We start from the raw sequence: 476,607 nt of genomic DNA on the forward strand, positions 1-476,607 counted from the left end.
TAGAATAAACATGTGTTCAGACTATATGCGAAAAAAAAAGAAATAGAATAAACATTTATGCTTGGGTGGGAAGGGAATATTATTTCCATTTACAGGCTTGAACACGGAAGGATATGATCCTGAGAAAGAACCCAGAATCCTACTCCCTATGTCAGTAGAAACTCCTTTCTGTCAGGGTATCTGTGAGAAGGCCACCTTGGAGTAAGACACCAACATGGAATTGCCACAATTAAAAATAATAATAACGGTGGTATACTATACTCTGAGAGAAACCTTGAGATGGTGCTCCTACTTCTTCACACCCTATGTGTGGTTCACAGGAGATTCAGAAGTTCCTGTATGCCCTGACTTGGGGAGGGTGAGCACCAAGCCTGAGAGAGTGAACTGGAAGAAGCCTGGAGATTGCGATTCTGGAACCATGTATCATACAAATATTGATGACTCCCAAATTTATATCTCCAACTTAAATATTTTACCTAACTCTAGGCTGCCATCTCCAATGGCCAAATCGATGTCTACTCTTGCACAGAAAGATCAAACTAAACAAAGCCCCAAATGGCACTCTTGATTTCTTCAGTCTTAAATCTCTTCCACCCCACCACTCCCCCTGATGGCCACCATGAGGAGATGGGCAGATGAGGAGACAAGCAGACGAATGGCACGGCAGAGAAAGAGAGAAGAGAAGGAACATCTCAACACCAAGAGGAGTTCAGCTAGGGGCAGTCAGAGAGGAGTTTGGCCACTGGATGGCCAAAACTCTAAGGGAAGATCATCTTCCCACTCCATTCCTCTTCCAACTCACCATCCATCCCACTGAGAACCACCTCCACCACTCAATAAAACCCTGCATTCTTTCTTCAAGTCCACATGTGACCCAATTCTTCTGGGATGTTGGGCAAGAGCTTGGGATATAGGAAGCTGTCATACTGGTTCTCTTCTTGCAAAATGGAAGATCTATTGAGTTGGTTAACATTTAAACTGTCTGAAGATGGTTAGGCTAAAAAAGCATTGTAGTGCTCGCTTCGGCAGCACATATACTAAAATTGGAACGATACGGAGAAGATTAGTGTGGCCCCTGCGCAAGGATGACATGAAAATTCATGAAGCGTTCCATATTAAAAAAAAAAAAAAAAGCGTCATAACAGTGGAGCCCCAGGTGCCCACCCCTAGACACTACCATGTGGCTGGAGCCCAAAGCACTTGCCCTTGCTCCTGTACCTGCCTGTATGCATGTTCCCCCTCTTGTCAGGGGTTTGAGCAGTGGTGGAGACCAAACGGGTAAGCCACACCCCTGTCACACATTCTGCAATGGGGATCAGGGAACTCTCCTGTTTCACCACTGCCACCACCTGTTCTTGGCCACCATCATCTCTCTCCTGGATGAAGCAACAATCTTTTCACTGGCCTCTCTACTTCCACTTTTGCTTTCCTCCAATCCATCCTCCACACAAAAGCAAAACTCATTGCAAATTGGGTCCTGTCACTCAAGTGCTTAAAACTCTTCAACAGCTTCTCATGGTACACAGAATAAATCCAAACTCTTCACCTTGGTCTGTAAGGCCCTGAATAATCTGGCTCCCACTTAATTCCCACAGTACCAACTGGCATTCTTCCCTTTACCTACTGTATTTACTTATGCTTGTTCTTCTCTTAATCTTCACAATTCCCTAAGCTTTTTCCATCTCAAGGGTTTGGCATCCACTGTTTCTTCAATTTGTACCAATCCTTCACCTTCTCATCCTTCAAACTTCAGCTTAAATGCTACTCCCTCAAAGTCATCTTCCCTACTCATTCTGTCTAAGGAACTTCCTCTTTGCTCTCTGCCTTCATTCCTCATTTGTTTTCTTCATAGCACTTCTCATAATTTGCAGCTATATGTGTTGGTATACATATTGTTTAGGCCACTTCCCTTACAAAAACTGAAATTCTATGAACCATGTGCTGTTCACTGTTGTAGCTCTAGCATCTGCCATAATACTTGGAGTGCTGTAGCTGCTCAGCAAATGTTTGTTGAATGAGGACACTTAGAAAATCACACAGATATTTTCCCCTATTGTCCGATTTTCAGAAAGAAACCTATTTTGTTGGTCATATCAAGACAGTTTTGATTATAAGTAACAGAACACCACCCTAAGCCTAAAAAAAAAAAGAGAGAAACTTTTTTTTTTTAGACAGAGTCTCACTCTGTCACCCAGGCAGGAGAGCAGTGGTGCAATCTGGGCTCACTGCACCCTCCACCTCCCAGGTTCAAGTGATTCTCCTGCCTCAGCCTCCTGAGTAGCTGGGACTACAGGCATGCGCCACCACGCCTGACTAATTGTTGTATTTTAGTAGAAATGGGGTTTCACCATGTTGGCCAGGATGGTCTCAATCTCCTGGCAGTGTGATCTGCCCGCCTTAGCCTTCCAAAGGGCTGGGATTACAAGCGTGAGCCACCGCGCTTGGCCAAGACAGACTTTAATATGCAGACACACGGTTCTCCCAAGAAGCTGAAGGGCAAAGGCATAGGTATGTCTTAGGAAAGAACTCAAAGCAGGAATTAGTGTAAGGTAGAGAACTCAAGGATTTTGCCCTACTTGCAAGCTATCAAGTTAGCCTGCCTGTTTCATGGATTCTGGCAGAAGACACAAGATTCCTGCATTAGAGACAAAGAACAGTATATCACTCATAGCAATAGTAGCCATGTAGCAGGAGCAGCCACAGGAAACGGATCTCTCGGACACTGAATACAGGAGGAAGGAGTTTATTCGGCTGGGAGCAACGTGGCATAGTTGCCTAACAGCCAAGCTCCCCTAACAAAGGAAGCTTCCATCTTTGTATAGGCTTATACTTTAGATGTTACACATGGAAGAATCTTAGGTTTATAGCTTAACATATGAAAAAGGTCTCAGTTTACAGTCTCAGGAATTACGTATGAAAAGGATCTCAGTTTACAGTCTCAGGAATTACATATGAAAAGGGCTTCGGTTTACAGTCTTAAGAATGAAAAGGAGAAGTTTACAGTCTTAGGAAAAAGGGGAAGTTGATCTGAGATGCCTGGGTCTCCCTCTTCAGCCAGAGTATCAGCATTTGCACTGGTTCCCACAGGGAGACATGAAGAAAGCCAGGTGGAGCTTATACACCCAGTAGGTTGTGTTACCAGTGAGAAACTCTAAGTTTAGGGAACCCAAATCTTTATAATGGTCAGTAAGTAGCTGACCTTTGCTCAGAAGGGAAACATTACCTTTATCTTTATATTGGATAGTAAACAAATCTGCTCTTTGCTCCACAGGGAGAAATTATCTCTGTTCCAAGACTATTTGCTGTGTAAACATCGCTGAAATGATATTGCAGAACAAGAGTGGCCAGTGCCACATCACAAGATATGCAGAAATGCAAGAGATCCATGGAGAAATGTCTCCCTGTTAACAAGCAGGTGTGGAGGAAGAGGAAGAGCTAAGCAGAAAAAAACTGTAGACATCCACCATAGATACATCTATGGAGCTGTTGTACCTTCTATAGTGGCTAAGGCAATAAGTTTAGCTCTTGTTACAAATGAATTCAGGGAGTATTTATTAATCCATAGTTTAAAAAACCTTTACCATTAGATTTTTTTTTAAAGAAAAACATTGATATCTCTAAAAGGCAGTTTTGAGAACAATATTAATGTGCTTTTTATACATCATGGAATACTATGCAACCATGAAAAAGGATGAGTTCGTTTCCTTTGCAGGGACATGGATGAAGCTGGAAACCATCATTCTCAGCAAACTGACACAAGAACAGAAAACCAAACACCACATGATCTCACTCATAAGTGAGTGCTGAACAATGAGAACACATGGACACAGGGAGGGGAGCATCACACACTGGGGCCTGTTTGGGGGTGGAAGGGTTAGGGGAGGGATAGCAGGAGTTGGCAGCATTGGGGAGGGATAACATTAAGAGAAATACCTAATGTAAATAACGGGGGATGGATGCAGCAAACCACCATGGTGTGTGTATACCTATGTAACAATTCCGCATGATCTGCACATGTACCCCAGAACTTAAAGTATAATAATAATAATAAAACAATATTAATGTGTTTTCACAACAATCTGTATGAATGGGAACAATTTAAATTCCTGGCAATGATGAATTTGAAATAATTTTTTTTATGGACTCTCATTTTTATTTTCTGTTTCTGTTTCTTAAAGAAATATTGTAGCAAAGGGGAAAGTAGGGTATTGTCTGATGTTTTTCCTGCTTGAGGAAATCTGAAGTATTCTGATTCTGTATGAATGAAAAAAAAGTTGGAACACTTACAGATACTTTTTAAAAATTCTAAGGCAGAACTAAGGGGATTGAATACCCTGATAACTCTTGCTAACCATTTCAGGTATTTTTATTATATTTATACATGGTTTTGAAATTCCGGTTAGCCACAGTTCCATGGATGATGAAGTCATAGAGTCTTAGGAGATGAATCACTAGTCAAGGCTTACTGCTACCAGAATAAACTTACTCTATAATTTCTCTCTGACTGATTGTTGTAGAATGGTAGCCTGGAAATAAACCAGTGATTTATTTATTGTATTCAAATGATGAATTTGAAATAATGTTGTTAATGGTCTCTCATTTTTAATTTTCTGTTTCTGTTCCTTAAAGAGATGTTGTAGCAAAGGGGAAAGTAGGGTGTTGTTTGATGTTTTTCCCGCTTGAGGGCAAACAACTTGCTGATATGTTATTTGTCTTAAGTTGTTGAAGCCATAAAATATTGGCTTGAATTAGTTTAACTCACTATATAGAAAATTTAGCAGCGCAATTAAACACTTAAATAGTTGATAAATTATGAAAATGATCCTCAAATCAATTATAAAACCAGGATTTTAGATCTCAGTAAAGGATGAGTATTTAGAAGCTTCCTTTCCTCTAAGTCAGTGTTAATGCTTTGTCTCTGAAAGATAATCCCTGTTTTTTTCCCTGTTTCTCCCATTTCTAACCCAAGAGAAAAATGAAATGATTTCAGTCATATTTAGCAGTAGAGTTAATCTACCAGCAAATCTAAGTGGAACAAATTACACACTGTTTTTCATGTGAGAAAATATGTTCTTAAGCTAGAGAAATATTTCAATAACAAATATGCATTAAAATTTACATGCAAGGGCCGGGCGCGGTGGCTCATGCCTGTAATCCCAGCACTTTGGGAGGCCAAGGCGGGTGGATCACGAGGTCAAGAGATCGAGACCATCCTGGTCAACATGGTGAAACCCCGTCTCTACTAAAAATACAAAAAATTAGCTGGGCATGGTGGCGCATGCCTGTAATCCCAGCTACTCAGGAGGCTGAGGTAGGAGAATTGCCTGAACCCAGGAGGCAGACGTTGCGGTGAGCCAAGATCGCGCCATTGCACTCCAGCCTGGGTAACAAGAACGAAACTCCGTCTCAAAAAAAAAAAAAATTTACATGCAAGGCACTAGCTTATCTAATGAGAAAAATCAGAGAAGTAAAACAACAACAAAACAACTTCACATTCTTTAATATGTTCATTCAGAGTATTAAATGTCATTAATTGACCATCATTATTATAAAATTTACTACTTAATAAGTGAGTTTTAGTACAGTGCTATTTAAAGTGTGGAACTGTTTGTTACCGGTGTGTGATAAGTATAGAAACTGAGACTAAGCATTTAGAAATGCTTAGTCGGCCGGGCGCGGTGGCTCAAGCCTGTAATCCCAGCACTTTGGGAGGCCGAGGCGGGTGGATCACGAGGTCAAGAGATCAAGACCATCCTGGTCAACATGGTGAAACCCCGTCTCTACTAATACAAAAAAAAAAAATTAGCTGGGCACGGTGGCGCGTGCCTGTAATCCCAGCTACTCAGGAGGCTGAGGCAAGAGAATTGTCTGAACCCAGGAGGCGGAGGTTGCGGTGAGCCGAGATCGCGCCATTGCACTCCAGCCTGGGTATCAAGAGCGAAACTCCGTCTCAAAAAAAAAAAAAAAAAAAAAAAAAAAGAAATGCTTAGTCATGGTGAAACCCCATCTCTACAAAAATACAAAAATTAGCCAGGTGTGGTGGTGGGCACCTGTAATCTCAGTTGCTTGGGAGGCTGAGGCAGGAGAATCACTTGTACCCGGGAGGTAGAAGTTGCAGTGAGCCAAGATCATGCCATAGCACTCGAGCCTGGGTGACGCAGAGAGACTCCCTCAAAAAAATCCCAGCCTAGACAATTTGACATAGCCATTTTCTGTCTATTGAATCTAATAATAAAAAATCATTTTTTCAATTTTATATATCTTTCTAAAATTTAATTTGTCAAGGAATTCATTTTTAGCATATTTTGCAAAAATATTCTCCTATAGTTTGATATTTGAAATAAAAATAAGAAAACTAGTTCTCACCACAGATAGTTTTAGAAGGCTATTTCAGTATAAAGCCATCATTTAGTAGAAAGTCATCTATTATTATCATTATTCTTAAGTGGTTACTGAGCACTATAGCAGTAGGGTAGGATTATAAGTTGTTTACTAAATATGCTAGATTTATTAACTTATGTATTCATTTATTGAAAACCCAAAATATTTGAAGTACTTGATGAAGCTGACGTGGTAACCATTGCCTCTCTGCCCATATTCCTTTTTGGAAATAGTATAGGATTCTGCTCACTTCTGACTCCAGCCTCAGCATGCTGTACCATGGTGGACTAATATTAGTTAGTCTAATAATATGTGAGTCTAACATTATGTCATCCAAGAATCTGGAATTGGGACACTGAGAGACTAAGTGATTAGGTCACAGTAGGCACATGAACTGAAATGTCACCAGTTGTTACAACACCAAACCCAACGCCACATGTAGGCTGATGTTAGAGAACACAGAAGTCATGAGTAAGCAGAGGTTCTGAGATAGAACAAGGGGGAATGGGGCAAATGGCACACATGCAAGAAACAGAGAGAGGGATCTTGTCAAAAGATAAGTCGGGTCCTGTCAATCCTTGGCTCAAATCCTGCCTTGTCTTCTTGTGTCACACGGAGTAAAAGTCAGCCTTCACAACTGACTACAGGCTGCAAGGAATCTTTCCTCCATCTCTCTGACTTCATCTTCCACCACGCTCTTTGACACTCATTCCAGTTTAGCCATTAACCTTGTTCTTCATGAAGCTGGCTACATTATTGCCTCGGGGCCTTTGTACTTGCTCTTCTGCTTGGTATACTCATCTGCAGTTTCCTGCCTGATTGACTCCCTCGCCCTTCTTCAGAGTTCCGTTCAAACATCATCTTGTAGGCAAGGCCTGCGCTGAGCACCCTGTTTAAAATTGCAATCCAGGCTGGGCCTGGTGGCTCACACCTGTAATTCCAGCACTTTGGGAGCCCAAGGTGGGTGGGTTTCTTGCGGTCAAGAGTTCGAGACCAGCCTGGCCAACATGGTGAAACCCTGTCTCTGCAAAAATACAAAAATTAGCTGAGTGTGGTGGAGGGTACCTGTAATCTCAGTTGCTTGGGAGGCTGAGGCAGGAGAATCACTTGAACCTGGAAGGCAGAGGTTGCAGTGAGCCGAGATAGTGCCATAGCACTCCAGCCTGCGTGACACAGAGAGACTCCCTCTTATAAAATAAAATAAAATTGCAATCCCAGCCAGGAGCAGTGGCTCATGTCTGTCATCCCAACACTTTTGAGAGACCAAGGCAGGCAGATCACTTGAGTCCAGGAGTTGGAGACCAGCCTGAGCAACACAGCAAAACTCCATCTCTACAAAAAATACAAAAATTAGCAGGGTGTGGTGGCGTGCGCCTGTGGTCCCAGCTACTCAGGAGGCTGAGGTGGGAGAATTGCTTGAGCGCAGGAGGCAGAGATTACAGTAAGCAGAGATTGCAGTGAGCCAAGATTGCTCCTTGCACTCCAGCCTGGGTGCAGAGCAAGACTTTGTTTCAAAATAAGTTAATAGGCCAGGCGTGGTGGCTCACACCTGTAATCCAAGCACTTTGGAGGCCAAGGCGGGTGGATCACCTGAGGTCGGGAGTTCAAGACCAGCCTGACCAACATGGTGAAACCTCGTCTTAAAAAATAAAATAAAATAAATAAGTTAATAAAGTTGTAATTCTGCCCCCAAACATACTCCCTATCCTCCTTTCTCGATGTATTTTTTTCTTCATAGCACTATTTCTACGCCCTTCACTCCATTCCCTCCTTCTCCATTTGTTTAACATTTTTATTGATTTTGGGTTTATCTTTCCATTGTATCTTTTTACAAACATAAGCATATATTTATATATATATATATTTCATATCCGGAAAGGATATGAAAATGTATATATATATTTTCATATATATACTTTTCGGATTCTTGTGCTAAAGGTGTATACTCTAAGCACTATTCTGAACCAGTTATCCTGGAGATACATGGAGATCTTCATCTCTTTTCTTTCTTTCTTTTTTTTTTTTTTTTTTGAGACGGAGTTTTGCTCTTGTTACCCAGGCTGGAGTGCAATGGTACGATCTCGGCTCACCACAACCTCCGCCTCCTGGGTTCAGGCAATTCTCCTGCCTCAGCCTCCTGAGTAGCTAAGATTACAGGCACATGCCACCATGCCCAGCTAATTTTTTGTACTTTTAGTAGAGACGGGGTTTCACCATGTTGACCAGGATGGTCTCGATCTCTAGACCTCGTGATCCACCCACCTTGGCCTCCCAAAGTGCTGGGATTACAAGTGTGAGCCACCACGCCCAGCCATCTCTTTTCTTTTTATTGATGCACAGTCCTCCATCATGTGGATGTATCATAGTTTTTTAAACTAGTCCCACATTGATAACATTCGGATTGTTCTCAGTCTTTTGCTATTACAAGTAATGCCATAATAAATAGCTATGTGCATAGGTCATTATATATTTCAGCCAGTCTACTTTTAGAATAGATTCTTTTTTTTTTCTTAGAGATGGAGTTTCACTATGTTGGCCAGGCCAGTCTCAAACTCCTGACCTCGTGATCCACCCACCTCAGCCTCCCAAAAGTGTTGGGATTACAGGCGTGAGCTGCTGCACCTGGCTTTAGAATAGATTCTTAGAAGCAAGATTAGTGGAGAGCTCCCTTTTCAAACTGAGATGATACAAGAGGATTTCTGTTCATTGTATCCAACAAGTTATGATTAAGATTGCTACCTATCCCTGTAGGTCCATCTTAAGTCACCTTCTGGGAAAACTCATTCCAGGCAGAAGGAATCTACTGCTATTTCTCTAATAAGCCCTCAGGGAAAAATAAAAACAATCGTTGTATTTTGTATTTTTTCTTGTTCACATCACTCACATGGCACTTTTTACATGCTGCTTTGTATATACAGTAATTTATACCTCTGATCTCCTTAAATGGACAATAAGTTGTTACCGATTAAGGAGTACATTCTTTGTGATGTTTATCATCTCTGGTCCCTAACAATGTGACTTAAACTAGTAATAGATGACTGAATGAATAAATACAACAGGTATTTGTCATCCTGCACATGACAGTGCCCCATATAAAAGTGTCCATGTGATTTATGCCTCATATAACATACCAGAAAAAAATCTCAGGTGGACTAAAAAGTTTAATTTTAAAAAGGTAAAAAATATAATAAACTATAGGAAAAAAGAAATGATATTTATTATTTGCTTAGAGGTCTGTGAAAGGTTTGAGCCTTATGCCTTTGTTTTTTTCTTTTTCCCTGAACTAGTCACTGCTTTGTGAAACTTATACCTTTAAATAAGACTGACACAATAAAATGAGCCTGGAGCCCTCCAGCACATCATTTTGGATCCTCTTAAATAGCTCCTGCCCATATTCTTTCATGGTAACAATCCTAGCCGGTGGCCCTTCAAGGGATGATTAAATGTTCTTGCCCAAATGTAAGGCTCCAGAGTCAAGCCCATGTGGAGGTTGTGGCCTTTTGACTGAGTATAGGAGGAGTTACTTGTTCTATGTTCATATGCCCTGCCTGGAGTCTAACAGGCTATACCGACTCTTCAAGGGGACCTTGTGCAACATGATGATATAGCTCTGAATGCATAGAAGGGCATATCTTTTTTTTTTTTTGAGACGAAGTCTTGCTCTGTTGCCAGGCTCTGGAGCACAGTGGCACAGTCTCGGCTCACTGCAACCTCTGCCTCCGGGTTCAAGCGATTCTGACACCTCAGCCTCCCGAGTAGCTGGGACTACAGGCATGTGCCAAATGCCCGGCTAATTTTTGTAATTTTCGTAGAGACGGGGTTTCACCATGTTGGCCAGGATGGTCTCGATCTCTTGACCTCGTGATCCACCTGTCTTGGCCTCCCAAAGTGCTGGGATTACAGGTGTGAGCCACTGCACCTGGCTGGCATATCTTTTATCTTGGCTGTTGGAGAGGTTGGGGATGATCTGCCCTGTGCACTGCACAGCAGAATGTTGATAGCTTGCTCATGAGCTGTCTACAAATGATTCCATATCATGATTTGAGTCCAATATTCAAATACTCCGTTAGCAGAGCTGCTGTTAGCTGCATCTGACTCAAGATGTACTAAATACAAGGGCATACCTCCTGATCAACTGACCTGGGCTGCAAAACTAGGCAGAAAAAACTCAAAAAACTTGGGAGGATTGTCCTGGTAGGGAAGAGGAAAAGCCCTCCAGTAATGCAGGTAGACAACCATGCCCACGGACAAAGTAGTTCTGTTGACCGCTGCTTCATGTGTAGGTGCCCCATGTGAAGTAAACCATACCCACTGATAACAGGGAGCCACCTGTGCCACACCCAACTATTCATCTTTACCCTGCCCTGCCCAACACCTTACCCTCATTTCTCTAGAATAGAGTGACAATGTGAGATGAAGGCTATCTGGTTTCCAGAAACTATGGGAAGATAGAATCTGTTTACACAACAGTGGACTCTATCTGCTTTGCAGACTGGGCTCTAGTCCAGCAGATCTGGTTACCAATTTGTCTCAATGCTGGAAACTCACAATCCTGCCACGGCATAGAATCCCTAACCCTTTAATGCAACTGTTTCTTCTACATGCCCTTTACAAAGGGCGTGGAAACAAAGGTTACAACTGCCTGCAACCACTTTGTTTTGGCATTCACAAAGAATTACCCTCTTATCTAGCATTGAACCCAGTATATCTGGCTCTCATCTGTTTTCCAGGCTCTATACTTCCACTTCTCATTCTGCTTCTATTCTTCCTTATATTGGGACCCACGCAAATTTTTCTTCTCTGTTGTATAGGCCCAGGACTCTTATCACTAAATTCTGACTCTCAGATCTTCTTGCTTTGTTGATTGTGGTGTTACTACTGCCCTGGGTAAAAGACTCCTTCTGCTAACTTCTGTCCCCATAAAACTCTTACAGGCTAGGCTAGTTCACCCGCCTTTCCAATGAGAATCTCAGATGGTGAAGCTTTATTTTAGCAAATTGCTGACTGATGGGTCTTCAGCCATTCCTACCTTCTCTCCGGTATCTGGAGTACTGCCTAAGTGTACAGCCAAATTTTGAGCAAGAGATCCAGGAACTACCTTCTCTCTCTCTCTCTCTCTCTCTCTCTCTCTCTCTCTCTCTCTTTCAAGACAGAGTTTTCTTTTATGCTCAGGCTGGAGTGAAGTGGCATGATCTCAGCTCACTGCAACCCTTGCCTCCCGGGTTCAAGCTATTCTCCTGCCTCAGCCTCTGGAGTAGGTGGGATTACAGACACCCACCACCACACCTGGCTGATTTTTATATTTTTAGTAGAGATGGGGTTTCGCCATGTTGGTCAGGCTGGTCTCAAACTTCTGATCTCAGGTGATTCAGCTGCCTTGGCCTCCCAAAGTGCTAGGATTACAGGTGTGAACCACTGTGCCTGGCCGAAATACCTCCCTCTCTAAAGAACTGATTGCTTCAGTGCTAGGTTTCAGAGTTGCTGAGATATCAAACCTGGCAAACTTGCTATTAGAGGAAGACTGAGTTGTTGGTATCACAAAGGCAATGATCCTTAAGTTCTCAACATTGTCCCTCAATCCCCACCCGAGATGGTAGCTGACTAGATATCAATACTCTTTTAAGTAAAAGGATGGAGAATTCATCATGCTTATGGGCCAAAGGGGATTGTGAGTGCAATTCTGAAGTCAGACCAGCTGGGTCTAATTCAGCTCCACTACTTCCTGACTATGGGATTGGAAATTATTTAATGTCTCTATAGCTCAGTTTCTTCATTTGTAAAATGGAGATGATGAGAATAGCAGCTACCTCCAGAGACCATCATGAGTTTTAAATGAATTATTACATGTCATAAAAGTGATCAATAACTATTAGCTACTAATATTATTGGGCCAATTTGGAGACCTGGATATTTATAGATTTAAACTTCCAGGGCACATATAACTGTTAAAACACGCGCTTTGGCTGGGCGTGGTGGCTCACGCCTGTAATCCAAGCACTTTGGAGGCCAAGGCAGGCAGATCACCTGAGGTCAGGAGTTCAAGACCAGCCTGACCAACATGGTGAAACCCCGTCTTTAAAAATAAATAAATAAATAAATAAATAAAAATAAAACACGTGCTTTGAATGAAGAGACACCCCCCCACCCCCAAGCAGGCTTTGTGTGAGCAACATGGCTGTTTATTCACCTGGGTACAGGTGGACTGAGGCCAAAAACGGCATCAGCAAAGGGCGGTGGGATAGGAGTTGGTGTTAATAGGTTTGGGCAAATCTTTTGGGGAGAGGGCAGGGGTGTTATGGAGCAAGATCAGTTATAGTGGTGGGGTTAGGGGCAAGGAGTATACATTACCATAAGTTCAGTTACAATGGTGGGTGGGGTAAGGCCTAAGAGTAGTTAAGATGGTAGGGTGGGGCAGAGGGATATTCACAGAGCAAGAAGAGTTAAGATGGCAGGGTGGGGTGAGAGTATTCACATTATCATAATAACAGTTAAGATGGTAGGGTGGGAAGAGAAGCTTAATTTCAGGCGAAGCCCCGCTGGGTGATCGGGGATAACGGCAAATGCAGGCGGGGGTGGGGTGGCGGCCAGGGAGATGATCAGCCAAGGCAGGCAGGCCTTCAGACTTTCTGGGTCCAGGCTTGCACATGGAGGCCTGACAATAACTGCCTACATAAGGATGATACATAGAAAGTCACTCTGTAGACATATTTGAGCAAATTGAATAGCTGATGATGTCCTTTAGTCTGTGTAATACTGTGACATGGTAAAAGCCCTATAAAACTGCATACCTCAACCATACCTAGGCTTTCTGTTGAAACTGCTCTCTGTAACCCTAATGTGACAGGCAAGCAGTCCAAATCCACACCATCTTGGCCCCTGCGACTTGTTTTTTTTTTTTTTGAAACAGAGTTTCGCTCTTGTTACCCAGGCTGGAGTGCAATAGCGCGATCTTGGCTCACCACAACCTCCGCCTCCCGTCCCAGGTTCAAGCAATTCTCCTGCCTCAGCCTCCCGAGTAGCTGGGACTACAGGTGTGCGCCACCATGCCCAGCTAATTTTTGTATTTTTTAGTAGAGACGGGGTTTCACCTTGTTGACCAGGATGGTCTCAATCTCTTGACCTCATGATCCACCTGCCTCGGCCTCCCAAAGTGCTGGGATTATAGGTGTGAGCCACCGCGCCCGGCCGAATCTGAGAATTTTCTAAGGAAATGCAAATACTTCTGTGTCTAGCAATTTCTAAACTACTTTTTAGCATGTGCTTATATAGACATACACACACACACACACACACACACACACACACACACACCCCTTGATTTAGGATTTTAGGATGGCTAAATATGTTTAAGCCATTGAGCAATAATTTTTAATTCTAAGTACTTTTAGTGGTTTGTAATATTTTCCACTTTGTCAGGAGTTTCACTAAGAGCTAACATGCGTGTAGGAGCAAGTTATGAAAATGGGCCACACCTGCTTAGAAAAGAAGCAAGTCCTTCTTCCAGCAACAAAGCAAGCTTATCATAAAACACAACACCTGAAAAGCTAGTTGGGCTAATTGTGATGCATATTTCAGAAACCTACTAGCTCTGCTCCTTGTATCTATATAAAAGTCACTTTTAGAGTGACTTTAAAAAAAAAACATGCTCTAACACTTCTGAGTCACCAGAGAAGATAGGATATCATAGCTAACCTGAAAGAGGAAGATCCTGGCAAGGTTAAGGATAGAAAGGAAATATTCTTGTCCTTATGCTTCTCAGTGAGAACTTAAAACTCTCTCCTCAGCAATTCTTAAGGGCTGTTGGCTTTCAGGAGGTGGAGAGTAACCCAGTTTTGAGGATGACATATACAGTATGACATGTTGCTCTTCTGGAAGGAGAAAATATAATTTTAAAAGTCAACCATTCAAAACAATTACAAATTTCCGCTTCAGTGATTTGAGATATAAGCAGGAGGCTTCACTTAGCCTAAATCCATTCACTCATTCAAAAAACATGTGTTGAGTACTTACCATGTACTAGGCACTGTTGTAGGCACTGGAGATACAACAGTGAATTCTGTTCCCATGCAGTTCACATTCTACTGGGGAGAGACAGGCAGTAAAGAAAGAAAGAAAGAAAGAAAGATGTGTCTGAGGAAAAATGAAACAGGAGTAAGAGGATGGGGAATGACAGATGCTATTTTATGGAGAATTGTCATAATGAGGATAGTGAATTTAGGTGCTATTTGAGCAGAGACCTGAATGGAGGGAGTCAGTCACATGACAACACGAAGGATGACTAGATCCTAGACAGATGGAAAAGCAAGTGTAAAATTCCTGAAGTAGAAACATGCTTGGCTTGTTTGAAGACCATCAGGAAGGTCAGTGTGGTAGAGTGAGAGGGGAAGGGTGGTAGCTAATGAGATACTTGCAGAAGTTGCTGGGTATCTAGAGCCTTATAGGCCAGGGAAAGGACTTTGAAGTACGATGGGAAGCCAGTTGCTTCTGAGGATTCTGAGCAGGAGAATAACCTGATGTGACCTACACAAAGGATCATCTGGTTGCTGTGTAGACAAGAGACTGTAAGCAGCAAAGAGGAATAACTCATTAAAAGAGTACCATTGTAATCTAGACAAGAGAAGATGGCAACTTGAATTAGAGTAGTAGCAGCGGATGGTACTGGGAAGTAATCAGACATACTTTGAATGTAGAGCCAGCATGACCTGCTTAAAGATTGGATCTTGTGGGTGAAAGAAAGTGAGGAGTAGGGATTATCCTAAGGTTTTTGGTTTGAGTACCTAGAAGAAAAGAGCTGTCATTTATTGGAATGGTGATGACTACAGGACAAGCAGATTTAAGGGTGTGTATATATTGTGCAGTGTGTACGTGTGTGTATGAACTGAAAGTTGTCTTATACTCAAGAGGCCTATTAAACATCCAAATACCTAGATTGATGCCTGCCACATAGTAGATACTCAGTATCTATTGAATGAAAAAGGGAAGACATTGAGTAAGGCAATAGAATTTAAAAATCCAAGTATATCTATCTACTATGAACTTCTCTACATATCTAAATATATTTACTCTATGTTTTGCAACCATGAGGACTCATCAGAATCCTTTATTTTTTGGTCCTGGAAGAGATACTGGAAATCCTCCAACTTACGAATTCCAAAGTAAATTAAGGACCAGAGAGATTAAGAGACCAGTGATCAAGGTCAAGTGCATTTATGCTACCGGTAGCACCGGACATCAGGCTTTCTGATTCATAATCCATTGTTCCACTCTACAACAAGCTTTCCTTTTCCCACAAACATTAGCGCTCACTTCATAATGTCCGGTGAACTATTTTTTTCAAGGAGTATATTTAAAGGGTTCCCATTAGAGAAACTGACTAGTTGGAATCTATTTTACAAAGCATTGAATGCAAGTGAAAACTGCTATACATGAAGTAGTCATGATTTTTAACCCTCTGGCAGAAAAGTTCATAGACTGGTCAGAAACAGCAATGATATTTAGATGTTCATTACATAGATAATAAATATTACTTGACAATTATGTTAGCAAACAATCACATTCTTTGACTAGGTCTGTATAGCTAGAAAAATACTCGACTTATAGTTAGCCAGTAAACTTTTAACACAATAAGTTTTTTGCTATGAATAAATAGCTACTTGGTTTTAGAAGAACTTACAGTCTACTTAACTTTCAACAAACCAAGTATTGAGTGTCCAAACTGTATCAGTGTACTAGACATGGTAAGAAAAAATGAACGGTCTCCTTAAATCAAGTAAACAGACAAAAACAAATTAAAAATAATTCCCAGAAAAAAATGCAATTTTTAAAAAAGTGCAAACACCTGTTGAGAACCATTGACCAGGTAGTGCTAGAATACGCTAGAATAATTAGATCTTTGTGGAATTGTTGGGAAGAGGTTTCTGTGGGTAACCCCCATATAGGCACTGAGGAATGAGAGCTAAGCAGAACCCTGGCACAGTTAGGGCTTGAGGAATATCTCACTATAGTGTTACTACTCAGCAATTTCCTTTTATATAATCCTTTACATAATCATATATTAGTTTATAGAAATAGAGCTTGAATCCCTTTATGTAATCCTCTATATACAATCACAAAATAGTTGATAGTATGAGTGCCTAAAGAATATTTCCCTACATATATACCTATAATTATATCTTAGTTCATAATCGGAGGAATGCCTAGAGTGGACACAGTACAGAGCATGAATTAAGAAATAAGCAGCTTACAATCAGAGGAATGCCTAGAGCAGACACAATGCAGAGCGTGATTTAAGGGAAAAACAGTTATACCAGGACAACAATCCATGGCCCAGGTGGCAGCGTTCAGTATCGTAAAGATACCCGCTGTATGGCAGGCTTGGGGCGAGAGCCACTCCTCCTGATAAAAGAGTTGTAGGACCTTGCTCCAGTTCTTGTGGAAGGCTGCCCTAAGAACGGCAATCCACCTTAGTGACTGTGAACTTTATCAGCTCTTGCTACTGTGCTGCTTGAAAAGCATCTTTCCATGGAACTCATTGGAAGCTGCCAGAAGAAGGTGGCGGTAACCTTGACAGTTCTGTCACTGTTAAGTGACTTAAAGCATCCTCCTATAAATCTTCTTAGAAGTAGTTTCCCATAGATAGAAGTATTGCACACTGGACCCCTTACAGCACACACCCCTTGACTTCATGGGAATGGGCCCCTTGCTGCGCACTGTCCACCTCCTGGCCTAGGTGACCTAATGGGTGTGGACCCTATGTTTTATTGCTCACGACCCTATCACAATCCTTAAAGATGATTTCACTCACTGCCCTGCCCCCTAACCTATACACAACAAATACTCATGCTTCTGGACATTCGGGGCCTCGCCTGACTCCGCTTATAGGTGGCGTGGCCCCCCCCGAGCCCAGCTGCATTTTTCTTGTACTTCTGTGTCCTGTCTCTTTATTTCTTGGATCCTGCACCTCAGCACAGCATAAGGCTCACCCGGCGACCCTATGGGCACTCAGCCCTACATCGGGCTCCCAACGTGCCCTACAGTTTCCTCAATGAGTGAGTATGGGTTTTTTTTCTTTTTTTTTTGAGACGGAGTTTCGCTCTTGTTACCCAGGCTGGAGTGCAATGGTGTGATCTCAGCTCACCACAACCTCCACCTCCTGGGTTCAGGCAATTCTCCTGCCTCAGCCTTCTGAGTAGCTGGGATTACAGGCACGCGCCACCGTACCCAGCTAATTTTTTGTATTTTTAGTAGAGATGGGGTTTCACCATGTTGACCAGGATGGTCTCGATCTCTTGACCTCGTGATCCACCCGCCTTGGCCTCCCAAAGTGCTGGGATTACAGGCGTGAGCCACCGCGCCCGGCAAGTATGGGTTTTAAGATAAGGAATCCGATATGGCAGGCAGGATATTCTACTCTAGGAAAATATGGCACTAGAAGAACTAAAGGGTAGAAGCAGGTCAGTCATGGCATGCGTCCACACCCAGGTGTAATAGGACTGCATTATTGTTACTAAGCTAAGGGTGGAGGTGGCAACTGAAGAAAAGCTGCAAACACAAGCCAAAGTAGTTCACAACTGACATCTGAAGTCCAACGAATGTGATCAAAACAAAGCATTTAAGTTTTATTTGCGTTTGCTGCCACATTATAAAGGCAGACTTCACATTCATACTATTTTCTGGATTCTTCAGTATCTGTCACCGTGCTTAAGTGCTTTTCATACACAACGTTTTAAAAAGTCAAGACACACTTGATCCAAAGAACAGCCTGTGAGTCAATAAACGGAGAAAGGCAGTAAAGAAGTGGTTTCTATCCCCCAATTCTGCGCCAGTGTGCTGTAAACTTTAAGTCGGGAAAACTGTTTAAACGGATGAGATAATGCCTCTAAAAGTGCTTAGCACGGTGTCTGGCCAGTAGGAAGCACTCAAGAAATTATGATTATCTAACCTTAGACCTCTCTTAACTGTCTGAAACTGGGGTTTCTTATTTTCAGGAAAAGAAACAGGACACAGGCAGTCTCTGAGGCTCCCGCCAGCCGAGACAATCTCCAATTAAAAGTAGGCATCGATTAAATATTTGCTGAACAAAGTAAACCGTCTCTCTACGGCTGGGCTGAGCGCCCACTGAGATCCGGACCGGAGTGGAGGCGAGACCGGCCTGCGGGTCCCAAATGCCCAGACCAACAGGCGGGGCTGACCGAAGACCGTGTGCTCCACCTCAGCCCCGCCCGCGGCGAGCCTTCGGTTCGCTGACAGGCCTGTAGAAACCCTCCCTAGCCAGCCCGACCGTGTCCCACATCCGCCGGCACGCCCCTTCCGGCCTAAACCCCGCCTCTTCACGCCCCCGCCACGCCCCAAAGGCACCGTCCTTGGCCCCGCCCCGCCACGAGCCGGCGCCGGGTCCTCTCAGCGATCGCTGGCGGTCGCGTCCACCCGCGACGCTCTGAGGTCACTGACGGGGCCGGACCGCGAAGGGGCGGAGGGACGGAGGGAAGATGGCGGCAGAGGCCGGATATTGGCGCCGCCTCCCCCAATCCCGGAGCCGGCGCAGATGAGGCAGCTTGGCTGGGGCCAGCGGCGCTTTGGAACCCGAGCTGGGGGGACCCTGGCGGTGGGGCCTGGTCCTGCTATATGCCGACGCCTCGGCTAGAGTGAGCGGCGGCGACGCCTCTTTCCTCCGGCTCTTTCCCTGTCGCTGCGAGAGCGAGCGGGCGGCTGAGGCGGCGGGGCCGGGATGGAGGACGTTAACTCCAACGTGAACGCGGACCAGGAGGTGCGGAAGCTGCAGGAGCTGGTGAAGAAGCTGGAGAAGCAGAACGAACAGCTGAGAAGCCGCTCGGGGGCCGTGCAGGGCGCCGGCTCTCTCGGGCCCGGCAGCCCGGTCCGGGCCGGCGCGTCCACTCCCTCCTCTGGCGCGGCCTCTCCTCGGGGCTTCCCCTTGGGCCTCAGCGCCAAGTCGGGCGGCGGGGCCGGGTCGGGCCCGAGACGGACGAGTAGCGAAGAGCTGCGGGACGCCACCTCCTTGTTTGCGGCGGGCGAGGGCAGCTTGCTGGACGAGGTGGAGCCGCTGCGGCCCGACGAGCTGGAGCGTTTGTCAGGCTGGGAGGAGGAGGAGGAGAGCTGGTGAGCACGGGGCGCGGGGCCGGAGCTGGGCGGAGACGGGCCCGGGGGCGGAGAGCGCCTCTGAGGGTCCCTCTGGTCGTGCGCCTCGCTTTGTGTAACCGGTCCGCTCTCCGGTGGGGACTCATGGTTTTTTTGCTTTGGCAGAGGGAAGGTCAGCTGGAGTTGGGGGTTCGAGGCGTGCGCAAGTAACAGGGTTTTAGCTCGTTCTCTGGCTTGTGGTCTCTCTGGGTGCTGGATCCTATTGGGGTCTGTCGGTTAGCGCAGCTTGAGAAGGGCTGTTTGCCTGGGGAGGAGTCGGAATTGGGAAACTGCTTTGTAGGCAGGGATCCTGCTTTGTGTAAGATACTGGCTTTCGGATGGTGGCCCTGGGCATTTTGGGTGTAGGTTCGGTGTAGGGGAGGGGTCTGCTTGATGTATCACCAGGTGCGGGGGGTCGGGGGCAGAACGAAGTCGTCTGCATCTATGCAGTGGTTAGTGTGTGGGACCCATTTCTGTCGGGTATGGGGAGACCGTGTGGATCAGCACTCTCGCTTTGGGTAGTGGGGTAAAGCTTGCTTTGTGTGAAGAGGGCAGAGGATGGTACTGCTTTGTGTGAAAAGTCAAGGGTGGAACAAGAGCCCTGGCCCTTATTTTCTAAAACAAGAATTGAGTCTTGCGTTTTGCATAGCTCTGAATTGAGTTATCACATCCATCTTTCATTTCCACGTCCTCCTAGGGGCAGAGAAAGAGTCCTATTTTAAACTCTAAACCAAAGCTGTATTGTCATAAGCTACTTCTTTATGAAGTTGTGATCCATACCTTAATCACTTTCGTAAATAGAAAGGACATGGGAGGCTTTCCCCCTCATTTTATTATAAAGATGTCTGTGGGAAATTCCTTCTCTTAATTCTTTTTTTTTTTAAGTTTTAACTTTTAGCTAAAATGTCTCTGCTCTGTTAAAATTAAAACTTCTAATTTTGTGAAATACTCTGGTATTGCAGGGCTGGAACTTTGCAGTGTTCTGAGGTTATTTAAGAGATTTCCTGGATTCAGGCCCTGGTTTTGCCACTTACTAACTGTATGACCTTGAGCAAGTTACTCTGAGCCTCACTTTGTTCTTCTATTTGATGGAGAAAATAATAGCACTTACCTCTATAGAGTTATGAAAATTTAGTAAGATAATCCATGTATGCATTTAGCACTGGATTTGGCATATAGTAAACTCTAAAACTAGCTAGTATTTGTTCTCAAGCCTAGTTATTTAAATCAAGAAATATTTTGTGAACTTTTACATGATGATGTAGGAGATGTTGAAGATTGTGTTGTTACGTGTTCATAAGGCAATTAAGTTTTGTTGAGAACTAAGTTTTGTGCAGTTAAATAAACTGGAAAGTGTATAGTGAATTACCGAAAGAGTGATAAAACAAAAAGTACTGACCGTGCTCTCTAACTGGGAAGAAAATAGTAGTCCAAAGTAGTTGGACCAGACTTTGAGGAGGAGGTGACTTTGGAGTCTGTAAGTGACGAAAGAGCGGGAAGGGCATTTTATGCTCTGACAGCCACAAGAGCACAGTCGGAGGTATTTGTAACTCCCAGTTAGAAGATTTGAGTAACAGAAGTACTCTTGAGTGTATAATGACAAGCCTTTATTTTATTACCACATGATATCAAATGTTATTAGAACTGACTATGGTAGTGACAGTTTTTTATATAAATGTGAAATTGCATTCTCCCAAAGGAATCTTGGGTATGTGTGCACTTGAAAAGAACCCAGAATCATGTAAATATTGTCACATGGCTCTTGCAAGTGATGGTAATAATGATGCTCATAATAATGAGGATTAGCTGAACTCAGCCCATTTTAGATTATGTATTATTAGAACACATTGAGTCTACTTGGAGAAGCCGATTAAGTCTTTGGCTGCTTTGGTTCCTGAGTATGAGCTTTGTTAAGGTAAAGCAAGTCTTCCTTAAATACTATACCTGGAGTTTCTTTTGACTAGATGATTCCTGCTTACTGCTTTGATCCTAGCTTCATATCTTGATATTATAGATGTCATATATTTTTCCTGAGATTTGTGTGAACTGAAAGTTGGATAAATAATTTAAAATGCATTGGGGTATGTGTTTAGGGTAAAAGTTGTAGGGGGAGGATGTCAGTGGCAGGAAGATTCAAAGTCGATTTTTTTCTTAGCAAGCTAAAAATCTACCTTCTGTAACTTCTAGTTGTTGCACTTTCTTTTTCATCTAGAGGAATGAAATTCCTTGGATGTAGAATTCCTCCCAAGTGTGTGCCACAAAGTGCTAGTTCTGAAGATGTCCATAAGTGCTATGTAGAAAAAAAGTGGATGGGTTCTGGGGTTGAATAAATGCAAGAAAAACTGGGTTCAACAAAAATAAACAGTTTTCTTTAATGCTGGGCTCTTGGAGATGCTGGTGTGTTTTGAACATAGTAAATCTCTAGAGAGTATGGTTTTGTCCTAAACTTAATTGAGCTCCCAAGGAGCTAGTAGTATCTTATAGAACACACATAGAAAACAGTGCTCTACAGCAGTCACTTTGACGCTTTTTTTTTTCTTTGGACTCAGCTTCATGATAAGAAATACATTTTAACTCATCATCTAGAATTCACATGTATGTGAATAACTGAAGCAAAAGTTTCACAAAATTATGATTACTTCTACAAGTGATATGCTTTGATATTTTCCATTCTATTCTGTTTCATTAGAAAAAAATCCTGGTTACTACCCAGCTAAGCTGATTTTGTAACCCATTAATGAGTTGTAATTCTCACTTTGAAAAACACTGTTCTAGAATAACTCAGCAAAGTCTAGGGACGAGAACTAACGTCGTGTGTATCACAATGTGTCAGTCTGTGCCACGCAGCTTATAAGTATTTTTTGCCTCTAATTTTATACATTTATGAGATAGGTATCATTTTCTAGGTAAGAAAACTAATCTCTCTCCAAGCATCAAATAAAACACAGTAAATGATAACATCAGGATTTGAATCCAGGTCTTTATATATCATAGCCTGTGCTGTTCCCACTGTATTTTGCTTTTTCTGAGTATAATCTTTTCACATGAATGGCTTCTTCACATATTTGAAGACTACTGTAGTGTCACTGCTGATCCTTTCTCCCTGCCAAGAGAAGTGAGCATTCCCTTCTTTTCTTCAGAGTAAGTAATCCCAGTTTGTTTTATCATTCCATAGATAATGTAATTCTCTGATCCTTCAATCATGGTTATTTTTTTAATTAACTCTAAATTGCTCATTGTCTTTATATATGGTTCCCAGAGTTGTACCAAGCATTTTAGATGATATTTGACCAGACAGAGAGTGTGGTGGATATAAGCCAAATGCTGGTTTTTTTAAACCAAATACTTCATTGACAGTTTTAACTTCTGTTACTTATGCTTAATAAGAGCCCGAAGTATCAACTTCTTTCCTGTATATTTTATACATAAGATGTTATACTGAGTCTTCCTAACCTTGTTTTTATGTGGTGGATTTTTTTAAGCTTAAATATAAGGCTTTTTATTTTTTTTAATTTTTTTTAGATGTGCTTAGATTAAATATGGGCTTTTAAATTTCTTTTTTTTTTTAAAGACGGAGTCTTGCTGTGTCGCCAGGCTGGAGTGCAGTGGTGCAATCTTGGCTCACTGCAACCTCCACCTCCTGGGTTCAAGCAATTCTTCCCTCAGCCTCCTGAGTAGCTGGGACCACAGGCGTGTGCCACCACGCCCGGCTAATTTTTGTATTTTTAGTAGAGATGGGGTTTCACCACGTTGGCCAGGATGGTCTCGATCTCTTGACCTCATGATCCGCCCACCTTGGCCTCCCAAAGTGCTGGGATTACAGGCGTGAGCCACCACGTCCGGCCCCTTTTGTTTATATTTAGACATTTAATATTATCCTTTCTGATTTATTTGGTCTTTACATTTGGTAGGCATACCTACTGTCTTCATTCACATTGTTGATAAAAATATTAAATTGGCAATAAATTACCCTGAAGTGTGCATGTCAGCTAGACTCACTCTATATTAATGCCAGTTCATTAATCAGCACACATTATGGTTGTTCAGTAACTACTAATTCTATCATTGTCAGGCCCATATGACATTTTGGGGGTTACTATGAAAGATTTTGTGTGCCTACAAGATTCTTACCTACAGTGAAGAATACTACATTACTATTACTAACCTATTAAAATAGCCATTGTAGTTGATTTGGTTGGACTTGTTCATGGTCAGTCTTCTAGCTAGCATTTCGTGTATCCACTTTTCCTTTCTTCACAAACTCTTTTTAATCCAATTTTGATTTTTGCAAAATTAATTTGGTCTGGACTTTGTAGACACTGCTTATTTTTCTCTTTAGAAATTATTATATTTCCTTTTATCCAGACTTTTGATCATGCCCGTGTTCACCATGATATTAGTGATAAAATTTCTGTTTTTTCCAAAATTTAGAGTGATATACCTAAGCCCATTTCAAGCTACATTCTGGTTCGCTAGATCAATTTTATCTTAGGTTTATGAAGACACTTTAAACTCATACTGAGCCGGGCGTGGTGGCTCACGCCTGTAATCCCAGCACTTTGGGAGGCCGAGGTGGGCAGATCACGAGGTCAAGAGATGGAGACCCCAACATAGTGAAACCCTGTCTCTAAAAAAAAAAAAATAAAATAAAATAAATTAAAAAAAACCTCATACTGACTTCTCATCAGTGACCTTTGTTGATAAATGTCCCAATTCAGAGCTAGGTAGGTGTGTGGTTTTCTTTTTTGTCACGTGGCTCTTCACTGCTGAGAGTTAACTTATTACATGACCTAATGCTTTTTGTAGAGGGCCATTGGTAAAATTTGTCAGTAATTTGATTTGATAAGCCTAAGTTAATAAAGCAGTTTGTGTAATTATCACCACTTATCTGAATAGTTTGACAGGCATTCACTGATTAACATACTAACATCTTGGGAAGTTTCATGTTTTCTAGACTCTTCTGTACCAAGGAGTTACTTTAAAGTAATGTGGTTTGCATATGTGTGTGTGTGTTAGATGAATCAGAAGTTATACATCTAACAAGCTTTCTATTCCCCCCACTTGTTTTTTTTTACAGCCCCCCCCTTTTTTTTTTTTTTTTTTTTTTTTCCTTTTTTTTTTTTTTTTTCCTTTTTTCCTTTTTTGAGACGGAGTTTCTTTCGCTCTTGTTACCCAGGCTAGAGTGCAATGGTGCGATCTCGGCTCACCACAACCTCCGCCTCCTGGGTTCAAGCAATTCTCCTGCCTTAGCCTCCTGAGTAGCTGGGACTACAGGCATGCGCCACCATGCCCAGCTAATTTTTGTATTTTTAGTAGAGACGGGGTTTCACCATGTTGATCAGGATGGTCTCTATCTCTTGACCTCGTGATCCACCCGCCTCGGCTTCCCAAAGTGCTGGGATTATAGGCGTGAGCCACCATGCCCGGCTCCTTTTGTTTTTTTAAAGAGAGGGGGTCTTGCCATGTTTCCCAGGCTGGTCTCAAACTCCTGGGATCAAGCAATCTGCCCACCTCAGCCTCCAAAAGTGCTAAGATTACAGGCAGGAGCCATCGTTCCTCGCCCTCTATTCCATTGTTAGCAGTGGTTTTCCAGTCATTCTAAAATGGCTTTAAATTTTTTTCTTTTTTTCTTTCTTTTTTTTTTTTTTTTTAAATAGAGACGGGGTTTCACACCATGTTGGCCAGGCTGGTCTCCAACTCCTGACCTCAGGTGATCCGCCCGCCTTGGCCTTCCAAAGTGCTGGGATTACAGACGTGAGCCACTATGCCCGGCCAAATTTTTTTTCTTTAATGAAACAAATACTTAGTGTACCTGTGTGCTACACAGTGTTGGGAACACTGAGAGACATGATAGTGCCAAGTTCTTAAAAAATAGAATTTGACCAAGCAGGGCCCCATGGTTGATAAAAGTATATTACAATCATTATAGTGTACCCATGTTTTATATGCCAAGCATTGCACAAGACAGCAGTCCCCAATCTTTTTAGCACCAGGGACCCATGTCATGGAAAACAATTTTTCTGTGTACCGGGGTGGGGGTACAATCCACAGCTCACTGCAGGTTTGACCCCCGCCCCCACCTTCCCCAGGCTCAAATGATTGTCTTTTTTTTTTTTTTGAGATGGAGTTTCGCTCTTGTTACCCAGGCTGGAGTGCAATGGCGTGATCTCGGCTCACCGCAACCTCCGCCTCCTGGGTTCAGGCAATTCTCCTGCCTCAGCCTCCCGAGTAGCTGGGATTACAGGCAAGTGCCACCACGCCCAGCTAATTTTTTGTATTTTTAGTAGAGACGGGGTTTCACCATGTTGACTAGGATGGCCTCGATCTCTTGACCTCATGATCCACCCGCCTCGGCCTCCCAAAGTGCTGGGATTACAGGCTTGAGCCACCGCGCCCGGCCTTCAAATGATTGTCTTACCTCAGCCTCTTGAGTCGCTAGGACCACAGACACTTGACACCATGCCTGGCTAATTTATTTTTGATGTTTTGTAGAGACAGGGTCTCACTATGTTGCCCAGGCTGGTCTGGAACTCCTGGGATCAGGTGATCCACCTGCTTCACCCTCCCAAAGTGTTGGGATTACAGACATGAGCCATAGTGCCCAGCTTCTTTACACATGTTATATCATCTAATATGTACAATTTGGAGTTGTGATTATTATTCTTTTTATTATAAAATATACATAACAAAATTTACCATGTTAATAATTTTTAAGTGTACAGTTCAGTGGCATTAAGTTTATTCACATTGTTGTGCAATCATCACCACCGTTCATCTCAAGAACTTTCATCTTCCTCAGTTTAAACTGTGTACCCATTAAACAGTAATTCCCTGTTCCCATGGACCCCAGCCCCTGGCTACTACCATTCTACTTTCTGCGTCTATGAATTTGACCACTCTAGCTACTTGTATAAGTAAAATCATACAATATTTGTCTTTTTCTGTCTGGCTTATTTCATTTAGCATTATGTCTTCACAGTACATCCAAGTGGTAGAATGTATCATGTTATTCCCATTTTACAGTAAAAGAAGCTAAACCCAAAGTCATATAGCTAATAAAGTGAAATTGAGATTGACACCAAATCTAAAAGTCAAGTCTGATGAAGAACGATTGATCTTGATTTATTTTAGACTGTAGATATTTAGCTTGGGGAAGAGAACTTTTTGAATATTTGAAGAACTATAATAAAAATTACTACTTACATAACTCTTCACTAGACTAATAGGTATAAATTAGAGGCAGGCAAATTTTGATTTAGTAGAAGGAAGAATTTTCTAATAGAGCTGTTTTTGGATGATATGGACTACGCTAAAATTGTTGGAAATAACCTTCAAAAGACTGCTGAATGCTCCTGTGACAGACGATATTACAAAGAAGTAAGAAAGTTAAAATTGGTGAATTCTAAATGTTAATTCTTTGGCAGTCTGCATGGGAGCATAAGATACCTTCAAGGCAGGCCGGGCGCAGTGGCTCACGCCTGTAATCCTAGCACTTTCAGAGGCCAAGGCAGGCAGATCACTTGAGGTTAGGAGTTTGAAACTAGCCTGGTCAACATGGTGAAACCCCATCTCTACTAAAAATACAAAAAAAGTAGCTGGGCGTGGTAGTGGTTGCCTCTAATCTCAGCTACTTGGGAGGCTGGGGCAGGAGAATTGCTTGAACCTGGGAGGTGGAAGTTGCGGTGAGCCGAGATCATGCCATTGCATTCCAGCCTGGATGACAAAACAAGACTGCTTCTCCGAGAAAAAAAAAAAAAAGAATACCTTCAAGACAAAGTGCTAAGCTTAAGTGTGCGGAGATCTTTAGCAATGGAAGCATCATGGATATTTTCCCTTTAAGTCTGTGGCACATTTCTCTGAATAGCCTCAGTAATGGCCAGTTGTTTTCCTCGTTTTAAAATTAACCAAAATACTGGCATGGCTCTGTTTCATAGGATTACAGAAGCACTTTGTTTTAGACTTCTTTCTTTCTTTTTTTTTTTTTTTTTATTAATAAGACGGGGTTTCACCATATTGGTCAGGCGGGTCTTGAACTCCCGACCTCAGGTGATCCGCCTGCCTTGGCCTCCAAAGTGCTTGGATTACAGGCGTGAGCCACCACGCCTGGCCTAGACTTCTTTGTACTTTTTGTAATTTCCAAGTTTTCTGATGTGACCATGAATTGCTTTTATAATTTAAAAAATCCTGTTGATAAAATTTAAGTCAGTTTCATTACTCTGTGATCATGTAGGAATCATAACATGATATATTAAAAGCCTTGTTACTTAGTGGTAGTTTTCCTTGTTACTTAGTGGTAGTTTTCCTTGTTACTTAGTGATAGCAAGGTTATATATCACAGATGGATACATTTTGGCTTCAATAAATATGGTTTCATTTATTGAGTACCTCCCATAGGTGGAGCACTATGCTATAATGATAGCATATTTTTGATAGAATTGGAACCGAAGACATGTATATGATCTTATGATCTATTATTCTTGTTTCTTTTTTGTTTTTTTCTGTTTTTTTGAGACGGAGTTTCGCTCTTGTTACCCAGGCTGGAGTGCAATGGCGCGATCTCGGCTCACTGCAACCTCTGCCTCCTGGGTTCAAGCAATTCTCCTGCCTCAGCCTCCCGAGTAGCTGGGACTACAGGCATGTGCCACCATGCCCAGCTAATTTTTGTATTTTTTAGTAGTAGAGACGGGGTTTCACCATGTTGACCAGGATGGTCTCGATCTCTTGACCTCGTGATCCACCCGCCTTGGCCTCCCAAAGTGCTGGGATTACAGGTGTGAGCCACTGCGCCCGGCCGTGTTTTAAATTTAACAATTTAATTGGTCAAAAAAACATTTATTGAACTGGATAGCACCCAGGACTGAAAGTGGTTTAGAATACTACTTGTTCCTGTTCTTAACTTTGCACTTAAAAAATTAAATTCCACAGTGTAACTATTAAAACGTTTATCAGATCTACCTAAATAAATCGTGTAGTCTGTTTTCATGGAAAACACAACTTTGGTTTTAGGAATATCAGGTAAGGAACCCCAAAGTTGTATAGCCCACATCCTGTGAGCCTTCTGGATCACTGATGCTGCTAATGCTCCTCAGTCCCATCTTTGAGGCCACCCTGTATTCAAATTCCTATGCTAAATTGCCCAGGGAACCTGATGCTGATACCCTGGTAGTCCAAAAAGACTACTTGCCTTCTACCTCCACTTAATGCAGACCCCTGCCTCCTTACCCTTCTGCTAGGAACATACCCATAATGATATAAATTCACGTAATTTCGACATATTTTAAAAAAACAATTTGGGCAGTAAATAGCAGAATTAAGGAGTTTCTTAATATAAATGGTTTGCGTTACCTGAATACACTGTTCCTTATATTAATTATCTGTCCTAGCCAGAGCACATAGTATGTGACTCCTGTTGGGCTAATTTTCTGTAGCAAAGATGAATTTGTAAAAGAATGTAGGTTTTAAGGCTTTGTTAATAATAAGTTATTTCACTTCTTTCATTTACTCAAAGTCATGTCTTCTGGGATCTTTCATTTTGGTATCCAAATTATGGAGGAAATGAACAACTTTAGGACAAACTAGTTTAAGAGGAAGGCTTTAAACTAGGTGTTTAGGAGTGGCTCAAAAAATGCAAAACACAGTTTACTTTGAACTGGGAAAGGTCTCAAATTCTGAAATAAAATAGAAATTAAAGACCAGAGGAAAAAATATTGATTATATCTCCTTGAAATGTGAAGTCTGCGTTCCCAAGAGGCTGGCACGTCTGCTGGGGACTCTTGGCCAGCAAGAAGGTTCCGACCTGAATAGGGGAGTGCGCGGAAAAAGAGGACAGGCAATTGGGGTCTGGAGGGCTGAGTAAGCAATGCTTAGACAGCAATTTTATTTTGCACATAGTATATATATCTTTGTCCTACTTCATTTGCAGGAATAGACACCATTATCTCATACATCAAAGGGAACAAAAAGTCCTCAGGATACAAGCTTAGGCAGCAGATAACACAATAGTAAAATCAGGTACAATATCGGATACAGTTAAGTCGTGCAGGTGGGTCTCATTACCGGGGTGAGGAAACCTATAGTTAAAAAGTTAATGATCTATACAAGGCACCAGAGAGGCAGTAAACCTATTATCTTTGCAAACAGCAGTCACAAGAACAAGCACAGGACCCAACAATAGTGGGTAAACAAAGTCATAAATGCAGGAACAGAAAATAGACACAATGTCTTCTCAGACCACATAGGCATCACATCATGGTCTAGTAAAATTATTTTCGTATATCCTTTGATTTCAGTTCAGCTTTCCCATAGCTCGACTGCCTCCAACGGGAAACTGTGTCCGGGCTCAAGCTCACCATATGGCAAGGCCCAATTCCGAGGGGCCTTACATGGGAACGTTCCCCACAATGAAGAATAATAAATGCAAGATAATGCAGTATCACAGTATCAGATATGAAATTTTTGAAAATATTTGGAAAGATAAGACCAAGAAAGTTGTATTTAGTTAAAAATCAGATTTAGAATTCATGAGGATGAATCAAATCATCTCCCACTTCTGCAGTGTACTAGAACTGAAACTTCTCCCCCACACATGCCTCCACTACTCCATTCAGGAGCTTCTGCTCCTCTCTCTGAGAGAGAGTAAGAAAGTACCCAATTATGTGTGGTTGTTGAGGCTTATTTTATTTGAAAAGTGTGAATGAGAAGCAGGAGTGGGCCAAGCTAAGTCTGTGACTCTTGACTCCAATAAGTTTGAGGAATGGGATTTTTTTTTTTTTGAGACGGAGTTTCGCTGTTGTTACCTGGACTGGAGTGCAATGGCGCAATCTCGGCTCACTGCAACCTCTGCCTCCTGGGTTCAAGCAATTCTCCTTCCTCAGCCTGCTGAGTAGCTGGGACTACAGGTGCGCACCACCATGCTTAGCTAATTTTTGTATTTTTAGTAGAGACGCGGTTTCACCTTGTTGACCAGGATGGTCTCGATCTCTTGACCTCGTGATCCACCCGCCTCAGCCTCCCAAAGTGCTGGGATTATAGGCATGAGCCACAGCGCCCAGCCCCGAGGAATGGGATTTAATAGATGCTACCAAGTTAGGCTTTTAGTATGCATTTAATGCCTAATCAGTGCTATATTTTATAGTGATAATCAGATTAACTTGTGTGTTTTTGCTAATACCTATTTAGTAGACACAGAGTACTTTAGTAATTTTAGGCTGTGAATGCTTACATCTTTTGAGTGGGCCTGCTCATTTCTCCTCTGAGTGGGAGATGATGAATCTTGTACAGTGAAGTTCTTATTTGCCATTGGTTATACTTAGGGTTGATCTGGAGTGAATTAAAAAGCAAAACCCAAAAAAACTGATGAATCCTAGAAACCTGAATCTGGAGGTTTGGAACTTGATGAGCAGGCACCGTAAGTCTTGATGGTAGCACAGCCTGTGAGTGAGAGGCTAACAACTTTTATGTGAGGTATAATAATCTAGTTTTGTCTTAATTCATCTTGAAATTTCTGTCGAACATCATGTCTGTCCAGTGATAACTGCTGTATAAACATTTGTTTAAATTACTGAGTGGAGCATAAGCTTTCAAGGTGTTCAGAGTTTGGCTAGGAGACAGAATGGACTCAATTCTGTTCTCTCTGAGACTAATAATATTTTCTAAAAGAAATGTTTATGTGGGCTTGAATGTGAGAGCTGGGACTTTGGATTTGGGTACAGATGGAAAGGTATTTTTTGCTGTGTGTGAAAATCAAGCATAGGGAAAATAGCAAGTGATACATTTGAATAGGGTAGAGAAAAGACCTATGAAGATACTTAACTAAAGGGACATTTGTTAGGAAACAAGTGAGAAATAAAGTGAGTCATTGAGTTGGAGATCATACTGTGAATGACCTGTGAAATCTAGGAAGTGAGTTTTTGAATATTGGAATGCTCTTAACAAAAGCATTTTGGAGAGGTTAGTGTGGCAATAGTATGTAGGTGAGAACACAAGTTATAGCTACCTTTATTGGCTAGAAAACAGCCACTGATGTAATGCCAGCACTTTGGGAGGCCGAGGCGGGTGGATCACGAACGAGGTCAAGAGATCGAGACCATCCTGGTCAACATGGTGAAACCCCGTCTCTACTAAAAATACAAAAAATTAGCTGGGCATGGTGGCGTGTGCCCGTAATCCCAGCTACTCAGGAGGCTAAGGCAGGAGAATTGCCTGAACCCAGGAGGCGGAGGTTGCGGTGAGCCAAGATCGCGCCATTGCATTCCATCCTGGGTAACAAGAGCGAAACTCTGTCTCAAAAAAAAAAGAAAACAGCCTCTGAGGTTGATGTCCACCTCTTGTGCCCTGAAGTATTCAAACCAAAGCATTGAATTGAAACCAGAGTATTGAGGCCACAGTGATACTATATCCATTTCCTACCAACCACTTAACATATGTTTCATGAAAACCATCACATCAAGCTAAATGACTAAAGATTAGGTCATTTACCTAAGAAGGAAATAATAGATATCATTTTGTTTTCAAGATTTAGTTCCTCTTAAAAAACATTCACTTTGTAAAAAAATGTCATTTTGATCTTATTAACACTATTATAAGGGTAATCTCAAAGCAGAATTTTGTAACCTTGACATTTGGCTCAGATAACTTTTTGTTGTGGGTGCTGTTCTGTGCATTGTAGGATGTCTAGCAGCATCCCTGGCCAACCAGGAGTGTCTCCATACATTGACAGGTGTCCTTTAGGGGCAAAATTACCACAAGTTAAGAATGATTGCCTTGGCCAGGCGTAGTGGCTCACGTCTGTAATCCAAGCACTTTAGAGGCCAAGGCGGGCGGATCACCTGAGGTCTGGAGTTCAAGATCAGCCTGACCAACATGATGAAACCCCGTCTTTGGAAAAAAAAAAAAAAAAAAAAGAATGATTGCCTTAAAGGATACTTATGGTATGGTGTCAACGTGGCCAGAAATATCAAGTACTACATTGCAGTAGTAAGTTTCGTATTCTGATTACTTTGCTCCATTTACATTTTCTGTGTCAAAAATAGTGCTTAATATGGTTTGACTCTGTGTCCTCACCCAAATCTCTTCTTGAATTATACTCCCATAATCCCCACATGTTGTGGGAGATAATTGAATCATGGGGGCAGTTTCCCCTATGCTGTTCTCATAGTAGTGAATAAGTCTCACAAGATCTGATGGTTTTATCAGGGGTTTCATCACAAGATCTGATGGTTTTATCAGGGGTTTTCACTTTTGTGTCTTCCTCATTCTCTCTTTGCCTGCTGCCATCCATGTAAGATATGACTTGCCCCTCCTTGTCTTCTGCCATGATTGTGAGGCTTCCCCAGCCATGTGAAACTGTAAGTCCAATTAAGCTTCTTTTGTAAATTTCCCATTCCCAGGTATGTCTTGATCAGCAGCATGGAAACTGACTAATATAGTGCTGTTCTGAAAATTAGGAATAACTGAAGTGATTGGGTACTACTTGAGAGTCAGTGGAGCGCTAACCAGATGAGATGCCAGAACGGTAGATTTAAATTAGAACTGCCTTGGGGAAACTGTAATGAATGGTCACCCAAGAAGTAATCAGATATTTATTGAGTCAGGTGTGGAACACTGTCTGTAATGAGACAAAATAGACATAAGAACTTTGATGGTTGGAAAGTTTCATGAAAGTCTTCAAAAAAGACTTTATGGTCAGTCTGGAACTGTCCTTAAAGTAAGGCTGGGTTAGATTAAAAGGAAATTCTTTTTTTACCCTCATAGTCAAAAGAACTATGAACAAAGAATCCATAGATGAAACTCTCCATGATGCATGAAACAAACATTTATTTGGTCAGTTTGGCTGAACACAGGTTTTTTTTTTTAACTGGATTAAAGATCAAAGGACATAGTTTTGAATCTGAAGAGAGGATTTTGAAAACTAAGCTGTGGAGTATGTCTGATGAGAAAGTTTTTAAGCTGTGAAACTGTGTTACATAGATCTGTGTTTTAGAGTGTAAGTGGTAGGGTGTTGATAGATTGGAAGTATGAAAGTCTGCTAGGTATGGAGAAAACAGTTAAGATTATTCTAACAGTCCGTACTTGATAAGATGGGGCCTAGACTAGAGCAAGGTCAGTGGAAATGAAAAGAAAGGGATGGATTTAAGAAGCATTAGTGATAGGCTATGTCAATTGAATATGAAGAGAGACAACAGTCAATATTAGCTCTGACATTTTCATTTATTGACTGGAAAAGATGTTACTACTTTGAGGGTTTTTTTTTTTTTTTTGAGACGGAGTTTCACTCTTGTTACCCAGGCTGGAGTGCAATGGTGTGATCTCAGCTCACCACAACCTCCACCTCCTGGGTTCAGGCAATTCTCCTGCCTCAGCCTCCTGAGTAGCTGGGATTACAGGCACGCGCCACCATGCCCAGCTAATTTTTTGTATTTTTAGTAGAGACGGGGTTTCACCTTGTTGACCAGGATGGTCTCGATCTCTTGACCTCGTGATCCACCCGCCTCGGCCTCCCAAAGTGCTTGGATTACAGGCGTGAGCCACCGCGCCCGGCCTATTTTGAGGGTTTTTTGGGGGATGTCCATAGGAAGCAGTTTAGAGCTCTGTGATTGGCACTAAGAAGAAAGATTAGAACTAGTAGCATTAGAAAATTATGACCAAAAACCAATAGTTGGTTATGGCAAAACAGCACCAAAAACTTTCCAGTAAGAAAAAAGTTATCTGATAAACATAGAATTAAATAGTAGGAAGAAGTATCGAGTTGTATCTTGAGAGGCAACTGTTGATAGAATAACAAAAACATTGTGGGCTATATAAAGTGAAGAAATAGAAGAGCTCTTTTTTTACACTATGTATGCATTTTCAGACCCTCAAATCAACTTCTAGCTTTTGTAATTAAACAAGTGATATAGAAGAAACTGATGGGAAAGTGAAAAAGTTAAGGGATTAGAGAGTAGGTTAAACTTAGCCTCTTACAGAAATTGGGATAATTTGATTACTGTCACTTTGGAGAGAGATCCTGGTTAATGGTTATGGGTTTTTTGTTTTTTAAGGCTGAGTCGCTCTGTTGCCCAGGCTGGAGTACACAGGCGCAGTCTTAGGTCACTGCAATTTTTGCCACCCTGGTTCAAGCAATTCTCTTGCCTCAGCCTCCTAAGTAGCTGGGATTACAGATGCCCACCACCATGCCTGGCTAACTTTTGTCTTTTTGGTAGAGGCGGGGCTTTGCCATCTTGGCCAGGCTGGTCTCAAACTCCTGATCTCAGGTGATCTGCCTCCCTTGGCCTCCCAAAGTGCTGGGATTATAGGCATGAGCCACTGTGTCCGGCCTGTTGTGGGTATTTTGAAAGGAACAAATGATGAAATGATTATGAATTAAAATAGGAAAAATTTGATTCAGCTAATCTTACAACCGATAACCAAATGGTTAGGATCAAGAAAGAATGTAAAATTTTCATTGTTATAGTATTTCAGGAAAAAAATGTCATGCTTTTTTATGAATTCTTCATACTCATTTCATTGAGTTCCTTTTTTATTGTGTGCCAGGAAGTTTTCTTTGGGGATGAGGAGGCATAATCGATGATGTGAAATATTCTTATTCCTGTTCTTGAGACGCTTAGAATCCCATGTGAAGACAGTTATAAAATTATATGAAAATTGTGTATATACACAGAATTACAAATTCTAACAATGGAGGATTAGATTAGGTTTTCTCTAAGACTATGTGAATTCTACTAATACTATTCCTTCTTTCCCCCAAGTGTATTTTGTGCTTTCTGACCGTCTCAGAATACAGTATACTTCAGGAATCCTCACATACCCGTTCTTATCATTCTATATAATTCAAAAGAAAAATGAAAGTGAATGTCTAGGCTGGTATTCTTAAACATTAACTTTAGTTCTATAAACAGAATACAGTATACCCGTCTCTCTTACCTCCTACTCTGGCATGTAACATTAAAATATTGTTAAACTTTGTTTAGTACTTTATGTTGTTGAGGTTAAACACATTTAATATACATATATTTTATATATTTATAAATATATAAATGTAGATTATATCTAATTACAAATTTAGATTTTTCTCATTCTTATCTGGTTCATAATTTCACAAAGTAGATAAAATATTTCAATTTTATTATGACTCAAACTAATTTTAGAACCTATAGGAATACTGCAGATAGAAAATTCTCTGAGGTGTCAGTTTTTTAATCTTTTTTTTTTTTTGAGACGGAGTTTCGCTCTTGTTACCTAGGCTGGAGTGCAGTGGCGCCATCTTGGCTCACCGCAACCTCCGCCTCCTGGGTTCAAGCAATTCTCCTGCCTCAGCCTCCCAAGTAGCTGGGACTACAGGCCGCGCCACCATGCCCAGCTAATTTTTTTTTGTATTTTTAGTAGAGACGGGGTTTCACCATGTTGACCAGGATGGTCTTGATCTCTTGACCTCATCTCATGTTCCACCCACCTTGGCCTCCCAGAGTGCTGGGATTATAGAGGTGAGCCACCGCGCCCGGCCAGTCTTTACTGTATTAATAAACCTTCGTTATCTGTGTTTTGTGGATTCAAACTTTATGTTCCTGTATCTTTTCCAAGATAATTTATTTGTAGATGCTTTATCAACAATACGAAAAAATGTTAATTTTTAAAACCTAAATTATTAAGTTGACAAAAAAATTAATTGCTATATTATAGCAGTATGCATTAGTACTATCTTGGATTTGAAGAATATATCATTTGCTAAAAGTATGACATTTTAGCGAGGAACTAACGTGGTTTCTTTTTTTTTTTAAAGACGAGGTTTTACCATGTTGGTCAGGCTGGTCTTGAACTCCTGACCTGAGGTGATCCGCCTACCTTGGCCTCCAAAGTGCTTGGATTACAGGCGTGAGCCACCACGCCTAGCTGGAACTAATGTGATTTCTGTGGGTAAGGTCCTGTTTTAGCCATTAAAAAGCAAAGCATTCTAAAAGAAATTGCGTGGATTACATATGTATGTAATGATTGTATATATTATATATGTACATATCCATACATATATCCATGTATGTTTTCTATGGACTAAAAACTTCTTGTGTTAGTAATTGCTATCTATATATGCAATTGTAGCTGAAAAGATCTGTATTAGTATACATAAGACTGTCTTGCAGCTATTGCCACAATTTGCAGAGTCTGGAATAGTTTGAGACTCCAGGTCTTTCGATGTCTTCTCTCAAAAAGAAGCACTCAATTTCTGATTGATGTAGTCTAGGTTGGTCTCACTGTAGCTAGTGTTTCCCAGCATTCCCAGGTGCTTATGGCTCAGCACTAGAAGGTTTGTTCTTTAAAGACTTAATTCTCAACCTCAAGTTTAGTGACACTGCAAGGAATATCAAAATTGTTTTGATTCTCTTAAAATTAAAAAAACCCATGCCATACTGGAATGGGAATAAAGTAAGTCATGAAATGAAAATGGAAGCTTAATTGCTATTTCTAAAGGTTTGAAATTCACTTTTTTAAAAGCTTTTCTTCAGTTTACTCTGCTTGCTTTGCACTGTTTTTTGAACCATGCTGTTTTGTGTTCTGTCATACATAACTGTTTATATACATGTATATCCTACCCTGTAACTAATGTTGCTTCAGTACTTGGAAATAGCTCTATTCTAAAACTTTATTGAGTTTGCCTTGCTAATAATTATTAGTATTATTGATAATATTTTTGATATTTCTCTAAAAACCAAAAGAACATATTATATATATTTATATAAATATAGTATTAAATGTCTTTTACTCACCTGATGGGTCAAATATGATAGTAAAATAGCACTATGATCAATCTAGAAATTCAAAAAGACATTATATATTTGAATTGAATATGTTTTTCTTCAATTTAAGTGTGATTTTTGGTTGTAATAGTAGGTGGGATTGATTGAAACTTTTTATTTTATAGTAGGTGAGGCTTAAGAGAAAAGAGCAGGGAACATTGTGGCTATTAGAATGATTGCTATATTGAAGTCTTTTGTTTGTTTGTTTCTGTTTCAAGAGACAGCGTTTCTCTCTGTTGCCCAGGCTGGAGTGCAGTGGCATAGTCATAGCTCACTGCAGCCTTGAACTCTTGGGCTCAAGCAGTCCTCCCACCTCAGCCTCCCAAGTAGCTGGGACTACAGGCTCTTGCCACCATGGTTGACTGATGTTTTTTTAAAAAAACTTTTGTACAGACAGTGTCTCACTATGTTGCCCAAGTTGGTCTTGAACTCCTGGCCTCTGGTGATCCTCCTACCTCAGCCTTTCACAGTATTGGGATTACAGATGTGAGTCACCATGCCTGGCCCTATTAAATTCTTTAATTTAGGAATCTTTTATATTCTCTTAAGCAATGCTATTAGGCAGTAAAGTATAATATTTAAGAGTACTGCTTCTGGAGCAATTTTGGTTTTGCCATTTAATAGCTATGCCACTTTGGACGAGTTACTTTTCTCACTTGTCTCAGTGACCTCATCTGTAAAATGGAGATTATAGTAATAGCTATTTTATAATTTTGTAATGAAGATTAAAAGAGCTAGGCCGGGCGCGGTGGCTCACGCCTGTAATCCAGCACTTTGGGAGGCCGAGGAGGGTGGATCACGAGGTCAAGAGATCGAGACCGTCCTGGTCGACATGGTGAAACCCCGTCTCTACTAAAAATACAAAAAATTAGCTGGGCATGGTGGTGCGTGCCTGTAATCCCAGCTACTCAGGAGGCTGAGGCAGGAGAATTGCCTGAACCCAGGAGGCAGAGGTTGCGGTGAGCCAAGATCGCGCCATTGCACTCCAGCCTGGGTAACAAGAGCAAAATTCCGTCTCAAAAAAAAAAAAAAAAAAAAAGAGCTACTATATTTAAAATACTGAAACAATGCCCAACATTTAATGAGCATTTGATTCAGTATAAATTATATTAATTGCTATTACCACATTGACTAAGAAAGCTTATTAAAGCATTATAAGCAATGTATCCTAATGGTTTAGAATTACTAAATTATATTTGCTTGGGAGTAAAACCAAAGATACTTCTATTTTTTTATTTTTATTTTTTGAAGCAGAGTTTTGCTCTTGTTGTCCAGGCTGCAGTACAATAGTGCGATCTCAGCTCTGTACCTCCGCCTCCCGAGTTCAAGCCATTCTCCTGACTCAGCCTCCCAAGTAGCTGGGATTACAGGCAACTGCCACCATGCCCAGAGAATTTTTGTTTCACCATGTTGTCAAGACTGGTCTTAAACTCCTGACCTCAGGTGATCCACCTGTCTTGGCCTCCCAAAGAGCTGGGATTACAGGCATGAGCCACCCTGCCCAGCCCAAAGATAAGATAAACTTTTATTAATGAAGGTTTTTTTAATGATAGAATTATAAAAATGGAAACAAAATTAGTCTCAAAGTGGCCACTTTGATCTAATTTACTTTGGTATGCTCCCTTTATCTCTTTTCATATTGCTTTTTAAAACATAGACATTGTTTTTTATTCACTGTTAATTCAGATCCAAATATTTGAACATGTGTAGTGTCTGTGAAGACTATCTGTTCTGCATTGAATGTACCTTACTCAATGAATAGGTAGAGGGGGATGATTTTGAGGTAGTAGAAGTCTGATTATATTCCTCAGCCTATAAAAAATTTGCATCTAAAGAAATTTTTTTTTTTTTTTTGAGTCGGAGTTTCGCTCTTGTTACCTAGGCTGGAGTGCAATGGCGCGATCTCGGCTCACTGCAACCTCCGCCTCCTGGGTTCAAGCAATTCTCCTGCCTCAGCCTCCTGAGTAGCTGGGACTACAGGCGCACGCCACCATGCCCAGCTAATTATTTTTGTATTTTTAGTAGAGACGGGGTTTCACCATGTTGACCAGGATGGTCTCGATCTCTTAACCTCGTGACCTCGTGATCCACCCGCCTCGGCCTCCCAAAGTGCTGGGATTATAGGCGTGAGCCACCACGCCCGGCCTATCTTAAGTTTAAATCATTTTTGTCCTTGCCTTCAGTAGCCTACTTTCAGCTGGCTACAGTAAGAAAAGTGATTACTATGGTTACCACATATTCAGCAAAGTAACTCCTGTCTCCTTTCCTCTCACTATTATTTAATTATTAATATATGTCTGTCATGTGTAGAGATACATTAATAATGTGAAGAGAAGTCTAGAAAGACATATGCCAAATTGTAAATAATTTTGGGGTGTAATTTTGGTAGAAAAAGGGAGATTATTAATTTTTATATTTGTACACTTCTGTATTACTGGAAGTTATTACACTTAAAAATAGTTATAGTCTTAGTTGTCTTTAATCACCATATTATACAGGTATGTGTGACATATGGGCCAAATTACATTTCTAATAACTCTCAGTATTTAACAGTGTACTTAAATTGTATTTAATGGTGTTTAGTTTCTTTGTCATGATTGTTCTAAGGAAAAAAATAGGATCTCAAAAGGCCAATTTATTTCTATCAGATTTTAACAGTTTTATTGAGATGTAATTTGTATATCGTAAAATGCACCAGTTTAAAGTGTACTATGGGCTGGGTGCAGTGTCTCATGCTTTTAGTTCCAGCACTTTGGGAGGCTGAGGTGGGTGGATCAGTTGAGGTCAGGAGTTCAAGACCAGGTTGGCCAATGTGCCAAAACCCAGTCTCTACTAAAAATACAAAAATTAGCCAGCAGGCTGGCCTGCATGCCTGTAATTCCAGCTACTCAGGAGCCTGAGGCATGAGACTTGCTTGAACCTGGGAGACGGAGGTTGCAGTGAGCTGAGATCATGCCACTACCCTGCAGCCTGGGAGATGAAGTGAGACTGTCTCCAAAAAAATTAATAAATAGATAAAAATAAGAAAATGTACTGTGGTTTTCAGTGTTTGGTGGTTTTTAATATATTCACAGAATTGTACAGCCATCACCATAATTTAGTTTTAGAATATTTCCAGGGCCGGGCGCGGTGGCTCACGCCTGTAATCCTAGCACTTTGGGAGGCTGTGGTGGGTGGATCACGAGGTCAACAGATCGAGACCATCCTGGTCAACATGGTGAAACCCCGCCTCTACTAAAAATACAAAAAATTAGCTGGGCATGGTGGCGCGTGCCTGTAATCCCAGCTACTCAGGAAGCTGAGGCAGGAGAATTGCCTGAACCCAGGAGGCGGAGGTTGCGGTAAGCCAAGATCGCGCCATTGCACTCCAGCCTGGGTAACAAGAGTGAAACTCCATCTCAAAAAAAAAAAGAATATTTCCAGCATACCCGAAAGAAACCATGTACTCATTAGTAGTCATTTCCCATTCCTTCTCTCCACCCCCTCATCCATCCCCAGGCAACCACTGATCAACTTGTCTCAGATTTGCCTATTCTAGACATTCCTTATAAATGGTATCATACAATCTGTGGTGTTTTGTGACTGGCTTCTTTTACTTAGCATAATGTTTGAAGTTCATGTTGCAGCATTTTTATTGCCTCCAACACATTTTTTAAAATGTCTCGTTTCAAATTATAAATATCAACTCAAAAAATTCAAACAGGACAACAGCGAATGAAATATAAAGTAAGTCTCTTATTAGAATGGGGGCAAGGGAGCTGGGCACAGTGGCTCACACCTGTAATGCCAGCACTTCGGGAGGCTGAGGTGGGCAGATCACGAGGTCTGGAGTTCGAGAACAGCCTGGCCAAATATGGTGAAACCCTGTGTCTCTACTAAAAATTCCAAAATTAGCCAGGCGTGGTGGCATGAGCCTATAATCCCAGCTACTTGGGAGGCTGAGACAGTAGAATCACATGAACCCGGGAGGCAAAGGTTGCAGTGAGCCAAGATCACATGACCACACTCCAGCCTGAGTGACAGAGTGAGACTTCATCTCAAAAATAATAATAATGGGAGTAAGGGGCAGAAATTCCTTTTTGATAGGATGTATCTAAATGTCTACAAAGATACTTTCTTAAAACATTTTGCATCAATGTTGTACATAGTGGGGACACCTAATACAATCTTAATAGAGATGTTTCAGGAAGGTTTTCCTGAAGAATTGACATTTAAGCTGATACCCAGTAGAAAATAGAGAAGAGCTGGGTCAAGATTAACAAGGGAGGGTGGGGTAAGCAAAAAGTGCAATCAGACTTGTTGCAAGGGGAACAACTTGCACAAATGACCTAGCAAAAGTGTTGGGCTTTCCAGGCATAGAAATTAATTCCATATGGTTGCTATTTAAATTTGTGTGGTGGAGGAAGGTGAGAAATGAAGCTAAAGAGGTACTATAACAGTTAAATCATTGGTTAGGTCTCGAGGGCTGTAGGGATCATTTTTGGAAAAAACTCCATCCTAAGGGCAGAGGGAAACTGGCACAGAATTTTTAGCAAAATAATACTAATAAAGTCAGTTTTGTATTTGAGAAAACACTAGCTGCAGTGTACAAGATGAATTTGAAGAGCAGGCAAGACCAGAGATTTTCAAAATTAAAATTTTTTTAAAAAAATTCTTTTGTTCATATCCATTCTTTGCCCTTTGCGTTTTTATATAAATTTTAAGATCAACTTGTCAGTTTCTGTTAAAAATGCCTGCTGAGGTTTTCTAGGGATGTATTGATTCTATAGGTCAATTTGGTAGAGTTAACATCTTGAATGTATTGTGTTTAGATCTATAAACATGATATATCTCTTCATTTGTCTTTCATTTCTCTCAGCAATATTTTATAGTTTGCAGTGCACATCTTGCATTTCATTTGTTCAGTTTATTCCTGAGTATTTTATTCTTTTTGATGCTGTTGTGAATGAAATTGCTTTATCTGTTTCATATACAGGTTGTTTATTGGTAATGTTTAGAAATACAACCGAGTTTTTGCCTATTGATCGTGTGTCTTGTGACCTTGCAGAACACATTTGTTATATTATTTCTTTTTAAGAGTTCTACAGAGGATTTTCTGTATATAATATCAACATGTCTGTGATTAAACATGGTTTTCTTTCTTTTCAATCAGGATGTCTTTAGTTTCTTTTTCTTGCTTTATTGTACTGGCTAGATACTCTAGTATAGCATTTAATAAAAGTATGAGAGTGTACATCCTTACCTTGTTCCCAGTCTTAGGAGAAACTATTTGTTCTTTTACTATTGTCTATTTTTCTGAAAGACTTTGTGTGAGATTGGCATTATTTCCTTAATATTTGTTAGAATTAATAATTGAAAGCATCTGGACTTGAACTTTTCTTTGTGGGAAGGTTTTTAAATTTATTTTTATTTTTAATTATTTTTTGAGATGGAGTCTTGCTCTGTTGCCCAGGCTGGAGTGCAGTGGCGCAATCTCTGCTCACTGCAACCTCTGCCTTCTGGGTTCAAACGGATTTTCCTGCCTCACCCTCTGGAGTAGCGGGGATTACAGGCATGTGCCACCACACCTGGCTAATTTCACTGCACATGACCGGTTTTAAATTTTCTAATTCAGTTTATTTTATAAGTCTATTCAGGTTCTCCTTCTTGAGTTTTTAGAGTTTGTGTGTTTTTTTTTTTTTTTTGGTAGGTTGTGTTTTTTAGGAATTCATCTGTGTTTTATCTATTTTGTTGGCATTAGGTTGTTTATAATATTTGCTTATATTCCTTTTAATGTCTCTAGTGTTTGTGGTGATGTTCTCTTATTTATTTATTTATTTTTTTGTAACTTACATTTTCTTTTTTTCTAGGTCAATCTCATTTAAAAATTTATCATTATTTTGTCTTTAAAAAAAAAAAAAAGGCCATGCACGGTGGCTCACACCTATAATCCCAGTACTTTGGGAGGCCGAGGCAGTGAATCACTTGAGGTCAGGAGTTTGAGACAAGCCTGGCCAACATGGTGAAAACCTGTGTCTACTAAAAATATAAAAAATTAGCCAGGCGTTGTGGCAGGTGCCTGTAATCCCAGCTATTCGGAAGGCTGAGGCAGTAGAATGCCTTGAACTGGAAGGTGCAGGTTGCAGTGAGCCAAGATCACGCCACTGCACTCTAGCCTTCTAGTCTGGATGACAGAGCAAGACTCTGTCTCAAAACAATCTTTTACTCTCCGTACTTTTCTGTTTTCTATTTAACTGATTTCTACTTTAATCATCATAATTTCCTTCCTTCTTGCTACTTTGTTTGTTTATATTTTTTGAGACGGAATCTCGCTCTGTTCCCCAGGCTGGGGTTCAGTGGCAAGATCTTGGCTCACTACAACCTCCACCTTTTGGGTCAAGAAATTCTGTCTGCCTCTGCCTCCCAAGTTGCTGGGATTACAGGCGCCTGCCAACATGCTTGGCTAATTTTTTTATTTTTTAATAGAGACAGGGTTTCACCATGTTGGCCAGGCTGGTCTTGAACTCCTGACCTCAGGTGATCCACCCGCTGTGGCCTCCCAGAGTACTAGGATTATAGGCATGAGGCACTGTGCCCAGTCTACTTTGGGTTTAATTTGCTCTTGTCTAATTTTTCAAGCTGAGATTACTGATTTTAGACCTCTTTTCTTTCCTAATAAAAGTATTTGAAGTTATGAATTTTTCTCTAAGCATTTTTTTAGCATCATTACATAAATACTGGTATGTTGTGTTTTTGTTTTTTTTTTCAGTTCACAGTAGTTTCTCATTTCCCTTGTGATACATTATTTGACCTTTGTCATTGATTGACTGATTGATTGATTTACTGACGGAGTCTTGCTCTGTTGCCAGGCTGGAGTGCAGTGGTGCAATCTCGGCTCACTGCAACCTCCACCTCCTGGGTTCAAGAGATTCTTCTGCCTCAGCCTCCCGAGTAGCTGGACCACAGGCGCGTGCCACCACGTCCCAGCTAATTTTTGTATTTTTAGTAGAGATGGGGTTTCACCATGTTGGCCAGGATGGTCTCCATCTCTTGACCTCATGATCCGCCCACCTTGGCCTCCCAAAGTGCTGGGATTACAGGCATGAGCCACCGTGCCAGGCCGACCTTTGTTATTTATAAGTATGCTGTTTAATTTTTAAATATTTGGAATTTACTAAATTACTTTCTGTAGCTGATTTTTTTTTTTTCAATTTTTTTTTTTATTGCATTTTAGGTTTTGGGGTACATGTGAAGAACATGCAAGATTGTTGCATAGATACACACATGCAGTGTGATGTGCTGCCTTCCTCCCCATCACCTATATCTGGCGTTTCTCCCCATGCTATCTCTCTCCAACTCCCCACCCCACACTGTCCCTCCCCTCTTTCCCTCCTACAGACCCCAGTGTGTGATGATCCCCTCCCTGTGTCCATGTGTTCTAATTGTTCAACACCGACCTATGAGTCAGAACATGTGGTGTTTGATTTTCTGTTCTTGTGTCAGTTTGCTGAGAATGATGGTTTCCAGGTTCATCCATGTCCCTACAAAGGACACAAACTCATCTTTTTTGATGGCTGCATAGTATTCCATGGTGTATATGTGCCACATTTTCCCTGTCCAGTCTATCATTGATGGGCATTTGGGTTGGTTCCAGGTCTTTGCTATTGTAAACTGTGCTGCCATGAATATTCGTGTGCATGTGTCCTTATAGTACAATGATTTATAATCCTTTGGATATATACCCAATAATGGGATTGCTGGGTCAAATGGAATTTCTATTTCTAGGTCCTTGAGGAATTGCCACACTGTCTTCCAAAATGGTTGAACTAATTTACACTCCCACCAACAGTGTAAAAATGTTCCTATTTCTCCACATCCTCTCCAGCATCTGTTGTCTCCAGATTTTTTAATGATCACCATTCTAACTGGCGCGAGGTGGTATCTCAATGTAGTTTTGATTTGCATTTCTCTAATGACCAGTGATGATGAGCATTTTTCCATATGTTTGTTGGCCTCATGTATGTCTTCTTTTGTAAAGTGTCTGTTCATGTCCTTTGCCCATTTTTGAATGGGCTTGTTTGTTTTTTTCTTGTAAATCTGTTTTAGTTCTTTGTAGATTCTGGATATCAGCCCTTTGTCAGATGGGTAAGCTGCAAACATTTTTTCCCATTCTGTTGGTTGCCGATTCACTCTAATGACTGTTTCTTTTGCCGTGCATAAGCTGTGGAGTTTGATTAGGTCCCATTTGTCTATTTTGGCTTTTGTTGCCAATGCTTTTGATGTTTTGGTCATGAAGTCCTTGCCTACGCCTATGTCCTGAATGGTTTTGCCTAGATTTTCTTCTAGGATTTTTATGGTGTTAGGCCTTACGTTTAAGTCTTTAATCCATCTGGAGTTAATTTTAGTGTAAGGTGTCAGGAAGGGGTCCAGTTTCTGCTTTCTGCACATGGCTAGCCAGTTTTCCCAACACCATTATTAAACAGGGACTCCTTTCCCCATTGCTTGTTTTTGTCAGGTTTGTCAAAGATCACATGGTTGTAGATGTGTGGTGTTGCTGCCGAGGCCTCTGTTCTGTTCCATTGGTCTATATATCTGTTTTGGTACCAGTACCATGCTGTTTTGATTACTGTATCCTTGTAGTATAGTTTGAAGTCTGGTTGTGTGATACCTCCTGCTTTGTTTTTTTTGCTTAGAATTGACTTGGCTATGCGGGTTCTCTTTTCATTCTATATGAAGTTTAAGGTGGTTTTTTCCAGTTCTGTGAAGAAGGTCATTGGTAGCTTGATGGGGACAGCATTGAATCTGTAAATTACTTTGGGCAGCATGGCCATTTTCACGATATTGATTCTTCCTAACAATGAACATGGAATGTTTCTCCATCTGTTTGTGTCCTCTCTTATTTCATTGAGCAGTGGTTTGTAGTTCTCCTTGAAGAGGTCCTTTACATCCTTTATTAGTTGTATTCCCAGGTATTTTATTCTCTTTGTAGCAATTGTGAATGGCAGTTCGTTCTTGATTTGGCTCTCTTTAAGTCTGTTATTGGTGTATAGGAATGCTTGTGATTTTTGCACATTAATTTTGTATCCTGAGACTTTACTGAAATTGCTTATCAGTTTCAGGAGATTTTGGGCTGAGACAATGGGGTCTTCTAGATATACAATCATGTCGTCTGCAAATAGAAACAATTTGACTTCCTCCTTTCCTATTTGAATACCCTTTATTTCTTTTTCTTGCCTGATTTCTCTGGTTTGTTGCTGATTTTTAATTTAATTCCATTGTGATCAGAAACCATACTTTAAAGAATTTCAGTTTTTAAAAATTCAGTAAGACTTGTTTTATGTCCTAGCCAATGGTCTATCCTGGAGAATGTTCCATGTGCTATTAAAAAGAATGTGTTTTCTGTTATTGTTGGATGGAATGTCCCATAAATGGTTAAGTAAAAGTTGGTTGATAATGTTGCTGAAGTCTTCTGTATTTTTTCTGATTCTCCATGTAGTTCTTTTTTCAGTTATTAAGAGTTGGCTATTGAAACCTGAAAACAAAATCTGCTTTTGTTAGGTATGTTTAAATTTATAATGTTGTATCTTCCTGATGTATTGAAATGTTCCTTTTTGTTTCTAGTAATTTTTTTTTAATATTAAAGTCTATTTTCTAACAGTAATCACTCCAGCTCTTGTAGTTACTTTTGCATGGTCTGTTTTTCCCCATTCTTTTACTTTCAACCTATTTATGAATTTGCATCTAAGATGTTTCTTTTTTAGACAGCATATTGTTGTGTCTTATTTTTTAATCCATTCTATCTGCATTTGAGTAGGATGTCCCAGTGCCTTGTTTTGCCTGGTTGGAGGCTCATCTCCTCATTGAGCCTTCATGAGTTAATTTTAGTAGTAATAGGATAATGAGCAATGTTTGTTTATTTTAAGCTAATACAAACTTGTTAAATCTCAGCCTGTTTTAGGTTGCATTAACTGTTAGTGAACTCATTATGTTCATCAAAATTGTGTTCCTCTTGATTAAACCATATTCTATGATTTAAGAAATTCTAAAGTGTCAAAGAGAAAAAAATGTTTTTAGTGGGAAAAAGTTATTTTGAACAAGTCCATGTGTTTCTAAGAAATGAGCAAAGAATATGTATAGTTACTACAAATATATTTATTTGTAGTGAATGTTTATTTAGGATTTCCTTTAAAATTCAGGGGCTTAAACAACTCGATCCTGCTAAAGATGGGTTCAGTTATGTGATACAACTCAGCTCATGTGTCCTTTGGCAGATTTAGAAGTAGGTACTTTGAAACCTCAACCAAAGGTTGCCTGACCAAGGAATTTTGTGCCAATATCATATGGGCCAAAGCCCTTTGTTTCTAGATTTCAGATAGTAGTACATAGGGACACTAAGAAGATAGAGTGATATAGAAAGTTGGTATACCCAGGGCTTATTGAATCATTTTCTCCCTTTTCATCACTCTAAGTATGGACAAATTGTTTTTATCTGCTAATGGAAGGAAGGAGCATTCTGTATTCTCAATTAAGGGAGCAAGTACAGGAATGGGAGAAAAAGTAGTTTATAAAGGTAGGATCAGCAGGTCTTGGTGACAGATTATTGATAAGGGTAGAAAATAAAAAAGATGGAGAAATCCTAAATTACAAGTTTGTAGTCTTTATAACTGAAAGAATTATAATGCTCTTAACAAAATAGGAAAGAAATAAGGGATTTGGGGGTAGGGGGCGGTTGTGATGTTTTAATTGATTTTGCATTTTGATGTTATATTCATTTAGTTGGTAATAGTTTCTATATTTTTAAAGATGTTGAAAGTACCTTGCATCTTTTTTAAAACAGCTTTATCAAGATATAATTTATATACCATAAAATTTACTCATAGCTTATAATCAACATATAAAAGTTATTATATGTTAGTGAATTTAGTATATTTACAATGATCAAACTGTTACCATAACTATCACTACCATATAATTTTAGAACATCTATATCACTCTAAAAAGAAACCTCGGGCCGGGCGCGGTGGCTCAAGCCTGTAATCCCAGCACTTTGGGAGGCCGAGGCGGGTGGATCACGAGGTCAAGAGATCGAGACCATCCTGGTCGACATGGTGAAACCCCGTCTCTACTAATACAAAAAAATTAGCTGGGCATGGTGGCGCGTGTCTGTAATCCTAGCTACTCAGGAGGCTGAGGCAGGAGAATTGCCTGAACCCAGGAGGCGGAGGTTGCGGTGAGCCGAGATCGCGCCATTGCACTCCAGCCTGGGTATCAAGAGCGAAACTCTGTCTCAAAAAAAAAAAAAAAAAAAAAAGAAACCTCATTCCCATTCCTACCTTTAGCCCTAGGCAGCCACGAATCTCCTTTCTGCTCTATATACTTTTGTAGACATTTCATATAAATGGATTCTTATGTGTCAATATGTGTTCTTTTGTATTTGGCTTCACTCACTGAACATAATATTTTTGAGGCCATCCATGTTTGTGTGCTTTTTTTTTTTTTTTTCTTTTTTAAGACAGTCTTGCTCTGTTGCCCAACCTGGACTGCAGTGGTGTGATCGTGATCTCTGCTCACTACAACCTCTGCCTCCTGGGTTCAAACAATTCTCTTGCTTCAGCTTCCTGAACAGCTGAGATTATAGATGTGCTGCTCCCCCACAGCTGGCTAATTTTTGTGCTTTGCACTTTTGTTTTTTTGAGACAGAGTTTTACTCCTGTTGCCCAGGCTGGAGTGCAGTAGTGTGATCTCGGCTCACTGCAACCTCCACCTCCCACGTTCAAGTGATTCTCCTGCCTCAGCCTCCCAAGTGGCTGGGATTACAGGTGCCGGCCACCACGGTCAGCTAATTTTTTGTATTTTTAGTAGAGATGGGGTTTTGCCATGTTGTCCAGGCTAGTCTCGAACTCCTGACCTCAGGTGATCTGCCCACCTCAGCCTCCCAAAGTGCTGGGATTACAGATGTGAGCCACTTCGCCCAGCCCTGTTTTGCACTTTTTAAAAAGGAGTTTTATAGCTAGCAGTAGGGGAACTCTGTACTTAGTGTGTATGAGCCGTGTGGGTAAATTATGTAAATCCCATCAGCGTAGGAAAAAGATAGATATGGAAAGAGTAGTGATAATACCATAAAATGTTTTTTTTTTATTGTTTATTATTCATCTATAGAGGTTTACCTTGCCAAACATTTGCCGACGTAGGATATCAGTATATAATATTTACCATTATCTTTAAAGTGGAGTTGCTGAGGTAGAGATTTGTTGAGGAATCTTTACGGTATTTAAGTTGGAAAGAGAATGAACCCCATTGGTTTCATTTTGAGTTTTTAGTTATTCTGTAAATTGAGATTTTATTTCACTATTTTTGTTTAAATGAATATGGATTGTAAAGAAATGGTCATCTACCCCATTAGCCTTGATGATCTTGATCAAAACTAAAATAATGCATGTGAGTGACAGACCTAAGGTATAGAAAGAGGGAAAGAGACAAATGATGGAAAAGGTATGTTGCCACTAAAAGTAGTTTGTCTATTCTAGTTCTGTAGATATACATTTATTTAACTATTTACAGTGAAACAACACTTCATATTATTGCATTAACTTGATTAATGTAAAGGTGAAATTTTTAACTCCTTATTGAAACCTTTCACTATCTAGACATACAGTATCAAAGCCTAATTTTATCTGCTTCATAAATTCCACTTAGTGTCTTAATTTGAAAATCACCCTGGTTAGAAATCAGTAACTATTTGCATTTTTCACATGGAGTCACGCTTGAAATAAATTAATAACAACTGACATAATCTAGACTAATCTGACAAAAAAAACACAAAGTAGAAAATATACGTACCTGCCTCCATATTTTCTGTTCACCTTTTCCCTTCTGTATACCTTCCCTATTAGCTTATAAAATACTGCCTCTTGATTCTTTTCTGAAACTGAAGCAATTTAGTAATTGATTCACATTTAGTTATTTAGGGTTTAAAGTTTTGCTTTTCTCCAACACATTGTCATTTGAAAAGAGGACTACAAATTGGATACTGCTTAACTAAAAGGAATGAATCCCTAATGGTAGATGTTTGTATATGTGGTGGGAAGGGAAATAGGTGGAGAGCAAGGAATTTAGCTCCTCCTCCTGCTTCCTAGCTAGAGTTAATAATACAGCTATATTAGGGAGTTAGTCAAGTACTGTTGAAAACAGAATAAACAGAAAGACAGGTATTTTCTCTTAGTCTTAGTAAAAGACATACTTTTTTTTTTTTGGAGACAGAGTTTTGCTCTTGTTATCCAGGCTGGAGTGCAATGGCGCTATCTCGGCTCACCACAACCTCCTGGGTTCAAGCAATTCTCCTGCCTCAGCCTCCTGAGTAGTTGGGACTACAGGCGCGCGCCACCATGCCTAGCTAATTTTTTCTATTTTTAGTAGAGACGGGGTTTCTCCTTGTTGAACAGGATGGTCTTGATCTCTTGACCTTGGCCTCCCAAAGTGCTGGGATTATAGGCGTGAGCCACGGCGCCCAGCCAAAAGACATACTTTAGGAATGCCTCATGTGGGTTCACTTAGTAGTTGAAATTTGGATTTATGTTGATTGATTTACTGTAATTTTCTGTGCAGTAATTAATGTGGGTGATTTAAAATATACTTCATCACTTTTACTCCTTTCTCCCCAATTTAAATCTATCCAAAAGGATCCCTGTTTTATAACCTTGTGCTTAATAAGGAATTTTTTTGTTTTTTGTTGTCTTCTTCTAGGCTGTATTCATCACCAAAGAAAAAACTTACACCAATGCAGAAATCGGTTAGTCCATTAGTTTGGTGCAGGCAAGTTTTGGATTACCCAAGTCCTGATGTTGAGTGTGCTAAAAAGTCTCTTATCCACAAACTTGATCAAACTATGTCAGGTATGTCTATAATTTTACTTGTAAATTCATCTCTTTACTTTCTTTAGTCAAAAACAATAAATGTTGAGCAATGTGTTATTAGGAAGCAATTCTTTGCTTAGAGCATTTTTCAAATCTCATTGTTCATACCATCATGAGAGTTTTTCCCATGTGCACATAACCTTGCTCTGTCATTTATTTAATAGCTTTTTAAAAAATATTATTTTTATTTAACCTCATCCCAAAGAATGATACCCATGAAATAATGAATTTTACATGATAAACTTTTTTCTAAGACAAGTTAAATAGCTATTAAAATGTAAAATGTCTAGTATATAAAATCATCTCACATTCCACTCTTTGGAGAAACTGATGTGGTAGAAAGATATAAGTGGAGAACAACAGAGACCTTGTTCTCACTCTAGCCCTTAATTGCTCTGTCACTGCATTATTTAACTTCTGTGAGCTCAGTTATCTTATAAGAATAATGAGTCTTGAAAGGTAATTTTAAGAGTTGTTATATGAAAGACCCTAGCATGTTTTCTGGCTAACAGTAAGTGCTGAGTGAATGTATTTATTTCCCTCGTTATGTTTTTCTATTTGTCATTTTAGGTTTAAATTGCTTTTATGCTCTTTTGTTTAATAGTAGTCACAAAGCTGACAAAAATGTGTCTGTGGCTATTTATGACATTTAATGTAGCATGCCAGTGTGGGCAGAAATGTAGGAAAAATATTGTTGATTTTTTCTTGCATTTCTCTCAATCTGTTTTATGACTATTACTGTTTTATGAAATGCTCAGATAGTAAAGGATTGATTCATGATTAGTTTTGTTTTTGTTTTTCTGCTTTATATTTACTTGGCAGCTATATACTTAAAATTACTTATTTTGGCTTTATTATAGAAAACAATATGTGCTTTGTGGTTAGAGTTTAAGCTGAAAATGAACAGAGGAAGCAGAGGGGAGACTAGCTGAAAGTTAATGGCATACAGTAAGGTGAAGTTATTTGGCTGTAAGGGGTAGTGGTTATTATATGCAGATAACTTATAGGATGTTATTACACAGCTTCTGAATCTGAGTCAGTTTTGACACTAAAGTATTACTTTTCTTCCGTGAAAAGAAGCCCTTTTGTTTGTTTTGTTTTTGTTTTTGAGATGGAGTCTTGCTCTGTCACCCAGGCTGGAGTGCAGTGGTGCGATGTTGGCTCACCGCAACCTCCGCCTCCCAGGTTCAAGCAATTCTACTGTCTCAGCCTTCTGAGTAGCTGGGACTGCAGGCACCCACCACCATACCTAGGTAATTTTTTTTTTTTTTTTTTTCCCAAAAGACAGGGTTTCACGATGTTGGTCAGGCTGGTCTTGAACTCCTGACCTCAGGTGATCCACCCGCCTTGGTCTCCAAAGTGCTTGGGTTACAGGCGTGAGCCACCGCACCCAGCCAACCCAGGTAATTTTTGTAATTTTAGTAGAGATAGGGTTTCATCATGTTGGCCAGGCTGGTCTCAAACTCCTGATCTCAGGTGATCTGCTTGCCTCAGCCTCCTAAAGTGCTGGGATTACCGGTGTGAGCCACTGTACCTGGCCAAAGAAGCCTTTTTGAAAAAGCAATAGGCTTTATGTGATTTTAAAAAATGTTTAGTATGGCTATCAGCTTGTTTGTTTGAATTATACCCTGAAGCTTGATTTAAGTTATATTTATAAGAGATTATTAGAAATATGTAGACAAGTTGGTAGACCATTTAAAATAACTACAAATTTTCTGACCAATTTCTGACATTAATGTACTTAACACCACAGAACATTAAGTATAGAAACCGTCTGACCATGTATTGAGAAATATTCTATAGAAGGAGCATGATTGAAAGAAAAAAGAAGAATATTCCTAGAGGGCTGGGTGCAGTGGCTCACACCTGTAATCCCAGCACTTTGGGCGAGCCCAGGAGTTCAGGACCAGCCTGGGCAACACAGTGAGACCTTGCCTCTACAAAATATATTTAAAAAAATAGCCAGGCATGGTGGTGTGTGCCTGTGGTCCCAGCTATTCAGGAGACTGGGGCAGAAGGATCCCTTGAGCCCAGGAAGTTGAGGTTGCCGTGAGCCGTGTTTGCACCACTGCACCCCAGCTTGGGTGACAGAGCAAGACCCTGTTGCCAAAAAAAAAGCATCCCTAGAAACTGTTTTTCAGTACTCCACATTAAAATAATATCATTTATAATTTAATTAGGAATTATGGTCATTCAACAATATATGTCAAGAATCTACTGTAGCCGGGCTCAGTGGCTCACGCCTGTAATCCCAGCACTTTGGGAGGCCGAGGACGGTGGATCACGAGGTCAATAGATCGAGACTATCCTGGTCAACATGGTGAAACCCCGTCTCTACTAAAAATACAAAAAATTAGCTGGGCATGGTGGCGCGTGCCTGTAATCCCAGCTACTCGGGAGGCTGAGGCGGGAGAATTTCTTGAACCCAGGAGGCGGAGGTTGCAGTGAGCCTAGATCGCACCATTGCACTCCAGCTTGGGTAACAAGAGCGAAACTCTGTCTCAAAAAAAAAAAAAAAGAATCTGCTATAATTGGCATTGTTCTCAACTCTGAAGATATGGCAATGAATATAATAGACCAAAAAATGACTGACTTTTCAGGGCTCATATTCTTATCAGAGGAGTCAGACAGTAAACAAATAAATAAAACTCTGGCAAACTTTTTCTGCAAAGAGCCAGATAACAATTTTAGTCTTTGTTGCCTGTAAGATCTCTGTTGCAGTTACTCAACTTTGCACTTGTAACATGCAGGCAGCCATTGACATTACATAAATGAGCAGGCATGGCTGTGTTCCAGTAAAACTACTTACAGAAACAGGTGGTGGACTAGATTTGGCCTGAAGGCTATATATATATATTTTTTTTACCAACCCCTGGTTTAAAACGTCCAAGGAGTACAAATTATTAGCAATTGGGACTAGCAGCTTGGACTTGAGGGATAAAAGCAGAGCTGCTGCACCTCAAAAATAGCAATTTTGAACAAGCGGCTTTTTGCTTTATTATAAGGAGGGTATTAGTAGGAGTGTGTAAAGTTACTCTTGAACCATAACTAGGTGTAATTAAGTACTGCATCTGTTTAAGATTGTTTAAATTTTATAGCTGTATTCATAGAACAATAGCTACAACTATAAATACAATGTATATTTGAAATACAAATATGTTTAAAATTTTTTAAGGAAAAAAAATTTGGCTTTTACAAGTTTGAACTTCGTAGTTGTAAATCCCCCATTTCCCAAGGAGATTGTTTTTTTAAAAATAAACCTTTTTGGAACTGAAGTACTGCATTGCAGCAGAACATTTTCTACTCCTTCACACTCAGCTTCTCTGCAGTGCACTACCACTCATTCATAAAATTTTCTTCACTTCTTATGATACTTTATTGTCTTTTTAACCCTCATTTACCCTGTTCTTTTCTTTTCAGTCTTCTTTGAAGGTTCTTCCTTTTCTGCCCATTTTTAAAATTGTCATAAAATTATTTAATACAAAATTACTCATTTTCACCCTTTAAAAATATACAGTTCTGTCACATTAAGTACATTCATGTTACTGTGCAGCTGTCACTACCATATCCAGATGAACAGAACTTTTAATCATCCTATACTAAACTAAACTTTTTCATCATCCCATACTGAAATTCTGTACTCATGTTAACCAATAACTTCCCATTCCCTTTGCTTCCTCTCTACCTGTCTTTTAAGTTTAGGTTGCTCCATGTCTCTCTTTTGCCTCATGTCTCTCCCTGTTTTGGTGTTTTCATCTGTTTATATGGTGTCTAGTATCACCTCTATTGAATCACATTCATTCATGCATATATTCAAATAATTTTTAATGCAAATCTCTTTGGGAAAAGGGTGGAGGTGGGGTACATTATGAAGAAAAATGGACACTGTCCTGGCACTAATGGAGTTTTCATCTCATAGGGGAAACATAATACAAATAATCTTTATAACTAGTGATGTATAATAAAAGAATAAAGGTATAGTGCTTTGAGAAATAGGAATTTTCTCTTATGAAATGATATTTGACCTGAAACCTAAAGATTGAGGACAATTTAAGTGTGCTAAGAAAGAGATGGAATAGAGCATTCCAGGTTAAGAGAAAGGCATGTGCAAAGGCTTCATGTGGGACGAAGCATGACATCTATGAAGAAGTTGCTGGAGAAGAGTAAGGGAGAGATGTGAGATGAGGCCAGAAAAATACGCAGGAGCCAGACTGTAAAGCCTTATAGGCCATGTTAAATATTGTGGACTTTATTTATTTATTTATTTATTTTTGAGACAGAGTCTCGCTCTGTTGCCCAGGCTGGAGTATAGTGGCATGATCTTGGCTCACTGCAACCTCCACCTCCTGGGTTCAAGTGATTCTCCTGCCTCAGCCTCCTGAGTAGCTGGGATTACAGGTGCCTGTTACCATGCCAGGCTAATTTGTTTTTTGTATTTTTAGTAGAGATGGGGTTTCACCATGTTGCCTAGACTGGTTTCGAACTCCTGAGCTTAAGTAATCCACCCGCCCAGTCAATTGTGGACTTGAAGAGCACTAGGAAAATATCAAAGGGTTTTCTACAAGGCTGTAGTGTGTGTGGACAGGAAGGATGATATCAATTTTATTTTGGAAAGGTTATTCTAGTAGTAGTAGTAAGGAAAGTAGGTTGGAGAGGGACAAAAATGTAGGATGCTTTTGAGGAGGGTTGATTATGATAGCTAGGCTCTGTGTGCTGAAGGGAAAGTGTAGTAGTAAAGATGAAAAGATATGACAATAAAAAGGACTGGGCCAAATATGAGGAAATGGTGGACAAGAATATCAGTAGTGATTTCTAAGTTGCCAGCTTCTGTGACAGGATAAATATTGGGATCATTCTGAAAGAGGGACCCTTGGAAGAGAATTAGATATTAGTGTGAAGATCATGAGTTGATCTGATATGTGACTTGGACACATTTGCCATACCCAAGGGAAGGGACATTAAATGGGTGGTGTATATAGGTCTGAAGCTCAGAGGAAAACTTAAGACTTGAAATATAATGAAGAGTATTTAGCATATAGATAATAATTGATGTTGTATGATTGAGATTCCTTAGGAGAAAGAATATGGCAAGAAAAGTTAAAAAGGCTTAGAACTTGAAATGCTAGTGATTAATAACTAAGTAAAAGAGAATAAACTCCAGAGGAGATGGAGGAGGAGGAAAAAGATAGAATTTAGCAACTGTATTTCTGCACAGGTTGATAGTTCTAAGATCATACTGTATACCTCATACTAAGTATATATAATATTGTTTTGTCTTGTGTCTCGTCTCATGGTGAATATGTACAAAACTATACATGGTCCAAATTACTACACTGTCTAAATAGAAAACATATGTTTCTCCTTCCTAAAACCACTACTCTACCAGTAGGCAAGCCAGACATTTCAGTCAGCTGATTTCTTTAGCAATCCTATCCAGTTTTTAGTATCTATCCTTTTTTCCCCCTTTTTTCTAGTCACCATATACTGCCTAGTTCATTCTAGCTTTTTCAACATCAAGATTTCCATCATTTTTTCTCCTTACACTGATCCAATCATACCACCCTTGCTCAAAATCACTGATAGTTTTATCACTGCTACTAAATAGATTTCAGACTTCTGAGTGTTGTGTTTCAGGCCTTCCATGACCTGGCTCTAACTGGTTTTATCTATTTTGTCCCTCCCCTGTTCTTTACCACACTTACCTGAGCATGCTCTGCATTTCCAAGATACTGCTTTTATTCATCTTATAAACACCCATGAAAGCACAGACCTTCCGTACTTTTAGCATCCTATCAAGTTATTACTCATCCTCTCAAGACTGTTTCAGTGCCTCTCCTTCCAAAAAGACTTACCCAGTTTCTCTCAGTTGTATTGAATTACTCCTGACGTTTCCTTTCCATTGCCCTTTGCACCTTTATGATAATAGTCGTTTCATTTTGTCTTGCAATCATTGTTGTTTCTGCCTGTGCTACTTGGCAGCAAGCCTCTTAAGAGAGGGAGTACCATATCATATTTCTGTATATATTCTGTAAAGTGTTCTTTCCAATACCTGTAAATATTGAATAAGCTGTGGATATTGGAATATGAAAAGGGTGGGCACAGTGGCTCACACCTGTAATCCTAGCACTTTGGGAGGCCAGGGCAGGCGGATCACCTGAGCTCAGGATTTCGAGACCAGCCTGGGAAACATGGCAAAACCTTGTCTCTACTAAAAATAAAAAAAGTTAGCCAGGCATAGTGGCACACGCCTATAATTCCAGCCATTTGGGAGGCTGAGGCATGAGAATCGCTTGAGCCCAGGAGGCAGAAGTTGCAGCGAGCCGAGATAATGCCACTGCACTCCAGCTTGGAAGACAGCAAGACTTTGTCTCAAAAAAAAGATTGAAGGAACAAATAGTATTTTAAGTATTAATTTTTAAAACACATAATTGCATTTGATATCTTAGTCCTACTGTTGTACTATTTATTTTATTTTATATGCATAGCACAATTTTTTTCTTTTTTTGATAGAAGTATTCATGTTGGCTTTTTTTTTTTTTTAAAGGATTTCCCAGGTCTTGACCTTAAACTGGCTTAATAGTAGTTAAAAAAAACTCCGAACTGGCCGGGCGTGATAGCTCATGCCTGTAATCCAAGCATTTTGGAGGCCAAGGCGGGCGAATCACCTGAGGTTGGGAGTTCAAGACCAGCCTGACCAACATGGTGAAACCCTGTCTTTATTTAAAAGAAAAAAAAAACCTCCAAACTTTGAAAAGTCTATTCAAACAACTTATTTCATAGCTTTTTAAAAAAGTAATAGGTTGGGTGCAGTGTCTCACTCTGTCACCCAGGCTGGAGTGCAGTGGTGCGATCTCTGCTCACTGCAACCTCTGCCTCCCAGGTGCTAGTGATTCTCCTGCCTCAGCCTCCCAAGTAGCTGGGATTACAGGCACGTGCCACCACGCCTGGCTAATTTTTCTATTTTTTTTTTAAGTAGAGATGGGGTTTCACCATGTTGGCCAGGCTGGTATCAAGCTCCTGACATCAAGTTATCTGCCCACCTCGGCCCGCCAGAGTGCTGGAATTACAGGCCCGAGTCACTGTGCCTGGCCCGAAAACTTTTTTTTTAAATAAAAAGTAATGCATTTGTTACAGGAAAATGAGAAAACATAAGTATGCTTTTATATTCGATTTATTTTTAAAGGTCATTCAGGATTGATACAGCAAGTATCAAAGAATAAGCTTTCCAACATGGTAGAAGTGAATTAAGTGACCAATAATCTGCTTAGGAATTACTCTTTTATATTTTTGTTGTTTGGTGTGACTGCCATTTTATTTGCATACCCAATTTAAGTTAATGGAAGCAATTTGTTGGGATTATTATATTTTTCCCTTGCTACCATAAGAATATTTCTTCGTTTAAATTGAGATAATGATTTGATTTTTCTAATAGGAAAACTTTAGAAATGAAATGTTAACTTTTTCTCAGTTACTAAATTTGATTTCCCCCTTCTCATTAATGCAGCTCTCAAGAGGCAGAATCTATATAATAATCCTTTCAACTCTGTGAGTTACACAAGTCCTTACAGTCCAAATGCCAGTAGCCCATACAGCAGTGGCTTCAATTCTCCATCCTCAACCCCAGTGCGACCTCCTATAGTCAAACAGCTTATACTTCCTGGAAATTCAGGTAAGGAGGAAATGATACAGAGTTATTAAGGAATGTTTTTCAGCTTACTGTATTGTACCAGAAAATAACATTCATCTGCAGTTCAAGTTCATTTTATTTATGAAACTTTTAACTGGTTAAAGAAAATATTGTTGAGGAGCAACTTTGCACCAGGTATTATATTAGGCACCAAGGGTATAAACATAAGCCAGTGTGTTAAATACATAAATTTTCTTTAGCATGTATCTGAAAGTTTGTAAGTCTGGCTTGATTAAATGGGGTTACAAATGTGATTCTTTTAATCAATAGATCCTTATTGAACAGCCTTCTTGGGTTGTAAAAACTAGAGTTAAAACCTCTTTTTAGGAATTTTAATAAACTTGGATACTGCAGCTAAATAATAGTATAAGGTTAGATGTGAATGTACCAAAAAAGTAGGAGGGGCAGTAAATGATGTGGGAACGCCAGATTGCTGTAAACCAGGGAAAGAATGTTCTGCTCTGGTTCTGTGTGTGAGACTGTTACTGTGTAGCTTACTCTTCAAGAATTCACACATTAATTTACTCTTATTGTCGCTGCAGCTGTTTTTAGGACTATTATAACTTCCTTAAAAATTAAGGTTAACCATCTCAAATTTTGACCTGTGCACTCCATAGTCTAATGATCCTGCTCTTTGCTTAGTATATAGGTTGTTATTTGCCACTTCACCTATGACGATATGTTAAAAAGTTTAACCTGCAATATTTGTTTAAAATAAGTAATTTGGTTCAGGCATTATTTGAACCTGACCTTGTAGAACTTTTCCTATCATGTGTACTCTGCTCTTCTTTCATTAATAGTGTAAAGATGAATTATTTTTTATTTTTCTTGCTCTCCTTACATGCTTTTCATGTTGGAGCTGACTGTTATGGTGAAGAATTCTGGAAAACAAGTGTTTCAGATAAATCTGTATTAGAAATATTAGTGCCAGTGTTGGGATTTTATTATTTAGTAAAAGTTGATGAACTGATGAAAGTATTTCATTAGAAACAAGTTAGACTTTTTTTGGATGTGTGTATTCTTTATTTCTCTGGCCTGTTTTCTGTCTTCCTTTTGGTTTATAATGATAAAGTACTTTTTAAAAAATATATATATAATATTATTGCATTTTAGGTTCTGGGGTACATGTAAGGAACATGCAGGATTGTTGCATAGAATGATAAAGTACTTTTTATAAATCTAGTCTTTTTTTTTTTTCAGCCCATGTTTTGTGCTTCACTACTAAACTTTAGAGAACTCCTTAGATCCTCATTAGTGATTTGGCAAAGGAATTTTGTAAACATGGCATAATGTAGGAGAAACAAGCTTCATGGTCTTTGTTCCTAAATCTCTAAGGAATCTAATTTTCTTCAAATTATAGTTTTCTTGTTTAAAAAAAGTAGATGCTTTTATTCAGGGAAAAGACGATGGTGTTTGTTAATGACTGTGAATTTGGGAGAAGAAAACACTACATCACAAGCTCATCTATTTATAGAGCAGTTTGATTGGCTATCTTGTGCAAGTTGAAATCCTTAACATATAGTTACTGAACACCAGTTACTTGCCAGGCACTTTGTTGAAAGCTGAATTGTTAAATAAGAAAATAGATAAGTTATATTTAGATGAAAATATGTTTTGTATTTATGCCATAGCATGTAACGTAGTATGTATTAGTGTATATAATAGGTTCTCAATAAACCTCATTTTTCTTAAGGAGGTCAATTTCTAATTTCAGGGGAATTTTTTAAGGAGAAAAGGCAGAATAAGAATGAATTAAAACAAAGGATATAATATCAAGTTAATTGCAGTAGGAATTTATTCAATAGTTGCTCTATCAAAGTTTGAATTTTTTTCTTTTTTTAAAGGTAACTTGAAAAGCTCATCAGACAGAAATCCTCCACTCAGTCCTCAGTCCTCTATAGATAGTGAGTTAAGTGCTTCAGAATTAGATGAAGATTCAATTGGATCCAATTATAAGCTAAATGATGTAACTGATGTACAGATTCTAGCCCGGATGCAGGAAGAAAGTAAGTATTCTAATTAATTGTTGAGAGTTGAGGTTTTTTTTACTATTGCATAATTTTGTTATGTATTAAAAATGTCTTAAAGTGTCGTGGGGATAGTAATGTAGTGAAAGTAGAAATGTTGCAGTAGACATTGCAGAGGCTTAGTCAACATATGTACATGTTTATTCATTAACTTGTTTTCAGAGTCCTTTTTTACATAGAGCAGTTATGCTGTGTGAGGGACAAAGAATAGCATTTATGCTGCTCTGCTTCTGTGACTGGTATTCATTCTCTGCATGTTACTCTGCACTGGTACTCACTCTTGTAATTGTTATCTATTATCCTGTGTTCTTTAGTGTAAACCAGCGTTTCTCAATTTTTTCTTTTTAGTTGCTCCCCTAAGGAGCCTTTTTAAAAACTTTTTTTTCCTTTTCACCCCCACTCCCCATGAAATCTTAATACCACAAGATATACTCTATATATGTTTAAGTACTATGAGGGCCATATACAATTATGACATCTAAGAATTTTTTCGCACCCCAAGAACCAATTTTTGCCCTCTTGGGAATAAATATCTCCTCACTTGAGAATACATCGTATAAACTATAAAAAAGACCTTTAGGAGAAAATTGGAATTGTGACATTAAATTAAATGAAGCATGTGATGGTACGTTGCAGAGTGAACCATGAAAACTTTTTAGGTCGCAGATACCTTTGAGACTCCTGTAAAAATTATGACTCCTTTTATTACCAAAATGTATACATGCACAGAATTTTTAGTACTTTTTAGAGGGTTCATGGCTACTTGCCCTGGTCATCATCTGAAAGTAGTTATTCTTGCCTATGCATTTCATTAGGAGATACCATCTGCTTAACTATGAAGTAAGACATTTCTCTAAAGTAATCTCTTTAACCTTTACAATGAAAAGAATCCTTGAAATACATATTTTAGAGTCTTGACAGTTGGCTGAGGGTAATGAAGCATTGCTATGATTTAGTTCAAAAACTTTTCTGTTGTCTGTGTATATAATAGGTTCTCTTTAAATATGTAGTAAGCTTTATCAAGCTGTAGCATTTATTAAGAAACTAGAGTGTTTCTTACTCTGCTGATTCACTTCCCCTAGAAAGATAGAAGGACTTAGTGCTTGCTTTATTTAACCCTACAACCTAATAGCATAGTACTCTTTTCTTCTGTAATTTTAATTAACTCCTCACTGAGACTGTAGTATTGTCAGCTGGTTAGGGGCTGGTTATTGTTGTGGATGTGAAAAAATAAAGAATGCTGCCTAACTCTATACCTTAGAATAATTCTCTCATTTCTTTGAACCCTGGCTTTTTAGATTCCAGTAGTTTGTTACAAGCTCAACCAGCTCTTTGCTTTTGGTTTTGTATTGTGTTTTGGTAACAATAGAAATTTTAGTCTTGCTTTAATAATTTTTTCTAAGCCATTCACATTCATGAATATTTATTTTCCTGGTGAATAAAAACAATAATAATAAAAATATATGTGATACTTCCTTGAAAACTGCAGCTTCCCCTCCCCCCCACCTTTAGAGATGATTTTCCTTTTTACAGCGTTGTTTTTTGTAGTAATTAGAAATGTAGAATTACAGATTTAGGCAGTTGCCTGGTCAAGCTCCTTCATTTTTAGGATGAAAAATGCAAGATCCTATAGTGATTGTGACTTCCTTAGGATCCACTTGTTAGGAGAGCCTACATCGGGAACTGGATTTTTCTTTTCTAACAGTGCTCTTTTCACTGGTCTGTTGTCTTTTGTTAGGTGACTTCAGTGCCATGTTGGCTATAACTTGACACTAAGTAACTTCTTGGTTGCTATTTTGGTTCCCAAACTGAATGAAGGGCTAAGTGGACTCTAGGAATTTATAGTTTTAAAGATACCCTAGGGTGATTCTCATCTACTATTTTGATGAACCATGTTAATAATAGCACTTTCTGTGTGTGAATGCAGGACTTAAGGATTTGAATACACTTTATAACAGATCTTTTTGACTAGAGTGCCAAGTTAGCAGGACGTGCTGAGAGTATTACCTAAATTCTATATCTGCATTGCAATTTGTTTCCTCATTGAATATGTTACATATCAACTTTTTTTCTGTTGTTCTAGAAGCATCTATACTCCTTGAAGTACTCCCAAGGTTGCTTGGGTATTTTTGAAGGTATCAAACTGTATAGGAGAATTCTTTGAAAATTCTTACTTGAAGACTTAGAATTTAAGCTTGAAAACAAGCTTAAAACAATAAAAATTGAAGTCTCTTGAGTAATGAAACAATCAAGATTTCCTTTGTGCCCAAGTACTGAATTCCTAAAACTGGGTTAGGTGTTTGTTTGGTACTTTATCCTTTTCATGAGTAAGATTACTTCAATAATTAAGTATCCAAGGAGTTTTATTTACTCGCATATGTATTCTTTTTCACTGGTTGGATGGTAATTGTTTCCCCTAAATTATTCCTTTAATATTACTCTCAAATTTGGATTACTATCTTTAGGGGTAGACATATTTTTAAATTTATGATTCTATCATGTGAGACAGATTTCAGATTTAAGAAGAAATCTGGAAATTGGGCAGTGGTTTATGGGATTTCGTTTAATTTAAAAATAACCTTCAGATGTGATTTATGCATCCTTATATGGGAGGATGTTTAAAAGCAGAAAGGGAGTTTTTTTTTTTTTTTAACACTTTACACCCTATTCGAATTGCTCAATGATAATCTTTTACTTTAAAAATAAGAATAAATGTTTAAAAATATAATTTAAATAAATAACATTCATTATTGCCAGGTCTCCGGCAAGAATATGCAGCCACCACGTCTCGGCGCAGTTCTGGTTCTTCTTGCAATTCTACAAGACGGGGTACTTTTAGTGATCAGGAACTTGATGCACAAAGTTTAGATGATGAAGATGACAATATGCATCATGCAGTATACCCTGCTGTTAACAGGTTTTCACCATCACCACGCAATTCACCTCGACCGTCACCTAAGCAGTCACCCAGAAATTCACCTCGTTCACGATCTCCTGCTCGGGGAATAGAATATAGTAGAGTGTCCCCACAGCCTATGATTAGCCGCTTACAGCAACCTCGCCTTTCACTTCAAGGCCATCCCACAGATTTACAGACAAGCAATGTTAAAAATGAAGGTAAAATAGCAGATTTTACTGTTAATTAGAAAGTTTCTGCTAGCCTGTGCAACAACATAGCAAGACCCCATCTCTAGGAAAAAATTAATTAGCTGGGCATGGTGATGTACATCCATAGTCCTAGCAACTTAGGAGGCTGAGGCTGGAGAATTGGTTGAGCTCAGGAGTTTGAAGCTACCGTGAGCTATGATCACACCACTGCACTCTAATCTGGGCAACAAAGCGACACCTGTTTTTTTTTTTTTTAAGTGTCCTTTATATTTTATTATGAAAGTAATACAATTTTTGCCAAGCTTTTGTATTTCAGATAAGTAAATCAAGAGTTTAGTCAAGTTTACTATTTTATTAATAGTGAATCATTACAAGAATAAAGGAGAAAGTGAATTTCATTTTACTTATGTTATTTTTGCTTTGTTTTCTTATAAAGTTATTTGTATTTAGATTTTGATTTAAATATATAATTTGTGGTTATCTTTAAGGGTTCTCTTATTCTACCCACTTACGGATCCTAGATTGAGTTTTTTGTTTTTTTTTTTTTTCCAAATAAGACAAGTCCTACTTGTTTTCTCATCTAAAATAAACAGAATATTTGGTCTGGCGTGGTGGCTCATTCCCATAATCCCAGCACTTTGGGAGGCCGAGGCAGGCAGATCACAAGGTCAAGAGATTGAGATTGTCCTAGCCAACATGTTGAAACCCTGTCTATACGAAGAATACAAAAATTAGTTGAGTGTGGTAGTGCACGCCTATAGTCCCAGCTACTCCGGAGGCTGATGAAGGCGAATTGCTTGAACCTGGGAGGCAGAGGTTGTAGTAAGCTGAGATTGTACCACTGCACTTCAGCCTGGCAGCAGAGACTACATCTCAAAAAAAAAAAAAAATCAAAATGTTAGATAAACAGTATAATTTTTGAATGCTAATTAGTATTTTAATTTTCTCCATCTGAAAGAATGATTTGATTTTTTAAAAAATTTTTGATTAAAATTCTATTGCAGAAAAACTAAGACGCAGTCTTCCAAACCTGTCCCGAACATCTAATACACAAGTTGACTCAGTGAAAAGCAGCAGAAGTGACTCAAATTTTCAAGTGCCAAATGGAGGAATACCTCGCATGCAACCTCAGGCTTCAGCCAGTAAGTATCCTTCTTATGCTTTCATGTATCAGTTATTTAAAGAGAAATGAAAATTTTAGATGTTTGTTTTGTGCTGAAAAATGTTTTAAACTATAGCCGTAGTAATATTTAGTGTTTATTAATTGCTGGATGATAAAGTTATATTACAGTTTTAAATTTTCTATGTAGGATACTTGATTCTGCCAGTTCGTATATCTATAAAAAACTTCGTTCTCTCCAGAATTTTAAAATAAGCAAAGTGTAACTATTAAAAAAGTAGATGTGGCTTCTGCATATAGATATTCGAAGAGGAAATAATAACCAGTATAGTATCCAAAATCTATGTCCCTTAGTAAGTACTTAAATTTTCTTTAATAACCTCCACTTTAAAAATACCTGAAAGGTTGATTATTACATAATTTTAGAGTCATACTCAAAATGATCATTGTTCAAACCTGTAGTATATTAAATCTATTATCAAAGTTGGATTGTTGAAGTTCTTCTTTTCTTTCCAGAGTGGAAGTATACCAGGAGAACTCTTGGATGCTCTCATTTTATTTCTGCATCTGTTGAGATAAAATTTCTGGTTTTGGTTTAATTTTCTGTGTCTGCTAAGGCTATTTTAAAGAAAATTACAATATTGAATCAATATGTATGTCAAATTAATCCATAATCCTCATCCTACTTATAACATAGATTAAAATTTGAGATAAATTGCCAGAAACCATCACTTTTTAAGAATTGATCAGAACTTTTCTATTTAAATTATCTTTCAGAAAAACAAATTCATAGAGCTTAAACTCTTAAACAGAGAAGGTGAATTTTAGAACTATAGTAGAAAAAAACACATGTAGATTATAATTTTTAATAAGTTTTGGTCATTGGATGGAAACTAACCCATGAATGTGACAGTATTTTTATTCAGCTATGGTTTGTAATAAATACTTGAGTTGTTATTTTGTGGCAAGTAGTACGTTAAGTGATACAGGCACATCTGCTGTAGTACAAAGTATACATTCTTTAAAAACCTCACATTCTTCAGTATTACACAATAACAGTGATAGATGGTGGGGTATGGGGGCAATAGTACTGGAGCATACCACTGAAAACCCAAGCAGCTTTCTTTGAAAGCATTAATAAAAACAGTAATGATACTAGCCCAGTTAAAGGCATGTTAAATCCTTAATAAATACCCTAGGAGATACAGAACTTAATTTTTAAAGAAAGATTTGAAGATAATTTGATGGAAAGGAAAGGTTGACACTGTTGAATTAAGGAAACATTTGCAACATAGACAAAGATTAGAGAGAATCATACAGTAAAAACATCCAGGACAAAATAGCCAAACTGAGCCAAGAAGTAGTGATGTGAAGGTAAATGGGTATTGTGTATATAAATGTACAAGGTGATTTTAAAAGAATGGAACACTTTCAAAAAATTACTGCTTTTTGGCCAGGTGCAGTGGCGCACACCTGTAATCCCAGCATTTTGGGAGAACAAGGCAGGCGGATCACGAGGTCAGGAGACCAAAACCATCCTGGCCAATGTGGTAAAACACCATCTCTACTACAAATACAAAAATTAACTGGCCGTGATGGTATGCACCTGTAGTCCCAGCTACTCGGGAGGCTGAGGCAGAGAATTGCTTGAACCCGGGAGGCGGAAGTTGCAGTGAGTCGAGATTGTGCCACTGTACTTCAGCCTGGTGACAGACCAAGACTCTGTCTCAAAAAAAAAAAAAAAAAATTATTGCTTTTTAACTAGGATAGATTTGAGCATGTAGTCAAAACAGTTTTAAATAAATGATTACAGTTATTTTTATGATCTTATAAACACTCAGTATTCATCCCATGTGTTTCACAGCTCACATCAGTCCTGTATATGAGCTGTGATACACAAAGCATGCATATTCACTCGGGTCCTTGTAGGGACACAAGGGATGCTTATTCACTCAGATCTTTGTAGGGACACAGTGGATGCATTGTGGCATATTACTATCAGTGGTTGAAGTGATAGCTGTGTTATGTTCTTTCATTTTCTCAAGGCTATGAAGAAGAATTGATACAAACGAGTTTATTGACTGTACTTATAACTTGTTTATTAAGCAGTTAAAAATTTGAAGGTATTTAATCCTTTTTTCATTTTTATCTTTTTTTTTTTTTTCCTTTTTTTAAATTGAGACAGGGTCTTACTCTGTCACCAGGCTGGAGTGTAGTGGCACAATCATGGCTCACTGCAGCCTCACCTTCTTGAGCTCAAGTGATCCTGCTATCTCAGCCTCCCAAGTAGCTGGGACCACAGGCGTGTGCCACCATGCCTAGCTAATTTAATTTTTTTGCACTCTTCCTTGGCCCGGTTGTGTTTAGTTGACTTCATATACTTCATGTTAAGTTGCTGTTTCTTGGTGGCTCAAAAATCAACAGACTAGCGGGAGTTTGAGACCAACCTGAGCAACACAAGACCCCCGTCTCTTAAAAATAAAAAACCTTTTTTTTAAAAAATTAGCCAGGCATGGTGTCACATGTCTATAGTCCCAGCTACTTAAGAGGCCAAGGTGGAAGGATTGCTTGAGCCCAGGAGTTTGAAGCTGCCGTGAGCCACGGTTATGCTGCTGCACTCTAGTCTGTTGAAAAAAAAACACAAAAATCAAGCTAAGAAAAAACCCATATTTGAATCAGAATGACTTCTGTGATATATTGACAAATTTTCCTTATTTACCAGTTGAATATATTACTTATATAACAGAAATTTATATTATACTGTATTTAGTTGCATAATCTTATTTGATCCTTAGAACAAGTCTATGAAGGAGGTACAGTTATTACCACGTTTTACTGATTAGAAATTGAATCTTTGAATGGCTAAATAACCTATCTCTGATCATACAGCTTATAAGCAGCAAGTAAACACATGTTGATTCAGCTTGAGCACTGTATCTCACTAGGTGAGAGTCCAAATTTAGTGACATTTGCCACATCTATGGTTTAGACCACAGTATAAAAATTATCTGGAAGTATAATTTCCATTTTCCCTAAGATTTAAAATTCTAACATTTAAAGCATTGTGGAAAATTGTTACCTAGAGATTTGTATACCACATTTATTGAGCTAGATATATGCTAAAACCTGTTTTTGTAGCAAATTACATTTTAAACTTAGTACTCCAAGTCTTATCTGATATTGTGAACTCTGTAATTAAGAGTGCCATTATAATACTCATTGTGGTACTAACAAATCGTATAGAAAACAGGAATTCACAAAACACTTGAAATGAAAGGAAGGATAAAATTTGAGTTTTATCTTTGAAATGGTAAGTGATACGTTTTGTGCCTTCAAATTAAGTTAATTTGACACTTGAGAATATCCTGTTTCTGGCCTCTTTTTTTCCCCTGACACATTTGGTTGATGCAAAAAGACAGCCACAATGTTACTGTAACAAGAAAGAAAAATTGTAAATCAGTAAGAAGGTTAAGTAATAAAACTTACATATATTATAAGCCATGCTTTTACAGCATATGAACAAATTATATAAAACAGTGTTTATACTTGGCTTTCAAAGATTCTTGCATATTTAGTTTGAATTGTTATGTTCTCAATTTCTCAAAACATTACATGATACATGTCCAAACAGTGAAAAATAATTCTGCTCAACAATAGAAGAAAAAAAGAAATGGTTAGGAACCTAGAATAAAAATGTTAATAGAAATAATTCATTGGCTGTGTCTTAAACTTCACACTGATTGCTTGCCTTCTCTAGTGGTAGAATTACCATTGTGTAATTATAATCGTCTGCTGATACCCTATAATTTTTTTCTAGAGGTGAATTACTTTTCCTTTTTCCCCAGAAGTTGATAATTAAGGAATATATATAGGGAAAACACAATGGGATTCTAATCATTGATTTACTTTTAAGTGGAAAATACATGGGCAGTTTCATAATGGTGTATTTAAATATTTGAACATATAGGCAGAAGAGAAAGTAAGGTACCATGTTTTTTTCAATTGTATGTACATGTTTATATTTGTAGCTGTAGTAAAACTTAAAATGTCATATTTATTTGGTGTACTATTCTCAAAAATGTATTTGGAAAGTAGTAAATTCAAAATATTAGCAAGTTTAAAACTTAGTAAAGTTTACTTTAAAATGTTTAAAACTTTGTTTAAAGTTAACATGAAACAAAAAAAGTTACTGATTTATCTTGAAATTTCATAAATATAATTGGTACATGAAAATATGTAAGCATTCTTTTAATTAGTATACATATTTTTCATAATAGCCTTTTAATTTTGATATATAATTATGTACAATTACAATAAGCTTTATATACTTTATACACGAATTGGTATTTTGTATTTTTTGGGTAAATTTCAGTTGTTTGTGTAATAGATGTTGCATTTTGTTTTAAGTATTTACTTTTTCAGCTCTTAAGTGGTAAAACTTTGGTTCTTACTTGCTGGTCTGCATGAACCTAACTTTGCAAGGTTGCTGTTTCTTCCACCTAAGGGATCACTTCTTTTGCCTTGTTACTATGCCAATCACTGTTTTTATATGCTTATTTGCTGTGGCTGCATTATTGTGGATGCTGGCATTCAAATATGAGTTTTATGAGAGTTCTAACATATTTTCATTTTTATAACTATTGCCAGGCGTTTTTGACTTTTATATCTGGAAAATATAACTTAAAAAGTTTAAGAAAACCAGAGCATTGCAGAGGTCATGGATACGTGTCAGTTTCTTAGTTTCATCAATTAAAGGAAGCAATGTTTGCCAGAGACAGTTTTTCAAAAGGCTAATAATGCCTTGCTTTCTAAGACTGTTAGAGCACAGGTTTAGCCCAAAGTTTAGTTTTCAGAACATCTTAGGAATAATTGGTTGAGAAATAAGGGAAGGGAGAAAAACTGAACACAAATCTACTGATTTTAAAAATAATACCCAAATTTTTGTTATTTTTTGGGAAATGTTTAAAGTACTTTCATATATATTATCTCATTTAAACCTCATAAATCATTTATTTTATAGAAAGGGAGCAGAGATTCATATAATTTATATGAATTGTACAAGGTCCTATAACTAGGAAAGTGGTAAAAGCAAGGCCAGATTCCTCTGTTTTCCCAGCTCCTCCCTGAGTCTCCTATTTCCTCCTCATTGTTTGGATGACATCATGCTGACCTAATTGTAAATGAGTACATTTGGGAAAACATTCTTGAATGACTGTCAGAGCATGATTTGAGATCAAACTGTAAGTATTTTGTCAATTACCACAGAAGAGTAAAATAATTCAGTGTAATATTATCCATTTGCTTACATTTAGCTAAACAGAAGAATATTTTTTGCATGAAATACAGAGTATACCCCAGAGAAAAGGCATATAGAACCAACATTCTACTTTGAACCTCTTACTGAAGAAAGAAGGAGACGATCCAGGGCAATTGTCAGCTTATGCATAGCTAGCCTGTTATGAGACCCATGAGGAAGGAATTCCCATGTAGATTTCACTTACTACCATAACATTAGATTACACTTGAATTATATATAATTTTGAAACACAAATTGAAATGTTATGATTAATATATGTAATGTGCTAATCTGAGGATGAATGAAACATTTATAGAACATCTATTTAAGTAGTATAATGATGTTGGCTCAGTTAATCTAACCACAAAGACACTTTATAAATGCAGTTTTTCTGGCCTTCACCCCTGGAAGTTTTGATTGAATGCACTTTGGATAGAGACCCAGATTCTGTATTTTAGAAGCATTTCAGCTGGTTCTGGGGGCACATTCAAGTTTGAGAACGAGTGAGTTAGACCCTGACTGTGGTGGACCTTGGATGCTTAGTGTAGAGCTCTGGATTTTATCTAGTTGTCAGTCACTTATGTGTTCCTTAATTATTCAGTAGATATTATTGGGTATATGTTGTATTTCCAGCACTGGGAATATAAATGTTAATAAGACAGCCCATTTCTTCCAGTAGCAGGGAGTGATAAGCAGGAACCTCTGTGGGAAGAGAGGAGAGACATTAAATCCAACAGTATGAAGAAATTTTCAGGAAAGATATTAAAAGATATCTCAGCCAGCTCAGAAGGAGCTTATATGAGTTGCCAACAAAGAAAGGAGGTACAGGTTTTCCCAACAGTGGGATCAGTAATGAAAAGTCTTGAGAATGGCAGCCTGAATATAGTGTTTTGTGTAACTAAAGTGTAGGGTGCATGATGGGTGAGGGAGCGGGTGCAATGATGAGGGATGAGAGCTATAGAGAGAGGACAGGCTGTAAGAGTTTTAAAATATCATAGGAGTTTGAATTTCGTCCTATAAGTCTGAGGAACCATAGTAGGTTTTTAATCAAGGTGGTTTCTTAGAAAGTTCACTCTTATATCAGTGTGGAGAATAGATTCAATGAAGTGAGACCACAAACCACTTAGGCTATTATTATATAATTTAGGCAATAAATGAAGATCTGAAGACACAGATAGCAAATGAGGAAGTGATGAGATCTGAATGATTTTTTTTTAATTTTTTTTTTTTTTTTGAGACAGAGTCCCTCTCTCTGTCTCCCAGGCTGGAATGCAGTGGTGCAATCTCAGCTCACTGCAACCTCTGCCTCCTGGGTTCCAGCAATTCTCCTACCTCAGCCTCCCTCTCAGTAGCTGGGATTACAAGAGTACACCACCACACCTGGCTAATTTTTTGTATTTTTAGTAGAGATGGGGTTTCACCATGTATTGGCCAGGTTGGTCTCAAACTCCTCACCTCACGTGATCCTCCCACCTCGGCCGCCCAAATGACTCTAAATTAAAACTTGCACGCAATAAAAGATTTAAACAAAAATGAGGATATGGGACAATGGGGTATTTTACCAAGCAGTAATTAATCTTCATTCACAGAAGCTATGCTTACTTATTATTTAGCACCTGGAGAAGCTAGATTTTAACATCCTCCTATATATGAAAATATTATTTTTAATAATCATGAAATGAAATGAGTTAATAGTACTAATGGCCAGGAAAAAATGCAGGCAGTGAAAATATTCTTCTATTGAAACTGTATTTATAACTGTCAGTAAAAAGTAAATGATAAATCAACATTGCAATACAAAAAAAGATAGTGGGTTAATAATTTGAAGTTATATTGATCATTTTTTTAAAAAGGAAAAATGTTTTTATATATTGATCTGTCACACTGGTGAATAGTATAGCTTTCGATTTTGAAAACTTAATAACTTCTTCAGAATTCATCTTTTGATATTGAGGCTCAGTACACCATAGCCAGATTTACCAGTCTATCTCTACTCATACTTGATGGAAGAACTTAAACTTTCTTTAAATTTTAATTTTGAAAGTTTTTTTCATGAAGCAACTGCTACACAGAGAAAATAAGTTCAGCAGAGATTCTTAAAATTTCATTTTACAATAAATTCCAGAAATTCCCCTACTTTCCATGCCTTTGTTTTTCAGGGATCAAGTCTAAGGATTTTTCAGTGTCTTCACAGTTAAAATATTTTAAACACAAGCTCATGGTCCCATATAATGACAGAATTGAGGCAACTCAAAATCCTTTCATTGATTTTAAAATCACTGTACCATTGTTATTTCTAATGTGCTTAAATATAATATATTGTGCCACAGGGTTGGAGGTACACACTTTGTTGAAGTAATTTTGAATAATTTCAGATTGCTACCAACTTTCTCTTGAAAGGAACATATATAGCTGAATCCACCTGTATTAGGGAAGACTATAAGTAGAAGACTGTAATTGGGAGTTTTCATAATTAACTTGTGTGAAGTGTGGTATTTATTACAGGATAAGTCACAAAATGTGCTAATTTAAAGCTTACATGTATGTCATTAAAATTCAACAGTTGTTTATAGCTTAGACCAACTTTTTTCAGGGAGGAGTGCTTTTTTAACAAATTTGATTATTATTGCTGGGGCATGATGATAATAGAAAGCATGCCAACTTGGTTTAATTTTTGTTTGTAAATTGCATACAGACAGTACACCCACTTATTGCCTATTCTTGGGGAGTGGGCATCACTTTCACCACCCTTCCCTTGATGTACGTGAATAGAGTGAAAAGGATTAAATATAGGGAGACCACAAAAGACACTGGTTGGAATCCAAAAATAGTATGTGATGAAGTCCTGAATTTGGTTATTTAGGAGACAACAGGAATGTAAAGGAAGCAATAGACTGACTTAATAAATGACCAGAGATTAATAAATAAATTTAAAGTAAGAAAACTTTGAGCTAGAATGACTTGGAAAATGGTATTTTGACAGAGATGTTTTAAGGGCTGGTTTGTGGAGGAAGACATTATAATGGTAGCATGAAACAATTGTTTTGCACTAGCGTCTTTGCTTCTCACAGTAGGGTATTGGCGAAGTGGAATTATATAAATATTAAAATAACCAAGGAAAGTTTTAAACCATAAATATTTTCAAACAGCTAACATACTGAACTCCTATTATTAAAAAGATTTGCAGTTTCACTTAAACTACTACACTTTGTCATTGAAAAATGATTTTGTCTTTAGAAAACTGATCAAATTATGATAATTCAGAATAACCTTGGATTTTGTGATTTGAGTTATATTATATGACTCTGGTATTTTAGGAAAATCATTCATTTCATTCTTTCTGTATCAGGTGAATTTAGAGTTTACTGCCTGATTCTGTGTGTAATCTGATTCTTCAGATTCCCAGCACAGTTTTTGCTTGTCTGTAGATACCGTTGTTATTACAATCACATGTGAAACCTGAGGGATAATAGGGTAGGTTCCATTGGAGTCACCGTAGCTGTTAATTCAAATAGGATCCTTCCAGATGAGTTCATTATAGATATTATTTAACACTGAATCCTTATTAAAATTTTTTTTCAATGGTTAATAGATATTGTGGACTGTAGTGTATGTTCAGTAGGTTACCTTTTGCCCTCATTTATTCCACCCAACAACTGGCCTACGATCTGTTCTTCAAACATACAAGACATGCTCCTATCTTGGTTATCTTTTACAATTGTTTTTCCCTCAATCTGGAATGGTTTCCTTTCATATCTATGTAGCTTACTTCCTATCTTCTTTCAGATCTCTGTGCACATGTCATCTCAGGGATATCTTTCCTGATCACTCTATTTATAATTGCAACTTAAATCACCGTCCTGTCCCTCTTTTCTACTTAATTTTCTCCTCAGCAGCTATCACTGTGTAGCAGGCCATATATTTTACTGCCTCATTGTCTATCTCCCCTTCCCTAGAATATTAGTTTCATGTGAGTAGGAACTGTATCTATCTAGTTGCCTTCTGAATACGTTATACCTAAAACAGTACCTGGAATAAAGCAGATATTAAACTCTTTGAATGAATTGAAAAAAGTAGGAACGAGTGAGTGAATGAATGAATAAAAATATAAATGGTTAAAAACATGTATGAGTAAATAATTTAGATGAAAAGTACTCTGATAGTTACCTGTATTTTTGTGCAGTAGAAATAAGATAACCCATTGGCCGGGCACAGTGGCTCCTGACTATAATTCCAGCGGAGGCTGCGGTGGATGGATCACTTGAGGTCAGGAGTTCCAAACCAGCCTAGCCAATGTGGGAAACTCTGTTTCTACTAAAATTAGAAAAATTAGTCAGGAGTGGTGGCAGGCATCTGTAATCCCAACTACTTGGGAGGCTGAGGCAGGAGAATTACTTGAACCCAGGAGGCAGAGATTGCAGTGAGCAAAGATTACACCACTGCACTCCAGCCTGGGTGACAAGAGCGAGATTCCATCTCAAAAAAAAAAAACCAACGAAAAATCAGATAACCCATTATAAAATTGATTTTTTTAGAAATGGGTAAGTTTTTGCTTTTTTGCCTAGCAATATTTAAGTTGATATCAAATGTTATTTAGCTACAGTAATGTTTGGAGTGCTATCAAATTTGAAATCAATACATTTGTTACTTTTTAAAAAGTTTATTACCTGTAAGGAAAGAATGGCTTTCCAGTTTTGATAGACTTAAGCAATACAGGGAACAGATTTTTTTATTTTTTTTCAGATAGAGCCTTGCTTCATCGACCGTGCTGAATGGACTGCTGTGGTACAGTCACAGCTCCTGCAGCTTCAACCTCCTGGGCTCAAGCACTCCTCCCCATTCAGTCTCCTGAGTAGCTAGGACCACAGGCACATCACCATGCCTGGCTTATTATTTTATTTTATTTTAATTTAATTTTTTGTGTAGACAGTCTCCCTGTGTTGCCCAGGCTGGTCTTAAACACCTAGGCTCAAGTGAATCTTCCTGCCTTGGCCTCCCAAAGGCCTGTAAGTGCTGGAATTATAGGCATGAACCACCTCACCTGGCCAAGAAATCTTCATTCTTTCTGATAATATATCAAGTATCCCTTTATCAGCCCAGTAATGTTTATGCAATCTGGCTAGATTTATAGTGATGAGAGCTCTTTTTTTTTTTGCACATAAACCCTAAAGGTATAGGAAGTCTGACTTTCAAATCAATAGAGTAAAATATTTTAGAGCCACTTAAATACACTGGTAGGTACAAGACTCATCAGTCTGTCAGAACCATAGTAATTGTGTATTGGAGAAATTGGAACCACTTTATCTCTGGCTGGCCCTGGGCTGCCTGCTTACCTGCTAATTTTGAGTTTCAGTGCAATTAACAGATTATGAGTTTGGAAGAAAGCTTAGCTTTCCTCATTGAAAACTTTAAAAGGTAGACGATCTGACTCCTCCAAACCCCTCAACGCACACCAACATTGCATGCAATGCCCCCCACCTACATACAGATGTGCACAGCATAGATATGGCACTGTCCAAAGTGTGAGGTAAAAAATTAGTTGTACTCTACAAGATGATACTAAATATATTAAAGCTACTAGATTGTGACTCCCCAAGGACCTGCTGGGTTCTGAGTTTTCTTCTCCTTTTTGAGTATGGAGATTATAGTTTCACATTAGGACAATTCATCTAACAATAACTGCTTTGCCAAAATCTGCTTTTTTTTTTTTTTTTTTTTTTTTTTTTTGCTTTGAGCAAGTGCCGCACTTTATTCTATACTGTATGCTTGTGTTCATCACTTTTATCTTTGTATCCCTAGCATGTTTGCGGTGGTTTGTTTTCTCTTTGATATTTTGACCAATTGACATATTAGATATTTTCTCATCTGTAAGAAACTACTTTTTAAAGTTTATGTTCTATTCCCTTTTCTTTCCAACTTAATGCACTAAGCATCACTTTAAAATTCTTTTGCTTCTGGGATTCTAACATATTTGTACCTTATGGCTTCTGCTCTTTGATAAATTTTCGAGTTTTTATGAAAACATTCAAGTTTACAGACGCTATAGCCTTTATCTTATACTTCCAGGCAAATATTACAGTTCCTTATTTTTCAACAGCTTCGCAAAGGCTGAAAAATTTGCCTCGCACTTCCCTCAAAGCCAAACAGTTGCTTCAAACTTCATCTACAAAAAGAGGTAACTACAGCCTCTTACTCAGTTTAAAATTTCAGCATTATCTAGTTAAATCTTAAGCCTTTTGGCATACTGAGTCAGTAGTGTCTGTAAGGTACGTTTTAGTCTTTTTTTAAAAAAATAATAAAATAATGAGGATTTATTCTGTTATTTAGATAAATTCAGAAGAAACATTTTCTGCAGAGGTATGTATTGGGTTGCTTTTCTGAAAGGAGTAAATGATATATAGAGAATTTATTTTTCTTACCATCTTAAAATGAAAGGTCATTGTTTCAACTTTATGCCAACTGAACTTCATAAGTGCTTTAAAATAAACCAAATGTCAGACGTTCTGTATGGTGATGTTTTTTCCGCAGGCTTCTATTTTTAGTTTTACTTATCTATCTTATCTGTATGATAAAATGGGAGCACTTCCACATTAGAAGGTAATTGAAGTTAAATCACAAGTTTTGGTTAACTGATACGTTTGGAATGTTTATGGAGTGGTAGCTTTTATAATAATAGAGAGTTGAAGAAATACATGAAGGTTGGACATCAAAGCTATCCAGTATTGGTTCCAAGACACTGAATGTATGGGCAGCTAGACAGAGCAGCTAGATGGAAGTAGAATTGAGAGAAAACAGTGGGATTGGATAGACCAACAGCAATAAGAACAGAGGCCTTAGAGGAAATGGTATGAAACAAATACAATGTGGAAAAATATTTTTCCAATCCAGAACACGTAGGTTTTCTGATAGCTTCAGACCTCAATAAATAGCAAAAGTATATAACAGATAAAGCACTAAAGAAAATTACGCTTTAAGAAGAAATTAGATTTTTTTGAAAAAAAGATTTGGTTATGGTTACAAAAGTGCTATAATAGATGTTTTGGCAAGTTTATTACTGTAAATGTTTTCACAGTGATTTCTTGGATTAAGTATAACTTAAGGAATTGTTCTAGAAAATAGAATTTGAAGGAAAGTCAAATAGGCAAATAAAAAAGTAGGATGTATGAATGTTTGTGTTCTGAATATCAGAAGTTGACCATAGGCCTCCAATGAATGTTTTTTGGTGCCATGGTCAGGTATATTAATAATAGACTGGATAAATTATATTTGATGGGGAAGAAGGTGACTTACTAGGGGCCATTATAGGAAGAGGTTTTTATGAACTTATTTGTGAACCTTAGGCTTCTTTTTTTGTTTGTTTGTTTGAGATGTCTCAATATTTTTGAGTACTTCCATGGCTAGGGGTGAGAGGCATATAAAAACATGAACGTGAAAACATTGTGGTATCTAAACTAGGTCAGGAGATCACTATACCATAATAAAAAAGTGGAAGATTTTAAGTTTATATAAATTTTATTGGTTGTTTGTCTCCTTAAGCTGCTTCATCATGGTTTTTGGAATCAAGTAGGTTTACATAATTAAAAATTTTTACCTAAAGATTTCATGTTGCTCTGTTGATCAGATTAAGACCATAACTTCTGGCTGAATCTTTAAAAATTTGCCTATAGGGGTTATATTATCACTCTAAACCATCAAACTAGCCACCTCTATGATGAGATGACAGGAAAGCCCAAACAAAACTGTTACGATCTGGAATTCTTGGCATCTGTAGCTGTCTTGTTGACTTAGTAAAGGGGAAGAAGTGGAGGGTGGGGGGATGGGGACAGGGGCACGGGGTATGCTGTTCTGTTTTTTTCAATCCCTTATTTAACTTGATCCAGACTTTTATATTTTCTGGTTGGTATTGTGACATGAGCATTATCATTACCTACCTCTTCTCTATAAATTTTAAACCAGTTGAGAAATGGACACAGGAATAAGGTAAGATTTAAAATATTACCTTAATTATTGATGAAGCTGAAATGGAGAATATCTTTTGGATCCAAGGCCAAAATTGATTTTCTGGTTTCCCCTCATATTGAGACTTTGGGAGGGAGGGGCCGGCATTCACTGGCAGAAGTCTCTTCTCTTGTAGGGATGTGAGGCACACAGGAGACAGAGGCCATCTGTTCACAGGTACATTTGGCATATTAAACATGTCCAATTAAGAAACATGGACCAAAAGTGATAAATCGGCACACAAATCAATTCATCCATCCTGGGGGTGAAACTGTATGATTTTTTAGAGAGCTAGTATATCATAGGCTAACAGGATCATGGGAAGAGGAAAAAGATTACTTAACAATTGGAAATGCAGTCACTTTGATTTTAATTGCATTTAATAGTAACAGGTGTTTGAAGATGAAAAGTCAGAACTGTGTTGCTTGGCACAGTCACTCCATAAATATTTGTTGAACGAATATGGTCATGCTGCTAAAGTCAAAAAAGGTTGGATACGTTCTTTGCATTTGCTTTTTCCAAGTTTTTTTTGTTTCTTCAGCCCATCCTACTCTGAGGAAAACAATCCATTGTATGTTTTTAAGATTTCATGGAAGTGACTATTTAAACTGCTTTGGGAAAAATTTTATTCATTTATTCATTCCCTGTTGTTAGGCACTGAGTGAAGTGGAGGTAAATAGGGCAGAGACCTCACCAAGCGGGGGGAAAAAAATGAAGACTAACTAGACAAAGTGAATGCAGAAATATGAGGATATTAATTCCTTCTTAGTTGCCTCTTTCCTTCTAAGTACCCTATGAAAAAGTGGGCAAAGGACATGAACAGACACTTCTCAAAAGAAGATATTCATGCAGCCAACAAACATATGAAAGTTTTTGCCTCTTCTGTATTTTGAAGGAAATTCATATTTTGCCTGTTTTATAGTTATTTAGAAGGAAAGCGGTAACTAAGAAGGAATAATGGTAATTGTTTAATACTTTTTTCACTATATTTTGACATATTCAAGTTGAAATAAACCATATTTATAGAAGACCTTAATTATAAGATTTGTCTTTTCTTTTTCCTTCAATTTTTATTTTAAGTTTTGGGGTACATGTGCAGTTTGTGCAGGTTTGTTACATAGGTAAATGTGTGCCATGGTGGTTTGCTGCACAGATCAACCCATCACCTTAGGTATTAAACCCAGCATTCATTAGCTATTCTTTCTGATGCTGTCCCTTCCCCCGCCACCCCTGACAGCCCCCAGTGTTGTTTTCCCCAGTGTGTCCATGTATTCTTATTGTTCAGCTACCACTTATAAGTCAGAACATGTGGTGTTTGGTTTTCTGTTCCTGCATTAGTTTGCTGAGGATAACGGCTTCCACCTCCATCTGTGTCCCTGCAAAGGACATGAACTCATTCTTTTTTATGGCTGCATTGTATTCCATGGTATATATTTACCACATTTTCTTTATCCAGTCTATCATTAATGGGTATTTGGGTTGATTGTATGTCCTTGCTATTGTGAATAGTGCTGTAGTGAACATACATATGCATACATCTTTATAAAAGAATGATTTATATTCCTTTGAGTATATACACAGTAATGGACTTGCTGGGTCAAATGGCATTTCTGCTTTTAGCTCTTTGAGGAATCACCACACTGTCTTCCACAACAGTTGAACTAATTTACACTCCCACCAACAGTGTAAAAGTGTTCCTTTTTTTCTGCAGCCTTGTCAGCATCTGTTGTTTTTTGACTTTTTTTTTTTTTTTGAGACGGAGTTTCGCTTTTGTTACCCAGGCTGGAGTGCAATGGCGCGATCTCGGCTCACCGCAACCTCCGCCTCCTGGGTTCAGGCAATTCTGCCTCAGCCTCCTGAGTAGCTGGAATTACAGGCATGCGCCACCATGCCCAGCTAATTTTTTGTATTTTTAGTAGAGATGGGGTTTCACCATGTTGAGCAGGATGGTCTCGATCTCTTGACCTCGTGATCCACCTGCCTCGGCCTCCCAAAGTGCTGGGATTACAGGCATGAGCCACGTTTCTTGACTTTTTAATAATTGTCATTATTATCTCATTATCTCACTGAGGTTTTGATATGCATTTCTCTAATGATTAATGATGTTTAGCCTTTTTTCATGTTTGTTGGCCCCATGAATGTCTTACTTTGACAAGTGTCTGTTTATGTTCTTTGCTCACTTTTTAATAGGGTTGTTTTTTTCTTGTAAATTTGTTTAAGTTCCTTGTAGACTCTGGATATTAGACCTTTGTCAGATGGATAGATTGCAAAAATTTTCTCCCATTCTATAGGTTGCCTGTTCATGCTAATAGTTTCTTTTGCTGTGCAGAAGCTTTTTAGTTTAATTAGATCCCATTTGTCAGTTTTTGCTTTTGTTGCAATTGCTTTCTGCATTTTGTCATGCCGTGTTTACCCATGCCTATGTCCTCAATGGTATTGCCTAGGTTTTCTTCTAGGGTTTTTATAGAGTGGGGTTTTACATTAAAGTCATTAATCTATCTTGAGTTAATTTTTGTATAAGGTATAAGGAAGGGGTCTAGTTTCAATTTTCTGCATATGGCTAACCAGTTCTTCTAGCACCATGTATTAAATAGGGAATCCTTTCCGTGTTGCTTTTTTCATGTTTGTCAAAGATCAGATAGTTGTAGATGTGCAGTCTTATTTCTGATTTCTCCCTTCTGTTCTATTGGTCTATGTGTCTGTTCTTGTACTAGTACAATGCTGTTTTGGTTACTGTAGCCTTGTAGTATAGTTTGAAGTCAGGTAGCATGATGCTCCCAGCTTTATTCTTTTGCTTAGGATTGTCTTTGATATTTGTGCTGTTTTTTGGTTCCATACTTATTTTAAAATAGTTTTTTTCTATTTCTGTGAAGAACGTCAGTGGTAGTTTAACGGGAATAGCATTGAATCTATAAATTACTTTAGGCAGTATGACCACTTTTACACTATTACGATATTGATTCTTCCTATCCATGAGCATGGAATGTTTTTCCATTTGTTTGTTTCCTCTCCGATTTCCTTAAGCAGTGGTTTGTAGTTCTCCTTGAAGAGGCCCTTTATTTCCCTTGTCAGCTGTATTCCTAGGTATTTTATTCTTTTTGTAGCATTGTGAATGGGAGACCATTCATGATTTGGCTCTCTGCTTGCCCATTGTTGGTGTATAAGAATGCTAGCAATTTTTGCACATTGACTATTTATATCTTGGGATTTTGCTAAAGTTGCTTATCAGCTTAAGATGCTATTGGGCTAAAATCATGGAGTTTTTTGGATGTCATCTGCAAACCAAGATAATTTGACTTCCTCTCTTCCTGTTTGAATATTCTTTATTTCTTTCTCTTGCCCGATTGCCCTGACCAGACCTCCAATACTATGTTGAATAGGAGTGGTGAGAGAGAGCATTGTGGTCTCATGCCACTTTTCAAGGGGAATGCTTCCAGCTTTTGCCCATTCATTATGATACTGACTGGGGTTTGTCATATATGGCTTTTTTTATTTTGAGGTACATTCCTTCAATACATAGTTTATTGAGAGTTTTTAATGTGAGGAGATGTTGAATTTTATCAAAGACCTTTTCTGCATCTATTGAGATAATCATGTATTTTTGGTCTTCAGTTCTGTTTATGTAATGAATTATACTTGTTGATTTGCATATGTTGAACCAACCTTATATCCCGGGCATAAAGCCAACTTGATCTTGGTGGATAAGCTTTTTGATGTGCTACTGGGTTTGGTTTGCCAGTATTACATTGAGGATTTTTGCATCGATATTCTTCAGGGATACTGGCCTGATGTTTTCTTTTTTTGTTGTATCTCTGCCAGATTTTGATATCAGGATGTGGCTGGCCTCATAGAACGAGTTAGAGAGGAGTCCCTTCTTTTCAATTATTTAGAGTAGTTTCAGTAAAAATTGTGCTAGCTGTTCTTTGTACCTCTGGTAGAATTCAGCTGTGAATCCATCTGGTATTGGGCTTTCATTGATTGGCAGGCTATTTATTACTTCCTCAATTTCAGAATTCATTATTGGTTTATTCAGCAATTCAGATTCTTCCTGGTTCGGTCTTGGGAGGGTGTATGTGTTCAGGAATTTATCCATTTCTTCTAGATTTTCTAGTTTATGTGTATAGAGGTGTTTATAGTATTCTCTGATGGTTGTTTGTATTTCTGTGAAGTCAATGGTGATACTCTCCTTATAATTTCTGATTGTGTCTATTTGATTCTTTTCTTTCTTTTTCTTTTTTTTTTTGGAGACACAGTTTCTCTCTGTCACCCAGGCTCTCACTGCAAGCTCTTCTGCCTCCCAGGTTCAAACAGTTCTCATGCTTCAGCCACCTACATAGCTGGGATTACAGGCTTGTGCCACCACACCCAGCTAATTTGTGTTTTTAGTAGAGACAGGGTTTTACTATGTTGGCCACACTTGTCTCGAACTCCTGTCCTCAAGTGATCCACCTATCTTTGTCTCACAAAATGTTGGGATTACAGGCGTGAGCCACTGTGTCTGGCCTCTTTTCTTCTTTACTACTCTAGGTAGCTATCTATTTTATTAATTAAAAAGAAAAAACAGCTTCTAGATTCATTGATTTTTTTTTTTAAAGGGTTTTTCTTGTCTCTCTCCTTCAGTTCCTCTCTAATCTTGGTTATTTTTCTTTTTTTCCACAAAGATCTGAAGCCTCATGATCTTGGTTATTTCTTATCTTCTGCTAGCTTTGGGGTTTGTTTGCTCTGGTTCTCTAATTCTTTTAGTTGTCACGTTAGGTTGTTGATTTGAGATCTTTCTAGCTTTTTGATGTCGGCATTTAGTACTGTAAATTTCCCTCTTAACACTGCCTTAGCTGCATCCTAGAGATTTTGGTATGTTGTTTCTTTGTTCTCATTAGCTTCAAAGAAAGTTGATTTTTGCCTTAATTTCATTATTTATCCTAAAGTCATTCAGGAACAGGTTCAGTTTCCATGTAGTTGTGTGGTTTTGAGTGGATTTCTTAATCTTGAGTTCTAATTTGATTGTGCTGAGGTCTGAGAGACTGTTATGATTTCAGTTCTTCTGCATTTGCTGAGGAGTGTTTTACTTCCTATTACATGATCAATTTTAGAGTAAGTGTTGTGTGGTGATCAGAAGACATCTATCAGGTCCACTTAATTCAGAGCTGAGTTCAGGTCGTAAATATCTTTTTTAATCTTCTGTCTTGATGATCTGTCTAGTATTGTCAGAGGGGTGTTAAAATCTCTCACTGTTGTGTGGGAGTCTAAGTCTCTTTGTAGGTCTCTAAGAACTTTAAGAATCTGGGTGCTCCTGTATTGGGGACATACATATTTAGGATAGTTAGCTCTTCTTGTTGAATTAAAAACCCTTTACCATTATTTTATGCCCTTCTTTGTCTTTTTCAGTCTTTGTTGGTTTAAAGTCTGTTTTGTCAGAAAGTAGAATTGTGACCCCTGCTATTTTTCTGTTTTCCATTTGCTTGGTAAATTTTTCTTCATCCCTTTATTTAGAGCCTATGTGTGTCTTTGCATGTGAGATGGGTCTCTTGAAGACAGTACACCCATGGGTCTTGCCTCTTTATCCAGCTTGCCATTCTGTCTTTTAATTGGAGTATTTAGCCCATTTACATTTAAAGTTAATATTGTTATATGTGAATTTGATCCTATCATGATGCTAGCTGATAATTTTGCAGACTTATTTATGTGGTTGTTTCACAGGGTCACGGGTCTATGTACTTCAGTGTGTTTTTGTAGTGGCTGGTAATGGTTTTTTCCCTTTCATATTTAGTGCTTGAGGGATCTCCTGCCTTGCAAAAATTCCCGGAACTGAAGTATGCAAAACTACTGGGTCTCCATGAGTGCTTGAGTGGCCATTCTGCCAAGACTCCACACAGCTTTGTGCTTTGGACCCTAGGCTATGGTGGTGTGGGCTTGTGAGAGAATCTCCTGATCTGCTGGTTACAAAGATCTGTGGGAGAAGTGTGGTTTCCTGGGTCAGCGCAGGGTTGCACAATCACTCACTGCCTTTCTTGGCTAGCAGTTAGGGCTATCCTGGCCCCACACTGCACCCAGGCCATTGCCTCACCCTGCTGCTTTTCATCGCTCTCCATGGGTCAGGCTGCTCGCCTAGTTAGTCCTAATGCGAGAACCTGGAAATCTCAGTTGAAGGTACAGAATTCACTCACTCTACTCTTTCCTCTTTCCATTCCTCTCTGTGAGAGCCTCAGACCACTGCTACTTCTAATTGACCATCTTGGCTCACCCCTCCAACTTTTGCATTTCTTTTTTTTTTTTTTTTTTTTTTTTTTTGAGACGGAGTCTCGCTCTTGTTACCCAGGCTGGAGTGCAATGGCGCGATCTCGGCTCACTGCAACCTCCGCCTCCTGGGTTCAGGCAATTCTCCTGCCTCAGCCTCCTGAGTAGCTGGGATTACAGGCACGCGCCACCGTGCCCAGCTAATTTTTTTGTATTAATAGAGACGGGGTTTCACAATGTTGACCAGGATGGTCTCGATCTCTCGACCTCGTGATCCACCCGCCTCGGCCTCCCAAAGTGCTGGGATTACAGGCTTGAGCCACCGCGCCCGGCCCAACTTTTGCATTTCTAATGACTAAAATGCCTTTTGATATTAGACTACCTGAAAATGGAGAACCAAAGAACTTTGTGATTACGTAGGATTCAAAATTAAAAATTTGTGTTCTTTTCTATCAGCTGACAAGCATTTATTGAATCTGTATCATAAACAAGATACACTCATTATATATCCTTTCCTATTTTCTTCTCTATTCTAGCCTGTCTTTGCTTTATGTAGTATAGTTGTATTCAAAACTACTTCTGACATACACAGACTTCTTAGAAACAATTAAAATGATAGAAGTTGTTTCCCTTCCTACGATTTTGATATGTAAAACTGGGAGAATGAGAGAAGAAAGAGCATGGAGGCTGTTCTCTTGAGGTTCCCTCCAAACACAAATTCCTGTTAGACCATTTCATGCTATTTTTGGAATGATAACTGAATATTAGACTTAATAATGCTTTTATGGTTTTCTAATACCTTTTTTTCCCTCTGTAGTTAAATCTCGATTACATCTATCAATTTTCTTTGCTACAAGAGTCATATGTCAAAATTTTCTTCTGTCTGAAATTTGTGCCTTAATTTTCCTAATTAAATGCTGACTGCCTTTTAGAATGTGAAAATTACAACTATAAGGTCTTTGAAGATAACTTACGTCCAGTTCACCTGATTATATTTTTATCATTTCCTGGTCCACATGTTTATAGATGAGTCAAAATGCTGCTGCCATGGAACATTTTTTGCAATAGCATAACTACAGCTTAGTATACCTCTTCAGATCCTCTCTAGTTTTCCCTCCACTTATATATTAACTTTGTTAAAGAATTTCTTTCAGAGGTGGAGTAGAGGCAAACGTAAAAAAAAAATTTTTTTTAAGTATTTCTCTCCACTTGTCCATAGACTGTAGTACATTTATCTAAGAATTTAAGGATTAACAAATTTACAATGATTTCTAATTTATAAATCTGTTTTTAAACATTGTTATTTTTAAGTAAAACACACACACACATAAACACATAAAACATAGTTTAATTAATTCTTATAAGGCAAATGCCCTTGTAACTACCATTCACATCAGGAAGACTAGAACTTGCCACCTCAGACATCTTCCACCTGTCTGCTTCTAAACACAACCCTCTCTTGACTCCTCCCCAAAAATATCTACTCTTCTGAACTTTTACAGCAGTCACTTCTTTTTGTGAATGGTTTTATCATCCAAGTTTTGAAACAGCAGTTTTGCCTTTTTGGTATATGTCTTTTTAAATTTCTCTTACTTTATAGTTTTCTTCCATTTCTTTTCTCTCTCTCTCATTGTTTGTTTCTTTGAAGAAACCACCAGATCATTTGTTCTGCAGAAGTTCTTGTAGGCTGGATTTTGCTGATTACTTTTTCATGGCTTTGTTTAGCAAGTTCTCTTGTATTTTCTATAAATTGGTTGTTGGATCTGGGCAATTAATTAAATTATTTTGCTATTTCTTTTTTTTTGCAAAACTATTTTTTTGCATAGGTAGTGATGCTTCTTTATCCAAAAGTGCATAAAGTGGGGTTTCCTCTTTTCATGATGTTAGCAGTCATTGATACGTACGTAATTACAGAATTGGGAATTTTAATTCCAGTGTTCCTTTTTTTTGTCAAAGTACTGTATAAAGATAATTTTTTCCTTATTTGGTCACCCAGTGGTAGTTTCTTTAGGAAATTTAGACCAAATGTTTGTTTTCTTCCCTTTATTTACTAGTTCACAAAATTAAAAAATGGCAGTGTGGCACCTTCCGAAGGTGACCAGTTTTTAAAAATATATATCATTATGAAATTACAGATTTAAACATATTTTTAAATATGTTTCAGTTCATTTTAGATGTTTTTCCAACTTTGTTGGAAGCTTCTACAAGTTGGCTTCCAAGTCTTTTTGACCCAATTCTGGTAGTCTTTGATACCATCTTGCTAGCTGGTATGACAAGATAGGCTGATCTTGTACATTTCTTGCCACAGACCTGGAGTCAAGCATTTCTCCAAAAAGTCCTGCTTGCTTTTGGTAGGCAATGGTATTTCAAGACCAAAATCTGTGTGGCTATGCTTACTGCTACTGGGTTGGTCATTGTTTCCATGTCTTTTTAGTTACTAGAGCTAGGAAACATGTAGGTTTATGTTTGTATATTTTTATAAGATTAAATGCAGAGCTTCTGGGCAGTTATTTAACCTCCTCTACCATTCTCCCATCCTGAGAATCTTATTTCTCAGCAACACATAGAATTAGAATATCATAATTTGTTTTGTCCCATATTACACACAAAGTGTTCTTGGGATAACATTAGCATAACATACAATATGATTACCGAAAACAATTTTTAAACCTTTTGGTTATGCTTGCTCCTTGGTTTTTTTTTCTTTAAGTTATATTCACATTGTCAGATACCTATTAGATACTGTTTTCTCCTTTATATGCCTCATTTAGTTTAGGCTCTCCATTTAAATATGTATTTGATGCTTAATGCCAGTTTATATGTCATTGTCTCATCAGTCATTTTTCTTGTCTGAAGTTTATTCTCTAGTAGATTCCTTGAGAAGCAGTTATGGGAACAGTATAACTGTTACATGTTGATGATAGCTTGTCTGTTGTTTTCATACTTGAAAATCGTTGTCTAGATATGAAATCTTTGGCTCACATTTTCTTTAAGTAACTTATTACTCCACTTTCTGCAGGAATAGAGAATTGTTTCTTTATAATCATTTGGTCTTTATCTGGATGTACAATGGATATTTTTCTTTTCTTTATAATAATTTACTAGAATATATGTCTATTGGTATGTCTGAGCTGATTTTCTCAGATTCGGGGTGTGTTCTTTTAATACACAGTAGCAAACTTTTTTCTGTTTTTCAGAAAAGTTTTATTGAATTATAGTTTTTCATATTCTGTTCTTTTGCTTTGGTTTTCTTTTTTGTGGGGACTCCTGTTGTACACGTTTTGGAGGTTCATTTCTTGTTTCTATATTTGTTGCCTTGAATGATTTTTTTCTTTCTTCTATAAAAGTTTATTTTCATTGTCTGTTTCTCTTACAACATTATCTTGTGTATTGACTCATGTTCCTTCTTAGACTTCATCTTAAAATGATTCATTTTATAGCTAATTCCTTCCTGAGTTCTGTCAACTCATTTCTGAGTGTTTCTCACTCTGATTTATGCTATTCTTTCATATCTTGTAGCAATATTAAAATGTTTCTAAAATTTGAAATACTAGATACTTTCATCTTTGTGTGTATGATTTCTTACCATGATTTCTGTTAAGGTTTCACTTCCTGTAGAAGTGTTATTCTACTCCTTATTTTTTTTCTTATAATAATTTTATGTGTGATTTGACTTCAGTCCTTTTCTATTGCTCTTTTTTCCATGAAATTGATTTTTCTAAACAGTTAGCTTGATTTAAGACTTAATAATTTTATGGTTCAAAAATTATTGAACCATCTCTTTTGTTTTTGGAAGTGTTCAAAAGCATGGCTGCTTATTTTCTGAGATTTCTTTCCTTTATTTCCTTCCTCCACTTTTAAAATGTACCCTCTTAAAATGTACAATTCAGTGTTTTTTAGTATATTCACAGAGGGAGAAACCATTACCACTATCTTATTTTAGAAGATGTTTATCACCCCCATAAGAAATACCATACTTATTAATAGAACTCCTCATTCCTCACTTCTTCCAGCCCCTGCCTCCCAGTAATCTACCCTCTCTGTCTCTAGTTTGCCTGTGTTGAACATTTCATTTAAGTGGAATTATAGAATATGTGATCTTTTGTGACTGGCTGCTTCTACTTAGCATAATGTTTTCTAAGTTCATTTTGTAGCATATATCAGTATAGTTACTTGCTGCATAACAGTGTTTCAGGGCCAGGCACAGAGGCTCATGCCTGTAATGCCAGCACTTTGGGAGGCTGAGGTAGGAGGGTCATTTGAGCCCAGGAGTTTGAGACCAGCCTGGGCAACATAGTGAGACTGGATCAGAAAAAATAAAATAATTAGCCAGACATGGTGGCTTGCAGCTGTAGTCCCAGCCACTCAGGAGGCTGAGGTCGGAGGATTGCTTGAACTTGAGAGGTTGAGGCTGCAGTGAGATGTGATCGTACCACTGCCAGCCTGGGCAACAGAACAAGACCCTATCTCAAAAAATCTAAAACAAAAAACCCACATTTCAGTCAACAGTGGATCACATATACAATGATGCAATTTCTATCACCTAGTAATGTCATAGACCTTTCAATGAGACAAGATGTGGAGGTGGTAGATGGTGATATTGATGATCTTAACTCTGTATAGGCTTAGGCTCATGTGTGTGTTTCTGTTCGTTTTTAGCAAAAAAAAAAAAAAAAAGTAAAATAAATAAAAATTTAAAATTAAAGCTTATAGATTAAGGGTATAAAGAAAGAAAGTAGTTTTGGACAGCCAGACAACATGTTTGTGTTACAAGCTATGTGTTATTTTAAAAGAGTCAAAAAGTTTTTAAGTTAAAGCATATAAAGTAAAATAGTTACAGTAAGCTAAGGTTAATGTATTATTGAAGAAAAATAAATTTAGTGTAAGTGTACAGTGTTTATAAAGTCTGCAGTAGAGTACAGTAACTTTCACATTCACATACCACTCACTGAACTTCAGTCCTGTAAGCTCCATTCATGGCAAGTGTCCTCAGATGTACTGTATATTGTCTTTTATAACATTTTTACTGTACTTTTTCTGTGTTTAGGTATGTTTGGATATGCAGATGCCCTTGTATTACAGTTGCCTACAGTATTCAGTACAGTAATATGCTATATCGGTTTTAGCCTAGGAGCCATAGGTTGTTTTTTAAAATATTTTGTGGGTACACAGTAGGTGTGTGTATTTATGGAGCACATGAAATATTTTGATAGAGGCAAGCAATGTGAAATAACGTCACAGAGAATTAGTTACCCAGCCCCTCAAGCATTTATTCTTTGTGTTACAGACAATTCAGTTACACTCTTTATAATACTTTAGAATATACAATTAAGTTACTGTTGACTACCATCATCTGGTTGTGCTTTCTCAATTTTTTTTGGTACCCATTAACCATCTCCACCTCCCCTGACCCTGCCATCAGGTATTTTGTATATCCTAGGTCTGTAGTAGCATAAGTCACCTAGGTTTGCATGAGTACACTCTGATGTTCCTACATGGACAAACTTGCCTAACAGTTCATTTCTGAGAACATATCCCCATCATAAAGTGACACATAACTCTACTTTGTTCCTTTTTATTGCCAAATATTCCATTGTGTGGATGCACCACATTTTGTTTATCCATTCATCACTTGGTGGATACTTGAGTTGTTTCCACTTTTTGCCTATCGTGAATAATGCTGCGGCTGGGCACAGTAGCTCACACCTGTAATCCCAACACTTTGGGAGGCCGAGGCGGGCAGATCAACTGAGGTTAGGAGTTAGAGAACAACCTGGCCAACATGGTGAAACCTCGTCTCTACTAAAAATACAAAAGTTAGCTGGATGTGATAGTGGGCGCCTGTAATCTCAGCTACTCAGGAGGCTGAGATAGAAGAATTGCTTAAACCCAGGAGGCGAAGGTTGCAGTGAGCTGAGATCATGGCATTGCACTCCAGCCTGGACGACAGAGCGAGACTCCATCTCAAATAGTAATAGTAATGATAATAATGCTGTGAACATTCATGTACAAGTGTTTACATAGATGTGTTTTTGGTTCTCTTGATTATATACTTAATGGAATTACTGGATCATATGGTAGCTTTATGTTTAACATATTAAGAATCTGCTAAACTGTTTTCCAGAGTGGCTACATTTTACAATGTCACCAGCACTGTGTGAGGGTTCCAATTTCTCCATCTCCTTGGTAACACTTGTTTATTGTCTTTTATTTTAGCCATTCTGGTGAAGTGTTGTGAAGTGGAATCTCTTTGTGGTTTTTATTTTGCATGACTGACGTTGAGCATCTTTTCATGTGCTTCTTGGCCATTTGTTTATCTTTGGAGAAATGTCTATTCAAATTCTTTCTCTCTGCTTTTTTAGTTTTTAATTGAGTTGTGACATTCCTTTGTATATTCTGGATTCAAGTCTCAGATCCATGATTTGTAAATATTTTCTCCTGTTCAGTGGATTTACTCTTCACTTACTTTATGGTATCCTTTGAAGCACAAAAGTTTTTAATTTTGATAAAGTATCATTTATCAAATTTTGGTCTTATGGATCATGCTTTTGGTGTCATAAGAAACCAATGCCTAACCCTAGTTATTACTCCTGTCCCCTCTGCTCTACCTCACTTGCTCTTCCCAGGCACAAATCCCTTGCTTTCCCCTTCAGTACTTGGAGCTTCCCGTGGCCCTTCCCTTCCCCAAATCCAGCTGGGCTTGCAGTATCCTACCCTCCTCTCTGTCTGGCCCGCAGCACAGCACCAGGACCATGCTCTTCTATTCCTTTTTCAATCCCTTGTGGGCAAGGATGTGGTCATGGAACTCGAGAGTGACCTGCATATCTGTGGAACCCTCCATTCCGTGGATCAGTATCTCAGCATCAAATTAACTAACATCAGCATCACAGACCCTGAGAAATACTCTCACATCTTCATTCGGGGCTTAGTGGTCCAATATGTGCAGTTGCCAGCCAACAAGGTCGACGCAGTTGCTGCAGAATGCAGCAAAGAAGGAAGCCCTACAGCAGAAACAGTGATGGCTCTTCCTCCTCTTCCCTTCCCTCTTCCATTGGTGACCTATAACCCCAAGTCCCAGCCTACGAACCCTGACTGTGAATACTTGAAGCAGTTTTGTTTGGCTGGTGTTTTGTTGTTGTTTTAACTAGTGTGTGTGTGTGTGTGTGTGTGTGTGTGTTAGGGGTGACTGGATGAGAGGAATAATAGGGAACAGCTCTCCTCTTTTAAGAAGGGGAGGATAAGTAGGCTGGGAAATTTTAAAGCCTTCCTAGTCCTCAGCATCTGCCTTTCTCACTACTTCCCTAAGGATGGTGGGAGAGTTTCCTAGGTCTTTCCAAGGCAGCATGTGATTCATTTTGGGGGATGGAAGAAATCTGTACCACATCAGGAATAAAATTTATGATACAAAAAAAAAAAAATTTAACTCCTGTGTTTTCTTCTAAGAACTTTATAGGACTTAACATTTAGGTCGGTGATCTATTTTGAATTTTTTTTAGTATGAAGCATAGGGGTCCAACTTCATTCTTTTATACATGGATATCCAGTTGTCCTAGCAGCATTTTGAACCCTTCCCTGCTTTTATCTGGACTTCATTTTCTTTATGTGGAATGTCCCTGTTCTGCTCTGTTTGGATTATCTTCTGAGTTTTATTTTTTTTTTTTTCTTGAAGTTTTTACCTAGAAGAGGGGTTTGGCTGATTAGTTTTAAGAATTCATAGCCACTCACATTCCTTCTAGACCTTAGAGTAAACCTCTTGTACTTGCCCACTGTTGGAGTGTGCAAACCTCCCAGTTCAGCTGCTGTTTAGCATTTTTTTTTTCTATGAGTACTTGTTGGTTATTTTGGAATTTTCAGGACATTGAGATATTCTTTTGCTTCTTTCTGCACAGATGCTGATAATTCATGTGGTCTTGTAGTTGTCAGTGGCTTCTCCCTACCCATTTGTATTTTGGGGCTCTTGGAGATCTTGTCATCACCTGGTTTTATTGTAGCTGTTGTAAATGGGTTTTGGTTTGACCTTCCTGGTTGCTCTGTATGTTTTTATGGAGAGATTTGAGGAAATTCATAAATTACACCAGTGCCGGTATACCATCTTTCAAGAATCCTCATAATTATGTTTCTTAATCTTGACATTGACATTTTTTCCCCTCTCCTCACTCGATACTCTAAGGTTAGTTAAATGTTAGATAATTTATTAAACTAAAATACAGTAAGTTATATAGGTATAGATGTACAACTGTTTATATCTATATTCTGTGTACTAAAACTGTGTCTCAAGAAATCTTGATATCAGATGTTTTGATACCTAATCAATCCTCTAATTTTTGTATTTATGGAAGAAAAGCTATTGAAGCCCCACTCTAGGGGCTTTTACTGCCTCTTATGTTTAATACATCTTTTCTAATAACTAACAATTTTTGTATGCTTATAAAAATAACAGTCATGTACAATAATGGAAGAAGAAATCAAAGGCTCCTATGTCATTTTTTTTAAAATGATAGCAGTTGCCATTTTAATAGGCTTTGGAGTCATACCTTATAAAACCTGCCTAGGGTAGTAACCCTCACAAATAAATTGAGTCTGGTTGAAAGTTAAAGTGTTGATAATGACACTTTGGCTGGACGTGGGGGCTCGCCTACAACCCCAGCACTTTGGAAAACCAAGACAGGCGGATCTCTTGAGGCCAGAAGTTCGAGACCAGCCTGATCATCATGGCAAAACCCCGTCTCTACCAAAAATACAAAAATTATACAGACGCGATGGCATACGCCTGTAGTCCCAGTTACTTGGGAGGCAAGGCACGAGAATTGCTTGAACCTGGGAGGCAGAGGTTGCAGTGAGCCAAGATTGTGCCACTGCACTCCATCCTGGTCAATAGAGTGAGACTCTGTCTCAAAAAAAAAAAAAAAAAAAAAGATAAAAGAAAAGAAAGAAATGATAATGACACTTTAATTTCTACCCCCAGAGATGTTTCTCTTTTGGTTCCTGGAAAAGTATACTGATCTTGGGATCAGGAGACCTGGGTTCAGTTCCTCACTTCCCATTTATTTGCTCAATTAACTTCTGTGGTTGTGGTAATTTCCCTTGTCTGTGAAGGGAGAGCGTTAGAGTACATGGTCAGTAATAGCTTTTTACAAGGATTCTTTAACTCTGTAGTGAGAGAATCATATTTAGTTCATCTTTTTGTTCTTTAGCAGCCAGAACTTACTTTTACATACTTACTGTGTCAGTAAATTGTGATTGTCATTGATGGTGTATAGACCATTGAATAATTGAAATGATAGTATAGTAAGGAATAGTTGACAAGGAGATATTTTTGTATTTTATTTGTTAGTAATGGAATTCATATATGTTTTAATAAATCACTTCTCCCATTGGTCATGATGACCAGTGTTTGACAGTGTGTTTATTTTTATTACTATATACTTACTGGGCATATATAGTTTTTATAATGGAAGTTGTAGTTTGAAGGAAGACTGCTCTGTGACGACGACTTGGAATATCTGACTTTTGTATTGCTAGGTACATGTATATATTTTTGTAAAACATTTTATATTCAGTGAATGTCAAGCTAAAAAAATATATAATTTATTCAGGTTTTTTTCATTTTAGGGTTAAATGCATGCCTGAATTATAGAAACCTTAATTAGAAAACAAACTTAGCACAATTATTAAATGCTTATTAAAATAAAAAGTATTTTAAAATACGAATTATCTGATACCCATCATTCCATTTTGGAGATAACTTAGACACCAAGATTAGCATTCTTAATCATGTCATTTTTATAAATAGAGTTCTAATTCGTGCTCAGAGCAATGACTCTCCTTCATTTTATGCCTGACTTGACTGTAATTCTTGGTATTCAAAAAATAAATACAAAGAGAAATTGTAACTTGTCATTATCAATTTGGGTAATACATTTTGGGTAATAACTTAATACTTAGGTTTGAGTTAATTTCTAAGGAAAGCCTAGGAGACTTTTCTGAGTGGCATTGTTGAATATCTTTCCAGAAAACTCATCTATGACAGGCTGAAGGAGCCCTGTTCTTTAGATAAGAAAGCCATAGATAAGAATGACTTACAATTTGTTTAATATTTTACATTTTACTAACAGTTTACACACTTACTACTCATTTTCTCTTCACAGCAAACTTACATTGACTGAGATTTATTAGATTTATACATAAGTGGTTTTCTTTTCGAGCAATGCCATTGCTATGATATTTTTAATCTTGATTTCTAATGTTCATTGCTGGCATATAGAAATGTAATCCATGTTTGTATTTTTATCCAGTCCTGTGACCTTACTGAATTCACTTATTTCTAGAAGTGTGTGTGTGTGTGTGTGTGTGTGTGTGTGTGTGTGTGTGTATGTATTCATTGGGATTTTCTGTGTAGAGTATCATGGGGACAGTTTCTTTCTAACCTATGTGCCTTTTACTTTTCTTTCTTGTTTTCTTTTCTTTTCTTTCTTTCTTTCTGTCTTATTCTTTTTCTTCCCTCCCCCTCCGCCACCTTTTTTCTTGCTTATTGCACTGGCTAGAATTTCCAGTGGTTAGACCGTAAGTTCTTGTCTTGTTCCTGGTCTTAGGGGAGAAGCACTCAGTCTTTCTTCCTTAAGTTTAATGTTAACTGTAGAGCTTTTGTAGATATTCTTTATGAGGTTGAGGAAATTTTCTATATTTCTATTTTTTGGAGAATTTTTTTCATGACTGTGTTGAATTTTGTCAGATGCTTTTTTTGAGTCCGCTGTTAACAATTGTGTGATTTTTCTTCTTTATCCTGTTACTGTGATGGATTACCACTGATTGATTTTCAAATATTGAATAAAACTTGCATCTTGGAATAAATTCTACTTTGTCATGGTATATAAATCTATATATTGCTGTATTCTATTTTCTAATGCTTTCTTAAGGGTTTTTACATCTACGTTTGTAAACAGTATTGAGCTGTAGTTTTCTTTTTTGGTACTGCCCTTTTTGGTATCTTGGTAATACTAGCTTCATAAAATGAACTGGGACATCTTCTCTCCTGTTTTGTGATGGAGATTATGTTGAATTTGTGTTCATTCTTTATTTAAACATTTGGTAGAATTTCCCAAGGTTGCTCCCAACCTCCAACAAACATCTGACCTGCTTCTTGTTACCATAAATTAGATTTGACTTTCCTCAAATTTTTTATAACAACATTCTACACTGTGTGTATGTGTATATACACACGCACAGACTGGTTTGTGTCTGATACTCATTTCATTCAGCATAATTTCTGAGTTTCATCTTTGTTGCATATATCAGTAGTTTACTCCTTTCTATTGCTGAGTGGTATTCTGTTGTGTGGTTATGCCGCAATTTGTTTATCCATTCACGTGTTGATGTACATTTGAGCTTTGTTCAGTCTTTGGCTGTTATAAAGTTGTAGTCAAGTCTTTGTGTGGACATAAGCTTTTTTTCTGTTCCCCCGCGCTCCTTTTTTTTTTTTTTTTTTTGAGACAGAGTCTTGCTCTGTTGCCCAGGCTGGAATGCAGTAGCATGATCTCTGCTCACTGCAACCTCCGCCTCCTGGATTCAAGCAATTCTCCTGCCTCAGATTCTGAGTAGCTGGGACTACAGGGGCACACCACCATGCCTGGCTAATTTTTGTATTTTATTAGAGACAGGTTTTTACCATGTCAGCCAGGCTGGTCCAGAACTCCTCACCTCAGGTGATCTGCCCACCTCGGCCTCCCAAAGTGCTGGGATTACAGGTGTGAGCCACTGCGCCCAGCCTTCTTTTTTCTTTTTGAAACAGAGTCTTGCTCTGTCACCCAGGCTGGAGTGCAGTGGCATCTTTGGGGCTCACTGCAGCCTCTTCCTCCTGGCTTCAGGCAGTTCTGCCTCAGCCTCAAGTAGCTGGGATTATGGGTGCATGCCACCATGCCCAGCAGATTTAAAATACTGTTATTAAAGAGAGTTGTAATCCTCTAATTAAGTACTTGGTAATTTACAGATCACAGTTACCTTTATTCTTATAGTAGCCCAGGAATATCTTTTATTCTTTGCATTGCTGTGACGTTTCCTGAATAAAATGTACTAGTACCTAATCATCAGTTGTAATTTAAAGTCATGGTTTCATTTATATATGATTTCCACTCAAAAATTGGTTTTTCTTCGCCATTTCACAGTACCTTCTCCAGGCAAATTCCGTTCCCCTGCAGCACCATCTCCTTTGGCTCTTCGGCAACCAGTGAAAGCGTTTAGTAATCATGGCTCTGGTTCTCCTGGTAGCCAAGAAATAACACAGCTCGCACAAACCACCTCCTCACCTGGGCCTCCTATGGTTCAGAACACAGTCTCAGCAAATCCTCCCAGCAATATCAACAGCACTACTCTAACCAGACCTGCAGGGACAACTGCAATGAGAAGTGGCTTGCCCAGACCCAGTGCCCCTTCTGCTGGGGGCATACCAGTGCCTCGCAGCAAACTTGCACAACCTGTTCGCAGGTAAGTGGCAAATGTTCTGTTTCAGCATTCTTGAGTACCTGAAAGTGGATAGACTGGAATTAATTAGCTTCATGCTATGTTTGATAGTAAACAGAAAGTCATGGTGGATTGCCACCAGAGTTTTAGTACAATTTGAATAAAACATTACTACATTGTTTTGAAGAAATCCTCATTTGAGACATTTACCAGTTTGGTTCAGATTAAATTTGTCCAGTTTCCTAACATGATTAAGCATCTCAGAGGACTCCTAGAAAAATATTGCTAGAACCACTTAATTTATGATATTTGTTCATTTAGAATATAATTATATTCAATAAAGATGATAAATGTATATTAGAATATAGAGTGATATTTAAGATAAAACTTGTAGCTACCAAGTCTGAGTATAATCTCTAAGCATGGTTTTCAAACCCTTATTCTACAATTCAGAATTATCTGTGAAATTTATATAAATGTAGGTGCTTAAGTTTTACCCTTAGAGAGTCTAACTTAGTGGATCTGCTATGAGGCCCAGAATCTGTGATTGTGCTGGGATGGTGGTGGTTGTTTTTTGAGACAGCGTCTTGCTCTGTCTCCCAGGCTGGAGTGCAGTGGTGCAATCTTGGCTTACTTCAGCCTTGACCTCCTGGGCTTAAGCAATCTTTTCACCTCAGCCCCCCATGTAGTTGGGACTACATTTGCACACTACCACGCTCAGCTAATTTTTGTAGTGACGGGGTTTCACCATGTTGCCCATGCTGGTATCAAACTCCTGAGTTCAAGTGATCTGCCCACCTTGGCCTCCCAAAATGCTGGGATTACAAGTGCTAGCCACTGCCCCCAGCCAATGTGCTGTTTTTTGTTGTTGTGTGTTTGTTTGTTTGATCTTCAGATGATTCTGAATCAGACAGGTTAGGAATGTTGCATCTGTAACCTTTCAAGAATGGAATTATCATCATCAGTAAACTTTGATGTCAACTATAATTAAACTGGAAGTATTTATCACTGTGCGAAATAAGTAAATGTTTGCTTTGTTTAATCTTCATAATAACATTAAATGAGTAGGTTTTCTTATTTCTGTTTTTCAAAAGAGGATATTGAAATTTAATGAAATTAAGTAATTTGCCTAAAGCCACATAACTAATAAAACTATCAGTTCCAAGTATGTCTGACTTCAGTCACTATCCCATACTGCCTTTCTAATGATGACACTGAGCTTCTAATATCACATTCATCATTCTGCCTCTCAAAATAATAAGTAAATAATAAGGTTGGTTATCCATGTGCTTGGAAAAGGTGAGACCATCTTTTCCATTCTTTGATCTAGTGGCTATGTTAACAAAATGGAAAATCATCTGGTGTCTAGTAAAACTTTAAAGCTGTGAAAATGCCACATGTGGGGAGGTTATACTAGTACCTGCTTAGAGCTTTTGTGTTGGTAATCCTCCAGAACAGTCTTCATGGGATCATGATGCTACCTAAAGAGTAATTAATATATGTATGAGATAGTATGGTAATATTTCATAAAGACATTTATCAAATTTAAATTACAAAATTGCTTTATTTCAGATCCTTGCCAGCTCCTAAAACCTATGGTGGCATGAAAGATGACAGTTGGAAAGATGGCTGTTACTGACCAGCAAAGACAAGAATGCAGAAGTCCACGGCTTCATGGATACCCTTCACAAGGCTAAAAACAACTTTTATATGCAGACTGTTCAGATAAGACTCTTGGGATTTATAAAATCCCAGCCCTCTCTGTCTTAATTAGCACAAACTGACAGAGATCATCAAACAGCACTTTAATGACATTTAACATCAGATGTGTTTGGTAATCACACAATCACTCTCCATAGAATCACTTTTAGTTTTGTTTAATAGAAACTAGGATGATTTTTTAAATATTTGACAGAGGCCAATATCTGGGCAGATACTTAATGGATGCCAAAGAGAAATGCCCATTTGTAAATGAGAAAAATGCCCATTTGTGCATAAGAAAATGGTGAATTCAAGCTATCCAAAACTTCACATTCAACTAATTTACTGTATAAATAGTATCAATAAATATTTGTGTTAATGAGAACTAATATTCTGACTAATGATCTAAAGTGTTTCACTAGTACACCAGGAAACTACAGATTGAGATTGGGGGGTGGGAGGAAAGAAGGCTGGGCTAGAGATTTAAAACATCCCAATTTGGGAGAATTTCAGAAATTATTTTTGCAGATTCATTAGAAAAATTGTCATTTAATCTTAAGTTTTGGATGTAGCTCACATATCACCACCATCAGATAGTGTTACAGCATGCATCCATCATGTTGCATTGACACATCGAACTTTGTGTGTTTGTTTTGATTGCCAAAAGGGCTTAATATCAGTTGTACAATCTTTCTAAACTTTATAGTTCCTGGCTCAGGAAAGATGGCCTTTGCTATTGAAGCCAACTTCTTCACATGCTGTTATCTTTACAGAATTAAGGGATCCTGTTTCTATTAGCAGGTTTTCACGATAGGAAAGAACCAGTAATCTGTGTCTTTATTCTTGATATAACACCACCTCAGTGCTTACAACCTGGAACAAAACCATACAATGAGAGAGGGGGGAAAAATCTATGCACTTAACCTACAGAATCTCTGGTGATGACAGTTGTATTGTTGCTATTACATGGCATAACGGTCTATTATGTGGTAGGAAAATATAGCCTGCTAAATGCTACTTGAGTTGATCCACTTGAAACTGAGTAACTGTATAAACAGCATCTATTGAAAATTCTTTCCCTTTTGACTTAGATTCTGCCTTACATCAATTTTTTGCATTTTTGGTAACAAACCTACTACATATAACTCTAACCTGATAAATACTTGTTGTCTAACGGCTCGTAATATATCTTGAAGTCGCCTATTTCAGTTTTATCAGACTATTACCAGAGTAAAACTTCTTCTGTGGCAGGCCTCTCATTTTTTTATTATGAGGTCTGTTTTTAAATTCCTAATTTGAACAGCTCTAAGATATTGGCAGTTAGGTCATCTAAAAGCTTTTAGAGATTCGAATATAAGTTCATTTCCTGTTAATCAAAGACATTCCGTAAGTTGGCAAAAGAAATTGGGAGAGAGAAATGGAAGGCTTGATATTCAGGACAGCATTAAGGTTAATAGGTTGAGAGAATGATGAAAAAACCAGGACCTCCATTCTGTCATGACTGACACCATGGTAGTCTATCAGCTTGACCAGTGGGGAATCATTTATTTAGCACAAGCAGCTGGAGATTTAAACTGCCAGTACTATGTATTTGGTGTATAATCAAGGAAGAAACTTTATCCTTGAATTTGAGGGTAATGGAGTGGGTCAGGAAAGGATGGTGCCAGAATTCTACATGATAATGAACTCAAAAAATGTTGCTTTTCAGAGGAAGATAAAGCATCTTCTTTTGGGAGGGGGTATCTCATGTCTAAGTAATTAAAAGAAAGAACTAGCTACTGTCTCTTAACCACATACAAAACAAAACAAGTCTCAGTTTTCAGTGCAACATTTCAAAAAATATATATATGCTGCAATCTAATAATTAAAAGGAATTTTAACTCTATTATGAAACATTACATTTTTTAAGTTAGATAATCAGTTTCAAAAGGAGTATTCAGGTTATTTAACTTTGTTTTTAAACGGCTGCATCAGAAAAAAATGTCTATTTTTTTTTAATTAAAATATTTCATCACTTGTTAAAACTTATTTTGGATCTGAGTTTGGTAAAGTATTATTTTACCTGCTGTTGTACTACCACAGACTATTGACTTTTAGTTTCCTAAAGAGAAAAATTGCCTTTTTACTAGAAAGCCTTTGTGTATCGCAATTTTTCTGTTTGGGAAAATCTAAGGATTTACTGTGGTTAGTTTTACAGAAGAAATGTGGATTTGATAAACTAGTGCCTATGATTTTAACTTATGTTTGATATATAGTAGTAAGGGTTTTATGAATGTTGATTATTTTGTGCCAACAGCCCAGAACTGTCACTTATATGTAAGCAGAAAACAATGAGCTCTGCTTCCAAAGTTATTTAATTTTCTCAGTGTTTGAATGTTATTTTTTGTAAGTGTGTTAATAAAAGTGTAAAGAATTGGAAAAAATATAAATATTCTTAACTCAAGCATTTGCTGGATCATTTTTCTACAAAACTTGTTTGTATAATATAAAACACTCTCTGAAGAGTTGACTTTTTTTTCAGTTTCGTATCCTGGAAATCACATTTTGTAAAACTGGGGACCATTCATAATTGTCAGATACTTTTTAAAATTATCTCAATACATCACTTTTATAAAAAGTTTTTTTGAAAGAAACTTCGATACATATGATGTGGCCCCAGATGTTTGTATAACTCTAGAATGATCTAGACTATGTATGTTTAACTTTTTATTGAATGTACAGGTATCCATTTTTGACGTTACGCATGGTCCTTTTAGATCACATGACGTTTGATTTGCAAACATTTCTATAGCCGAAGTTGTATATGTGGTTGCCTCCTTAATAAACAGCCTGACCATAATGTTTATTATTAAATTTATATTTGTTTTTTAAGTGTTGAATCTCTGGATATGGTAAGATTCCTTTTTTCCCTCTCAGTTGCCTACACTTGGTTTTAATAAATTACTCAATTGAGTTTTTCTTTAAACGTGCAAACCCAAATCATATTGCCCTTTCAGACTTAGTCTTCATGGGGTTGGATTATATCTTATATTTTCTCTGTCAAAGTTATTTCATATGTGGATTACTTGGAGGAAGTTTATAGTTTACTATAAATTAATTTGTTCTTGGAACTTTTTCACTTGCTGTGAATTAATATCTAGTTAGAAAAAGCTAGCATATGACTAGATCATAGTCATATGCTAACTAGATATGATATCTAGTTAGAAAAAACAAGCGAAAAGCTATTATGAGTTTCCAGGAGAACAATTAATGAATTTTCATACCAAATTCAAATATTTAGGTGATCATGTGCGTCTTTTCTTTTATGGATGGAAAAATCAAGGGTTGTACATCGTTTAATTAGTTCACCATATTCCTTTAGGGGATATTTGCTTTGCAATTACTGTTACAATTAGAATAATTACAGTTAAAATAATATTACATGTTACAATTAGATTAATACTGATGAGGAGAGAAAAAGACGCCCTTGTGTTTTTTTTCTCTCAAGCCAGTCTAAAAACTTGAAGAGCCATTTAAAATTAAATGTCACTCTATTTGTATTATAAATCAATACATGAGAAGTCTAAACCTGTTATATACTCAACGCAACAGAAAAACCCATATGGAGGTTCAACCACTAATGAATTTTGAATGATCCTAAATATAAATCTAGGGTAGCTAAATGGCCCTCTGCTTACCAGTCTGAAAATGAAACTGATGATACTCATGGGCCTTATTTACTATAATACAAATTAGTTAAAATTATGTTAACTGAATGCCAGTTTCAAACAAATTATCTACATTGAGTCATCTTAATGTTTTCTCATTAAAAGTAAGAAAATTTCTTCTGATTTCAAAAGTAAGAAAAAAAATTTTCTTCTGATTTCAAAAGTAATAGAAACTCATTGCTGTACAACATAAACTAAAAATACTAAAAAGTATAAAGGTGAAAAGTGATAGTTGTCTGCAGTCCTATCATCAGGAAATATTGAAGTACTGACCTTAACATGGTTATAAAATGTTAAGTGGAAGGATATCAAGTCTTTTTTTTTTTTTTCCAATGAGAAAATGTTTTTTACTTAAAATGTTGACGTGAGTTTGCTTTTCACAGAAGTTTACATTAACTGCTATTGAAAACTTGGCATATATCTTAATTCCTGATTGTAGCTATTTCTTGATAAAATCATCATATGTATTATTTGTGTTGTTACAACGTTGTTTTTTTACAACTTATACTTTTTTTTTTTTTAGACAGAGTCTTGTTCTGTTGCCCAGGCTGGTGGAGAGCAGTGGCGTGATCTCGGCTCACTGCAACCTCTGCCTCCCGGGTTTATGCAATTCTCTCTCAGACTCCAAAGTTGCTAGGACTACAGGCGCATGCCACCATGCCCAGCTAATTTTTGTATTTTTAGTAGAGATGGGGTTTGTCGCATCAGGCTGGTCTCAAACTCCTGACTGCATGTGATCCACCCGCTATTATACCTGCTGTTTTATTTTTACCTGCTGCTGTACTACCACAGACTATTGACTTTTAGTTTCCTACAGAGAAAAACTTTTTAGAGACGGGGGGTCTCACTATATGGCCCCGGATAGTCTTGAACTTCTGGGCTTACGTGATTCTCCCACTTCAGCCTCCCAAAGTGCTGGGATTACAGACATGCGCCACCACACCCAGCCTCTATACATAGTGAAATTTGAGAAATATATAGTAAATTATAAAGAAGAAAAAGTACTTAATAGTCAGCCATTAAAATTTAAAGATACTGTCTTTTTCCTTCTAAAATTGTAATCATTTATGCTTGACCGTAACTTTTTGTTAAGTCTGAAGTCATAATTACCATGATTTAGATGGATTCTGCTGCTACAAAAAAACCATTTGGTTCTATAAAGAGTATACAAATGCCGGGCGAGGTGGCTCACGCCTGTAATCCCAGCACTTTGTGAGGCTGATGTGGGTGGATTACCTGAGGTCAGGAGTTTGAGACCTGTCTGACCAACATGGTGAAACCCTGTCTCTTAAAAAAAAAAAAATGTATACAAATATTCTAAAACTTTACCAAACTATATTATTAGAGTCCTTCGTATTGTATCCTTTATGTATACTTGAATGCCTCCACCACGACCCCCACTCCCATCTGCTATGAATTGACGGTGTTGATTTAATACAGTGCCAGTTTTAAAATACCTTTAAAGAAATAGACACAACCAAATAAAGAGTTTTAAGATAGTCTCCAGTAGAGTTCTTAAACTTGATCACCTGAAGGGCTATTAAAACAGATTTCTGCACCATACTCCCAAGAATTTCCAAGTCCAAAAATTCTAGGGATACGGTTCCCAGCACAGGTCAGGTGCACATTGCTGAACTAAGTGACTGTGGCTAGAGGATTGGGGTTATGGTAGAACACCAGCTATGGTTTTCTGCTATGAAAACCATATGGATGGAATGGGGAAAGACCATTTTCCTTGAGGGTGGTGCTGTCCCCAGAAAGTAAGCCAGGTCTCGAGCAAACAAAACAGTAGGTGCACATCACAAATGTCTGCATATTATATAAAATGATTATGCCATGTCTTTGGTCACTGACCTGGAGGAAACATTTGTAGTAAGAAGAGAAGTTTCTGGTATATTTGAGCTCCTGGCTCAATTGTTCACGAGGCCCTGTATTAACTCCTGTCCATGGATTCCACTAGGCATCGTGGTATGCTCATTATAAGTTCGTCTTAATACACAGACCAGTTTAAGCTAAGGTTCTGTCATTTGCAAAGAGAAGGAAGAGGTAATTTTTATTTTTTAAAATTGATACTTAAAATATGTACAGAAGTTTGTTCAACTGAAATGTTCAGCTCAAAGAATTATCACTAAATTACATGTGTAACCACCGTGTAAACAAGAAATAGAATGTTCACAGCACCCCACCCCAAAAACTCTCCTAATGTCATCTACCAATCACTACTTCCTTCCTCCTCAACAAAGATAATAGTTACTGACTGGGTGGAGTGACTTATGCCTGTAATTCTGGCACTTTAGGAGGCTGAGGTGGGAGGATCACATGAGCCCAGGAGTCAAGATCATCCTGGGCAACATATCGAGATCCCCCTCTCAGAAAAAAGATAACAGCTATTTTTACATTGTACAGTGTCAGTGCACTATACAACATTTCAGTCAACATAGTCTGCCTATAGGTCAATACTCCAGTAAAATTATAATGGAACTGAAATATTTCTATCACTTAGTGACATAGCCCAATGCATTACTCACGTTTGTGGTAATGCCGGTGTCAACAAGCCTGCTGCACTGCTAGCCATATAGAAGTATAGCACATAATACTTGATAATAAACAACTCTGATACTGGTTTATATATTTACTATACTTTATTGTTAGCGTGCACTCCTTATATATATGTGTGTATTTTTTTATTTCCTTTTTTTTTAAGTGAACTGTAAAACAGCCTCAGGCAGGTCCTTCATGAGGTGTTCTAGAAGACATTGTTACAATAGGAGATGACTGCTCCATGTGTTTTATTGCCCCTGAAGACCTTCCAGTGGGGCAGATGTGGAGGTGGATGACAGTGATACTGATTTTGACCCTGTACAGGCTTAAGCTAATGTGTGTGTTCATCTTAGTTTACAAAAAAAAATTTTTTTAAGGAAAAATATAGAATGAGAGAAAATATTTGTGAACAGCTGTACAATGTGTTTTAAGCTAAGTATTATGAAAGAGCCAAAAAGTGAAAACTTTTAAGATGATAAAGTAAAATCTTTACAGTAAGCTAAGGTTAATTATTAAAGAAAAAAAATTTAAATCTAGTGTAGCCTAAGTACAGTGTTTATAAGTACAGTAATGTTCTAGGCCTTCACATTCACTCACCACTCACTGACCCATGTAAAGCAACTTGCAGTTCTGCAAACTCCGTTCATGTTAAATGCCCTTCACAGGTATCTTTTATACGATATTTTCCCTGTACCTTTTCTATGTTTAGATATGCTAATACTTACCACTGTGTTACAGTTGCCTACAATATTCAGTGCAGCAACATGCTGTACAGGCTTGTAGCCTAGGGCTATATCATATTGCCTAGGTGTGTAGTGGGCAATCATCTAGGTTTGTGTAAGTACACTCTGATGTTCCTACAAGGGTGAACTCACTTAAAAATACATTTCTCAGAACGTATCCGTGTCAAGCGATACATGACTAATTCAGTTTTCCTACTTTTATGTAAGTAGAACTTTATATTAAAGTAGAACCATACAATTTTTAGTTTTCCTTCTTTGAAGACTAATTTTTTCTTTGAAAGCTAAAATTGATTTTCTCAGCCACTAAACAAAAATAATGTGAGATTCACCAATGTCACTGATGTCATTGTAATTTGTTCATTTTCATTGCTGCTGTTACACGCCATTGTGTAAATATATCACAATTTGTCCATTCTAATGTCAAGGACAGTTATGTTGTCTCCAGTTTGGAGCTCTTAAAATAATGCAGTTTTGGATTTCAGTATAGTCAAAATGGCGTAAGCCCACTGAAGCCTCTCCTACTTACTAAAAATTCTGTACAAATTAATGTAAAAGGCAACTGAGAACACTGGGGTTGGGGTGGAGTAGGGGGTAGCAGTAGGATTGAAGACAGTCAACCCTGGAGAAAAGATCCATACAAAGGTAAACTACTCATTTCTCCCCTCTTCTTTCTTGACCCTGAGCCAAGGGAGGACACCCAGAAGAGCTGTCTGTCACAGAGGCACCTTTGGCAGATTAAACTTAGAGGAAAAACGCAAAAGATCAGAAAAGGGAGTTCTTGGAAGCTAGAGCATGTCAGGGGAAACCCCCAGGTTTTTATGTGTTCTCTCATGGCTTCTCGTGGGTAAGCCCTCATGTAAGCTGTGCTAGCAAGTGGTGCCAGCAGGTAAGATTGATAGAAGCACTCTCTCTGGACAAAGGAAGTGGGAAAAGAGCCTTTGCAGTCTTGAAGACTGTGGAGGTAATCTGCATTTTTCTCTATTTACTCTGTTCTGAGGATGCCCTGAGTTGTAGGAACTGATAGTAATAGTGGTGGAACTAAAATTCCAAGAAAAAAAAAAACCCTGTTTTTTTGCCAGAGGACAGGAAAAATGGGCAGTCTTAGGGCATGAGCAGGGAGCCAGAGAGAACAAAGCTGGAGAAGTAATCCCTTTATTGTATGTGTTAATTAAGCTTACATACTAAGGACAGACCCAAAGCACAGCAAAGGCTTTAGGAACTGAAGTACAATTTAAACCACCAGCCAAGACACAGATTACTGAGCAGTGCATGATAAGATTGATCCAATGTAGCAAACCCTTTTGAAAACAACTGGAAACCACAGCCACAGAAAATGACAGAAAACTTTCAGTCTGAACCTATATGGGTTTGTTGTTAAACAAAAATTCTCCAGAATATTTTAACAAGACCTAGAATCTAAAGTTATATTCAGAATGTGCAGCATTTAATCTAAAATTACCCTGGCATACAAAGAACCAGGAAAATGTGATACATTCTCAAGAAAAAAGATATCAATACCAATAAGATCCAGATGTTGGACTTAACAGTTTTAAGGCAGCTGTTACAACATGAAATAGGCACCCTTCTGAATGGAAAGATAGAAGTCCTCAGGAGAGTAGAAAAAACAAGTTTAAGAACCAAATAGGAATTTTAGAACTGAAAAAATATGTAAAAGTATTTAAATTTGATGGATTCAACAGCTGACTGGAGGTGGCAGAAGAGTCAATGAAGTTGAGAGCAATACAAGTTATTCCATCTGGAGAACAGAGACAAATTGAAAAAATGAGCAAAGCCTCAGGAACCTGAGGACAATATTGAAAGTCTAGCAGTGCGTTATTGGAATTCAGTGGTAAATTGGCTCTCAAAAGGTTCTTATTTGTATTGTTTTCCAATGTCCAAGTGCATCCATGTGGGTATTCTCTGTTGTGAAATCTCTTTCAAATCATTTTTCTGATCTTATATTGAGTTGTCTCTTTCTCTTACTAATTTGTTGGAGTTCTGTCAGTATTGTGGAGAGAGCCAGAGAGAGAGATCTGTAGGTATTGTGGAGCGGGGGCCGGAGGGGGGGGCATAGATTTTAGTAGAGTTGTTTGTAACCCTTTTAATGAATGCAGGATCTGAAGTGATGACCCCTTCATTCCATGTGTTAGTATTTGGATCTTTCTCTCTCTCACCTTTCCTCCCTCCCTCTTTCCCCTCCATACCTCTTCTCTTGTTAGGCCCACCAGGGTTTCTCAAGTTTAGCCTTGTAGCTATTAATTTGTTGTGTCCCAGTACCCTGTCCTTGGTCCACCTCTCTGTCTTCTCTCACAATGTTTCATGGCTTAGAAACCATTTGTTAACATGTCTGGAGACTACAGACTCATGTACCCAAATGCCTCCTCAGCTTCTTCATTTGGGTATTCAACAGACAGTTCAAGAGTGTACCTGTGCAAATCCACATTTCTGATCTTGCAAACCTGCTTCATTCATCTCAGTTAATAGCAAGTTTGGAGTCATTCTTGGTATGTCTTCTCCCTCGCTCTTTTGCTTTCTCTCTCCATACACACCTCAACCAATCTGTCAATAAATCTCATTGATTCTACCTTCAGAATATATCTAGAATCTTAACTACTGAGGGTTGAGGTAAGGCCACGCTTACCTCAACCCTCACTCCCACACAGCCATAAGTGATCCTTTTAAAATGTAATTGAGTCATATCAAACCTCACCTCAAGTCCTCCCGGGGCTCACCAGTTACTTATTGTAAAAGCCAAAGTGTCTGCTGCTCCTCCCACTTACGTCTCTGGCATTGTCTCCCGCCTTACTCCACTCTGTTTCAGTTTCCCTGGCTCCCTGACCCCCTGACCCAGTCTCAGGCACATTCCCACCAGACAGCAAGAAAACACTTCTGTTTCCTCTGCTGAGATGCTCTTTGCCCTAGATAACATATGGCAAATCCCTCACCTGCTTCAAGTCTGTTCATGTGTCACCTCCTTGGTGAAAATTGCAACGGCCCCTCCCTCAGCTAATTTTTTTTTTTTTAACTAAACTCTTTTCCATAGCACTTATCACCTCCTAGCATCCCATATAATTAACTCATTATTATGCCGACTTTCTATTCTCCCTCCACTCGTGTGCATGCCCTTGCATGTGGGCACACACACCCACACATATCTGCATGCTTGCATATACTTCATGGCAGTAGAGATCATTTTTATCAATGCATGGCAAATACCTAGACCAGTGTCTGCCACATGGTAGGCACACAAACATTTATTGAACGAAAGTATTGTTGATGGGAGTCTCTTTAGAGAGTAATTTGAAACACTTAACAAAATTTAAAATATACCTTTGGCCTGGCTATGGTGGCTCACACCTATAATCCCAAGTTTGAGAGGCCAAGGCTGGAGGATTGCTTGAGGGCAGAAGTTTGAGACCAACTTAGGCAACACAGTAGACCCTATCTCTAAAAAAAATAAAGTTTAAAAATGTACCTCTGGACCCAGTGATTCCACTTCTAATAACATATCTTATAGGGGTATCTGCATATGTGCTTGTGTAGATAAGAATAAAAGAATATGTATTTTAGTATTACTTGTGGGCAAACAAGGCTGGACTTAAATGTCCCTCAATAGGAAACTGGTTAAATTATGAAACACTATTCACTGAAATACTAGGCACCCGTTACAAAGGTCAAGATACAATAGCTCTGTACGTAATGATGTGGAAAGACACCCATGATACATCATGAAAAGTAAAAAGGTACCAAAGATGCCATTTGTGGAATAAAGAGGTTTGAGTGTTATATTTGCTCTGTTAGCAATGACTGCCTCTGGAGGGATACAAAAGAGACAGGTAACTGGTTACCTGGGAAGAGGGAAGTGGAGGACACAGCTAACAGTGGTAAGGAGATAAGGAAACAGCCTTTTACCTGACTATGTTTCGTACTATTTGAATTCTTTTTTTTTTTTCCTTTTTTTAGAGACAGGGTCTGTTGCCCAGGCTGGAGTGCATCATGATCATAGCTCACTACAGCCTTGAACTCCTAGGTTCAAGCGATCTGCCCACATCAGCCTCCTGGGTAGCTGGGACTACAAAGCTCACACCACCCTACTTGGCCCTGTTTGAATTCTTTATCATGTTCATGCATATACCCACTGCTTTTTCAAACAAAAGAGAAGCATAACCGCTGTCTTCCTGCCCACCTCCAAAAACCTGTTTGACTTAATGAAATGAGTTCAATCTGGTCTGTGGAACACACTCTTCATTGTTTCAGCCTTCTCCATCATGATATCATAAGTTTTATATTTGCACCACAAGAAGCATCTTCGTGAATTTTACTCTAATGTTATTCATTTGGCTTTATCAAAGGTTTTATGAAGAACAAAAGCTGCTTCTGCCTCGGGTGTAAAATTATCAAGAGCATTGTTCATTATGTGACTCAATATCCCCTGTATGCTCATGTGATAATTTTTTTCTAGACTGCAGTATCTGAAAAAATCATTGTCTCTTTTGAGGAACTGGGGCTCTCCTTCTTGGATACAAGACCTATGTGATTTATCATGTTTGCATTTTGATCCCTTAGATATATATATGATGTTCAATTGCAGCAACTAAATTTATTTTTTTTAGTCGATTTTGTCCCAAAAAGGATTTAAAGTGATTTACAGAAATATGAGACGAAGGTGTGGTTCTTTGGGTCTCACTCTGTTGCCTAGGCTGGTGTACAGTGGCATGATAACAACTCAAATAACAACTCCCTGTAACCTCGAACTCCTGGGCTCAAACACTTCTCCCACTTCAATATCGCCAGTTGCGGGATTACAGGCATGAGCCAATGCACCTGGCAAAGGTGTCTTGTTTGTTTACATATTTGTTTATTTGTTTATATAATTTCAACTTTTATTTTAAATTCAGGGGGTACATGTGCAGATTTGTTACATGAGTGTCTTGCATAATCCTGGAATTTGGGGTTATATTGAACCCAGCAGCAAAATAGCAAACATAATATCCAATAGGTAGTTTTTCAACCTCTCCCCTTTTGGAATGCCCAATGTCTACTGTTCCCATCTTTTTGTCTATATATACCCCATTGTTTAGCTCCCACTTATATGTGAGAACATGCACTATTTTATTTTCTGTTTCCACATTAATTCACTTAGAATGAATTAACTAGGCCTCCAGCTGCATCCATGTGACTGCAAAGGACATGATTTTATTCTTTTTTATGACTGTGTGGTATTCTGTGGTGTATATGTATCACATTTTCTTTATCCAGCCATTTGTTGATGGACACTTAAGTTGATTTCATGACTTTGCTATTGTGAATAGTACTACGATGAACATGAGTGCATTTTTTTGATAGAGCGAGTTCTTTTCTTTTTAGTAGACACCCAGTAGTGGGATTGCCAGATTGAATGGTAGTTCTATTTTTAATTCTTTGACGAATCTCCATACTGTTTCCCAAAGAAGTTGAACTAATTTGCATTCCTACCATCAGTGTATAAGCATTCTCTCTTCTTGGCCACTTCACCAGCATCTGTTATTTTTTTTTTACTTTTTAGTAATATCCATTCTGACTGATGTGAGATGGTATCTCATTGTGGTTTTGATTTGCATTTCCCTAATGATTAGGAATGTTGAGTATTTTTTCATGCTTATTGGCCACTTGCATGTATTCTTTTGAGAAGTGTCTGTTCATGTCCTTTGCTTACTTTTTAATGGGGTTTTTTTTTCTTGTTGATTTAAATTCCTTATAGATTCTGGATGCTTGTCCTTTGTCAGATGCATAGTTTGCACATATTTTCTCCCATTCTGTAGATTATCTGTTTACTCTGTTGATAGTTTCTGTTACTGTGTAGAAGGTCTTTAAGTCACATTTATCAATTTTTGTGTTTGTTGCATTTGCTTTTGAGGTCTCAATCATAAATTCTTCGCCTGAGCCAACGTCCAGAAGAGTTTTTTCCTAGGTTTTCTTCTAGATTTTCATAGTTTGAGGTTTTACATGTAAGTCTTTAATTCATCTTGAGTTAATTTTTGCATATGGTTAGAAGTAGGGGTATAGTTTCATTCTTCTGCATGTGGGTAGCCAGTTTTCCATTTCTCCACTGCTTATTTTTGTCAGTTTTGTCAAATATCAATTGGTTGTATGTGTGCAGCTTTATGTCTGGGTGTTCTGTTCTGTTACATTGATCTATGTGTCTATTTTTGTATCTGTACCATGCTATTGTGGTTATGATAGCCTTGTAAAACAAGAGTGCTCTTGTATGGCATCATTGCATCCTCTTTCTCTTTACAGACCTGATTGTGTTTTTATTTTATTATATAAATATTCTCTTAGAATTAAGGTGAACAGAAGTGAAGAATTTATATTTACGTTTTAATCTACATATCAGATTTTTCCACCTAGTTGCATTCCTCAGCAAGCTAGCAAGACTTCTGTAGGTTTAACTTATTTTGCACAGCTCTGATGCTGTGGACTGAGAACAAAACCACTCCTAATAATGTAATTTTATAATCAACTTAAAATATTAGCTTTATAGTAAATAGATTATGACTACTAAGTAGATGTAAGCAAAATCTTTTAGTCTTTTACAAAAAGTGTTTCTATAAGCATTTCTATAAGAGTTTATCTTCATTACTTTTAAATAACATGAAAAACAGTTTTAATTAGAAAACTCAAGTTTCTATGGGAGACAACTTTTTTTTTTTTACCCTTTTAGAAATTTGATGGGGAAGAAAAGCTACATTTGAGAATTGGAAATTCGGCCAGCAGCTACGTAAGATATAACTTTCTCTTTTAAATCCAAGATGTTTCCATCATAATCTGAAGCACAACAACCAATTTTCATTGAGTCCTAGGTTTTCTTCTCACAAAACCTCTAAAGGAGATCTGTGACTCTCCAGAAGAAGACAGATGTTACTAATATTTGACAAAGAAAAGGAGATGATTTTGAAATTTCTAAATCTCAGAATCAGAAAAGAATGATAAGAAAAATATGTATTCATCTGACAAATTCTTATTTAGCATCTTTTCTGTGTCAGTACCTGTACTATGTGCAATTTTCCTAAAATAAGGAGCACTTACATTATGAAATTCACATCCTAATTTATTTTCCCCAAATATTCTACATATTTCACTAAGAAATTGTAGTGATTGAGCCTACCACATTATCAAGAAGCAACACTTGATACACTCTCCTTGATCTGGAAGAAATAAACCAGTCTTCAGACATGTTTTATACAAAGGGATAACTTCTTAGGGTAACAACACCAAAACCCAAACTGGCATCCATATCCATGAGCCTTTACAATAGAGCTTCTCTGGAAATTGACTGAGGTGGCGTTCTTCTTCTTAGACATGTGAAGCAATAATTTTTGACTAATTTGTCCTATTGTCAATTTCATAGACTTACTAATTATCATGGTAAATAAATTAATCAAAAATCAATAGTATGAGTGGGAAAGCTTGATAAATAATTAATCAAAAATCAATAGTATGAGTGGTAAAGCTTGATAAGTTTAATAATATAGCATTTTAAAATTTTTATTTTAAATGTTAAAATGTTTAAATTTTATTTTAAATGTTGAGAACATTGCAAGTGGACTCAGTGTAAATCATACAAACAAATTTTTTAATTCCTTATAAAGGAGCAATGATTATATTACAGGGCTGATGAACCCACCTGATAACAGAGTAAACAAGAACAAGTCACCAGGACTGGTAGAGAAAGCATGAATGCCTGGTTTTAATAGTTATTTTCATGTGTTGAAGCATTTTACTCTTGTAGTCTTCAGCTATTTTGGTTTCATTGTCCAAAAGAGAGCAGAGCAAAGGTCTTTGTAAAGGATGTGGATAGCTGAGATGATAATGCTAACAATAGCAACAATTTGTGAAGCGCTTACCATGTTTTTGCTGGGCATGCACATGCATCATTTCAAAATTCTATGAGGTGGATACTAATATTTTTCCCAATTTTAATACAGGGAAATTTTGGTTTATGTAGGGCAAGCAACTCATCCTAGCAGCACATAGCTAGCAAGTAACAAACTCAGGTTCTGACCCACAGTCAAGTTACAAAGCTTCACCCTTTCCACTACACCCACCTGTACAGGTGAAACTTCCAAGTAGAGAACTGGTAAAATATAATAATAGTTGTTTTATTTCATTGTGGTCAGAGAAGATACTTGATATAATTTCAGTTTTCTTAAATTTTTTAAGACATGTGTTGTGGCCTAACACATTTTCTATCCTTGAGAATGATCCACATGCTGAGAAGAAGAATGTGCATTCTGCCACCACTGGATGAAATGTTTTGTAAATCTCTATTAGGTCTATTTGGTCTATAGTGAGGATTAAATCTGACGTTTCTTTGTTGAGTTTCTGTCTGGATGATCTGTCCAGTACCAAAAGTGGGGAGTTGAATTCTCCAGCTATTATTGTGTCAGAGTCTCCCTCTCTCTCTTTTGCTCTAATAATATTTGCTTTATGTATCTGGGTGCTCTAGTGTTGGGTACATATATATTTACAATTTTTTTTTTCTTTTGACTTGTTTTGTTGCAATCTTACATTATTATGGTGGTCTGGAACTGAACATACAGTATCTCCTAGGTATGCCAGTATGTGAAAACGCTCTGAAAAAATTAAACCCTATTCAAAGATCAGCTCTTTCTTTTTTGTTTTATTTATTTATTTATTTTATTGCATTCTAGGTTTTGGGGTACATGTGAAGAACATGCAAGATTGTTGCATAGGTACACACATGGTAGTGTGATTTGCTGCCTTCCTCCCCATCACCTATATCTGGCCTTTCTCCCCATGCTATCTCTCCCCAACTCCCCACCCCCCGCTGTCCCTCCCCTGTTTCCCCCCGACAGACCCCAGTGTGTGATGCTCCCCTCCCTGTGTCCATGTGTTCTCATTGTTTAACACCCACCTGTGAGTGAGAACATGCGGTGTTTGATTTTCTGTTCTTGTGTCAGTTTGCTGATAATGATGGTTTCCAGGTTCATCCATGTCCCTACAAAGGACACAAACTCATCGTTTTTGATGGCTGCATAGTATTCCATGGTGTATATGTGCCACATTTTCCCTGTCCAGTCTATCATCGATGATCTTTTTTTTTTTTTTTTTTAGATGGAGTCTCGCTCTGTCACCCAGGCTCGAGTGCAGTGGCACGATTTCAGCTCTCTGCAACCTCTGCCTCCCAGGTTCAAATGATTCTCCTGACTCAGCCTCCTGAGTAGCTGGGATTACAGGTGCATGCCACCACACCCAGCTAATTTTTGTATTTTTAGTAGAGACAGGGTTTCACCATGTTGGCAAGGCTGGTCTCAAATTCCTGACCTCAAGTGATCTGCCCACCTTGGCCTCCCAAAGTGCTGGGATTGCAGGCATGAGCCACCATGCCCTGCCAGTTTTTTTTTCTATTTATATCTTATTATATTGTCTATGTCTTAAAAAGTTATAGTTATTATTTTTGATAGGTTCAACTTTCAGTCTTTCTACTCAAGATAGGAGTAGTTTACACACCACAATTACAGTGTTATAGTATTCTGTATACCTACTATTACCAGTGAGTTTGGTACCTTCAGATGATTATTATTGTTCCTTAACGTCCTTCTCTTTCTGATTAAAGAACTCCCATTCACATTTGGTGTAGGATAGGTTTGATGTTAATTAAATCCCTTAGCTTTTGTTTGCCTGGCTCAAAAGGAAAGTCTTTTTTTCTCCATCGTGTTTGAAGGAATGCTGGAATAAAACGTTTTTTTCCTTCAGTACTTTAACTATGTCATGTGACTCTCTCCTCCCCCTGTAAGGTTTCTGCTGAGAAGACTGATGCCAGACATAATAGACCTCCTTTGTGTGTTATTTTTTTTCTCTTGCTGCTTTTAGAATATTTTCTTTATCCTTGACTTGTGAGAGTTTGGTTATTGAATAGCTAGTCTTATTTTGGTTAAATCTGCTTGGTGTTCTATAACCTTCTTGTACTTGAATATTGATATCGTTAGGTTTGGGAAATTTTCTCTTATTATTCCTTTGAATAAACTTTCTACCTCAATCGCTCCCTCTACTTCCTCTTTAAGGCCAATACTCTTAGATTTGTGCTTTGGAGGCTGTTTTCTAGATCTTGTAGGTATACTTCATTCTTTTTGATCCTTTTTCTTTTGTCTCCTCTGAGTATGTATTTTCCAATAGCCTGTCCTCAAGCTCACTAATTCATTCTTCCGCTTGATCAATTCTACTGTTAAGTGAACCTAATGCATTTTTCGATATGTCAGTTGCATTGTTCTACTCCAGAATTTCTGCTTGATTTCTCTTTAATTATTTTAATCTCTTTGTTAAATTTATCTCATAGGATTCTGAATTCCTTCTCTGTGTTATCTCGATTTTTGTTGAGCTTCCTCAGAATTGTCTGAAATGTCACATATTTCTGTCTCTCCAGGATTGGTGACTAGTGTCTCATTTCGTTCATTTGGTGAGATCATGTTTTCCTGGCTAGTCTTGATGCTTGTGCATATTTGTTGGTATCTGGACTTTGAAGAGTTAGGTATTTATTATAGTATTTGCAGTCTGGGCTTGTTTATGCCTGTTTTTCTTGGGAAGGCTTTCCAAGTACTTGAAGAACTTGGGTGTTGTGATCTAAGGCTTTGGTCACTACAGCCATATCTGTATTAGGAGGCACTCTAAGCTCAGTAATGCTGTGGCTTTTGCAGACCTGTAGAGGTACTGTCTTGGTGGATTTTGGGAAAGATCTGGGAGAATTCCCTGGATTACCAGGCAGATACTCTTGTTCTCTTGCCTTACTTTCCCCCAAACAAATGGGGGAGTCTCTCTCTCTTTCTCTTCCTGAGCTGCCTAGAATTGAGGGGTGGTGACACAAGCACCCCTGTGTCACCAGAAGCAGTGACTAGAATCAGGAACCCCAGGAGCCTGCATGGTGCTCTATACCACTGTGGCTAAGCTGGTACCCAAGCTGCAAGATAAAGTCTCCTCTACCCTTCCCTCTCCTTTCCTCAAACAGAAAATGTCTTGCCCCATAGCCAACACAGCTGGGAATATGCTAGGTCACACCTGGAAGCCAGAACATCTCTGAGTTTCACCCAAGGCCCCAGTGAGTACTACCTGGCTACCACTAATGATTATTCAGGGACCAAACACTCTTTAGTCAACAGGCAATTTATCCAGGACTAGGTCCTTCTTTTCAAGGCAGCAGGTTCCCTTTTGGCCCAGGGCATGTCTATAAATATCTGGTGCCCTACTGTGACTGAGCTGGTATCCAAGTTGTAAGACCAAGTCCTCTTTACTCGTCCCTCTCCTCTCCTCAAGCAGAAGGAAGGAGTCTCTTCCAGAGCTGCAAGCTGCACTGCCTGGGGCTGAGGGAGGGGTGGCACAAGCAAGCCCTTGGCTGGTTTCTCATTCAGTCGCATGCCCCTTGTTAACTGGCTCCAAGTCCAGTCCAGCACCAGGACTTGCAGTCCTTGTGGTCAAGACTGCCTTTCAAGTTTATTTAAAACCCCAAAGAACTTTATACTGTGGTGGTGGGCCTTGCTGAAACTCACATCACAAGCTCTGGGATAGGTAATTTGGCTAGGGCTGGTGTAAATGCTCCCTCCACGGTCCTTGCTGAGTTCTGCCCTGTGTTGCCTTCTGCTGTGACAGGGCAGCATGAAGTTCCAATGCAAAGTCCCACAGTCACTGTGCTCTCCCTCCCCAAAACACAGAGGTTCTTTCTCTGCTGCCAGGAGATGGGGAACGAGTGGTGTAGGCAATTCAAGACTGTCTATCCTCCCTCTTCAGTGCCTCTTTTGTTAATGTGATGTTAAAAGCAGATACTGTGATCATTCACCTGATTTTTGGTTCTTATAAAGGTGCTATTTTGTATGGATAGTTGTTCAATTTGGTGTTCCATGGTGGAGTGGATGGAATTCATTAACATTTAATGGAGTTATTGCAAGTTTCTAGAACTTAAAAGTCTATCATCATTGAGATACCAGTCACCAATACAAATTTGCTGACTTGAGCATAAAAATGTATGCCAGCAAGATCCATGAAATATAATGAACTGAAACAGGAAAGTGGTAAGTAGATTGATGAAAAAAATATTTACAATGCAGAAAATCAGTGGAAAAAACCAAGAGCTATCAGATCAGCTTGCTCTACACAAATCTATGGTATGGTTTGGCTGTGTCCTACCCAAATCTCATCTCTAATTGTAATCTCCATAATCTTTACGCATCAAGGGAGGGACCTAGTGGGAGGTGATTGGATCATGGGGGAGGTTTCCTCCATGCTGTTCTCATGATCGTGAGTGAGTTCTCACGAGATCTGATGGTTTTATGAGTGGTTGACAGTTCCTCCTTCACACACACTTCTCCCTCTCCTGCTGCCTTGTGAGGAAGTTACCTGCTTTCCCTTTGCCTTTTGTCATGATTGTAAGTTTCCTGAGGCCTCCCAAGCCATGCAGAACTGTGTGTCAATTAAACCTCTATTTATAAATTACCAGGTCTTGGATAGTGTCTTTATAGCAGAGCGAAAATGGACTAATACAATCTAATACTGTAATTCTCATTTTTGGGTGAAGGTTTGAGAGGAATATAAGACAAAAGACATAGAAAACTAGATCCTAAAGACATAATGTATACGCAAAAATTCTAAATGGAAGTCTTCCAGCAATGTTGTGGAAATGATACTATCCTATACTATTTTATTAATACTTACTGTGTGGATTAAAAGAGCATTACGTGGTGCCTTCAATAAACATTAATTATTTTATGAATACTAAAGATAATATTTAGGAATAATTAATTGGTCAGTATATAATAAATTGGGCTGAAAGTAACAGAAAACTTGATTTTCAGGGAACATAAACAAGTGTGGAAGAAGTCCAACTTAGGTTATTGGTGATGTTGGTTTAGTGCTCAACAATAATTTTGGGGATACAGGCTCTTTCTAACTTTCTGCCCCACCATCCTTAGAGTTTCCTTGTGGTTTGTTGTTGCTGCTGCAGATCCAGCCATCACATCTTTACTCAAGCCAGGAATATGGGGCAGTGTCAAGGGTATGTGTTCCCTTTTGTCTGGAAAGCAAAAGCTTCCCAAGAGGCCCAGCAGATTTCTGCTTGTATCTTACAGACCAAAACTGTCACAAAACAGCTTCTAGCAATATTTAGCTGAGTTCATTATCTTCCAAAAAATGAATTCTGTTGGTGGTAGAAGAGGGAGAATGGATTTTGGATTAGCAATCAACAGGGTCTGCCCAAATAATAAATGAATTTACTAAATTAACAGAAATTTAGCTAACTTTCAAAAACTTTTAAACATTTTTCAGTCATTTTTAATGAAAATCTTTTTCTGATGCTTTCATAAAAAGAAGATGCTGATTATGATGTGAATGTTGTTAATATAGGCTCATCAATAAAATAAAGGACTATACTCTGCATTGAATAGATTTATTTCTTCTCTGGCTACCAGTTGTCAATCATGCTGCCAGAAATCCAGTGCAGAAGTCATCCTTACAAATGTGCTCTTTCCTTTCTGCCAACCCAAATCAACCCAAATTATTAGAATTTCATATTAAGTAATAGTAGCCAGTACATTCATAACTGCGTTTATTTCTACATGGATATCTAGTTTCTGTTTGCCTGTCTTTGTGATAGTTATTTCATAGGGCTGTTTGGCATACTTCCTGATCTTTCACTACATTCAACAATTTGAATAGTCAGCAAACTGATACCCAGTTAACTCAGAGGTGAGAGTGAGAAGTGGGAGGGGGGAAGTGTCGCTAACTATACTGTTCATCGAAACTAATAGCCATTTAGAATATTAATATCTACGGAGATTGAATGCCTTATCTTTTAGATTCCTTAATCCTGATTAATGCACGCCAGCTAACAGGTTTTTACGTAAACACCTCCCAGGTCTGAGATGCCATCTCTCTCTTCAAGGGCATTTCGCTATTGAATTTGTGTGCCATTTTTGTTAGTAATTGATTGTGTCTACTCTTTCTATTGGTGATATTGAAAGCGAGATGTTTATTTCCAAAAAAAAGTATTTTTTTAAATCCAAGATTCGTTCTTCAGTGTTAGCACTGCGTTGGAAAGTCAAAGTGCTATTATCTATCTAAACACTAGGGGGAGATCTTGCTTTCTCTTGGAGTGTTTTATTTATCATTTAAAAATTTTTTTCCTTTTTTAAATTTTAAGTTTTAATTTTTGTGGGCACATAGTAGGTGTGTATTTCTGGGATACATGAAATACTTTGATATAGGGATACAATGTGTAATAATCATAATAAATGGGGTATCCCCTCAAGTATCCTTTGTGTTACAAACAATGCAATTATACTCTTTTAGTTATTTTAAAATGTACAATTAAATTATTATTGATTATAGTCACCCTGTTGTGCTAAAAAAATTCTAGGTCTTATTCAATTTTTTTTTTTTTTGAGACAGTCTTACTCTGTTGCCCGGGCCAGAATGCAATAGGGTGATCTTGGCTCACTGCAACCTCCATCTCCCAGGTTCAAGCGATTCTTCTGTCTCAGCCTCCCTGGTAACTGGAACTACAGGTGCATGCCACCATGCCCAGCTAATTTTTGTAATTTTAGTAGAGATGGGGTTTCACTATGTTGGCCAGGCTGGTCTCGAACTCCTGACCTCAAGTGATCTGCCTGCTTCAGCCTCCCAAAGTGCTGGGATTACAAGTGTGAGCCACTGCATCTGGCCCTTATTCACGATTTCTAACTACTTTTTGTACCCATTAACCATCCCCACGTCCGGCACTTTCACCCTCCCCTCCCCTTTCCAGCACCAGCTTTTTCAGCCCTTCCAGGTGAGCTCTTTGAGGTTTGTTTTTTAACTCTAAAATCTTGGAAAGCTCAACCAGCCTGTATGCTGATTTCATATCTTCCTAAGGAATGCTTGGGTGCCACTTCATTTTCTAAGCACAGCATTTTGTTCATGCCTCTCCTCCGGCACTTGTTCTGCACCATAATTACTTGCTCATCTTTTGCATTAGACTATGAGCACTAAAATAATTCACATATTCTCATCTTATTTTTTCTTATGCCCATCATAGAGTATGACCTATAATAGATGATCATAAATGTTTATAGAATGACTCATGGGTCCAATGTCCTCTACAAAAGTCTTTTGCATTAGTCTAGTGCTTAAAGAATATTCACACCAACATATTTTAACCAAATATCCCTAAAAGCAATAAAAAACAAGTAAAAAACCATATAAAGGCCTACTCCACCTACAATGAGTTATCAGTTTCTTTTATGAAGTCAGAAATACCATAATCACGAGCTTAAACTGAAAATTAACTTTAATTGGAATATAATTCATATACCACAAAATTTATCTTTTTAAAGTATCCAACTGAGAGGTTTTCAGTGTATTCACAAGGTTGTGCAACCATTATGCCTATCTAATTCCAGAACATTTTTGTCACCCCCAAAGAAACCCATACTCATTAGTAGTCACTCCCCAATTTCCCCTCACCCCAATCTATTTTCTACTTTCTGTCTCTATGAATTTGCCAATTCTGAATATTTCATATAAGTGGAACCATACAAAATGTGACCTTCCGTGTCTGACTTCTTTCACCTAGCATAGCATTTTCCAGTTTCATCCATGTTGTGGCCTTTATCCGTACTCTGTTATTTTTTATGGCTGAATAATATTCCATGGTCTGGATATACCACATTTTGTTTATCCATTCATCAAGTGGATTGATTCCATTTGTTTGTTTGTTTCAAACTTTAACAAAAAAAAACTTTTGTTTTAAGTTCAGGGCTACATGTGAAGGTTTTATATATAAATTTGTGTCATTGGGGTTTGTCATACAGATTATTTCATCACTTATGTACTAGGTCTAGTATCCAGTAGATATTTTTACTGATCTTCTTCCCCCTCTCATTCTTCACCCTCAAGTAGGCCCCAGTGTCTATTTTTCCCCTCTATGTGTCCATGTGTCCTCATCATTTAGCTCCCACTTACGTGTGAGAATAGGTGGTATTTGGTTTTCTGTTCCTGCATTCTTTTGCTAAGGATGATGGCCTCCAGCTCCATCCATGTTTCCACAAAATACATGGTTTCCTTCATTTTTATGGCCTCACAGTATTCCATGGTATATAGGTATCACATTTTCTTTATCCAGTCTGTCATTGATGGGCATGTAGTTGATTCCCTGTCTTTGCTATTGTGAATAGTGCTACAACAAATATTCGTGTGCTTGTGTCTTTATGGTAGAATGATTTCTATTCCTTTGGGTGTATACCCAGTAATGGGATTTTTGGGTGGAATGGTCGTACTGTTTTTAGCTCTTTGAGGAATTGCCACATTGCTTTCTACGATGGTTGAACAAATTTACACTTGGAGTATTTTAAATCCTTCCCTCAGCTTGCTCTGAATTAAATTTGCTTTATTTTCAGTGCAAGTGAATACGTATGAGATTTGCATATTTATCAAAATAAAAGGATACATGACAAGTAAATGTAATGTGGTATCTTGGGCGAGATCCTGAAACAGAAAAAGAACATTAGGTAAAAATTAAGGAAATCTGAATCAACTGTGAAATTTAGTTAATAAAAATATATCAACATTATTTCAGTAGTTGTGACAAACATAGAATATTAATTCATGCAAGATGTTAACATAGGGGAAAATGAATATAGGGTATATGGGAACTCTCTGAACTTAACTATCTTTGCAATTATTCCATAAGTCTAAACTATTCTAAAATGAAATGTTTACTTAAAGAAGAAATTTAAAAAAGAGACCAGAACCTAATTCCCATTTTATTTCTTTTTTGAAAGCATAAAAATACTTTGAAAAGAATATATTTGAAGAATAAGTTGACTAGTAGAAAGGAGTTTGCTGGCTGGTCCGAAGGTAGTGAATTACCTCAATTGACTGTTTACAGTCAGTTACAGATCGAACTCCTTGTTCTACGCTTTCCCCCCTTCTCACTACTGCACTTGACTAGTCTTTAAAAAAACAGAAAGGAGTTTGCTGAATGAGCTATAAGTATCTGAAGATATAGTTAAATAGGATTAGATCCATTAAAAATACTTAAATATAGAAATATGTGTTATTTGAACTTCTCCAACTCCTACCAAATAACCCCTGTCAGCAGAGGAGGTGAAGGGGGAATAACTCTCAGGACTGAGTCCCGGGAAGCCTGCTTCAAACGCCAAGTGTCTGAGAAGTTTCTTGGGTTCATGGTGACTCACAAGTATAGGCTACCTTGAGGCTTGTCTTAGCCTGGTGTTCCATCTAGAAAAAACGTAAAACTGACTCTCAAAAGCTCCAAATGTGACAAAAGTCTGTTAATGTTTCTTGAGCTATCACAGAGGTTTATGTGGCACAATACCTAACAAGAGTAGCCACAAACCCACTCAGACCTCTGTCACCCTCCCGCGTTCCCACTTCTTCCTTGTCATTTCTCTCTTCTCTCAAATCCAAAACACGCTCTCCCTAGACTCATTGCTCTCTTCCCCCTCCTGTCCTTTTCCTTACTCCTGCCTCCAGAATCCATTGGAAACTCCCTCCAAATGGCTCCACTCCACTTCTTTAGCGCCTTGGTCCCTTCTTTGCGGTGGGAGTGATTAGGGGTCTGTGGTTAGGGTGTCCAGCCACCAAGACTCTGGTTCTCTTCCTCATGAGCATGAGGTGGGATTTAACATCCCCGGCCATTCTCTTGCCTCAGCCAATGGAACATAAGCAGAAATGACGTCATTTCTAGGCAGAATCCTTCAGGGGCTAGTATGTAACTCCTGACGTTTCTTTCCCTCCAGCCCAGCAAACACTGTCACTCCAGGTGGTGGAGCCTCCCTCAGCGTGCTTTCCCTAAGCGTGCTTGCTTGAGTGAGAACAACGTGAAGCCCCCCACCCAACCACAGGGACATATAGAAGGAGAAAGGAAAATATCTTTGTGGTTTTAAGCCCCTAAGTTTTGGGGGTTGTTACTGCATGTAACATAACATAGTTCATCCTATCATGGAGCCACCATACCTCCAAGCAAAACATACTCTAATTTTCCTCATTTTACAAGTGAAGAAACTGAAGCACTGGGAGGTTGAGTCCCTTGCCCAGTATCACCTAGCTGTGAAATTGTGAAGCCAGGATAAAAAGCCAGGAAGTCCGGCTCCAGAGCCTGCGCCTTAACACCATCCCCCACAGACTCCCAAAGCAGCCCAGGAAAGCATGGGACAGGCCACCCTCCACCCTGCCTTTCCTCCCCACTCTAGGTTCCACTGCTACTCCCATCTGCCCAGGTCGTTTCCTAGGCCTGCTAGGTAGATGTTGTTCTGAAACTTACCTGTGTTAGAACCTTTCCCTGGATCTGTGTTTTTTCCTTCTTGGTTTACTCTGTTGTTTTGCTGAAGCTTCCTAAATGGCTCATAGGAAATGATGCATGAGAAGCAAACTTTTGAAGCCTTCCTTGAAAGTTTAAGAAGATTATATGTTTAAATTATATATAAATATTATATATTTATTATAAATATAAATGCATAAGTATACAAATTTGTTATTTATATTATATATTAAATATATATTAATATAACATTAATATATGATATTAATGTGTTTATATATCATATATTTAATATATAATTAATATATAATTGTGATTAATATATAAAATGTTTTAGACATATACTATTAATATATATTAAATATATAATGATATATAATTATATTAAAATATATACACTCATGTATGAGTGTATTAGTCAGGTAATATATTTTTAATATTTACTTATAATATATGTTTATATTTTTATATAAATATATTTATTATAATATAAATATTATATTACCTAATACACTCTTCATAATTGATAATTCAGAGGATATATTTATATGTGATATAAATATATAAAAAATATGTTAATATAAACATAAAAATATATTTTGTTTTTTAAATTATCTTTTTTAAATAATTTATTTTATTTTATTTTTTATGCTTTAAGTTCTGGGCTACATGTGCAGATTGTGCAGGTTTGTTACATAGGTATACACGTGCCATGTTGGTGGTTTGCTACATCCATTGCCCCATTATCTACATTAGGTATTTTGCCTAATGCTATCCCTCCCCAATTCCCCATCCCCTGCTATTCCTCCCCTAGTCTCCCATCCCCCAGGCCCTGGTGTGAGATGCTTCCCTCCCTGTGTCCATGTGCTCTCATTCAACACCCACTTATGGTGTTTGGTTTTCTGAGAACATGCAGTGTTTGGTTTTCTGTTCTTCTGTCAGTTTGCTGAGAATAATGATTTCCAGTTTCATCCATGTCTCCACAAATGACATGAACTCATCCTATTTTATGGCTGCATAGTATTCCATGGTGTATATGTGCCACATTTTCTTTATCCAGTCTATCATTGATGGGCATTTGGGTTGGTTCCAAGTCTTTGCCATTGTGAACAGTGCCACAATAAACATATGTTTGCATGTGTCTTTATAATAGAATGATTTATAATCCTTTGGGTATATACCCAGTAATGGGATTGCTGAGTCAAATGGCATTTCTATTTCTAGATCCTTGAGGAATCACCACACTGTCTTCCACAATGGTTGAATTAATTCACATTCCCACTAACAGTGTAAAAGCATTCCTATTTCTTCACATCCTCTCCAACATCTGTTGTCTCCTGATTTTTTAATCATCGCCATTCTTACTGGCATGAGGTGGTATCTCAGTGTGGTTTTGATTTGCATTCCTCTCTCTTTTTTTTTTTTAATTTTACTTTAGGTTCTGGGGTACATGTGCAGATCATGCAGGATTGTTGCATAGGTACGTACATGGCAAGGTGGTTTGTTGCCTCCCTCGCCCCATCACCTAAATCTGGCATTTATCCCCATATTATCCCTCCCCAACCTCCCCATCCCTCCACTGTGCCTCCCCTGGCCCCATCCCCAACAGACCCCAGTGTGTGATGCTCCCCTCCCTGTGTCCATGTGTTCTAATTGTTCAACACCCGCCTATGAATGAGAACATATGGTGATTGATTTTCTGTTCTTGTGTCAGTTTGCTGAGAATGATGGTTTCCAGATTCATCCATGTCCCTACAAAAGACACAAACTCATACTTTTTTATGGCTGCATAGTATTCCATAGTATATATGTGCCACATTTTCCTTGTCCAGTCTATCATCAATGGGCATTTGAGTTGGTTCCAGATCTTTGCTATTGTAAACAGTGCCACAATGAACATATGTGTGCATGTGCCTTTATAATAGAATAATTTATAATCTTTTGGGTATGTACCCAGTAATGGGATTGCTGGGGCAAATGGAATTTCTATTTCTAGATCCTTGAGGAATTGCCACACTGTCTTCCACAATGGTTGAACTAATTTATACTCCCACCAACAGTGTAAAAGTGTTTGTATTTCTCCTCATCCTGTTCACCATCTGTTGTCTCCAGATTTTTTAATGATTGCCATTCTAACTGGTGTGAGATGGTATCTCAATGTGGTTTTGATTTGCATTTCTCTAATAACCAGTGATGATGAGCATTTTTTCATATGTTTGTTGGCCTCATGTATGTCTTTTTTTGAAAAATGTCTGTTCATATCCTTTGCCTACTTTTGGATGGGTTTGTTTGTTTTTTTCTTGTAAATCTGTTTTAGTTCTTTGTAGATTCTGGATATTAGCCCTTTGTCAGATGTGTAGATTGCAAGAATTTTTTCCCATTCTGTTGGTTGCTGGTTCACTCTAATGATTGCTTCTTTTCCTGTACAGAAGCTATGCAGTTCAATTAGGTCCCATTTGTCTATTTTGGCCTTTGTTACCAATGCTTTTGGTGTTTTAGTCATGAAGTTCTTGCCTATGCCTATGTCCTGAATGGTTTTGCCTAGGTTTTCTTCTAGGGTTTTTGTGGTGTTAGGTCTTATGTTTAAGTCTTTAATCCATCTGGAGTTAATTTTAGTGTAAGGTATCAGGAAGGGGTTCAGTTTTGGCTTTCTGCACATGGCTAGCCAGTTTTCCCAACACCATTTATTAAACAGGGAATCCTTTCCCCATTGCTTGTTTTTGTCAGGCTTGTCAAAGATCAGATGGTTGTAGAGGTGTGGCATTGCCTCTGAGGCCTCTGTTCTGTTCCATTGGTCTATATCTCTGTTTTGGTACCAGTACCAAGCTGTTTTGGTTACTGTAGCCTTGTAGTATAGTTTAAAGTCAGGTAGCATGATGCCTCCAGCTTTGTTCTTTTTGCTTAGGATTGTCTTGGCTATGTGGGCTCTCTTTTAGTTCCATATGAAGTTTAAGGTGATTTTTTCCCGTTCTATGAAGAAGGTCATTGGTAGCTTGATAGGGATAGCATTGAATCTATAAATTACTTTGGGCAGTATGACCATTTTCACGATATTGATTCTTCCTACCCATGAGCATGGAATGTTTCTCCATCTGTTTGTGTCCTCTCTTATTTCCTTGAGCAGTGGTTTGTAGTTCTCCTTGAAGAGGTTCTTTACATCCTTTGTTAGTTGTATTCCTAGGTGTTTTATTCTCTTGGTAGCAATTGTGAATGGCAATTCGTTCTTGATTTGACTCTTTTTAAGTCTGTTATTGGTGTATAGGAATGCTTGTGATTTCTGCACATTGATTTTGTATCCTGAGACTTTGCTGAAGTTGATTATCAGTTTAAGGAGATTTTGGACTGAGACAATAGGGTCTTCTAAATATACAATCGTTGTCTGCAAATAGAGACAATTTGACTTTATCCTTTACTAATTGAATACCCTTTATTTTTTTTTTCTTGCCTGATTGCTCTGGCTAGAACTTCCAATACTATGTTGAATAGGAGTGGTGAGAGAGGGCATCCTTACCTAGTGCCAGATTTCAAAGGGAATGCTTCCAGTTTTTACCCATTCAGTATCATACTGGATGTAGGTTTGTTGTAAAAAGCTTTTATTATTTTGAGATATGTTCCTTCGATACCTAGTTTATTCAGCTGCCTGAGGAGACAGTCTGTCCCTTATAGGAGCTCAAGTGCTGTGCTGGGAGCTCTGCTGTTCTGTGCAGAGCTGCTGAGCAGGTACGTTTAAGTCTGCTGCAACAGAACTCATAACCGCCTCTTTTCCCAGGTCCTCTGTCCTAGGAAGGTCAGACTTTATTTATAAGTTCCTGATGTGCTGCTGCCTTTTTTCAGAGATGCCCTGTCCCACACAGATATAGTCTAGTCACAGTCTGCCAGCAGGGACATTGCTGAGCTGCCTCAGGCTCTGCCCAGCTGCTGTGTGAACTACCTTGTGGCAGTTAGAACTGCCTCGGTAGTGGCAGACGTTGTTCCCCCCACTGACCTGTACTGTCCGGGTCCAGCTGGCTTGCTGCAAAACTCTCAATCCAGAGCATTTCAGATTGTTTGTTTTGTGGGGGTGGTACCTGCCAAGCCAGATCACCTGGCTCCCTGTCTCAGCCCCCTCCCTTTCAGTTGAATGGGCGGCTCTGTCTCCCAGGTGTTCCAGGAGTCAGTTGAAATGGCTGCCCACAGTTTTGTGAGTTTCTGTGCGCCAACTTGTGGCACCAGCTGAAGCAGCTGTGCTGAAAACTCATGGTGCTTTTCAGCCTGGGAATCTCCTGGTCTGTGGGCAATGAAAACTTGTTTGGAACTGTGGTGAACTCTCATCCTCTGCATTGTTTTTTCTGGGTACTGCACTCTGGAGCTGTTCCTATTTGGCCATCTTGGATCCCAGGCAAAAACAAATTTTATATAATATATAATATAAAATAAATATATGTAAGTTTTATTTATATATAATATAATATATACAATATAATATACAACAAAATAATTATAGTCAAAATAAATTTATAGGTATATATTTATAATATACATTATATACATTATATTCCATATATTTATAAGAAATGTATTAACTACAATATAAATTTATAAATATGATATAAAATGATATATAAATATTTTTATTTTTAAACTTCCTTGAAAGTTTAAAAATATTAACCATTCTGATGGTTAATTTTATGTGGCAACTTGGCTGGGCCACAGAGCCCAGATATGTGTCAAAAATTATTCTGAATATTTCTGGGTGAGATTAACATTTACTTGGGTGAATTTTGAGTATAGCAGTTTTCCCTCCATAGTGTGGGTGGGCTTCATCCAATCAGTTCAAGGCCTAGATAGAACAAGACTGACCTGCCCTGAGCAAAAGGAAATTCTGCCAGTGGATGGCTTTTGCACTTGAATTGCAGCATTAGCTCTTTCTTAGGTTTCCAGTCCACAGGCCCACCCTGCAGATTTTGGACTTGGTGGCCTCCATAATTGTGTGAGCCAGTTCCTTAAATCTCATAAATATTTATGTATGAATCCTGTTGTTTCTGTTTCTATGGAGAACCTGACTCCTACATAATTCATGTAAGTGACAGTTCAGAGGATATAGTATTCTCTCCTGAAAATAATAGCTCCTCAGAATGTTGAGGGTATCCCTCCATGGTCTTCAAGTATTTAGGGTTGGTACTGAAAGTCTTATTGTCATTCTATTACTGTTGCTTTAAATGTGACCCTTTCCCCACTCTTTCTGGGGAAATGAAGACATTTTTGTGTGTGTTTCAAGTGTTTTGATATTTCATTATCATATACACACACACACACATTTGTTGTTGCTGTTAAGGTCTTTTTTAAAATGTGCTTTTCCGGAAATACCATTCTGGACATGAGGCCCTGCCAAAGATTTCATGAAAAAGACTCTAAAAGTAATTGCAACAAAAACAAAAATTGACAAGTGAGACCTAGTTAAACTAGAGAGTTTCTGCCCAGCAAAAGAAACTATCAACAGATTAAACAGACAACCTACAGAATGGGCAAAAATATTTTCAAACTATGCATCTGAAAAAGATCTAATATCCAGAATCTATAAGGAATTTAATAAATAAAATCCCATTTAATAAATGGGCAAAGGACATGAGCAGACACTTCTCAAAACAAGACGTACACACATCCAGCAAACATATGAAAAAAATATGCTTAACATCACTAACCATTAGGGAAATCCAAATCAAAACCACAATGAGATACCACCTCATACCAGTAGAATGACTATTATAAAAAGTCAAAAATTAACAGATGCTAATGAGGTTGTGGAGAAAAGGAAATATACATTGCTGATGGGAATGGAAACTAGTTCAGACACTGTGGAAAGCATTTTAGAGATTTCTCAAAGAATGTAAAACAGAACTACCATTTGACCCAGCAATTCCATTATGGGGTGCCCAAAGGAATATAAAGCATTCTACCCTGAAGATACACACACATGTGTGTTCATCATGGCACTATTCACAATAGCAAAGACATGGAATCAACCTAAGTGTCCCTCAACAGATGACTAGATAAAGAAAATGTGGTATATATACACAGTAGAATACTACCCAGCCACAAAAAATAATGAAATCTTGTCCTTTGCAGCAACATAAATGCAGCCAGAGGCCATTATTCTAGGCAAATTAACACAGAAACAGAAAACCAAGTACTACATGTTTTCTCATATAACTGAGAGCTAAACATTGAGTACATATAGACACCAAGAAGGGAGCAACAGACACTATTTCTACTTGATTGTGGAGGGTGGGAGGAGGGTAGTCTGTACACCAAACCTCCTTACATGTAATTTAAACATATAACAACCCTGCACATGTACTCTCTGAATGTCAAATAAAAGGTGGGAAAACAATAATAATAATAATAGTAATAATACTACTAGGGAAACAACTCAATTAAAAAATGGGACATACACATATCTATAAATGTAATCCATAACATAAACAGAACCAAAGACAAAAACCACATGATTATCTCAATAGAAGCATAGAAGGCCTTCAACAAAATTCAATAGCCTTTTATGATAAAAACCCTCAATAAACTAGGTATCGATGGAACATATCTCAAAATAATAAAAGCTATTTATGACAAACCCACAGCCAATATCATACTGAATGGGCAAAAACTGGAAGCATTCCCTTTGAAATCTGGCACTAGACAAGAGTGCCCTCTCTCACCACTCCTATTCAACATAGCATTGGAAGTTCTAGCCAGAGCAATCAGGCAAGAAAAAGAAATAAAGGGCATTCAATTAGGAAAGGAGGAAGTCAAATTGTCTATATTTGCAGACGACTGATTGTATATTTAGAAGACCCCATCATCTCAGCCCCAAATGTTCTTAAACTGATAAGCAACTTCAGCAAAGTCTCCAGATACAAAATCAATGTGCAAAAATCACAAGCATTCCTATACACCAATAACAGACAAACAGAGCCAAATCGTGAGCAAACTCCCATTCACAATTGCTACCAAGAGAATAAAATACCTAGGAATACATCTAACAAAGGATGTAAAGAACCTCTTCAAGGAGAACTACAAACCACTGCTCAAGGAAATAAGAGAGGACACAAACGGAGAAACATTCCATGCTCGTGGGTAGGAAGAATCAATATCATGAAAATGGCCATACTGCCCAAAGTAATTTATAGATTTAATGCTATCACCATCAAGCTACCATTGACCTTCTTCATAGAACTGGAAAAAAAAAACCACCTTAAACTTCATATGGAACCAAAAGAGAGCCCACATAGCGAAGACAATCCTAAGCAAAAAGATCAAAGCTGGAGACATCATGCTACCTGACTTCAAACTATACTACAGGGCTACAGTAACCAAAACAGCATGGTACTGGTACCAAAACAGAAATATAAACCAATGGAACAGAACAGAGGGCCCAGAAGCAATGCCACACCTCTACAACTGTCTGATTTTTGACAAACAGGACAAAAACAAGCAATGGGGAAAGAATTCCTTGTTTAATAAATGATGATGGGAAACCGGCTAGCCATGTGCAGAAAGCCAAAACTGGACCCCTTCCTGACACCTTATACAAAAATTGACTCCAGATGGATTAAATATTTAAACATAAAACCTAACACTATAAAAACTCTAGAAGAAAATCTGGGCAATACCATTCAGGACATAGGCACAGGCAAGGACTTCATGACTAAAATACCAAAAGCAATGTCAACAAAAGCCAAAATAGACAAATGGGATCTAATTAAACTTAAGAGCTTCTGCACAGCAAAAGAAATAATCCTTAGAGTAAACTGGGAACCAACAGAGTGGGAAAAAATTTTTGCAATCTACCCATCTGACAAAGGGTTAATATCCAGTATCTACAAAGAACTAAAACAAATTTATAAGAAAGAAACAAACAACCCAGTCAAAAAGTGGGCAAAGGATATGAACAGACACTTTTTAAAAGAAGACATTTATGCAGCCAACAAACAGTTGCTGGAGAGGATGTGGAGAAATAGGATCACTTTTACACTGTTGGTGGGAGTGTAAATTAGTTCAACCATTGTGGAAGACAGTGTGGCAATTCCTCAAGGATCCAGAAATAGAAATACCATTTGACCCAGCAGTCCCATGACTGGGTATATACCCAAAGGATTATAAATCACTCTGTTATAAAGACACATGCACATGTATATTCATTGCAGCACTGTTTACAATAGCAAAGACCTGGAACTGACCCAAATGCCCATAAATGATAGACTGGATAAAGAAAATGTGGCACATAAACACCATGGAATACTATGCAGCCATAAAAAAGGATGAGTTCATGTCCTTTGCAGGGACATGGATGAATCTGGAAACTGTCATTCTCAGCAAACTGACACAAGAACAGAAAACCAAACACCCCATGTTCTCACTCATAAGTGGGTGTTGAACAATGAGAACACATGGACACAGTGAGGGGAACATCACACACTGGGATCTGTTGGGGGTGTGGGGGGCTAGGGGAGGAATAGCAGGGGTGAGGAGATTGGGGATTGGGGAGGGATAATATTAAGAGAAATACCTAATGTAGGTGATGCGGGGAATGGAGGCAGCAAACCACCATGGCATGTGTATACACATGTAACAATCCTGCCAGATCTGCACATGTATCCCAGAACTTAAAGTATAATAAAATATATATATATGTGTGTGTGTGTATATATATAAAATGGGACAAAGACCTTAACAGATACCTCACAAAAGAAGATACACAAGTGTCAAATAAGGATATCAATATGCATTCCACATCATATGTCATCAGGGAAATGCAAATTAAAACAATGAGATGCCAATACACACATGAGAATGGCCAAGATGCAGAACACTGACAACATCAAATGCTGACAAGGGTGTGGAGCAACAGGAACTTTCATTCATTGCTGTTGGGAATGAAAAATGGGACAGCCATTTTGGAAGACAGTTAGGTAGCTTCTTACAAAGCTAAATATACTCTTACCACACGATCCAGCAATTGTGCTTCTTGATATTTACTGAAATGGGTTGAAAATGCATATACACACAAAAACCTGCACGTGGACTTTTTAGCAGCTTTATTCAAAATTGCCAAAACTTGGAAGCAACCAAGATGTCCTTCTGTAGATGAATGAACAAATAAACTGGGATACACCCAGACAATGAAATACTACTCAGTGCTAAAAAAAAAAATGGGTTCTCAAGCATGAAGAGATAAGCAGAAAAATTAAAGGCATATTACTAAGAGAAAAGAATCAATCTGAAACAGTTATATACTGTTTTTGTTTTGAGTTTATTTGTTTTTTGTTTTGTTTTGTTTTACATTTTGTTTTTGTTTCAAAAACAAAAAACAAAAAATGATATCCTGGAAAAAAACCGAAAAATATGGAGTCCAGCTAAAAAATCAGTTGCTCCCAGGGGTTAAGGGGAAGGGGAGGATGAATAGGCAGAGGACAGAGGATTATTAGGACAGTGAAATTGCTCTGTATGATACTATGATGGTGTACACATGTCATTATACATTTATCCAAACCTATACACTATACCACACCAAGAGTGAACCCTAATGTCCACCGCGGACTTTGGGTGATAATGCTGTGTCAGTGTATGTTTGTGAATTGCAACAAATGTAGCACTCTGATGGGGGATGTTGATAATGGAGGAGGCTATTCCTGTGTGGGGCAGAGGGTGCATGGGAAATCTCTGTCCTTCCACTCAGTTTTGCTGTGAACCTAAAACTGTTTTAAAAACTAAAAACTATTATAAATAAATAAAATAGAAATATGCTGGCCCAGGCCCTCAACAAGCCTTTTCAGCCTGGAAACTCATGAGATCCTATTCTTCTATTCTGGAAATGTTCTTTCCTCATGCATGTACATCCTTGGACCATAAGTTTTGTCAAGGCAGGAACCATGTGCATCTTGCTCATGATTCATTTATGGTGCCTAGTGAAGTACTTGGAGCCCAGTAGCTATTTGAATGAGTGAATGAATGAATGAATGCAGGAAAGAACATGAGTGCTTTGGGAAGAAGATATTGAGCTGAGCTTTGGGCATGCCAAGCTTAAGGTGTACATTGTGTGTCAGAGCCTAGACCCAGGAAAGATATCAGGGCTGCAAATGCAGGCTAGGGAGGTAACTGCATGTATTTGGTACTTGAAGCCCTGGTGGTGATATGATCTCCCTGGAAAGGCATATGGAGGGAAAAGAAGAGAAAGTGGGTAGTAAAGGGTGGTAAAGTCCATGGTTTATTTGAATAAAGAAAAAATGTTGTTTTCCAAAATTTCCAAACAAAAGAAAAACTTATGGAGAATGTTCCATTATCCTATGGCTTTCTGTACTTCTCAGCAGAATTTTTCGTATTCTATAAGAAGCATGATAGTAGAGTACACTAATTATTAAGGTTCATCACCAAAACTCACCCCTTCTAAAGCCACAGAGAAAGGAGTACATGTGGGTACACAACAGAAATGATAGGAAAAGCTGCTGACAGATGAGAAAAGTGGTCAGAAGAGAAATATAGGTGAAGTATTCTGGCCTCCCCAAACCCTCAGTCTCCAGCCCAGATCCTCTGTTCCCAAAAACACTACAAAACACTCTCCCAGTACTCCACCCCTGCCATTAGCAAATATCTCTTGCACGCCCATCCTCTCCTCTCTTAACCATGCCCACGTGCTCTTTTCACCATGTCTTATTCCTCCTAAGAAGTATTATTCTCTCTGTAAGAAAGTTCAAGTCCTCTGCTTGTTCAGGCTTGCTTGAACCGAAACTAATATCCCCAATACCAGCTAAAGTTAGCTAACATGATCTAATTCCTGGATATTTGGGGCTCCCTCTAACTGCCTCTATCACCAGCAAAATCATCTGCTGGGCACTGACTCTCAGTCCAGGTTCTATTTCTGTTTCCCCTACCCCACTCCCTTCATCTTTTTCTGCAAGCTCTGAACCATCTCAGAATGAAGCTCCCAGAGAAACCCTGCCCTACATGGTATCTTCCTGCCAGTACATGCTTGCAGATGAGCTCATAATTGGATTTGCTCATTTTAATGGTGGAAGTTTGGGCACCTGGGAGCCAATTTTAGAAAATGTATTGGCTATTGGACAAAATGATGAAGTCCAGATCTAGCACGTGAGTCTGAGATTCTCCACTACTGGGTTAGCTAACTAGATTGCTAAAAGGAAGTAGAAAGATAGTTTTTGTGTTGTGACATTCTATACAAACAGCAATTCAATTTACATTAGTGGAAAGTATTAAGAATCAATCTTTACAATGAAAAACACTGAATAAAATGTATTTAAAGTCAGGTTAAAAGCAAGGAATGGCTGGGCATGGTGGCTTATGCCTGTAATCCCAGCACTTTGGGAAGCTGAAGCAGGAAGATTGTTTGTTTGAGGTCAGAAGTTCAAGATCAGCCTGGGCAACAAAGCAAGACCCCCCATCTGTACAAAAATAAAAAAGAAAGAAAGAAAAAGAAAGAAAAGAAAGAAAGAAAGAAAGAAAGAAAGAAAGAAAGAAAGAAAGCTAGGTGTGGTGGTATGTGCCTGTAGTCCCAGCTACTTGGGAGCCTGAGGTGAGAGGATTGCTTAAGACCAGAGAGTTCAAGGCTACGGTGAGCTGTAATCATACTACTATACTTTAGCCTGAATGACAGAGAAAGACCCTGTCTCTTAAAACACACACATACACACACACACACACACACAATAACAACAACTACCAAAATAAAAACTCAAAAGACATGTTTGGTAGTAGAAAATTAGTGAGTTAGAAGATAGAGTAAAAGAAATTACTCAGAATGTGTAACAGAGGAGAACATAGAAAATACAGCACAGGGAGCGATGGCTCATGCCTGTAATCCCAACACTTTGGGAGGCTGAGGCAGGTGGATCACCTGAAGTCAGGAGATTAAGACCAGCCTAGACAACATGGTGAAACCTCGCCTCTACTAAAAATACAAAAATTAGCAGGTTGTGGTGGTGAACATCTGTAATCCCAGCTACTCAGGAGGCTGAGGCACGAGAATCGCTTGAACCCAGGAGGTGGGAGGCTGCCATTGTACTCCAGCCCTGGGCAATAGAATGAGATTCTGTCTCAAAGAAAAAAAGAAAATAGAAAATAAAATACAGCAGAGAAGTACAAGATAAAGTCTTAACTATTTGTGATTGGAATCCCAGAAGGAGATGAGAAAGAGAATGGGGCAGAGGCAATATCCAAAGAGATAATGGCAGAACATTTCTCAGAAAAAAATGAGACACTTAATCCACAGATTCCAAAGGCTCAGTATATCTTTTTATTTATGCTGCTGGGATTTTCACACCTGAATACATCATAGTGGAAATTTGGAAAAACAAAAACAAAGACAACCTTAAAGCCTGCCAGAGGGGAAGTAAAAAAGAGAATGTCTTCAAAGTGTCTGCACTTAGACAGACAATTGAGTTCTCAACAGAAATAATGGAAGGCAGTCCAGGCACAGTGGCTCATGCCTGTAATCCCAGCTACTTGGGAGGCTGAGGTGGGAGAATCGCTTGAACCCAGGAGGTGGAGGTTGCAGTGAGCCAAGATCATGCCACTGCACTCCAGCCTGGGTGACAGAGCAAGACTCCATCTCAAAAAAAGAAAAAAAAAGAAATAATGGAAGGCAGATGCCAATGTCATAATGTCTTAAATAAGCTGAAAGAAAATAATTGTTGTATCAGTGTTCAACCAGAGAAGCAGAACCAGCAGGAGATATGTATTAAGAGACTTTTTGCAGGAATTAGTTTACACAACTGTGAGAAGGACAGGCTGGAACTCTCAGGCACAAGTTGAAGAGACAATCCCCAGGTAGAATTTCTATTTTATTCTGGGAAGTCTCAACTCTGCTCTTAATGTCTTTTAACTTATTAATCATGCCCAGGCAGATTACCTAGAATAATCTTCCTTACTTAAAATCAACTGATTATGAACTTTAATCACATCTACAAAACCTCTTCACAGCAATCCCTAGTGTTTCATTGAATAACTGAGGTCTGTAGACTAGCCAGTTTGACATATCAAAAGATCATCACAACTGCTAACCTAGAATTCCATACTCAATGAAAGTATCTTCCATAAAGGAGAGCCGGCCAAGCACGGTGGCTCACATGTGTAATCCCAGCACTTTGGGAGCCTGAGAAACCAGCCTTAGCAACATAGTGAGACCTCATCTCTACAAAAAATTTATTAAAAAATTAGCTGGGCATTGTGGCACATGCCTGTAGTCCCAGCTACTTGGGAGGTTGAGGCAGGAGGATCACTTGAGCCCCGGAGTTTGTGATTGCAGTGAGCTATGATTGTGCCATTGCATGTCAGCCTGGGTTAAAGAGTGAGATTTTACCTCTAGAAAAACAAAAAAATTAATAGAAGCCAAGAAAAGATATTAAAACAAAAATAAAATTCATCACCAGCATCTTATCACGAAAAGAGATTCTAAAGGATATAATTTAGATAGAAGGAAAACGTTCTCAGATAGAAGGTCTGAGTTTCACTAAAGAATCTGAGAAGCAAAATACATAAACAAAATAACAAAAAGAAAAGAGATAGAGTGCAGTGTATACTTCTAAATTGTTGCTAGAGGGCCAAGGGATTGAAAGATAAAGAAATGAGTTCAAAGGAAGTCAAGAAAACAAAAATAACAGGTTGAGCAAAAAATAAGATGATAGATTAGAATCCAGGTATTTCAATAATCACATCATAGTTACAGAAAGAGAGACAAAAGCCTCCAATTAAAAGAGAAAGGAGATGAGTGGTAAAAAAAACAAAAAATAGTTATTTGCAAGAGACACATCTAAAATATAAAGATATTGAAAAATTTAAAAGAATGAAAAAATATTAATCAAAAGAATTCTTTGGTAGCTATATTATTATCAGACAAAAACACTATTAGAGATAGAATCATTTCAAAATGACATTAAGTCAAGTTATTGTGAATAGATGAAGACCTTCAAAATAAATAAAACAAACACAAGCACATTACAAAGAGGAATAGACAAAAAGTCTACCGTGGCCTGAGGTTTTGGTCACAGATGCAAAGTTTGTCAGAAATTTCAAAGAGGTCAATGAACACTCATGTTTGTGTGATTTCAAAAATGATGAAGGCCAGGTGCTGTGGTTCACGCCTGTAATCCCAGCACTTTGGGAGGCAGAGGGGGGCGGATCACGAGGTCAAGAGATTGAGACAATCCTGGCCAATGTGGTGAAGCCCCATCTCTACTAAAAATACAAATACTAGCTGGGGCCTGGTGGCGCAAGCCTGTAGTCCCAACTACTCAGAAGGCAGAGGCAGGAGAATCGCTTGAACTTGGGAGGCGAAGGTTGCAGTGAGCTGAGATCCCACCATTGCACTCCAACCTGGCAAGAGGGTGAGACTCCGTCTTAAAATAAAATAAAATAAAATAAAATAAAATGATGAAGACATCTTTTTTTACATTTTATTTTTTTTAAAGATGGAGTTTCACCATGATGGCCAGGCTGGTCTTGAACTCCTAACCTCAGGTGATCCACTCACCTCAGCCTCCCAAACTGCTAGAATTATAGGCGTGAGCCACTGCGCCTGGCCCGATGACGCTATCTTAGAATAATCCCAAAGTCAGAGAATGAAGTGTATATTTCCTTAGATAATTAAATTATTATGAAGAAAATAAATTATGATAAAAATAAAGGGTAACCTTAGAATTACTAACACAACTTCCGATACAGATAATTTACATTACATTATTAGAAGTGAAAACAGTCACAAAAAATAACAAATCACCAAGAATGCATGGATACCGTGAAGTAACACCTCTCAAATGTGTTTTGCCCGGATATGTGTTGGAGAATGATAAGAATTAAATGTAGCATCAAACAGTGGCAAATGGAAACTAACACTCTGCCTACATGTCTACACTGAAAGAGGCCAAGTCAGGTCAGAGAATGTATCTTAGGCTTGAAGTTACGGGCCCTTGAACCTGGGTTCAAGTTATTCCCCTGTCCTCAGCCAGGAGTCATCAGTTATAATTAGCTGTAGGGCCTTGAAAAAGTCCCATCCTTTCTGACTACCCACTTCAGCAAACTTTAAAAAGTTGCCCCTTTTAAAAGAGTTTGACACCATCCAAGGGTAACCCGCCTTACCTCCATTCTGACCCCAGGGCTACCATCCTGGAGAAGCAAATAGAGCAATTTTTGCCATTTTCTCATGCTGTGTCTCTGGGCAGGGTAGAATAAACATAATACTCCCCATCCTCTTGGGGATAGGATCACCACGTATCACAAAACCCTAGAGAATATGGCCTGAAACCAGAGGGAGCACAGAGACGAGGAGGAGCATGGAATGGGAGGGACAGCAGCACAGGCTCTTTTGGACTACCCAGTGGGGTTCTGTGCTCCTTTGGTAGACTTGACTCATAACTCACTTGCAGCCCCACACACAGTGAATACTGCTTTTCACATATCACTTACTGCTTTGCAAATAGTCCCAGTACAGTTCGCAAGAATTCTCCAAGTTCCCTTTGTCACAGTGGCAAAGATAGAGAGGGCCACAGAAAAGCAGCCTCAGGGACTCAAGGGGAAAACAGTTTTTCACACGGCCAGAAGCCTTCGCAACAAAAACCTGGTCTCTTAAAAAGAGCAATTTCATCATTATGTGGATTTTTGTGAGACTGTGGAGATAATCCATTTGGAAGTTTCAAAAAGTTAGAGAGGCTTGAACTGTGGGAGAATGAGAACAGATCTGAACGGGAACTTCTGATCATGTATATTGCTAATAAGTGGTCCCATAAAGTGATCCAATACAAAATAAGACAAAACATGAAAGTAATTCCCTAATGGGACTTAAAAAAATATATATGGTTGAACCATATGAAGTGGCTGATATTTGAACATTTATTACCTACAAAAACTGTGATTTCATGTTTCAACTTTTTAAAAGATCAAAAGAAAATGTCCATAAATATTTTAAGGGAGTGCATTAGGGATGTAATATTTTGAGTGAGGAAGAGAAGACCAAAAACTGCAAATCAAAGAGAGTAGAACTTCCTTTGAAAAATAGCCCATAGACAAGCTGGCATCTTACTTACCAAACAGCAACATAACTTTAGTTAGCGAATTCATAAACAATTTCCCTGACTTTAAAGAATATAAATGGCATAGGGACATGATAACCAAAACTATGCAATGTTCCTTTGTAAAGAACCGCATAGGAGATCATTTCCAAAGCGAAATGGAATGATTTATCCTCATTCATCTTTTGATCTGTTTCCCTTATTTGCTTCACGTGATAGAGAGAGACTGGATACTCACCAGATCCATTCCATTCTCTTGGACACACAGCTAACTGCCTTTCCCAGGCCTCTTGCAGCTATGTGGCACGCTGTGACTCTGGCGTGTTGGTAAATGCTTAACACCTGGCTCTCTAGATGAACAAAGGCCTCATCTGTAGCATTTGCCTACTTGCATGGTGTGAATATTCACACAAAGGCCAATCTCAAGCCACCAATATGACATCACTAAAGTAGAATTGGAAAGAAATGCACAAAAGTGACTCTCTGAAGTTGGAACCAGCTGGTTCCAGCACACCACTGAGATGGTGACTCGTTCTTAGCAAAGGAATTTGAGCAGAAGTGACATGTGACTTAGACAAGGAATTATGAGCCCTTCTCCTCCCTAACTCCTCCACACCCTCAGAGCTTGGCAGCCCTACAGGGAAGATGATGGAGCTGCAAGTGGTAGGGGACTGAATTTTTGAGTCCCTTCCTGGAGATAAACTATTCAACAAACTACTTAGAAACATCCACACTGGAATTCACATGAGTGAGAAATAAACTTCCACTATATCAAACCATTGAGAGTTCAGGGCTATTTGTTAAAGCAATTAGCCTATTCAGACTAATATATTGCCTTTTAGAGAAACTGCAACTACACTCCAACTTGTCTGATTTTTATCAACTCAGATTCTGACCAGCTGTATTAGTCCATTCTTGCATTGCTATAAAGAAATAACAGGGACTGGGTAATTTATGAAGAAAAGGGGTTTAGTCTGGGTGCGGTGCCTCACAACTGTAATCCTAGCACTTTGGGAGGCCGAGACGGGTGGATTACCTGAGGCTAGGAGTTTGAGACCAGCCTGGCCAACATGGTGAAACCCTGTCTCTACAAAAATACAAAAATTAGTTGGGCCTGGTGGCAGGCACCTCTAGTCCCAGTTACTCAGGAGGCTGACGCACGAGATTCACTGGAACCTAGGAGGTGGAGACTGCAGGGAGCAAGGTCTGGGTGGAGACACAGATCCAAACCATATCACCAACATATAATCATTTAAGTTATATAGCTAACGATTTTTGATTCTGCTTTAAAAAAAAAAAAGTATTCTGTTTCAAATAAATCATGATCATCATCAGCCATTTGTTAAATTACCAAGTGAATGTTTCATAATTTTAAAGAGACTTTAAGGAAAACATTAGTAACAGACATCTTACTTAGTCTCAAATTTAAAAAGACTTTAAAAATAACTATTTAAGTCCTTCTAAATAGCTAAGTATCAATTAGAAAATCTTGAGTCCATTCAGTTACATAATCACTTCCACCCTTGAAAGTATAGAGAGGTGCACGTCAGACTTTATTTTCTTGGCAAACTTCCAACCTGAAGTCTAACAGTGGTTATTAAAGTACATATGACAGGGTTATATTAATTCACTTAAGACTGCAGTCGAATTTCTTGGCAGAATTTCTCCTAATGGCACAGGCTCTAAAATAGGACACATCTAGTGAAATTTATGCTATAATTGACCCCATCTGGCTTTGTAACTCTGCTAAATACAGCCATAGGATAGAACCCGGCAGCTGAGACAAAGGACAGTACAGACCGAAGTCACAGATCTGATTTTCTGGAACTACTTGAATCTTCAAATTCTAACTCACCAATTAGACAAGAGGGGGAAAAATATCTTTTCAGCATCTGTTTTTAACAACTAAGCTTCCCCTCTCCTCCACAGAGGTAGCCTTTATTTTGGATGGTGGAAATTCCCAGAAACAAGTTTGGCTGTAAGCCTCCCCTTTTGCTAAGGCTCACCTGGCACTCAGCTGTAGGACGATGTAATTGAAGGAAGAATTTCCAGGGTGTGTGGGGACTGGCAGGGCATTCCTCTGGCGATATTTTCCTTCTAGAAGACCCCTTGGCTTTCAATACTCCCAACCTCACAGAGTGCAGCTTCTCAATACATTTTTCAGCTGAAGTTTATAGAGAAAAATGTTTACTTATGACCCCAAATCCAATATCTTAAAAATGATACATAGGTAAAGTCTCAAATTATTTCTGAAAGTAACTAGGAGACATCTGAATGGTGTGAAGATGGTTTGAAAGGCATCAAGTGTGCAGGCCTGGATGTTGCTGATGTCACAGGGGCCATGTCACGCGTACAACAGTGTATACCATTCTTATTAATCATGAGGTACCCATTAAGAGGTGTTTTAATCATTTTGCATCCTCATAGTGGGGTTTGTTACATATATGTAGGTGTAGGTATTTTGCTAAGTTTGATATTAGGAAATTGATTGAGTTCTGAGAAACAGATGCCTGACCACAGGGTATCTGACAGGGCTGCAGTGTGGAACTTGCAAATCGTCATAAAAATGGGATCAAGGGGAAGGGGATATCCTGTATTTCCTGCTTCTTAGATCAAAGATCTACCTCCAGCTCTCAGGAGTAGGTGTAAACATCTCGGGATGAATGAATTCCTTAGTTGATCCAAGCAACAGGACATGGAGGGAAAAACAGGAATTTTTACAGCAATGGTCAGGAAAAGTCAAGTACATATAAGAATATGGTCAGGCAGGTTAAAAGACAGAGACCGAGAACAAGCAGAATGACAGCAATGATCTTGGGATGAGAGCTGTCACTATGAATATCCCTTGAGTCACACTGCTCTGGTATAAGCAGGTTTCTTTTACATCTGGTGTGCAGCTATTACCCTGCTACCTTCTTTCAACATCTTCCTGGGAATGCCCTTTGCCTCTCTCCTGTGTTGAACCTCCTGTTATCTGTTTCCTATATCTTCTTGGTTTTCTGTTCAATTTTCATGTACCATATCCTATAGAAGCTTCATCAGAAAGGGCACATCAGAAAGGTTGCAGGTAATTTTTTTTGAAACCATACCTGTTGCAAATCTCTTTATCCTAGACTGATCATGTCTTAATAGTTTAGCTGGGCATGGAATTTTAGATCAGCATTTTCCATTAGAGCTGTGAAGACATTGCTCTAATGTTTTTTTAAAATTTTTAGTTTCATGTAGTTTTCATTTTTTGGAAATTCTCTTTAGTTCCTTTTCAAAACTGCTGTCATTTTCATAATTCTTTGCTTCCTGAAGGTTTTTTTCTTTTTTCTTTTTTTTTTGAGATTGAGTCTCACTCTGTCATCCAGGCTGGAGTGCAATGGTGTGATCTCTGCTCACTGCAACCTCTGCCTCCTGGGTTCAAGCGATTCTCCTGCCTCAGCTTCCCGAGTAACTGGAACTACAGACATGTGCCACCATACCCGGCTAAGTTTTTGTATTTTTAGTAGAGACAGGGTTTCACTGTGTTAGCCAGGATGGTCTTGATCTCCTAACCTCGTGATCCACCCACCTCAGCCTCCCAAAGTGCTGGGATTACAGGCGTGAGCCACCGTGCCTGGCCTAAAAATATTTTGAAGTTAAATTATTTAGTTCTTTAAACTTGGTAAGCATCACTATTTAAAGTTCATGACTGATCTTTCTAATATCTGTTCTGATTCGGGTTCATATTTTGTTTTTTGGTGTGCTTCCTAATCTTGCTGCATGCTGGCTGTTACTCCACTTAGAAAAATAATTTATGGTGGTTTTCTGAGGCCTAGAATCAATGTACCTTCCTCCAGAGCCTTGCACTTGCTTCTGCCAGCTGTCTAAAGGCCCTATGAGGAGGGACCACATAAGGTTTGAAAGTTCCTGACCCACCCAAAAGTCAACATATATTGTGAATACAAATTCATGTTGGGGATCGACAGTCCTTGGGCACAAGCTCCCTAGGAAAGCTGCTTTTGCTTTTCCTTTCTGTTTCTCCTCCCCTGCTCCCCACAGCAGCAGCAAGACCATCATCTCCACAGTTCGCAGCAGTTCAGGGGAAGATGGAAAAGTCTAGCTCAGGTCTGCCATTACAACTCTGCTGTTTTGTTTGCCTCTTTGGTTACAAGCTCTAACGCGGAAAGTGACCTAAAAGTTCCCAACTGTCTTTTAATGTCTTTAATGTTTTTAAGATATGTTTCTTTTCAAAAATATTTTTTATCCAGTATTCTGTATTTTTCACCGTTTTCAGTAAGAGGATTGATGAGTTTCCTAGCCAGTCATTTCTGGAAATTGAAACACTGTGTTGATACAGTGTTTCTTCCAGTATTATTGTTAAGAAGTCCAAAGCCATTCTATGCAATTCCTGATCTTTCCTACATGACCAAGTTGTATTTTTGCTGTTGCTATTGTTACTGGGTTTTTTTGTTTGTTTTTTGTTTGTTTGTTTTTTAAACTTTCTTTCTCTGGAAGCACATAAACTTTGATGTTAGTATTATAAAACTTTATAATGATGTGCTTTGATGTGGGCCTATTTTATCCATTTTGCTGGGCTCTCGGTGGGCTCTGTCAGTCTGCAGATCACATCCTTAGGTTCTGAGAAATGTCCTTGAATTGTTTCACTGAATAATTGCTTTCCTCAGCTTCCTCAGTTCCTCCCCCTAGAACTGCCTGTTGGATGTTGTCCCTCATGGACCGGCCCTTTAACTTTTGTAATTTTTATTATGTTCTGCCTTTGTCATTTTTTGCTTTACTTTGCAGAAAAATTTAACCTTATGTTCAGCTCTTCTATCGAGTGCTTCGTTTCTGCTTTCATATTTTTAATGTTTAAGACCTCTTCTTTTTGCTGCTCTCTAAATGTTCCTTTTTACAGCATCCTGTCCTGCTTCATAGTTGCACTATCTCACGTCTGAAGGGTTTGCTTTTTGTTTTTGTTTTTGTTTTTTTTTTTTAGTTTTTCTTTTCATTTTTTAAATTAAAAATATTAGTTTTTAAATTTGGTTTTGATTTTTTTAGAGGTTGTATCTTACTCTGTCACCCAGGCTACAGTGCACTGGTGCACTCATAGCTCACTGCAGTCTCAAACTCCTGGGCTCAAATGATCTTCCCACTTTAGTCTCTGGAGTAGCTGGGATTATAGGTGCAAGCCACTCAGCCCAGCTCTGAAAAAAAATATATATATATAATTTGGTGGCTTGCATCTATAGACATATTATATTGTATATAATATGTATTATATACTATATATTACATATATTGTACATTATATGTATATTATATATACACATATTATATATTATATGTATTAGATACATGTATACATATAATATGTATTATATGTAATATATACATATTATATATATAGTGTATGTGTGCACATATATATATATATGTGTGTGTATATAGATATATAAAATAGAGAGATGGGGTCTTCCTATGTTGCCCAGGCTGGTCTCAAACTCCTGGCCTCAAGGAATCCTTCCACTTCAGCTTGCCAAAGTGCTAGGATCACAGGCGTGCATCACCATGCCTGGCCAGCTTTTTTTTTTAATTTTTGACTGGGCATGGTGTCTCACACCTGTAATCCCAGCACTTTGGAAGGCCAAGACAGGCAGATCACCTGAGGTCAGGAGTTTGAGACCAGCCTGGCCAACATGGTAAAATCTCATCTCTACTAAAAATACCAAAAATTAGCTGGGTATAGTGGTGGCCGCCTGTAATCCCAGCTACTCAGGAGGCTGAGACAGAATTGCTTGAACCTGGGAGGTGGAGGTTGCAGTGAGCCAAATCCGCCATTGCACTCCAGCCTGGGCAACAATAGCAAAACTCCATCTCAAAAAAAAAAAGGTTGGATTTTTCCCTGCTTGGTGTCTATATTTGTATGTTGCCTTTTGGTTTGTTTGTATGTATTCCACACTGGAGGTTTTCCTTTGCTGTCTAGTAATTGTTTGCTCATACTTAAGAAAGGGAGACTAAGAAGCCAATTGGAAACTCTGAGCACACGGGGAGGATCTATTTTCCCTTTAGGGTGGTCTGGCTGGGGCCATTTTGTTAGGCATCTTCAGTGTCATTATCTTTTGATCCCAGCTAGTAGGTTCTGGGAACTAAGTGGAAGGAAAGAAGCTATGGAAAGCACAGTATCCTGCTTGCACACGCTCACCTATTCCTCTGCTCACTGTATTTGTACCCTGAACTTGCCTGATATCCCCCAGTGCCAAGACTCTTTTACCTTCTCCAGAGAAGAAACCTCCCATCAAGAGGACCACCTTAGTCAGTTCTGGCTGCTGTTATAAAGTACTATAGACTGGTGGCTTATGAACAACAGAAACGTGTCTCTCACAGTTCTGGGTGCCAGTATAAACTGGCAGTGGTGAGGGCTCTCTTCTGGGTTGCAGAATATTGTCTTTTCATTGTATCTGCACATGGCAGAAAGAATGAGAGAGCTCTCTGGGGTCCCTTTTAAGGGCACTAATCTTATTCAGGAGGGCTCCACCCTCATGACCTAATTATCCTCCCAAAGGCCCCACCTTGTAATATCACACTGGGGGTTAAGATGTTAACATATGAATTTGCGGGGAACATGAACATTCAGTCCATAACAGGGAGGTTGTACAGACACATAAACTGGAGTGTAGAACTGGACATTTAACAGCCTCTTCTTTTTCTCCTCCCTCCCTACTCCCCCACTTACACTTCTTCTCCTTTGAAACAAGTTTTATTGAGATATAACTTACATACTGAGAAATGCACAAATTTAGACTAATGAACTGCATCTTAAACAAACCTCCTGATGTTGGCCTATCCTTTGCCACATCTTCCTGAAGTACATAGTGCTGCCCATTCTTGAGCCGCTGGGAATTCTGGGATGTAAATGGAGTTACTGGTGTAGTCAAACCCCAATCTGGGTAACAGATGGGCTGGCTGTCATTATTAATTCCCTCAGGAGACATTTCTCTTTCCTCTTTTTCTTCCCTAGCACCTAGGCCAAGATGCACAAGTTACATTGGTACGTGCTTTGCCTTTGCTGAGGCACAGATACCATTTCCTCTCCTACCTTTTTGAGAAGGCTATGGCCCTTCAAGTCTCTGGCTTCCTGTGGGGAGTCCTGCCTCCCACCCCCACCCATGTACACCTGGGTTCTGTCCACTGCGTACCCCCATCTCAGTGTCTCTCCAGGGCTCTGGGTTCCTAGTATTGGCAGGTACTACATTCCTGGTTTTCAAAGATTATTTATTGTATTTAATTCAGCAGTGTTGGTGTTTTGTAGCTGGAGAATTTTTCAGAATATCTAGTCCAAGGTATTGCCAGGAACAATTAATCTTGTTAAATACCATTCATCTTAAAAGGCTCAACTCAAAGGTCACCTTTTATGTGAAAGCTCTCTGCCCTTCTGGAGGAGTTAGCCTTTCTTCCTCTAATGAACGGAAGCTTCCACAGGGCCTCGTGACATCCCCACTCCAGGGCACTTGAAAGGTTGCTTTAACCATGTCCTTAGGGATCTGTCTCCAGCAGCAGTTAGGAGCTACTCAAGGCAGGCACTTTGGGATGGATCTTTTATCTCTTACATTTAGACCAATGCTTACCACCGGGGTGCAGGAAGTAGGGGAAGGAGAGGAGACGGTTCTTATTACTCATTGAATTAAAAGAAAGTAATTTGCTGGGTGAGGTGGCTCACGCCTGTAATCTCAGCACTTTGGGAGGCCGAGGCGGGCAGATCAGGAGATCAGGAGTTTGAGACCAGCCTGGCCAACATGGTGAAACCTTGTCTCTATTAAAAATACAAAAACTAGCCAGGTGTGGTGGCAGATGCCTGTAATCCTAGCTACTCAGGAGGCTGAGGCAGGAGAAGTGCTTGAACCCAGGAGGCAGAGCTTGCAGAGAGCCGAGATCGAGCCACTGCACTCCAGCCTGGGTGACAGAGCAAGACTCTATCTTGAAAAAAGAAAGTGATAATGCTCTAATGCCATGGTTCAAATTCTGTCTAAGCTCGCTCCCAGTCATGTGTGTTATGAGATGCTCACCATCCACACATTCATTACAAACAGGTATTGGATGCCTTCATTCTGTCCCTGAAACTTGCCAAGCTTCTTCCCATTTCAAGGTCTTTGCACTTATTTTCTTTCTGCTTGAAATGCTCTTCCCCTGGAAATTCACATGGCCACCACCTTTCTCCTTAGGTAGGTCCCAACTCAAATGCTGCCTTCAGAGAGAGAGCTCTTCTAACCACCCCCACCCATGCCCAGCCAGGTTATCCAAATATTCTCTTCTTCAAGGCATATGATTATAGAATTACCTAAAGTTAGCTTATTTTTAAAAATGTAATGCAATCTACATAGTGGCATTCCCAGAATCTAGAATGATGTCACATGATAAATACTCTAATAAATAATCTGTGGACTGACTGCCTAATGTGTATAGGTGGAAGGGATTTTTCAAAAAATCCCTGTAGGTTCATAAAGTTCAACTGCTGAAGACATATTCTTTCAGACTACTTCTGAGATTTTTCTATGGCTGTGGTAGACAACTAGTAACACGTTTTTCTAGGCCAAAATTTTCTAAGTCGTCCTCTGGAACTCCGGGGATTTCACTCATCGTGGAACCATGAGTTGGAGTGGGTTCAGCCTGTTTGCTTTGCTTTGCTTTGGGTTCAGTTTTGTCCGTGGGTAGTTGGTTCTCCTCGTCAGAGTTATAGAGTGTGGTGAAATTTCTTCCAGATGGGACTTGGGTTCCATTTCCCTTAAAGGATGTCCTCCCCGCCGCCGCCCGACCTGCTTCTGCCTACCCTTCCCTCCTGTACTAGGTAGGAGGGAGACATGAGATGTAGTTAAGGGAGAAAACACTTAGTTGGGATTTAGAAAAAAGAGGTTGTACAAGGTACCAGGGAGTTAGAAGAGAGGTTAGGGCTAGGAAGTAGGATAAAGGGAGGAAAAAAAACAAAGTGCAAAGGCTTCAGAAATAACTTGGACTTGCTTTGATAGGTAGGGTCAACTTTGCCTACAATTGGCCTGAAAAAAAAAAATGCAATTTCTCTTAACTTATCCTGGCAGGAAAGCTTGTATGAAAGTGGGGTAAGGGGGCCGGGCAGGGTGGCTAACGCCTGTAATCCCAACACTTTGGGAGGCCGAGATGGACAGATCCCTTAGCCCAGGAGTTCAAGATCAGCCTAGGCAACATGGTGAAACCCTGTCTCTACAAAAATTAGCTGGGTATGGTGGGATGCAGCTGTAGTCCCATCTAATCTGGAGGCTGAGGCAGGAAGATCAATTTGAGCTCCAGAGGCAGAGGTTGCAGTGAGTCGAGATTGAACCACTGCACTCCAGTCTGGGCAACAGAGTGAGACCCCATCTCAAAAATAAATAAATAAATAATAAAACAATTAAAAAAAAGAAAGTTGGGCAAGGAAGGGGATGCAAGATGATATATATATATATTTTTGTCCTGGGACATGAGCTTCTTAGCTGACAAGGACTATGGTGAAGCAGAGCATAGATTTCTCCTTCAGTTCTAACACTGCAGTCATTCTAGATCTCTGTAGCTCAATGGAAATGTGCACTCTTCCTGTCTGCACTCCAGCTTTCCCACCGCACTCCCACTTAACTCTCCATGCTAAGTGTGTCTCTGGAAATGTTTCTGACCACATCTAGCTATGTGTGCACATGGCTTCCAGCAGGCCCCCTTCCTTCAGCTCTAGAGTACCAAGGGTTTGTTAAAAATGCCAGTCCTGGCCGGGCGCAGTGGCTCACACCTGTAATCCCAGCACTTTGGGAGGCCGAGGCGGGTGGATCACGAGGTCAAGAGATCGAGGCCATCCTGGTCAACATGGTGAAACCCCGTCTCTACTAAAAATACAAAAAATTAGCTGGGCACGGTGGTGCGTGCCTGTAATCCCAGCTACTCAGGAGGCTGAGGCAGGAGAATTGCCTGAACCCAGAAGGTGGAGGTTGCGGTGAGCCGAGATTGCGCCATTGCACTCCAGCCTGGGTAACAAGAGTGAAACTCCGTCTCAAAAAAAAAAAAAAAAAGCCAGTCCTCCCTCAGAGATTCTGATTCAGTAGACTTGCTGTCAAGTCCAGGTATCTGCATTTTAAACTAGCACTATGGGGATTCTGATACAGGAAATTTGTAAATGACTCTTTAAAAAATTGGTAGTTAACATTTACTAACTATTTCTATGAGCTAAGTGTGGTGCTAATCCCTTTAGGTGCATTATCTCAATCCACACAAGAGCTCATCCAGTTACAGCTGAGGACACAGGCTCAGGTGTCAGCTAGAACTTGAAAATGATGAATCCTGGCCTTAAAAACAAAGGCCTTCCCAGCACTTTGGGAGACCAAGGTGGGCGGATCACGAGGTCAGGAGATTGAGACCATCCTGGCCAACATGGTGACACCCCATCTCTACTCAGCTACTCAGGAGGCTGAGGCAGGGGAATCGCTTGAACCTGGGAGGCAGAGGTTGCAGTGAGCCGAGATCGTGCCGCTGCACTCCAGCCTAGCGACAGAGTGAAACTCCATCTCAAAAAAAACAAAAAACAAACAAAACAAAAACAAAACAAAGGCTCTGACTTACAAAACCCACATTCTTTCATGGGCTAGGGATAGATTTTAAAATCTTTAAATTATTTTAGGAGTTTCTAATATCTTGCTACTCAAAGTGTGGTCCATGGACCTGTAACATCAGAGTCTTCTGGGAACATGTTAAAAAACTAGACTTGGCTGGGTGCGGTGACTCACACTTGTAATCCCAACACTTTGGGAGGCCAAGACAGGCAGATCAACTGAGGTAGGGAGATCGAGACCATCCTGGCTAACTTGGTGAAACCCTGTCTCTACTAAAAATACAAAAGTTAACCAGGCATGGTGGCAGGTGCCTGTAGTCCCAGCTACTTGGGAGCTGAGGCAGGAGAATTGCTTGAACCTGGGAGGCAGAGGTTGTAGTGAACCAAGATTGCGCCATTGAGCTCAAGCCTGGGCGACAGAGCAAGACTGTCTCAAAAAAAAAAAAAAAAAAAAAAAAAGTAGACTCTCAGCCCTCTGGGCCCTGTGAATCAGAATCTACTTTTTGACAGGATACCTGTGTGATGTCTGTACACATTAAAGTTTGAGAAGCACTGTGATAATATATTTTATTTATTCATTTGTACCCTCATCTCATGCCAAAATAAATTAATGATGTCATTTCCTATTACATGTTATGGAAATACCTTATACTGTAGCTTGCATGTGATTCCTATTGGTTTATGAACTTTAATTCATCCATTCAACTAGATTTAAAGGAACTACTTTTATTATTTCTCACCCAGACTAATAAAATTATCTCCTATTTTGTTTATCTACCTTCAGTCTCTCCTGTCTTTTAATCTATTGCTAGCAAAAATTTTAAAAACACAAACAGTGGAACACATTATTGAAACAAAATCTTGGTGAAAAACCTGCAATAATTAAAGTGCAGCTGCTCTAGTTGAAGTGTGTGCAGTGGAGGGTGGGGCCAGAGCTCTGTCTTTGTAGCTCCCTCCAGAATCCCCAAGACGCTTCCCATGAACTCCCAGGGGTCTATGGAGCACAGATGACCATGCTTACTCTCCCAGTTCTCCACCACAGCGCTGTGACTCAAAATCAGTTATGTGATGCATTGCATGTGATTCGGTAATAATGAAGGTACAAATGTTTGTGATGAATTTAGTTTACAATAACTTGGAGGGAACGGATTCAAGTCATGCTCTCCCTTGCATTCCAGTATGCTTTCTTTAGGATGAAAGCCCTAATATTAGATATACACAGGAAAAAGGGAAGATGTCACCATGGATGCCATGGTGGGAAAAGGTCAAGAGTCATGGATCTAGGCTGGCTTCCAGGCTGCTGCCAGAGAGAGCGTCCTTAAAGCTGTAACTCTCTTTGCCTATAAACTCATCCTCCACAACCTACAGAATTATTAATACGACCAATCTGCTTTCCCCTCCTTATCTCTCTCATCTCTTGTCACTCCTCCCAACTTCTCCAGGACAGGACTCTAGTCCCCTCATGCCAGAACAGAGCTGACCTTCCGTGAGTCTGTGTCTTCCCGGGTGCTGTTCCTCTGCCTGGAAACATCTCTTTTTTTTTTTTTGAGACAGAGTTTTGCTCTGTTGCCCAGGCTGGAGTGCAGTGGCATGATCTTGGCTCACTGCAACCTCCACCTCCCGGGTTCAAGCGATCCTCCTGCCTCAGCCACCCGAGGGGACTACAGGCATGTGTCACCATACCCAGCTAATTTTTGTATTTTTAGTAGAGATGGGGTTTCACCATGTTGGCCAGGCTGATCCTGAACTCCTAGCTTCAAGTGATCCACCCACCTCGGCCTCCCAAAGTGCTGGGATTACAGGCATGAGCCATCACGCCAGCCTGCTTAGAAACCTCTCTCTCTCTTTTTTTTTTTTTTTTTTAAATTTTACCTTAAGTTCTGGGATACGTGTGCAGATGTGCAGGTTTGCTACATAGGTATACATGTGCCGTGGTGGTTTGCTGCACCTATCAACCCATCATCTAGGTTTTAACCCCTGCATGCATTAGGAATTTGTCCTAATGCTCTCCTTCTCCTTGGCTCCCATCCCCTGACAGGCCCCGGTGTGTGATGTTCCCCTCTCTGCATACATGTGTTCTCATTGTTCAACTCCCAATTATGAGTGAGAACATGCGGTGTTTGGTTTTTTGTTCCTGTGTTAGTTTGCTGAGAATGATGGTTTCCAACTTCATCTATGTACCTGCAAAGGACATGAACTCATTCTTGTTTCTAGCTACATAGTATTCCATGGTATATATGTTTATTTTCTTTATTCAGTCTATCATTGATGGACATTTGGGTCAGTTCCAAGTCTTTGCTATTGTAAATACTGCTGCAATAAACATACCTGTGCATATGTCTTTATAGTAGAATGATTTATAATCCTTTGGGTATGTACCCAGTAATGGGATTTCTGGGTCAAACAGTATTTCTGGTTCTAGATGGAATTGCCACACAGTCTTCCACAATGGTTGAACTAATTTACACTCCTACCAACAATGTAAAAGTGTTCCTATTTCTCCACAGCCTCGCCAACATCTGTTGTTTCCTGACTTTTTAATGATCGCCATTCTAACTGGTGTGAGATGGTATCTCATTATGGTTTTTATTTGCATTTTTCTAATGACCAGTGATGATGAGCTTTTTGTCATGTATTTACTGGCTGCATAAATGTCTTCTTTTAAGAAGTGTCTGTTCATATCGTTTGCCCACTTTTTGATGGGGTTGTTTTTCTTGTAAATTTGTTTAGTTTCCTTGTAGATTCTGGATATTAGCCCTTTGTCAGATGGATAAATTGCAAAATTTTCTCCCATTCTGTAGATTGGCTATTCACTCTGATGATAGTTTCTTTTCTGTGCAGAAGCTCTTTAGTTTAATTAGATCCCATTTGTCTATTTTGACTTTTGTTGCAATTGCTTTTGGTGTTTTAGTCATGAAGTCTTTGCCCATGCCTGTGTCCTGAATGATATTCCCCTCACCTCTCCTATTGCTTTGTCTGGTGCCGATCTCAAAGTAGACACATTGTGAAAAGGGGTAAGTGAATGAATGGATGAATAAGTGAATGGAGTAGACAGTGGGAAAAAGAAAGAGATGAGCAAAGAGAGACAGAAGCTCGGGTATGCAAAGAAGTAGAAAAAGAGAAGCAGAGAGACATGAGGAATCCTGACCTTCAGCGGCTGGCTCTAATCCCTCCTGGAGCCTGGCTGTTCTACTTGCCTTGGGGCTCTTTGATACTGGCTGTTGCCCTCATGTTGGGCTCTGTTGCATCGTTTTATGTTTGTCCGTGAGTTGCTCAAGGGCAGAGATCTAGCCTCACTCATCTTTGTATCCTCAGGGCCTGGAATACAGTAGGACAACAAGCTATTTCTCCCTTTCTTCATGGAGCAAACTAAAGAAGATATGTCATGTTTTAGGGTGTTTAGAGCCCTCTTTCTGTCCTTTGCTAAAGGTGACACTTGAAAATACTCCTTTGAGTGAAAATAAAATACAGTGTGTTCCCCAGGGCTCTAATTTATCAGAAAGATTTTTCAAGTTCTAGTTTTTCTACAGTAACAAGAATTATTTATGTTGATTCCCTCAAGAAGCACCAGTACTTTATCACCCCAATCATTTTCTATTTGCATAAGATACACATCAGGAATTTCCTTCTTCACGTCAAACCCAGCAGTGCACAGAGCCAGGCTTTTAAAACGTAATTCATTAGCTTGGGAATAGGAAGTGACAAGAAGTAATTGATCTATTTCAATTTGCTCTCATAGGAGCTAGCTTTTATTTTTTTGCCCCATGGATTCTTTTTATTTAGTGCATGTATTTTCCCAAAAACTTTTTATCTTTTTTTTTTTCAATTCAAAGGGGAGCAAATTTTAGACTACTTAGGCTATTTTAAATCACAAATACAGACCTGTCAGTCTAAATATCTACTTGCCTATTGCAATTAAATCTAGAAATCCGGCAATACCAATGTCTCCTGTCTTGCTGCTGCTCTCATCTCAGCATTCTAGCCAACCCTCTTTATTCTCTGCTTTCCCCTGCCCCCACGGAGATTTTAATTTTGTTAAAACGTTTTTACTGCAGCTGTGACTCAGGCAGCTCAGTTAGCTGCAGAAACACAATGTCATTTAATATTCCAACCCACAGCCCAGACAGTTTCACATCGGGTCATTTGGAGCAGAGCTGTTGAGACTGCTTTATATGACAATGATTGGCAACACCCTGCTGTTGAAAAACAGGCAGCATGAAAAACAGCTAGTGTGCTCCCAGCCATAGCTCTGTTCTCAATACCAGACCATGAATCAGAGCCAACTGAACAGAACCAAGTGCGATCATCAGGTGACGGTGTAACACTAAAGCCACACTCTTGATTCCCTCTGTGTTGGTTGGATAAGACGCTTTCATTCTTTAATCCATTCATTCATTCAATTATATTCAAAGTGGACCTATTTCAGGATAGGCACCACGCAAAGGCAATAAGACACCAAACAATAGGGGTGCAGCTCCTGCAACTAACATACCTGTAGTCTGTGGGAAAATGTAGATTTCAAACAAATATATACAGGTTGTCTGGAAAATCAAAGAAGATAGCCCTGATCACTAACAGGGAAACCAAAGGGGAGTTGAAGGGGCTCACAGAGGAAGTGAGATTTGAAGTATATTTTGAGAGATGAACTGGGTATTTCCAGATGAAGAAAAGGAGTGGATATATCTCCCAACAAGGAGATACATACACAACAGCAAGAGACTGATTTGGCAGCTAAGGTAGAAAGGAGACACAGGGTGGGATGGAGATGATGAATTTGACTTTATGTCATGTTCGCAGTATCTGTGGTTGACTTGGCACTCAGATGAGATGTGGTGCTAGAAATAGAGAGTTGGAAGTTAGTGAGATAGCTTTTGAGGCTGGACATGGTGACTCACACCTGTAATCCCAGCACTTTGGAAGGCCAAGGTGGGCAGATTGCTTGAGCCCAGGACCAGCCTGGACAACATGGCAAAACTCCATGTCTACAAAAAATACGAAAATTAGGTGCATGCCTGTGGTCCTAGCTACTTAGGAGGCTGAAATGGAAGGACCACTTGGGCCCAGGAGGTTGAGGCTGCAGTGAGCCGAGATTGCACCATTGCACTCCAGCCTGGGTGACGAAACAAGGCCCTGTCTAAAAGAAAAAAGAAAAAAAAGGAAAAAAAATCACCTAAGAATGTGCAGAGTGAGAAGATAAACAGCCCATGACTGAGTCTTTGGAACATTTAGGATCTGACTAAAGAAAAGGGACACCCAAGAAGGTGTGAAAAAGAGTATCTAAGGAGTACAAAAGAAAAGTGTGTGGCGGATACACAAGGCCCTGCTTTTACAGAAACGGTCTTCCTCATTATAACATCCTTTGGACCTGACGGTCATTCAGATATCTATTAAATGAATAACTTTAGATACTATCTCATTTAATTTTATTTTAGGAATGAGAAAAGTAAAGCCCAAAATTATGTAATTTGTGTAATTAGGATATTTTCTTTATCTTTTAAAAAATTTTCACTATGATATAGCTAGGTATGAATTCCTTCCTTCCTTCCTTCCCTTTTTTTTTTTTTTTTTTCTTTTTTGACAGAGGCTTGGTCTATCATCAAGGCTAGAGCACAGTGGCCTGATCTTGGCTCACTGCAACCTCCACCTCCTGGGTTCAAGCAATTCTCCTGCCTCAGCCTCCCGAGAAGTTGGGGTTACAGGCACTTGCCATCACACCCAGGTAATTTTTGTATTTTTAGTAGCAACAGACAGGGTTTCACCACGTTGGGCCAGGCTGATCTTGAACTCCTGACCTAAAGTAATCCACCCACCTCGGCCTCCCAAAGTGCTGGGATTACAGACATGAGCCACTGCGCCCGGCCTGAATTTATTTCTACTTACCCTTCTCAGGACTCATTATACTTCCTGAATCTGGATTCATGTCTTTCTTTGAGTCAAGAAAATTCTCAAAAATTATATTTTAAACTACTACACTGTGTACATTCTTTCCTCCTGGAATGCCTCGTAGATGTGTGTAGAGGTTTTTCTTTCTATCCTCCATCTCTCATAATTTATCACATTTATATTATCTCATCTCCATACTGTCTTCTGGGTAACTCCTCAAATCTAATTTTCACTTCTCAAATTCTCTCTTTAGCCATATTTAGCCTGTTATTTAATCTATGACTGAGATTTTTGTTTCAATAACTAAACTTTTCATTTCTAGAAGTGTTCTATCTTTTAAAAAACTATTTTTCAAATCAGCCTGGTCTTCTGGGAGCAATAGTTTTTACCTTTTTATTTTTTCTTTTCTGTCTTTAATTATGTATTTCCTTTCTACGTTTTAGTCTCTAGCCAAAACATCTATTTACTGAGGCGCTTGGAATCTAATCCAGCTGTTTGTATGTTTTCTCTCATGTTATCTTCTCATGTTTGTGATTGTTGATAAGAACTGAGGGGCCTGGGTTTAGGGTATGTCCCTCCAGACAGGCTCTGCTTTACTTCTGCTGGGTACCCTAGGATTTGACCATCCTGAGATCACAGTTGTGTCAGTTTCTCAGGCTGGGTACTCCTAGTCCACACTAGTATAAATTCTAACTTCAAACCTGTGTGAAGACAGGTCTATAGAGTGGGAGACAGAGAAATATTTAACAACAAGCTCGCTTGAGAAAAAGCCCTGATTTGGAGCATTTGTCAATTGTTTTGTAAATATTTACATAATTGCTGATTTTAAGCAACCAACTTAAGACACTGAAGGAGGAGTTAGGAAGAAATGTGCACAAGTCAGCTCCAGCATTATACTGGGCTTATAGTGAAAACTTCTCAGGGAAAGCGTTTTTCCCCCTGAACCAGCAACATGGGCCAAAAGAGAAATGAAAAACACGCCATTCCTCTTTGCTAATGGGTAGATGTTCTTTCCTAGTTCAGACTTTTACGAAGAGTGTAGTTTTTTCAGAGTCCCAGATTTACACAGATCAGTCTCAACTCTCCACCTGCCATAAGTCCAGGACTGTGCCCTGTGCCCACATGGCCATTTAAGGGTAAGCCCCTTGGATATGGAGCCCAGAACCACCTGCATACCTTTTAAGTTTTCAGTTCCCTCTGGTTTTGGTCCCTGGGGATTTCTATTACTCTGTGGTGGACTTATCTGTGCCTTTAAAAGGATGTTTCCACTGGGCATGGTGGCTCATACCTGTAATCCCAGCATTTTGGGAGGCCGAGGCAGGAGGACCACTTGAGGTCAGGATTTTGAGACAAGCCTGGCCAACACAGTGAAATCCTGTCTCTACTGAAAATACAAAAATTAGCTGGGTATGGTGGCACATGCCTATAATCCCAGTTATTTGGGAGGCTGAGGCAGGAGAATTGCTTGGGTCTGGGAGGTGGAGGCTGCAGTGAGCCGTACACTCCAGCCTGGGCGACAGAGCAAGACTCCATCTCAAAAGAAATAAAATGAAATAAATAAATATAAAAGGTTGTTTGTTACATTTAATGCAACATATCTGGGTATGGTTTGAAAAACAAGCCTTTTCAGGTTACTGAGTCAGCCATATTGCCAGAAAGTGGAAGTCCACAACTGCCATGAGCTTGGCTGCTAATTTACCTCTGCTCCTAGCTCTTTCCACCAGACCTCAGAACTGCAGTTTATTTGCATATTAGATTCCAAGAAGGCCTCACAAACACCTTACACTCAGCACATCTAAAACCTGAGTCTCAACCATGGCACTTTGCCTATGTGTTCTCTATCTCAGTTAATGTCATGCCTATTCACCCAGTTTTCCACATTAAAGCCTAATTTTGTCGAATTATTTCTCTCTTTCTCTAAAAGTATATCTTCTCTCAACTTCTATTTCTTCTCTCAGATAAGCTGCCACTATTTTCCACTGGCATTATCATCATAGCCTCCTAGCCTGACTCTTTGGCTGGTCTTTATTCATTTCTATTCATTTACCCAGGGCTTCTGGGCCTGCCTTTCTGAGTCTTAAATCTGGAGATGTCATTTCCCTGCATAGAAAGCTTAGCTAACTTTCTGCTGTCAGCAAAATTAAGGTTCAAGTGCTTTAAATGCAATAGAAACTCTAAATAATTTGCCCTGCTACACACTTTTCCATAGCTTCTTTCCTGTCCCTGCCACTTTGTTTTTTGTTTTTCGTTTTTTTGAGACAGAGTCTTGCTCTGTCACCCAGGTTGGAGTGCAGTGGTGTGATCTCAATCTTGGCTCACTTCAACCTCCACCTCCCGGGTTCAGGCGATTCTCCTGCCTCAGCCTTCTTACCCTGGGATTGCAGGTGCCTGCCACTACACCTGGCTAATATTTGTATTTTTAGTAGAGACGGGGTCTCACCATGGTGCTCAGGCTGGTCTCAAACTCCTGACCTCAGATAATCCACCTGCCTCAGCCTCCCAAAGTGCTGGGACTACAGGCATGCGCCACCACATCCGGCCTGTCCCTGCCACTTTGCGTCCACTCTCTGTTTCCAACACGGAAGTGAGGTACTTCCATGACTTTGCTGAAGGTGTTCTCCTGCCCTGGAATAGCCTTTGCCTTTCTTCACATGTTGGAGTCTAGTGCTTCCTGGTTAATCATGCTTAGACTCCACATCTAAGATTCATCATTCCCTTCTCTATTTGATCCTAAATATATAAAGTTCATCACAGAGTACCTTGCACTGCAGTTGAATTATACTTAGAGTTTCAAGGTCCTTGAGAACACGAAACATACCCTAGATATGGTTAATGTTCTCTATCATTCCTACTGCCCAGCAAAACTTTGGGAGATTAACATACAGTTGTTAAATTGAGTTGTTATAATACAGAATTGCAAAAAGAACTCTGAAAATTTAGGAGTCAATGTCTACTAATTACAGATAACTATAAAATAATAGAGGAAAAATATATATAATATATATTCCAAAATATCAGTGTTTTATTTTTTGAAAAGTTGTTTTTTGGCCAGCTGTTAAGAGAGAGCCTAAGCAAGTATGATAAAAATGCTCAGGACCAACTTAACCCCCCATATCTAGCCCCCATTAAATCATCTGTTTAAATCATCAGGCGCTGTTTTGCAGAAGTAGTGAGGGAAAGCAGTGACCTTCTCCACTGTCCCCCAGTCAATATTCTAGACAAGGCAGGGTGATGGATAGCAATGACAGGTGCCGGTGAGCAGCAGCTTTGGGGAATAAATCCCAGATCTCCTGAATGGCAAGACCAATTCAATGCTGGGAGTAAGAAAAGATGTACAAAACATAAAATTATTAACAGATCATGGTTCGTTTTTTTTTTAACAAAGTCTCACTCTGTCACCCAGGCTGGAGTGCAGTGGTGCAATTTCGGCTCACTGCAACCTCCGCCTCCCAGGTACAAGCGATTCTCCTGCCTCAGCCTCCTGAGTAGCTGAGATTATAGGCGCGCGCCACCATGTCTGGCTAATTTTTGTATTTTTAGTAGAGATGGGGTTTCACCATATTGGCCAGGCTGGTCTCGAACTCCTGACCACGTGATCCACCTGCATCGGCCTCCCAAAGTGTTGGGATTACAGGCGTGAGCCACTGCACCCTCATCAGTATTCTTTACAATTCTACCAACATTAATGAGTGAGCAAGAGGTTGTTTCTATGACTTGCTTCCTGTATAATGGACAAGAAGTTTATAATTATTTGAAGAGAAATCTACCTTTAAAGAATGTTTTTAAAAAACACTTCTAAAATCAAAAATGTTAATGCTTATCAACTTTGTATAGTGTGACAGAAAATGAAATAATCCAAACCCAAACCAATTAGTAGAGTCTTATTTTAATCAAATTTCTTTTTCTTTTATCTCATTTTTGCTACTTACTGTGTCATCTGGTTACTCAACAAGAAGTAATTTTTCAGTAGTGAGCCTTGAAACATATCACTGGAGATATGTTTTTATGTTTAGATCAAATAAATTCTCAGTTTAATATCCTGCTAGAGCTTTGTAGATCTTGTTTTTTCCTTTTCAGTTTATCAGATGACAAATGCCTCCTGATACAAGACTTTCTGCCATACAAAGATAGTTGTGTGAAATCCCCAGGAAAGGCTCAAAAACATGCACTGAAAACAAGTTGAAATGTTAAATTAAAGAATAGATGGAAACAAGGATGGGACTGATCAAAAATAGAAGATTAGTAGAGAAAAGAGAGAGTGAAAACAATCTTCGCATTCAAGTAAACCTTTGGTAAGCCTCGAAGAAATCTGTAGAAAGCTGAGCCCCTCTGGTATAGTCTTGGAGCTAACAGGAAAGGAGGGCTTGGAATAAAGGAAGCCTCCATTGATGCCTTTTTGGTAAGGACTAGGCAATTGAATCATTTGATTTGAGCACTGATGAGCTGGTACCTTTACAAAGCTAACTGCTGTATGAGATCTGACATGTTATCAGAGCCAACAGGATAGGCCGGGGAGAGTCATGCGAGGACACGAGGAATCACAGCTTCAAAAATGCTGCAGGAGGTCTGGAAGCAACAGCTCCACCCAGATCAACTTTGAGATGCCAAGATGATCTCAGCACAGGAGCTTGATGATTAGTTACAAGGCACAGAAAGTTATACATAGCTACCTGTTAGCTGTATGTGTATTTGGTAATGGTTAAGATTGTCTCTAGGTATGGAAAGCTGGTTGTCCTCAATGATAGATGATGCTGTTAGCAATTGCTTGTTTTGTGGAAAATTGAATGTAGCCCGTACTTCCCCTTGGCCACATGAGTTTGAGGCGGCAATCCAGGAATATGGGTTACCCTGAAGCTAACACAATAACGCCTTGGACTCCGAAATATCACCTGTAAAGTTAATGAATACCTGATTCTCCTTTTTTTTTTTTTTTTTTGAGACGGAGTTTTGCTGTTGTTTGCCCAGGCTGGAGTGCAGTGGCACGATCTCAGCTCACCGCAACCTCCACCTTCCAAGTTCAAGCAATCTCCTGCCTCAGCCTTCTGAGTAGTTGGGATTACAGGAATGCACCACCATGCCTGGCTAGTTTTTTTTTTTTTTTTTTTTTTTTGTATTTTTAGTAAAGACAGGGTTTCTCCATGTTGGTCAGGCTGGTCTCTAACTCCCCGACCTCAGGTGATCCACCCACCATAGCCTCCCAATGTACTGGGATTACAGGCGTGAGGCACCTGGTCTCACTCATTCTCCATTTTTAAAAACCAAGTCATGAAAATGCCCTTATTTCTTAGGGACTCTTTCAGTTACACCTAGCTTGGCTAAAAGAAGAAGATTTAACAGCTCACACAACTAGCTAGGTGAGGAGCGTTGTTGGAAAGGACCAGAACAGGGTCTTGGTGTTGCCTGCACTTTCCCTTTTCCCCTGTCATCTCCTTTATTTCAGCTTTTATTTTTGGCCTTATTCTCCCAGACTGGGTGATTTCATCAAATGAACCATAGTTGGTAGCAGTTTTTGAGCTCACAGTTTCCCAACTTCTTAACTAAAAAGGAAAGGGCTCTTCCCTATGGCTCTTGTTAAAAACAAAAACAAAATCACAGGGAAGGATCCCAAGTGGCCGGGGTGGATCTCGCTCCACCTCCAAATCAGTCACTGAGGGTAGCATGTTGGTTCCTGGCATCACATCGAATGCAAAATTTAACGTTCACAAATTCAACTATGAGAATTAAATGAGGGAAAAACAAGAGAGAGATTGCATGAGTGATAGATGAGCCAGGAAATACGAATCTGCAGCTACCAAGGTCAGCCTCAACTCCCCATACTTGTCATGGCCTGAGCATCTGGCAGAAAGATCAGGGGGTTCTTTCTTATACTATGACCCCAAATGCAGCCCAGCCACTCTGCCTGGTATCAGCTATTCCCATACTGGAAAACGAATGTCATTGTGGCCTTGAGAAAAAAAGATTATGATATTGTTAGAAGTATTTAAAGGATTTTCAAGGGCAATTTTACTTACTTATAAGTGAATTTCCCCCCACAAACTGATATTAAAATCTAAGCCCTGCTTAGGGCTACCTTGAACTCTTATTAAGATGGGCTCAGAGTGGATATGGGAGGCTCATCCCTAAGCTATCACTGACAGCTCAGAAGTGGGGTCCCTTGGGAAGGGAGTAGCTTCCATTTGGACTTTATGGTAGGAGCCATTGGAGGTGTGATTCCCCCCAAAAGGGAGGGTCCATTTCCCGGAAGAACAGGGGAACAATGCTGGGAGCAAAATAATTGAGATAAACAACATCGGACTCACTACAGGGACCAGAGGCATCCACCGAGGGTTTAAGCGTCTAAGCGCCCTCCTCCATGTTGACATTCGTGGGTCCATTTCCCTTCGGCTCCTCCCCGCACCTCACCTCATGGCTTCCTGGTCCCATTGAGAGACCAGGACCAATTTTGTCATTGTCCAATTTACATTCACTTCATTCCCAAACTACTGCTTGCTCTAAGGTTCTTGTGTCTCAATGTCTTCTTCCCACTCATATTAAACTGTTAGGCAGCTACAAGACATATTTACCTCTGATCCTGTAGCTGCCCTCTCCACACAGAACCAGGCCAAAATTCCCTAGGGGACAAGAGAGGGCCTCAACCCCCACTGCCTCCTCTTCACCCTTCCCCAGGCAGCATCCCTAGCCCAGGCTGATGCATCTCCTCTTCGCCTACCTAGTATATTTCTTGCAATTTAGGGTTTATTTCCTAAATGCATGGAGATCGTAGCCCCTGGAGGCCACCATGCCATCTCAGTTTTCTAACAATCATCTGTCTCTAGGTAAAATTGCCAGGTGAAATATTGGAAACATCTTTTTACTAAAAAACGTATTTGTTGTTCATCTGAAATTCAAATGTAGCTGGATGTCTTGTATTTTTATTGCTATGTCTGACAACTCTACCAGTGAGGCTTTCAGAAATATGACCTCTGGCTGGCTGGTCCACCAGGCCACCCAGACATTCCTGAGCAGGTTTTAATATGCTTGAGGTCACCATGAGCAGACAAGCCAGGCCCTCACTGATTTAGAGTATCCAGACTTTCAGGCCAATTGTATAAATGTAATATTGGGGATTAGTAAGTGTTTTAAGTGTGATATACCTTTTAGACACAGAAAATAATCCTTGGATATATCCATCATTAGTTATTAAAGCATAATTAATGTTGTTAGAAATGGGCATTTATTCTGTAAAATAGACTTAATTATATAAAGCAAGTGTAATCAATAGACCACATTGCTTTTAGATACAAATCAGCTAAGAACAATATTCCAGTCAGCTCTCCTGTTTGACAGATCTCTATTAAAAGCAAACATTTCAGCTTCCTTTCAACAAAAGTGGCCAAATAAACATGTCTGTACGATAGTCCCCACTTATCCTCAGGGAATATGTCCTAATACCCCAGTGGATGTCTGAATCTGCAGATAGTACTGAACGCTATATATGTCTACTACAGTTTTTCTATACGTACATACCTCTTATAAAGTTTAATTTATAAATTAGGCAAAGTAAGATATGAACAACAATAACTGGTAATAAAGTTGAACAATTGTGACAATATGCCAGCATCACTATTCTTGCACTTTGGGGCTATTATTAAATGAAATAAGAATTCCTTGAACACAAGCACTGGGACGCCTGAGACAGTTGATCTGATTACTGAGCCTGGCCACTCAGTGACTAACAGTTGCCTGTCTACACTACCCACCTGTTAGTCTCTGAGTGGCCAGGCTCAGTAATCAGATCAACTGTCTCAGGTGTCCCAGTGCTTGTGTTCAAGGAATTCTTATTTCATTTAATAATGGCCCCAAAGTGCAACAGTAGTGATGCTGGCATATTGTCATAATTGTCCTATTTTATTACCAGGTATTGTTGTTGATATCTTACTGTGCCTAATTTGTAAATTAGGTGTGGGTGCACTGGACAAAGGTATGATTCAAGCCCCAGGTGAGTGGGATGGAGGAGGAGGGTACATGTATTACTTTGTTTTCATGCTGCTGATAAAGACATACCTGAGACTGGGCAATTTACAAAAGAAAGAGGTTCATTGGACTTAGAGTTCCACGTGGTTGGGAGGCCTCACAATCATGGCAGGTGAAAGATATGTCTCACATGGCGGTGGCAAGAGAGAGGAGAGCAAAGCGAAATGGGTTTCCCCTTATCCATGAATAAGTAGTGAGACTTACTCACTACCACGAGAACAGTATCAGGGAAACCATCCCTGTGATTCAATTATCTCCCACCAGGTCCCTCCCACAACACATGGGAATTACGGAGCTACAATTCAAGATGAGATTTGGGTGGAGACACAGCCAAACCATATCAGTATGAGATTTCATCATGCTACTCACAACACAGGCAATTTAAAACTTAGGAAATATTTTCCACTGAATATTTTTCCACTGAATATTTTCATACTGCAGTAACTGAAACTATAGAAAGCAAAACCACAGGTTAAGGCAGACTACTGTAATTCAATCTGCTTCAGTGAATTTAGAAAATTGCCTGTTTTACTACTTAAAATCCAGTATAGACTCAATATATTTGTTTGGTTATTTTAAACCGTTTCTTTGAAGGGGTAGTGATCATGTGGAGTGAGATAAGAATATAAGAATGCAAAAATTGGCCTGTGTGGTGGCTCATGCCTATAATCCCAGCAATTTGGGAGGCCAAGGCAGGCAGATCACTTGAGGTCAGGAGCTCAAGACCAGCCTGGCCAACATGGTGAGACCCCCGTCTCTCCTAAAAATATAAAAAATAGCTGGCACGGTGGCAGGCACCTGTAATTTCAGATGCTCAAGGGGCTGAGTTAGGAGAATCACTTGAATCTGGTGGGGGCGGAGATTGCAGTGAACCAAGATCATGATACTGCACTCCAGACTGGGCAACAGAATGAGATTCTGTAAAGAAAGAAAGGAAGAAAGAAAAAGAAAGAAAGAAAAGAAAGAGAGAGAGAAAGAAAAAAAGGAAGAAAGAAGAAAGAAAGAAAGAAAAGAGAGAGAGAGAAAACAAAAAGAAATGCAGTAATCCTCCATAATCTAATATATTTTGGTCCAGTCTTTTTGAATGCAACTATACAAGTGCTTTCAAAGAAACTGGGGTCAAGAGCCAGGCTGCAGTCCACTATGACCATGCCTATGAATCGCCACTGCACTCCGGCCTGGACAATGTAACATCTCTTAAAAAAATTTTTAAACAAAATACAAAAGAAAGAAATTGAGGCAAAACTATACATAACTTGCTTTTTTCACATAAAAAAATCATAAAATTTAAAAATAGTTGCATAGTATTTATTCTATTATACAAAAAAAGCAAACAATTTACTCAACCAGTTGCATATTGTTGGATACTTAGGTTGTTTCTAATTTTTCTTCTGCCAGTCTTATCTTTGTACGTGAATTGTCTGCAAGTCAGATGATTTCTGTAAATAGGCAAAATACATAACTTATAACCAAGTATTTTTATTATTAAACTGAAGTTCTATTTCACTAGTAGTTAAATAAGCACAAAATATGAAAATTTTAAAACAGCATATTGACAAAGATTCTTAAGGTAGCAGCACTTACTTCTGGAAACTCAATGGAAAAAACCCTCGAACACCTTTAAGGATGCTGAGGTACTGAATGCAACTTCTGTGAACCCTTATTGTTTTTCTGCATACTCAACATCCATTTTTCCTCTTTCTGTTAACAGCAGTCACTATTCCTCTGGGGAATCCCTTCTCCACATTTGAGTTGATGTGTCTTGAGTAGGGATGAGACCACCCCCTTGCTTGAGTGAAATCATTCCATCCTATGGCCACAGTGATTGGTTCAAGGATGGGTACACGTCTCTTGCCTATTTTCTATTTAATTATTTTATTTAATTACTTCTATTTTTAAAAAGCTTCTAGCTTTCTTTCTCCCTTTTTTTTGAGATGGAGTCTTGCACTCTTGCCAGGCTGGAGTGCAGTGGCATGATCTCGGCTCATTGCAACCTCTGCCTCCCAGGTTCAAGCGACTTGCTTGCCTTAGCCTCCTGAGTAGCTGGGACCACAGAAGCCTGCCACCACGCCAGGTTAATTTTTGTAGTTTTAGTAGAGACGGGGTTTCACCATGTTGGCCAGGATGTTTCCTGACCTGGTGATCTGCCCACCTCGGCCTCCCAAAGTGCTGGGATTACAGGCATGAGCCACCCTGCCCGGCCTAGCTTCCTTTTAAGAAAAGTGGCCAAACAAACATTACTGTACAGTAGTTCCCCCTTATTAATCCCAAATTAATCCCAAGACTTCTATGAGAACTCCTGGAAGTAGACGCTCTGTTTTCATGGTTGTTTCTATGGTAGGATATATCCAAGTTGATTGTATCCTTGCCATATAACATAATAGCATATATCTGAATCTTTTCCAGTACTGGAAAATGGTATCTAATTGCTCCAATTTAATTGCTCTAGTTACTAGTAAATGTGAATATTTTCACAAACATATTGGCTGTTCGCATCTCTTTTGTGATCTTGCACCTATTTATGTAATTTGCCTCATTTCCTATAAAATAACACAATAAAGCTGCTTTATAAATTAATCATAAATTTTCTCTAAATTTCTTAATGTTTTTACTACACCAAAGTTTAAAGTTTTTTCTTTTTCTTTTTTTTTTTTTTTAGCTTTTTATTTGTTTTGAGACGGGGTCTCACTCTATCACCCAGGCTGGAGTACAGTGGCACAATCTTGGCTTACTGTAACCTCTGCCACCCAGGTTCAAGCAATTCTCCTGCCTCAGCCTCCCGAGTAGCTGGGATTACTGGTGCCTGCCACCATGTCTGGCTAACTTTTTTTTGTATTTTTAGTAGAGAAGGGATTTCACCATCTTGTCCAGGCCCGTCTTGAACTCCTGACCTCATGATCCACCCACCTCGGCCTCCCAAAGTGCTGGGATTACAGGCATGAGCCACCGCACCCAGCCAAAGTTTAAAGTTTTTATGTATCCATGTCTACTGAGCTTCCCATTATGAGTTCTTCTGTTACTATTGTGCTTAGAAAAATTTTCCCTATCCAAAGATGAGCTAAACACTTGCCAATCTTTTTATCCAGTATTTTGTTGCATCATTATTATTATTAATCCTTTAATCTACTTGGAATTAGCTTTGGTATACAATGTGCCACATAGCTTTAAATTTATTTCTTCCCAAATAGCTAGCTTAATTTAATTTCCTTCCTTCCCTCCCTCCTTTCCCTTCCTCCCTCTCTCTCTCTCTTTCTCTTCCTTTCTTCCTTCCTTCCTTCCTTTCTCTTTGTCTCTTTTTTCTTTTAGACAGGGTCTTGCTGTCACCTATGCCTGAGTACAGTGGAAAGATCATGGCTCACGGCAGCCTTACCCTCACGGACTCCAGTGATCCTCCCACCTCAGCCTCCCAAGTAGCTGGTACCACAGGTGTATGCCACCACAGGTGTGTGCCACCATGCCCAGCTAATTTTTTGTAGCTTTTGTAGAGACAGGATTTCACCATGTTGTCCAGACTGGTGTCAAACTCCTGGGCTCAAGCGATTTGCCCACTTTGGCCTCCCATAGGCGTGAGCCCGTGCCTGGCCATATTTTCTAAACACTATGTTATCTTTCCATTTTACATGTTCTTTCCCCCTTGGGTCGTCCAGACCCTTCTTGGTGGCAGCAAGAGTAAACAGGAGGCAATACAGGAAGCAAAATGACTCAAGCCACTTCACCAGTGTCATCACACCTAGAGAATGGGCTTAATCCTAAGCCTGGGGTTTTCTCATAAATAGTGAGGAAGATGAGAAAGAAGGGGAGGCCAGAGCACCTGTTTTCTTTACATTGAATCACTCCATCAGCAGGAGTGGCATCAGGTTTGTAGGTCCCAAGAAGCCCTCAAGATTGCAGGTGTAGCATCCCTCGTGATTTACAATCCCAGCCCATCATCCCCTTCTTTTTTATTTTTATTATTCAAGATGGAGTCTCAGTTTGTTACCCAGGCTGGAGTGCAGTGGCATGATCTTGGCTCACTGTAACCTCCACCTCCTGGGTTCAAGCAATTCTCCTGCCTCAGCCTCCTGAGTAGCTGGGAGTACAGACATGGGCCACCATGCCCAGCCAATTTTTGTCTTTTTAGTAGAGATGGGTTTTCACCATGTGGCCAGGCTGGTCTTGAATTCCTGACCTCAAGTGATCTGCCCCCCTCAGCCCCCCAAGTTGCTAGGATTGCAGGCAAGAGCACCCGTGGCAGGCCCCTTTCTGTTTTCAGTCTTCGCCCATTGCACAAATTGCCTCCCAAGTCCCTCCCTAAACTCTGAGAGGAGATAGTTGGATGAGTTGAGTCGGTCTGCCTCTAATTACTGCTTATTTAATGTGATTGTGGATTTTAATATCATTAACACGATGAGCAGTTCTGAGGCAAATAAGAGTGGTGCCTGCACAGTTGGCTTCAGCTGGATCCTTTGCCATTTGTGTTCTTGGCTTATCTCATCCTGTGGTTTCAAGACGGTGAAGGCTCAGCAGTGCCTTTCCTCCTTATCTTGTCTGTTTCTCCACACATCTTCCCTGGATGTACAAATGTAATGGTTAGGTAGTGTGGATCGTTGTATATCTGAATATCTTTCTTTTTATCTATATAAGCTGAAATGAAAACTTAAAATACTTTTGGTCACAACCCACTTCCCTTAAAGCTCTACAGAGCTCATTGAATTTTTTTTTCTGGGTGTAGTGATTTGGAAAAGTGTAAGGACATATTATCCTCCTAAATGCTTGTAAAAGCTTTGCCCTCATGGAATTTACAGTCCAATGGAGAAGAAATAAATTATTTGTGATGAAGAGTGCAATATGCTTTGCATTTAGTCTTAGTTTTCATGTTCTCCGTCCTCTACATGAGATTTGAGGAGGAGGAAAGGCTCAGCCCACCCTTGGGTAATAGAAGCTACTCTGTGCCAGGACAGGAGTTAGGGAAAAGTTCCCGGATAGAAGAATTCACTATATCTTGGGGATAAGACTGAGCTTTGATTTCAGTCTTATCCCAGGGTTGGTTCCTGCTGGTTTTCACTACTCAACTATCACTTTATGGTCACCCCAGGGAGCTAGATGCCTCCTCAAGCGGCCGGCTTGGTTGGTAAGCAGAGAAATTATTTTCCTTTCTACATGCCATCTAGTGACTGGCTTAAAAGTTGTTGCATCTCCGTTCCTAAGAGCTCTGATTTTGATTTGTTTTGGGATAAACCTGTCTCTAGCAGGGAATCTCAGCACTTTATATCTTTTCAGTCCTTTAATCCTAATGCCAGGACCTTACTCATAAAGCTTCGTAAATCTGTGGCCACTGAAATATCCTCTCTCCACCTGCCAATAACTTCTTAAACACACATTTTTCATGGAGACTGTTATTAGCCGAGCTCTTCTCTGCCCTTTTTAAGGACACATCACCGTGCAGATTCAGTCAGGTACTTGTGGGTTCGGTCGATAAGGCTGAGACTTCCCCGTGCCTCAGTTTCCTCGTGTGTAAAAATCCAGCTTGTAAAAATGGTATCTTTCTCACGGTTTTGCTTTAAGAATCGAATGAACTAATGCATACGCACTTGCACAAACCCGCTATATTATTATTACATTCTACTTTAAAACGGAACATGAAAATCATGCAAAAAATTGTTTACAAATTCAAGCCAGTTATCGTGTCGTGCTTTAGAATCGCTCATATTAAGTCAAGCACCCCTCTTAGTGCTGCAGGCCATGGGAACAGTTTCTGTGGTTTACGCGCGTGCATCGATGAGCTTATCCACCCACCCCCTCCACTTTGTGTGTCTGGGTCTCCAGATTTCATTATAAAGAGGCAGAGCCCATCAGAGAACTTGATCGGCAGCCAGGCACGGTTTTTTCCTGCTCTGGTCCTTTGTCAGGTCTTTGTTCCGCCCCTGGCTACACTCTAACAGAACCACTTACTGGCGATTCACAGGAGGGGACCGGGCAGCGGGGCGGGGCCTGCGGGGCGCGGGGCCCGGGCGCGGACCAGGCGCAGCGATTGGGTTCACCCGGAGGGCCGCGCAGCGCCGAGCGCCAGGCTGCGGGCGGCTGCAGACGCGGGAGCGGAGACCCGCCCGCCGCACCCGACGCCGCCGAGGAGTCAGCGGCGCGCAGCCAGGGCTCGTAGACTGACGGGCAGACCGACGGGCGGTGGCGGCGGCGATCGCGGGACGGAGGGGCGCGTGCGGCGGGAGAGGATCTAATCAGCAGCTCCGGCCACGCCATGGACGGCACCGACAATGCGACCCTGCTCTTCGCCCCTTTGCTGCCGGACAACTACACCCTGGCGCCCAACTACACCCTGGCGGCCAACGCCAGCAGCCCTGGCCCCGGCACCGACCTCACCCTCGCCCCTGCCTCCAGCGCCGGCCCCAGCCCCGGGCTCAGCCTCGGGCCCGGTCCGAGCCTCGGCTTCAGCCCTGGTCCCACTCCGACCTCGGAGCCCACGACCAGCGGCCTCGCGGGCGGCGCGGTGAGCCACGGCCCTTCCCCGTTCCCTCGGCCCTGGGCGCCCCACGCGCCCCCGTTCTGGGACACGCCGCTGAACCACGGGCTGAACGTGTTCGTGGGCGCCGCCTTGTGCATCACCATGCTGGGCCTGGGCTGCACGGTGGACGTGAACCACTTCGGGGCGCACGTCCGCCGGCCCGTGGGCGCGCTGCTGGCCGCGCTCTGCCAGTTCGGCTTCCTGCCGCTGCTGGCCTTCCTGCTGGCCCTCGCCTTCAAACTGGACGAGGTGGCCGCCGTGGCGGTGCTCCTGTGTGGCTGCTGTCCCGGCGGCAATCTCTCCAATCTTATGTCCCTGCTGGTTGACGGCGACATGAACCTCAGGTACGGATCTGTCTATTCCCCGGGCATCTGTCTTAGCCCAGCCGCGCGTTTACAGCCGTGGGCCCCCGACGAAGGATAGAAGCAGTGGAGGGGTTGGAATCAGGCGTGGAGGAAAGGAGAGGAAGATGAGGACGCCCGGGCTTTAGAAGTCAAGGCCAACCTACAGGTTGCGCTGCCGGAGGAGCGAGCTAGACGGCGAGGGGGCTGTTCCAAGGCCGGGATTCCATGCGCAGCGCGGCCTTCAGATCCCTCGCCGTCCTCCATGAGCGTCGGGCTGGCGGTGCAGGTCGTTGGCCAGTGGAAGACAAAGAGAAGGGGAAGTCTGAACTAGAACTCGCCGGCGATGTAAAAGTAACAGGGCTACTGGCCTGGCAGAGAAAGTAATCTCACATAGGAGACGGGATCGTTGAGTTCAACCAACATGTAGCGGTCAGCAGCTTCACCATGGCTGACCTTGCAGGGTGCTTGCGAGGATGAACGCTCCTTGCCCTCAGAATCATCCAGGCTCAATAGACTTTATAAAGGCTAGGGTAACAGTACTGAGACAGGGTTCCCCCCACCCTTGGGTTCATGTTTCCACTGGGCTTAGACGTGCTGCTCTCTTGGCGCTTCCCTCGGATGATGTCGGTTCTGCCCAGACTTCAACCCCAGAAAGTCTCCCAATTTCCCCTCTACTCCATGTACAACAAAAAGGTTGGCTGGCTCTTTGACTCAAAGCCGGTTCTGATTTCTGCTCATTCCCTTTTCCGCAGCATCATCATGACCATCTCCTCCACGCTTCTGGCCCTGGTTTTGATGCCCCTGTGCCTGTGGATCTACAGCTGGGCTTGGATCAACACCCCTATCGTGCAGTTACTACCGCTAGGGACCGTGACCCTGACTCTCTGCAGCACTCTCATCCCTATCGGGTTGGGCGTCTTCATTCGCTACAAATACAACCGGGTGGCTGACTATATCGTGAAGGTAAGGCCCTTCCTCCCTTTCCATAATAGCTTGGAGAGCCCTTGATCTATGACCCACAGCAGACATGTGAGGAAGTTTGGAGAAAGGGAAAGGAAGAAAAGGACTTGGAAGTAGTTGCCTGGATAAAATTAAAAAAAAAAAAAAAAATTTATACTACAAACTTAACTTCCAGTTTTGGAATTCCTAGAACAATAACTTTAATTAAGACACAGCTTAATCAAAACCAGCATAAAAGAACTATCAGTACTCATCTGGAGGAAACAGATCATAGCGGGGTGAGGAAGATGACAGTGTAATCAAATGGCAACATATTTTATACTAATTGTATATAATTAAAAATCAAACAGATTAAATAATTTTAATAGAATTGGTGCAGTGTTTTAGAAATGCATGACTATCTTTTCAAAAGTGGAACTCTAATTCTGAGAAACTCTATTGTAGGTTCCTTTAATGTTTTATTAAATTTTAAAAGTAAGTTGATAATAATAGGACAAAAAGTAATAGAAAAGTTACATTGTAGTAATAGAACACAAAATACTGGCTTTAAAGCACAAAATAAAATTTGGGTCCTGGATAAATAATGGAGGCTATATTATTCTTACTAAATGTGTTTCTTTTTTCTTCCCCATTGCAATATTTTATATGGTCTCTAAAGTTAGTGAAAAGATGAGGGATTTCTATAATTTATGCAATATTTCTAATATTTCCCCTATGGGTGTGATTTTTTTTTTTTTTTTTAAATGAATGCTTTCTGTAGCAGTAGAGATTTTCTAGTAGTTCACTGGAGAATTTTCTTTGAAAATTCAAGAAGAGCAGTGAAAAAGAATAAGCCATGACAGGATACTGACTTCAGGTAATTAGTCAAATAAAATACATAATTATTCCTGCAAAATGCACGAATTCCTTTAGACAAATGAAGAGATAAAGAGCCACCCTAATGTTTCAATTATGAAGATTTAAGAAGACACAATCTTCTGTTTTACTTATATTAATTTATTTTCTAAAGTAATCTGATTATATAGAGGAGTCAGCTTTTATTACTATGAAAAGTAGAGTTGTTTTCTGTACATATATCCAGCCTTGAGTAAAAGAAATCCTGCTCCATAATAAACATGTGTATGTGAATGTAAAAATATATATGTACATGTAAATACACATTTCTTTATCCATGTTATATTCAATATACTCATAGATACTCTTGAGTTGCATTAATAACTTGTTAATCATTAAGCTAATGCTATTAACATGATGGCATTTACTATAAAACCTTAGGAAGTCTAAGAAAAAGTCAATCAAATGACCTATTTACACAACAAAAACAGAAAAGATGTAGTCAATAGACAGAGCAGTAAGATTAGCTACCTTTGAATTTAAAGTTAACCTAGTCCTGTTCTTTAATTAGAACACTGTTAAGAAACAGCTTCTTAATGCTTTCAATGTGACATACTTTGAAAAAGTAAGTTTTTACATGTAATACCTTGGTTTCTGCCAATTGTACATCTGTAGTATCTGTACCTTATATAATAAGTATTGCAGCATCCTCTAGGGTAGAATTTGTGACCAGCTCAGATAAATTTTAAATATTTTAAGAGTGTAAAGTTATGCCAGTCTCACAGATTGCAAAAGGGATATCTCCGCTAACCAGGGAACCAGAAGCAACATTTAAGCTGTTCTCTCTGGATCAGTTTCCTTCCCCTGCCCACTCCTCATTAAAAAAATTAAAAAAAAAAAAGAGTTAACTTCCAATATGAAGGAGAACTAGGAGAAGAATTTTTAGGTGTCTGCCTTACTATTCATACAGCCTGTTTTATTTGAATGAGTGAAATGTACTAGTCAGAACATCAAGACAACATGTTTTATACAGAAGACAGTTGTACTGTATCTAAAATTCATCTATTATAATAATCCCAAAGCATCATAAAAGACTCACAGACGAGAGGTTTCTCATGAACAAATGAAAAAAAAGTTGCCAAATTGCAAAGAATTCTTCACATCTTTATTTACATTTTTTTTCTCTTACATAATCTAAGAGTAGGTAATTGTTTCAATATTGCAAGCAATCCTCTGTAATATATTTTGAGGGTTAAAAACATCACACACTGAGCTTCAGACATTTTAATTAAGTTTCACAAATTTTAACTCCTGTAAAATGAGAACTAATTTTTTATGGAAAACATGAGATTCTGTTCAGGGAAAGTAAATATCTACTTGTCTGCTCTAATGATCAGACCATACCTGGGGTATAGGCTCAGTTCTAACTGCCCTGTTTTTAAGAGGCACATTCACAAATGAAACACATGCTTAGAACAGTCAGGACACCAAAACAAAGTTACGTGATGGAGGCTTTAAGTCTGGGCACGATCTGCCTGGAGAAGAGTAGCCTTCACCTGATAACTGGTGTCTAAGCTTTTGAAGAGCTTTTTCAGAAAAGCTTTTTCTTTTTTTGAGATGGGGTCTCACTGTGTTGCCCAGGCTGCAGTGCAGTGGCATGATCTTGGCTCACTGCAACCTCTACCTCCCAGGTTCAAGCAATTATCTGCCTCAGCCTCCCGAGTAGCTGGGATTATGGGTGCTCACCACCACGCCCGGCTAATTTTTGTATTTTTAGTAGAGACTGGGTTTCACTATCTTGGCCAGGCTGGTCTTGAACTCCTGACCTTGTGAACTTCCCTCCTCAGCCTCCCAAAGTGCTGGGATTACAGGCATGAGCCACTTCGCCCGGCCAGAAAAGCTGGTTTTTTTTGAAGAGCTGGTCTTCATTGCTCCTAACAGCCTATATCCAAGTCAATGGCTAGAGGTTATAGAGGGCAAATTGTCCCTCAACATAAGGACAGGCCTCCAAACAATCAGAGGTACCCAACATGGCTCTGGGATGCTTCCCGAAGAGGTGGCCTGCCCATCTTCAGAAATATTCTGTCAAAGGTCTGCATTTTGTGTTGGAGCTCATACTAGATGGTTGTTTTCTTCCATGAGCTTAGGATTCTCTCACCTGAATTCCTCTTCAACCATCTCATTGTAATTTTCTATTACTAGGTTTCCCTGTGGTCTCTGCTAGTGACTCTGGTGGTCCTTTTCATAATGACCGGCACTATGTTAGGACCTGAACTGTTGGCAAGTATCCCTGCTGCTGTTTATGTGGTAGCAATTTTTATGCCTTTGGCAGGCTACGCTTCAGGCTACGGCTTAGCTACTCTCTTCCATCTTCCACCCAACTGCAAACGGACTGTATGTCTGGAAACAGGTAGTCAGAATGTGCAGCTCTGTACAGCTATTCTAAAACTGGCCTTTCCACCGCAATTCATAGGAAGCATGTATATGTTTCCCTTGCTCTATGCCCTTTTCCAGTCAGCAGAAGCAGGGATTTTTGTTTTAATCTATAAAATGTATGGAAGTGAAACGCTGCACAAGCGAGATCCTCTAGATGAAGATGAAGATACAGATATTTCTTATAAAAAACTAAAAGAAGAGGAACTGGCAGACACTTCCTATGGCACAGTGAAAGCAGATAATGTAATAATGATGGAAACCGCTCAGACTTCTCTCTAAATGTGGAGATACACAGGAGCTTCTATCTTGCTGAAATATTGCTTCATATTTATGGCCTGTGGTAGTGCACCTGGTTAACATAAAGGATAACAACTGGTTCACATTATCATACATGTAACAATTCTCATCTTTTCATTTTAAGGTTCGTTTGTGTATTAACCAAGCATTGTCACAAATTACAAATCAATGCTGTAATATAATTTGCACCTGGGATGGCTAACGTGCAGCCTGAACTAGTTAAATGTGCTTTTTAGTTTTTTCCATCACCAATCTCTATGATGTTGCAAATACAGAAACTATTAGAAAACAGGGTCTTGGAAATGTAGAATTTTGAGCACTATCTTACAAGTAAAAACAAGCTATCTTTGTAAAGCATAATTGAGTTTAATGTAATTGTTGTAAAAACAAAAATGTGTGCTTGCTCTACTTAAAATTCCTGACAACGTTGAACTTTGACCTGTATTCAGAAAAAAATTCCAAAACAGGTCACTTAAATAAGGAAATATATATAGTATTTGTCAAACCAGTATCAGAGAAAAGTTACATTAATGTATTTGATTACTTGATCTGATATCTACTTATTAGTGATGAATAATCAACATTTTTCTAGTGGATAAGCCATGTTTTTTTTTGGATTGGTCTTCTGCATTTATGTAAACACATCCCAAATCAATTTATGTTTTGGAGGAATTATTTGGTTGGGAAATTTTCCAGAACCACCCTGGAGCAAAGCAAAACGGTACCTCCTGGCCACCACTGGGGCTGGGGGAAGGGACGCGCTCCAGTGGAGAAAACAATTAGCCTAGATGAAGATGCCGAGGGGGCTCAGTGGGTAGCCTCTCAGAGCAGCTCTGAGATAAACTGTCATCCGAGTTAATGGGTGACAGACCCAGAACAGTTCCCAAACCTTGGCACTTTGGCTCACTAGCCAGAGGCACCCGGCCTGGCCTCTGCTTCCCGGGGAGCAGGCACCTGTAACAATCAGGGCACCGGGAGTAGCCGGCTCAGCTGAAGGTGGTGATGAGTTTCTCTCGTTGAAAACCTCCTCACCTCGGGCGCCTTGGTTCCCTTACAAATCAGCCCTTTCATCGCAAAGAAAGCCTTCTTTCCAGATCATCTAAGGGTCACTGTGCCGACATCCGGGTGTGGAGAGAGAGATTCCATAGGGAGAAGGACGGAGAGGGGCCCTCTCGGCGGGGACTCGGGGACACGAGCAGTGGCTGGAAGGGCGCGGAGGGCGGTGCAGCGCGCGAGTCCCAGCCGAGGGCCGTCCCCGCCTCCGCCCGGCCGCCGGAGCGAGTCGCCTATTTAGGGTGCGGCGGCAGGTGGGAGCGGTGCGCCCATGGCGGCCCTGGGGGACGAGGTGCTGGATGGTTACGTGTTCCCAGCGTGCGCCCCCTGCTCGTACCCGTACCCCAACCCGGCTGCCACCAAGGGCAGGGGCGCGGCGGGCGGCAGCTGGCAGCACCGCGGTGGGGGCTGCCTTCCCGCCTCCTCGTCCTTCTACCCCTTCTCGGCGGGTGCGGCCTCGTCGTCCTTCCCGGGCTGCAGGCAGCTGACGGCCGCAGAGTACTTCGACAGCTATCAGCGGGCGCAGCTCATGGCCCTCCTGGCGCAGGTGGGGCCTGGCCTCGGGCGGCGCGCCCGCGCCCGCAAGGTCGGCAGCTGCGACGTGGCGGTGCAGGTGAGCCCGCGCGTCGACGCCGCGGTGCAGTGCTCGCTGGGGAGGCGCACGCTGCAGCGCTGGGCCCGCGACCCCCAGTCCCCGGCCGGCCCCGGCGCCGAGGGCACAACAGGCGGCGGCTCTCCCCCCCAGCCGCCGGCCCGCCGGGGCCCGGAGCAGGGCAGCCCACTGAGCGGCGCCCCGCGGCCCGTGCGCTTTCCGCGCACCGTCGCCGTGTACTCGCCCGTGGCCTCGCGCCGCGTCACCGCCTTCCTGAGGGGGCCCGGGCCCAGGGCCACGGCGGGGGAGCAGAGGTCCGGGGCGTCGGACGGAGAGCAGGGGTCGCCGCCCGTGCGACTTCGAGCCCCAGAGGAGGGAGAGGCGTCGGCGAGCAAGGTGCCCCGACGGCCGCAGTCCGAGGACGACGAGGACGACGGCGAGGCCCAGGCCGCGGTCCGGGCGAGCTGGGAGCTGCCGGCCGACGGCCCCGGGCTGCCGCCGCGGGAGGCCCAGGAGGGCGAGGAGGCTCGGCGGTCGGCGCTAAGGAGCCCGGGGCAGTCTCCGCCGGCGGGGAGGGCCCGAGACGGCGGCGACGGGCGGGAGGCAGCCGCCGCCGGAGAGAGGCAGTCGCTACGGAGCCCGGAGCCGCGCGAGGAGCGGCTGCGCTTCCAGGTAAGGCCTGGGGCGGCCAGGGGATCCCGGGGATGCAGGTGTCTAACTGGGGCCCGGCCCTGTGACTGCTCTGGGCACTCGGAGGTGTGGCACTTCCCTGAGCGCAGGCCACTTCTGTGTTTCCAAAACAGCCAGTGACTGCGGCAGGTGTCTTCCCGACAGCACAGTCGCTTGGGGGTGGCCTGACTCACACACTCAGCGGCTGCTCCACAGGCTGGCCAGGGCGACGCCCTTGGGATATTCTTATAACCCACATGTTTGCGCTGTAAAGCTCGGGCAGTGGGCGCGCAGGCCAGTCCTGACCGAGCGGTTGGATGACCTATGAGTAGACACAGCTGAGCTTCGGAAGGAGAGTTGATTCCCACGGACCCCTCTCTTACATATTTCCCCACTACTTGTGGCAAAAACCCCTTCGACTGCTGGGATCCTGGTCAGCTCTTCTCCTTTACAAGCTTCCAAGCTATTGGAAAGCTGGAGCTCCTAAAATGCCTCCTCTTAGGAATTTGCTTTTAAAAAGCATCCCCCACTCAGAAACCCAATACTGCGAAAGCATTTGGGGTGCTGGTGTTGCTGCCCGAGAGCAGCAGGCTGAACTTTTAAAGGACGGGGGCACGCAGAGGGCAGTTGTGACCCAGCAGAAGAGGAAAGGCACAAGAGGTGGTAGGAACCTAGCCCGAGGGAGTCCGCCGTGGTCTCTTCCACAGCTTTCACAGGCTGGTATTCCTTTTGAGGGGCGGGGCTGGTGGCGGTAGGCTGATTGTGAGAGGACTGAATCCAGAGGCCGGGGCTTTCCAGCGTGGCCATGCACGAGCTATGTGTGATCTTAGGCCAGCCGTAACTTTTCTGGACTTAACGCAGTTTCACAGGTGAGCAGACTGAATGAAGTGCTCCCCAGAGTTCCTTCCAAATTGAAAAGCCTAACTCTAAAAACACGTGTATAACTGGTTACTCACTGGGAGGGAAGCAGGGAAGTTTAGGTAACACGACTTTTGTCCATATGGAGTATGAATTATGGCTTAAGTACAACTTAGGTTCCTGGCACTACTATTTGTGAATTAACTAGCAGCACAGAAAATGTGATCTTGGGTGGACCTCTTAAAGTTCCTTAGATGAGGAATCTTAATTTTTCTTTAGCTTAATACCTTTCTTGTGTGCATAATCTAACATCAGGCTTTATCTTAGAGAAAAGGCCTCCCTGAAGAATCCCAAACTTAAGAGAACTGCTTAACTATTATGTCCCTACTTATTCATTTGTCAGCCAGCTGTATGAACTGAGTTAATCTGGTATATGAACTTTAAGGCCCATGCTTGCTTAATTGCTTGACTAGGCTATTAGCTCACTTAATTACTGTAGTGAAGAGCATACCCAAACCTGACCCTGATTTCTTTCATGATCCGGAGTGAAGTTACCAATTTCAAGTATCAGGTAGATCATTCCTAACTTCTGAAATAAAGGATAATTCAGGTGTTATGGTTAAACTGACATATCCTGTTGTTCAGTTCTTAGAGCAGAAATACGGCTATTACCACTGCAAGGACTGCAACATCCGATGGGAGAGTGCTTATGTGTGGTGTGTACAGGGAACTAACAAGGTAGGAAATACCAGGTAACTGGCATCTTCTTGCTAAAAGTGTCAAGGGGGTTTTGCTTTAAGTTTATTCTCTTTCTTATCACAGGTTTACTTCAAACAGTTTTGCAGAAGTTGTCAGAAGTCTTACAACCCTTACCGAGTGGAGGATATCGCCTGTAAAGTAAATCAGATGTTTTGCAGTTTTGTCTGACCTGGGCAGTCATAGATGGTTTTTAGTATAGTTTCTTGAGTATGCTTCCAAAAAGAGGCCGGTCCCCAGACCTTTAGGTTTCGACTGGCTTTTGTTAGGAGTGGTTGAAACAATACTCCACTGGGAAATGGGGCCTTGGTGTTAGGTTCTTTCTGCCCTTGCAAAATGCTCTGGTTAACCTCTTTTAAAACTGTTACCTCACTTGTGAAATGTAAGAATACTTGCCTTACTTGCTAGTCTAATCTATGAGAAAATTAACGAAAACATTAACATGAGGTAGTCACAGTTGACTGTTTTATCCAAATGCTTACAAAGCACAATCTCAAAGTAGTTTAAGCACAGGGGTTTAGTTTGTCTTGCCTGAAAGCTCACAGAAGGACAATTTAAGATAAAAATAAATTGTCTAGCTTTATGGGGAGTTGACTATAATGGTAAGCAAGAAATATGTTAACTAAGCATTGCTAAGCACTTGCTTGCTCACTATTAACTGTGCTAAAGGGGCTTAGCTAATCCTTAAGAGGAAAGAAGTGACTGAATTCACCTGTTATCACACGGCTAATGGAGTCTGAATTGCCAGTTGAGACAGCCTAATCAATGCAGTTGACCCAAGTTGGATATTTAGAAGCATTAACACCCTGGGGTGGTGGAGAGAAACTATGTACTTAGAATCACTTAAATCAGGGCTGGGCATGTTTCTAAAGGAGGATGCCTTAACTACTCTGCTCTTGGCTTTCATTGTCAAATTAATTCCTGACTTGTTTGTTCTCTACCCTTCCTCTTAAAAAGTTGTTGCAAAACAAACTTCACAATTCAGAATTGGATCTGATGCAATATAGCAACAGTACAGCATGGTTAAACACTCACTATTCCTAACCCTGTCATTGCTAGGTAGGTGGGGATGTAGAGGGAAAACAAGATTACTACAGGTCCTTGCTTAGAGTGCATTTAATAAGTACTTGAATGGACTAGAAAAATTCTGTTGAAATCCTAGGAAATCACTAAGGGTTTATCTTCTGTACACACTTCTCTTTTTTTCTCCCGCAGAGTTGTAAACAAACTAAATGTTCCTGCCCAGTAAAACTTCGCCACGTGGATCCTAAACGGCCCCACCGTCAAGATTTGTGCGGGAGATGCAAAGGCAAACGCCTGTCCTGTGACAGCACTTTCAGCTTCAAATACATCATTTAAGTGAAAGCGTTGCTGTGCTGATGGAGCAAGTGAGCTTTTCTGTGCCTCTTCTCTCCCTTCTCAAAATGCTTCGTGAAAGGCAGTGTATTCTGAAAAAGCCTTCCAATAAAGGTATTTGCAACACAATTTATACATCGCATAAAATCTGTCTTTGAAAATAAAGTTTCAAGAGCGGTTGTCTTGTGCTAACAGTCTGGGCCTGTCACTTCACCTTTATGAACGCTTGTTGATGGCATAGAGTGGGCCAGGCTCTGAGTTAGGCTGCAGCCACTTGGAAAGCAATGTAGGGGGGCTCGTAGACAAGGTCTACTTTTTGGGCAGGTCTGGAGGGCTGAAGCTGAGAAGCAAGTCGTTAACTGAATAAAAAGCCACCTAGCTGTAATGTTAAGCATTCTTTTGGGAGAGGTGGAGGCAGAGCCATTTCTTGGTTGTACAAGACCATTGGAGGTAACCTAGAGTGGGAAATGCTGAGTGGCAGTGATGGGGTAGGTAAGGGCTTCGGTATCTGGGTGACTAGGAGGTAAGCTACTAGGTGGAGGGAGGCTGGGAAAACTAACCTGACTCACTAGTCAGTTTCACAAATGGCAAAGTGAGGCTTGGAATAGGGTGACTGTGGGCAGCTGGCTGCTTTAACACACTGAATAACCATCAAGCGACCTTGTGTTTCTTCAAAGCTTTTTTGTTTTTTTCTTAAAGTAAGCCTCGTAAAGGTACTTAAAGATGTCAAGTTAGAGGTGTAGGCCTTAGCCTTTGTCTTCACTGACTTCTTGCTAGTCGGGATGCCAGACTCTTTCTACCTGCATCTAGTAGATTCTCATGACTGAGGCCCCACTGCCAGAACAAACGCTCCTAGTTGAGGATGGCACTGAGTTTAGAGCATCAAGTGCATTTAGTGAAATTAAAGTTGTACTGTCTGTTTAATTACAGAAACTGTATAATTGGAACTAGGTGCTAATTATGCCTCCAGTTCTCTAACATCTATCCCACTTAAGTGAACCCCTTACTACCCTAGGAAGGCCATAGCACTAAGTTTTAACATCTTGGACACTTGGGTATAGTGAAAGGGTTTAAAAGGGCCCAAAGTGGGTTGGAGGTCTCCATGGAATCTGTATCTTGAGGGTAAAGGCCCACCTGTATCAATATGGAAGGAGACGGTGCATGTAAAATGCAGATGGCACCTGTTCTATCAAAGCACTGTCAGGTGACATTTAACAGGCACCCCAGTTGTTGCTAATGGAATTGAAGCTTGAGAACCTATGCTCGGTAGAGATGTGGCATCTCATGGAGTTTCAGTAGAGTGGGCAGATGGCCACTAGTTTTTACATAAATGTAAAACTGAGGTTCTGACCTGTGATAAGATCTGCTTAAGTGCCTCTCCAATAAGGGTCCTGACTCAAGTCAGCGAAGCCCTGCCTGAAAGAATGACACCTCAGCTGAGTTCCAATTCAAATGAGTAGAATAAGGCAAAAATGGGGAGCAGAAATTTTCCAGATTAGGCCAACCTGTGCAAAATCCCTGTGGTAGAAAACTGGAAGGAGGCCACAGTGGGAGAATACTCTGGAGGACATGCCAGGTGAATCCAGCAGTGCCAGACTAGAAGGATGTTTTAGGCCTTTGTCAGGAGGATGGTCTCTACTGGAGTACAGGAGCTACTCAGACATTATCAGGGCACACCACAGCCTCAAGCTACCGGGCTCAAGCGATCCTCCTGTCTCAGCCTCTCAAGTGGCTGGGAGTACAGGCAGTTCACCAGGCTGCACTAAAGTTTTAAAGGTATGGTGGGGATAGTGGGGCATGGTGACAGATTCACTTTAAAAAAAAGGTTTTGGCTGTACAGTGGATACCTGTAGATAAGGAGACTCACAGGGACCAGGTAAAGTGGTGGCAGGGCTAAAGAGAAATGACAAGAACTGGTGTGGGGAAAGGTGATGTGTTAATAGTTTTAACACATTCCTGTTGATTTGGTTGGGGGTAGGTACAGGTGTAGGAAACCCATTTGTACTGTTGCCTGCAAGTGATACATAATGTGCTAAATAGCATTTCCTCAATGAATGAATGAATTACACTAATGTACCTGCATTGAATCCTAAGACAGAAATTTTCACTGGCTTTTAAAGTGGTTACATTGTTCTTTAATATTGCTTGCCATTAATTTTCCTAACACAGCAGCTAACCCTATTTTTTAATTGAGGAAAGTGAGGGTCAGACTGTTTTACTTAGGGTGGGTGAGCATGCAGATATTCAAAGCGGCACAAGAATATGCCATTCAGATTATTGCGATTACATTCGAGCAATGAAAAGGCACTGCCAAACTCTTTGTGCCTACAATCCAAGACTTGTAAGATGTGAATAAATTTTAAGACAGGTTGAGAGAGGCTAGAAGGAAATACTCCAAGAGGTCTCTGGTAATCAAGAGAAGTAACTGCAGTTTTGTTTCCTACATATTCTAAAGGAACCATGGATTACTTTGAAAAATTGCGGGGAAAATGCTACAAAACACAAATATATGGATTTTATAATGTCTCGCTCTTTTCATTTAGGTTATGCTAGTGTTTTCTGTGAGCAGTCTTCACTCATTGGCCTGGATGAGTCTTTTCCGAGAAAGCGTGTCATGATTTCCTAAATTTGAGGTACGTTATGTGTTTTAACACACTCTCTAAATTTTACATCACTAAAAGTAGAAAGCACATTTAAAAATACATGAGAAATCCTATGGCTTTTAGAAGCAGCATCAAAAAACTGGCAGATTGCTGCTTTTGCTGTTGTCTTACAAGCATACTATCTAAAAATGATAAATGTAGTAGGCAAAAGAAAAAGGTATGTAGCAAAAACTCGGCTTGAAATGGAACTAAATCAGGTAATAAATGCTACCTTGGGATTCGGAGGATGAGGAGCAGAGAAGTGTAGGTTGGAGGAAAATGCTGTTGCAGAAGGCCATCCTAATGAACTTGTTTGCATCTTGCTTGCTGCAGGTACATTCATTTTTATTATATTATTAATAGACTTAGTTATATATAAACACAAAAATATCAACTGTTTTTGAAAGGTTTGGTTGGGTAGTCAACTAATTTTGTTTTAAGGCAATTCAAGAAGAAGGTAACATCTGAAAGGGTTCTAAATGATACACACTAGAATCATTCATTCTTTGTTAAAATACAACACAAACCAACAGCTACAATGCTTTTTATTTTTAACAGAAAGGATGTAAGGAGGGTGAGAAAAATAGGGGATAGTAAGGTAGGATGTAAAGTGTGATGTATCTCTGGACCCCATCCCTCTCTGCCTGCCCCACACCCAAAAGTTTTAAATAATTTAAAGGACACCATTTACAGTACCAGAATACCATCAAAATAATTGTCTTTATCAGGGTCAAAAAATACAGTGCTTATGAATGAGCAGTGACCAGTTATGGAATTTTACTGGAAACGTAACTGTGGTCAGCAGTCCAATGGTGTGCACAGTGCCTTCAATTAATGCACTTGAGCATATGTAATTACATTTCTGGCAGGGTCCACACCCCCAAGAAAAGGTAAAGCTAAGCATTTCATCTCTACATTCTAAACTCTGGAATCACAGAGCCCAGTTTAAAAGAAAAAAGTCACAGTGGATAAGAGATGTATATAAAAAATACAAGGTGTTTCTTTCAATCAGGAGTTGTGGGACTACATTTTTTTTTCCTTTTCTTACAAAATGCTATTTAAAAAAGGATAGAGACTCCAGTTCATGTTATACTACAGACTTAGACAGTGAATAAGTATATTGCATGTTTTGGTAGTCAGTCTTCAGGCTTCCTTTCATTTCCCCTAGCCCCAAGTTTCTTTAGGGTAAAACATGTGAGTCCTGAATAAACATATAAAAATGCATTTGCAGCTCTTTTCTTGAATTCTACAGACTTCAAAGCCTGCAAGTCATAAATTCCATCATCAATGACCACATTTTTTTCTTTAGCTTTGTACACCTACTCTTGTATAATAACAGTGCATGGCACAAATGTACAAGAAAATACTGGTTTTAGTCTATACAGTTTCTATATGGAGCAAAATAAGTTAACTTTTCTAATGGGAATAGCTGACGGGCAGCATACATCTTTATTTTACATTTTAAAGTCTCTGCAGGCATCTACTTTGGTTAGTTATCAACAATCGTAACATAAGCACTGATCAGAGAACTGAGCAGCATTCCAATAACGTTAACAGATATATTATTTCTTTTTGAAATACTGGGAAAGCCCAGTTTTAAAATATTATTAAAATGTTCTAACATTTACATACTATGAAGAGTTAGATCTAATAAAATAACATTTCTTCAAAAATAATCTTGCAGTGCTCTTTTAGGCATGCTCTGAGACGTTATCACCAAACATCCATACCTTGAAAATATGACTATCACATATCCACACATCCCAACTCACACACACATAATTCCTTATACAGACCAAAAAAGAAACCCAAACCCTTATCCCACATATCGAAAAATCAATGGTTTTTGCAAATAAGTCTTTATGTGTATAGCTGACTGCATGTTCATGTGGATGATGAAGCATCAATTGTAGATTAGGTTTACCACTGCTAGAAATCCAAGCAGCTTTGCAGGTCTTCAGCTAAAATGAAACAGCCTTGATTTCAGCCTCATTTCACCTGCTTTCAGATGGTTCAGTATTGGAGGCCTTTATTGCAAACATTCTTGAAATTCTTTTCTTTCCCCAGAAAGTAATGTATTTGTAGGCATCACTTTTAGCCCTTTTCTTTTCACATAGGTTAAGTAATTTAAAAATTCCGTCTTCATACAGTTATTGTGGGAGATATTGGCAGCTGTTAAAATACCAGATATTTTTTCTTTCAGATCTCTGTTTTTGATACAGTTTGACATTAATTACACTAAAAAGTAGATGCTGCCAGAAAGTTATCAGTGAATGCAAGGGTCCATAAAAGGTGCTTGGTTAATACTCTTCATCATCTTCAGTTTAGTTTCTTTACTAAAGGCCTGAAATGTCTCAGAATCCAGTGCTCACCATATTTCCCATAGGTTTGGCCTGTGCTAGAAGCTGGTATGATTGCACCATGCGTAGAGACTCTCTTATTTCCAGATTAAGTTCCATCAGTTTGTAGTTGGCTTCTGACATGTCCAGGTTAGAGCCTATAACTGCAAAGCTTCCTGTCTGGCCCAGCGTCTGATGATGGAAATATATATGTAACAGTGTCTGCACAGGGTCATCTTCACAACTGCCGAAGATATCACTGGGCCAGAGAGATCTGAAAATATACAATACTTTTTCAGTTCTGAGACTTAGGCAATTATTAAGATTAGCTCAGTTTAAGTTAAATACCTATAACAACAACACTTTCCTGTGAATAACAGATGATCTGTTTTAATATTTGAGCAAATATTACTCAAAGTACCACCTGAAAGTGAAAAGAAATCTAAAATTGGTATCATTTCAGTGGCAACCATTAAAAATACTCATGTTTTCCTTTCACAAAGACATGATATGGAAACAGCAAATTGAAAATGAAAACCTAGTATTACTGAACTTCCAGTCTAATTTAAAAGCATCACCTTTAAATCCCGTCACATTTTACCTGAAAGCTTTGACTTGTGCTACAGCTGATATAAATTCCTTATTTTTCAAAGTTTCAATTAAAGAATGAATGGCAGTTTCTATAGTAGTTTGTGCAGCTTTGGAAATGTCAATTTCTTCGTTTTCTGAAGCAGACTCAGCTTCTTTGAGGATATTTTCCAATTGGGCAAGTTCCTCTGACATGTTGATGACCTAAAACAAATACATCTTTGAGGATCTATTCGTATGTTTGGTAACAAAAACATTTAGTTGGCTACAAGGATATACCTGATGGTAGCAGCACTGTCTCTTTTATTTTAAAGATTATTTAAAAATGTTTACCTTGGAAGAAAGGGCAATTAATTATTATTTCAAGTTCTCCATTCTGTAGGAGCAAATAAATTCCACCAAGTAGTAGTCTTGAAATGTTCTTGATAAAGCGGTAAGTTGTAATAAATAAATGTCTATATTGGCTTTAATATTACTACATTTTGGATAGTAAAAATTCATTTACTGTTACGGGGGAGCATGAAAACGATTTGACAGTAAAGTCTTAAGATTTTAAAATACTATTTACCCAGGGCATTTTTATATAAATATACATATATATTTCTTTTTACAGATTTAATGACCTTAAGAAATTAAATCATTTCTCCAGTGATAGTTTTATTACCAGCAGATAACAAGGGAGGGAAAAAGACTAAAGTCAGCATCTTCGAGGATATGTATTGATTTTCAGCATTCGAAGTGTTTTTTAACAGGTTTATTCTGTGTGCATTAATAGAACTATATGGGCCAGGCACAGTGGCTCATGCCTGAAATCACAGCACTTTGGGAGGCCAAGGTAGTGGATCACCTGAGATCAGGAGTTCGAGACCAGCCTGGCCAACATGGTGAAACCTGTCTCTACTAAAAATACAAAAAAATTAGCTGAGCGTGGTGGTGCACGCTGGTAGTCCCAGCTGCTTGGGAGGCTGAGGCAGAAGAATTGCTTGAACCCGGGAGGCAGTGAGTTGAGATCGAGCCATTGCGCTTCAGCCTGGCTAACAGAGGGAGACTTCATCTCAAAAAAGAGAACTATAGAAATAAATAATGTTGGGGGGGTTGATAATATAGTTTTATGTCTTTATTGAACTGATGTGCTTTATTTGACTCTTTTTATTTTCTGAGACAGGGTCTGGCTATGTCAACTATGCTGGAGTGCAGTGTTACAATCACAGCTCACTGCAGTTTCTAATTCCTGGGCTCAAGTGATCTTCCCAGCTCAGCCTCCCAAGTTACTAGGACTATAGGTATGTGCCACCATCCCGGCTTTTGCTAGACTTTTTATTATGGATGATCTGTTTCTGCTATGGAAACCTTTGGTTTTGAACCTTTTCCGACTGCTGGATCTATGCTGTCTTATTTACTCATAGGTCCTGACAGCACATCATTAAAAAACAAATTATTCCTTAACTGAAAAAAAAAAAATCACTCTAAATGACTTTTGACTTAAGCTATTCTAACAAGTAATATATGTATATTTTAAAAACTTTCTAGAATCGGTTACTGATGCCTAGTACAACTGAATATTTACCTCTGCTTCATTTTTTATTGTATTTACTTGGTTTATAAGTTTACAGTAGGCCTGGAACAGAAGCAGCAGTTGAAAATGCAATTTGTATAATCTTCGGCAGAGCTCCAATTCCTAGAAATAAATAACATTACATTAAATTTAGGTGTTATGTTCTAGACAGCATATTTCCAATGAAAATTTATAGTTAATGTTAAAATTGTCTTGTTCATTTTTCTGCAGTAAGCAAGTTAATATGGTTTGAAGCTGATGAAAGCAGGTGAAATATGCTTTAAAGACTATGATTAAAATAATAACAAAGATCACTGCTAGTTACATAATTCAGTTTTAGTGTTAAGCACATTTTTACATTCTACAAATAGACTGTTACAGCAGGCAATTGATAGGATACTTTAAAAAGGATCAATTAGAACTTAAAACTTTAAATTCGTAATTAAAATAATCTACAAATGCATAGACTTTTGCCCTCATTGAGATGTAGCTCTCACTGTATTTATCAACAAGTGCATGATAAAGCAAGGTGAAACCGGATAACCTCTTACCTAAAAAGTAAGAAAAGCTTGTCTTTAAAGTGAGGTCATTTTTCTAAAGAAAACCACTTGGTAATCTCATTGAAATGAAACTGTGAACTTAACATGCATGATGTGTGAGCCAAGCACGGTGGCCCATACTTATAATCCTAGCACTTTGGGGGCAGATCACTTGAGCTCAGGAGTTTGAAACCAGCCTGGCCAACACGGTGAAACCCCATATCTACTAAAAATACAAAAAAATTAGGCAGGCATGGTGGTGGGCGCCTATAATCCCAGCTACTGAGGAGGTTGAGGCAGGAGAATCACTTGAACCCAGGAGGCAGAGGTTGCAGGGAGCCGAGATCGTGCCTCTGCCCTCCAGCCTGAGCCACAGAGGGAAACTCCATCTCAAAAAAAAAAAAAGAACATGTGCACTTTGGTTTTTAAAATTAAGAAATTTAAAAGGAGCTATGTTAGTTATAGATGTAAGAAAAAAAGGTGACTGCTAATTTTATGTATTTTAACATCTCGGTATTTTAATGGAACCAACATTTCATGGATTAGGGCTTTGCAAAACTGAAGCATGTACTACTTGCAGTCCAGGACAAAACATAGCTAGGTCACAGATGGACAAATGGCAGATGAAAACCAGTTTGTCTGGCAAGGGTGAGTAGTCTATAAATCAAGACAGGTCACTTACTGCTAGTATTTCCATTTGCTAAGCAAGAAGGTGATCAGGTCACAAAAAATACAAAGGAAGAAAAAGACCAAGAATTAGTGTAAGAAATAATTTTAACTGAGGTCACAGATGTTCCAGGCAAACTGAAGAACATATATTTATACCCCCCAAAAAACTTTATGAAGTTATTTCCAGAATAAAAGCTTTTAGTCATTTACTGCAACAATTCAGGGTATTTTTAAACACTTTGCCAAAGAATAACTAAATTATATTTAGGCTATGACTTCTGTGTAAAAGCTACAATGACTAAAACTGTACTATAGTGGTCTTGGGAAATGTGGCTATCCAGGTTTAAAAAAGAAAACAAAACCCAACTGTAATAAAACTTCCATTTGTAAATTAGAAAACTTATGATTAGAAAATAAGAAATTAATTACCATTACAACTAAAAATAATTGGCTTATAATCATACATAATAAATACTTACCCATCACCATCAAAAGATTATCTCTGGGGTGGCTCATTCCAGGCTTCCTATCCTACACTGTCTGATTAGGTCCTACTTTGCCATAATTGGTGCTGAACCACAGGGTGGAATATCAAAATCAGATGATGTGTGTTCTAAATTGCATTCCAAATGTAGTTCAGTAAGTTTCAGAAACTTCACCTGACTAGGTTTGAATCAACATAATGTATGTAAAACACATAGTGAAAAATCTAATTTATGGACTATCTTAAAAACTAGATGAAAATATGTACAGCAACTTGAATCTGGTCTCATTAAGAGGAGAATGATTCTTAATTAAAACAGCAATTGTTATGCTGTAAATGTACCTTCTAAAAGTCATTCTTAAGCCTGCTTTTCTAAATAGTTTCCTGTGAAGGACCGTTTGCATAACGTTTATTCCTATCAATTTAGAAGGGATTGGCTAAGTAAGCAAAGGTGAACTTTAGCTCCATGCTGCTTACCATAAATTACGTGGAGAGTCATCCAGTAAACATCGGTTGAGCACAATCCAAGGTCAAGCATATTACTTATCTAAATTTCTGGGGGTTTAGTACATACAGTTTATTTCATATGGAAATTAACAATTTGAATTTTAAATACCTCTCCCACTTCTATTAGCATAAATCTGATTCTACAAGCATATATGCATAGGCTCCACTTTGGGATATAATGGAACATAAACTGCTGATAAAGTTTATGATCATAATTATAGGAAATTACACAAATATAATGAATTCTATAGCTCTGAATTACCAGCAATTACTCTAAATATGCTAACAGTATGGGGGGGTGTGTGTGTGTGTATGCACATTTTAAATTAAGTATATTAAAATTTGTACCTTCTCTTTTATTCATCTAACAAATATCTGACTGCTTGTTATGTAAATGACTATACTGGTACACAAGGACAGATCAAGTTGCATAAAAAGGGTCTTCCACCCTCAAAAAAAGTGAATGTGAAAGGTAAGCTGACATATAAATGAAAGTGTTTAAAAGTTCAATTTCCATTTAGTAGATAACCTCAAGCTATGTTAACTGACTTGGTCTTGGAGATGGATACCGTTTTATTCAAAGTACAGGGGATATAAAATAATTACTTAATAGTTACATTTCTTGATGAAGCCATGCCGTTAAAACAGATGCAATTAAGCAATGGCAAAGACAGAATTAGAGCCAAAGGATCTTCTGGTCTAGGGTTAATTCCTTACCTTCATTTCTTTACACAGATGACTTCACAGTTTCTTTTTTACATTAGTGCAGGATTTGGAGTCAGCCTGCCTAGGTTTGAATCTTGGTTTCACTATTTGCTAATTTTAGATAAATTAGCATCTCTGGGCCTCAGTTTCCTCATCTTCAAAACTGGGATAATTAGAGAACTACTTGACTGAGTTGTAAAGATAAAGATAACAACAGAGGCCAGCAAATAGTCAACACTTAATGCGTATACCATTTTTTCAACGTTGCAGTTTTTGCAAAACTTCAACTTTTTATTATAATAGTATAACCTTTACAGAGACTAGAAATCTGTAATAATGTAACCAAAGGTAGAATAGAAAAGACTGGAATTCTGATGTCAAATGAAAAAATTTCAGTCGACGAATGTATTTTCCTATATTAAGTTGCACTTGCATTAGAATAATATGTAGGCCCTAACTTAGCCTCACTTAACCACAATGTATGTATTTACGTATGTGCACCGTTCAAAGAAAATATATTGCTGCTATGTTCACTGAGCCTTACATTAGAGAAAAGCATAATTTATCCAATTCTAATTTTACCTTTGAAAAGGCTAGTATGGATGCATTATAGCATGTTATTCTTAGGTGTGCTTTCTTTTTTTTTTTTTTTTGAGACGGAGATTCGCTCTTGTTACCCAGGCTGGAGTGCAATAGCGCGATCTCGGCTCACTGCAACCTCTGCCTCCTGGGTTCAGGCAATTCTCCTGCCTCAGCCTCCTGAGTAGCTGGGATTACAGGCACGTGCCACCATGCCCAGCTAATTTTTTGTATTTTTAGTAGAGACGGGATTTCACCATGTTGACCAGGATGGTCTCAATCTCTTGACCTCGTGATCCACCCGCCTCGGCCTCCCAAAGTGCTGGGATTACAGGCGTGAGCCACCGCGCCCGACCAGGTGTGCTTTCTTGACCAGACAATTTCTCTGGAATACTAACATGGGACAAATTTTCATTTTTAAGAGGCAGATGCAACTAAAAGCCTATCTGGACTGTCCAGATATCCATCAAGCTTATCTATTGAACGTTATTAAGCTTCAGTCACAAGCTGGTTCATTTTTATTAAAGTGAATTTTTCATTACTAAACCAGTATTTCATTGAGCTTTTACAAAGATTGTTCTTGATAACCAAAATGAAAAGTTTTACAAATATTCTTTGTTTCTAATCAAATAAGGACATTTGAACATATGCACTGTTTTACCTGATACAGAAATATAGCAAAAACAAGAGTAAGAAACTTACTTGTCCATCTGTGCTTATCCTATACATGTCTTCTTTGGCACCAAATGTCCTCTTACAATCATCTAGCCACTAAAAATAAGTAACAGTAACATTTAATATGCACAATGAAATGGGTAATATAACAGCCTGTCCATACACAACACCAAACTTAAAGTTAACTTGAAGTTCTAGGACTGGTTGTAGACCTAGACTTTTATCTCCATTCCAGCCAAATCAGTTACATGGAACTAACAAAAGCAGAGATAGCATCAATATAACAAGATGCACACACTTGTCACAGCTATACTAACAAAACCCAATGAGCAGTCTTCCATTCTAGGGACCCGTGATGTTCCATTTCAGTAAAGGATATTCTTCATTTTGCAGGTTTTATGAAAATCTTCACAACCTATGCCTGACCTTTGTGTAACGTAAGATGGGGAAATGAGAGATGTGCTTCCCCGCTGGTCAATTTAATAAAAGCAACTTAGAATTATGCAGGTCTGTTTGCTTATGAGAAGTGTAATTCTCAGAAGACCAGTGTCAGTTTTCATTTGTGAACCTGCAATCAAGTTCCATTTTAAATTTTGTTTTTCTTTTTCTTTCTTTCTTTTTGGATAGTGATGAATGGCAAACATGTTATTTCCAAACAATACTGGATGTAGAAGCCAAATGTGGTTTTTCCTTCTCTGGTTATATTCCTAATGTTGATGTAAAAGTATGGGCTGGGTGTGGGGGCTCCTGCCTACAATCCCAGAGCTTTGGGAGGCTGAGTGGGGAGGACTACTTGAGGGCAGTCATTCAAGACCATCCTGGGCAACATAGGGAGACCCTGTCTCTAAAAAAATAAAATTTAAAAAAGAAATACTTCAAAAATAATTTAAAGTACATTTTCTTCAATAAAATGTAAATAAAACAATAGTACTGTGGTGTAGTAGAAAAGAACGCTGGAGTCACAAACTTTCCAGGCTGAAGTAAAAGCTAAGTGCCTTCAAGGTAAGCTCCTACCTTTGCACAGTTTGATAGTATCAGTTGTTTTGACTTCTTAGTTCTTTCTTATTATATTATTAAACATAATACAACTAATATATTTAAAAAATCATTAGGACTTTGAGAAAAACTACTAGCTGCATTAAGCAGCTACTCTGAAAATATTTTAGTATTCGACATTTAACATTCTCTACTGTAGCTTATGCTCTACACACAAAGAATTAAAAGTAGACATTTCAGTTATTTCAAAAATGATCGCTTTGACCTTATTTTCCTTTTATTCCAGTCTCTCAGATTTCACTGGCCCTTAGGCTATTTGCTTGACAGCATCACTGAAGAAAAACATGTTAAGCTTTTCTGGTGCGATACGGCTGATGGCAGCCATTGTCAAAAGCTATCAGCGGATTTCTTTGTATCAGCAAAATGCAGTTGACATCTACCATGGAATCTGTGCATTCATACAAAATGTTGTTAGAATGTTTATATACTTAATGATCATCCCTTGTCCAGTTTGTCCAAGTATACTAATAATTTGAAAAGAATAATTTCAGTTGATTAATGGCTTATTTTTATACTGTGTACCTAGTGATACAGCCTTTTGGGGGTACTATTCAACATAATTATTGATGATTTTTATTCTGTTAAAAGGTAAACCCCAACCATATAGCCCTATGGCTGTACACTGGCCTGAGGAATCCAGATCCACACTTTTCCAGTCAGTGCATACAAGACACAGTAAGTAGCTTATACACAGAACACCATCCAGTTCACATCTAATCAGTCTTCCTGTCATGGCATTTTCTTTATTCAAGGTTCAAATGAAGGTTAAAATTTAACTGGCGAGGTTCTACTTCTGAGTGTGATGGAGTAGCTTGTATAAGACCAATCCTGCAAGAACAACTATGGAAGCTGAATCCTATCAGCCGAAACTCAAAGAGTTAGAGAAAAGTACTGAAGTGAGCCCAACACTCGTCCCAGTGCTTACTTTAGGTCTATTCATATTCACATTCTGCGCATAGAGACTGAACAGAAAGCAGTGGCCTAGAGTTTATGCCCTACAGTTTCACTGCGCTGGGAAAATGGTTTTCAAAGATAGTGAGATATTGAGAGCCAATATCCTGGAGAAAAGAGAACTGCAGAGAAGTTACTCCCAATAATCTCTGTGCAGTTTCACCTTGGGACACTTGCTGTTCCTGTTTATTATGTGCAGGAGGAATGGCTAAGAAACCACAATGCAGTCCCTGGGAGGCTGAGAAGGTCGGCAGAGACTGCTGGTCTCACAGTGCTGGAGAGAGAAAAACCATTCAATTCACTTGTGAGCCTTAGCAGTCTTGAATAATAATAATAAAAAAAAATGTATAACTCAAAAACCAATAGGAAAATTAAATAGAAGGGCAGATAGTAAATATTTTAGGTTTTGCAAACCAAATAGTCTTTGTTGTAACTATTTAACTTACAGTGCAAAAAATAGCCACAGACAATATGTAAATAAACCAGATAGCTGTTTTCTACTGTCTAATTTTACTTACAAAAATAGGCAGTGGACCAGATATAACTTGATGGCTCTAGTTTGCTGACCTGGATTCAAGAAGTTTGTATGCAACTATTGTTTGAATTTCCATATAAATTTTAGGATCAGCAAAGATTCTGAGATTTTGAATGAGACTGCATTAAACCTACAAGATCATTTTAGGGGGAAAATGGCATCTCTACCATATTGAGTCTTCTAATTCATAAACATGGTAAATAGTCCTCCATTTATTTAGGTGGTCTTTGATTTTTCTCAGTAATATATGCAGTTTTCTGTATAGAGATGTAGCATATCTTTAGAGAGATTTATTTGTAGGTATTTGATATTTTCCTATTATAAATGGTATCTATTGCTTTAAAACCAACCAACCTAAAACTTAATGACTTTAAATAACCAAAATGAATCTATATACTGGCTGGGAGTTTCTTCTGGCCTTGCCTCAGGTCACTCGTGAGTCTATAGTCATTTGATGGCTTGACTGGGGAAGTAGGAGGTTGAAGATCCAAACTGGCTTCACTCATATGTCTTGCACATTGGCCATCAACTGGAATGCCTCTGTTCTCTCCTACATGGCCTCTCATCTTCCAGTAGGCTAGAGGTCAAATAGTTTCCCAGAATTTATCCCAGTTTTACTCTGACCACTATGATGGCAAAAGCAGACACCACAAAAACCACTTTAGGACTAGTCTTGGAAGTTACACAGCATTGCTTCTAAACTTGATTGAGGCCATCCCAGATTTAAGAGATGGCGAAATGGACTCTCTCTTGATGGAAAGAATAGCAAAGTCACGTTGCAAAGGGGTGTGGCCACAGAGAAGCATAATTCATTGGGACCAGTATTGTAACAATCTACCTTTGCTTCTAGTAGGCAATGATTTCTGAAGACACAAAAACCATAATCGTGATGGAAAAGACTGAAAACCTGGACTTATTAAAAACTTGTGTTCATCAAAAAATGCTACTAAGATAGCAAAAATGCTAGCCACAGAGAAGGAATTAATCTTTGCAATACATATATCCAAAAAAGGGCTTGCATTTAGAATAAAGAGCCCCTACAAATCAGTAAGAAAAACCCAATCCATTTACAAAAATGAGCAACATACTTGAAGCCACAATTCACAAAATATCTAAATGAGACCCATAAGAAAAAAGTTGTCAAATATTAGTCATCAGGGAAATGCAAAATAGTATCATGAAATACCACCCCACACTTCATTTTTCACAGGTCTATACATGTTATAGATATTTACTACTTATTAATGAAAGACCCATCTCCTAGAAAAATAATTCCCCACTGTATGCAGTTTGTATGAAAGAGGTAAGCTATCTTTTGTTCTTTCGCCCCTCCAAATTGAAAACATTCTGGATTTACTCTTAGGGAAGGAACAGAGCTACTCTGTTTTCATGCCAGCTTGGACTTGAGGAAGCCTTTCTTCAGAGGTGCTATCTAATTTACTACATGCTTTTCTTCTCCCATTGGTTGCACATGTACATGTACGTATCACGGGAAAAAGATCACAGCTTTGTCAGAGGTTCAGGATTTCCTAGACCACAATTCTCTAATGCACTAAGAAATACAGCTTTGATTTTCTCACTTGGAATGCTAACAGCAGTGATATAGTCTCCACGGAGAAGGTTTTTACAAAGCTACGGTTTTCCATTGTGCTATTAGAGGGCTGACTTTTAAAAGCCAAAGGTAGGAATTTGCTGGGCGGAGAGCTCAAAGAACCTGCTGCTCTCTGGAAAACCCTGAGGCAAGTGCTAAGAGGTCTTCTCTTCTGTCTGGGCTATTCTGCTGCCAGGATTACCCTTCCAGTGTCAAGGGCAAACCACTTTTTGCACATGGTAAAAAGAGACTGACCTGCTCAGCTGCTTCTCTTTTGGCATTGTATGTATCCAGGTGTTCTTGCAACTCCAAAACCCCAAACTTGAGTGTTTCCAGCAAACCACATGACATTAGCTGTCAAATCAGAAACATTGATCCAGGTTACCATTTCTGATCAAAATCATGAGACCCACAAAGTCATGAGACTTTTCAGTCACGGAATATCTGTTAGTTGGTTTTTGGAAATTCTCTTACTCTACTCGGTCCCATACTAAGAGCTGACTTCTCACTGAAACAGAGTAGGAGTGCAGTGGGACTTGGGAAGTGTCAGGAAGGACCAAGTGTTTTCAAAGACTGGCTAAGACGAGAAATGTCATGCCAGACCAGTACATACATCAAAGGTTTCAACCCTGAAGCATGTTAAACCTTAGTTCTTTAAATATCTTAATATATAATCTAGAAGTGTGCTTGGAAGTAAATCAGGAAATGACCACGGAGGCCTGGGTTCTTCACGGGGGGAGGTTTAGCCATTTCCTACCCATTTTTATTTAAGAATAAAAAAATTACCCATATCTAGAGCATGGCTTTTTACCTCTCCCATTTAGGACTCTGTGGAGGGTAAGGGCAGGAAGGGGTCAGAATCAGAAATAGTCACAAGTTGCTGCATCTAATATACTAGAATTATAGTTTGCCAAATATATTCCTGTTGAAAATATGAACCTTCACACTATAAAATTCAGCATCACTTAGAAAAAAAGACTTTCACTGAATGATGCCATTCAAATGTAGTCTTTATAATAAATCTGCATGTAAAAACTTACTGTTTCCGCATCCACAAAGACTGTTGGGCATTCTGAACACATCATCATCACGTCCAAGGAGCTTTTAAATTTGGTACCAATGCGTTGCAGACTCTCACCAAGAAAGCTGACTGCCTCATTAGTTATTTCTCCAAACTTTCTTTGTATTGTCTATGGGGAAAAGCAGAAGAAAGAGTTTAGTGTTTCATAAGAAGGCCTTTTTCACCTTTAAGTAAAGAAGCATAATAGGGTAGACTTTTATTTTAAAATTATAATGATATATAGAATTTTAACCATTGATCTATACATCCATATTTTTAAGTATTTCCTTAAACAATTTCTAAAAACAAAGGTTTACAAAATAGTATTACTGAAAAAATGATTGATATATGCCATTTATCTCCTGATTCTCAAGATTTTTTTCATCAGGGGGCAGACGGATGGATGCATGCTATACTATACATCCTTAGCAATAAAAGTCCTCACCTGCCTGAAGAAATTGGTCATCTAAAGTTATTATCCGAAAGAAACATTCAGTAAATGTAGTTTACTCTACAGGCTGCCATCTGGCTTAACTTTAGGTAAAGTCATAGAAATGCATTAAGAGTAACATCTTCTCAGGGTCCAAGAATATTCATTTCCATGAAACAATCTGACACTGCCTGATTCATAGTAAGTCAGTCAATTAGACTATATTATCAGTAGTATAATTATTATATCAATGGTTAAAGTATACTTATATATGTGTTCACTGTTAGGTGGCATTATGACTGATTAAAATAAAAAACATGATCAACAGTTTCAGCCATCAAGAAACTTACAATATCACTGGAAAGAAAAGACTGAGTAGAAAACCAAGTAGTGACGCGATAAGTACAGAATAAGCGCTCCTGTTAATGAACGCTGAAGAACTTCCATGAGAGAGAGCTTGGAGACTGAAGTGGTTGGGAAAGCTTCGGTGAGAAAATGTATTTAGCTGAGTCTTCCAAGACGGGCAAATTTGGGAGGAGAAAAGGGAGGAAAACTGCTAGACAGTTCAGAGGATAATGACTTAAATGGTGGCATTTTTCTGTGCCTTAATTTCCCTCTCCACTGAATGCTAAAAGTATTATCTACATTCCATAGTGATAGGGGTGTGAGAACACTTACCATAAAGCCATTTAGCATAGTGTCTAGCATATAGTGGGTACTCAATACATTTTAGCTTATATTGTTATCATTATTGTGGGGGGAAGCAACCTTAACAGCTAAAAATTTTAAGTTCCTCACAGTCATAAAAGTGTCAATTACTTTCAGCCTTGATTATAAACTGATTTTTTATATATTGACTATAAGCTCCCTGAAGGCAGAGCTTAGGTCTGTATTTCTTTGGTATCTTGATGGTGCCTAAGCATACTGCAGAAAACAACAGATGTTGTTTTGAAGTTTTATTCTAATTGCTTTAGGGGAGACATCTGTATTGGTCATTGTGTAATGTACCAGCAGTACCACAATGTCACAGTGTCAATGTAAGTAATACCACTAGCTTAGAAAAAAAAAATTCGTCAAAGAAAATTGGTAGGAATATTAAAATTGGAGATGCTGATTTTAACTATAATATGAATTCAGAAACCCTGAAGCTCACTGACCTGAAACAGCCGAGAAAACACATGAAAAGTGAACACTGCAGAGGACCCGTCGGTGTCAGACAGCATCTGATTGACGTGGCAGCGCCAGGCTTCCTCTTCATTATCATAGGGCACGGGCTGAAAAGCAGCTATGATGGCAGAAAGAAAGGGTGATGGCAGAGGCGACATCTGTACTTCTGGAAAACCATCTTGCTCTTCTTCATCTTGACTGTTAACACAGATATCACAGATATCATATACTATCTCAGAAGAAAAGAATAGGCTCAATCACATAAGATAGCTTAAGTCATTTGACAGGTTATCTTCATATATACACATTGATTTAGAAAATGTACAATAACCTAAATTTTGTAAGAAAGTGTAAATAAGTGAACTCCTGTTCTTTCTAGTTAGCATTTTTAGAATTAAAACTCTAATTTCAAGCAACTACCTTAAAATAACCCAAGTCCTATAAGATGTCACCACTATAGATTAATTTCAGTAACTTCTATAAATACTGATTAGAATACTTTTATTTTAAATGGTCAGTTTTGGAGGCTTTTTATTTAAACAGCCTCACATTGGTGATAGTATTTCTAAAGTTTTGATCATGGTCTTTTGTTTTAAGGGCTATGTTAGGTGCCTCATATGGATAATTTGATTCAGTCTTCACAACTATATGAGGATTAGGTTCTATTATTATTTTGATTTTAAAGATGAAACAAAAAGCTCAATGAGGTTAAATAATGTGTCTAGGTTACTGGGTAAGAAATGACAGAGCCAGAATTTGAACCTGGGACTACAGGTCCAAATGCTGTTAGCCAGGAAACATACAACTAGCTCAGCTATTTCATGAGCACATATTATGTTCCTAGCAATATGGCCGATAATAGATTTGACTCCAAAGAAATTTAAGACCTGCCCATTCATTTCCTTCAAATAATTTATAACCTATAATCCCAAAAGTCAGATTATACAAACAAAAATGCAATGGAAAAAGATGAAGATGTTTTTAGGTAGGACATTGTACAACTCTCAGCCAGAAGATGAAGTATTTGAGTCTGATACGCCATAAAAAAGAAATGTGTTATTCAAGGTCTTAAAATTGCATATTTCACATTACAAGCTAGTTCTATAAGGCTTTACAGAAATTTTGGAGCAATGCATATGGAAGAGAGGAACCCAAGTAAAGATTGGAGAAAATGATCAAAATTAAGCAGATATCTTAAGTGAAAACAAATGAGATCTCGAAAAGGTTATTTTTAAAACTGTCACTGTGGTGATTGATTTTTAACACATATGCTATAAGCTAGAGTAGATAACCTGTACACTTAGTAGGAATGCTCCATTCTATTTCAGTTGCAGTACTTGGCCAAAGTCAAGTGTTTGGCCTTTTAGAAAGCCAAGTAGCTGAATAGCATCGTTTCTGGCATCCCTGAATTTGTGCATGATTAATGATTCAGTGGTTGCATGGGCTACTGCCATATTCAAATCAGTAATATGAAAAAGGTTTATCACTGAGATTTAATATCTGATTATCTATTTTCAAATGTAGGTAAGTATTCTAGATACACTGACAGTAAAAAAAATCTGCAATGTGTTGTATATGTTAAAACTCTATTATCACATGAAGTATAAAGGTATAATTTTTAAGTAAAATTCTGAGAGATATAAAAATATCTTTTTTTTCATGAGCAAGACAACCCAAAATGTTTGAGGATTTACACTTGGGTGATATAATTATAAAGAAATGCGAGGAAGTAATTACTATAAAGTCAAGGTCATGGTTGGTGAGTTGAAATTGGATGGGGCTTCTGGGGTGGCTGGCAAAGTTCTTTCTTGAAATGGGTGGTTGTTACAAAGGTGTGTGCGTTGTAAGAACCCATTAAGCTATACCGTGCTGTTATATGGTTTTATGTAGCTATATTTTATTTTACTTTAATAAAAATAAAGTCCTGAATTAAAAAAAAAGTAAAATTCTGAAATACTTGATGATTATTAAATATTAATTTTATATAAAAACAGTTACCCAGGAGCTCCAAATTGTTGAATGGGTAAATAGATTAATATTGAACTGCAAATATTTATGAAATTTAAATAGTGGATATTCTATTATAATTCTAATTGTTAGAGAATTATTTGGTATATGAGTTTCATAACAGCCACCAAAATTTCCCCTAAAAACTATATATAATAATTAATTATTCAAGTTAGCCCATGAGTGAAGAAAAAGTTCCATTTGAGAATTCTTCATACTTTGTGGTAATAAATTTTCAATGTATGGAGCATAAACATTTAAAAGGAGAAACCTAGCATCTAAGAAATAATTGCTTCTGCCTATTACAGAAATAAAACTTTAAAAATATGACCATTGATCATGAAACTAAAAATTTTTTGGATATATTTCAGATTTATATTTTGGTATCACGGGAAGTTCATTCCAATATGGAGTTTGACATTTGGCCATTTGGCATCTGCCAAAATAGATTATTTGGTGTGCTTCTAATTGTGGAATACCAATTATGATGCTTTGAGAATGGCCTAATTGTTTTTCTTTATGGGAATGTCCATAATCGAAGAAATATCCCATTAGAGTAAGGCGTTTTATCTTTAAAAATGAAGATAGTATGATTCTAGACTAAAACACACAAAGTATGATTACAGACTGAAACACACAAAGAAATGAAACTAAGTAAACTAGAATAGAGGGGCACTCTTTGGAAGGAATAGGGGAGAGAGTATCACCTCACTACGGTGTTTGTGATACTGTATTCTCACCTAGACAGTCCAGAGAAATCCGCTTCTTCTTCTTCACATCTTTCATCTAGCTCTTTCAAAGCTAAGGTAACATCCTCTTCACAGATGGACTCGGGGTAGCTTTCAGGAGCTAAAGGCTCTGGCATTTCAGTTTCTTCTAGATCCAGAATTCCTTGACACACAAGAGAATCCTGCTGTTCTTGAATTATATATGACCCTTCATCTTCAAAGGCTGTAACATGTTCCTCCTTTAATACTGAACTTGTATCCTACAAAACAATCATATTTTTAGTGAACTATAAAAACATAAAAAATTTATAACACAATAAGTATTGCCATTCATGTAAGTGTGTTTTATTAATTGATGTTCATTTACACAGTCTAACTTTTATAGTTTTTTTTTTTTTTTGAGATGGAGTCTTGCTCTGTCACCCAAGCTGGAGTGCAATGGCATGACCTCAGCTCACTGCAACCTCTGCCTCCCAAGTTCAAGCAATTCTCCTGCCTCAGCCTCCGGAGTAGCTGAGACTACAGGCACATGCCACCATGCTAGGCTAATTTTTTTTTTTTTTTGTATTTTTTAGTAGAGACGGAGTTTCACTGTGTTAGCCAGGATGGTCTCGATCTCCTGACCTTGTGATCCACCTGCCTTGGACTCCCAAAGTGCTGGGATTATAGGTGTGAGCCACCACGCCCAGCCACTTTTACAGTTTTTGAACCAGTTATAAAATTTTTTAACAATCATAGGTTTAAAATTTTTTGAAATTAAAATATATTATCTATTAGTATATAGAAACATTGAGGACTTTTTTCTCTTAAGTAACAGGATTTAGGTGTTTACTTAGAAATATGTGCTATGGTAAAATACCTTCTCTCATATATATTCTAACTCTACACAAGTAAAACTTTATAATATTAGTATAAATTGTCTTCTTTCATTACACTGGAGCACAGAATATTGTGAATATAAGTAGGAGAGATGACTGAAAACAGTTAACCACTGGTCCTGTGGAGCTGCCACACAGCAGGAGCAGGTCCTGACCAATCAGAAGGAGAGGCTGAACCTGGACAACTAGGACAGCCTTACGATAAGAATTCATTTTGGGTTTGAGTACTGATGAAGCTTCATCCCTGAGATAGAGTTCAGAAGAGATTAGGATATTTTAGATAATTATACTTTTGAAAATTAAACATATCACAAGCTCACTACCAGAAAAAAGACTATATTCTCCTCATTTGAAGTAAACAGTAATGAAAATATATGTTATAAAGTATACTAGTGGTTTGCCCTTTCTATCCATTGTAATGTTACTGAAATAATGTTGCTATGTGACAGACAAGTAGTAGAGGCTCGAGATACATATTGGTTGAATAAATGAGCTGCCACTATTCAAAAAGAAAAAACACTTTCAAAGCATATATGATGATGGTATCAACACTAGTTTTTAGTTTACATGGGTATTAGTTTAATCAATTTGAAAATAAGCACTAATGGTTACAGTTTTCAGAATAAAGATTAGCTGCTTTTGAGTATTTGGACCTGAGTTACTTCTCAGTTGTACAGTAGTTTCTTATCTCTTTTTTTATGGATAAAAATAGAAATTTCCTTCCAAAATAAGAAAAGTAAGAGAAAGTCAGAGCCTATGACCCTAGACTAGCCTGGGCCTTCCTTTATTCATATGTAAAACTCATCTATAAAACGAAAGATTTTAACTAGATTCGGGGCCGAGTGTTCAATTCCTAACTGCAATTAGTTTACAATCTAATAACAAGGTTAGGCTAATAAGTGACAATAACATATACCAGAGTATTATAAATGTACAGTAAATACTATCAGTTAATATACAAATGAGTGCTGGTACTCAATGATGGCAAAGCTTACATCTGGTTGAGGCAACTGGGGTGAGTCTCCCTGAAGGAAACAGCGTGTGATGGGCTTTGACAAACATGAGGAAGGGATGGTATTGCAGGCAAAATGATTAGAAGATATCAAAGGCCCAGAAATATGCCATGAAAATGCCAAGTGTATAAGGGAACACTGGTCTGGATTTAGTTAAGCAGGGAAAGCAGCAAACTCTGTCTTTTCTTTAGCATTAAATATAATATAGTAGAATTCTTTCATAATTCTTCCACCAGCTTATGTTCAATATACTCTAAGTTTTCCAGATGAATTTTCTAAAAAAAATTTGGTTATTTGGAAAGATAATTTATGTGACAGTGCTAGAGACATTTCTATACCTAGAATTTTTTAAAATTTTTTTTAAGTTTATTTTTTGAGATGGAGTCACTGTCTGTCACCCAGGCTGGAGTGCAGTGGCACAATCTTGGCTCACTGACACCTCAACCTCCCGGGTTCAAGCGATTCTCCTGCCTCAGCCTCTTGAGTAGCTGGGACTATAGGAATGCACCACCAAACCTGGCTAATTTTTGTAGTTTTAGTAGAGAAGGGGTTTCACCATGTTGGCCAGGCTGGTCTCAAACTCCTGACCTCAGGTGATCTGCCCACCTCTTATACCTAGAATATTTATTGTCATGACTTTTTCCCTCTACACCAACATGAACATACTATGTTATCTCAACCCAAATTTAGTTCAATGCCCTCACTTTTCATTAGTTCACACCTGCAGTGCATTGTGATTTTTCTTGAATAATAATTTCAAAATGATATTTTATCTGCAGTGAAATTTTCTAGTAATGCCTATATGTCATGAAGAAAGTGCTTTTGGGGCTGATGGAATGGATTCCATTGCTTATATGTAGATTATGAGAATCAAATTTTCTCGTACTTTGCCTTATTAGACAATGACACATGCATATATGCTTTGTTACAAAGATTTCTTTCCTATAAGGAATAACTTGTCATCCATGACTTGGATTCCAAGCTATCATAAATAATAAAAGAAACCATTTGTGAGTAAATACAAGTCAAGAACTTAATCCCTTCTAGAGATCAGAGTGTAACGTGTGTATATTACAGAGAAGGAAGGGACAACCAGCTCTAACGTTTTTCATGGCATGAAATGCTTTAGCCTACTCCATTTTATCTTTTCAATTTAACATGATTTAAGGGAAGAAATTCTAATAAATATTTTTAGGAGTGGATTTATTCCTTTAATTCACAAAATATTTCACCCATTAAAATTAATTATATTCCTTGTCTTAAGTTGCTTTAAAAATAATTATGGTTTTATTTCAATATCTTGGTGTTTTTCTCCTTTTTTTTTAGTACAAGAAGCAATTTTGGGTCATTTGACACCATTTGGCAAAACAGAAAAATTAGGCCAATACATCCAACAGATATAAGGCTGTCATATTCCCTGTGGATAGCCATTCCTTTGGTGATCGTTTTAATATCAGTAGAACTGTTTCTAAATGAAAATACTATGCTTTCAAAATATCCCTTTCATTCTCAACCACTGGTGTTACGATGTATGGTGTGATCCAAACTAGGCACTGTAGTTTGGCTTAATAACTAATAAACCTCCCAGCAACTGAAAGGAATATAGTCTACTTAAAATGCATCTCTAAATTCTGTCAGTTCTCTCTTGTAAACGTTTCTCACGTTTGTGCACTCTTAGTCAGGCCCTCCTTACTTCTTGCTAATATTCTTCCAGCTTAGCTCCTTCCTCTCCTCCAATCCACCCTCCACGCCTCTGTCTTAGAGACTTCACTGACATCATGAGACTGCAGCCCTCCTGTGATGATCCCTCACTGTAAGTTCTATGAATCAGGGACTAGAACCTACTTTCCATTTTCAACAAGAAAGGCCAAGGTTTTAAAAAATAAAACAATCAGATCATGTTCTTCGATGGTTACCTGCTGCATGGCCTGTGACATGTGTCATGACAGCGCCTTGGCCCACCCCTCTCCTTGTTCACTGCGTTCCAGCCTAACCTTCATATATATCAGGGCCTTTTTTACAGCTGCTTCCTCTGCCTGGAACCTTCTCTCTCCAGATCTTCAAGGGGTGAGCTGTTTCTTGTCATTTAGGTTTTACCTTAAATGCTACCCCTAACTTTCTCCTTTACTCAAGTCCACATTACTGTTTAGTACGATGAATAAGACAAGCACTTCCTGACATATTATTGATATTTTGTTTTACCTGCTTATTATCTGTCTCTCCTACTAGAATGAAGCTCCCTAACACCAGAGGCCTTTGTCTGTGTCACGGTTGCCATGCGCCCCGTGCCTAGCCTAGTGCCTAGCATGAGGTGGGTGCTCTGTAGATACTGGTTACATAAATGAATGATCACATGCTGTGTGCTTCCATCTTTGTATCTGGTACACTGCTTGTTACTTAACAGGGATCTCTTGAAAGAATAAAAATGTCTATTATGTCAAGATAAAGTCTGAGTCTTTAGTGTGGTGGCACACAGGACTTCTCCTGTCTTAGACCCTATTCATCGCTCCTACTGCTCTTCCATTTTATTCTCTGGAAATACTGAATTTCCTGCTTGTAGCTGGACACACCATGCTATTTCACACTGCCATCCCTTTCTACATTGTATCCCTCTGCCTGGAATGTCCCAGTTGCCATGAAACCTGCCCTTTCTTACCATCACTCCCAGTGCACAGCTGATTACTTTCCTCTCAGTTTTTGTAAAGCCTTGAACACGTTATTGAATTTTCCATACTGAAATGTATTTTAAAGCCTTCTCTGTCTTCCTTAATAGACAGCAAGAGAATGTTCTCTGAGAACAGGCCCATCTATGCCCTATTCTTCTTTCTAGCACCTAGCTGAATGCCTGGCATCTACTGAAACCACAATAAATTATTTGTTGAATTATCTAAACCTTAGCCATATTAGTATGAGGATTTTAAAGATGGCTTGCTAATAAGGAAGCCAAAATGCCTTCATTTCAAAATATGTCTGCTTACTGTTAAAAGTTCAAGTATGTACAAGGTCAGCCTTACAGGTTTGTGAGAGTGTTTTTATCACCTTACAAAAATAATAAGATCTGGTAACTTGATTAGATCTACTAACTAATTTGATGAACAGGGTAAAAAATATAGCATTTCCTAATACTTACCAAGGAATAAAAAAAGCACATATGACAGCACTATAGCAATTACATTTTTAAAAACTATAATCTTAAAAAAAATTCTAATACTTACTTATTTTGGTCAGTCATTAGCTTCAAATCTGGCTTACTTCTCACAGGCCTTTCCAAAAAACCTAATACTAGTGGTTCCAAAGTCTTTTTAAATGATTTCGTTTAACAACTGCTAACACAGCTGGCCTGAGGTTTTAATCCCAATCACAGCACCAATCACATAAACCCAACACAAAGCAAAAAGAGAAGAAAAAACCAAAGCGGTCCTTCTAAGAAAATACAGCTCAATAGATGATGCTCGCCAACCCCAGAAGCGTCAGTACATAAACCTCATCACGTTCTGCAATGCAAAATGCTCATTAAAAACACTCAAGATTATTTTTAACCTGTAGGTCATTTCCTTAATCTATCAACTTAAGAGAAAATTCAGATTTGACTATTTCATTTAAAATAACTCAACAGGTTAGAAATACTGGAAACAAATCAGTTTCAAAACTCTTTTGAAAGAAAAGCAGGAGCTATAAAAGAGTGCTAAAAAGAACCCAGATTGGCCATGCACCAGCCCCCATTTCTCCCCACCTCAGGCAGCTGGCTGTTAGCATTATCTAGAGAAGCCTCCAAAGCTGGGGTCTCATCCCTGATTTGAAGCACTTCTTCTGTTGTGATGCTGCCAGTGGAATCATGAGACTGGAGAAGTAAGTCAGGATGGTCTAGCATTGTTTCATCAGCAGCAGAATCACTGTTTAACTAAAAAGAGAAACAGTAAAATGAGGAATTCATTTATGAGTCAGTGATTGTGTCACAAAAGCCACAAGAAACATTCTCTATCTTAAAATACTTTAGGGGCTTTGTTATAAAGAGCTTCTGAGATTTCCTAAAATCATCTTTCTTTCCTTCCAGTCTATACCAGAATGGGTGTTGTTAGGGTAAATGGCTAACCCTTCGGTAGAACTAAATATGCAGTAATAAAGGCTAAATTTTGCTAAACAAAAACTACCAAAGTGGAAGAGCTCTATGTAACTATGTTAACCTTGAACTGAAATTCACATTGGAGCTGAATTCAAATTTATTCATGGAGGACCAAGCTTTATGTGGTGCGGTTAAGTGAATGGGTACTAGAGATAGACCAGTTGATTCAAATCTACTTACTAGCTGTGTGTCCTGGGATAAGTCATGTAATATGCAGAACTGCGATAACCATACTTGCCTTGCATGTTGGGAGGAGAGTTATGGTGACTAATAACATGTAAAACACCTTGAACCAAGTGCATCATAGACAGTAAGTGGTAACATAGCTGCTGTTAGCAGCAGCAGTTCATCATTGAACACTTAAATGGGAGAGAGGCAGTTAGTTGAAAGACAAACTGGGGCACCAGTGAGATGTAAAAACAGGAGAGAAGACTGGATGCCAACCACAAACCGAATACTTTAGATTTTGCCTAATGCGGCTCAGGCCCTGCCATTCAACATCATTGCCAGCACTTGACTAGCAGGCCGAGTGGAGCAAATGGATCTAAATTAAAGGCAGGTGGCTGAATGCGGCGGCTCATGCCTGTGATACCGCCACTTTGGGAGGCTGAGGTGGGAGAACCACTTGAGGCCAGGAGTTCAAGACTAACCTGGGCAACATAGTAAGACCTCATCTCTACAAAAAATTAAAAAAATTAGCTGTGCATCCGTGGTGTGCACCTGTAGTCCTAGCTACTTGAGAAGCTGAGGCAGGAGGATCACTTGAGCCCTGGGGTTTAAGAATACAGTGAGCTATAATTGCGCCACTGCACTCCAGCCTGGGTGATGGTGTGAGACCCTGTCCCTAAAGAATAAAAAAAGGAGGCATTCATATTAGAGCTGTGTAACCATAGCTGGTGCCTGGTCTCCACTGGTCGCTTCCTTATCACATGTACCAGGGTAGCTACTCCTCGTGCCTTCTCCTCCTTTACAGTGCCATCTTCAAGTTCCAGCCCTACTACTGGCTTTCGTGCACCCTGACTCTTCTGAAATAACAGGCTACTCTTGCAGCTTTCATTTTCCACTCACTCTTTACTTGATCTTGAAAGGGACCAAAGTTGTGCTCTGTCTTTCTATACTACACTAACTAGGAAAGAAAAATGGGTGGTCTGAGGTCAAGAGATCGAGACCATCCTGGCCAGCATGGTGAAACCCCATCTCTACTAAAATACAAAATATTAGCCAGTCGTGGTGGTGCATGCCTGTAGTCCCAGCTACTTGTATGGTTAAGGCAGGGTAATCGCTTGAACCCAGGAGGCAGAGGTTGCAGTGAGCCAAGATTGTGCCACTGCACTCCAGCCTGGCGACAGAGTAAGACCCTGTCTCAAAAAAAGAAAAAGAAAAGAAAAGCAGGTGGTGAATTAAATGGTGTTGGTATGCACAGTGATACCGGAAATATATTATCATTGAAGGCCTCTAATAGGGCCCCAAACAACTCATTGTGACTAGGATAGAAGCAAGAGAAGTTATGTCTTAGCAGCTAATAGGTGTGCAGTATCAACCTAATAAGTTCAGTGCTTTTACTGCTGTCATGAGTAACAACACGGTACTCCATTACTGCTGCAATCTTGTAGATTCATTTCAGTGTGTGCATTTCACCTATGCTGAAAATAAAACTGGAAAATCAAGAAGAAATAATTACGAAGTTGGAAGTTAAGAGGAAAATGAGAGCAACTGTCACTGTAGGAGAAGGGAACTGTATACCATTTGTGTGCGTGAGAGTATCTGGCTTGCTGTAAGTGCTTCTTCTTCCGAGGATTCGTCTGTGTCCTCCTGGTTGGTGAGGTTCAGGCTAGGGGTGCTACTAGAGCACTGGTACTCCTGGAGGGATGGAGTGTCCCCTTTGTCAACACTGTCCAGTGAGCGCCTGCGGACTCCCCAGTTGAAATTGTCCATACTTTCACCCTGGAAAAGCAAGACACGATATCTAAAATCTCAGCTACATGCTTCTAAATGTACTCAATGTAATATACCAGAAAAACATATACCAAGATGAAAAATACTTAATGCATTATTAAAAGCAGAGTTTCAATCAGCCCTTCAGTTTCTTTAAACTGTTAACACACCATTAAATATTGATATTTAAAAAGATCACAGTTATTTGGTTGACAACCTGTTTTAACTAAATAATTTTCTTGACTTTCTATCTTGTATTACTGGGACCAATTAAATCTACTATCTAAGCCATTTCTATTCTAATACACAAACATGAATGAGACCACAGAGAAGACAAATACATCACAGATGACAACAAATAAACAACCCACAATACCAGGCTGCAACTTACCTGCAGCTCCTGGTTAGCAAAAAGGAAAACACACAGAATTAGAAAAAAACGAAGACAAACATTTAAATATACACTACACTTTTGGGGAAAACTCTTTGTGATTTCTCAAACCCAAAGACTGATTCAAGCTCTGGATTAAGCTTTGTGCAGAAAGTCAACATATGATTCAAACCTTTTTTTATGCAAAATATGTTGTGAAAAAGTCAGAGACAGACACTTAAAACAACATTTCTATGATACACTTTGGCAACACAAACTTTAAGAAAATCTTCAAGATTTACAAAAGTTTAATACTTAGTACGATGCAAAAACTGACTTCAAATACCCACATGCAGTTGACAACATACAAGGTCACAATTATTGTAGTCAGTAGGATAGCTCTGGCTAAATTCAATGGTCATTTTTTACTATAAAATATGATTTAAAATCAAGATCACAGCCATCAAAACATTAACTGTTGCCAATTTCAAAAGGTCAAGAGGAAATAAGACAAATTTCAATTTCTCCCACTTAAGGATTTATATAAGTTATGTTTCTGTTATTTTAAGCTGCTCCTCCTTTTGTGAGGATATAATCCTTACAATTTTTCTTAGGCCTTGATATGACAAACCATATTGAGTTGGCTAGCAAAATATGACGTTTTTTTCTGTATCCCTTTACACAGGAATTGTCCAGATTGGAAGTTTTCAAATCTTTGTTTTTGTTTTTGAAGCAGAAGAATACTTATTTTAAATGAAATTTTAGATGGGAGTCAGCTGTGCAAAACTGAGAAAACCAGAGCTGCTCTGGTTGAAGGTGTCCAGGAGCTTGGCCCATTGGGTCTTTGGATCTGTCCCTGCTGTTTCTGAAGGTATCTTAGAAGCCCTAGGGCCCTGCAGTTTAAGAGTTTGAAAATCACCTTCCTAGAACATGTCATTTCAAATATTATTATGTATCAAAATACATAATGGCAGCAGCCCTCAATATATATTTGGTGAATGAATGAATATGCACTGTGGGCTTTCAAAGTGAGGAGATATTTTATTTTAATTTTCATTAGTGGTTAAGTTTGTTTTGCAGCAATCAAAGTATTTCCTGTCACCATATTTTAAACAAGACTATCTCCCGGTTTTAGAAAATCTGTATCGCTGATTTGGTCTAATTATGAGGGATAAATTTGCATGCTCCATCCCACCCCTGATTACTAAGACTTGAATTAAAGATAGAACTACAATGAACATCTTTAATCCATTCTGACTAAGGTTCTATTAAAAGCCATGTTCATTACCACTGACATTTTGGAGCACTGAATGAACTTGAAAGCATTTACAGTGCTCTTTTAACAACAAAAAAAAGGCAAACAAAAAGAAAAATAATCTTACCAGTACAAAAATATCAAGAGCCTGCCTAAAGAAATTTAAATTCTGGACTGAAAAAAGCAAATAACTACATAAGAGTTTAGAAGCTGCTCCTGGCCTTCGGTAGGGCAGCAGGTCTCTTCAACCCATTCCACTCTGTTACCTGGTTGTGCAAGTCTGTCATATTTCCTACAATATAGTTTTTCAAATGATAAGTGTGAAACTAATTTTAGGGCGGTGACCTACACTTTTTGGAAAAAAAAAGAATGAAAAGGAAGAGAACAGAAAATATCAGTATGCATAGCATAGAATTTGGATGCATATTCTTGAAATCTTTATTTTTAAAGGTGTATATATATAATTGGATGTGATATAAAATATATTAACTGTGGATTAGTATTAAAAAAAGGTTTAAAAGCTACTGCCCTGCAAGGTGCTGAATAATACTTGTTCTTGAGTTCCTAGGAACCTATACAATTGTATCTTTGGGAAAATGTAAATGGTGGAGTATTCTATAGACGCCTACACAGCTCCTAAGCTGACATGAGGCATTTGTATTACTTGGAGGCAACACGGTCACATCCTCACATCTGCAGGGGACACTGAGGCATGCTGAGGAGAGGGAACTTCACTTCCCTAAACTGGTCTTTCATGGACAATGAACAGTGTGATATGGGAGAGTGCACTACATTTCTTTCCTCTAACTCACCTATTAAAGCCAAAGGAAACATCCCTACAGGAAGAGTTGATGAATGTGTATGACATGTGTATGAGCTGTATATGTATATGAGTTCTATGTGTATATGAGAGTTGATGAATGTATATGAGTTGTATATGTATATAAGTTGTATGTGTATATGAGAGTTGATAAATGTATGTGAGCTGTATTGAGTTGTATGTGTCTATGAGTTATATACGTGTATGTATATGAGAGTTGAATATTTATGAGCTGTGCATGTATACGAATTGTATATGCATATGAGAGCTGATGAATATATATGAGCTGCATATGAGTTGTATATGTATATGAAAGTTGAATGTATATGAGCTATATGAATGAGTTTTGACTCTTTAGAAAAAGATACATCAAGATATGATATATAGATACTTGGTATTAAGGCATTTTGGTCTTCTTGCATACAGATATTTGTAGCAATTTTAAAATGTACATTTTTAAAAAAATCTATTTGATATAAACTTTCCAGGTTTAAGAGATTTCAGTTTGGGGAATGAGCTCAGCTACAGGAATGGATCCCTAAATAGCCTAAGACAATCAGGAAAATCCTATTCTATTTACCACAGTGATTGTTTAAGAAGTAGCATGTGTCCTAACTTGGGCCAATGAGATGTGACAAGAAGTCTGCTAAGAGCATTTCGGAAAGCAACTTCTTTACTTTTCTAAGAACATTTCTGGAAGTGACCCTCACTTCCTCCAAATATTGCTGTGTGTGGGAATAAGACTACCCAGCAATGATGACTGTTTTGCTGCTGTCTGAGGTCAAGCTGACTTGCAGAGAAGGACAGAGCCTAGAAAACTGCAGAGAAACAGCCACAGACGTCACTGAGCCATATCTAAATATAAGCTCTAACTCTGGACTAGCTCAGTTTTGTGGGCTAATAAATCTACTTTTTGAGTTTTAACTTCCATTTAGGAAGCATCTAAATTGACATAACTACCAATATAATATAATCCAGACTAAATCAATTTAGAGGAGAAACTCTTTGAGTATTAAATGAAACCAGGCATTTGAAAGTTACCTACATCATAAAGAAGAAAGTGATTTGGAATGTCATAGAAAGAATCTCTATCTCATTTGCCAAAGGAGAGAGTTCTAGAAAACCAAACCCTTTGTGATACCAATTTAGTGGTAAGTGCAACTCTCTTTAAAGTTGTGCTTAATCAATTTTAATATAAATTTTTACCACTTGGCTGCATATTAATTTGTAAAAACAGATCATGCAAAACATTTAAGTCTAAGCATACCTTCAAAATAATTGTGAAGAAATCCATTTTTTAATTTTATATTTTTAAAGATAAAGATGAAAAATTGAATGTTCCTTTTCTTTCAGACTTAGTCTGCTATTGACTAACTGTAGTAATCAAATTTAGTTCCTAATTAAGATATTTACCTTGTTGACCTTACATTGACCTCAATAAGGAAAGATCCTGTGATCAAATCCGTAATTCTCATACAACTCTTCTATAAATATTAGCATAGAAAGCCTACATCCTTACCTCTGCATCTTCCAGTTCAACATCTAAAAAGTCAAAATCCTTAAAAACACCAAACTGTTGTTCACTGCTATTATCTTCCACAGCTACTTCTTCCTCTTGAATTATGTCTTCTGTTGTAGAAATTAGGCTAGTCTGTTGGTCCCCAACTTCCAGATCTTCATTAGAAGAAAATACAACCTGATGACCGACAAAAAAAAAAAAAAAAAAACAAGTCCATCCATCAGATTTGTCACTCTGCATATGAGATGCCAGCACCCCAAGAGCCACTGAAGGCCTAACTATTCAATGAATTCGGAGCTTAAATTTGGCCTTCATGTTTAACTAGTTGAACACCTAGTTAGCATGGCTGTCAGATGTCACAAGAGACAAGATTTTTTTTTTTCATTCTGAGTTAATACCATAAGTAAGGTAAATTAAAAAGGCAAGCAAGGAGACATTTCTTCATGGAATAACATGATCTTTGAGACCTTGACACAGGCCTTCATGATTACTCACTGATGGATTCTTTGGGAGGCCAGATTCTGGACCACAGAGAGAAAGCACATTCATTAGCTTTTCTCTTGTTCTTCGCTAAAGAAAAAAACAAAAAATTAAAATGTTAGGATTACTGATAAAAGAAGACAAATTCTCAAATTTTCATACATGTAACAAAACTGATTCTTCTATTCTATGAATATTCCGTTTTGATATTCTTTATGTACCTGGGATAACTGTGGCCTTTTCCAACTAACAGGAACCAAGGCATTAGAATTAGAACCAGAAGAAGTTGAGGAAGTACTTCTAGTGACAGCAATAACTTTTGGTTTCCCATTTCTTCCAGCCGCACTGTGCTGATCACCATATTTGTTTCCAATAATTGGTGTCTACACAAGAACAAAATGCCACTGTTTGGCTCAAATATTTCAACATAAAAGAAACGTAAAAGGGTTAATAGTGCACCTATAATATTTTTTACAAACAAAAAACATGAGGAGAGAAATTACTTTGCATGAGGTGGATGTTAATAAAGGTCAAAGGTAATATATATATTTCTAATCAAGAGGCTTTACTGGAAATAACTTTGTATCTGAGATTATCAGAAAGCTTGCTTCTATTTTAAATATAATCTGCATTCTTTAAAAACCACCACCTCCACCTTCTCCCACCATGATTATAAAATATGCCCAAAACTCAGAAAACATAAAAAAGATTTACATTTTAAATATAAAATCATCTTTTTTCTTACCACTCAGACTTAATATCTGTTAAATTTTGGTGCTTTTTCAATGCATATTGTTAAGTATGCTTCAACAACATGGTTTAGCAAATACTGAAGATAAGTAACAAAAGGGAACATTTCTATGTAGCTTCTTACTACAACTCTGATGTGTAATACTTCCAAAATTCATTTCAGTAAAAATTCTATGATAATCAAAAATTCATTTATATTTGCCTTTGTAAAGTGTTTTAAATTTGCATTTGAAAATAAAATTCAAACTCATCTGCATGTCATACGAATCCCGTTATGCTCAACTGATCATCCTTCTCTTCCTAGCCTCAACTATGACTAGTTCCCCCTCCCTGAACTTCACACACCAGCAAACCTGAGCTAGCTCTTGTTTTCCTAACATACCATGATCTTTTATAGACCCATGTTTTAGCCTATGTTGCACTCATTGCATGGAATATCCACTAAGTAAACTTCTAATCATCTTTTAATGATGACTCCAGACTTCCAAGGAGGCCTTCTCTTCTACCACCACCACCTCTGTGTAATCAAACTTGGACACTTACCATGCTGACTGTAAACTGTTTATGTGCCCGACTTCCCTACCACACATGAATCCCTTGGACCATGTGTGATCGCCTCTATACCTTCGGTATATCTCCAGTACTTATGCATGGCAGGTACTGAGGAATTTTTGATGAAACCACTTAAGTATATAAAATGTTTTGAGAATTTGCATCACTGCTTCAAATAACATAATTAAATTACACAATTGATTTCTGAATCAGAAGGAAAAGGAAAGCCAAGCTTCTCTACCATATTCCCATGCTATTATACATACACCTTGTTAGAAATTCTCAGATGTTATTAATTAAAACATTAGTAACACATATACTTTTTATCTAAAAAAATTAAGTTTAGGATAAATTCTAATGCCAAGATTAAACTGCAATAAAACATTTTTTATCTATATAATTCTAATCAACAAAAAAGTAAGTAGAGCTTCAATTTTTAATTTTTCTCAACATTACAATACTTGATCAATAACTTTCTTCTTGAAAAGTTCCTCCCTTGGCTTCTGAAAGACCGTTTAAATAGCACCAAGACACCAAGAGTGGGCTCAGGTGCCAGAGGGGGAAAATAAATTGTACTCTCAGCAAGGATGAGAAATCTTTAAATGAGATTTGTATTAATATGCAGCATAGCCAGGGTCGAGGGTTCCTTCCAGACTGGTGGGCCCTGCCTCTGTCTAGCCCTAAAATATCTGGCTTCTCAGGTTTCCTTTCATTGTAGCCTTGTGTTCTTTTTAGTATTCCTTCCATGGTTTCAGCCACCCACTTATACAACATCAAAACCCTTAATTTGTTACATCCACCCAAGTTTTCCTCTAAAACTTCAGATCCTCAAATTTAATTGACCACCAGGCACCTCCTTTAGTATGGTTCTTGAACACTTCTGAGTCAACATGTCCAAGATGGAACTCATTGCCCTCTCCTTCCTTGCTGTAAGATCTGTTCCTGCATTCCCACTCTCTGAATGGTGTAACATGCATCTACCTGTCAAGCCATTCATCAAACTTTGATGCCTCTTCCCCACTTTCCCATTAAATCCCATCAGTTACTTCCTTGGTCTTTTTGTAAACCATCTCTCTTCCTTCTTCATTACCTCTGCAATTCTCTTGGGACAGTCATCTTTTGCCCAAATTCTTCTGATTCTTTAACAATTGTCCTCTTTCCCTCCCTGCTCTATTTTCTATCCTATGACTAGAGTGACCTTCTAAAATGCAAACCCTAATATGCCAACTAAAAATCCTTTAAGAGCTCCTACTGGTTTAGACAAAACCAGCTTGTTACTATGAAATGCAAGAGCCCCATGATCTTGCCCCTTCCTATGCCTTCAGCCTCATCTCTCATCACACTCTACCTGCATTTTTTTGAATTCTGGACACTTCCAACTAGTACAGCATACCTTGTAATGCTTTCTCGCACTTAAAAAGCCTTCATTCACACATTCTCCATTTCTTTGCATTTAACCTCCCCTCCCCAAACTGCCATATATGCCTGGTCTAGGATTACTTGTCTTTCAATACTCAGCTCAGATGTTGGCTCCTTTCTGAAACCACTCCTTTAGACAGATGCTACATATTCCCCTAGCACTTTTAATTTACTCCAGCCGAGTGCTGATCACAATGTTTAGTTGCTAGGCTAAACGCTGGTGGAAAGCTAAGTTGTGATGCACCTTTTAGATGGGCAATGTACAGTCTGTTTCCCCAACAGACAGTAAGCTTTCTGACAGCAGGCCTTCCCCACAGCCCCATCCTGTTTTTCTAACACTGGATATAAGCTCAATCAATGTTTGTTGAATGAAAGAATGAATAAATAAACAAATGAAAATTCCTAGTAGAGTATCTTCATCATTCTTGAGCATCTTACCTCAGATATATCAAAATGAAAATCTAAGGTCTTCCCAGGCAACTCCTTAGAAACATTATTAAAAATTTTAGTGAAGGATATTTCAGGAGAACCTATATCTCCTCCATAGGTCTTGGGGATATCACTGGGTACGACGAGACTTGCAGAGCGTGACACCACCAGCTTTAATATGTTAAGGGCTTCCTTCCAGTAAGGACTCTGGTTTAAAAAATAGTTGACACATAAAAGTTACAAATGCACATCCAACTAAGAACAAAAATTTACTGTACATCATGAAAATATTATTTCTACAAAAACACTTGAAAAATTATTTATTTTTAAGATCCTTAACGAAAGGTCTGAGTTACAAAAGGAAAGAAAACACAAGTTATTTTTTGTCCTGTTAGATTTATCAGATACCGTATGTGTAATAATGCTACCCAACTCAAATCTCTTGCTTTTCTCCCAATAAGTGCTTTGTAATTATCATTAATTTGGACAGACTGACACAGTAATTTGGCAGTAGTGGTAAACAAAAGATTTGTATATACGTCAACTTTTAGGTGAATAAAGTTTATAGCTTTGAAACTCTAAAATTGAAGTATTTTAAGTCTTTGCAGATAAAATTTTTTAAATAAATACTTGCCTTTTTAGACATAAAAATATTAAAATGCTAAAATATACTTAGAACTTTTTTTCTTGATGGCCCAGGCCCCAAATACTGAGTGTAAATACCATGGTAAAGTGATGTTCTCAGGGATTACTGAGTTGTACAGGGCGAGGCTTTTTTCCCTACATATTTTGGCTTTTTAAAAAAATTTTTTTCTGTTTGTCTTAGTTTTGTATATTCCTACCAACATAATTTAGGAATGATTCATGAGATAGATGTACATGTAGAGAAGAGTCAATATTTGATAAGAATTTATAGTATCTTTTACCACCCATTGAAAAGAATACATAGAAAAAACTATTTTATGGTACCAAAAATCACATCTCAACCTTGTACTATATTATACATATTCTTTCACAGCTGATATCTGAGGAAAGAAAAGTACTATTAAAACACCAAAAAAAGGAAGTAAAAAATCTTTGGCAAAACTGGGCTAAGTTCATAACATCTTGCTATGAAGACACTCAAAACACAAAATGTTTGATAATAAAAAGGTCTACATGACACTGTGACATTTTAAGAACAGCACTGTAAAAAGTAATTTAAAGGCTGGGAGCAGTGGCTCACACTTGTAATCCCAGCACTTTGGGAGGCCAGTGTGGGCAGATCACTTGAGGTCAGAGTTTGAGACTGGCCTGGCCAACATCTCTACAAAAATTATCCAGGCATGGTGGCACGTGCCTCTAATCCCAGCTGCTTGGGAGGGTGAGGCAAGACAATTGCTTGGACCTGGGAAGCAGAGGATGCAGTAAGCCGAGATTGCACCACTGCACTTCAGCCTGGGCAACAGAGTGAGACTGTTCTCAAAAAAAAAAAAAAGAAAAAAAAGTTTACATTTAACAAAATCATGACCTAGTAGAAATAATCATCATTTTTTTTCGGACAGAAATAATTACAATCTCTGGGAATCATGAAATGCTAAACTTTAGGGATATTTTCATACATTATATTGTTGATTGTATTTAAATGTAAAAGATTATCAATAACTCAATTCTGTGAAATATTTAGATGTTTAGTAAAGCACAAGCCAGCAGCTGTGATGAGCCATCAGCTAAATATGATCTTGATTCATATATTTACAAAGAAATCTAGAAAAAAAATTGAGTCAACATTTTAAAATCAGATTTTACAGAAAAATGTAGACTTCCAGCTTCTCTAAAAATGAGAAGTCTGGCCACACTGGACCCATATACTAACATGAAAACCACCAGGGGAAGCTAACTGTGTGGCTCCTTTGAGATGGGGAGTGTGCAGTTCACATAGCCACAGATCTGTGCTCCCTCTGGTTACCTGCTTGTCCACTGGCAAGTTGAGCTTGTGGTTCTAAAGATAAGAAATGTACCTATGGTTCATAAGGTAGTAAATTCAATGTGTTATCTGTTTCTATGTGAAACACAGCACATATTTGCTAACTTTTTTTTTTTTAAGGTTTAAGAAGAAAAGAGCAATGTGCTTTAGAAAGAGATATAATTGCTGTCTAGTAAAGCCTCACTCATTGAGGGGTAAGACAGAAGATAAATAGGGCCAACCAGAAAATCTTCCATTTTTTTGGATACCTGCAATCACTGATTTTCAAGGGAATGTAAGAGGTAATCTGGATTACATAACCGAATCACTGAAAACATTTTACTACAGTTTTATTACTTTCACATATGAACCAGAATAAATTCCTTGCCAGCTAAGTATTTCCCTTTATAAGTTCTGCTCTAGTGAATGAAAACATAACTGGAGTATAAATACAACATATTAATCTATTAAGAGTGTTAATGAGCTTGTTCTCTTTGATGAGTTCTATCCACCCTATTGATCTGCTCAGCAATGCCTTTCTTAACTGATAGCTCAAAGGTGAAATTCAGCAAAGACCAGGCCGAACTGTCATCATGTACATTTAAATCAAGTTTTATTTTCTACTCTAAAATATTTGGGACTTTTTATCAGACACATAAAAAAGCTCTAAAATACAAACTCTTCAAAGAGGTTTTCTGTTTCTAAAAGCAGTGTATGTCTACTATTTGGAACTTTTTAAAAAAAATATAGAAAGGTGTGAAGAAAGAAAGAACAACGAGGCCAGGCGCGGTGGCTCACACCTGTAATCCCAGCACTTTGGGAGGCTGAGGCGGGCAGATCACCTGAGGTCAGGAGTTTGAGAGTAGCCTGGCCAATATGGCGAAATCTGTCTCTACTAAAAATACAAAAATTAGCTGGATGTGGTGATGCATGCCTGCAATCCCAGCTCTTTGGGAAGCTGAGGCAGGAGAATCGCTTAAATCTAGAAGGTGGAGGCTGTAGTGAGCCGAGATTGTGCCAATGCACTCCAACCTGGGCAACAGGGCAAGACTGTCTCAAAAGAAAAACAAAAACAAAAACAACCAATGAGTCACAGTCCTAATTTCCAGAGTTGTGACTGCTGCAATGTGTATGTGCATTCCTTCCAGTCATTAGAGAACATTACAGAAATTGTTAAAATGAAAAGTAGAAATCATACCAATTCAGATTCTGGTTTTTGTCACTTATATTGAGAACATTTTCCATATTGTAAATATCCTAAAAACATGACTTATGGTTGAACCACTTCCCTATTCTTCGACATTTAAGGCATTTCTGGTATTGTGTGATTGTAAGTCATTCTGAGATGAACAAGGTTACATGTAAGTTTTGTGGTCACTCACCTGTACATATTTGCCAATAATCTTTATGATCTCCAGATTAAACTGCTTGGCTGGGGCTGCAGACAGGTCAATATGACTCAATAGACTATAAATAATCTGTAGTAATGACTGCTGCATACTGGACAATCCTTTTTCTAATAGCTAAAAATAATATTAAAAGTAATATTAAAGTATACTTTAATCAGGTTTAACAAAAACTCAATATTTACATTTAAGAGGTTGAAAAACATAGATTTAGCCTATGAGTTTATAGTTAGGTGAATTAGAAATCTAGAGACTAATAAAGTAAAAGGCAGTGTCTATTACTGTTATTTTTCCTTGGTTTAGAAAGGAGAAATAGACTATAACTTTTCATCTAAATCATAGTGTTTTATTTCTAAACTAATTTAGTAGGTATTATTTTATTATAAGCTGACAAACACTTTTAGCGACTAGGAATCTCCTGCTTTTGATTTTTTCTTTGTGCCTATCTATTTAGTAATTTACTTTTCTGGGCACAAAGTTATTTCTTAAGCATCAAATAAATACTAACTTTTTATGCTGTTCTAGGGCTACTTTATTATCCATCTTTTACTGCCTCAAAATTATATTTTAGATAGGAAGCAAATGTATCATCAAACTAAAAACTTTTCCAGCAGAAATACTTTTGTATGCTGTAATTATTATTCTAGAAAAGATTTCTAAGCTAAAACCTAATTTTGTAGAAATAAAAATTATAACCATTCTCTAGAATCAGGACCACTAAAAACGCATTCTCCATTTTTAATTAGGTAAAGTGTACATTATTTTGAATTTCATGTCACTTAAGGACAGCAATTAAGGATGTAAACACTGGACATGGAAACAACCCACCTTTAATAAAAACTTCTTTTACACTTGATAGGAATTACTTATATTTTTATCTTAATAAATTATTATCTATATTGACTCTTGGACAATTTGAGTATCAGTTAATATTGGTGCTCCTTCTGCAAATAAATCCAACTTGAAAAGATACTACAGAGTAGTTAAAAATATATATATACACACACACACACACACACACAGTGTAAATAAAAAAATATATATTTTTGGTAAATTTACCTCTGCAAGATAAGTCACAAGATTAAATGTTGTATCTGAGAAGGAGTCATGCAGGTATCTGCACACGACATTGATCCAGTTAGAACAGTCTCTGGAATATGTGTGCGTACTATACAAACTCATCATGTGTGCCAGATTGACAAGTGTTGGGCATTTTTCTTCTGCACAAACCTAGAAAACAAATAAAATTATTTCATTCACTTAAAATAACGACACCAAGTTTAACTTGATTTTATGGTAAATGTATTTGCTTAATGAAATAATTTAGATGTATAATGGTTTTAATCTATTTTACTTCAATACAGTAGAAAAGTGAAATGAGAAAAAAGCACAAGGCATTGTTCAGAGAATAATAAGAGATGGTACAGGAAAAGGATTAATATGTCAACTGTCTTTGTGGGTATTAAATAGTATGGCCTTCTTCAGTCTGAAGATCTGTAAAACTGTCTCTGGCAGAAACCATGTATGGTTCTGTGAACTTGGGACATCATTTGGAATTGCTTTGTCAAACCCAGGATGGATCAGTGCACAAGTGCACACACAGGCAGGCGTAACCAGGGAATTCTCAGGGAGGCTCCGAGCTGCTGTGACTGGGAGGAAATGCTTCAGCCTCCAGCTATGTCCATGGTGTCTCAGTAGAGCAGTCAGCTGCAAACAGCCTCAACGTGTGTGATATAGTCAAAGGACATCACTGGGGCTCTGATAAAATTTGGAGTCCAGAATCCCCAACGGTGGACCTCAAACCGCTCTTCAGGAAATCACCTAAAGCTCTAAGATCCTTGGCCAATCTTTTAGAGGCTACCCCAAAATGTACTGACTCCCACGTTTGTTTGATACAATACTAAGGAATCTGAATCTGAACCAACTAATGTTTGGGGGGAATCCTACTGACCAAATGCACTTCTTAGTCCGTTTGTTCCCTGGCCTCTCCCAGGGAACAACTGAGCCCTGCAGAACTGGAAAAGGGCCATGCTACTCCTACACACCAATCTGTCATAAAGGGCTAGGCTCATTGTCATTTCTGCTTTTCGTTTTCCTTTTCCTTACTTATTCTTCCATCTTGTTGATGTTTTGTTCGTATTTTTACAACTACCTACAGCATTTGGTAAAGAAATTGCCCGTTTAAATATAAACGTCTTCAACTTTCACATAAATATCACTAATTTTGGTAATTCAGAATATGTTTAATAGGCTTGAAGGGCCTCAAATTCATCATTAGGACACTATAATGGAACAAGCACAAAATTAAAGATTATGCAAGGCCGTGCAGAGACTATTAACACAGCACCTGGGAAGTTATTTTATAAAACCATTGAAAGCAACTTATTTCATGCAGTAATCTTTTACCCATAAACAGACACCAGAAAGAAAAAAAAAATTGGTTGGTATTTCCTATTTGCATTTCAAAATATAGTAATTCAACATATTATTAAAAATCACATAATTTTATAACTTCACAATTTGTTAAATTCTTTAAAACATAAAAAACTTTCCTGAAGAATAAAACATTCTTATAGAATTCTTATATTCTTAATTTTTTTTTAAAGAATGATTTTAAAAAATCTGTTTTTTGAAAAGGGAGAAAATTCCTTGGAATATATGCTGTGCAATTTCACAACAGAACAAGTGCCAGATTTAATTTTGGAATTTTTGAAATGCCAGGTTAAAATATGATCCAAAAAGAGTGTGTTTTATAACAAACTTTTTTAGCATGCTATTTTTGCCATAATGAATCACTAAAGAGAAAAATATTTTTCCTAAGTGTTGCCTCATTTTGAAATTCTGTGCTCTCCAAAGGCACAAACAGTAGAACTAGGGATATTTGCATAATGAAGGAGCACATAATGGCAGAAAATTACTGTCGAAGGTTATAAGTGAGAGAATAATTAAGGAACCAATTTAATTCACATCCTGCAGGTTGCTAAAAGCCTACAGAGAGGGAACCTTTGTGTGCTGTCCAATGGGAAGAAAACAAGCTTAAAAACAATTTATTAATCACAGAAGCCCCTATCTGATCTCTTAAAAACATAAAAGATATTTGGGCATTTCCATGGCCCTACTGTGGTCACGACATCAGCAGGTGGATATTCAAGGAGCTGTGACATCCTTCAGGCTAGGAGGCCGGCTCCTCAGTTACCCCAGCGTTTAGCAGGCAGTGGTCATTTAACATATTTCAGCTGCCACTCTTAAATGCTTCTACTTCCCTTTTTAGGGGATTTATGCCTTTTGTTTTCTTGAAATCTCCAAAGTAAACCAATATGTATTTTCCCCCTTATATTTGCTTTCTAATCCCTCATGTAGGAAAAAAAATCTTTGTTTACAAAATTTTTCTAATGATGTATCATTAAAATATTAAAATGAAAGTTATTTTAATAAATTTTCTATGACTATTGGACTTTATTAATGCAAATACATGCAGCTGATTTTAGGCAAGTAATCATTTTCAAAAGGCAATATTTCTAATAGTCATAATTTTCACCCTCTCTTGATACTTAATGTTCTATTGGATTAGTTTAATAAAAACCAAGAATAAAAGACAACTTTTGGCTTATTTCCTACCACCACCATTTTTATTTAAGAAACTAAGATGTTTCCATTTGCTAAAATAATGGCTCTTTTAAAATACATGCTTTTAGAATAATTATATTAAGAATCTTCCCCTATCTAATTTATTTAGGAATTTAATTGGGGATGGTGTTAAGAGCATATTTTATTAAATATTTTCATATCATTTATTAAATGTTATTTATCAAGATAGTGAAAGGGTTCTTACTCTTATTACTGCTAATGAGATTCACTGGGTTGCCAGTATTTTCTTTACTACGCTGGCACCCGGAGATAAGTGTGCCTGGGACATGGAAAGTGGGGGTTTTATTTGGCTTCTTGCATGCTTGCTTTTTCTGTTTTCTATGCTACTTGCTAATCAAATCTCAGCTTTTAAAAATTGCTTACATAAAAAGCTCTTTCTGGGGATTTTATTTGCTTGTTCTCTTCTGTGGCAAACTTTTTTTTTTCTCCTGATGCTTTAGCCAAATTCTCTTACTAGTCTTGCTATTCACTCGCCTCCCCCAGTTCACCAAATTTCCTGTGATATGTATGCTACTTGTAAATTTATATAACTCTTTCTTAGAACTGTTTATATTTTCAGTCTGAAAAGCGTTTTTTCCTCCAGACTCAATAACTGACCAAAAAAAGTTAGGAATTATATTTAAGCAAAAGGCAGGCTGTTTGAGAGTTCTTTATTATTCTTGAGAGGGGACTACTAAAAATACAAAATGTCAAAATCACATTCTTCTAAAATTAAGAGCTATAATACTTTTAAACAAATGTTAAATAATTTACAAATAGCTATGTCACTGTTTCTAAAACCGTATGATTTAGATTTGGCTCTTTTAGAGCCAAATAAGGAAGAAAAAAAGAATGAAGGGAGTAGAGAGAGAAGATAAAGAGAAAGAGTGTTAAAAAGAAAAAAGGCAAACAAAAAGAGACAAGAGAACTTTCCAAATCCTCCAACAGATTATGCCCTGTTCTACCTCAGAACCTCTGCACCTGTAATTTCTTCTGCCTGGAAAACTGGAAACCCCGAACTGCCCTTCACTTTGCCTCTCATCCAGGGATGTTACTTTGGTTATTCCTATCCATTCTTCAATAGTGATCTAAGTCAGCTTAGGTATCACTTCTTCTAGGAAGACTTTCTTTTTGTGTCCTCCTTGAGTATTTCCACTGATAAAACACCAAATTAGACTCTCTGGTTACTGTCTACTTACTTGACTTCATTCTCCATGACAAAGTATACTATCTACTTTGCTCATCATTTTTGCAGCATCTAACCCAGTGCTCAGTAAATATTTGGTAGTGGATAAACAAATGAATGAGACAGACAGAGAAGTAGAAGTAGGGAAAAAGAGCAGAAAAAGACTCAGACCCAGAGGAGTGTTACTCTAATTAAATAGTTTTATTTACTGTCATTTGAGCAGTTGTAATTGACACCATTACTATGTAACTCCTTTATGTGCATAAAAATAAAAATTTAAATGCAAAATTCATATGGGAAGTGACAATAAAAGGATTTTTAAGAGATTTCCCCCTCCCTTAAGATGGACTACAAAGTAATTTCCCTATAGTGTTATCTTTCAGCATAACATTTGCTTACCTTTGCTATTCGACTAGCTGTTTCTTTGCAAAACTGAGTTGGGCTGTCAAAATGCTGGATTAAGTGAGGCAATAAGCAAAGGATGTTAAGAGGAAAGCCTATCAAAACAAAAAAAAGCAAACAATAACCAATTTTATTGCACATTATTTTAAAAGTTAAAGGTACTTTTTTAGATGGTTCACAGAAACCATTTTCTTTTCAGAAGATCCTGGGATACTTGATCTTCTAATTCTTTTTTGGCTTTTACCAAATAATTTAAGCTACCTAACGTATAAAAACCATGACTACTTGCAGAAAAGCAGAAATTAGTAGATTTCAAAACAAATGATTAGTTTACATTTCACTACATAAAATGCAAAGTGCTGGGGCAATTATATTAACATCACCTGACAGTTGGGAAGGATCCACCAATGTGTGTTTGGAGACAGAAATGAGTTTACTGAGGAGGTGCACGGTCATTTCTTGTGTAGATGCTGAGGTAAAACCCTTAAGGAAGAGCTGCTGAAGTCCTGGAAAATTCGTCCATTTCAATTTGCTTTGTACATTTTCAATCTTCTCTCGACTCTCTGATTTATCCAAAGGCAAATGGATAAGCAGTTTGTTGAGAAGCCTGAGAGCCAGGAGGTATTCATATTCATAATCTGATTCTAATAAAGATGCTGCTATCCAAAAAATGGTGGCCATCAAGTTGGTAGGCTCAGTAGTGGACTGCACATCATACATTCCTTTCTCTCTTAGAGAGGAAAGGCTTCTAGTCCTTGCTAAACTACTGCTATGGTTTATCCGTCCATCCATTATATCCAGTGTGTTACTCCGCCGCCGGTCACCTCTTCGGTCACCAATTAAACTTAATCTCAAAGAGTTACTTCTTGCATTACTGTTATATCCCAAATAACTGCTACTGTTAATGGGACTTGTGCTTAGATTGAGTTGTCCAGTGCTTTTCCTGTTAGCTGCATACTTGTTTCCCATTATAGGATCATGATATGAGGTTCTTAAAAAAAAAGAAAGAATAGATGAATGTCTACACAGTCACTTCTTTTGCTATATTAATTTTACTTCTGAAAACACTGAAAAATAGTAACTGGTACCAGAAAAATCATTTTTCAGTATATTTGACTTTGTTGAATCAAATTTCAGTTTTCCCTCCAAATTCAAACAAAATGTACAACAGTACCTTTTCTCCTGAGGCTAATGGTTTCCTTTGAGTTGAGATGAGGTTCTACTTGCTGAAAAAATTCTGCCATAGTAATCACTAATTACTTTCAGCTCTGGGATTTAGGCATATATTATGTCCAAAGCTGACTTCATTTGTCTTTTCCTCAAACTTGATGGTCCTTATGTCCCTATTTCTGTCAATGACACACTCTTTCTAAAAGAGCTAAGCTCAAAAATTTATTTTTGATTTCTCCTCCTCCCTCACATCCAATTTTTATGAAGAAAATATTGACTGACTGCTTTTTATGTTTGCCAGCCATATAGAAAAGGAAGGAATGTTAAACAAAGTCTTTTGGAAGAGGGGATAGATATGTGAATGGATAAATTTATAGCCTGTTAATTGCTATTATTAATATATTAAAAAAAAAACCACGGTGAGAACCCAAAGGATGGAATAATTAGCACTATCCTGAGGAAGTTAGAAATGCTTAGCTAGAAGTAATATTTGGGATGGGACTTGAAGGATTAGTCAATTCTGGCCTTGCAAGGCAGAGAAAGTGGGGAGAGAGGCAGTTGCAGGGAGAAGGAACAATATGTGAAAGGTGGGAGAGTCCTAAGGCTCCCAGGTCGGCTACAGTGGGGGCGGGGCAGCAACAGGATGCTGAATGTGGCAGGAATGAAGGGGCCCAGCGGAAAGATCTCTGACCAGCACATCAGAAGAACACCACTGCGAAAATCAGCACTAGGATTTTTCACAAGCCCTCACTGTCTGTGGCCCATCTCCCCACGGGTAATCCATCTGATTTGGGGGTATTATGCTCACTAACAGTATTAGAATTTAAAAAGTTATAGTTATGCGTAATTAGCTATTCAAGTTCTCTACATATTAGGTTGCCTGGTTTAAATTCTTACTGAGAAAGGGCAGAAAGAAGATCATAATGCTTCATGGTTTCAGCCAAAGTATCAATTGCAGATTCCAATGTGAGAAGCAGCTCAATCACAAATCCCTGAGGGGAAAAAGACAGATTTTAATTAATTATGCTCTGGAATAAAGAAATTGCAATGAACTTCCCAATGGGATTTAAAAATAGAACAAACTCTATGTTAATGTTACAACATGATTAAACTCTTCAGCAACATGATCTTGCTGATTGAAGCAAACCCATCAAATTAATGGTGTATAAATTGATTGTAATGGTGCCACAATTCACTCAAAATTGCTCAGGTTAGAAATCTAGGAATTATCCTTGTTTCTTTCACATCTAAACTGAATCCACCAGCAAGTCTTGAAAATATTACTTTTGTTTGTTTTTTGAGATGGAGTCTTACTCTATTGCCCAGGGTGAAGTGCAGTGGCACAATCTTGTCTCATTGCAACCTCTGCCTCCTGGGTTCAAGTGATTCTCCTGCCTCAGCCTCCTGAGTAGCTGAGACTACAGACATGTGTCTGCACACCTGGCTAATTTTTGTATTTTTAGTAGGGACAGGTTTCATCACATTGGCCAGGCTGGTCTTGAACTCTTGACCTCAGGTGATCCGCCTGTTTCAGCCTCCCAAAGTGCTGGGATTATAGGCATGAGGCACTGCGTCTGGCCAAAAACATTACTTTTAAAATATATACTAAATCTGACCACTTTCCTCTACCTCCATAACTTCCCTTAGTCTAAGCTACCACCATTTCAGCTGGACCCTTAGAATAACCTCCTAATTGACCTCTCTTGCCTCCACTCTTGCCCTTCCTAGAGATTTCACCCCAAAGTCAGAATGAGTTTTTCAAAAAAACAAATGACATCCATCACCTACCTTCCCTCAAAATGTCTGAGTAGTTTCCCATCAATTAAGAGTGAAGTCCTGCCTCTCACCAGGGCTTACTAGGCCTTACATGATTTGAACTTGTCTACCTCGTTAATTTCCTGCTACACATCCTGCAACGTATTCCGGATACACTGAATTTCTTGACGCTCCTCAGAACAGCCCTACTGCCTCTGCCTCAGGGCCTTTGCACTTGTTAGTCCTATTTTCCTCTGCCTGAAATGTACTTCCCCAGATCATAACAGAGCCTACTTCATTTCAGTATCTCTTCAAAAATCACCTTCTCAGATGGATTATCATATGTAAAACAATTCCCTCTCCTTTAATCTTATTACCTTATTATTTTCACAGCATTAGCAATAGGATAAATTATGTTATGCATAATTGGAAGACTAAAGGCTTGTTTCCCCCAATAGAATATGAGCTCTAGAATGTCAGGAATTTGTCTCATTCATCACTGTATCCCTGGTATTTCTAACAGTGTTAATAAAATCATTCATCTGTACAAACTGAAGTTCTCTAGTGCAATAGTTCACTTATCTTAAACAATGAAAATCAATGTTCCACTTTACATTTAAATTTAACTTTGTATCTTTTTTACCTTGTGATCATCCCAGGTTAGTATCTAGGGGGGTGTGTGTTACGAGTGGGCGAGTGTAAAGCTTCTTCTGATAGGCACTAAACAGTTGATTTAATTAGGTTATTAGATATTAATTATAAAATTAACTTTGTCTCTTAATTCTTTGCCTGCCCAACATCTGACTATAATTCTAGACACCTGTTATCTTGCTCCAGCTATAGCAATCTCTATTGACAATAAATCCTTGACAACTAGTAGCTGCTCAATAACTGCTGGAAGAATGTAAGGAAATAAATACCTGTGCATCTTCTCCTGGATCCCCTACAGTTTCTACAAGTCTGGAGAGAACATCAGAAAGTGTAGTTGCAGTGAGAGGCTGCTTTAGGGCCCTGAAAATCTGAAAGGATCTCCCAGCATAGTGTCGAGAAGAACAGGAAAGTGCTGTTTGCAGAGCAACTTCACTAAGATGATGTTCCAAATGAATTCCTTCTGTGAATGCAAAGGAAACAAGTAGATTGTTCTTGTTCTTTAGAATACTATTGGGTTTATAATCAGAAGTGAATCATTTTAAAACTAGCAGTTAGCACACTATCTGGCAAACCAGATAGGCACTCACAATTTATGTCAATGCTTTTTCTTTGATTAAACTCCATTTGCATTTTCAATGACTCTTTAATTTTTAGGGAAGCAATCCTTGAGACCAGGGTTTCTCAACCTTGGCACTACTGACCTTATAAGCCAGAAAATTATTTGTTGGAAGGACTGCCCTGAGCAGGGTGTGATGTTTAGCAGTGTCTCTGGCCTCAACCCACCAGATACCAGTAGTAACCCCTTGCCCCCAACCCATAATGTGACCCTGTCTCTAGACATTGGCAAATGTCCCCTAGTTGAGAATCATTGCTCTAGACATATACAATTTTACTATGATTTTCAGAATGTGTTAAATTTCAGATTACTGAAGCCTATACTAGCACAAATTTTTTTTTTCAGTTTCCCATTTCTATATATGTCCATTTAATGTAATTTTTTCATAATACACAATTGTCTTGTAATTTTATGATGCCATCAAACACAGAAGCCCAGCAATTCATAGATAGCTTTCTTATTTTTAAGTAACTTAATTTTTCTTCAGTGAAAACAGATCTGTTATCATTAATAAGTTAAAAAAGAAAACTTGTCTGAGATTTTTAATTTTAGACATATCATATATCAACTATTAACTTTTTACTAAGCATTATCAAAAATTGACATCACATCAAAATGTCACTAAAACTAAAATATCATTTGAAATATTTCTTAAAAGATACCTGAGTTTGACTGCTTAAAAACAGAAACCACATGTTTCAAAAATGTAGTTAACTGTTCAGCACTCTTTATGCTAGGATTCTTGGCGGAAACATCCTCATGGTTCCAAAGAGGCCCTCTTTTTCTGAAAATAGAGAACAGAGGTAATTTCCTTGGATTTTTCACTTGTGATTAACAGTTGTACTCATGCTTGCCTAAGTGACATCTTTACAATTAGAAAGGATGGTAGTTAAATAAATAGGTCACAGTCTACTACTACTACTTAGGTACATGAATATGTAATAATCTACAGCCAGGAGAGAAAGATCTAATTTTCAATGTCTACCATCACACCAGTCAAATTCTCTCTGAGGTAGTAGAAAAAGATGCCAACTTTTGCCAAGTGAGAAGTATATTGGTTACTGCTTATGTGTTATAGGTAAAAATATAATCTGTATTTAGATTGTAATGCAAGAAAATAATTTACTGGTGAAATGCAGTGAGAATAATTTACTAGCTAAAACTATAGGCTAAGTTTAGGACAGAATAATGTCTCCTTGATTCTTTCTTTAAAATGTCTTTGCATTCTCTGCTACCACCTCGGTTAAGCTCTTTATTACCACAGGCCCAAAGTGCCCCGAGAACCCACTACACACTGCTTCCGGTTCCTTCCCCCTCTAATGCATCCTACACACTGTTATGGGGCTGATTTTCTCCACATATTTATTAAATTATGCCTCCCACCCTTCCCCCAGCTTAATGATGTTCAATGTAATCTACAACCTTATGGCCTGGGCTTCATGGCCCTCCAGTTTGAACTCTCCCAAACTTTCCAGAATCATCTAGAATAACTCTCTGTTCTCTGTATTACAGTCAGAGTGGATTCCTCATCATTTCCAAACATACTGTTTTCTTGTGCTCCTATGATTTTGTTCTTGCAATGGAATACCATGCCCTTTCTCCCAATCTATATTCCTTCTCTACTTACAGTGCCTTTCAAAGAGTAGACCATAAATAAATATTTGATGATTGATTGATGTAGCTAATAAAAATAAAATATATGTTCAGATAATACTGCATTCTCTTTGGGCATTAAATAACCAGATATGATTAAAGTCCTTCTGAGGTATAACTGCATTGGTACAAAAGAAGAGTCTTTGGTTGCATCCTAATTTTCAAAGTACTGCACAATACAAACCTGTGTATTTCACATCAATGGCATTTCAGAAAAATATGGCTCATAATACCTGATCAATGAGAGAATGACTTAACACATACACTGCTGGGATGCTAAGAGCTGCCAGTGTTACCTTGAGGTAATAAATTCCATGAGGGTTTTGACTTTTCCATCCTGCTCCACTGAGATGTCAACCTCATTGAGGATAGTGGTGTGCAGATGTGACATGGCAGCACTGTTATTTCCTAAGCTGATACTAGAAGAGGTAGAACTTGAGCTAAGCCCTGAGTCAGTCATAGGGGAGGGCTGGTAATCAGGTATAAAATCGTTAATGCCTGCTGAAAGAGAAAGATCGTCATGAATACCTAAAACATGAAAGAATCTCACAAAATACCTATAGAATTAAACTGTCGTTTCTTATAGACTCTGTGGGACACATGAGGAAATCTGTCAGCACAAGCTGATGTCAATCAGCTCTCCTGCTGATCCTCATAAACACCAAATTACAGCAAGTAAGTTTTGGGGCAAACATCGTTTCACAGCTTGAAAACTTAGCAATTTGAATGTACTGTGCAGTGCTCTGCCGCCATCTGCTGAAGAAAATTGCAAGTGGCAGTTTCCTAATATTTTGGCATATTTTGTCAACATTCCTTGTCAGTCACATTTCTATAATATGAACTGATTTTTAATGCAAAATTTTTTTTTGGAAAAATTTCTAAATTTTTGATTATAGGAATATAATCAAAATTTTCTTTTTATGGAAAATTTTCTATAATTTTTGATCATTTTAATTGCAGAAAGACTCAAATCTATTTGAAATACACATAGTGCATCAATAATAATAATAATTATTATTATTTTTGAGACTGAGTTTCGCTCTTGTTGCCCTAGCTGGAGAGCAATAGCGCAATCTTGGCTCACTGCAACCTCTACCTCCCGGGTTCAAGCGATTCTCCTGCCTCAGTCTCCCCAATAGCTGGGATGACAGGCACGCACCATATGCCTGGCTAATTTTTTGTATTTTTTTTTTTTTAATTGCATTTTAGGTTTTGGGGTACATGTGAATAACATGCAAGGTTGTTGCATAGGTGCACACGTGGCAGTATGATTTGCTGCCTCAATTTTTTGTATTTTTAGTAGAAACGGGTTTTCACCATGTTAGCTAGCCAGGTTGGTCTCAAACTCCTGACTTCAGGTGATCTGTCCACCTTGGCCTCCCAAAGTGCCTGGCCTAATTATTTTTTAAAAAACTGTTCAAGGTAATTACTAATGCCCATATTTACAAATTGGCAAAAGGAGCCTTAAAAACAAACAAGCTATGGAATTTTGAATAAAGGTGCTTTTTATAAAAAGGCAGTAAACCTCATTCAATTTTTCTTTTAATCATAGTTTTAAAAGGCTGTTTCCTAATAATTGTTTTCTTACTAACTATAGAATTTTAAATAAATAACAGGGTTTTAACTAACTTTAAAATTCATGAACCCTTTATCTGACACTGTATGATTTAAAAAAATAAGGTAATTTTATTTCAATCTCTAAAAAAAATTTCTAGATCACCTGTTATTAGCCTGATAGTACTGATGAATGAAAGAAATAAGTTAGAGTTATTAGGAAATAAGAAAATATACATTACAAAGTTAAAAAAAATTTAACATTGACAGTGAAATAAACTGTAGTAAGTCTCATTAATTTGGACTTCGCTATTTCAAAATGTATGTTTTCAATGCAGTAAATATAATCAAATGGATAACAAAATTTAAAATGCCTTACTTTGTCAGTTTTCAGATACTGCAAGTAAGAGGAATCTAATACAAGCTCAACATCTTTTTCGTCTTTAGTCCTCAATAAATTAAGCACTGTTTCATTATGTCCTCAACTTACATATTCATGACTTAAATCTTGTGATAAAGACCCTTCGAGGTAACGCAGACTCAAATACTTTAAATTTAATCCCTTCTTTTATTAGTAAAGAATTTAAATGGTATTTAAAATAATATAACAATATTTTTAAAATGTTCTCTAGTATTTCAACTTCTACTTAGTTGACTTTCTCTAATGCAGGATTCCAAATTAATAAAGTATAATTCTACTTTCAAATTGTACTTTTGAAGTAAATACCTGTGAAATTATAATCTAAGTGTGCAACTTGTTTGACTGTAAGCACCCTGGGCTCATTAAACTCCTTGTTCCTGAGAAGGACAGAAGCAACAGTTCGGATGTTACTGTTGGGTCCCATTACTATTAATAAGTGCAGAAGCAGGCGTTTACAATGTTCATACACCTCAGGGTGGCAGTGGTCAAACCCTAAAAAGGATAGTAGAAAAACATCATCAATAAAGAGAAATAATGAGTATTCTTACTACCAAACTCACATTTTGAAGAAAAGGAGAAATTATATGAAAGATTTCATGGAAGATGACGTATTATATAGTTTTTTATTGCCGTTGTTACATACTTTTACAATAGCCTACTGCCTTATACTACTAGGGAGACTCAAGATAAGGTAAATGTGTTTCATGTCTAAAATTTAGTGATCCCTTAAAAATTATTACTGTTACATAACATAAAAAAAATTTGTGGAAATGAAATTTTTTTTAAAGGTAGGCTTTTTGTGTGCTTAGCATGTTAACGGAAAGTCAGTATGTGATTAACTGAAGGAATAAAGTAATGCACCAACAATAAGGGTGCACATCAGGAAAACTTATAAGGAGATGGCTATCTTGACTTGCTTCAGGAAGCCAATCCTATAAGCATCAAGCGCATTATAGATATGATAGATCCCACGTGTTTGTCACAGAAGGTATGATGGAGTTTCAGGTGTGATAATTTTCAGGTGTAATAATCAGGGTACCCACCAATCCAATTCTTCTGGGAAATACTTAGAATGTATTTCAACTTTTCATTCACTCTGAAAGTTTCCAATCCCAGAGGTAAGTTAATTTGACTCTTGCCAAAGCAATAGAATTTTTCCTTCGTAGAGTATATATGTGTTTGTGTTTGTGTGTGGGCAGGTGAAGCCATAGGACAGGAATAGGGGATAATAGACATTTTTATGGAGGGGTATGGGGGTAACAGACATGTTTGTGGTTAGAAGAGAGGCCAGGAATAGCTCCCCAATAGACCAGAGGAATCATAGTGAAAAGTGTCATGGAAATAACAAACAAATAACAGGAAAGAGAAACATGTAAAAACTTTCTTAACACCATATTGCTTTTAAATTACCATAAAAATATAAAATGAAAGAATTAGAACCAAATATTTATTACCTATAAAAATTGCATGAAGAAGAAGATGGAGGTAGCTTCCCCATTCCACCTTCACACTATGATCAATGATCAGATCAGTCAAAAGGATCACTGCTATGTTACACCTATGACAAATAAGAGTTTCATTAACGTTTTACTAGATCTCAGTAAACCTAGAGAAACTTTGGTACAAAATTACTTGAAGACTTTAATTTCGCATTTCATGGAAAAATACAACTTATCAAGGAAAGAGGAGGAAAAACAAATACAGCTGAAGAAAACGTTAACCATTAAGATAAAGAGATGGAACAGAACATAAGGGCTAAGGGCTCCTTGAACTCAGGAGCCACATTTTCTTCATCTTTCAACCTTGAGACTTAGCACACTGCTTGCCACAGTAGGTGTTCAAATATGTGTTTGGTGCATTAATACATTTTGAAAGAATGCAGTAATTGCTCTGATGTGATTTTGCTAAGTAGAATTCAGTTTAAGTTGATGCAAAATAATAGTGCCTACCATAAGAAAGTCATATTTTTCAGATGTAGTAACTGGGTCCCAGAAAGGTCAAGTAACTATGCCAGACACCCAGAAAAGCAGCAGCAGAATTAGATTTAATAATATTAATTTTGTAAAGTTGTTAGAATTCTGAGTTTTTTAGATTTCTTAGAATCTAAACACATTGATCTGTGTTGCAGTATCCCCATAAAGAAGATTGCTTTTATTCTGTGTTGTCAGATAGCATAAAGAAAGCCGACAGTGTTCAGCAGCAACTTGGCTCATATGAAAAAGGAATGACGCTGTAGTCCACCTGTGAAGAGGTAATCCAGGTGATGACGTTTCAGGCACGTAATCCACCAGTGGTGACCAGCAGCCTCCAGCTGGTGGGAAGGGCAGTGGCTCTCCTTGGTTATGCTCCATCACTTTCAGTCGCCAATTAGAATAAAGTGGCATTGAATCACCTATCAAGATAAAATGATCTCATTTTCTACACCATCTAATTTCTGCCAATATAAGCAAACTCTAGTAAGATCCCGACTATTTATATAGTATTGGAAAGTGATAAAAAAATAATTTCCCACTATTTCAACATATTTTTGCTAGGAAGGTCTAGGCACAAATATTGTAAGCAAACCAGGAAGAGGGAGAGAGAGAAAGAGATCAATTTAGGTTCCACCCTGTATGTCAAAGCAAAACTATATTAGCATTTCATCGTGATTCCATCAGTGATGTCCAAGCCAGGAGATCACATTATCGGTGAAGCTGCCTTGTAACAAAAGGCCTTCTGGTAAGTTATTCAGTTCTAAATATCCTGAGACGGGGCCAACACAGCTCCATCTTGAAAGGAACTCTGTTCTACCACAGCAGGGCTGCGGGGTGCAGTCAAAAATGTCAGGAAATGTGAATTCTGTGTGACGTGGGTAAGTCACTTAACCTCTCTGGACCTCAGTTCCATCATGTGCAAAATGAGGAGATTGGACCAGATCATCTTCAGGGTCCCTTTCCAGTCTGAAAGGCTATGCTTCTGTGATACCCTACCTTAATGTTATAGTGAAACCTGGGTAGATTACTCACTTTGCAATTGCAAGGGAGAACCTTTATAGGAAAATGTGAATTCATGCAGAAGGAGCAATCCTGCTAAAAAGATCAGCCTGTTTCCAGTATTTGTTCTATGATGTTTCCTGAGAACCAGTTCTTATGTTCCTTGTGACTTATCTATAGGAAATCTGTGTTTAAAAAACAAATGTCCCCCACTTATGTTGCTTTTTAAAATCAAGATGTTTCAAATTATGTTGGAACACCACTAGTGGCAGTTAAATACTCTTTTTAAAAACAATTTACTGAAAAAATACATTTATTAACATTAATGTAATTAACAATATACCTCACCCTTATAGTTATATTAAAAACATTTGGAATTTATTACTTTTTTCTTCTTCATAAGATCCTCCAGAGCTGCTACTGTATCGGGATTCTAGTCTGTGATGTTGCCGATTCAAATGACTGTTTAGTCCACTGTAGATGTCCAGGTGCACATAGCTATGGGAATGATCACTGAAGTTAGTCACAGTTCATAGTGCAATAGTATTTATACTTTATGTTTCACTTGCTAGGTTTAAAAAAGGACAATAGTACACAAAATATTAACAAAAGTTTACTATGATATATATTAATTTCCACCTTATAATCCAAAAGCTTAAACTTTTAACAAATGATTTCTACCTAAAATATTCTAGAATATAAAACAGGTGGAATAAATACCATTTATATAGGTCTCAAACTTTAAGCATACAAAAAGTGACCTACCATACACCACCTATTCGTGCATTACAGCATATAACAAAATCTAACAGGCTAGCATCTTTAATGTTTAAACTCTCAATATGGAAAATTTTCAGTATGGAAATAATATTTTTTTTCACTTGAACTTTTAACACAGCAACATCCACATTTCAATGCAGAAAATATCATTTATTCTGATGACAACCAGTATCTGTCAAACTGAAAGGCTAATAAAGAACAGAGAAGTACTTACCTCTCTTCAATATTCTCTTTAATGGGCTTATTATCTGGATTGCCATCTGTGGGAGCTACCATTGTATTGCTACTGGAAGTAGTTCCTGTAATCAAAGACAAAGCAGTACTTGTGAATCTATAAACCCAGAATAACCCCATAAGAACAAAAGATCTCAAATTATTAATAGCAAAACTTCACTAAAATGAGACTGACGTCATTTTTTAAAAAGGAAAGTCCTCATAAGGACCAAAAGGGAAAGGAGACAAGATGAACAAATTTTTGGATGCTAGAATACAAATGAACAAGAAGTAATTAAGTGTTGAGAAGGCTGAATCCAAATGTGGTTGAGGGGTGGAGACCAAGAAGCTTCCATATTTATATTGTTGAACCCCTAAAGGGCTCAGGGATGAGAAGCATCAAGAACCTCTGGAAACAAGGGTTGAAGGTGGTGCTAAAAATAGGAAACCTAACTGACAATCAATCTATTTTATAATTGGTCCCCCAAATCTACTTTCTTGCCTCTTGTAGCTGGGTGGCTATCTTTCCCCACTTCTAGAAGACTTTTCTGATTATAGTAAATCAGAATATTCCTGAACTAGGGCATGCCATGTCCTCCTGAAAGAGGAGGCACCTTACGAAGAACAGGGGCATTAAATGAAAATGCACATGCTAAAATTTGAGACTGCACCCCTAGATCCTTCTTACCCCACTGGGCTTCCAGAAAGTTTGAAGACTGTGTATGTGTGTGTATAAATATAATCCAAAGGGGTGTGTGTGTGTGCGCGCGTGTATGCACTTGTGTGCGCGCATCTATATATATTCACAGACACACCCTCTGAAGGCAAATGACTAGTAGAGTTTTCTCTAGGAATTTGATAAATCTAGGAGAAAAGACCTACAGATGTTGGCATCACTGAAATCATGGTACAACAAAAGACACCATCACCAAGTTCCATATATACTTATAGAACTTATACATTTTTAATATTCTACTCTCTATGAAAAGACAGATCTACAATTGGTAGGCTTTTGAGAAAAGTTTTATCAAGACAAAACAGTAATGTGGAGAAAATGAGGATTTATGCTGGGAGAAGAAAACTTTGTAAGTATCAGATATGGAACAACAGTCCAACCATGAGACATAAATAGGATGCTACTTTAAAAAGTTAAATGAAACTTTGGAATTAAAAACATTCTAGTAGATATGAAAAATTCAATAGAAGCATTATTAGACATCTCCTAGAAAATAAAACAAATGGACTAAGAGATGATAAAAATAAATTATAAAGACATAATTTAAAATATTTCTAGTTATACAATGTTGTTATTAGCATGCTGAAAACACTTAAACTGAGTAACAGTTTCATAGAAATTTCATCTACAATAGCCATTTTACTATTTTGAATTTCATTGGAGGTTCTTCTATTAGGGATATAGTTTCTTCAACTCAAAATATTACAATAATTTTAATATATGTACATACAGATAAGTGTATATACACACACACACATTTGATTGGATATGATATATAATATATACCCAAATAACTATAATGTGAAATTACACAAATAATTTCAACTTATAAGCATATAAGCCAGGCTCACACCCATAATCCCAGTACTTTGGGAGGCCGAGGCGGGTGGATCACGAGGTCAAGAGATCAGACCATCCTGGTCAAAATGGTGAAACTCTGTCTCTACTAAAAATACAAAAATTATCTGGGTGTGGTGGTGTGTGCCTGTAGTCCCAGTTACTCGGGAGGCTGAGGCAGAAGAATCACTTAAACCTGGGAAGTGGAGGTTGTAGTAAGCTGAGATTGCACCACTGCACTCTAGCCTGGTGACAGGGCAAGACTCTGTCTCAAAAAAAAAAAAAAAAAAAAGCATGTGCTATGTAGGGAATAAATAAATTTATATTCCATCTCTGAATAAGTGTGTAATATTACTTTTATGTATATTAATAATACTTACATTGTCGAATTGCTTTACTCATGAGGATTTACAAAGTCTCATCAAATTAATCACCATACATGATTCACATTTGATTTTTTCTTAACCATAATATTTAAACATACAACAAACTATTGTTGAAATTAATAATTATGTAAATCTTCTCTTTCCATACAAGGAAGATTTTTTTCTTTTAATAAATTGTATTGTATATATCTGAGATTCATAACATGATGCTATGGGACACTGAGACCCTAAAATGGTGACCATAGAGTGAAGCAGATAAAAATGTCTATCATCTCACAAAGCAATCAGTTTTAACAAATTTCTCACCTGAGGTGACAGAAGGGATTTTATAGCTGGAAGTGATGCGATAATACGGGGGATTATCCATGTGAGTGACCCCTGAACTGACAGGATCAGTCAGCTGAAGCTCACTCACCAGCTCTTCTAGTAACTGCATTGTTTTATCTCTACCTAAATATACAATGACCTTCTTCACCTGTCACAAAAGAAATTGTTCAGAAAAGAAAAAGCAAAGTTTTTATCTCATTCATTTCTCTTGAGACAAATTTTATCAGAGTAAGTTCAACTTTAAATGGTAGATGAATAAACACAATCTAAATCAAAATTGGCGCTGATCAACAAGAAAACATGAATCAGCTTTATCAACACGGTCCTCCCTCTAACTCGCGATGTTAGGTCTAATTAGCATGAAATGAACATGTTCAGTGGTTTCTACTTTATGCACTTTCTTTGCTTTTTTGCTTTTCTGTAAAAAATTTTTTAATGGAAATACTTCCAGTTAATAACACCTTAAGATTTTCCTCTGATTTTTAGTTAGCTAGCCTCCAAACTCAGGGTTTATCTTTTGTTCTGCCTTCCCCATTCCCTACAGTCAACCAGAGTAGTCATTAAGAGCAAGAAACCAGAACTAAACTAGAACTCAAACTATACATTGTCTGGTTTGGAATGTGGATATACCACTTACTAATTCTATCATTTGGAAAGTTACTCTTAGTTTTCTCATCTGCAAAATAGGGGCAGTAATAGCACCTACTTCATACAGCTGTTAGGAAGATTAAATGAGATAAGGTTTATAATGCACTTTAAAAATGGCTAGTAACATAGTATGAGTTAAGTAAGTAGAAAAACATTTCAGTAGTATATATTATACATATGTTTTAGTAATGAATATTACTGAAATAACTTCGTAACTGATCAGCATATCTCCTTTTCTCCCTGCGTTAATCCTTACTACTCAAAATGTGGTCGCAGCAAGACAGGCATCGTCATCTGGAGTTTGCTAGAAATAGAGAATCTCAGGCCCACCCCCACCTCCAGAATCAGAATGATTCATATTCTTACAGACGTATGAAAAGCCCTCCTTTAGATGACCCCTGGATGACTCTTAAAACATGATTTATTATGTCACAACAAAATTCTTTTTTTTTCTTTTTTAAGATGGAGTCTTGTTCTGTCGCCCAGGCTGGAGTGCAGTGGCAGCATCGTGGCTCACTGCTACATCTGCCTCCCAGGTTCAAGCAATTCTCCCTGCCGTAGCCTCGAGAGTAGCTGCAATTACAGGTGCCTGCTGTCACGCCCAGCTAATTTTTGTAGTTTTAGTAGAGACGTGGTTTCGCCATGTTGGCCAGGCTGGTCTTGAACTCCTGACCTCAGGTGATCCACGAGCCTTGGTCTTCCTAAGTGCTGGGATTACAGGCATGAGCCACTGTGCCTGGCCAAAACTCTTACAATGATTACCCAGTGATAATCATTGATTACACTGATTACACTTTGATTACATTGATTGATTACATTATTACACTTACAATGATTACCTTCCATGCATGGCTCTTGACTCCATCCAATAGGCCCTACTTGCTAGTTCTCACTGCTCTCAGGTTCCGCCTCCTCTGAGCACACTGTGTGCATTCCTGCCTCTGTGGCTTCCTTCTGCCTCACTACGGATCACTCCCAACCCTAATCCTATCAAGTCTTCAAGCCCCATTCCCCACCTTAACTCTACTCCATGAAGCTTTTACTGACTTCACAACCAGATCTGGGTTGGAATTCTAGATCTATTAAGTGACGGAGTGAGCCCTTGAGGAAATTACTGTTCTCTCTGCCTTATTTTCTCATCTGTAAAACTGCAGTGATCTCACCGAACTCACAGATTTATTCTGAGAATTAAATAATGTGGATGAAGTGCTTTTACCATGCCTATAATAAGCACCTATAATAAGTACTTAAAACAGAACCAATAAATTATTATTGACATTAAAAATGGCTCCTTTTAAATTCCTGGAAAATGGCTATTCTCCAAATTTCCATTTGGCTTTTTCTAGTTCTGGCTCTAACTCCCCCATTCATTCATCCAATTAATGGGTATCTTCTATGTACCAGGCACTACTAAATGGGGATTTAGCGGTTAATCAAATAGACAAAAACTACCACTCTTAAGCAGCTTACAATCTACTGGTTGAAGCAAAACTAATGAGGTAAATAGGTAAAATATATCATGTGTTTGGTGATGATTAAATGCCAGAAAGATCAATGAAGCAGGGAAAGGAAATGGAGTATGTGTGCGGAGGTGGGGCATTTGCAGTTTTAGACAGGATGGGCAGCAGAAGTCCCAGTAAGCACTGACACCTGAAGGAGGACCTGAAAGAGGCAGGGAGTGAGTAATGTGGGTAACTGAGGAAAGAGCAGGCAAGTGAGTACCAGGGCCTGGAGGAGGGAATGCCTGGTCAGAGAGCCGGGAGCAAAGGGGGCCAGTGCAGCTGAGGGTTGGAGCAGCCCAGAGAATACAGGAGACACAGTCAGAGAGGTGATGTGGGGTAACGTTGTTTTGTACTATACACCAACAGTTCTCTAGGCACTTCTCAAAGGTGCTACGCCTGTGGTACACCTTGGCAATGATGCTTTCAGTGACCAAGCGAACTCAGGGAATGCTAGGTAAAGCAAAGCTATTAAGTGGTTTGGTTAAAATAGAATCTGTAGGAGGTTTCACTTACTTATTTTTAATTTATTTTATTATTATTATTATTTTTGAGACAGAGTCTCACTCTGTTGCCCAGGCTGGAGTGCAGTGGCGTGATCTTGGCTCACTGCGACCTCTGCCTCCTGGGCTCAAGCAATTCTCCTGCCTTAGCCTCCTGAGTAGCTGGGATTACAGGCGTGCAGCAACACACCTGGCTAATTTTTGCATTTTTAGTACAGATGGGGTTTCACTATGTTGGCCAGGCTGGTCTCAGATTCCTGACCTCAAGTGATCCACCCACCTCAGCCTTCCAAAGTGCTGAGGTTATAGGTATGAGTCACTGTGCCCAGCCTGTAAGAACTTTTAGATAACCTTCTGTAGGAGTAGTCTTCCTTGGACCACACTTCCGAGGGATGCTGCCACAGGATGGATATCTATATCAGTATCTACAAGACATGCGTGCATGTATGTATATTCTATTTAACCCTCTCGTTTGATAGTTTCGTATCAAACGACTCTTGACTTGGGCCGATTTGGATGTTGCTTTCTCTCCTGGAAGGCAAAGATGTTATCTTCTTAATTTTATATCTCTTACCACGCTTTCCCTTGCTTCCAGTAGCCTGGAGGACAATCCTACAGGCACTCAGCTCTCACCCACCATCCTGTTCTTGTATCTAAATGCCAGCTCTGCCTAGGAGAAACTAGAAACATCCCCAATGTGTGGTTTCAGCTTCAATATCACTTTCTCTCGAGTGTCATCTTGAATCCTTCTAGACAGCTGTGGTTCCTAGGCTTTTTACTCTCAGAACTGTGCAATTTTCCTCTATCACACTGTACTGTATTAACTTACTGATTTATTCATCAAATAAATTAGATGTAGGTTCAACGAATAAATTCTGTATTACCCATCAGATTGTAATGCCCAGAGAAGCAGCTGGCCTGTCATAATGATGGATAACATTTGCTGACTGAATCAATGAATAAATCCATGTGCTACTTCCTGACTGTCTTCATCTGGCCGTTGCCTTACCTCTCCCGGGCAACTGCTGCCCATGCTCTGACATTATAAGATACTGGTAAATATATATATGTATTTTAAAGTTAAACAAACTTGAATACATACGTAAGGCAAGAGGCTTGGTTCACTATTCACCCCACAAATGCTGATCAGAAAGTGCAAAATGATTTTCAGGTTTTTTGGCCAGCCATCTGCAAGTGTGGTCCACACGTTCTCCACCTCTGACCAGGCCAGTTCATCTCCATACTAGATGCAATACGCATAAAAGATACTTTAGTCATGACTGCCTACTATAAAAACCAAACTTGTCATACCATGAAACATTAAGAAATAATGTTTTGTATAGATAGCTTTAATCATTTTCACACTTTACAAAAACAATCATTTCTTTCAACAAATCTAAACATAAACATCATTAATCATACATGGTTTTAGTTAAAAAACTCATATCTAATAAGTTTTTTTTAAAAGAAAAATTTATAATGCATTTTTGTTTGGTTATCACACGATTACAGAACATCTTCATCTGTTTCTAACCACATCTACTAACTCAATAATTCTGTGCAGCAATTATAAGTACAAAACTCATTTTACCTTTGCTGTCATATACATCAGATTGTTCAAAACCATTGCAGTGGCTTGTGGAGATCCCCATCCTTCTCCCCGTAACCAGCGCCTGCTAGTCACCATAAGTTCTCGGTCTTTTAAGGAATCATCTTCATCTTCATCATGTCGCCTTGCTGTGGGCAGAGGTTTTAAGTCCACCAGCTCAATGTTGTTCATCCATGGTAGCAGGTAGTGCAGCATTACCTGGCGCCCAGCAGGGTGAGCTGTCTGGATTCTCTGGCTTATCTCTGAAAGTGAAAACAAGTCAAAGAAGAGAACTGATGTAATTTCGGCTTCCTCTGATCCATAATTAATTTCAACAGATTTCAGAAGCCAGATTTTATTCATTTTACTCATTACACTTAACAAGTATGAGTACTGTTTTTCCTTTTAGCAAATTTCACCTCAATGGCATCATACAGTTAACAACTAACATAAATCACATACATTTTATACAAAATACTTTTGGCAGCTAAAATAAATGTTTGTGCACTGTTGTTGGCATTGTAAAATGGTACATACTTTATGGAAAACAGTATGGTGATTCCTCAGAAAATTAAAAATAGAACTATCATATGATCATGCAATCCCACTCCTAAGTATACATTCAAAAGAACTGAAAGCAGAAATTCAAACAAATACTTGTACATCCATGTTTGTAGCAGCACAATTCACAAGAGCGAAGAGGTAAGTGGAAGCAACCGAAACGTCCATTGACAGATGAATGAATAAACCAAATGCATATACATATAATAGAATATTATGCACCCTTAAAAAGGGAAAAAAAGGAAAAAAATCCTGTCATATGCCAAAACATGGCTAAAGCTTGAAGACATGCTACCTGAAATAAGCCAGTTACAAACAAAAATACTGTATGATTCCACATATGTGGAGTACCTAAAGTAGTCAAATCCAGAGAAACACAAAGTAGAATTGTGATTACCAGGGCTTGGGGGCAGAGAGAAAAGGAGGATTGTTGTTTAGTGGGTATAGACTTCCAGTTCTGCAGGATGAAAAGGTTCTAGAGGTCTGTTTCACAACAATGTGTATTCTGGAACTGAAAAATGATTAAGATTAAGCGTGGTGGTTCACACTTGTAATCCCAGCACTTTGGGAGACTGAGGTGGGTGGATCCTGAGGGTCAGGAGTTTGAGACCCACCTGACCAACATGGTGAAACCCGTCTTTACTAAAAATACAAAAATTAGCCGGGTATGGTGGCACGTGCCTGTAATCCCAGCTACTCAGGAGGTTGAGGCAGGAGAATCGCTTGAACCCAGGAGGTGGAGGTTGCAGATGAAGCACCACTGTACTCCAGCCTGGGTGACAGAGCAAGACTCTGTCTCAAAAAAAAAAAAAAAAAAAAAAAAGATTAAGATGGCAAATTTTATGGGTTTTTTTATCACAATGAATAAAAATGTAATCAAAAGATAAAAGAACATCTTTATACACAGATTAATTTTAAATTGACCCATTAAGAACCTCACAAATTTTGGTTCTATATAGAGGAGATGCCTATGATGTTCCTGTTATGTTTACAATCATCGACTTTAATGCTTATGACAAACCTGTGAGGTGGGTGGAGTCAGAGTAATTTGCTGAACAATTACCAAATGGCAAAGATTCAAACACAAGGTCAATTCCAAAGCCCATGAGCCTTTTATATATTGTTTAATTTCCATAAATCATTAAAAGTAAAAATCTTCTTTCTCTTCTGCCCCTCTCTTTCCCTGCTAGACCCTGTACTTATTAGGAAAGTGATTTATAACCTGGCTCTGGAATTGCACAACCCTGGGTTTGAATCCCACAGATCTATCACATATAGACAGCCTGACCTAGGGCTAACCTGTCAACCTCCAATCCTTGATTTCTTATTCTGTAAAAAGAAAGTAACAAAACTAGTTGCCTCATGAAGTTATTGTGCAAATCCGATAGAATGCCAATGAAGTGCTCAGTCCTGGTAGGCGGTTATACTCAACTTTAACCTTTTACAAAGATCCTATTGAGACATCAATTTATTACCTCTGGTATAAAGTAAAAGACATGGAGTTCAGAAGCTGAATGAAGAGATCCTGACTAGGGAAGGAAGAGTCTGTGTCTGTGGAAGTAGGGGTCATGGTGGTGGCTTCATCTCCTGGAGGGAGATGAGATTGTAGGAGGTGGGGGCTCAAGATGATACCCCAGGAACACCAATACTTAAGATACGGGGCTGGGTACGATGGCTCACACCTGTAATCCTAGGATTTTGAGAGGCTGAGGTGGCCAGACTGGGTAACACAGCCAGATGCCCTCCCTACCAAAAAAAAAAAAAAAAGCCAGCTATGGTGGCACACACCTATAGTCCAGGTAGTAGAAAGGTTAAGGGAGGAGGATGGCTTGTGGGGGGTGGGGGAGAGAGAGAGAGACTCTGTCTCAAAAAAAAAAAAAAAAGAAAATCTACCCAAAGAGATAGAACAGGAATACTCAATGGTGGAAGAAAACGCAGGAAATACTAAGTTTTTGGAAACCAAGCGAGGTCAAAAGTTAAAGAAATATAAGATGGCTAATACCAATTGCTGTGGAAAGTAGCAAACAGACTGAAGACTATTAGCCAGTGACTAGACTCCGCAGTCAGAAGGCACTCAGTGAGGCTACAGAAAGGAAATGGACACTAGTGGAGTGTGAAGGCCATCTGGGGGGATCTAAGGCACGCATGAGGACTGAGAATATGGCAAGGCATGGGGTGGGAAAAGGTCAGGAGCAGGGGTGAAGGAGGGAAAGGATGTGAGGAGCAGAATGGGAAGGGCCACCGAGCTGACAGCATTTAAAGACCACTGCATTGAATCTGGAGAAAGTCATGGCCCTCAAATTTTAAAGTAGCAAAGTTTATGTTGATATCTGTAGCTGTGCAGTAAAATCCTGAATGAATATTGTGTTTGTCTTGCCTTGGAAACAGTGAAAGTGAAAACATAGGTTAGCTATGGAATTTGTCAAGTTGACAGGTTATGTTTTGGTTTAGAATGAACTGTCTTAAGCAAAGCAGTTAAAATTAGCTGATGCTAAGGACAAGAGTGTCTGAAGATAGAACTGAAGGAAGGACAAGGTGGTGGAGGTGTAGGCACAGTCGACACCTGTACCAGCAGACATCCTAGGCAATGACATGACATTCTAAACAGTTACATGATCTCTGAGACCCAGCTAGACTCTCTGCAAAAATCCGTGTTCACGGTGGCCGCTATTTTGTGTTGATGACTACCCATATCCATCTTGGAAGGGCTGTCAGGGATGTGGGGGTTGGGAAAAAGGAAGGGGCATAACTGCTGCCAACTACCAGGGGAAACCAAACAGGTCAACTGCTTTTATGAACTAAATGTTAGGAGAATTTAAGTCGTTGTTGCTTTTTTCTCCCACTCAGGTCAATTAGGGATAGGAAAGAAATTATTTCTACTGCTAAAATAGGTGCTGTGGAAAGATTCCAAGCAGGCTAAGGCCACTATCTCTTGAGACCAAATGAAAGAAAGGACCCAAGCAGAACTCTGCAATCTCCCAGATCCAAGTGTTGCTGCACGTCCAGTAGTTAGAGTGGAACAAGATCTTGAGGTAGGCGACAAGCAAGATGTGGGAGACTAGAAAGAGTTTTTGCTCAAGGTACTGTCCCACCTGCTCTTATGATTAGGGGTTTCACTCACAGAAAACTACCTCTATCTTTATCCTTGCCTATTTTTATTATTAAAGTTATGCCAATACACAAGATAAAATGTATTTAATAAGTTCTATGTTTACTAAGAAATACTTTTAAGTCACACATGAAAAGTCCTCCCTCTTGTACTTTTTTCTTGCTTTTCTTATTTTTTTGGATGGAGTAGGGAGTGAAGGGAAGGTCAGATATAAAAGCCTATAAGGACGCCATTGATAGAAAAACCTAAATATTGTGACAGATCAGAATTAAGAGTTCTTATTGAAGAAAAAAATATTTCCTATGTAAAGACATGTCTGGTTTTGATTTAACCTATAATTTAATAAATTATAATTTTCTAAAAATTGTTTTTGAAGAAATGATTGACAAAGAGAAACTAGTAATCAGTTCATTGATCATACCTGAGAATATGGCGAGGGTTAGCTCAGGATACGCCCTTGCTAGTTCCTCAGACAACTGATAATATGAAACAGAATACAGGTGTGGTAGAGGAGACAGCTGGCTGAGTACTCCATCTGTTCTCTGAACCTCCAATTTGTGAGCATAGCGAAACATCTTCGGTTCCAGAATCTACAGGAATGTAATTCCATCAACTTAGGTTAAGATTTTATAGGTCCTCGAAAGTTTAACCAAAATTTTATATTTTTTTAAAGAACTCTTCTCCCAAGGCTGAATGCAGTGGTTTACACCTGTAATTTCAATACTTTGTGGGGCAGAGGTGGAAGGATCACTTGAGGCCAGGAGTTTGAGACCAGCCTGCCAACATAGCAGAACCTCATCTCTACAAAAATTTTAAAAATTAGCCAGGTGTGGTGGTGTATGCCTGTGGTCCCAGCTACTCGGGAGGCTGAGGTTGGAGGATCGCTGAGCTCAGGAGGTAGAGGCTGCAGTGAACCGTGACTGTGCTACTGCACTCTAGCCTGGGCGACAGAATGAGACCCTATCTCAAAAACAAAAGGAAGCAAAACAAACAAAAACCCTTTCTCACTAAAACAATTTACTTTCCTCATATTTAATGCCAATGATCCAGATCAGTAACATAGTCTGAAAATAACTCCAGCAACGTAATACACAATTACCTGAAAAAGATTTACCACTTTTCCCACTCAAAAATATGGTAGTACAATATAAGTGAAAAAAACAATCAAACCCTTTAAGCAGATCCTTTTGACATTACACTATTTAAAGAACTATACTGCTGAACTTTCCTCTTAATTAACCAAGGAATTAGGGTATAATTCCTAAGATGGACCTACTGGCATCAGAACTACTTCACAGCCTTTGGAAAAAGCATCTACCTGAATCCTGTTCTTCTTAGCCCTTGGTTAAGAGGAAAGAATCTTGCCCTATTATGCATTAGTTAAATACCACATATTAATAATAGATCTGTGTTTGGTAAGTTAACTTTCTAAGTTATTTATCCTCAATCCAACAAAGAAAAGTTACATGAGAATATGACAAAAAGTGCTAATTGTTTTTCACATGGCTCTCCAAACAAATTCTGACACACATTGTTCTCATCTGCTGAACAGAAATACTTACATGGACACATATTTACAAGTACCTTTATGTACATACACACACATTATTATACATAATCCTTCTATAAAACACTTAGGAATAGTTTGCATTATTTATAAATTTAAATATCTATATTATCTTTGTCTTATATTTCTAATAATAAGACTTGATACCATAATTATTATAAATAAAGCTAAATACTGTTTTAATGGCAAGACTAAATTATTGAGCTTCATTAAATTCTGAGTAAAAAATATTTAAATTAACATGTTTACAAACCTGTAAAAGTTGCATAGCAACTTCATAGATACTTCTAGAAGAATCAGCTGCTTTAAACAGTATCAGATTTAGAAGCATCACTGTGTCACACTGATAATCCCTAGGAATAAATTTTACATATTAGGTAAATAACAATGTCTAAAGGCTTTTGTACCATTTAATAAATATGATATGCAAAGGGCAAGGCTTATAGCACATGTCTTCTAAGCCTATGAGTGGACTTGGATTTTTTCAAGGCAATCGGTACAATAACAGATGCATGGTGATCATTATCATTATTTTGGTTAAATTCCATTAGAACACAGGTGTTCAACCTTTTGGCTTCCCTGGGCCACACTGGAAGAAGAAAAACTGTCTTGTGCTACACATAAAATACACTAAAAACAGCTGATGAGCTAAAAAATAATAATAATAATAAGGTCCATGCATAAGTTTTGTAATATCCACAACCACAGATAAGCAAAAAAGTCCTCACATTCAAAAGGTTGGACACAGCTGCATGAGAGTTTAAGAAAAGAAAATACAGTCAACCTTCTGGGGATCAAAAATATGTGGGAAAGGCCAGGTACAGCAGCTCATGCCTGTAATCCTAGCACTTTGGGAAGCCAAGGTGAGAGGCCAGGAGTTTGAGACCATCCTGGGCAACATACATAGTGAGACCCTATCTCTACAAAGAATTTAAAAATTAGCCGGGCATGGTAGTGGGAGCCTACAGTCCTGGCTACTCAGGAGGTTGAGGTGGGAGGACTGCCTGAGCCTGGGAGTTTGAGGTTACAGTGAACTACGATCATGCCACTGCACCTAGCCTGGGCGACAGAGCGACACCATGTCTTAAAAAAAAAAAAAAAAAGTATATGGGAGGATTTGCATAAATACAAATACTACAGCATTTTCTATAGACGACTTGAGCATCCATGGATTTTGGGATCTGAGAGGGGTCCTAGAACCAATCCCACAGAGATACTGAAGGACAACTATACTGATGTCTTCATATTTTTGAATTCAAAAGAAAAACTTTTCTTTAAGAAACAAAGGAAAAAAACCCTAAGATACAGAGGTCTGAATCTAATGTACCTGTTCTGGAAAACATTAGCGATGGCTTTAAAGCAGCCGGCCGCCACCCTCCTGGAGCCAGTGTAGCAGCGGTCCACAGCCCAGTACATCAGGTTGCTCTGATCAGGGTTCAGCTCCAGCAACAACGTAACTGCTTCACAGCCCAGCTGGTGAACCTAGGTAAAGGTTGCAAAATTGCCCAAGAGACAACATTATACATTTTTTTGTCAATTTCCCTACAGTTCTTACTAAAGTAATATAGAGCATATATTTACTACATTTAATAGAGAAATTCCATCTCCTTTTGTTCACCTCCCTCTCAGTTTGTGCAGCCAGCAGAAAAAAAACACACGAATGAATTGTATTTGGCCTCTTGCTTTTTACACAAGCCTCTCTAATATAATTCTGACTTCTAACAGAGCCCTGAAGGCAGTTAATGAATATGAATAGTGATTAAGTGCTTTCAGAAAAATGAGTCATTAACCTCTCCAATTATTTGTATCAAGCTTTATTCTTGTTTTTGAGGACCCAACAGAAAAATTGTTCTGAGGGGAAATAATATAAGCCCTATTTTAAATTGTGAAGTCTGTGTATGTACAATATGAGCGTAAAGAAGGCAAAGAGTGTGGAGGGCAAGGAGGAATGATTAATTGGAAAGTGGTTAAAAAAGTAAAATGAAACACAGCAAATAGCAGATTTCTTCCATGCAGCTCAATATATTCTATATTAATATCTTATATATTGACTTAGAACCCTGTTGAGAGACACATATTCCTGTGTTAATCCTATAATTATTAAAGAGAAATTAAAATTATTCAAATTAACAATACATAAGAATTAGAACATTTTTACATTATGGGATTCTATTTAACTTTACATAATATGCTTTTTGCATATAATCCTAACCTATCTTATTTAAAAAAAGACTTGTTTTTAGTGCAATATACATTTACTGCAAATAATACAATGACAATTTATTATGAACCCTTAAGGAAATTGACATAATTACCTTTTTGTCCAGAGAATCCAAAATGTTATCCAGCCATTTGTACAAATAGCCATCTGATGAAAGTCCTACATTATCTGCAACAGGGCCACAACATAGTACAGCAGACATAGCCTTCAAATAATAATATTAAAATTACATTTAACAAGTTTAAGAAGTTAAATATTAGTTGTTTAATGAGAAGAGGCAAAATACTTATCTAGTCACAATACTTTTATTTTTTTCTTTACAAATTATTTTTTAAAACTGAGAAATTTATTATGGGTAAGTAAATACGACACCAAATTAGACATGGAGTTTGAACAGTACTGGAAGGGAAGATAAAAAGATCAAGCAAAAGTACTTCAGTAAGGAAAAAAAAGGCACTTCTTTCAAGTAATCCTTAGTTCTTTAAGATAATGGTGATCAAATTTGAGTAGATTCTGGAACTCTTTTTCATTGTATTTTATGTACTTAAATAAAACTTACGGTATAAATTTTGAATATGGCAGAAAAACGTATATTCTAATACTCTTTGATACTTTGAAGAAATTCTTATCTTCTTTATGATACTAGTGACTGAACATAAAAATATTTAACTCTGCTCCTAAGAAAAAGAAATCAGGTTTCTAAGTAAATACCTTTAATGCACAGTATTGATGTCTATTAATTTGCATATTTCTATCACTGTATCTGTCCAAGGGCGTAAACATGATGCTGAAAGGACCTGCCCAGTGACTGAACAGCATAAACAGACTGTGACGAAGGCTCTGTTGAGGAAAAATACTTCTTCTCTGGTGCACTGCAAGTCAAAAAAAAGACAGAAAACGTTTATTTCCATTTCTTTTTGCTTTAACTTTTATGCTAATGTGTTATTGAATGTATAATACTGTAAAAAAGAAAGCAAAAGTTTTCATTTCAAACTACCAAAACCTCTACCATAGCAGGGATCATTTATGTATGTATGTGTGTGTGTGTGTGTATTTATATATATATATGCAAATCACAGAAACAGAGTTGCAGTCTGTGTCACCCTGTTGCAGCATTACATGACATAGAGCTTCTCCACAAGCAGAAATTCCATGGCAGGCTCAATGGCACATGGAGGCTGGCATAAAGGTGGGGCCACGAGCCCATTTTTCCCTGGGCTATCACTGGCTATATGGCAAGACTGGCCAAGATTTTAACACAGACACACCTCTGTATCTTGGTTCATTGGTAAAGTAAGGGCTTTGACTGAGATACGTGTTTTTAAACTTTGTGTTTTTTTTTTTTTTTCCAGCAGGAAAGCCTTTTTCTGCTAAAAGAGGCTTACAAGTAATCTCAATATATGAAATAGGTAAAAGGAGGGTTGAGACCTGGTGTCCAAACACATTCTGCTGCCTTCTGCTGATGGGACCAGAGAACCTCAGGGCTTTCAGAAATAGCAAAGTTTGAAAACCACTGGTTTCAATGATCTCCAAGGACTTTCTTCACTTATTTTGAAATTCTACTATATAATTTCTCTCTATCTATCCTTCTTGAAGTAACACAGCAGTATCACAATAAACCAATGTGGAAGTTGTAAAAAAGTGTTTGGTAACAGACTAAATCATATCTTTACATTAGTGAGCTTCAGATCAGAAATTTTTGAAAAAATATGCTTTTTCTTTAATAGTGTCATTTTTTCCCCAAAGATAAAAACAAGGCTCCTACACTTGAAATTGACATATGTAATTAGTGCTTGATGACCCTGTTACAAAATACAACCCATGTTCTTTAGACATCAACCATCTGTACATACTAATCAAAGTAACAATGTGACTTTAATTTTTCAGGGATAAAAAGAAACATTTGTATTTATACTATAAGCCAAAGGCTAGAGTCACATTACTTCTTATGTTTATAAAGAATTTAACTTTTTTTTTTTTTTTTAAAGAGAGAGTTTTGCTCTGTCGCCAGGCGCCAGGCTAGAGTGCAGTGGCGCAATCTCAGCTCACTGCAACCTCCGCTTCCCAGGTTCAAGCAATTCTCCTGCCTCAGCCTCCTGAGTAGCTGGGACTACAGGCTTGCGCCACCACACCCAGCTAATTTTTGTATTTTTTAGTAGAGACAGGGTTTCACCATGTTGGCCAGGATGGTCTCAATCTCTTGACCTCATGATTCGCCCGCCTCGGCCTCCCAAAGTGCTGGGATTACAGGCATGAGTCACCACACCTGGCCAAGAATTTAACTTTTAAAAATGTAATTGTGTATATTAATCTTCCTAGTAGCTAAACCAGTGCCTGTCAATATAGAATCTACTCAATAATTGGAACATATCTGGTAAATCAATAACATCATATTCTTGTTACATTTTGTATATATGACCTATACTCTTTTCCCATTATTCAAAAGTATCTTCTTAATTTTATTCTCAATTATCATTTGAAACACTACACTCTGCTTACTGCATTAAAATAAGCTTGTCTAAAATGCTTATTCTATTGATTTCTCCAGGTTCTTGTGTCAGTATCCTCATTATTGTTGAAATTCTATGCTGGGTTGCTTTTTTATTTGTAATAATTGACAATAATTCAAAAGGAAAACAAACTCCAGCCATCCATGTTATGCTGACATATTTTTCCAGTATGCTCACAAGTTACTTTATCAACTTAGATTATTAAACCTCAAGGAAGGAAATAATACGACGATTCCTTAATACTCAGTAATGCTTTAAGAAACTGAAAATAATACCTGGAACATTCTGAATAATATTCGCCACTAAGGCACTAAAATGGCATCGTATATCCTTCAGTGTGTCAGAGTCTTTTTCATTTTCTGCTTCCAGGAGTTGTCTAGTTAAATCTACATACTCCAATAATGTGTTGTTGAGAAAATGTGTTTCATTATCAAGGCCACCACTTGCACTGAAAATATTGAAGAAAACAAATGATAAAGAAAATGGGACTTTAAATTATAATTTTAGTAAAAAATTTTTAATACTCAAAATCAGAATAATACACGTTAATTTTGCATTGTCATGGTAGCATGCAACTTAATATATGAAAATTATGCTTACTTTAATATGAAAATAGATGGTGCTTCTTAATCTAGGAACTGCTATAGCAATTTATATTATTCAACTCCATATCTAGCTTTAATCAAGTGAGTGCTAAATGTTGAAACATAGAGCTTTCTAAATAAAGAGACCGGGAGGCATATGAAATGGGGAGGATCAGTTTAGAAAGGTAGAAAGAGGAAAGACTAGTTCTATTTATTCATAGTTGCCATGTCTACTCATATTATGCCTTCAGCAAAATCAAACATCTATTAGCCACTTATTCTCAGTAAGATTCTGGGAGAGGTATTATCAGGGGTACAAAAATCTAAGGGAATTTGGCCGCGCACGGTGGCTCATGCCTATAATCCCAGCACTTTGGGAGGCTGAAGTCAGGAGATCGAGACCAGCCTGGCCAACATGGTAAAACCCCATCTCTACTAAAAATACAAAAATTAGCTGTGTGTGGCGGCGTGCGCCTGTAGTCTCAGCTACTGGGGAGGTTGAGGCAGGAGAATCGCTTGAACCTAAGAGGTAGAGGCTGCAGTGAGCTGAGATGGTGCCACTGCACCCCAGCCTGGTGACAGAGCAAGACTACATCTCAAAAAAAAAAAAAAAAATCTAAGAGAATTCTGATAAGAATAGGGTAGAGTACTGGGTTTTGAACCCTCTTTCTAGACCTATGGAATTGCCTTTAAGAATATCTGCAATGCGCTATTGGAGCGGTGGCTCACACCTGTAATGCCAGCACTTGGGGAGGGCAAGGTGGGTGGATCACTGAATCCAAAAGATCGACACCGGCCTGTGCAACATGGTGAAACCCCATCTCTACAAAAAATACAAAAATTTGCCAGGCCTCGTGGTGTGTGCCTGTAGTCCCAGCTACTCAGGAGGCTGAGGCAGGAGGATTGTTTGCACCTGGGAGAACTGTGATCTAGTCACTGCATTCCTGCCTTGGTGACAGAGCAAGAGCCTGTCTCAAGGAAGAAAAATATCTGCAATGAGATTTTCTTTGAGGTAAGGGATCTATGTCTGTGCATGGAAACTAATGACTGACTGATAGTGGGTATTTGGTTAGAGTCAGAAGTCCTGGATTCCTGTCTTGTTTCACCAATCGTTAAGCATGTAACCAGTATCTACCTCAAAGTGTTTAGTAAGGATGTAAATGAGTTGCAACACATGAAAAGGCCTACTAAACAATAAGTATTATATAAATGATTAGCTATTACATTTGCATTTATTTAGGTCAGCTTTTTTCTTATGTTTGAAAAGTACTTCTAATATGTATTATTTTAAAGGTAAAAAAATTTTTTTTTACTAGTTATGAGTAGCTTTGGAATAAATACCCTAAACTCATGAAAACAAGAGTAAAACGTTGCTATGAGGCTACAGTATATTTACTATATCAGTCTACAACAATAAATATTAGTGAATGAATGTGTTTTTCAAGCTCTGGATCATGACCTATTAGTGGATGGGAAACTGATTTAGTGGACTACAACCTGTACCAGAATAAAACCATTCATTTAACAAATATTCATTATCTCCTATGTGTCAGGCCCATGAAATTCACTAGGTGAAAAACAAAAGATCCCTGTTTTCTTGGTATTTGGAATTCATTTTTTCCTTAGCCATGGAAATTAAAAAATCCAGAAGAGCAATAACTTTCTATTAGTATCTTTTTAAAAATACTTCAAAACAAAATACACAACTGGGTTCAAAAGTCATTATTGCTTAACAATATCATTTTTTATAGTTAATTTTAAATATAGCAACATTTTGCACTCCCCAAAATAGAAACATTCAAAGAATTCAAAGATTCTTCTATTAACACTATAATTAAAGTCACCAAAAAAAAAAGATTTAGATGTGTATCAGGTTGTTAATATTTTGCATCAAGTCCACAAGTTTCAATTTTACTTTTCCTAACTTTAACTCTTATTTCTGTGGAGGAAAGAAAAGAGAATCTTTTTTTGTTTTTTGAGTGTAAGTTTCACTCTTGTTGCCCAGGCTGGAGTGCAATGGCACAATCTCAGCTCACAGCAACCTCTGGCTCCCGGGTTCAAGCGATTCTCCTGCCTCAGCCTCCCGATTAGCTGAGACTACAGGCATGTGCCACTATGCGTGGCTGTTTTGTATTTTTAGTAGAGACAGGGTTTCGCCATGTTGGCCAGGCTGGTCTCGAACTCCTGACCTCAGGTGATCCACCTGCCTTGGCCTCCCAAAGTGTTGGGATTACAGACATGAGCCACTGGGCCCGACCAATATTTCTTTTTTTTAATTTGCCTTTTACTAGGAAAGAAAAGTAGATCAATGGTTTAGATACTCTGACTAAAGCTCTATTTTGCCTATGCAACAATCCTGCAGAATGCAGGATGTGCACATGTACCCCAGAACCCAGAGTATAATAATAAAAAAAAAAAGCTCTATTTTGAAAGCATTCAATGCTATATATGAAAAGTGTTAGGTAAAATAATCAGGAGAAATGCTAAAGGAACAATGTTGTGTAGTTTTCGTAGTTACTACACTTGTTTGATTATTAATACTTCTTTTTTTCCTTTTTTGTTTCAGGACAGAGCCTCACTCTTCACTCTTCACCCAGGCTGGAGTCCAGTGGCATGATCAAGGCTCTCTGCAACTTCAAGGTCCTGGGCTCAAGCGATTCTCCCACCTCAGCCTTCCAGGAATCTGGGATTACCAGTGTCTGCCACTATTCCTGGATGATTGTTTGCATTTTTTACAGAGACGGGATTTTGCTATGTTGCCTAGGCTGGTTTCCAACCCCTGGGCTCAACCACCCATCTCAGCCTCCCAAAATGCTGGGATTATAGGCATGAGCTACTGCACCTGGCCCACATTTTTTTTTTTTTCTGAAGGTATCTTTTCAGTGACCTTTTTTGGATATGTCAGAGCTATTATCTTTCTCCTTCAATGGTCAGGTAACACCATTATCCTCCTAAGGAAATAGTTATTTTTCAACATACAGTTGATGGAATTTTCCTCAAGGGGCTGGGCTTAGTGTGAAGATGCCTTTACTGCAGCAATAACTCTAGGTTTCATGGTTTTATTTGTGAGTGACAGAAAACGGTTATGAATTATGTTAGTAGATTTCATAATTTTTCCTGGCAGGATAGATAAAAGGTTCATTGGAATAAATCTGTAAACCTTACAGTGTTTAGCCTGTGAATATATTATCTTTTCTATAATAAGATGTTCCTCAGAAGAAAAACATCTTTAAAATGAGGTAAGAAACAGGAAAATCTGTGAAGAAAAGGCCACTACTATCCACTTGCCAAGATAACTAAGTTCCAACAAATATCAAAATCATAGGAACATTATATCCATTTTTTGCCTGAGGCAATCCAGTTCTGGTGGGAGATTTTTCGATTTGTTTTTAGCTATTGGTTAATGTACCAAATGCATATTTGTTAAATAATTTTTATAGTGATACATACAGGTTTTCTTGTTGCAATGGTGCTTTTCTGTTTTTTGTACGTTTCATGAGTGAAAAGAGATTATGTTCTCTAGGATCATTCCAAAGTTTTAACAATCTGAATCCAATACTGACCTGTGACTAATGACACCAGCATCTGCCAGCAGTTCAAATATTCGTACCAGTTGTACTCGTAAAATGTCTCGACGCCTGCGCCGTTTCATATTCTATTCCAAAGACACAAAGATATTAATTAAAATCTTGCTCATGTAACTTGGAAAGAATAGTGTGAATGTCTTAGAGAGATTTTGGGCTCATCAAAGTTATTTTGCTTATACAGTGTCGACTGTGGGTCCTCTCGCAGCTACTGCCTCAAAGATATGTGTGAACAGTTTGAAATGCATGAGCCAAATAAAGTCACATGGCATCTTAGATGGTGACAGCCCTTTTGTGTCAGGGGAAGTAAAATACTATATTTTTAGGTTATTTGCTAATCAGACAGTTTTGGAATTGAAGCAATTAATAAACTGTTATCATGGAATAATAAAGAATCCCTAACACCCTCCGAAATATATGACAGAAGTGTAGGAAAAACAATCCTAAAAAGTTGTTAAGATTTTGCTCATGCCACAGTTTTCCAGTTAACAACTTTGGCACAAAAAATATAAACAAAAACAAGAAAAACTCCTTTACTCATTATGATATGAATAAATATGTTTGTATTACTTGGGCCAAAGAACTAGAATAATGCCTAGAAGAATAGCTGTAACATTTCAACTTGATTCTGCTTCTAGCAGAAAGTCATGTAAGATACTGATCACCTATATCACCTTCTATTATAGCTCATTATTTCACTTGTGATGTAATTTTCATATTACAGAGCAATTAACATATTTACTAGTCTTCCACTTTCCTGTCCATAACTCAATTTTTCTGCCTTCCACATGCGTGATAATTTACTAATGACCAATCAATTACATTTACTTTTCTCTGGGTTCTTTCTAAAGTTGACAGCAATTCATTTGGAACAGGACGATTTCTTATCAGTCTTTGAAGATTTCTAAAACTGGTTTTTGCAGTTTGGTTGGCCTGTTTTCATTTTGTCTTCACAGAAAGAGTGTGAGTATAAAGCTCTTACACTATAACTCACATTCACGGCACATCACTGTAGTGTTTAGTAACTTTCCTTCTGAAATTCAGAAGAATAAATGCTGCTATTTTGTTTTGTTTCAATCTCACATTTCTCTAATAAGTCATCCAGCACTGTAACCAAACTGATCATTCTGAAACAAAAATCAAATCAGTGACAAAATGGGAATACTATCATGATCCTATGGTGCTGAATTAAAGGAGTGAGGAACTCCAGATGATGTTTCAAAGTCCCTAAACTAAAGCGATTGTCACCATCTCCTCAGGGGATCCCCAACATTAACAGCACTGATTCTTAAACGTTCTACAGCAGACTCATCTAAGATGCTTTACAAAAACAGACTTCTGGACCCTACTCTGGGGATTTTCATTCAATACGCCCATGAGTCTAAAATTTTTAGCAAGCTCCCCAGGTAATTCTCAGATGCCACACGCACAGGAACTACTGGTCTACTGGTTAAAGCTAAAACTAGTAGTTTTTCGTGAGATAGTTCTCATCTTGCTATCCAGCTTAATATTCAATCACTTCCCCCATAATACAATTATACAGAAAAATTTGCAATTTCAAAATTCTTTGTGAAGTTTGCAAATGCTGTTCTTCGCCTAGAATACCTTTCCCTTGCTTGTCCACTGGGAAACGTGCTTCAAAACTAATCTCAAATATCGGCACTTCATCTGTTATCATGGAATAATAAAGAATCCCTAACACCCTGCAGCCAGAATCCCAGGCTTTCTTCTCTGTAGTTCTTAGATTCCTTTCTTTATGATTTTGAGTGCACAAGAAATTGTCAGAATTAAGGTTTTCATAACCATATGTCTCACTGGACTTATAGTTTCTGAAAGTTACTTAGAACCTACAGGTTTGGGAATCTAGACTCAGGCCTGTGAAACTACATCCCATGGGCCAAATCTGGCCCACTGCTACCTGTCACTGCAAATAAGGTTTTACTGGAAAATAGCCATACTCCATTTTTTACTTTGTCTATGAATGCTTTCATGCTACAAAAGGGGAGGTGAGTAGCTGCAACAGACACTATGGCCTGTAAAGCTGAAAATACTTACCATCTGGTCCTTTACGGAAAAAGTTTGCCAACTCCAATCTAGACCCTATTTTTTACCCTCACTTAAGCTACAGCAATTTTTCATCCATTTTACATAATTGGTTTCTGCATAAAATTTTCTGGGGGGAGGGGAAGTGTCTGTATCTTAAATAGGAGAATGCACTTGATAATCTCTTTTTAATTTCTAACTTTTGGTATAACATGTAAATATAGCAGAAAAATAAGTTCACTAACAGAGACTGCAGAACACAGCTCACCTCTGGCCTTCTTTCGAGTGCTTCTTTAATTATGGGATGTAATTCCTCTATTAGTTCCCTAGAAGAAAAATGGTACATATTCTATTAACAGCCACACAGATATAATCTGATGCATGCAAATATGTAAAAACATGATGTAAACTGACAAGTTTTAATTTGAATCCTACTGTTTTAAACACAGTGTCTATTGTTTTATTTTGCTTATAAAATAACACATTATATTTGGAAACCAGAAAAAAAATTATATCGGCCCCTTATTTTAATTTATAGAGATAAATACTACCAATATTTTTATTCAATCAGTTTGCAATCCACATATGTCTTACTTAGTTGAAACTATTTTATATAAAATGGTATCCTTTTCTCTCTTCCTACACTAACATAGTTAATTTTATGTGCCAATAATTAATTTATGATATTTAAACATAGGGTGGGATACTATTAATTTTCCTAGACATTTTCATTTATTAATGAATCATTAAATTTTATCTAATTTTCTCTTACTAAAAATATTATCTCAGTGAACAACTTTGCATATTTTTCAATGTCTTCATTTCTGACTATCTCCTTAGGATTAACTTTACAAATGAAATTAATGGGTCAAAGGGTATAAATTTTGTAAAAACGATAAATTTCGCTTTATTTATATTTTGATTTTAAATGGAAAATGTGCTTATTTTAAGATTGGGAAAATTTGAAAAAAACACAAAACAAAACAAAAAAAATCAGCCACAATTTAATCATGTATCAAAAACTGCTGATGTTTAAAAGTATCTGCCTCTAAACTGTTTCTAATTATGAGAATTTAATTATTTTAAGTTGAGATCACTTTTACATCCTATTTTTTTCAATTAGCACAAAAGTGTATTTATCTGTCGTTCTAATTTTAGTATATGTGCTGCCAAAGCGAGAACATAAGTGTATTTATCTGTCATAAAATCCTTTTCCAATACTTTCATTTACAAGGAATGCTATCCCATACCTATAATTACAATTTATTAATGTATTCTTTTTTATTTATTTTTATTTAAATGTTCCTCTCCATGAAAATCTTTAGCAAAAGGCAAAAGATTTATAGAATCTGAAGAGAAATCAGAGTATTAATGTATTCTTTGGTTATCATGGAGACAAAACATCAAATACCATTTCATATTAATTGAGGAAATTCTCAAAAGAATAAATTCAAGGCCCAGAAGGCAACAAGGCAGAATCTCAGCCAAAACAGAAGAATTTGCTCATTAATACAAAAAGGGATGAATGATATCAAACATCTATATAAATACTTTTTGAAAGATATTCTAATTCTCTTGGATAAGAAGAGGGAAAGCCGGAGTTTTAACTACTAGGCCAAGATTACACATTAATAGAATGACTACATAAATAAATAGAGTAGGAAAATATTTAAGATTTATATGGCATTTCATTATTTCTAGAACATATAGGTAAGTTTTAATCTGCTCAATCAAAATGAGGAAATAAAACTTCCAATAAATGACTTGTTAAATGTTACATGGCTAGTTAACTGGTGAAAGTCAGGCCTGTTATGTGACTATCCCAGTAAGTACTCTGCTTGACCCAACCATACCTTCTAAGTAGCACATTTATTCTTTTAGTGCATATAAAAAACCTAAGAACATAGTTACCTAAAAGCTCCTGGGTTGGTCCTGCCAAGACCTAAAACAAGGGATTCTGTGATTTCCATGCTCTCAGAGCGCATCATTGGAACTATGTGCTTAAACAAGGATGAAGGGGATGGGATTCCAATAATCTGGAAAAAAAAATATGTTTTTAACAGCCAATAATGATACTATGTCCAATTAGATAATCTGAAATTTCAGTAGTCTTAGGTCAATGATAAATGGACAGGTGAAACTTTACTATGAATGATACCTCAAATTTCACCTGTGGTGTACATAACTTAAAAGGTAAATAACTTGTCCAATGGCTTAATGCAAGTTCATTAACAGAACTTGGGACTCCTGATTTCTTACAGACACTCACTATCATATAATAGGCTGATTCGCTTCATCAGATACTCTGTACCTTTTGATTCATGAACATGAAGAAAACAAACTGACTTCTAAAATAGTCACCAGTGTTAAAGTCAGACATTCTGGTCTTCAGTTTTGTCAGTTTCATAAAAACTAAACCACTGCTCTTATCAAGTACCCTTTAGATCACTACATGATTTAGGGAAATTCTAGAAAGGTGTTTAATCATTTAAATGATTCCTTTTGGGTTTGGAGAAGTGTGAGAACTATAGGAACTGGAATAAGGGAAAACAGGTATGACAATTTCTCTAATAATATTCAGAATGATGAACTGAATGAGCATGGGTATTTCTTTCCAATGGAAAACTATGTATGCATTATTGATTCTAACTGGGAATCCATAAAAACAATGATAGGCTTCCTTGAGGTATTTTCCTTTTTTGCAAGTAAGTAATACACTTTCAACTGAGTTACTTTATAGTTCATAAAAAGAAATTTTAAAACCTTATTTTTATGGGGCCACTCAGATTTCATAGATCCAACAGTGGATCTGAGAAACTTACTTTAGAATCAATGCTATAGCCGCTATCTGGGGTAGACGCCAGCGTCTCAGGAGGAGAACATCTCACAGAACCTGCAGATGTGGAAGATGACGATGTTGCTGCACTGCAGCAAAGGATCAGATAGTTTCTCCACAGGCCAATGTATGAGTCACTGCTTGAGGTGGTGTTTACTTTCTTAGCATTGATGGGGCTACTAAGGAAAACAAAAGAAAAAAAATAGGCAGATATGAACAACACAACATGTTTTTAAAAGTTTGTTTTAACTAATGCTAAATTTTTCTTTCTTTCTTTTTTTTTTTTTTTGAAACAGAGTGTCACTCTGTCACCCAGGCTGGAGTGCAAGTGGCATGATCTTGGCTCACTGCAACCTCCACCTATCAGGCTTAAGGGATCCTCTCACCTCAGCCTCCAGAGTAGCTAGGACTATAGGTGTGTGCCACCATGCCCAGCAAATTCTTTGCATTTTTGGTAGAGATGAGGTTTTGCCATGTTGCCCAGGATGAGCTCAGATGATCCACCTGCCTTAGCCTTTCAAAGTGTTGGGATTACAGGCATGAGCCATTGCACCTGGCCTAATGCTAATTAGGGAGATGGTAGGCATAAGGTTTTTATTACTAAGGACTGTCTTTGTGGATGGATATCAATTAATAAAATACTAGATTAAAAATTAAAACATATTACTAGATCATTTTAACATTATTATTCCTGTGATAAAGTTACTATTTTATTGGGCCATATTTTATAACTTATGCATACTCAAGTAGAAAGAAAATAAAATCAAAATCACCTTCAATCCCACATTAAAATAAACACTGTATATCCTATATATCTTTAATTCACACTCATGAACCATAAATGCATGAATAGATCTCTTTTAATTTATAAAAATTAAATGTTTATTTTGTACCTATTTTTTAGACTTATGTATTTTCACCTCTCTATGTAAATATACTTCTGTGACATTATTTTGATTAACCACATGCTATATCAATATATAAAGTATATTCTATATAACCAAACTTTCACTGACATTTTGGCTAATAGCATTTTTCCCTATTATACACAATACTATATATTTGAATATACTTATTTTCTTAGGTAATTCTTGAAAATGAAATCACAGAGTCAAAGAAGATGCATATTTTCAAGCCTTCTGCCAAATTCCTGTCTTGAAAGATTATACCAAGAAAATATTTTGAAACAATTCCATAAATCTTTCCAAATACCAAAATTATGTTAGAATTAAGGACTAAAAGCAAAATGAAAGAGGAAAAATACTAATATACAATCCTTGCCTTCAACAAGTTTTGTAATATGTTAAGTAATGCAAATACACCACTTCATTAATTCAACAAGAGTATTGTATAACAATGTCATACTATGTTAGAAAATGATCCAAGCACTGGTAACAAATCAGTTAAAAACAACTGACAAAAGATCATTGCCCTCAGGTGGGCCATGGGACACACACAATAAAGAAACAAACAAAACAATGTCAGATGGCTAAGTCTGATGCAGAAAAATAGAGCAGAAAGGGGAAATAAAGAATGCTAGTAGGAGATGGGGTTATAATTTAAAATATGGTAATTAGTGAAGGCTACTTAAGATAAGTTCATCAGCTGCCAGGAGTAGTGGCTCATGCCTGTAATCCCAGCACTTTGGGAGGCCAAGGTGGGGGGAATCACCTGAGGTCAGTAGTTCAAGATTAGTCTGGTCAACATGGTGAAACCTCGTCACTACAAAAATACAAAAATTAGCTGGGTATGGTGGCTCATGCCTGTAATCCTAGCTACTTGGGAAACTGAGGCAGGAGAATCACTTGAACCTAGGAGGCAGAAGTTGCAGTGAGCTGAGATCTTGCCATTGCACATAGCGAAACTCTGTCTCAGGAAAAAAAAAAAAAAAAAAGATAAGGTTATCACTGGTATGCAAGGTGGCAAATGTCAATCTTTATTTAAAAAATAACATCCAGACCAGGTGTGGCAGCTCACACCTGTAATCCCAGCACTTTGGGAGGCTGAAGTGGGAGGACTGCTTGAGCCTAGGAGTTCGAGTTTGCAATGTGCTATGATTACACCCCTGCATTCCAGCCTAAGTTACAGAGAGAGGCCCTGTCTCTTAAAAAAAAAAAAAAAAAAGAAAGAAAAAGAAAACAAAACAAAAAAGAAATCCAATACACAATACCTGAGAACATACATAAACAATTAGCATGTGTATGTAGAAATACCAAATATATACATATATTCAAATCCAAAGGTAAGAATGACTACTCTGGGTAGGACGTTTAAGAGATTTTAAAAAGTAAGACTGAATTTGAGCTATATCAGATATGGATATGCAAAAAGAAAAAAAGGTATCCTGCGCACATGTCAACAAAAGCTCACAAAATGGAAACTGTTAACCACATGTAATAAAGTTTGAAAGGATAATTTGGTTCCAACATTAAAGGTTTTGATAAAAAGTTAGGAAAAAAGGCACAGAGTGGAGTTAGGTTTGAAGAGCTTTTAATGTGGGCCTCAAGTGATAGGTCAATCTAGATAGGTCAATCCAGGGTTTGCGTGGGCAAGTTATATGCTCAGAGGACTCATTCCATTCAATGTGATCAATGGGGTAGTCAGGAACCCAAACCCAGATTCAAAAATTCTCCTGTGTATTAAGAGCAAAAAGAAATTAACTGAAATTTATAATGACCTTGGTCAACTCTCCATTTCATCATCCGTTACTCCAAATCTTTACCAACATCCCCAAATCTACTACTCAATGCGTTATTACCACTAGCCACCAGGAGGTGGCCTTCCTTATACTGTCATCAGGAAAAGTAAGGCTGCTGAGCTGAGTTTCGCTCTGCTTCTCACCCTTTATCTACAAACTTCTGTTAGTATCTACATCCATATTCATCTTCAGAACCTTTCCTAATTTCTTCCCTTAACACAGATTCGTTGGACACAACTATGTACCAAGCACAGTGTTATTAAGTAAACTAACAATTAAAATTTGGTGAGACTGAATTACATGAAAAGGATGAAGAAGTTATGAGACTATGTCCTTGACAACATTCTCCTCCCTCCTTAAGACATCAATACAGTATCGCATATTATTTATGGACCTTCCAATCTGTAATACTTTTGTATCTTTCAAATAAACACATTATGAAAGCTGACAGTCTATGCATTTTTAAATTTAAACCAGGAAAATAACTTACTTTATATCCACCTGAGGGGACAACAACTGAAGTCTTGTGTATGCAAACATCCAAGCATAGCTCACAGCTGTAGAGCAGTGTTTAGGAAGATTTTCTTGCTTTAAAAAACTGGAAAGACTTATAATCCATGGGTCTTGGCCTTGGGTCACATGTGCAAATATCCATATGTGTGATGGACTAATCACATCAAACTGGTGGCTAATTGGAGAAGAGTTCCATTCTGCTAATGTCTGTAAATCTATCGAGCTAGGGCAATAGAGCAAAGTAGTCTATATGGAGAGGAAAACAATTGATTATTATACATTTCAGTAACTTTGAAAATTGTGCCATTTAAATTGCTCTAAACTGAAAGTGGTCTATTAGTAGTTTCTAAAGCAAGGTAATATAAAGTCCATGGTAGGTTGAAAGGAGTAGAGAATTCCTGAAATTGTATGTAAAGTTTGTGTATCTGCATTTTTTTTGGAGAGGGATTCCACTGTTTTCATTATTCTCAAAAGGATATACAAACCAAAGAAGTTCAGGACCACAATTTAAGTAATTCTTAAATAAATATCCAAATTTCACAGTATACTGAAAGCTGCTAGACACCTAAGAAGTGAACCATTAACTTTCATGTTGACCTATATTTATGTATGTGTGGAACAGACTCAAACATGAGCTCTTCTCCAGAGGTATATATTCTTAAGTACTTGTTCAATATTTGAACTCTTATACTAAAGAGATACACATTTATGTTCAGTGAAAAGTACATTTATTAAGCACTGGTAGGCATTACAAACAAGTCATCCATTACTCTCTTTTTGGAATAATTCATAAGTTAATTTATGATTAATATCTAAAACAAAATGCTTTAAATTGTGCAGATCTATTCATAAAATAGTTAGAAGCTTTTAAAGGTTCTTACCACAAATAAATGATAATACATAAGATGACGGATACACTAACTACCCTGATTGGATCATTATACAATATAGACATGCATCAAAACATCAAATTGTACCCCATAAATATGCACAATTGTGTCAATTTAAAAGTAAATAAAAATTAAATTTTTAAAAACTTTAGCATCGTTGGGGAGGGGAATTGTATGGATTTCTAATCATCTCTTAGGCTTATAAAATCTTATTACCAGCTGGGCGAGGTGGCTCACGCCTGTAATCCCAGCACTTTGGGAGGCCAAGGCAGGCAAATCATGAGGTCAGGAGATCGAGACCATCATGGCAAACATGGTGAAACCCTGTCTCTACTAAAAATACAAAAAATTAGCTGGGCGTGGTGGCATGCGCCTGTAGTCCCAGCTTGAACCCCAGAGGCGGAGGTTGCAGTGAGCCCAGATTGTGCCACTGCACTCCAGCCTGGGGGACAGAGTAAGACTCCGTCTCAAAAAAAACAAAAACAAAACAAATTTTATTACCTCCCTTGGTTGTATATAACTCATGAATTATAAGAATCAGGTGTTATGCAGAAAGCTCTTACTGTTATGCATTAACCTCTTGTCCATGTATTCTAAAATAGGAGGAAAGAATTTTTAAGTAGTAAGGTTTTATAGCTATTCTTACATTGACTTTGGAATCTTAATATATGACATTTTACCACACCAAGACCAAGTAAGAAAGTTTGCATAAACTTTCTTGGTAATGTGTTTGTGGACAAAATGCTTCTCTCCATTTTAATGAGTCAAATTACATATGAGATTGGTATAAAACACTATGTACTAAATCCACTATAGTTAAACTCATGTGATAAACAAAAAATAGTCACCAAAAAGGCAGGGTATAAGTTTTTGCTTTGAGTATCACTATTTTTTTCCCCACAGCATTTTAACAAGTATTTCTATGTCAAGAATAATATATGCCATAATAAATACCAAACAGTAGCATAAAGTAACATTCAATTTAATGGAAACTTCTTAGATTGGAAGGATTACAATTTTACAAACATGAAACTGTTTTTATTTGTATGTGGAAGAGTACTTAACCAAGTATAAACGGATGTCACTTTTTAAGTATTACTCTTGAGCACTTTCTAGTTTTCAAAAATACTTTCTAACATATTACATTTGTTAAGGAAGTTCTTTTATGTATGCATGTGTACATGTATGTATATGTGTCTGTCTTAAGTCTCAAAACAAGACTGGCTAGCATGAAGTCACTATGGTTACCTGATCAGCCCCAGTGAGATGTATGAAGCTCTCAAGAATGGATGGGCTTAGCCTGTCCATCACATCTATGGCTAATTCATCATCACCCTGTAAAAAAGACATCATATGTCTAAAAAAATTAGGAATGTTTAAGCAAGGTATAAAACCCAAGTAAACACTGAAAATATACTTCAGCACTATTTGTTACAAATGGAATTGAGAACAGTAGATTAGTTTAGACCCATGGTAGTAACCTACCTACTTGGGATCAGGACGGACAAAGAGATGTTTTTTCAGTACTTTCATTAGATAACTGAATGAAATACCTAAATCTTACCTTAGGTATTTCCAAAAGTGCAAATAAAGCCCGTATTTCTCTAAGGACACTGACGGCTAGTCTCCTAGTGGCAGGTCGACTGCTACAGAGAATGACAAGTGCAAAGCCTTCAACCACATGGAATACACTGGAATATGGGCTCCTTTCCAGAGGAGGGGGATGAGAAGCTCCATTAGCTACACCATGCTTGAAAAATAGAAGTTAAAAGTAAAATAAAAAATAGGTATGTACAGACATTCCAGAAAAACAATAAGAGTAAAGCAAATCACAGTAACTATGACTACAGCTCTGCCTCGGCTCAAGCAATTTAAATAGTATGTAACTTATAAACATGGAATAGTGTGCACAGTGAAAAGAACATTTTATTGGCAGTCTAAATACGAATTCTGTACCTAACTTCTATCATTCTCTATATTGTAACCTTGGAACTGACAATTGCTCTTCTAATTTCTATGTGGGAAATGAGAGGATTATAGTGTATCTTTCACACTCAGAGTATGGACCAGCAGCCTGGCAACACCTGAGAGCTTCTAAGACACTCTTTTTAGTGCCCTGTTGATTTGTATGCTCATTAAAGGTTGAGAAGTTAGGTTGGCTTCAATGGCCCGGGTCTAAAACCCCAAGGGGTTCTATGATTTACACATAATCATAAATCAATGATTTAAGTCTGTTTTATGCTTGAGGAGGGCAGATACTGTCTATGCAAAACAGGGACTGGTGACATGGATAAAACAATCAAATAATGCAAATGGAAGACTACCAAAAATTTATTGTATTGGCTTTAAACATATTGGACACAACCTAAAAGTGAGCTGGAATTATCTCTAATTTCTATGCTCATTAAAAACTAATTGTTAACCAAAGAGGATTAGAAAAGTCAGACACACACATGCTATATATTTACTACATGAACTATGGGAAATTTCAGTTTAAGGGATTAGGAACACAGAGTGAATAGACTAATAATACTGTTACTGTTTGATAAAGTAAATCTGTATTAAAACCATTACTGGTCATTTAGCACTGACCACATACAAAGGGACAATAGAAAAGAATCTGGTACCTGTGAGTCCTGGTTTTTATTATGCATTTGGGCTGCTTGTTTCCACTGATTTATTAATTGCACCAACATCTTTACAGCGTTATCAAGAAGCGTGGGATGGACATCAGTTACCTCACGAACAATAAAATAAACAAATCCTGAAAGAACATCCTCCCGCCAATCTGGAAAATCAAGCATTAGTGCCTGCAGAGTATTGAAAGCCAGAGCACGCAGTTCTTCATCCATATGAATTGTGAGCCTACCAAGAACAAAATTCCATTAGCAAACTTCAATACCTTTCAATTAGTTTTATTATCTAAAACTGAAAACTATGACCTTAAAATATATGTCCTCTTGTTTTGTAAGAACTACGAAGATAGCAACCAATGGTCACTTTTTCAAGCTATATTCAACTTTATGCCAGTTTATACTCTATCTGTTTAAATTCACATGTGAATCTATTTCTATTAGTTGGTGTTTTTACTATAATCTGAATAAGTATGATATAAATGACATTAGAATTCCATTTAAAATCCTTTAATCCTTAAAATACTGTATTGTTATCCTATAATCAATCAGAAATTGTATCTAATCATATGATATCTTAGCACTATCTTCACATCTATTTAATGGAATGTGAAGATATCCTTTACTATCACTGGTAAGGACATAATTTATCTCAATCATTCTTTATATGCATTGAAGTTACAGTTAAATATAAGATGGCTGATTGTGAAGAAGGATATGCAACAAATTAAATGGAATCAGTGTAATAGAATAATTTTTGAAGTTCCAAATGAGAGTAAATTTAGGAATAATATCATAAATGGTATATGCCTAGAAAAAAAAATAAGGCTGGGTACAGTGGCTCATGCCTATCTCAGCACTTTGGGAGGCCAGGGTGGGCAGATCACTTGAGGTCAGGAGTTCAAAACCAGCCTGGTCAACATGGTGAAATCCCGTCTCTACTAAAAATACAAAAAAATTAGCCGGGCATGGTGATGCACGCCTGTAATCCTAGCTACTCAGGAGACTGAGGCAGGAGAATCGCTTCACCCTGGGAGGCAGAAGTAACAGTGAGCTGAGATTGTGCCACTGTACTCTAGCTTGGGCAATAGAGCAAGACACCATTTCAAAATGTGTGTGTGTGTGTGTGTGTGTGTGTGTGTGTGTGTGTGTGGTTGACTCAGCACATAAGGTCCTAAAGAGAGTTTAAGTCTAAACAAATTAGGAAAGAGGCTATATAAAATTAGCTTTTAAACAATATAGGGCTCTGCATATAATTTTAGTTACAGAATTTTACCAGAACATAAAAGAGAATGATAAATAAGAACATTAAAAAAAAATGGTTGCAGCAATGGAAGCCACCATTATACAATAGTATTATATGAATAAAAAGTTTCTGATTTGAGGCTGGAGAGAATTAAGTAATTGACTACAAAGAAATTCATCAGAGTTAGAAATAGTCTGAATGAAAAAGATTAGTTCGTAATATTAAACATACAGCACAATTACATGCTTGGAAAGCTGGAAAAATGGAGTTATCCATGACAGAGGCAGAAAGTTGTGTGGTTTAGGAGAAAGGAGATATCAGTCTTTACCCTGCTGAACTCAGTTCTAGTCATCACTAAGCCAACCTTCAACTGACAATGAGACTAAAGAGAAGATGTATTGTAGCTAGACGGACTGAGGAACAAGCAACAAAGCAAGCAGCAGTTCCATCAGCACATGAGAAATAATGAGTCAAATTAAGCATCTCTAGCCCAGTATTCTGTCTCTAATAGTGGCACCATGAGATACAATATGAGAGGAGAGTGACAGTCCTCAATGATACTGACTTTAAAGGTTATTTCAACATTGCTTAAATCTATGAATATGTAAATATCTATCTTATTCCTATCTGTGTAATACAGGGTATATATGTATGAGTTAATTGCTCATGGTACACAGTAGAATAACAATAAAGCTTGGCTAATTAAAGGCAGGGGAATTAATTAACTTTCCTTAGGGACAGCATACAGGTCTGCAAATTTACAATGCATCTTTGTTTTGTTTGTTTGGTTCCTTTATGTTAAAGTAAATAAGATTTAGACAGCACAATTCCAAATGATACGAAGAGAGGAGAGATTAGAACAGACCCCAAGTTCTTCCTTTCCACTGAGGTAAATTAATTAGCAAACAAATATCATAGGAGAAAGAAGCAAAGTGAACAGCAAAGCAAATTGTCATTCACTGTTCAGCTGTCTGTTCTTTTCCCAGGTTGTCCCATCCCTGTCCCTCATACTTGCGGTTTCGTTTTGGTGGAAACATGGGAGATCTACTCTTATGGATCAACATTCACAAAGATGTAGATGAGTTATGTTGAGGTAGGAGGAGTAAGAGCAGAATTGAATGGTAGGTGTTTACTGCTCTCCCAAGAAACAGTGTTATAAATAATTAATGGTTCTTATTTCCAGTGCTGACATGAACTTTGTAACTCTGCAATCTGATTCACAGAAAAATTAGGAGACAGTGTGGGAAGGGAACAAATTTATGTGATGCAAAGGAACCCCTTTCTTTCATAATCATCACAGGAGACACAGAATCTCTGATCACAACAGGAAACAGCTGAGTATAAGGTAGTGCCACCGTGTGTGAAAAGCTAGGGAAGTGGGGAGAAACAGTTGCTGGAACAGTCTATTAATTGTTTATTTATTATAAATTTAACATATGCCTAAGTGATAAATGCCCAGCAACAAGTGAACACCTTTCAATGTCTCCAAGTATCACTGCTCTGCTATAGTCATTATATTTGTTTTTTTCACCTAGGACAGGGGCTGGCAAACTGTGCCTCAAGGGCTAAATCCAGCCAGATGCTTACAGGAATGCAGTCATGCGCCCCCCTTTACCTATTGTCTATGGCTGCTTTTGTACTACAATGTCAGAGATGAAAATGTGTTCGCTTGTTTTATTGATACATAATAGTTGTACATACTTCTGGGGCAGATGTGATAATTTAATGCATACATATAATTTGTAAAGATTGAATCAGTGTAATGAGGATATCTATCACCATAAATACTTGTCTTTTTTTAATGTTAGAAAACTTTATTCTTTTCTAGCTATTTTGAAATGTACAACAGATTATTGTAAACTATAGTCACTCTACTGATCTACTGAACATTAGGTCTTAACTTCTATCAAACTATATAACTGGACCCATTACAAAGATCATAATGATCTGCAAAACCCTAAAATACCATCTCGTACTTTACAGAAAAATGTGACGATCCCTATCTAGGGAATCCCAAACTACATCAGCAAAGCAGTTTTTCAACAGGCTATCGCCTCAATTTAGAATTAGGAACTGGTATGTAAGTCTGGTTGTCAGGTTATTTACTCATTTTACGGAGCTATAATATGCCTAATACAAGAGAGAGAAAAACTTGAATGCCACAGTTCTGCCATAGGGGGAAAAGAAAGCACGAATAAGACCTGATTATCACCAGAGATGCTAAAGAAATGACTGTAAGAGTAAACATAATCATTAATTGCCTAACTGGGAATTATGATACACTGATAATGCCTATATGTTAAGGGATAATGTGGTAACAGAAATCCAGGAAAGAATACTAGATGGAAAAATAGGGAACTATTTTTGGGGGAATATAGTGTGGGGGGAATCTAGAAGAACTCGAGAAGTTAAAAATTAGTGAGAAAAATGTGTTTAACAACAAGAAAGACAAAATGGAAGTTTAGAAAGTAAATCAGATGAAGGATTAGAAATGTCTTTATCATCGCCTTTTTAGTGACAACAGTAACAAAGGTATATTGGAAATATAAAGGAGCAGAAGACATAAAACTTAACATAGCAAACAGTAATTCTCATTTACCTTGCTAACAATTCAATGAGGTCAGTTCTGCTCATACCATCAGGAATCAACCTTGGAATCGCAGCAATACAAGTTCTAAACAAATCAATCTTGGGTTTTCTTTCCCCCCTGAAAAATACAATAGGATTTAATATGAAGCTTATTACATATGCTAGACAATAAAATCTAACTTGGAAAAATACAGAAAGTGGGAGCCCTCCCTTGAAGTTTAATATATTTAATATTAAAAAATATATATATAAATCATGTAGGTAATTATTAGTCTATGTATGAACAAAAGAATATAGAAATAATTCAGGAGAAAACCAGCAAACAAAAAGGTTTTTAGTAACTAAACAACAAGCATTGCAACCATTATTATTACATAACAAATATTATTTAAACAGATTATTTATAATTAATCTTATTAATATTTAAGATAATTAAATATTTACTATTTAGCCTCCCATAAATAATATTAAAATAATAAATAATAACATTGATATTAACTAAATACTGGATGTTGTTTGTTCTTGTCCTGTGTGTGATACACACACATATACATACTTAAAATTTCTGTATAATAAAATGAGCCAATTTTTCGAAAATCCTGGTATCTCCAGAGGCTTAATACAATTTAATTTTACTAAATTTTCTTTTAGTTATTCAATAATTTTATTTATTTTAAATGTCTCACCTCTTAATATTCTGGTTTTTATTTTGGTCTGTATTTGAAGGTGAGGCCTTTTAAATTTTTTTAATCTAAACTGTTCTTCAGTTGGCCTAATAAAACATCCTTATGTAGAAAAGAATTTGGATATTCTCAGTGTTTTGAGTTTTGTTTTTTTTTTGAGACGGAGTTTCGCTCTCATTGCCCAGGCTGGCGTGCAATGGCATGATCTCAGCTCACTATAATCTCCACCTCCCAGGTTCAAGCGATTCTCCTGCCTTAGCCTCCTGAGTAGCTGAGATTACAGGTGCCCACCACCACACCCAGTTGATTTTGTATTTTTAGTAGAGATGGGGTTTCACCATGTTGGCCAGGCTGGTCTTGAACTCCTGACCTCAGGAGATCCACCTGCCTTGGCCTCCCAAAGTGCTGGGATTACAGGTGTGAGCCACTGTACCTGGCCTTGGGTATTTGCTATAATGGCAATGGCCTCACTACCTCCTTTTAGAGATTTCATATAGTCAGTCCTCTTTTTGTGTGGTTTCAAAATGCATGAATTTCAGTTACTACACTTTAGTTAAATAACACCAGTCCCCAAAAACACAGTTCAAATGTAAGCTACCATACGCTAAGTAACAGCATAAACTAACTTTGCTTTGGCTCTTTGGTCCATAAAGCACCATGCACATCATAATCACTGTCATTTCTGTCAAGGCTGTCGGTGATTGGTCAATATGCATCTATTATTCACTTCATAAACAGACAGCAAAGTGTATAAAGATGCCTCCTGGTCTCCCAGAATAACCCACGTGACATTTTACAAAAATGGATAATCAAAACAGGGTACTGGCTAACTAACAGGAAGTACAAGAAAGAAAGAAAAAAGTAGTATAACTGTGTAGTGTGTTCTTATTTATGTTGCTTTGGCATCCATTTTAAATATAAGTTTGACTGGTATGAGAAAGTCAAACTTACATGACTAGTTTCCAGTTCTATACCCCACTCTATCTCCCAGTTCTTAAACATGGTTGATCCAGGTATCTGTCTTACCCAACTTCCTCCTGGCAACCACCTCCCTATGAACACCTAGATGCAGCCTACCTGACTGGCCCCATTGACCTGCGTACCCCACATGGACTATGCAGATGTGCTGCAGTGACCACCTCTCAGGCACAGCAGGACCTCCTGAACTCATGCCTGCTTGCCTTCAATCCACCAATTAGAATTCCCCATCAGTAACTGTTTGGAAAACACCCTCAACCCAAAAAAGGCACTGGCCCATGGGCGTGTTTTTCTCTCTCTCTCTCTCCACATGCTCCCTGACCTCTGTGAGTGAGGCCTCCATGTGTGCAGTGCACCCCTGCCACCTGTAAGTAAAAACATCTTCATTGCTATCTTGCTTCTCTCCTAGTCACTGAGACAGTGCTCTCTATCTCAAAGATTCTAAATTAAAGCACACTGAAATAGACTAGAAAGGTAATGGAGTTACAGAAGAAAGAGCTAGCCAGGGAATGCTGACAGTGCTGTCTTTCGAGATGTTATATAGGTATCAGAGGAACTGGGTGAAAGCAAACTTACTGACAAAACTGAGGTGGTTGTGGTGAAAAACAAGAAATCCCAGAGGAAGTAACGTTGGGAAAAAAATTCACATTAAAGAAACTCTCAGAGATATTAGCATATAGTAGTCCATAATAACTGTGTATTAAATTTAGAGATGAAATATCAAATTTGGTGTTCTAATGATGCAAATATTAATATCCGAAAGAATCTCCTCCCTTACAGAGAATATGTAGATGTTTTCTAGCAAATAAAATAAGTTACTGCCTTAACATACACCCTCTGGAGGAGAAGTCCCTAGCAATAAGAAAAAAAGATGCCAGGATGACAAATAATGACGAGGCCCTGGAGGTGGGGTGGGATGAGGTACTGGTTCTAAAAAAACTACTCATGCTATTTCTCTCTATACCCCTTAGTTCCTTTCGGAGTTCAGATTTTCAGGATTTTTTCTTTTTGAACTAGGGCTTTGGAAGTAAAAGCATTTATCTGACTTAATAAACCAATCCTGCCCATATACATCCGGGGTACCTAGGATTCATATTTTGCTCATGGAGTAACTGCAGAGCCTTGTCATTGACAACACATCAGACTGGGATCCAGAGTGAGTTTTGCTGTCTATGCCAGTTTGACAGCACTTTAAAACTGAGCACGTGGAAGGAATCACTGTATTGAAAACTGCAGCAGATGGAAACATGGAAGAACTCCAAAGACAAAGTAAGGAGACAGGTAAGCAAGAACCATCCATACCGTCTTAGGAAAACTGAAAGGGCAATAAAGGCAAAAATTTACTACATACGTAATCATGTCTTCAGGCTCCTTATTAGACATCTGCACACTGGTCATACACATTGGTCTCCCAACTTCTTTGTCCAAATGTCTGAGGATGCTATCTAATGCTTTTCTTACTTGAGGATAGTAAACTGACATTCCTAGGGGAAAAAACTTCAGTTATAAAATATCTGATATTAGCTAAGAATACTTAGCTACTTTCTGTAGTAAAAGCCTATCAATCTTTAAATGATATTAGCTTATTGCTGCCACAAAAGGGGTTTCAACTGTGATATATTCCCCCTGATGATCAGCTTCAGTATACTGGACTAACTGGAGAAATTATGTAGTAATTATGCAGAAGACTAAAATTAAGTTGAAGAAAGGAGAATGCAGTGAATAGGATCCTGTGATAAAATAAAGATTTAACTAGAAAACTCTTCACATGAAGACTCATAACTATTATCAAAAAAAAGTATTCATTGTAGGCTGGGCACAGCGGCTCATATCTGTAATCCCAGTACTTTGGGAGGCTGAGGCGAGTGAATCACTTGCGGTCAGGAGTTTGAGAACAGCCTGGCCAACAATGGCGAAATCCCATCTCTACTAAAAATACAAAAATTAGCCAGGCATGGTAGTGAATGCCTCTAGTCCCAGTTACTTGGGAGGCTGAGGCGTAAGAATCGCTTGAATCCAGGAGGCGGGGCTTACAGTAAGTCAAGATCGTGTCACTGCCCTCCAGCCTGGGCAACAGAATGAGATTCTGTCTCAAAAAAAAAAAAGAAGTATTCATTTGTACAGCTGTATATACTGCAAAAATGGTATTAGGCAAATTTATATACATTTTAGATTTGATCTGACTTTTATAAAAGAATATGAAACTGTATTACAAAGCGACTTACTTAATTTCAGTTAAACTAACCTATGACTTTTGCTTCTTCATCTGTTAGGGTTTTATTGAGAAAAATTTTCTTTACGCGAAGAGTATTTCCTGAGGGAAGAATAACTCCTGTTGTTGGCATGGGTGGTTCACCATCTTTCTGCTGCAAACTGTCTGCTATTACAAGGAAGACTCTGAGGCCTATGTTCATTCTCTTCAAAGGAAAAAAAATTCAAAAGGAAGAAATGAGTGTCATAAATTACCTTTTTTGCATGTTAGAAATATTTATCAATAACATCAGAGTTGGGGGAGTGGAAGGAAGGAAGACAGAACGAACACTAAAACTTCTCCGTCCAATATTTTTAAGTAGCCCAGGCATTAGAGTTTGCTTTAATATCAAATTCCCAAATGCCACTCACTCACTTGTGAGGTCAACCAGCTTCCTATTGTTTCTAAGGCTTCTAGCAATCCTCTTCCATCCTTCCTCAACTCTCCTATCCTCCTATGGTCCCGTCCCCTTGCCTTTCTAGGCAAATGACTTGTCTTCTACTTCACGAAAGAAAAAAATCACCAACTTTCCTCAATCTCTCATTACAAATCACATTAATCTACTTATACCTGAGCCTCTTCTCCCTCCCTTTTGCTCTTGGTACAGTGAGGGAGTGGCAGTCTTCCTAGTTGTTGGAATCCCATCTGTTCTTGCATGTTTGAAAACATTCCAACGCCAATTATACCTTCTCTTTCTTGCATCTTCAACATTTTCCTTTCAGCTGAATATATCCCATTTATCTGAACTATACTTGCTATCTTAATGGAACAAACCTTCCCCAAATACTTTCCTGAAGCTATTCTCACTCATCAGTGACCATATTGCTCAAAACAGTGGGCCTATTTATAGCATGCTATTTGATTTTTCAGCAACATGGACAAGGTCAAGTACTCCTTCTCTCCTGAAACACTCCCTTCTTTAATATCTCTCTTCCACTTCTGGCTGTGTCATCTTTATCTGCATTTTAGGTTTAACCTCCTTTACCTGGGTATTAAATGTTAGACTGCTTCAAGGCAAGGTCCTCCTAGGCTGCCTTCTCCTATCATTATGATTACCTCCCAAAGCAACTGCATATACTTACATGCTTCAATGACCACCCATACGAGATCTCCCACAAATTTTAAGCCTGACCTCTCCCTGAACTCAGAGCCATCTGACATCTCTTACTTGGAGGCCTCTACTTGGATGCCTCAGGTTAGACATGTTCAAACCAAATGCATGACCTTGCTGCCCCCAAATATGATTCCTTCTCAGTGTTTCTTTACTCAGTGAATGCTCCTCTGTCTGCACCACTATGATCTAAGCCCAAGCTGTCATTTTCTCTGATATACACCAGTGATCTCTCCAGTGGGTATACACATGCCAGTGGGTTTGCAAGGTAGTTCACTGGAATATGAGAAGAAAATAAAGCTTTTATTTATATGTATTTGTTATCTGAGATTAAAACTTAAAGCTTCACTCATCTTCACATACAACATAGTACTGGTGTCCTCCCTTAGTCTAAGTATCAGATAGTCACATGTCACATAATCAAAGATGACACCTTGAAAGAAGTGGAGAAGGCCCACAATGTAGTCAAGTTGACAGAGGAAGCTTCACTTATACATTCTTTCAGTGTATTGCAATTTGCATGTATTTGATTAAATGGGCTAATGGGTAATTTTATCTAGGTTTAACTAAACTAGCTCTTACAAACTTAAAGTTCTTGAAAAGAAAATACAGATTCAAGATAATCCTAACAAAGTAAACCTAATAAACAACACCACCACCCAAAAAACACTCAGCAGAACTTTTCTTTAACTCCTAGTATGAGAACTTCAGTAAGAAAAAAATTTACTTTCAGAAATACATTTATTCAACCAAGTGAATATTTTTTTAATGGATGTTCAATAAAATATCTTTTGTTTCATAATTTTTGTTGCTGGAAACCATTTTTGTTGGTAGAAACCAAAAAATATATAAATAAAAGCTTTATTTTCTTCCTGTACTCCAGTGAACTACCTTCTACACCCACTGGGATGCATGTACCCCCGACGTGTTAAGTATGTCAGCTATACAACAATCACGTTTGCCTACTTTCTAAATCTGGAAATAATTATTAAGCTATCTTAAAAATATTACAAATGAAAAGCTTCAGTATCTTTCCAACTCATTTGTTAACCACACAAACACATATCTTAGGATTTGACTATGTATTGGACCAAGATTGTAATTTAAAATAAATAAGAAAAAAGAAAACAGATAATGCCTATTTTGCCTTTTTATATTCTCAAATGTAATTAGATTCCAATAAACAATTAATTTATGAAATATTTTGAAAAATCCTGAATATCTAATGTCTAAAGAATGAATTAGAGTTTACTAGTGAATCATGAGCCCATGGAGGCAGGATAGAACATTTACTTTTTTAATGTTACTTTTTTTTGGGTGGGGGTGAGACAACAAGTTTTTGTTTTTTCTATGACACATAGAACAGTGCTTGACACATTTTAGGTGCTCAATAAATGTTGAATGTATGAAATTTATTGAATAACGCCTTAAATATAAATCATGTGAATTAAAAAAAAAAAAAAGGAAGAAAAAACCTGAGCACATGTTGCAACTTCCAGGAGCCAGCTGAGCTGACTAACCCGACAAAATTTTCCTCTCCTTTTTATTTTCTACCATGCTTAAACACTATTATTAAACCATTCAGCCAGCTATCAGAAAGGTTAAGTAACTTGTCTGGGATCACAGCTAGTATTAGAAGTAGAGCTGGGATCTGAACCTAAGAGTTCTAATTCTAGAAATCATGCTCTAAAAAAAATAAGTAGTATAGAATTGTATATTATTAGATTATAAATTTTTTTTTTACCTCTGGATTAATGGTGAAAGTTTTAGTAGATTTTCCAACACTGAGAAGATCAAATATTATTTCTTTCATTGCAAAATCCAAACGTTCCTTAAAAAAAAAAAAATCCTTATAACTTGCTTCTATGTGTTAGGTATCATGCTAAGAATTATAAATACGATATACAATGGTAACAACACAGGTTTGTGCCCTTAAAAAGTTCATAGCTGAACAGAAATATGCATGAATTAAGGTCAAAATATATGATTATAAGTATATTATCAACGATTTAATACCCAAACTAACAGAATAAAAGTTTTAAACATTCATTCACCAAAATCAAATTAAAATCAAAGTGAAAGAATTCCCAGAATGATAATGAAAGGAAGTCCCAAGACAATAGCCAGGCAGTGGCCTAGTGAGCAGTGAGTTCATATTGGGTCAGGAAGAATGGGGCTGGGGCTCTAGGAAGGAAATCTCCCAGGGTGAGGAAAAAAAAAAGTTAACTAATAAGATTAACTGATGTTTGAATGGAGTTTTATAATTCTGGCGGAGTGCTGGAGGAAGGTAACTAATTCAAGGGAATGGGCACAATTCTGGAAAAAAAGAAAAGGGAAGAGACGCAACCTAAAGTACAATTTGCTTTTATTAATCTGACTGATAACCTTCTACTTATCTAATTGTCATTACTTTTGTTCTCTAGTAAATAACAATGTACTAATTCTCTTTAAATATTCTTTATTTCTTCACTGTCAAAAATCATTGTATTATGGATCATCTAGATTGTTACAGTTTCAGTTGAAAGCAAATGCAACTAATATTCTGGAATCACAGCACTTTCCCATGTTGAGGAGGTAACCCTACTTACGTTTCTCCAAGGTGGATGTCTCAAAAGGTAATGTGACCAAAACCTTCGATTGGCTCATCAACACCCATTTAATCCCTTCTAATAATCCTTCCTTTACTGCAGATGCTAGAAAGCTAAACTTGTATTTCCCAGGATCCCATGTAACAAAAAGCTTGAGGACATGATTTATACCCTGCCAAGTGGTATGCTCATGTGAGTCTCTTTGGGAACTAGGATATGCAAGGAAGAGGAGGAAGGCAGGGAGAAACAAATCTATTTTACTGGTGAGGAACGCGGTAGACACAGCATGATTCTGAAGCACAACCACATGTGGTGACTTCCTTATCTAATGGCTTTTATTTTGGCAAGGTGGCAGCTTCCTCTGTCTTTCAGACTGGAATTCATTTCTTCAGCCCGACTATAAATTGTTTGAGCTATCCATATTCCTTTCGAAATTCCTTTGGGTTTAACTAGCTACAGTGGATTCCATTATCTGTACCTAAGAGCCTAGATTAATATAGACTATGAAAATAATTTTCTAAGAAATCCTTCAAGATATTCAGGAGGTAATTAGTAAATGCACTAAGATTAGGAGTATGAGATATGTTGTTGATCACTTTTCAATTAAAAGTGCTTCCACCTGTGGGTTTCCTTTCTGTCTGCAAGTGTAGATTAACAAAAAAAAACTTATTCGATGCTATGTTTTTAGATGCATAAAAAATTTCAAAGCTCCCACTGATTACAATAGATTACTCTAACAATTTGTAAACATACCTACTATGAGGTGAAACACTCACCTGAGCAATGAACTGAATAATCTTCACAAATATATTGAGAGGTGTGTCACGAGGAACCACACTTCGTGAGCCTTTTGGAAAAAGTGCTGACACTATGCTCATAAGACGACTACAGGGAAAAAGATCTAGTTATAATGAGATCACGACATCAACAGCATATTAGCAAAAAATACTTCCTATTCTTCATAATATATTAACAGAATTCATATTCCATCCACAAAGTATAATGTTTACTAAAATTCCTATTAGTGTGTCTTTTTTAAACATGATTTTTAATGGACTTTAAAGCAAAGATACTCACCTTTGAGTTACAGTGTTGCTTTCACATTTTATTCTAATTACATAAACCCACAATAATCTATACAAAGATTCCAGTGCAACTCGAGACATTTTAGGATCTTTATTCTGTTTTAAAACAAAAGAGAATAAAAATAAACATATTAAAATACTTGCAATCACTTAAGAGCAAACATATTCTCTGTCAACAACTAAAAGCTCATCTTTTTTGTATTCCATCTAAAACAGGTTTAAATATACAGGTACATATTTGGTATAAGGTAAGTATATGGCTCAAAAGTAACCATAAATGTGAAAATTGAGCCCTTCCTTATACTTTCAAAAGAAAATACTAAATCTTATTTAGTAAATAAAATTATACTAATATTTCTAAGAACTCTAAAATTACACACAGAAACTTACTTGATGATAAACAGTTCACACTCCAATACTGACATAATGACTGAAAAAGGATCACTCATTTCTGGTGTAATTCACTTGTAGTCCATATACAGTTAAAATTCAGAACAACAAATGGTATTATAGTCATTTGCATTTACAAAATAATGCAAAATATTATGAAGTGCATATCCTTATGAGTGAATAGAGTGACTTAAGAGCATGGACTCTAAAACTGGGAAAAACGGATTAAATCTAAGCTCCATCCTTGGGCATTGTTATATGATTCTGAATCACAATTTCCTCATCTCTAATATGGAGAAAATATGGTACCTACCTTAGAGATAAAGTTAATATTTGTAAAGCACTTGGAACAGTACCTGGCATGTATTAAACATTCATTGACTATTAAGTGTTATAATTTTTATTTGGAATCAGGATATTATTTAAATTATTAGTATTATTTAGAATCAGAAAGTTATTCCATTTTAATCATAATTTGATCAGCATACTTTTTCTTCATTCTAGCTGTTATAAAAAATAAAGTTCTCAAATGACCAGTAAAGCAGTGAGATTTAATTGTAAATTTTGAAATGCAGCTAATAATCTCCTTTTTTTAAGAAGAAACTCTTTATACATCTGTTGATTAGTTTTAGGATGTACTGATTATTGTGAATTTACATTTTAGGTTTTTGCACATCTATTTGGATAAAGATCTGATATAATTAAGGATGGAAGATCAGTTACTCTGCTGATTAGACTCTCAGTATCAATCCAGTGCCAGATCCATAATGATCTCAAATTTCAAATATACTTTCCGAGTAATTTCCTAACATATAATGTATACTACTAACATAGCAACCAAGCATTCTGTAGTAATGTCTTTAAGAAAACATAACTTTCTTTTCTATCATTTAAATCTAAGATAACCAGATGTCAAAATAGTTCAGCCAGGAGTTAGGAAGATAGAGAGAGATGAAGAGGCAGAGCATGAAGGATTTTTAGGACAGTGAAAATACTCTGCATGATACTATAATGGTAGGTACTTGTCATTATACGTTTGTCCAAACCGATAGAATGTACAACACCAACAGTAAACTCTAATGTAAGCTGTGGGCTTTGTGTGATAAAGACGTGCCAATGTATATTTATCAGTTTTAACAAATGTATCACTCTGAAGGGGGATGCTGAGTATGGGGGAAGCTAGACCTGAGTGGAGGTAGGGAAATCTCGGTACCTTCCTCTCAATTTTACTGTGAACCTAAAACCGCTCTTAAATAAGTCCCATTAGTTTTTAGGTACACATGAAATAACATTTTTATATTGTTAAATTGTATTTTCAAAATATTATTAAAAATTATACTTTAAAAATATATGTCCAATTCTACATAAAAACTTTTCTCATATGAATGATTAAATATAAAAGTATTTGGATTATCTTAAGTGATGAGGTATCTGGCATGAAAAACCTTGATTTTCAAACAAAGCTGGCATTCACACAATGCCAAAACAGCAAGATGAGAAGTGATAAAAATCAATTATTATTTTTTTCAGCTGCTACAATGCTGCTATATGTCTGAATAATAAAATCATCCTAAATTTATCTGAGCTTTAAACAAAGATATTCAATCTAATTTGAACAACTATACAAATAAAATCTAATGAACAATATAAAACAAAATTTTGATATGTCAGTCAAATATAGTCTTTGGCAACAATCATTTTAATGTTTCTTCTCTTTTTTTCTACTGAACTAAAAAAAATGGTTTGTTTAAAACTCAAACCAGTAAAGCCAGGCATGGTGGTGCATGCCTGTAGTCTCGGCTTGAACTCAAGAGTTGGAGTCTAGCCTGGGCAACATAGTGAGACCCTGTCTCTAAAAAATAAAAAACCAAAAAACCCAAATCAATAGGATAAAATTTTAAAAATTAATTTGTCAAAATTGTATTCCATTAACTTTAAGAGTATAATTGGATTGTTTGTAACTCAAAGGATAAATGCTTGGGGGGATGGATACCCCATTCTCCACAATGTGCTTATTTCACATTCCATGCCTGTATCAAAACATCTCATGTACCCCATAAATATATACACCTACTGCGTGCCCACAAAAATTAATACTAAAAACAATAATAACAAACTATATTCAAAATCTAAGCTACTGTCTCCTTAATTTCAGTGGAAATTAAACATTTTCATTTATAACAGCTAGATAATGTATATTAAACAGAGTATTTTAAAATAGTGAATTTTGGTGAGGAATCCGCATTCAGTATCAGTCCTATTTTTAAAATTCATCTTGGGGCCACATTGATATTAAACCTTCTGAAGAATGTTTCTGCTGTGTGCTACTCTTCTTTTACAATACCAGAAGCAGGTTGGAATAAATACATTAGACATGCAATGCAACAATGGGAAAAGGAAAAACAAACGCCACACTTAAAGAAAATAAAGCAATATTTTACTTTGTAATGTCGACACAACTCACCTGGAGTGTTTCTATTTGTTTTCTGATACTGTTGTTAGATGGCATCTAAATAAAGCAATGTGAGACAGCAAACATAAACATGAGATGCAGCACATGCATGTTAGATGAAAATAAGCACAAAACAAGACAGCTCTTCACCAAGGTCTCTATTTAGAAGAAATTTGAAATGTCCAAGACAGTGGCCAGAAACACTAAAAAAAAATCCCACAATTTGGGCATCATGGGAGATCCACCTATAATATTCAAACTAAGAGAAAACAAAAGTGTTAACTCTCTGATTTTTCTTAGAATTTTTCCTAAAGCACTGCATTTCAGTTCAGACAACTTTAAATTTTCTAATAAAAATAAGTATAGATTTTTGGAAAAAAATCTCTCTTAAGAATTCTCCAGAAACTTTAAAATCATGTTTCACACAAGTATCTAAATTGATACAGACATCGGAATGGGAGACTACCACACTCTGTTTGGAACAAAAATTAAAGATTTAACTTTTCAGTGAAATAAAGTGACACTCTGTCACAAGCTATTTATGGGCACATAGGGATACAGCTCATTTTTCATGGTCATCAACTTAAAACTGGTATGATAATTTTTAAAAACTGTGCAATATCATAAAGTGCCTTAAAATTCATATTTATTCTTATGACTCTAGAGAATAATGCCTTTTTAATATCCCCAAATTATTGCTAACATGTTTTCTGAAAATATTCAGTGCTTATATTCAACAACATTCCTTATACTACATTCAGAAGTAACATGGTGGACCAGAAGAGTGAGAGCTATGGAACTATGTGAATATGGACACAAGTCCATCTCCATGATTTACTGGCTCCAAAAATACAGGTTGTTTATCTTCTTTCAGCCTCATGTACAGTAAAAATCAAGTGAGATTCTGTACTTAGAGGATGTAGCATCCAATAAAGAGTAATAAAAACCAGTCATAAGAAGTATGGTCTAGGCTGGGCGCAGTGGTTCACACCTGTAATCCCAGCACTTTTGGAGGTTGAGTGGATGGATACCTTGAGGTCAGGAGTTCAAGACTAGCCTGGACAACGTGGCGAAACCCCATCTCTACTAAAAATACAAAAATCAGCTGGGGGTGGTGGCAGGTACCTATAATCCCTGCTACTCAGGAGGCTGAGGCAGGAGAATCACTTGAGCCCAGGAGGCGGAGGTTGCGGTGAGCAGAGATCGTGCCACTGCATTCCAGCCTAGGTGACAGAGCAAGACTTAATCTCAAAAAAAAAAAAAAAAAAAAAAAGTATGGGTCTAATGGAAATTGTTTTAGGTTTTTAGTATCAAGAGATTAACTGAATCTCAAAATTATTTAGGTAAGGCCTTTATCTTAGATCAGTTTTCCCTATACATAAAACAAATAACTGTTATAATAGATAACTAACATAGTTTTTCCTTCCATGCTCAACTCCTTACCTCAACTATGCAGAGCAGCCACATTATCTAAGACTTAATAAATAGGAGCCAATTCATTAAATTTCTGCTGAATAGAGCCTTAATGTTAAGTTAAGGGTTAATGGCCAAGACAATTATATTCCAAATACTCATGCTAAGTGGCTCTTATCTCCTTTAGCCTGGCAGATTGACATAGCCATTAATGAAAATGAACAATATGCCAGAAATATTTAACAGGAGGTAAGGGTTCAAAGAAAACAGAGCATTTAAATGAAAGTCTTAAGACAAAAAAAAGTTAAGGTACTGCGAAGTATTGCAAATATGTTAGGTGAAACGTATATATATTAAAAAATTCCAACAAGCAACAGAAAAGAATGAACTGTTATGAAACAAAGCAGTCTTCCAGAAACATTTAAATGCATATCTTAAAAATATTTTAATAAACTTATGAAAAATCATACTATCCAGAAAAATTATCAATTCTCTTTTGGTCCCTCTATCTGTACAAATTATCAAAATAAGAACAGAAACAAGTATATTATAATTAGTTAAATAAAATTTATCCCCTGGTTGCATGACATAAAGAGTTTAATCAGTTTGATTTGGTCCTGGCAATTTTCATAAACAGTCAAAGAAGGTATATAAATTCTCATCCAAACATAAGTAAAATCAACGTTTATCTAGAAAGAAAACAGACAAAAATGTTTCTCAAAGTAGTATATATTCCATATACCTAAGAAATTGAGGCAGTTTTGAAAATGATACATAGAATTATGAAAAAGATGTACAGGATAATATCCAGTGGATCATTCCTGAAGTATGGAAGAAGAGGCAGTCCTACTTCTACAATAGCACAGTGAGCTGCATAGCCAAAGACAAGTCACTTACTCTATCTGCCTCAGTTCCATTATCTTCAAAGTATAGGGTTTTCAGTTTCAAATCTAACTTAGAGGAATACCAGGAAATGGAATGTCATGTCTGCAATATTTCTATAACTTACAAGCAAATATTCAAATAGGCTCATCTAAGTATATACCAAAAGAATATTCAAATCAAGCATTGGCATGACATGCAGCTGAAGAATATTCCCACACTCTGTCAGAATTGTGTTCCTACCCAAATAAGAACAGAGGATCCTGCCAGCAGAGCATCTTGGGAAGAAAATGATCCTTGTATCTCTCACAGTTTTGTGTTCAGGACTAAGAGAGGCTGAATATGGATGTGCCAAATAGTGTTAGTGACAAGTACCCTTTCATTCAAGTCAGAATCATTTCAGGAGCTTTTACGTCTGTGTGGATCCAGTATCAACTTTTAGATATGGCTAGGCATACTTAAATTAAATGAAATTTTAGTGATATCATCAAAGCTTTTTTCATTTTGCTCAGACTTAAACCAACATTACTGATTTCCTCAAAACAAAAGACAAAATAAGTATCTAAAGGGTTTTGTGAGAGTAATACTCTATAATTCTAAAAATATTAACAAATATTCCTAGATTTAACATAAATATCACTAAAAATGTACAATTTTGCATTCATTAGGACAAACTAAATTTTCAGTCAAAGGTTTACTCATATCTATACATGATTCCCTGTAGAAGAAATAGGAAAAGGAATGTGGCAACATGTTACTATTCAAGTATATCAATAGTAACAAAAGTTTCATTATGCACTGTTCAACTTATATGCACAAACAAATACACCACAGTCAGTATTCACAGATCAGAACTGTGATTACATCTTACCTTTAAATGTGACAAACAGTTCTGTAGGAAAATATGCCAGTTATTTAAAAAAAATTGTTTCTGACTGACACATAAAAGGCAGGTAATTAGTGGATATAAAGCCTAAAGGAGATGGGGAAAAGAGACAATTAACACTTCTCATCAAAAAGCACTGGACGTGTAAATTATATTTCATTTATTCTCATAAGCAAAGAAACAAATCTTTTAAGCAGTTTTCCATTTTATAGTAAGAAGTATAATCTCATAGAATAATCCAATGCAGAAGGATAAAAGGTAAATTTTCTATAAGGAAAATTCCTTGACTGATCATACCTCTCTGAATATGCTATGAGTTCTCCCTCAACCCATTAGTCCCCCATCCAGTTTGTGGTTATGACTAGTCCCTGGGATCAGATGACAGATGGAATTAAAGTTTTAGCTTTCAGTTTGTCAAATGTGTAACTTATGGTGGCTACATTAACCACTCTAAGCCTCAATTTCCAAACATGTAAAGTGGAGGACAGTAATCACAAATATCTTACAGGGTTGTGAAGCTTAAAGTAAGACAAAAAAGTGCAAAATACTTAGTTCAATGCCTGACACAATCATGTTTACTATTATTGTATCTCTAGTTTAGATAGTCAAATGTTTGACCAATTCTCCAAACCTTTTCCAATCCACAGAAAAGTTATGTGAAATAGGTAGAAAAAAAATGCCTTTAATCTGAATAGAAAAGATTAGACAAAACAGCTGCTAAAATCACTTTATGACAGTGATCCCCTGAGGTTACAACATATTTTTAATGTACCTTCCCTGTGTTTAGACACACAAATATCATTCTGTTACAATTGCCCACAGTATTCAGTACAATTACATGCTGTACAGGTTTGTAGCCTGGGAGCAACAGGCTATTCCATATGGCCTACTGTGTAGTAGGCAATACTAACTAGGTTTGTGTAAGTACATTCAATGATGTTTGCAGAATGAAACTGCCTAATAACACATTTCTCAGAACATATTCCCATCATTAAGCAATGCAAGACTACCTAGAATGAAGTCTGAACAACTCATCAAATGCACAGCTAGTAAAATTAAGAACAGAAAATTTAAATAGAGCAATGTGAAAAATATGTATGTAAAATTTGCCTTTGTATTGTACTTCAGGGATTTTACAATTTTAGATTTTACAATTCTCTTAAATCTCCAGTGAATTCATAAATCAATTACTAAAGATCCCAATTAAATATGAAAAGGTTTGAAATGTTTCTTAATACCAATGAATGCTTCTTTCTCGAGCTCAGTTCAAAAGTAGTCTGATAAAGCATCTCCACAAAATTTTTCAAACAGGGAACATTCACTTCATTTTTAACAGCCTAGTAAAAAGAGAATGCAAACAAAGAAAATGATTACAGACGGTAGATTAAACTATACAAAGGTTACAAGAACTTTCTGTGAGGTTTGAAATTGGTTAATAATTCACTGAGACTCTCACTGAAGTATTACAATGTGCCAAGTGACCAAATGTTAAGTACATAAGATAAACCTGGTCTCAGCCCTGAATGAACAAAGTGGGAATACAAGCAAGGAGGACACAGTAGAACAGGTTCAATGAGAGCAAATTCTCTGTGCTCTTGGTGCACTCAAAAGGGTCCCCTATGGAAAAACTCCACAAGGAAGTAACATCTAATCTGCATCCAACATCTCTTACCAGAAATATTGCTAAAGTCTCCCATTTAAACTTGCTGGCCTTATCTCCCACCCTCTGACCATGTGCACGGGGACCCAGCCCTAGGAGCTTCCTTGCTGTTCCTAGAATGCACCAAAGCATTTCTCGACTTAGGATGTCTACGCTGGGGCCTTCTGCCAGAGAAGCTCCTTCCACAGACATAGGAAGTCTTGCTGTCTCATTCCTTTAGTTTTTGCTCAATTGCTACCATCTCTTTCGAGGTGGTGGTCTTTCCTAATCACACTCTTTAAAATTTCAACTCCCTCATCCCCCATTTGGCAATCCTATGCTCCCCACCCTGTTTATGTTTCATCACATTACTCTCCACAATCTGACACACTACCTATTTTATGCACTAGTATATTTTCTATCTTCTGCACTAGTAAGTAAAGTCTACACTAAGGAGTCTTTCCTATCATATTCATTGTTGTATTCCCTTGTGCATAGATGAGGACCTGACAAACAGAAAGCACTCAATACAAAAATGAGTAAAGAAAGAGAGGTCAGCTGGGCAGAGGGGAGGGAGGTTACTAGAGAGGCATGAATGTTCCAGGCAGAAGGAGCTCTATCTACAGAGGCCTAGTATTATGGGTTGAATCATATCCCCCCAGAATTCATGTTGAAGTCCTAACCCTACATACATCAGAAGGTGACTTCATTAGGAAATAGGTCATTTCGGATCAAGTTAATTAAGCTAGGATCAGGAAGACCCTAATCCACATGACTGATGTCCTTTTAAAAAAAGGAAATTTGAACACAGACATATAAGCAAGGAGAATGCCAAGTGACCATGAAGGTAGGAACAGAGCCATGCTTCCACGAGCCAAGAAACACCAAAGATTTTCAGTACACATGAGAGGCTAGGCAAGGGGCATGGAGCAGGTTCTTTCTCACAACCCTTACAAGGAACCAACCTGCTGGCACTTTGATCTCACACTCCAGCCTCCGTAAATATGAGACAATACATTTCTGTTGTTAAGATACCCAGTTTGAGGTACTTTATTACAGCCGCCCTAGCAGGCTAATAACCCTGCACAGAAAAGCAAATATGGTATAAAAGGAGCAGGCAACATGGTGATAATGGACCATTGTCAAATGCCTCTCTTCCTATAACCTGTTCCTTTTCATGAACTAAAAAAACTAAAACCTAATCTCAGCCATCTGGCAAAAAAAAAAAAAAAAAAAAAGGGCAGATCAAACAGAGGGGGAAGTGCAAATGATCATTTGGAAGGGATAAACAGTAATTCAAACAACTTACAGGAAAAGAAATCAAAGTGCATTTCTAATAAAAGACTAAAACTGACAAGACTTATACATGATAGCCAGTTTTCTTTTTGATAAAATGAGCCAAATTCATATGGCTAAAAACTGGGTTGGGAGGGAACGGGAGCTGTGTAACTCAAATAAACCACTTGCAAACTTTTAATTTATGAGTTTTGTGTGTCCCCATTTTTAAAAATCTTCAATGCAAGACAGGATTTAAAAAGAGATGCATCAATCACTTTCATTAATATTTTAAATTCTTAACTTTTAAAACGATTCTCTGTTCACCTTTTCTACACGTGCTCTAAAGGCAGGACGGGAATACTGCAAACCAATTCGTACAAGCTCATAGGTCACAAGTCAGTGAATTCAATGTTTAAAAATGAAAGCCAAAACAGTTCAATTTTTCAACATTAATAAATTTCTTCATTTTTTGAGATTTTAACTAGAATAAAACCTGAACAAAAAGAATGTAGTTAATTTCCATGTCTAGCCCAGATGGAGTGGAGGGAGCTGGATTTCCCCTACCATCTGAAACAACCAAAAACAAAATACATGAAATGATCTCTAAAACACTGTACAATCAACAAAGGGAAAAGACTTCTGAGCAACAGGGAACAAATGAGACAAGCCCTCCCATGACCACAGCTTACTGTCATGTAAGTGTTTCTAGGAAAAAAAAAATGAAAGAATAGAGTTGTTAAGGTTCTTATATAACACACAAATGGTATGAAAATAAAAACATACTTACAGCAGCTACAGGGATAAGAATCTCCACAAATAAACCAGCAAGTGCATGTTTTATATCTTTATCTTTCACTTCTAAGAAATACTGAGCACATTCCTTAAAGGCAAAGAGGTATATACTTAGATTACCAAAAGAGCAAAGGTTAAAGAATTTGTAATATCAAAATAATTTTGTGAACACTCTGCCATTTTACCAAAAAACTAAGGTCAATACATCTTCAAGTCAAAACATAAAGTTGGCCTGGCATGGTACCTCACACCTATAATCCCAGCACTTTGGGAGGCTGAGGCAGTCAGATCACCTGAAGTAAGGAGTTCGAGATCAGCCTGGCCAACATGGTGAAACCCTGTCTCTACTAAAAGAAAAATATAAAAATTAGCTGGGCATGGTGGCAGGTGCCTGTAATCCCAACTACTTAGGAGGCTGAGGCAGGAAAATCGCTTGAACCCAGAAGGCAGAGGTTGCAGTGAGCTGAGATCGTACCACTGTACTCCAGCCTGGGTGACAGAGTAAGACTCTGTCTCAAAGAAAAAATAATAATTTACACTTATGACAACTTAACACACAAAAGACTAAAAATGATGCCATTAATTTATGTATATTTTGTTTCTTTTAAAAAGTCATAAAGAACAAGAACTGTCAGGCTTGCTCTATTTACTATCACTGAGAAGGTGTATCACCTGCATAAATTGAAATGATGCTTCAAAATCTTCTACAGGATACATTTTTACTCGAAAAAATTTCATTCCCATTATTAAGCTGATAACGCTTTGTACCACATGTGGGCTTTGTTCCTTTTGTCGCAGTTCTTTCAATTCTGTCACAAACTTCTTCCTTACAGCCTGAAACCTTTAATATACATAGAGACATAATTTGATTTGAATTAAAAACACTAATTTCCACATGATATTTAAGGGTAAAAATCAAAAGGTAAGCTACCTAAATATCATCTCTTTTTTCTACCTTCATTACAATTGCCAGGAAGGCACAAAAAGGAATATAAAAATTGCTACTCTAAATTTGTTGTTCATTTATTTTAAAATTAAATTAGAAGTTTCTGAAGGAGAAATCATAACATTTCTTTATTCCTATAACATTATTAATACACCACCATTACCATTTAACTAATAACCATAAAAAAAAAAATCCAATAACCCATCCACAAAACACCATCATGTAAATCAGAGTGTCTCCAACTTTTTACATAAAGTCTGCAATTAGTTATATGGAGAGCAAATTGGACTATAAATTTGTTCAAAGAGACAAGCCAATCAATTGTAGAGTATTAATTATCACTTAAAATCAATACATCATTACGCTGTGAAAAGGCTTGTGAAATGTGAGCATCATCCTGGATTCAAATCACAATTGTTAAAGCTAGTAAGCTTTTCTTTGCTTACATTTGAAAAGGACATCTAATAGTTTATTAATCAATAAACCCCCCTATGTATTATAAAGCAACTAAAGATTTTACTGATAATTATACTTGGGGAAGCCAGTTCCTTAAAGTTAAAATAATCTCAGAATATCCCTTCCAATGGTCACTGACTACCGTGAGAACAAAACATATTAACAAAATACGCATACATGATTGAAATATAACATCTATTTTGATTGTAATCTTGGTGAATATGATACCATTCTTCATGAATATATTCTTCAGCACTTAAGAAAATTTTTGTAAAATGGATAAAATTCTTTCCATTAAAATAATATTAGAATCTAAGGATTTTTTCCTTTTGTTAAATTACTTATGAAAATTATTAGTCAGTACAAGCCAAGAAAACACATACACAAGATTCAAATATACCCTAGCCTTTATCTCCTTCTCTTCACCACCCACACTCAACCCCACCACCTGCCTCCTTAGGTCCTATCAGTCTACCTCAAAGTGAATCCTTTCACGTTTTCTCCCATGCTTATTACATACATGAGTAGAAAACACCTTAGTATTGCTCTAAAGTGGCATTTCTCCTACAACTGGCCAAGTGAGGCTGAACACTATTTCATACATTTACTGGCCATTTGGACTTACTATCCTTGCCATCTAGAGTTAACTTAGCAATGATGAAGTGTTCTCCTCGATCCAATTTGCTACTGTATTATTTAGAATTTCTGGTCTACATTCCTGAGATATAAATTCAGCTTTGACAAAAATAAAAATACCATGAACGAACTATGTCATAAAGGGAAATACATCATTGCTCATATCTATGTTTTTGTGTCAATATTATTGTCAATGTCTAAATCATTTAAAATACTCAAACCGTAAGATATTTAAAAATTATTGTCTATATCTAAATCATTTAAAATACTCAAACCATGTTCTAAGTTCCATAACATTCACTATACAAGGGTCTCTAGTATATTAAAAAGATTAAAAAATATGCTAAATAAAATATTTCATCTAATATTAAAATACAAACTACTTAAATGTTAACAATAATTGTACTTGCCTTCTTACAATTTAGAAAGGTTGCTTGTTATATGATTTCAGAGCCAAAGACTCTTTAAAACATATCTAAGAAAATATAATTTGATACTTTTTTTCCTTACAAATTTCCCAGTAGTAACAAAGGAAATCCAAAATCTTCCATAATTTTTACAGCAACCACAAGTTGCTAATGACAAACATATTTTACTTTTTACTAAAATGATAGTTCAGTGCAACTCAATGTGTATAACTCCTAATAAATAACACTTTTAATTAAGTAACCTAGTATCTTTCATCCTTCCTTTTTGGTGTCTCTTTTACCAATTCAAAGTCTGTTTAGCATTAAAACAAGTAATATCATTAGAAAACACTGCATTGCTATCTGAGGAATAAAAGTTCTCACCTGGAAAGTAATTATTAGCTATGTAAAGAGTTCTAAAAAAAAGCTTCTAACAGTATTGTTAAAAATAGGGGGAAAGATAATATCTTAACTATGGTTGGTAATTTCTGATTTGTTCGATTCAGACATTTATGGAAAACCCCAAATAAAATTAAAACAAGTGGCGAAATTGAGGTATGAGTGTTAAAGAGCGTCTGAGAAACAGAGCAGTAAAGTAGTAAAAGGTGGAGCTAACTTAGTGCTATGAAGAAAATACTATCAGTATCTACTATATTAGCTGGCAACGAAGCATTCTAAGATGCAAAGAAAATCTAAATGGGTGATTTGTAAAACTTACTTTGATTGGGCAAGAACCCCTATCACCTCTGCATATAAGTCTGCAATAATATGCACATTCCCAGTGTTGGTTCCTGAATATCTAAAATAACAAAGAACAAACATAACATTTCATTAAATTTTTCTACAAACTCTCTTGTCTAATACATTTGAAAATTCTTTATCAGAATATTGTATAATATTCTCTGAATATTCATTTATATGATAAAAGCAATACTAATTTTATTCTATCTTTAATTTTACTTTACTATGATATTTAATCTTCTCGTTCTTAGATATCCAATCTATAGTGCTAAGAACTACTTTTACAAAATCTTTCTTATTGGCTTTTTGTGTGGATTTAAAAGAAAAGGGGACTGGGTGCAGTGGCTCACACCTATAATCCCAGCACTTTGGGAGGCCAAGGCAGGTGGATCTCTTGGAGCCCAGGAGTTCAAGACCAGCCTGGGCAACATGGCAAAACTCTGTTTCTACAAAAAATACAAAAATTAACAGAGTGTAGTGGTGTGTATCTGTAATCCCAGCTACTCAGGAGGCTGAGTTGGGAGGATCACTTGAGCCCAGGAGGTCAAGGCTGCAGTGAGCCTGATCGCTTCTCTACACTCCAAGCTGGGTGAGAGTGAAACCTTGTCTTAAAAAAAAAAAAGATAATTGCCTTGAACTCTCAAAACAAATAATCAATAAGAATTCAAGTAGTCTAGACCTGGATTGCAAAAAGAGGCAACAATCCCAAGTTAATATTTTACTTACCCTTCCTTATGTTTAAAGTGCTTAAAAGCTAAGTTTAGAACTTCATGAACTAAGGGATCGGGTACAGGATGAACAGGAATCTAGAATTTAAAAAAATTATCAAGTAAGTAAGAGTTAAATAAGCTATTGGTTTTTTATGAGTATTCTCATCAATTCAACTAATTAAATCAATAATCAATCTTAATTTTCATGGGATAATCTATTACTAATCGGTCAACCTTCCTTTCTTCTGAGAATGTCATTTTCTCTAAGAATTTGGTTACTCATCGAATTTCACAAGCTCTAAATTTAAGAATATTAGCTTCATAATCACAAATCACTAAACTATAGACTATGCAGTAGGAAAAACAATAGTTGTTACTGTTATTACTGTTAAATAGTTACTGTAAGAAAGCTAAAAAGACACTTACACACACCTCCCTGCAAAACTTGTAGAAAAGTACCTTTGTAATGAGCCAGCACTATATTTCATATAGTCCAATTTTGAACTATCATGAATAATGGCCACAAGGGACATTATCTTTTCTAACAATCTTAAACTATTTATAGACTTATTATTAAAAACCTGTCATTTAAATATTCTCAAAATTTTAACTCTTTGAAAAAGTATATGCTCCTTTCTACTATGTAAAACAAATTAAAAAAATGTAAACCAGTAATAAAAGCCCTACTCCTTCACCACATATAATCACTATTAACAACTTCACATACACCCTTTCAGCCTTTTTCCTACACATCCTCACACACACGCATGCATGCATTCCTTAGCTTTACTTAACAGAATAATGTACCTTTCCATGTCAGTATTTAGAGCTCCTCCTTATACTTTTTAACAACCACATAATACTCAGTATGTATATATCACAATTTGAGGAGCACCCTATTAATGAACATTTCAATCCAGATTTTCAATATTGAAGCAGTACTACAATTAAACATATTGTGCATTTAACATTATATACTTGTAGGGTTCCACGGGAAAAATTCCAAAAGGAGGAACTGCTGGGTTAAAGAGTTTACAAGTCATTGCTAACACGTATTCTAGTTCTACAGAGTCATCCCTCAGTATATGTAAGGCATTGGTTCCAGAACCCCTGTGATACCAAAATCTGCAGATGCTCAAGTTCCTGATATAAAATGGTGTACTATTTGCCTATAACCCTATGTACATCCTCTCATACACTTTAAATAATCTCTATCTAGATTACTTATAGTATGTAATACAATGTAAACACTATGTAAAATAGTTGTTATATTGTATTTTCTATTGTTGTATTGTTATTTACATATATTTAATTTTTAATTTTTCTGGGTACCTAGCAGGTGTATATATTTATGGGGTATTTTTATATTTTTGATCAGAGGTTGGCTGAATCCATAGATGTGGAACTCACAGATATGAAGACCCTGACTATATGTGTGGGTCTATTTTTGAGCTCTCTATTTTGTTCCATCAATCAATTTGTATGTGTCTATACCAAAACCACACCATCTTATTAATTACTAGAGCTAATAATACGTTCTCATATGTAGCAGTACAGGTCCTCTCCTTACTTTTCTTCAGAGATAACTTGGCTATTCTTAGCCCATTGCTTTTCCATATTCAATTAGAGTCATCTTTTCAAGTTCCATAAAAACTGTTAGGATTTTTATTGCGGCTGCAATGAATCTATAAAACAATTTGAAGTTAACTGTATTTTTATATATTTATGTGAAATAACTTTTCATAATATTGTCTGATTTTCTGGTTTTATCCTTTGACAAAGAGATGCTTGATTTCACTAAGATAATGAAAATATGCAAGATATCATTTTATACCTATCTGATGGGAAAAAAAATTAAGTCTGACCATATTAAATAGCAGAGATAATGTGATAAGTGAGGTTTTGTATATATTGCTGGTGGGAGTGTGCAGTGATTTCCAAGCAGCATGCAATCTAGTGAAGGAGATCAGGTAAGTCACCCACAATATGCCATTTGGCACACAGATATTTTTGAGCTAAAGGCAATTGAGAAAGAGCAGATGCAGGAAAAGGTCCCTCTACAATCCTTACTAAATAACCATTACATTCCATTAGTTTTCTGCATATGTTTACCTTCCCATAATTTTACTGTTCCTAGAAGCCCAAACCTTTTTCCCTTGTCTTGTCACTACTCTACAACTTATCACTCTTGGTTAAAATGGTATACATTCTAGTCTGGACCTGGATCTTTTTTTTTTTGTCTTTTTTCTTTTTTTTTTTTTTGAGACAGAATCTCACTCTGTCGCCAGGCGCCAGGCCCCAGGCTGGAGTGCAGTGGCACAATCTCGGCTCACTGCAACCTCCGCCTCCGGGGTTCAAGCAATTCTCCTGTCTCAGCCTCCCAAGTAGCTGGGATTACAGGCGCATGCCACCATGCCCAGCTAATTTTTGTACTTTTAGTAGAGACGGGGTTTCACCATGTTGGCCAGGATGGTCTTGATCTCTTGACCTCGTGATCCACCCGCCTCGGCCTCCCAAAGTGCTGGGATTACAGGCTTGAGCCACCATGCCCGGCCTGTACCTGGATCTTTAAAAAAAAAAAGTGTATTAACTCTTGGTCTGCAAATTTTCTACAAGACATCCATGTGCATTTGTAATAAACCTTTTGACCTGGTAATCTTTCTCCTGTCAGTTTTATTTGTAGGGCCCCAGTCACTAAACCCAAGAAGGCAGAGCAAAAGTTTTTTCCTCCCCTATACAGTAGTTCTTCTGTATCTAGTTTTGCTTTCTGTGGTTTCAGTTACCCAAGGTCAATCATGGTTTGAAAATACTGACTCTGTGTGTGTGTGTGTGTGTCCACATTCATACACTTTTATTACAGTATATTGTTAAAACTGTTCTATTTTATTATTAGTTATTATTGTAAATCTTTTACTGTGCCTGACTTATGAATTAAACTTTGTTGTGGGTATATATGTACATGAAGAAACATAACATAGGCTTAGTATCCCTATCTAAAATCTTTGGGATGATAAGTGTTTTGGATTTCAGATTTTCTTAAATTTTGGAATATTCACATATATATAATAAGATACCTTGGGGATAAGACCCAAATCTAATTACAAAACATATTTGTTTCATATACACCTTACACACATAGCTTGAAGGTAATTTTATAAAATATTTTAAATAACTTCTGCATGAAACAAAGTTTTGACTATGATTTACTGCAACCTATCACATGAGATCAGGTGTATAATTTTTCACTTGTAGTGTCACAATGGTGCTGAAAAAGTTTTGTATTTGAGGACATTTCAGATTAGGGATGCTCAACCTGTATATATAGGGTTTTATATTATCTACAGTTTCAGACACCAACTAGGAGTCCTGAGAATAAAGGGAGATTACTATATTTGCTTCAGTTATGCCTGAAGTTTAACAATGACAGCTAAGAACAACACTTAGCCATGCTATGCGATCTTCTACCACCATCACCACTTTCTGTGTATATAACACTTGTAACGGACTTACAAGACAGATATATGCCTCCTATTCTACAGATCAGGGAAATGAAGCAGAGATTGCTGTGTACTTCTCTAGAATATACTATCCCTAGACTCTGATATATGAAAATGCATTTGAGGCCAGGCATGGTGGCTCACACCAGTAATCCCAGCACTTTGGGAAGCTGAGGTGGGTGGATCACCTGAGGTCAGGAGTTCAAAACCAGCCTGACCAACATGGCGAAACCCAGTCTCTACTAAAAATACAAAAATTAGCTGGGCGTGGTGGCAGGTACCTGTAATCCCAGCTACTTGGGAGGCTGAGGCAGGAGAATTGCTTGAACCTAGGAGGCAGAAGTTGCAATGAGCCAAGATCGCGCCACTGTACTCCTGCCTGGGCGACAGAGAGAGACTCCCCGCCCCAAAAAAAAAGATAAAGGAAAGAAAATGCATTTGAATAAATAAAACAAATAAGCAAAAAACTTTGGTCTTATCATATTACTGCAAGGAAAGAAAGAGAAACAGAAGTAAAAGAAGAAATACATCTTTAATTTTAATTAAAAATATGTACGTTCTGCCAAAACAGAGTTCAAGGTGTAAAAAAATATATAACTTCTAAAAATTTTACTTTAAGAATGAATATTATCAGAATGTACAGACATTCTGAAAGTCCCTATTTCTCCCCTTATTTTCAGTAGTTGAAAAACCTCTCTAACTGCATTTCCAAAAACAGAGAGAGTAAAGACTCATTTCAGCTCACAGAGAAAAACTTCTGTCATGGAGTAACGTCTCCATCTTAGCATCAAGACATTCTAAGATCTTGTCATCGGTGTGATTTTAGAAGCGGCTCTAATTCTACTTGAACATGCAAGAAAATCTACTAGAAACTATAATAACAGGTCGGGTGTGGTGGCTCATGCCTGTAATTTCAGCACTTTGGGAGGCCGAGATGGGCGATCACCTGAGGTCAGGAGTTGAAGACCAGCCTTACCAACATGGTAAAACTCCATCTCTTCTAAAATTACAAAAATTAGCTGGGCGTAGTGGCACACGCCTATAATCCCAGCTACCAGGAGGCTGAGACAGAAGAATTGCTTGAATCAGGGAGGCGGAGATTGCAATGAGCCAGCCTGGGCGACAGAGCGAGACACTGTCTCAAAAAAAAAAAAAAACTATAATAACAAATACTCAGGTTTATTCCAAGGCTACTTCCACCACCACTGCTGAAAATTTAATGCTTTTATCACATTATGAAAGAACAAAAAACTAGGTTAAGATAGTGGGAAGTTGGACTAGCCCAGTCATTAGCTAAATGACCAATTCTCAGCGTCAAGGAATGTAAACAACATCACACATCAGCAGAATGACAAATCATCTCCCATGTGGACCTTTGGGACTGCTCATCAACATAGAAAATGCTATTAAGTCTGAAAATGCAAATAATCTACTCTGAAGCCATAAAAAATATCACCACCTTCTGATACTTCACAATAGTATGAATAAAACCAAGCCAAGAGCTTGAAATGGCTCACAAATTAGGTTTCTCAACTTCTTGTTTGTTTAAAGAATAAACATATAACTAAAATTCAATACTAAAAGAGTATTGCTTCAAACTTTAAAAATGTTATATTGCTGTTTAAACATGCTTTTATCATGGATCTAAAGCCTTTGGTACTAACATACTATTTTTAGTTAGCCATTACTCCAAATTTATTCTTTTTTTTTTTTTTTCTTTTTTTGAGATGGAGTTTCACTCTGTTACCCAGGCTAGGGTGCAGTGGTGCGATTTCGGCTCACTGCAACCTCCACCTCCCAGGTTCAAGCAATTCTCTGCTTCCGCCTTCTGTGTAGCTAAGATTACAGGCACCTGCCACCACGCCCAGCTAATTTTTGTATTTTTAGTTTCACCATCTTGGCCAGGCTGGTCTTGAACTCCTGACCTCATGATCCACCCACTTTAGCCTCCCAAAGTGCTGGGACCACAGGTGTGAACCACTGCGCCTGGCCCTGACTTTTTTATAAAAGTAAAATTAGTCCTCTATTATCTGGAATTAATTGTGTCCCCAAGGTGAATTCCTCTACTTAATTTCATCATATTTATATTAAATCTTTGACTAACTTGTTATAATAAAACTTCCATTCAATTTTATAAGATACTGGCCATTTCACCTAATGTATCACTTATTTTACCAATGAGAATAAGCTTATTTTTATTATTAAAGAGAGAAAACATGTAGTAGCATAAATGAATTAGCTTTATAATCTTTAGCAAATCACTACAATTAAGAACATTTCTTCCCCTGTAAAATGAGAACAACAGATAATATGTATCGAGGACTTTCCACACACCAGGCATTATTGTATTTAACTCTCATGATTCTACAAAAATGATATTATACATTTTTATAGAGGAAGGAAGAGTCAGGGATAGTAACCTGCCCAAAGTTATGTAGCAAGCAAGACAGCTGGGATATTAGTAGTACTTGTCATGGCCATCTCCCCGGGTTTATTACAATGATCAGTTTGCACAAAGGCTATAGAGTCCTTCACACATTTTGAAAAGTTCCAAACGTGTGATTATGAGACACAAAACAAATTATTCAAGGAACACATAATTTCTAATACATGAGGTTAAGGTCTAACCTATAAGGAATATTTACTCCTCAAGACTGAAACAACCATGTCTCAACACTTCAATACTCCGGAGACTATGCACCTCATCAAAATAAACCTGAATTACATTTTAATGCAGGTGTTATTACATGGGGCAAAAGGAAAAGTCCTATTAAATTCTAGATATATTACATTGATTACTCTCTGGATCTATTAAACCTCACATTATTCTGACAGAAGAAAATTGGGTTCGTTAGTGGTGATGTTTCAGAAAGCTCTATTGATTTTTATGTCATTTTCTCTAGTTTTATTAGAGAAGCTACAAAGACTTGCCTTTTACTGGGGGAAAAAATCTCTATATAGGATTATAGATTAATAAAGTGTATCTATGTTCTTGGTGAGAAACATATATATACGTTTCTATGTATCTATGTACATATATCTAAACGTATATATATGTTTCTCACCAAGAACACAGTTATACTTTATTAATCTAAAATCCTATACAGAGATTTTTATCTCTCTCTCTATATATATATAAACACACACACACACATATATATATATATTTTTTTGATGAGTGCATTTAAATTAGGGTATGGGGATAATAGTAATAGAAGTGAAGAAGTCAGTAGAAAGGATACTATAGGTTGGAATAATATGGTGACAGAACCAAAGACAAAGATTAGCTATCAGAGCTACTGTATTTTTTTTCACTTTGAGTCCATGTAAACCATGGGTCAGAAATGATTTTGTGTAGTGAACGTGAACAGTGAGTTCACCCAAGAAAAAAAAAAAGAGTTCTTTTGGTTTTTTTTTTAAAGAGACAGGGTCTCGCTCTGTTGCCCAGGCTGGAGTACAGTGGTGCAATTGCACTTCACTGTAACCTCAAATCCCTGGGCTCCAGTGATCTTCCTGCCTCAGCCTCCAGAGTAGCTAGGCCTAGAGGTGAATACTACCACACTCAGATAATTTTTTTTATTTTTTTAATATTTTTTAGAGATGGGGTCTCTCTACCAAAAAAAAAGTGTTCTTACATTTATAGATCTTGATTTTTTTTTCTCCCTGAAGACCTATCTGGACTATTTTAAAAGAGAAGGAGGAGGAAAACTACAAAGGTAACAAGAAGGGGAAAAGGACAGGGAGGATGAGGGGGAAGAGACAGGAAAAACGCCTCCACAGGTTGCCTTTGAATTGAAGTTCTGAAGCCAGTGATTGGGCAACTTTAGGATGAGGAGTGAGACTGACATCTAAGAAAAGGATGCCATGGGAAATGAAAGGAGAGGAAGCACAATGGGGCCAGGTCACTGGGGTTCCTGAATGTTAGTGTACGGAGTCTGCCATTTCTCTGGCTGGAAGAAGAAATCCTATACTGTTTAAGCAAAAAAGCACAAATACTGGCTTCCAATTCACTTAAATGACGTCCATTTAGCACACAAGATACGCCAGGGATAAATCACAATGAGCGGTCATCAGAGTCCACTGATGGACTGTGGCCATTTCCAGGCCTTAGCTCTCCTACCCTAGATACTTCTGCCTTAAGGTCTTAGCATCTCAGCTGAACCAAGAGGTCACAGAAGTCAGGTTTGGCTTGTTAGCACAACTCCTAGAGGAGATTTCTTTCCTACCTCTACCGAAAAATTTTTATGAAATGCACAAATTAAAGTGATTTAACCTGTGATTAACTCATTTGTCTATTTTACATATTTAAAATTATTTTTATTTGCAGATTTCAGAGTACCAAATAACTGTCTTTTCATATTCCTTGTAAAAACAAAAGCTAAATATAATTGATTATATAATTCAAATATTGTTACACTATGAGAAAAAGACTGTCCATTAACTTTTATATCTTACATTTGCTGTTTGTCACATATTCTGTTCTATGTAGTGAAAACAAAACTCCCTGTCCAAACACGTCATAAGCAAAATATGATTCTGACTTTCAGGCTTCCTAACTTGTTTCAAAATGACACAATTTTCATGGCTGGAAATACATGGATCAGCCTTGAATGATATATAACTTTAATGACTATGATCTTTAAATCAAAAAACTTTCAAATTCAGCACAGGCATTTATACTAATCTTGAATAGTAAAAATACTAAGACTATATCTGACATTATATTATATATTCATATCTTTACTGTATATCTATCCCATTTAAATGTAAGCTCATGAGTGCAGTGCAAGCAATGCCAGCACACAGTAGGCATTCTAATTTTCATTGAATGAATAAACACTCATAATTTATTATCTGAGATATTCTACTTGCCTGAAAACCATTTGCACATGACAATTCAGTATCCTTATCAAATCACTCCCATTCCTCAACTATAAGTGCACCATTATTAGATGCTGGAATGCAGGCTTCAGGGATCAGAGGAGAAATTAAGAGGAATAAGGAACTGAAGTAGCTGAATGGCGGGCAAACTAAACTACATTTACAGCTAAAAGCCAATATTAATACAATTTTCATTCAGCTCCATTTTGCTAACAAGATTTTACATCTTAGACACCATACAAAGGTAAAAAGAAGAGGGGATGATAGGTACAGGGCAGGAAAGCCCCAGGCAATGGAAAGAAATATAATTAAATTACAGGGATTTAGTTTACATAGGCTAAAATTCTAGACACAGCATCTTAAATAAAATAACTGAAACACAAAGGCACAGTAAGCAAAGAATAAGGAATACACTTTGCAGAAATAAAAGAGCTTACCTGCTTTAAAACTTCAACTAAAACTAAACAAAAAATGAAGTCTACTGCTAAGTCCCTCCTTTCAAGAAGATAATCTCTTTCACGTTGCTGTTCATCCCTGAAACAAGAACCCAAAATTAGTACTGCATTAAGACTGTAACTTTAAAAATATCTATTGGTTAGTAGCTTATGTTGCTTGCTGTTTTCCTACTAGATATAATGTGCTACAGCAATTGTTAACATGAAGCCTTTTGCTTTTTATTTTTGTCTTTTTGGTTTAAGACAGGGTCTCGTTCTGTCACCCAGGCTGAAGTGCAATGCTGCAAACATGGCTCACCTCGATCTCCTGGGTTCATGTATACTCCCACCTCAGCCTCCGAAGTAGCTAGGACTACAGGCAAGCACCACCACACCTGGCTAATTTTATTTATTTTTTGTAGAGATGAGATGTCCCTACATTGCCCAGACTAGTCTCAAATTCCTGGGCTCAAGTGATCCTCCTGCCTGAGCCTCCCAAAGCAGATCTCAGGCATGAGTCACTTTTTAATAATCCAACATATGTATGAACATGTTCTTATGTTCTTTCCCTTTTTATATACTGGGTGCTTATTCAGAGTTCACTATTATATCTGTTAGCATTTAAAACTAATCTAAAAGAATTAGTAAGAAGAAAAGTATTTTAAATTTTATTTAGAAAACCTAGCATTGTTCCATATTTGATTACTAACTTTTTTGGTTCAGAACTGAAAGAAAAGTATTAACTTTTCAACAGGAAAATACACTACAAGGTATCTTTCTCACAAATTTAAGCTAAAAAAATCACAAGTGGCATCTACTGAAGTTCAACACTAAACCATGGACAATCACCTGAACACAGGTGCCTCTTACTCGCATGACACAATCGTCCTGGGAAATTTGAAGGAGGAGAAAAGAAGTGCTAGGAATTGAGCTCCAAGAAGAGTATCATAGTACTATTATAACCCTGGGTTTTGGCAGTCTTCCTGTATCACAGTAATTGCCTCCTTTCATAAACCATATGAACAGGAACTTCTTTGAATATTTTCTTAACTTTTATGACTATTAAAAGCTCCTCACTGAACTACTAAACGGCACTCCTAAGTGAGTTTTTGTGTAACTAATTTTTGCATGGTACCCTGGTATGGGTACTGCAGGGCTACGCCTAGTTTAACTGATACCTTCTGTAACTGATACCTTCTCTTGATTTACAGTTTATGTATGAACTATCCTTCCCCCTTACTACCATCTTCGTAACAAAAGTAATCAATGCATTTTGCTTATGAATCAAACAATAACAACCTTCAGTTGATAACAATATCACCCTTTCATTGGAAGTGTGTTGATTCCAGGTAAAACAGTGTAAAATAAACCACTTACCCCTTAGACTTTGTGCTAGATCGAGGCCTATATTCATAAGATTCATCATCCGTTCCATTTTGGCGTCTGTACCAGTCAAACAAGGTGCGAAGCAAAGAAGGGAGACAGTGCTCTGCTACTGAGCTCATAGAGCTTATCAACTGAAAGCACAAGATATTACCAGAAAATAAAGTGTATCAATGAATGTACTGCACTCTTAATTATATTAGCTGTCATTTTGAAATGAATAAACACAGTAACTCAATGCAATAAGTGTGCTTTAAAATTAAAATAAGAGTCAAGGGTTTAGCCAAGTAATAAAGTGGGCAAAGTTTCACCCACTATTAAACTTTATCCTTTATTCCCTGAGTGGTTTAGCTTAATGGCTTGTGACCTTTTCCCTGCCTCCATATGCCACTCACATGTGTAAAAACATGCCCATCAGTAACATCTCTGATTAAATACACAGATACTTTTAGGGGAGGCATTACAAATAACATGAAGAAACCATATCTACTTCCTGCCCTGGCAACTCCATGTTCATGTGAACAAATGATTCTAAAATGTTGCCACTATATGGATGAAAAGACAGAAACAAAGACTACATTATGTAAGACCTGTGGGAAAAGCTCCAATTTCCTATACTATGACAAAGAGGAGAATTATAATTACTCTGCTATCTGCAAATTAGCATGTTAGAAACATGTAAACAAGTGTGTAAGGCTTAGAATACATAAAAGGACAACATAATGATAAGTGTACTGTGATGAACAACTGTTACTACATTTGAGGCATCCTTGAAATGACCCAAATTCTAGGTGAACATCACAAATTGCATGCATCCACCTTGCCAGGACACGCTACCATCAGAAGTCACTAAGGTCACTCTTCACCTTGAGGATCCCAAGAAAAACTTTCTCTCTTCACAAGAATTTCTGTATGTGATTCAACCCATTTCTCATAAAATTAATATTCTGAAATCAGCATATAATTAAATATGCTTCACTCTGTTAACTTATTTTTTAAAGTATGGGTTGCAGGATATTCAAGGTCTGTTTAAGTTCCATAACTAGAGTAGGAGCTAGTTAATGAAGAAGATAAATTGATACCTCTGGAAATTGAATTAATTTTCCTGTTATTTCAAATTCTGTATAAAACTTCATCCAGAAAAAAACAGAAAACAGAAAAGAATAAAACAGTTTATTTGATTATGTTGGCTGCTCTCATTTTCATTACTTGTATTCTTTTTTAATCATTCTTTTATTGTAAATTATCATAATTTGACAGGTTAATAGTTTCTAATTAGAAAACTAAGGTAAAAACAAGATTCTAAATTTATTTAACCATGCTTCAAAAAATATATTTTATTAACAATGAACAGTATCACTCAAAGGAAATCCCTTGTAATATATAAAGAAGAAATAATAAAACCCATCAACTATTGTAAATACAGAGAAAACAGTTTATACCACACAGAACTTTTAACTGTCAGCACCCTCCCCAAAAAAATCAAGCTATGAGGCATGATCATTTACTGTTTATTAATCATTTACATTAAAAATGGAAATTTTTCTTAAAATGTTGTTTAATCAGATTTCAAATCCTGATTATGGACTGATTAGTGACATGGATTCAAGACATAAATAATCTAAATAATTTCTGTAGTGGTATGAGACTTGAAAAGCACTGTATAAGTCGATCTTACTACAGTATCATTGTAACAGAGGTTTTATGGATCTAATTATGGTTTCTTCTTAGACCAGTGGCTATTTACTAAGTGTATGAGTCAGAATCCCATAGGAAACTGTCATAAATACAAGGGCCAGAGCACCACACCTGGTGATTCTGCTTCAGCAGAACTGGAGTGGGATCCAGGAACACAGTATTTTGGTAAGTATCCACCAAGTAATTCTAACCAGTCTTCTTTATTTAGTCAATTAGCCTAATATCAACATTAAACTCTATTTTTAAGATACACAATTTTGGGTAAAGTGTCCTAGGAATACTAGACAGTAAAGAAAGCTAATCTAGGTTATTGGTTTTTAAAATAACCACTATATATTAAAATACTTATGACAAAATTGATCCAACATTTAATCTTAGTAAAAGGAAGAATTAACATTAGAAGGTCAGCACAGGAGTCGTTAGAAAGCGGTGTTCTACATGCAGATTGAGAGCCCCAACAGAAAAATTAATAAATGTTAAAAGGTAAAATATCATTATGTAAAAAGTGTGGCAATTGGTACAGAAGGAAAGACTGAGGGATGTAACTGAAAGCGAAAAATGTGAAAGGAATTAACAATGTTAATGTTAAATTTTAACATTAACAAAGTTAACATAAATGTTAAAGAAATTAAAAATGAAAAGCTGTAAAATGCTAAATGAAGAGAAACTAATAAAGTTTACAGTTCATTCTACTACTTATTTAAAACAGCTACCAAATCTAGAATGAATTAAGCATACAAGGATATATAGCATCACTAAACAAAATTGAGGAATTCTTCAATATTGGATATATTTGGGACAGACTATTAGAATGAACACTGTTTCCAGGTGTGAAAAAAAATTCTCTCAAAATTGACATACCTGGTCAAACTGAAGATCTTCACCCCTCTGAAGAGATCTGGACAACAGCTTCTCCTACAATAAAAATTAAAAATAAAAATAAAGTACAAATTTATAAAATTTTAGAAACTCTTCTACATAACCAACAGTTTAGATTTGTGAGTTTGGTTTTGCTTTTGTTTTTACTTGTTATTAAGGTAGCCTCCTCCTCGCCCAAGGTCACAGGGCTGATTTAAGTGTGGCTCCAGAGGCAAGGCTCTCACTGTGATACTCTCCATACCAAAGAAAGTGGCTGTGCCTGTGATCTCTTTTTGTAACAAGCTCAAGTTCAATAGTTCTTAGATTACAAACTTAAATATAGGTTCTGTTTAGATCAAGTTCAAAAGTCAACAGCATGTGTTCTTTCTTTCATTAATTCATGAGTTTACCGAAAAGTAGTCTACTACAGACATTACCAGTAGCCAGATGGCCTTGGAGTCACCTCTGGCTTGACTACCACTAAGTGAATGACCATAGGCTGATGCCTTATGGCCTTTGTGCTTTGGTTTTCTCATCTGAAAAAACAAGGTGGTTGTCAAATACTGGTATCAACAATATACTTGTTCTGTTTAAAAGCGCGTAGCTTTTAAATATCTGTTGAATACTTAACCTCACTCATAAGAGAAATATAAGTTAAAAAAAAAACAAAGAAATACTTTCATCATCTATCAGACTTGCAAAATGTCTGATAGCACATTGTGTTGGTGAGGTTATCTGGTAATGAGGATTCTCAAGTAATGCCACTGAGAAAGTAAATAGGTAGCAACCTCCTTGGAACACCATGTAGCATATTTGTCAATATTTTAAAATGTAAGTGACCTTTGACCCAGCAAAACTCCACTTATAAGTATTTATTTTGCAGATATAGTCACACATCTGCAACATGATATTCATAAAAGAATATCCGTAGCTTCATTTAGAATAGCAAGAGATTAGAAATAACTAAAAGTCTAACTTATGATATTATGTTTTGATACATCCATACAACCGAATACCATAAAAACTTAAAAGAATGACATAACTCTATATGTACTGCCACGGATACATGGAACACTCGGGTATAATATACTCTATACACACGTTCACTTACATTGGCTAGTAATATAAAATATATAAAACATATATGTATATAAAAATATATTTTTATGTATATATAAAAGAAACATGTGTTTACCAGTGGGGAGAGAAATTGGAGAGTTAGAAAAAGACATAAAAGTTGGGGCCTGAGTATGGAAAGTTGTTACTGCATAAACCTTCGTGCCACTTGAACATGCTTGATATCACAGAAGCCAAGAAGAAAGAGTATTTCATTAAAAAGAAATAGTATATTGCCAGTACACTACTTTCATGAGATAACTTTCCAGTATGATTGCTTCCTATTAATTTAACTGACATCAGGAGATGCTACTGATTTAGCACACAACAATCTCTTCCATCACATACCAGAATCTTTTTTTTAACTTTCCATCTGTTGATTTTTTTACTGAACACACAAATACTGAGTTCCTACTATTGGCAAGTAATATCTACAAAACACAGAAGACTTGATGAGACTCACTGTGGAAAGCTAAGACTCTCTATCCTTCAACCACTGAGTCCAGGGGGCATAATAGATACTAAAGTCTCTCTACCCTCTCTCATCTGCATATGTACTATTGTTGCTTGTATGAAGAAATGCCCAAAAAGGGGTCAGTCTAGATCACTGTATAATATTAGTATAGGAAGATCACCATTGGTGCATAAAGGGACTCCCATCCAGCAGAAAACAGAAGACTGAAGAAATGGACTATGGTGCTGTCTTGAAATGGGTTGAGAGAGAGTGGGAGTCAAGAAAACCTTAGACAAATAAGTTCAGATGGACACTGGACACTGTGATGTTAATTTTACATGTCAACTTGACTGGGCCATGGGGTGCCCAGATATTTGATTAAACATTATTCTGGATGTGTCTGTGAGAGTGTCTGTGGATGAGAGTGAATAGGAGACTAGGCAAAGCATATCACCTTTCCCTTTGTGGGTGGGTTTCATCCAGTCAGCTGAAGGCCTGAATAGAACAAAAGGGGTGACCTTCCCATGAGTAAGAGGGAACTCCTACTGCCTGACAGACTTGAGCTAGGATATCAGTCTTTCTCTGCCTACAGATTCAAAGTGAAACATCAGTTCTTCTTGGGGTTCAAATGCCCTGGCTTCCAGACTAGAACTTTAATATACCATGGGCTCTCCTGGTTCTCAAGCCTTCAAATTCGGATTGGAACTCCACCATTGTCTATTGGATCCCCTGCTTGCTGACTGCCGATTTAGAGACTTCTGAGCCTCTGAAATCATAGGAGCCAATTCCTTGTAATCTATAATAAATCAGTCTCTCTTTCAATATACATACAAACACACACCTATTGGTTCCATTTCTCTGGAGAACCCTGACCAATACAAACATCATTTCTAATTTAATCTCCTCTTTGATCCAAGAAAAAAATAAGCCCTAGGGAAAAAATGTATAAACATTTGCAAAGAGGTATACAGAAGTACATTCACTATCAATGGAAAAAATAAGAATCGACATCGATGTAAAACAATAAAATTTGGGGTCAATAAGTCATGGTACATTCTTATGCAGTTGGCCTTCCATATCCTTGAGTTATGCACCCATGGATTCAACCAACCTTGGATCAAAAACAGTAAAACAATAAAATAAACTTGCATCTGTACTGAACATGTACAGACTTGTGTTATTATTCCCTAAACATATATAATATATATTATATAACAACTATTTCTATAGCATTTACATTGTATTATATCTTATAAGCAATCCAGAGATGATTTAAAGTATATGGGAGGATGTGCATAAGTTATATGCAAATACCATGCCATGTTATATAAGGGACTTGGGCATTTATGAATTTTGGTAGCCAATCCCCCATTGATACCAAGGTACAACTGTATAAGAATATTGTGTAGTCAGTTAAGTAACAGGTAGACATAAATTCATAGAATGAGTAAAATGTTCTCAATATAGGAATTAAATTAGAGAATAACAGATAGGATAAAAGGAAAGATAGTATGTATATATGGTAGTTTATACATATTAATTTAAAACTCTAGGAATATATATATCATATATTAATATGTAAAGCACAATTATAAATCATTTTTTCATTATACCATTATTAGTTTCATTCTCATTTTCTGAGTTTTCTACAAAGAACACAGATGACTTGTTCTAGTCCTTAAACTCAAGGGTTGCTGGTAGAATTTCCAGTGCCTGGTAGTATCCAGCAAATCCACTTAATTGTAGAATATAGTATAGCCATGAAAATTATGGTTACAGAATAGTGTTTTAAAACATTAAAATAACAAATAACAATATATCGCAACAAAAACCAGGAGGTATGGAGAAGTGAGGTGGTTTAATTTCCTCATTTTAAAATCCGTTTGTCAATAAATCTCTGTGTGTGTGTGTGTATATGTGTATGTGTGTGTATATATGCTTATATTTATATTTAACTTTAAAGATATCTTAAGAACTATACTCTCTGTAACAGAAACATTATCTGAAACATAAAACAAATCATTTTCATTTCATTTTTTTGTTCTGTAAATTTAAAACAAAATTAACCCAATATAATTAATCAAATTATACTGGCTAAGTGATAAACTAACATAATTAATCAAATAAATCAAACTATTATAATTAGTTTAACTTAAAATAGTATGTATGGTGTGATTCTTTTTGTCAGTCTTTCTATCTACTTGCCTTGCTGCCTACCCTACATAGGGTTATCCAACTTACTATATATATTCATAACAGATGTTTGGGATTATGTTTATAAATATATGATATTTGGTTTTTCTGTTGAGATTTTTAGGATTATTTTCTAAACTGTCTATATCATGTATTTTAATTGAAATTTATATTAAATACATATCACAGAAAAAGTCATTCTATGAAATAAGAAATATATATAGATTTATGAAGCTTCTCTATCCAATAATTCTAATTTTTTTCTCTCATTTATGATTAATCTTCATGAAAACAAGATCACAAATGTATTTCCCATTGAAATATAAACATTCCCAATCAAAGTTAAGAGAATAATGTCCTAATGTGAATTATGTATCTAAGATTGGGGATGGGGAATACGGTAAAAGGTTTCTTCCTATTTGACTTATTTGATCCCCCTTTTTCACTGTAAATATTAAGTCTAAAGAGCTTTACTATGTTGAGGACTGCTGATTCAAGTAGTTTATTGCTCATGTAGCAGGTTTATTCAATACCGTTATGGCCAAGAAGGAGAATGAGAGAGAGTGATAAACTTTTGAGAAACAGTTACACTGCTGCCTTATATTTAACATTTATTTGTTTTGTAACAAATCCATACTTCCTGAAAAATTTCTGAAGATTTTACATCCTCACAGAGCTTTTCCTGAGGCTGGTTTTCTCATAATAAGAACTCGGAAATAATTTTTGAATGCAAAAGGATACATTATCATCAATAAAAAAAAACAGAAAATATGAAAAAATATACCATACTAAATATAAATTACTAATCAAGGACTTTGTATTAACTTCTTGGGTTCATTATAGAGTAGTTGAGGATGCCCTAATCCTTGCTCAAGTGGATCTACTGTCTTTCAATATATGTTTTTTTATTTTGTCTGCCACCCAGACTGAAATGCAATGGTGTGATCTGGGCTCACTGCAACCTCCGCCTCCTGGGTTCAAGTGATTCTTCTGCCTCATCTCCCCAGTAGCTGAGATTAAAGGCGTCCACCATCATGCCCAGCTAATTTTTGTATTTTTAGTAGAGATGGGGTTTTACCATGTTGGCCAGGCTGGTCTCGAACTTCTGACCTCAAGTCATCCACCCTCCTCAGCCTCCCAAAGTGCTGGGATTTCAGGCATGAGCCATCCGGCCTCAATATATAAGTATTTTAAAAAGAGAAACTATTTTCATTTATTAAAATAACATTCAACTGTTAGAAAGAATGAGATTAATTTATATTGGCTGACATATAATAATCTCCAATTTAGATTGTTAAAATAAAAATGTGGCACATATACACCATGGAATACTATGCAGCCATAAAAAACGATGAGTTCGTGTCCTTTGTAGGGACATGGATGAACCTGGAAACCATCATCATCAGCAAACTGACAAAAGAACAGAAAAATCAAACACCGCATGTTCTCACTCATAGGTGGGTGTTGAACAATGAGAACACATGGACACAGGGAGGGGAGCATCACATACTGGGATCTGTCAGGGGAGAAATAGGGGAGGGACAGCGGGGGGTGGGGAGTTGGGGAGAGATAGCATGGGGAGAAATGCCAGATATAGGTAATGGGGAGGAAGGCAGCAAATCACACTGCCATGTGTGTACTTATGCAACAATCTTGCATGTTCTTCACATGTGCCCCAAAACCTAAAATGCAATAAAAAAAATCTGGGTATAAAAAAATGTTTTATATATGTGTGTGTGTGTACGTATATATATATACACACACACATATAGAGATATATATATGTGTGTGTGTACATATCTCTATATGTATAGATACATATATCCATACACACACACACACACACACACACACACACACATATCCCCTTCATTTGTGTGTGCTTAAAGGTGATTTCATGTAAGTGAAAAAACAGAACGAAGAATATGAGAGACTGGGAAGGGTAGGGGATAAAGAGGCACAGAGAGATTTGTTAAAGAATACAAAACTATGGCTAGAGTATGGGAAATAAGTTCTAGTATTCTATACCACTGCAGGATGACTACAGTAACAATAATACATTATATTGTTTCAAACAGCCGTAATAGAAGGAGGATATTGAATGTCCCAATACAAACAAAATGATAAACACTTGAGATGATGAATATGCTAATTAGCCTGGTCTGATCACCATATGTTTTACCACATCCCTATGTACGCCCAGGAGATGTACAATTATTATGCATCAGTTATTTTTAAGATTAAATTTTTTTAGCCGGGCGCGGTGGCTCACGCCTGTAATCCCAGCACTTTGGGAGGCCGAGGCGGGTGGATCACGAGGTCAAGAGATCGAGACCATCCTGGTCAACATGGTGAAACCCCGTCTCTACTAAAAATACAAAAAATTAGCTGGGCATGGTGGCGCGTGCCTGTAATCCCAGCTACTCAGGAGGCTGAGGCAGGAGAATTACCTGAACCCAGGAGGCGGAGGTTGCGGTGAGCCTAGATCGCGCCATTGCACTCCAGCCTGGGTAACAAGAGCGAAACTCCGTCTCAAAAAAAAAAGATTAAATTTTTTAAATTTAAAGAATAAAAGATTTTTAAAGGTGGCAGATGCTACAGAGATGGATAAGTAATAGATGTGAAAAACTGGTAGACTAAAAACTGTTGACAGTGATTAAATGTTTTTACTATATAACCTTTAAAACTATTTCTACCCTTTATTTTCATAATAATAAAAGTACTATAGTAATACTATATAATTATAAAATATAATGTTATAATCTTATAAAGTATTATAGTGTTATTTTCATAATACTATAAAGAGTTAATGATTTCAAGGTTCACAATCCTTTATTTTATAATTCAGTTCTACATGCAGTGCATATGTAGAATACCAACAGCAATATGTAGCTTCCAGAGAAAGCAAGAGAATTTTTGGAAAAATTTTGATAGCACAACAATGACAATTTGTAATTAGAGATGGAAGGTTGAACACCTGTATAGCCAACCTTCTATCCTAAAGCAGAACAGTAAAATAATTCTTATAAGGGCTAAAACCAAAAGAACAAAGACGATAGGAGAGGAGGTGAAAAGCAGATGAAGAACATAACTAATTATCTCACCAAACAAGGGTGACTCCTAAGTAAGCAAATGGAAAAGTCAGCAGTCTGTTCATTCATTCAGTCATTCGCTCATTCATCCAAATTATTTACTGGGTTCACAGTATGCCAGACACTTATCTGTTCTAGGTTCTGGAGACAAAGCCATGAACAAAATGGAAACCAACTCATGCTCTTGCAGAGCTGACAGTCTAATGATAGAGCAAAGGAAGTGTACATTATGTCAGATAGATTTAGGATAGGAAGTTGGAATAGGGACGGAAATTTCAGATAACATGATCATAGAGGACAACACTTGAGGCACAACCAGAGGGAGGTGAGTGAGTCTGCCCCACAGACAGTAAAAGAAAGATAACCCAACTGACGCTTTAGAAATTCCCCCAAGGCTCAGGAATTAGAGAACTTGGGTACTCTGAAAGTATGGCTAAAGGTGAGGATAAAAATAAGATGGCTGGCTGAAAGACTGGTTTAAAAAGGTTTAATAAAGATTTAGACCCTCCCTTTTACCATACCTTCAGAGGAATTGCCTTGCTTAGAAAAGGGCAAAATACAGTGATGCTGACTGGGGGATCCAAAGAGGTAACATACTGAAGACAGGGAGGTTAAGCAAGAATATATACACCAAATATCAAAAACCCCAGTTATCTTCTGAGTCTCCTTCCCCAGAATGCTTGCAGCTAAAGCCTAAACTCTCCCATTCAGAGTACTGCAGAAACCTTCTTTGGGGACTCTGGCAAGCCCCCTAGAAAAGCTCTGACACTGATGATCCATTGATGGTAATACACAGAAGATCATAGTCAAAAGGGCTCTTTTGTGTACACTGGACTTCCAATCAACTGTGTTTCATTCTTAAAATATAGCAAGTTAAAATAAACATGTGAAGAGAAGGTAAAATCAGCAGAAAAATGCAGTTTGGAAGAAACTGACCATACAGGGAGAAGAAAACCTTTAAAATACATATATATATTTATATTCTAAAAAAAAAAAAAAATAGTGGAAATTTTAGAGTTTTTAAAATGCTGAGCCTAAATTTAAAAACATAAGGTCTAAATCAGCAAAAGATGGGTAAATGGCTTTTTTTTTCTATCTTCTTTTCTAGTCCCCAGCAATCTAAAAGATTAACAGATAAACTTGGATATGCCTAGTTATTATCGAGGATTGATCCATCTCCTTTTAGGAAGAAAGGACCTAAGGTATTGGATTGCAAGGCCTGCAAGTTGCCATTTCAATCACTGATTGCCCTTCTTGAATCTTCCTTCTAAAATGAAAATGAAATTGTGGCTAAAAGTCCAGCTCAGCTAATCTTCGAATCTTTTTGGCCTCCTTAATCTTCTTTTATTACGATTTCTAATATGAGAATGAAAAAGTCAATTCTCTCATTTTAGTGGTAGATTAAATTCTTTCAGCAAAAGCCATTCACATTTGTACTTTTTTTGAATCCTACTATCTGACTGACCATGAGCCAGGCCAGCCTCCTTGTATCTGACAAGCACTGGATGCTATTTTCTTTAAAGTGACTCTGCAAGACTTTCATTCGAGAACCCAGAGAGTCATCTTAGATGGTCATTTATTACCTAAAAGGGTACAGAATAAATTTCAAAATAAATGAAATTCCAATAAAAGCATTTGAAGCTATATTGTAAACACTGTGACAATATTAGATTAAATGTATTTTCATTATCTAATCTTGAAGCTATGGATTTCCAATTTACCCAGACCTGGACATAAATAAAAACAAAGCTGGCATTCTGCTCTAGATGAGAAGAAATTATCTTGGTATATAGGTGTGTAAGGGGTAACATCTGTAAAATGTGATGGCGATTTGGGGGTTTTCCTGGTGTGTCAGGAAGAGTAAGCAGTGATGCCTCTTCTATTTGTGATAGCAGAGTAGAAACATCGATGTTCTGATGAAATCCCCACCACTATTAATTATAATTTTATAATCTCAGATTACATAGCAGATGTCTCTAAAGTTAACTATTAAATAAATGAATAAAATATACTCAGCATCAGACTATTATGAAAGAATTATCGGAAGCTCTGGCTAGAATGAAGATATCATGTTCTATTAGAAGAACAAAAGGCACACACCACAACAATACTTCTTTTTTTTTTTTTTTTTTTTTTTTGAGACGGAGTTTCGCTCTTGATACCCAGGCTGGAGCGCAATGGCGCGATCTCGGCTCACCGCAATCTCCGCCTCCTGGGTTCAGGCAATTCTCCTGCCTCAGCCTCCTGAGTAGCTGGGATTACAGACACGCGCCACCGTGCCCAGCTAATTTTTTGTATTAGTAGAGACGGGGTTTCACCATGTTGACCAGGATGGTCTCGATCTCTTGACCTCGTGATCCACCCGCCTCGGCCTCCCAAAGTGCTGGGATTACAGGCTTGAGCCACCGCGCCCGGCCAACAATACTTCTTAAGGCTACATTCATTCAACTACAAACATTTACCAAAACCTTCTACTAAGTACCCACCACAACAAGCAGTACTGCAGATACAGAGATGAGAGAGACCTGGTTCCTGGTACCAAGCAACTCACATCAGAGAAGATAAACATGTAAGCAATTAACCATAACATGGTATATCATAATCTAGAATTATGTACGAATTATTATAGTAAAATACATATTCATTTAGCTTAGGGGAGGATGCCTAAGTTAGAGAGAATATACGGGAAGTTTGGAATAAGAATATATAATATGGCCAGAAGCAGTGGCTCATGTCTGTAATCCCAGCACTTTGGGAGAACAAGGCAGGTGGATCACTTGAGCCCAGGAGTTTGAGACCAGCTTGGGTGAGATCTCATCTATACAAAAACACAAAAATTAGCCAGGTGTGGTGGCGCATGCCTGTAGTCCTAGCTACTCGGGAGACTGGGGTGGGAGGATTGCCTGAGACTGGAGGGGAAGGTTGCAGTGAGCCAAGATTGTGCCACTGAACTACAGCCTGGGAGACCCAGCAAGACCCTGTCTCTCCAATAAATTAAATAATAGATAAATAAATAAATAAATAAATAAGAGAGTGTGTGTGTGTGTGTGTGTGTGTGTGTGTGTGTGTGTGTAGTCTCAAATATATAATATTTGAGAACTGGTAGGACTCTATCACATAGCACTACTATAAAATATTTTCTAAAATAAAGTGTTTTTAAAATGTGCCGTGTGACTTGAAAACTGCTGTGGCCAGGTGATGCGTCCTAAGTATTCATTATGTGTTCATTATACTATAATCTTAAGTTTTATATATGTTTGACATTTTCCATAATAAATTCTTAAATTTTTTAAAAAGTTGTTCCCTTTCTTACTGTATGCTGTTTAAGTAGACTAGTGTAGCAATTTATCACGTAATTTAGAGACCACTGAAAAAAGAAAACTAACATTTTGTAGCTGAAGCATATTTATAATCAAATCTTATAATCTTGAACTCATGCTATAGGCTTTTGTAATCCTTACTTCTAAAACAGAACTTTTTATTACTATATACGCTGTATCTCTATATATACACAAATATATATATACTAGTATAAAAATAATTTGAGATATGGAAAGCAATCATGGGATGATTTAAATTGAATAGAAATATCTGCACAGTTTTGAAATAAACATTTGGCTATTATTATATATTAGATCCCAGAACACATTATTTCATAGATGCTTTCCTTGAGTAGTTTTCTCTACTTAATCATTGCAAAGAAACTCACCTTCACAGCAATTTCAAGGCTACTTCACTAAGAAAATAAACAGCATTAACAATACCTCCTTCAATTTTCCTCCTGCCCTATCCTCCCCCTCCCTTCTGTTGTTTTCCTCTCTCTCTTCCTTCTAAGGAACTATAACAGGCTGAGTAAGCATACAGGTTCTAAAGCCAATATATTATTGTGCCTAACTCCTCAGTCCCCCACTTGCTAGCTTTGGGCCTGAGACAAGTAGCAAACCCTCTGAGTCTCAAATTGGTGGTGAATAACTATCCCTAATTCAGTTGTGTAAGGAATAAGTGAGTTTCAGCTGTTACATCCTTCACCTTCCTCTCCATTAACATCATCCCACATCTAACCTACACTGTGATTTTAGTATATCACATACCCATTTCCTTCCAGCCCAAAGAGTAACCTAAACTGCCACCTCTTTAAGGTGGCAGAGAGTCAAAGTTACTTCCTGTAGTTATATCAAGAAGGTAAAACTGTTCTGTTCTATTTCTGCTTCATTTCCAAATCCAATAACCACTTCTCTCAATGTTCATTGTACTCCCCTGCTCTATATTATTAGCAATAATAATTCTATATTTTCTTTCCCTTGAAATCATCATCTGCTCTTTTGACTTCAATTTTCACCCTCATATAGATGATACCAAAATCTGTAATTCTAGTTACCATCTCTTGAGTTCTCAAAAAGAATTTCCAACTACCAATCAAGCAACTAATTTCATACGGTGAGATCACCGTTATCTCAAGCTTAAGATACACAAATGAAAAATTATTTTATCTACCTTTTCTACCCAAAGATATTCCTGTGTACTTTACCAAAGTAAACATATTATTACCTCTGCTAACACTCCAGAGCATCTTTAACCCTTAACGTTCATTCAAAATGCCCATTACTTGTCAAATTCTATTGATTTTACTTATTTCTCTTACTTTCTTCTGCAATCATTTCCACTTTTAATACCATAATTCAAGACCCCTGAACTATGTACAATAGCTAAAGCATCTCTGCTCTCAATGTCTTTTCCCTCTATTGTTCAACCACCATATTATCTATCACAAAAGCATTTACAACGTTTCAGAAACTGACTCAAATCTCTTCTATCCTCCTCATCATGGGCTCTAATCAAATAGAGCTTCTCACATTCTCCAAGTATGTCTCATGCAATATACATGTAAAAATATGTTCTCTTGTTTATAAGTTTGGCTGTGATCTTAGTGTTAACTCATATTATATTCTAATTTTCCTTTATTTTCTGTTTCATCTGTTTCCACAATTCCTATTGTTGAAGTTCCTTTTTGTTCTTTTGTGACCTGTAGTAACTTATCAAAGTAGATTCTAAAGTCAGTGCGGCTTTCTACATCAGCACTATCCCTTAATATTTTTTTCAAGTATATTATTCCCTTTGAAAAATCTATATTATAGTGGTTAATACAAAAGTCAAGAAAATATTTCAGATTTATAAGTCAGCTCTACTCACCAAGGGTTCGGCCATTACAACTTCAATTTTCTTTTCAGCTTGAACAGCAAATTCTGCAAAGAGGCTCTTGATGACATATTCACCAGGTTTGACATCTGGGTCAATTGTAATGTTTGACATAATGATATTATTTTTTCCCCAAGTGGAATGAAAGTTGGAAGAAGCACAGTACTTATTCACTTTGCTGACTGGTGCTGAAGCTGAAAGTAAAAGAAACAAAAGAACTCTACTTTAATAATCAACTCAAGAGGCCTACCATAACAACCCTATTTAAGTTGTAATCTGCCCCTTACCCCCATCCAGTTCTTCCAATCTCCTTTACCATAATCCATTTTGTCTATTTCACTTGCCACATTCTAACATATTTACAATTTAATTACATATCATGTACATTATTACTGTTTCTCTCTCCATCCTACCTCAATGTGAATTCCATAAGACTAGGGATTCTCTTTTGGTTTTTGTTGTTGTTGTTGTATATGGTAAATCCCAAGTATCTAGAACAATGCTTAGCATATATTAGGTGCACAATATTTACTAAATGAATGAATGGATTCTAATCAGATAGTCAAATGCAATAAAGGAAATAAAACAGATGTGAATAAATGAAACAGGAATGGGATTGGGGAACTGAAAGACAACACTACTTTGGAAAATATGCTCAGTGAAGACCTCACTGAAGAAGCTACATTTAAACCCAGGCCTAAATTATTTTTAAAAGGAGTGTGCAAGACAAAGCACCAAGAACAGGAAACACAAGACTGAATGTGCACCCCGAAAAACAGAAAGACCAGTGTGGCTGGAGCTCGAGGGAAGAGGCAGAGGCGGAAGGTGATATAAAATAAAGTCAGAATCACTAGTCAGGGAGCAAGTCGCAGAAGACCTTTAGGGACTTTGTAAGGAAATCAGATTTTATTCTAAGTGCAATTAAAATGAAGTGGAAAGCATTAATATGAAGAGGGATAGGATCAGGCTTTCTCTTTATAAAAACCTCTCTGGCACCTCTGGAGAGTGGATTCAAAGAGGGAAAACGTAGACTCAAGGAAGCCATTACAGAAATCTGGGTGAGATGATCGCAGCTTGGCCTAAGAGGATGGCAATGGCACAGGAAAGAAAGAAAAATATCTGAGACTTGTCTATATTAGTGGATTAATTAGCAAGGGGAGAGAAGGAATTAACAATGACTCACAGCATTTTTACTTGAATCACTCAAAGGACAGTGGTGCCATTTACTCAGATGGAGATGACACGGTGCTGACAAATAGTAAGCTGCACCAGGCTTGGCCCCAAAAGAAGACACACCACTGCATGCCGTGCGGCTTGACCTGCTCTGTTTTCTTGACTGCCGGGGCAGCCTACTAAGGAACTATAACAGGCTGAGTAAGCATACAGGTTCTAAAGCCAATATATTATTGTGTACTTTAACTTGGCTTCCTACATACAGTTTTCCAGTCACATCCATCTTCCAGTCAGATGCATTATGTCGATACCATATCCTCTAACTTCAGCTTATGTTGCCCTTTTTAGCTTAGAATATTCATGGAGAATCTGCAAGTTTGTGCTTCTCTACCTCAACCTGAACTCCAGGGACTGCCCTTGAAACCCCTCCTTGAAAGAGGAAGCAGAACACAATTACTTAAACACTGATTTCCCATGTTTGTGTCTATGTGTATATAACTACAGGATAATAAATTTGTTCTAAATACACAAACTCAAAACTTATAAAAGTTGTTTTGTCAAATTAAAAAAAAAACTCTACCACACATAGGTCAAAATACACAAGTCTGTAAAAGTAATCTAAAGAATATCACAAACTGCTAATATTATATCTAAAATAAATATCTTTGTATCATATCAAGTTAAAGTACATTATGCACTGTATTCTAGAACTAAAATTATATAATAAAACAAAAACTCAACAGTCCTTTCAACACAGTGAACATTATTTTAAACAATGACCTGTTTGTTTACTCTGTTTCATGATCCAACATTGTGTATTATCAAGGAGGGAATCTGTTAACAAGTGTCATTGTGGAAAAAAGAAGAGCTCTCAAATTAAAAAAAAAAATTATTTTGTATCATTAAAAGTACTATAATTTAACTTAGGGTAGTGGATACAAACTATATCTTTTCCTTTAGTTAAGATTCATAAGGTCATAACAGTTACAAAGTTTCTCTAGCTTTAACTTTATAGCAAATGTAACTAAACAGGATCCTTAAAACTGACCTAGGTACTTCAATTCTAAATTTTAATGAAGTAAAAACTTTTAAAATGACATTCTAGCCTTTAAATATTTTTCTTAATAAAGCATAATCAAATATTCCAAGGTATAATTGCATACATTAAAAATTTGCCAATAAAGCCAGAAATTTTAGGCAAACATTTACTTCTAATTTATCTATCAAGATAAAAATATTTCATTTGAGAATTCAAAATTTTATGAAAAACACAAATGTTTCTGATTAAATAATTTATTTAAATTGTATTTCTTAGTAGGTGTTTAATAATGGTTGTTGAATTTGTTAATATAAAAAAGTAACAATGAACGGATATACTGATTGAAATTTCAAAATAAATTTCAAATTGTATTTCATTCAAAATAATTATTGTTGTAATCTAATCAGCAGAATGCTAAATAGACATTTTAAATTACATTATCAAAAAACACCAAATGTCACAGGAAAGTGTTCAAAATATAGTATTAACTGCATAAAGATCCTAAGAGTGTGTATATAAAACCAAGTAAAATTAGATGACAGGAAAAAATATGTGTGGCATATAATAAACACAGAGGTAATCACTTTTACCTCTACACACAAAGCTGTGATGAAATCGACTAGAAAAAGACCCACATCCCCAAACTGAAAATGAGACAAGGACATGAATGAACAAACAAGTTACAAATTATAAAATGGAAAAGACCAATAATAATTAATCTTGTTAATATTCTAAAAACAAATAAAAATCAAGTAACATTTTTCATCCATCCAAGTTGTCCCCCTCAACTTTTTATTTCATCATAATGTTCAGCCTTGGTAAATATATGTGAATTCTTTTCATTTTCTGCTAATAGGAGAGAAAAAGGGATGATCACCCTAAGCAGGACAAGAAAGGCTAGATTCCATATAACTAGATTAACTTGATGTTATCTGACTGCTTGTATTAACTATCTTATAATGCTAAGGTGTAATATTTCTCTACATGCTATTCCAAAATTTTGAAAGATTTATGTAAGCCTATGAGAGAATAAAGACATAATTGTTAATAGAATCCTTAAGACTGTAATTCAAGCATTGAATTACAAACTGGAAAAGCCCAATGTCGTGTTAAATATACTTGGAATATAAATCTACTAATCTCTAACTGCTAATAATAAGAATAAAGCAAGACCTAAATAATTATAATTTGGGAATCTAAAAGCTAGCATTCCTACTCTGTCTCTTAGATAAAGCTCAAATAAAAACTAATTATCAGTATTTTTGGATGGCTAACTTTCTCCATAGCACTGTATTTAGTATATTTAATAAAACAATTGTCTTTTTCATGCTGATGAAACTCCTAAACCATTACAAAATAAATTTAAATTCAATCAAAAAGAAGAGACAGTGGGAAGAGACATAATGTATAACTGTTACAATTAGGTGTGTTTGGGTTCATTATAGCAGGAGTTCTCAGCTTTTTTCTAACTCCATTATGTTTTTACACACCACATTCTGAATATAAAGGCCCTCAGAATACACGCTGGTTCTCAACAATTGAGTATTTCATTCCCTACAGGTAGACGTGGTCTAAAATAACCACAATGAAGTCTGTGGAAGCTGCCTCTAGCTTCCTCACACCCAAGAAGAGGTCTTTAGGGATTTAAAAAAAATCTCTGGGCTACTTCTTCATAGCCGCAAACTTACATAGATACACACATATTATATGTAGACATTTATGTATAGATTTATATAACAGAAATTTTTACATAATGTATAATTGCTTACTATTACAATAATTATTATTTATACATCATATGGGCTAACAGTAAAAAATTTGAAGACTACCTACAAAAGTAGAAGGTAAACGGCTTTGGAACAAGAACAAAAGTAAAAAACATCAAAACTTTAAAAAGCAAACACAAAATTTTTAGTTTAGAAAGCAAGCCTACCCCCCAAGTTATTTTGTGTATATCAACAAACTCACTCTGAAGTTTATACGGAAAGGCAAATAACCCAGAACAACCAGAACAACATTGAAGGAGAAAAAAAAGGTCAGAGGACTGACATGATGCGATTTCAAGAAAATAATCAACACAGTATGGTACCGGTGAAAGAACAGACTAACCAATCAATGGTATGAATAGAGAGCCCAGAAATGGACCCACATAAATACTATCAACTGATCTTTGACAAGGGAGCAAAGGCAATTCAATGAAGAAAGGAGTCTTTGCAACAAACAGTGCTGGAACAACTAGACATCCACACATTAAAAAAAGAATCTAGATACAGAACTTATACCTTCCACAAAAATTAACTGAAAATGGATCATAGATCTAGATGTGAAATGCAAAACTATTAAACCCCTAGAAGATAGGATAAAATCTAAGTGATCTTGGGTTTGGTGGGTGACATTTTAGATAAACATCAAAACCATGATCCAGGCAAGAAAAAAAATTATTCAAAATGAAACCTTGAGCTCTGCAAGAAAATGTTAAGAGCATGAAAAGACAAGACACAGATTAAGAGAAAAAAATTGCAAAACACATAGTTGATAAAAGACTAAAAGACTGGTATACAAAATACATAAAAAGCTCTTAAAACGCAACCATCAGAAAACAAACAAAACAACTAAAAAATGGGCACCAGATCTAACACACCTTACCAAAAGAAGACATACAGATGGCAAATAAGCATATGAAAAGACGTGCAACTTCATATGTCTTCAGGGAATTGCAAATTAAAACAACAACGATATACTACTACATATTGATTAGAATGACTAATGTCCAAAACTGACAACACCAAATGCTGGTGAGGATGTGGAGCAACAAGGGCTGTCATTCATTACTGATGGGAATGCAAAATAGTACAGACACTTTAAAAGACAGTTTGGTCATTTTTTTTTTTTTAAACTAAAACCTATTCTTACCACACGATCCAAGAAATGTGCTCCCTGGTATTTACCCATAGAAGCTGAAGACCTATGTCCACACAAAAAACCTGCACATGGATGCTTATAGCAGCTTCATTCATAATTGTTAAAACTTGGAAGCAACTAAAATGTCATTCAGTAGGTTAATGGATAAATAACTGTGATACATTCAGACAATAAAATGTTATTCAGTGCTAAAAAGAAATCAGCTATCAAGCTATGAAAAGATACGAAAGAACCTTAAGTGTGTATTTCTAAGTGAAAGAAGCCAATATGGAAAGGCTACATACTGTATGATTGTAACTATATGGCATTCTGGAAAAGACAAAACTGTAAAGCCAAAAAAAGGTCAGTGATGACCAGTGCTTGGGAGAAGGGAGGAATGAATAGGTGGAACACAGCATCTTTAGGGCAGTGAAACTCCTCTGTAGGGGAGTATATGGTGGATACGTATCATTATACATCTGTCAAAACCTACAGAATGTGCCATACAAAGAGTTAACTGGAATGTAAACTTCAGTTAATAGTAATGTTTCAGTATTGTTTCATCAATGGTAACAAACATACCACACAAAGGCAGAAACTGGGAATGGAGGGAGGTTATGAGGGAACTCTAATTTCTACTGAAGTTTTCCATAAACCTGAAATTATGCTAAAAAAATAAAGCCTATTAATTTACAAAAGTAAAGCTAAATAAAAGAATAACAAGCCTATCCTATCCCTGTCAGCCAGAACCAAAGTGCCTGGGAAGAGTCAAAATAAACAATAGCTCAAGCTGGAGCTTAAAACAATAACATACTTGGATCCTGCTCAAAGACAGGAAACAGTTTATAAGTCAATTAAAATGAAAACGTCAAAAACACTAATCGGCTTATATGGTAGACAGATTAAAAGTAGTAAACAAAAAAAGCAAAATCAGTATTAGGGAATAATAATAGCAAACTTCAACTTCTGGTGAGGCCAGTTGCATTGGTGTCAGTACCAGACCTTTCAACTACCTATGCAGAGGAAAACTGTACATCTGAAAGCAACTAATGTGAAGAGAAAAAAAGGAAACATAAGTAATGTGTATGCTGTGTGTGTTAAGAGGTGTAATTAGAAAACATCATTTCAGGCACGGATACAGCTTAGCAAGAGCAGAGAGTGGGCTTTAGAAGGCAAGAGTATCTCAAAATTCCACCATGTTAGTGAAAAGCATACCAGACGCTGTTTACTTCCAATGGGACAAAACATGATTTAATATATAAAATATTATCTCTTTAGTCTAACAAATCTATTCTTATTTCAAGTGATATGCTGGTAAATGGCTCTCTTTAAAACAAAACAAAACAAAAGGCAGGGGAGAGGGTCCCATTTTGCAGCCTTTGCCAATATCTCTGGTGTAAATATTCGCACCCCTTAAGAGCTCTTAAGCCACTAATGGCTTAACCACTGGCTTGTAGGAACTAGATCCAGAACATCACTCCTAGTTATAGAGAATTTATGACAAAGAACTGACTCCAAATTAAAGCTACTGTCATGTGGGAGTGGCAGCACTGGAACAGGAACTTGGGTCCTGGTTACTAAGAACATTCCCATCCATAACTATTTCTTCTACAATCACCAAATGTGGATGGATCCTTCCCTCCTTTAAAGGTCCAAATTCTTATATTGTTTGTTTAGAATAAATATTTCCTGAATCTAATATTTTGGTCGCATCTTCTAATTCATTTGTATAAAAAGGGCAAAAATGTTTCCTCACTTTACTTAACCTACATTTTAACTCTTTTTAAGTTCATTTTATTTGTTCCATTTAAATCTGTCATCCGATTGAAACTTACTTGCGCTACTAATATGAAGTAAAGATTTCATTTTTTTTCCTCAACATTTAATCAATTCTCTTAGGTTCATTTGCTGAAATTCTGTCACTGATTTTACTCACTATCATAAACTAAATCCATACTCAAATATGTTTTCTGGGCTTTTTATTCTGCTCAATAACAATCTGTGTTTGTGTCAGTATCAGACTTTCAATTGTTACAGCTTTATAATGGGTTTTATTATTTGTTAAGACAAATATTCTTATTTATTCATCATCTTCAGCTACTGTCACTCTTACTTTAAGCTTATGCATACCTTCACAAACTTACTTGGAAAAAACTTGACATCTTTGTATTATAAAACGTCTTATCTAGTAACTGACACAGCTCCATTAACTCATCTTTTGTGTACCTAGAGAAAAAATGTATACTTTCCTTCAGAGGAGATCTAATTCTTAATAATTCTATTCCTAAATACTTATGTTTCCATTTTGTGCAAACGTCATTTTACCTCACTATTCGGTCCAATGTTTTTGCTTTTGATTCCATTTCAATGGACAGAAAAATTATTACTCTGCTTGTTCTTTGGACAGCTGTCCCTAAAATGTTTATTTATCCTAAACTATTCTCATTGAAAAAAGTTTCTAAACATAGAAGTCCTATGACATCTTTGGCACACGTCCAATGTTTTTTTACTTTAAGTCTACTACAGAAGTATCAGTTATTATAAAACTCAAGAAAAATGACCTATCATCTAAAAACTCCATTATTCACTCAGCTACAGTTTCCTTGAGGTTACTATTTTCTTGTGCTTTTTTTTTTTTTTTTTTTTTTTTTTGGTAACCTTTGGGAGCTCAGCTAAGAAACTGTTCTCAAAACCTAGAGATAATGTGGTATTTTAAAAATGTGCATGGACCTGGGAGCCAGAAGACAAGGGCTTTAGACTTGACTTGGCTACTCATTATCGTTATAATCTTGGTCAAATTTAACCTCTTTTGCTTCCTCTGTAGCAAATGAACAAGCTGAATTATATTGCAACCAAGAGTATGTGTAAGAAGCAACAAGAATGTTGTTTTCATTTTTGTTCTCCACTACTCCCCCCATACAAATATTCACTGCCTGTGAAAAAGCTGTTGTGGCTGACTTTTCTCCTCTAGCTGGACACGGGCCTGTGGATCAGCAAAAGATATTCCTGTAAACACCAGAATCCAGCAGGACCTCATCCAGCAAACATACCTGGACCCAGGGACTAGAGGAGGTTGACAACTACAGAGATGTGTAGCCCTTTTCTCTGACTGCTGTGAAGCTAAGCAGAATCAAAATAGATGGGCTGAGTTCTCTGAAGCTCAAAGGGTGAGATGATGAGAAAAGACAAGGAGCAAAGGGGCTCCCTCCTACTATCTTAACAGCTGTTAACTGGTGCTATCTTAGACTGCTTTCCCTTCCATCACTCTTGGGATTACTCCTTAAAAGACAGTAGAAGTCTGACCTACACTCAATTAGCAAACAAAGTAATTTAACTGTACATCTAATGGTATCCAGCAGCCAGAAACAAAGAAACAAATAAAATATTTAACAAACATCAGCAGCAAATATCATAGGCTTCAAAACAAACCTATTTTGATTAAAAACCGAAACTAAAGTGCTGATTTTTGCCTTGCTATTCAACACCATCCTGGAGATTATAAGCAAATGCAATATATTAAAAAATTAAATCATTGTTACAAATATTAAAAAGACATGAAACTTTATTAACTAGCAATAATCACCTAGAAATATAAATTGATTTTTTTAAAAACTTCCATTTACAAAAATAAAATAGGTAGAAATAAACGTAATAAGAAAAGCATAGGACTTATACAGAGGAAACAACAAGAGCTTCTTAATATAAAAGAAGATATAAAAGACATCAAAGAAATCTGAATATGTGGAAAGTCATAGTCATAGATGGAAGGATTTATCATAAGCATCAACTTTCATAAAATTAATATATTAATTAGTACAGCTCCAACAAACATTTTGATACTATTTTGCCTAGATTTATTGGATAAAACTTTATTACAGTATACATGGAGGAATAAACACTCAAGAAAAGCCAAAAAATTACTTTAAAAAATATAAAGAATATTTTTTGAAATTAACTAGAATCAGAACATAACTATAATCAAGACATATTTCAGAGCATAATATATCAGAACACAATATAATAATAATCAACTCAGTAGACATAAGTATAGACAAATCAGATCAATGGGAAAAAAAAGAGAACTCCGTGCATTCCAGAGTAAGAATTCAACATAAGCAAAATTAGAAGTGAAAAGATTAGTAATAATGTTGAAATATCTGGCCATTTATCTAAAGAAAAATAAATATACTATATTCAAAAACCAAAGTCCATCAGATTCCAAACCTGACTGGATTAAAAAAAAAAAAAAAACCCAAATCTAGATGAACATGAAATTAAAAATTCATTTTCAAAACGTTAGAAAAAATTAGGAATCTTCTTTTATAATCAAGGGGTGAAAAGACCTGTAGTCTAGAAAGAAAACCCAAAATTACATTTTTTAAAGATAAATGGATTTAGCCAAATAAAAACATAAAATGTTTAGGGTAAATAATACCCATAAACAAGACAAAGTTGGAGAAATATTTAAAATGTAGATGACAGAAAATATAAAACATTCAAAGAGCTCTTACAAAATAACAAGAAAAACACAACACAATAAAGAAAAGGTGCCAAAAGATAGACATAAGGAATTCACGTAACACCAAGTATAAAGAGCCAGTAGGCATATGAAAAAATGTTCGGTGTACCCAGAAAATGCAAATTAAACAAGCAATGAGCTCTCATTTTATATATATCGGACTGGCAAATACTGAAAAGAATACTTACATCACCTACTGCAGGTAAGGTACAGGGAAATGAAACACTTAACACATCGCTGATAAAAATGTAATGCCCATGTAAGTACACTTCTGTGGAGAAGGTGTTCTTACAAAGGATAAGTATTCTGGCCCCTAGAAAAGGGCATAAATTTCTTTGATCTTCAGGCTCTCTGTGCAACCTTCTGATAATAATTTAGCTTTGTATGAGCTTATCCCACAAGGAGCGGAAAGGATGGCATGCCAGCTCTAGCATTAATATCCACTTGGCATATTTCTCGCTGTAAATTAGTAAATTGGCAAATGCATAAGGATTTGTCTGTCATATTGTTTATGATGAGTCTACCCCTTGAAAAAGATTTCATATATACTCTCAGCATTCTGACAAAGCTAAGCTTTCTGACTTGACCCTGAACTTTGCTGGCCATCTCTGGCCACACCTTAAGTCAGAATCAAAATCTTTGGAGTGGGGCCGAGTCTTGTGTATGTTTTTGAAAGCTCCCCAAGCTGATTCTAATATGCAGCCAGGGGTGTGAACTATTGCCTTACCCTATTTTTCTAAAATGGAACAGTTGGCTCTATACAATAATTTTACTTAAAGTTCATTGTGATCATTAAAAGTTTCAAAAGCACCATAAATAAGGAAACCTGTAATTCTAACACCAGAAATAATAGCCATCAAGTAGTTCTATTCCAACCATGCTAAGGCCCTACACATCAAATCACGTCAATACAATACTTTTGCCCTCGCTACATAAAAACACACTACTAACCTTATCTTCAATGATGTTACTAAGGCTATGTTACTGGAATCATCTTTTTATTTTCTTCCATATAGTCTCCCTATAATAAAAATTACTCATTCAGATATTGTTCCAAAATTATGTAAAGCTTATTTTAAAGAAAAAAGGATCCACTTAATGTATCAAATGTAAGCCTGCTTTTGTTATATTGTTACTATATTGCATGTAAATGGATATTGTTAATAATTCATTCCTCATTCTTTTTGAATGCCTTCACTGACTACTTTCTGTATCATATGTCAATAATATAACTGAAAATACAGCTTATAAAACAATTCATAAGATTTTCTATGACATTTACAAGTCATTACCTTCTGGGAGGAACAGGTCTGACAATTTGGAATTTCTCTTCTACAGCCTTCCCCATTCAAATGAATTTCTCTTTAATTATCTTTTTGTTAAAAACCCTTAAAACTTCACTCATTTAGCAAAATTTAAAAAATTGAAAAATAGCATGCTTAATGAAAACCACCTAATAGATCCAAAATTGCCATAAATTCCATCAAACAGGCAATGTCCTGTGGTATTACACATCAACAGACTAGGAAGAATAACCAAAGACACATGACCCATTCCATCCTGCAAAAGGCTAGCAAACTTGTCTTATGTCTCAATGTGACAATGCAACTACAAACAGTTACTTCCAGAAAAGAAGCTTAAGAGTTTGACCAGTAGTGGAATAGGCCAGAACCCAGTGATCTGAGACTTTGGCACTGGCTATGCCTATAATAGGCAAGATATCAGTCAGGTTTCACACTTAAAATATTAAGCAAGCAGTACAGAGGGGCAATCAGAAGAACTACAGCCAGAAAGACGACTGAATATCAGCATTGTTGGAGGTCATATCTAATTACGGAGGCAGAAGATGGTACCTAGAGAATACGATAACTGGTAAAAAGCACCAGGGAGGTCCAACAGTACAGCAGATGTCATCCTGGTAAACAGATGAATAATGCAAAGTCGATGAACAGGAAATAGTTAGACATGCAGCTGGGGAGGGAGGTTTAATCAACAAAAAGGTATGTCAGCAGAACTTCATTCTCTTCAAGATCAAAGCAGGGTCTCACATTTGAAGGAAATGGAATACCAAAGTTTGATAAGGAAAGGCTCAGAAAATAAGAGATTCCGATAATTACAGATGGAGACTTTGACACAAGAATGGATAGCCCAGACACTACAACTAAAGAACAAAGTCAGATCAAAAAGTGTAGTGAGGTTGGGCTGATGGTGAGTCACTGGAACTAATGAACTAGGGCTGTCCCAAACTCCCCATCTTAGCACAGCATAGGGCCCAGGGCCTGCTCTAAGACTGAGTCTACTAGTACCACAGCAGGTACAGAGAAAGGTCATGATAGCAATGTTAATAAAACACAGGGTCAAACTTAACACAGATATTATAATGGCCTGTTTGCATATTCTCAGTCACCTGGCCCATCTGCGTACTCTCAGTCACCTATGAATATTGTGACCATCCATGCTGGATTTTCTTGATTTCGAATCTCATAAGTAAACTATGTCTTTAATATTTATCAATAAAAAAAATTTTAAAGAAAATTGTGAAACCCAAATACTTAATGAGTCAGATAATCAGTTGTACTTCTCATAACACAAAATGTTTAGTCTCAAAAATGAAATGTCTCTTTCCTCAAGTGAGGTGAACCTAGCTTAAGAAGTTAGAACAACAACAACAACAAAAAGATAAAGCAGGCCCATGACTCTGAATTCAATGACATCTGGAGCTAGAAATCCCCCTTTTCAGGGACCATCATGAGAAATTCACATTGCTTACTTAACAGTACGATGAGTTGGCTTTCTTGTCCAGGATCCACTTCCCAAAGCAGACAAATTCATCTGAGGGATAAGAGTATTCTGGCAATAAGCAATAGGTGATTCTTTTCCACTATGAACAACATTAACTCTCAACAGATACATTTCTGAAACTTATGTCAATGAGAATGTAAATGACCCTACAAAATTAGTTTGCAAATAGCTAGCTAAAAATCTCCTTTACCTCCTGTATCTAACCCAAGACCTATTTTTCCTGCATCTTAAATATTTCCCAGAACCTTGTTGAGCTAATATTTTGTAAAGTGATTAGAAGAGTACCGACGCATGTAGTAGGTATTATATACTTAAAATAAGTAACATTTCTTTCATTTGTTCAACCTTCATCTCACATATGGTCTATTTCAATAGCATCCTAACTAGTCTCCTGGCACCACGCCAAAGACAGAAACTTGATGAAATTACCCCAGTCACTTCACAAAGCCCATCAATGGTTCCTCATTTATTTTAGGATTAAGACCAAAATCCATAACAAGGTTTTTGATATTCTACATGGTCTAGTCCCTGCTTAACTCTCCAGCTTCATTCCCATCCTGCTCTCCATAGTTCTCTGCTCCAGCCAAAATGGCCATTCCCTCCAGCCTCTAGCACTGGATATCCCTTCTGCTCACTCACCAATCTCCCAAACTGTTAACTATTTCTTCCTTCAGATCTTGCTAAAGTATCACTTGATCAGGGAAGCCTTCAATTAAAATATGAAGGAGTAGTAGAGAAAGTTAGCTAAAAAAGTTTGGGTGTGGGGTTTTCTGGGGGTGGGGGGTGTTCTTAGTGTTCTTTTGCTTATCTGAGCCCCAATTTACTACTCTATAAAATACCAATTCATCAACTGAAGAATGGATAAACAAAATGTGACGTAGCCATACAATGGAACATTATTCAATACATGTTATGACATAAATGAACCTTGGAAATATAGTAAGGATAAGAACCCTGTCACAAAAGTACACCCAATGTATGATTCCATGTATATGAAATGTCCAAAATAGACAAATCTGTAGTGACAGAAAGGAGATTAATGAGTATGAGGTTTCTTTGTTAGATGATGAAAATGTTCGGCAATTAGATAGTGGTGATAGTTGTATGATTTTGAAATTCACTAAAAACTACCAAATTGAACACTTTATGAATCTTATGGTATGTGAATATCACAATAAAGCTGCTATTTTGAAAAACAGCAATAATTTTCTTCTTGAGATTTTCATGCTGAGGATTACAAGAGATTTAATGAATGTATGTGCATATAAGTATACACAGGTAAGTGTGTAAACACTTATGATAGGTACTTACCACATACCAGACCTATGTAAGTACTTCAATAAACAGTAAGTACTATTTCAATCAAATAACACACAGATTTTAACTGAAATTCAGATGAACATATAATGTGCTTTTTGGGGTTGGCTTTTACTGTTTTTACAATCCAAGAAAAAATATCTCAGTATTAAAAACAATTTATGAACTTTTCTCATTGTGCAAAAATGCAAGTAAGTTATGCAAATATAGTTTCTTAACATACCATATCTTATTCACATTTTAACTTATAAAACTATGGTTTAAGAAGGTCAATCTATTTTATGCCTATGATAAAAACTAAATTCTTTGAAACACCAGCTCTCATAAATATGTGTGCAAAATAAACTCTATAAATTAATACGCTTATAAGGGGTATTATATGAACAGTAAATACATCTGTGATCTTAATATTACAAATATATAACTGAACAGATCTCAGTACTGAGTTTTGCTTTGTCTTATAAATTTTAGGGTACTAAGCCAATCTTTTAAATGATCCCATCCTCACGACACAGCTGGTTTAACAGAATGTTCCTGATTCAGTTTTTAAAAGAAGTAATGCCTATAACTGTTGGCACAAAGATAAAACTCTGAATTTAGGCCATATGAATGTCACTTCATTGTTGTACTGAAAGAAATAAGCTCAACTATAATCTAACTTCAGCAGCACTGCATCAACATTCTGCCAGCTAAGCAGGCCCTGAAACCAGAGGGCCTCTAACGACTCATATAAAAAGTAGCGTTTAACGTTAATACAAAGCATGCAAATGCATCTTATAAATAAGAAACACTATTATAATAAACGATGAAAAACTGTAATAATATACACTGCATTTTTTTTAAGTTATGTTCGATGACAAAACCCATAGATTTTTTCTCTTTTTCTTTTTTCTTCAGGAGGGTAGGGGCAACATTTGAAATACATAATTTATTTAATAAAAAAATTATTTTTCTTTTTTTTAATAAAAGCTATTAATAAATTAGGTTGTCCTCTGTTCTTCCCAAGAAATTCACTAAATAAAATTTGTGAAAGTTTATCTTTTTTAATCACTATAAAATCATTTTACACATTCAGGAATTGTTACCCTGAGAGACACGAGTAGCATAATATTAATAATCAAATTATAAAAAGGGTCATATATGTATGTTCCTACCTTCTTTTCTATTATAAATTCATCCCAACAAAAATTATTGCAGCCCTATCCAATATTTTCTTGTCTGCACATTTACCGGAGTTTAAATAAGCATTAAATACACAAAGAAGAACAAAAGGACAATCAACCAATACCCTCCAGAAGCTTATACTCAAGTAGCTGAGAAAGACATGAACAGGCGGTGGCTCAAGCCTGTAATCCCAGCACTTTGGGAGGCCAAGGTGGGCGGATCACGAGGTCAAGAGATGGAGACCATCCTGGCCAACATGGTAAAACCCTGTCTCTACTAAAAATAAAAAAAATAAATAAAAAATAGCTGGGCGTGGTGGCACGCACCTGTAGTCCCAACTACCCGGGAGGCTGAGGCAGGAGAATTGCTTGAACCTGGGAAGCAGAGGTTGCAGTGAATCGAGATCGCGACACTGCACTCCAGCCTGGCGCTTAGCGACAGAGCAAGACTCTGTCTCAAAAAAAAAAAAAAAGACATGAACAGGATGATGAGTATAATAATGCAATGATGTTTAAAGTGAAGAAGAGAACAGATGAAGCATTAACTGTGTGGCTGACTCAAGGAAGAATGTGTCTTGAAAGAAGAGTAAGAAAATCATTGTAATGCAGGCAGAGAGATGACGGGATGCATTCCAGGCAAAGGTAGCAAACAGGAAGGCATAACATGCTTCCAGAACTGGAAGATGAAAGGCTTCATCCCACAGGAGACAGAAAGTCTGTGAAGTAAGGAGGGAAGGGACATGAAGAGCCAGCCTTTAAAAGGAACACTTAGCAGCAATGTGCAAGATGCCAACAGGACCAATATGGAAGCTGTGGCAATATTCCAGGTGATCATGACGAAAGGCCTGATGTGGGCCAGTGGCTGTGGAGAGGAGGAGAGACCACGGAAATCTGAGAAGGCAGATTGGCAAGTTGTAGTCAAGAACCGAAAGGGGTTGTGGTGAAAGAGGCGTGTTAACCAAGCTCTGGTTTCTGGCTTGGGGAGACTGTGGATATCAGTATTACCTACCATCGTGGAGAGCATCCTAGCATTCAAAACCCAACTCAAAAACATCCCTTTCCCTCTGAAGTCTCCACTAACCATGTAGTTCAATGTGATTCCTTCTTATTTTTTTGTGATTCCTTCTGTCACCCAGGCTGGAGTACGGTGGAATGAACAGGACTCCTGGGCTCAAGCAACCCTCCCACCTCAGCCTCTCAAGTACTGGGACCACACGTGTCTCTGTGTGTGTGTGTGTGTGTGTGTGTGTGTGTACTCAAACGTTGGACTCAAACTTCTGGGATCAAGCGATCCTCTCACCTCAGACTCCCAAAGTGATAGGATTACCAACGTAAGCTCCCATGCCCAGTGGACCAATCTGATTCCATCTATCTCTGAACTCCCGGTCTGCTTTATGTACAACAGTCATTTGGTAAGTCACAGTGCAAACAAATTTCTCATTTGACTTCCTTATGATAACTTTTCACATATAATTTCTATGAGCTCCTCGAGAGCAAAGAACATCTGCCACAGCATAGTACATGCTCTATAAACGCTGGTTGACTCAAAAGTGTTGATGTTATAAAAACATTCCTAGGAAGAAAGAGCTACTATCCTTTTCTAGGGTCTTAATATTTTAACTCCTCCCCTCATGAGTTCTATTTAACTCTCTCAGACAACAAATTCAAGTGAAGACAAAGAAGACATCCACAGATGCTGATGAAATAAAAATATTCTTCCACTTTCCAGGGCTATGGCAGACAAGTTTAGAGCCATACTAAACACTGAGACTAGCAATTTCGTTTCAGTATTAACCTATTGCTTCAGAATGGTTAAAACGCCTTCATGAGATGTGTACTATGAATGCCCAACGACAATGGGATACTCCCAGACTGACTGAATAACTCTATTACTAACTGCTGAAAAACAAAGGCTTTACAAACATCTGTTTTTGGTTCAATCCTGGATTCAAGGAGTACAATTAAACAAGATTTGGCTGTGGCTGGTTACAGGGTTCAGGCAATGATATGTAGAAATATTTAAATGGTCACAAAGCAAGATAACCACAGAGTTCACGAGTACCTAAACAACGTTTTTACAAGACAAGCTGCTGTGATATAATACACTGTTCTTCTATAAGAACTTGTTAATTATAGCTTTATTCTCACTATAAAACTGTCTTACTATTTTTAAAAAAGTACATGGTGAGGATGGGAGAAGCAAGGGAAACAGTATCAAAGAGAGATTAGAAACTAGAGTCCAGTTTATTTGAGCAAAAATGTATTCTACATTACTATCTCCTTTTTAACTAGTAAAAGTATTTAACTTGAATTAGTAATTATAATTCTCCCAATAACTACATATATTCACTTAAAAACTTTCCTAAAACTAAGATAATTTTCTGCCATCTGGCACAACAACATCTCCATATGGAAGAATTACAGATCAAAGAAAAAAGAAATATAGATTGTAAATGCAGTATATTTGGCTGCATTTACAAATCTCTTCAAACTATATTCGATAAGACTTTATCTTAAGAGGGTTTTTTTCTCATGTCAATATTTTCTCTTTTATATTATTTGCTTACAAAACAAAACTACACTAAATAAATATTTTGGCAAAGAGTTAACCTGGAAAAATGTAAATTTAATTTCTCATATTTTATTCATTAGTTTGTTCAGGCACCCGCAGCATAGTTGGGAGCAAGAACAGCTAGGTTCTATTCCAGTTCTTTGCCACTGTGTGACCTTGGAAAAGTCACAATTTTTCTATACTTCAATTTTCTTTGGGCAAAACAAACATGATAACAGAACTTGTGTTTGCTTAATTCACGGGTTTGATATTGTATTATGATACTTTTGGCAAAAAAGTAAATAGACTATGGTAAGTGTTTTGAGATCTTAAAAGAAAAAGTGTGACTGAAATACTGAACAAAAGCAGTATTTCTGCCAAATCCATATGTTAGGAAGAGAGTTACAGACAGAATAATAGCTCAATGGCATCAGTTGTATTGACTTAAGTGAACTCTGAAATCTAAGTATGTCATACTGAATGTTCTTTATCAGAGAATTTACTACATATAAAAACTACACATTAGAACTTCAATTAGAAGAATGAGGGAAAGTTATTATAATTATATTAAGTTGTCTAGTGCCTTAAGATAGCTGATGTTGATTCAAACAACACTGTGCTAACAGAACTGTGGAAGAGAACTGGTATCTGATAACACCGCAGAGATTAGAGTCTATTTGTGGTCTTCTTTCCCCTACCTCCCCCACTGCCCCCCATTTATGACTAATTGCGAGAAACTTTGCCAGAATAACACAAATTACCAAGAAATCCAAGGCTGGTAAATTTTCATCAAAGAAAATTTAACTACTGATTTTACAACTGTCTGATGTGTGCACGTCTACATTTTCTATCTTACTGATTACCATTCAAGAAAACATTCTTCATGCTATTTTCAACATCTTTTAATCTATTTGGATTGGTCTGAAGAATTAGCATGCAAGGAATAGCAATGATAATAATACCTCAGCATTTTTTTTTCCATGTAGGAATATATACTTACAGCTGCTGCTCCAGGACTTTAACAAGGACTTTATGCTAATTTCAAAAAACACAGAATCCTGTAGGCTCAACATAGTGTCTCAATCAGCTGCAAAAGCAGCAGCAGCAGCAGCAGCAGAAGCAGAAGCAGAAGCAGCAGCAGCAGCGGTTTTGCCGTTCTATCTCTCCAAGCCGCTGTCCCTTCTCTTCTCACAGGCAGCAGAGTTTTGGCCCACAGTGCCTTGGCTTCATTACCATGCAGTCTTGCAGTGACGCACAACTATAGTGGAAACGCCGCTGAATGCAGATGAACTATCCAGTTGAATAAAAGCTTACAAGTTTATTATAAGTGCCCAGAAGGACACCCTCACCTTTCTTTATGCAGATATACACATGGCCAAAATTAACTACTCTGTTTATGTTCCTGTTACCAGTTTTGAGGAGCAGCGTCTCTAGATGTGTAATCATGACTGCTAGTAAACAGACAAGGGTAGAAGCTCTGCCCTTGGATACCAACTTTTCTCACAAAGGGGCTTAGAAATTTTTAAAAAATAAATAAATTAGGATTTAGTATAAAATCTTTTAAATATTTTCCTTTAATAGCCAATCAAAAAAAAAAATTGGAGGTATTTAACTCACTTCAATGTCAGTTTCCTTTAGGTGATTTTAGTAGTAAATTCTCTCCACCCCGCTACACACCCAGGCAGTAAGCAGTGATTTTCTCAGCATGTTTGTGATGATGCAGAGTCTACTGTCTCACTTACCCCACTGGAGATCACGCTGGCTAATGGAATGAAAAGATGATGTAATGAACACTGGCTGAGCCTCCATCAGCCTCTAAAACTGCTCAGCTCAGGACAAACTTTCCTCTGCTGCAAGCAACTTATTCAAAAGCAATAACTCTATTATAATAATGGGATTAGTTAAAAATACAGTCTTCTACTCTTAATATAGCACATAATTCCCTTGAAAATCTTATAGTAAAAAATGTTAATGAATAGCGAGAAATCCTCTGGCCAAATAAAATACTACACATTTGTAAAACTTTCTTCTGTAGAATCTGTTCTAAACTGAAAACAACACTGTTAAAGCCTAACCTCTTCAAAACAGTAGAAAAATTTCACAACCAAAATGAACAAATAATATGTCATTATCAGAAGAAAAATGTCTTGGCCTCATATTAATTTACTGTGACTTTGAAGGTCATGTGTTTAGAGCTGTATTTTTCCATATTTAGCAATACATTTGTACCAATCCATCTATCTATAGCACTGTATCATTTAAGTAACACAAAGAATAAGAAAATGCAGTGATCAAAGTCATAACTGAATAAATTTATTCACAGCCAAATGGCTAAACATTGTATTAGAAGCTAAAATAACATCCTTCCAAGACAACGATTACACATTATGGGAAATTCATTAACAGATATTCAGTGGTAGCGGTGTTTTTTGGAAGGGGTAGGGGTTATTTGAAGGTATGGGTTTTTTTTTCAGAGCACTTCAAGAAATCTGGCCATCCCTACTCCTGAACTGACCCAAAAAGTAAATTCAGATCAGCAGGCAAAGGGTAACCAACACAGAACCATAATACCATAATACTGTTGTTTGGGTACAATGTGATTAGACACATTTCAGAATTACTGTAGACACCAGGGTTTCTCCTTATATAATGGAAAACATGCCTTAAGATGCTGAATGAAAAAAGGGCATCCCACAACCCAGAAACAGTACCTACTACAGTATATCCATTCTTATACATTAACAATATATGTCAACATGCAAAATACAGTTTTACAGAAACCAGTTTAATTTTTCTTTCTGATTAATTTATCCCCAAAGTGATTTCATAATATAATCCTCTTTTCATCAAATAGCTGTTAACAAATTCAGGAAATAAGCCAATTTAGACCCAAACAAACTACACTGTTAAATGCCAAGGGTCAGAACTGAACCATGTCAGTAAGTAGACAAGTTAGTAGGCATAAGCCCAGATATTTTGCCATATTCTTTCTACTCCTATTGAACTAAGCCTATTATTATCATACAAGTCTTAAAAGCTACTTACTACTATTTGGCTGTAATGTCCCATCAAAGTAACTGAGGTTCATTCCCAGTAAACCTTTACAAACTACAACAAGCAAAACTATTTGTCATATAGAATGTTAGAACATGATAACTTCTGGGGGAAGGGTAGGGGCCAAATAATAGGTGATTTTCTCACAACTTTAATAAAAATGAATTTTCTGCTTCAGTTTTGTCTACATAGATCTATAAGAATAAATCAGAACCTAAAGTTTCTTTTCTAATCAGTCATATATATACATGTATATAAATTATATATATACATATATATACATATACATACATATATACATATACATATGTGTGTGTGTGTATCTCCAAGGCAAATTAATGTTTCTTTGGAGCACAAATGCATAAAATTAATTTCAGAGCTTATTTTAGAAGGTCCATTTTATATCAGGGCTTTATCATATGCAGAAAGCAGGTGACTATATCACTTCCCATTTATATGTAGACTAATTCAATAGGCCCATGTGGACAGAGCCTCGTTCTCTCTCTGAACTCAATTCTGAAATGTAAAGAATAAAACAAATAGTGTTACTATTTCAACTATTAAACACAATATCAGAGCAAAGCTTAGTGGATTAAGTATTTTCTTTTTAATTCTTCCTAAACTTTTATCAAGCAGATTACTATAGTATTAACTAGGAAAACTACATATGCATTCAACCAATCAATCCTTTTAGATGATGATGGAAGAGTCCCACTTGTATTCTGAATGCTTTCTCAATCCTTCAATTACTAATCATATTTTTGTTTTGTTTGTTTTGAAATAGGGGTCTCATTCTGTTGCCCAGGCTGGAGTGAGTGGCAAGAACAAGGTTCCCTGCAGCCTCAACCTCCTGGGATCAAGCCATCCTCCCACCTCAGCCTTTCAAGTAGCTGGGTAGACAGGCGCACACCACCACGCCCTGCTAATTATTTCTTTCTTTCTTTTTTTTTTCTTTTTGGAGAAGTAGTTTCTGGCCATGTTGCCCCAGCTACTAATTCTGTTTTTAAATTACACAAAGAATGATATTGCTATCAATCTTCAAATGAGTTTTCTATCCTTAACCTGCCAATTAATCACAGAAACTAAGTCATAGCCTAGAGTTTACTGTAAGATTCTCAAAAGACAAGAGATGCCAATTTTCCATTTTATTCTTTTTATAAATTCAGAATTCTCCAAATTGTATCACATGCCTCATCACCATAAAAAAATAGCCACTGAAATTGTTCCTTGATAGCATATCCTTGGCAAAGCAGAAAAAACTAATTTGGATAATTTCCTTCAATTATACTCCTCCCCCAACTTTTAGATTATATATTAAAGACAGCTTTTTAAATGATAAGTTTTAAAACATTTTTAAGAAATTCCAATATCAATATTATCAGTCCTTATTGAATAAGGACCTCCTGGCATGAGCAAAATACTATATAGTAAAGATTTGACAAGAAAGATGACCATGGACGTTCTCTTGCTCTCAACAAGTTAGAAAGTAGATTTCCCTATTTCTTTTAATCAGCTTCCACTTCTATGCCCATTTTGGCATTTTGAGGATTCATGGAAGTAGCTACTTGTTTTACATTTTTAAGCACAGAGTCAACAGAGGTACACTCCAATACACCAAAACCATATGTACCAGGAAAAATTCTTAATAAATCTTATAAAATATTGCTATTTAGATATGGATCTGAATAAAACGTTTCTTGATAGAGAATGAAGTTTGGATTTAACTGGAAACATTACGCAATTCATGGGAATTAAATGCTCTGGCTAAACAAAATTCTTCAATTACTCATTCTTAGGAAAAAAGTACAAATACATGAATTATTCCTCATATTGACGGTTTTAAATGTCTCCAAAATTATTAAACTGGTATCCAGAATTACAATAAGGAAAAAATAGAAACTGGCAAGTTTTTCTATACAAATGTCAAATGCCTTATCAATCCTAGAATCTTCTACAGTCCCACAGATTTCAGCTTTTCAGAGTCCTATCTTTTCTGGAGTTTAGAAAAGAGACTGAAAGGTTTTAGGTAGGCTCGGTAAGGTGGCTCACACCTGTAATCCCAACACTCTTGGAGGCCAAGGCGGAGGATTGCTTAAATCCAGGAGGATTTCTCCAGCCTGGGCAATGTGGCAAAACCCCATCTCTACAAAAAATACAAAAACAAAAAATGTGCCAGGTGTAGTGGCACCCATTTATAGTCCTAGCTATTCAGGAGGATGAGGTGGGCCCAGGAAGTCGAGGCCGCAGAGTGAGCCATGAATGCGCCACTGCACCCTGGCCTGGGCAACCATGAGACCCTCTCAAAGAAAATAAAGAAAGAAAAAGAAAAAGAAAATAAAGGTTTCAGGTAGAAGGAAAGTTGTTTCTACATCTGTTATGTAATTACCACCACACATGAAACATAAACAAGAAAAAAAATGGTTGTAACAATCACTTCATATTTTTATTTGAAACCTCATACCCCAACAAAATGTTAATAGTAACTACCTATAGCATTGACTAACTTCTTGATACATTTACTTCTTTCTTCTGTTTACTTACACCTTCCTATATTTCCCAAATTTTTTTCAATAAATATTTTAACATTTTAAAACTTTACTACAAAAAGGAAGCAGGGGCCAGGCTCAGTGGCTCATGCTGGTAATCCCAACACTTTGGGAGGCCAAGGTGGGTGGATTGCTTGAGGCCAGGAGTTCGAGATCAGCCTAGACAACATGGTGAAACCTTGTCTCTACTGAAAATAGAAAAATTAGCCAGGCATGGTGGTGTGCACTTGTAGTCCCAGCTACTCGGGAGGCTGAGACACGAGAATCGAGAATGTTACAGGGAGCCAAGATTGTATCACTGAATCCAGCCTGGGCAACTAGGTGAGACTCTGTCTCCAAAAAAAAAAAACAAAAAGAGCAGCAGCAGCAGGACTCCTTGGAGAAATACTGATTCTAGGACTGGCACAGAAAATATACAAGATAAGCCTAGAGCATCTTGGAGTATCAGGAACAAAGAAAGCAGAGAAGGTAGAGAAAAAGAAGAGCTCAAAAAATAAAACAATATGGTGTCAGAGATAAAGGGGCCAACTGAAAGAGTTCTTAATGGTCAAATCTGAGCAACAAAATTAACAACATACGTTTGAATATAATGAAAAGTAAAAAAATAAAAGTCCATATTGACATAAATGAATGACTGAAGAAGTAAATAAATAGGGGAGAAGAGATAATGTTTTCATTGTATGGGACAGGAGTTAACCTAGTAGGTCTGACTGCTATCATTTGAAAGGCCTTACAAGGTTGACTCTTGGCTGACATCTGAGAAATTAGATTTTGGGAGGGTCCCACCACTACCAGAACTGGTTAAGAGTGGCTCACTATGCCTAAACTGTTTGTATAAATAATATGATTTACACCAAACATCTGCTTTTCTCCTGGAAGTCTAAAATTTGAGTTATGCCAAGTAGGGGGTGCCTACATGATTAGCTCTAATAAAAACCCTGGGCATTGTCTCTAATGAGGTTCCAGGGTTGGCACCATTTCACCTGTGGTATCACAGCTCATTCCTAGGGAAATAAATCCTAGGGAAATAAAAACAGGGAGAAAGGAGTAATTTTATTATGGAGAAACCTGAAAAACACTACCTCAGCCAGGAGATCAAGGTTAACATTATCAGTGATAAGTCAGTTTAATACTACAGACTCTTGATATGATGTGATGAGAATGGCACTTAATCTGTATTCTTCTTCCCAAAAACCTTTAAGATCAGTCTAACCATTATAAAGAAAACATATGAGACAAATCCAAATTGAGAGACAGTATACAAAATACCCAACCAATACTCCAATATTATCAAGGTCATTAAAAACAAGGAAAATCTGAGAAACTGTCACAGACTGGAGGAGCCTAAGGAAATGCAGCAACTCAATGTAAAGTTGTTTCTTGAAACAGAAAAAGGACAATAGATAAAAATAAGGAAAATCCAAATAAAGTATGAGCTTTCATAAACAATAATGCATCAACATTGGTTTATTAGTTGTAAACAATGTACAACAATCATGTAAAATAGTAACAGTAGTGGAAACTGATTGTAGGGTACACATAAATTCTTTGTACTATCCCTGAAACGTTTTGTTTTGTTTTGTTTTGTTTTGTTTTGTTTTTGAGACAGAGTCTTGCTCTGTCACCCAGGCTGGAGTACAGTGGTACGATCTCAGCTCACTGCAACTTCCACCTCCCAGGTTCAAGCAATTCTCCTGCCTCAGCCTCCTTCGTAGCTGGGACTACAGGTGTGCGCCCACCACACCCGACTAATTTTTTTTATTTTAGAAGAGACAGGGCTTCACTGTGTTGCCCAGGCTGGTCTCAAACTCCTGAGCTCAGGCAATCCGCCCACCTTGGCCTCCCAAAGTGCTAAGATTACAGGTGTGAGCCACTGCACCCACCCTATCCCTGCAATTTTTTCTATAAAAGTATACCAAAATAAAAAGTTGGTTTAAAAAAAAAAAAAAAATGAAAAACTTTCATTTTCCAGACTTCTACTTTTGGCCATGTTGGAGTAACTGGAATTGGACTTATTCTCCTGCCATAAATAATCACAACATTGTACAAAGTATATGATCAAGGTTTTCAGACATGACAAAGGAGGACAATGACCCCTGAGAGATGAGAGACAAATAAGAGGAACACTAAAAGTACCCCAACTTCTGCCTAGGGGCACTTTAGGACTACAGTACAAGAAAGGATCCCATGAAGTCCCAGGAACCATAGTAGAGGTCCCCATTAAATACTCAGGGCCTTCTGTAGATACTTCAGAAAGTCATGCCTCATAATGGGGCTAGCAACTATCTAAACACTCCTTAAAGTAGTTTCAAAGACTCCAAAACAATCCTCTAAACCAAGCTCAAAGGATCAAGCTGATCTGCAAGTAACTGCCTTCCAAAACAAACACCACCACTCTTTAAAACAATGTGACAAAATCCAGCATTCCACAATGTCACAAATATGCAACATCCAATTAAAATGTATTAAATGTGTCAAGGTGTAGGAAAATGTGTCCTATAAAACCAGTCAACAGAGTAGACCTAGAAACAACAGAGATGACAGAATTAACAGATAGGTTCTTTAAAAGGCAATTCTAAATAAGTTCAAGGACATAAAGAAAAAAAAATACACGGAAGAAAAAATAGAAGATAAAAGACTCAAATAAAATGGAGAAAGAAAAACACAACATCTAAAACAATAAATTCACTGTGTGGGACTAACAGAAGATACGACTTTGCTAAAGAAAAGATCAGTAAACTGGTCAGGCACGGTAGCTCACACCTGTAATCCCAGCACTTTGGGAAGCCGAGGCGGGTGGATCACGAGGTCAGGAGATCGAGAGCATCCAAGCTAACATGGTGAAACCCTGTCTCTACTAAAAAAAAAAATACAAAAAATTAACCAGGCATTGTAGCACGTGCCTGTAGTCCCAGCTACTCGGGAGGCTGAAGCAGCAGAATCGCTTGAACCCAGGAGGCAGAGACTGCAGTGAGCCGAGACTGTGCCACTACACACCAGCCTGGGTAACAGAGTGAGACTCCATTTAAAAAAAAAAAAATTCAGTAAATTTAGAGAAATGGATATAGAAACTCTCCAAAGTGAAGCATAGACAACTAAACATAATGGAACAAACAAACAAAAATGAACCTAGACTGAGGGACCTGTGGAATAGTTCCAATATGGAAATGGTCTAATATATATACGGAATTGGAATCTCAGAAGGAGTGAACAGAAAATAGTAATTGAGGACAGGCACAGTGACTGACGCATGTAATCCCCAACACTTCAGGAAGCCAATGCGGGAACACTGCCTGAAGCCAAGAGTTCAAGACCAGCCTGGGCAACATAGTGAGACTTCATTTCTACAAAAAAAATTTTTAAATTAGGACCTATAGTCCTAGTTAGTCAGGAGGCTAAGGCGGGAGGACTGCTTGAGCCCAAGAGTTTGAGGTTATTGTGAGCTATGTTCACACCACTGCCCTCCAGTCTGAGCAACAGAATGAGACCCTGTCTCTAAAAAATAATAACAATAATAATTTTTTAAATAAAGTAAATTTTAAAAAGAAAATACTATTTGAAAAAATAATGATCAAAAATTTTCTAAAATTGACTGGCTAAACCCACAGATCCAAAAATCTCAAGCAAAAGTAAACACAAACACGCAAAGAAAAGGCATGCTAAGGTGCACCATAATCAAACTGCTGAAAACCAATGGTAGAGAAACAATCTTAAAAGCAGCCAATTAGCCAGCACAGTGGCTCATGCATGTAATCCCAGCACTTTGGGAGGCCAAGGTGGGCAGATGCTTGAGACCAACCTTGGCAACATAGCAAGATCCCATCTCGTAAAGAAAAAAAAAAGCAGGAAATTATACAAGGCAGAAGTTAGAATGACATTACTGAAAAGCTTAAAGCATAAAACTACTGACCAAGAATTCTATATCCAGTAAAAATATCTTTCAAATATAATTGGAAAGTAAAAATGTTTCCAAGACAGATAAAAGCTAAAAGACTTTGTCACGAACAAATCTACACCACAAAAAATGAAAAGAAGTGCTTCAGGTGGAAGGAAAATCATGCAAGATAAAAACTTGGATCTATACAAATGAATGAAGAGTGTTAGAAACAGTAAATATGTAGTTAAAATACTTTTTATTTCTCATTTTAAATGTCCTTTCAAAGTTAATTAATTATTTAAAGTAAAAGTGATTAAAAATGAACAGTTGGGTTTATAATTATGTAGAAATAAAATAGCACATAGGAGGAGAAACAGAAGTATCAGGTTTCAGGTTCTTATGTAAAATGTTATCCATTTTTGAAATTAGACTGTTTCTACTATTTGAAAGTAGACTGTGAAAGGTTGAAATTCATATTTTTTTTTCATAAAACAAGCCAATAATAGAATAATAAATTAGAATACTAAAAAATGTACAATTAATCCAAAAGAAAGGAAAGGGGGTGGGGGAAGAAAACACAACAGATGGGACAAAAAGGAAACAAACAGCAAGACAGATTAAAATCCAAGTATGTCGGTGGTTACCTTAAATACAAGTAGTCTAAAAACTGCAAAGGATAACTGAATAAATAAAAGAGATCTCCTTGTGCCCTTACAGAGGTTAGAATCCAACAATGGAGATAAAAAGTGTGTATGTGCAAGTGTTCCCACATGCAGACATGCACATAAAATTACAAACTGTGATAAAGTGCTACGAAGGCAGTGAAGGGGCTATACTGACCAAGGAAACCAGAGGAGGCCTGAGATAAGGTGGTCAGAGAAGGCCACTCTGTGGGAACAATATCAAACATGAAATCTGTTCAGCAGGTGGGTATTCTTCCAAAGAATGAAGATTTATGCTCAACCCCAAAAAGAAAAATAGATAAAAGCAAAGAAGGAACTCTGGCTGATCAGGGTTAAAGCACCAGAGTCCTATCCACTGGGCTCTTCCACTTGCCTGAGACAATTCTCAAAGAACCTCTAAAATACCCAGAGGGCTCCAGAAACATTAAAGTAGATGTTGAAATGCCCAAGAAGGGTTTTGAGCAGGAACAAGTTCAGACAGGCCACTTGACTGGTTAGGTGGTGAGTGAACTTGCAGAGATCACAGTGGAAGTCAATAAGCTATTTAAATTGTTGAGGTGAAAGACAATGATTTAAAAATAATAGTATACTGATAATAACTAGGAAAAAGGCAGTAAGAATGAAATTAAGGAAACAGATTTCCATTTTTTCCTGCTATATATTTCCTGATGCATTTGGTGACTAACACAATAGAAAAACATAAATAAAGTTAAAATATTCAAAGGTGACTGCCAGGCTTAGGGGACTGGGTAGAAGGTCGTGCTGAATGTGGAAAAGCCCACTATGGGTCACATAAAGAAGAGTCTAGGCAATATATTAATAAATCTAAAATACAAAAGGATGAAAGGACTAGACAGCAGAGAAGTAGACAGATAACCAATCCCACAAAGCTCTCACAGCACCTTCTCTATTTATGAGGCGGAAAAGTGAATTAATTATTTTCAAGTACTTGCTAGCCAACAATAACCACACTTAATGAATTCAGCTGAAAGGAAGAAAAAGAAAGCAGTAAAGAGACAATAATTCAAATGTAGCACTACCAAAGGAAAACAAAATAAACTACTGAGTAATGAAGAGAATCTGTTGCTGAAACAGTTGGACCAGACTTCTGCCTAGAATTCTAAATAGAAAGGTTTCAGGTCATGTCCAAATTAACTGCTTATATTTAGAAGTATAAATCAAGTTTCTAATCATGGCTATAAGTGGGTTTCTAAAAAAGGTAAGTTTTATACAAATGTTACAGATTGGACCAATGTAATAATATGCTCATAAGTTAGCAACATAAAACCAGTAAGGAAGCATTTTAACTAAGCTCTGTAATTCGGGGTGTGGTTACCTATGCAGCAATTATATTGCTTGTGTATGCCGTAAGGTACAGTTACTGTTACGTTCCTGACACAGGTATTTATTAATAGCTCAATTCATTCCTGGCTTTTGGTTTTAGTTCTTTTTATCTATTTCACACATTTTAAAAAATTGCTTCCTCTGCTAGAATGAAACAGTCTACAAGATCCTGTAATCATAACTTTCTTCTTTGCTCTCACAAACCATACCAATTTCCTATCAAATTTGGCACAGTGCTAAAATATTATTTCTTCAAAGAAAAAAAATCTGCTCTTTTCAAATATATTTAAAAATCATTCTCAAAGTCCTAAGAAATATAGATAGGAATAAATTGCCTGAAACAATTCTTCAAGATATCGTTAATTAAAATCCAGATTTTAAAATTTCTATTCAAAAAGCTCCCAGTTACTGGATTTGTATTTTTATAACACAATGCATATTTATTTTATTGTCTTGAAGCTGGAATTATTAATACCCACATAGTTTCGCTGACAATACAGGTTATACAGATGTTTGGGGAAGAAAAGAGTATCTGCCATCACAATTGGCTAGTCCTAATGGAACAGCACAAGTAAAATCCTGAGCCATCCGTACTATGAATATAGAATTTACTGCCCAAAGCAGAGCTGTTTTGAGCATGAAGTAAGTACTATTAATAACGATGCCAGAACAGAAACATAAACCACAACTACCCAGGTAGACGTAAACCATAATTACCCAGGGTATACAGAGACCTCTTAGAGTCACCTTCTCCATGAAGCACCCATCACAAAATAAAGGCTCACTATTTACTGCCAAAACTTGCCTTTTTCTGTTTCCTAAATCATCAGTAGTAAATGACTACTACATTTTCAATCAACTAGAGTTTCTTTACCACTAAAGCCACCTTTAATATCACTCTAGTTTTAAACCAGAGGAGTGAGTCAGCAAGGCTGTAATAAAGGTCAGGTCTAAACCAGGAAAGGAAGAGCCAATAAACTGCAGAGGCAATCAAATGCAAGGGCAAAAATTACTCTTAAGAGGATCAGGCCAGGCACGGTGGCTCACGCCTATAATCCCAACACTTTGGGAGGCCGAGGAGGGTGAATCACTTGACATCAGGAGTTCAAGACCAGCCTGACCAACATGGTGAAACCCCATCTCTACTAAAAAAAAAAAACAAAAATTAGCCAGGTGTGGTGGCACACACCTGTAATCCCAGCTATTCGGGAGGCTAAGGCAGGAGAATTTGCTTGAGCCCAGGAGGCGGAGGTTGCAGTGAGCCTAGACCCGCACCACTGCACTCCAGTGTGGGTGACACTATGAGACTCTGTCATAAAAAAAAAAAAAAAAAAGAATTAGAGAACCAGTGGGGTTAAGAAGATGAAAAGATCGTCCAGTAAAATTAAACAGGCAAGTTCAAAACACAGACAAATGTTTACGCATGGTTAACCTTAATCAAAATGCACTGTATTCAAAGTAATTTAGAAAAACCGAACTTCATAATCTTAATATTCTTTAAAGCCCCACTTTAAACCTAGAAAACCAGAATCTATTGTTTAATAAGATCCCCTAGGTGATTCTGAAGCATGTCCAAGTTTAAAGGGCTACTTACAAACAGGAAATTTCAGAAACCTAAGAAATAATAAAGATAAATTTTCTGTATTCATTACAATGAAATTTTCAGGTTTTTTTTAAAGTTTTTTCACCAAGTAGACTAAAAATGTATATCAGCTTATACTTCCTCTTGAGGACAGTGTAGGGGTCATCAAAGGGCCCATTTAATCTTAAGTCACTCTTTAGAAACACAAAAACCCATCAAAAGTCTAAGTAAAAGAACAAGAAGAATTTAGGTAAGGTTACTATAATTTACTTTGTAATAAAATCATTTTGGATTGTCGTTTAACAGTTAAAATAAGTCAGTGATGGCATGTTTGCTTTGCTAGCTATAGAATTTAGAAAAATATAATTCCAAAGGACAGACTAATCCTCATCCTGATTGCTATCTTTTTACAAAGAATCATCTGAGATGGTCTACGTTACCTTTACAGCTAATTTTTAAAACAAAAAAAAATGACTGAGATTAATAAATTTTATATCTACCCCCACATGTGGCAGGATGGGGTGGGAAAAATGAGTGGAAGCCACATAGGTATACCCTAGTGGACAATCCGTTCCACTAAGGGCAAACAACTGATAAAAGCAACCACTTCGGAACTGCAAATCAGGATACTGGGTACATATGGGAAATGTATTAAGCCAACAATTGTTATCTTTAAAGAATAAACCATCTGGCCTTCCAGAACAGTCACAGAATCCCAGCCTTTTTTTTTTAACTGGAGAGATTTTAACAGTCATTTATCATAATCTCTTAAATACCATGAGACAACTGAAGGCCAAGGAAGATAAGCGATATAGTAGGATCTCACATCAAATTAATAAATATTTACTGAACACCTAGAACAGATAAAACACTATTCCAAAGGTTTTAGAAAATACAACTAAGTATAATATTGGACCCTTTCTTCAAAGCTTCCATTCTGTGTTTTTTTTGAGACAGGGTCTTGTTGTCTTCCAGGCTGGAGTGGAGTGGTTCTATCTCAGCTCTTTGTAACCTCCACCTCCTAGGTTCAAGAGATTCTCTTGCCTCAGCCTCCCAAGTAACTGGATTACGGGCACACACCACTACAGCTGGCTAATTTTTGTATTTTTAGTAGAGATGGGATTTCACGATGTTGGCCAAGCTGGTCTCAAACTCCTGACCTCAGGCGATCCACCCACCTCGGTCTCCCAAACTGCTGGGATTACAGGCGTGAGCCCCTGTGCCCAGCCAAAACTTCCATTCTCTACTTCCCAGGTAAGTTCCCTGTATGTAGCTCTTGGATGTTACCAATATTCTTTTCTGTAGTCTAGCTTAGGGGTTGGAAAACTGACCCACAAGGCCAAATCTGACCCAGCGGCTGTTTATTTAAATAAAGTTGTAGTAAAACACAGCCACACACATTCACTCGCCTATCATCTACAGCAGCTTTGGCTCTACAAAGCCAGAGCTGAGTATTTGTGACAAAGACTTGTGGCCTGTAAAGCCTAAAATATTTACTATCTGGCCCTTTACAGAAAAGGTTTACTAACTGCTGTTCTAGATTGATCACCATTTGCTTAATTTGAGGTGGTTTTTTTTGTTTTTCTCTTTTCATTTTGAAACTAAAGATGGAGATCATGTCACTGCACTGCAGCCTGGGCGACAGAGCAAAAAGAAGAGCAAAAAGAAAGAAGAGGAAAGAAAGAAAAGAAAAGAAAGAAAAAGGAAGAAAGGAAGGAAAGAAGGAAAAGGAAAGGAAGGGAAGGAAAGAAAAGAAAGAAAAAGAAAAGAAAGAAAGAAAAAGAAAAAAGGAAAGAAGGAAGGAAGGGAAGAAAGGAAAGGAAAGGAAGAAGGAAGGAAGGAAGGAAATAAGGGAAGGAGGGAGGGAGGGAGGGGAGAGAGAGAAAGCGAGAGAGAGAGAGAAAAGAGAGAGAGAGAGAGAGAGAAACTAAGGCTGGTTTTGCCTAGGGAACCATTGCCTACTGAGCAATGTGCTAGATGGTTTTGAAGGACGAGCTACATATGATAACTAACTGCACTTCTTGTTAACAAGTAAAAACTTGCTCTGGTCCATAAAGGCCAGAGGACTCAACATTTATTTAACAAAAATTTGCTAACTGCTTAAGAAGTGCCTGCCACTGGGCTAAGCTCTGGGGTACCAACTCAGTCCTTAACCCACTATCTAGTAAAAAGAAACAACACTTTCATGTTAAATAGAATAATAACTGAGGTTAGGTGGTGAGGAAAACTATTAACCCCAAGGATAGTCATACAAGAGATTTCTACTCCCCTTGCAGATTCAACTTTCAGGAAGTCACCAGAATTGGCAGCCTATAACTATATTTGCCTCAACCCAAAGGCCACAACTTGTACCTGGGTGGAGTTAACCCTTGGACTGAATATTGCTTCCTGAATTCCCTTTATAGCACTTTATTTTTGTTTAACCTTTCCAGTATATTCAGTTACATTTTAAATTTCAACATAGCTTTATTCATCTTAACCTATTTTACTCTTCTTTTTAAAACCATCTTTCTTTTTCCAGTATTTTGAAATACACATTTGATTGTGTTATTCATCTTTTTACACTTTTATTATTTCAGTATGTTTTACTTGATATTTATTTAGTGATATATTTATTTAGCAATATATTTTTCTTATCCCCTTTGTTTCAATTATTTTATCTTAGATTCAATACTGCTTTTCTTTTGCTTCTTAAGTGAGGAATAAGTAGCTGCGATGGTCAAAATAGTCATCCACCAGGAAGGGACAGTAACTGTACAATTAAAGCAGGTGCAGCCTCAGAGTGGAGCTGAGTCCTGGAAGCCCTGGTGTGCCTCACCCTTTAGTGGATGAAACACACAGTGGTCCTCAGGTGGGGGCAGGGGAATCTGAGCATCAGGAGCAAATTGGGAGAGGAGATTTAGCAGTGGCTAAATATCAACCGATATGAGAAATTACAATATTTTAATAACCAGTGTCACTATACCAGTACCTACTGGATACATACCAGTCTTGTGACTAGTATAATTTGCATTATAATATTATAACATTATTATAAGGGATATATATATATATATATATAAAATCCCTAATAAAGGGATTTTTTATTAAATAAAACTTTTATTAAATAAAAATTATATATCCCAATATAATTATATACATCCCTTATATTATTTTTATTAAATACATATTTAATAAGTAAAATTTTTTAAAAGATGGAGGAGACAGATGTATATTTACTTCAATTAAGTTTCCTGCAAATTTCTTTTATCCAAAGAAATAAAGATCCTGACCTTAATTTTAACCATACTTATCTGCCCCAATTTTTAATAATACACATCCAAATAACTTTGGGAGGCAGTCTAAAAAGACAGCTTTTAAAATAATTTTTTACTGTAAATTTTTTTAATTTTAAAATAATTTTTTACTGTAAATTTTTTTTAATTTTAAAATAATTTTTTACTGTTAATTTTTACAAATATGTAGTAGGTGTATATACTTATGGGGTACATGAGACATTTTGATACAGGCATGCAATGTGTAATAATCACAGGGTAAATGGAGTACCCATCACCTCAAGCATTTATCCTTTGTATTCCAAACAATCCAATTATACTCTTTTTTTTTAACGTACAATTAAATTATTTTTGAGTATAGGTTGGTGCAGGGGCTCGCACCTGTAATCCCAGCAATTTGGGAGGGTGAAGAGGGTAGATCACTTGAGGTCAGGAGTTCAAGATCAGCCTGGCCAACATGGTGAAACCTATCTCTACTAAAAATACAAAAACCAGCCGGGCATGGTGGCGTACGCCTTTAATCCCAGCTACTTGGGAGGCTGAGGCAGTAGGACTGCTTGAACCCAGGAGGATGCTACAGTGAGCCGAGACTGTACTGCTGTACTCCAGCCTGGGTGACAGAATGAGACTCCATCTTTTGACTACAGTCACCCTGCTGCACTAGCAAATACTAGATCTTATTCATTCTTTTTAACTATTAATACTTTTTGTACCTATTAACCATCCCTACTTCCCCACTCTCCACTCGCGATCCCATCACTACTTTTTTCCCAGCCTCTGGTAACCATCCTTCTACTGTATCTTCACAGGTTCAACTGTTTTAACTTTCAGCTCCCAAAAATAAGCGACAACATGTGAAGTCTGTCTTTTGTGCCTGGCTTATTTCACTTAATATAATGACCTCCAGTTCCACCCATGTTGCCGCAAGTGACAGAATCTCATTCTTTTTTATGGCTGAATAGTACTCCATTGTGTATATGTACCACATTTTCTTTATTCGTTCATCTGTTCGTGGACATTTAGGTTGCTTCCAAATCTTGGCTATTGTGAATAGTGTGGCAATAAACATGGGAGTGATGATATTTCTTTGATACACTGATTTCCTTTCTTTCGGGTATACTCCTAGCAGTGGGATTGCTGGAATCCTATATAGTAGCTCTATTTTTAGATTTCTGGGAAACTTCCATACAGTTCTCCATAGTGGTTATACTAATGTACATTTCCACCAACAGTGTACAAGGGTTCCCTTTTCTCCACATCCTCACCAGCATTTGTTACTGCCTATCTTTTGGATAAAAGTCATTTTTAACTGGGGTGAGATGATATCTCACTATAGTTTTGATTTAAACTTCTCTGATCATCAATGATGTAAAGTACCTTAAAAAGACACTTAAGAAGGCCGGGCGCGTTGGCTCACACCTGTAATCCCAGCACTTTCGGAGGCCGAGGTGGGTGGATCATGAGGTCAAGAGATCGAGACCATCCTGGTCAACATGGTGAAACCCCGTCTCTACTAAAAATACAAAAAATTAGCTGGGCATGGTGGCGCGTGCCTGTAATCCCAGCTACTCAGGAGGCTGAGGGAGGAGAATTGCCTGAACCCAGGAAGCGGAGGCTATGGTGAGCCGAAATCACGCCATTGCACTCCAGCCTGGGTAACAAGAGTGAAACTCCGTCTCAAAAAAAAAAAAAAAAAAGACACTTAAGAAGTGATTAGGCTAACTATAAAAACTGTCAACAAAAGCTACTGACATAGTAAGGTTGCACTAACTTCTTAAAAAATCTTTGTATCTGAATCACACAATCATTTGGCAGTAGCTATATGGAAGAGCATACATTATGAACAAAGAAGGAAAGACACGGCCAGGCACGGTGGCTCACATTTGTAATCACAGCACTTAGGGAAATGGAGGCAGGTGGATCACCTGAGGTCAGGAGTTCGAGGCCAACATGGTGAAACCTCATCGCTATTAAAAATACAAAAATTAGTCAGGCCTGGTGGTGCACATCTGTAATCCAAGCTACCCAGGAGGCTGAGGCATAAGAATTGGTTGAACCTTGGAGGCAAAGGTTGCAGTGAGCCAAGATCATGCCACTGCACTCCAGCCTGGGTGACAGAGCAAGACTCCATCTCAAAAACAAACCAAAAAAAAAAAAAAAAAAAAAAAAAGGAAAGACAGAGAAAGGTGCTCTGTTTAAGCCCCTATTAACTGTCCTATAAGTCAAGTGCTAAAATTTTCAAGATTTATGTACAATAAAACACCTAGATCCAAATACCTAGAATATTTTCTATGACAGAATGCTCCAAGGTTAAATTTGTAATTAAACTGACTGTCTACATCCAAATAAAATTCGAGAAGTATTTGTAATAATAATGGCCACCATTTACTGAACAGTATGTCAATTCAGTTGATAATTTTTTATAATCTTGAAAACAATGCTAGAAAGAAGATATAATTCAAGTTGATAGGTGAGGTTAACTAGTCTAGAATGATTAAGTAGCCAGTTCAAGGCAGTCACTGGCACAGCTCAGCTTAGTCTGGATGGAAGTGCCATCCCCCTCCTTTCTCAACACCTCACTGCCTGGCTCCCCATCATGCCTGTAGGTATTCCCAATATCCTTCCTTTATCATGAGAATTCTAAGATCCAGAGAAGACACGAATACAACAACCCAATAAGGCTTCTCCTATATCCTCCGATGATTACAGCCTGAAAAGCACTGCAAAGACTCTCTTAAAAAAAGGAACTTATTTCACACTATGAAAGCCCAATGCTTCCAAATCCTATTTGTATTAGAAAAAACAAGTCCTGAACTCCTTCACACACTTACATAGTAAGTGTGAGGTTCCATCTGGGTCAGGCTGAAAGTTCCATAGCAGACTGATTATTATTTGGAGCTCAGGTTCTTCCAGGACATTGTTCTGCCCAGCAATCTTTGTATCACTTCTGAATTCCAAACAATTCTCCATCTCCTTCAGTGTGTCAATATCATAAGCATTTGAAATAGAGGATATTAGTGAAACCAATGAGTTGTTTAAGAACTTCCAGAAAAATTTTTAAAATATTAGACTACTCAACATTTAAAGAAAGTTAAAAAATAAAAAATTATCAATAGCAAAGAATCTTTAAAATGTCGATCCCTGCAAATTACATATATTTGTTAAATAAATCATAAGCATCTATAAATAATTCGATAGTAAAAAGCTGCAGGTAGATGTCTACATATTCTAAGCTAGACTTATTCTCAATTGATTCTCTCACAAACATACAATTGTCAATACATATTATGATCTTACCTAACATCCCTTAAAAAAAAACTTTTTTTTTTCTTGAGACAGAATCTCGCTCTGTCGCCCAGGTTGGAGAGCAGTATTGAAATCTTGGCTCACCGTAACCTCCACCTCAGCAATTCAAGCGATTCTCCTGCCTCAGAGCCTCCTGAGTAGCTGGGATTACTAATGTCTGCCACCACCCTCAGCTAATTTTTGTATTTTTAGTAGAGATGGGATTTCACCTTGTTGGCCAGTCTGGTCTCGAACTCCTGACCTTAGGTGATCTGCCCGCCTCGGCCTCCCAAAGTGCTGGGATTACAAGCGTGAGCCACCGTGCCTGGCCCAAAAAAATAACTTTTGAAATACTGAATTAATAATTAAAGAAGTTGGAAACAACTTATTCAAGTATACAGCTTTGAGATTACATGTCTGTTTTTCTCTAAAAGAACAGCTCTTTCTTTGCATTTTTTTTTTTACAAGAAATCTTTCCATATCATCAATTTCTCCTTTCATTAAATGAACAAAACTATAACTTCTGGTTAAACCACTGCATTATCTCTATATCAGAACCACCAGTAAATAGGAAGTAAGATTCATTTATGCTGAGTTGCAAGTAACCTATGTATACATTGGTATGAACTGTTGTGTTTATAATTTGTATATGCAATATAAATTTAGTGCCAAATCTTGAGATTCAAGATTCAAATTGAATCTTGAGATTCAATTTCAATTGATCAGTAGACGGAAATTGAAGAGTAAGAAGCTTTAAAACTAAATATCTCTACATAAGTTGCCAAATAAGTTCTTTAAATTAATTTTCATAGTCATTTCCTAAAGTTGAATTTTATTTATTTATTTTTTGCTTCCCTATCCTCAGTCCTGAATTTTATTTTTGAAGAGAAAAATCATGCAAGAGTTATTTATTCCACAAAGAACGTGTAGCCTCAGAAATTTCAACAGACATCAGATTATTTGGTGTTCCATGATTATGTTTTATTTTGATCTTAATTAGTAAAAACACATAAACCATGGGAAATTCTTAATCATTAGATTGACAGCTTACTTGCAAATACAAATCACAAAATCTAATTATTATACCTTGTAACGTGTGCTATATTTAACAGTATAAGGTAGTCTTTAAAAAAAAAGAACAAGTTCAGAGATAAAAGTAAGGAGCCATATAAATAGGCATAGCATATTACATTTAAATACTAAGTCCAATTATGTAGGCTGTAGTAAAGTGAAGAAAGCAACTAAATTATTCAAGTAACTGCACATATTAATATATACATATTTTCACTTATACACTGTTGAACACGAAACCAAGTGATGGCCGATTTACAAATTTTTTAACTGAAATTATGAAGTGACAATCCATCAGTGGCCTCATTTCCATTTCTACTCAAATAAGCAGAGAGAATAAAAAACTGGTAATCTCTAATACCAGGACATAGTAGATATCAATATATATTTCTGTTTAAAATGTAAAAGCTCCTTCTTCATTCTTTTACGTAACTGGTATTTTGAAAAAGAAAGTATGCCATACTTTCTTTTTAAGGAAATATGTATGATGAGAAGGAGCTTAAATTGATAAAGTTTTTAATGGTATTGGCATTTTCTATCAAAATTTAAAAAGCAGTAAAAAAGAAGATAGGAGAGTCTAGGAAGTGCAGGGGGAAGGTGGGGGAATAGGGAGAGATTTGTTAAAGGATACAAAATTGCAGCTAGACAGGAGAAATAAGTTCTAGTGTTCTATATCACAGCAGATGATCATAGTAATAATAATATACAGTTTCAAATATTGAATGTTTTTAACACGAAGAAATGATAAATGTCTGAGATGACAGATATGCTGATGACTTTGATATGATCACTATACAATGTATCAAAACAACGCTATGTGACCCATGAATATGTACAATTACGTCAATTTTTAAAAATAAATTTTTAAAAAAATTTAGTGTATATGAAAATTTATACTAATAAGCAATTATCCCAAGGTATAAAGTGATATATCAATGAATACTACATAATTATTTTTAGTAACTAAAAAGTAGTCATTCTAAATGTTCCTCAATAAGGAACTGAATAAATCATTATATCCACACAAAAAAACACATTTCAAATGAGACAGAAAGATGTCTATGCACTAAGTGAAAAAGCAAGTATCAGAGTGACTTGGACAGTAAGTCTCATTTTTTCAAATTCTGCTATTAAAATGTGTATGTGCATGCTTAAATATGTATGCATATTAAAATATGCATAGAAAACAGTTATAGCACATATGAAACTTGCAGAGAGGTTTTTTTTATTTACAGTTATTTACTCCCTAAAATTAAAAAAATAATAATAATCATAGAGAACATTTTAAACTGTTTTAACCAAATATTTGAAAACTTGAAGCATTTTTTCATCTTTTTCCTAAGTAATTTTCCTTTCCTCTAATATTTGCTAGTTACTATATCCAAGCTGATGTTTATCCTGAAACATATTAATTATTATCCTCTCAAACTTTAAAGAGCATTATATTTAGCTTTGCAGGATTACATGTAACAGAAATACTATGATACAAAATAATCCTCATTCTATTCAAAGATTTAACTTTTCAATACTTCACCCCAAATACTCACTATCTTTTAAAATAAAACAATGGAACATATTTTTAAACAAAATTCAAGTGGTTTATATAGTAACAATTCAGTATCTTATTTTTTGTTTGCATATCCTATAGGTGTAACTAACATATTCTCAATAACACTTCAAAAATATTTTGCAAATATTTTCATCAGTACTATTAAGTGCATTAAAGTTTTATCTTGACTTACAGCATAAATATTTCTCCAGCTATACTTGAAGCAAAAATTTTATTATTAATAAAGTAGGCCAACTATATACTTCATTAAACATTTTAATATTTAAAGTTGATTTTCAAGATATTCATGATCACTAGAATTCATACTTGTAAAAATAGTTTTACTTTCCTAAAATACTTTTTTAAAGGACAGAAGGAAATACGTTTTTACTTTACCTAGTTGTTGGTGTTCGTATTTGCCACAATTACTATGACAGAAATTAGGTCCACCTTGCTCATCTATCGTCTTCTCTGAAGAAAGCAAACTAAGACGTTTCATCTTAACTAACCTTGGGGAACTTTCCTGAACACTAGTATCCAAAACCACATCTCCCGAAAGAATGGGAGGAACAACTCTCTTTAAAAAATCCATTTTAAGGTTCTTCTACATTACTAGACCCACAAGCACACAGAAAGGTGTCTATACCAACTTCCTTGATGAGAAGTTCAGGTACACTATGTGTGTCAAAGAGCAAATAAACGTCATGTGAATTTAGGCGGTGCTAAACCCCAGTTGGTCAATGGCCAGCTGTTTTGAAGCTGATTTTTAGGACATTTACTGTTCATGCTGATAACAAACCAAACAGCTACAGACCATGAAACTGCACTTCATGTGGGCATACACGTACAATGGGTGCTAACGACAATACTGAATCTATAAAATGTTGAGCATCCACCTAGTTTAACATGTAGATTTTCAGAACTTTCACTGTGTAAAGAGAAATTTACTTTGGCCTGAGGCGTATCTTCCTTTTAAATAAACTTAGAGCTGACATGTAAAACAGTAACTTGTATTCAAAAGATAATTCTTATCATTTTGAAAATTTACTAACAGACCTCAGGAATGTCAACTTTTATAAAACATAAAAAGGCGTCACTTAAAACTTTATTCTGTATTATGAACATTCTAAGGTTACTTTTAAATACCCAAAAAAAAAAAAAAAAAAAAAAAACCTCCCTATTACAATCAGTGGTGTTTATCAAGAGTAATGATGAAAACTTTGGCAGGAATAACCAAAAACAATGATTAATTTTAAATATATGGATCTAAAAACATAAAGCTGAAGAATTTAAAGTATAAATACTTAAATTCAATATAAAAACAGTCATCAACATTATATGATTTTCAAAATAATTGAGCACTCTACAAAATATTTTAAAATAGCAAAAGTAGCCAACCCTACTGCCTTAATATAATTCAGAAGTATAACAAGAGAGTCCAATAAAAGAATATCTACAAGACTTTGAAAACTGAAAGTACTATCTTCTTCTCTCCCTTCCTTTGCCTGCCCTCTGGTGGGGTTAAGTGAGCAAGAAGGAAATCTAAAAGGTAACAGATAGAGCAAAGCCCCTAAGGCAAACCACCATTAGGTGTTTAACTCTGTAACAAACCTGCACGTTCTGCACATGTACGCCAGAACTTAAAAGTATAAACAACAACAACAAGAACAAAACCCTAAGCAATCATATATCTTTGAATGATACATAATTTTTTAAATCTGATTCACTCAGTGAAACACAATATAATCTCATTCTGCCAATACTCAACATGAAGAAAACACTTTGCATAGTATTTCAAAAGATGAAGCACATACAGTCTACATAGATATGAGGAAAAAATAGTTGTAATAGATAAATGGGTACATTTCTGGTTTTTTTACTTTGTTTTTTTTTTTTTTGTTTGCTTGGTTTTTTTTTTGTTTGTTTGTTTTTGTTTTTGAGATGAAGTCTTGCTCTGTTGCCCAGGCTGGAGTGCAGTGGCACAATCTCAGCTCACTGGAGTCTCTGCCTCCTGGGTTCAAGCAATTCTCCTCCCTCAGCCTCCTGAGTAGCTGGGACTACAGGCATGCACCACCATGCCCAGCAAATTTTTGCATTTTTAGTAGAGACAGGATTTCACCATGTTGGGCAGGATAGTCTCAAACTCCTGACCTCAGGTGATCCGCCTGCCTTGGCCTCCCAAACTGCTGGGATTCCAGGCAAGAGACACCATGCTCGGCCACTTTGTTTTTAATCCTTATTCTCCTACCACATTACTTATGAAGTCAACTATTCTTTTTTAAATTTATTTTAAAAGCATTAATTGAAGATCCTTTACATGCAAAGCATTAATTAATAAAGTATTAAGGGCCAGGCGCGGTAGCTCACGCCTGTAATCCCAGCACTTTGGGAGGCCGAGGCGGGTGGATCACGAGGTCAAGAGATCGAGACCATCCTGGTCAACATGGTGAAACCCCGTCTCTACTAAAAATACAAAAAATTAGCTGGGCATGGCGGCGTGTGCCTGTAATCCCAGCTACTCAGGAGGCTGAGGCAGAAGAATTGCCTGAACCCAGGAGGTGGAGGTTGCGGTGAGCCAAGATCGCGCCATTGCACTCCAGCCTGGGTAACAAGAGCAAAACTCCGTCTCAAAAGAAAGAAAGAGAGGAAAGAAAGAAAGAAAGAAAAGAAAGAAAGAAAAGAAAGAAAAAGAAAGAAAGAAAGAAAGAAAGAAAGAGAAAAGAAAAGAAAAGGAAAGGAAAGGAAAGGAAAGGAAAGGAAAGGAAAGGAAAGGAAAGGAAAGGAAAGGAAAGAAAGAAAGAATTAAGGTCCAGAGAAAGTTTAAGGATTTATTAATACAAATTCTGTCTCAAGAACTCCTATAAAAAAAAGGAAAAAAACAACAAAGTCGAGTAAAAGACATAAATCTGTTGCCCTTAAAGCAGGTATATATTCAATAAGAAAAAAGCATTAACTTTAAAAAAATGCATCTAAGAAGTAGATTGTTTCTTAATCTTTGATCATAAAAGTATCAAAATTAAAATCCAATCAGCCTATATTCCCCACAAACAGAAAAAGCAACTGCTTAGAATGGTAAACTGCATGCCTCAATATGCCTAAAACGGATCTCTCTCTCTCTCTCTCTCTCTCTCTCTCCCCCCCCCCCACTTCCTCCTCCCTTCTCTCTCTCTCTCCCCCCTCCCTCCCTTCCTCATGATCTCATGTTCTTTACATTTTATGTCTGTGGTTTTCCCCAGGTCCCTTTGCAGGTCGTCCTTATCTATGAAGCCCAGAAACACAGTGGTACATAGAAGAATGCTAATTCATGTTTGTTCATGACATGCAAGACAACCATTTGTGTGACTGTTAACCTCACCATTCTGAACTGCACTTTCAAGGGGAGAGAGGAAGGGTTAAGGTAAAAGGGACAAGGATTAGGGGTTACAGAAGAGACCAAAGATTTTTCTCTGATTTCCTTCATTCAACAAATATTTTTTGAATAGCTTCTCCAATGATCTGTGCAAGATACAAAGGCACTGAAGATACGTCTCTCTCCCAAAAAAGCTGACTACTTAAGAAGGGAAATAAACTCTCACAGTTATAATACTCCCTGTAGGGTTGGCCAAAACTTTGTTGAGCCTGCACTGCAGTTCAATTTCCTTTGCTTCATCTGCTTCCTAAGCCCCCTCATTATAGGTGTTGATTCCTAATAAACATCAAAAGAATCCACCCTGAGACATACAGCAAAGGGGAAGCATTCCAGTAACAAAACTATTACTAACAGGATCTATGAGGAAGAAATGCCATAATGCCTTGTTTACATGCTGATACTTCTAAGCACTTTAGCTGATTACCACAACTTTTAACTCCTGGTATAATAGTTATAGGCTGAAGAAATTATAGTAAAAGCTCACAGCTACAATGCAGCATTTAAAAATCTTTTCAGACCTCAATCACTATTTAGTCTTGAGAATATTTACAATCTTACCCTATCACTTGAGACAGTAATTCCTTGGTGGTAACGTGGATCATCTAATCCTATGATTCTTGAGTGGTTTCAGGAATGAAGCATTTAGATGTTAACCATCCAAGATTCCAATAAATGGCTTTAGCTCTGAAAAAAAACCAAAATACATTTACATATTCGGTGTGTTTATAATAAGTACACCTGTATGTCACTCACATCCATTCTTCTGAACACATTTTACACACCAGCGTCACCTAGTGCTGCAGATATCCTTTCAGTAACACTGCATAACAATTTTTCTAAGTATTTTATTATGGAAAATTTTGAACTAATGCAAAATTATTAAGAATAGTATCACGAAACCCCCACCATTCCCAGCTTCAACAATTAACTCATGGCAAATCATGTTTCATTTATATCTTCATCCACCCGCCCCACTTCTATCCCACCATACTGGATTATTCTGAAGCAAATTCCAGACATCATAACATTTCATCTGTACATAATTCATTAGGTATCTAAGACAAGGATTTACTTTGTAAAAACAAGCTAATGCTATTATAATACTTATATTAATAATATAATACTAACTACTAATCAGCACTCAAATTTCCCCAATTGTCTCATAAGTGCCCTTTTAACGGTCTGTTCTCTCTAAATTTAAACAAAATTCATACAGGCAATTGTAACCATATCTCTTAAATAACTTTTAATCTATAGTTTTTCTCCTCCTTTTCTTCTGTATAGAGTAACAATAATGCTTTCACTAGCCAATGGTTAAACTAATACACCATAACTTAACTATTCAATAATATATTATTTTATTCACTAAAATATAGATTTGTAAAATAGTTCATGTATCTGCTAGACCTGATATTTATCACACCTACAGATAATATTTGGGATGCACATTTTTCAAAGTCTACTTACAGTAACTCTGAGAGGTCATGGACCATGAACTACAGTACCATATCTGTAATACCTGGATGGTTACTGAGAATAAAGCAAATGACCACAGGGAGTTATCTTTTTACCATTTAAACGGACTCCAAGTTAACATAAAAAAAATTCATGTTTTATTACCATTAAAAAGTCCTGGCTTTTTTTTTTTTTTTTTTTTTTTTTTTTGAGACAGAGTTTCGCTCTTGTTGACTAGGCTAGAGTACAGTGGCACAGTCTCAGCTTACTGCAATCTCCACCTCCCAGGTTCAAGCGATTCTCTTGCCTCAGCCTCCTGAGTAGCTGGGATTACAAGCGTCTGCCACCAGGCCCAGCTAATTTTTGTAATTTTAGTAGAGATGTGGGTTTCACCATGTTGCCAGGCTGGTCTCCAACTCCTGACCTCAGGTGATCCACTTGACTCGGCCTCCTTAAGTGCTGAGATTACAAGTGTCAGCCACCGCACCCAGCCAGTCTTGGCATTTTTCTATAGCAAAAATAAGACAAATTTGTCATCTGGCATTGGAACTCAAGTTAGCTTTATTTTAAATAATAACCAGTTGGATACTAGTTTTTCTCTTTAATGAATTTAATCCCCAACCCAACAGAAAAAGTTAAAAATCCTGAAATATTAATTTTGTACTGAATAGTCTTAATTTGAAATTCCTTTAGCCAAGTTAGAAAAATATAATAGTCACAGAATAATCAATTAAATCATGACTAAAGCCAAATATTCAAAGCCAAAAATCTGGGAAATATGAATAAAATACTAACTTGTTTGTGCTTGCTCATAATATCATTCCAATTTACTGGAATTTCTGACTACTCCATCAAATATTTCTAAAACCTATTATAAATATGATAGCTACAATCCTGCCATAATTCTTTTTTTTTTTTTTGAGACGGAGTTTCGCTCTCATTACCCAGGCTGGAGTGCAATGGCGCAATCTCAGCTCACCGCAACCTCCGCCTCCTGGGTTCAGGTAATTCTCCTGCCTCAGCCTCCTGAGTAGCTGGGATTACAGGCACGCGCCACCATGCCCAGCAATTTTTTGTATTTTTAGTAGAGACGGGGTTTCACCATGTTGACCAGGATGGTCTCGATCTCTTGACCTCGTGATCCACCCGCCTCGGCCTCCCAAAGTGCTGGGATTACAGGCGTGGGCCACCGCGCCCGGCCCGCCATAATTCTTTATACTTTACTTATCTTAGGTTCATGGCATCATTTCCCCATCGAACTAAAATAAATTAATGTGACAAATAGCATGTCATATCTTGTGGGTATGGTCCTACATTGGACAATATTTAATGAGTTTTAAATTATCTTTCACTTCATCTTCTGGGACAAATCTCAAAACCAGTCACTACTGGAGTACAATGCAATTTTAGGAATATTGCAAAAATCCCACCTAGGACCGATTTGTGTCACCATGTCCAGGTATTTCATTTGGGTTTGTTTTTGAACAGCCTTCTGTCCAGAAATAGCAAGTGCTAATGTCATGCTTTTGTTGTATGTGTTTATTCTTCTTGTAATCACACTGTCATGGCACTATGTCACTCATTGAAGACTTATCAATATTTGCCCAAAGTTTGCAACACTTCTTCAGTAGACACACAGCCTTCCTATTTTTAACTTTTCATTTTTGATAAAAATAAATGCATCTTTTGGTAACCATGGAAAATATGTCATTTATACTTTTCTGGCTTTTTTTTTTTTTTTTGGTAAGAGAAAACTTATTTATTTATTTATTTTTATTGTACTTTAGGTTTTGGGGTACATGTGCAGATCATGCAGGATTGTTGCATAGCTATACACATGGCAATATGGTTTCCTGCCTCCATCCCCCCGTCACCTACATCTGGCATTTCTCTGCATATTATCACTGGGGAGCTGTCCCTCCCTTACCCCCACCAACAGACTCCAGTGTGTAATGCTCCCCTCCCTGTGTCCATGTGTTCTAATTGTTCAACACGCGCCTATGAGTGAGAACATGCAGTGTTTGATTTTCTGTTCTTGTGTCAGTTTCCTGAGAATTATGGTTTCCAGATTGATCCATGCCCCTACAAAGGACACAAACTCATCATTTTTTATGACTGTATAGTATTCCATGGTGTATATGTGCCACATTTTCCTTGTCCAGTCTATCGTCGATGGGCATTTGGGTTGGTTCCAGGTCTCTGCTATTGTAAACAGTGCCTCTGTGAACATACATGTGCATGTGTCTTTATAACAGAACGATTTATAATCCTTTAGGTATATACCCAGTAATGGGATTGCTGGGTCAAATGGAATTTCTATTTCCAGGTCCTTGAGGAAGCGCCACACTGTCTTCCACAATGGTTGAACTAATTTACACTCCCACCAACAGTGTAAAAGTGTTCCTATTTCTCCGTATCCTCTCCAGCATCTCTTGTCTCCAGATTTTTTAATGATTGCCATTCTAACTGGCGTGAGGTGGTATCTCAATGTGGTTTTGATTTGCATTTCTCTAATGACCAGTCATAATGAGCATTTTTTCATATGTTTATTGGCCTCATATATGTCTTCTTTTGAAAAGTGTCTGTTCATATCCTTCACCCACTTTTGGATGGGTTTGTTTTTTTCTTGTAAATCTGTTTCAGTTCTTAGTAGATTCTAGATATTAGCCCTTTGTCAGATGGGTAGATTGCAAAATATTTTTCCCATTCTGTTGGTTGCCAGTTCACTCTAATGATTGTTCCTTTTGCTGCACAGAAGCTCTGGAGATTAATTAGGTCCCATTTGTCTATTTTGGCATTTATTGCCAATGCTTTTGGTGTTTTAGTCATGAAGCCGTTGCCCATGCCTATGTCCTGAATGGTTTTGTCTAGGTTTTCTTCTAGGGTTTTTATGGTGTTAGGTCTTATGTTTAAGTCTTTAATCCATCTGGAGTTAATTTTAGTGTAAGGTGTTGGGAAGGGGTCCAGTTTCTTCTTTCTGTACACTGCTAGCCAGTTTTCCCAACACCATTTATTAAACAGGAAATCCTTTCCCCATTGCTTGTATTTGTCAGGTTTGTCAAAAATCAGGTGGTTGTCGATTTGTGGCATTGTCTTCAGGGCCTCTATTCTGTTCCATTGATCTCTATCTCTGTTTTGGTACCAGTACCATGCTGTTTTGATTACTGTAGCCTTGTAGTATAGTTTGAAATCAGGTAGCGTGATGTCTCTGGCTTTGTTCTTTTTGCTTAGGATTGTCTTGGCTATGCGGGCTCTCTTTCAGTTCCATATGAAGTTTAAGGTGGTTTTTTCCAGTTCTGTGAAGAAGGTCATTGGTAGCTTGATGTGGATAGTGTTGAATTTATAGATTACTTTGGGCAGTATGGCCCTTTTCACAATATTGATTCTTCCTAATCATGAGCATGGAATGTTTCTCCATCTGTTTGTGTCCTCTCTTATTTTGTTGAGCAGTGCTTTGTAGTTCTCCTTGAAGAGGTCCTTTACATCCTTTGTTAGTTGTATTCCTAGGTATTTGATTCTCTTTGTAGCAATTGTGAATGGCAGTTCATTATTGATTTGGCTCTCTTTAAGTCTGTTATTGGTGTATAGGAATACTTGTGATTTCTGCACATTGATTTTGTATCCTGAGACTTTGCTGAAGTTGCTTATCATCTTAAGGAGATTTTGGGCTGAGATGATAGGGCCTTCTAAATATACCATCATGTCTACAAGCAGAGAAAACCTGACTTCCTCTTTTCCTAATTAAATAGACTTTATTTTTTTCTTGCCTAATTGTTCAGCTAGAACTTCCAATACTATATTGAATAGGAGTGGTGAGAGAGGGCATCCTTGTCTAGTGCTGGATTTCAAAGGGAATGCTTCAGTATTTGCCCATTCAGTATGATATTGGCTGTAGATTTGTCATAAATAGCTTTTATCGTTTTGAGATACGTTCCTGCGATACTTAGTTTATTAAGAGTTTTTAGCATAAAGGGCTGTTGAATTTTGTGGAAGGCCTTCTCTGCATCTATTGAGATAATCATGTGGTTTTTGTCTTTGGTTCTGTTTATGTGGCGGATTACGTTTATACACTTGTGTATGTTGAACCAGCCTCGCGTCCCTGGAATGAATTCTACTTGATCGTGATGGATAGCTTTTTGATGTGCTGTTGCAATCAGTTTGCCAGTATTTTATTGAAGATTTTTGCATGTATGTTCATCATGGATACTAGCCCAAAGGTTTCTTTTTTTGTTGAGTCTCTGCTGGGTTTTGGTATCAGGAAGATGTTGGTCTCATAAAACGATTTGGGAAGGATTCCCTTTTTGGATTGTTTGGAATAGTTTCAGAAGGAAAAGTACCAGCTCCTCTTTGTACGTCTGGTAGAATTCAGCTGTGAACCCATCTGGACCTGGACTTTTTTTGGTTGGTAGGCTAGTAATTGCTGCCTCAACTTCAGCCCTTGTTATTGGTCTGTTCAAGGTTTCGGCTTCTTCCTGGTTTAGGTTTGGGAGGGTGCAAATGTCCAGGAATTTATCCATTTCTTCCAGGTGTACTGGTTTATGCACATAGAGTTGTTTGTAGTAATCTCTGATTGTAGTTTGTATTTCTGTGGAATCAGTGGTGATATCCCCTTTATCATTTTTTATTCCATCTATTTGATTCTTCTATTTTTTTTTTCTTTTTTATTAATCTGGTTAGCGGTCTATTTTGTTGATCTTTTCAAAAAACCAGCTCCTGGATTTACTGATTTTTTGAAGGGTTTTTTGTGTCTCTATCTCCTTCAGTTCTGCTCTGATCTTAGTTATTTCTTATCTTCTGCTAGCTTTTGAGTTTTTCTGATCTTGCTCCTCTAGCTCTTTCAATTTTGATGATAGGATGTCAATTTTAGATCTTTCCTTGCTTCTCATGTGAGCATTTATTCTATAAAATTCCCTCTAGACATTGCTTTAAATATGTCCCAGAGATTCTGGTACATCGTGTCTTCATTCTCATTGGTTTCAAAGAACATCTTTATTTCTGCCTTCATTTCATTGTTTATCCAGTCGACGTTCAGGAGCCAGTTGTTCAGTCCATGGAGTTGTGCAGTTCTGAGTGAGTTTCTTATTCCTGAGTTCTAATTTGATTGCCCTGTGGTCTGAAAGACTGTTATGATTTCCGTTCTTTTGCATTTGCTGAGGAATGATTTACTTCCAATTATGAGGTCAGTTTTAGAGTAGGTGCAATGTGGTGCTGAGAAGAATGTATATTCTGTGGATTTGGGGTGGAGATTTCTGTAGATGTCTATTAGGTCTACTTGGTCCAGATCTGAGTTCAAGTCCTGGATATCCTTACTAATTTTCTGTCTCATTGATCTGTCTAATATTGACAGTGGAGTGTTAAAGTCTCCCACTATTATTGTGTCGGAGTCTAAGTCTCTTTGTAGGTCATTAAGAACTTGCCTTATGTACTGTACCTGGGTGCTCCTATATTCGGTGTGTATATATTTAAGATTGTTCGCTCTTCTTGATGCATTGATCTTTTTAGCATTATGTAATGCCCTTCGTCTCTTTTGATCTTTGTTGGTTTAAAGTCCATTTTATCAGAGACTAGGATTGTAACTCCTTTTTTTTTGCTCTCCATTTGCTTGATAAATCTTCCTCCATACCTTTATTTTCAGCCTATGTGTGTCCTTGCACATGAAATGGGTTCTCTGAATGCAGCACACCAATGGGTCTTGGCTTTTTATCCAATTTGCCAGTCTGTGTCTTTTGATTGCGGCATTTAGCCCATTTACATTTAAGGTTAATATTGTTATATGTGAATTTGATCCTGCCATTTTGAGGCTAGCTGGATGTTTTGCCCATTAGTTGACACATTTTTTTCATTGTGTTGATGATCTTTACCATTTGGTATGTTTTTGGAGTGGCTGGTACTGGTTGCTTCTTTCCTTGTTTAGTGCTTCTTTCAGGAGCTCTTGTAAGGCAGGCCTGGTGGTGACGAAATCTCTCAGCAATTGCTTGTCCATAAAGGAGTTTATTTCTCCTTCGCTTATGAAGCTTAGTTTGGCTGGATATGAAATTCTAGGTTGAAAGTTCTTTTCTTTAAGGATGTTGAATATTGGCCCCCACTCTCTTACTGGCTTGCAGGGTTTCTGTGGAGAGATCCACTGTGAGTCTGATGGGCTTCCTTTAGTGGGTGACCCAACCTTTCTCTCTGGCTGCCCTTAGCATTTTTTCCTTCATTTCAACCCTGGTGAATCTGACGATTATGTGCCTTGGGGTTGCTCTTCTTAAGGAATATCTTTGTGGTATTCTCTGTATTTCCTGGACTTGAATATTGACCTGTCTTGCTAGGTTGGGGAAGTTTTCCTGGATATATCCTGAAGAGTGTTTTCCAGCTTGGATTCATTCTCTCCATCACATTCAGGTACACCTATCAAACATAGATTAGGTCTTTTCACATAATCCCATATTTCTTGGAGGCTTTGTTCATTTCTTTTCACTCTTTTTTCTCTATTCTTGCCTTCTCATTTTATTTCACTGAGTTGATCTTCAATTTCTGATATCCTTTCTTCTGCTTGGTTGATTCAGCCACTGAAACTTATGTATGTTTCGTGAAGTTCTCGTGCTGTGTTTTTCAGCTCCATCAAGTCATTTATATTCTTCTCTAAGCTGTTTATTCTAGTTAGCATCTCATCTAACCTTTTTTCTAGGTTCTTAGTTCCTTTGCATTGGGTTAGCAGATGTTCTTTTAGCTCTCAGAAGTTTGTTATTACCCACCTTCTGAAGCCTGTTTCTGTCAATTCATCAGATTCATTCTCCATTCATCTTTGATCCCTAGCTTGTGAGGAGTTGTGATCCTTTGGAGAAGGAGAGGCATTTGGTTTTTGGTGTTTTCATCCTTTTGCTCTGGTTTCTTCCCATCTTTGTGGCTTTATCTACCTGTGGTCTTTATAGTTGGTGACTTTTGGATGGGGTTTCTGAGTGGATGTCCTTTTTGTTGATGATGAAGTTATTTCTTTCTTTCTTAGTTTTCCTTCTAACAGTCAGGCCCCTCTGCTGTAGGACTGCTGGAGGTCCACTCCAGACCCCACTTGTCTGGGGATCACCCGTTCGGGCTGCAGAAAAGTAAGGGATGCTGCCAGTTTCTTCTTCTGTTACCTTCGTCCCAGAAGAGTACCTGCCAGATGTCAGCCTGAGCTCTCCTTTATGAGGTGTCTCTTTGGGTAGGGGTTGGGGAGCTGCTTGAGGAGACAGTCTGTCCCTTACAGGAGCTCAAATGCTGTGCTGGGAGCCCCGTTGTTCCATGCAGAGCTGCTGGGCAGGTACTTTTAAGTTTGCTGCAGCAGAAGTCATAACCACATCTTTTCCTAGGTGCTCTGTCCTAGGAAGGTCAGCTTTATTTATAAGATCCTGTTGTGCTGCTGCCTTTTTTCATAGATGCCGTGCCCTGCATGGAGTAGTCTAGTCACAGTCTGCCAGCAGAAGCGTTGCTGAGCTGCTGCAGGCTCTGTGCAGCTGCTGTGTGAACTGCCTTGGTAGTGCATGGTAGTGGTGGCTTCCCTTCCCCCAACTGAACTGGAAAGTCCTGGGTCCAGCTGTACTTGCTGCAAAACTCTCAATCCAGAGCGTTTCAGATTGCTTGTTTTGTTGGGGGTGGTACCCACTGAGCCAGATTGCCTGGCTCCCTGTCTCTGCCCTCTCCCTTTCAATTGAATGGGCGGCTCTGTCTCCCAGGCATTCCAGGCACCAGTTGAAATGGCCGCCCAAATTTGTGTGCGATTCTGTGTGCCAACCTGGCACCAGCTGAAACCACTATGCTGAAAACTCATGGCGCTTTCCGCCCCAGAATCTACTGGTCTGTGGGCAGTGAAAATTTGTTAGGAAATGTGGTTGGCACTCATCCTCACTGTTGTTCTTGCTGGGAACTGCACTCCAGAGCTGTTCCTATTCGGCCATCTTGGATCCTCCCCACTTTTCTGGCTTTCTTTATGGGTTATAATCACTTTTATCAGGGCTGGACTGGTGGGAGGGGGAGAGTCTTTCTGGGACGTTTTTGGTCTGTTTACTTGCATGACAATCACTTTTTCATACTGCCTCCATATATATTACTTAACATGGGATTAATTTTTATTTTCATTTCACTTGATTGGAGAATATTTTATCTGTAAAGAAGAGTAATTTTTACTACGAATTTTTTTTTTTTTTTTTTTTTTAGAAAGTCTCACTCCATCACCTAGGCTGGAGTGCAGCGGCACGATCTCAGCTCATTGCAACCTCCGCCTCCCGGGTTCAAGCTATTCTCCTGTCTCAGCCTCCCAAGTAGCTGGGACTACAGGCACACATCACCATGCCTGGCTAATTTTTGTATTTTTAGTAGAGACAGGGTTTCACCTTGGTGGTCAGGGTGGTCTCGAACTCCTTCCTGATCTCAGGTGATCCACCTGCCTTGGCCTCCCAAAGTGCTGGGATTACAGGCGTAAGCCACTGCACCCGGCCACTACTACTTTTGTAATACTATTTTGAGACAGTGAAGGTCAGAGAGGTTTGATACCTGTACATGGTCATCTATACAAATAATCATTGATGTTCTTTCTTACTGAAAATGAAAAAGTTCAAATAAAAAAGGACATTAGTTGGTACCTGACAACACTGAAGAGAAGACTGTAAACAGCCAATCAGTACAAGCTTTGAAGGGCAAGACTTTTCACCTACAGGCGGAGTAATAATGCAGAAGCTTCCATGTGTAATAAATAGTGAACAGTGGTTCACCTCCGGTGCTTGGGAGGACCTCAGGGCAAATGAGGTCCTGGTAGGCAGGGAGCCTCATTTCACTTCAGTACAGAAAGCAAAAGAAAGCTGAATAGGTGTTCAAATAACAAATGAACTTCATTCCTTTATGAACAAAATATCTATAGTAATAACAGAAATGCCACAAATTTATTTATCTTAATTTTAGGAAGCCATTTGATGTGTGTATTAATATTATACATTAATATAAGAAACAATAATCCCAAGCAAATAGAGCAAAAATTAAAATCAGATATGTTCATTACAGTACTCATAATACTTGTCTGTATGCTGGGAATACTCCACAATTTGAATTGAACAGAGAAGTTATGGTGCCTGGCATATGGTAGATTTAAGCTCAACATAAGGAACAACAACTTAAGTAGTATGTAAGTAATGAAAAGACTGCTTCATAAAGGATTGGGGTCCCTGCTCATTGAGTCTGTAGGCAACAGTTGTTAGGAATGCTAACATTCCTATAGAATGTTATAAAAACGATTATGCCACTGGGTAAAAAGATTAGGGCAAATTACCTCAAAGATCCAAACTCAAAACTCTAAATGTGACTTCAAAATGTATTTCACATTATACTTGAATACTAGAGGGTGTGGTGACAGAAATTCATATTTCAAACTACAGTGAGAAACTGCACTGTAAGATATGGAATCTATCAGTGCCAATTCCTGCTATTCTGTTAAAATTAATTCTGGGAATCCTGCAAGGCTTCTTAAAATGATGCAGAAACCAAAATGACACAAGCATTCTGACAGCCTTTTAGAGTGAGGATGCAATAGTTTTCAAATAAATTTAAAATAATCATAGTTCCTGTAATATCAAAATAATTATAAAAAACAAAATGCAGTAACTTCTTTAATCTGCCAAAGACTGTATAAAACAAGAAAAATTTGCTCACAAATAACCAAGTGCAGGCAGTAAGCAATTAGTCAAGTATCTTTTATATCTAACTGGTAAAAATCATTTAAAAAAAAGAATTTATGGTCATCCCTTTAATTACCAAAAAAAATTCAAGATTTGTAAAATTAACAGTGTTTTTTTATCACTCTTCAATTGTTAATTCACTTTTTCTTTTAAGAAATGCTATAACTTTTACAATTTTTAAAAAATGAACTTGCATTTAACCTTCTCTTAGTCAATTTTTTTTTTTTTTTTGAGATAGAGTCTTGCTCTGTTGGCCAGGCGGGAGTACAGTGGTGCAATCTTGACTCACTGCAACCTCCAACTCCTGTGTTCAAGCGATTCTCCTGCCTCATCCTCCCAAGTAGCTAGGATTACAGGCGTGTACCACCAGGCCTGGCTAATTTTTTGTATTTTTAGTAGAGACAGGGTTTCACCATGTTGGCCAGGCTGGTCTCGAATTCCTGACCTCAAGTGATCCACCCTCCTCAGTCTCCAAAGTGTTGGGATTACAGGCGTGAGCCACTGCACCTGGCCTCTTTTTAACCTTCTCCCAAATTTCAATTTTAAAAAGTATGGAAACATATTATACTGACTAACATAATTACAGATTACATTATATAACCTGCTAAAAATGCTGTGTAATGATACTCAGCCAGAATATTTGGGCTTCACGGCAAAAATCTAAATTTCTTGCTGATAAAGCAATGTTCTCTGCAGGTGAATTTGTCAACATTTTGTTGACTTTACATTTTCAGCCAGAAGAGCAGTTATTGTCACACTACTTAATCTAATGAAGACAGTCAGCAAATTTTCCATTCACAATTTTAAGAGGAAGTTTTTTATAAAAGTTTCATTCATTAAATCAAATGAAAGCAGCATCATAGTGGTACATTTTCTTATACACCGGTGAATATGTATTTTTAGAATAATTTTCATATTACATTTTCATGTTGGCACAGAAAAATGGAATTCAATCACAAATTTATCATACAAAACTTTCCATTCTACTAGACTTAAACTCCAAGAAAAAATTTTTGAACAAATTCAGAAGTAGCCCAGTGAGACATAAATCTGGGATGTACTACACTCCTAACTTCTTAAAAAAAAAAAAAACCATTACTATAAGTATACCACACATAAATTTACAGAAATCATGCACTCCACAAATATTTATTAAGCAGAACTATCTGCCAGTAAGAGGGGGAAAAAAGTGAATAAAACAAACAAAAATCCCTATCCTTGTGGCGCTTACATTCCAGTGAGAGCTTAAGCCTTTCAGAGTTATTGCTTTAGAAATCTGAAAGAAATGGAGATATCGTCCTCCAAAAAGCACATTTATATAACTTTGAAGAGTTGAGCCTTCCTAATCCAACCACTAACTATGGATTAAGAGCCTCTGATAAAAATCCTCCTTATACTTATTTTCTATGCCTACTATTTATAGTAGATTGTTTTACAATTTTACTATTCATAGTAAAAAGTGGTACTTCTTTTTTTCCATTAAAGCAGTTACAGCCTTCAACCCTCAATAGAATGCTTTCTATTTATTCCATTTGTACTCCTCATGAATTTGTAGACTGTCAGATTACCCACTATCATCCTTGGTTTTTCTAGACTAACCAACCCTAATGTATTCAGTAGCTTCATATGGAGACTTTCTTTTCTGATTTCATTAATTATTCTCTGGATCCCCTTAAGTTAAAATGCTCTTCTCCCTACCACCCAAACCTAGAATTAAAGTCTGCAGAAGTTGCCTATAAAGTCTTTGGAAGATGATATGTCCAAGAGAAACACACAATAAATTTTTAACCATTTAACAGAAATTTCAATTAATTCATCCAAAATTTTCTGTTCTTGCTTGTCAGAGGAAAAAATCATGTGACCCCTTGGAAAATTCTTTTTAATTTAAAGATGCAACATCTAAAATGCTTTCTAGGGTCATCTGTAATAAATGTGTTAACCTTTTACATGTATAGTTTTTAAAAATCATACAATGGGACTTATTCTGCCTAATTATGACCCTAAGGTCCTATAAGATCAAACATCAGAGAAACTGTGTACAGATGATAGGTATATTTTATATGTTTTTCTAAAAACCATTGCAATGAAAACGTTTCTAAGTTAATAAAATGTTAAATAAAAGAAAAATGAAAAGATAGCTGCTCAAGGTCATAAAGCAAGTAAATGGCTACAATTTAATCTCCAAAGTTTGTCTTTCCTCTTTTTCTGTGTTTACTGCCTCCAGCAAGCTTAGTTCTAGAAGCCTGACTTCTATAACAGAAACTATGAAAGCACAAATTCCGACAGATGATTTAGATGACCCATTTCTCCCAAATTTATAGCCCCAAAACAACTTTGCTAAATTTAAGGAAGGTCATTTGTCACCTGCAATCTCACAACTTGTATCAAAAGTCTCTAAAATGTTTATGATCTTTGACCCAGTAACTCCACTTCTAAAAGCTTATTCTAGAAAGATAGTCAGAAATGCATATACAAATTATTTGCAAAGATGTTCATTGTACTATTATTCCTATGAGCAGAATATTGCAGTAGAGGCAAAGAACAAAAAGGACCAGTTGGAAAAAAAAATTATGGTACATTCCTAAGATGAAATGTTATCCATCAATTTTTAAAAACATATTGACTACTTTGCCATAATATTCAACATATATTTTTACGAAGTGAAAAAACAAAACAATATTTATATTATGTTCCCAATTGTTGGAAATAAAATTACATTTGGAAGCCAAGAATAGACCTAGAAGGATACTCTCAAATTGTCAAAGTATTAAACATCCGTTTCCTCATGTGTACAATAAGGATAATAAAATCTCTTAGGGCTATTTTCAGAACTAAGTGTAAAAGATGAAAAGTGCTTAAATAGTGCTTGACACTCAGTAAGCACTCAATAATGATATTATTCATCAACTTATACCACATATGCTGATAAAATTTTCAACAATTTCCCAAAAAAGTAATGAATAAAATTACTCACAATTCTAACACCATAGTAGAATTCATAGTAGCCACTATGAATTCATTTCACCATCTGGGTTAATTTGTTTCAGGTCTTTCTATACAAATTAAACACTGTATTGTATACAACTGGAATCATATTGTACAATATCTAGTGGTTACGAAACATTATTTTATAAATATATTATCTCCGTTTAACAGTTCCACTAACACTGAGCATTAAGTTCAATTCCTTTAGGTTCAGGAAACAAGTACTGCAGTGCTATTTCACGAATGCTGCTGAGCAAATATGATTCAGAAAATTATTCCTCAGAGAAGAAAATAAAGACCAGAAACTTAAAATTGCATAAATAGTAGATGGGGAAATGTTGAACACAGGATACTAAAGAGAAGAAATAAGGAACAATTATTTTTATTAGCCATATTCATGTGGCAGGTGACAGATTGTATTTAGCTCTGAGTTAGGATTTTTCAGGCTCGCTTTTGCATTATTTTTTGTGACCTGGAGCAAAGTCTCTTCTTCTCATTTCTTATTATGGGTCTAAATCACCTTCTTGACTAGGTCAGGAAGTAGTATGGTATAATGTTTAGATACAAAGGCTCTGGAATTAGATTAAGTTCAGAACTCTCCTTTATGCTTATTTCCTGAGTTATCTAGGACAAGTTAGTTAAACTCAAGCCTTAATGTTTTGTTTTTGTTTTTGTTTTGAGACAGAGTCTCACTCTGTCGCCCAGGCTGGAGTGCAGTGGCACGATCTCAGTTCACAGCAACCTCCACCTCCTAGGTTCAAGCAATTCTCCGGCCTCAGCTTCCCTAGTAGCTGGGACTACAGGTACATGCCACCACACCCAACTAATTTTTGTATTTTTAGTAGAGACAGGGTTTTACCATGTTGGCCAGGCTACTCTTATTAAATTCCTGACCTCAGGTGATCTGCCTGCCTTGGCTTCCCAAAGTGCTGGAAGCATAGGCATGAACCACTGCGCCCAGCCCAAGCCTTAGTTTCTCATGTGAAAGCTGAAGACTGAATAAATATTGCTTATTTATTATTGTTAGAGGTTTAAGTCATATAATTCATGTTAAGGTGTTAGCAAAATGCTTGAAATTTGGGAAGTACTTAATAAATGGAAACTACCTGTGTTATTATCTATAAAAATAAAAGAATGGACTAAAAGATCTCTTTAAAAAAGTTCAGTTCCTCATTTCTGTAAGTAATATTGTAATGAATATCTTGACTGGCAATCTTTGTATACATCTTTGATTTCTCCCTTAACAAAAAGTCTTAAAACAGAATTGCTATTTCAAATGGTATGAAATACACTTGGCTTTACTCCCCTAGTGACCTATGTGGAATGTAGACACATACTGGCTGTTAAAAAATGCAAATGTCCTCCTTTTCTCCATGGGTACTTTTAAGAATTATTAATTGGCTTTTTCACTGTAATTTTTCTACTGTTTCTTAGTACGACTGCTTGTTGGGTATTTCTTTTTTCCATTTATTCCATTTAAACAATCTCATTTTCCTTTATATCAAACATCTCATAAACAAATTTAATGATCAAAATTCAGTACATTCTCTTTTTTTTTTCTCTCTTTTTTTTTTTTGATGCAGTTTCACTCTTGTTGCTCAGGCTGGGGTATAATGGCACGATCTTGGTTCACTGTAACCTCTGCCTCCCACGTTCAAGTGATTCTCCTACCTCAGCCTCCTAAGTAGCAGGGATTACAGGCATGCACCACCATGCCTGGCTAATTCTGTATTTTCAGTAGAGATGGGGTTTCTCCATGTTGGTCAGGCTGGTCTCAAACTCCCAACCTCAGGAGATCCACCCGCCTCAGCCTCCCAAAGTGCTGGGATTACAGGCATCCATTGTGCCCAGCCTAATTGAGTACATTCTTCAAAAAGGTTCTTAAGATTCTACTCCTAAAAACAGGAGTCCTTGTCTTTCAGAAATGCATACTGAAGTATTTACAGGTGAAATGTTGTGACAAAGAAAATGCATCAAACATAACTGGGACCTTCAGAAAGGGAGTGGGTAACAATGGTTTCATAAATGTTTGAGCTGAGGAATGGGCACTTGGGCATTTATTCTACTATTCTCCCGTTTAAATATTTTCTAACTCCTCTCAGTGGGAGAAACTTGTTTCTAAAATACACCTTTAAAAGAAAATATAAATATTAAAATAACAAAACAATCATGGTTTAGCTTCAACCATAGATATAGCAAAATAATAATTCAGCAATTATCAAAAAAAAGACCAGAAATACTTAAGCCAAATTCAGAAATGAAGTAAACAACTACAGTATTTAGAATCTCTCAATTATACTTGCCAGAAATTCCCACAGATAAAAACATACTACAATGCATTTTTCCAAACCATGGCTTCAGCATACCATGCTGATTCTCCAAAACAATATTAGTATTTATATTGTGCACTACAGGGATACAATTATGCCTCTGTATGTGCCCACATGAATATTTGATAAGGAGTTTTATTATGTACTAGTATTAAATAATCCAAATTCTCTTGGTGCCTAAATCACATCTTGGTACCAAGTTAGGCACATCATAAGCAATACTCACAGATTAAAAATTAGAGCCACCAAAGTGTTTTTACTTTTTGCCCAAAGGCATGCAAGAACAGCATAATAAAAAACTATCTTACTGCACATCTTTTACTAACATGTATCACAGGGAAATATCGCCTGCTTTCTTTGTAGAAAATGCTTTACTTTGGTGTCAGGCATGAGAGCAAGGGAGCACAGGCAAAGACAGTCAGCAGCGTATCTATGGATGAAGAACAATGGCTGCTCCCCAGGTTTCAAGTGCAGGGTGGGAGGTTGGAGAGTAGACACATTAAAGATATGTTTTCTAAAATCTTTTCACTTCAATAAAAAATACATTTTAAAAGTGTATTTAAAAATTTATAATACATTTTTTAAAATCCAGTATACATATACACGATATATTATAATATGTTTGAAATAATCTGCAATACGTTTTGGAAGTCTCTAACGTATTTGGAGGAAAAACAAGTATTATATTCCAGTCATTTCCCACTAAAATTGTTTCTTGACTTCATAATTTGAAAATCCCTGGACTAAAAAAACTGCCCCATGGCTGGACATGATGGCTCACACCTGTAATCTCAGGTGGGAGGCCGAGGCAGGAGGCTCACTTGAGCTCAGGAATTTGAGACCAGCCTGGGCAACATAGTGAGACTTCATCTCTACTAAAAATAAAAAAGGTCAGCCTGGCATGGTGGCAATAGCCTGTAGTCCTAGGTTCAAGTCAGAGCATCACCTGAGCCTGGGAGGTAGAGGCTGCAGTGAGCAATGACTGTGCCACTGTACTCTAGTCTGGGCAACAGAGTGATACCCTGTTTCAAACAGACAAACAAAAAATTGGCCTATATCTCCTGCTTATTGAGCAAAGGAGAAAGTGCATGAGTCAGAGAACTACTGTTTAAACATACCCATAAGAGAAGATAACCTCCAGAGTTTCTTCCTGCTCTAGAACTCTGTGGTGCTATAAAAGTTGCTCTGAGAATGTGATCCTCTAAAGGGTACATACATCATTAATTCTCCCACAGAGACGAGCAAAGTGGCATTCAGACAAATAATAAAATACAAAATAAAGATGAATTAATTTCAACTGATAATGTGCAAACTACACATAAATGTAAAGGTCTCAGTCATTTAAATGTAAGTAAATTTTTACATGTAAAAATCAATGCTATTATATATTATTTGAAAATTCATAAGCATTAAGATGTTAAAATATATTTCCTGTAAATACATGTATATATTTGTATGTGGATATAATGTGTCACGAAACACATAAAACAAATGCCATAGAACAAATACTGTTCTTGTTACTTTTACTTTATCCATAAATACAATAAATTGTAAAATTATGACACAGGCATAAGCAAAGACTTCATGATGAAAATGACAAAAGCAATTGCAACAAAAGCAAAAACTGACATATGGGATCTAATCAAACTAAAGAGCTTCTGCACAGCAAAAGCAACCTACAGAATGGGAGAAAAATTTTGCAAGCTACTCATCTGACAAAGGTCTAATAGCCAGAATCTACAACGAACTTAAACAAACTTACAAGAAAAAAACAACCCCACCAAAAAGTGGGCAAAGGATATAAACGAACACTTCACAAAGGAAGACTTATGCAGCCAGCAAATATATGGAAACAAAAGCTCAACATCACTGATCATTAGAGAAATGCAAATCAAGACCACAATGAGATACCACCTCACACCAGTCAAAATGGTAATTATTAAGTCAAGAAACAATAGATGCTAGTGAGGCTGTGAAGAAATAGGAACGCTTTTACACACTGTTGGTGGGAATGTAAATTAGTGCAACCATTGTGGAAGACAGGGTGGTGATTTCTCAAGGATCTAGAACCCAAAATGCCATTACTGGATATATACCCAAACGATTATAAATCATTCTAATATAAAGACACATGCACCTGTATGTTTACTGAAGCACTATTTACAATAGCAAAGACTTGGAACCAACTCAAATGCCCATCAATGATAGACTGGATTAAAATGATAGCAGGGACATGGATGAAGTTGGAAGCCATCATCCTCAGCAAACTAACACAGGAACAGAAAACCAAACACCCCTGTTCTCACTCATAAGTGGGAGCTGAACAATGAGAACACATGGACACAGGGAAGGGAACATTACACACTGGGGGCAGTCAGGGGGAGGGGAGGAACGAAGGGAGGTAGAGCACTAGGACAAATAGCTAATGCACATGCGGCTTAAAACCTAGATGATGGGTGGATAGGTGCAGCAAACCACCATGGCACACATATACCTAAGTAACAAACCTGCAAGTTCTGCACTTGTATCCCAGAACTTAAAGTATAATGAGTATATATATATATTTATTTAAACTCAAATTAAATTACTAACTTTAAGTCTCAGTAACATTATTTTTCCCCGCCTGCTTAATGATACTATTATTAGCCAATAAGCAAACAAACAAACAAACAAAAAAAAACCCATCAGCCCAGTACAAAAAAAAAAAAGATCTATCAATCAATCAATCATATTCACAAGTCAACCATGATCAACAGCACTCTTAAATCCATCAGTTCGTGGCTCAAATAGTCTCTGCTTTTGTCTTAAAATGAATAATTTTCTCCAAAAAAAAAGTCAATGACATGGCTTTTTCCTATATACATTAAATTTCAATAAACTATTATGGTATAATTGAAGCAGAGGTATAAGGGAAGCTACCTAAAAGACTTGAAATTTTAAACCACAATAAAACCTTCTATAATAAGGTCAATCCCTATATTTTTATATAAAACTATAAAATACCATACGATATAATAAAAGACATTTATTTATTTATTTACGGAGCTTCGCTCTTTTTGCCCAGGCTAGAGTGCAATGGTGCAACCTCGGCTCACTGTAACCTCCACCACCTGAGTTTAAACAATTCTCCTGCCTCAGCCTCCCAAGTAACTGGGATTATAGACATGCGCCACCATGCCCAGCTAATTTTTATAGTTTTAGTAGAAATGAGGTTTCTCCATGTTGGTCAGGCTGGTCTCGAACTCCCGACCTCAGGTGATGCACCCACCTCAGTCTTCCAAAGTACTGGGATTATAGGCATGAGCCACTGTGCCCAGCTGGTAAAAGATATTTCTTATAACAGCCTGAAAGTTATAATATAGCTCTTACTTCTTTCCATTTTTACCTACATTTTAACTAAAATTTCCCTTCTTTTGAGGTTTTAAATGATTTGGAAAAAGAATAAGAATTTTACCAAAATTAATATAATTTCAGATTTTTAAACAACGAAAATGTTTACAAACTTTTTTTTTACTTAATTGTAAATCTTGAGCTGTGGTTTACATTTCTCACCTTTCTTGGATTTCTCAATGTTAATTACAAATTAGCTAAAATGAAGCATACTTTTATTTTTATTTTTTGAGATGGAGTCTCACTCTGTTGCCCAGGCTGTGCAGTGGTGCGATCTCAGCTTACTATAACCTCTGCCTCCTGGGTTCAAGCAGTTCTCCTGCCTCAGCCTCCTGAGTAGCTGGGATTACAGGTGCACGCCACCATGCCCGACTAATTTTGTATTTTTAGTAGAGACAGGGTTTCACCATGTTGGTAAGGCTGGTCTCAAACTCCTGACCTCAGGTGATCCACCCGCCTCGACCTTCCAAAGTGCTGGATTACAGGTGTGAGCTACCACGTCTGGCCCTAAAATGAAGCATACTTTTAAAAAGCTTCATGGAGAAGGACTTAAAGAAATAAATAATTTGCATTGGCAAAGAAGAAAGAAATAAGAATGGGAATAATGAGGACCGTACAGAATGGGAATAGCATCTCTGAAAGCTTTTCACTAAAGACTTGTTAGTGATCAAGTTGAAGGATATAATTGAACCAGCTGATGTTGAGGCATTTCCACAAGGCACAGGGAGACCTGCATTTAACATTTACTCGGGGTCAACCTAAGCTCCAGTAATCCGTGTAAGTACTCAGTGGCACTTACACACACAACTGCTACCATCAAGAAGTTTACAGAGAAGCTGGAAGGGAGACACGGGTACTAACATGTTTCAAGTGCTTTGAGAGAAGTTACCTAAGTATGTTCAAGCTGAAACCAGGTACAAAGGACACAGTCATCAACCTGAGTGGAGGAGGGAACAGGAAAGACTTCATCAAAGAAGTGGTGCTCACAGCTCCTGTTACCAGAAAACTGACTACAGCCACAATCTCTAACTACTCGAATGGCTTCTTGCCTCTCTCTGAGGACCTGGTTAGCTGATGACTTTTTAAAAATCTGTATAAGTACCCTATTCAGGTGTAATAAACAAGATTATTTTTCTGTAAGCCTCCATGCCACAATTTCCCAACGTGACAGGCTCCAAAGCTGGGTGCTATCACATACCCTCTGAGTTACACAACAGCTCCTGGCTCTGTCCCAAAAGTGGTTATCTTGGTATTGTCTCCTCCCCATGTTTATGAAAGAAAATATTGTGCTGGGTGAGATTTACACTGATTGACAGTTCTTCTCGTTCTAGAAATGTATAAAGCCTAATAAGCAGTTTATTCAGATCAACATCCTCTGTAGAGAAAATAACACATTTCCAAGTTAGTAACAAAACAACATTCCAAATCAGTTTGGTCACTATGGATGGCCATATAGAACATGCTGCCACAAAGCTTAATCCTTCACATTCCAGTACATATCCCGTAACTCTGAAAAAACACACATACAAAGTCAGTAGGCCCCACCCCCACCCCACCCCACAAATAGGCTTTATTCTCCACAGTGGTTAAGTCAGTCTAAACAAATAACAAATATAGGAGGATAGATTCAGAATTGGTTCACTGCGCCCTAACAAATGGTGCCCTAGAAATCCAAGTTAATTAAGTATCCATAATAGCAGCAACAACCACTAATTACCGAGGGCCTACTATGCCTGACCAACTACATTAGATGCTTCACATGTGTTACTTCATTTTAACCCAAATCAGCCCATAATTTCAACTTTAAATGTTCAACTTTACAGATGTAGAAACTGACAAAGCTAATAAATGACTGAAAAATACTGTACCTCTGGATTATATTTTAAAGTATAAGCTGTTATATGCAGTTATTTGACATAAAATTCTCAAATTAAAATGCAATTATTTTCAACAGTTGTTTGGAAAATAAAATACAATTATGATTTCAATATATTCTTTTTTTTTTTTTTTTTTTTTTTTTTTTTTTTTTTTTTTTGAGACGGAGTCTCGCTCTTGTTACCCAGGCTGGAGTGCAATGGCACGATCTCGGCTCACCGCAACCTCCACCTCCTGGGTTCAGGCAATTCTCCTGCCTCAGCCTCTTGAGTAGCTGGGATTACAGGCACGCGCCACCGTGCCCAGCTAATTTTTTTGTATTAGTAGAGACGGGGTTTCACAATGTTGACCAGGATGGTCTCGATCTCTCGACCTCGTGATCCACCCGCCTCGGCCTCCCAAAGTGCTGGGATTACAGGCTTGAGCCACCGCGCCCGGCCTCAATATATTCTTATATTAATTCTGAACCTTAGAATAGAAGAAGCTAGCGACCTCTCAAAAAGGATAATTAAACATAATTAACACAAAATTTGCTTTAAATATTTCATGAAAAGATAAGAATTTACCTTATCAAAAGTAAAAAAAACCGTGGGGGATGGGGAAGAAATCATATTGTGACCAACAAATCACAGAGATGCTTATTTGAAGATTAAATTCACTCCTCTTCTGCTAATCTTACTATTTAAAGTTCAATGAACAACTTTAAAATGGAAAGAGACCGTCCTTTGTTTCAGTCAAGATTTTTAAAATCTTTAATCTAAAAATATGCATCTCAAAGATGAATGCTAACAATTCAAACAAGGTGCTACTTCAATCAGCTGCACAATTCTTGGTCAGCAGTTTCTCTATTATAGGGAAAACCTGACAAAAGTAAACAAGGATCAGCCGGGCGTGGTGGCTCTCGCCTATAATCCCAGCACTTTGAGAGGCCAAGGCAGGTGGATCACGAGGTCAAGAGATCGAGACCATCCTGGTCAACATGGTGAAACCCTGTCTCAACTAAACATACAAAAAAATTAGGCGAGCACAGTGACACGTGCCTGTAGTCCCAGCTACTCGGGAGGCTGAGGCAGGTGAATTGCTTGAACCCAGGAGGCGGAGGTTGCGGTGAGCCGAGATCGCACCATTGCACTCCAGCCTGGGTAACAAGAGCAAAACTCCGTCTCCAAAAGGAAAAAAAAAAAAAAAAGCAAACAAGGATCAATGGCGGTACCTGTGGTTTAAAATGGAAATTTCCTCCACTCCACATAAATCATCCTTCTTCTGGGTCCCTACATGCCTCTTTTCCTTTTTCCTGCTCTATTTTGAGAGAATATTTGGCCCCTGGATCAGTTTAGTGGTGTTCAGGGTCATCTGAATTGAATCTTTCGAACATTGTCTATGGATCCAGTTCCCAATCTAGATTTGCTACTCTTCTTAAGAATTTTAGGGAGAGAGATCCAAGATGGCTGATCACTAGCAGCTCAGGCTCATAATTCCCAGTGAAAGCGCAGAGAACGAGAGGACGCCACACTTTCAGACGAATATTTGTTGCTCACGGACTAGGAGATTCCCAGCAGAGGAGCCCCACGGGTCACCAGGGCGACTCTTGTGGCCGGCGTGGCGGTTTTGCTGGCGCCTTAGCGCGCCAGTTCTTGGTGCAGAGTCCGGAGATTCCCGGGCAGAAAAGCACCATCAATCTTAACACCGCTATTTTGGCCGGCGCAGTGGATTGCTCAGATTTTGGCGCTGGGAATCAACAAGTTGGATGTCTGCTCAGAGACCTAGTTAGAAAGTCGGTAATTACAAAGACGACAGACGGATAAATATATAATGAAGGGAAGAAACCAGCGTAAAAAGGCAGAGAATACTCAAAATCAGAATGCCTCTCCCTCTACAGGGGATCGCAATTCCTCATCAGTAACGGAACAAGGCTTAATAGATTACGAGTGTGTTCCAATAACAGAAGCAGGTTTCAAAACGTGGGTGATAAGAAACTTTTGTGAATTAAAAGAACTTGTTCTAACCCAATGCAAAGAAACTAAGAACCTTGAAAAAAGGTTTGACGAAATGTTAACGAGAATGGACAATTTAGAGAAGAATATAAGTGAATTGATGGAGCTGAAAAACACAACACGAGAACTTCGTGAAGCATGCACAAGTTTAAACAGTCGAATTGATCACACAGAAGGAAGGATATCAGAAGTCGAGGACCAGCTCAGTGAAATGAAACGAGAAGACAAGAATGGAGAAAAAAGGATGAAAAGGAACGAGCAAAGTCTCCAGGAAATATGGGACTATGTGAAAAGACCTAATTTACGTTTGATAGGTGTACCTGAATGTGACGAAGAGAATGAATCCAAGTTGGAAAATACTCTTCAGGATATCATTCAGGAAAACTTTCCCAACCTGGCAAGGCAGGGTAATATTCAACTCCAGGTAATACAGAGAACACCACAAAGATATTCTTCAAGAAGACCAACCCCAAGGCACATAATTGCCAGATTTATTAGGGTTGAAATGAAGGAGAAAATACTAAGGGCAGCCAGAGAGAAAGGTCAGGTTACCCATAAAGGGAAACCTATCAGACTTACAGCAGATCTCTCAGCAGAAACCCTACAAGCCAGAAAAGAGTGGGGACCAATATTTAACATCCTTAAAGAAAAGAACTTTCAACCCAGAATTTCCTATCCAGCCAAACTAAGCTTTATAATCGAAGGAAAAATTAAATCTTTTGCGAACAAACAACTACTTAGAGACTTTACCACCACCAGGCCTGCCTTACAAGAGCTTCTGAAAGAAGCACTATACATATAAAGGAACAACCAATATCAGCCTTTCCAAAAATACATCAAAAAGAAAAGAGCATTAACACAATGAAAAATTTACACTAACTAATGGGCAAAACAGCCAGCTAGCATCAAATGCTAGTATTAAACCTATATATATATTCTAATTGGATAAAAAGCCAAAACCCATCGGTATGCTGTATCCAGACCCATCTCACATGCAACAATACACAAAGTCTCAAAACAAAGAGAAGGAGGAAGATTTATCAACCAATCAGAGAGTAAAAATAAACAAATAAACAAAAAACAGGAGATGTAATTCTCGCCTCTGATAAAGTAGACTTTAAAGCAACAAAGAGCAAAAGAGGCAAAGAAGGACATTATATAATGGCAAAAGGATCAATGTAACAAGAAGAGCTAACGATTTTATAGATCAACGAGACAGAAAATTAACAAGGACATTCAGGACTTGAACTCAGACCCAGAACAAGTAAACTTAATAAACATTTACAGAATTCTCCACTTCAAATACACAAAACATACATTACCACCTCACACCTATTCCAAAAGTGACTACATAATTGGAAGTAAATCACGCCTCAGTAATCGCATAGCATTTCATAGGTTTAAATGAAATATTGGTTGGTTGCTTGTTTGTTATTTTCTTCCCTTATTCCTTCCTGTCTACATCAAGTATAATTATTGGTATAAAAGAGGTTTTCAATACCCATTACTAAACTGCATTTTAGCCTGGGCAAGAAAGCAATACTCCCATTCTCTCTCTCTCTCTTTCTCTTCCTTTTTCTTCCTCTTCTTCATTTTTTTTCTTTCTTTCTTTCTTTCAAAAAAAAAAAAAAGAAAGAAAGAAAAATAATTATTCTTGCTGGAAAAAAAAAAAAGAATTTTAACATACACTTAAATCACATTTAAGGCTAGTATTAATGTTAACTAGAAGATTTATTAGAGTAAAGCAAAAAGGCAAAAAAAAAAATTTAAGTGCTCTAGAAACCTAATACCAGGTACAGTATAATAAAGGAACAGAGTCCAACTGCCTATCAAGCACTGCACTAGGCAATGAGGGACACAAATGATGAATACAACACTACCTACCACTTTAAGAAATTCATGGTGTGGTGTGACTCACCCAGCTAGCTCTATACTGTCTCAGAACGACAGTGTGGTAGAAAAGCTCTAGTATGGTACAAATGCAGTTATTAACAGAAAAACAAAAGCTTATTTTTTAATATATCAGGCTTCTGAATTAATGCCATGATTATATTTGAAGCTGTAATACTCGTGTAGAACTTAAAATGAGAGGGGAAATAAGACACAGGGAGGGCAAAGTGAGACACTGAGTCATTTCTCTCACCTCATCAGGTTTTTTCACCATCACTACTAGTTACATAAATCCTATGTGAAATGCAGTATTTTACTTATGACAATTTTATCTTTTAAGCCTTTCATAAACCTGTCAAACCATGAGCTACAATGAATATTTTTGCTTTTACAGATTCTCAGTTTAAAAATAAAAACTTTTAGCTAGACACAGTGGCTCATGCCTATAATCCCAGCACTTGGGGAGGCTGAGGTGGGAGGATCACTTGAGCCCAGGAGTTCGAGACCAGCTTGGGCAACATAGTGAGATCCCATCTCTTAAAAAAAAAAAAATTAAAATATTAGCCAGGCGTGGTGGTGTGTATTTGTAGTCCCAGCTACTAGGGAGGCTGAGGTGGGAGGATCACTTGAGCCCAGGAGGTCAAAGCTGCAGTGAGCTATGATTGCACCACTACACTCCAGCCTAGGTGATAGAGTAAGATACTATCTCTCTCAAAAAAATTAGATTACGAAAAAATAAAAACAAAAACTTTCATACTCCAAACTAAAGGCACTGTAATTGAAGCTTACTGTATCAAATAATTTGACTTTTACCTGTAAGTACTTGTCCTAGTTCCTATTAGTAATTTCTTTTAAAAAACTTAAAATCACATTCCAGAAACTAGACTCGAGGTGCTTATTTAATCTTAAGCAAGCTCATTTACAATTTCCATTAAGATATTTCGTTACCTTAAAATAATACAAGCAAAATGGTTTTCATTAGTTAATATTATTTAAACACTAAAACTGTTAAATGTGACTTTAGAAAATTGACTTTTAAATGGGTTTAAAAGGTTTCGTTTCTACTGCATTTCAGATAACAAAAATTCAGTATAGGACCAAAATTATTATAATTGCCCAACCCTTTTACTTCATCAATATGTACTAGGAGACAAAAACAACTACTTAATTCAAGAGGTGATCCAAAGAATCTAAAAGTTAGGTTAGTATCTATAAAGCCATATCTACAATAAATCTGTAAAAACCCCATTTCCAATGTAATGTCAGAGAAATAATTTCATGTGAGAAGGCAGCACAATGTATGTAGTATAGTTACACAGCACTAAGCCACAGTTACCCAAATTCACTTAACCTCATTTATAGGAAGAGAAGAAGAGGAAGAAAGAAGAGAGGGAAGGAAAAATTGAGTAAGAGAGGGAGAGAATAAAACCTATAAGGATTTTTAAAGAGAGTACATGAAATCATTTTGCAAGTTGTAGGCAGTAAATAACATTAGTACCCTTCTCTTTACAAAAGAAACATGCTGGCTGGTGCTGATATATTAACATAATCAAATATGAGAAGCAAGTAAACTAATCCTTGTCAATATGCAGACGATTATACTTACTCTGGAAAGATACATGCTAAGAAGTTAGCTAAATGGACAATGAGTCCAAAGGTATCTCAGGTAAAAGCAGAGGTACATTTAAATACCTACACGTTCATTATTTTATTGACCATTTTCTGCTACCTGGCAATCAAATATTTAATGACCTAAATATGCCATTACCTGCAGTAAGTCATAAGAACTCTGATACTGCCATATAAACATAGTTTTGTTAACCTAGTCTAGAGAATATAAGCATTACTTGATGTGCACTGAACTATAAAAGCTGCTTGAAACGACACGTAAGATTTTTCTGTTTCTAAATGAGGTTACTCCGTGAAGGTTCTATTCAAAATATTTATAAAATTATGCTTGAAACTTGCTTATTTTACAAGAAATTTCAATGATTGATGCAGCACATGGAATGCTCCCTACAATTCAACAAATATCTACTGGGTTTTAAAAATAAAAAATAGGCCAGGCATTGTGGCTCATGCCTGTAATCCCAGAACTTTAGGAGGCTGAGGTGGGCAGATCACCTGAGGTCGGGAGCTCGAGACCAGACTGGCCAACATGGTGAAACCCTGTCTCTGCTAAAAATACAAAAATTAGCCAGGCATGGTGGTGCATGTCTGTAATCCCAGCTACTCAGGAGGCTGAGGCATGAGAATCACTGGAACCCAAGAGGCGGAGGTTGCAGTGAGCCAAGATTGCATCACTGCACTCCAGCCTGGGTGACAGAGTGAGACTCTGTCTCAAAAAAAAAAAAAAAAAAAAAGAAGAAGAAGAAGAAGAAAAATATATAATGTCTTTGCACTCTAAATAAATTCATGAATATTTCTCAACATAAACTATGATAAATCTTAGAACTTACAGAGCAAAAGAAAATAGAGTATATGCTGAGTTTTTTTAAAAAAATAAATCTTGGGATCTAAGAAGGATCAGAGAATAGTGGGGGTTGGCGGGGAAGAAAGGTCATGACGGAAGATGGAAGATGAGCTAAGAAAAGAGGCAGAAAAGTACCCATCTGGGCTGCCTGAAAGAAAGTTGTCTCAGGAGAGCGGATCTTGAAACCTAAAGAAAATGATAAAAGTTTCAATTCCAGGTGGGATCTCATTCTTCCACAATCATGGAACCACCATGAGTTTTTGAGAAAGAAAGTGACATGAATAGACTGTTGACTCTAAAAGTAGTCTTCTGAAGCAGACTGGATGGGGAACAGGGACTAAGACAGAGTGGGACCAATTTAAAAAAATCTATCCCAGTGGTCAAGAGAGAAGATGACCAAAGTCCTGAATTAGAACTGAAAGAATTTTATAACTGAACAAATAGGCACCATCACTTCACAATTACTACAACAAGTCTGCTAACCAACTCCTGACTGACTTCTATATGACCCCCTCCAAAGGATTACCCCCATCATAGCAAGAATGATCTCTTTACAAAGTAATCAGATGATATCTCAGACCCTTCCACCCCTTCTCCCTGAATGCCAGCTAAACTGGTCTTTTCATTTCCCAGAAGTCCAATTTCGTTTCTGCCTCAGGATCCTTCTATACACTGTTTCCTTTGTCTTTTTTCCACCAAGCTAATCCTAAACTGACATTTTTCCACCAGGCTAATCCTAAACGTCCTTCAAATCTTAGCTTAAGAGTCATTTTCTCAGAGACAACTCACAACCTCTCCGATCTAATAATATATCCCCACTTTTACATTCTCTCTTGGAATTCCTAACCACGTATTTAGGCATGGTTTGTGTATTTGTGGAACACCTACTCCCCTCTTAGACCATTCCCTGAGAGCTAGGATTATACTATTTGTTACCTAGTGCCTAGCTCACACTTGAAACCTCAACAAATTTGCTGATGGGTACTCAATAAATACTTATTGAATAAATAATAAATAAAGTCAAAAAGGTCACTTCAATTTCTCATCTGGGAATATGGCAATACCATTACCTGATAAAGGGAACACAGGTTTGTAGATAAAGTCAAATTCTATCTAAAACATGTTGAACTTGAAGAAATAATGGAATAGATCTGATGTGTACAAGTGGAGTCACTAAATGTCAAATGATCTCTTATCCAGAAGAATAAATGTAACATTAATGAAAAAAAATGAGGAAAAAGTAAAGTAAGTTGAAAGAATATCTCTGTTTAACTGTTAGGGAAAAAAAAACAAATAGACAAGCGATCGATATTTCTAATGTGTAAAGAGCTTATAAAATAAAAAATACCAACAAACGGAAAAGAAGGCTAAAGAAATAGAAAAAGAAAAAGAAATGCAAATGTCTCTTAGCCATATAAAAAGATACTCACTATCACTCATAATGAGGTGGAAATTAACACTACAATGAGATTCCATTTGGCAAAACCCCCAAACGTTTGACAACATACTCTGCTGACAAGGTTTATGTATGGAAAAATAGGCACTCTCATACATTACTGATGGGAGCACAAAGAGGTACAATTCTTTATGAAGATAAATCTAGCAATACTCAGGTTTTAAAAAAAAAAACAAACAAACAAGATGGGGCATAGAGGCTCAGGCCTGTAATCCCAGCACATTAGGAGGCCAAGGCAGGCAGATCCCTGAGGCTAGGCGTTCCAGACCAGACTGGCCAACATGGCGAAACTAAAAAATACAAAAAAAGGCCAGGCACAGTGGCTCACACCTATAATCCCAACACTTTGGGAGGCTGAGGCAGGTGGATTACTTGAGGTCATAAGTTTGAGATCAGCCTGGCCAACATGGGGAAACCCCGTTTCTACTAAAAGTACAAAAATTAGCTGAGCGTGGTAGCGGGCACGTGTAATCCCAGCTACTCAGGAGGCTAAGGCAGGAGACTCTCTTAAACCCGGGAGGCGGAGGTTGCAGTGAGCAGAGATCACGCCACTACACTCCAGCCTGGGCAACAAGAGGAAGACTCCATCTCAAAAAAAAAAAAAAAAAAAAAAAGCCAGACATGGTGGCACATGCCTGTCATCCCAGCTACTCAGGTGGCTGAAGCATGAGAATTGCTTGAACCCTGGAGGCAGAGGTTGCAGTGAGCCGAGATCATGCCACTGCCCTCCAGCCTGGGTGACAGAGTGAGACTATCTTCAAACAAACAAACAAACAAACAACACTGCATACTCATTTACCCTTTGGCCCTACAATTCTACTTCTAAGATCCTGCAATTCCACTTTTAAGAACCTGTCCCAAACATAAAATGGCAAGATATTAAAAGATTTATATATCCACAGGGTTATGCATTTCTATTATACCATTTATGTTAGCAAAAGATTATAAACAAAGTCCCCATCAACTAGGAACTGGTTAAATAATCTATGGCACATTCACCCAATGGGTTATTATATAGCTATAAAAAGAAATGAGTAATACTCCACTAAGGAGTGATCCCCAGAATATTTCAAGTAAAAAAAAAAAGCATAAAGTATCCTATCATTTATATAAGAAAGGAGAAATATGAATATATAGCTTGCTTATATTTTTCTTAAAAAAACTAAAGTTTCTAGAATACGATTACTTATATAGAGGAGAAAACAGAATTCAACTTTAGAACTATAAAACTATTATATATGATTATAAAACAAAATTACATTTAGAACAGTTATTAAATATGAAAGATGATGAACTTAATTGTATATCCAGTTGGTGACATAACTATACAGAGAACAATGATTAAGACTAACTTAAACAGTGTGATATCTCTGAGAACAGCCCCCATGATCACACTTCCTGGTATTCACACCCTTAAATATTCACCTCCTTTCTTTTTTTTTGAGACAGAGTCTCACTTTGTCACCCAGGCTGGAGAGCAGTGGTATGATCTCAGTTCACTGCAACCTCTACCTCCCAGGTTCAAGCGATTCTCCTGCCTCAGCCTTCTGAGTAGCTGGAACTACAGGCACACGCCACCACTCCTGGCTAATTTTTGTATTTTTAGTAGAGACAGCATTTTGCTATATTGGACAGGCTGGTCTTAAACTGACCTCAGGTGATCCACCTGCGTAGACCTCCCAAAGTACTGGAATTATAGGCATGAGCCACCGCGCCCAGGCTCACCTCCCCTTTAGTGTAGACTGAATTGAAAGTCTTGATTCTAAGAATAGAATTCAGCTGAATACCTATGTTCCTACCATCATTATTCACAATAGCCAAAACATGGAAAGAACTCAAATTATCAGTGGATGGATGGATAAACAAAATGTGGTATATAAATACAATGGGATATCATTCAGCCTTGAAAAAGAATGAAATTCTGACACATACTATAACACGAATGACCTTGAAGACATTACCCTCGGTTAAAAAAGCTAGTCACAAAAGGATAAATACTGTAACTGCATGATTCCATTAGAGAGGTCAAACTCTTAGAAAGTAGAATTGTGGCTGTCAGGGGCTGGGCGAAGAAGAGGATGGGGAGTTATTTAATGGATATATAGTTTCATTTTGTGAAGGTGAGGAAGTTCTGGAGATGAGTGATGGTAATAATTGCACAACAATGTGAATGTATGTAAGGCCACTGAATTGTACACTTAAAATAGTTAAAATGTTAAATTTACATTATGCACACTTTACCATAATAATTTTTCAAAAAGGATGCAGCAGGTGTGATGAGCTGTCACTCTGAGAACAAGTTGCAGAGGGCCGGGCACGGTGGCTCACGCCTGTAATCCCAGCACTCTGGGAGGCCAAGGCAGGGGGATCACGAGGTTAAGAGATTGAGACCATCCTGACCAACATGGTGAAACCCTGTCTCTACTAAAATACAAAAATTAGCTGGGTGTGGTGGTGCATGCCTGTAGTCCCAGCTACTAGGAAGGCTGAGGCAGGAGAATTGCTTGAACCCGGGAAGCAGACGTTGCAGTGAGCTGAGATTGCACCACTGCACTCTAGCCTGGCGCCTGGTGACAGAGCAAGACTCTGTCTAAAAAAAAAAAAAAAAAGAGTAAGTTGCAGAAAGAGCATGGTTTCCATCTTGGATGCCTTCTCTCCCTTGCTCTGAACTAACAACCAGCTGCCCATGTTGTTAACTGCCCTATGGAAGCATCAAGGAATTGGTCTCTGGCCAACAGCCAGAAGGGACCTGAGACCTGCCAATAATCACAAGTGAGCTTGAAAGCACCCCAAAAGGTTGATCCTTTGTACCCCTTTTACTTGAGTCTTGGGATGAATGCAGCCCCAGAAGATACTTGGATTGCTACTTTATGAGAGACTCTGAGCCAAAAGCATGAGCTAAGCTGCACCCCAAGGAAACTGACTCACAGCAACTATGAGATAATAATGTCACTGTGTTAAGCCACTAAGTTTCAGGGTAGTTTGTTACACAGTAATACATAATAATATACATAGTAATTTGACTAAACATTGCTAAGAGAATGTGCTAAGTCCAAACCAATATTGCAAATTCTTTTTTTTTTATTTTTTTAAATTATTTTTATGCTCTTCCTGATTTTTTTATAATATGAACATACAGAAGTAAAAATTCTATTTCTGGGTATATACCCAAGGAAAAAAAGTACACAGATCTGCCCAAAGATATATACAAGAGTATTCATAGCAATTTTCTCATGACTTTTTTAAAGGGTCTTAAGGATACATATGGAAATACTTATAAATAAGATATATGATGTCTATAATTTGTTTTAAAATAATATAGGAATGGGAGAAAAGTTGGTGAGGAATAAACAAACAATTTGGGCATGACTTGATAATTACTGAATCTGGGTCTGAATACAAAGGGATTGGTTACACCAGTCCATTTACTTCTGCATATGTTTCTCATTTTCTACAATAAAAATTTTAAATAAATAAGACAAAACATTTCTTTTACAGACACAAGAAAAAAAAATCCTGAAATAAAAAGAACATCCTATTTCTAAGACCTTAGAGAAGAAACTGTTGCAGGTAATAATGAGGTCCAAGGCAAGAAGTGATTAAAAGTGAAAAGTAAGAGAACTTTGAGACTCCAGTCCTGGTGGACTAATGCTGGCTTTAGCTACCTGCCAAAGAATCACACTCTTCTCCCAAATTTGTTTCAAAAAGTGTCTGTATTTCTTGTTAAGAGACACGGTCATGCTCTGTCACTCTGGCTGGAATACAGTGATGCAATCACAGCTCACTGCAACCTCAACCTCTTGGGCTCTAGCAATCCTCCCACCTTAGCCTCCCGAGACAGGGTCTTGCTCTGTCACCCTGGCTGGAATGCAGTGGTGCAATCACAGCTCACTGCAACCTCAACCTCTTGGGCTCTAGCAATCCTCCCACCTTAGCCTCCTGAGACAGGGTCTTGCTCTGTCTCCCTGGCTGGAATGCAGTGGCACAATCACAGCTCACTGCAACCTCAACCTCTTGGGCTCTAGCAATCCTCCCACCTTAGCCTCCTGAGACAGGGTCTTGTTCTGTCACCCTGGCTGGAATGCAGTGGCGCAATCACAGCTCACCGCAACCTCAACCTCTTGGGCTCAAGCAATCCTCCCACCTTAGCCTCCCGAGACAGGGTCTTGCTCTGTCACCCTGGCTGGAATGCAGTGGCGCAATCACAGCTCACTGCAACCTCAACCTCTTGGGCTCTAGCAATCCTCCCACCTTAGCCTCCCGAGACAGGGTCTTGCTCTGTCACCCTGGCTGGAATGCAGTGGCACAATCACAGCTCACTGCAACCTCAACCTCTTGGGCTCTAGCAATCCTCCCACCTTAGCCTCCCGAGACAGGGTCTTGCTCTGTCACCCTGGCTGGAATGCAGTGGCACAATCACAGCTCACTGCAACCTCAACCTCTTGGGCTCTAGCAATCCTCCCACCTTAGCCTCCCGAGCCAGGGTCTTGCTCTGTCACCCTGGCTGGAATGCAGTGGTGCAATCACAGCTCCCTGCAACCTCAACCTCATGGGCTCTAGCAATCCTCCCACCTTAGCCTCCCAAGTATTTGGGACTACAGATGTGCAACTATCATGCTTGGCTGATTTTTAAATTTTCTGTAGAGATGGGGTCTTGCTATGTTGCCAGGCTGGTCTCAAACTCCTGTCCTCAAGTCATCCTCCCACCTGGGCCTCCCAAAGCACTGGGAGTAGAGGCATGAGCCATCGCACTCCGCTTCAAAAGGTATGTGTTTTTATAAAACGTACCAGAACCAGAATCACTGATCTAAGATGTAGTGACCGTGGAAAATTGCTAATGTGAAAATAATGGATGCTAGACACGTTAAGGAAGCATCATGAGAGCCATAATATGATAGAGTAGTGGACGGAAAGAGAGGGTCTGAGTCAAATGAAGAAAGTCCTCAAGGTCAAGGAAAGAAGGATAAGAATGTGGAAAGAAAGAATAAAAGAAAGACACTAACTTCAAAACAGAAAGATTAACTGAAAAATATTCTGACAGTGGACACCTTATTCTCGCCCCATAATTCAGCAAAAATAGATCTAAAGTATCTCTATCAGATAGGTTAGGGAAAAAAAGAAAACATATCCTCAAAAAGACCAAAAATCTATCAATTTGTTCATTATAGTTCATATATTGTTGGGATTATGAAAGCACCAAAAATCCTCACAAATCATTTAATCTAATTTACTCATTTCACAGATGAGAAAACTGGGTCTACCAAGGCTAATTAACCAGCACTCTATGCAACTAATGATTAGAACTAGAGCTAAAATGTACCCCAGTTTTCACTCTATCTACCTGCCTTTCATCCTGATCTAATACCACAGTTTCCATTTGGTAACTTACTTCTCTATTATGCTACATGTCATTATACATTTTCATTCTTAAATAGTAGGCATTGGTTGACTGACTGGCTCAAAATGAGCCTATTTCTTTTAAAGTTCTCCCATTTCTGCTCAAGTTTACTCCCCCCCACCCACCTATTGTTCTGAGTAAATCTCAGAGATGTGTAGAAAATTTGTTAGCTAACTGACATCTACACTTCCAAAAAAAAGTCAGAATATGAAAAGGCACACATAGTGCTATACTATAAAAAGAAGAGTTGGCATTACACACCTCTCTTATCATCTCTATGAATGTACACATAATTTGCAATTGCCAGGAAGTAGGAGGATATTCTTCAACCAATGGGCTCAAAATCCCTAAACAGATAAGACAGTAAAGGCAGGCTGCGGTGACTGGCTCATGCCTGTAATCCCAACACTTTGGGAGGCCAAGGCAGGCAGATCACCTGAGGCCAGGAGTTCAAGACCAGCCTGGTCAACATAGTGAAACCCCGTCTCTACTAAAAATATAAAAATTAGCCGGACGTGGTGGTGGGCACCTATAATCCCAGCTACTCAGGAGGCTGAGGCAGGAGAATCGCTTGAACCCAGGAGAAGGAGGTTGCAATGAGCCAACACGATGCCACTGTACTCTAGCCTGGGTGACAGAGCAAGACTCCATCTCAAAAAAAGAAAAAAAAGACAGTAACAAGATAAACTATCTCAGCCTTACAGTAAGAGACTATAGAGTACAAATAAAGGACATCAAGTGCACAGGCATAAAGTTGTTCACATATGTTTCTATTCTTTATAAACCATGCATGTTCTGTGTACAGAATGTAATATATAAAAATGTTTTGAAGTCTCGAAAAACCTCATGTTTTTGCTACTTTTAATTTGATTTAGAAAAAATTAGCAAAAAAAGTACAGGTATTAACCCATATACAATAAAGGAAAGAAGGCCTAGAAAAGAGGAAAGGCTATCCAAACAACAATTATTTTACAAATTTCTATAATTCTGTTATTCTTATTTGTAAAATATACTTGTCCTTACCACTCAGAAATGGTTGTTGAGGCACAGAGTTTGTAGAAAAGACACCAAGTTTGGAAAGGATCCATCTAGAAGCTTTTTCGATCTGGAGCTTGTACTTTATAGGCACTCGAGTGGGCACACTGGTGCAAAGCAGTAGTGAGTGAGTCACCGTGTGTGAAGCAGAATATGGAATGTTCTATGCTGGAAGATTAAAAAACAGGAAGATTACTAATACAGTTATTAGTAACAGCCATGCTTACAACATGTTAACATTTTAGCAGCTTCCATATAACATATATTACTAATCAAAATTCTACACGTTCCTCAAAGGTTAAACATGACCCAGTAATTCCACACCCAGGTATATATCCCAGAAAAATGAAACCATATCAGCACAAAAATATGAAAACAAATGTTCATAGTAGCATTATTGTAATGGCCAAAAGGCAGAAACAACCTAAATGTCATCAGTTGATGAACTGATAAATAAAATGTGGTATATCCACAATGGAATATTACTCTGCCATGAAAAGGAATGAAGTACTGAGACACGCTATAACATGGGTGAATCTTGAAAACATTATGCTAACTGAAAGAAGCCATTCACAAAAGGCCACATATTATATGATTCCATTTATAAGAAATGTCCGTAATAGACAAATCTAACAAAGAGAAAACAGGTAAGTGGTTGCCTAGGACCAGGAGACAAAAGATAGGTGGTGACTATTAATAGGTTCAGGGTTTCTTTCAGAGGGTGATGAAAATGTTCTAAAAATCTGTTATACTAATGGTTGCACAAATATGTGAATATAAAAAAGCCTCTAATTGCATACTCTTATTTGTTTGAGAACGGGTTTGACTGTCACCTAGGCTGGAGTGCAATGGTGCAATTATAGCTCACTGCAGCCTCAAACTCCTGTGTTCAAGCAATCCTCCTGCTTCAGCCTCCAGAATACCTAGAACTACAGGAGCACGCCACCATGTCTGATTAATTTTTTTAATCTTTTGTAGAGATGGAGGTCTTGCTGTGTTGCCCAGACCAGTCTCGATTTCCTGGCCTCAAGTGTTCCTCCTCCCTTACCTCCCAAAGTACTGGGATTTCAGGCATGAGCTACCATGCACGGCCTTAAATTGCACACTTTAAATTAGTGACTTGCACAGCATGTGAATCTCAATAAAGCTGCTACTTTTAAAAAACTACAGTCTATAACTTCCTAACTACTAACATCTGACACATTATTCTATATCACCTTATAACTCCATATGAGCAAAGCATTGAATGCAGTGATAAAATCATTCTTGTCAATCCTAAAACCATGGACAAGCAACAAGTTCTGAGCTTCAATTTCTTTGTGGGGGAAAGCAGAGTCCTCTCTGGTACACCACATCATTTTTCTCCCAATAACAGAGTTGCATGCTACAGTAAATTGTGTTTATTTTAAAATCAGTTTATGTCCACTGTGCTTACTACGATTACATAGTTTAGTTACATATTACATCAAAAATGAGTGCAAAAATAAATGCTTTGTCTCTAAACATTAAGTCGTGTAATTTAATTAAGGCAAGTCACATTAAAAACATTTTAAAGACAATGTCTTGGCTACACATCAAAAGACTGGTGAAATATAAGCATTCATACACTTATAAAATATTTAAGGTATGTATCTTTCTTTCTCATTTTAAACAAACATTCTATTTAGCCAACCCAACCGCAGGTATATTATATAGCCAATATTGTATAAGAGAGCTTCTACTCTATACGTTATTTGTATAAAAGATGAACAAAAGTGCACTACTATTATTCCACGTCACACTCTAAAGTGTGACAATTGACTCTAGTAAATTTGAATTCTCTCTTACAGAGGTTGAAACTTGTCTAATTTTCAAGTCCCCAGGCCCATTACAGTCCCACACTCTATACAGATGACTTCATCTGCTAAACTGAAAAAGGTTGCCTAATGTCAACCCTTCAAATTCAGTTCAAGACTGCTAAGTCCATCCTTGTGCTCATAGGCTCTATGTGTGAAGGCATTTTTTTTTCACATATCTCTCAGAATCCTCCCTTCTCAAAGCTACCATGACCTACATATTCAGGTGACCATTATGCGGCCCCTCTCCACCACACACACACAAAAAAAGTGTTACCTACAATCATGCCCCATAGACTCCTCCCTTCCACTTCATTTCCACTTACATTTGTGCTTCTCCCTTCTCACCTCCCAACTTACTCCTCAACTATCAGCCATTTGCACTCTGACCTCAACTACTTCCTAACAACTGCAAAAGAATTCCAAGTGGTCACTCTAACTGGTCTCTGGCCTCCCCTCTCTCACTACTCCAACGTGTCTCAGATATTGCTTTGTAATGCATAACTCTGATCACAAAAACCCCAGGCTTGGTAATTTAATGGTGCCTCCCAATGCTTACAGAATACAGTTCAGGAATTCATTAGCCTTGTCAAGATTTTAATGGAAGAGACTACATTGCCAGCCCATCTCCTGAATGTTATCCAGACTTCAGTCAGGCTGAACTCTTTGCTCTGTGCAAATATATCCCATGCCTTCCTACACACAGATCTAATGCATGCTTTATTCCATCTGGAATGTCCTCCCTTCATTTCTATGTATTGAAATTCCTCTAAGCTCATTTTTAAAGTAGAAAGTCACTTGTCCACTCAGAGCCTCAGGTTTCTCAACTATAAAATGAGAATAACACCTTCAAGGGTGCTATATAAAGATGACAAACCATTATTGGTATTAAGTATTGTTAAACGTAAACTTAGAATAATTGCTGGTAGATAATACTCAGAAAATGTTATTACTCTTGTTCACTAAACACAGTAAGTGATCAATAAATATATTAAAAATTGACAAAACAAAACAATAGAAATATCTTTTCCAGCCACACTGTGCTCTTTGCTCACCAATCAACAGTTTAAGGTTTGACACCTCTGGAAGTTAGGATGATAAAAATTTCTAATAATGTTTTCATTTTATGGGACTCTCACATAGATTCATGATGCAAGAACAACCACCTTCTATTTCATGATTTAGTCAGGAATAACTGGAATAACTTGATTCACTGATACCTACCAAAATGGGAGGAGTAGAGCAAGACTTACCAAAATAATTTTATCACTTACTTTTTAAAACTGCAGTAAAGGCCAGGCGCAGTGGTTCACGCTTGTAATCCCAGCACTTTGGGAGACCAAGGTGGGTGGATCACGAGGTCAGGAGATCAAGACCATGAAACCCCATCTCTACTAAAAATACAAAAATTAGCTGGGTGTGTTGACATGCACCTGTAATCCCAACTACTCAAGAGGCTGAGGCAAGAGAAACGCCTGAACCCAGGAGGTGGAGATTGCAATGAGCCGAGATGGCGCCACTGCACTCCAGCCTGGCAAGAGAGAGACTACATCTCAAAAAACAAAATTGCAGTAAAATACATATAACATATAATTTACCATCTTAACTATTTTAAAGTGTACATTAAAGGCTGTGCATGGTGACTCACACCTGTAATCTCAGCATTTTGGGAGGTCAGGAGTTCAAGACCAGCTCAGGCAACATGATGAAACTACATCTCTACTAAAAATACAAAAAATTAGCTGGGCGTGGTGGTGCGCACCTGTAATCCCAGCTCCTCGGGAGGCTGAGGCAGGAGAATTGCTTGAACCCTGGAGGTGGGGGTTGCAGTGAGCCAAGATTGCGCCACTGCACTCCAGCCTGGGCGACAGAGCACGACTCCATCTCAAAAAATAAAATAAATAAAATTAAAATATAAAAAATAAAATAAAGTGTACATTAAATACATTCACACTGTTGGGCAACCATCACCACCATCCATCTCCAGAACTTTTCATCTTACAAAAGTGAAACTCTATACTCACTACAGTCAACCACATTCTCTCTGTCACAGCCTGGCAGTCACCATCCTATTTTCTGTCTCTATGAGCCTGACTACTCTAGCTACCTTATGTAAGTAAAATCATGCAATGTTTGTTCTTTTGTAACTGGTTTATTTTACTAAGCGTGATGTCCTCAAGATTCATCTATGTTGTTATTTTCTGTAAGAACTCCAAAACCACACGGGGTCATAGTTTAAACATACTCCAGCTGAGGTAGATTCTATGGCACTACACCACAGATTTGGAAGATTCAAATTACAGAAAGAAAGAGAAAAGGAGAACAGCACGTACTTAATAATTAGATATGTTGCCAGTTTCTCTGCTAGGTGTATTTCACACACAACTTAATTAAGTCCAAACAACTCTAAGGAGGTAGATGATTATTATTCCCAACTGACAAATGAGAAAAAGATTCAGAAGAACACATAATATCAAGTAGGCCTCCCATGTCACTTTCCTATTTCCATTTTGTTTTCATTATAGAACTCATCATTATCTAACATATACTTGGTTTTATATACTTCTTTAATTCCTTATTGCCTTTCTCCATAACTGGAATATAAGCACCTAAGGCCACTGTATCCTCTAAACCTGCCTAGAATCAGAGAGGTAGAGAGTGGAGGGGCAGGTATGAAGAAGTACAAACCAAGTAATGTTGTAAGGGAAATGTCCCACATGTGCACACTTTTTTGTGCACATGTGGGACATTTTGTTTGTTTGTTTTTTTTATCAGTTGAGTTTGGCTGGACATGGTGGCTCACACCTGTAATCCCAATACTTTGGGAGGCCAAGACAGGAGGATCTTGAGCCCAAGAGTTTGAGGCCAGCCTGGCAACATAGTGAGACCCCCATCTCTATAAAAAATTAAACAAATAAAAATAAAAAATAAAAGGTTGAGGTCATTACCCTAGTGGAAAGGTCACATTTATACAATAAAATTGTGTCTATGATATACATAGCTTAAAACTTGAACATCTTATTATCTCTAACTACTGTTCTGAGACTCTTGCCTCCATATGTACATTTCTCTCTCCTTTTTTTTTTGAGACAGAGTCTTGCTCTATTCCCCAGGCTAGAGTGCTGTGGCACAATCGCTGCTCACTGCAACTTCCGCCTCCCTGGTTCAACCAATTCTCTGTGCCTCAGACACCCACCACCACACCCAGCTAATTTTTATATTTTAGTAGAGACGAGGTTTCACCATGTTGGCCAGGCTGGTCTTGAACTCCTGACCTCAGGTGATCTGCCCATCTCGGCCTCCCAGGTGTAAGCCACCACACCCAGCCCATATGTATGTTTCTTAGATGCTCAGAAATGGGGATTTTTTTTTTATGGCCAAAGATACATTTAGATGTGTTTTTGTTCTGGTTTTTGGAGTGGGGAGTTGAGTAAGGGATAAAAGATAAAATTCCGTGGTCTCCAGTGAGCCCAAATTCTATCATCATATCCTTGTCTTCTGTGAATTTTTGTTGTTCTTAATCAAACTACCTGAGGAATTCTTCTCTGCCTTCTGGCTGAGATCAAGGGTAGTGCCTGAGGACTTTACTACTAAGCCTGAATTAACAATGGGAGGCAGATACTAAGTTGTGATAGTCTATTTACAATATATGCTCACTAGAATAGTAACTATATCTACAGAAATACAGATTTCCTTCCTCTGCTTCAGAATAAAAGTAAATATTCCTACTACCATGCATTGCTATATTCTCTCCACTAACATTTGTTAAAACTTTTTGTTAAAACCCAAAAAATTAATGACTGAATACATACTAACTTTCTCAAACTATATTTTTCCATAATCAACTATTCCTACAATTAGAAAAATCTGAAATATTATGATGAAAAATCAGGATTTTTAAGGGCTTTCAATGAATAAATTCTCATTTGTAACATGTCTACATTTCTGATAAACTTATTGTTTGCATAATTTCTTCTGATCACAGTACAAAAATATGTTAGTCATAAAAGGAGTACTGTATTTACAAAATAATGTTATCTTCACTGATGTAACAAGAAGTAAGGGTTTCCTTTTTGTGGTAAACAATGGTCCTTGGGAAGCACATTCCCTGTTAAATGTCTTTTACATTTTTTATACACAACTGGTTCAACTTCCTAATAATCACCATTTACCAGAAATGTGAAATATAAAAATCCATCATGATACACAATAAGACCAAGCAAGCCAAAGGAGAAAAATAAAATTATAATGGCTCCCTGAGGACACAGAAGTAGAAAATACTTCCAAATCAACACTACTCATCTCTTAACTACCATTTTAAACTAAGAATATCAGTTTCAAGGTGACAAAAATCTCACATCTTTTTTTCTCCCCTCCTAAGGGATCATACTGTCAGCAAATTCAACTATCCTCCTTGGATGTCTAAAGGACCTCAAACTTAACTGGTTTTTTGTTTTGTTTTTGAGACTGGATCTTGCTTTGTCGCCCAGGTTGGAGGGCAGTGGTATGATCACAGCTCACTGCAGCCTCAACCTCCTGGGCTCAAGTGATCCTCCCACCTTAGCCTCCTGACTAGCTGCAACTAAAAGCACATGCCACCATGCCTGGCTAAGTTTTGTATTTTTAGTAGAGACAGAGTCTCACCATGTTGCCCAGGCTGGTCTCAAACGCCTGGCCTCAAGCAATCCACCCAGCTCAGCCTCCCAGAGTGCTGAGATTACAGCCATGAGCCACCGTTTCTAGCCTTAACTCTTAATATACCAAAATCTTTGTCTGCTCCCAGCCTTGCTCCTTACTAAATAATACCAATCTTATTTTAGTTGCTAAGGCCAAAAACCTAGCAGTCACATATATTTCCTTTCTTTCCTTCACACTCCCACATCTAATCCATCAAGTTCTGTCAACCCTATTTTCAGAATACTGTATATCCTAACACAGACCACTTCTCTCCAGATCCACTGCCGCCACTCTAGACACAGCCACCATTATCTCTGTCCAAACAATTCAAGGAGACTCTTAGCTGATGATACTCTTGCATTTACTCATTTCCCATTTCTCTGCATAATAACCAGAGTGATCTTTTAAAAATATAAATAGCCAGGCATGGTAGCTTACACTTGTAATCCCAATACTTTGGGAGGCAAAGGCAGGAATTTGAGCCCAGGAGTTTGAGAACAGTTGGGGCAATATAGCAAGACCCCAACTCTACAAAAAAATAAAAATAAAATAAAATAATGAAAAATATGAGGTGGGCACAGTGGCACATTCCTGTAATCCCAGCTACTTGGGAGGTTGAGACAGGAGGGTTGCTTTAGCCCAGGAGGTCAAGACTTTAGTGAGCCATGATCTTGCCACTGTAATCCAGCCTGGGAGACAGAGCAAGATCCCATCTCAAAAAATAACTTGAATTTGAAATTACAATTTAAAAATAAACGGAATATAAATGTATTCACTCTACCAATGCTCAAAATCCTCCCCTAGTTTTACATAAAATACAGGGGAAAAAGTCCATGGTCAAATGTCTCTAACTTTCCCTTTCCCCTATTCTAGCCACACCAGTTTTCCTGCTATCCCTCAAACTCAAGTTTATTTCCATGTTAGGCCTGTGGGCTTGCTAATCCCTCTGCCTGGAAAGCTTTTCCTTTGAGCATGGCTTGCTTCCTCTCTTCGTTCAGGTCACTGCAAATACCCTCCAAAGAGGCCTTCCCACATACCCTATCTAAAATAACAGACATCATCACTCTCTAAGCAAACTTAATTTCTCATCATTGAGTTTATCATCCAATATTTGTTTACTGTTTGTCTACCTGACTAAAAGGCAAGCTCCAGGAGGGCACAGGCTATCTTGTAGATATTTATAATCCCCAATATCATCTCCTGTGTCACAGAAACTCAATAAACATTTGTTGATTAAGCAAATGATGCCCATGATAATAAAGATAAGAAAAAAAACACACCAATATGCAGACTTTCAAACAGTTAATTCAATAAAATGCATACATTTCCACTGTGCTGCCTTTAGAGGACTTCAGAACAGTGCAGAATGACAGGGAAAGAGGGAAACGTGTTGCCTTCAGCACATAAATCCAATATATTTGAATACCTTATTTTACATCCATGTTGAGATGGGACCTAATGTCTCTGAAAAACAGATCTGAAACTGTTTTTCTTCCTGTTAAATACTGGAATCAAACCCTATCCAAACAAGCTTAAAAGGAGAAGCAATATTCAGATGATAACCTAAGAATACATATTTGATTTAGCTCCCTGTTCCATTATCCCTCAAGATGATTAAATCAATATTAAAGAGAAAATTCAAGCATCATTAGAAATTACAAAGGGGTCTCACCCCTCACCTGAAACTTTGAGTTTTCACAAAGACATTTTAAGGTAAGAGAAAAGGGAATCAATCTGCCCTTACATCAGCCGTATCTGCTGTGCTCCACCCCGCAAGCCTGCCCACGAGGCTACTCCACCAAGGTGAGGCCCAGAAGAAAATGGCCCACACTTAATGGCTCCCCTCCATCAGATTCTCTGCGCTAAATACTGACTGCAATCTTCAACAGACTGCATCTATCCTCTGAGAGAAAGAGAGAATACAATCTCATGCCAAGCTGTGATACAGCCTGTGCTATTTATCAACACTATTAATGTGTACAGTCATACCCCCTTATCCAGGGTTTCATTTCTCAAGGTTTCAGTTAACCTCAGTCTAAAAATATTAAATGGAAATTTTCAGAAATAAACAATTCATAGGTTTTAAATAGCACATCATTCTGAGTAGCATGATGAAATGTCACGCTGTCCTGCTCCATCCCGCTCGCCTGGGACATGAATCATCCCTTTGTCCAGTGTGTCCACGCTGTCTATGCTACCCACCCTCTAGTCACTTAGAAGCAGTCTCAGTCATCAGATCCACTGTCACAGTATCACAGTGCTTGTGTTCAAGTAACCTTTATTTTACTTAACAATGGTCCCAAAGCACAAGAGTAGTGATACTGTCATACTGTTATAATTGTTCTATTTTATTGTTAATATTGTTGTTAACCTCTTACTGCACCTAATTTAGAAATTAAACTTTATCAGAGGTACGTATATATGGGGGGGGAAACGTAGTACACATAGGATTTGGCAGTATCTGAGGTTTCAGGCTTCCATTAGGGTCTTGGGACACATCCACTGAGGATAAGGGGAAACTACCATATAGGAAAAAAAAAAATCACCGATCTTATGACAAGAATTGGCAGATACAGAGGACTGGTGAAATTCTCAGAATTTTAGAGATAATGCCCATGAAATTCTTAACAAAGATGTGAAAGCCAAAACTACTTGCTTTTCTAAGATATTTCTTTTTGTGGGGGTAAGTAGTGGGATAGTCAGGCTTACCAAACCAGCATCTGCAATCAGGGTTAGAGATGGTAAGACACTCTCAAGAAAACACAAACCAAGTAATCAGAAAAATAAAGATACAGAGGTCATTAACAGCATTATCCATTTTCCCCTCTCCTTCTGGGCATAATAAAGGATTTTACTTTCCTTTTCCCTCTTGAAGTTAGACACAGTCATGTGACTTGTGTTGGCCAATGAAATGTGAGTAGAAGTGACCTATACACTTCCACAGATGCATTTTTTTTTTTTATTGCATTTTAGGTTTTGGGGTACATGTGAAAAACATGCAAGGTTGTTGCATAGGTGCATACGTGGCAGTATGATTTGCTGCCTCCCTCCCCTTCACCTATATCTGGCATTTCTCCCCATGCTATCCCTCCCCAACTCCCCACCCCCCATCCCCCCCTCCCCCCAACAGACCCCTGTGTATAGTGCTCCCCTCCCTGTGTCCATGTGTTCTCCTTGTTCAACACCCGCCTATGAGTGAGAACATGTGGTGTTTGATTTTGTGTTCTTCCACAGATGCATTTAATTGTTGGGCTCTGAACCTCTCTCTTCTGCTGTCTCAGTAATTGATGACTCATTTGTTCATACAGAGGTGCAATGCTTGCCTTTACAGGAAAGACAACTTTCCCTGAAAGGTACAAACTTGATATGAATGAGAAATAATAACCTCTGTGTTTTAAGTGACTGATAACTGGAGAATTGTTTTTTTATTGCACCATAAGCTAACTTAGCTTAACTAGTATATTAGTTATTTGAAAATTCCAAGGCTGGGTGTGGTGGCTCACACCTGGAATTCCAGCACTTTGGGAGGCCAAGGTGAGTAGATCACATGGTCAGGAGTTTGAGACCAGCCTGGCCAATATGGTGAAACCCCGTCTCTACTAAAAATACAAAAATTAGCCAGAAGTGGTAGTGTGTGCCTGCAGTCCTAGCTACTCAGGAGGCTGAGGCTTGAACCCGGGAGGCCAAGGTTGCAGTGAGCTGAGATCATGCCACCACACTCCAGCCTGGGCGACAGAGTGAGACTCCATCTCAAAAAAAAAGAAAAAAAAGAAAATTCCAATAAAATTATCAAAATTCAGCAAATCATGAAAATCTGACAGGGGCAGATAGTTTCAGAGATGGACAGAAAAACATACAAATATGACATCAATAATGAGAAATGGATTATAACCACAGAAATAAAGGGTTTTTTTCATGGAATGTGTCTTCGGAATCAATAATCTCATCTCAATTTTTAAAAATGTTTAAATAGTAGACTACCTCTGAAAGGATGCACCAGAAACTTACTTTATTGTTTGCTTCCAGAAAAGAATACTGTATAGCAACTTAAAAAAAAAAAAAAATTGGAAAAAGAGAATTCTGGTTTCTGATCTGACCTGAAAGAAGCTTGGAAGTCATCATTCCAAAATAAGTAAAAAGCAGAACAAACTGAAAAAAAAATCAACAACTCATCTTAGATCCTTAAAAGAAATGAGGTCACAAGACAAACTACTGCCCCCAAAGTTGTAGGGACATACAGAAGGATACAGAGAATCACAACTTACCAGAGCAGAAACCGAAACCCAGGGAAGGAAAACCTGACCTGTAATTGACAAATTATTGGAGGATCAGTGTGGAAAAGTCTGAGAGTCAGAAACTCCAGAGGACCCAATCAGAAGGGGCCTCTCACATTTTTTCTGACTTTTAGCTCCAGGTTTCACAGTGAATATCAGAAAAATCTTTCCATACTTCCAACAGAAAGAGAAGAAAAACAACCATTTTTAAATACACCACAACATTCTGTTTTTAACAAGGCTCGCCCTCAGGAGAAGCTATTTAGCGAGAGACTAACCTGCTGAGGTTTCAACAGGGCCTAACTTGCAGGTAGAGAAATACTTAATCCCAGTCAGCTTTAGCCTTCCATGTGGAGGAAAAGAAATACCTAACTCTAGCCAGTTCTAGCCTTCCATGCGGGAGGCAGGAAATACCCAACTCTGCCTGCTTTAACTATCCTGTCCCACTTAAAAGAGTAAGTGTACTGAAAAGCACTTGTGAAGTTGATAATCCAGAGACACAGCCTCACCAAAAGTCTGAAATCTAATCATGGGACTATAGAAGGCTTCCCCTTCCACACCTTACCACCACATTATAAAAGCCTATATATATAAACAGTTCCTTTTACACAGTACATCATGTCTAGCTAGAAAGAAGAAATTACAAGGCATACTAAAAGGCAAACAACACAATCTGAAAAGACAGAGCAAGCACTGGAATCAGACTTAGATATGGCAAGACATTGGAATTATTAGATCAGGAAGTGAAATCAACTCTGATTAATATACTAAAAGCTCTAATCTGAGATTGAAGATATCTCAATAGTAACCTCAAAAACTGGAAAGCAATGAGAAAAAAGAATGGAAAAAACAGAAACAAAAACCTTGGACACAGCACAAAACCCAAGAACTGTGGGACAATTACAGTGATGTAACATGTGTGAAAAAAATGGGAGTACCAGAAGGAAAGGAGAGGAACCAAAGACATACTTGAAATAATAATGACTGAGAATTTCCCCAAAATTAATGTCAGATATCAAACCAGGTATCTAGGAAGCCAAGAGAACACCAAACAGGGTAGATGCCTCCCCCACCAAAAAAAGCAAACAAAAAATTTACACTTAGACATACCAAATCATATCCAAATACAGAAAATCTAAGATAAAAAAAAATCCAGAAAGAAGCCAGTAGATAAAAACACCTTACTTATAGAAGAACAAAGGTAAGAATTACATCCCCAGAATTTCTCCCTAGAAACCATGAAAGAAAAAAGTGAAATGAAATATTTAAAGTAATAGGAAAAGGTCAGTTGTAGTGGCTCACACCTGTAATCCCGGCACTTTGGGAGGCCAAGGTGGGCAGATCACCTGAGGCCAGGAGTTCAAGACCACCCTAAGCAACATGATAAAACCCCATCTCTACTAAAAATACAAAAATGAGCTGAGCGTGGTGGTGGACGACTGTAATCCCAGCCACTCGGGAGGCTGAGGAAGGAGAATAGCTTGTACTTGGGAGGTGGAGGTTGCAGTGAGCTGAGATCATGCCATTGCACGCTAGCCTGGGCAACAGAGCAAGACTCCATCTCAATAAAAATAAAAAATTAAGTAATGAGAAAAAAAAACCACCAGCCTAGATTTCTGTATCCTATGAAATCATCCTTCAAAAGTACAAAAGAAATAAAAACTTCCTCATAGAAACAAAAATTGACAGAATTTGTTGCCAGTGGACCTGCCTTGAAAGAAATGTTAAAGGAAAAGGAAAATTATACAGTTAAGAAACTCAGATTTGCAAGGACAAACCCTGGAGAAGGAACAAGTGAAGGTAAAGTAAAAACTTTTCTTTTTCTTATCACTAATTAACCTACCAGGAAACAGTTGTTCAAAATAATAGCAACAGTGTATTCAATTATGTATGCATACCTACATGTCTGTGTGTGTGTGTGTGTGTGTGCACAATTATGTATGCTTATATAGAAGTCACATGTATCAGCAATGATACAAAGGAGAGGAGGGAGGAAATAGGATTATTTTGCTATAAGATATTCACCTACTGATGAAGTAGGAAAAATGTTACTTTTAAGTAACACTATACAACTAAATGTATGTTGCAAGCAACCACTTAAAAAAGCAACAAAGAAATGTAATTCATATACCAGAAAAGGAAAGAAAATGGAATCATATAAAATGCTCAATTAGAACCACAAAAGCCATAAAAAGAATAGAAGAGAAAAATAGGAACAAAGAACAAGCCCAACACATAGAAAACAATAACAAATATTGTAGATATTAAATCAACTACATCAATAATCATTCTAAATATCAATGGTCTAAATGCATTAATTTAAAGAAAGATTGTCAGAGTGGATAAAAAAAACAAGGCATAACTATCTGTTATCTATAAGAAATCCACTTTAAATATAAAGACACATATAGATTAAAAGCAAATGGATGGAGAAAGAGATGCCATGCTAACACTAATCAAAAGAAAGTGGGACTAGCTATATTAATTTCAAACAGAGCAGTCTTCAGAGCAAGGAAAGTTCTACAAAGATAAAGATTAGCATTACATAATGATAAATGGTCAATTATCCAAAATGATATAACAATATTTAATGTGCATGTGTGCCTAACAACAGAGCAACAAAATGTGAGTGAAAAACTGATAGAATTACATGGAAAAACAGATGAATCCACTATTACAGTTGTAGACTTCAATATTCCCCATTAAAAGCAAACAGATCAGAATCAGAAGCAGGCAGCATATCAGTAAAGACATAGCTGAACTCAACAACACCATCAATCAACTGGATATAACTAACATCTATGGACTAATTCAACAACAGCAGGTTGCACATTCTTCTCAAACTCACATGGAACAGTCACCAAGATGGAACACATTCTGGGCCATAAAACAAAATTGAAAGAATACAAATAAACAATAACTGCTCTCAGACCACAATGAAATTAAACTAGAAATCAACAACAGATAGACAGGTAGAAAGTCCCAAAATACTTGGAGATTAAACAACACACTTCTAAATAACACAAGTCAAAAAATAAATCTCAAGAGAAATTTTAAAATATTTTAACCACAATAAAAATGAAAATACAACATCAAAATTGTGGAATGCAACAAATGAAATATGTAGGGGGAATTTTGCTGCATTAAATACATACATAGAAAAGAAGAAAAATCTAAAATCAATAATATAAGTTTCTACCTTAAGAAACTAGAAAAGGAAGAACAAATTGAATCCAAAGTACAGAAGAAAAATAAAAATTAGAACGGAAATCAACAAAATTGAAAACAGGAAATAGAGAAAACCAAAAGCTAGTTCTTTGAAAAGATCAATAAAATTGATAAGCTTCTAGCAGGTTAACTAAGAAAAAAAGAGACAGGACACAAATTACTAATATTAGAAAATGAAAGCAGAGACAATACTACAGATTCCATGAACATTAAAAGGATAATAAAGAAATACTACGTACAGGTCAGGCGCAGTGGCTCACGCTTGGAATCCCAGCTCTTTGGGAGGCCAAGGCAGGTGGATCACCTGAGGTCAGGAGTTCAAAACCAGCCTTGCCAACATGGTGAAACCCTGTTTCTACTACAAATTCAAAAATTAGCCAGGCATGGTGGCAGGCACCTGTAATCTCAGCTACTTGGGAGGCTGAGGCAGGAGAATCGCTTGAACCCAGGAGGTGGAGGTTGCAATAAGCTGAGATCACACCACTGCACTCCAGCCTGGGCGACAGAGTGAGATTTTGTTTCAAAAAAAAAGAAAGAAAGAAAGAAAGAAATACTATGAACAATGTGATCAATAAAACTGATAAGCTTCTAGCAGGTTAACTAAGGAAGAGACAGGACACAAATTACTAATATTAGAAATGAAAGAGGGGGTCGGGTGTGGTGGCTCACACATGTGATCTCAGCACTTTGGGAGGCTGAGGCGGGCAGATCATCTGAGGTCAGGAGTTTGAGATCAGCCTGACCAACATGGCAAAACCCCATCTCTACTAAAAATACAAAGCTTAGCCAGGCACACTACTCAGGAGGCTGAGGCAGGAGAATCACTTGAACCCAGAAGGCAGAGATTGCAGTGAGCCAAGATCATGCCACTGCACTCCAGCCTGGGCAACAGAGTAAGACCATCACAAAAAGAGACAGAGACAGAGACAGAAACAGAGAGAGAGAATATCAGTACTACAGATTCCATAAACATTAAAAGAATAATAAAGGAATACTATCAACAATGCTTTGCCCAAAAATTTGATAAATGAGATTAAATGAGCCAATTCCTTGAAAGCCACAATCTGCCAAAACTCACATAAGAATAGGCAATCTGAATTGGCCTATATTATTAAAGCAGTTGAATCAATAATTAATAACCTTCCAAAAGAGAAAGCACCAGGCCCAGAGGTGTTCACTGGTGAATTCTACCAAACTTTTAAAAACAAATTATACCAATTCTCTACCATTTCTTTCAGAAGACAGAAGCAGAGGAAATACTCCGAAACTCATTCTATGAGGCTAGTATCACTCTAATACCAAAACCAGGAAAATACATTATAAGAGAACTACAGACTTAACATCTATCATGAACATAGATCCAGTTACCTTCAACAAAATATGAGCATCCTAAACCTAACAATGTAATAGAAAAATTATATACCACAACCAAAGGATTTATCCCAGATATGCAAAGCTGGCTCAACATTTAAAATCAATTAATGTAGTCCACCACGTGAACAAGCTAACAAAGAAAAGTCACATGATCATATCAATAGATGCAGAATAAACATCTCACAAAATCCAGCACTCATTCGTGATAAAGACTCTCAGTAAATTTAGAGGGAAATTTCCTCAACTTGACAAATAATATCTATAAAAAACCTACTGCTATCATCATTCCTTTATTTATTTTTTTCTTTTTTTTTTGAGACAGAGTCTTGCTCTGTTGCCAGGCGCCAGGCTAGAGTACAGTGGCACAATCTCGGCTCACTGAAATCTCCACCTCCTGGGTTCAAGAAATTCTTCTGCCTCGGCCTCCCTAGTAGCTGGGACTACTACAGGTGCACACCACCACGCCCAGCTAATTTTTGTATTTTTTAGTAGAAATGGGGTTTCGCCATGTTGGCCAAGATGGTCTTGATCTCTTGACCTCGTGATCCGCCTACCTCGGCCTCCCAAAGTGCTGGGATTACAGGAGTGAGCCACCGTGCCCAGCCACTATCATCATTCTTAATGGTGAGAAACTAGAAGCTTTCCCACTTAGATGAAGAACAAAAAAAGGATGTCTCCTTACTACTCCTTTTCAATATCATACTAGATGTCCTAGGTAATGCAATAAAACAGGGAAAGGAAATAAAAAGTACATAGATTGAAAAGGAAGAAATAAAACTGTGTTTGTTCACTGATGACAGGATCATCTACATAGAAAAGCAAAAAGAATTAACAAAAAAAATTCCTGGAACCAATAAGCAATTATAACAAGGTTGCAGGATACAATGTTAACATACAAAGCCAACTACTTTCCTATAAACCAACAATGAATGCACAGAATTTGACATAACACAATACAATTTATGTTAGCATCACAAAATATAAAAAACTTAGGTATAAACCTAACAAAATATGTATAAGACCTATATGAGGAAACTATTAAACTCTGATTAAAGCAATCAAAGAATTAAATAAATATATATTCTATGTTCATGGATAGGAAGACTCAAGCTTTTGTTGTTGTTGTTTCAAAGAGATGGGGTCTCACACTGTCACCCAGGCTAGCGTTCACAGTGCAATCATAACTCACTGTAACCTCAAGCTCCTGAGCTCAAGTGATCCTCCAGCCTTAGTCTCCCCAGTAGCTGGGACTACAGGAATATGCCACCACACATGGCTAAATTTTTTTTTGGGGGGGTGGGGGTATAGACAGGGTCTCACTATGTTGCCCAGGCTAGTCTTTAACTCCTGGCCTCAACAATCCTATTGCTTCTGCCTCCCAAAGCATTGGGATTACAGGTGTAAGCCACCTCCCCTAGACAGGAAGGCTCAGTATTGTTACAATGTCAGTTCTTCCCAACTTGATGTATAGGGTCAATGCAATCTCAATGAAAATTCCAGGAAGTTATTCTGTGAATATTGACAAACTGATTCTAAAGTTTATGTGAAAAGACAAAAGACTTAGAATAGCCAACACAATGGAAGGAAAGAACGAGGTTGGAGGACTAATACCACCGAACCCAACACTCACTATAAAGCAACAGTCATCAAGACAGGATAGTATGGGTGAAAGAACAGATAAATAGATCAATGAAACAGAACAGAGAGCCCAGAAATGGACCCACATACACGTATCAACTGGCTGGGCAGAGTATCTCACACGTGTAATCCCAGCACATTGGGAGGCTGAGGCAGGTGGGTCAATTGAGATTAGCAGTTGAAGACCAGCCTGGCTAACATGGCGAAACCCCATCTCTACTGAAAATACAAAAATCAGCCAGTATGGTGGTACATGCCTGTAATACCAGCTAGTAGGAAGGCTGAGACAGGAGAATCACTTCAACCCAGGGAGAGGAGGCTGCAATTAGCTGAGATCATGCCACTGCTCCAGCCTGGGTAACAGAGGAGGACACCATCTCAAAAAATAAAAAAAAAGATTTCAACTAATCTTCAATAAAGGGGCAAAGGCAACACAAAGGAGAAAAGATAGTCTTTTCAACAAATTGTGCTGAAACAACTGGACATTCATATGTAAAAAAAAAAAAAAAAGAATCTAGACACAGACCTTAAACTCTCCACAAAAAAATTAACTCAAAATGAATCACAGACCCACATCTAAAGTATAAAACTTGAAAACTCCTAGAAGAAAATATAGGAGCAACTCTAGCTGACCTTGAACTGGGCAATGGCTTTTTAGATATGATACCAAAGACAAGATCCATGAAAGAAAACCAATTAACTGGTATCAGGGTTTGAATGTCTGTCCCCTCCAAAACTCACGTTGAAACCTAATCCCCGATGTGGCAGTACTGAGACATAGAGCTTTTAAGAGGTGACTGGGTCATACAGGCTCTCGCCAAAGTTCTTGGATTAATAGATAGTGGATTCATGGGTTATCATGGGAATAGAACTGCAGGATTTACAAGTAAAAGACCTGCGCTAGAACACTCAGCCATGTGATAACCCTGTACCTCCTTGGGACTCTAGAGTTCCCACCAGCAAGAAGGCCCTCATAAGATGTGGTCCCTCAACCTTAGACTTCTCAGGTTCTACAACAGAGAAATTCATTTTCTTCATAAATCATCCAGTTTCAGGTAATATGTTAGAAGCAATAAAAAACAGACTAACATACTGGACTTCATTAAAATTAAAATTTTCTGCTCTGTGAAAGGCACTGTCAAGAGAGAGACTGAAAAGACAAGTCACAGACTAGAAGAAAATACTTGCAAAACCTACAACTAATAAAGAAGTAACATCCAAAATACATAAAGAACTCTTAAAATTCAACAATAAGCAATCAACCAATTTTTTTTTTTTTTGAGATGGAGTCTCACTCTGTCACCTAGGCTGGGATGCAGTGGCAATCTCCACTCCCTGCAACTTCCGCTTCCCCTGCCTCAGCCTCCCAAATAGCTGGGACTGTAGGCATGCACCACCATGCCCAGCTAATTTTTTATATTTTTAGCAGAGACGGGGTTTTACCATGTTGGCTAGGATGGTCTCGATCTCCTGACCTCGCGATACACCCACCTCAGCCTCCCAAAGTGCTGGGATTACAGGCGTGAGCCACCACACGCAGCCCACAACCTGATTTTTTTAAAGGGCCGGACACATCACCAAAGATATACTTATGGCAAATATGCGTGCAAAGAGATGCTCCATATCAGACAGTATCAGAAAAATGCAAATTAAAACCACAATGAAATACACTACACACTTAGTAGAATGGATAAAACCCAGGGCAATGACCAACCAAATGCAGATAAGGATGTGAGGCAAGAGAAATTCATTCATTGCTAGTGGGAATGCAAGATGAAACAGCCACTTTGGAAGACAGTTTGGTGTTTTCTTACAAAACTAAACATATTCTTAACAAATACATCCAGCACTTACTCGTTGTTATTTACTCAAAGGAGATGAAAACATATTTCCACACAAAAGCCTACATATGGATGTTTATAGCAGCAGTATTCATAACTGTCAAAATTTTGAAGCAAACAAGACATTGTTCCATCGGTGAATAGATCTGAGGCAGGAAAAAAAAGCAAGCTGTGGTACATTCAGATCATGGAATATTTTTTTAACACTAAAAGGAAATGTGCCATCAAGTCATAAAAAAGCCATGGAGGCCAGGAATGTGTCTCACACCTGTAATCCCAGCACTTTGGGAGGTTGAGGCAGCCAGAACACTTGAGCCCAGGAGTTTGACATCAGCCTGTGCAACATGGTGAAGACCCATATCTATTTAAAAAAATAGAAAAATGGCCAGGCGCGGTGGCTCATGCCTGTAATCCCAGCACTCTGGGACGCCGACACGGGCAGATCACAAAGTCAAGAGATTAAGACCATCCTGGCTAACACTGAAACCCCGTCTCTACTAAAAATACAAAAAATTAGCTGGGCGTGGTGGCACACACCTGTAGTCTGAGCTACTCAGGAGGTTGAGGCAGGAGAATCGCTTGAACCCAGGAGGCGGAGGTTGCAGTGAGCCGAGACTGTACCACTGCATTCCAGCATGGTGACAGAGTGAGATTCTGTCACCAAAAAAAAAAAGAAAGAAAAAGAAAACTTTGCTAGGCACGGTGGCACATGCCTGTAATCCCAGCTACTTAGAAGGCTGAAACAGGACAATCACCTGAGCATGGGAGGTGGAGGTTGCAGTGAACTGAAATGGCACCGCTATACTCCATCCCAGGCAGCAGAGCAAGACCCTGTCTCAAAATAATAACAATAATAAAAAGACATGGAGGAAACTTAAGTGCATATTACTAAGTTAAAGAAGCCAGCCTGAAAACAGACTGGATGATTTCAACTCTATGACATTCTGGAAATGGTAAAATTATAGAGAGAATACAAACATCAGTAGTTGGGGCGGGAAGAGAAAAACAGATGCACCACGGGGAATTTTAAGTCAATGAGCTACTTTGTATCCTATAATTGTGGATACATGTCATTGGAAGTTTGTCCAAACCCATAGAGTATACAACACCAAAGAGTGAGCCCTAATGTAAACTATGGACTCTGGGTAACGATGTATCAATGTAGCTTCATCAATTGCATCAAATTGTAGCAAAATGAAAAACTCCTCTGGAGGGGGATGTTGACAATGGAGGCTATACATGTATAGAAGCAGGGAAGAAATAGGAAGTCTCTGTACCCTCCTCAATTTTGCTGTGAACCTGAAACTACTCTGAAAATTTGCCTTTTTTTTTTTTTAATGAGAAAGAGTTTTTTACTTTATACCTTGTGTACCTTTTAAAGTTTGACAATGTTAATTTTTACTAGCACGAAGTTGTACTTAACACAATTTAGAATCTTCATTTTACTTAACCAATCAGCACATATAACACTGTTGACCTTGAAACTGTTCCCTCATTTAGCTTCCAGGACACCACACTGTGGAACTTTTCCTCCTAGTGACTTCACTGTCAATCTTCATTGCTAGTTCTTCTCCCAACTTCACCATGTTGGATGACCCAGGACTCAGTCCTTGGACCTCTTTTCTACCTATACTCAAACTTATCCAGCCTCACAGCTCTGAATATCATCTTCATGGTATTTAAAATAGACTGATATTGTCAGTTATTCCCTACTATAACAAACCAACTCAGGACTGCTATCCATTCTTAATATTATGTACAGACTAGCACAATCCAATTCAGGCATTATTCATGCCTGAACAAAATAAAATGTTCTCAGGTACCACCACTAACCCCCCAAAAAACTCCAATTATTAAAACGACATACAATACCAATTTTTACAGAAATTTCAATTTGCCAAGAATGATTATATTTGTCCCACCCTTTTGAAGGGTAATCTGAGATTTGTTTTGTTTGGAGATGAAGTTTGCTCTTGTTGACCAGGCTGGAATGCAATGGTGTCATCTCAGGTCACTGCAACCTCCGCCTCTTAGGCTCGATTCTCCTGCCTTAGCCTCCCAAGTAGCTGAGATTACAGGTGTGTGCCACCACACTTGGCTCATTTTTTTTTTTTCCAAAGATGGAGTTTTAGCATGTTGATCAAGCCGGTCTCAAACTCCTGATCTCAAGTGATCCACCCACCTCGGCCTCCCAAAGTGCTGGGATTACAGGCATGAGCCACAGCAGCCGGCCAAAGGTAGAAAAGTAGAGCACTGAATTAGGGCAATGCTAGCGTATTATATATTTAAAGGCAGAAAAGTACAAAGAGCATTGAATTTACAAGCCTTTCACTAAATTCTTACCTAGGTTTTACTTTACCTAGAAAAGCATGTCATACCTAAAAATCCCAAATCCAGAATCAGAACTGTAACAACTACGGGTGTTTAAGTTCAAATGGGCTTAGAGATGACTTAGCTAGTTTTTTCAAGCTTTTTTGTTTAAATATTAAGCTTCCATATAAGAACTCAAGAAAGGAAACCTGATCAAGCTGAACTTCTTGTTTAACAAATACAGAAACTTAGAGCCCATAAATGTTTACAGATTTGCCCATGTATAAAGCTCTCCCTGGTAATACCAAGACCAGAAAGTAATTATCCTGTTCCCTAATTCAATGTTCTTTCTACTTTTCTATCTTTAAAAATCTCAGTAAATACTTGTGTGGTGGTTAATTTTATGTGTCACCTTGGCTAGTCCATAGTACCCACATGTTTGGTCAAACATTATTCTAGATGTTTCTGTCCAGATATTTTTTACATGGAATGAACACTTAAATCAGCAGACTTTAAGTAAAGCAGATTACTCTCCAAAAGGGTGGGCTTCATCCAATCAGTTGAAGGCCCTGATGAAGAAAGACTGACCTTTTCAGAAAGGGGAATTCTGCTAGTAGACTGAATTGCAACTCTTCCCTGGGTCTCCAGTCTGCAAGCCTACCCTGTAGATTTTGGACTTGTCAATTCTCCACTATCACTTGGGCCAATTTTTAAAAATTTAACAACTCTCCCTTTCCCTCTCTCTTCCCACTACCCCCATATACATGTGCACATGCGTATGCACATACTCGCACACACACATTTTTGGTTCTGTTTCTCTGGAGAGCCCTAACACAACCCATGTGAGCATCTAGATAAATTTCTGTAATTAATAGGTCAGTAAATGTATTTACTAAGAACGTTAAGAAACCCTGTGATCAAATACATAGAAACAATACAAATTAGTGGGGGAGGGGGATAATTGCTAATAAGTAAGAATTTTATTTTGGGGGGTGATAGAAATATTCTAAAATTAGATAGTGGTGATAGTTTACACAACTCTGTAAAAATACTAAAATCCACTGGATTGTATACTTTGCAAAGTGAATGTTACGGTATATGAATTGTATCTTAATAAATTATATATTGTTGAAAGAAAGGAGGGGAAGGAGGAAGGAAGAAAAGAAGGAAAGAAAGTCAGTCAGCCTGTGGAGGTAAGAAGCATTATAAATGACAAGGAAAAAAATGTCAACTACTTCATAAGTTAATATTTACTCATTCAAAGTCATTGAGCTAGGGAGCCCCAAAGAAATCTTAGAGAATGGAATCAGAGAAAATCAACAAATAGCTACATATGCCTGATTTTTTCTTTTTCTTAAATCAAAAGCAGCAAAGTAGTTAAATAAAAGCTGTGACATCTGAGAGATCAACTATAAACTGCATTAAAGAGAAATGTCTCAGTTAACAGTGACATGTGAAACCAAACTAGAGAACTAAAATCTTTCACTTGGGATAACTTTATTTTAAAAACTCTTCCTATATTTAGCCAAATCACAGGGATCATTTCAAACAACAAAAGGTTTCTATTGTATTTGCTATATTTTCACTATTTGCAAAGATTAAAATGTTTATTATGAAATCCTCAATATCTCCCACCCATAATATAGTGTGAACTTAAGTGATAGGCACTTAATATGAAAAACAGATTAAAAAAAAAAAAGAATACCATATGAATAGTGCTTCTGCATACAAAGAAGAAGGCAAAGAGTAATAGATGTCCCAGTAAATCATGATTATATTGAGAAATTCAGTGTAGCTAGAACAAATTGTGCATTTGTCAGGATTGGCAAGAAATAAGGTCAAAAAGCTAGGCTGGAACAAAGCAGGAAAAAAAATGGGACTGCACATGTCAAGGAATTCGGATAGACAGTCCAAGAGGGCTTTTAATCAGGGAAGTGAAATCATCAGAATTGAGTTTTAGAAAGATATATATAGTGGCAGATATCTAGAGGAAGAAAGACTTAAGAGAGGACAGTAATTATCTAGGTAAGAAATTATAAAGGTCTGTCATAGGACAGTGACTATGAAATTGAAAAGAAGGAAAACAGATTGAGACATTTAGAAGATGACTGATTTAAAGATGTCTAATGCAATGTAGGTACTCAGTATCTTGGAGTGGATTTAAAAAATATATGGTGATTAAAGAGAGAGATGACTTGATTTCCATGAGTCCTGAATTAAGTATAATGTCAAAAAGAAAATTTGGAACTACTGGTAAGATAAAAGTTCATTAAAAATCACTGAGGAATGTTTCATATCAATCAAGCACCTCTGTATGTGAACAGCAAAGGCACATACATTTGCATTTCCCACAGGAAGGGTCACTGTGGTTAGGAATTGGCACAACCCTCTCCTCCAAGGATCTGGATTTCTCTAGTACTAACTGGTCTAATTTTGACAGGTAACAGTTGAAGAGTCATGTAGTGGTTTTAAAACAAGTTTGCAAATTCTTCGACACTCTTTCTACCAAAAGTTGGATCCATGTCTCCTGACCCTGGGCAGTCTGTGACTGCCTCCACAAACAGAATGTGGCAGAATGGTGCCAGCTTCTAAGGCAGATCAGAAAACCCCACACAGCTACTGCTATGCACGTACGTACGGCTTCTGGGAGTCCAGCTTCTCTGAGGCCACACCATGTAGACAGACCACATCAAGAGACACTTAGATGAGTCCCAGCTGTTTGATTCTTCCCAGGCCAGGTGCTAGACATGTGCATGAAGACCGCAGTCCAAGCCATGGTCTGAGACTGTCACTTTGCAAGGTAACCCATATGAGAAATGCCTGGCAGAGCCTAGGCAGCTCTCACATTTGTGAGCAAAATAAATGATTGTTTCTTTTAAAAACGACTGTTTGGGGGTAGTTTTTCACAAAGCACTATTGATATCAAGGACAGGCCAACTCCTGGGAAAAGAGCAAAACCCTTCCCTGATCCTACAATGGGCTCGGGGATTGGGGAGAGGAGACTGGTTAATGAGAGAGAGAGGTTCCCTCAAACAAATATATTTCCCCTATACACCACCCGCCCCGCCCCCCGCCGCCAAAAGATTCCAGGAAGAAAAGCAACAACATTCTTGCATTTGTAATTCATATTTTGGGGCTTAAAACAAATAAACTAAAACCTCACAAGACAGTACTTGTTGGAGACAATTTTAAAGTGAGTGATGGGGGGAATAATTCTGAAAAGTTATTTCCCAAGAAATGGAAGAAACTCTCAAAAGTAAGGATTGTCTGGAAATATTTTTCTCACCTAAAACAAAAACTGGTACTGCTGAAAACAGGATCCCAGGTATGAAGAAAGCAGGCACGGCAGAATATTACTTTTACAATTATTTTATTCAAATTTATATTTTGTTCAGATTAAAAACAATCAATATATGAATTCACAATCTATTTCTTGACATCAGCAATGTGGACCTCCAAAGATCATCTCATTAACTTGGGGAAAAAGAAAATAAAACAGGATGAATTAAATTTGTAAAAGTTGTGAAGAATCCTGATAGGTTTTTTTGGCAAGAAAGCCTACCTTGTCTGGCTCCAATTCTAGCTCTTCCCACATATCTTTACAAATCATGTTTTCAGCTTTGGTTGCCATTAAAACAAAAGGGTGAAATTGTTTGGAAATAAAAAATTACATATGCATTGTTACATCAAAGAAAAGGCCACAATCGCAACTTAAATCAGTCTTCCCATGAACTTTTTACTCATAAATCCCATGCGATATTAAGCATCAGGCCAGGCGTGGTGGCTCACACCTGTAATCCCAGCACTTTGGGAGGCTGAGGCGGGCAGATCACTTAAGGTCAGGAGTTCAAGACCAGCCTGGTAAACAGGGTGAAACCCTGTCTCCACCAAAAACACAAAAATTAGATGGCCATAGTGGTGTGTGCCTATAGTCCCAGCTACTTGGGATGCTGAGGCAGGAGGATCACTTGAACCTGGGAGGCAGAGAGCAGTGAGCTGAGACCACATCATTGCACTCCAGCCTGGGCAACAGAATGAGACTCTATCTCAAAAAAAAAAAAAAAAATTAAATTAAAAGTATATATATATATATATATATATATATGTGCGCATCAAATTGGACTCTTACATCCATTCCCCACTCCTGTAAAAATAGAACTCTAAAGTTTTAGCTATAGATATGGCTAGCCATCTGAACATTATGTTTCCCAGCTTTCCTTATAATTGGTTATGGTGATATGACAATGTTCTGGCAAAGCAAAGATAAAAAGTGCGGTTTGGCATCTAGCGAGACGCACATGTGCCCTCCTGGCCCGGATCTCTTTCCTCCTTCCTCCTGACTGAGCACAACAACTGCCCAGACACGGAAGACACATGTTAACTACATCAGTCATCCCTCCACCTCTCCTCAGCTACAGATGGGAAGTTAGATACTTATCTTGTTTAAGCCACATACATACGTTAAAAGAAAAAAACAAAAACCAAGCATCAACTTTGTGTCAGGCACTCTCCTAGGCAGTTGAGATGTATCAATGAACAAAACAGATGCAAAATCCTGCCCTCATGAAGCCTGAATGCTAACAGCAGGGGACAATAAACAAGATTATTATAGTAAGTAGATTGTGAAGCTATCAATACAAAAAGTAGGAAAGAATGATGTAGTGGCATGTGCGGGGGATGGGGTAGGGGTTGCAATTTTTAAGTAGTCAGAAAACAACTTGTTGAAAAGGTGACATTTGAGCAAAGATTGGAAGCAAGAGAGTCATCCAGGTGGACATCAGGAGTAAGAATATTCCAGTCACAGGAAGAGTCAAGGAAGGCCCAAAGTGAAAACGTATCTGGCATACCAGAGCAACAGCAAGGTGATAAGCAACATCAGAACAGATGAGCAAGGAATTGGTAGGGGAAAGGGTCAGAAAGGTAAAGAGGGGCCAACTCAGGTAAGGCCTGTAGACAACTGAACTCCGAGGGAAGGAGGGAACCACTGCAGGGTGGACAACAGGTAATGTGATCCACCATACATTTGAAAGAATCGCTCCGGCTACTCTGCTGAAACTGAGCAAAGGGCAGAGAAGCACAGAAGTAGGGAGACCTCTGGTTAAGTGGCTATTTGTGACTGAAGTGTTAGCAAAACTTTTGTCTTTCAGCATGAGAAATTGGGCTTGGATTCAGTTTAACCCAGCTATTAGCTCTGTTCCCCTGGAAACCATACAGGCAGAATGTCAGCTGTGTTACTAGGCAACACTGCTTATGGTAAAAATGACCCACTGGTAAACTGCAAAGGGACTAGGAGGAACTATAAATACCTGGCGCTGGCCACAGCTTAGGGCTTCTCTTAGTGTGAGGACTCCTGTAATTGGGTATGCGCCTTGTCGGGATCCTGGAAGCTATGCTCATGGTTGTCAAGTGAAATGACTTTTGGAGCATGGGACTCCTAAGCCAAATTAGTGATATACCCACCCATGTGAGCCCCATTACTCAAACCTGAGCTTCATCCAAAAGCAGGGAGTGGCACAGAGAATGTTCTGGCTGTTCTCTTTGTGAACTGCTACAAGTACCCCCACCAAAGAGAACACCTGGAGCGTCCCCTGATGGTAAGCCGTGTTTCCTGTCCCATATCCTCCCAAGTGAATCTGATGTCAAATGTGGTCTGTGGTAATCCATAGGTCTGTCTAGTTGAGCCCCAAGAAAGCTCCCTGGGCCAGGCAGTGGTTCATACCTGCAATCCCAGCACTTTGGGAGGTCAAGGCAGGAGAACCACTTGAGGCCAGGAGTTCAAGAGCAGCCCAGGCAAAATAGTGATACCCTGTCTTTATTAAAAAAAACAACTTTAAAATTAGCTAGTCATGGTAATATGAAACTATAGTCCCAGCTACTCAGGAGGCTGAGGCAGGAGAATCACTTCATCCTAATAGTTCATGGTACAGTAAACTATGATTGTACCACTGTACTCCAGCCTGGTTGACAGAACAAGACTCTATTTATTTAAAAAAAAAAAAAAAAAGAGGCTGGGTGCAGTGGCTCACAAGTGTAATACCAGCACTCTGGGAGGCCAAGAGGAACAAATAGCTTTAGTCCAGGAGTTTCAGGCAGGCCTGGGCAATGTGGCAAAATCCCATCTCTACAAAAAATACAAAAATCTGCCGGGTGTGGTGCACGTACCTGCAGTCCCAGCTACTCAGGAGGCTGAAGCGGGAGCATTGCTTGAGCTTGGGAGGTTGAGGCTGCAGTAAGCTGAGATTACACCACTGTACTCCAACCTGGGTCAGACCCTATCTCAAAAAAAGAGAGAGAGAAGGAGGAGGAGGAGGAGGAGGAGGGGCAAGGGGGGGAGGGGGGAGGGAGGGAGAAGAAAAGAAGAGGGAAAGAAAACTTCCTGGGTAGGCGCTGCTCTATTGCAGTAACCCAGGCAACCAATGGTAGCAGCCTGGACAAGGATGCTAGCAGTGCAAATAATAAAAGTAGTAAGACTGTAAATATAATTAAAAGGAGGAACCTATAGGATCTTCTTAGCCCAAGCAACTAGAAAGAGAAACAAAAAATTATGGAGAGGGGGAGCTGAGGATCAAGAGTTCAATTGACAAGTTAATCTTGTGTTGAAGGTCATTCTTCATTTCACTTTCTCCCCTATGACCCAAGATGGCTGCAGCACTCCAGTTATCATAAGCTTACATTACTATATCCAAAACGACTATACCTTTATAAATTCAAGGAAAGCAGATTCCCAGCAGACTTCCCTCATATCACCGTACCTAAACCAATAACTGGCAAGGAGAATGGAACCGACTTCAGGCTGAGCAATTACAACTGCCCCTTGGGGCTGAGGAGGAACACATGAAACATATAAGCACTAAATGCCTAGACAAAATAAGCAAAAGAAAGAGAAGAATTACTAATAGGTGCAGGATCTGTCAGAAAGGCCAAGGATATTAGATGAACAATCCACATAGATACTAAAATTATTCCAAATAAAAGAAGATTAGTAATAAAGCACAGATACAAAATAAGATAGGGAATCAGGTTAAAAATGAATGAGAGGAAATGACCTCCCCTCTATTCTATGACCAAAAAAAAAAAAAAAATCTAGACAATTTCTATGAACTTTTACAATGACCAAGTAAAGATTCTAAATAATTTGAGAGGAAAAAAGCATGAATTAAGAATCTGACTAAAATCAGAAACTCTCAAATGTAGAAGACAGAGAGTACTTTCTGAAAAATTTCCAAAGTAAAATAATTTGGCTTAAACTTATATATCCAAATGATCAAACAAGTGAGAAGGCAGAATAAAGACATCTCCAGGACATCATTTCAGGGAGTCCTTTAGCAAAACAAGGATGGAAACCAATAAAGTTTGACAAGAGAATTCAAAAGAAACAGTGGAAATAATCCAAGAGTAAAATGAAAAAGAAGTCCCAGAACGGCAGCTGTGCAGCAAGAATAGACAATAATTCATCCCATTAAAACAGAAAACTAGCGAGTTTCATGAAAGGAAAAAAGGAATGGATTCTGTTCAAAAGACAGGATAATTAAGAAGCTGGCTTAATGACAGGAATGCATATTTCAATTAAAAATAAAACACGCAAAAGAAAACTTCAGCAAATGTTGCTGGTTGTCTAGCCACAGCCTTCCTCCCTTATGCCTTACTAAAGAAACTCCATTTTTCTTTTTTGGTCACCTCATTTCCTAAGCACCTGATTAGGAAAGGCAACACCTCCTCCCACACCCACAGGTCTGAACTAATCCTGAAAATCCCATTTTCCTTTTCCAGTGATTGGTTTAAACCAATGAAACATACAGGAAAGTCATCCAGGAAGCTTCTTGTAAGACTTTCCTCAATGATAAGAGATCTGATGGGGGGTGTGGGAGATTTGCCATAAAGAACATTACAGGGCAAATGGTGAGTGTGAATATGGACTGTATACTAAACAATAGTATCATATTGTAGTAGATGTGGAGGTGCACCACTCGCATCCCAAAGACTCCCTGGCAGGTGTGAGGAGGATGGTTAACTGAGAGCCCTAGCTGTTAGTTTTATTTACATTGGCATTAGTTTTCAAGAGAGCTGCATATTTTCTGGACAGCCTCCAACTGTCTTATAACTAAGAAAGGTAGTGGTAGAGACCAATTTCTGCCCAATGAGAAACTCCTCTGATGAACCATCTTGACTCCAGATCTGCCCCTGGAGCTGGCAGACAAAGCGTAATCACAATCTGACAGCCTCATCTGTCCAGCCTCATCTGTCCAACCCTGCTTCCTCCTTTTACTTTTATGCAATCATAATTCTGTTTTGGCATCTGCTTCAACAATTAACAATGAATGTTACATTTCCTGAATTTAATCATCGTTCCATGAATGATCACATTGATAAAGTCCTTTTCTCTGGTGATATGTGCTGAAGTATTTAAGGTAAAGAGTCATGATATTTGTAATTCTCTCAAAAGATTCACCAAGATAAAAACTCTAGATCTATATCTAGTTAGATAGGCAAAGATAAAGAAAGGAAAAAGCAACATGACAAAATGTTTATAACTGATGAATACAGGTGAAAGCTAGACAAGAGTTCACATTACTATTCTCACAACTTTTCTGTAAGTTTTAAAGTTTTTCAAAAATATGTTCACAAAAGGGGAAGATCCAGAAGCAGCAGTCCCCACCTTCTTCTATTGCCATCTTCCTGCTTTTTAGAACATTGTGAGAAACAGATGCTGGGAGCTGCAGCAGCTATTAGCAATAAGAGAAGGCCAGGGAAATCAGATGGCGTGTTTGGAGAGTGTTAATTGCAGCCAAAAACAACCGAAAAGATAAGGTGGTTGGGGGGTAGGGGGGAGTGGGCAGGGCAGAAGGGGAGGAGAAATTATTCAAGAAAGTCATCATTCAAGCGTGGGGAAAAAATGACATGATTTTGAACAACCGATGGATTGCAGGGAAAGAAAATCCATGGACTCTGATAGTACGAAATCTTCCTTCTATTGGCACAGGGTCATGACATTAAACAAGTAGAGAGATTAGCCCATAACTTACAACTCAGCTCTACAATTAGTATTTCCATGCAAAACTTAGGGTTAACATAAAAATAAAGCACCAATGACTTGAAAGTTACAGAAGGAATGTTTACAAGCTTGTCAGTATAAAAGGTACAACTGAGAGGCAGGGTAGGTGGAGAAAAGAAGGATTTCAATTTTGAGTCCCATCACAAAACTAGGAATCTCCTCTGAACATAATCTAGGTGACTCATTTTTTAACTGTTGTTATTGTAATATAATTCATATACCATAAAATTCACCAATTTAATCATCATTTTTGTTTGGGTTATTTATCTTTTCATTCTAAGTTGTAAGAGCATTCTAGGTAAAAGTCCCTTATTCTACAAGAGTATTCTAGGTACAAATCATATTATTAGACATGATTTGCACATATTTTCTCCCACTCTCACTTTCTTGATATTCTCCCCTTGAAGCACCAATTTTTTTAATTCTGATGAAATCCAATTTATGTCTAACATTTAATCTTTTGTTGCATGTGCTTTTGGTGTCTTATTTAAGAAAGCTTTGCCTAACCCAAAGTCACCAAGATTTGCTCATATTTTCTAAGAAATTTATAATTTTAGCTTTTATATTTAGGCCTATGATCCATTTTGTTAATTTTTATGTATGGTATGAGAAAAGAACCCAATTTTACCCTTTGGCATTTGGAAATCCAGTTGTCTCAGCATCGTTTGTTGAACAGACCACTCTTTTCCTCCACTGAATTGTCTCGGTGCCCTTGTCCAAAAAATATTTTCAATTAAAAAAAATTCAGGTCAGGTGCAGTAGCTCACACCTGTAATCCCAGCATTTTGGGAGGCCGAGATGGGCAGATCATGAGCTCAGGAGATAGAGACCATCCTGGCCAACATGGTAAAACCCTGTCTCTACTAAAAATACAAAAACTAGCCAGGCATGGTGGCATACACCGGTAGTCCCAGCTACTTGGGAGGCTAAGGCAGGAGAATCCTTTGAACCCAGGTGGCGGAGGTTGCACTGACCCAAGATTGTGCCACTGCACTCCAGCCTGGCAACAGAGCGAGACTCCATCTCAAAAAAAAAAAAAAAAAAAATTCAAGGGACCATAAATGTAAAGACTTACTTATAGACTCTCAATACTATTTAATTAATCTATATGTATTGACACTTTTAAAAAACTAACGTAAAATCCACATAACAAAATTAACCATCTTAAAGTGTACAATTGAGTGGCATTAAATACATGCATTGTTTTACAACCAATAAACACCTCTATCTCTTTCCAAAGCATTTTCATCGCCCCAAAAGGAAACCCCATACCCATATTAAGCAGTCACTATTCCCCATGTTGCTGGTAACCATATTGCAAATTTGTGTCTCTGTGGATTTACCTGTTCTAGAAACTTCATATCAATGGCATCATACAATTTGTGATTTTTTTTTTTTAAGGTTCATGCACTTTACAGTATATGTCAGTACTTCGTTTTTATGGCTGAATAATACTCCACTGCATGGATATACCATATTTTGGTTATTCATTCGTCAGCTGATGGGCATTTGGGTTGTTTCTGCATTTTAGCTAATGTAAATAAGGGCTGCTATAAACATTCATGTACAAGGGTTTGTCTGAATACCTTTGTTCAGTTATCTGGAAGTATATACCTAGGGTGGAATATCTGAATCATATGACAATTTCACATTTAACTGAGAAACCACCAAACTGTTTTCCACAGTATGTGCACCACTCTCCATTCCCACAAGCAATGTGTAAGATTCCAATTTTTCATAACTTCACTGACACTATTTATTTGTTTGTCTGTCTGTTTATTTGAGAGGAAGCCTCACTCTGTTGCCCAGGCTAGAGGCCAGTGGCATGATTTTGGCTTACTGCAACTTCCGCCTCCCAGGTTCAAGCAATTATCCTGCCTCAGCCTCCTGAGTAGCTAAGACTACAGGCAGGAGCTATCATGTCCTGCTAATTTTTGCATTTTTAGTAGACACTGGGTTCCACCATGTTGGCCAGGCTGGTCTCAAACTTTTGACCTCAGATGATCCACCCACCTCAGCCTCCAAAAGTGCTGGGATTACAGGTGTGAGCCACCGAGCCCGGCCCTGAATCATTTTCAGTTGTGACAACCAGAACTGAACACAATACCCTAGGTGTAGCATTGGGTACAGGACTATGTACATTGCAGAATAATGTAAGACTAGCATGCTCCCTCTTCTCAACCTCCTCCTTCTATTAGTCTAGACTATGATTCTGTGAAGCACTCTGGTAGTCACACTTTATATCCATATTGAGTTTATTAATTAAAATATTCTAGTTGTTTGTATTCAGTCACATCTCCCTCACCCTTGTGAGCTGGTTTTTTAACCCATGTATGAAACTTGACACCCAGCTCCTCACTAAGTTATCTCCTTAGCCATGGCCCACTATTTCACCCAGAAAGACTATTTCCATTAAGTTAACGCCAGAAAATTCATTTCATCCAGAAATCTGATACACATAGCCTCAACATTTTCATTCACATCATTACAAAAAGTAGACAATGAATTTCCACATGCTACTAGAAGTTTCTCTCCAGTTGTGACCAATTCATTACTCATTAACTTTTAGAGGCATTACTCAACCAATCATATTTCTACCTAACTGTGTGGTCATCCAGCCAACATTATTCAGCTGATACTATCCCCCTTGTCAGAGAGAAACGTTGCAAAATCTCTAGCTGAAATCTATTTACACCGTACCTTCTGCATTCTCCTGACCCATCCTCTAATAATGCTCTCTAAAAACAAGGCTGACCTAACATAACTGTCTTTACTGAGGCCATGTGATACTTTTCTTTTAAAATGTAATCAGAGTCAATGTTTTTAGCACATAAAGCACAATGACCTTAGATTAGGCCATACTAGGCTTCAAAACATACTGAGACTTTTATACGAACATTAAAATATAATTTAAAAAGCAATATATATCACTCAAGGCAACACAAGGAATTAAGGTATCTCATGCATTCTACTTGAGACTATCAAGACAAATGTGTCAATTTACTGCAACTTAAGTTTATAATTTTTTAAAATTCTACAAGTCTTTCCTCAACGTCAAAAAGTCAATTAAAAAAAAAAAAAGCGGCCAGGTTTGCTGGCTTTTGCCTGTAATCCTAGCACTTTGGGAGGCCAAGGCAAGAGAATTGCTTGAGCCCAGGAATTTGAAACCAGCCTGGGCAACACAGGGAGACCTCATCGTTACGAAAAAATGAAAAAAAAACTGGCCTGACATAGTGGCACATGCCTGTAGTCCCAGCTACTCAGGAGGCCAAGGCGGGAAGAATTGCTTAAGCCTGGGAGGTCAAGGCTGCAGTGAGCCAAGATTGTGCCACCACACTCCAACCTAGGGAACAGAGCAAGTTTTTGTCTCAAAAAAAAAAGGTTTTCCCCATGTTTTTCCCAAAACACAATTTAACCAGTAAACTTTTGTTTCTAATACTGTAGATTTTATTAAAACCAATTTCTGTAATTCCTTTAAGAGCACATTCCTCACTCAAATCACTCTCACAAAGCTGTCAGATATTGTTCCAGTCTAAAATGACCTCTATTTTGCCCTTCCTGTGATACCTACTGTCTCTACCACTCTGACACTAAGCCCTCTGAGGTTTGGTATTCATTGCCTGTTAACTGTCCAATAATTTGCTAATTGTCTACAATTGGATCCTTCAGAGAAGCAATTCTTCTCATTCTGTTCTAACTTCACCACAACCAACATAGTGTTTATTAGAGGAAATGCACTCAAATACTTACAGTAATTTATATCAAATATAATAAATCCTATAAAGAATTACAATTGCCAGGAGGAGTAGCTCATGCCTGTGATCCCAGCACTTCGGGAGGTGGAGGTAGGAAGTTTGCTTGAGCTAATCATTAGTTCAAGACCAGTGTGGGCAACATAGTAAGACCCTGTCTCTACAAAAAATTTAAAAAGTAACCAGGTGTGGTGGCACACACCTATAGCCCCAGCTACTTTGGGAGCTGAAGTGGGGAGGACTGATCAAGCACAGGAAGTTGAGGCTGCAGTGAGCCATGACTGCACCCCTGCACTCCAGCCTGGGCTACAGAGTGAGACTTTGTCTCTCAGGTGAAAATCATCTGAAGACATTTAAAGTTGTCTGGTTCATCCGGGTGACTGTAGTATGGAGACTAATAGGGAAACCAGGCTCAAGCAGAGGACACTTCCCAAGACAAGGCAGCTCTGTGCATATTCCAAGGAGTAGAACAGAAAATGAGAGGTGAAGAAAAATGTAGAAGACGGGGAGATGGAGGCAGCAAACCACCATGGCATATGTATACCTATGTAACAATCCTGCAAGATCTAAACATGCACCCCAGAATTTAAAGTATAATAAAAAAGAAAAAGAAACAGGCTTCTAAGGTCTAAGGCTCAAGTGAAAAAATAAAGGACACTTTTTTCTTTGAAAAAGGAAAACTAGACATGTTGTAGTAGACAAGGGTTAAGGTTAGCCGGTTGTGTTAAGAAAGAAAATGTTTATTTAGCTCCCAATATGTATGTCATAGGCACTAAACCAGTTTCCCATTGCTGCTGTAACAAACCACCACAAACATAGTGGCTTAGGACAGCACATATGCATTATCTTATGGTTCTGTAGGTCGGATCCAAAACAGGTCTCACAGTTAAATTCAAGATGTCAGCAGCACTAAGAATCCGTTATCTTGGCTTTAGAAGTTTAGAGGCTGCCCTGCTTCCTTGACTCGGGAACACCCAGCTGATTTTTTTAATTTATTTTTGTAGAGATGAGGGCTTGCTGTGTTGTCCAGGCTGGTCTCAAACTCCTGGGCTCAAGTGATCCTCTCGTCTCGGCCTCCCAAAGTGCTAGAATTCCAGGTGTGAGCCCCTGCATCTGGTCTTGTTGGTTCTGACTCTACTGCTTCTACTTTTCAGGACCCCTGTGATAACATTAGGCCCAGCCAGTAATCCAGGCTAATCCTCCTATCATAAGGTTGGCTGATTAGCAATTTTAATTCCATCTGATGCCTTCATTCCTTTTGCCATGAAACATATCATGCACAGGTTCCAGGAATTAGGTATCTTTGGAGGGCTCCTATTCTGCCTAGCACAAGCACTATGTTATGTGCATCCTTTACATCTTATTTGATACAACTCTAAAGGAAATTTTTTTCCTCATTTTATACATGCAGAATCTAAGGCTACCCATGGTATTTTTGGAGACTTTAAATAACTTGACCTGAAGTACAACAGAACCAGGATTCAGAGACTGCACCCTCCATCAGTCTATTTCTAAACCTCTTTTTTTTTTTGAGACAGAGTCTCGCTCTGTGGGCCAGGCTGGAGTGCAGTAGTGCAATCTCAGCTCACTGCAACCCTCCGCCTCCTGGGTTCAAGTGATTCTTGTGCTTCAACCTCCCAAGTATGGCATGTGTATTTTTAATTTTCACTTTATATACCAATTGTTCTTTGTTATTTAATTCATTTGTACACTGATTTTATAATCCTGTGACCTTGCTAAATTTACTTAATCATTTTTTCTAGATTCTGAAGAATTTCTTTTAGGGTTGTCTACATACACTATTATATAATCTGCAAATAAAGAGTTTTACTTCTTCTTTTCCAATTCAGAGGCCTTATTTTTTTTTTTCTTGCCTTATTACAAGAACCAGAACCTCCAGGTCAACGTTGAATACTTTTAGAATAACCTTGTCTTATTCTTGACCTTGGGGAAAATGTTGTCATTCATCATTAAGTATGATGTTAACTGTAGATTTGTTTGTTTATTTATAGACTCTCGCTCTGTTGCCCAGGCTGGAGTGCAATGGTGCAATTTTGGCTCATTGCAACCTCCACCTCCTGTATTCAAGTGATTCTCATGCCTCAACCTCCAGAGTAGTTGGAATGACAGTCATGCATCACCATGCCAGGTTAATTTTTTTATTTTTAGTAGAGACAGAAGTTTTGCCATGTTGACCAGGCTGGTCTCTAACTCCCGGCCTTAAGGGATCCACCCACCTAGGCTTCCCAAAGTGCTGGAATTACAGGCGTGAGCCACCGCCCCGGCCACCTTCACTACTATTATTGTGTGTGTGTGTGTGTGTGTTAAAGAGGAAATATACAAAAAGCATTTTTTTGCCTTCTACTTCAACCAAAACCACCTTCTCCTTCTGTCTCCTTATATTTGAGGTCTCTGTGCACAATTGTTTGAAGAAAAGTTTTTTACATTTCTACTTTTCACCATGCTATATTCCACGTAGGCTTTGAATGAGAGGAGGCCATATGTTAAGAAGCAAGGGTAAAATTACATAAAAAGGTGACACAGATGTGAATATCCAACATATTTATATAAAATCGTCGGTGCATAATGGCATTATGTCAACAATTGATTATCATCGGTCCCACAAGATTATAATGAAGCTAAAAAATTCCTATAGCCTAGTGACACTGTAGCCATAGTAATGTCAAAGGGCAATGCACTACTCCTGTGTTTGAGGTGATGCTGATGTAAACAAACCTCTGCACTGCCAGTCATATAAAAGTGTACAGTAATATCCTAGGCCCTCAGATTCACTTCACTACTCACTTACTGACTCATCCAGAACAACTTCTAGTCCTGTAAACTCCATTCATAAGTGCCCTATGTAGGTTTTTTAATCTTTTATGCCCTATGTTTACTGTCCTTTTGTTTAGACACAAGAAAGTAAACATAGAAAAGTATCTAAACAAGTAGGTAAACATAGAAATACTTATTTGTTACAATTGCCTACAGTGCTCAGTACAGGAACGCGTTGTACAAAACCGTAGCCTAGGAGCAAGAGATTATATCATACAGCCTAGATGTGTAGCAGGCTGTACCATCTTGGTTTGTGTAAGTACATTTTATGATGTTCACACAACGACAACAATCAGTAAGGACACATTTCTCAGAATGTATCCCCATTGTTAGGTGTAAGTCTACATCTCTGCCCAAAATGATGACAGGAGGTGGGGCCTTTGGGAAGTAATTAGGTCATGAGGTTAGAGCCCTCATGAATAGGATTAGTGCCCACATCAGGAGAGGCAAGAGAGCTAACTAGCTCTTTTTCCACAAACTGAGGATGCACAGAGAAGTCCAAAGTCTGCAACCTGGAGGAAGGTCCTCACCTGTATCCAACCATGCTGGCATGTTGATCTCAGACTTCCAGCTGCCAGAACTATGAGAAATTAATTTCTATTGTTTATGAACCATCCAGTCTATAGTACTTCATTATTGCAGCCGGAACTGATAAAGACATTCCCCAAAGTGTAATATATTGGCTTAGAGATTATGAATATTTGAACATATCTTGACACATATAGCCTACTGTTTTGCAGGATCCCATCAACCATATGTGAATGTATTAATATTGTTCTTTAAAAAAATGATTACTGGGGTAATATGACTGACTTCCAAGTGTCCCTTCTCCTCTAATAATGAACTCTTGCGTTGCTTCTTGGCCCATTCCTAAACACTTGGGTAACAACAAGTTATATTTTTTAACATCCTTAAGGACAGGCTACAGACATAGGATGGAGATCAGGGAGGGGGTATGTGACAGATGGCAGAAGTTTTGGTGTTGAAGTGATTGGCAAATGTCTTTGATTTAATTTATACCGCTAGAGGAGCCATTTTTTTATCTTTCCTGTGTCCTGGGCCCTGTGTCTGAGAATCTGATGAAAACTACAAACCTCTCACTGGAAAAATGCACAAGAACACACACTCAAATTTTTCATACAACTTAGTTTATTGGATTTTAAATTGATCACCATCACAGACCATATGAAACCCGTCTTTGCAAGGATTTTTGCATGTCTCATGTTTAGTTTTGTGCCAAAAGTTGCTCCATCCAGGAATAAAATCCAAAGTATACAATAAAACAAACCAAACTTTAATTATTTTCAACAAAAATGTACCAAAATAACGATGACTTTGGCTATATGACTTCTGGCACAAAAGCATGGTTCTAGGAAAAAACCCAACCGTTTATACTATTCTCCAAAGAACACTAGGAAAAATGCAGGTGTTAAACAGAGACAAAGCTCAGGTCCTAACAGTAAGGAAAGAATTATGTTGACTGAATTTAATTAGTGTTTCCCCAAACAATAACATTTTATATTTGTCCATATTTATAAAAGGAAAGATATGGTTTCAGAAAATGAGAGATTTCAGATAAATTTAAATACCTGGAGGCCAGGCAAGGTGGCTCATGACTATAATTCCAAGCACTTTGAGAGGCAAGAGGATTGCTTAGACCAAGACTTTGAGATCAGGCTAGGCAGCTTAGCAAGACCTTGTCTCTATAAAAAATTAAAAACTTAGCTGAGCATGATGGCATGCACCTGCAGTCCCAGCTACTCGGGAGGCTGGGGCAGAAGAATCACTTGAACCTAGTAGGCAGAGGCTGCAGTGAGCTGAGATTGCGCCATTGTACTCCAGCCCGGGTAACAGAGCAAGACTCTGTCTCAAAAACAAATAAAAAAAAGACCTGTGTTCCTAATACCTAATAATTCAAAATGTATTAAATTCAAACTGGAGTACATGCATCCCTTAAAAGTAAGATGATCAAGGCATTGAGTGAAAAGAAAATACTAGAAGATTATACATATTTGTTATCTTAAAGTTAAAATTTGAACTTTATTAAGGCCATATATGACAAGCTCACAGCTAAGGTCATACTAAACACTGAAAAGCTTAAAGCTTTTCCTCTAAGATCAGCCAAGAAAAGGGTACCCACTTACTACTTCAATTCCACATGATACTAGAAGTCCAAATAGGAAAGGCTGAAGGAAAACTGTTTCTGTTTGTAAATTATATAATCTTATCTATAGGAAACCCTAAAGATTCCACCAAAAACAAACTAACAAACGAATTCAGGCTGGGTGCTGTGGCTCATGCCTGTAATCCCAACGCTTTGGCAGGCTAAGGTGGGCAGCTCACCTGAGGTAAGGAGTTCGAGACCTGCCTAGCCAACATGGCAAAACCCCATCTCTACTAAAAATACAAAAATTAAGCTAGGTACAGTGGCAGGCACCTATAATCCAAGCTACTCAGGAGGCTGAGGCAGGAAAATTGCTTGAACCGGGGAAGCAGAAGTTGCAGTGAGCCGAGATCGCACCACTGAACTCCAACCTGGGCAACAGAGCAAGGCTCTGTCTCAAAAACTAATTAATTAATTAATTAATTAATTCAGTTAAGTTGCAGGATACAAAATCAACATACAAAATTAATTGCAGCCAGGCACAGTGGCTCACACCTATAATCCAAGGACTTTTGGAGGTCAAGGCAGGAGGATCACCTGAATCCAGAGTTCAAGACCAGCCTGTGCAACAAAGTGAGACCTCATCTCTACAAAAATTCAAAAGGTTAGCTGGGTATGGTGGCGTGTGCCTATGGTCCCAGCTACATGGGAGGCTGACATAGGAGAATCACTTGAATCCAGGAGATCAAGGCTCCAGTGAGCCATGATTATGCCACTGTGCTTCAGCCTCAGCAACAGAGACCCTGTTTCCAAAAAAAAAAAAATTAACTGCATTTCTGTATATTATCTGAAAAAGAAAACAATCCTATTTATAACAACATCAAAAAGAATAAAATACTTAGGAATAAATTTAAACAAAGAAGTGATAGGGCTGTACACGGACGAAACTGAAGATGATACAAATACATATAAAAATATCCCATGTTCATGAATTGAAAGAATATTATTTTGTGAAAATGTCCATGCTACCCAAAGCAATTTATAGATTTGGGGCAATCACTATCAAAATTTCAATTGCATTTTTCAAAGAAATAGGAAAAGCAATTCTTCCCACCCCCAACCCCTGAGATAGAGTCTTGCTCTGTTGCCCAGGCTGGAGTGCAGTGGCACCATCTTCGCTCACTGCAACCCCCACCTCCCAGGTTTGAGCAATTCTCCTGCCTCAGCTTCCCGAGCAGCTGGGATTACAGGTGCACACCATTATGCCTGGCTAATTTTTGTATTTTTTAGTAGAGACAGGGTTTCACCATGTTAGCCAGGCTGGTCTTGAACTCCTGGCCTTGTGATTTGCCCACCTCAGCCTTCCAAAGTGCTGGAATTACAGGCATGAGCCACTGCCCAGCCAGGAAAAGCAATTCTAAAATTCATATGGAACCCCAAAGGCCCCAAATAGCTAAAGCAATCTTGACCCAGAACAACAAAACTGGTGGTATCACACTTCCTGATTTTGAACCACATTACAAATCTATAGCAATCAAAGCAGTATGGGACTGGCATAAAAACAGGTACGTATCAATAGAGAGCCCAGAAATAAACCCATAAATATAAAATCAACTACTTTTCTACAAAGGTACCAAAAATGCACAATGGGGAAAGGACAGTCTCCTCAATAATGGTTTGGGGAAACTGGATAGTCACATGCAGAAGAATGAAATTGGATCCTCATGTTACACCATATACAGATATCAAGTCAAAATGGATTAAAGACTTAAACATAAGACCTGAAACCATAAAACTATTAGAAAAAGCATAGGGGGAAAGCTGCATGACACGTCTTGGCAATGGTTTTTTTTTTTTTGGATTTGACACGAAAAGCAAAGGCAACAAAGCAAAAACAAACAAGTGGGACTATGTCAAACTAAGAATTTTCTGCACAACAAAAGAAACAACAAAATGAAAAGACAACCTACAAAATGGGATAAAATATTTACAAAGCACATATCCAAAAGAGGTTAATTTCCAGAATATATAAGGAATTCATACAACTCAACAACAACAGTAAAAAAGCCCAATTTAAAAATGGGAAAGGTACAGAACAGATACTTTTCCAAAGACAGACATACAAACAGGCCAATAGGTATATAAAAAGATGCTCAATATTACTAAATATCAGGGAAATGCAAATCAAAACCACAATGAGGTATCTCATATCCAGAATGGCTAGTATCAAAAAGACAAACTGTAACAACTGTTGGTGAGGATCTGGAGAAAAGGGAATGCTTACATATGTTGGTGGGAATGCAAACTGGTACAGTCAGTTTGGAAAATAGAATGGAGGCTCCTCAAATAATTAAAATATAACTGCCAAATAATCCAGCAATTCCACTACTGGGTATATAGCTAAAGTAAATAATATCATAAGCTCAGAGAGATATTTGTACTCCCATGTTCAATGTGGCGTTATGCACAATAGCCATGAAGTGCCATTGTGAGTTTTGCTTGTGAGGAACTGTGTGTGATGCCTGCAGTCTCTGTTCCCTGAGAAGCTGCAGGGGCTAGTGAGAGTCCACACTCCTGAGACTTTTACCTTTCTTCAAAACACAAATAAAAGAGGTCTGATGATGACAGCTGTTTCCTTAACAGCCAGGCCCCAGGAATCAGTGACTTTTGGGGACATGCCGGTATGCTTCACTAAGTGAAATGGGCCAGACTGATGCCTACTCAGAGACCCTCGTGTAGGGATGGGATGCAGGAGGGCTTTGAGGCTGTTGGCCTTCCGAACATCACCCACTTCCAGCCAGCTCTGATCTCTCAGCTAGAGCAAGGCAAAGAGCCATGGTCCATCCAGCCACAGGAGGCCCTGAGTAGGAGGAGCAGAGAGCAGGGTCACAAGATGCATCTCAAAACCCAGAAGATTTACCTACTCAGCTGAAACAGTATCACATACAATACAATTTAAAAGTCCTCAAAATCATCAGTGCTAGGAGGTCAAAAGAAAGGCTTAATTCTTTTTTACTTTTCTTTTCTTTCTTTTTCTTTTGTCAAGGCATTCATCAATAGCACAAAGGCCTAATTCTTTACCTTTAAATACTAGTTTTCAAAGTAAGGATTTAAATGATGTCAAATGAGTATTTTCTTCTGCAGATTCATGGATTTCCACAGATTTAATGTTTTTCAATTCATTAAAATCATGTAGTTTGATGTTAAAAAACAGATGAATGGATAAATAAATCATAACATATATCTATATAATATAGAGAGAGATAGATAGCTATGCACTATATTAGTCTGTTCTCACACTGCTAGAAGACATACCTGAGATGAGGTAATTTACAGAGAAAAGAGATTTAAGGCTCATGATTCTGTGAGCTGTACAGGTTTCCGCTTCTGGGTAAGCCTTAGGAAACTTACAATCATGGCAGAAGGTGAAGAGGAAGCACACACGGCCTTCACATGGTCAGCAGGAAAGAGACAGGTAAGGGGGATGTACTACATACTTTCAAATGACAACAGTCAGATCTTCTGAGAACTCACTCACTATCACAAGAAGAGCAAAGGGGAAATCCGACCCCATGATCCAATCACCTCCCACCAACTCCCTCCCCCAACATTGGGGATTACAATTCTACATGAGATTTGGGTGGGGACACAGAGCCAAACCCTATCATGCACACACATACAGAACAGAACATCATTAAGCCTTAAAAAAGAAAGACATCCTGCCATTTGCAACTATGTGGATGAACGTGGTATACATCATGCTAAGTGAAATAAACCAAACACAGAATAATGAATACTGCATGATCTCACCAATATGTGAAATCTAAAATTTAAAAAGCCAGACTCAGAGTAACAGAGTAGAATGGTGGCTGCCAGGAACTGGTGAATGGGAGAAAAGGGGAAATATTGGTGAAAGGGCACAAACTTTCAGTTACAAGATGAGTACTTCGGAAAACCTAATGTATAGCATGGGTTTTCTCATCTTGGGTGGTGGGAAGCAGTGTCGTAGTGGTGGCAGCAGCAGAGGCTTCTTGATCCAACTTCCTATTCCTGGACTGCAGCTATGGGTCCATTTTCCCGGGTCTCTAGATTATCCGGAGGCAAGGACAGTAACAGCACAAGCTCTGGATTCCAGCACAGTCCCAGCGGAGACCTCAAAGCTCCCCTTGTGGGTAACCTCTGATTGATTTGGACTCAAACATTGCAGTCCACCCTAAAACCTGTTGCTTGGCCCTTCTAACAATTCAGTAAGCACCTAATATCTTGCATTCAACAGCTTCTAGCTTAAAATGCTCAAGGGGGTTTCTTTCCCTGACACTGAATACTGTAAGTAAAGGTTTCCTAAAGGAAAGGTGGCAGCTGCACACCCTTAGGGGTAGCTTGTGATGTCCTCTTGTTTGTTCCCTTCCAGGATACTAGAACACACTGCAGCTTACAGGTGCCCAGCTAAATAGATTTGCAGATCTCATTTGAATTATGATGGCACTCACAAATGGACAAATGGATTCTTCAAAGATTTTATAAAGAAGATAGATTAGACATAATATTAATAAATCAAAATACAAGCAAGCAGAATGAAAATGGTAGAGCTGGCAATTGCTCTGTTACCAATACCAGTGCTTTATCAAAAATTACAAGGTAAAAAAGTAATTACTTTGTAAAACATAAAACTTTCAGCAGAAAACAGAGGAGAAAATCTTGAGGACCTAGGACTGAGTGAAGAGTCCTGAGACTTGACACAAAAAGTATAATTCAGCCAGGCGTGGTGGCTCACGCCTGTAATCCCAGCACTTTGGGAGGCAGAGGCGGGTAGATCATGAGGTCAAGAGTTCGAGACCAGCCTGACCAACATGGTGAAACCCCGTCTCTACTAAAAATACAAAAATTAGCCAAGTGCGGTGATGGGCACCTGTAATCCCAGCTACCCAGGAGGCTGAGGCAGGAGAATAGCTTGAACCCAGGAGGCAGAGGTTGCAGTGAACCAAGTTCACACCATTGCACTCCAGCCTGGGTGGCGAAGCGAGACTCCATCTCAGAAGAAAAAAAAAAAAGTACAATTCATTTTGGGCACAGTGGCTCACACCTGTAATCCCAACACTTTGGGAGGCTGATGCAGGAAGACTGCTTGAGGCCAGGAGTTCGAGACCAGCCTGGACAACACAGCAAGACCCCATCTTTACCAAAAAAAAAAAAAAATTAGCTGGGCCTGGTGGTGGTGAAGGCCTGTAATCTCAGCTACTCTGGAGGCTAGGGTGCGAGGATCACTTGACAGGAGGTAGAGGCTACAGTGAACTATGATTGTACCACTGCACTCCAGCCTGAGAAACAGAGTGAGACCCTCTCCCAAAAAAAATAAATAAATAACAACTAGACTATATGAAAATGCAAAAGTTTTGCTCTGTGAAAGATCCTCTTAAGAGGATGAAAAGACAAGCTTCAGATGCGGAAAAATGTTTACATACTACATAACTGGCAAAGAACATCTATCTAGAATATATAAAGAATCCTAAAAACTCTACAACAAAAAACAATCCCATCTGCTCCTTAGGGAAACAGTTAATTTAGGGAAAGACATATTAAAACCACAACATTATCACTATAATACTATTAGAACAGTTAAAATATGAAATAATAATAATACAAAATTTTGGAGAGGATATAGAGAAACTTTCATATGGATGAAATGGAACTTTCCATATACTGCTCATAAAAATATAGTCTCTTTGAAAAATAGTCTGGCAGTTTCTTATAAAACTAAACATACACATACAATATGACTCCGCAATTGCACTCTTGGTCATTTATACCAGAGAAATGAAAACTTAAAAACTGTACATAAATATTCCCAGCAGCTTTTTAATTAACAGCCAAAACCTGGAAATAGCTCTTATGTTCTTCAACAGGTGAAGAGTTAAAGTACGTACTGTGCTACATCCATACAATAAATACTTCTCAGCAATAAGAAGAAATGAGCTATTGTGTGAGACAGCTTGGATGGTTTTCTAGGACTTTATACTGAGTGAAAAAGTCAATCGCAAAAGGTTACATACAGTACGATTCCATTTATGTGACATTCTCAAAATGACAGAGTAAAATGAGAATTAGTGGCTGCCAGTAAATGGGGATAAGGAGGTAGGAGCAAACCTTGAGCTTCATGAGGGAGTTTCCTGGCAGTGGTGGGACAGTTCTGTATCTTGACTGTGGTGGTGGTAGTTATACAAACCTACCTGTACATACACATATAACAGCATCTACAAAAATTTTATCAAATGGCACAGAACTGGACACACACACATACACATAAATGAGCGCATTAAAAAACATGAAATCTGAATATGGCTAATTAACAATATTGTATCAGTTTCCTAGTTTAAGGTTATTAATATGTTATCTTACATAAGATGTTATAACTGGGGAAAACTGAATGAAAGTGACACAGGACTCCCTGTAGTATTCCCGCAACTTCCCATGAGTCTATAAATACTTCAAAATTAAAAAGAAAAAAAAATTTAAAGTGCTGACATTCAATCACATTTTTCTTATTTACTAATATTTTAAATGGGGTCAAAAACATGCAACTACTACATTTAAATTATTTGAAAATGTTTTTCATCCTTATCACATTTTTTGTTAATGTCTTATTCTGAACATAATTTATAGAATATGGTTTATAATAAATAAGTATACACATATTGGGAATGAATACTCAATTTTTTATACTGCTGAAATAAGTTTTGCAGACCTCTGTTACAGAGGCTACAAAATTCCAAGGTACCATCCAACCCTTAAATTTTTTACTTGGGGAAGAATGTTAGAACAGGAAAAATGTTAGAACAGGAAAAATACTAAGCTAAGAATCACAGGAAAAATTCTTTTTTTTTTTTTAGTTTTTTGTCATTTCCTTTCAAATCTACACCTGCAGAAAAAGAACAATTCTAAACAAGTCACAATCTCATTCTCGACTATAAAAATGCAGAAATTCTACTGTATAATTCCTAAAGACATTCTAGCTCCAAAAACATTAACTCTAAGACAGGAAAAAGTGAAACAATGAAAAACATGCATGACAAATTCTAACTAGTATTTATTGAAAGTACATTAATGGTTCAGTAGTGTCAAGAATATTACATACAAGACATGGTCTAAATTGTATCAACACAAATACAGAAAAAGGCATCTGCCAAGGTAGTTTTACCTCAACAAAACAGATTAAAATCCAGTTTAAATAAAAACATTTAGATAACAGACACATCTGGCTATTTTACATGCAATCTCATAGTGCTTTAAGGCCTTTAATTTCTGCTCTTTGAATTATATTGTAACAAACGATAAACATACCAGTACATCCAAGTTTCCTGATATACATGCTTAGGGTTATGATGGTTCTTACTAGACTAGCAAGTCATTCAAAAAGGAAAAAGAGTTCTTCTCCATCCACTTGAGTTAGACTTAAGACAATTTTTAGAGGTTCCTTATTCATGAGAAGTTAAACATCCACAAGGTAGTATCTACCATCCTGTTATACCACCCTTGGCTATCCAGAAGCATCACTTAGCCAAAACAGAGTCCAAAACCAGAAAAAAAAGCTCAAGTCCTCTAAGCAGTAAAAACCAACATAACAAGCCCTAGCACTAAAGTTCCTTGTACAGGAAGTCTTCTGGTTTCTCACCCAGAAGAACGTTCTGTCATTTTTATCCACCATTCAGCAAATACTGTGTTGGGTTCTGTTCCCATAGCACACTGAAAACATCGAATTAGAAAGAGGAGACTACTATGGGCAGGTATAACAAGAGCAAACAAAGAGATAACAGTTAACAGTAAAGCAAGAAGCAAATCAACCCCCAAAACCAGACATGCTTTAAAAAGAAATGGTTTCACCAATACAAAAAACAAAATATGATAGTCTGTACATTGCTGGCTGAGGACACTAATGGCTGAAGTTCCTTTTGCAAATAAATTAGTGTGAGTTCACTGTTATCCCAGACACACAAATGTAACTGAATCTCTTAGCTACTTGCTAAGTAAGGTGATAAGTATTAATATTTCATATGTACCATCTTTTAAGGTAAAAGGATGCAGGTTATATTTTGAGAATTTTCTGTAATTGCTTTCATTAACTGTACTTTTACAGGCTTCTGATCATTTAGTTGTCTTTTTAAGATTAGTTCTAATGGCAATTTTTGATAGTCACTTGAGCCTCACCCATAGAGGCAACAGTAAGCCATGACTGCACCACTGCACTCCAGCCTGGGCAACAGATCAAGACTCTGTATCAAGCAATCAATCAATCAATAAACTTGGATCTACACACATCAAGGGATGATGTACTTGAATCTACTCATAGTATTTATACACACTGAAAGGGATCAAGTTACACAGGAATATACATTTATCAAAATGTCATTCACCAAACTAATATTTTTTAATCAGTATTATAGATGGCATAACCCATCTTAAGTTTTTAAATGGAAAAATAAAATTAAAATTAAAAAGTATTTATTATTATTTATGGATAAAAAGCCAAAACCCATCGGTATGCTGTATCCAGACCCATCTCACATGCAACGATACAGAAAGACTCAAAACAAAGGGACAGAGGAAGATTTACCAATCAAACGGAGAGCAAAAATAAATAAATAAATAAAAAGCAGGAGTTGCAATTCTTGCCTCTGATAAAATAGACTTTAAAGCAACAAAGATCAAAAGAGGCAAAGAATGACATTACATAATGGTAAAAGGATCAATGCAACAAGAAGAGCTAACGATCCTAAATATACACGCACCCAATACAGGAGCACCTAGATACATAAGACAAGTTCTTAATGACTTATAAAGAGACTTAGCCTCCCACACAATAATAGTGGGAAAGCATCACATTGTCAATATTAGATTGATCAACGAGACAGAAAATTAACAAGGATATCCAGGACTTGAACTCAGACCCGGAACAAGTAAACTTAATAAACATTTATAGAACTCTCCACTTCAAATAAACAAAACATACATTCTTATCAGTACCATACCACACCTATTCCAAAAGTGACTACATAATTGGAAGTAAATCAGTCCTCAATAATTGCATAGCATTTCATAGGTTTAAATGAAATATTGGTTGGCTGCTTGTTTGTTATTTTCTTCCCTTATTCCTTCCTGTCTCTATTGTTAAGCACAATTATTGGGATAAAAGAGGCTATTGTTAAGCACAATTATTGGGATAAAAGAGGTTTTCAATTCCCATTTTTAGACTGCATTCTAGCCTGGGCAATAAAGCAATACTCCCGTTCTCTCTCCCTCTTTCTTTTCCTTTTTCTTCCTCTCCTTCATTTTTTTTCTTTCTTTCTTTCCAAAAAAAAAAAATGTATCTTTCCAGCATTCTTTCTTTTTTTTTTTTTTTTTGAGACGAAGTCTTGCTCTGTTGCCCAGACTGGAGTGCAGCAGCGGGATCTTGGCCACTGCAAACTCCACCTCTCGGCATTCTTTACTATTGAACTAAATTAAACCACATTTGAAGCTTATCCTGAAATGAAGAGACCTATAAAAAAAGAAAAAGAAAAAAAAAGAGCAATACAAGGAATTCTGAGAAGTTGAAATATTACACTGAAATCCGTTCAGGCAACAAAGAACATGTGAATATTTTATATCCTAAAAAGCAAGGCTGCACTGCACTAAGTAAACAGACTAATGTTCCTTTTTCATCAACTTTCAGATACTCTTAACAACAACACTTTAACCTCTCTCAAGTACGGACACTGAAACAGCAGTATATCTTACAACTGCTGTCATCCAACAGCAGGATGTAGTTGTTGAAAACGTTCGGTTGATCCCTCCTGGAAAGATCAAGAAAACACCAGGATCAAAGTGTCTTAGGTTTGATCAAAAATACTCATTCAAAATAATCTATAAAAGACAAAGAAATGATCAGAAGCCTGTAAAAGTACAATCAATGGAGACAACTACAGAAAATTCTCAAAATGTAAACTGCATCTTCTGACCTTAAAAGATTGTACATATAAATTACTCATCACACTACTTAGCAAGTAGCTATTATTATAAGACAGAAGATGAAGACTAGTAGAGCTGATGGAAATATCTGTGATCATAATGATCAGTCAATCAATAAGCACTTATTAAGGGTCTACCAGGTCACTAGCAATATGCAAGAGTAATACAAATCCATCATGATCAATCTAAGAAGCACTATTTTTGAACCAGTATAAGGGGCAAATGTCACATCACATTCATCAATGATTAGAACTAAGAACTTTTAACTTCTTTTAAAGTACTGCCCTTTGAGTCCAATCAGCAGAACTTGAAACATAAATTGTTTACTTCAAGAGAGTTATCAAATGATTATGTTAGTATAAGGAAGTGTTAGCAGAATGAGTCTAATGATTTTCATAGGGGAAAAACAAAATCTTTTTTTCCTACTATTCTCCAGGCTTAGGTAGACTCATGATGGGTTAAATTTTCTCTTCTAACCTTTCTACAGCCGGCCGTGGCGCGTGCCTGTAGTCCCAGCTACTTGGGAGGCTGAGGTGGGAGGATCGCTTGAGCCCAGGAGTTCTGGGCTGTAGTGCGCTATGCTGATCGGTGTCTGCACTAAGTTCAGCATCAATATGGTGACCTCCCGGGAGCGGGGGCCACCAGGTTGCCTAAGGAGGGGTGAACCGGCCCAGGTCGGAAACGGAGCAGGTCAAAACTCCCGTGCTGATCAGTAGTGGGATCGCGCCTGTGAATAGCCACTGCACTCCAGCCTGGGCAACATAGCAAAACTCCTTCCTAAAAAAAATTAAAAAACAAAACAAAACAAAAAAAAACCTTTCTACAGTGGCTCATACCTGTAATCCCAGCACTTTGGGAGGCCGAGGCAGGCAGTTTGCTTCAGTCTAGAAGTTCAAGATCAGCTTATGCAACATAGCTCTCTACAAAAAATAGCTGGGTGTGGTGGCACATGCCTGTGGTCTCAGCTACTCAGGGGGCTGAGGCGAGGGCATCATTTGAGCCCGGCCGGTGGAGGCTACAGTGAGCCATGACTGCACCACTGTACTTTAGCCTGGGAAACAGAGTGAGACTCTGTCGCAAATAAATACATAAATACCTTTCTAAACTTGGAGTTACACACATCAAGGAATTAGGTACTTGAATCTATTCACAGTACTTACTGTACACATTGAGAGGGATCAAGTTACACAGGAATGTACATTTATTAAAATGTTACTTTTTATTTATCTAGAATATCCAGAATAGGCAGATATAAACAAAGAATATAAATCAGTGGTTGCCTAGGGCTGGGGATGGGATGAAAAGTTCTAAAAGTAATTGAGGTGATGGTACACAACTCTGAAATACACTAAAAACCATTGAATTGTACATTTTTAATAGGTAAATTATATGGCATATGAATTATATTTCAAAAAAGCTGTTACTTTAACATTGTAACTCATCACAAAACTTAACAAATCAAAACTGCTGCATTAAGGCCAAACAGGACCTACTACCCCTCTCAAATATCCCTAGCCCAGCTGACCCCATCACTGACAGTGTTACATGGTCTCTTTCTTAACACTCCAATCTTTCCCCACAAATATAAAGATTGAATGGGGAGAAGAGAGTAGTACAGGGGGCACATTTTGTATAAGTTAAAAATATTTCACACTAAATTTTAATACAAATGATTTTTTTTTTTTTTTTTTTTGAGATGGAGTCTTGCTTCGTCACCCAGGCTGGAATGCAGTGGTGTGATCTCAGTTCACTGCAACCTCCACCTCCTGGGTTCAAGCAATTTTCCTGCCTCAGACTCTTGAGTAGTTGGGACTACAGACATGCACCACCACACCCATCTAATTTTTAGTATTTTTAGTAGAGATGGGGTTTTATTATGTTGGCCATGCTGGTCTCAAACTCCTGACCTCAAGTGATCTGCCTACCTTGGTCTCCCAAAGTTCTGGGATTACAGGCGTGAGCCACAGCATCCAGTCAATGATTTTTCAAAATAATATGTTCATAACAAAAAGCACAAATCCTGGTAAAGATATCTATTTATTATAGCATTTTGAGCTTAAAAGAATGTATTACTACTACATCAGCAAAATATGAGTTATTTGCTAGAATACCAATGTAGTCTCATAATGATATTCTTTGAAATGCATGATTCCTGTAAATTATGTATAAGAAAAGACACAACTACATTTGCAAAATTTCAGAAATGCTTTGCTCCACAGGAACAGCAGTGTTTGCAATCCCAAAGAACAATTCTAGGCTCACAAGTTTAATTCAACAGGCTCCATGGACCTTAACCCATCTCCGGTGGAAGACCAGTTTTGTTTGCTAGGCTGTTTTGGAAGAGGCTATGCAGAACAATAAACAAATGAGTGAATAATAAGTTCACCAAAGGATGCACTTCATTTAAGCTACCTTTAACCCACACGTTCCACGCTGCACTTGTGTAATTAAGGCTTCTGCTCAGAGGAGCTCATGACTTGTGACACAGACAAACTTAATCTTACCCTCAATGCCTAGCATGTTACACACTATAGGTGCAGTTTTCAAAAATCTGCTAAATGAATGAAGATTTTTTTTTCAGCTGATTAGGCCCCCTGGCTGCTTACAGCTGGGTTTTCTATTTAGGATCCTTTGGAAAGCCTTTCTGCCCTCTGGGGTAGCTTAAAGACGCACATGGAACAACAGACTCTTCTCACCTACTTCACCAGCCTAAACTGTAGCCACCTATTTACAATTAGCAACCTAATGTTTGAGTGATTCCACCATGAACAAATCTACATTTCTCCTTGGGCTACTATAAAGAGTGCCTGCTGGGAGTCTCAAAGAAATTTTTAATGCTGTCTCTCTTGAGAAGAAGAATCAAGAAATGAGAAGAAATTAAAGTGTGTACTCCAAAACTATTCTGGGGAAAAGGCAGGTAAACTGTTCAGGCACACAGGTTTTGATCAATTTTTGCAAAGATTATGAAGTCTACATTTTGAACACAAACATACTGGTGACAGCCTTGTATCCTAAGGTAAAAGGAACCAGAATTACTGAGTCTGGAGAAATTATTTTTAAAAATAAGTATATATAAAAAAAATAAGTATATAATAAAATGATTAGCTTTCTCTACTCCCAATAAACATAATTTACTAACTAAAATTTGCATGAGAAACAGTTTAAGACAGTCCTATACAGAGGTAAAAGGAGGAAAAAAGGAAAACTGAAAGAATAAACAAACCATTAACAATGTTACAGTGTGATAAGTGCAGTGTTATTTATGGAACACTTTATGTTTCTTTTTTTCTTTTTTTAATATAGTTGGAGTCTCCCTACGTTGCCCAGACTGTTCTTGAACTCCTGTGCTCAGCCATCTTTCTGCCTCAGGTTCACAAAGTGCTGGGATTACAGGCATAAGCCACCATGTCTGGCCACTTTTAATACTGAAATTATGCATTTATTTCATATTAATATTTTACCATGAGCATGTGAAACTTAGATAAGAAAAAACTTTTTTTCCTTTAAACACACATACACACATTCCCCAAATAAAAATAATTTAAACTTTACAGTGATTTTCTAGAATACTGGTGGGCTATTAAAACTGCCCAGGTACTTCAAGCAACAGTAAAAATGAAAGGGTTCTAACTTCTGTTAATAGTTTTTACCAAACTCCACAATCTAATAAAATACATACATGCATAGCCATACTGTAAGTCAGAATATGGCTTGTAGTGTAAGAGGATTTTACAGGAGCCAAAGCACACAACAATCACTTGTGATTAGGAGAACAGAGGAAGATCTTGCAAACAAGGTGATATCAGAGCTGGGCCAGCTGGATGATTCCTGTCACTATGTGACAATAGTTGAAAGTCAGAGCACATACTCTGTCCCCTCAAAATATTTTATACATAAAAATAGCTCTAATAGAGAACATACACCCCATCTACCCACAAAACTACTTTATTAAAAAATTTATTTAAACATATATTCTAAAATTTGCTAAAGCCTTGAAAACTTCTCCACTTCTATCATTTCAATTACATGAATCCTGTGTCACTATTTCTTTGTCCTTGTTACTGCACTGACATGCCCACTGCCTTTTTCCTAAGAATTTTACACCTTCTCATTAAACTGTATACATCTGATTTGCTGGCTCTGGGTCTAATTTAAAAAAAAAAAAACTATACATTTGAGAACAAGACTGTCATCCATTTCTACTTTATCTCCATAAATACTGTCATCAGTTTCTACTTTACATAATACCCTTTAAATAAATGTATACTCAACAGATGTTATTGACAGATAAAACCTAGTTCTGAATAATTGTGACAATGTGTTCACCATCACTAAAGATGTCTGTGGAACAGATATTATAAATAATTAAATCACATTTTTGTACACAGAACAAAGAACCTATAGACTGACATATCTTCTCCAACGATAAGCCAATTACTGGTCTTTAGTATAAAATGTTCAGAAAGGTGTTTATTTTTTTAAAAAATTAAATAACTCAAGCGACCTTTACAGGACATTATCTTTTTCTGTCACAAAGACCTAAAATAACACATTTATTGGGTACTAAAAAGGTCCTAGGTGATACAGTGAATCTGCACAGAAATGGAGGACAGTCCTAGCTTCCAAAGATCTCAAGAAACAGTTCAAACTCAAGAAATGTGTGCATATAAAACAATGTGTTTAAAACAATGTAGAAAGCACACAAGAGGAAAAAAAAAAAAGTCTTTTCCAGGAAATATGGTCTAGATATTTCAAAGATAATTATTTCTGAATGTTTTCTTTATATGTGCTTTTAAAAGTTGAGAAATTCTTTCCTTTATTGTTTAAATAAGTTGGTAAGTAAACAAAGACAAACATTTAAAAACTTGGTTTAACCGTCTACTTTTTATTATGAGACGGGAAGGAAGATGAGGCCTAGATACTTGCCTGACATCCTTATCACAGAAGTGGATCAAAGAAAAAATAGAAAAGAAGAAATATTAGGTGAAACAATGCCAGATACCATCAAGATGACTACAAACGGCCAAGCAGCGTAGCTCAGCCTGAACCCCAACACTTTGAGAGGCCAAAGCAGAAGGATCGCTTGAGGCCCGGAGCTGGAGACCAGCCATCCACATAAAAAATAAAGTGAGACAACCATCTCTACCAAAAAAAAAAAAAAATTAGCTGGGCACAGTAGTGCCCACCTGTATTCCCGGCTACTCCAGAGGCTGAGGTGATCACTCGAGCCCAAAGAATATGATTTTGAGTGTCTTCATTTTCTAAATTCTGTGGGAAGAATAGATTTGTGTTTCAAACATTATCTGATATTGGGTTTCAATTTCCCAAGTAGTTTCTCTATTGTTACTGCTGAGCCTGTGAATTTACAACGTTCCACATCACTAGGGAGTTACTGGACAGTAAGTTAATCGATGAATACTTTAAAAAGTTGTATTGCTTTAATTAAAAAAAAAAAACTGGGTCATATGTTTCAACAAAATTCCCTTTTAGAGAACTGATTTTATAAAATAATTCAGAGTGGAATAAAAGACAGGATGGAATGCTATTTTTGATAATGAGTAGCAAAAAAAGACCACAGAATAACACACCCACTGCTACTTTGTTTATACGGTTGTAACTTGCACATGCAAGTACTCTACAAAGTATTGCACAAGAAGAAACTGTCAAAAATGAATGCTTATGAAAACATTCTTCACTAAGGCCTCTGACAAGGAATGTACTATCTCTAACTGTGATTCCTCAGCAAGTATTGACAGGTTAAGCAGAGTGATAATGCTCAAGATGAAAAGACCTATTATACCAGTTTTATCAATAGTAAAAGCTGTTGGTACTAATTATAATGCCTATAAATTCAGTAGCAAACTCAACTTTACAGGCGCTATCTCCTAGGCAGCACGGCATTTTATATAACCAACTTTATTTCCATCAAAACCCTTTTTTCCCCATAATCTGATGGACCCTGGCAACCTGTTTTGCTGTCTTTTTTCCCCTACCCTTCCAAAAGAATCCCAGCCAGTGAGTCGAGATAATATTTTCCGCAGTTCAAAGGTAAGGGCAGCTCCACTAAGAACTCTTGCCCCTCACCAGCACACACCCTAACCCTTGTTTTTCTTTTCAAATCTTGATCTAGGAAAGGTTAATGCTCCTATATCATTGCAAATCCACAAAAAGAAATGAGATTTCAGGCAGCGAGGTACGAAACTAGGATGGCAGGAAAGACCAGCAGCAATCAAGAACCATTTCGCCCTAGAAACCACCCTCTCCAGAACGCAGGAAACCAGGCTATGCCCAAAGAACCTGCCGCCGGGAAGCAACAACTTCCATCAAACGGCAAAGAAAAGTTGCAAGGAGAGCTCAGCGCCCAGGCAGCCTGCCCGGTGCCGAGGCTGAGAGCAGCAGGCACTCTGCAGGCCGAGTCGGCTCGCGGGCGGTGGCCGCGGCGTCCCCAGGGCTGGCCTCGGCTCCGGAAGGCTCCGGGTACCGGGGTGCGCCGCCGGCCCAGGGCGGCGCGGGCACAGCGCCCGCACCCCTCCCCACGGCCGCGAGCGGTGGGCGGAGAGACCAGAGCAAGGAAAAGGCGGACAATGCCGGGCCAGGCTGGCGCGCTCCGTCGGTCCCCGCCAACCCTGCCCGCCAGGGCCCGCCAGCCGCCGCGTTCAGTGTGCTCCTCAGCTCTCCCTCCCCAGCCGGGACGGCGGAGCCGTGGCCGCTGGTCATCCTCCTCCTCCTCCGCCGCCGCCGCCTGCCTTCCCGCGGGGCGGCTCCCGCGAGTTGGTGGCGAAGCGGCGCGCGAGCGGAGCGCGGCGCGCGAGAAGGCGGCGCGCGAGGGAGCGCCGGGCGCGCGCGAGGGGAGCCAGGCTTTGGAGGGGAAGGGGACGCGCGGGAGAGCCGGGCGCGCGGCGCTCCCCGCGGACCCGACGCAGCTCAGGCGGGTTTTCGGTTAAGGCTGGGGTTGCGCCGCGGTTTGGTGTCCGTTACGAGCGTCGGCCCGGGCGGCGCCGCTTGCCAGCCATCCCGGCCCGCCTCCCCTCGGCGCCCACCAGGAAGGGCAGCGGGCGAGGGCCGGCGACCTCGTCTCCCGCCCGGGCTGCGCTGCCGGCGACGGGCATCCAGGCGCCTGCCCTGGAGCTGGAAGAGAAAGTAAAATGAAGCGCCTTTCCCCAGGCAACACTTACCCGTCCCCAGTCCAAGTGCAGCTGCCTCGCTCCTCCAGCGCCGCCGGTCCCCGCCCTCGGGCCCCTGACTCCGTTCTCTTGACAATGGCGCGTCCCCTTTAAGGAATAATCCGATCGGAACCGATCTGTGGTTAAACCTCCCTCCGACTCTGATTTTAACCGGATTTCTCTCTCGCTCTCTCCCAGAGCCCGACGGGCGCCCGGCGGTGCTGCGAGCTCTGCCCACCCCCTTCCCTGCCCCGCCCACCCCTTGGCCTTCATAATTGGTGACAAACACTACAACAGGAACAGCGGCCCTCGCCCTCCACTGGACAGGCCAGCCGCCACTCAAAGTTGCTCCCACCTTCTCCCCGCCCCTTTTTCCGGGTTGGTCCTCCCGCTAATCATTCTCTGTCCTCGCCTCTAACGTCGCTTTGGAGAATTGGCAGTCAAGCCTCACCCTCCCGCCTCCGGAAAGCGAACTTTATTTTTATTGGTGAAAGGACATCTTCCTGTATACCTGATTGGGCAAGGAAGGAACTAGTCTGCACGCCCCCTACCATTATTACTCTCCCTTTACGGGCTTGGGAAACACAGCCGCAAAGTCCTTGCTTTGCTTTCTAGGAGCGCATTTCCCTTTAAATGTTGTTGGGGGTCGAGGACAAACTCATATCCTATATTTTAGAAAGCTGGAAAGGGACAATAGAAAAATTCAAAATTTTCTCCCGATGAGTAATGCATCCAGAGCTGGCGCTCGGATCCTGCGGAACCTTATCCTATGGTCCGGTGAATGGAATGGTTAGAATTGAGTTAGAATATCTGAAAGTCCACTGCTAATTCTTCCTGAGATTTACTCAACAAGTTTCATCCACTGTCCGCTCTACTCATACCATTGATTGCACTGGCATTTTGCCATCCGAAAGAGCTTTAATCAAGGTATCTGAAAAGCTGGAGATTTCCTTGCTTGTCTAGTAATTGTTCATTTAGAAAAGCATTTAAATTATTTCCATTACGAGTTCCGTTTAAGTCACGTCCTCTGTGACGTTCTGGCGTTTGCATGAGACCTGTTATTTTTTGAGAAAATTAAGTAGACGGTACCCTTATGTCATCCTCAAAGTGTAGGACTTCTTTCCCCACACCCCAGGTCAGTTGAACCCAAGTGGGTACCATAAGGCTGATTCTTGAACGACTGAGGTGCCTCTCAGGAGAAAACGCATCTCTCTAAGGGAAAGACGGAGTCTGATACCAGAAGCTTGACCCTGGAGCAGAACCTCACTCACTGAAAAAAGAAGAAATTACGGGAAAGCCTAGTGTGGGGTCTGCATTAGAATTTCCCCAGTTTCCCAGGGAATCTGTGAGAACCAAAAGGTTTGTTGCCACTAAAATCGATCACAGGTGCAGCTTCGGTACCTATCTAAGAATGTTAGGGGAAAATGGTTATGTGTTCTCTCCCTCTTTGCCAATGAACTTTGGAAGACTGTACCCCAGGGTACATTTGCAGTGATACCCCCAGCAGAATCTAATGGTGCCAAGGAAGTGTCAGTGCTCAGCAGTACCCTAGAAAAAGGGCTTAATGACAGAAGGGTAAGTAAACATCAGTAGTTGGCAATCCACAGGACTTTTCCCCAAGTTCAGGTGAAAAATTTCATGAGGCTACCCAGAAATAAGGAAGAGCAGGAGACAAAAGTGAACGTTGTGGGAAGGTGTCACTACTTGGGGCAAGAGACAATGAACTATCTAGGTTGCATTTATATGGCCTTCACAGATACATACGTTCTCCCTATTAAGTCCCTATAACAAAACCCCTATGCTCAGCCTATTCTGATTTTACTGTATATTAAAACTGCAGTCAAGCCAAACTGATACTTCTGGTTTACTCATTTACTACTCTCAAACTTTGAGACTGCTTCTGGGTTCTAATATTCTATATTAGACTATAAGAAGAGGCCAGGCGCAGTGGCTCATGCCTGTAATCCCAGCACTTTGGGAGGCCAAAGCAGGAGGATCACCTGAGGTCAGGAGTTCAAGGCCAGCCTACCCAAAATGGCGAAACCTGTCTGTACTAAAAATACAAAAATTAGCCGGGCGTGGTGGTGGATGCCTGTAATCCCAGCTACTAGGGTGGCTGAGGCAAGAGAATCACTTGAATCTGGGGGGGTGGAGGTTGCAGTGAGCCGAGATTGCACCACTGCACTCCAGCCTGGGTGACAGAGCGAGACTCCATCTCAAAAAAAAAAAAAAAAAAAAAAAAAGAAGAATATAAGAAGAATAATGTTCAGAATATGCTATGCACTGATATCTAGCATGATTTTCTGGAGATATCCAACATTTCAGGCATGTACACACCCGCAGCTTTTGTTCAAGGTCTAGGTGATGTTTTCATGTTTTTTCTAAAACACCTGTTCTGTGATATCCAGCTTGCTACTGCCCTGTTTTGCTGCACTGGCAGACTGGGCGTATAACTAGAGAAGGCAGTCTACAGTAACCTCTAGATTCTCTTACTTCTATTGAACCAACTATGCTGAGATCATCATCTTTCAAATATAATTTGTATTATTCTTTTCTCTAAATTTTTCATATTTGCCCACAAGAGGATGATTTATCACTTTTTAGCTCACACATGCAACTTCCTGGTACTAATACTCCTACTGGTATTTTACAGCAAAGAAGAACTATAAAAATCTACAAACCTGGAGCTTACAATGTCAGGTTATTCTTGAGAATGTGCAGTGTTGCTGAAAAAAGCCCCAGTTCTAACCCTGGAGAACTTTACAAGTTGTACTTTATCTCCCTCTGTTAGTTTCCCATTCTAAGCCCAATCCCCACTGTAAAAAAAGAATATTTCTCAGCTGGGTGCGGTGGCTCGAACTTGTAATCCCAGCACTTTGGGAGGCCAAGGCAGGTGGATCATGTGAGGCCAGGAGTTCAAGACCAGCCTGGACAACACGGTGAAACCCCTTCTCTACAAAAAATAGAAAAATTAGCTGATGGGAGTAATTACGGGCCTGTAATCCCAGCTACTAAGGGGGCTGAGGCAGGAGAATCACTTGAACCCAGGAGGCGGAGGTTGCAGTGAGCCAAGATTGCACCACTGCCCTCTAGCCTGGGTGACAGTCCCACTCTGTCTCACACACACACATACACACAAGCACGCGTGCGCGTGCTAATGCAAATAAAGCTTTTTAAATTCTTGCATATACATGTTTGTTAAAGTATTTTAAATGGTGAAATATGGCCAGGCACAGTGGCTCATGCCTGTAATCTCAGCACTTTGGGAGGAGAGGCGGGCAGATCATCTGAGGTCAGGAGTTCAAGACCAGCCTGACCAACATGATGAAAACCCATCTCTACTAAATATACAAAAATTACCAGACATGGTGGCGTGTGCCTGCAATCCCAGCTACTCAGGAGGCTGAGGCAGGAGAATTGCTTGAACCCAGGAGGCAGAGGTTGCAGTAAGCCAAGATCACACCACTATACTCCAGCCTGGGCAACAGAGAAGTAAAAGGCACTGTACAAATAAAGACACCTATATTCAGTTTAACCCCCTCTGTCTACCTATTACAAAAAATACCTTTGAATTCAGGACCCAAGAGCATATAAAGTGGTTTTCAGATTAGACTTTTAAATTATTTACAGGAATGAGCAGTTCATCTGTCACTTCTTTCTTTCTCTTTCTTTCTCTTTCTCTTTATTTCTCTCTCTCTTCCTTTTTTTCGGGGGGCTTTGAGATAGGGTCTTTCAATGTTGCCCAGGCTAATCTAAACTCTTGGCCTCAAGCGACCCTCCTGCCTTGGTCTCTTTGAGTAGCCGGGATTACAAGCATAAGCCACGGAGTTCAGCTTGTCTGCCACTGTTTGAATGGTTATCTAGTACTATGGTGAAATCATTCTGGAACAGTCTTAAAATCTGTTATATTTATGTGTGTCTTAAAATATTGCTCTAGTAAGTAAGAATTTCTAACTTTAAAAGATGACAGAAAGCAGTTTTAAATCTGTTCCTAGTTTATGGGTTGACGGAAAATAGATGGAAAAAAAGTAGACATTCTATTTAAATGTATTGCCATCACCTATATCAACTCATTGTCTCATTTGAGAAATTCATGAATTATCCAAACACCTGGGAAATTTTTTGGTTGGGGTAAATCAGTTACATGAGCATACCTCTGGCAAAGGGGTATGCCATATGACTGATCTCCTTTGGGGGGCTTGTGTCTGTTGATAGAGAAGCAGAAAAACAAAGGACAAAGGAAACCCTCATTAATTAATCCTACCAACTAAGCAAAATAAATGGACCACTTGTTTCAGCAACAGAAGCAAACTGTTGACAATTGAGAAAAGCCACCTGCAGGTGCTTTTGAACACAGCTGCCCCAGAGACCCAAAATGCTATTGTCTAACACAGGGTTCAGCAAACTTTTCCTGTTAAGGGCCAGATAGTAAATATTTTTGGCTTTGCAGGCCATATGGTCTCTGTTACAGCTACTCAACTGTGCTGCTGTAGCCTGAAAATGGCCAAAGACGATATATTATAAATTAATATGTAGAGTTATGTTCCAATAAACTTTATTTATGGACACTGAAATTGAATTTCTTTTCTTTTTCATGTGTCAAGAAATGGCACGATTCTTTTGATTTTTTTTTTCAACCGCTAAGAAATGTAGAAACTATTCTTAGCTTGCCAGCCATAGAAAAATAGACAGTGGACTGGATTTGGCCCATGAGCTGTAGTGTAAGGCCCTCTGATTTAATGTAAGTCTAATTCATTTAGAAAAAAAAAACTTTTTTATTTTTTTAGTTGAGTATCTAGTATGTGTCAGGCACTATGCTAGGGTTGGGACTATAATGGTTAACAAGATAGACATGGTCCCTGCCCTCATGGAGCTTATAGTGTAATAATTAGAACTATAATAAATGGCTCTGAGGGAAAAGTACAGGGTATCTACACCATGAATTATAATCTAGACCACGCAATCTGGAAAGGCTTCCCTGAGGAAGAATTATTTGACAAGGACTGAAAAATGAGTAAAGTGAGAGATGGGAAAGAGGAAAGTATTTCAGGCAGAAGACACAGCATGTGTGGCACCCTGATGGCATTGAAATAAGGCCTGTGTGCCTGGAAAGTGCAAAGTGAAGGCCAGGGAGGAAAGCAGTGAAGTTGGAGAAATAGGTAAAAGCAAAGGCTTTAGCACCCATAAGTCTTTATTCAGAGTAGTAGAGAGCCATTGAAGGCTTTATATCAAGGCCATGACATGTTCAGATTTTCATTTTTTAATTTTAATTTTATTTTTCAGAAAAATGGTCTAGCTCTGTCACACAAGCTGGAGTGCAGAGGAACAATTATTGCTCATTGCAGCCTCAAACTCCTGGGCTCAAGGAATCCTCCCACCTCAGCTTCCTGAGGAGCTAGGACTATAGGCACACACCATCACACCCAGCTAATTTTAAAATTTTTTGTAGAGATAAGGTCCCACCATGTTTCCCAGACTGCTCTGAACTCCTGGGCTCAAATGATCCTCTTACCTCAGCCTCCCAAAGTGCTAGATTATAGGTGTGAGCCACCGTGCCTAGTCTGCATTTTCTTTTTTTTTTTTGAGACAGAGTTTCACGTTTGTTGCCCAGACAGGAGTGCAGTGGTGTGATCTCAGCTAACTGCAATCTCCGCCTCCCAGGTTCAAGCTATTCTCCTGCCTCAGCCTCCCGAGTAGCTGTGATTACAGGCACCCAGCACCACGCCCGGCTAATTTTGTATTTTTAGTAGAAACGGGGTTTTACCATGTTGGTCAGGCTGATCTTGAACTCCTGACCTCAAATTATCCATCCGCCTCGGCCTCCCAAAGTGCTGGGATTACAGGGGTGAGCCACTGTGCCCGGTCTGCATTTTAATTTTTATTAATTTTTTTTATGAGATGAAATCTCCCTGTATTGTCTGGGCTGGTCTCAAACTGCTGGATTCAAGCCGGCTCCTGCCTCAGCCTTCCAAGTAGCTGAGATTACAGGTACATGCCACACATGGGGCTCAGATTTGCATTTTGAAAAGATCACTAGCTACAATGTGGAGAATGGATTAGTGAGGGGGCAAGAGTAGTGATTACAATAATCAAAGGCCTCTAGACCCTACACACAAAACCTCTAGACACTGCGCTCTAGGCTCTAGACCCTAGAGTCACTAGTATTTTACCTATGCCAGTTACTGTCCTTAATGCTTTAATTATACCAATTCATTGAAAGTTCACAATTCCATAGAAAGGACCTATTACCCCCCACTTTACAGAGGATGAAACTTAACTACAGGCTGCCTTTCAATTTTTTCCCATAGTACAGCCCCAGTTGCCCCTAGTTTAAAGAATTACGAGAAATAATTGCAGGAGAAAGATAAGAGTGAAGTAGAAAGAGAGGCAGAAAGAAAAGAAGATGTATTCTATGGAACCACAGCCTTGGCTCAGATCCTAGTCTCTTTTCCAAGAAATTATATTGTTTACTGGGAAGGAAGCTCAAATTCAACAAGGCAGCTGCCTTGGGTATCAGAAGAAGCCCTTATGAGAGTACAGATGCTCTTCGATTTATGGTATGGTTACATCCCAATAACCCATCATAAATTGAAAATACATAAATAGAAAATGCATTTAATACACCCAACCTACCAAGCATTATAACCTAGCCTACCTTAAACATTCTCAGAGTACTTACATTAGCCTACAGTTGGGCAAAATCACCTAACACAAAGCCTACTTTATAAAAAAAAGTGTTGGATATGTCTTGTAATTTATTGAATACTGTACTGAAAGTGAGAAACAGAATGGTTGTATTGGTACTTGAAGTACAGTTTCTACTGATTGCCTATTGCTAGTAAAGTTGAAAAGTCATAAATCGAATCATCAATATTCAGGGACTATCTGTAGTCCCTGCAAAAAATATATCCAATGCAATACACAGAACATAATTACCCTAAAACAGTACCCTCTGTTTATCCAAGATTCAAATTTAACTGAGTGTCCTGTATTTTATCTAGCAATCATAAGGAAACACATTCCTTCCCATATTCCTAGATGCAAGCTGGAGACACCTGGCCCCTTAAGATTTAGAAAATCAGCCTGAATGTGTACCTTAAACAACTCTAAAAGCCCTGTGGAGGATGTTTGTGAATTAGCAGGACAGGAATGTGGTAGTGAGGAATTATGTTTTCACTTTTGCCTCAAGGCTCAGTCTCTCTCTCCTCAGGACTCTTTTCTGAGATTCTTCCAATGTACAGAAACACTGTGAGTGTGGCAGATTTCGTGGGAGAACTAGGAGTTGAAGACAGCTGTCACATCAGGCATAGCCTGGAAAACAACTCAAAGTAGGATTTTTCTTTCTTTCTTTCTTTCTTTTTTTGGAGACAGGATCTCAATCTACTGCCAGGCTGGAGTACAGTGACACAATCGCAGCTTACTGCAACCTCGACCTCCCAGGCTCAAGCCATCCTCCCTCCTCAGCCTCCCTAGTAGCTAGGATTACAGGCGTGTGCCACCAACCCTGGCTAATTGTTTAATTTTTTTGTAGAGACAGGAGTCTCCTTTTGTGCCCAGGCTGGTCTCAAACTCCTGGGCTCAAGTGATCCTCCCATCTTGGCATCCTAAAGTGCTGGGATTACAGTCGTGAGCCACTGTCCGGGTAGGACTTAACATACCCTCTGTTTTAGAGTCCTCCAATGGTTTCTCATAGTTCTCTGCCATAACCCCTGGGTCATGCTCACTCTGTTGACACACCCTTTTCCCTCCTCTGTCATCTTCTCAACATTCTCTCAGTAGCCAAAAACGTCTCTCCTCCTAGAGAACAAATTCCTAAACTAAACAATCTTGACTTCCTCTCTCAAGTTTTGCAACCAGCTGATAGCCAAGACCTCAGGGTCTCAATCATTTATTGAGACATTCTTCCAAACAAAAACAGTTTGAAATTTTTGCTGAGAAGAATTCTGATGCCAGCAGTTAAGACAATAACATTTTTTATTAAATTATTGCAATGGTATCTTTTTTTTTTTTTTGCCAGCATACAGGAAAAAGAAGGATATCTCTTTCAGTTGTATCCAATGGGAGTACTAGTTACATCATCATTCTCCTGGAGGAAATTCAATTGCTTTTTGCCCTGTGACTAGGTACAATAAAAGTTCAGGAATAACTCTAACGGGCAGCATTTTGGATTCCACTATAGATCCTGGATAAGCCTGTTTGTTCGCCTTTCTGCCTTAAAATCTAATTCAGAATTAAAGTTGATTATACTTTTTAAGGTAAAAAAGAAAGTAAGTTTTGGTAAATATGCCACAATTTTTTATAGCTGAAAGAATCACCTGATCTTTTTGGAAAAGAAAGAATGAAAGGTACTGTTAGGTAATTATATGGTTTGGCTGTGTCCCCACCCAAGTTTTATCCTGAATTGTGGTTCTCATGATTTCCACGCGTTGTGGGAGGGACCTGGTGGCAGATAACTGAATCATGGATTCCCCTATACTCTTTCCCCCATACCGTTCTCATGGTAGTGAATAAGTCTCACAAGAGCTGGTGATCTTATAAGGGGTTTCCCCTTTCATTTGGCTCTCAATCTCTCTTGTGTGCTGACATGTAAGACGTGCCTTTCACCTTCCGCCATGATTGTGAGGCCTCCCCAGCCACATGGAACTGTGAGTCCATTAAACATCTTTTTCTTTATAAATTACCCCATCCCAGGTATGTCTTTATCAGAAGCATGAGAACAGACTAATACAGGTAAACTCAGATAACAGTGAGGAGGAAAGAGGAGGCAGGAAGATATGAAGAAGTTGGGCTCTCTGGGACTAGAGGCTTGGCTCAGACCCTAGTCCATTATCTTTTCCAAGGTTTATCTTCTAAATTTAGCTTTACCCATCAGCACTTTCCAGGTAGCTCCTAGATAATGCAAAAGCCACATAAATGTATACAGACATAGTAATCTTGCTAGTCAATTAGCATAACAACAAAGATCTATAAATAAATATATCTGCCATGCCATCTATCACAGATATAGTGAAAAAAATAATTTGGTCATTCAGATACTCCTCTTAAAAACAGCTTTGCCATAATTATCTCAGAATTATTAATAATAGATTCATCCACTGAGTAGTGTTTGGGTTCTTTTTTTGTTTGTTTGAACCATCCAAATAAAAGCCTTAATGTTTTACTACATTTCTGCAAGTGTAAATCTGGCCGGAATTTTAGGCCGGACTTTGGGACAACATGTATGTATGAAACTAACTTATTAACTATGTAAATAACAAGCAAATTAGTAAGAAACTAGCCACACTGGTAAAATGATAATAGAGAAGCAGAGGCTCAAGTTCAAGTTGCAAAACAACATGCTATTAATTTGTCATTTTTTTCCTGATGTTTATCACACCAGAAATTTTTTATCTGCTACATATGATAAAATGACAACATACTAAAACTAAAAAGAGAAAATCCTCTTTCAGTAAATTAGCCTTTTAACATAGAAAAAAATCCACAGTAACTGAACAATAACCTAAACTGTCCTTCAAAGAGACACCTCACCTTTAAATCTACTTCAGAATGAAAACTGATTACACTTTTCAAGGTAAAGAAAGAAGGTTTTGGTAAACATGCCATAATTTGTTACCGCTAAAAGCATCACTTGATCTTTTTAGAAAAAAAAAAAAAAAGAAGAGTGAAAGGTACTATTAGGTAAACTCAGGTACACAGTAAAGAGGAAAGAGGAGGCAGGAGGATATGTTTTTAGAGAATTTTGCTCTTTCCCTCAATCAATGAAGCAATGTACATCTTTAACCGTGAGGGATTTTCCCCCCTGCACAGGAAAATTCTCAACTTTGCATGCCCCAGTATTTTGGCAGGTCACATTTTCCATAGACAAGTTTTACAAACCATATGTAGATATCTGGTGGCTGTTGTGAAATCCCACTTAACACAATTCAGTATTTTGGATCTATTTATAGAAGTCCTGCTATGTGAACATTTTTAGCCTGTACGATGTCAGCCTGGTAATTTTCATGCAAGTAAGAAAACAATTTGTTCTAGCCTCCAAAACGGTACTAACATCAAAAATGTCCTTCATATCAGGGAGCTTATGACTAAAGAATTTCCACAAAATCAGTAAAAATGGTGGCCAAGCACTTAAGTGGCAGTGCCAGTGAGACAGCACTAACTTCATGGCCAAGATAGCAGAGGCAGAAGTCGTTGTTGAGTGATTGTGAGAGAGAAAGTATCTGGGTTTCAAGTTCGTCTCTCTTTCTCTCTGGATATGAAGGCTTTTTTTTGTTGGTTTTTTTTTTTTTTTTTTGAAACAAATTCTACTTGCTCTGTTGCCCAGCCTGCAGTGCAGTGGCGCAATCTCAGCTCACTGCAACCTCCACCTCCTGGGTTCAAGCGATTTTGTGCCTCAGCCTCCTGAGTAGCTGGGATTACAGGCGCTAGCGACCACATCCAGCTAGTTTTTGTATTTTTAGTAGAGAAGGAATTTTGCCACGTTGGCCAGTCTGGTCTCAAACTCCTGAGCTCAGGTGATCCACTCACCTCGGCATCCCAAAGTGCTGGGATTAGAGGCGTGAGCCACCGTACCCAGCTGGATATGAAGGTTCTGCCAGTCTCAGAGAATCTGGGTTGTTGTTGTGCTTGTTTGTTTGCTTTAATGACAATTACATTACAGACCCCAACCTGTTTTTCTAGTGCCATCTCCCACTATTCTGATATTTTAACCAAATTGGCCTATATGCTATTCCCCAGATATCTCCACTGCCCTTGCCTACATCACAGAGAAAGGTCTCAGGAGACTGCCATCTAAGAAGGTTAACAGAAAATTGGAGAAAGCAAGGGTATAATATTTTATTATTGGCATTCTGGTTCATACACCATTGTTACAAGTTTGGATAATGTCAGTCCAGTTCATTGATAGCAGCTGGGAGATAGAGCAGTCTGGCTGTATCCCCTGTGAGTGGCCCTAAGAAACCTGTAAATGAAGGCCAGGTGCAGTGGCTCATGCCTGTAATCCTAGTACTTTGGGAGGCCTAGGCAGGTGGTTCACCTGAGGCCAGGAGTTTGAGACCAGCCTAGCCAACATGGTAAAATGCCATTTTTACTAAAAATAAAAAATTAGCTGGGCGTGGTGGTGGGTGCCTGTATTCCCAGTTACTTGGGAGGCTAAGGCAGGAGAATCATTGAACCCAGGAGGTGGAGGTTGCAGTGAGCTGAGATTGCACCACTGCACTCCAGTCTGGGTGACAAAGCATGGCCCCCTCTCAAAAAAAAAAAAAAAAAAGAAATCTGTAAATGAATCTGAGGTGGGTAGACTAGGATAAACAACAGAGAGTCCTTTTAGTGTATTCAGTATTTATCAATGGACAGGTCCAGGGGGCACAAACTGTTCAGTGTTTACAGACCACATGTAAGTATCCCTAAGGAATCTGGAAATGAGAAAGGTCTAAAGGTCATCTTGGAATTTATTTTAAAGCCAACAGGTAATGAATCAGAGAAGTCCAGAATCACTATAAAGAGAAAGAATGGCTCCTAACCCTACACACTTCAGAAAAGGATAAAATATGCCATTGTATCTAAAAAGATAAGCATGTCCATCAGAATGGGAATGGTTAGCCACAGAGGTATACAAATAGAAGAGTCACAGAAAACTGCTGGCAGCCTCCATTCAAGCCCTTATGGAGAGAGGATACCTTGATTGAAGGCCTCAGTTTGCCAATCCGAGTGGTAAGAATTTTATTATTACATGTGATTTACATGTGTTCACTTGCTGACTTCTTAAAAATATCATGTAGTGCTGTATTGGTCAAGGTTCCTTTTTTTTTGAGACAGAGTCTTACTCTGTTGCCCAGGCTGGAGTGCAGTAGCATGATCTCGGCTCACTGCAACCTCTGTCTCGCAGGTTCAAGCTATTCTCGTGCCTCAGCCTCTCAAGCAGCTGGGATTCCAGGCACACACTACCACAACTGCCTGAATTTTGTATTTTTAGTTTCACTGCATTGGCCAGGCTGGCCTGGAACTCCTGACCTCAAGTGATCTGCCTGCCTAGGCCTTCCAAGGTGCTGGGATTACAGGCGTGAGCCACCACGCCCTGCTGGTAAAGGTTCTTCTGTTGCAAATGAGAAAAGCCAACCCTGACTAGCTAAAGCAAGAAGGGGAGCTTTAGGAGACGACACAGGGACTTCTTAAGACAGAGAAAGGCTGCTGAGCCTCAGAAGGGCCTGGAATAGGGAGGTGGCGGGCATTACTCCAGGCTCTCTCTCCAGCGCTTATGGTCCCAGTCTCTGCTTCTCTGGGCAAGCCTGCTTCCTTCCCCTCTCCTTTTTTTCTGCAGACCCAGAGTCAACTAACTCTGGCAGCACATGGACAGGCATCATTAACTCCACAGAGGCAGCCTCCAATCCCAAGTTTACATGGCTTAATTCAAGCAAACAGACCAGAATGGATATCTCTGGGTCTAAATTGCAAATTCCTGTGAAAGGGAACCTGATTGGCCCCACGTAAATAAGGAGTTCACCCCTTATTCATTTCCCTGTGGACAGTGGTGCAAGGTCACAATATAAAAATAGGGTTACTAGAGGTCCACAGAGGGAGGATGTGAGAAAGGGAGGGAAAGTGGTTATTGTTAGAGAAGTAAACCAGTGTGTCCTGTGAAGACATCCCAAAAAGTATCTAGTACAGGGAGGGACTATTTTTTTTTTTTTGAGAAGGAGTCTTGCTCTGACGCCCAGGTTGGAATGCAGTGGCACCATCTAGGCTCACTGCAACCTCTACCTCCTGGGTTCAAGCCATTCTCCTGCCTCAGCCTACCAAGTAGCTGGGACTACAGGCATGCACCACCACACCTGGCTAACTTCTGTATTTTTAGTAGAGAGGGGGTTTCACCATGTTGTCCAGGCTGTTCTCCAACTCCTGACCTCAAGTGATCTGCCTGCCTCAGCCTCCCAAAGTGCTGGGATTACAGGCATGAGCCACCATGCCCAGCTGGTAGGGACTATTATTATACCCATTTTACAGTTAAGAAAATGAAGGCATTCAGAGCTTAAGTAACTTGCCCAAGGCCACAGAGCTAGTCAGTGGCAGACTCAGGATCTAAAATCAAGTCTGTCTGAGTCCTAATCATTATGCTATAATGCGTCTCCAAATTCCTGCTCAGCAGGCAATCTTCTTAGCTGATATGGCTTTTTATAAAGGTTTACCTACAAGCATGAACTGATTATACAGACTTCACATATTCCAATTCCTATAATCATTATACTTCTCATTATAAAATAATATATTGGCATTCTGGTTTATACACCATTATTACAAGTTTGGATAATGCCAGCCCAGTCCTAAGAAGTGGATCTGTTCTTAGTATATTGACAATATTGGGTTCCAGAGCTTGTAAAGCTAAGCTAAGGCTGAAGTTTAATGGTTGTAAATTTCACCATTGTGGCCATCGTCAAGGGTCTCGGCCTTAGCCTTACAGGAGTAATGTATGTTCCTAGGAAGTTTCTTAAAGGACAGTTGCTGGAGTTTCTGACATGACAATACCTTTCTTACTTCATGAAACATTTTGATTTCTACAAAGATTAGATCTTTTTTGCTATTAGCTCCTAATCCAAAAAAGCTAGGTTTCTGCCTGTACCCTTAGCAATTTCCATTTTCCTTTCACATGCTCATTCCACAATTATTTTTAGTGCCAATTATATGCCAAGCATGTGGTAGGCACTGTGAATGCAGCAAATAACACGAGCACAGTCTCTGCCCTCAGGTTGTTTATTGCCTAATCTAGCTTAGAATTTGAGGCAGGCTGAATTCTCCTAACAGGTTTTGAGAGGAGAATGAGAATAAAGGGAAGAGAAAAGAAAGGAGAAAAGTGATTTGTGGGCCTTTTTCCACAGGAGGGATGAATAAAAAGGGAGTAGAGAAGAAATAGAATTTTGGGTTTATTCAAAAATAACCCAGGGATAGAGTTCATGAATGCTTATTAATATATTAATCATGACAGCAATATCTTCCATCTCGCATACCACTATTAAAAAAAAAGAAGTGCATTGGGACATGAATAACCCAAATCAAGACCAACTTGGCTAAAGAGCATCTAGCATCAGCAACAACCAAAGCAGGATGTGATTATGAGTCTTCTGACATGTCCATGGAGTTCACTGCCTCATCACCTTAACAATCAATCCACAAATATATATATGAGATTACAAATGCAATTTTCATCAGCTAATAGATTAATCTGGGTCTCAGCATGCTTAATTAACCAAAACACTGCTAAGTTTTTGTCTATCCTAAAAGGAAAATCAGATTTTTTTAATGCGCCTTGTTTTTCCTCTGTGACAGGAACAAGTCTGGGATGTTCAAAGAAGAGCAGGAAAAGAGGGAGAGTTATAGGGATGAGGTCAGAGAGGTGGGTCAAGACATTAGGGCCTTGTAAACATGGGTAAAGACTGGGTGTGGGCCGGGTACAGTGTTTCATGCCTGTAATCCCAGCATTTTGGGAGGATAAGGCAGGAGGAATGCTTGAGCCCAGGAGTTTGCGACCAGCCTGGACAACAAAGTGAGACCCTGTATCTACAAAAAATAGAAAAAATCAGCCATGTGTGGTGATGTATGCTTGTGGTCCCAGATGCTCAGGAAGTTGAGGTGAGAGGATTATTTGAGCCCTGGGTGGTTGAGGCTGAAGTGAGCTATGATCATGCCATTGCACTCCAGCCTGAGAGAGAGCACGATCCTGTCTCAAAAAGAAAAAGGAAGGAAGGAAGGAAGGAGAGAGAGAGAGAAAAGATCTCATGAGATCTGGTTGTAATAAAAGAACAAAAGAGAGAGAAAGAAAAGAAAAGAGAGAGTGAGAGGGAGGGAAAGACAAGAAAGAGAGAGAGAGGGAGGAAGAAAGAAAGGAAGGAAGGAAGGAAGGAAAATAAAGAAAAAGGAAGAAAGAAAGAAAGTCTTTAGAAGGAGTGACTAGTGAAGCAGGAAAAGCAAGAAGAGTGGAGACCCTGAAAGCCAAGTAAAGATATGTTTAAGGAAGGAATGAATGATTGTCAAATCAAATGCTGTTAAGAGGCCAAGCAAGATGAGAACTGATATGCAACCTCTGGATTTAGCAAGATACAGGTCGCTATTGGATTTCTTTAATTTAATTTTAATTTTTTTTTTTTTTTTTTTCTTAGAGACAGGGTCTTGTTATGTTGCCCAGGCTGGCCTTGAACTTCTGGGCTCAAACAATCCTCCCATACTCAAGTAGCTGGGATTACAGGCATGAGCCATTGTGCCCAGCTTGCTATTGAACTGGACAAGAGTAGTCTTAGAGAAATAGTCCATTCCAGCTTTCTAGGGTAATGCTGGCATGGAGTAGTTAGAATGTTGTAATACTAGAAAAGAAGTGAATCAAGTTGAAAATGCAAGGTGACAAAGTAAAGACAGTAAAAATAGACATTTTGAATGGGCCATTTCTATAAAAGGAAGTAGGAAAACATGCCACATGTGAAGAAAGATGTGCCATGTAGTTGAAAAAAGATGAGGATACTAGAGAGAATTTATATCCTGCTGTATCCTGATGGGAGTGATCAAGAAGAGAATAAAAAATTGTGGATGCAAGGGATATTGAAATCGTCGGTGAACCAAAAGGATGGGATCTAATGCACATGTGGAAATGCTGGCTTCAGACGGGAGCACTGATGGTTTATGTAAGGTAGCAGAAGGGAAGGCAAAGTGCATAGCTATAGATCCTGGCAGGCTGATAGATTTAGTGAAGAAAAAATGAGTGGTTTTTTTTCTTATTGCTTCTATTTTTTCCAATTCAAAGGGTGGTCATTATCTAAAAGCAAGAAATGGAGTAAGAATGTTTGTAGTTTACAGAAAGAAAAGGAGGTGTGAAATAATTATCTAGGAGAGTGGAAAAGGCCAGAAAAAATGTAGCAAGATTGTTCAACAGAGTCAGAGCTGATTTGAGATGTACGGTTAAAACATTTTTGAAGGAAGACCAGTCAACATAGTTACATATTTTTTTTCCAACAATGTTCAACTGTTCAGTGCTGATGGGAAGTGGATAGAGCATTATATTTCAGACAGAGTTAGGTTTCTCTAGCAAGATTGGAGAGTGAGAGGAACAAGGCAGTTGGATGTCCATAAGGAGAAAAGAAAGTAATGTGCATGGAATGATGGACGGTGAAGAAGTGGTAGGTCACTGGATTGGCTGCTCCAAAGGTAATGGTTGAATGTGGTGATAGGGGTAGAGCTAGAAAGAGAAGGATGATTGATCATAAGAGTATAGGATTCTAGAAATCAAGATTTTTGTTCTTGCCCATTAGGTCATGAACAATAAAAAAGAAAAGTTAAATAAATAAACAATATTTGGTGGATGATATGGTAATAATAAATTCTAATTTATCAAGGTGTATGACCATGATGGTGTTTTGTTGAAATGGAGTGGAAGAAAATAATATTGGACATGAGAAGTCCACATGTGGTGGCTTACACCTGTAATCCCAGCACTTTGGGAGGCTGAGGCGGGAGGATTGCTTGAGCTCAGGAGTTTGAGACCAGCCTGGGCAACAAAATGAGACCCTGTCTCTACAAAAAACAGAAAAAATTAGCTGGGTGCAGTGGTGTGCACCTGTGGCTGCAGCTAATCAGGAGGCTGAGGTAAGAGGATCACTTGAGCCTGGAAGGTCAAGGCTGCAGTGAGCTGTGATCACACCACTGTACTCCAGCCTGAGTGACAGAGCAACACCTTGAAAGAGAGAGAGAAGAGAAAGAGAAAGAGGAAGAGAAAGAGAAAGAAAAAGAGGAAAAAGAGAAAGGGGAAGAGAAACAGAAACAGAAAGGGGAAAGGGAAGGGGAAGGAAGGAAGGAAAAAGATTAAGGAACTAAGAGGCTAGGGTGTTTACAAGGATTATTTTTTTGCGGATGCTAAAGTCACCAATCATAGGAGTATGGGATAGTGATGGACAGAGAGAAAAAAATCGACACTAAAATCTTTGTTGAATAAACAAGAGTTAGTAAGTGGCTGGTAGGTGACTCAATAAAGAAGAGTAGTGATCTGTTGACATATGCTTCAAAAAAGTTAAGGGGTTTTGTTTATTTTGTTTTTAGGGAGGAGGAACCATAAAAATATCTAAAAGCAATGATAAGAAACAAGGATATCACCTCTAGGTCCTGTGAAAATGAGATGTAGGAGAAAACAGTAACCACTAAGACAGCTGAGAGTGTAGTTTCTTCAAAGGTGAGACAAACTTCAGTTCAAGAAAGAGGAACCATGAATTCCAAAGCATATAGTGGAAGAATTTGTTTGGTTGAGGAAGAGTGGGAAATTGACTCAGATCCATGAATATACTAAACTGTCTGAATGATAATGAATGAAGCAGCTGGTTTGAACTCTGTTTGCCTGAAGTTTACGACATTTGGCATAATGGGATTAATGCTGGTGGTCACTTAAGGGAAGGTGGGTATCAGTCTTCCTTTCTTAAAAAATTACAATGTGGCTGGGAGCAGTGGCTCACGCCTGTAATCCTAGCACTTTGGGAGGCCGAGGTGGGTGGATCATAAGGTCAAGAAATCGAGACCATCCTGGCCAACACAGTGAAACCCCGTCTCTACTAAAAATACAAAAATTAGCCAGGTGTGATGGCACGTGCCTGTAAGTCCCAGCTACTTGGGAGGCTGAGGCAGGAGAATCACTTGAACCTGGGAGTCAGAGGTTGCAGTGAGCTGAGATTACGCCAATGTGCTCCAACCTGGTGACAAAGCAAGACTGCATCTTAAAAAAAATATTACAACATGTTTCTTTCTTTATTGGTTCATACTACATGTCTTTACAGCTATAAAAGACAAATGTAAGCATGCTTTATTTTTATATAGATTTAAAGGGGTACAAGTGCAGTTTTGCTATAGGGATTTATTGCATAGTGAGGTCTGGGCTTTTAGTGTAACCACCACCCAAATAGTGTATACTGTACACATCAGGTAATTTTTCATCCCCCCGCCCCCTCCCTCTCCTGCTCCTTCACCCTTCTGAGTCTCCATTGTCTATTATTTCACTCTCTATGTCCATGTGAACACATTATTTAGCTCTCATTTACAAGTAAGAACATGTGGTATTTGACTTTCTAAGTTATTTCACTTAAGATAATGGTCTCCAGTTCCACCTATGTTGCTGCAAAAGACATGAATTCAATCTTTTATATGGCTGAGTAGTATTCTATGGTGTATATGTACCACACATTCTTTATCCAATCCTTTTTTTTTGTTTTTGATGGAGTCTTGCTCTGTCATTTGGGCTGGGGTGCAGTGGCACAATCTCAGCTCACTGCAACTTCTGCCTCTCGGGTTCAGGTGATTCTTCTGCCTGAGCCTCCCAAGTAGCTGGGATTACAGGTGCCTGCCACCACACCGGGCTAATTTTTTATATTTTTAGTAGAGATGGGGTTTCACCATGTTGGCCAGGCTAGTCTCAAACTTCTGACCTCAAGTGATCACCTGCCTTGGCCTCTCAAAGTGCTGAGATTACAGACATGAGCCACAGCACCAGGTCTATCCAAACATTTGCTGATGCCCACTTAGGTTGATCTGTGACTTCACTGTTGTGAACAGAGCTGCAATAAACATATGAGCAGCTATCTTTTGTATATAATGATTTATTTTCCTTTTGGTAGAGGTATCAGTTTTCTTTATAGCCTCTGCTTTGTGCCTGATTTCTTAGCACTTAGTAAGAGAGAGCCAGCTGTGCAGCCTTCCCTTCTATGCTGCTGAAGATAGTATGACAGGCAGTAGGCAGAGGGCTGATTTTACCAGGGCCAATGAGCTTCTCGTGGCCTTGTTTAAATCTTTCTGAATTTAGCCATCAAGAACACATTTCTTTAGAAAATCCCTTCCTTCAGTGTCCAAAGGTGTAGGACTAGCTATGGCTCCCAGGTTAGGAGATGAAATTGACCTTTCCTAGATTTATACCAATGAAAGTTGATGTGATGTGATGGCTCAGTCTCTAAGGAAACCAAGTCACTAAGAAAAAAAATGTTGTTTCATCTGGGCACGGTGGCTCATGCCTGTAATCCCAGCACTTTGGGAGGCCAAGGCAGATAGATCACGAGGTCAGGAGTTCAAGACCAGCCTAGCCAACATGGTGAAACCCTGTCTCTACTAAAAATACAAAAAATTAGCTGGGCATGGTGGCAGGTGCCTGTAATCTCAGCTACTTGGGAGGCTGAGGCAGGAGAATTGCTTGAACCCAGCAGGTAGAGGTTGCAGTCAGCCAAGATCGTGCCGTTGTACTCCAATCTGGGCAAGAGAGCAAGACTCTGTCTTGAAAAAAAAAAAAGGCAAAGAAAAAAGTGTTTCATAATTGATGTTTGTTAAAGTCCTTAAATTTCATGATATATAAATAGTAGATATGAAAATAATAATTGGCTGGGTGCAGTGGCTTGCACCTGTAATCTTAGCTTTTTTTTTTTTTTTTTGAGACAGAGTCTGACTCTGTCACTCAGGCTGGAGTGCAGTGGTTCGATCTTGGCTCACTGCAACCTCCACGTCCCAGGTTCAAGCAATTCTCCTGCCTCAGCCTCCTGAGTAGCTGGGATTACAGATGTCCACCACCACGCCCAGCTAATTTTTGTATTTTTAGCAGAGACAGGGTTTCACTATATTGGCCAGGCTGGTCTCAAATTTCTGACCGCAGGTGATCTGCCCGCCTTGGCCTCCCAAAGTGCTGGGATTACAGGTGTGAGCCACTGAGCCTGGTCTAATCCTAGGATTTTGGGAGGGGATTGCTTGAGGCCAGGAGTTTGATATCAGCCTAGGCAACACAGGGAGACACCCCATCTCTACAAAAAAAATTTAAAAATTAGCTAAGTATGGTGGCACACGCTTGTCATCCTATGCTGGAGGCTGAGGTGGGAGGACTGCTTGAATGCAGTCTGCAGTGTGCCATGATCACGCATGCCACTGTACTCTAGCCTGAGCAACAACAACAACAAAAAAAAGAAAAAAGAGAAAAGAATAATTGTTGTTGCTGTATTATTTTCTTTTTGGTGGTTGCAATCGTAATTCCTAGCATCACCATTAAACATTTAACATTCACCATTTATCGGGATATAGTTTAAAAATTCAAAGCAGCTCAAAGCAAATGAAATCAGCAACAGTTTAAAACAAAACAAAACCAAGTGAAAACTTACAGGCTGCTAAGTGTTTATCCAACAATGAACTGTGCTGTATAAATAGGAG

General features: G+C 38.0%; 4 protein-coding genes, 1 non-coding gene and 2 pseudogenes across 14 annotated transcripts; 5 read left to right on the forward strand and 2 right to left on the reverse strand.

Moving 5' to 3' along the window:
* Positions 1–1,013: 1,013 nt before the first annotated feature.
* Positions 1,014–1,120, forward strand: LOC135271974 (U6 spliceosomal RNA). The gene has a single exon (XR_010340100.1). It is a non-coding gene; the product is annotated as a U6 spliceosomal RNA (small nuclear RNA).
* Positions 1,121–18,996: 17,876 nt separating this feature from the next.
* Positions 18,997–101,659, forward strand: SLAIN2 (SLAIN motif family member 2). 3 transcript variants are annotated; one of them, XM_012441135.3, is made up of 9 exons: positions 18,997–19,497; positions 51,024–51,172; positions 58,698–58,862; positions 60,725–60,886; positions 63,665–64,024; positions 65,020–65,157; positions 76,529–76,606; positions 96,825–97,143; positions 98,692–101,659. In XM_012441135.3, the coding sequence occupies exons 1-9, from the start codon at positions 19,109–19,111 to the stop codon at positions 98,756–98,758; spliced, it is 1,827 nt and encodes a 608-aa protein (XP_012296558.1). In that variant the 5' UTR covers positions 18,997–19,108; the 3' UTR covers positions 98,759–101,659. The 3 variants fall into 3 exon arrangements, with proteins under 3 accessions (XP_012296558.1, XP_012296559.1, XP_012296560.1); XM_012441137.3 differs by lacking the exon at positions 18,997–19,497 and adding an exon at positions 46,730–46,838; XM_012441136.2 differs by lacking the exon at positions 76,529–76,606 and having other exon boundaries at positions 18,999–19,497.
* Positions 84,847–92,058, forward strand: LOC135270798 (U6 snRNA-associated Sm-like protein LSm2; annotated as a pseudogene).
* Positions 101,660–170,651: 68,992 nt separating the features above from the next.
* On the forward strand, positions 170,652–176,512 carry SLC10A4 (solute carrier family 10 member 4). The gene is made up of 3 exons (XM_012441043.2): positions 170,652–171,476; positions 172,229–172,439; positions 175,473–176,512. Exons 1-3 carry the CDS (start codon positions 170,869–170,871, stop codon positions 175,983–175,985), a joined length of 1,332 nt encoding a protein of 443 aa, XP_012296466.2. The 5' UTR covers positions 170,652–170,868; the 3' UTR covers positions 175,986–176,512.
* A 775-nt stretch (positions 176,513–177,287) lies between these two features.
* Positions 177,288–181,414, forward strand: ZAR1 (zygote arrest 1). The gene is made up of 4 exons (XM_021670388.2): positions 177,288–178,320; positions 179,821–179,913; positions 179,998–180,072; positions 181,147–181,414. The coding sequence occupies exons 1-4, from the start codon at positions 177,328–177,330 to the stop codon at positions 181,288–181,290; spliced, it is 1,305 nt and encodes a 434-aa protein (XP_021526063.2). The 5' UTR covers positions 177,288–177,327; the 3' UTR covers positions 181,291–181,414.
* A 2,843-nt stretch (positions 181,415–184,257) lies between these two features.
* Positions 184,258–456,641, reverse strand: FRYL (FRY like transcription coactivator). Of its 8 annotated transcripts, XM_064366949.1 has the most exons (65): positions 456,427–456,641; positions 400,318–400,497; positions 364,921–365,046; positions 321,217–321,416; positions 309,175–309,228; positions 306,610–306,749; positions 305,236–305,332; positions 296,437–296,516; positions 295,688–295,768; positions 293,197–293,365; positions 292,520–292,612; positions 290,054–290,152; positions 288,801–288,902; positions 285,647–285,691; positions 282,785–282,888; positions 282,484–282,592; positions 280,864–280,950; positions 278,003–278,174; positions 277,109–277,241; positions 274,107–274,214; positions 270,256–270,493; positions 269,193–269,378; positions 268,877–268,963; positions 266,716–266,984; positions 263,514–263,706; positions 262,603–262,727; positions 260,960–261,017; positions 258,628–258,719; positions 254,756–254,928; positions 252,682–252,842; positions 252,065–252,175; positions 251,077–251,231; positions 250,003–250,102; positions 248,604–248,772; positions 244,516–244,775; positions 244,027–244,167; positions 240,254–240,422; positions 237,990–238,074; positions 237,381–237,493; positions 236,265–236,415; positions 235,478–235,581; positions 234,330–234,515; positions 232,345–232,549; positions 231,058–231,179; positions 230,049–230,239; positions 228,271–228,365; positions 226,587–227,194; positions 226,201–226,298; positions 222,048–222,218; positions 220,965–221,105; positions 217,647–217,844; positions 214,709–214,870; positions 214,503–214,577; positions 214,008–214,184; positions 209,852–210,052; positions 207,719–207,886; positions 202,107–202,354; positions 199,350–199,557; positions 197,743–197,892; positions 196,958–197,056; positions 192,597–192,665; positions 189,633–189,650; positions 188,424–188,534; positions 186,870–187,060; positions 184,258–186,542 (listed from the first exon to the last, which is right to left on the reverse strand). In XM_064366949.1, exons 4-65 carry the CDS (start codon positions 321,334–321,336, stop codon positions 186,284–186,286), a joined length of 9,084 nt encoding a protein of 3,027 aa, XP_064223019.1. In that variant the 5' UTR covers positions 321,337–321,416; positions 364,921–365,046; positions 400,318–400,497; positions 456,427–456,641; the 3' UTR covers positions 184,258–186,283. The 8 variants fall into 8 exon arrangements, with proteins under 8 accessions (XP_064223019.1, XP_012296516.2, XP_064223003.1 ...); XM_012441093.3 differs by lacking the exon at positions 285,647–285,691; XM_064366933.1 differs by lacking the exons at positions 364,921–365,046; positions 400,318–400,497; positions 456,427–456,641 and adding an exon at positions 361,350–361,612 and having other exon boundaries at positions 232,345–232,546.
* LOC135271902 (U5 spliceosomal RNA) lies at positions 261,987–262,054 on the reverse strand (annotated as a pseudogene).
* Positions 456,642–476,607: the final 19,966 nt, after the last annotated feature.

The sequence above is a fragment of the Aotus nancymaae genome, unplaced genomic scaffold, assembly GCF_030222135.1.
Source record: "Aotus nancymaae isolate 86718 unplaced genomic scaffold, 86718_ANA_hifiasm-v0.15.2.pri h1tg000006l, whole genome shotgun sequence".
NCBI classification, from domain to species: Eukaryota; Metazoa; Chordata; class Mammalia; order Primates; family Aotidae; genus Aotus; species Aotus nancymaae.

Bases quoted from the DNA above. Each gene is read 5' to 3' on its own strand.
- SLAIN2 (XM_012441135.3), top strand. From the start codon at position 19,109: ATGGAGGACGTTAACTCCAACGTGAACGCGGACCAGGAGGTGCGGAAG. The intron at 51,173-58,697 runs GTATGTCTATAA...TCATTAATGCAG, and splicing joins ACTTGATCAAACTATGTCAG to CTCTCAAGAGGCAGAATCTA. The intron at 97,144-98,691 runs GTAAGTGGCAAA...GCTTTATTTCAG, and splicing joins CTTGCACAACCTGTTCGCAG to ATCCTTGCCAGCTCCTAAAA.
- SLC10A4 (XM_012441043.2), top strand. From the start codon at position 170,869: ATGGACGGCACCGACAATGCGACCCTGCTCTTCGCCCCTTTGCTGCCG. The intron at 171,477-172,228 runs GTACGGATCTGT...CCTTTTCCGCAG, and splicing joins GACGGCGACATGAACCTCAG to CATCATCATGACCATCTCCT. The intron at 172,440-175,472 runs GTAAGGCCCTTC...TTCTATTACTAG, and splicing joins TGGCTGACTATATCGTGAAG to GTTTCCCTGTGGTCTCTGCT.
- ZAR1 (XM_021670388.2), top strand. From the start codon at position 177,328: ATGGCGGCCCTGGGGGACGAGGTGCTGGATGGTTACGTGTTCCCAGCG. The intron at 178,321-179,820 runs GTAAGGCCTGGG...CCTGTTGTTCAG, and splicing joins AGGAGCGGCTGCGCTTCCAG to TTCTTAGAGCAGAAATACGG. The intron at 180,073-181,146 runs GTAAATCAGATG...TTTCTCCCGCAG, and splicing joins TGGAGGATATCGCCTGTAAA to AGTTGTAAACAAACTAAATG.
- FRYL (XM_012441086.3), bottom strand. From the start codon at position 361,545: ATGGATTTTTTAAAGAGAGTTGTTCCTCCCATTCTTTCGGGAGATGTG. The intron at 292,613-293,196 runs GTGATACACCTT...TTTGCCTTTAAG, and splicing joins CATCATTTCAATTTATGCAG to GAATGTGCTCAGTATTTCTT. The intron at 192,666-196,957 runs GTCAGTCTCTTT...ACTTATTTTTAG, and splicing joins AAAGAGAAGCAGCTGAGCAG to TGGCTAGATGATTGTAAGAG.